Below are 477,911 nucleotides of genomic sequence, written 5' to 3'. Positions count from 1 at the left end.
CGGGATTTTAGAGTCAGGCAGTCGCGGTCAGGGGGAGCCTCGGGATTCCCTCTGCAGGCGTCGCTGTGGGGGCTTAGGGGGGACAACTTTGGTTACTCACAGTCTCGGAGTCGCCGGAGGGTCCTCCCTGAGGTGGTGTTTCTCCACCAGTCGAGTCGGGGTCGCCGGGTGCAGTGTTGCAAGTCTCACGCTTCTTGCGGGGATTGCAGGGGTCTTTAAATCTGCTCCTCTGTAACAAAGTTGCAGTCTTTTTGGAGCAGGTCCGCTGTCCTCAGGAGTTTCTTGTTCCTCTTGAAGCAGGGCAGTCCTCTGAGGATTCAGAGGTCGCTGGTCCTTGAGAAAGCGTCGCTGGAGCAGGTTTCTTTAGAAGGCAGGAGACAGGCCGGTAGGACTGGGGCCAAAGCAGTTGGTGTCTTCTTTCTTCTTCTGCAGGGGTTTTCAGCTCAGCAGTCGTCTTCTTCGGTAAGTTGCAGGAATCTAAATTCTTAGGTTCAGGGGAGCCCTTAAATACTAAATTTAAGGGCGTGTTTAGGTCTGGGGGGTTAGTAGCCAATGGCTACTAGCCCTGAGGGTGGGTACACCCTCTTTGTGCCTCCTCCCAAGGGGAGGGGGTCACATTCCTATCCCTATTGGGGGAATCCTCCATCTGCAAGATGGAGGATTTCTAAAAGTTAAAGTCACTTCAGCTCAGGACACCTTAGGGGCTGTCCTGACTGTCCGGTGACTCCTCCTTGTTATTCTCATTATCTCCTCCGGCCTTGCCGCCAAAAGTGGGGCAGTGGCCGGAGGGGGCGGGCAACTCCACTAGCTGGAGTGCCCTGCGGTGCTGGAACAAAGGGGGTAAGCCTTTGAGGCTCACTGCCAGGTGTTACAGCTCCTGCCTGGGGGAGGTGATAGCATCTCCACCCAGTGCAGGCTTTGTTACAGGCCACAGAGTGACAAAGGCACTCTCCCCATGTGGCCAGCAACATGTCTCGAGTGTGGCAGGCTGCTAGAACCAGTCAGCCTACACGGGTAGTTGGTTTAAGTTTCAGGGGGCACCTCTAAGGTGCCCTCTGGGGTGTATTTTACAATAAAATGTACACTGGCATCAGTGTGCATTTATTGTGCTGAGAAGTTTGATACCAAACTTCCCAGTTTTCAGTGTAGCCATTATGGTGCTGTGGAGTTCGTGTTGGACAGACTCCCTGACCATATACTCTTATGGCTACCCTGCACTTACAATGTCTAAGGTTTTGCTTAGACACTGTAGGGGCACAGTGCTCATGCACTGGTGCCCTCACCTATGGTATAGTGCACCCTGCCTTAGGGCTGTAAGGCCTGCTAGAGGGGTGACTTATCTATACTGCATAGGCAGTGTGAGGTTGGCATGGCACCCTGAGGGGAGTGCCATCTCGACTTACTCTTTTGTTCTCACCAGCACACACAAGCTGGCAAGCAGTGTGTCTGTGCTGAGTGAGGGGTCCCCAGGGTGGCATAAGCTATGCTGCAGCCCTCAGAGACCTTCCCTGGCATCAGGGCCCTTGGTACCAGGGGTACCAGTTACAAGGGACTTACCTGGATGCCAGGGTGTGCCAATTGTGTAAAACAAAAGTACAGGTTAGGGAAAGAACACTGGTGCTGGGGCCTGGTTAGCAGGCCTCAGCACACTTTCAAATCAAAACATAGCATCAGCAAAGGCAAAAAGTCAGGGGGTAACCATGCCAAGGAGGCATTTCCTTACACTAAGTCAATGGGTTGAAAAGACTCTTGTTGGGCCCATGGCTTTCTCCCTTCCTTTTTGGTCCACCTTGCCAATTCATCTGAGAACAGTTACAATAAGAACTACCCTCCTTTCGTTCTATTACCTCTGTGGGTGTTAAATCTAGCCTGCCTGTTTTTAGGATTGACTTCTCTTCATGTCTGTGGTGCCCCTTGCTGTCATTAGTAACTCAAGTGCAGGGCGCGGGCGAAAATTATTTAGTCTTCTGTTAACTCCCTGTTCATGTGCACCACTATTAAACCCAGTGTCCTACTCCCCATCATCTATCTGCCCCTGCTACATCTTCTAACTTAGCTAGATGCTCATCATATTGTGGTGTCTCCACATCTCTGTCCCATTCCTCTTTCTCTTGTATCCATTCCTCAGCTGCCTCTCTCAGAGTGTCTGCAGATGTCTCACAGTGTGCTGCAACTTGCTTATTAGCCTTTCTATCACACTCTGTTCAGGGTCGGCCCGAGGAGCTGTTGGGACGGGGGTGGGTGTCACCTCAGCTCCCTGTGCCTCTGGCCTATCCTCCTTAGGCTCAACCCGAACCGGATCCTGGTACCCTGCAGCTGGCAGGATGAGGTAGAGACCATAAGGCAGGGGTCCCCACTAAAGTCTTCCCTGGGGACTTCTCTTGTGCCTGTGTCACTGCCTCTTCAGGAGCTGTTGGCTTCACATTTGTGTTTGTATCACAGAATACCCATCCTAATGACAGGATGGCTTCCCTTTTCATCCCTTTTTTTTTTATACTTGTAGTGAATGTAAGTCAGTGTACGCTCAGCTACGCCTTTGTCAGATGTCCCTTCCTTTGGCCACGGCTGGGCCTGGTCCTCAGTACCTTTATGCCATTGTTTACAATATTTTTGTATCCTCTTTTTATATGAAGGGAAAGTTTTTATCGTGTTCCAGAGGGGTATCCACAGTCCCCACAGGACGTATGTTTCCTATGTGTACCTCTTATTATCTGTCCACTATTTTGTGTCCCCTTCGGCCCCTGTCTCCTTTACTAATATGTATTTGCCCTTATCAATATCGCTAACTTATGGCAGTGATATGCAGGAGTTAGCCTCATGCAGTGTTAGGTGTGAGACCAAATTAGTGAACGGGGGCGTGGCGAAGATGCCGGACAAAGCAGACGTGTAAAGTGCTGCTTCACCGAGGCCTGCTCACCAGCCACGATAATCCTGAGCAGGGCAGCAGTCAGTCAATCAATCAGTATTTGTAAAGCGTGGCTACTCACCCATGAGGATCTCAAGGCACTGGAGGGCCTCATCCGAAGAGCTATGTCTTGAGGTTCTTCCAGAAGATGGTGAGCAACAGGCTTTGTCTGAGGTGCAGTGGGAGGTTGTGCCAGCTCTTCGCTGCAGTGTAGGTGAAAGATCGTCCTCCCGCAGTGGTTTTGCGGATGCGAGGGACTGTGACCAAGGCCATCTGGGCGGAGCGGAGGGATCTGGCAGGGTATGGAAAGAGACGCAGTAGTTCAGGTAGGCTGGTCCTGTGTTGTGTATGGCCTTATATGTGTGGAATAGTATGGAGCGGCCCCAGAAATATCCCCCTGTTGACTGGGGTTTGATGGGGGAGCTTTGGTGCCAATTGAACTGCTGACAGCAAGAAAGCGGGGGCCACGGCCTGCACAGAGGCGACGGGGTGAGCTGGGATGGGGGTACCTGATTGACCCCCACCCGCCTGGTTTCCCCCTACCGGGGAGAACAAATAGGCAGAAGCACAACATCGGCTGCCAGGTGCAGTGGAGGACTGGCTGAGGATGACTGCCGGGGCAAGATTGAGCCCGCAGGTTAGCGAAGCGGGGGATGTCCCAGCTGGGACACAACACCCTGGGACCCAGGGCTACCGGGGGGTGGAGTGGGCCCTGAGGGGCCAGTTGTCGGCAGACCCACCCACCCCCCATGGATTGCACCTACCAGCAGAGGACCAGGCAGTGGGGGAGCCGTACAGGGACAGTTCTTGGTGCAGAGTGAGAGACCCAGGTGGGTCGCTGCCTAATAAGGGGCGAGGAGACTGGTTACAGAAAAGGCCAGCAGGCCCAGATGTAGTTAGGGGGACAAACTAATCCTCTGCCTATCCAGCGTCTCTCCTGGGCCCACGACAGGAACTTGGGGACTTGAGCGGGCCCTGGAGGAGCCACTACGAAGCCCGACAATGGCCTAGCAGACTAACCCTCCCTGGCAGGGATTTGCCGGTGGGGAGCCCACCAGAGATACGAAGTGTGCTGGACAAGAGGGGACGAGGAGCACTGCTCACTAAGCTCCTCAAGCAACGCAGGAGAAGCTGGTGAAAAGAGGAGGACTGCGGGCCTCCTCCCCAACAGAGTTTAGAGGGAGAATAGAATGGTGTCAAATAATCAAGGCTCTGACGGCACCAGGGGAATCCTGTAGAATGCCGTAGAAGGAGGACTCACTGTGCACTGGGTGCGATCCCGAAAAGAAACGTTGGTCATAGCAAGCCCTTGCTGCCAAGGGGAAGGCGAGTAAAAAAAGAGAAGCAGGAGTCGATCCCAATGCCCTGCTGTCAGGGACTGGCACTCAAGAGCAACTAGATGAGTCCCCATCAGCTACGGGGAGCCCGACTCTTGGTGACATACAGCAGGCAATAACAGCCTCCCGTGAAGCATTGGAAACTAAGATTGACACTCTGGGAGCTGAGTTTGGTCTACTAAAGTATGATCACCGCCTTTTCGCCGAGAGGGTTTCCACTGTGGAAAGAGAATTTGTGGATGTCCCGCCCACTATGACAGGGGCACAATCAAAACTGTCGGAGCTGGAGAGCAAAGTCAGAGTGTTGGAACAGAAGGCGGACGACGCAGATAATCGTTCTAGGCGAAACAACATAAGAATACTGGGAGTACCGAAAAAATCAGAGGGCTGGGACATGCTTGCCTTTCTTGAAACATGATTCAAAGATGAAATAGCACCAACTGGGCTCTCAGCGCTTTTTGCGCTGGAGAGAGCGCATAGAGCCCCTCCGCAGCCGCCACTGCTGGGGTCTCCCTCTAGAGCGATAATAGCATGACTTCTGCCCTATAACAACAGGGACACAATCTTAGCCCAAGCTCTGAAGAAATATGACATAATGTTGAACAGTAATAGGATTATGATATTCACAGACTACTCGAAAGAAATCCAAACCCTTAGGAACACGTTCCTTGCTGCAAAACGGAAACTGAGACAAATGGACCTGACCTATGCTATGATCTATCCAACCCGGCTGCGGGTTCTCTCACAGGGAGTCACCCTCTTCTTCAATACCCACCAAGAGGTGTGGTCCTGGATCGAAAGGCAGCCGGTGCAGGACTTACAGGAAACCCAGACCTGGCAAATGCCACGTGCACAGCGCATCAAACGGAAGAAGGGAAGACCACTGGAAAGCCCACCCACGGCTGAGGAGGTGAAGCAGGCAGGCACCAGGTGCCAGGCACTTGCAGATGTAATGGCCTTTGGAAAGGAAGATCAGGTCAGACCTACTCCCAGTGGAGAGAACCCAGTAGACCGAGAAGAGAACAATGAAATTGCCATGAGTAACGGAACAACTTGGTCTGAGCTATCGGACCTATCAGACTCTAAGCTGGATCTTCCCATAGTTACACCCAGGACCAGGACGGCAGATGATCTCCTCTGCGACCAACAGACAAGAAGACTACAGCATAGCTGCATCTGGTTCACATAAGAGTGGAAGAAACTTGGGCACAGAGGCAACATACTTGACGTCTGGCCTGGAAGAGACACAACATGAACCGTAATCGTAGAGGACTACACCCGAGCATTAGGGTTGCAATAACTGACACTATGCCAGTCCCGGGCTGCCAAAATTCTGCATCAACACCTGGTGAAATGGGCTGCACCGACGCATGGTCCCCAACCACTCCTCAACCGGAGAGGTGAAAGATACCACGCTTTCACCTCTCCTTGGACAGGGAAGGTTTTCTGACCAGTCCTGGGGAAGGGGAGTTTGGGAGTTATGTTGTTGTTTAGTTTGTTGGTGAAAAGTGCAGTACTCCATGACATAGGAGAAATTTGGCCACAGGGCATGTATGCCTGGGCCCAGCGCCCTCTTAAGCAACCTATACTGACATGGCTGAGTCTAAACAAAAGATGCTATCTTACAAAATGCAGGTTCCCAAGCGCTATTACATAATCTCCTGGAATGTGAAGGAAGCCCACTCCTTAACGAAATGCTATAAAGTGTTTTCCTACTTGACCCACAGGGGAGTTCACGTGGCATTGCTGCAGGAAACGCACCTACAGCAGAAGGAGGGGCAAGCTTTACAGCAGAAGTGGAGCGGTCAACTGTACCACACGACCTATTCGGCATATGTTAGGGGGTTAGTAATTTGTGTCAAACCTGGGGTCCTGTTTTAATACAGTGCTCATAAGGTGGACCCACAGTGGCGCTCCAGGGTCGCCTGGATGGGAAGGACCTCACTATCATTAATATTTATGCCCCTAATGTCATTCAGACCGGTTTGTTCAGTGAGCGGTCCAGTCAGTTAGCACCATACATTACAGGAGAAGTACTAGTAGGAGGTAACTTCAATTGTGTCAGTGACCCCGACATGGATAGATCCCACCCACTGGGAAATCAATCCGTAAGATTGCTCACACATTTAAGGACTGGGGAAAGAATTTGAATTTGATTGATACATGGCATGTGTTATACCCCCAAGGGTGGGACTTTTCATATTTTTCCCCTATGTACAATTTACATGAAAGGTTGGATACATTTCTAAGTTCACCCCCACTACACCAGAAAATACACAACATAGAGTATCATGTCAGATCATAACCCGGCACTACTATATCTGCACTGGGTGATTGACCCTCCTCCCATGCCCACGTGGAAGCTTAGGCCAGAGGCATTGTTGGATCCCCCACTTAGGGGACACCTAGGTACATGTATTACACAATAGTTCCAAGAGAACAAAGAGTCTACTGACTCCAGAGGCTTGGAAAGGGCTACCTTTAAGACGGTCCTCAGGGGTTGTTACATAGCAGAATCAGTGGGGGGTGTGACAAAGTCTCCTACGAGGAAATTCAAATTGCGGAAGCAAAGCTGAAACAGTTAAAAACAGGTAGAGGTTGAAATGGTGGAGGGACAAGCTGATAGAGAGGCCCTACTGCAGGTCAAAGAGCAAGTGGCAATTCTGATGGAACGTCTCCGCTGTCATGACTGCTGACATTATATGATAAAAACTCATGCGATCGGAGATAAGGCAGGAAGACTATTGGCCTGGTTGGCATCGCCAAATGTCTGAGGGTCCCCAATAGAGATTCAGGTGGCGTCTGGGCTAACTATGACTACACAAACTAAGATTAACAGGGCCTTCTATGACTACTGTGCGGGGTTATATAAAAGTAAATCTCAGGTCTCCCCAGCTGAAATTAAAGCATTTCTGGAACCGCTAATGTTTCCTAGAATTACGCATGAGGAGGCAGAATTATTAGGAGGGGATGTTACGCTTCCAGAGGTTAGGGCAGCCATAGAACACATGGCGCGAGGGAAGACTCCAGGAACAGACAAACTCCCGGTTGCGTTCTAAGCAACTTTTACAGCGCAGGTGGCGCCTAAATTGGTAGCAATGTACAATGAGGCTAAGCAAATACAGGTCCTTCCATCAACGACCAGAGAAGCACTGATGGTCCCCCTGTTAAAACCTGGGAAACTACCCTCATGACATGAAGGCCTATCGCCCACTGTTCATTCTAAACACAGATAACAAAATTCTCAATAGAATACTAGCAGCCCGGTTACTAACGCATATGCCACAGCTGATCCACAAAGACCAAGCGGGCTTTATCCCGAGTCGTAACACAACCCAAAATATCCATCGGCTGTTGTTGATACTGGAGAAAGCCACGGCCACGGCACCTCTGGCTGCAACCTTGTCAGTTGATATTGAAAAAGCATTTGACAGCCTAGATGGGAATTTTCTGGAAGAGGTAATCACTAGGTTTTGTCTTGGTAATGGATTCTTGCGATGGGTCCAACTTCTATATGTGGCAGCACAAGCCAGAGTAAAAACTGATGCATATGTTTCACAGAGTTATGGAATAGAACGAGGCACTCGATAAGGTTACCCCCTTTCACCATTACTGTTTGCCCTGGCAATGGAGCCCTTAGCACTCCGCGCTTGCCTGGGGACCAATTACAGGTGCCCTAGGATATTAGCGGAACAGCAACATATTGCATTATATGCGGATGACATTCTGTTGTTCCCACAGGACAGGGAGAGGGACTTAGCAGGGGCACAACCCTTGTTGCGCTCATTCGGAGAGATATCGGGCCTTCGGGTCAATTGGGAGTAATCTAGCCTATTTCCGGTCTGCCGTGACATCCCCTCTCCAATGGGCCAGGGCATAGTCCGCTGGGAACCACACCATATTACGTACTTGCAAGTGAGAGTTTATCATGACCTCTCTGAAGTGATACAGTAACGTCGGTAGAGCTATAAGCTCCCTGAAGCGGGCAATGGACTTCTGGGGAACAGTCCCATTATGTGTGATGGGGGAGTGGCGCTGTTGAAGATGGTTGCATTGATGCGTCTACTTTATTACTTTACCTATTAAAATTAAAAGCGGGTGGCCCTGTCCACCTTATAGGGACCCACGTCCGCTGGAGGGCTTGCTGCGCCTAATTTTGAAGACTATTACATGGCGGCGCAGCTGCAATACTTTGCGCAGTGGATGAGGAGTCAGCAGTGCCCTCCAAGCGAATGACGATTCGGAACGCCGATAGGTTCCAGACTTGCTTGTCTCCTCCAGGAGGCAGTGGCATACTGCTGGCATAGGTGCCTCCAAAAAACAGGGACTAAGCCCCATTACTCCGTAGAACTTCCAATTGATTACTTAACAACTATTTTCCACAAGGATCATAGACTGGGGCTACAACAACTAAAAGAAGCAGGGGTGCACCAAATAGGAGACCTGTACAGAGATGGGACATTGCTCCACTATATAGAATTGTGGATGGAGTTTGAACTCAGTCCGCATTATTTCCTAGTGCACAGGGCTCTAGTGACCATAATAAGGCACTTTTGGGGAGCAGGCGATGCAGAGCCTCCCTCGCATCCGGGCTGCATATATATTGCGACAGCGGCGGGCACACGGAAAGCAGTCACTTGCCTATATCGGAAGGTACATTGTGGTCTACTACCACCCCTGACCCGCCTGTGTCAGAAATAGGAAACCAATGTTGTTAAACACTTTAGAGATGGGGGTTGGGAGATGTTAATGGAGCGAGTGCCCAAAATTTCCTGCAATGCCAGGTTTAAATTAATACATTTCTACATCTTCCACAGAGCATATCTAACCTCCCGTAGGCTGAATAAGATGTTCCAGATGTTGGGAAGCAAATGTCCCAGATGTGAGGAATAGGGGGCTGGGTTTTAGCATATGTGCTGTAGTTGTCCTCTGCTCTCTCAGTATTGGCAAGAGGTAGAGGACTCCCTCTCCAGACTAGTTGAAAGAGACGTTCTTAGAGACCACACTTGCTGCCTGTTGAGAGACCTCCCGCATACTACCAAGACTAAAGTTACCAGTAACTTTCTAGACCTGGGCTTTATAGTAGCCAAACGGGAAATAGCCCACAAATAGAAAGCTTCCCGCGGCCCGCAGGTGCTAGTTTGGCAAAAATAACTCTTAAGATGGGCGGACTATGAAGGGGCAGTACTGACGCTGGAGGCGCAGAAGTGAGGTTGTCCTTCGGAGAGGGCCCGAGGGTGGCCGATCCTAGTGGAGGAGCTCAGACAATTGATAGCGCCAATGACCATCTTGCTGACTGGCACTCCCTAATTAGGTAATGAGTGGTGAGGAAATTAAGGAATTGGGACAAGGCAAAATACAAATAGGTTGCATTGAATGGATAGGTTATGGGGCTCGACGCGTGGCTGTAGACCATTGATTAAAAACACTGCACAGTTTGAGGTGGGGAGCGGGGAGATAAGGGGGAGTGGAATTGAAGAGGAAGTTTGAATGGGATAGTCTATTAGCACGTGTAGATTCAAACTGAGAAAATAATGTATGGATATATCCATTATGTCAAATGTACTATCCAGATGGTAGTCTTATTAAAAGCAATAAAATGTGTTTATTTATTTTTTAAATCAGTGAACATCAGCCATACTCATCCCTAGTCTGTGCAACAATCCTTCTATAGTTATATTTAGAGCGGGTACATTTATGTGGGGGGTCTAAGCGTATTAGTGCCTGATGCAATACATGTAATAATATTGTCATGAATGTAAATAACTATTTGTGGTGCTCAGGGATGTGGTTTACCATCCATTGCTTAAAGCCCTGAATTGTGAATGTCTGTGAAAAATGCATCACAAAGAGCCTCTAAACGTTATTATTTCAATCCGTGGGGTGTTACACAGGCATGCGGGTTGTCCATGAGCCCACTAATTTTAATTCAATGGTATCTGTTTCCTGCCATAGAGAATCATCAATCTCACTCATAGGAATTTATTATTAATTTCCACTTGTTTTGGGATCTTTTATTTTGGTCTCTGTTCTTATCTGCAATAATATTTCCCAACTTGCAGGACACTTGAGGGGTTTCTATTGGGATGTCAAAAATATGACAGACCTCGCACCCTTTCTTCCTCACTTATATCAGATGGTGTGACCACAGATGGGGACTCTTGCCACTTTTCTATGGTTTGACCCTTATGATTATGAAATACTGTATTCTTTTTGTCACCCTTATTACTCATGAGATACATCTATTTGCTATTACTGCGCTTTTCATGTTTGCAACCAAGGGTCTGACCGTGCTCTGGGCAAAGTCAATTGACACCAACCATCCGGTTGTCCCCTTACCTAAACGTCAGACTCCCCCCACTGATGCCTCAGCCTTGGTCACTCTCCCTCAAAGATGCCTTCCAGATATCTTAAATCTGGGAATTTGGGAACCGAGCATCTAACTTATTCAGAGCAAGGCCTGCCGGCGTAGTAACCATCTCTTGCCACATCAAGCTTCACACCGGTTACCCGGTCCACTTCACTATTTCTACTCTGGCCCTCTGGATCTAACTGGGATACCTGCTGGGCATTCCCAAACTAATGTTCCTTCCAGGAGCTGTCCCCTGGGTAATACACTGTTACCTGTTGTACCTCCCCTTCTGTCACAAAAGAGCATGTCTACTAGTCTTCCGGTCTGACCGGGAAATCACATTACATTTTGTAAGATCACATTACATTTTGGAGAAAAAAAAACTTTAAATCATGCATGCATTTTCTCATTCCCCCATACTATAATTGCTCAAGAATCATGCAATTAAAATAACAAAGTCCGAAGCCCAACCTGTCCTCAACCTTTAGGACAGCAACATCTGGAACCCCGACTGCCTGTTTGAATAGGCAGGTGTAAGCTCACCTGATTTGCGTGCAGTGTTCTATTCAACCAGGGCAGGTGGTGCCTCCTTCAGCTGCAGTCCGGGGAGGAGAAGCGGCTCCGGGTTGGCTGTCCCAAAATTTGTCAAGTTGGAGAAATGATGAGACAACACAATTCTGGTTGGCTGTATATTATGTTTTTTTAAATAAAATACAGCTGGAGAGCAGACCAGCTCTGTAACTGAATCCACACTCAACTACATCATTACAGACAGTATCTTTTATAGTCTCAAAATACAATAGATGCTTCTCATCACTTGTTATGCAGTTTAAGCGTTTGCTCAGCACACTGTTATCTCTACTTATTTTAGCACAAAGCAATGATTCTCTGGGAAACATCTAACTACATTTTACAGGAATGCAACTGTTGCACATCTGCCATGGGTAAATTTTTTACTAATAAGCACAGTGTCTTTTAGCTGCTGCTCTGAAACCTATCAGTATATCCTTGTTACGCTAATTCCATGCTCTGAAACATTTCAGTATGTCCTCCCTCCACTGGCCTTGAAGCACATAAGCATATTGTGTCTCCTTTTTTAGAAATTTCATAATGTATGCTTTCCCACAGAAACGTGTATCAAAATATGGCTCAGGCTTTCATGCTGTGACATTCTATTTTAGCTGCGTTATGAATGACTGACGGTAGCTGTTCCAACTCGCCTCTGGAATTTCTCTGTCCTTGCTCTCGACATCTTGGGCCTGTATTAGTCCCTGACCATGTGCAATTATACACGTTTCCCTCCTAATCCATGCATTAGCAAAAATGGGCATTCTCCTTTTTTCACATTTTCTGTTACACCTGCAAGACTTCTCATTCATAAATTTACCCTAAAAGCTGTTAAAAGCTGTGATGTGAAATACGCACAGCTTGTGCAGCCCCCAATGGATGGAACAAAATGTACTGCCACCCCTTGAAGATAACTGCGTCGTTACCTGTATTTGTGGTACCTTCAGCCTTGGAAGAAAGTACATCCACTGTCCCCCAGTAGGTAATTGACTCCCCTTCCTATCCCTAACTTTAGACGTGGTGTCAATGTGTGGGAGTCTAATAATTTCAGATATACCGTATCGCTCAGCTCCTGGAACCCTAAGAACACCCACTTACTCCATCCGTATTACACTTATTTTAGCATAAACATATTGCTTCAGACCCAGGAAGCTAGCACCACCCTTTCTTCGAAGCGCATGTACCCCAAAGCTTCCCATGTGCTAACTGAACCCCTCCTTCCCAAAACCTAGACAAAAAGTACACCACTGCATCTGCAAACCAGCTGCACCCCATCTTCTAACAGCATTACCCCATATTGTATGCCAAAAATAACCCCTAATCTTAAACCAAAGTACACCACCCCACCCGGGAACCACCTACACCCCTCCATCCATATGTAGTACTCTAATTGTAGACCAAACATATCCCCATCCAAGAACCCCACTGCGGCCATTCTCCCACGTGCAGTAGCCTTCTCCAGCTGAACATAGTCTGCCCAGAATGCAACTGACCCCCTTCTTCCAAGTGTATTACCCCTAATCTCAGGCTCAACATAGCCGCCCGAAAGCTAACTCCACCCCTTCTTCCATGTACACTACCCTTAATCTTAGGCCCCCAGAAAATAACTCCACCCAGTAGGAAAGTAAGATCTTTCTGACTTAGCTACCCCCACATTTTCCTGGTGTCAGTGGGTTTAGAGTGTAGTACACTGAAAAACCTGCTAACCAGGACCCCCAATGGCGGTGCTCTCTCCCCTAAAATGAACTTGGTAAGTGATTCCCTCACCCGCCATTGGCATACTGGGGTCCCCCTCTGGGTCCCTGGTAAATGGTTCTTAGGTACCAAGGACATTGGTACCCCAGGGGTCTCCTATGGGCTACAGCATGTATTATGCTACCTATGGGAGCCCATGCAAACTGTGTCTGCAAGCCAGCCATTGCAGCCTACCTGAGTGAAATGGTGCATGCACCTTTCACTTTTGATATAAGGCTTGCCTTATATCATGATCACCGCACGTGGACACTAAGTCGCCCCTATGGTAGTCCCTTCAGCCCAAGGGCAGGGTGCATGGTTCTGAGTGTGAGGGTACCCCTGCACAAGCAGTGGTACTACTACAAATCCCAGACTCCATTCTGTGGGCTTTGTAAGTGCAGGGAAGCCATCTTAAGGTATGTAGTGGACACTGGTCATCATGATATGTCCAACTACATAATGGCTTCTTTGACCCTAGGCATATTTGGTATCAAACATGTTGGAATCATGCAACTATACTGATTCCAGTGTTAGTTGCATGATACCATACTATGGGGGTTCCTTAGAGGATTCCCCCCCATATGCCTATACAGCCTTGAAGGGTCTGTATGCCAGCCCGCGCTGCTGCCGACCCTAGACACAGTTCTGCCCTCCTGCTGCTGAGCCTAACTAAAGCAAGGGAAGGCAGAACAAAGGATTTTCAGTAGGGGGAGAGGTGTGCCACCTCTCCCTTCAAAATGGGTGTCTCTGGGGTGGGGCGGCCTCTGAGTGCCACCAGAATGTTTTGAAGGGCACATTAGGTGCCCTCCTTGCATAATTCGGTTTGCACCAGTCCAGGAGCCCTTGGTTCCCGCTCTGGCGTGACACTGCACAAAGGACAGGGGAGTGACCGCCCCCCTGTCCGGCTCCTACCCTGGGGATCTCTGCCAGGTGGCTGCTTGATTCTACCATCTTGGAAACCAGATGGGCAGAGGACCCTGGGAGCATCTGACTGGTTAGGCCAACTAGGTGACGTCCTTGGCCTCATCAGATTGGGGGATCCTCTAAGGAACCCCCAGAGTATACGGTATCATTTAACTAACATTGGAATCAGTGTAGTTGCATGATCCCAACATGATTGATACCAACCATGCCTAGGTTCGGAGAAACCATTATGTGTACGTCTCGTGTTGAGCAGTGTCCACTACATACCTTAAGATGGCTTTCCTGCACTTAGAGAGTCCAGGAATGGGCCTGGTGTCTGTAGGGGCACCCTGGTCATGCAAGGGTACCCTCACATTTAGAGGCATGCACCCTTTCCTTGGGCTGAAGAGCCTACCAGAGGGGTGACATAATGCTTAAGTGCATTGACCATGTTCGTGGTGAAACAGTGCATGCACCACTTTACGCAGGCTGCAGTGGCAGGCCTGCAGACACAGTTTGCATAGGGTCCCATGGGTGGCACAATATATGCTGCAGCCCATGGGAGACCCCGGGTGAACCAATGCCCTGGGTACCTAGGTACTACATACTAGGGACTTACATGGGTGCACTAGTATGCCAATTGTGGGTGTAAAAAGGTTTACCAGCAACCAATGTTAGAGGAGAGAGCGCACTCACTGGGGGGGGGTCCTGATTAGCAGGATCCCTGTGAACTACAATCTAAACACAGTGACATCAGGCAAAACGTGGCGGTAACTATGCTAGAAAGATGGCACTTTCCTACAGCCCTCACATGTGATATAATGCACAGTGCCTTAGGGGGGCTGCAAGGCCTGCTAGAGGGGTTACTTACATACATTGCATGCAGTGTTAAGGGAACATGGCACACAGGCTGTGTGCCATGTTGTGTTTTCACTTTGTCTGCACCAATACACGCAGCCTGCAATTGTAGCCTGTCATGTGCTTGGTGAAGGAGTCCCTTAGGGTGGCATAAATCGTGCTGCAGCCCTTAGGGACCCCCCCCCTAGTACCTCAGGCCCTTGGTACCAGGGGTACCATTTACTATGGACTTACAGGGGGTGCTAGAGGCTTTGCCAATTGGAAAAAATGATTGCAGTTTTGGGGTAAAACATCTGACACTGGGGCCTGGTTGGCAGGAACCCAGTGCTCTTTCAGTCCAAATTACACCAGAATCTAGGCGGGGGTCACTATGTTAAAAGAGGCACTTTCCTGCACACAGCCAGCCCAGCCGACATATCTACTCTGCACCAAAGCCCGGTTACCTGAGAACTGACTCTGCTTTCCTGCTCCCAGGACCCTTGTTACCCGAGCCCCCTCTTGGGAGCTCCCGGACATGCCCTCAACTCTCCTTCTGCAGCCTGTTTCCAGGTGGCTCCCCTTCTTTCCAACAGCGTAATGCGCAAAGCTACCAACCTGACCAGCACCTCTGCACCTGGACGTCACAGGGTAGGTAACGAGTAACTGCTGGTGATACTTCAGACCTTGGCCCCCTATACCCCTAAGTCCCAAAGGAGACCCCCAGAAACCGACGATAAATAAGTGCAACTGTAGGAAGCTGGCTCTGTATAGACTACATCAAAATGAGAAATAGTGTGTGCAGAGTCCAGGGGTTCCCCCAGAGCCTTAACAGAGGCTAAAGTAGATAATACTAATGCTCTCTTTTGTGGTAGTGTGGTCGAGCAGTTAGGGTTATCAGAGGGTAGTGCAAAGCATTTGTTGTAAACAGAGACAATAGAAGAAACACACACTCAATGACTTAACTCCAGACCAATGGTTTTTATAGAGCAAAAATATATATTTTCTTTATTTTTAGAACCACAAGATTCAAGTTGCACTTAAGTACTTCAATAGAGTCGTATTTCACACATGTATCAACAGTACTTTGAAATCAATAAGTTATAGAGTTTTTGATATCTGGAGATTAAGCGGTTTTAAAACTTGACACTGCAATTTTCAGTAACAGTTCCTGGGGGGGAAAGAAAAGTTAGATCGTTTTACAGGTAAGTACAACAGTTCCAGTCTCCGGGGGTTAGGAAGTCCACAGGTTGGGGTTCAAGTTAACCCCAAACATCCAGCAGCACAGGGCTGGCCAGATGCAGAGGTCAAAATGTAGGGAAAATTAACGTGGGCTCCTATGGAGACTAGATTTCAGATCTACTGGCAGGTAAGTACCCAGGACTTCGGAAGGCAGACCTGGTGGGTTTAGAGGAGCACTGGGGTGGGGGGGGGGTTTGGGGGGGGCCAAAAGTAGGCAGCAAACATGCACCCTCAGCGGCACTAGGGCGGCCGGGTGCAGGGTACAAGCAAGATGTCGGGTCTCCAATGATTCTCTATGAGGGAACCCGGGGGTCACTCAGAGGCTGCAGGCGAGGTACAGGGGGTAGTCTCAGCAAATTCAGGCTGGACAGGGAGGAGGGCCACCTGCTGAACGTTGTTGCACCGGCGGTTGGGTTCTCCAAGGCTGGGGGGCTGCGGGTGCAGTGTGTCTTTAGGCATCGGATATCTTCGTCTGGAGTTTTGCCGTCGGGGTGGGAGGGATCCTATGGATTCCCTCTGCGGGTGTCGTTGTGGAGGGTTAGAGAGGTAAACCCAGGTGGGGCACTTTCTCAGAATAGCCTGGGGATCTTCTCTAGCTTGGTTGGGCCACCTGGCCACGGAGGGCCATGGGCATTGGGTGCAGAGTGGTTAGGACTCATGCGTTCGGAGTGAGTTTGGAATCCTTAGTTTTTGTTTCTTCTCGGACAGGGCCGCTGTCCACAGGAATTCTTGGTCCTTTCAGCTGCAGGCCAGTCCCCTGGAGCATGGCAGAGGTCGCTGGTCCCGCTAGATGTGTTGCTGTTCTCTTGCAGGTTCTTTGGTGGCTAGTCTCGACTTGTGCCCACTCCCTTTGGGGAGGGGGGCACAGCACTAATCCTACTGGTCCCTGTCCTCCAAACCAAGATGGAGGATTCTGCAGGGAGGGGGGTCACCTCAGCTCTGGACACCCTAGGGGTGGTCCTGGCTGGGGTGGTCACTCCTCCCTGTTTTCCCTAATTTTCCTGCTGGTCTTGCCGCCAAAAGTGGGGCTTTTTCCAGAGGGCTGGTAACTCCACTAGCTGGAGTGCCCTAGGCCACTGTAATCCGAGACTTGAGCCTTTGAGGCTCACCGCCGGGTGTTACAGTTCCTGTAGGGGGGAGGTGTGAAGCACCTCCACCCAGGATAGGCTTTGTTTCTGACCACAGAGTGCACAAAGGCTCTCACCCCATGTGATCAGAAACTTGTCTGAAAGTGGTAGGCTGGCACAGACCGGTCAGTCCTGCACTAGCAGTTTGGCTAGCATACAGGGGCATCTCTAAGATGCCCTTTGTGTGCATTTTTCAATAAATCCCACACTGCCATCAGTGGGGATTTATTGTGCTAAATAGTTTGATATCAGACTTCCCAGTATTCAGTGAAGCCATTATGGAGCTGTGGAGTTCGTAGTGAACAACTCCCAGACCATATACTCATTATGTCTATACTGCACTTACAATGTCTAAGAATGGACTTAGACACATGTAGGGGCATATTGGTCATGCAGCTATGCCCTCACTTGTGGTATAATGCACCCTGCCTTAGGGCTATAAGGCCTGCTAGAGGGGTGTCTTACCTATACCACAGGCAGTGGTTTGTGGGCATGGCACCCTGAGAGAGGTGCCATGTCGACCACCAGCACACACAAGATGCAAAGGCAGTGTACATGAGCTTGGTGAGGAGTCCCCTAAGGTGGCATAATACATGCTGCAGCCCTTGGGGACCTTCCCTGGCCACAGGGCCCTTGGTGCCATGGGCATCTTTTACAAGGGACTTAACTGTGTGCCAAAGGTGTGCCAGTTGGGGAATCAAAGGTACAGATTTTGGGGGAACAAACTAGTGATGGGGCCTGGTTAGCAGGATCCCAGCACACTTTCAATCAATGTTGGCATCAACACTCAGCAAAAAGTGTGGAGGGGGGGTAACCATGCCAACAGTGGCACTTTCCTACAGCAACATATCCTTTTTCCCCCCATAGGAAAGCATTGCTGCGTAAAGACCCATTTAAGTGAACATTTTATTTACGTGTAAAAATCGATATTTAAAAAGTACTTACTTGATAACGAAGTTCTTGGCATCAAAATTTACATAAAACTGTATGTTATTTTGTTTTAATTGGTCCCAGATTTATTCTTGAGTTTTTGTCATTTATTGTCTCTGTGAGTACAACAAATACTTAGCACTACCCTGTGAAAACCCTATAATACTCACCCACACTACCACCAAAGAGAGCATTTAGAATTGTAATTTGTGCCTCTGTGAACCAATAGGAGTTTGCCTGGATTCTACACAGTGCCCTTGTTTTGGTCCACTATATTAAGTGCCAGCTTCCTTCGGAGTCCAGGAACACACATTGGCAGAACCAATCAGTTCGACATTTCTACTGCATGCTATTTGCTTATGTTTGTTTGTGTACTGAGAAGTATGTGCAGATGGAGAGGTTTCTGAAAAATTGATACTCTAGAAAACAGGGATTGCTTAAACATGGGGGGGAAGGGAGAGTGTATCTGACATTCATTTTTTCAGACGTTTCGGTCAGTGTTAGCTCTCCAATGCGACCAGGTTTCTCGCTGGCTATATCAGCACCTCTTGGGCTACAACAGAGCGGGAAGGACACACTCTAACAGCCAGTAGAAAAACTGTGGGACTGAATTACTCCTGTGGGCTGATTGAGAATGTGACGGACAGTGTTTCCAGCCAATGGTTGAGGGTTCTGCAGAGGCTGAACCAAATTCCCTTAAATCAAGTATAGAATTCTATAGGTTTACCACAAATTACAAACGTGTCACAATCGTGAAAGCAAAAAAAAAAAAAAAGACAGGTCATGTGAAATTGCATTTTCTGAATTAGCTGCACTACTTACAGATGTGAGACATTTTTGATAAAAAGTCGACTATTTTCCCCACTATTTTCTCAAAGTACGTTTTCTTGGAGGGGGGTGACTCTCCAACTCGGCCAGGCCTACGACATCCATTTTAGGACATCCTCATTCCTCACTCCTCATCCCTACTTCTCGTCCATCATCCCTACTTCTCATCCATCACACATCATCCCTACTTCTCATCCATCATCACTACTTCTCATCCCTGCGTCTCATCCATCATCCCTACTTCTCTTCCATCATCCTTACTTCTCATCCCTGCGTCTCATCCCTGCTTCTCATCCATCATCTCTACTTCTCATCCCTGCTTCTCATCCGTCATCCATACTTCTCATCTATCATCCATCATCCCTACTTCTTTTCCATCATCCTTACTTCTCATCCCTGCTTCTCATCCATCATCCCTACTTCTCATCCATCATTCATCATCCCTACTTCTCATCCATCATCCCTACTTCTTTTCCATCATCCTTACTTCTCATCCCTGCTTCTCATCCATCATCCCTACTTCTCATCCATCATACATCATCCCTACTTCTCATCCGTCATCCCTGCTTCTCATCCATCATCCCTACTTCTCATCCATCATACATCATCCCTACTTCTCATCCATCATCTCTACTTCTCATCCGTTATACATCCTCCCTACTTCTCATCCGTCATCCCTAATTCTCTTCCATCTTCCCTGCTTCTCTTCCATCCTCCCTACTTCTCATCCATCATACATCATCCCTTCTTCTCATCCATCACCCCTGCTTTTCTTCCATAAGCTCTGCTTCTCATCCCTACTTCTTTTCCATCATTCCTACTTCTCATCCCTGCTTCTCATCCCTACTTCTCATCCATCTTCCATCATTCCTACTTCTCATGCCTCAGCCCTCATCCCTACTCCTCATCCATCATCCCTACTCCTCATTCCTCAGTTGTACCAGCACATTTTCAGTTTTATGAAACACACCCTCACACTGACACATATGAAACTGAAACCAGAAAGATTTTTGGTTGAACTGTAGATGACCTCTATAACCCTTTCTCCAAGAGCTGATTCATGGCCCAGGCTGGGGCTCCTTGTATTTCTCAAACCAGCAGAGCTTTCTGCAAAGGCCTGTGTAAACAGAAAAACACTTAGTTAAATAAAATGAAATGTTGTACAGCCTTGAATTCACTGGAAACAAACACAGAGTTGCATTTCCTCTCCTCAGTCTTCACCCAGCACATGCAATGAGAAGGCTGTTTTTCAGTGAAATAGAATGCAGCTCTCTCTCATAACTCTGATTGACTGTTACCAACCAATCAGTGTGAAGGTGTGTGTCACAAAACTGAAAATGTGTTGGTATGCCTGAGGGATGAGGAATGAGCAGTAGGGATGATGGCTGAGGCATGAGAAGTAGGAATAATGGATGAGAAGTAGGGATGAGGAGCAGGGATGATGGAAGAGAAGCAGGGATGATGGATGAGGAGTAGGAATGATGTATGATGGGTGAGAAGCAGGGATGATGGATGGGAAGTAGGGATGATGGATGAGAAGCAGGGATGATGGATGAGAAGTAGGGATGATGGATAAGAAGTAGGGATGATGGATGAGAAGTAGGGATGGTGTATGATGGATGAGTAGTGATGATGAAAGAGAAGAAGGGATGATGTATGAGAAGTAGGGATGATGGATGAGAAGTAGAGATGATGGATGAGAAGTGGAGATGATGGATGATGGATGAGAAGTGGAGATGATGGATGATGGATGATAAGTAGGGATGATGGATGAGATGCAGGGATGAGAAGTAGAGATGATGGATGAGAAGCCGCGATGATGGAAGAGAAGCAGGGATGATGGATAAGAAGTAGAGATGATGGATGAGAAGTAGGGATGATGTATGATGGATGAGAAGTAGGGATGATGGATGAGATGCAGGAATGAGAAGTAGAGATGATGGAAGCAGGGATGAGAAGTAGGGATGATGGATGAGAAGTAGGGATGATGGATGAGAAGCAGGGATGAGAAGTAGAGATGATGGATGAGAAGCAGGGATGAGAAGTAGAGATGATGGATGAGAAGTAGGGATGATGGATGAGAAGGAGGAATGATGGATGAGGAGTAGGGATGATGTATGATGGATGAGAAGTAGTGATGATGGATGAGAAGCAGGGATGAGAAGTAGGGATGAGGAGTGAGGAATGAGGATGTCCTAAAATGGATGCTGTACAGGCCTGCTTGCCGCGCCGTGAAAGCACTGAAAAATTGCATGACGGGTACTTCAGAAACTATGACTTGTTAGCAAATATACATCAACATTTTGTGAAGAATGCACTATTTGGACATTTTTTTAAAAAAAATGTCAATTGGGATGGCTTAAGGCTAGTAACTAAACCCAAATGTGCTTAGAGGAAATTGCACTTACTTGTGTGGTAAAATTCGGGCCGGGCATTAACACTACATCAATTCCAGATATCTCTAGTAGTCAGTGGGAATCCATGGATACGCGTAAGTTGTTGGCGTAAGGTTACCATGTGTATATATTTAGGCATTTTCTGTGACTCGTGCCTTTAAAAGGAGCCCCAATGTCTGTTAAAACGGCTGTTACAATTAGCCACATTAATGTTACTTAATTCACCGATCTCAGAAGGATGAAAGGCTGAGTGGACTCTACCAGGATTCTAACCTGTACGATGCAACAGATGTGACATGAGCATTAAATCGCCGAGTCACTCTAGTCGCTTACACCAATCAATACCCTTTTCGTTTCACTAGAACAGACAAAATATTCTTATTTTCAGTGCTGAAGAGCATTGGCTTCGTGATACACAGTGTCACATTTAGAAAACCGACATCATTCCAGTCTTTATTCTCCTAATGATAATAACGTTTTTTTGTGAGCCTCGTAAGATTAAAAGTTCATCATCGAAAGGGCGCCTGTCTTTCCACGATCCGCCACTAGATGGCAGCAGACAGCAATATTCAGCAAGGCAGGATACAAGCGTTGTCCTGGGACTTAAAATCAGAACTTCCCCATGAGGCCAGTCCGGCCAAGAAAGGGGATTCCGACTATTTTTCCAAAGTACTGCTTATAAAATCACTTTTGGATGCCTGGTATTTTTTTAAATAGCCCAGCACTATTTGTCTTGTCCGGCCTCTTCTGTGCCCCCACCCTCATTTAGGGGAGTGTGGGAAAGATTGTGTCCTGACAACAGGTAAAACACTATTCTGGTTGCAGTAATAATGGCAGAAATAGGTCTGCCATCTGTCTGGTTTAAGTTGTGGGGCCTGTCACTATTTCCATCAGCATTTCTTCTCTTGAAGACGGTCTTGCAAAGAAAATATTCAAAGGTTTCTCCGATGTGTGGGTCAAACTCCCCACAGATCAGCACCTTATTAGGCTTAACTTGCACAGAGCTTGCCATACATAGGCTTGCATAATCTCTTGTAAACAAACAAAAAAAAGTCTTTAGAGGGGGCTTAGAAGTAGCCGAGGACTTACCATTGGTTGGTTTCCATGTCACTTTTGTTCCCTTGCTTCTGATTGGTCAGCACCTCCTCCTGCTTCCTCTAGGGGCTTCAGTGTTGTTTGCTGTGGAGCATGGACTTAGTACAGCTTCCGGCTGCCCCCCCCCGTGTCCTTCTCCTGGCTGCAGGGTCCTGCAGGTACTATTTTTTTTTTTTTTTTAACTTTTCGTCATGCCTCGCCCTCCTCACACTGACTATTGTTGGTGCTTCAACTCCCCCAACTGTTTCTTGATGCTCCCCACACCCCCCTCACCTTTGTTTCCCACCCTCTTCTGCTGTCCATTTTTGCTGCCCCCTCCCTCCTGCTCCACACCTCCTTTGTGTGGTGTAATATATTGTCTTTCTTTAATGCATCTTCTGGACTTCCCATCTGCCACAAAAAAAACTCTCTTGCAAAGCTATTTGGTTTTGTTAAACATTTTTAAAGATGTTGCAGAGCAGCAGCCTGCCGTGCAAGTTGGCTTAAAGTAAACAAAAAAAGCGCTATGATGCAGTCAACACTGGCCGCGCCATAACTCGAGCTACTGTGCAACATGTCTAAAAAATATGTAGGCGGAACAAATGGCTTTGCCCATGCTTATTTATCGTGGGTACTGGAAACCTGCCCCTATTCAGGGGGTTCATTCTCCAGGACCCACATTTGCGGGTGCAGCTCCACCATGTTGTCAGGGCACTGTTAATGTACAGACACTGTTCGGCACTGAAGTTCACTGCTCTTTAGGCAGATGTGCAGGTCATCAGCAAGGATTCCATCACTTACCGTGCAAGAGACCAATGGCTGCAGGAGGGCGGTTGTGACATCCTGTGTGCTCTTGCTGGGAGAAACAAAATGTCAATGATAGTTCAGCAGTTTAAATGGCTGAAGAGGGCCTGACCTAAAGCCCCTCCATATATTTATTGTATTGTGTACTGTAGCATCTTATATAGTGCTTCCTACCCCTATGTGGGGCAGTGAAGTGTATCCCTACTTGTGTAGCAAGCTACACTGTGTAGGTTGCGTGGTCTTTGTTATGTGATCCTATGTGGGAAGTGTTTTCACGTTGAGGGAGGACCACCAAGGTGCAGTTATCGAGTTATAAAACGTAGCAGGGGGGGCGGGTGACAAGCACAGTTTTATGGCTTTCATTATCATGGTAGCTTTGCACAGCTCTGCAGGTCCCTTTATGGTATTTCTTATGATTATAGTCTGCTTAGCTGGTTACTGCACTGGTGTATGTATACAGTTTAAAAAAAAAATGTTTTACTTATGAATGTTTTGGATTACAAGACTGGCGACGCAGCTATAGCCGTCTCTATGCTAAACCTAACAAACGTGGTATTTCCATGCATGTTACATATTATATTAAATATTTAACATTCCTGGAGCTTCTAACATATGCAACTGATCTTTCTAGTGAAGGGGTAAACAGGCTGCCGCACAGCGCAGCCAGTCAGATGCAGCCTCAGATCAGGATGCTGCGTGCTCCCTAAGGATCGCAGTTACTATAAAAACCAGGCAGCGCATTGAGATGTAGTGAGCTGAAGACAGGGGGTCCCAGTGGAGGGAGGAGGGCAGAAAGGAGGGGGTCTTATTGTTCACTGAGCCCCACCACTCTATATGGATTAATCAATTCTCATTCATTTGTGTGGGATAACCAGCCCTTATAAGCTTGCACCCTTGCTGCAAGCCTAACCTAGGTAGAAACAGTCGCGTCCGTAGAGTACGTGCTGCAGATCACTCGAAGATGCCCATCTTTCCTGCCTGGAATTCTGGTTTACATTTACAAAAGGTTACTTATAGTGCGACGCAAGGAAATGCCTCCTTGGCATGGTTACCCCCTAACTTTTTGCCTTTGCTGATGCTAACTTATGATTTGAAAGTGTGCTGGGACGCTGCTAACCAGGCCCCAGCACCAGTGTTCTTTCCCTAAACGGTACCTTTGTCTCCACAATTGGCACAGCCCTGGCACTCAGGTAAGCCCCTTGTAACTGGTACCCCTGGTACCAAGGGCCCTGATGCCAGGGAAGGTCTCTAAGGGCTGCAGCATGTCTTATGCCACCCTGGGGACCCCTCACTCAGCACATGCACACTGCCTCACAGCTTGTGTGTGTTAGTGGGGAGAAAAAGGCAAAGTCGCCATGCACTCCACTCAGAGTGCCATGCCAACCTCACACTGCCTGTGGCATAGGTAAGTCACCCCTCTAGCAGGCCTTACAGCCCTAAGGCAGGGTGCACTATACCACAGGTGAGGGCATATGTGCATGAGCACTATGCCCTTACAGTGTCTAAGCAAAACCTTAGACATTGTAAGTGCAGGGTAGCCATAAGAGTATATGGTCTGGGAGTTTGTCAAACACAAACTCCACAGTTCCATAATGGCTACACTGAAAACTGGGAAGTTTGGTATCAAACTTCTCAGCACAATAAATGTACACTGATGCCAGTGTACAATTTATTGTAAAATACACCCAGAGGGCATCTTAGAGATGCCCCCTGAATACATGCCCGACTTCTAGTGTAGGCTGACCAGTTCCTGCCAGCCTGCCACACACCAGACATGTTGCTGGCCACATGGGGAGAGTACCTTTGTCACTCTGTAGCCAGGAACAAAGCATGTACTGAGTGGAGGTGCTTCTCACCTCCCCCTGCAGGAACTGTAACACCTGGCGGTGAGCCTCAAAGGCTCATGCCTGTTCCAGCGCCCCAGGGCATCCCAGCTAGTGCAGATGCCCGCCCCTCGGGACATAGCCCCCACGTTTGGCAGCAAGTGCTGAGGCGATAATGAGAAAAACGAGGAGTGACCCACCAGTCAGGACAGCCCCTAAAGTGTCCTGAGCTGAGGGTAACCCCCTGCCTTAGGAAATCCTCCATCTTGGTTTGGAGGATTCTCCTATTCGGAATAGGGATTCATGCCCCCCTATTCCATTGGATTTTCCATTAAATTAAATTGTTTTTTTCTTTCCGCTTGACATAGAGTGGAAAAAGTAAAGTTTCTTGCATTCATTGTCTGCAGATGCATCAGGTTCTACATAGACAAGACCAAAGACCTCTTTTTTCTTTTTTACTTCAGAGCAGTTGCTCTTTTGTTATAGCGCCCCAGGGCATCCCAGCTGGTGGAGATGCCCGCCCTTCCGGCCACTGCCCCCGCTTTTGGCGGCAAGGCTGGAGGAGATAATGAGAAAAACAAGGAGGAGTCACCCACCAGTCAGGACAGCCCCTAAGGTGTCCTGAGCTGAGGTGACCCCTGCCTTGAGAAATCCTCCATCTTGAGTTTGGAGCATTCCCCCAATAGGATTAGGGATGTGCCCCCCTCCCCACAGGGAGGAGGCACAAAGAGGGTGTAGCCACCCTCAAGGACAGTAGCCATTGGCTACTGCCCTCCCAGACCTAAACACACCCCTAAATTCAGTATTTGAGGGCTCCCCAGATCCCAGGAAATCAGATTCCTGCAACCCGAAGAAAGAAGGACTGCTGACCTACAAGCCTGCAAAGAAGGAGGAAGACGACAACTGATTTGGCCCCAGCCCCACCGGCCTGTCTCCAACTTTGAAAACCTGCTCCAGCGACGCATCCGACAGGGACCAGCGACCTCTGAAGCCTCAGAGGACTGCCCTGGACTACAGGACCAAGAAACTCCCGTGAACAGCGGCCCTGTTCAAAACCTGCAACTTCTTTGCAACAAAGAAGCAACTTTCAAAGACTGCACGTTTCCCGCCGGAAGCGTGAGACTTCACACTCTGCACCCGACGCCCCCGGCTCGACCTGCAGAAAACGAACAGCTCAGGGAGGACTACCTGGCGACTGCGAGCCCGTGAGTAACCAGAGACGAGCCCCCACAGCGACGCCTGCAGAGAGAATCCAGAGGCTCCCCCTGACCGCGACTGCCTGTAACAAGGGACCCAACGCCTGGAACCAACACTGCACTCGCAGCCCCAGGACCTGAAGGAACCGATCTTTAGTGCAAGAGCAACCCCCAGGTGACCCTCTGCCTAGCCCAGGTGGTGGCTGCCCCAAGGAGCCTGCCTGCACCGCTGAAGTGACCCCTGGTCCCTCCATTGTTTTCAATCTAAAACCCGATGCCTGCTTTGCTCACTGCACCCGGCCGCCCCTGTGCCGCTGAGGGTGTACTATGTGTGCCTTCTCGTGTCCCCCCCGGTGCTCTACAAAACCCCCCTGGTCTGCCCCCGAGGACGCAAGTACTTACCTGCTGGCAGACTGGAACCGAAGCACCCCTGTTCCCCATAGGCGCCTATGTGTTTTGGGCACCTCTTTGACCTCTGCACCTGACCAGCCCGGAGCTGCTGGTGTGGTAACTTTGGGGTTGCCTTGAACGGTGGGCTGCCTATGCCCCAAACTTGAGACTTGTAAGTGTTTTACTTACCTTCAAAACTAACCTTTATTTACCTCCCCCAGGAACTGTTGATTTTTGCACTGTGTCCACTTTGAAAATAGCTTATTGCCATTTTTACAAAGACTGTACATGTGTTGTTTTAATTCAAAGTTTCTAAAGTATCTAAGTGAAGTACCTTACATTTAAAGTATTAACTGTAAATCTTGAACCTGTGGTTCTTAAAATAAACTAAGGAAAGATATTTTTCAATATAAAAACCTATTGGCCTGGAGTAAGTCTGAGTGTGTGTTCCTCATTTATTGCCTGTGTGTGTACAACAAATGCTTAACACTACCCTCTGATAAGCCTACTGCTCGACCACACTACCTCAAAATACAGCATTAGAATTATCTACTTTTGCCACTATCTTACCTCTAAGGGGAACCCTTGGACTCTGTGCACCCTATTTCTTACTTTGAAATAGTATATACAGAGCCAACTTCCTATATGCTATTACTTGCATTTGAGTTTTTGGACATCTACTGAACTGCTATCAACAATATTCTAGAAGTATTCACTAAAGCGCACCTCATTTTACTGCAAGGGCTGTGAAATCCTTTACACCTCAACTGTATCCAGTAGAAAATGGAACTTCTACCTGGTTACTTTTTTTGACCACAGTTAATTTTTGAAGGGGAAATACTAAACATGTGTTTGATTGTGCAGTGTAGACTTCTCACTTAGGTTTTGTTTAACTTTAAACATTCTTTCTAACTTAAAGTTAAAGCCTCCATGTCCCAGAGACACCGTGGCTCAGGCCTGGGTGCAGAAACGTTTAGAAGATTTTCAGCTCCGGATAGCAGGCCTTTTGCAGTAATTTTACACCACCACTAGGTGGTGACCTTAAGCAGCTGTGTTAAATTACATCAAAGAATTGCCTGCCCTGTCCGGTCAAGCCTTTCACAAGTCGCCGTCATCTAGTACTTAGGTGCAACAGTTTCAATGGAAGTGAAGAAGTCTCCCTGATGCGCCAGACAGCTTCAGTTTTTCACCATCTGTCCTGAGATTTTTCAGTAAATTCAGCATGTCCTAGTTTTCAGAGAGGGTGGACTTAAGTTGGAGGCAGGTGTTCCAGTGGAGAATTAGCTTGCAGCCCCTAGTAATTTAGCTAGCACGAATTCCACTGTGAATGAAGCTTACGTTTAGTCTCTTAGTGCTCCCTTGTTAGTTTTTTCTGTGCTGGTGCGTGCTGCCAGTTAAGTCATTGCGTGTCCCTCAGTCGATGCAAAACTGTAGTCCTACTTCTGTATTTGTGGAACGCACCAGATTTTGGTCTTCAAAAGATAGTAAACCTAGAAGTAAGCCTACCAATTCCATATTGAACTATGTTGTAAATGAAAGTCCAAGGCTGTAGCATGTTGTGCAATTACCTGCAGCATCTAGTCGCTATGTTTTAAACCTTTCCCAAGTATTGGGGTAAAATTGTTGAAATATTTCTGCTTTGGGCTGAGGCAGGAGCATTGCTCGGTCTTTTGGAAAGAACTGAAATCACTGCTGTGTCCTTTAATTCCTTCAACTTCTGTCACATTTTGAGGAGAGAATAAAGAATACACATTTTGGAGTCCCAGAGAAAATGACAGTTTGCTGTTCACATGTTCTCCTGCACTAACAAGAAAGCAATTTTTGAGACAATGCATTGGAATCTGTCACCCTCTTGCGCCCCTATGTGGTTGTATCCTAAGGCATCTGTGTATAGTGCCTTTCAGGTACTACTGGCCACTATTAACAATGTTTAAAAATAGAAAGCGTAACTTTTTATCTGACATCGCCTGCTCATTGGCTATGCATTATCAATCTCCCTGAAACAGGAAATATTTGCGACAGAAAAGCAGGTGTCAAAAAATAAAACTTTGATTTAAATTTTAAATTACAAATAAAGGGGACAGACCATTTCTTCTGAGCTCCTGCTGCAGATTCCCAATAAAATATATTGCACAGGCACATATGGGTAAATTTGGAATCTGGGAAGAAATCCATTCTCCTCGTCTTCTAATGTAACCATTGGTGTGTCTGGGCAGGATGCACCACCAGTTGTAAATAGGTAAAAATAAAGGTGCTCGGCTCCTGAAGAAGACAGGATCCTGAGATGGTCAGAATCAGCACCGAAACATGTTCACCCCATTGAAGGGTTGGGGAATTAGGTGATATATTTGGAATTTCTGATTCCCCTAAAAGTGAAAAAGGTTAAAATGAGGTGGCATACCTTCAAAAGAAGATATAAAAATAATGTCATATCCTGAAATCTATTCATTGCCAATTCTAATTTTACCAAACAAGTCTCAGAGTGATGACACCATACAGGTGTTTCAGTACAAGAAACAAAATATTTCCCAGTTACAACAGTTTTGTAGCTTGAAGCTGTTCTTGATTCACCTGCTCTGCTTTAATCCGCCTTCTAGCATCGGTGTCTGGGAATACACACATTTCCCTTGCATGATCAAAGGACTGTTCTTGAGATAAATTGTTGATTACAGCACTGCATAAACATGTTCTACGACAAAAAAACACTGAGCACCCCTTAATGAAAAGCAGGATGGAGACCACCATAAGATAAACATTCACTTTATTTTTGGTACTTCCCCCTCTTAGTCCAAAACCATTCACCTCACTGTATAAATTCCATTGTCAGCTCAAGAGAGTTTTTAAAAAGATACTATTGAAAAATAAAGCTAGTTAGGAACTATGCATCTGAAAAAGCTTATAAACGCTCACAAACAAGATTCTGATCAGACTGAGGTTGGTGGCCAGGTGCCAGACTGCGGGCTCGCCTGGGGTCACGGTCTCCTCCAGCTTGTGCTTGGCGGACAAGTGTCTATACGCTTTTGGCCTTTTCTGAATCAGATATAAGTGAGCAGACTCAATGTCGTTGAAACTCTAAGAAAACTTACAACTTTTAGATACATAGCAGCTCTCATATGTATACAGACAGAGAGGGATCACAGAATTGTAACCACGTAACAAAGGCCTCTAATGTAATCTTGGGCTTTTAATGACAGTATCGTTAAACATATAGTTCGGCGTCTCACTATGCATTACGTGAACATATGTCAACATAACCTGTAATGTATTTTTATATTACATGGCGAATATAGGACTTGCTTTAAAGACATTGCGTTGGGATGTCATAATTCACAGGTTTGACTCCAATACCCCCTCATCCATCTTCCTCATCAAAGTCCTCACATGTGGGGTGGCGGGGGTTCTTATACCGAGATGGTGGACCTCAATAACCAATGGGGAAGGTGGTCTTTTTTCACTGCTGACCTAAACATTTTCAACCCTACGTCCATTTTTACTTTTGCTTGACACATCCCTTTATCCAAACACACGCTTCTACTGCTAGCAAACCGTTAGCTTTGGGAGGGCTCGATATCCAGGACCCAGACGAGGAATCTAGAACTCACAGTAATGACATGATTTATGAGTTAAACCAACAACATGTGTACATAAGTAGATGGATGAATAGGTGAGGCAGGCAGACGTAGACATACACAGGTTGAGGAACTGGCTGATAAATTTACAAATGGATCCACATAACCATACCTAGAGGCAGCAATAGACTGATTGATTAATAGAAAGATACTGCAGAGGGTAGGACACATAGGGAGGAGAGGTGGGCTTGTAACACAGCTTTTTCTGCTGCCTAGAGTTCTAGTTGATCTTCCTGCAACAAGCAGCAAGGTGCAGCGGGTGCACAGACGTATTGCGCTGAGATGCTCCACTGCTCAAACTGATCGCGCAGAGGCGCTGCCCTTTTACAAGTCTGAGTGAGATGTTGCGGATGTCCCGCGGCCTGCCGGTCTCCCAGAAGTGTTCCCTCCCGCCCTACCTAGCGGAGGTGATTGTTTGAGGCAGATGCTGATAAGTTTATTGGGCAAACCTTCAAGGAAATGTTCTATCGGGTCAATATACCTAAACACAAAGCAACTAACACACACACACACACACGTGTTGCTTGTATTTTTAAGGTGCAAGCTATTTTTTTTATTTTTATTTTTTTAACTGGAGGCTTTTTAAAATTACCCTTAATTTTTAGTTACTTTTGATTGATTGCCTGCCTTTGGACCCAGGCGAGACCCAGCTTTGTTTCTTAGATCAGTGGCGGAGAATAACCGATTGGGCGCCCTCTTTGTAAGTGGGGTGCTCTACCCTCTTACTATGCATTACAACGGGGCTCCGGTGAATGAGGCATAGCTCGCCGAATGTAAAGGGGAAAGTGAAATTCGTAGATGAGACCTGCTAGTAGGTTGACCATATGATGCAAATGCAGGAGGGGCAGATATTTCCCAGTTGAGGGTTCCCCCCTGATTCAGATAACAAAAAGACTGCTTGGCTTTACAATGTACCCAACATTAGGGTGCTTCGAGAAATCAGGAATCCTGTTAACCCCCTGAGTCACAGAAATCTCATCCTATTTGGGCAACAAGCTTCCAAGTTTACTAAACTGGCCAAACCTGTGTCACAAACTCCATTGTCACTCCATAATGTGCCAACTATTTCCTAGTTGCAGTATTTTAAGGACATTTTTCGAATGGGGAAACAGCCTGAACTCCACAAGGCAATGCACTAAGGAGAGTAGATTTGTGAGAGTGAAAAAGCAGTTCTGATTATGCTCCAAATGGAGTTAATGGTGGCTGCAGTAAAGTGGACAGAAGAGCTGGCTGTACATTGAGGCCAAATATGTCAATGTGATCACAGAGAGGAAGCATCACTGTTGAAAGTTCATAACTTGTTTTACTCACAATGTAGATCTCAGTTTGGTCAATGTCTGAGGTGTAGGGGAAATGCATATTGGGAAAGCACTGACCAATCAGGAGGGCTCGTTAGAGTGCTAAGTTGGAACCAGTGGGAATGGTAACATGATAAATCACTGTTCCAAAGAATGGCGGATCAATGAAGAATTAATGTATTGTTGATGAGGGGCCACACTGTGATCTGTTCAGTGATTGGCAGTTTACTGGACAATGTGATTGGCTAGTTGTGATGCACGGGGTACGGTGAAAGCGGGAACGCTCTACTTTGCATGCGTGGCCGCAGCCTTGAGGGAGTCGCTTACAGGTCTGGTCCTTTTTTTTCTGCTGCTCTATTAAGGGAGAAAGGAAAGGGATGTCTGTTGAAGATGGAAACTATTCCAGTAGAAGTAAAAAAAAAAAAAGCAGCTCCCAAAATGTCCTGGGGAGTCCTTCCGTTTAAGTGTGGTCATCATATCTCAAATAGAAAAAAAAGGACCTTCACAGGTACAAAATAAGAGCAAAAGGAAGCTGGACTGCATCAGAGAGAGCACTGTCGAAGGACAGCCTAGCCCAGTGTTGGAGGTAAAGCCACAGGAAAGGTTTAGAACTGGTAAGCGATGCCATACAGGGCAGGAATCCCACTATGGCTAATCTGCAAACCTAGAGAGCGCACACTGAATCTCAGCGCCTGCAGTGACAGGTGGAGTGGGTGCAAAACCCATAAACTATGAGTAGTGGTAACTAGAGGAGTAACGTAGTGAATAACCCGGGCACGTGGGTAGAAACTAGTAGTAGGGGAGACACAAAGCCACAAAAAAAGTGGTTGTAATTGGTGGGGTAGGATGGTGGCGATCTCAGAAGACATGGGTAGTAACTTGCGGAATACGGGACTGATACAGGCAAAACGGCAAGCATTAATCTGCAGTAAAAGGCGTATAAGCCCCCGAAAGGCATTAGTGGTAACTGGTGTAGTGTAGGAGGGACAATCCACAAAAAGCATGGGTGGTAATGGCGGTGGATCTGCAGAAGTGGGGAGGGGGCAGAAACAGCCTGTAAGGCAGGGATTGGCAATCAGTGGAGTGCATTTAGTACCAAAAAGGTTTAGACGACTGGTGGAGTGTGAAACTGCCAAACCAAGGAGGCCAGGGCTTGTAATTCAAAGGGCGGGATTGGCGATGCCCAAAACTCATTGGGGGTTAACTGGTAGAGTAAGAGGGTGGCAGTGCCCATACACCATGAGCTGGTGGTTCCATGCACAGGGTGGCCCTGAAACACTATGTGGATGTCACACGTCCAAGCCTACCAGCCAAGCATCTTCCTTATATACAGAGACCAACTACAGCAAAGGCTTGTGGTGTCGTTGTTTCTAAGCACTAAGGGATGGAGCGACCTGCACACTATAACCACTGCGAGGCAGAAGGTATTCCAATACTACTATGGTCCTGAGCGCAGAAGTCACTAAAGAGCACCATAAGATTTACAGTGCAAGTTCAGGTGTCTGGACCTGTGCCACGTTCTGATAACCACTTGCCAATCAAAAGCAAGATGCCAGCGCCCTCTGCACATCAAGACTGGTGAGTGAGGACTCGCTGTCTGTAAAGTTGGCCATGGAAAAGCTCTGGTATTTGCTTCTTCCGAGGCTTCTCCTACGTTGCAGACAGACAACAGAGTGCCTGGTCTCACATGGTGGCATCAGCACAGGGACCTCCTTGTGCCCCCTTCAAAGGGCAGTTCTTCAGTTGTTCTCAATCAGTTTGGCCAAACTCTGCCGCAGCTCGCTCAGCTCGAAGAGCTTGATATCCAGCAGCTCTCCCACCTTGTTGACCTCGCTCTGCATCTTCTCGCGCTCGGAGAGGACTTCCTCCAGCATCTGCTCTGCGTGCCTGAGCTGTTGTTCCAGCTCTTCATTCCTGGCTTCCGCCTCCTGTGCAGGATAATACAAAACCCTCAATTAGACAAGCAGAGACATCATAGCAACTAAGTTTACACAACCTAAGAAATACGTTACTTATTTGTAACAATTGTTCAAATTCATCCTGTGGGTGAAACTGACTCCGCTTGTGATGTACGCTCACTAGATAGAGGAATAATGCATGGTGTGCAAACCTAGAATTGGTTCACGTGGCAAAACATGGACAGACGGAGGGCTATGTTCAAGATGAAGGGAAATGCACAAGCGAGGGCAAGCCCACCAGCGCATCTCATCCTACTGCCTTGTATGCGGAGCGGTAACTAAGGAATACTCAACTAATTGTGGAATGGAGCGCAGAACTTGGACTGTACAAATTAATCACCAACATCGACCTTCTAAGCCTTGCTTATTTCAAGTCTGATAGCGAATGATGATGGACAGATGAGGTGGGGGGATAGGTGGTGTGATTGAGGTCCGCAAAAAAATGAATCTTACAAAATTTCGAGCTAAGTAACTCAAATATTATTCTGAGTGCCAAAGTTTTATAATTTATCTGTAATAGCTAATGCTTGACGTCTGTTTCTTAAAAGCAGCCCCCAAATTTTAAATAAAAGTCTTTATCAGGATTCCTTTTGGTCACCATTCACTGTTGGCCAGCCACTTTACTTTCTTCTTTTAACACAGGATCCGTGATTTAATTCTGGTTATATGCACGGAGTAGGAAGTTGGCTCTGTATGTACTATTTCAAAGTAAGAAATAGCATGCACAGAGTCCAAGGGTTCCCCTTAGAAGTAAGATAGTGGAAAAAGAGATAATTCTAATGCTCTATTTTGTGGTAGTGTGGTCGAGCAGTAGGCTTATCAGAGGGTAGTGTTAAGCATTTGTTGTACACAAAGGCAATAAATCAGGAACACACACTCAGAGACAATTCCAGGCCAATAGGTTTTTGTATAGAAAAATATCTTTTCTTAGTTTATTTTAAGAACCACAGGTTCAAGATTTACAAGTAATACTTCAAATGAAAGGTATTTCACTTAGGAACTTTAGGAACTTTGAATTAGCAAAATAGCATGTACAGTTTTGGCAAAAATGGCAATGAGCTATTTTAAAACTAGACACTGTGATTTTCAACAGTTCCTGGGGGAGGTAAGTGTTTGTTAGTTTTGCAGGTAAGTAAACCACCTATAGGGTTCAAAGTTGGGTCCAAGGTAGCCCACCGTTGGGGGTTCAGAGCAACCCCAAAGTTACCACACCAGCAGCTCATGGCCGGTCAGGTGCAGAGGTCAAAGTGGTGCCCAAAACACATAGGCTCCAATGGAGAAGGGGGTGCCCCGGCTCCAGTCTGCAAGCAGGTAAGTACCCGCGTCTTCGGAGGGCAGACCAAGAGGGTTTTGAAGGGCACCGGGGGGGACACAAGTCAGCACAAAAAGTACACCCTCAGCGGCACGGGGGCGGCCGGGTGCAGAGTGCAAACAGGCGTCAGGTTTGCAATAGGTTTCAATGGGAGACCCAGGGGTCTCTTCAGCGAAGCAGGCAGGCAAGGGAGGGGCTCCTCGGGGAAGCCACCACCTGGGCAAGGGAGAGGGTCACCTGGGGGTCGCTTCTGCACTGGAGGTCGGATCCTTCAGGTCCTGGGGGCTGCGGGTGTAGTGTCTTTACCAGGCGTCGGGTTATTTGAAGCAGGCAGTCATGGTCAGGGGGAGCCTCTGGATTCCCTCTGCATGCATCGCTGGGTGGGGGGGGTTCAGGGAGGTCAACTCTGGCTACTCACAGGGTCGTAGTCGCCGGGGAGTCCTCCCTGTAGTGTTGGTTCTCCGCAGGTCGAGCCGGGGGCGTCGGGTGCAGAGTGCAAAGTCTCACGCTTCCGGCGGGAAACGTGTGTTCTTTAAAAGTTGCTTCTTTGTTTCAAAGATGTTTCTTCTTTGGAGCAGAGCCGCTGTCCTCGGGAGTTCTTGGTCCTTTTAGATGCAGGGTAGTCCTCTGAGGCTTCAGAGGTCGCCGGACCCTGTGGAACGCGTTGCTGTTGCAGTTTTTCTTGAAGTGGGGAGACAGGCCGGTAGGGCTGGGGCCAAAGCAGTTGGTGTCTCAGTCTTCTCTGCAGGGCTTTCAGGTCAGCAGTCCTTCGTCTTAGGTTGCAGGAATCTATCTTGCTAGGTTCTGGGAGCCCCTAAGTACTCGCTTTAGGGGTGTGTTTAGGTCTGGGGGGTTAGTAGCCAATGGCTACTAGCCCTGAGGGTGGCTAAACCCTCTTTGTGCCTCCTCCCTGAGGGGAGGGGGGGCACATCCCTAATCCTATTGGGGGAATCCTCCATCTGCAAGATGGAGGATTTCTAGAAGTCAGAGTCACCCTCACCTATGGTATAGTGCACCCTGCCTTAGGGCTGTAAGGCCTGCTAGAGGGGTGACTTATCTATGCCTATAGGCAGTGTGAGGTTGGCATGGCACCCTGAGGGGAGTGCCATGTCGACTTAGTCATTTTCCCCACCAGCACACACAAGCTGCCAAGCAGTGTGTCTGTGCTGAGTGAGGGGTCCCTAGGGTGGCATAAGACATGCTGCAGCCCTTAGAGACCTTCCCTGGCATCAGGGCCCTTGGTACCAGGGGTACCAGTTAAAAGGGACTTACCTGGATGCCAGGGTGTGCCAATTGTGGAAACAAAGGTACAGGTTAGGGAAAGAACACTGGTGCTGGGGCCTGGTTAGCAGGCCTCAGCACACTTTCAAATCATAACTTGGCATCAGCAAAGGCAAAAAGTCAGGGGGTAACCATGCCACGGAGGCATTTCCTTACACACGGACTTAAATTTATTTCCATTAAAAGCCACTATGCATTTAAAGGGTCAGGTCTTCATCAGGGGGCATATCTATGGCAGCAGTGTTCCAATATTTACTTAAATCCCACAAGAGAATCTTTTCCCTTTGAAATACCAGTCTCCCATGCACGCACCCCAAACGGTCTTGTTAGTGTGCAATACTGGGAGTATATTGTCTTGTCTACAAAAAATGAAGACTTAATGGCCATCTTAGGAAGACGGTATGATGCCTGAGTCACAATGGTGACACCAACGCAAAGTTTTATACTAATACGATCTTTTAACGCATAGTGCTGAGGACCGGATAAGGTGGCAACGGAAAGACCTCCAATTTCACTAAGAACTGCTAAATCTGGAGCAGAATTTACCAGCAAAGCTACCTCCACCATTGAACTATTATAGGCTACAATAACAGGGCAGCGAATTCTGCTCTGAAACAGACACTTATTTCCACAACTCAGAGACATTTCTGCTAGCAAGCAAATCAAAATCAAGTACTAAATCTTCGAAGAGCCAATCAGGTCTTTGAATCTCCCTCTTCTTGGGATATTTAAAGTGCCGCTCTGTGGATGACACAAGTGATTTATGGAGGATTAAAGAGGTGCACCTCTATGATGTTAATGCAGGAGAGATGTGCCACACTGAATAGGAGACCATATATTTATGGGATATTTTAAAGTGTTCCTCTGTGGAAAAAAACAGATTTACAGGAAATGTAAAAAGTGTCACACTGAGGAGGAGACCACAGATATATGGTGTAGGAAGTTGGCTCTGTATATACTATTTCAAAGTAAGAAATAGTGTGCACAGAGTCCAAGGGTTCCCCTTAGAGGTAAGATAGTGGCAAAAGTAGATAATTCTAATGCTCTATTTTGTGGTAGTGTGGTCAAGCAGTAGGCTTATCAGACGGTAGTGTTAAGCATTTGTTGTACACACACAGGCAATAAATGAGGAACACACACTCAAAGACTTACTCCAGGCCAATAGGTTTTTATATTGAAAAATATACTTTCTTAGTTTATTTTAAGAACCACGGGTTCAAGATTTACAGTTAATACTTTAAATGTAAGGTACTTCACTTAGATACTTTAGGAACTTTGAATGAAAACAATATCATGTACAGTCTTTGTAAAAATGGCAATAAGCTATTTTCAAAGTGGACACAGTGCAAAAATCATCAATTCCTGGGGGAGTTAAGTAAAGGTTAGATTAGGAGGTAAGTAAAACACTTACAAGTCTCATTTCTGGGGCATAGGCAGCCCACCTTTGGGGGTTTAATGCAACCCCAAAGTTACCACACCAGCAGCTCAGGGCCAGTCAGGTGCAGAGGTCAAAGAGGTGCCCAAAACACATAGGCGCCTATGGAGAACATGGGAGCTCCGGTTCCAGTCTGCCAGCAGGTAAGTACCCGCATCCTCGGGGGCGAACCAGGAGGGTTTTGTAGAGCACTGGGGGGGAACACAAGTAGGCACACAAAACACACCTTCAGTGGCACAGGGGCGGCCGGGTGCAGTGTGCAAAGCAGGCTTCGGGTTTCAGGTAGGAAACAATGGAAGGACCCAGGGGTCACTCTAGCGGTGCAGGCAGGCACAGGAGGGGCTTCTCGGGACAGCCACCACGTGGGCAAGGCGAGGGTCGTCTGGGGGTCACTCCTGCGTCGAAGTTCGGTTCCTTCAGGTCCTGGGGGCTGTGGGTGCAGTGCTGGTTCCAGGCGTCAGGTCCCTTGTTACAGGCAGTCGCGGTCAGGGGGAGCCTCTGGATTCTCTCTGCAGGCGTCGCTGTGGGGGCTCGGGAGTAGTCTCTGGTTACTCACGGGCTCGCAGTCGCCAGGGAGTCCTCCCTGAGGTGTTGATTTTCTGCAGGTCGAGCTGGGGGCGTCGGGTGCAGAGTGTAGAGTCTCACGCTTCCGGCGGGAAACGTGAAGTCCTTGGAAGTTGCTTCTTTGTTGCAGAGAAGTAGCTGGTTTTGAACAGGGCCGCTGTTCACGGGAGTTTCTTGGTCCTGTAGTCCAGGGCAGTCCTCTGAGGCTTCAGAGGTCGCTGGTCCCTGTCAGATGCGTCGCTGGAGCAGGTTTTCGAAGTTGGAGACAGGCCGGTTGGGCTGGGGCCAAAGCAGTTGTCGTCATCCTTCTTCACTGCAGGCTTGTAGGTCAGCAGTCCTTCTTGTTTCTTCAGGTTGCAGGAATCTGGTTTCCTGGGTTCTGGGTGCCCCTAAATACTCAGTTTAGGGGTGTGTTTAGGTCTGGGGGGCAGTAGCCAATGGCTACTGTCCTTGAGGGTGGCTACACCCTCCTTGTGCCTCCTCCCTGAGGGGGGGGGGGCACATCCCTATTCCTATTGGGGGAATCCTCCAAAATCAAGATGGAGGATTTCTAAAGGCAGGGGTCACCTCAGCTCAGGACACCTTAGGGGCTGTCCTGACTGGTGGGTGACTACTCCTTGTTTTTCTCATTATCTCCTCTGGACTTGCTGCCAAAAGTGGGGGCTGTGTCCAGTGGGCGGGTACCTCCACTAGCTGGAGTGCCCTGGGGCATTGTAACACGAAACCTGAGCCTTTGAGGCTCACTGCTAGGTGCTACAGTTCCTGCAGGGGGGAGGTGTGAAGCACCTCCACCCAGGGCAGGCTTTTGTTTCTGTCCTCAGAGAGCACAAAGGCCCTCACCACATGGGGTCAGAAACTCGTCTCTCAGCAGCAGGCTGGCATAGACCAGTCAGTCCTGCACTGAAGGATTGGGTAAAATACAGGGGGCATCTCTAGGATGCCCTGTGTGTGTATGTTTTAATAAATCCAACACTAGCATCAGTGTGGGTTTATTATTCTGAGAAGTTTGATACCAGACTTCCCAGTATTCAGTGTAGCCATTATGGAGCTGTGGAGTTCATTTTTGACAGACTCCCAGACCATATACTTAATATGGCCACAGTGTACTTACAATGTCTAAGAAGAGACTTAGACCCTGTAGGGGCATATTGCTCATGCAGCTACGCCCTCACCTGTGGTATAGTGCACCCTGCCTTAGGGCTGTAAGGCCTGTTAGAGGGGTGACTTACCTATGCCACAGGCAGCATTTTGTGAGCATGGCATCCTGAGGGGGATGCCATGTGGACTTTGCATTTTTCTCCCCACCAACACACACAATCTACAATGGCAGAGTGCATGTGTTAGGTGAGGGGTCCCTTAGGGTGGCACAACATATGCTGCAGCGCTTAGGGACCTTCCCTGGTACCACTGGTACCTTTTACAAGGGAGTTATCTGTGTGCCAGGGGTGTGCCAATTGTGGAAACAATGGTACATTTTAGGTGAAAGAACACTGGTGCTGGGGCCTGGTTAGCAGGGCCCCAGCACACTTCTCAGTCAAGTCAACATCAGTATCAGGCAAAAGGTGGGGGGTAACTGCAAAAGGGAGCCATTTTCTTACATGTGGGATATTTAAACGTGTCTCTCTGTGGAAGAGACCACGGATTTATAGGAAATTTAAAAGCATCACACTGAGAACGAGACCACAGATTTATGGGATATTTAAAGGTGTCTTTCTACAGATGACATCAGACATCAAATGGACAACGGCGAAACCTCGGCCCTCATCCTCCTCGACCTATCAGCCGCTTTTGACACAGTCTGCCACCGCACCCTACTGACCCACCTCCAGGAAGCCGGCATCCAAGACAAAGCCCTCCACTGGATCTCATCCTTTCTCTCCGACAGAACTCAGAGAGTCCGACTCTCCCCCTTTCGCTCCAAAGCCACCAACCTCATCTGCGGCGTCCCCCAAGGATCCTCCCTCAGCCCTACTTTGTTCAACGTCTACATGGCCCCCCTTGCAAAACTGGCCCGCCAGCATCACCTCAGCATCATCTCCTACGCCGACGACACCCAGCTCGTCCTCTCCCTGACCAAAGACCCACTCACCGCCAAAACAAACCTCCACGAAGGACTAAAATCCATCGCCGAATGGATGAACAACAGTCGCCTGAAACTCAACTCCGACAAGACGGAAATCCTCATCCTCGGGCGCTCTCCTTCGGCCTGGAACGACTCATGGTGGCCCGCCGACCTCGGACCCCCACCCACCCCTGCCAGCCACGCAAGAAACCTCGGCTTCATCCTGGACTCTGCACTCACCATGTCCAAACAGGTCAGCACCGTCTCCTCCTCCTGTTTCAACACCCTCCGCATGCTCCGCAGAATCTTCAAGTGGATTCCAACAGAAACCAGAAAGATGGTGACCCAGGCCCTCGTCAGCAGCAGACTTGACTACGGCAACGCACTCTACACAGGCATCCCAACCAAAGACATCAAACGACTCCAGCGTATCTAAAATGCCTCCGCCCGACTGATCCTCGACATACCCCGCCGATGTCACATCTCCCCTCACCTGAGGGAACTCCACTGGCTCCCGGTGGAGAAGAGGATCACCTTTAAACTCCTCACCCACGCTCACAAGGCACTTCACAACGCCGGACCCTCCTACCTCAACTCCAGACTTAATTTCTACGCTCCCACACGTCAACTTCGATCCGCCAACCTCGCCCTCGCCGTCGTCCCCCGAATCCAGCGCAAGACCTGCGGCGGCAGATCCTTCTCCTTCCTCGCCGCCAAGTCCTGGAACTCTCTCCCCACATCTCTACGCCAGACCCAGGACCTCCTCGCCTTCAGGAGACTCCTCAAAACCTGGCTCTTCGACCGCTAACTGCAGCACACCTCCACCCTTTCCCCCCCCTTCCCCCCAGCGCCTCGAAACCCTGACGGGTACATAGCGCGCTTTATAAATATCGTGATTGATTGATTGCAGAAGAGACCACAGATTTATTGTAATCGTATTTATATAGTGCTCACTCCCCCTGATGAGGCATCAAAGTGTGTTTCGGCAAATAGCACACTACTCCAGAGCGCAAAAAAGGATTAGTGGTGGGTTAGTATAGGGAAATATGAGTCCATTTCAGCGGTGGCCATGCAAGTCTGTTAGGCCGATTGAATAGGATAGAGGAGGGAAGAGTCTAGAAATTGTTGTTTGGGAGATCATAGTAGTAGGGTGAGGTTTGGGGTGAGTAAAAAGAGATCTGAGGAGAGAAGAATCTCTAGAAGGGGATCAGGGAGGTCACATTAGTAACTTGAGGTTTGGGGTGAGTAAAAGGAGAGACAGAGGAGGGAAGAATGTAGAAAGGGTTGTTTGAGAGATGATAGTTGTAAAATGAGGTTTGGGGTGATCGAAGGAGGGAAGAGACTAGAAAGGATTGTTTTGGAGATCATAGCAGCAGAAGGGGGTCTGGGATGAGTCCGAGTGGAGGGAGAGGGTATATTGAGAGGTGCAGGGTGAGACACTAGGGCATCGGAGAGACAGAGGAGGGAAGAATGTAGAAAGGGTTGTTTGAGAGATGATAGTTGTAAAATGAGGTTTGGGGTGATCGAAGGAGGGAAGAGACTAGAAAGGATTGTTTTGGAGATCATAGCAGCAGAAGGGGGTCTGGGGTGAGTCCGAGTGGAGGGAGAGGGTATATTGAGAGGTACAGGGTGAGACACTAGTGCATCGGAGAGAGGCAAAGCTCAAAGATTGTTTTCTCTTCTTCAGTAGGAGTAAAGTAATAAATATGTAGAAAAGTACGCAGAGACGGTATACGTGTATAAGGAAGATGATATTTTGATATTTAAAGACGTATTTTATGAACTCAAATGTGTGTATTTCTGTATTTATTTTCTTTGATTTCTCGTGAATGTTTCACTAGTGAAGCACTTGTAGATAAAACAGTTACGACAACATTGACATATTATGATAGATAAATAAGAGACCCAGAAGCGTCTAATCAAATAATTTACATGAAAACTATGCAGTGACCTATATACATGTAAAGCAACGAATAATATACACATATATATATTACCATAAGTAATATATACATTTGCCAAGCAGACCCTAAAGAATATCTATATATTTTAATAGCCATAATTGTTATACATATTTGTACAAAGAAACACACATATCTAGATACATACAATAAGTGTTTGCGTACACAGGGATACGCTGTAGGTTTATGGGATATTTAAACGTGTCCCTCTGTGGAGGGGGCCAGGGCACGGATTTATGTGAATTTCCGACCTGCTTACTGAACAAAGCCCTTTTTCTTTAAAAACAGACAATCCTATTAATGTGTAAGAAGAGGGCCGGGGGATTACAAGGGTGGGATCAGGGGGTCTTTGTAACAAGTGAGCACGCAGAGGCGGATTAATGCCCCCCTCTTGACCCTACGCGGTGCCCCCTAAAGGTTGCCGGGGTAACCCCGCGCCGCAGACGTGAGGACCACCCCCGCCATCCGCAAAGCGTGGGGGGCGGGAGACACACAGAGGATGAAAACAAGATGCAGGGGCTCGGGGACCCCAGAAGTACAATTATCTGGGGGTGCCACGAGACAGGATGTGTAGAGTTTGCTACTCAATGAATTAGTCAGGCACGTATGGTTTCCTAATTTGAATAGAGACAGACAGACAGACACGGAGAGGCAGGCAGGCATACAGCCAGAGACAGACATACAAAGAGACATACAGACTGATGGCTAGGCGCTTGTAGCTATGGAGACGATACATAAATAAACAGATCGATGGACACCTGGGCAGACAGATGGACAGCTCGACAGACAGACGCGCACTAGCACTGCTAGGAAGAACGTCTTTCACACCCAAAAACAGAGCCTTCGGGTGTCACGAATTCATCCACTCACTGTGAGATCACTACTGGGGGATGCTTTTTTATTGGGGGGGGAATCAAAGGCTGGTGGTGAGAAGGAAGGAGTGCAACTGTCCACCTCTTCCTCTGTAAGGATCCTTCTGCGAGTGAGCACTCACCCCTCCGAGTATGCACTTCGCCCTCGGAGTACGCACTCCTCCCTCTGCGAGTATGTGCTCACCCCTCTGAGTACGCACTCATCCATCCATCCTCCACGGCAGCACTCACCCCGCTATGAATATGCACTTATCCTTCTTTGAATATGCATCCAGCCCTCTGTGAGTAGGCACTCATCCTTCTCTGAATATGCACTCACCTCCTCTGAGTATGCACTCATCCTTCAGTGAGTGTCCACTCCTCCGTCTGCGAGTATGTACTCACCCCTCTTAGTATGCATTCCTCCCTCTGATTACGCACTCATCCCTTTGTGAGTATGCATCCATCCTCCACGGCAGCACTCACCCATCTATGAATATGCACTTATCCTTCTTTGAATATACATCCATCCCTCTGTGAGTAGGCACTCATCCTTCTCTGAATATGCACTCACCTCCTCTGAGTATGCACTCCTCCGTCTGCGAGTATGTACTCACCCCTCTGAGTATGCACTTCTCCCTCTGCGAGTATGTGCTCACCCCTCTGAGTATGTAATCATCCCTCTGAGTACGCACTCATCCCTTTGTGAGTATGAATCCATCCCCCATGGCAGCACTCACCTCTTTATGAATATGCAGTTATCTTTCTTTGAATATGCATTCATCCCTCTTAGTAGGCACTCATCCTTCAGTGAGTGTGCACTCCTCCGTCTGCGAGTATGTACTCACCCCTCAGTGTGCACTCCTCCCTCTGCGAGTATGTGCTCACCCCTCTGAGTGTGTAATCATCCCTCTGAGTACGCACTCATGCCTTTGTGAGTATGAATCCATCCCCCAACGGCAGCACTCACCTCTTTATGAATATGCAGTTATCCTTCTTTGAATATGCATTCATCCCTCTTAGTAGGCACTCATCCTTCAGTGAGTGTGCACTCCTCCGTCTGCAAGTATGTACTCACCCCTCTGAGTATGCACTCCTCCCTCTGCGAGTTTGTACTCACCCCTCTGAGTATGCACTCCTCCCTCTGCGAGTATGTGCTCACCCCTCTGAGTATGCACTCCTCCCTCTGCGAGTATGTGCTCACCCCTCTGAGTGTGCACTCCTCCCTCTGCGAGTATGTACTCACCCCTCTGAGTATGTGCTTATCCTTCTGTGAATATGCATCCATCCCTCTGTGAGTAGGCACTCATCCTTCTCTGAATATGCACTCACCTCCTCTGAGTATGTACTCACCCCTCTGAGTATGCACTCCTCCCTCTGCGAGTATGTGCTCAACCCTCTGAGTGTGCACTCCTCCCTCTGCGAGCATGTACTCACCCCTCTGAGTATGTGCTTATCCTTCTGTGAATATGCATTACGTGGATGTTGTATAGCTCATCGTCTGCGCCTCTTGGTGCAGTTCGTCCCTCAGAAAACGGGGTGTTCCAGGCTTGTTACCTCTGCCACAACCCCTGTCCACTGCCCTTAACTTCACTCAGGACCCAGGAGAGATGTATCCCTATCATCATGCAGGCGAATCCCAGCGCCTCCTGCCCTTGGCCTTCACGAGGACACAGTGTGCCCTTGCTCTCCCTCGGTTTTCTTTCACGGGTGCTTGAGTCAGAAGCTAAGAACACCCTGAAACGCACATTCTCTCTCCCCAAACTGCACTGACCGAGCGAGTGTGTAAGACCCTCCTTTGAGACGGTTGGGGGAGCCCTCCCCAACACACACTGAAGGAAGATGGTTAAACGACGACTGTCAAAGCACAAACACCGGGGCACAAGTCCCAACAAAAAGAAGTGGGGGGAGGGGGGGGGGGAGACTAACCAAGTTAGGCAGTATGCACGTGACATCACAGCACGTGACTTCATGTCCTGTGACAGAACGGTGCTCGCACGTGGCATCACAGGAAGTGACATCAGATCTTAACACCTCACACATATGTTTAGTGGGTCTATGAAGAGTACATTTGAGCACATTACGAGTATACACACACATACGCCTGATTTAGACAGAAGAATCACGCTTTTGTAAGCTACACATAAAACAATGTTGCCTTTTGGCAGTGTAAAGCTTCCTGTACCCAAAGACTGAACAAACTAACTCTGCCGCCAGCCTACCCCACCAGGCATAATATTCCATGCGCAGCATAGTTTCATGTAGCTATGACTGCTTTAGCTGCCTGAGCTCTACTGAGGTGAGACCGCTCTCCTATGCGAAGTATGGTTACTCAGCCCTAGCCACCACCTAATGTGTCTGTGGTGGGAACCTCACTCATTCTAGGAGACTGATGCTCTATTTTCACCAACAGACCATGCCCCAAAGCAAGACAGACAAACAGGAGAGAAAGATAAGAAAACAATGCTGAAGGCAGAGAACAGGATGAAAAAAGAACCAGCAAGAATAAGCTAGAGTGGTGAAAGAAAAGGGTTATGGCAACCCTGGCATTCAGCAATAGGGCCCGAAGAAAAAGTTTGGGGATTCTACAAATTAAACACTGCCTCACCCCTAAATGTCAGCTCCACATTTAGTAGCAGACATCTCTTGTGTACTTGTTGACATCATTATTTCTAAACCACCCTCACAGTCACCAGTGGATCCTGGCAGTTCACCCTGGAATCCGTACAACCAGAGTACCCTCACAGAGACTGCTCTCTCCCTCTAAATTTGGTTGCTTAGGACTTCGCACTCCCCAGAATTGGCAAACTGGTGCCCACATGTAAGTCCGTAATATATGGTTCCTAGGTACCCAGGGCATTAGGGTACCAGGGGTCCCCATGGGCTGCAGCATGTATTATGTTACCCATGGGAACCCATGCAAAATGTGTCTGCAGGCCTGCCACTGCAGACTGCGTGAAAAGGTGCATGCACCCTTTCACTATAGGTCACTGCAGCAGGACACTGTAAGTCACCCCTATGGCAGGGCCTCCTAGCCTGAAGGGCAGGGTGCAGGTACCTGTGTGTGAGGGCATCCCTGCATGAGCAGAAGTGCCCATACAAACTCTAGCTCCATTTCTCTGGACTTCGTCAGTGCGGGGAAGCCATTTTACCCATGTACTGGACTACCTGTGCCAAGCTACATAATGGTAACTCCGAACCTGGGCATATTTGGCATCAAACATGTCGGGATCATACCCCAATATTGTTGCCAGTATTGGTTGTATGATTCCATGCACTCAGGAGGCTCCTTAGAGGATCCCCAACATTGCTCCTTCCAGTCTTCCTGGGTTTTCCAGGCAGCCCGTGCTGCTGCCACCCCTCAAACTGCCCTCCTGCTGCTTGAGCAGCTCAAGCGAAGAAAGGCAGAACAAAGGATTTCCTTTCGGAGAGGGGGGTAACAACCTCTCCCTTTAGAAACAGGTGTTACATGGCTTGGGAGGGGTATCCTCCCCAAGCCACTGGTATGCTTTGAAGGGCACATTTAGTGCCCTCCTTACATAAACCGGTTTGCACCAGTCCAGGGAGCCGGCCCCTGGTCTGGTGTCAAACTGGACAATGGAAGGGCGAGTGACCACTTCCCTGTCCATCACCACCCCAGGGGTGGTGCCCAGAACATCTCCAGGTGGCCACTTGATACTGTCATCTTGGTTCCAAGGTGGGCAGAGGCTCCTGGGAACATCTGAGTGGCCAGGTCAGGCAGGTGACATCACAGCCGCCTCCTGAGCGTTGATTCCCCCTTCCTGGGCTATTTAGGGCCTCCCTCCCTCCCGGGTGAGTCTTCAGATTCAATGTGCAAAATTCCAGCATAACTCCTCTGCATCATTTACTTCAAATTCTGGCCACCAGGACTGCAACTGGACCCTTAAAGAACCAAAAATATGCAACACCAGCAACGACTCCTCTCTGCAACATTGCCCTGGGTGTGCATCCTCTGAGGGCGACCAGTCTTCAGCCTGCACAAGATGCAAGAAGGAATCTCTCTTGGAGTGAATGAGTCACTCCCCTGCATCCGCAGGCACCAACTGCAATGACGACTGGCTGCGTTGATCTTCTCTCCTCTGGAGCTGCGTGGATCCTGCATCACAGGTAGTGGTCTGGAGTGGTCCCCTTGGTCCTCTCTATCAGCTGTCCAACTTGGGAAACGGTAAGCCCTTGCTTGTCCTCGCAGGACAGTATCTCTGTGCACTGTGACTCTTGCAGCTACCAACGCTTGTTTGTTCCTCCTCCAAGGGATCTTCAGGCTCTGTGTAGCCCCGGCTTCTAGCAATCTTTCTTGCAAAGCACAGTCTCCTGCCTGCTACTCCAACAACATGGGACTCCTTGTCGGGTGTGCTGAGTGGGACTCACAGCAACTCCTGTACCTGCTGCCCGTGGGTCACCTTTGGGGGCTGCCGCCTCTTCTTGTGACTCTCCTAGCTGCTGATGGTCACCTCCGACTTCCCTCCTTGGGTCGAGTCCCCTGAGCCTTGCTGGTCCTCTTCAGCTTTGAAAAATCCTCTTCTTCAACTCTTGCATTTGCCAAGGCTTGTTGGTGGTTTTCCAACACCAGTGACTGACTGCATCACGACCACCGACAAGGGACATCACTTGCATCACTTCTGGACTCCTTGTCTGCTCCTCTGCTGCACTGCTGACTTTCTCCAGCCACTGTTGACCTGTTCCTGCATTCACAGAAGGGTGGATAGTGGCTACTGTCATGGCCGGACACTCTAACTCAAACTGGACTTGGTCCCCTTCCTTTGCAGGTCCTCTTCTGTCAGGATCCACCTTTGTTTTTTCCAGTCTTGCCTGGGTCTTACACAGTCCTTTTCCAAAGTCCTACTATGGGTTTGGGGAAAACCAGATACTTACCTCTTCTCTCCTGGTCGCTGGGGGGCACCCTGGTACTTAGCTTTTGGGGCCCCTAGTTCCTGCAGCTCCCCTCTACTGATTTCACTTCCTTGGGTGGGGGACTGACTTTCACATTCCACTTACTTAGTATATGGTTTGATCTCCCCCAGGGCCTTCACTATTTGCTATTTGTTTACTATTTGCTATTGCTTTCTATGCTAATCACTGACTTCTAATGTGTACATACTAGTGTGTTTACTTACCTCCAATTAGGGTATTGCCTATTCATTCTTCTAGCATTTGTGTTACCATAATAAAGTATCTCTACTTTTGTAACACTGTGGGATTCTTTCATGTGTGTAAGTGCTGTGTGACTACAGTGGTATTGCATGAGCTTTGCATGTCTCCTAGATAAGTCTTGGCTGCTCATCCACAGCTACCCCTAGAGAGCCCTGGCTTCCTACTGTCTACCCCTCATGACTCTGAACTACATCCGTTTCCAAAACCTAGGAGCATCATAACAAAGCTACTCTGTGTTATTGTGTTATAATACAGTACATCGCAAACTTTGCAGCATCGCTGCAGTAGGTAGGTGAGAAAGGCCAAAAAAACAATACTAGCCATACTCTGGCAGAGTAAAGACTTAGCAAAATGTAACACATCCATATCCAGCGCTCTCGAATTTTCAAAGCTACAAAAGCAACTTGTCTTCCTTTCAGGGAAAACAGCTCTTCAACATTTAGTGATTGGAGTTGGTGAATAAAGCACTTAATTTCAAATCTTTGAAAATCATTTTTTGTTGTGGTGTGACAGAATTAGATACTTCTGGAAAAGCAACTAGGATTTTGCAAGGCAGTCATTTGAACTGAAAAATACAGATGCAGGGTCTGCCTGCCACCCACGCTCCAACTTCATGTGCCAAGAAATAAAGACAAAGCATTAACCTTTGAAATAAAACAGGAAAAGCAAGGAGATATCCATGCAATGGATAAAAGTAACAATGTGAAAGCAGAAAACCTGTGATCTATCCTGACATCCTAACTTGACTAAATTGTGTGATCATAGGCAAATCGATCTTTTGTGTTTGATTTAATACGCTGTACTGTTGCACCATATATAATAAGAATCTGGGCCACATATAGGATGCATTTGACACGTAACTTTCATGTGGCCAGCCACACTTAAATTCTATGTACTAAGAACTGAAGACAAAATATTAACCTTTGATTCAAAATAGGTGAACTAAAGAGATGTCCATTCAGTAGCTGAATTGCACAAAGTGAATGCAGAAAACCATGTGCTGCCCATGTTCTCCCTATGCCAGGTGGGGGCCGTGGTGATGACTGAGGGCTTTTACCCTGTGCAATGCTGTGACCTGAAGATGGTGTTTGCCTGTGTGCGCTGTTACGAACCCCACAAGTCAGGAGGGGATTGTGGTGAAGCTGTTGCCCTGCAGTAGCGTACAGCTGTGAAGGAGACGCAAGCCATTAATGGTGAAGGAAAAGCAACGATTTAACTACCCAACAATTCCGGAGCACCTAAGGCCTGCTGCCGGATTCAGGGAGGCTTACAGTGTAGGCAGGGGAGCACCTCTACCATAGCATCAAGCCTTCTGTTCACCACCGGGCCGTAGACGTGTGCCAGGGAACTCCAGACCTCCACTCCAGAAAGAGGCGTAAAACAAAATACTGGGTCACCAGGCCTCAGGGGTAACTTGCTCTGACTGACATGCTACGAGGCGGAGGCACACTGATTTTCTAAGACTTGAACTCACTAGTGTGGCCTAGCTGGAATGTAACCTCATGTAAATGGGGAAAAACCACCATCCTTTGCCAGGACAGGGAAGTGGGACTCAAGAGCTGACGCAGGGAAAGCAAGTGTCCCTGCCCTAAGAAGACCATGTATATTATTTGTAAACAAAATACATGGGTGGGTGTACAGGAATGCCCATACACCACACATGTAATCCCTACCTGACACACGGTAACACAAGGCAACGCAATAAGTTTGTTTCTGGTTTGTTTTTTCTTTACAAAGCCACACAAAAACTATCCAATGAGGCTATTTCCCCTTTGCCTATGTACTGCAGCGTACATACAAAGAGGAAATATTGAGGAGAAATAAAGATATTTCTTCTTCTTGCGCCAGCCTCGGGTAGACTCACCAGTTTGGTGAAAACCTATTTTTACAAATCTTCGTAAATATGGTTTTGCATCAAAATACGTGGGTGGACGCACGACAATGCCCAAGCAAAACCCATGTAATGTCTACTTGATGCAAGGTAATGCAAGGAAGGGCAATGTGCTGGTGTGTTCGTTTTTTTTAATTTTTTTACACAAAGCCACACAAACAAGATCGGTGTAGCACTGTAAACCCCAAAATAGACTTTGCATCAGGGTTGTGCTAGTAAAGTGATGCAACCCCAACACAAAATCTGGGCCTCAACTTATACATTTATTTTTTAAAACTCTGCCACAAAGAAATTGGCAGTAAATATGTTCTGCTTAATCGGTCGCAAAGTCTGAATTTAAAACTGTTTTATGGGGTTAAGGCACCTGCTGCACAGATCGTTGTGTTCCCAGTAAATCTGGGGGAAGAGTAATAATGGTAACAATACTCTGGTGGTTAACACATTTGCGGGAAAGACCTGTGTTTGGTCGAACCCCAGTTTTGACTCAAAGTTACATACAGAGATAATGTGCCATCTGCAAAGCATATGATGCAGGTAACAGACTTATTTTATGTAGCTAGATAAGTAGGTTACGGTTTTTAACACTGAGATCCTTTTGTTACTTGCAGTTGCATTGTAATCCCTCTAGTATATATCACAGTGATGTACATAGATTTACAAACGTGTATGATTTATTGTCAATATAATGTGTACGTGTTATGTAAACACTCGATCATCCAGCATTGGGATGTACAGCTCAATAAAAGAAATAAAAAATGCTGGTATTTGGATCGTTATTTTGTAGTGGGACAGAGTGACACCTCTGACATTCCTACTGTGCATGCACATCTATTGTATACGGGGTCTGATCAAAGGCAACATTGTGCAAGTGGTGTGATGTGCTAACAAGCTGTGTGCTTTTGTTTCCCTTCCACTGCCTTTCAGTCTAGGTGTGCGGCTATAGACAGATCCCAGGCTGGATACTAGAACAGGAGGCGGCCAAATAGCCCCTTAAGTTCGGCCTTGGTTATAACAAAGCCCTCTCGCCGCCTGCGCATTGTTGCGCAGAATGAAAGCAGACAACGAGCAGGCACTGCTGAATGTGTCCCGGGATTTCAGGACGTCGGCATATTATACAGTGCGGCCCCACTTCTTGGCCGTCCACCCTGTGAAAATAGTGAGTGGATGCCGTCCACCGTGTGTACCCCCGATATGTGCCCTCAAACACCCACATCTATTGCCCAAAGAGCCACGGTTTTTACAGACTGTTCTGCAGAAAACCTCATGAAATATTCAGACATTTCAAGGTCTGGTACAGAACACAAGAGCATTATTTCTTCACAGCAGCAAATCATTTATGTGGCTACAGGAATGGCATAGCTGAGGCTCTCTCAGTGTATACAGCTCTTAAAGCGGCCTGCAGGCCCCCATCCTTCCGGGGATGTTCCCTGTATGTGTCTTTTGTGTCTGAGCCTGCAGCACTGTATCAATGTTTTATGGCTGCATTTGTATAGTGCATCATAGCTGTGACAAGGCACCAAGGCGCTTAGGGGCTGGGTTGCATGGTTCACACTATGGTGTGCTTGCTTAGGAAGACGTGGCCTATGTGAGATGTGTTTTTGGTCGCAAGGCCATACTCCTGCCCAATTGATCACTGCACTTAGGCGCGAGTGGACGTAAAGGGTGTTTTTTATTATTGTAGTGTCTGCGTAGGGGGATGCGACAGGTCACTGTCTCCTATGTGGGAGGCAGTGGTGCAAGCAAAATGATGTGGCCCCCTGCAGAATATGAGGGGCCCCTGAGGAGGGCCGCCACCTCAGCCAGTTTTTACTGGCCTGGCCAGTATTTTTCTATCGAGGTGAGCAAAAAAAGGTGGCAACCCTATCCCCGAGTCTTCCATCTCTCACAGAGATTCATTGGCCTTCGGCTGAATGGGGGGGGCTCCCTGGTGGTTTCGGGCCCCCTTCAAGGATTCCATCAATCAGTCGGTATTTGTGAAGTACTACTGATCACCCGTGGGGGTATCCAGGCACTCTGTAGCGGGCTCAGTCGAAAAGCCAGGTCTTTAGTCTCTTCCTGAATTCTTCCAGCGAGGGTGATGTCCGAAGATGAAAGGGAAAGCCGTTCCAGGAGTTGGCGGCGAGGTGTGGGAAAAAATTGCCTCCGCTGTTGCTTCGGCAGATGCGCAGTGTCTGTACAACGGCGGTGGAGCGAAGGTCTCTCGAAGGTTGGTGGAAGTTCAGGTGGTGGTTGATGTATGCTGGTCCTGGTCGTGGTAGGATTGGAGGCCAATGGTGGGAAGTGTTTTGGTGCAGTGTTTCTGGAATGAGATGATGTAAAGTGGAAGAGTTGTGCGTGTGATCGCACCCACCATCCTTGAGAGAGGAAGAGGTTCCAGGCCTGGGGTGGGTTTGCGCCCGAATGGTCTGATGCTCACACTCACCTGGTGTGAGAAAGTGGATATTGCATTGCTGCATTTGCACAGCTCTTTCCTACCCCTTGATGGCTGGCGTGCACCATTTGCTCCTACCCCTTCCTAAATTCCAAGTGAGCATGGATGCATTTTTGCCGGCAGAGTAGTACATCATTTTGCTGCTTGCACAGAGGATGAGATGGTGTCAACACGTTTCGGCCTGCTCTGGGATGATAAGCCAAGCTGCTAGTTTAGATCCAAGATTTCTGTTGTGTGAACAGCACTGTAACTTTAAACAGTGGCTCTTTCCAAGGACAGCCCTGTAGGTAATACAGAGTGCATCAAAGGCAGAGCGTCTAGGGAGGCAGTGAAATATTTGAATCACTGGTGTGATGCGTTCCCATGGGAGTAGTTTCAACTATAATGCTGATGTACTGTGGATTCTAAAGTATACAAACAAAGCGCTGTATGGAATGCTTGAATTAATCTCAGCCACTGGTAATTACTCCGGATTCTAGGCAGTGTTCAGAATCCGAAGATACAGACCGACTGCATAACACAGATGAGACATGACAAGGGTAACGGTGGCCAGTAAACTTAAAGAGAAACCTCAATGACAAAAGAAGTGTTTTAGACCTGGCATTGTGCAAAAGCACTTTTTGTGACTTGCTTCACTAGAAAGACAAGGGAGCGGCCGATTTCCATGATCATTCCCAGATTCCGCGCTTCATTTGATGCTGATGGTCGGGGGTCTGGTTTTGGGATCAGATGGTTCTGGGTAGGCAGCCAATCTCATTTGCCACATTTTTTTAAAAGTTGTTACTCAGCATCCATTGGTCAGTGGTTCAGAGCCCGTGGTTCAGAATGATCTGTGAGTTGTCAACATAGTTCTGTCAAGTTCTGTTGGAAAGCTTCATGCAACCCATTAGTGAGTTGAGGCAGAGATTGTGATGAGCTGGTGAAACCTTGGGGTACGCAGACTCTGTGATGAAAGGGGACCTACAATGAGATCATGCTCATCCTGCCTTAGAAGGCAGGGTAGATCTGCTTTTTTCCTGGGCATGCTTTACGGTCAGGTGGGATGGTTTTTACTGTTGCTTTCTCTGATATTACCACAAACATTGTCTGCAGCGTGCACAAATGTACGCAGTCTCCCATACTTTTCAAAACAAAAACAGCAAAGTCTTTACAAGTTCAAAAGTGGCCTATATACAAATGTGGGCAACTTCCTTTTAGCTGATTCGCTCATGTGGGACACTTTTTTCTGATGCCTGGGCTTATTTTCTGCCCCAGCCCAACGCTGCATATGTAGGACCAGATCCAGTCTAGGATGTTGCCTTGAAGGCCAAGTTAGCTGCTGAGTGCCAAAGATGCCGGGCAGATACAGGAATATTAAAGCTGCTACTCCGCTCACATCAGCAGTCGTCGTCAGGTCACCTCAGATCCAGGAAACTCCATGCCGAGTGAAGGCAGCGCTCTGAGCCCATTTTTCTAGGATTGGACCATTGGAGATTGGTGTGTAGGTGGCAGGGTCTGCTAGTCCAAGGCACTTCTTGAAGAGTGTCTCAGATGGACAGTATGGAGGATAGAGGGGTTGCGCTTGGAGTCCGTGAGTTGTGAGGATGGTTGTTGTGGACAACGGAGGGTCTGCTTGGAGCAGGTTGTTGAGGATGGTTTTAGAAACTAATGTCTCAGTTTGCATCTAGGGGTCTCTCGTCCCCAGTCTGCTGCGGAGTCTCTCCTGTCCACAGTGAGCAGGATGTCCCTTCCCCTGCCTGCTGGAGCCCCCCTATTTACTTATAAATGTTATAAAGTGCTACATGCCTCTCGGGTCCCCTCGGAGAGCTAGAAACATAAAAACAGAGTGATGGAGCTGTGCAGTACCTGAAGCTTCTCCCGGGTGCCGTCTCGCTCACTCTCCAGGTCTTCTGCGTCCGGTTTCTGACTCCTCAATGAGTGAATTTCCTAAGTAAGAGGACAGCAAACGCAGAATAACGCATCATGGGTACCAACAAATATTAATTTAACAACACCACATCTACAGATCAGTTGGCGGCGAGACAGCAAGGGATGGGATGGGGAGATTGTAAAACCTACATACTGTACGCACCCGTTACTCAGCGCCAAGATTCCCCAAAGAGCGCACATGCACTTTATAACTACAGATGTTATGTTGTGAGCCTCAGTGTTTAATGAAGCTATGCGCCTCGCCTTCAGAACAAGCGCTTAGAATGGAGGGGTAGGTCGCGAGGGTCCCTGTCCACAGTCCTGCTTCAGACCTCCTGGTACATGTAGGGCTTCCTAAAGTGTGCCGGAGAAGTCACTTTGTCTTTGGTCCCTGGTGGCCCTGAACTCATCTTCTAGGACTATTTATAGGCGCTTGAAGAAGCAGATGTGTTCTAATTCCGCCAAGAAATACGAGGGAAGGTTTCAAGTCCTCACCATGTAGGTCCCATGCAAAGGCATAATCAAAATATTTTAAATATTCCTTGTCAGCTCTCGCCTTACCCCGCAAACTCCTGTCTTTTATCCGGGTACTTTGATCATTCTGATGCAGAATGGTTGCCGCCGGCCTGCCCAAATCACAGCCAGAACAGCCCCGCCGCCTCACTTACGCCCATTTCAACATGGCCGACAGAGCAACCTAGATCTCCACTGAGTGTGATAACTATAATCTGTCCTAAATGGCCCATCCCAGCCCATCTAGGCTCTCTTGAATATGTCCATTTTAATATGGCCGTTGGAGGGACCTGTCCTAATTGTCCTGAATGCCTCATCTCAGCGAGCACAGTCTTCCCTTGCACATGCCCAATTCCAATTTGGGTGTGATAGGGACCTCACCAGAGCTCCACTGAAGAGTGTGATAAGCTGCCATTCATGCCACATGCCAGCCAGCGCAGTCTCCCTTGCATACGCCCATACCAACATGGCCGACAGAGTGACCACCATAGAGCTCAAATGAAGGGTGTCTTAAGCTGCCATTCATGCCACATGCCAGCCAGCGCAGTCTCCCATGCATACGCCCATACCAACATGGCCGACAGAGCCATCGCCATAGAGCTCAAATGAAGAGTGTGATAAGCTGCCATTCATGCCACGTGCCAGCCAGTGCAGTCTCAACATGCATACGCCCACTCCAACATAGCTGACAGAGCGACCGCCACAGAGCTCCTATGAAGTGTGATATCATCTGTCCTGAATGCCACATTCCAGCCAGCGCAGTCTCCCATGCATACGCCCACTCCAACATGGCTGACAGAGCGACCGCCACAGAGCTCCAATGAGGAGTGTGATCATCTGTCCTGAATGCCACATTCCAGCCAGCACAGTCTCCCTTGCATACGCCCATACCAACATGGCCGACAGAGCAACCGCCATACAGCTCCAATGGAGTGTGATAATCTGTAATGAATGCCACATTCCAGCCAGCACAGCATCCCTTCGATATGGGTGACCACAATCTCCATAGCATGGTCGCCACCTAGCCATATTTCCATACTGGACTGTCCTGTATTTGTAAGTCCAAGCCAGTAAAAATAATGGTAAGGCGATGAAATCAGATATTTTTTCACTTCTGAAACAAATCTTAAACATCAAACCCATAAAGAAGTGATATTAAAAAGTATTCGAGAGCTGTCTAAATCGTTTCAGAATGATTATTAGAGCAAATAGAGGGATAATTGCCATGTTACAGAAGAATCCTGACACTTTCACACAAATTATTTTTCACTTTTCAGCTCTTAGCTAATCCAGAACAGCAAAACCCAAACATAAGGTGCACCCTTATACCTTGCACCCTAAAGTTCCTATGAAGAGCACAATGATCTGTTTCGAATGCCTCATCCAGGCACACACAGCCTTTCCTTGATTATGCCCATTTCAATGTGGCCGACAAAGTGTCCTCCCTACAGATCCAATGAAGACTATGGTAGCCTGTCCTGGAAGCTTCATTCCGGCCAATGCACCTTCGCATGTCCATTCCAATATGTCCGACAGAGTGGCCTGCCTAGACCTCCATTGATGGGCGCGATGCCCTCACCTGAATATTCGCATCTAAGCCAGTCTTGCTTATGCCCATTTCAATATGGCTGACAGTGACCCACCTAGAAATCCAATTAAGTGTGCAACACCCTGTGCTGAAGACACTCTCAGCCCTCCTGTTTGCTCCAACATGATTAAACTCTCCCTGTCTTCTTACTCCACCTTTTGCCTTCTCCAGCGCTCTCTGCCTTCTCCTCAAGCCCCACAGAGCCTCCCCTTAGAATTCTGTCCCCAGGCTTTTCCTTACCTGCTCTTTGGCTTTTAGCAGCGCCTCCAGTTCTTCCACATTGCGCCCCGTCTCCTCTGCGCCATTCGACGCGCCTTCCTGCGAACCCTGCGCTTCCAATTCAGAAACCTGGTAAAGTGAACAAAAGAGGGTGAGAGGAACATGGCTATCATTAATAGATATGCAGAGGATAAATCTGGGATACATAACCTGAGACTGACATTCTCATTTACACGGGGTGGCTCCTCCGCAGGGGCGGAGAGGTGTCCCCCACCGGCTAAGAGCCAGGAGATGAAAAATAAAACAATAGCTTTTTATTGTTTTATTTTTCATCTTCTGGCTCAGCCAGCAGTGCAGGGAGGGGCGGGGCTGGGCCACGGGAGGTGGGATGAGGAGAGAGTGAACCTAAGTGCGCATGTCTGTTTGGTCGGCTGTCTTACACCGGCCAAACACACATGTGCACTTAGGTTTCTACAGCTGGGCTGAAGAAACTGCACAGATCCCAGGGTTGTGTCTGACCAGCAGTCCGAGTCACTCAGACCAATCCTGACACTGCTTTTGTGATAGGTTTAGCATGAAAGCAGCACCAGGATTGCTGGGGGGCCTCTGCTGGTGTGCCAGTGAATGCTAGGCCACCAAAAGAAGAGCAGCGACGAGCGAGGCGGCAGGAGTCGGTGGAAAAGGCAAGTATTTTTTTTGTTTTTTTTTAATGTTAGTTCCTCCGCCCCCTTGTCCCCCCAATTCCCCATTGACAATTGCCACCACCGCCACTGCATTTACATATTTCATTCATCCCATGATGCACTTCTGTATCGTGTGATTTCTCTGCCTATTTTACTACTTTGCTATATTGAAATTTTACCAGAAATATACATCTTATTTGGAAGGCTGTTAATGACAAGTAGAGCAGGGAGGGGGCCCTGGCAGGACCCCCACCATAAGTGAAAGTGGAAGTCCCTTCCCTATGCACTAGGTCTAGAAGCCTGCCTAGCCGCTTGGGGTGCAGAGTCGAATTACCTGCATTTAGACAGGAGCCCTCCTATCCAGTGGGCTACTGCCCAGGCGATCGCAACATTTGTCACCAGATCTGCCTCAGATCTTACTGCCCCCCCCCCGAGATGGATATGTTTGCAGATCTGTGTCTCCTTTCCACCACTTACACAAGTAGAAGCCAATTTGCGCAAGGTTTCGTTCCTGGCGGCCAAGACCTGGAACTCCCTCCCCACCAGCCTCAGGACCACCCAGGATCACTCCGCTTTCCGGAGACTCCTAAAAACCTGGCTTTTCGAGCAGCAGTAACCCCCTCTTTCCCCTAGCGCCTTGAGACCCGCACGGGTGAGTAGCGCGCTTTATAAATGTTAATGATTTGATTTGATATATGTCACACTCAAGTATCAGCAATTGGAAATCGTGGTTTATGCCACTGAATCGAGATTTACGGCCGACTGCAGTTACAAGTAGGTGGATTTTCGAGCCATAGACGGGAAGGTGGAAATGGGTGTTCCCATGGCTGTGTTAGGGGAGTTAATTTTGCAGATGTGCTGACCAGCTGTAACTTAGTGGCTAATCACAAACATTTGAGTGCTTCATCCCACGCCCACTGAAAACACAACTTAGCGCGCTGCAGCAGTGATCTCGGGTGGCAGGTGGGAAGTCTTGGGGGTTCCTTGAGGACTGGGACTGTGGTCTACTCTCATTGGCCGATCTTGTCATCAGTCCGCTAATAAGAGAAGGTGACAGTCCCTTACTCGTCAGAGAGTGGGATTGGTTCAGTGAAAGTGCTGGCCCCACCCCACTATGTAACAAACGTCATTGATGGACTGTCGGCCATGGGCACTTCAGGGCTGGTAACTGAAGCTCTCAGGTCCAAGGCTATCAGTGACGCTCTCCCAAGTCATGAGGGCTAGGTTCACAGAAGACTTTGCAGGGAGGAGGGGTCATGCCCACGGGCTGTGAAATCTTCAGCCCAGCAAATTGTGGCTCAGATAGCCAGACACCTGTGCATTTCGCGCATGTGCAGCGCCTGGCTGCTTGACCCGACCATGAAGAGTGTCTGAACAGCCCGACAGACACTTTCATAGCCATGGCTTCCACCTGCAGAAGGAGGGAGTAGTAGTTGACTGAGTGTGTAAAAGTACCGGTAACTCCCCCATTTGTTCCAGGGTGCACGGAGCAGGATTTATTCACAGAGGAGATGGTTGTCAATGTCATGGAAAGCGAGGAGGGCGATTCTCTGCCACACCTTCTATCAGGGACAGAGGAAAGATTTCGACAAGAAGCTGAAGGCATTATGAGCACAGAAAGCCTCCCCAGAGAGGGACCCTGGCGCGCAGCAACCATTACTTCAACACTTTGTAAGGCAAAAACGCTGATTCAACCTTCCATGTTCATCACTGTTTTTGTTATAACATTTTCCCATTTAAAAACATATATTTTATTAATGTTAAAACGGAATAATTTGGGTAAAGACCACGCCAGATTGAGCTCGTTCCTTATTTCAATGTCACTGTATTTACATGTTCTCTCCCAGATCCCTGTGTTCTCTCATCACATAGCGACCTTGAGTTGCACACAAACAATATTCGCATTTTCTCTTGAACAAAAAACGCACAGCGTTGAATGATGGTCTGCGTCCTTCGTAAGACGGATTGGAGGCATGTGGGAGTGGGTGGCGCAAGCCGTGCGCCACTGTGGCTCGTCGCCGAGGACGCATCTTCCCAGGGTCAGGCTTTACATCCTAAGTAGAGCGAGAGGGGGGGCTGGCGTGCCACTGCTTAAGGGAGGCGCACGTGCTGCGTCACTGTCCCGGATACCGGCCAGGAGAATGTGTTGCTGGGGTACTGAGTGCCACAGGTAAGCCCCTCTGGACCAGACTCGCAATCCGGGTCAATGTTTGGGAAGCCGTTAAACAGATCTACAAGCCGGTGCGTCGGGATGAAGGATGCTCAGGTGTTGTGTGGCGTTTACAGTGTGGCTTGCCACTACTACGCAGCCGGTACCTGGGTACAAGATGCCGCTGTCATTAAACAGATTGCTTTATTTGGTCTCTCCCATTTATTGACTTTTTTAGCCACAACTAGAAGAAGGCGGGATCCGGGGGGAGAGGGGAAATTGACCTGGGACCCAGTCATGTAAAAGAAAAGTGACTGGCGAAAGAACACGGCAAGTAAGATCATGCCTATCGTGTGAATCTATAACAGATTCATGTTACAAATGGGAAAAAGTGACTTACCTGTAACAAAGGTTTTGCAGCTTGTGGCGATGCTAGCCGGACACAGTGTGCATCATTCCACCAGTAAACAGCTGGCGCTTAGAGGTACCACGCTGACACAGCTGAAGGGTTTGGGCATTCACAACAGAAGGAGTCTGTAAAGTTCATTAATACATTGTCTCGGAGCCCACAATGCGCCGCGAGATATATCTACCATCTCACAAAATGTGGGTTTAAACGTGGAATTGGAACGGTAGGTCGTATGGATGGCCATGGGGGGGGGGGGGGGGGTTGGAGGCATTCGGACAGCTTGAGCGGGACCACAGCATGCTTGTTTCATGCCCCCCACCCCCATAATCCCCATTTGAAACTATTCAGATGTTTTGAATTCTTCTGTATGCGATGCTAATTTCCTGGTTAGAAAATTAAATGAAAGTCAATCTTTAAGAACAACTGAGTGCACGGTGTGACAGCTTGTATGACAGGCTGCGCGACAGCTTGTCGGCTTTGAATGAAACCCAACAGGCGTCTCATGGAGGGACATCTCTCTCTCTCAACGACGTGCACCACTTCTCGTGGACGCAAACCCCACTTCCCACCAGGAATACCCGACTCCCTGCCTGTGGCGTCAAGGCGCTCCGGCACAGGCTGACCTACATCTGCAGGAGCCCGGATGCTCTCAAGGAACAGTCGGGAGAGGGTGAGCACAGGATATCCGCCAAGCGATAGGTTAGCGGGAGCCATTCGGACTCAGTGGTGCAGACGCACGAAAACGCAACTCGAATTAGGTTCATGCCACTTTGCGCTCACCGCTGAGCTTTAATGGAGCCCGAATAGCCAGTCTGTAAAGTAATGTCAACAATTCAGAGGCACTCAAGTCGGTGAAGCGGCAGTGGGCACAAGAAAGGCTGAAGAGATTACAAATGGAAAATATAAAAAAAAAATATCCCAAGTAAAATGTATTTTATTTTTGTTAATATGGGTTTATCCATCACGTATTCCCGCCTTCTTACACTGATGGCACAACTTTTAGCCCCAGACTGTTCAGCAGCCACTTTCGCATGCTGGCGTGGACGTGGAGGCCTTGGGGGTGACTAGCCTAGGGGCACACTTAGAGGTGTCGCGATAGTGGGGAGTCTTTGAAAGACTCTCAGGCTCTGCCAAGGACAGCAGCTGAATCTGGGGCAGCAGGCATACCTTTCAGAGGCAGCCATGCTGGGAAATCTCTCCATTCCTAGCTCAACTTGAGTCAAACCTTTCTCCAGCAGTGAGTTTCAGATTTAAACGACCAGCAAAAACCCTCCAGACTTAAAAAGCTAGGGGAATTCTTCAACCAGCACCTTGGCATATCAACAGATGCAGAACATGTGGCAGCCAATGAACACCAGACTGCCAACTACTGCATGGAAGAACCAACATGGCCACTGGTGCTTTTAATGGAGCCGCAGTGGTCGACACATATATGCTCTTTTTAGGAAGGGCACAACATCAAGGGTTCAGAACAAGAAAAAAACTCATAATGCTGCAGCTACAGAGACTGCAGGATACTTACATCTACAGTCCCTAACATCTGAGGACACAACATCGGGTAGTAACCAGACCTGGCTCTTTGGAGGATGCTCTGATCATGTCAGAAGCTGGGAGTGAGTTTCTGTAAGACTGATGGCGTGCCTGGCATCAGAGGCTCTGCTGTCCCTTCTGCAGCAAGGTGTGCGCCTCCATTCATGGCATGGAGATCAACCTAGAGACTGGCACAGGGCGTGACACGACCGAACAGTAGTGTGAAAGACAGTAAGATCGGATGAACGGTCTGGTTCAGAGGTCGGTGGTAACTTAAAATCCTGCAATTTTGGGAGAAAACTATAAACAAGTAGACGTCGGTGGAAAATCTCATCCTTTTCCATGGGGATAGTGTAGGGAAATGCCTCCTTGGCATGGTTACCCATTAACATTTTGGCTTTTGCTGATGCTTGTTATGATTGAAAGTGTGCTGGGATCCAGCTAACCAGGCCCCAGCACCAGTGTTCTTTCCATGACCTGTACCTTTGTTCCCACAATTGGCACAGCCCTGGCACACAGATAAGTCCCTTGTAACTGGTACCCCTGGTACCAATGGCCCTGTTGCCAGGAAAGGTCTCTAAGGGATGCAGCATGTCTTATGCCACCCTGGGGACCCCTCACTCAGCACATGCCCCCACTGCCTCACAGCTTGTGTGTGTTGGTGGGGAGAAAAAGACTAAGTCGACATGGCACTCCCCTCAGAGTGCCATGCCCTCAACCCACTGCCTGTGGCATAGGTAAGTCACCCCTCTAGCAGGCTTTACAGCCCTAAGGCAGGGTGCACTATACCACAGGTGAGGGCATATGTGCATGAGCACTATGGCCATACAGTGTCTAAGCCAAACCTTAGACATTGTAAGTGCAGGGTAACCATAAAGACTATATGGTCTGGGAGTTTGTCGTACACAAACTCCACAGTTACATAATGGCTACACTGAAACCTGGGAAGTTTGGTTTCAAACTTCTCAGAACAATAAATCCACACTGATATCAGTGTGGGATTTATTGACAAATGCACATAGCGGGCATCTTAAAGATGCTCCCTGTATACCAGTCCAAACACCAGTGTTAGGCTGACCAGTTCCTGCCAGCCTGCCACATCCAGACAGGTTTCTGGCCACATGGGATGAGTGACTTTGTCACTCTGTGGCCATGAACAAAGCCTGCACTGGGTGGAGGTTCTTCTTACCTCCCCCTGCAGGAACTGTAACACCTGGCGGTGAGCCTCAAAGGCTCATGCCTGTTGTTACAGCGCCCCAGGGCATCCCAGCTAGCGGAGATGCCCACCCCTCTGGACACAGCACCCACTTTTGGCGGCAAGTCCGGAGGAGATAATGAGAAAAACAAGGAGGAGTCATCCACCAGTTGAGGTGAACCCTGCCTTAAGAAATCTTCCATCTTGGTTTGGGAGGATCCCCCCAATAGGAATAAGTATGTACCCCCCACCCCTCAGGGAGGAGGCACAAAGAGGGTGTAGTCACCCTCCAGGACAGTAGCCATTGGCTACTGCCCCCCAGACCTAAACACCCCCCTAAATTGAGTATTTTAGCAGCAACCCTGAACCCAGGAAATCAGATTCCTGCAACCTGAAGAAAGAAGAAGGACTGCTGACCTGAAAGCCCTGCAGAGTCGACGGAGACAACAACTGACTTGGCCCCAGCCCTACCGGCCTGTCTCCAGACTCCAAGAACCTGCACAGCGACGCATCCAGCGGGACCAGCGACCTCTGAGGACTCAGAGGACTGACCTGCACCTAAAGGACCAAGAACCTCCTGAGGACAGCGGCTCTGTCCAGAAACAGCAACAAAACAAGCAACTTTGAAGAGACTCCAACTTCCCGCCAGAAGCGCGAGTCTTCACACTCTGCAACCAACGCCCCCGGCTCGAGTTTGGAGAAACCAACACTGCAGAGAGGACTCCCAGGCGACTCTAACGACATGGACACCCTGAGTCGACCTCCCTGCACCCCCACAGCGACGCCTGCAGAGAGGATCCAGAGGATCCCCCTGACCGCGACTGCCTGGTAACAAAGGAACCCGACACTTGGACCAAGCACTGCACCTGCAGCCCCCAGGACCGAGAGGAACCACCTACCAGTGCAGGAGTGACCAGCAGGCGGCCCTCATGCTAGCCCAGTCGGTGGCTGGCCCAAGAAGCCCCCCTGTGCCCTGCCTGCATCGCCAGTGACACCTGGGTCCCTCCATTATTTTCAATACAAAACCAGACAACTACTTTTCCTACCGCCCCTGTGCCGCTGAGGGTGCATTTTGTGTGCGTCGCCCCCAGTGCTCTACAAACCCCCCCTGGTCTGCTCCCCGAGGACACAGGTACTTACCTGGTAGCAGACTGGAACCGGAGCACCCCTGTTCTCCATAGGCGCCTATGTGTTTTGGACCCACCTTTGACCTCTGCACCTGACCGGCCCTGTGTTGCTGATGCAGTGGCTTTGGGGTTGCCTTGAACCCCCAACGGTGGGCTGCCTATACCCAGGAGACTGACTGTGTAAGTGCTTTACTTACCTGAAAAACTAACCAACACTTCCCTCCCACAGGAACGGATGATTTTTGCAGTCTCCACTTTTAAAATAGCTTATTGCCATTTTAACCAAAACTGTGTGTACTAATGTTTTAAATCAAAGTTCTATACTTACCTGTGTGAAGAACCTTACAATTTATGTACTTACCTAAAATTTAAATCTTGTGGTTTTAAAATTAAAGAAAAGTTATTTTTCTATATAAAAACCTTTAGGCCTGGAGTTAAGTCTTTTAGTGTGTGTTCTCACGTTTTGCCTGTGTGTGTACAACAAATGCTTAACACTACCCGCTGATAAACCTACTGCAGGTAGCAGATTCACAAAAGCATGTAAAGTATGTAAAAGAATTGTACATGAGTACCACTTTACGCACTCCAAGGTGGCTTTAAGAACAGACCCCTCTACATATAGAGCTTCTCTAGAATTGGAGGATGTTGAATGTCCACCAAACTCCAAATCAGGACCTTCTCCTAGCTCTCAGTTGTTTTAAGATGCCTTTTCCCAGAATGCAAGTGGCAGTGCCAGTCCCGCTACCTACCCGCTGGCGCAACCTCTCCGTCTCCTCCTGGTAGGCTGCGAGCTGCTTCTTCCACTGTTCCACGTTGGAGTTGGCTTCTTGCAAGGCTGCCACCAGCTTGTTGTTACTGTCCTGGAGACTGAAGAACTCGGCCTCCCACTGCACCTCGCACACCGACCTGCACAAACCACAGGGGGAGACATTCATTATTTATTCCAAAAAGTGAACTAGGTGGGGACGTACTGGATGACGCAGCTATCTCGCCAGCCGTTACGCCAACTCTCCAATAATAGTTGTGTGAAGTGTAGCTAGAAGGATTGCCTTAGACCAGCACCCATATACATTCAAGAAGTTCATTCTTACAAAGTTCCCTGCTGAAGCTGCCAACTGGAGCGCCCTCAGTGGGTGGCGGCTTTTAGAAAGGACTGAAGAGCAGTTGATGGCCAGCAGAGGGCGACCATTCCCTCAGTGGATCCAGGTTCTCACCAATGACCTCTAGGAAATAAGAAACTCCCCGTCTGCTGAAGCTACACCCTTTAACCTCTTCGTCCTGACCTCCTTCTAGTCTTGGTTGGGCCCAAATTTCCTAGTTCATTTCCACACTACACTCTCATTAGCCCAAGGTACATCTTGATGAGTTTGTTCCTACAAGGGGTGTGGTTCTGGCCAGAAAGTCTCTCAATTTTCTGCTTTTCTCCCTCTCCAAGCGGATGTTAACGTTTTGCCCTGGAATTTACTCCCAATTTTTAACTGGTGGTATCTCCTCGTGCACAACGTTGTGCAAAAAGTATTAATGCACAAAACTGGTGCAAACTTCAGCGCACACATGTTGAGGCTGGTATTCAGTACGTATGTGTCCATCAGATGCAAAAACTCTCAAAACTCCATGAAAGTTATTTGCACCAGTGTCTCTCTGCACATGTTGTAAATGCTTGAAGGTCTCCAGATACGATTGCATATTTATGGTTCCGGCAAACCTTCTCACCGAGAGAGACAAGTTACACTGAGATCATCTCTAACCCTACTTTTTGAAAACTATCACATAGTTAAGATTCACACGTCCTAATTGTGTCAAATTTTGTTATTTATGGGTTTATAAACCTGTAATGACGACAACGTAATATTGACTGCTAGGCTGTTATTGTCACAGGCGTTTGTGTATCGCCAGATAGCGCCAAGTGAGCAGCTCCAAAGGGAGACATTTGAAGGAACTATCATTTAACAGAGTCTATGAACAGCTTTGAGTTAGACCGTGCCTCCCAGAAGGTGCACATTGGCGCATCTTGTGATGCAACCTTTGATTTGCAGCAAATTTAACTCAAGGGTGTATTTCACATCGTGCAAGTGCTCGTTACATTCCCCTCCAAACCCCACACTTCATCAATTCACACAATTTGGATGGAATGCAGAGATAACTTGCTGACACCAACATGGCTGGCATCTGCCACAGATGGGTATTTATCCAGTTTCTTAAATTAATCATGCCTGCGTGACTACATAATTGGGAAGCGCAGAGCGACTGTAAACAAAAATCAAGGTACAATGGAGGTAAGTTGTGCCAGGCGACAAGAGGAGGCGAGGCAGGCATGTTATCCAAGACTCCAGGTCTAGCTGAAGTGCCTAGGAATAATACTCACTAAAGCTCCAACCTGTTGCTATTCCTGCCATTGAAGCAGCTTGTTGAGATTCTATTCTATGCATGTGTCACAAAATGCAAAATATGCCGCTTTCAAATGTTTTAGAATGAAGCCGAGAAGGCAGAGTATTTTGCTTTTTAAGCATTTGACACCAGGCCTTCATGTGTGCCAGAGGTTTGGGGGACAAGGACTTACATTTCATCACCTGATTTCCACAGAGAGAACAGAACAGAAAAGGGGAAATACAGAACGGGAAGTGTAGGTGCTGGAAGAAACAGGCATGAAGTGGAAGAGGTTCAGTCAAGACCAGGCAGCATCTGTGTTCGTGTGATAAAGAGACAGGAAGCCTAGGGTGATGGAAGACAGGCATGAGATGGAATCTTGACCAGGCAGCTTCTGTATTCATGAGATAAAGGGACAGGAAGTGTAGGAGGTGGAAGAAAGAGGCTTGAGGTGGAAACAAGACCAGGCAGCCTCTCTATTCATAAAATAAAGAGACAGGATGCATAGGGTGATGGAAGAAAGAGACATGAGTTGGAATGAAGGCTAGGCAGACACTGTTCATGTGATAAAGAGACCAGAAGCAAAGGGTGATGGAAGACAGGCATGAGATGGAATCTTGACTGGGCAGCTTCTGTATTCATGAGATCAAGAGACAGGAAGTGTAGGAGGTGGAAGAAAGTCCAGGCAGCCTCAGTGTTCATGAAATAAAGAGACAGGAAGCATAGGGTAATGTAAGAAAGAGGCAGGAGGTGGAATCAAGACCAGGCAGCCTCAGTATTCATGAGATAAAGAGACAGGAAGTGTAGGAGGTAGAAGGAAGAGGCATGAGATGAAATCAAGACCAGGTAGCCTCACTATTCATGAGATAAAGAGACAGGATGCATAGGGTGATGGAAGAAAGAGACAGGAGTTGGAATGATGACTAGGCGGACACTGTTCATGTGCTAAAGAGACAGGAAGCATAGGGTGATGGAAGAAAGTGGCATGAGTTGGAATGAAGACTATGCAGAAACTGTGTCCACACCTCTACCTATACATCTACCTCTCTCTACCTGTACCCCTCTCCTTCTCCCTCTCTACCCGCTTCAAACCTCTCTACCTCTACACCTCTACCTCTAGACCTCTCAACACCTCTACGTATCTCTACCCCAAAGAGACAGGAAGCATAGGGTGATAGAAGACAGGCATGAGATGGAATCTTGACTGGGCAGCCTCTGTATTCATGCGATAATGAGACAGTAAGTGTAGGGTGGTGGCAGAAAGAGACATGAGATGGAATTAAGACCAGGTAGCCTTGGTATCCATAAGACAAAGAGCCAGGAAGCATAGAGTAATGGAAGAAAGAGGCATGAGTTGCAATGAAGACTAGGCGTACACTGTGTTCGTGTGATAAAGAGACAGGAAGCATAGGGTAATCTAACAAAGAGGCATGAGGTGGAATGAAGACCAGGCAGCCTCTCTATTCATGAGATAAAGAGACAGGATGCATAGGGGGATGGAAGAAAGAGGCATGAGTTGCAATGAAGACTAGGCGTACACTGTGTTCGTGTGATAAATAGACAGCAAGCATAGGGTGATGGAAGAAAGAGGCATGAGTTGAAATGAAGACTAGGCATACACTGTGTTCATGTGATAAAGAGACAGCAAGCATAGGGTGATGGAAGAAAGAGGCATGAGGTGGAATCTTGACCGGACAGCCTCTGTATTCATGAGATAAAGAGACAGGAAGTGTAGGGTGGTGGAAGGAAGAAGCATAAGATGGAAGCAAGACCAGGCAGCCTCTCTATTCATGAGATAAAGAGACAGAAAGCATAGGGTAATCTAACAAAGAGGCATGAGGTGGAATGAAGACCAGGCAGCCTCTCTATTCATGAGATAAAGAGACAAGATGCGTAGGGGGATGGAAGAAAGAGACATGAGTTGTAATGAAGACTAGGCGGACACTGTTCGTGTGATATAGAGACAGGAAGCATAGGGTGATGGAAGAAAGAGGCATGAGGTGGAATCTTGAGCGGGCAGACCTCTGTATTCATGAGATAAAGAGACAGGAAGTGTAGGAGGTGGAAGGAAGATGCATGAGATGGAATTAAGACCAGGCAGCCTCGGTATTCATGAGATAAAGAGCCAGGAAGCATAGGGATATGGAGGAAAGAAGCCTGAGGTGGAATGAAGACCGGGTAGCCTCTGTATTCAGCAACCACATAGACATTATGCTCCTAAGAAAGCTCTGGGGCCCTGAATTATTGAAACTGTTATTTGTACAAATGAAGCACGGTTTGGTCTTCTTCATCTGATAGAAAAAGCAGCGGTTGAGTTGTGTCCCTGCCACTTTGCACACTCAAGGTGGATATGAAGCCGTCACTCAAAAGAACTTGTTTTCGACAAGGGGGGCATAGCGTGGACACCGGCAGTGACCTCTGAAACTCCTTAGTTTATTATATATTTGGTGCACAACAAACACCTTTTGGCCTGAACTGTTTGCATTTTGAGTATATGAAAGTTTTTATTCAACAGTTCTCTAGGACATTTGCACTTTTAAATGTAAACACTGGAAGCAGAAATAGGCACTCTTCTCTGTCCCCTCCACTCACCATAAATCTCTAAACTTGTTTGAAAACTGTGCTGAACATGGGTGCAAGTGTCCAAGTTGGCAAGAAATGTTTACTATAAAGGTCGGTGGAACTCAATTTTCTGTGCACGTGTGCAGAACTCTTCTTGAAAATGTTTGCAGAAATATACTGTAGCCTAACTGCTGGCACTATGGGACCGAACCCTCCAGGTCCAGACATCAACAGTTAATTGGTTCAAATAATTCTACAAATGTAACAAGAATCGCTAAAGGCTCCTCCAGCCTCTTCTTCTGAAACAAACAAATACCTCTTGAGGAGAGAGCCAAGCCGGCCACAGGATCTAATCAAGGTTGAAACAATTCTGCATCTACTAGTGTAGGAAGTATGTTCAATGCTCAAGGCGCTCTGCCTTGATGAAAGTCCATGTGTAGTCTTTGAAGAGTTCCATCAGTAAAGTAGGTGAAGTTCTAAAACTCAGCCCGCTTGAACCCACAGTGACTGTAGGAAGCTGGCCTGGAGTGTGGTGGGTACCTATGGTACTTACACCTTATACCAGGTATCCCCTGTTAGTGCAGGCAGTGTCTAGAAGACAGGCTATCTAGAGGTAGCTGTAGATGAGCAGGCAAAGCTTACCTAGGAGGCATGCAAATCTCATGCAATACCACTATAGTCACACAGCACTTACACACATCAAAGAAAACACTCAATTGTACAAAAATATAGGTGCTTTATTTTTGGAACAAATCACCACAAAATACTAGACCGGTAACCCACCCTTAGGAGGTATGTAATACACTAAATATATACACTAGTAATCAGAAACAGGCAAAGAAAAGGTTAGGTAATAGTACAAATAGCAATAACCAATAGTGACCGTAGGGGGAGCACAAACCATATACTAAACAAATGGAATGCGAACAAGGTACCCTCACCTAGTTAAGTAAAATGTGTAGAGGGGAGCTGGGGGTGTTAGAAAACCATAGAGGTGAGTAACAGTACCACCCAGCGACCAGGAATGCAGGAGTAAAACACTGGATTGTCCCCAAACCACCCAAAAGAAGAAAAAGAAGACACCCAGAGAAGACTGCAAGAAAGCCAGCAGTGGATTCCTGAAGAAAGAAGACCTGTGAAGAGAGGGGACCAAGTCCAAGAGTCACAGTGGAGTCCAGGAGGAGTAGAGGCTACTACACACCCAGCTGTGGATGTAGGGGTTGGTCGACGGTGATGAAGAACAGGTCAGCACTCCAGCCCTGGAGCCAGAGAAGAGTTTCTGATGGATGCAGATGAAGCCCCACGCTGGAAGGAAGATTGCAAATGGGTGTCTGTGCAGGAATTCCACCGACAAGTCTTGGCAAGGGCAAACTCGCAGTTAGTGGAAAAGAGGTGCTGCCAGGGACCAGCAAGGCCCGGGAGGACTCAACTCAGGAGGGGGAGACACAGGGGACCCTCAGCTTTGCAGAGAGTCCACAGGAGCAGAAGCAGCACCCACAGGAGTACCACAGGACGGGGATACAGGAGTCGCAGAAGAAGCACATGCAGCACTACAAAAGAGGATCCCACGCTGCAGGAGGCTGTGCTTTGCAGGAGGGTTGGAGCTACACGTCGCCCGAAGATCCCTTGGGGGAGATGCAAACTAGCCTTGGCAGCTGAAAAGAGATGCAGTGCACGGAGGTACTTTCCTGCGTGGGAAGGCAAGGGCTTACCGCCACCAAAGTTGGACAGCTGGCAGAGAGGACCAAGAGGACTACTCCGGACCACCACCTGTGATGCAGGATCCGCCCAGCTCAGCAGGAGGGGGGATCCACACAGCCGGTCATCACTTTTTGTAAGTGCCTGGGAATGACTCCTTCACTCCAAGGGAGATTTCTTCTTCTTCTTGTGCAGGCTGAGGAGTTGCAGTCTTCTGAGGATACACAGCACGGGAAGTGTTGCAAAGTTGGCAGGAACTCTGGATACAATGTTGCAGAAGAGTCTTCCTTGTGGATCTGCAGCTTGTCGGTTCCTGGAGGGTCCAATCGCGGTTCTGGTGGCCAGAATTCGAAGTGAAGATTGCAGAGGAGTCCTGCTGGAATCTTGCAAGCCGAATCTGAGGATCCACCCAAGAGAGAGACCCTAAATAGCCCTGAAAGGGGGATTGGTCACCTAACCAGGTAAGCACCTATCAGGAGGGGGAACTGACGTCACCTGCCTGGTCTGGACACTCGAGAGTTCCCTACTAACCTTGGAAACAAGATGGCAGTACCCAGGGACCCTCTGGAGGAGCTCTGGGCACCAGCCCTGGGGTGGTGATGGACAGGGGAGTGGTCACTCCCCTTTCCATTGTCCAGTTTTGTGCCAGAGCAGGGACTGGGGGTCCCTGAACCGGTGTGGACTGGTTTATGCATGGAGGGCACCAAATGTGCCCTTCAAAGCAAACCAGTGGCTTGAGGAGGCTACCCCTCCCAAGCCAGTCACGCATGTTTCCAAAGGGAGAAGGTGTTACCTCCCTCTCCCAAAGAAAATCCTTTGTTCTGCCTTCCTGGGCTTGATCAGGTCAAGCAGCAGGAGGGCAGAAACCTGTCTGAGGGGTGGCAGCAGCTGGGCTCCCCGGAAAACCCTGTAAGACTGTTGGTAGCAATGCTGGGGGTCCTCTAAGGAGCCCCCAGAGTGCATGGAATCATACTTCCAATACTTGCAACAGTATTGGGGTATGATTCCGACATGTTTGATACCAAACATGCCCAGGTTTGGAGTTGCTATTATGTAGCTGGACATAGGTAGTGACCTATGTCGCGTACATGCGTAAAATGGCGTCCCCACACTCACAAAGTCCAGGAAAATAGACTGTAGTGTGTGGGGGCACCTCTGCTAGTGCAGGGGTGCCCTCACACACAGGTACCTGCACTCTACCCTCTGGGCTGAGAGGACCTACCATAGGGGTGACTTATAGTGACCTGTAGTGGAAACAGGTGCATGCACCCGTTTCACGTAGGCTGCAATGGCAGGCCTGCAGAACCATTTGCATGGGTTCCCTATGGGTGGCAGAATAACTACTGCAGCCCATAGGGATACCCTGGAAACCCTATTCCCTGGGCATCTAGGTACCATATACTAAAGGACTTACATGGGGGGACCAGTATGCCAACTGTGGGAATAAAAAGGTACAATTTAGAGGAAAACTACTGAGGTCCTGGTTAGCAGGAACCCAGGAGACACAGTCAAACATACTGACGAACAGGCAAAAAGTGGAGGTAACCAAGCTAGAAAGAGGCTACTTTCCTACAGTGACCAATCCAAATAGCAAAACTGGTTATTTTTAAACTTTTTCTGGATCCCTCTTCTTGTTAAAATTCGATATTAAACAATTTGTGCAGCATACAACAAATACTGACTTGTCTGTTGGCGCTTAGGTAACAGGTGACCATAGTATTTGCTTTATGAGCCTGAAAAGGGTGAAGGGCCAAGTCAGCGCTGCTGAAAGTCAAAGGTGTTCACAGTCACAATGAAGGGAAAGGGGAAGCCATACAGACCCTTGTGCAGCAGCTAGCCGCACATGTGCAGTGACTGTTGCCCTGGGACGTCTGCCACCGAAGCCCTCCATCACCCAGGATCTGTAGGGATGCAGGATGGGGGCTAAGAAGATTCTTGAATGAGGAGGGTGCTCAGACTGCATCTCGGATACAAACTCAACAAGCTTTTGCAATGCAATATGTCTCGCATTTGCTTGAGTTAGGGCTATTGGCATTGTAAATTCATAACCGGACTTTTCTTCACATAAGTTGCTGGCTGACTAACACAATTTCCCAAAAAAAACACAAGACGGCCACAGAGGAGAAATAAACTAGAAGGGTCACCTAAACTTTTCAAGAGAGTACAAACAGTCATAGTGTAATAAAGATGTTAGGTTGGCCTGAATCGTGGCCATAATTGTAATAAGGAGAGATTATTAAAACCTATACAATTATTATATAAACCCTTATCAGAAATAAACTTTTGGCATTAGACTGTAATGCTCAAAACCGCTCCTAGAGCACACCCTAACAAAAATATTATTTGTAAGAAACATGGTCATGTAAGCATATTGGTAGCCACTAGAGGGCATAACCCCATGAAAAAACAGGAGAAAGTAATGCAGCGTAACTATATACTTAGCCCCTTGAGGGCTTTTTCAGGGCTGACGGGCCTACTGCAATGACATTACAAACAAGGCCTTTAAATCAAAACTTCTCCCAGCGGTAAAACAAGAGCTCTAGCCATGAGAAAGCTTAAAAGACACTGAATGGTGGGAAGGGTTATCATTTTGGCGTCCCCACTAACTTAATGTGGAAACCCAGAGATGATGCAGACAAAGAGTGTTTTACAAGTGGCCCCGTTGTCCTAGGACCATCACAGGATGAGTTATGAGCAAAATGTTTTGTAAAAGAAATGCCCTGCAAAATATTATGGGGCAGGTTTTCGTGCTGTGACTTCAATGCTCAGAACAGTCCCAAGAGGACACCACACTAAAAATAGCATTTGGAAGAAACATGATCATGTAACCATAGTAAGCCCTTAGAGAGCATAACCACATGAAAAACGAATGGGAGAAAGCAATGCAGTGTAACCATATAGGTAGCCCCTGGAGGAGGTAGTGCATTACACATTTTAAGGCTAGCAGGCCTATTGCAATGACATTACAAACAGGACCCATACAACATAATTCCACCCCCCCCCCCCCAACCTCCCTGTAAAACAGGCATTCCAGCCATGAGATAGCTTAAAAAGATAATGAATGGTGGCAGGTGTTATTATTTTGGAGCCCCCACTAACATGGTGTGGCGACCCAGAGATGTTGTAGATAGAAAGATCACATTGTAGTCAATGTTTTGAAGGTGGTTGCATTGTCCTAGGACCACCACCGGCTGAGTTATAAGCAAAATGTTTTGTAAAAGTAATGCCCTGTGAAGCATTATTGGGCTAGTTAATATGAGTGTAATGCTTAGAACAGCCCCTAGAGGACACCACAATGAAAATAACATTTGTAAGAAACATGGTCGCGTAACTATTCATTTAGCCCCTAGAAGGCATAACCACACAAAAGAAAATGGCAATAAATAATGCAGTGTAACCATATATTTAGCCACTAGAGGGCACAGTGCATTACACGTTTTCAGGGGTAGTAGGCCTCTAACAATGATATTACAAACAAGGCCCTTAAAACACAAGCTATTCCCAGCTGTAAAACAAATGTTCCAGCCATGACAGCACTTAAAAAGACACAAAATGGTGAGAGGGGTTATTATTTTCGGGGTCCCCACTAACCTAGTGTGGGGACCCAGAGATGACCTAGACAGAAAAAGTGTGTCATGCTGAACATTTTGAAGATGGTCCCATTGTCCTAGGAACACCACAGGCTGAGTTATGAGCAAAAATGTTTTGTAAAAGTAAAGCCCTGCAAAGCATTATGGGACAAGTCTCCCGAGCGCAGTAAGTATTGTACAAAGAAAAAGGGTACTTTAGGATTTCAGTTACTGCAACGTGAAGAAATAAACACACAAGAATACCTTAACAAAAAATATCAAACTGAAAGAAAAAAAAAAGTATCTCCTCCGCCCCCACTGAAGTACACTTCTTTTTATGCAGATGTGCATATATGAACAGATAAAATACTGTCCCTCACATTAAAAGATAGACAATGGCTGAAGTGGGCAGACACACTGCCCTGTGCTGTATGCTGTGGTGGGCGGAAGCAAAATTTGAATGACAGCTAAACAGACCAATGGATGAAGAGGAATGGCTCAAAGCCTGTCTAGGGTATGGATGTATCTATGTATTTTTTATTTATGATTTTGCTATAAACTGTTGAAGCGGTCTCCAAGCCAGACCTAAAATAACTAGAAAATGGACCATTTAAATGAAAGAGGTTAGCAACGGATGTTTTAAAGTGTTCTGTAGAGCGTTAAGAGGTAATCTCGTGGTGATTTCGGAGTGTGAGCCCCTCAGGCAGGTAATGCACAGGTGGGAATTGGGTCAAGGGGCGCGCGTTCTTGGTGGGTGACGCGAGCGCCCCACTAACACGTTGAGCGTCACTCGTCGGCTGGTGTGACTCCAGCACACCTTGGGTGTTACATGCAAGCACTGTTTAAATTTTCACAACGAGGCCTGTTCCTATTCTGCCTAACAAAGGACTCTTGAATCAAGGACACCAGCAGTTTCTTAATTCCTAGAATGAGGTGATACCTACACCTTATCACCCAGCAGAGAGAACACTGCGCACACACAACACAATACATGTATAGCTGGACTCCACCAGGCCCCCCCACAATACTCTCTATAGTTCCCCCCCCCTCCCACAACCCCTCTTTAGAAACATTCACAATCTACCAACACTTTCAAGGGCAGCTTTTCACTGGATTCACAAAGGTCTTTCTGACCACAAAGGTTCTTTTGTGTATCCCTATCATGGAAATATGTACATTTTCATATCTTAATTTTTAGGGACTCTCTTAGAATGAAACTGAGCTTGTAAATACCTCATCTGTGATGCAAACTTTCTTTGTTGTAAAGATGAACTGGCTCCTGTGGGCCAGCTGTGTATTTAGAATTGTTTATTTTTCTTTTCTTGTAAAGCATTCTGACACGCATTAGGTCTGGTACGCACTATAAAACTGCAATTAACTAAATAAAATAATACTCTACTTTGTGTTCGTGTCTCCCCAGCCCCGAGTCTCCCATGTCCCCAGGTCTGCTTGTATCTCCCAGTGTCCTTGTCATCTGAGGTCCCCCAAGTCTCCGTGTGTCCATGTATCCCCATTTCCCCCGTCACCCAGTGGTTCTGTGTGTCAGTCTTCCATGTCCCCAGGGTTTCCATGTGTTCATTTCTCCCAGTATTTGAGTCCCCTGTGTTTGACCTGTGTCTCCATGCTTCTGCTTCTATCTCCCCGGGTCCTTGTTTCCAGGGGCCAGATGTAGCAAAGTCTGAGTTTGCGAGTCGCAAAGCCGGATGCAGGATGGTGTCCATGACACCATCTGCAAATCGCAAGGGGGTCGCAAAAACCCACCTCATTAATATTAATGAGGTGGGTCGCAATTTGTGACCCCCTTCCGATTCGCAGCACTCACAGGGAGGGTGGCCTGCTGGAGACTGCAGACCACCATGTCTGACTGCTTTTCAATAAAGCAGTTTTTTTTTTTGTATTGCAGCCCGTTTTCCTTAAAGGAAAACGAGTTGCAACACAAACGAAAAAATTAAACGTTTGTGTTTCATTTTTTGCGAGCAGGCAGTGGTCCATAGGACACTGCCTGCTCTGAAAAAAAAAATTCAGGGCCATTCACAAAGGGGAAGGGGTCCCATGGGGACCCCTTCCCTTTTGCGAATGGTTTAGCACCCATTTGAAATGGGTGCTAACTACGAATTGCTTTGCGACCGCGTTCGCGGTCACAAAGCAATTCTACATCGCGATGCGAATCGCAAATAGGAAGGGGAACACTCCTTCTTATTTGCGAGTCACATTCCCATTTAGCGAGTCGGTAACCAGGTTACCGACTCGCAAAATGGGAATGAGCATTGCAATGTGCTTTTTGCATGGCGCAAACAGCTAATTTCGCTGTTTGCCCCATGCAAAAACTTCGTACATCTGACCCCAGGTCCCTAGTGTCTCCTTGTGCCCATACCCCCCCCAATTCCGACTCCCACGTCTTTGTGTCTGCCCAGTTTTTAGGGTTGAGTGCGCAAAGCGCTCTGTCCGTGTTGTTATCTCTCTACGGGCTTGTAACCCCGCCCATCACTCTGGTTGGTTCGTGGGCTTGCCTTTTAAAATTCACCTGATATGATTAGTGAAAGGCATGCATACGTCCTGTCTTTTCTGGTGTTCAGCCCTCCTCGAGCGCACCGGCCAACTACTGAAAACATAGGCGGCTCCATGTTTTCCATATTGTATGGTTTCTACACTACTTTTTCTCTTTGTTTCGTAGGTAGGGCGATCTCACCGGGCAGTAGTTGCGCGCTTTGCATGACATCGATCCTGTTACATAGATAATTGCACTTTTGCTGGTACTTTCACTGCAAGCTAACTTCTGTTTCCTTCTGTGTGTTTGCGGGCCGTCGGCTCGCTTATGTGAAACTGTTTACCGTTTCATTTTCAGTTTAGGTGGCAAGAAAAGTCCGGGTAGGAGTTTACAACGCTAATAGCTATAACTTGCGCAAATGCGAAGCCCACTGAATTGTAAATGCTTGTTTGTCATGCTCCCACTATCCATTCTCCAAAAACTCTTGACAACTGCTGTGTCTGCCCAGGGTCCTTGTCCTTCTATGTCCCCAAGTCCCACCGTCGCCCATTTCTTGAGGCATTTCTGGGTGCTGGTCTTCACGCTTCAGTGTTTTCACCTTTTCATTCTATGTCCAGATCCCCCAGTGTGCTTGTGTGTCACCAAGTGTCTGCCTGTGTCCCCCAGAGTCCTTGTCCTTTCATGTCCCCGGTGTCCTGCTGTGTCACCATGTGTCTGCCTGTGTCCCCAAAGTCCTTGGACTCTCACACCTCCCCCCAAGTGTCCTTTTGTCTCACTGTGCCTGCCTGTGTCACATTGTGTCTGCCTGTATCCCCCAGAGCTCTTGTCCTTTCATGTCCCCGGTGTCCTATTGTATCACTGTGCCTGCCTGTGCCACCATGTGTCTGCCTGTGTCCCCCAGAGCCCTTGTCCTTTCATATCGCCCAGTGTCCTAATGTGCCACCATGTGTCTGCCTGTGTCCCCCTAAGTCCTTGGACTCTCATATCCCCCTAGTATCCTATTGCCTCATTGTGCCTGCCTGTGCCACATTGTGTCTGTCTTTGTCCTCCAGAGCCCTTGTCCTTTCATGTCCCTGGTGACCTACTGTGCCACAATGTGTCTGCCTGTGTCCCCAGAGCCCTTGTCCTTTCGTGTCACCCAGTGTCCTGCTGTGTCATCATGTGTCTGCCTGCGTCCCCAAAGTCCTTGGACTCTCACATCCCCCCAGTGTCCTACTGTGCCATAATGTTTTGCCTGTGACTCCCAGAGTTCTTTCCCTTTCATGTCTTCCCAGTGCCCTTCTGTGTCACTGTGCGTCTGCCGATGTCACCATGCATCTGTCTGCTTGTGTCACTGTGTGTCTGCCTGTGTCACCGTGCGTGCGTCTGCCTGTGCCACCGTGCGTCTATCTGCCTGTGTCACCGTGCGTCTATCTGCCTGTGTCACCATGCGTCTGTCTGTGCCACCATCCGTGCGTCTGCCTGTGTCACCGTGCGTGTGCCTGCCTGTGTCACCGTGCGTGTGCCTGCCTGTGTCACCGTGCACCCTCCTGTGTCACCGTGCGTGTCTGCCTGTGTCGTTGTGCGCCTGTGTCCCCCAGGGCCCTTGTCCAGTCTCTTGATATGCCCCACCCGTCTTTCTCGCCCTCTTTCAGCTCCTCCGTCCATCCCTCTCCCTGCAGCTGAGCTGCCCCTCATCTCCCTGAACTGTTTGAGTCATGGCACTCTCTAACCCTGGGCTTCTCCAGTACCTCTAAGCAAGCACCACACACACCCAAGTAACATGACCAAACCAAAACCGAGTACCCCTCCCCCTCACGCCTCGCCATATCCTGCCAATCTCTTACAATGTGGAACTATTTTTTTCAGGTTTACTTGCCCCCCTTTTCTCCAGTGTGAGGGACACCTGCAGAAACTGACATGATACAATGGTGCGTTCCCTCATCTCTACCCACTTCCTTCCCTCCGTCTCATGGACCATCCTTTCCTCTTCTATTCCCAGAGACGCCTTGAAGTAGCCATAGGGCACCCTATGCGCTAAATGGACCCCAGCATGGCACAACGATGATGAAGGCTTCTAGATATGAAACTTTTGGTGGTGTTGTGGGTTTGACCTTCATGAGTGATAACCACGTATGAAGTCCATGTACAAGAACTCAGTTCTCTACCATTGGCCGCTAGACCCAGTTCTCACCACACTCCCTTTGTAAAGCGCCTCGAAGGTTGTGTGGATGAGACTGACGTTCAGTGGTCTGGGCTAGAGATCCCCACTCTTGGCTTCAAGAAGGTAAGATGGCCCCTCACCCTTCGGAGAGCATCTTCTTCAGTCGCTCCTTCTCCGTGGTAATCTCCGTGTCCGCGCTCTGGCTGCGGAAGAGCTTGTCGTCGCTGGGGCCATTGATGCCGATGAGGGGGCAAGGCAGGGTCTGTGGACAAGAGCAAAAGAGGCAGTAGGGTCAGGGGCAACCAAAGACCAATGTTCAACAGCACCACTGTGTGATCCAATGACAACGCAAAGCACTAACGCCAACCTCTCTATGTCCCTCAGCAACTTCCATCCCCAGACACCACAACACCACAAGTGAACATCTGACCTGCAGATACCGCCACCATGGCCTCACCGGGGGTCTTGTGTCCGGTGCTGGGGCACCACCAGCCAAGTGGGAAAGGTTCAATGCACCCTAGTGCAAGCAAGGAAAGGAGGCTATCTACCCTCTGGGCTGGCTATTACAGGACAACTAGAATTGTCTGCAGTGGGCCTCTCACATCCCGCAGCCCTGGTGCCACTGAACCCACTGCACTGATGACAGCTAAATCCTCTTCACAAGAAGATATTTCTGTACTGCAGAGGCCTCCTCTGGAGCAATGTGCCCACCCACGGAAGGAGATCTGGAACACTTTTGAACGATATATCTGGAGATCTGTGTCCATTTTGTTTTTCCTCGGGGTCTGGAGACCTTTTCAGGGTTGCAGAGTGCCCTCATATCATGTGACATTTTATTTTAATCCAACAGGATGGAGCATTCTGGGAACCTCTGGGAGCCTCGGTATACCAGTTACCACCACTTGAATGGCCGCACAGGGCGTCCGCAACCTATGTGATAATTTATTGGTGAAGCGCATATGCTTCTTGGCGCTTCCGAAAAATATACTTGCAATAAAACGAGAACTAAAGCATGCACAATAAAACTCTGTGAGGTTTCAGTTTTTAAAAGGCCGGGTTTGCAACTGATGCAAAGTAGTTTCATCTAACCAATGGAAATCTAGAAGAAGGAAATTCTACAATTTGTCGCGGAAGTCGAAAAAAGCACGGTCCCCAGTTTTTTTGCTTCTGTGGACCCCAATGAATCATTACCCGTTTCTAAACACGGGGACCCCGAGCCTAAGCAATTTCAATGATTTCAACCGCAAAACAAAACCCAAACATGCAAAAACAAGTGTACACTACACAAAAGCTGAAATATTTTGTTGACTTCAGATTAAAATACAGAAAAGGTTTTCACACTTCCAATTTTGCATCTTTATTTGTATATAATGTATTATTTTAATGTATTAATGTTAATATTATTTAATTTTGCACAACAGTTACAGACTCCCCGAGTAGGCCTGAAGACCTCCAGGGCTCCTAGGGCCCAGGTTAAGAATCCCTGCCTTAGATTGTTCTATTTCTGGAAGTGGAAAGCAGTGAAAACACTGGAGCATGTGAGAGAGTGCGCTGGCTGATAGACAGGAAATTTAGTAACCAAAAAAAGAGGGTGCTCTCAAACGCAGGGGTCTATGTATGATTGCTTAAAGATACCCCACATCGAATGGGGAAACAATGTCATGGTTAATGGTTCTGGGGCTCCTTGGGGACAGTGATCCGTGAAGGCTCCTTGGTTTTCTTTCACATTGTTTAAATGGGGGTGTCCGGTTGGATCAGAGGTGTTTTATAGGGGTGCACCTACCTTTCAAGCACCCCCCTGGGAAAGAGAACGCTCCCTCTGTCTTTTTGTATACCTCAAACTGTGCTTAATTTGTGGCGGTGCTTGGCACAAGTACTTACCTTTAACATCTGCACATATCTATGACAGTCCACCACACGGTGGTGTTGTCTGTCTATTTGTAAACGTCAGCAAACGCTTTAACCATTAAATATAGAGTGAACAAATAACACCGGCGTGTCCAGGCTGTTCTTGGAGCTGTGGGTGGCAGTGATAATCCAAACGGTGACATTTGTGGTTGTGTGAGGGTGTGTAGGTACCACTGGTGCTCGTGGTTGTCAAAGCCAGCAGGCACCGAGGCTGCTGAGAACAGCAGGGCTCCCGGAGACCAATCTTCTATCGCGCTTGTATTTTTTACAAATTAAGTACTGAATTTTCTGTCTGTATTGAACTCTTTCTGTCTTGCTCTGCACGGTGTCGTCTTAAGGATTCTGGAAATACATATTTCAGTGTTTTCTGTGTGACCCTATTTCTTAAACATAGTTTGGCATCACGTGGTCTTGAATTACAAATAAAGTGCAATAAAATTAAAAGTTGCTCTGACCAGGGCTTGTGTGACCCTTCATGGATCTGTGCCCGGGGACATCTCGCTCTGCTGGGATGTGTGGCTCCCATCGCTCGGACATGTTTCTACTCATCGTTGCCCAGAGGGAGGCTCAGATTCCATTCACTGTGCATGTAGGTGTGATCTCTTTACTTCACTCCGGTGCAGAGGCGATGTTCAGGAGGTAGACGCCTCTCTCGCTTTATGGCTTGGGCCGTGACCTGACCTTGATGGTTGTAGTTTCAATTTTCAGATTAAAGACACGGGACTACAAGTCCCAGCATGCACAGCTCTGTGGGTAGAAGCCAGGACTGGCTGAAGGTGTCATACGTGGCTGATTATCGACTTGACCGATTCTGTTTCTGAATCCCAGCTTCACCCCTGCCCAAATGTGTAATCCTGGGGAAACATTTTATCCCAGTCTCTGCTATCCTTCCGATGCATAACCGAGTGCTCGGAACGGGTCTAAACCAAGACATTCACTTCTACATAAAGACAGATCTTTCCAGTTAACTGGACGGGGGCGTGGAGCCCCCACCCCTTGAGGTAATGGATGCCTTTTGGCTGGAAAGCTCCTGGCTGCTGGTGACGGGCGGGGTGTCCCGTCCGACCCCCGCCCTGTCGCCTGGCTCTTCCCTCGTGGTGGTATGCTGGGGGGCGTGTGGGGTTGAGGGGGAGGTGGGGGTGTGTGGTGGGATTTCTGCTGGCTGCCCCCTCATCTCGAGAGGCTGATAAGTGATTTCACACCCAGTGCACAGACTCTGGAGGGGTCGATCACGGCCCCCCCCCCCCCCGGCTAATGGGGAGGGACAGCTGGCTGCTCCCTGGGGCCCGACCTTGGCACTGGGGGGGGCACCGACTCATCCGAGATGGGACCACGTGCTCCGCCCTGCAGAGGCCCCCCTCGTTCAGATGCACAAACCGCGGGCCACAGACCCACCGCTCCACAGACGCCCTTGCAAGACATCCCAGATAAAGCCAGCACCGGCCACGGGACAGGCCACGATATCCACTCAGCCTTTCATCCCTCCGAGGCTGACAGAAGGAGTACCACTGAGCCGGACAACAACCTGGTATTACCGGGCATCAGAAACTAGATGCGGGCAAATCGTAGCCAGCGCTATCTGAAGGGACTGCTTAATGCCAATATTACCTTAGAAAGGTACTAACCTCACGAGGATCGGTGCCTGTTTAAAGCAACAGCAGATGCCTTTAAACTGGCGGTCTGTGCTTGTTTAAAGCAGTGGCAGATGCCTTTTAACGAACGATCTGCCTGTTTAAAGCAGTGTCAGATGCCTTTTAATGAGAGGTCTGTGCCTGTTTAAAGCAATGGAAGATGCCTTCTAACGAGGGGTCTGCCTGTTTAAAGCAATGGAAGATGCCTTCCAACGAGGGGTCTGCCTGTTTAAAGCAACGGCAGATGCCTTCTAACGAGGGGTCTGTGGCTGTTTAAAGCAACAGCAGATGCCTTCTAACAAGGGGTCTGTGGCCGTTTAAAGCAATAGCAGATGCCTTCTAACAAGGGGTCTGTGCCTGTTTAAAGCAATAGCAGATGCCTTCTAACAAGGGGTCTGTGCCCGTTTAAAGCAATGGCAGATGCTTTCTAACGAGGCGTCTGTGCCTGTTTAAAGCAATAGCAGATGCCTTATAACAAGGGGTCTGTGCCTGTTTAAAGCAATGGCAGATGCTTTCTAACAAGCAGTCTGTGCCTGTTTCTAACGAGGGGGTCTGTGCCTGTTTAAAGCAATAGCAAATGCCTTCTAACGAGGGGTCTGTGCCTGTTTCTAACAAGGGGTCTGTGCCTGTTTAAAGCAATAGCAGATGCCTTCTAACCAAGGGTTTGTGCCTGTTTCTAAGGAGGGGTCTGTGCCTGTTTAAAGCAATAGCAGATGCCTTCTAACCAAGGGTCTGTGCCTGTTTCTAAGGAGGGGTCTGTGCCTGTTTAAAGCAATAGCAGATGCCTTCTAATGAAGGGTCTGTGCCTGTTTCTAAGGAGGGGTCTGTGCCGGTTTAAAGCAATAGCAGATGCCTTCTAATGAAGGGTCTGTGCCTGTTTATAGCAATGGCAGATGCCTTTTACAATCATAGATCCACCAAGTGGTGTTGAAGACTAATACTATGCGACCCAAGGAGTGAGCGCTAACTATATTCCTAGGTGCAAAAAAATGTTTTGGGGTAAAAATGAACAAATGTCACCCTCAGCTGGAGCCTCTGCCTTCTCACAGACAATCAGAACTATTAGCAGCGGAGGGTGAAGCGCCAGGGCCCAGCTGATGCCAGTGAAGCGTTAGACCGCTCCTCAGTGTAGCTGTATTTAACAGGCCTCTTGAAGATTAACACATGGGGGGCCTCTGCCAAAAAAGAAGAGGTTGCCTCTCCCACAAACCTTATATTTAAAGGTGAGGGAACCACATGGTTTCCATCTGCGAGGCCCCAGCTGGGTCCCCCGTTCTCAGGCCTTGATATCTAGCAGCCCATCAGTCACAGGGCCACTAGGTCACAGGGACATTTACTAATCCCTGAGAACATGGGCAGTGAAAATAGCACAATGGCCCTGATGCATATGAGAAGGCTCCCTGCGCACAGTGCTTAATGTGTGCTGGTGTTCACGGGTACTCAGTACCATCAATTATTTGTAAAGACGACCACTTATGATAGTCTACCACATGGTGGCACTGTCTGCATATTTTTGAGCAGAGCTCACAAACAACAAATTCAATGATCTTTAAATAAATGCAACCGGTCCAGGCCATATTTACACTGCTCAGTGACTTGAATTCAGGGGCGGCTCCTCCACTATGGCGGAGGAGCATCACCCACCAGCAGGAGCAGCAGCAGCAAAACATTTACAGTCAAATCAAATTAAACTAAGTTTGTTATGTTTTTACTGTAAAAGGGGCTGGGCCATGGGCGTGACAGGGACAAAGGTGCACTCCCCATCAGTGCGCATGAATGTTTGGGCGGCTGTCTCAGGCCGGCCGAACATCCATGCGCACTAAGCTGTATCCAACCCGGCAACCGTTGCCGGGTCGGAGAGAACAGGCAAAGGCTCCCACATTGCCTTAGAGGGCCCTGGCTGGGCCCTCTGTCCAATCCTAATGCAGCATGAAAGCAGTGTTAGGACTGGACGCAGGGCAGGCTGCGAACCTGTGCCTGCAATGCAAGTCTGGAGCGGATCAGAGCGGCGAAAAAGGTAAGTTCTTTTTAAATGATTATATTCATTTCTGCCACGCACCGCCCCTTTTCCCTCCCGTGAGCCACAACCGCTGGTTCTAGTTAAAATGTCACACATGTTGTGTGATGGGTAGTGTTGGGCACTGCTGCCAGGGACAGTGGATAGTGCCAACCACTGAGGCCTCCTTAGAATTACCTCGGGCCATGGCACTTGTTGTTTTTACAAATTAATCAGAACCTGCACACAAGGACCTTTGCTTATGGTTTTCTAAAACAAGTTCCCAGTTTTGGAGTTTGTTTTACAAAAACAAAAATAGTATACAGAGCAGGAAAATCAAATATGGCGTCTGCTCGCTACGCGCCTCTGCCTTCAGGCCTCCGCTGTACAGATGAATCCACCGAAGGCACAGAGGCTCCCTCTAGGGAGGTGGGCATCTCATAGCAGGCCACAGCCCCAGATGACCTGGCGGGACAGTGGGATCTAAAGCACCCCTTTTGTTTGCTCGTTGCCAGGAGGCTTAAGCCTGAAGTATTCAGAGCTGGCGCAAACTCCCAAATGGGGGTGTGATGGCATCTGAACGGCCTGGACTAGTTATCTGGGACCTCTGAAGCGGCACAATGCTCATCTACCTAAAATGTTTCTTCAGCCCATGCAGGGGCGTACCCATCAGTGGTGCACCGGGTGCAGTGGCAACGGGGCCGTGGGGTATGTGGGGCCTACTGCACCCCCATCATAACTGTTTTTTTTTTTTTTTTTTTACTATCTAACAGGGAACAGGGTGGGTAATGTCTGTGACTTCTTTAAGACCCATGTCATCCTGGTCACCCCTCTGTCTTTGCATCATTTGCAGGCAGCTAAGATGGAAAACTCAGAGGTCGTGACATTTGAACCACTTATAAAAATAGAACAGTATCAGATGGCAACACATCATCACGGGTGTAGCGCTCCTGTTCTGGGTTTTACGTGGTCACCCAATGCATTGTGGTTGTTGTGGTCTTAGTGCATTTGGTCCATCTGAACACAATGATTTGTGAAAGGAAAGCCCAAGACAGGGGTATTGAGTCCTTGGTGACAATCTTCTGGTCATCCTAACTTTGTAACTTTTGCATCATAGGCACTGGTAATATATTACAAAGTTATATATTTGGGGTAACCCAAAAAGTCGATTTAGAAGCCAAAACTGATCTGGAACAACGTCACTTGTGCGTTTATGGAGGTTAAAAGGATCTGAGCAGAGTTCGTCTGCTTGGACCCTTCACTAGATCCCAGAGGCATGAGCGATCTACATTAAATCTCTGTGTTCGGTGCTTAAATCAGTTCACAGTAAAAGGCTTTTACTTCTAGCAACACGTCTAATGCTTGAGCGGGGCAGCATCCTCCCCGGGCCATCATTTCAAACCGGACTCAAGGGCACCCCTTCTCAGCAGCTATGGGCGACCCCTCCATTCTCAACCTGACAGGGAAACCAGGGGCTGACTCAGAGGTTGGTGGGCAGAGGTAAGTCTGTTGGGCTAGTGGAGTACTGAATCCCACACCGAGGGTCCTCTGGTTGCCACATTTAAAGTTGTCCGCCAAGCCTGGGAATAACTCTAAACATTGACAGGAACCGCTGTTACGTTACACACAGAGAAGAGGAATAGTAGCCAACAGGATAAATTTGCAACTGTAGAACCCGCAGACCATCGGTGCAAATCCACTTTATCCACTCTACCACACTGTGTGATCCTGAGCGGGTCACTTTTGGGAATGCTTAGAAACAAGCTCACCCCAGCAGTAGTAAACCTCAATTACAGATAGGCATTGCCACAGTAGTCCATGGCACTGAAAGGAACTACTTGGGTACTGACGTGCTCCTTGTGAAAGAGCAGAACGCCGCCACTCCCGGTGAGGTCAGCCAATGGCTGAAGTAGGCGGACCCCTTGCCATGGCTGTACCTTCAGTGGCTGGAAGAAAAATGTGAATGAAACAAAAACAGGCCAATGGATGAAGAGGGCTGGCAGAAAGCCCCTATAAGTATGTTGTATATTTAATGTTAGGAAAATCAAACGGTCTTGGCTAAACATGGATCGCCAATTTGAAATTAATTATGCTAAAACCCTTTGAAGTGAGAGCCGTACTCCCAAGGCCTGTTACATAAAGATCGATATTACTCACTCAGTGTGTTTTAACGTACTATTTGCTACAGATTTAAAAAAAAAAAAAAAAATAACTCTGCACCCTCGGTTTGAAGTGTTGCCCCACAAACTTTAGTTCGAATCAAACTTCTGCACATCTGTTGTGCGACCCATGGAGGCACAAAAGTACTTTTCATCCTAAATATGGAACTATCCTGGCACTTTGGCAATGGGTGCCTGCCAAGCGTGCATTGTGATGTGCATGCCAGGATTCGGTGCCACACCCCTGTGAGGCAGGGCGCATCTCAAGCACCAACGAGCCGCCTGGCACCCGCACTGGGCACCCCACCAAGGTGCAAGAAGTGAGCGACTCCAGGAGGGCCAGCGAGGCCACAGGAGCCAGGCTGAAGATGGTGGCACTGTCTGGGGCACCAGTCAGGCTCCACTGGAAGTAAAAGATCAGAACCAGAGTGTGCCTGAATAAAAGGCTGGGGTGTGCAGAGGAGAGGCGGGGAGATGAGAGCGGCTGAGACATTTATAATTAGGGCTCCCAGATTTCCGTTTTTACAAATTTTTACAGATAGAGACAGAAATCTATTTTCCTGTCTGTATTTATTTTTAAATACAGAAAAATACGGAAAATGGGCCTTCTTTGGATGATTTTCTCTACTGTCAATCATGAATGCCAGTCAATAGCTGTACAGATTGAGAGGTGGGGAAATGAAACAAGCATTTGCAATGCAATAGAGTTTGAGCTATTAGCATTTTAAATGCATAACTGGACTTTTTTTGCCACATAAATTGGTCAACCCTGCCTCATAATTTTGTCTTTTCCTGCCATATAATTCCAGTAGCCATGCATATAACAATATAATTAAAGCACTTTCATTTACCTTCTTCCTCTAGCTGCAGCAAAAAATGAAAATGTTGCCATTTAGAATCTTTATTTAAATCTGCCACGATCGAGTTCAGGCTGCTGTGCCTGTTCGCGCTGTGAGCGCCATGGCTGCCATGCAGCATGAAGGAGAGAGGCAAAAGAAGTATTTCGCCAACGCTGAAGTTTATTGTCAATCGTGCAATAATCCATGTAACAGGGGCAGTCCGCAAGGCGTGACAAAAACAGCCTCAAGGCTGGAGAAACATAAAGCAATTACGAATGACATCAAGTGAGTTTTGAAATACAACCCAGGAATGAATAAGAGTGATGTGCACGAGGTGGGCGTGGCTAAAAGCCCACAATACTTACAACAGGTCAAAGCGCTTGCGCACTCGACCTAAAAAGAGACAATAGACTTCCTAATTAATTTTAATTAAGTGCCAATCTACAGTTATTTACGGTATTTTACAAAACAAGCGTTTTCAGATAATACTAGTGCACTGTATACCACTGAAACCTTTTAGGAATTCAAGTGGGAGTATACATTTATCTGTTAAATGTGGAAAAATACCCATTGCCGCTTCATTTATACAGTAAATAAATACAAAAAAAGGATAAATACAGAAAACAAATAGCAAAAAAATAAATATGGATAAATACAGACGGAAATGTTGAAAAAATAAATACCATAGACCCAGGAGCCCGGTTTATAATGCTACTGGCAGCTTTGCCTGGAGCAGGAGTCTGGTGCCCGCCCACCCCTTGGCATCACCTGTGCCTCTTCCAAGCCTTCCCAAGGCTCAGCATGCAGAGTGCCCCCCCCCACCCCAGCGAGCACTCGCGGTGGCACCCCCTCACCATAGGGAAGGGCTCAGCCGGCACCCCTGGGAGAAGTGTGCAAAAACACTGCCAGGCTGGGCAGACATCTACGCTGCCTCTTGTCTGGGGCGAGCAGCTCATCCAGCCGCAGCACTGCATTCTGGGACTTGTAGGCTCCATCCCATGATGCAATGCGCTACTGAAATAACCATGCCAGGGGTGTAGGGGTGACACCCTACGCCCTCGCTTCTACAGGGCCCACACAGCCTCCAATGGAAAACACATGCCAGGGACATAGGGACCGGCCTAAGTGAGGCCCGGGGGCGCCAGGAAGATGCCCGGGGGGTCTGTCTGTGGCACAAGGGGTCAGTGGCGGGGCAGGTTAGGGGTTTCTCGCTTTGGTGCCCGTGAAGAGTTGCCAGTTTGTTGATTTCTGAGCTTCGTGGCGGTTGCAAGATTTGCAGCTTTTTATCTGCCCGGAGAGACAATGTTAAACTCAGAGCCCAGTGACACCAAACAACCCCGGGACCGCGATCCTCAACGTGAATATGAGACAGAAAACGGATTGGGGGTTTCCTCTCCAGGGGTTCCCTCTGCGCGCCCCGGGGCTGCGAGGAGAAGCAGGGGCCGTGCTCCTGGAAGGCGCCCGAGGAGCCATCTATGCGCTAGACACGCACAGGCGCGGCGTCAGCTGTTCCAAGGTTACAACTAGAGGCAAAACCCTGCGAGGCCTCCTCCGCTCTCCAGAGGTGTCGCGAGGCGCACACAGCAGTAGGAGGCGCTAGATGTACAGGCAGCATTACTGGGCGCCAAGTACTGCTGCAAGCAGGGTCCGGTGCCAGGGGGCACCGACGGCAAGAGGGCTCGAGAGCTGCGTCCGAGGACTGGTGTCAGGGGTACAGGGGTGTGACAGTACTGACGTCTGGGCACAAGGGTGCAGAGGGCAGGTGCCGATGCCAGGGGGTACAGATATTGACAATGCTTAAGTCTGGGCACAGGGGGCAGAGGACGGGAACCAGTGCCAGGGGTTACAGGGACGGTGACAGTGCTGACGTCGGGGCAGAGGACGGGTACTGACGCCAGGGGTCACAGAGATGGTGACAGTACTGAAGTCTCTGGGCACAGGGGGCAGAGGACGGGTACCGACGCCAGGGGGTACAGGGATGGTGACAGTACTGAAGTCTGGGCACAGAGGGAGAGGACGGGTACCGACGCCAGGGGGTACAGGGGTGGTGACAGTACTGCAGTCTGGGCATAGGGGTGCAGAGGGTGGTGCAGAGGGTGGGTACCGATGCCAGGGGTTACAGGGATGGTGACACTGCTGAAGTCTGGGCACAGGGGTGCAGAGGGTGGTGCAGTGGACGGGTACCGGCGCAGGGGGTACAGGGGTGGTGACAGTACTGAAGTCTGGGCATAGGGGTGCAGAGGGTGGGTACCGATGCCAGGGGTTACAGGGATGGTGACACTGCTGAAGTCTGGACACAGGGGTGCAGAGGGTGGTGCAGTGGACGGGTACCGGCGCCAGGGGGTACAGGGGTGGTGACAGTACTGAAGTCTGGGCACAGGGGTGCAGAGGACGGGTACGGATGCCAGGGGGTACAGGGGTGGTGACAGTACTGAAGTCTGGGCACCGGGGTGCAGAGGACAGGTGCCAGGGGTGAAGAGGACCGGTACAGTGAAGGTGACAGTACTGGAGCCTGGTGCCAGAGGTACAGAGGACCGGTACAGTGAAGGTGGCAGTACTCAAGCCTGGTGCCAGAGGTGCAGAGAACCGGTACTTTGATGGTGACAGTACTGAAGCCTGGTGCCAGTGGAACAGAGGGCCGGTACTGTGATGGTGACAGTACTGAAGCCTGGTGCCAGTGGAACAGAGGGCCGGTACTGTGATGGTGACAGTACTGAAGCCTGGTGCCAGGGGTGAAGAGTACCGATACAGTGAAGCTGACAGTACTGAAGCCTGGTGCCAGAGGTGCAGAGGACCGGTACAGTGAAGGTGACAGTACTGAAGCCTGGTGGCAGGGGTGCAGAGGACTGATATAGTGAAGGCAACAGTACTAAAGTCCGGTGCCCTGGGGTACAATGATGACAGTACTGAAGTCCAATGCCAGGGGTACAGCCCATGGTGACAGGCCTGAGCTCCGATGCCTGGGTAGAGAGGACCGGTACTGGTGCCTGCTCTACCTAGTACTGAAGTACGGTGCCAGGGGTACCGCCCATGGTGACAGTACGGAGCTCCTGTGCCAGGGGTACAGCCCACGGTGACAGGCCTAAGCTCCGGTGCCAAGGGTACAGCCTATGGTGACAGGCCTGAGCTCAGGTGCCAGGAGTACAGCCCACGGTGCCAGGGGTACAGCCCACGGTGCCAGGCCTAAGCTCAGGTGCCAGGGGTACAGCTCACAGTGGCAGGCCTGAGCTCTGATGCCAGGGGTACAGCCCACGTGACAGGCCTGAGCTCTGGTGCCAGGGGTACAGCCCACGTGACAGGCCTGAGCTCCGGTGTCAGGAGTACAGCCCACGGTGCCAGGGGTACAGCCCACGGTGCCAGGCCTGAGCTTAGTTCCAGGGGTACAGCCCACAGTGACAGGCCTGCGCTCTGGTGCCAGGGGTGCAGCCGATGGTGACAGGCCTAAGCTCCGGTGCCAGGGGTAAAGCCCAGTGTGACAGGCCTGAGCTCTGGTGCCAGGGGTACAGCCTATGGTGACAGCCCCGAGCTCCAGTGCCAGAGGTACAGCCCGCGGTGACAGTACAGAGCTTCTGTGCCAGGGGTGCAGCCCAGGGTGACAGGTCTGAGCTCCGGTGCCAGGGGTACAGCTCACGGTGACAGTACGGAGCTCCTGTGCCAGGGGTACAGCCCACGGTGACAGGCCTGAGCCCAGGTGCCAGGGATACAGCCTATGGTGACAGGCCTGAATTCCGGTGCCAGGGGTACAGCCAATGGTGACAGGCCTGAGCTCCGGTGCCAACGGTACAGCCCACTGTGACAGGCCTGAGCTCCGGTGCCAGGGGTACAGCCTATGGTGACAGGCCTGAGCTCAGGTGCCAGGAGTTTACCCCACGGTGCCGGGGGTACAGCCCACGGTGCCAGGCCTAAGCTCAGGTGCCAGGGGTACAGCTCACAGTGGCAGGCCTGAGCTCTGGTGCCAGGGGTACAGCCCACGGTGACAGGCCTGAGCTCCGGTGCCAGGAGTACAACCCACGGTGCCAGGGGTACAGCCCACGGTGACAGGCCTGAGCTCGTGTCAGGGGTACAGCCCACAGTGACAGGCCTGAGCTCAGGTGCCAGGGGTACAGCCGATGGTGACAGGCCTGAGCTCCGGTGCCAGGGGTACAGCCGATGGTGACAGGCCTGAGCTCCGGTGCCAGGGGTAAAGCCCACGGTGACAGGCCTGAGCTCCGGTGCCAGGGGTTCAGCCCACGGTGACAGTACGAAGCTGACAGTACAGAGCTCCAGTGCCAGGGGTACAGCCCATGGCGACAGGCCTGAGCTCCGGTGCCAGGGGTACAGCCCACGGCGACAGGCCTTTACTCCGGTGCCAGGGGTACAGCCCACGGCGACAGGCCTTTACTCCGGTGCCAGGGGTACAGCCCACAGCGACACGCCTGAGCTCCGGTGCCAGGGGTACAGCCCACAGTGACAGGCCTGATCTCCGGTGCCAGGGGTACAGCCCACAGTGACAGGCCTGATCTCCGGTGCCAGGGGTACAGCCCATGGTGACAGGCCTGCGCTCCGGTGCCAGGGGTACAGCCCACAGTGATAGGCCTGAGCTCCAGTGCCAGGGGTACAGCCCACGGTGACAGGCCTGAGCTCCGGTGCCAGGGGTACAGCCCACAGCCTGAGCTACGGTGCCTGGGTACAGCCCACGGAGACAGGCGTGAGTTCCGGTGCCAGGGGTGAAGCCCACGGAGACAGGCCTGAGCTCCGGTGTCAGGGGTACAGCTCATGACAGGCCTGAGCTTTGTTCTCAGGGGTACAGCCCACGGTGACAGGCCTGATCTCCGGTGTCAGGGGTACAGCCGAGGATGACAGGCCTGAGCTCCGGTGTCAGAGGTACTGATCTACGGTGACAGGCCTGAACTCCGGTGCCAGGAGTACAGCCCATGGTGACAGGCCTGAGCTCCTGTGCCAGGGGTACAGCCCACAGCCTGAGCTACGGTGCCTGGGTACAGCCCACGGTGACAGGCCTGAGCTCCGGTGCCTGGGTACAGCCCACGGTGACAGGCCTGAGCTCCTGTGCCTGGGTACAGCCCACAGAGACAGGCCTGACCCCGGTGCTAGGGGTACAGCCCACGGAGACAGGCCTGAGCTCCGGTGCCAGGGGTACAGTCCACAGCCTGAGCTCCGGTGCCTGGGTACAGCCCACAGAGACAGGCCTGACCCCGGTGCCAGGGGTACAGCCCACGGAGACAGGCCTGAGCTCCGGTGTCAGGGGTACAGTCCACTGCCTGAGCTCCGGTGCCAGGAGTACAGCCCATGGTGACAGGCCTGAGCTCCTGTGCCAGGGGTACAGCCCACGGCGACAGGCCTGAGCTCCAGTGTCAGGGGTACAGCCCACAGCCTGAGCTACGGTGCCTGGGTACAGCCCACGGTGACAGGCCTGAGCTCCGGTGCTTGGGTACAGCCCACGTAGACAGGCCTGAGCTCCGGTGCCAGGGGTACAGCCCACTGTGACAGGCCTGAGCTCCTGTGCCTGGGTACAGCCCACAGAGACAGGCCTGACCCCGGTGCCAGGGGTACAGCCCACGGAGACAGGCCTGAGCTCCGGTGCCAGGGGTACAGTCCACAGCCTGAGCTCCGGTGCCTGGGTACAGCCCACGGAGACAGGCCTGACCCCGGTGCCAGGGGTACAGCCCACGGAGACAGGCCTGAGCTCCGGTGTCAGGGGTACAGTCCACTGCCTGAGCTCCGGTGCCAGGAGTACAGCCCACGGTGACAGGCCTGAGCTCCTGTGCCTGGGTACAGCCCACGGAGACAGGCCTGAGCTCCTGTGCCTGGGTACAGCCCACAGAGACAGGCCTGACCCCGGTGCCAGGGGTACAGCCCACGGAGACAGGCCTGAGCTCCTGTGCCTGGGTACAGCCCACGGTGACAGGCCTGAGCTCCGCTGCCAGGGGTACAGTCCACAGCCTGAGCTCCGGTGCCAGGGGTACCTCGGGTTGGCTCAGTCCCAGGGCTGGCCGCTCTCCTTCAGCAGGGAGGTGATATGAGGCCACAGACCGCAGTCGCTCCTGCAGATGAATATGCGGGTCCGGCTGCAGACTGTCCCTGGGCACAGTGTGCCATGGGAGGAGTGGGGGCCCAAGACGGCGCCTGGAGCCCAGGCTCGCCCCTCTGGGGAAATGATCACGTACAGCGCCACCGCTGCCAAAGTGCACCCAGGCGCTAGCGCTGCCAAAGTGCACCCAGGCGCTAGCAGTGTGTACGTCACTGCCGGCACGCGAGCCCCCGGGGGCTCGAAGGAACACTCTATACCATACCAGGGATCTTCAAACTGGGGGCCTCAGGTGATCCCTTTGGTGGGGGGGGGGGGGGGGGGGTGGCTCTGGCCAAAAGAAGCCTTATGAACATAACAGTGCTTTGTTTTAAGCTGAAAACAATTGATTGCATTTTTAAAATGATAACTAACTTCAGGTATCTGCAATGTTTAAACAAGTGCAGACATATTTAAACATTGCCGTCTTAATAGAATAATTGTGAAAAATTCTGACGGGGGTGATTTTTATTTTTTCACTGCGGGAGGCGCGGCATTAAAAAGTTTGAAAACCACTGCTCTATACTATACTAAACTTCTGTGATTTATAGAACGTGTAACGACTGTAGGAAAGTACCCTCTTTCTTGGCATGGTTACCCTCATTTCCTTCCTGTTGTCAGTGTGTTTGACTGTGTTCGCTGGGATCCTGCTAACCAGGACCCCAGTGACTATACTCTCTCCCTTTATGCTTGGTTGTTTGGACCACACACACCCCACATTTGGCATACTTTTGCCCCCATGTAAGTCCCTAGTATATGGTACCCAGGGGATTGGGGTACCAGGAGATTCCCCCATGGGCTGCAGCATGTATTACGCCACCCATGGGGAGCCCATGCAAAGGGTTCAGCAGTCCTGCCATTGCAGCATGCGTGAAAGGGGGCATGCACCTGTTTTCACTACAGGTCACTATAAGTCACCCCTATGGCAGGCCCTCCTAGCCCAGAGGGCAGGGTGCAAGTACCTGTATGTGAGGGCACCCCTGCACTAGCAGAGGTGCCCCCACAAACTCCAGTTCCATTTTCCTGGACTTAGTGAGTGCGGGGATTTTATGCATGTACTGGACATAGGTCACTACCTATGTCCAGCTAGATAATAGTAACTTTGAACCTAGGCATGTTTGGTATCAAACATGTCAGAATCACACCCCAATACTGTTGCCAGTTTTTAGAAGTATGATTCCATGCACTCTGTGGGAGCTCCTTAGAGGACCCCAGCATTGCTCCTACTAGCCTTCTGGGGTTTTCCAGGCAGCCCAAGCTGCTGCCACCCCTCAAACAGGTTTCTGCCCTCCTGCTGCTTGAACAGCTCAAGCTCAGGAAGGCAGAAGAAAGTATTGCCTTTGGGAGAGGGGGGTAACACACTCTCCCTTTGGAAATAGGTGTTTCATGGCTAGGGAGGCATAGCCTCCACAAGCCACTGGTTTGCTTTGAAGGGCACATTTGGTGCCCTCCGTGCATAAACCAGTCTACACCAGTTCAGGGACCTCCAATCCCTGCTCTGGCACACAAATGGACAATGGAAAGGGGAGTGACCACTCCCCTGTTGTAAGGAAATGGCTCCCTTTTGCAGTTACCCCTCACTTTTTGGCTGATACTGATGCTGACTTGACTGAGAAGTGTGCTGGGACCCTGCTAACCAGGCCCCAGCACCAGTGTTCTTTCACCTAAAATGTACCATTGTTTCCACAATTGGCACTCCCTGGCATCCAGGTAAGTCCCTTGTAACTGGTACCAGTGGTACCAAGGGCCCTGTGACAAGGGAAGGTCCCTAAGGGCTGCAGCATATGTTGTGCCACCCTTAAGGACCCCTCACCTAACACATGCACACTGCCATTGCAGATTGTGTGTGTTGGTGGGAAGAAAAAGGCAAAGTAGACACAAAATACTGCTTGTGGCATAGGTAAGTCACCCCTCTAGCAGGCCTTACAGCCCTAAGGCAGGGTGCACTATACCACAGGTGAGGGCATAGCTGCATGAGCAATATGCCCCCTACAGTGTCAAAGTCTATTCTTAGACACTGTAAGTACAGTTGTGGCCATATTATTAAGTATATGGTCTGGGGGTTTGTCAAAAATGAACTCCACAGCTCCATAATGGCTACACCGAATACTGGGAAGTTTGGTATCAAACTTCTCAGAATAATAAACCCACACTGATGCCAGTGTTGGATTTATTACAAAATGCACACAGAGGGCATCTTAGAGATGCCCCCTGTATTTTACCCAATTGTTCAGTGGAGGACTGACTGGTCTGTGCCAGCCTGCTGCTGAGAGACGAGTTTCTGACCCCATGCTGTGAGGGCCTTTGTGCTCTCTGAGGACAGAAACAAAAGCCTGCTCTGGGTGGAGGTGCTTCACACCTCCCCCTGCAGGAACTGTAACACCTAGCAGTGGGCCTCAAAGGCTCAGGCTTCGTGTGGAGATGCCCGCCCCCTGGACACAGCCCCCAGTTTTGTCGGCAAGTCCAGGGGAGATAATGAAAAAAACAAAGAGGAGTCACCCACCAGTCAGGACAGCCCCTAAGGTGTCCTGAGCTGAGGTGACCCCTGCCTTTAGAAATCCTCCATCTTGATTTTGGAGGATTCCCCCAATAGGATTAGGGATGTGCCCCCCTCCCCATAGGGAGGAGGCACAAAGAGGGTGTAACCACCCTCAGGGCCAGTAGCCATTGGCTACTGCCCTCCAAGACCTAAACACACCCCTATATTGAGTATTTAGGGGCTCCCAGAACCGAGGAAGATAGATTCCTGCAACCTGAAGACGAAGAAGGACTGCTGACCTGAAGCCCTGCAGAGAAGACGGAAACACCAACTGCTTTGGCCCCAGCTCTACCGGCCTGTCTCCCCACTTCAAGAAAAACTGCAACAGCGACGCGTCCCCCAGGGTCATGCGACCTCTGCAGCCTCAGAGGACTACCCTGCATCTAAAAGGACCAAGAAACTCCAGAGGACAGCGGCCCGGTTCAACCAACTTGCAACTTTGCAACAAAGAAACAACTTTTAAAGACCACACGTTTCCCGCCGGAAGCGTGAGACTTTCCACTCTGCACCCGATGCCCCCAGCTCGACCTGCGGAAAACTAACTCTACAGGGAGGACTCCCTGGCGACTGCAGCCTGTGAGTAGCCAGAGTTGACCCCCCTGAGCCCACACAGCAACGCCTGCAGAGGGAATCCAGAGGCTCCCTCTGACCGCGACTGCCTGCTTCAAGGAACGCGACGCCTGGAAAACACACTGCACCCGCAGCCTCCAGGACCTGAAGGAACCGAACTCCAGTGCAGGAGCGACCCCAAGGCAGCCCTCTTCCTAGCCCAGTTGGTGGCTACCCCGAGGAGCCCCCCCCTTGCCTGCCTGCATGGTTGAAGAGACCCCCGGGTCTCCCCATTGAATCCTATTACAAACCGACACCTGTTTGCACTCTGCACCCGGCCGCCCATGTGCCGCTGAGTGTGTACTTTCTGTGCCTCCTTGTGTCCCCCCCCTGGTGCCCTACAAAACCCCCCTGGTCTGCCCTCCGAAGTCGCGGGTACTTACCTGCTGGCAGACTGGAACCGGGGCACCCCCTTCTCCATTGAAGCCTATGCGTTTTGGGCACCACTATGACTTCTGCACCTGACCGGCCCTGAGCTGCTGGTGTGGTAACTTTGGGGTAGCCTTGAACCCCCAATGGTGGGCTACCGTGGACCCAACTTTGAACCCTGTAAGTGTTGTACTTACCTGTGAACTTAACATTTACTTACCTCCCCCAGGAACTGTTGATTTTTGCACAGTGTCCATTTTAAAAATAGCTTATTGCCATTTTTGCCAGAACTGTACATGCTATTGTGATGATTCAAAGTTCCTAAGATACCTGAGTGAAATACCTTTCATTTAAAGTATTGTTTGTAAATCTTGAACCTGATTAAAATAAACTAAGAAAATATATTTTTTTATATAAAAAAACCTATTGGACTGGAATTGTCTTTGAGTGCGTGTTCCTCATTTATTGCCTGTGTGTGTACAACAAATGCTTAACACTACCCTCTGATAAGCCTATTGCTCGACCACACTACCACAAAATAGAGCATTAGAATTATCTCTTTTTTGCCACTATCTTACCTCTAAGGGGAACCCTTGGACTCTGTGCATGCTATTTCTTACTTTGAAATAGTACATACACAGCCAACTTCATATACCTGTACATCAACACCCCAGGAGTGATGCCCAGAGCTCCCCCAGAGGGACCCTGGGTTCTGTCATCTTGAATCCAAGGTGGTCCGGGACCTCTGGGAGCATCTGAGTGGCCAGGTCAGGCAGGTAATGTCAGAGCCCCCTCCTGGTAGGTGGTCACCTGGCTAGGTGACCAATCCCCCTTTCAGGGCTATTTAAGGTCTCTCTCATGGGTGAGCCCTCAGATTTGGCTTGCAAGATTCCAGCAGGACTCCTCTGCAACCTCTACTTTGACTTCTAGCCTCTGGAACTGCGACTGAACCCTCCAAGAACCAACAATCTGCATCCACAATGAAGACTCCACTTGCAACATTGGTTCCATGGCTCCTTCCAGCTTCTGCAACATTTCCCTGGTTGTGCATCATCTGAGGGTGGCAAGTCTTCAGTCTGCATGAGAAGGAAGAAGGAATCTCCAACTGCAACAACGACCGGCTGTGTGGATCTCCTCTCATCCTGAGCTGCATGGATCCTGAATCATGGGTGGCAGTCCAGAGTAGTCCTCTTGGTCCTCTCTGCCAGCTGTCCAGCTTTGGTGGAGGTAACCCTTGCCTTCCCACACAAGACAGTACCCCCGTGCACCGTGTCTCTTGCAGCTACCAAGGCTTGTTTGCATCTCCTCCAAGGGATCTTCAGGCTCCGTGTAGCCCCAGTCCCCAGCACTCCTTCCTGCGAAGCACAGCCCTGTGCGTGCTTCTCCTGCGTCGTGGGCCCCTTCTCCAGTAGGGCTGTGTGGGCTCCTCAGTGACTCCTCGTCCAGTGAGCCTCTTGTGTGGGTTGCCTCTTCTTCTTTGGACTCTCTGCCTCGCTGAGGGTCCCCGTAGGACTTCCCCTGTGGGTTGAGTCCTCCTGGACCTTGCTGGTCCCCGGCAGGTCCACTTTTGCATCACCGTGACTTCTGCCTCTGGCAAGGCTTGTTGGTGGCTTTTCTACACCACTGACCAACTGCAATCATCCATCCGGCGTGGGACGTTGACTGCATCCTCCAGGAACTCTTCACCTGCTCCAGGGCTGTATTCCTGACCGTCTTCGTCTTACCGTCGACCAACTCCTGCATCCACAGCTGGGTGGGTAGTAGCCCCTACTCCTCCTGGACTCTTCTGTGACTTCTGGACTTGGTATCCTTCTTCCACAGGTCTTCCTCTCCTCTTCAGGAATCCACAGCTGATTTCTTGCAGTCTTGTCTGGGTATTGCATTTTCTTCCCTTTGGGTGGTTTAGGGGAAATCTAGTCATTTACTCCTTTCCTCCTGGTCGCTAGGGGGCACTGTGTTACTTACCTTTGGGGTTTCATAATATCCCCAGCTCCCCTCTACACATTCCACTTGCCTAGGTGGGGGTCCTGTGTTCACATTCCATTTGTTTAGTATATGGTTTGGGCTCCCCCTAGGGCCACTATTGTCTATCTGCATTTGCACTGTTTTCTATCACTTTCTATGCCTATTGCTGATAACTAGTGTATATATCTAGTGTGTTACTTACCTCCTACTGGAGGGTTGCCTCTCTAGTACTTTGTGGTATTGGGTCACTAAAATAAAGTACATTTAATTTCATAACACTGAGTTTTCTTTCAGTTGTGTAAGTGCTGTGTGACTACAGTGGTATTGCATGAGCTTTGCATGTCTCCTAGATAAGCCTTGGCTGCTCATCCACAGCTACCTCTGCTGAGCCTGGCTTCTAGACACTGCCTACACTACACTAATGGGGGATACCTGGATCTGGTGTAAGTACCTCAGGTGCCCACCACACACCAGGCTAGCTTCCTACAGCGACCCTTAGGCATCCGAGCACTGGTTGAGACGTGCTGCAACCCAATGGCACCACGTCTTGAGGAGTTTTCAGACGGACAGCTCAGTCAATTGCCCGCAGGGAAGGGGGGGAAAAGAGTTCCACATTTTGGCAACATTGAAGCCAAAGGACCGCCCTCCACGTCTGGCTCTTCTGATAGGAGGGACAGTGGCCAGGTGTGCGTTAGTTGATTTGGGGAATAGGGAGTGGCGAGCGATAAGAGGTCATTCTTACCATAGGGCTCTATGAGTGAAAGACAAAGCCTTGAATTTAAGTCTTTGGGCTACTGGGAGCCAATGAAGATGTGACAGACCTTGTCTGACTGAGGCGAGTCTGGGCATCCCTAGCTCCGTACGTGCACCTGCAATTTGCACGACCTGTAATTTATGGATGACTGCCTCGGGGACATCCAAGTAGACCGAGTTGCTGTAGTCCAGGCGGGAGAGGGTAAGTACCTGGACAACCAGCCTCCTTGAGGTCTGAGAGAGCAGATTAAGTATCTTACAGATCATACGTAGGATTCCAAAGCAACTAGCTGACAGTTTAGTGGTCTGGGTTTCCATCACAAGGGATTTATCCAACCATACCCCAAAACTTTTTATGAGAGTTGTGGGGACAGGAGATGGTTCAAGGCGATCCAGCCAACCCAAAGTCTGTTGTGGAGATGGATTGCTCCCAAGGATCATACGTTCAGTCTTATCACAAGATCTTTACTTCAGGCATCCCCCAGCTACTTCACCGCTGCCGAGGCTCTCCAAGTGTGAAAACACGCACACTCATCCTTCACACACCTGCAACCACAATTGGTTCACCTTTTAAAAAAATAAAAAATGTAAACACCTAACGCACACACATTACATCATTGATGACATAACATCATGACTTAATCGCCCAGCACTTTCTTCCCCGAAACTGCTGTGCGTGCCCTTTACTGCATAGTGTGGGTACTGGGTCCAAGGTGAGGGCTTTGGTCACCGACTGCACCCAGTACCGGTGCCCCAAGAAGCTGCTGCATTTGAGGAGCCTGGCATTGGTGCCATCCAGCAGCCAGCGCAGTGGTGCCATCCATGAGCGAGGCGACCTTGGCACCCCAGTTTTAATGACAGTGCTGTAGAGCTGCTGCATCCATTGCATGGATATTTCCTGGTAAACTGGCCAGGAAAATGGAGGGCACTGACATGGGGCGTATAAAATGCCAGAGGCGGTGCCACCAATACCACTGGCTCTCCTGGGGGTGAGGGTAAAGTAACGAAGAACAAAGAGCCTTCCATGAAGTGCCTCATTCAATCACAGCTTCCCAGTAAGCCACCCCACAGGATCACAGAGCATCCATCAGTAAAGAGGCATCAGAGTGGCAAACACTGGGCTTGGTTGAGGGGAGCCCTTTCATTTTGGTCCAAAAACGCCACTGATGGGTTCAAGAGACATGAATATAAAGCAAGAGGCAGGAGGAAATGTGGTCTGTGAATCTCGCCAAAGCCTATTGGTGGCAACAACAGACCATAACTAAGGCTCTCAGTTTTCTGTTTTTACAGACAAATACGGACCGAAAACAATGTGTTTTCTGTCTGTATTTAATTTCAAAAGTGGAAAAATACAGAAAATTGGGCTTCTTGCGAATGACTCTCCATTCTCTCTAAAGGAAAGCATCCTTTCTGGCTTGGTTATCCCTGACTTTTTACCTGGTATCTGATGTGATTTCTACTGAAAGTGCACTGGATTCCTGATAACCAGCTCCCCAGAGCCTGATCTCTTTCCCTAAATTGTACAGTTGTTTCTCTCAATTCGCACCACCTTTAGTATCCTCTGTAACTCCCTAGTAAACGGTACCAATGTCACCTATGGCCTAGGGTATTAAAGAAGGACCTTAAGGGCTGCAGCACAAATTGTGCCACCCTCTGGGACCTCGCACCAAACGCACACACTACTGCCATCGCAAGCTGGGTGTCTTGGTGCAGACAAAAGTAAAAACATGACCCGTCACACATCCCCGCGTGCCAGGTCCACTACCACTGCATGTAATATTGGTAAGTCACCCCTACAGAATGCCTACAGCCCTAAAGCAGGGTGCATTATATCATATGTGAGGGCATATCTGCATGAGCAGATATGGCCCCTAATATGTCTGTTAATTCCAAGACATAGTAAGTGAACATAAATGTGCTGTTTCCAAGTTACATGATGGTGTCACTGAAACTAGGGATGTTTTGTATCACACATCTCATATTAATAAACCCTCACTGAATCCAGTGACAGATTTATTAATACATGCACCCAGAGGACACCTTAGAGGTGCCCCCTGAAACACTACCTGACTGCTAGTTTGTTAAATGACTTGTCTAAACCGGTACAGTTACCCTAGACATATTTCTGACCTCCTGATGTGAGAGCTAGCATTCTCGGAGGCTAGGAACAAAAGCCTGCTCTGGGCGGAGGTGTTATCGCCTCTTCCAAGCAGGATGAACATTCCAGGGTGGGAAGATTTAAGGGCCTATCCGCCTTTGTAATGCAACCCAGGTCTCATCAGATGGCAGAGATGACCACCCCCCTGGCCTGACCCTATTTTTTGGCAGCATGACAGGTGGGAAAATGAGTAAGATTAGGAGGTGTGCCATATCATGCCACTCCCACCCCTAAAATGGACCAGCTGAGGTGGGCACAACTTTTCAAATTCCTCCATCTTGTTTTGGATGGAATTAGTATTCTAGGGTCAGGGTTAAGTCCATTTGCCAACGGAAATGGTCATATGAGAGGTGTGGTCACCCTAAGGGTAGGCAACCCATTGGCTGCAACCTGACACTCCCTGTAACACCCAATTGAGTATTTAGGTGGTACCCCTAAACCCAAGAACTATGATTTGATGCATCAAGAGAAGAAGAGCCACGGCCTGTGGAGAACAGCATTTTGGCATGAAGCCCTGCCTGCCCGCACCTCTTGACAACTGCAACAGAGTGACTCGTCCTACAAGCTGGAGACTTACCAAAGCCTCAGGCAGCCTGCCAGCACTTCAAAACCACCCCCAGTCTTCCTTGGAGTACAGGAGCTGCTTCCCTGCAGTCCGCAGGCACGGGAAAGCAGAGTCCGGTCCATCGCCTTGCAGCTTCCCGGCCCCAACCGATGCCACAGACGAACAGGAGGAGGTACCGGCGTTCTGAAAGGCCAGGACTGCTCCCCTACCAAGTGTGATGACAGCAGGACCCACCAGAGCTGTGCAGCACCAATCCCTGTGGTACCGGACACTCTGCACTACGCACAATCAGTGAGGGTCCAGTCAGGGATGTCAGCATCACTGAGGTCCCCTTCGTGAGCTGCCCAGCTGTCCTTATTTTGTCCCTGCCAGCTGGCTGTCCCAGACTAAGAGGAACACTTTTACATACAGGGTCCAGCCGCCCTATCCACTCTGCATCTGAGCTTCCCAGCCTGGGTCCCGAAGAACTGGCTGTGCTCCCTTGCGACCCAACCCCCCGTTTGGGAGCCCTCTGACTTGTCCCCAAGTCCCTCTGTGCAGCCTGGTTTTTAGGTGGCCCCCTTCTATGTAGCTCACCCAGCTAGAAACACACCAGCACCCTGCTCCCAGTGGAATTCGGTTAGCTCCCAACGAACTGCTGGGTGTACTTTGGACCTTGGGCCCCTACATCTCTAATTCTAGAAGGTGAACCCCCAAAACTGACTGTACTTCCCTTTATGCATTATTGACTTTTCTCTCCATAGGATTGCATTGTGTGTGAAAGCACACAGGTTTGAACTCTTTATTTACCTATAACTTTTAAATGCAAAAACAGTACTTACTCTTTCGCAAAGTTCTTGGTTTCAAAATATATATAAAAAGAAGCGTTCTTTTTCTAAATTGGTCTCAGATTTATTCTTCGAGTGGGTCTCATTTATTGCCTCTGTGAGTACCACAAATGCTTAGCACTACCATCTGGTAAGCCTAACTGCTCGCCTACATTACCACAAAATACAGCATATCTACTTTTGCCTCTATCAGCCAACTGGGGATCCACTTGTACTTCTTGTTAGCGCACTACATAGAGAGCCAGCTTCCTACGCTTTTCTTCATGAATTCTAGGACAACAACAGAAGACACAGATAGCATATGGAGTGAAAAAAATACAAGATGAGTTTTCCTTAAATACAGGCAAATGGTGACATATATTCATACTATGATGGTAATATTTACCTGTGGGTGTACTGGTTTGTTAAATTGGCAACTTAATTTGCTAAAATACGACAGGCATCAGAGTATGAGGGGATGTGTTTCAGCTAAATAAATGTGGAAATATACCATTTTACAATTTCATTTACCCTCAAAATACAAAATAAATATGGATAAGTACCAATAATATGGCCAAAATTAAATATGGATAAATGCAGACAAACTTAAAAAAATAAACCATAACATACTTTCAGCTTTGTACCTCTATATGTGGTTTATATTCTTTAGTACAACATAAAACAGGTAGGAGAATACCCGGTTGCGAGTTACAGGGTGTAGCACAGCATCTGACAGTCCGTTTCACATTAGAGGACAACAAAGCAGAGGAAGGAAGGCCACAAGGGGGGCCTGCTCTATCTTTGCTCCCACGAACCAGAACCACTTTTGTTTTGACCTCAGAACTGCTCCGACCCTCCTGCAATTCAGGAAGAAGCTGAAGGCATCTCTAGAAAGAGCCCTCCCACCATCGACAATAAAAACCCATATAAGCGGGCTACATGTGACCAATCACCAATCCATCCTCACGGCTTGCGTCCGAGGGCCAGGTAGACGTGTGCTATACAGGTAAATATTGCAAGGTTTAGAGATCCATTGAAGACAGTGGAGTGGCTCGGGGCCAATAATGGACGCTATGGACCGGCTGCCTCAACATTCGGATGCTTGTCCTTCGGTTTCTCCCGGTTTAGTGCTGTACCAGTCTAACCGAGTTGGGCAGAGTGTTCTAATGCCAGCTCTCTTATGCATGGGGTTAAACGGTACCTTAAAAGGCCTTGGCATGCGGCTCTGAATAGTTGTTCTGGGAGAGGGCATATATTAACAGGACAGCCCTCGGCAGCCGTCTATAGTACTATGAGCTTTGAGACCCTGCGAGTGATTAGCTGCGCTTTACAAATCCTTGATTGATTGATTGATTGATTGATGAGCACTGTTATTGTTAATGTGTGAGAGATGTGGCAGAACGCAGCGTAAGTAAACGCGACTGATCCGATTGGTCTGCGTGCTTTATTCAAACGGATTTCTGTGGTTATGAAAATGGACTCAGTACCTTACAGCTGAGCAGAAATTACTGGTAGGAAAGCATCTTACATCCTATATGCACGGTGTAATTTACTATGCATTACTATAGCTGAGTGTGGAGAGAGGCGACAAATCAGATGGGGTAAAGCCTCGAGTGGCTCACGGTACCCGCCACTTCCTCAACAAAGGTAACTAGCAGCATATTAAACGGAGATGATCTCAGCAGATAGTTGATACCATGTTGAGTTTTCACCATGACCAGAGTGCACGGCGGTGTGGATGGAGGCACCCTGTCCAGGCCCTGTGTGCATGGCCACAATTGGCTGATTTTTTTAAAAGTGATTTTAGAATGAGACCCGGGAGGCTCTCAGCAGCACTTTGGTCCAGAAAGGCTGTGATTAGAACATGGCACCTGACTTCTGCACTCCAGCAATCAGTGTACATTGGGGTTTATTTACTACACTTGTTTCAAGTGCCAAAGGTTTAGTGAGCCAGCTGTTTTCACTAACACGGTATACAAAATACATACAGATATATAAATTATACATGCCAACATGTTAAAATTGGAAAGTGAGAGATTAAAATAAATAATAATTAGGGGGATCTATTTTCCCCATTGAATGACATTGAAGAGTAGAGGCAGTTTTAGGGAGAAGCCTCCTAAAACAAAGTCGTTTTTGGCACAGAAATGGGGAGTCTCCCAACCCAATGAATGAAAATATATATATTGGTGCTGAAACTCAAAGGGCGCGGTGCAGCACCCCCAAAAACTGAAAGACTTCAGAGGGGAAATGAGCGGAACCTTTCATTGATGTCTCACATTCCTCTTCGGTCTTTAGTGAGGGGACGTCATTGTCCAGCCCCCCCACTCTAAAAACTCCTCCAGCACCGCTGACCGGGGCACCGTCCTACCCCAGCATCCTATAAATAACACTTGTTACACAAACTAATGGCTCCACGAGGCTGACTAAGACATTCTTTTGCGAGTTGAAACGGGAGACGGACACTTCCTGCGGCTAAATAAAGCATCAGTGTTTGGCCCGGGCGCAGAGCTCACGCGCTGCTGACACCGGGCGCGCGCGGGGCGGCCCCAGCTGCAGAAGGAGGTCCCGGTGCAAAGTTACGCTGAGTTTGATTGGAGAAGCTGGACACACACGGCGCGTGAACGAGGGTGGGGACAGCACCAGCGCGTGGCACACGTTGTGCAGATTTATGGAAGCCGCTCACACGTGTAACCATCTACGCCTCTGCAAGGCCGGACTGGACGGACCGGGCATCGGGGGTTTCCCCGGGAGGCTGGAAGTGGGGTGGGGCTGATTTTGTAGCAGTGCAGCAGTTTTAAAAGCACTGCAGAGGTCCTTGTACATCCAGCAGTTTTCAGGCAACAATGAACTCTGGGGAGAGCAGAGGCTTAATGTGCCTTTTCCGGTGTTTAGCCCTCCTTGAGCGCACCGGCCAACTACTGAAAACATACGAGGCTCCATGTTTTCCATATGGTTTCTGGACTACTTTTTCTTTTTATTTCGTAGGCAGCACGATCTCACTGGGCAGTAATCAAGCACTTTTCATGACTACCACTTTAAATCTATTGTTTATCCTAGCGCACCTTAGCGAATTCAAGGTTTTGCACAGCGCAATCTCGCTCGATTATTTTTTATTACTATGTAAAGGTCATTTTACTACTAGGTAAAGGTCATTTTGTTCTCATTAGTCTCCTTCATGCTCATGGCATGGCGCATTAAATATAAATTGTCTCCCTTATGTGAAATTGTATTGCTTTTCATTTTATGTGGCAAGAAAAGTCCAGTTCGGAGTTTACAGCTCTGCCTAAAGCTCTAACTCGAGCAAATGCGAGACCCATTGCATTGCAAATACTTGTTGTATTCATACTATCTTGCAGAAAGAGTCTGAACTGGAAACGCTTTACAATATTTAGTTGGCCTGGGTAAATGACACCTTGGTGGCAAGGATACCTGAGAAGCTGATCGAGAGGGGGTCTAAAAATCAATAGGCATACAAGTTAGGATAAGCTGGTGGTAGATGGCACAGTCCTTTCATGCATAAAGTAAACTGAAGTCCATGCAAGAGGTCCATGAGGGGAGAGGGGTTCATGCTGTGCTCATGGGTTAAGCAACTGACCAAGGGTGCAGGTTCTCTTGTGATAAGAGGCAAGCCCTCATGCCTTCCTGAATTCCTGGTGAGGTAGGCAGTGCCCACAGGTCCCAGGTGGGGGTGTTCCAATGTTAATGGTGCAACGGTGAGTGCTTGCAACAAGAGTGTTGCACATAAGGATGGTCGCTGGGCGAGTGGTAGCCCCCAGAAGGATGCAGTCGGTGAAGGAGCGAGGTGAAAGTCTATGGATTAACTCGAAGGTGAGGGTGCAAACTTTGAAAGAGATCAGCTGGGTGCCAGCCTGCTTTGCAGAAAAGTGGGAGGTGGGTGGTCAGAGTAGAGTAGGCCTGCACTAAAGTTGGTGATTTTGTTAAGGAGATGGCAGCAGTGTTGAAGGTGGATTCATAGCCATCGTGGTTGAAGTGAAGGGCCCATACTGTCAGATTCTATGTGTGTCACGGATGTGCGATTAGGCACGTTTTGCAGTGGATAAGATGAGAAGGAGCGTAGGCTCGCTCAGGGCTGAAGAGGGTACTGATGTTTTTGGGTGAGGACAAAGCACTTAGTTTGTCAAAGGGAAGAGGATGGGGAGAGGTAGTGATACGAGTGAGTAATACAGGGGTATGTACTTAACCTCTATTTGGCGGAATTCAGCATGAAGCAATGGAAGGCCACCCAGTGGACTGCAGAGATTTAAAACCATAACAGGACCTGAAACATCTGGAACTGTGAGTACCTACCACCCGGGAACCATCCAAAAACACAGGCATACAAAACAAACAGGACTTAATATCTAAAACCTTACAGATCTGCGACGTCAATCTCCAGGATATCAAAACTTTTGAACCCACCCACAACCTCAGACATCTTGGTTGTTTGTAATCTCACACGCCTATACGCAGCTGGAACCTCTGGTGTCTGACATCACACAACTGCTCTGATGTCGAAAACTCTATGGGACCAGGGTGTCTGAAAGCGCCTGAGAAACTCAGAAGTCTCAGACCAGGACTTCAAACATCTGTAATCATCCATGGCTTAGATGGATCAAACCATGTTGGACTTCACATTGAGGAAACATTCAGAAGAGAAAGTTCTGAAACTGCTGGGACATCGAGCTCTAAAACCATTAGGGACCTTGGATGTCTGAAATGGTCTCTGATGGCCACTGCTTACGTTGTGCTGGAGATGGCAGGTTCTGGGCACAAGCACCAGTGGCATAGCACATGTGTCATGGACCATTCTGCATGCCAGGAAGAAACTCTGCCCCCCTAAGCTCCTGGTTTAGTAAAAATATATCACTGGGATACAGTGGGCCCCGGTGCTACTGCAGCTGTGGACTATTGAAAGATACCCCCTTCCCCCACACTCAAGGTTCAAGATCGGACTTTGACCAAGAGTAGCAGAAATGGGAGAAATGAGGAGGAATAGAACAACAGAAACAGTGAAAAAGTGATAAGGAAGGATGAAAATGAATCCACTGGAGTAATATAAATAGACAGGAAGTTTAAGTGGCGGAAGAAAGAAGTGTGAACTGGAATCAAGACCAGGTAGCCCCATGATTCATGCAATAAACAGACAGGAAATGTAGGCAAGTGGAAGAAAGAGGCATGAGATGGAATCAAGACCAGGCAGCCTCGGTACTCATGAGATAGAGACAGGAAGTGTAGGAAGGTGGAACAAAGAGGCATGAGATGGAACCAAGACCAGACTGGGCAGCCTTGGTATTCATGAGATAAAGACAGGAAGTGTAGAGTAGTGGAAGAGGCATGAGATGGAATCAAGACCAGGCAGCCTCGGTATTCATGAGATAGAGACAGGAAGTGTAGGAAGGTGGAACAAAGAGTCATGAGATGGAACCAAGAGCAGACTGGGCAGCCTTGGTATTCATGAGATAAAGACAGGAAGTGTAGGGTAGTGGAAGAAAGAGGCATGAGATGGAATCAAGACCAAGCAGCCTCTGTATTCATGAGATAGAGAAAGGAAATGTGGGGTATGGAAGAAAGAAACATGAGATGGAATCAAGACCGGGCAGCCTTAAACATTCAGCAACATCAGCATTCAGGAGCACAGGCTCCTAAGAAAAACTTTGGGCCCAGTGTTTATTTTCTAACAAATGAAACACTGGGCTGAAATATCTGAAATCATCCTGCCCACAAACACCATCATGAGAGTCCTGGTTTCAGAATGTAGGCTGTTAATAGCAGCTGCACAGTCCATGGGATCCAGGTCTATAAGGACAAATAACAGAGGGTGCTGCACATGCTGCCTTTTAATGCCCTTTTTGAGCTCCCTCTATGTCTTGGTAGTTTTCTCACCTATTTTCCATTTCAAGGTGCTCACATTTTCCCAAAGCAGCTCATGTGCAAAGGACAAACGCATGCATGTTCCTTATAGGAGCCTCAACATATGCAGTCAGAAGGTTCCTTCTCCTTTTGTTATGTATGCTTGGTATGGTGTTGTATTTTGAGTGTTCTACGTAGAAAAGGTTTCGCGGTCACGCATGAGTCTCTGAGGCGTGTTTCAAACATGTTGAGTGATTTTTTTTAACCTTGGTTATCAATAGAAGTAGTAGTGCTGGCCCTATGTAGAAATGTACATAATTACCAATATGCATATAGTTAAAAATATGTATATGTTTAACAATATGTATATATTTAAAAATATGTATATATTTAACTATATGGAAGAATGCAGGGATCCCATCATGCCCTGCACACCGACCCCGGAAGGGGCTGAAGGGATATATAGATGTCCTTCACTGAGACCTCCCTGCCTGTAATTGTTCATTAAAATGCCACTTACCCGCATTCGTTCTGTGAAATTTACTACAAGTGGCTGTGAAATTGGCTACAGTCATTCATGAGAATGAAAGCTGAGGCGAGGAGCTAGAAGACATGACCAGAAAGCTAAAGCGGTTCCTGGCTCGTTGTCCTCACGGAAGGTCCTGGACGCGCAGCCTGGAAGGAGCCTAGCTGGGTAACGAGATCCGGCGCGACTGCGGGACAGGCGTATTCATCAATTAGGTTTGAGAAGAGAAATCCACATCACACATGCGAAGGCAGGTGCCAAGGGCAACCCAAGAGCTTCACGTCACAAAAAGCACCGGCCCATAAGCATGCAACAATCTCACCAATGGCCAACAGATGTTAAACGAGGTGCAAGAGGGCAACATGGGGCACTGGATGCCACTAGTCAATAGTCAAGCGATGTGCAAGACCACCCAACAGACTTTGAGGCTCCCCTGCAGGAACATCATCTCAGAGTCTTTACAACAGACTCTGATGCAAATTACTGGGCTATGAAGAGATGCTCGGGTACCTTTAACCAGCCACTGACCTCATTTATACATTACGGGGCCTCTAGCTGTCAGCTGGGGTTGGAAACGGTGTTCTGCTGGCTCACAGATCAGGCGACCTCGATGGCTGGGCGCCTACTCACGAGGCACCTTTGTAGGCCACATGTATTAGGACTGTCAGGTGCGCGGAGGTTGTTACTTCCAGTCGGGGTCAGGTCTCTCCATCCGGCTATCTTGATTTCAGGAATAGTGGTCTAGTCTTGAATGGATGTTTACCTCATTGGGTGGGGGGGTGCATTTGACATAAAGCTGGGGGACATCGTCATCTTTGCTCTTTTTGTTAGGAATGGAAAGGCCACGCTTATCTGGATTCTCTAGAACAGTGGTCTTTAACCTGTGGTCCAAGGACCCCTGGGGTTCCTCAAGGCCTACTCAGGTGGTCGCAACTGTGTTACAAAATTAATAAATATTACAATTAATACATTAAAATGAAGAAAATATATACAAATGAAGAAGCAAATTTGAAAATGTTAAACTTTCTTCTATATCTGTCTGTGAAATAAACTATTTCAGTATTTGGGTATTTATTTGGCGTAAACTGTTTTTTGGGGTTTCTTTTGCTTCTTTGTGTATTGTTTGAAGGTTAAAATCATAGAAATTGCTTAGGCCGGGGGTCTCCAGCTTCCCTGAAGTCCAGTAGTGATTCCGCGGGGGTCCACAGAAGGCAAAAACACAGCTGCTGTAGAATCAGTGCTGGGCCCCTTTACCCAACACTATTATTCATGAGAGGTGGCTTCAGGCCTTGTGCGGGTGGTGTTTGAACATCACAGCGGTGGGAACGTTTGTTGCGCCCTTTGCACATTTGCCAGGTTTGAGAGAATAGTTCAGGAGAGCGCAGTAGAACATCTCACTAGTGATGCACATGACTTTCACTGGGACATTGTTCAATATGTTTGGGTTAGGCCACTCCCTGAATGATGGAGAGGATCTGGTCATCGTGCAGTTGGTTGTGTGGTGTTGGTGCTGTACTTACAGTACGGTATTATTTGTCATGGTGTTGGTGCTGTACTTACAGTACGGTATTATTTGTCATGTTCCTCACATGTTTTGGAATTCCCGGAGTTGGCAGTCCCTAGGATGTGATGGCGGACTTACTGGGACCAGGAGCCTGAAACCCTGGCTGATGGGGTGTTGCTTTCAATGACGCTGCCCTCGCTGTCCGGCCAACGCGCTGTTGGAGATGAACTCTCAGGGCTTAACAGGAATGTGAAAACTATCTCAGCTTCAAATACTGGGGTACTGGGGTTCAAATGAAGGGCTCGGGCCCCCCTGCTCCTGTGTAAAGCCACAATGGACAGCATCTGTTGGTCTGGAGGTGTGAATATTTTGTAAAAGAACAAGTGCCAGGTCCCAAAGTTTTGCTTTGTCGAAGGTGCAAAATACCAAAGCGGTTTTGTCTTGATTCCACCTCGTGCCTCTTTAATCCACCAGCAGACGCTCCCGCCTCTTTACCTCACTCATGCAGGTCCTTTATCACCCAAGCCTTCTCCCTCTGTCACTGTTTATCCGTCTTTCTCTTCTTCCTTCTTTCCCTCTTTTGTGTTTTTCTCTCGTGCTCCGAGTCAAGGTCGGAAGAGGAAACTAAGCACTGGCTTGGAGTGAATAACAGAATCTGCCAACAGACTGAAGAGAAACCTCCTAATGAACGACCCAGAAGACGAAGTGAAAAGAGACAAAGGACAATGCACATTGGCCATCGAGGTCAAAAAGGGCATATTTACAGCAGAGGTCAAATCAACGTCTCATTATAAGAGGACACCGATAAGCTGCAAAACACCAGTTTATCCTTTTGGTTAAAAGTAGTGTTATGGAAAAAGCTTTGGGGTGAGCTAAGCAGTGGTGCACAAGCCACACAAGAGGCACTTTTCTAGAATTTAAAAGCGTCTGCAGAGCTGAAGGATCTCGGGAAACAGCAGTACATCCTGGGAAACGGCTCCAACCCTGGCCGGCCATCGGAGTAGTGTACAAGGATTCTTTTCATGTATGTATGTAGGATATTTAAATACAGGGATCCCAACTATAAAACAGCAGATTAGGTGTTTAGTGCTATAAGTGGATGAAAAGGTGGGTGTCTCTATAAAAAAAAAGGGGGTGATCAAATAAGTGGAACTAGTTCTTTATGAGGGGTGTGGCCTATGCAGTTACTGTCAGGAATGAAAATCCTGGGCTTCACAAAGCGTACTACCCCACCCTCTCGTGTGCCTTCAACTTCACACGACAAACGCATACACCGAAACAAGACTGACCTACTGGCTAATAGGCTAATAGTGTGTGGCTGAGGCCAGCGGTGTGCGCAAAAGGCCAGCAGTGTATGCATGAGGCCAGCGGTTAGTGCACGAGACCAGCGGTGTGTGCGTGAGCCCAGTGCCAGTGTTGTGTGTGCACTAGGCCAATGGTTTATGCACAAGGCCAATGGTTTGTGCGCGAGGCAAATACTGTGTGCGGGAGGCCAGTGGTGTGTGCACGAGGCCATTGGTGGGTGCGCAAAGCCATTGTGTGTGCACAAGGCCAGCAGTGTGTGTATGAGGCTAGTGGTGTGTGCACGAGGCCAGTGGTGTGTGCACAAAGCCATTGTGTGTGCACAAGGCCAGCAGTGTGTGTATGAGGCTAGTGGTGGGTGCACGAGGCCAGTGGTGGGTGCACGAGGCCAGTGGTGTGTGCACAAAGCCATTGTGTGTGCACAAGGCCAGCAGTGTGTGTAGGAGGCTAGTGGTGTGTGCATAAAGCCAGCACTGTGAGCACGAGGCCAGAGGTACGAAGCCAGTAGAGTGAACGAGGCCAGTGATGTGTGCGTGTGGCCAACAGTGTGTGCACGGGGCCAATGCCAGTGGTGTGTGCACGAGGCCAATGGTTTATGCACAAGGCCAGCGGTGTGTGCATGAGGCCAGTGGTGTGTGCATGAGGCCAATGGTACGAGGCCAGTGGTGTGTGCACAAAGCCAGTGTGTGTGTGCACGAGGCAGGCTAGTGGTGTGTGCACAAAGCCAGCAGTGTGAGCACGAGGCCAGTGGTACGAGGCCAGCAATGTGTGCATGGGTACACTCCCAGTGTTGTGTGCACGAGGCAAATGGTTTATACACAAAGCTAGAGGTGTGTGTATGAGGCCAGCATTGTGTGCATTAGGCCAGTTGTGTGTGCGTGTAGTTAGAGGTGTGTGCACAAGGTCAGTGGTGTGTGCGTGAGGTTAGAGGTGTGTGAACGAGGCCAACGGTGTGTGAACGAGGCCAGCAGTGTGTGAACGAGGCCAGCAGTGTGTGAACGAGGCCAGCAGTGTGTGAACGAGGCCAGCAGTGTGTGAACGAGGCCAGCAGTGTGTGAACGAGGTCAGCAGTGTGTGAACGAGGCCAGCAGTGGGTGAACGAGGCCAGCAGTGGGTGAACGAGGCCAGCAGTGGGTGAACGAGGCCAGCAGTGGGTGAACGAGGCCAGCAGTGGGTGAACGAGGCCAGCAGTGGGTGAACGAGGCCAGCAGTGGGTGAACGAGGCCAGCAGTATGAGGCCAATGGTGTGTTCACAAGGCCAGTGGTGTGTTCACGAGGCCAGGGGCGTGTGGACGAGGCCAGTGGTGTGTGCACGAGGTCAGTGGTGTTCGCAAGCTTCGGTGTGTGCACGAGGCTAGAGGTGTGTGCACGAGGCCAGTGGTGTGTGCACGAGGCCAGTGGTGTGTGCACGAGGCCAGTGGTGTGTGCACGATATAGAGGAGGCTAAGGATGTGTGCATGAGGCTAGAGGTGTATGCACGAGGCCAGGGGGGTGTGCACTAAGCTACTGGTACGAGGCCAGCGGTGTGTGTACGAGGCTAGTGGTGTGTGCACGAGGCCAGCGGTGTGTGCACGAGGCCAGCGGTGTGTGCACGAGGCCAGCGGTGTGTGCACGAGGCCAGCGGTGTGTGCACGAGGCCAGCGGTGTGTGCACTAAGCTACTGGTACAAGGCCAGCGGTGTGTGCGCGGGGCCAGCGGTGTGGAATGAGGCCAGTGGTGTGTGCACAAGGTTAGAGGAGGCCAGAGGTTTATGCATGAGGCCAGGGGTGTGTGCACGAGGACAGGGATGTGTGCATGAGGCCAGTGGTGTGTGTACTAAGCTACTGGTACGAGGCCAGCGGTGTGTGTACGAGGCTAGTGGTGTGTTCACGAGACCAGTGGTGTTTGCACAAGGCTAGAGAAGGCTAGAGGTGTGTGCGCGAGGCCAGCGGTGTGTGTGTGTGAGGTTAGAGGTGTGTGCACGAGGCCAGCGGTGTGTGCACGAGGCCAGCAGTGTGTGCACTAAGCTACTGGTACAAGGCCAGCGGTGTGTGCGCGAGGCCAGTCGTGTGTGCACAAGGTTAGAGGAGGCTAGAGGTGTGTGCAAGAGGCTAGTGGTGTGTGTACGCGAGGCCTGCGGGCTAGAGGAGGGTAGAGGTGTGTGCACAAGGCCAGTGGTGTGTGCGTGAGGTTAGAGGTGTGTGCACGCGGCCAGCGGTGTGTGCAAGAGGTCAGCAGTGTGTGCAAGAGGTCAGCAGTGTGTGCACGAGGCCAGCAGTGTATGCACGAGGCCAGCAGTGTGTGCACAATGCTAGAGGAGGCTAAGGGTGTGTGCACGAGGCTAGAGGTGTATGCACGAGGCCAGGGGTGTGTGCACGAGGCCAGGGGTGTGTGCACTAAGCTACTGGTACGAGGCCAGCGGTGTGTGTACGAGGCTAGTGGTGTGTGCACAAGGCCAGTGGTGTTTGCACAAGGCTAGAGAAGGCTAGAGGTGTGGGCACGAGGTTAGAGGTGTGTGCACAAGGCCAGTGGTGTTTGCACAAGGCTAGAGGTGTATGCACGAGGCCAGCGGTGTGTGCGTGAGGTTAGAGGTGTGTGCACGAGGCCAGCGGTGTGTGGAGGCGGCCAGCAGTGTGTGCACTAAGCTACTGGTACGAGGCCAGCGGTGTGTGTGCGAGGCCAGCGGTGTGGCCAGTGGTGTGTGCACAAGGCTAGAGGAGGCTAGAGGTGTGTGCAAGAGGCTAGTGGTGTGTGTGCGTGAGGCCAGCGGGCTGGAGGCGGTAGAGGAGTGTGCACAAGGCCAGTGCGTGAGGTTAGAGGTGTGTGCACGCGGCCAGCGGTATATGCAAGAGGTCAGCAGAGTGTGCACGAGGCCAGCGGTGTGTGCAAGAGGTCTGCGGTGTGTGCACGAGGCCAGTGGTGTGTGCACGAGGCCAGTGGTATGTGCACGAGGTCTGCGGTGTGTGCACGAGGTCTGCGGTGTGTGCACGAGGCCAGTGGTGTGTGCGTGAGGCTAGAGGAGGTTCGAGGTGTGTGCACGAAGCTAGTGGCGTGTGCACGAAGCTAGTGGCGTGTGCACGAAGCTAGTGGCGTGTGCACGAAGCTAGTGGCGTGTGCACGAGGCCAGCGGTGTGTGCGCGTGAGGCCAGTGGGCTAGAGGAGGTTAGAGGTGTGTGCACGAGGCCAGGGGTGTGTGCACGAGGCCAGGGGTGTGTGCACTAAGCTACTGGTACGCGGCCAGCGGTGTGTGTACGAGGCTAGTGGTGTGTGCACGAGGCCAGTGGTGTTTGCACAAGGCTAGAGAAGGCTAGAGGTGTGTGCACAAGGCCAGCGGTGTGTGCGTGAGGTTAGAGGTGTGTGCACAAGGCCAGTGGTGTTTGCACAAGGCTAGAGGTGTATGCACGAGGCCAGCGGTGTGTGCGTGAGGTTAGAGGTGTGTGCACGAGGCCAGCGGTGTGTGGAGGCGGCCAGCAGTGTGTGCACACGAGGCCAGCAGTGTGTGCACTAAGCTACTGGTACGAGGCCAGCGGTGTGTGTGCGAGGCCAGCGGTGTGGCTAGTGGTGTGTGCACAAGGCTAGAGGGGGCTAGAGGTGTGTGCAAGAGGCTAGTGGTGTGTGTGCGTGAGGCCAGCGGGCTGGAGGCGGTAGAGGAGTGTGCACAAGGCCAGTGCGTGAGGTTAGAGGTGTGTGCACGCGGCCAGCGGTATGTGCAAGAGGTCAGCAGAGTGTGCACGAGGCCAGCGGTGTGTGCAAGAGGTCTGCGGTGTGGGCACGAGGCCAGTGGTGTGTGCACGAGGCCAGTGGTGTGTGCGTGAGGCCAGTGGTGTGTGCGTGAGGCCAGTGGTGTGTGCGTGAGGCCAGTGGTGTGTGCGTGAGGCTAGAGGAGGTTCGAGGTGTGTGCACGAAGCTAGTGGCGTGTGCACGAGGCTAGATGTGTGTGCACGAGGCCAGCGATGTGTGTGCGTGAGGCCAGTGGGCTAGAGGAGGTTAGAGGTGTGTGCACGAGACCAGTGGTGTGTGCGCGTACGGCTAGAGGAGGTTCAAGGTGTGTGCACGAGACCAGTGGTGTGCGCACGAGGTCAGCGGTGTGTGTGTGCATGAGGCCAGTGGGCTAGAGGAGGTTAGAAGTGTGTGCAGGAGACCAGCGGTGTGTGCACAAGACCAGTGGTGTGCGCGCGTGAGACCAGTGGTGTGCACACGTGAGACCAGTGGGCTAGAGGAAGTTAGAGGTGTGTGCACAAGACCAGTGGTGTGTGCACAAGGCCAGCGGTGTGTGCGCACGAGGCCAGTGGGCTAGAGGAGGTTAGAGGTGTTTGCACGAGACCAGCGGTGTGTGCGCAAGGCCAGCGGTGTGTGTGCGTGAGGCCAGTGGGTTAAAGGAGGTTAGAGGTGTGTGCACGAGGCCAGCTGTGTGTGCGCGTGAGGCTAGTGGGCCAGAAGAGGTCTGCGGTGTGTGCACGAGACCAGCGGTGTGTGCAAGAGGTCTGCGGTGTGTGCAAGAGGCCAGTGGTGTGTGCAAGAGGTCTGCAGTGTGTGCAAGAGGCCAGTGGTGTGTGGGTGAGGCTTGAGGAGGTTTGAGATGAGTGCACTAAGCCAGTGGTGTATGCACAAGGCTAGATGTGTGTGCACGAGGCCAGCGGTGTGTGCACGAGGCCAGCGGGGTGTGCACGAGGCCAGCGGGGTGTGCACGAGGCCAGCAGGGTGTGCGCACGACGCCAGCAGGGTGTGCGCACGAGGCCAGCGGGGTGTGCGCACGAGGCCAGCGGGGTGTGCGCATGAGGCCAGCGGGGTGTGCGCACGAGGCCAGCGGGGTGTGCGCACGAGGCCAGCGGGGTGTGCGCACGAGGCCAGCGGGGTGTGCGCACGAGGCCAGCGGGGTATGCACACGAGGCCAGTGGGCTAGAGGAGGTTAGAGGTGTGTGCACGAGACCAGTGGCGTGGGCGCGTACGGCCAGTGGGCTAGAGGAGGTTAGAGGTGTGTGCACGAGACCAGTGGTGTGCGCACAAGGCCAGCAGTGTGTGTGCATGAGGCCAGTAGGCTAGAGGAGGTTAGAGGTGTGTGCAGGAGACCAGCGGTGTGTGCAGTAGGCCAGTGGTGTGTGCACGAGACCAGTGGTGTGCGCGCGTGAGGCCAGTGGGCTAGAGGGGGTTAGAGGTGTGTGCACAAGACCAGTGGTGTGTGCACAAGGCCAGCGGTGTGTGCGCATGAGGCCAGCGGGCTAGAGGAGGTTAGAGGTGTGTGCACAAGACCAGCGGTGTGTGCGCGAGGCCAGCGGTGTGAGCGCGAGGCCAGCGGTGTGAGCGCGAGGCCAGCGGTGTGTGCGCGTGAGGCCAGCGGTGTGTGCGCGTGAGGCCAGTGGGTTAGGAGGTTAGAGGTGTGTGCACGAGACCAGCGGTGTGCGCGTGAGGCCAGTGGGCTAGAGGAGGTTAGAGGTGTGTGCACGAGGCCAGTGGTGTGTGCGCGCGAGGCTAGTGGGCTAGAGGAGGTTAAAGGTGTGTGCACGAGACCAGTGGTGTGTGCATGAAGCCAGCAGTGTGTGCGCGTGAGGCCAGTAGGCTAGAGGAGGTTAGAGGTGTGTGCACGAGACCAGCGGTGTGTGCACGAGACCAGCGGTGTGTGTGCGTGAGGCCAGTGGGCTAGAGGAGGTTAGAGGTGTGTGCACGAGACCAGCAGTGTGCGCGTAAGGCCAGTGGGAAAGAGGAGGTTAGAGGTGTGTGCATGAGGCCAGTGGTGTGTGCGCATGAAGCCAGTGGGCTACAGGAGGTTAGAGATGTGTGCACGAGACCAGTGGTGTGTGCATGAAGCCAGCAGTGTGTGCGCGTGAAGCCAGCAGTGTGTGCGCGTGAGGCCAGTGGGCTAGAGGTGTGTGCACGAGGCCAGCGGTGTGCGCATGAGGCCAGTGGGCTAGAGGAGGTTAGAGGTGTGTGCACGAGACCAGCGGTGTGTGCGTGAGGCCAGTGGGCTAGAGGAGGTTAGAGGTGTGTGCACGAGACCAGCGGTGTGTGCGTGAGGCCAGTGGGCTAGAGGAGGTTAGAGGTGTGTGCACGAGACCAGCGGTGTGCGCGTAAGGCCAGTGGGCAAGAGGAGGTTAGAGGTGTGTGCATGAGGCCAGTGGTGTGTGCGCGTGAAGCCAGTGGGCTACAGGAGGTTAGAGATGTGTGCACGAGACCAGTGGTGTGTGCATGAAGCCAGCAGTGTGTGCGCGTGAAGCCAGCAGTGTGTGCGCGTGAGGCCAGTGGGCTAGAGGTGTGCGCACGAGGCCAGCGGTGTGCGCATGAGGCCAGTGGGCTAGAGGAGGTTAGAGGTGTGTGCGCGAGGGCAGCGGTGTGTGCATGAAGCCAGCAGTGTGTGCGCGTGAGGCCAGTGGGCTAGAGGAGGTTAGAGGTGTGTGCGCGAGGCCAGCGGTGTGTGCACGAGACCAGCGGGCTAGAGGAGGTTAGAGGTGTGCGCACGAGGCCAGCGGGCTAGAGGAGGTTAGAGGTGTGTGCACGAGGCCAGTGGTGTGTGCATGAAGCCAGCAGTGTGTGCGCGTGAGGCCAGTGGGCTAGAGGAGGTTAGAGGTGTGTGCGCGAGGCCAGCGGTGTGTGCACGAGACCAGCGGGCTAGAGGAGGTTAGAGGTGTGTGCACGAGGCCAGCGGTGTGTGCACGAGACCAGCGGGCTAGAGGAGGTTAGAGGTGTGTGCACGAGGCCAGTGGTGTGTGCATGAAGCCAGCAGTGTGTGCGCGTGAGGCCAGTAGGCTAGAGGAGGTTAGAGGTGTGTGCGCGTGAGGCCAGTGGGCTAGAGGAGGTTAGAGGTGTGTGCGCGAGGCCAGCGGTGTGTGCACGAGACCAGCGGGCTAGAGGAGGTTAGAGGTGTGTGCACGAGGCCAGCGGTGTGTGCACGAGACCAGCGGGCTAGAGGAGGTTAGAGGTGTGTGCACGAGGCCAGTGGTGTGTGCATGAAGCCAGCAGTGTGTGCGCGTGAGGCCAGTGGGCTAGAGGAGGTTAGAGGTGTGTGCGCGTGAGGCCAGTGGGCTAGAGGAGGTTAGAGGTGTGTGCGCGTGAGGCCAGTGGGCTAGAGGTGTGTGCACGAGGCCAGTGGGCTAGAGGAGGTTAGAGGTGTGTGCGCGAGGCTAGCGGTGTGTGTGCGTGAGGCCAGCGGGCTAGAGGATGTTAGAGGTGTGTGCACGAGGCCAGTGGACTAGAGGAGGTTAGAGGTGTGTGCGCGAGGCTAGCGGTGTGTGTGCGTGAGGCCAGTGGGCTAGAGGAGGTTAGAGGTGTGTGCGCGAGGCTAGCGGTGTGTGTGCGTGAGGCCAGTGGGCTAGAGGAGGTTAGAGGTGTGTGCGCGTGAGGCCAGTGGCCTAGAGGAGGTTAGAGGTGTGTGCGCGTGAGGCCAGTGGGCTAGAGGAGGTTAGAGGTGTGTGCACGAGGCCAGTGGGCTAGAGGAGGTTAGAGGTGTGTGCGCGAGGCTAGCGGTGTGTGTGCGTGAGGCCAGTGGGCTAGAGGAGGTTAGGGGTGTGTGCGCGTGAGGCCAGTGGGCTAGAGGAGGTTAGAGGTGTGTGCACGAGGCCAGTGGGCTAGAGGAGGTTAGAGGTGTGTGCACGAGGCCAGTGGACTAGAGGAGGTTAGAGGTGTGTGCGCGAGGCCAGTGGGCTAGAGGAGGTTAGAGGTGTGTGCGCGAGGCCAGTGGGCTGGAGGAGGTTAGAGGTGTGTGCGCGAGGCTAGCGGTGTGTGCGCGTGAGGCCAGTGGACTAGAGGAGGTTAGAGGTGTGTGCGCGAGGCCAGTGGGCTAGAGGAGGTTAGAGGTGTGTGCGCGAGGCTAGCGGTGTGTGTGCGAGGCCAGCGGGCTAGAGGAGGTTAGAGGTGTGTGCACGAGGCCAGCGGGCTAGAGGAGGTTAGAGGTGTGTGCACGAGACCAGCGGTGTGTGCACGAGGCCAGCGGGCTAGAGGAGGTTAGAGGTGTGTGCACGAGGCCAGCGGGCTAGAGGAGGTTAGAGGTGTGTGCGCGTGAGGCCAGTGGGCTAGAGGAGGTTAGAGGTGTGTGCACGAGGCTAGCGGTGTGTGTGCGTGAGGCCAGCGGGCTAGAGGATGTTAGAGGTGTGTGCACGAGGCCAGCGGGCTAGAGGATGTTAGAGGTGTGTGCACGAGGCCAGTGGGCTAGAGGAGGTTAGAGGTGTGTGCACGAGGCTAGCGGTGTGTGTGCGTGAGGCCAGCGGGCTAGAGGATGTTAGAGGTGTGTGCACGAGGCCAGTGGGCTAGAGGAGGTTAGAGGTGTGTGTGCGTGAGGCCAGTGGGCTAGAGGATGTTAGAGGTGTGTGCACGAGGCCAGTGGGCTAGAGGAGGTTAGAGGTGTGTGCACGAGGCCAGGATGAGACTCCATTGAGGTCAGTGGGCTTCAGCGGGCCCGCGCCCCTCTCTCACAGGGTCATCAGGGGAAGGGGGGGGGCAGCCCGAGCTACTGTGATTAAAACCGTTTGTTAAAAATGCAGGAGCCCCTCCCCCTCCCAGCAGGAATCACCCGGCTGACAGATTGATTTTCCGAGTTAAATTAAGATTTCACCTCATCCAGCTGCAATATTGATGTGCCTTGAGTCGAGGCCGGCTCGGTGCAGCAGCTTAGTGCCCGGGTCAATGTGCAGACGGCGTCTGGAGGGGGCGTCGGGGTAGAGGCACTGCCGGGGAGTGACTTCAATCTATAGCCACTGCCGGGGAGTGACCTCAAAGTACTGAAACTGCCAGGGAGTGATCTCAATGTACAGGCACCGCCGGGGAGTGGCCTCAATGTACAGGCACTGCCGGGGAGTGCCCTTAATGTACAGGCACTGCCAGGGAGTGACCTCAAAGTACTGAAACTGCCAGGGAGTGATCTCAATGTACAGGCACCGCCGGGGAGTGCCCTTAATGTACAGGCACTGCCAGGGAGTGACCTCAATGTACAGGCACTGCCAGGGAGTGACCTCAAAGTACTGAAACTGCCAGGGAGTGATCTCAATGTACAGGCACCGCCGGGGAGTGGCCTCAATGTACAGGCACTGCCGGGGAGTGCCCTTAATGTACAGGCACTGCCAGGGAGTGACCTCAATGTACAGGCACTGTCAGGGAGTGACCTCAAAGTACAGAAATTACCAGGGAGTGACCTCAATGTACAGAAACTGCAAGGGAGTGACCTCAATGTACAGAAACTGCCAGTCACTGACTTCAAATCTATAGCCACTGCGGGGGAGTAACCTCAAAGTACTGAAACTACCAGGGAGTGACCTCAATGTACAGAAACTGCAAGGGAGTGACCTCAATGTACAGGCACTGCCAGGGAGTGACCTCAATGTACAGGCACTGCCAGGGAGTGACCTCAATGTACTGAAACTGCAAGGGAGTGACCTCAATGTACAGGCACTGCCAGGGAGTAACCTCAATGTACAGGCACTGCCAGGTAGTAACCTCAATGTACAGAAACTGCCAGTCACTGACTTCAAATCTATAGCCACTGCCGGGGAGTGCCCTTAATGTACAGGCATTGCCAGGGAGTGACCTCAATGTACAGAAACTGCAAGGGAGTGACCTCAATGTACAGAAACTGCCAGTCACTGACTTCAAATCTATAGCCACTGCCGGGGAGTGACCTCAATGTACAGGCACTGCCAGGGAGTGACCTCAATGTACAGGCACTGCCAGGGAGTGACCTCAATGTACAGGCACTGCCAGGGAGTGACCTCAAAGTACTGAAACTACCAGGGAGTGATCTCAATGTACAGAAACTGCAAGGGAGTGACCTCAATGTACAGGCACCGCCAGGGAGTGGCCTCAATCTACAGGCACTGCCGGGGAGTGCCCTCAATGTACAGGCACTGCCAGGGAGTGACCTCAATGTACAGGCACTGCCAGGGAGTGACCTCAAAGTACAGAAATTACCAGGGAGTGACCTCAATGTACAGAAATTGCAAGGGAGTGACCTCAATGTACAGGCACTGCCAGGGAGTGGTCTCAATGTACTGAAACTGCCAGGGAGTGGCCTCAATATACTGAAACTGCAAGGGAGTGACCTCAATGTACTGAAACTGCAAGGGAGTGACCTCAATGTACAGGCACTGCCAGGGAGTGGCCTCAATGTACAGGCACTGCCAGGGAGTGGCCTCAATGTACAGGCACTGCCAGGGAGTGCCCTCAATGTACAGGCACTGCCAGGGAGTGGCCTCAATGTACAGGCACTGCCAGGGAGTGGCCTCAATGTACTGAAACTGCCAGGGAGTGGCCTCAATGTACTGAAACTACAAGTCACTGACTTCAAATCTATAGCCACTGCCGGGGAATGCCCTTAATGTACATGCACTGACAGGGAGTCACCTCAATGTACAGGCACTGCCAGGGAGTGACCTCAATGTACAGGCACTGCCAGGGAGTGACCTCAAAGTACAGAAATTACCAGGGAGTGACCTCAATGTACAGAAACTGCAAGGGAGTGACCTCAATGTACAGAAACTGCCAGTCACTGAATTCAAATCTATAGCCACTGCGGGGGAGTAACCTCAAAGTACTGAAACTACCAGGGAGTGACCTCAATGTACAGAAACTGCAAGGGAGTGACCTCAATGTACAGGCACTGCCAGGGAGTGACCTCAATGTACAGGCACTGCCAGGGAGTGACCTCAATGTACTGAAACTGCAAGGGAGTGACCTCAATGTACAGGCACTGCCAGGGAGTGACCTCAATGTACAGGCACTGCCAGGGAGTGGCCTCAATGTACTGAAACTGCCAGGGGTGACCTCAATGTACAGAAACTGCCAGTCACTGACTTCAAATCTATAGCCACTGCCGGGGAGTGCCCTTAATGTGCAGGCACTGCCAGGGAGTGCCCTTAATGTACAGGCACTGCCAGGGAGTGCCCTCAATGTAAAGAAACTACAAGGGAGTGACCTCAATGTACAGGCACTGCCAGGGACTGACCTCAATGTACAGGCACAACCAGGGAGTGACTTCAATCTATAGCCACTGCTGGGGAGTGGCCTCAATGTACAGGCACAGTTCTTAATTTGTAAATGAAAAGGTGCCGGTGCCCAATGCCCTCCTCTTAAAAACACGGCTGCTGCAATTAAATGTGCAAGTACAGGATACTGAGGCGGCGTAATCCTGAAGCCATCTCGGGTCTCTTTAATCCATTTACAGCCACTCCCTGCCCCTTCAGCTCACTCTCGCAGCTTGCTACTTTCTCCCTTTGTGACGCTTTTTCGTTTTTCTCTTCCTCCCTCTTTCTCATATGTGTCTTTTGCTCGCAGTAAATGCTTGAGGCAGAAGAATAAGCCGCAGCCCTCAAAAATAAGTGCCGCTCTCAAAAATAAGTGTCGGTTCTCCGCATCGGAAACAACAAGCACAAATTAAGCACTGGGCAGTGCCGGGGAGTGACCGCAATGTACAGAAACTACCAATCACTGACTTCAATCTATAGCCACTGCCGGGCAGTGACTTCAATGTACAAGCACTGCCAGGGAGTGACCTCAATGTACAGAAACTGCCAGGTAGTGACCTCAATGTACTGAAACTACCAAACACTGACTTCAATCTATAGCCACTGCCGGGGAGTGACCTTAATGTACAGGCACTGCCAGAGAATGACCTCAATGTACAGAAACTGCCAGAGTGACACCTCAATGTACAGGCACTGCCAGGGAGTGACCTCAATGTACAGAGACAGACAGGACACTTCTTTCACTGGACACAAATTGCCGGGCACTGAAGTCAATATACCGTCCTCACCATGTACTCCCCTGTGCACACTACATCCATCATCCATTTCCGCTCTTACCATGTACTCTCCTATGCACACATCGTATGCACACATAGATCCTCGGGTCCATTTCCCGGTTTACCATGTTTTCTCCGGTGCACACGTACAAACTTCGGTCCTTACCATGTACATTCTCCTGTGCATACACACTCCCTTCAGTCCATTTCCGGCCTTGCCATGTATTCTCCTGTGCACACATACATCCTTCAGTCCATTTCCGCTCTTACCATGTATATTCTCCTGTGCACACATACATCCTTCGGTCCTTAACATGTATATTTTCCTGTGCGCACATACATCCTCCGGTCCTTGCCATCTATATTCTCCTGTGCATACATACACCCGTCGGTCCTTAGCATGTATATTCTCCTGTGCACACATACATCCTTCTGTCCTTGCCATGTATATTCTCCTGTACGCACATACATCCTTCGGTCCTTAGCATGTATGTTCTCCTGTGCACACATACACCCTTCGGTCCATTTCTCGTTCCATACATTCTCCTGTGCACACATACACCCTTCGGTCCATTTCTCGTTCCATACATTCTCCTGTGCACACATACATCCTTCGGTCCTTGCACGTATATTCTCGTGTGCACACATACATCCTTCGGTCCATTTCTCTCTTACCATACATTCTCCTGTGCGCACATACATCCTTCGGTCCTTAACCTGTATATTCTCCTGTGCGCACATACATCCTTCGGTCCTTACCATGTACATTCTCCTGTGCACACATACATCCTTCGGTCCTTAGCATGTATATTCTCATGTGCACACATACATCCTTCGGTCCTTACCATGTACATTCTCCTGTGCACGCACACCCCTCCGGTCCTTTACCGCCCTCGCCATGTATTGTCTCATGCATGCACACCCCTCCGGTCCTTTACCGCCCTCGCCATGTATTGTCTCATGCACGCACACCCCTCCGGTCCTTTCCCGCCCTCGCCATGTATTGTCTCATGCATGCACACCCCTCCGGCCCTTGCCCGCCCTCGCCATGTGTACTCCTGTGTGTGCGCACATACATCCTCCAGCCACGTCGCCCTTCCACACATTCTCCCATGCACCCCCACTCGGCCCCTGTGTATTTTTAGGCTGCTCCTGGCCCAGATTCACACTTCCCGAAGATGGATGAGGCGCGGACCCGGCCTCCCTCAGCCACACACTCGGCGCTATCTTTAGCGCCGCGTCCCCGGGGCCGCCCAACTGCGCGCGCCTCCAAATATCACTTCTAAGAGCCTAATCTACGGGGAGAAGAAAGAAGTTCTAGAAGCTAAAACAAAAAAATAGAACAAAAGCAAAAAACACACGTCGACGAAGGTGTTTTATGAGCATTCTATATGATCTACAGCTCCTTGAAAAAACATAACTTTAAATGAGAGAATGTTCTTAGGACCTAAAAAGATTCACAGGCAAAGCCCGGCCAAGAAACACAGTCCACTGTGGAGTCCTGCAGCAGGGGGCTGGCAGCAGGCTCAAACTTCGCCCAAATGCACACTATGTGGGAATTTGTAAGACCGGTATCTCCGCCTAAGGACACCGAAAAAAAACTGTGGCGACGGGGCGCAGCTTCAAGGCACCCCACCACACGGCAGTGACCAGCAGGGAGTTATAGTCAGGACCAGGTTTCCTTAGAAAAAGCATGTTTTGACTTGCCTGTCTTTGGTGTCCTGTGACAAATCTTCACATAATTTTCCCAAACAAATTCTGCTGGTGATTTTTGTTGCACATGAAAAATGCTGGTGTGATTCATCGTGCGTTTCCGATGTTAGTTCCCATAGGAGTTTTGAACAGGAGTACAGCCTGAACCGCTGGACGGAATTACACCAAATTTGGCAGAAAGGTAGGCTTTGGTACGCAGAGTACACTTTTTATTATTTGGCGTAAATCGGTTCAATATTTTTTGAGATATTAAAGGGGAAATATTTTTTTTTCTAGGGCTGTGGGTCCGTCGCAACATTTTCACGGTGATTGCGGTGTATTTGCGAATGAACGCACTAACAGGAATGCTGTGATTGGCTAGCTGCAACCTGACCAGAAAGTTGCGGCTACCATTCTAGGTAACGGGACACGGTCCCCGGGGCTGCAAAAGAAAAAGAAAAGTGGTATAGGAGGTCAGGGTGGAGCTTCCTGGACCCCAAGGCTGTGATATAGGGGTCTCTGAGGGTGAAATTATGACCTTATAATTATGTTTTTAAACAACAAGCAATATTCATGAATATGCCGCGATGCTCAGAGCAAACCCCCATGTAACCTTGCTACGAATTCGTGAATATCGGCAAAAAACAAATAGGAAAAACATTCACAAACTCATTCATACACCAATTTGTTCACGAACAGACCCACTCAGACCCTCATGCACCCACTCGCACAAGCACTCAGACACTGATGCACCCACTCACAGATGCACTCAGACCCTCATGCACCCACTGACAAACTCTAAGACCCTCATGTACCCAGACACTGATGCACCCACTCAGACCCATTCCGGCCCTCATGCACCCACTCACAGACCTACTCAGATCCTCACACACCCACTCAGACACTTACACACCCACTAACAGACCCACACTCACACACCCACCCACCCACTCAGATCCTCATACACCCACTAAAACACTGACACTCCCACTTACAGATCCACTCAGACATCACACATCCACACTCAGACCCACTTAGACCATCACACATCCACTCACAGACCCACTCAGACCCTTATGCACAGACCCACTCAGACACTGATGCACCCACTCACAGACCCACTCACAGACCCAGACACTGATGCACCCACTCACAGATCCACTCAGACCTTTCACACATCCACTCTCAGACCCTCATGCACCCACTCACACAAGCACTCAGACACTGATGCACCCACTCACAGATGCACTCAGACCCTCATGCACCCACTGACAGACTCTAAGACCCTCATGTACACAGACACTGATGCACCCACTCAGACCCATTCAGACCCTCATGCACCCACTCACAGACCTAATCAGATCCTCACACACCCACTCAGACACGTACACACCCACTAACAGACCCACACTCACACACCCAACCATCCACTCAGATCCTCATACACCCACTAAAACACTGACACTCCCACTTACAGATCCACTCAGATATCACACATCCACACTCAGACCATCACACATCCACTCACAGACCCACTCAGACACTGATGCACCCACTCACAGACCCACTCAGACCCTCACATACCCACTCATAGACCCAGACACTGATGCACCCACTCACAGATCCACTCAGACCTTTCACACATCCACTCTCAGAACAACTCAGACCCTCATGCACTCACTTTTATACCTAGACAGACACTCGCACCTAGAAGCGCCCTCGCACACCTATTTTCACACCCAAAGAGACAGACCCTTTGGCCATGCATTTCAGCGGTAGGATGGCTATAGGGGGTTGTCCGCAGGGCCTGGCCTGCAGCCAACCTCAGTCGCGCACAGCAAAAGGCTGTACACGTGGTTGGCTGGTTAAAGGGCGTTGGGTGCAGGCCCTGCGGCCAACCCACGCTGCACACTGTCGAAGGCTGTGCGTGGTGCAAGGTGGTTATAGGGGATTGGCTGCAGGCCAAAGGCCGTGCGCTGTAGTGGTTGGATTAACATATAGTAATTAAAATTACTTTATGTAAAAAAAAAAACCATAGAAATTCACTGAAAAAAACAGAGGTTAAAGGGACGTTATAGTTAGGTTCTGAATTTACTTGTACAAACCATTAGAAATTCAGCAGTTATGGTTAGAGTTATTTCAAGTAACTATAACTTGCGCCCTCGCCCTGCACTAATTACCCCAGATATTTCAGCAATTATGACATATATCACAACATTGATAATGTCACAATAATATTTGCAGTAAAGTTATTGTGGAGAAAACTGTGCATGGTGATGGTGCGAATTATAGTTACCTTAGGGCGTGAGTTATAGTTACTTGAAATAACTAACTATAACTTCTGAATTTCTAAGTTTTTGTAAGAGTAAATTTAGACCTTACCATACTATAACGTCCCTGTAACCTTTGTTTTTTCAGTAAACATATATATGCATGTGTGTATATATATGGAAAATGTCACTTACCCAGTGTACATCTGTTCGTGGCATTAGTCGCTGCAGATTCACATGCTGTGCACATCCCACCATCTGGTGTTGGGCTCGGAGTGTTACAAGTTGTTTTTCTTCGAAGAAGTCTTTTCGAGTCACGAGACCGAGGGACTCCTCCCATTTCGACTCCATTGCGCATGGGCGTCGACTCCATCTTAGATTGTTTTGCCCGCAGAGGGTGAGGTAGGAGTTGTGTATGCTAGTAATAGTGCCCATGCAATGGAGTGAATGCGTATGTACATAATAAAGTTTTAAGTAGTATATTTTCAAATGTACAAATGTTTAAGATCTACTTCTAAACGGCTACAGGCTCCCGGGGAGGCGGGTGGGCGCATGTGAATCTGCAGCGACTAATGCCACGAACAGATGTACACTGGGTAAGTGACATTTTCCGTTCAATGGCATGTGTAGCTGCAGATACACATGCTGTGCATAGACTAGTAAGCAGTTATCTCCCCAAAAAGCGGTGGATCAGCCTGTAGGAGTTGAAGTAGTTTGAAATAATGTTCTTAATACAGCTTGACCTACTGTTGCTTGTTGTGCAGTTAGCACATCTACACAGTAGTGCTTGGTGTAAGGAAATGCCTCCTTGGCATGGTTACCCCCTGACTTTTTGCCTTTGCTGATGCTATGTTTTGAATTGAAAGTGTGCTGAGGCCTGCTAACCAGGCCCCAGCACCAGTGTTCTTTCCCTAACCTGTACTTTTGATTCCACAATTGGCACACCCTGGCATCCAGATAGGTCCCTTGTAAGTGGTACCCCTGGTACCAAGGGCCCTGATGCTAAGGAAGGTCTCTAAGGGCTGCAGCATGTATTATGCCACCCAGGAGACCCCTCACTCAGCACAGACACACTGCTTGCCAGCTTGTGTGTGCTGGTGAGAACAAAACGAGTAAGTCGACATGGCACTCCCCTCAGGGTGCCATGCCAGCCTCTCACTGCCTATGCAGGTATAGATAAGTCACCCCTCTAGTAGGCCTTACAGCCCTAAGGCAGGGTGCACTATACCATAGGTGAGGGCACCAGTGCATGAGCACTGTGCCCCTACAGTGTTTAAGCAATACCTTAGATATTGTAAGTGCAGGGTAGCCATAAGAGTATATGGTCTGGGAGTCTGTTTTACACGAACTCCACAGCACCATAATGGCTACACTGAAAACTGGGAAGTTTGGTATCAAACTTCTCAGCACAATAAATGCACACTGATGCCAGTGTACATTTTATTGTAAACTACACCCCAGAGGGCACCTTAGAGGTGCACCCTGAAACCTTAACCGACTACCTGTGTAGGCTGACTGGTTCCAGCAGCCTGCCACACTAGAGACATGTTGCTGGCCCCATGGGGAGAGTGCCTTTGTCACTCTGAGGCCAGTAACAAAGCCTGCACTGGGTGGAGATGCTAACACCTCCCCCAGGCAGGAGCTGTAACACCTGGCGGTGAGCCTCAAAGGCTCACCCCTTTGTCACAGCACCGCAGGACACTCCAGCTAGTGGAGTTGCCCGCCCCCTCCGGCCACGGCCCCCACTTTTGGCGGCAAGGCCGGAGGAAACAAAGAAAACAACAAGGAGGAGTCACTGGCCAGTCAGGACAGCCCCTAAGGTGTCCTGAGCTGAGGTGACTCTGACTTTTAGAAATCCTCCATCTTGTAGAAGGAGGATTCCCCCAATAGGATTAGGGATGTGACCCCCTCCCCTTGGGAGGAGGCACAAAGAGGGTGTACTCACCCTCCGGGCTAGTAGCCATTGGCTACTAACCCCCCAGACCTAAAACCCACCCTTAAATTTAGTATTTAAGGGCTCCCCTGAACCTAAGAATTGAGATTCCTGCAACTTACCTGAAGAAGAAGGACTGCAGAGCTGAAAAACCCCTGCAGAGGAAGAACAGAAGACACCAACTGCTTTGGCTCCAGACTTACCGGCCTGTCTCCTGCCTTCCAAAGAAACCTGCTCCAGCGACGCTTTCCAAGGGACCAGCGACCTCTGAATCCTCTGAGGACTGCCCTGTTTCAAGAAAGACTAGAAACTCCCGAGGACAGCGGCACTGCTCCACAAGAACTGCAACTTTGTTTCAAGTAGCAGATTTAAAGACCCCTGCAACTCCCCGCAAGAAGCGTGAGACTTGCAACACTGCACCCGGCGACCCCGACTCGACTGGTGGAGAAACAACGCTTCAGGGAGGACCCTCCGGCGACTCTACGACTGTGAGTAACCAAAGTTGTCCCCCCTGAGCCCCCACAGCGACGCATGCAGAGGGAATCCCCAGGCTCCCCCTGACCGCGACTGTCTGAACTCCATTTCCCGACGGCTGGAAAAGACCCTGCACCCGCAGCCCCCAGCACCTGAAGGATCGGAACTTCTGTGCAGGAGTGACCCCCAGGAGGCCCTCTCCCTTGCCCAGGTGGTGGCTACCCCGAGGAGCCCCCCCCCTTGCCTGCCTGCAACGCTGAAGAGATCCCTTGATCTCTCATTGAAAACCATTACAAACCCGACACGTGTTTGCACACTGCACCCGGCCGCCCCCGCGCTGCTGAGGATGTACTTTTTGTGCTGACCTGTGTCCCCCCCGGTGCCCTACAAAACCCCCCTGGTCTGCCCTCCGAAGACGCGGGTACTTACCTGCTGGCAGACTGGAACCAGGGCACCCCCTTCTCTCCATTGAAGCCTATGTGTTTTGGGCACCTCTTTGACCTTTGCACCTGACCGGCCCTGAGCTGCTGGTGTGATAACTTTGGGGTTGCTCTGAACCCCCAACGGTGGGCTACCTTGGACCAAAAACTGAAACCTGTAAGTGACTTACTTACCTGTTAAAACTAACAATACTTTACCTCCCCCAGGAACTGTGAAAATTGCACTGTGTCCACTTTTAAAACAGCTTATTGTGTTTTATGTAAAAAGTATACATGCTAATGTAATGATTTAAAGTTCCTAAAGTACTTACCTGCAATACCTTTCAAATGAGATATTACATGTAGAATTTGAACCTGTGGTTCGTAAAATAAACTAAGAAAATATATTTTTCTATAACAAAAACCTATTGGCTGGATTTGTCTCTGAGTGTGTGTTCCTCATTTATTGCCTGTGTGTATGTACAACAAATGCTTAACACTACTCCTTTGATAAGCCTACTGCTCGACCACACTACCGCAAAATAGAGCATTAGTATTATCTCTTTTTGCCACTATCTTACCTCTAAGGGGAACCCTTGGACTCTGTGCATGCTATTCCTTACTTTGAAATAGCACATACAGAGCCAACTTCCTACACTTGGTAAATGTATGAGGCGTAGACCATGTTGCTGCCTTACATATTTCGTTCATTGGAATATTTCCTAGGAAGGCCATGGTAGCACCTTTCTTTCTGGTTGAGTGTGCCTTTGGTGTAATAGGCAGTTCTCTTTTAGCTTTAAGATAGCAAGTTTGAATGCACTTAACTATCCATCTAGCAATGCCTTGTTTTGAAATTGGATTTCCTGTATGAGGTTTTTGAAAGGCGATAAATAGTTGTTTTGTCTTTCAAATTAGTTTTGTTCTGTCGATGTAGTACATTAGTGCTCTTTTGATGTCTAATGTATGTAGTGCTCTTTCGGCTACAGAATCTGGCTGTGGGAAGAACACTGGTAATTCTACCGTTTGATTTAAGTGGAACGGTGAGATAACTTTTGGTAAAAATTTAGGATTGGTCCGTAGAACAACTTTATTTTTGTGTATTTGAATAAATGGTTCTTGAATGGTAAATGCTTGAATTTCACTCACTCTTCTTAGAGATGTGACGGCAATTAAAAATGCAACTTTCCACGTTAAGTATTGCATTTCACAAGAGTGCATGGGCTCAAAAGGTGGACCCATGAGTCGTGTTAGGACAATGTTGAGGTTCCATGAAGGAACTGGTGGTGTTCTTGGTGGTATAATTCTCTTTAGGCCTTCCATAAACACCTTTATGACTGGTATCCTAAACAATGAAATTGAGTGCGTAATTTGTAGGTAAGCAGAAATTGCCCTAAGATGTATTTTAATGGAAGAGAAAGCTAGGTTAGATTTTTGCAAATGTAGTAAGTATCCTACTATTTCTTTTGCAGATGCGTGTAAAGGTTGAATTTGATTATTATGGCAGTAATAAACAAATCTTTTCCACTTATTTGCATAACAGTGTCTAGTGGTAGGTTTTCTAGCCTGTTTTATGACCTCCATACATTACTGTGTGAGGTCTAAGTGCCCGAATTCTAGGATTTCAGGAGCCAAATTGCTAGATTCAGCGATGCTGGATTTGGATGTCTGATCTGTTGTTTGTGTTATTAACAGATCTGGTCTGTTTGGTAGTTTGATATGAGGTACTACTGAAAGGTCTAGTAGTGTTGTGTACCAAGGTTGCCTTGCCCATGTTGGTGCTATTGGTTTGAGTTTGAGTTTGTTTTGACTCAACTTGTTTACTAGATATGGAAGAAGTGGGAGAGGGGGAAAAGCGTACGCAAATATCCCTGACCAGTTCATCCATAGTGCATTGCCCTGAGACTGATGTTGTGGGTACCTGGATGCGAAGTTTTGGCATTTTGAGTTTTCTTTTGTTGCAAATAGATCTATTTGTGGCGTTCCCCACATTCTGAAGTAAGTGTTCAGTATTTGGGGGTGAATTTCCCATTCGTGGATCTGTTGGTGATCCCGAGAGAGATTGTCTGCTAACTGATTCTGAATCCCTGGAATAAATTGTGCTATTAGGCGAATGTGGTTGTGAATCGCCCAATGCCATATTTTTTGTGTTAGGAGACACAACTGTGTCGAGTGTGTTCCTCCCTGTTTCTTTAGGTAATACATTGTTGTCATGTTGTCTGTTTTGACAAGAGTGTATTTGTGGGTTATTATGGGTTGAAATGCTTTCAGAGCTAGAAATACCGCTAACAGTTCTAAGTGGTTTATATGAAACTGTTTTTGGTGAATGTCCCATTGTCCTTGGATGCTGTGCTGATTGAGGTGTGCTCCCCACCCTGTCATGGATGCATCTGTCGTTATTACGCATTGTGGCACTGGGTCTTGGAAAGGCCGCCCTTGGTTTAAATTTATACTGTTCCACCATTGAAGCGAGATGTATGTTTGGCGGTCTATCAACACCAGATCTAGAAGTTGACCCTGTGCCTGTGACCACTGTGATGCTAGGCACTGTTGTAAGGGCCGCATGTGCAACCTTGCGTTTGGGACAATGGCTATGCATGAGGACATCATGCCTAGGAGTTTCATTACTAATTTGACCTGTATCTTTTGGTTTGGATACATGGCTTGTATGACATTTTGGAATGTTTGTACTCTTTGTGGACTTGGAGTGGCAATTCCTTTTACTGTGTTGATTGTTGCTCCTAGGTATTGCTATGTTTGACACGGCAGAAGGTGTGACTTTGAGTAATTGATTGAGAAACCTAGTTTGTGTAGGGTTTGTATGACGTAATTTGTGTGTTGTGAACACTGTTTTTGCGTGTTGGTTTTGATTAACCAATCGTCTAGGTACGGGAACACATGTATTTGCTGCCTTCTGATATGTGCAGCTACTACTGCTAGGCATTTTGTAAAAACTCTTGGCGCAGTTGTTATTCCGAATGGCAACACTTTGAATTGGTAATGTATCCCTTGGAATACAAACCTTCGGTACTTCTTGTGTGAAGGATGTATTGGTATATGGAAATATGCATCCTTTAGATCCAGTGTTGTCATGTAGTCTTGTTGTTTGAGAAGTGGGATTACTTCTTGTAATGTAACCATGTGAAAATGGTCTGATTTGATGTATGTATTTACTATTCTGAGATCTAGTATGGGTCTTAGAGTTTTGTCTTTTTGGGGTATCAGAAAGTACAGGGAGTAAACTCCTGTGTTTAGTTCTTGTTTTGGTACTAACTCTATTGCTTCTTTTTGTAGCAATGCTTGAACTTCTAGTCCTAGAAGATTTATATGTTGTTTTGACATACTGTGTGTTTTCGGTGGGACGTTTGGAGGGAATTTGAGAAATTCTATGCAATAACCATGCTGGATAATTGCTAAGACCCAAGTGTCTGTTGTTATTTCCTCCCAATGTGTGTAAAACTTGGTTAGTCTCCCCCCCACAGGTGTTATGTGTTGGGGATTTGTGACCTTGAAGTCACTGTTTGTTTGGAGGAGTTTTGGGACTTTGGAACTTTTCTCTGTTCCTTTGAAATTGTCCTCCTCTATATTGTCCCCGAAAACCTCCCCGCTGATACTGGCTCTGGTAAGTGGGCTTTGTTTGTGAGGTTGTGGCTTCTGTGGTTTGCCCTCAAAACCGTGTCTTTCGAAATGTGCCTCTGCTCTGCGGGGAGTAGAGTGCGCCCATGGCTTTGGCCGTGTCAGTGTCTTTTTTAAGTTTTTCGATCGCACTGTCCACCTCCGGCCCAAACAACTGCTGTCCGTTGAATGGCATATTCAGCACAGCTTGCTGTATCTCTGGTTTAAATCCTGATGTACGCAGCCATGCATGTCTCCTTATTGTTACAGCTGTGTTGACAGTTCTAGCAGCTGTGTCTGCAGCATCCATTGCTGACCGTATCTGATTATTTGAGATACCCTGTGCTTCTTCTACTACTTGTTGCGCTCTCTTTTGGAACTCCTTGAGTAAATGTTCAATAAGGTGTTGCATCTCATCCCAATGGGCCCTATCATATCTGGCTAGTAAAGCTTGCGAATTTGCAATACGCCACTGGTTTGCTGCCTGTGCCGCCACCCTTTTGCCTGCAGCATCGAATTTTCGACTTTCTTTAACTGGAGGTGGTGCATCTCCTGAAGTATGAGAGTTGGCTCTTTTGCGCGCTGCTCCCACTACAACAGAGTCTGGTGTTAGCTGTTGTGTAATGTACACTGGGTCTGTTGGTGGCGGTTTATATTTTTTATCTACTCTTGGAGTAATGGCTCTTCCTTTAACAGGCTCCTCAAACACTTGTTTGGAGTGTTTTAGCATTCCGGGTAGCATAGGAAGACTCTGATATTGGCTGTGTGTGGACGACAGTGTATTAAAAAGAAAGTTGTCTTCAATGGGCTCTGAATGAAGGCTGACATTATGAAATGCAGCTCCTCTTGACACCACTTGTGCGTAGCCTGTACTATCCTCTGGTGGCGATGGTTTAGCAGGATAGCATTCTGGACTATTGTCTGTCACTGGTGCGTCATAAAGGTCCCATGCGTCAGGGTCATCTTGGCTCATTCTTGTATGAGTTGGGGATTGCATCATTGGTGGAGTGGCTACCGGTGATGGTTGCGGAGAGTGATGTGGGGATGGTGGTGGTGTTACTTGTTTAGCCACCTTTGCGTGTGGCTGTTTGTCTTTGTCTTGGAAGGCAAGCTTGCGTTTCATTTTGACTGGAGGAAGAGTGCTGATCTTCCCTGTATCTTTTTGAATAAAGAGCCGTCTTTGTGTGTGATCTGGCTCTATTGCCTGTAATTCCTGTCCAAATCTATGTGTTTTCATTTGTGTGGACAGTCCTTGCTCCTCAGTGTAGGAACTTGTTTTCGGTTCCGAGGCCAGATATTTCGGAACTGAAACCTTTTCGCCTGCTTTTTTCGGCTCCGACGAAACCTTTTTTACTTTCGGCGTCGTGCTTTCTCGGTGCCGACCCGTTTCGGAGCCGGTGTCTCGGTGCCGAATCTTCTGAGCCATTATCTCGGGCCCGAGATTGCTGTGTGCCGGTATCTCGACCGGAGTCGGATGACTTCGACACCAGCTCGCCCTTTTTCGGTGCCAATGAACAGTCACCTACTTTTCGGGTTAAGCCATGGCCTGTTGGCGGTGGCGTTCCCTGGGCTTTAGCGCTTTTCTCGTGAGTTTTTGTTTTCGACGTCTTACTCACGGTTTTCGGCGTTTCCTCGGGATCGATCTCCTCAGAGTCTGACTCCTGGGTGGAGAATGTTTCTTCCTCCTCCTCGAAACGCCCTTGTCCTGTCGGCGTCGACGCCATTTGCAGTCTTCTTGCTCTTCGGTCCCTGAGTGTCTTCCTGGACCGAAACGCTCGACAGGCCTCACAAGTATCCTCCTTGTGTTCTGGTGACAAACACAAGTTACAGACCAGATGTTGATCTGTATATGGATACTTGTTATGGCATTTTGGACAGAAGCGGAATGGGGTCCGTTCCATCAGCCTTGAAGAGACACGTGGCCGGGCCGACCAGGCCCCGATGGGGATGGAAGAAAACCCCGAAGGGCCACCGGAGCTCTTCTTAATTCGGTGTCGATCTGTTGTAACTAACCCGATACCGAACGCAAACAATACCGACGATTTTTCCGAGATTCTAACTAACTTTACGACCCGAAACACGGAGCGAAAAGGAACACGTCCGAACCCGATGGCGGAAATAAAACAATCTAAGATGGAGTCGACGCCCATGCGCAATGGAGTCGAAATGGGAGGAGTCCCTCGGTCTCGTGACTCGAAAAGACTTCTTCGAAGAAAAACAACTTGTAACACTCCAAGCCCAACACCAGATGGCGGGATGTGCACAGCATGTGTATCTGCAGCTACACATGCCATCGAACATATATATATATAAGTATATATATATATATATAGAGAGAGAGAGAGAGAGAGAGAGAGAGAGAGAACACTTTGCATAACGTTTGTGTGTGCATGCATTGATATATATGTATGCGTGTGTCTATTTGAATATGTATGTGTATGTATACAAGCATTAATTATTTTTTAATAATATGTCTGGGGAACACTGTTTCCAAGTGTACACTTTATTTACACATTATTGTTCTCAAGGGCCTCGGTCGCACGTGGCTGGATTGAAGCATTTAAAGACTACGACTCCCAGAATGCCCTGATTTGTAACAATAATAAAATGATAATAGTCCATGATGATCTGGAAGCCCTACTAACCACATCAAAAGCACCATATCCTGCCTCCCTGCGCCAACAAAGTGTTTTACCAACGTAGAAGAAAATAAAATTATAAGAAGAGAAATTATTAAATGTGCTGTTACAGGTTATTTGCCTCAGTTGCCACCTAATCAGAAATCAACTGCAAAATGTAATGATTTTAGCAAAAAAAAAATCTTTCTAGCCCAAACGGATCCAAAGATAATTTAAACAAGCATTTACAATGCAACGGGTCTCGCGTTTGCGCATGTTAGAGCTGATCGCGTTGTAAACTCCTAACCCGACTTTTTACCTATCGGGCAAAAGTGCATTTATGTACATAACCCGAAAAAGTGAAATTAACTATGTAAAGCACTTTACTTCTGCCAAGCAAGATCGCGCTCGTAAATTAGAGAAAAAGAAGTCCGCGAGCCCGATGGAAAACAGCAAGCCTTGCATGTTTTATGTACTTGGTCGCTGCGCTCAAGGAGGGCTAGCCACCGGAAAAGGCATGACGTATATGTGCCTTTGACTAATGAAAGCAAGCAGATTTTATTAGGCAAGCCCACGAACCAATAAAAAACACCGACGTGAAGTTGACAGGGCTGCGAGCCCTTTTCTAAATACTAAAGCGTCTCGCTACGATACGCATACGTGAGCGCATGCAACGCAGGCTTGACCCTAAAAAGCAATATGAGGTGCAGGTCAGTGGCAGAGCCCTTGCAGAGGGTAACTGGTGACCTCTCGGGTGATGAGTGCAGTGGCCATGTGCTGAACTGGTACCACTGAGGTGAAGCCGTGGCTCAGCCAATATTATGTGGCAACACAGTGAAATAATGCCACTAGAGAATGTGCCATGTTATTAGTTTCCTTTTTTGAGGCATGAATTAGTCAACACTGCACATGATTTGCTCCTTTTTGCTGCATAATTAAGTGTAATAGCCATGCCTATAAGGAAGAACGCAGACTACTATAAAAACATCTCATTTAAGTTTAGAAAACCCCCATTCACTCTTGCCTAGCGCCGGCCAAGCAGGCGCTGCCTCGCCCTGCTGGTCAGATACCAAATGGAAACCGCCCTAGAAAAAAAGGCTTGAAAAATACCAGACCGAAAGTTTCTTATTCGAAATAAAATGGTTGCATGGTGAGAAAAAAAAACATGTTTCAAACTAAAAACCTCTAAATTAAAGAATCGCTGACTTCACTTGCAAACCCGACTTTCGTCTAAAACAGGACAAAAAACACCTAAAATGACGGCCAGGTGGAATAAATAGGTTTATCGCCTGCTGGTTCTTGAGTGCGCTCAGCCGTTCATCCTCCAGAGGGCGACACCGTCTGTCCCATGTGTCAGGAGAACCGAGGCCTGCTTTCACTCTTTCTCGTGAGTACTCACGTGGGCCCCGGGTATACCCCCAGCCACGCACGCACTCGTGAAAGGATCTTTTTATCCCATACAGAGGGGCGTATCTGTCAGTGGTGCAGCAGGTGCAGGGGTGCAGAGGCAACCGGGCAGTGCTTAATTTGTAAACAAAAACGTGCCGGTGCTCGAAGTCCTCCTCTTAAACAAGGGCTGCTGTACTTAAGTGTGCAGACACAGAATACTGAGGCGCCTTAATCCTGAAACCATCTGGGCCTCTTTAATCCATTTACAGCCACTCCCTGCCCTTCCGCTCACTCTTGGAGCTTTCTGCTTTCTAGCTTTGTGACGCTTTTTCGTTTTTCCCTTCCTCCGTCTTTCCCATATGTGTCTTTTGCTCGCAGTAAATGCTTGAGGCAGAAGAATAAGCGCCGGCCCTTAAAAATACGGGCCTGTGCTCAGCACCGGAAACAATAAGCACAAATTAAGCACTGACACCGGGGTCCAGAGGCGCCAACTTCGGCCTGATTATTGCTGTATATTACTGCCCAACCAGCTGTGGGGTGCGCCACTGCATGGGGGGGGGGAGGGTGCATCCATCTTAAATACCCTGGCACGGCGCGAGGCGTGTTAAATCATGCATAAAGCTGCAGGCTCAGCAGATGAAAGGCTCTGATAAATGGAAATGCTTTATTTTATTTAGACATATCCTAAGTGCTAAAGACAGGGCCAGGAAACTCTGCGCCGACGCGCAGCGCCTGGAAACCTGCAAAAGGAGCTCCGAGATCAACGGACCCAGAAATAACTACAGGGGTCCCTCTCCGCAAGGCCTCCTGGGGACCCTGGGGTCTCCAGACTCTGTTCGCCCGCATCTGCCTCCCCTCGGGTACTGGGGCGTAGCTGACAATGGTGCAGCAGGTGCAGTGCACCGAGGGCCGTTCAGGGCTCTCTGTGCCACAGTTAGGAATGCGTTTGCTATTCAGCTTGGGGGCAGGGGGCTCATTTCCATTAGGAGACATGGCACCATTGTTTCTGCACAGGTCGACTCTGGATGTCTGGTGGTGTCTGGTCAGGGGGCGGACGGTTCTCCTGGTGATACTGACTCCCCAAGGGGGTGCTACAGTGTAACTGCGAGTGAATCTATATAGCGCTTACCACCGTTAACGAGGAGCTACGCGCTCTTGCACAGGTAGCAATACTTGCACAGGACGCACAATACTCCCGCTTTGGCATCTTGATATGTAAGATGGATAACTGGGCGAATGGGCCGTGGTGCAGAACCCATTGCAGGTTACCCATACCATCATGGCAGCGGCCGTTCACTGAAAGGTACCGATCCCAATCCATTATGGCTGCCTGTCCAGAGTCCAGAGTTTTCATGTCGTGAACTCTTGGCCCCGCACTACAGACCCTAGCCCTCGCCCCCCAGAGCATTCCGCCCTTTTACTCCAGCCTGGTCTATCTGCATCCGTGGGCTCTGGGCCCGGTCCGTGGTCGCACCCGCGGCCCAGTTGCTGGTTCTACCCAGAGATATGATGCAGCCGTGAGTTTAACAAAAGGCCCCGCTAACAGACCCTTCCTCGCTCCGTGCACTGACAGCGCGGGGTGTTCCTCGTGCTTTGCTCTGGGTGTGATGTGCACAAGGACCGACCTGCAGCCGATGCCTCAGTCGTCGTGCAGCGGGGTGCCTGGACCCTGGTGCCTCTGGGCCTGCGGTCGGGGTATAGCACACAGCAGGCGCCAGGGTTCAGAGGACGGCCCCGGTGCCACTGCACCTGATCGGCTTCTTGATTCCTGGCAAGAGCCGGAGTTCACACTTTGGCCAAACTTGCTTTTCTGTCAGAAGTAGAACATCTGGAGGCCGGGGGGGGGGCAGCTTACTTGGGGGGGGGAATGAGGAACACAGCGCACACAGGACACTCCAAGGAAAGGGGTCAGTGCTGGAGGTCACGGGGGCACCGGTGGCTTCGTGTCACAGCGCTAGAACATCTGGAGGCCGGGGGGGGGGGGGGGATGAGGAACACAGCGCACACAGGACACTCCAAGGAAAGGGGTCAGTGCTGGAGGTCACGGGGGCACCGGTGGCTTCGTGTCACAGCGCTAGAACATCTGGAGGCCGGGGGGGGGGGGGGGGGGGGGAATGAGGAACACAGCGCACACAGGACACTCCAAGGAAAGGGGTCAGTGCTGGAGGTCACGGGGGCACCGGTGGCTTCGTGTCACAGCGCTAGAACATCTGGAGGCCGGGGGGGGGGGGGGAATGAGGAACACAGCGCACACAGGACACTCCAAGGAAAGGGGTCAGTGCTGGAGGTCACGGGGGCACCGGTGGCTTCGTGTCACAGCGCTAGAACATCTGGAGGCCGGGGGGGGGGGGGGGGGGGGGAATGAGGAACACAGCGCACACAGGACACTCCAAGGAAAGGGGTCAGTGCTGGAGGTCACGGGGGCACCGGTGGCTTCGTGTCACAGCGCTAGAACATCTGGAGGCCGGGGGGGGGGGGGGGGGGGGGAGATGAGGAACACAGCGCACACAGGACACTCCAAGGAAAGGGGTCAGTGCTGGAGGTCACGGGGGCACCGGTGGCTTCGTGTCACAGCGCTAGAACATCTGGAGGCCGGGGGGGGGGGGGGGGGGATGAGGAACACAGCGCACACAGGACACTCCAAGGAAAGGGGTCAGTGCTGGAGGTCACGGGGGCACCGGTGGCTTCGTGTCACAGCGCTCTGCGCAGAAATATCCTGACATATTATATTCTGAATATTGCCCACTGCGCACGTGCTCTGCTATTATGAACTAACAGGATGACGCGTCTGGTGATGATGTTCAGGGCACAGTATTCTGGCAGCAGAGCCCTCGACGTCCAAAGCAAGCATCGCGAAGAACGAGAAACAGGGTTCGGGGTTTGCATTCAGGGGCGGGGGTGGCGCCCCCTCCTGGGTCTCTCGCAGGAGCTAGGGTCTCGTACAGTCAGTGGGCAGAGGTCGTGAGGGCCAAACTCGATGTGTAAGTCTTGCACCAGAGTGAAATCCTGAGGGAACCTGGGTACAAATATTGTGAAACCGCTTTGAAGACAAGCCTCCATTGAACCCTCGGTTATGGTAACACAATGGTTGTGCAGACCTATTTCTAAAACATCCTAGGGTGGGTGTGGGGTGCACTCCCTTTCAGCCCCTGACTTTCTTCGAGTAGCCTCCTGCAACCATTAGCCTGAGACTGTCAATAACATGTAGGCTCAGCCAGGTGGAGCATCACCTCTCACCTCACGCTATTGGCTGTCTAGGAGTATCCTTCCACCTCCTCCGAGTGCTTGCATTGAAATGCGAGAGGGAGTCCCGGTCTTCTCTGGCTGGCTCGCTCTATGTGGAGCAAACATCTCTCACCTAACGCTATTGGCTGTCTAGGAGTATCCTTCCACCTCCTCCGAGTGCTTGCATTGAAATGCGAGAGGGAGTCCCGGTCTTCTCTGGCTGGCTCGCTCCGTTATGTCTCACTCTAACCTGCGAATGCTGCGTGCGTTAGCACATCAGATCCAGATGTACTGGCGTTGCCAATGCTTGTTTGTCTAGGATCAGGAGAGGGTGGGGCACTCATAAAGACAGAGAATGTTCCTTAGCGGAGGTGAAAACGTGTTTGGGCCAAGACAGCTCTCTGTGGATGGTGACAGGCACCACACCCAGGCCAGGGGGGTTCTGAGAGAATTTTAATTCCTGCTAATCACTGCTTTAGGCTCCGTCTCCCGGAGTGACTCATATGGAATGATATCCAGGACAAACTGGCACATTTGTTTCCACAAAACAAATTTGGACGAACAGCCTTTTCAGTTTTAATGAGAACTTGCGAATGACGCTCAGTGGATGCCCCAGCTGTAGTTTAAGAGAGAACGAGACAGAGATTAGGAATTGAGCCGCTGCTTTACAATGACACATCCACTGCCCATAAGGAATTGCAAACATTTCCCAGGGTCCAAAAAGCATGGTCAGAGGCATTACTGAGGTCCGCGTGGATGCCAGGAGGTGGGGCTTGGTGGTGTAAGGCGGGTGTAGAGGAAGTGAGGCATGTACACTGTGTGGACAGTGAGTCATGGAGTTATGTTCTGGGTCAAATCACATCCTTCCTGGCTTCTGTCTCCTAGATTACCACTATGTGAGCGAGGCGGGCGATCCACAGAAGGATGTGGCCCAGCTCGGTGGTGTAGGAAAGTACCATCTTGCCTGGCATGTTACCCCCATTTTTCACTGTATATATGTTGTTTTAGTTGTATGTGTCACTGGGACCCTGTCACCCAGGGCCCCAGTGCTCATAAGTGTGCCTGAATGTGTTACCTGTGTAGTGACTAACTGTCTCACTGAGGCTCTGCTAATCAGAACCTCAGTGGTTATGCTCTCTCATTTCTTTCAAATTGTCACTAACAGGCTAGTGACCAATTTTACCAATTTACATTGGCTTACTGGAACACCCTTCTAATTCCCTAGTATATGGTACTGAGGTACCCAGGGTATTGGGGTTCCAGGAGATCCCTATGGGCTGCAGCATTTCTTTTGCCACCCATAGGGAGCTCTGACAATTCTTACACAGGCCTGCCACTGCAGCCTGAGTGAAATAACGTCCACGTTATTTCACAGCCATTTTACACTGCACTTAAGTAACTTATAAGTCACCTATATGTCTAACCTTTACCTGGTAAAGGTTGGGTGCTAAGTTACTTAGTGTGTGGGCACCCTGGCACTAGCCAAGGTGCCCCCACATTATTCAGGGCCAATTCCCCGGACTTTGTCAGTGTGGGGACACCATTACACGCGTGCACTACATATAGGTCACTACTTATATGTAGCTTCACAATGGTAACTCCGAATATGGCCATGTAATATGTCTATGATCATGGAATTGCCCCCTATATACCATCCTGGCATAGTTGGCACAATCCCATGATCCCAGTGGCCTGTAGCACAGACCCTGGTACTGCCAAACTGCCTTTCCCGGGGTTTTCACTGCAGCTGCTGCTGCTGCCAACCCCTCAGACAGGCATCTGCCCTCCTGGGGTCCAGCCAGGCCTGGCCCAGGATGACAGAACAAAGGACTTCCTCTGAGAGAGGGTGTTACACCCTCTCCCTTTGGAAAATGGTGTGAAGGCAGGGGAGGAGTAGCCTCCCCCAGCCTCTGGAAATGCTTTCATGGGCACATTTGGTGCCCATTTCTGCATAAGCCAGTCTACACCGGTTCAGGGACCCCTTAGCCCTGCTCTGGCGCGAAACTGGACAAAGGAAAGGGGAGTGACCACTCCCCTGACCTGTACCTCCCCTGGGAGGTGCCCAGAGCTCCTCCAGTGTGCTCCAGACCTCTGCCATCTTGGAAACAGAGGTGCTGCTGGCACACTGGACTGCTCTGAGTGGCCAGTGCCACCAGGTGACGTCAGAGACTCCTCCTGATAGGCTCCTCCAGGTGTTGCTAGCCTATCCTCTCTCCTAGGTAGCCAAACCCTCTTTTCTGGCTATTTAGGGTCTCTGTCTCTTGGGATTCCTTAGATAACGAATGCAAGAGCTCATCCGAGTTCCTCTGCATCTCTCTCTTCACCTTCTGCCAAGGAATCGACTGCTGACCGCGCTGGAAGCCTGCAAAACTGCAACATAGTAGCAAAGACGACTATTGCAACTCTGTAACGCTGATCCTGCCGCCTTCTCGACTGTTTTCCTGGTGGTGCATGCTGTGGGGGTAGTCTGCCTCCTCTCTGCACTAGAAGCTCCGAAGAAATCTCCTGTGGGTCGACGGAATCGTCCCCCTGCAACCGCAGGCACCAAAGAACTGCATCACCAGTACCTTGGGTCTCCTCTCAGCACGACAAGCGAGGTCCCTTGAATCCAGCAACTCTGTCCAAGTGACTCCCACAGTCCAGTGACTCTTCAGTCCAAGTTTGGTGGAGGTAAGTCCTTGCCTCCCCACGCCAGACTGCATTGTTGGAAACCGCGACTTTTGCAGCTACTCCGGCCTCCGTGCACTTCCGGCGGAAATCCTTTGTGCACAGTCCAGCCTGGGTCCATGGCACTCTAACCTGCATTGCACGACCTCCTAAGTTGTTCTCCGGCGACGTGGGACTCCTTTGTGCGACTTCGGGTGAGCACCATTTCACGCATCCTCGTAGTGCCTGTTTCTGGCACTTCTCCGGGTGCTACCTGCTGCTGAGAGGGCTCCTTGTCTTGCTCGACGTCCCCTCTGTCTCCTGACGCAATTTGCGACATCCTGGTCCCTCCTGGGCCACAGCAGCGTCCAAAAACCCTTACCGCACGATTTGCAGCTAGCAAGGCTTGTTGGCGGTCTTTCGGCGGGAAAACACTTCTGCACGACTCTCCACGGCGTGAGGGATCCATCCTCCAAAGGGGAAGTCTCTAGCCCTTGTCGTTCCTGCAGAAACCTAAGCTTCTACAGTCCAGTAGCAGCTTCTTTGCACCCGCAGCTGGCATTTCCTGGGCATCTGCCCATCTCCGACTTGCTTGTGACTTTTGGACTTGGTCCCCTTGTTCCACAGGTACCCTCGACTGGAAATCCATCGTTGTTGCATTGCTGGTTTGTGTCTTTCCTGCAGAATTCCACTATCACGACTTCTATGTCCTTTGGGGAACTTTAGTGCACTTTGCACTCACTTTTCAGGGTCTTGGGGTGGGCTATTTTTCTAACCCTTACTATTTTCTAATAGTCCCAGCGACCCTCTACAAGGTCACATAGGTTTGGGGTCCATTCGTGGTTCGCATTCCACTTTTGGAGTATATGGTTTGTGTTGCCCCTATCCCTATGTGTCCCCATTGCATCCTATTGTAACTATACATTGTTTGCACTGTTTTCTAAGACTATTACTGCATATTTTGGTATTGTGTATATATATCTTGTGTATATTTGCTATCCTCATACTGAGGGTACACTCTGAGATACTTTGGCATATTGTCATAAAAATAAAGTACCTTTATTTTTAGTATAACTGTGTATTGTGTTTTCTCATGATATTGTGCATATGACACTAAGTGGTACTGTAGGAGCTTCACTCGTCTCCTAGTTCAGCCTAAGCTGCTCTGCTAAGCTACCATTATCTATCAGCCTATGCTGCTAGACACCCTATACACTAATAAGGGATAACTGGGCCTGGTGCAAGGTGCAAGTACCCCTTGGTACTCACTACAAGCCAGTCCAGCCTCCTACATTGGTTGTGCAGCGGTGGGATAAGTGCTTTGAGACTACTTACCACTCTTGTCATTGTACTTTTCATAAGAGAAAAATATACAAAACAAGTTCAGTGTATATACACATAACCAAACAGTTTTGCATTTCCTCTTTTCACTCTTTTCTAAGTGCTGAAAAGTACTTCTAACTTTCTAAAAAAGTTCTAAAAAGTTTTTAAAGTTTTTTTTCTCTGTCTTTCTAAAAAGCTCTGACAAACTTTTTATCCTTTATCTATCACTTTAACTCTTTCTAAAAATGTCTGGCACAGGCCAAAATGTTGATCTGTCCAAACTTGCATATGACCACCTTAGCTAGAAAGGAGCAAGGAGTCTCTGTGTAGAAAGATGTTTGAGTGTAGGGAAGAATCCTTCCTTGGAATTGTTACTTAACATGCTTAGAGAACAAGATAAGGCTAAAAGTGCCCCATCTGTTGAAAAAGTAGCTAATGGTTCCCAATCTGATCCAGGGACTCCCCCAGGAAAAGATTCAGGAAAGAAACTTCCAAGCCTGCCCATTACTAGACAGTCTAGCATAGTTGGTACTGATGTTGAGTCACCATACAGATAGTGTTGTCTCACATCATAGCAAGAGCATTCATTCTCATCACAGTAGAAATTATGTTTCTGTTAGCCAAGCTGTTAGGGTGCCCTCTGTAAGGGACAGGTCTCCTTCTGTCCATTCTCATCATACTTCTGTTTCAAGACATGTCCCTCCCACCCACCCTGATGACAGATTGTTAGAAAGGGAGCTCAATAGATTGAGAGTGGAACAAACCAGACTGAAGCTCAAGAAACAACAGCTGGATTTGGATAGACAGACTTTGGAAGTAGAGAAGGAGAGACAGAAACTGGGTTTAGAAACCCATGGTGGCAGCAGCAGTATTCCCCATAGTCATCCTGCAAAAGAGCATGATTCCAGGAATCTGCACAAGATAGTTCCCCCTTATAAGGAGGGGGATGACATTAACAAGTGGTTTGCTGCACTTGAGAGGGCCTGTGCTGTACAGGATGTCCCTCAAAGGCAGTGGGCTGCTATCCTATGGCTATCATTTAGTGGAAAAGGTAGGGATAGGCTCCTTACTGTGAAAGAAAATGAAGCTAATGATAACAAAGTTCTTAACAATGCACTCCTGGATGGTTATGGCTTAACCACTGAACAATACAGGATAAAGTTCAGAGAGACCAAAAAGGAGTCTTCACAAGACTGGGTTGATTTCATTGACCATTCAGTGAAGGCCTTGGAGGGGTGGTTACATGGCAGTAAAGTTACTGATTATGACAGCCTGTATAACTTGATCCTGAGAGAGCATATTCTTAATAATTGTGTGTCTGATTTGTTGCACCAGTACTTGGTGGACTCTGATCTGACCTCTCCCCAAGAATTGGGAAAGAAGGCAGACAAATGGGTCAGAACAAGGGTGAACAGAAAAGTTCATACAGGGGGTGACAAAGATGGCAACAAGAAGAAGGATGGTAAGTCTTCTGACAAGGGTGGGGACAAATCTAAAAATGAGTCTTCATCAGGCCCACAAAAACACTCTGGTGGGGGTGGTGGGCCCAAATCCTCTTCTAATCAAAACAAGGAAAAGAAACCATGGTGCTATTTATGTAAAATAAAAGCCCATTGGACAACAGATCCCAGTTGTCCAAAGAAAAGCACCAAGCCTCCTACCACTACAACCCCTACTGCTACACCTAGTGTCCCTACTAATAGCAGTGGTGGTGGGAGCAAACCTACTAATAGCCAATCCAAGGGAGTAGCTGGGCTCACTATTGGTAACTTAGTTGGGGTTGGTCTTGTTAGGGAGACCACAGAGGCTATATTAGTCTCTGAGGGGGCTATTGATTTAGCCACCTTAGTTGCTTGTCCCCTTAATATGGATAAGTACAAGCAGCTACCCCTAATAAATGGTGTTGAGGTTCAGGCCTACAGGGACACTGGAGCCAGTGTGACTATGGTCATAGAGAAACTGGTCCACCATGAACAACACCTACTTGGTCACCAGTACCAAGTAACCGATGCTCACAACAACACACTTAGCCACCCCATGGCTGTTGTAAATCTCAACTGGGGGGGGGGTTACTGGTCCAAAGAAAGTTGTGGTAGCCACAGATTTACCTGTAGACTGTCTACTAGGAAATGATTTGGAGACATCAGCTTGGTCAGATGTGGAGTTGGAGGCCCATGCAGCAATGCTGGGCATCCCAGGGCATATTTTTGCTTTAACCAGGGCTCAGGCCAAAAAGCAAAAAGGACAGGGAAGCTTGGATCCTGGAACAATGGACCAAGTGCTCCCTAAAGCTAGGGCTAGTAGAAGTAAAGCACTTCCTACTATCCCTCCCTCTACAGTGGATTCTACTTCTGAGGAAGAAGAATTTCCACCCTGTGCAGAACCTACACCAGAGGAGCTGGAAGCAGACACTGCTGAGCTTTTGGGTGAAGGGGGGCCTGCCAGGGAGGAGCTGAGTGTGGCACAGCAAACCTGTCCCACACTAGAGGGTCTAAGACAGCAAGCTGTCAAACAGCCTAATGGGGATGTCAGTGACTCTCACAGAGTTTACTGGGAGGACAACCTCTTGTACACTGAAGCAAGGGATCCTAAACCTGGAACTGCCAGGAGGTTAGTGATTCATCAGGAGTACAGAAAGTTCCTCCTAACTCTAGCCCACGACATTCCCCTAGCTGGACATCTGGGGCAAATGAAAACTTAGGACAGGCTTGTTCCCCTGTTTCATTGGCCTACGATGTCTGAGGACACAAAGGAATTTTGTAAGTCCTGTGAAACCTGTCAAGACAGTGGCAAGACAGGTGGCACTCCGGTGGCACCCCTTATTCCACTGCCTGTGGTTGGGGTTCCCTTTGAGAGGGTAGGGGTTGACATAGTTGGCCCCCTTGACCCTCCTACTGCTTCAGGCAATAGGTTTATCTTGGTGGTAGTGGACCATGCCACAAGATATCCTGAAGCAATTCCTTTAAGGACCACTACAGCACCTGCAGTGGCAAAGGCCCTCCTGGGAATATTTTCTAGGGTGGGCTTCCCAAAGGAAGTAGTATCAGACAGGGGAAGCAATTTCATGTCTGCATACTTAAAGGCCATGTGGAAGGAGTGTGGTGTAACTTACAAGTTCACTACACCCTATCATCCACAAACAAATGGACTGGTGGAGAGATTTAACAAAACTCTCAAAGGCATGATTATGGGCCTCCCTGAAAAACTCCGCAGGAGATGGGATATCCTGTTACCATGCCTCCTTTTTGCCTACAGGGAGGTACCCCAGAAAGGAGTGGGCTTCAGCCCCTTTGAACTCCTCTTTGGTCACCCTGTTAGGGGTCCACTAACACTTGTCAAGGAGGGTTGGGAACAACCTTTAAAAGCTCCAAAGCAAGATATTGTGGATTATGTACTTGGCCTCAGATCAAGGATGGCTGAGTATATGAAAAAGGCCAGTAAAAACCTTCAGGCCAGCCAAGAGCTCCAGAAGCAATGGCATGATCAGAAGGCTGTTTTGGTTCAGTACAAACCAGGGCAGAAAGTGTGGGTCTTGCAGCCTGTGGCCCCAAGAGCACTCCAAGATAAATGGAGTGGACCCCACACAATTGTTGAGAAAAAGGGTGAAGTCACCTATTTAGTTGACTTAGGCACTGCCAGGAGTCCCCTTAGGGTGCTCCATGTCTATCACCTGAAACCCTACTATGACAGGGCTGATCTCACCCTGCTCATGGCAACTGATGAGGGACAGGAAGAAGACAGTGATCCTCTACCTGATCTCTTCTCTTCCACAGAACAAGATGCTCTTGTGGAAGGTGTAGTTTTGGCTGATTGTCTTACTGCTGAGCAGAAAGACCATTGCATAAATCTCCTGGGTCAGTTTTCTGAACTCTTCTCTACTGTGCCAGGTACCACTTCTTGGTGTGAGCACACTATAGATACTGGAGACAGTTTACCTGTCAAAAGTAAGATCTATAGGCAGCCTGACAATGTCAGGAACTGCATAAAGTAAGAGGTGCAGAAAATGCTAGAACTGGGAGTGGTTGAGCACTCTGAAAGTCCATGGGCTTCTCCTGTGGTACTTGTACCAAAACCCCATTCCAAAGATGGAAAGAAGGAAATGCGGTTTTGTGTAGACTACAGAGGTCTCAACCAGGTAACCAAACTGATGCTCACCCTATACCCAGGGCAGATGAGCTCATAGATACACTGGCATCTGCCAAGTATCTAAGCACTTTTGATTTGACTGCAGGGTATTGGCAGATCAAATTATCAGAAGATGCTAAACCTAAAACTGCATTTTCAACCATTGGAGGACATTACCAGTTCACTGTAATGCCTTTTGGATTGAAAAATGCACCTGCCACTTTTCAGAGGTTGGTGAACACAGTCCTGCAAGGGCTGGAAGCTTTCAGTGCAGCATATTTGGACGATATAGCTGTCATTAGCTCCAGCTGGGATGATCACCTGGTCCACCTATGGAAAGTTTTAGAGGCCCTGCAAAAGGCAGGCCTCACTATCAAGGCTTCAAAGTGCCAGATAGGGCAGGGTAAGGTGGTTTATCTGGGACACCTTGTTGGTGGGGAACAGATTGCACCACTTCAGGGGAAAATCCAAACAATTATTGATTGGGTTCCCCCTACAACTCAGACTCAGGTGAGAGCCTTCCTAGGCCTCACTGGGTATTACAGGAGGTTCATTAAGAACTATGGCTCCATTGCAGCCCCTCTTAATGACCTCACATCCAAGAAAATGCCTAAAAAGGTATTATGGACAGCAAACTGTCAGAAAGCTTTTGAGGAGCTGAAGCAGGCCATGTGCTCTGCACCTGTCCTGAAAAGCCCTTGTTACTCTAAAAAATTCTATGTCCAAACTGATGCATCAGAATTAGGAGTAGGGGCAGTCCTATCACAACTTAATTCTGAGGGCCAGGATCAACCTGTTGCTTTTATTAGTAGGAGGTTGACCCCTAGAGAAAAGCGTTGGTCTGCCATAGAGAGGGAAGCCTTTGCTGTGGTCTGGGCTCTGAAGAAGTTGAGGCCATACCTGTTTGGCACTCACTTCATTGTTCAGACAGACCACAAACCTCTACTTTGGCTAAAAAAAATGAAAGGTGAAAATCCTAAATTATTGAGGTGGTCCATATCCCTACAGGGAATGGACTATACAGTGGAACATAGACCTGGGAGTAGCCACTCCAATGCAGATGGACTCTCCAGATATTTCCACTTAGACAATGAAGACTCATCAGGTCATGGCTAGTCTTATTGTCCTTCGTTTGGGGGGGGGGTTGTGTAGGAAAGTACCATCTTGCCTGGCATGTTACCCCCATTTTTCACTGTATATATGTTGTTTTAGTTGTATGTGTCACTGGGACCCTGTCACCCAGGGCCCCAGTGCTCATAAGTGTGCCTGAATGTGTTACCTGTGTAGTGACTAACTGTCTCACTGAGGCTCTGCTAATCAGAACCTCAGTGGTTATGCTCTCTCATTTCTTTCAAATTGTCACTAACAGGCTAGTGACCAATTTTACCAATTTACATTGGCTTACTGGAACACTCTTATAATTCCCTAGTATATGGTACTGAGGTACCCAGGGTATTGGGGTTCCAGGAGATCCCTATGGGCTGCAGCATTTCTTTTGCCACCCATAGGGAGCTCTGACAATTCTTACACAGGCCTGCCACTGCAGCCTGAGTGAAATAACGTCCACGTTATTTCACAGCCATTTTACACTGCACTTAAGTAACTTATAAGTCACCTATATGTCTAACCTTTACCTGGTAAAGGTTGGGTGCTAAGTTACTTAGGCCCTGATCCTAACCCCGGCGGTCTTCGACCGCCGGGGCGAGGGTCGGCGGGAGCACCGCCGACAGGCCGGCGGTGCCCCGCAGGGCATTCTGACCGCGACGCTTTGGCTGCGGTCAGAAAGGGTAAACCGGCGGTCTCCCGCCGGTTTACTGCTGCCCTCAGAATCCCCCATGGCGGCGCAGCTTGCTGCGCCGCCATGGGGGATTCTGACCCCCCCTACCGCCATCCTGTTCATGGCGGGAAAGCCGCCATGAACAGGATGGCGGTAGGGGGGGTCACGGGGCCCCTGGGGGCCCCTGCCGTGCCCATGCCAATGGCATGGGCACGGCAGGGGCCCCCGTAAGAGGGCCCCGCAAGGTATTTCAGTGTCTGCCTTGCAGACACTGAAATACGCGACGGGTGCTACTGCACCCGTCGCACCTTCCCACTCCGCCGGCTCGATTACGAGCCGGCATCCTCGTGGGAAGGGAGTTTTTCCCTGGGCTGGCGGGCGGTCTTTTGGAGACCGCCCGCCAGCCCAGGGAAAAACTCATAATACCCTCCGCGGTCTTCTGACCGCGGAGCAGTATTATGGGGGCGGAATTCCGGCGGGCGGCCTCCGCCGCCCGCCAGGATTAGAATCACCCCCTTAGTGTGTGGGCACCCTGGCACTAGCCAAGGTGCCCCCACATTGTTCAGGGCCAATTCCCCGGACTTTGTGAGTGCGGGGACACCATTACACGCGTGCACTACATATAGGTCACTACCTATATGTAGCTTCACAATGGTAACTCCGAATATGGCCATGTAATATGTCTATGATCATGGAATTGCCCCCTCTATACCATCCTGGCCTAGTTGGCACAATCCCATGATCCCAGTGGCCTGTAGCACAGACCCTGGTACTGCCAAACTGCCTTTCCCGGGGTTTTCACTGCAGCTGCTGCTGCTGCCAACCCCTCAGACAGGCACCTGCCCTCCTGGGGTCCAGCCAGGCCTGGCCCAGGATGGCAGAACAAAGGACTTCCTCTGAGAGAGGGTGTTACACCCTCTCCCTTTGGAAAATGGTGTGAAGGCAGGGGAGGAGTAGCCTCCCCCAGCCTCTGGAAATGCTTTCATGGGCACATTTGGTGCCCATTTCTGCATAAGCCAGTCTACACCGGTTCAGGGACCCCTTAGCCCTGCTCTGGTGCGAAACTGGACAAAGGAAAGGGGAGTGACCACTCCCCTGACCTGTACCTCCCCTGGGAGGTGCCCAGAGCTCCTCCAGTGTGCTCCAGACCTCTGCCATCTTGGAAACAGAGGTGCTGCTGGCACACTGGACTGCTCTGAGTGGCCAGTGCCACCAGGTGACGTCAGAGACTCCTCCTGATAGGCTCCTCCAGGTGTTGCTAGCCTATCCTCTCTCCTAGGTAGCCAAACCCTCTTTTCTGGCTATTTAGGGTCTCTGTCTCTTGGGATTCCTTAGATAACGAATGCAAGAGCTCATCCGAGTTCCTCTGCATCTCTCTCTTCACCTTCTGCCAAGGAATCGACTGCTGACCGCGCTGGAAGCCTGCAAAACTGCAACATAGTAGCAAAGACGACTATTGCAACTCTGTAACGCTGATCCTGCCGCCTTCTCAACTGTTTTCCTGGTTGTGCATGCTGTGGGGGTAGTCTGCCTCCTCTCTGCACTAGAAGCTCCGAAGAAATCTCCCGTGGGTCGACGGAATCGTCCCCCTGCAACCGCAGGCACCAAAGAACTGCATCACCGGTACCTTGGGTCTCCTCTCAGCACGACGAGCGAGGTCCCTTGAATCCAGCAACTCTGTCCAAGTGACTCCCACAGTCCAGTGACTCTTCAGTCCAAGTTTGGTGGAGGGAAGTCCTTGCCTCCCCACGCCAGACTGCATTGTTGGAAACCGCGACTTTTGCAGCTACTCCGGCCTCCGTGAACTTCCGGCGGAAATCCTTTGTGCACAGTCCAGCCTGGGTCCACGGCACTCTAACCTGCATTGCACGACCTCCTAAGTTGTTCTCCGGCGACGTGGGACTCATTTGTGCGACTTCGGGTGAGCACAGTTTCACGCATCCTCGTAGTGCCTGTTTCTGGCACTTCTCAGGGTGCTACCTGCTGATGAGAGGGCTCCTTGTCTTGCTCGACGTCCCCTCTGTCTCATGACGCAATTTGCGACATCCTGGTCCCTCCTGGGCCACAGCAGCGTCCAAAAACCCTTACCGCACGATTTGCAGCTAGCAAGGCTTGTTGGCGGTCTTTCGGCGGGAAAACAATTCTGCACGACTCTCCACGGCGTGAGGGATCCGTCCTCCAAAGGGGAAGTCTCTAGCCCTTGTCGTTCCTGCAGAAACCTAAGCTTCTACAGTCCAGTAGCAGCTTCTTTGCACCCGCAGCTGGCATTTCCTGGGCATCTGCCCATCTCCGACTTGCTTGTGACTTTTGGACTTGGTCCCCTTGTTCCACAGGTACCCTCGACTGGAAATCCATAGTTGTTGCATTGCTGGTTTGTGTCTTTCCTGCAGAATTCCCCTATCACGACTTCTATGTCCTTTGGGGAACTTTAGTGCACTTTGCACTCACTTTTCAGGGTCTTGGGGTGGGCTATTTTTCTAACCCTTACTATTTTCTAATAGTCCCAGCGACCCTCTACAAGGTCACATAGGTTTGGGGTCCATTCGTGGTTCGCATTCCACTTTTGGAGTATATGGTTTGTGTTGCCCCTATCCCTGTGTGTCCCCATTGCATCCTATTGTAACTATACATTGTTTGCACTGTTTTCTAAGACTATTACTGCATATTTTGGTATTGTGTATATATATATCTTGTGTATATTTGCTATCCTCATACTGAGGGTACACTCTGAGATACTTTGGCATATTGTCATAAAAATAAAGTACCTTTATTTTTAGTATAACTGTATTGTGTTTTCTTATGATATTGTGCATATGACACTAAGTGGTACTGTAGGAGCTTCACTCGTCTCCTAGTTCAGCCTAAGCTGCTCTGCTAAGCTACCATTATCTATAAGCCTATGCTGCTAGACACCCTATACACTAATAAGGGATAACTGGGCCTGGTGCAAGGTGCAAGTACCCCTTGGTACTCACTACAAGCCAGTCCAGCCTCCTACAGGTGGTGTTCTCTCGGATCCTCAAGCCTAAAGTAAACCGAGCTGGCGTGGCTTCTGCCTGACGCCCATGCTCTAAACTCATGCGCTAAGAATTAAAGACCAAGTGTTAACATTTGAGATAAAACGCGAGAGGGAAAGACATACCCATCTAGCTGTGTACAATGTGAAACTGGAAAACCTGTGATCAGTCCCGGCATCCTCACGTGACCAAACTGTGTGATCCTAGCCAATGGTTTTATTTCACTTTGGCTCCCTTTTCTTCGTTATCACATATGAGAGCACTTTGGAATACAGGAGTTCAGGATGTGCGCTCTACAAAACCCTCTCTTCTGCTTGATTTAATAAACTAGGATGTTGCTCCAAGGATAATAAGAACCTAGGCCAACCAGAGTGCGCATGACAAATGGCTGCCTCTTGGTTCGCTAATGGCCTTGTTGGCAGAGCGGGGGAGGCATGAATGTTTCCAAGTTCATGTTTGAAAACTATCACTGCTAATAAATGCCTCTAAATGCAGTGGTATGATCTGATGTACTAAAATGAAATACTTCTGTATGTTAATGAAATTGACTTCAAAATTCAAAAGAAGTGTATCATATTTTTACATGTTTGTTGCAAAATTAACATGTTCCTGAAGATAAGTGGCGGGACACCTTTTCTTCCCTTCCTTTACTCAGCGTGTAAGCAGTGCTCGTCATCCCCAATGCCCCGCCCCTTTAACAACAAAAGGATAATAAACGTAGTTTATAGGGAGTGGGGACGCTCCTCCGCCATAGTGGAGGAACCGCCACTGCGTGAAAGTAAATGTGTGCTCATTTAACGGCTTTCTGGATGTTAATGCTGTGTCGAGTACACAGCGGCCCGGTACTGCTGTTCACCGGGGGCCACATGTACAGGACAGGAGATCTGCACCTTTGAGCATCCCTGCACTAGTCAGACCGACCTTCAGCACACGGAACGGGTGTGGGTGGAAGGCCCTACCTCGGACATATGACCTCCGTTCAGTGTCCAGGGAATGTCCCACGCAGGGGCGTAGCTATCAACAGTACAGCAGGTGCAGTAGCACCTGGGCCAGCGCTATGAGGGGCCCACTGTACGCCACTTATGCCACCATTCCACTACTATATCTGGACTAAGGTGGCTTGTATTTTCTTGCTTGCACTGGGGCTCATAGAAGTCTTACTAAGCCACCGACCTCACCCTCACCCATTAGCTACCCTCATACCCCATTAGAAACTGGACCATCGGGCCCACCTCCCTCAAACTTCTGGACACCACACATGCCCTCTTACTGCTCAAGGTCCCAGATAAATATGACATTTTGGTGCCCAGGGCGCTGGCACTTTTCAGCAGAGAAACATCCCCTGGCCGTGGCACCCTGAAAACTGAGCAACAGGTACCAAGTATTACTGCAGCATTGGGATGCCAACTGGACAGTACAAACTGCCCAACCCACTCCTACCTGCAGACAGGTGTGTGTAGAAGGCTGTGCCCTCATCTCTACACAGCCACAGCAGCATCCTCAAGGCAGGTAGGAGTCAGTTCACAAACCCTATGTATGAGACTCAGAAAATACCTTATGAACTTCCCTGCCCTGCCTCAGCCCCAAGAGTTTCTACCCAACACTTGAACCCACAGAGTCAGTGAGGTTTTGTAATATATTACTGCTAACACCCTCTAGCAACATAGGGCCCCGTGCCAGCACGACGCCTGGGTATACCACAAGCAGCAGCAGGGAGCTGGGTGAAAACTGCATTTTAAGCAGTCTCTTGCATGTTTAAGCGCTGCAGTCAGGTAAGATCAGGAGTGCAGACTCTGGCTGGCCGAGGAACAGTCTTTTTTTAATTTTTAATGAAATCGATGAGTTGAAAAACGAGCACTGGCAAATGCAATAGGTCTCACCTTGGATTTGCCAAAGATTTTTTTTGATCCTGAGCAGCAAGGAGGAAAAAAGTGTCACAAAGTGTATGTGCAAATGCATGCGGACGAGCCATGACGTTATGGTGGCCTAGTGTGACAAAATATGCACACACATGTATCACTACTCATGAGCATGCATACAGCATGGAACAACCACCATTTAAAAAAAAATATTTATTCATTTTACTGTTCCAGGATGGTCAAAATGCACAAATGCACTTTTCAAAAAACGGAGCGGCAGATCAGAAACTGCCTTCCAAAAATACACACATGTAAAAAATGGACTAACAAAGGAGCACCAGGGGAGAAATAAAGGCAAACCGAGGCAGAAACGGGGTATGGGCGGAGGAGCAAAGGAGGAGCTTGAGGCAGGGGAAGAAAAAAAGAAATTAGAAGCAAAAAGGACAAGGTTGGTATATTGATGGACAAGCTTAGGGTGGAGAAAGGCAGGAGCAACACCAAGCACGTGGAAAGGCACCATTTGAGGGGGAAGCAGCTTGAGGGCGAGATGACAAAACACCTGCACTCTCATGGGGTGCTGAAAGAAAAAGTAAAAAGTAGTTCCATGAACCTGAGCAGTGGAAGTAGAGAAGTCAACAAATCAACAGAATTGTATGATCTTATTGTGTTTGTCCCTCCAGGTGATGACAAACACAGGAAGAGGAAGTAAAGGCATCAAATAAGAAGTAAGCAAATCAGAGTAACAAGAAACTCAACCAATGGTAAGCAATGGGCGGGCTCTAAGCCCACTGTAGGTTTTGGTATGGACCACAAGAGCTCTTTCAATGACAGACAGCTCAAAGCCTTCTGTAGTCTGCAAGGCTCGATTGGTTGGATATGACGCAACTTAAAACAACACACACATACAATCATAAGTGATGCGTGAAAGATCTGTCCGGATACACCAATGCTTCCTTCCAGTAACGAGTGCATGACTAAATAACAGGTGCCAAATGACTACGCAGCATTGAGTGACTCAGTAATTGTGAACAATCCCCCGGCACAGAACCTCGCTACCCGCCTTCCCGCTCCGTATCTCAGCGTCCATCTTGTGGCACAGGAAGGCGGCCATGACAGGATGTCCCGAAGTGCCCAACATCCTCCGCTGCTTCCTCCTTCCTGCTGTCCACAACACTCCTGCGGTTCGCGCAGCAGCTATTTTAGGGAAGGTTTTGCAGCACGTGGTTGGGCTCAGGGCAAGCGTCATGAAACTCAGTGAAATGTACTGTAGCAAGCTAGGAGCTTAGGCACCACTGTTTTGCAGATGTAATATTTTATCAAACCACGTGGTGACTGGTCTAGTACAAACTACAGAAAATAGGATGGTTGGTGCAAGAAGACATATTAAAATGGACAAACGAAGATCTCTGTATATTGAGAAAGTTCAATAAAGATGTTCACATTCCCACCGCTTAATACCTCGCGGTTCTTTGATAGTTGTGCTTGTAATTAACTTTTTTTAATTAAAAAATAAAAAAGTTAAAAAACTTCTTGAAATATTTTTTGCAAATTTCGTCACTTCAGGGATAAACAGAAACTAAAATCAGCACTCATTAAACTGTTCAAGCTGGCCCCGTACTGTAGAGCACCTCGACTGGGCCAGGCTTAGGTCCTGAAAGCAGGCGCTAGCCTGCAGCCTGGCGGGCAGATGCCAGGCTGGAAGAATGGCCAATGCATCCCTGGTCACCTCCTCACCAGTGCTCAGGATCAACCCCTGTGGTGTGTGTCCCATTCCCACCTTCTCACTGTCTTCAGCTCTCTTTAAACTTCTTTAGTCTGCATCAGTCTTACAGTAGACATTTCATGCACATAATCAGTCACAGGTATATTCATTTCCAGCTTTCAGAAAGCCGCAAGCAAACTAACCGCAAAGGATGAAGTTTCAAGAGACGGGACGCACCCGCACCTCAATAAAAATGTGACAAAAACGTAAGACTTCTTCTCTTACTACCCGATCTGTTTTCTGTACTGGACAAGTCACTATGGGGGTTATTCTAACTTTGGAGGAGTGTTAATCCGTCCCAAAAGTGACGGTAAAGTGACGGATATACCACCAGCCGTATTACGAGTTCCATAGGATATAATGGACTCGTAATACGGCTGGTGGTAAATCAGTCACTTTTCCGTCACTTTTGGGATGGATTAACACCTCCTCCAAAGTTAGAATAACCCCCTATATGTCTTGAGAATATTTCTAAAACATATCTGCATAAATATGGTGTCCCACCTCTTGTGCGCCACGTCAGGAGTCTCTCGCGACCCCAGTGTTCCTGTCTCACTTGCCATATCCCATCCTACAAGCCCCACCCACACTATCCCACTCCTGGGTTCCATAACACAGCACCCCATTCGCTGTGTCCCTCTGGCACCATACCACTCATGTCCCACTACTCGTGCACCACACCAGGCGTCTCTCGTGACCCAAGAGTTCCTGTCTCACTTGCCATACCCATCCTACAAGCCCCACTCACACTATCCCACTCCTCGGGTCCACCATAACACACCACCCATTTGCTGTGGCCCTCTGGCACCATACCACTCGTGTTGCACATCTTGTGTGCCACATCAGGTGTCTCTCACGACCCCAGTGTTCCTGTCTCACTTGCCATATCCCATCCTACAAGCCCCACTCACACTATCCCACTCCTGGGGTCCACCATAACACAGTACCCCATTCGCTGTGGCCCTCTGGCACCATACCACTCGTGTTCCACATCTTGTGCGCCACATCAGGTGTCTCTCGTGACCCCAGTGTTCCTGTCTCACATGCCATATCCCATCCTACAAGCCCCACTCACACTATCCCACTCCTCGGGTCCACCATAACACACCACCCATTTGCTGTGGCCCTCTGGCACCATACCACTCGTGTTCCACATCTTGTGCGCCACTTCAGGTGTCTCTCACGACCCCAGTGTTCCTGTCTCACTTGCCATATCCCATCCTACAAGCCCCACTCACACTATCCCACTCCTGGGGTCCACCATAACACACCACCCATTTGCTGTGGCCCTCTGGCACCATACCACTCGTGTTCCACATCTTGTGCGCCACATCAGGTGTCTCTCACGACCCCAGTGTTCCTGTCTCACTTGCCAGATCCCATCCTACAAGCCCCACTCACACTATCCAACTCCTGGGGTCCACCATAACACACCACCCATTCGCTGTGGCCCTCTGGCACCATACCACTTGTGTCCCACTACTCGCCCCACTCACACTATCCCACTCCTCGGATCCACCATAACACCATACCACTCATGACCGACATCTTGTGCACTACACCAGGCGTCTCTCGCGACCCAAGAGTTCCTGTCTCATTTGCCCTATCCTATCCTACAAGCCCCACTCACACTATCCCACTACTGGGGTCCACCATAACACAGCACCCCATTCGCTGTGTCCCTCTGGCACCATACCACTCGTGTCCCACCTCTTGTGCGCCACATCAGGAGCCTCTCGCGACCCAAGAGTTCCTGTCTCACTTGCTCTATCCCATCCTACAAGCCCCACTCACACTATCCCACTCCTGTGGTCCACCATAACAGCACCCCATTCGCTGTGGCCCTCTGGCACCATACCACTCGTGTTCCACATCTTGTGCGCCACACACTGGGTGTCTCTCGCACACAGGTGGGGTTCCAGTGCACCACAACGAGCACCCCGCTCTCTGGGTCCTCCTCACAGCGCTGAGTCCATAGCACTTTACTCACAAAGTCCCACACAAACACAACACAAGGGAGCACAGCTTTCTCTCCTTCACGCCCAGGCCAAAATCTGCCAGCTTTTTATCAAACAGCGGTCTCTTTATTTTTTTTAAATGCTATTTATTTTGCAAGCCAAAGTTCTATTTTCAAAAACTGTAAAGTCACTCAGCAGGAGAAGCCAAACTGTAGTTACATTCAATAAATACATGCAAAAACAGACTTGGGCAGCAAATCCAAGGTTGGATTGCACCTTATGCATCCCAGAAAATTTCACAGTAATAAAAAAATAATTTGGATACATCTCCAATTCGGTTTCTCTAAATGATGCTCCAAAAATAGGCCGTACAAAGAGCTGCACGAGTCCATGGATTTCACTGTGTCTACTTCAGAACTTCGCTTGGTCGGTCTCGTGCGTGATATTGAACTCGGTCTCGCGCCAGCAGACTGCCCGGGGAGATCCTGTGCCGAGGTAAACTTATTACCTGCAAGCAGCGGGAAGAGGGACACTGATTGACACAGACAAGGTGCTGCAATCGACGTCAGACAGCTAAAGTGTGCGTCTGCAGACAGGAAGCCTCTGTGCTGATCATATTACCGAGAGAATATCAGCGTCCACGAATTACAGCTCAGCAGCCGCCGAGGATGTAGTCAATAGGGGCTAATGGGCGTTTGGACGCATTCTGACAGCGGCTGCCATCTTGCAGTAGGGAGTAGTCAATAGGGGCTAAGGGGTGATCGAACGTATCCAGAACAGCAGCTGCCATCGTGTGAAAGGGCAGCCTAGTGAAAAGTCAATAGGGACAAATGGGTGTGTGAACATATGCTGATCTACAGCTGCCATCGTGTAAAAGGGCACCCTAATGCAAAGTCAATAGGGACAAATGGGTGTGTGAACATATGCTGATCTACAGCTGCCACACTGTAAAAGGGCACCCTAATGCAAGTCAATAGGGGCTAATGGGCGTTTGGACGCATTCTGAGAGCGGATGCCATCTTGCAGTAGGGTAGCCTGGTGTGAAGTCAGTGGGAGCTAATAGCAGGGGTCTTCAAACTTTGGGGCCTCAAGTGATCCCGGGGGCGCCAGGCTCTGGCACAAACAAGCATTATGCACATAATAGAGCTTTGTTATAAGCAGAAAAACATTTATTGCATGTTTAAAAAGGTAAAGAACTTAACTGCAATGTTTAAATAAGTCTAGACATATTTAAACATTGCCAACTTAATGGAATAATTATAAAAAATTCTGAAGGGGGGGGCACTGATGATTTTCCCCTCCCACTGGGGGGGAGGGTGCAGCATTAAAAAGTTTGAAAACCATTGGGCTAATGGATGTTCGAACCTGTTCAGAACAGCAGCTACCATATTGTAAAAGGACACCCTAGTGCAAAGTCAATAGGGGCTATTGGGCGTTTGAATGTATATGGAACAGCAGCCGACATTTTGTACAAGGTCAGTCTTGTGGAAAGTCAATAGAGGCTAATGGGTTTTTTTAAGATATTCCGACAGCAGCTGCCATCTTGCAATGGGCCTAGTGTGAAGTCAATAGGGTCAAATGGGTGTTTGAACGTGTTCACAACAGCATCTGCCATCTTGTAAAACAGCAGGGTAGTGTAATGTCAACAGGGGCAAATGGGTATTTGAAGGTATGCTGACCTACCGCTGCTATCTTCCACAATGTACAGCCTAGTGAAAAGACAATAGAGCCAATGGGTGTTCCAACGGCAGCCATTTTGCAATACCTCATTTGTGTGAGTAATGTTTGAGCAGGGTAACTGGAATTATGCAGTAATGAAGAATCAGAGTATACAACAATGTTACGGAAATTATATGGCATGAATAAGCAAATTAAGTACCATAATGTTGCCCATTCCGCGGCAATATTATTTTACTATTTGGTCATTTTAACACACATTAATATACATTAATATAGTCTGGGGAAAAGTTTCACTCTGATGGATTCAGGTGCTAACCTGGTACTCATAATCAGAAACTGAAAGGTGACAGGCTAATCTTTGCAAAGGGTCTGGCACTGCCTGCCACTATGTGAGGTGCTTTATTTTTTAGTAATTTTTTTTATCAATGTGAGCAGGAAACTGTTTTTATTGAAGCTGCAAGATATACAGCACATGGTGGATTAAGTGGCATGTTAGGTAAATCCATAATCACATGGAAAATGCTGCAGCCTCAGAAGAGCCTAATTCCAGGATCTGGGTAGAACCCCGGCATTCATCCCTCTGGGCGACCAGAGGATCTCCCTAACACGGACTATCACAGATTCTCCCTAATATGGACTACCAGAGGATCTCCCTAATATGATCTACCAGTGGACCTCCCTAAAATGGACTACCAGAGGACCTCCCCAACATGGACTACCAGAGGATCTCCCCAACATGGACTATCACAGGATCTCCCTAACATGGACTATCACAGGATCTAATTAATATGGACTACCACAGGATCTCCCTAACATCGTCTACCAGAGGATCTCCCTAATATGATCTACCAGAGGATCTCCCTAATATGGACTACCAGAGAATCTCCCTAACATGGACTACCAGAGGATCTCCCTAACATGGACTACCAGAGGATCTCCCTAACACGGACTCTCACAGGATCTCCCTAATGTGGACTATCACAGGATCTCCCTAACGTAAACTACCACAGGATCTCCCTAACGTGGACTACCACAGGATCTCCCTAATGTGGATTATCACAGGATCTCCCTAAAGTGGACTCCCACAGGATCTCCCTAACACGGACTACCAGAGGATCTCCCTAATGTGGACTACCAGAGGATCTCCCTAATGTGGACTACCAGAGGATCTCCCTAACGTGGACTACCACAGGATCTCCCTAACGTGGACTACCACAGGATCTCCCTCACGTGGACTACCACAGAATCTCCCTCACGTGGACTATCATAGAATCTCCCTCACGTGGACTATCATAGAATCTCCCTAACGTGGACTACCACTGGATCTCCCTAACGTGGACTACCACTGGATCTCCCTAATGTGGACTACCAGAGGATCACCCTAATGTGGACTACCAGAGGATCACCCTAATGTGGACTACCAGAGGATCTCCCTAACATGGACTACCAGAGGATCTCCCTCATATGGACTACCAGAGGACCTCCCTAACATGGACTACCAGAGGACCTCCCTAACATGGACTACCAGAGGACCTCCCTAACATGGACTACCAGAGGACCTCCCTAACATGGACTGCAGCCATTGGGTCTTCTATGGACATTGACTACAACAGTGCTGTCTGACGGGCACCAGAGTCCTTGTCCACACATGCAACACCGGGACCCTTACCTGCTGAGAGCCGAGATGTAGCGCTGGGTGGGTCAGCTCAGTTCTGTCCTGAGATTTCTCCCTCGCCAGGCGGGCCGCCTCCTTCACTTCTTGGAACTTCTCGGCAAACTAGAGGAGAAAGGGGTCATTGTGAGGGTTAAGAGGCAGTGGCCATACATTCCACGAGAAGGCGCCTCTGCGCAAACTACCCATGGCCAGAAGCAGGCAGCAAGACTTTCTCCACCATGAAGAAAGGACCAGCCCAAACAGCCCGATCTACACCTCTGCTGATGAGGGGTAAAACGGCTACCTTCATCAGTTTTTGACAATTCCTTGGCAGTTTTTAATATTTAAACTTTTTATTCCCCCCAGTAGCATATAACTGACATCATGGGCCCTCGTGCAACCAAAATAAATGCCCCCATTGGCTGCTGCTGCGATAGTAAAATCCATCAGATTCCAAGGTTCAGTGGGCCCTTCAGGGCTCTGGGCCCCGGTGCCACTGCACCTTCTGCACCAATGGTAGCGATGCCTCTGTTCCCTTTGGTATACAGGCCAGCATTTTGAAGAGGGAATTCTGGGACATAAATCGGGCAAATTTACTTTCCCAGTTTACTTGCACTCAGTGGGGCATTTCAGGAGGGAGAAAACAAAAATAATGCTATTTTGGGGGTTCGGAGAGAGGACAGCAGCAGGCGGCAACCGAGAGAAGGGAACTTTAGAGGTGCTGTGTTGGCGGTGGTAGCCGATGACGTGTGGCATTGGTAGTTTCGAATGCTTGTTTACTCAGTCGGTGTATTACGTCCATGGCAATACATTACATTCCAGTTACGTAAGTCATGCGTGCAACATTCTGAGCATTAACACACTGTACAGGTGTTTTAACCAACAAGTGCCTCAACCCACTGAGCTATTCCGTCTGAGTAATACGTACATTTACTCATGGCAAATATATAACCTCTGGCTGGGTTAACCAGCTCATTACAAGGAACTAACCACTAGCCCTAGGTTCTGAACATAGCTTCAACGCCTCCTCAGCTGTAGTTGGCGCTATATAAATGCAAATGCAATACAATACTGTTTGCTAAAATATAGTGCTATATTTTGGTTTTCATTCTATGTATTTCTTTTTCCGGAATGCTAAGCAATTATGCAAAAACAAATTAGACACATTGTGCACATCTTTAACACATATTGGGACAGCCATCTAAGGCCTGACACCACCAAACTAAAGGTACAATAAGAATTGTCTCAAAGTAGTCTGAGATGTGTTCAGGAAACGTGTTTGGCAGTGAACTAACTGAGTAAAGAAATACTGGGCGTATCTCGCATGAATGAAATACTGTACATGCAATAATTCAGAGCCCCGTGGCATTACCTGAGACAGATGCTGTTCCGACGCGAAGCCCAGACCGTACACCGTGTTCGCCCGACTGTCCGCCCACTGTCCAAACTTCTGCGAGGTCTTCGTGAAGGTCATGTTGGGAGTAATTGTGCTGTTAATGATCGCCTATGACCCACCCAAAGAAAATGAAAAAGCCCTTTAGCATTCAACAAAGGTACAACACAGAAAATATTGAGATTCTCTTTTAATTTCTATGAATTAACTCTAAAAATACAAGCAATATTAAAACCACTTGAAATAATTTTTCATCTTACAAATAACATTTCCTAATGCCGAAGACAAATCAATACATTTCATTTTTCCTACTAATTTCATAGCAGATAATCAGAATAACCAATTGTATTTTCAAACAATGGGCGTAAGAATATATGACATACTTAAAAAGAGTGTATCGCAATCAATTAAACAAAATGTAAGACCACACAAAAGGACAATTTAAAAAGCATATACTCTGTTATTAGCCGCAATAGCTGGCATTCGATCCCCAGTTTCTACCCTACATTGCATCCACTCTTTAACTGACCATCACATCTCTCATGCAGAGATTTGAAAATAACAATATAGCCTTAGAACCTGCTGTAGCGGGCTCTACTGGTTATTAAAGGCCTGCTCCCGTTTAGCTCGGGCCTTTAATAGCCGGTAGAGCCCGCTACGGCGGGTTCTAAGGCTATTAGAACATTCTGCCATTAGAGGGCAGAATGTTTTCATAAATAAAACAAAGGCTTCACGGAAGGAGGGGATTAAAATCCCCTCGGGCTCCGTGAGGCTTTGTTCACAGCTGCTGCTGTGAACAAAGCGAACATTGGAATGTAGGCGCTGCGGGCTTTTACACCGGAGCACTCCATTGTCTCCAATGGAGCACAAACATTCCAAAGTTCTAATATATTTTTATTGTGTTAAGTGACCCCAAATGCCCTCTTGTCAAATCAGCAGGAGGTATGTGCAGGTACCTCCACTGTACAAGTCCGCATCCCTGGGTAAAAGTGGCACTGGAACTAGGGGTGTCGGGAGGAGGGGATGAGGGGGTGCTGCAAACTGAAAGAGTTCAGATGGAGAATGACCGATAAATGGGGCCATCAAAGGATTTTCTCCTGGCAGTTTTGTGTTTTAAAAGAAACGCTGTTGAATATCCCCTATGCCTGAGTGAGGTGACATTATGGAACAGCACCCCAACTCTAAAAATTGTTTCAGCGCTGTAGCATCGAGAGACCCTTGCAGTTCTGGGCGGACTTAGAGAGGAGATTGCGCAACCTGCGGGGCGGTGTTAAGGTGTGGTTAGTAACTGCTATGACGTAATCGGTGCTTCAGTGTGTGATTGTATGCAGATGAATAAAGACGTCTAATCAAGAGCTCCGTGTGGGGCGTGGTCTTTGCATGCTCCGAGGCTGGGGAGGACGCTACAGGCACCACTGTGGATGCTTGACCTCAAAGTATCAGATCAGCGTCTCACTCAACATCGGGTTGGCAAGGCCTCTTCCCGCTTACCTTGGTACCACCCACGCTGATGACCCTGTACACGTTGCGCGTGGCATCGTAGAAGTAGGAGACAGTGACTGCATGCTTGCTGGCGGGAATCCAGTTCCGCTTGGTGCTCGGGTCGATCTGGAACACATGCGCCCGGGCGCTAAAGATGGGCTGTTCTCTGCAAAGAAGGACAAATGAGAGAGCAAGTTAGGATCAATCTGGACTAATCGCAGCATCCGTCCTACTGTACGACAGAGAAGTGGTCAGCGAGCTCCGCAATAGATCAATTTAACAACATGACCTTTCCATCACTCTACAATTTGGACCACTGGACTCGCATGGAAATAGAGACCTAAATTATGCAAGAAGGCTTTCTAAGTTACAAGGCAAGAAAGGGTAAATTATGTGGCGCAATGTGGCAGAACCTGTTGCAGTACAATTTCACTCCACAATGGTAATAAATGACATAATACACACTGCGCATCTGCTTATATGCTAATTATAAATATTACCGGACCCCTTTATTTTACTGCGGAAACTAAGAAAAACTGCTGAAAGAACCTTATCCAGCTCAATTTTAAATTAAAAGACAGCTTTCGCGGAGAGAAATGTGTTGGCCTCTCCTACAAACGGTCTCTGTTCCAAAAAAATCTATTGGTACTGTTTTATGACAAATGTCTCAATCTGTCATCACCGGCCCTCTCCGATTCATGTTTTCATCCGTTCCCTGTCTTGTTCCTCTGTACAGTTATCCTCTGTGATTTTCCATCCATCCTCACCCTGAGAGTCTCAGGTACCCATCTTCTCTCACCCTCATCTAAACCTCTTTCCGGCCTTGGTACCCCTCCTCCTTGTACCCCGCTCCTTTCTATTCTTCCGTCACCTGCCATCTCGCTGGACTTCACTTTCCTAGAACTCAAGAATTTTCCTCTCTCATTCCCTAGTTTCTGGCTCACTAATTGCTTAATGGATTAATTGTAAACTAAGTACCCACCCCTCAAGTTTGTTCTTTCTACAGTGCAACAACACCTGGTAGAGCTGCGCTTTATAACGTCCTTCCAAAATAAATGTCTTATTGTATTTATTTCAACCAAATATTCTATATTTCATTACACTGTTTAGGAGAGTTAAACACTTTACAATCCAGGAAGTGGAATAAACCATGTCTATTTTTCAATACCTTTTCCCCAGGTAAATTTATGTGAAATATTTAACCGCAATGTTTACAGAAAAAATACCTTTTTCAATAAACGCTAGATCCACATACCATTGCTTTAAGTCTACACACCCTACATGACCTTAGGACAACTGCCTGATTTTTCCATCCAGGACCACAAAGAAAAAAATACAAAATTATAAAAAAAAAAAACCACACATATGGGGCAGCCACATATTCATTATCTGTCTGTCTTTGTAACTTGCTACAACTATACAGTGTGGATCTAATGTACTGCAGTTTGACTAAGGCTTTTATTTTATCTAGAAGAAGCTATTCCCAGGTGCTGTAACAATCCTTGTAGAGGGTCTGGTACCAGAATATCGTAACCGAGAAATATCGTCTGAAGCAAAAAGTATCCCAAACATTGTTAACAAATATATCATCATTCTAGACCATGCAGAGGAGCTATACAACTAAAGGCAGAAGGTTATAAATTAAAAAGGGACGGACTGATAAACATTTAAATATTGGCGAAGGCTTCCTCCAGCTATTATTGGCCCAAGCACACGCCCAGGTCCTCAAAGGACCACTCAAGGTTAATAGAGAATCCACACGCTATGGGATGATGCTCTTGTGAAGGATATTTAGAACACGACATTTCAGTCAGATTATGATATCTGACACTGTAGGGTTATCCATGACTAATTCGTGGAGCATACATTTATTTTTCTTAGTCCTTGTCAATTCAGGGCTTTTGCAATCTGTAGCACATGCTCCTAAGAGATGCCGAAAACTCCTGGACGTGCAAGAGCTGATCCAAGATTTTTCTCTCCTTGTAATTTTAGAAATTATTACAAAAATCTAATTAGACAGAAGCGACAGGGAGATAATTAGAAAGTGTGTTTGTGAAGCGGGAGTGCTTTGCTCAGAGAAGGTTTGGATGAACCAACAGTGAATATCAATCTTGGAGTAACTGCAGCTCGGCTCATTAGCGACCGTAAAGTGTCCATCTGTAAACTGGGTCCCGAGACTCATGAATAATACAAACCATATTGCCACTTTACATAGCGGAGCAGTCGCAAGTCAACAGCTGGCGACGTATGTAGAAGATCATGACATCATCACTTTCGCCCAATCCGGAAGGCCTGTAGGAGGATGGGGCATGGGGCGCTTGGGGGTCCACCTCTTTGCTCCCCCAAGACTCCTGCCTCAAACTCCTTAAGCGAGCATCTCTGAGGTGGTTGGAAGGTTCAGAGATATTTTAGGGTTCTGGAGGTAGGGGCTCGCAGGGCGTGTGTGCGCTTGGCGATGAAGCTGTGAATGTTGGCGGCCAAACAGGAGGTAACCATTTAGGTGGCACATATTCAGGCTCTTGGGGGTTGATGATCAAGGAAACCAACCAGGGTGGAGGCAGGGTTGGAAAAGGAAGGGGAGACGGAGAACGAGGGAGGCGGAGCCTCACCTCGATGGAGTAATATGTAATATTCTTAATTTAACCCAAATTTCAAGCTCCACTGTGTTCATTCAACCAACTTTCAGACCTCCCAACCTGAGCATGGAGAACAACATTGGAACTTGGAGGGTGCAGGGCCTGGAAAAGGAGGACAAGGCTTTGGACACCAGCATTACCCGGGCAGCCCCTTCCTAAAATCACAAACAAAGCTTTCCAAGCACAACTCTCACCCCCCCCCGAAGGGTGGAAAACATGGGGTGGACCCTGGGAAGGAGTATACTGCCTTACTCATGCCAAGCTGGAAATCAACTCTATACAAGCATTGGAAAAGCTAAAAGACCTGCGTTTAATAAGCTGACACACTGGAGTGAAACACTTGAGGAAACCAGGAGGAGCAGAGAGAGGGGACCACAGTTGTAAAGCAGTTCATGACTTTCAATGCAAGTACTGGAGTAAAGGAGGAACAGGTAACAGGATTAGATGAGCCCGGTGTACACAATTATTACTGCACTGGTACCTCAGGTGTAACTGCGCTTCCTCACTCAGCCCTTACATGTACAGGTAAACCAAGAGCCACCCAATCTACCCACGAGAGCCCGGTGTACACAATTATTACTGCCCTGGTACCTCAGGTGTAACTGCACTGCCTCACTCGGCCCTTACACGTACAGGTAAAGCAGGAGCCACCCAATCTACCCACGGAGAGCCCGGTGTACACAATTATTACTGCACTGGTACCCCCAGGTGTAACTGCGCTGCCTCACTCAGCCCCTACACGTACAGGTAAACCAAGAGCCACCCAATCTACCCACGGAGAGCCCGGTGTCCTCAATTATCACTGCACTGGTACCTCAGGTGTAACTGTGCTTCCTCACTCAGCCCTTACACGTACAGGTAAACCAAGAGCCACCCAATCTACCCACGGGGAGCCCGTGCACACAATTATTACTGCACTGGTACCCACAGGTGTAACTGCGCTCCGTCACTCGGCCCTTACACGTACAGGTAAAGCAGGGGCCACCCAATCTACCCACGGGGAGCCCGGTGTACACAATTATTACTGCAGTGGTACCTCAGGTGTAACTGCGCCGCCTCACTCGGCCCTTACACGTACAGGTAAAGCAGGAGCCACCCAATCTACCCACGAGAGCCCGGTGTACACAATTATTACTGCACTGGTACCCACAGGTGTAACTACACTGCCTCACTCAGCCCTTACACGTACAGGTAAAGCAGGAGCCACCCAATCTACCCCTGGAGAGCCCGTGTACACAATTATTACTGCACTGGTACCTCAGGTGTAACTGCGCTGCCTCACTTAGCCCTTACACGTACAGGTAAAGCAAGAGCCACCCAATCTACCCACCGAGAGCCCGGTGTACACAATTATTACTGCACTGGTACCTCAGGTGTAACTGCGCTTCCTCACTCAGCCCTTACACGTACAGGTAAAGCAGGGGCCACCCAATCTACCCACCGAGAGCCCGGTGTACACAATTATTACTGCACTGGTACCCACAGGTGTAACTGCGCTTCCTCACTCAGCCCTTACACGTACAGGTAAAGCAGGGGCCACCCAATCTACCCCCGGAGAGCCCGGTGTACACAATTATTACTGCACTGGTACCTCAGGTGTAACTACACTGCCTCACTCAGCCCTTACACGTACAGGTAAACCAAGAGCCACCCAATCTACCCCCGGAGAGCCCGGTGTACACAATTATTACTGCACTGGTACCCCAGGAGTAACTGCACTGCCTCACTCAGCCCTTACACGTACAGGTAAAGCAAGAGCCACCCAATCTACCCACAGAGAGCCCGGTGTACACAATTATTACTGCACTGGTACTCCCAGGTGTAACTGCGCCGCCTCACTCAGCCCCTACACGTACAGGTAAAGCAGGGGCCGCCCAATCTACCCACAGAGAGCCAGGTGTACACAATTATTACTGCACTGGTACCCACAGGTGTAACTGCGCTTCCTCACTCAGCCCTTACACGTACAGGTAAAGCAGGAGCCACCCAATCTACCCACGGAGAGCCCGTGTACACAATTATTACTGCACTGGTACCTCAGGTGTAACTGCACTGCCTCACTCAGCCCTTACACGTACAGGTAAAGCAGGGGCCGCCCAATCTACCCACGGAGAGCCCAGTGTACACAATTATTACTGCACTGGTACCTCAGGTGTAACTACACTGCCTCACTCGGCCCTTACACGTACAGGTAAAGCAGGAGCCGCCCAATCTACCTCCGGAGAGCCCTGTGTACACAATTATTAATGCACTGGTACCTCAGGTGTAACTACGCTGCCTCACTCATCCCTTACACGTACAGGTAAACCAAGAGCCACCCAATCTACCCACGGAGAGCCCGGTGTACACAATTATTACTGCACTGGTAGCCACAGGTGTAACTGCGCTGCCTCACTCGCCCTTACACGTACAGGTAAAGCAGGAGCCGCCCAATCTACCTCCGGAGAGCCCGGTGTACACAATTATTACTGCACTGGTACCTCAGGTGTAACTGCACTGCCTCACTCAGCCCCTACACGTACAGGTAAAGCAAGAGCCACCCAATCTACCCCCGGAGAGCCCGGTGTACACAATTATTACTGCACTGGTACCTCAGGTGTAACTGCACTGCCTCACTCAGCCCCTACACGTACAGGTAAAGCAGGAGCCACCCAATCTACCCACCGAGAGCCCGGTGTACACAATTATTACTGCACTGGTACCTCAGGTGTAACTGCGCTTCCTCACTCAGCCCTTACACGTACAGGTAAAGCAGGAGCCGCCCAATCTACCCACAGAGAGCCCGTGTACACAATTATTACTGCACTGGTACCTCAGGTGTAGCTGCGCTTCCTCACTCAGCCCTTACACGTACAGGTAAAGCAGGAGCCGCCCAATCTACCCCCGGAGAGCCCGTGTACACAATTATTACTGCACTGGTACCTCAGGTGTAACTGCGCTGCCTCACTCAGCCCTTACACGTACAGGTAAAACAGGGGCCGCCCAATCTACCCACGGAGAGCCCGGTGTACACAATTATTACTGCACAGGTACCCCAGGAGTAACTGCACTGCCTCACTCAGCCCCTACACGTACAGGTAAAGCAGGGGCCGCCCAATCTACCCACGGAGAGCCCGTGTACACAATTATTACTGCACTGGTACCCACAGGTGTAACTGCACTGCCTCACTCAGCCCTTACACGTACAGGTAAAGCAGGGGCCGCCCAATCTACCCCTGGAGAGCCCGTGTACACAATTATTACTGCACTGGTACCTCAGGTGTAACTGCGCTGCCTCACTCAGCCCTTACACGTACAGGTAAAGCAGGAGCCGCCCAATCTACCCCCGGAGAGCCCGTGTACACAATTATTACTGCACTGGTACCTCAGGTGTAACTACACTGCCTCACTTGGCCCTAACACGTACAGGTAAAGCAGGAGCCGCCCAATCTACCCACGGAGAGCCCGGTGTACACAATTATTACTGCACTGGTACCTCAGGTGTAACTGCGCTGCCTCACTCAGCCCTTACACGTACAGGTAAACCAAGAGCCACCCAATCTACCCACAGAGAGCCCGGTGTACACAATTATTACTGCACTGGTACCTCAGGTGTAACTGCGCTGCCTCACTCAGCCGTTACACGTACAGGTAAAGCAGGAGCCACCCAATCTACCCACCGAGAGCCCGTGTACACAATTATTACTGCACTGGTACCCACAGGTGTAACTGCGCCGCCTCACTCAGCCCTTACATGTACAGGTAAACCAAGAGCCACCCAATCTACCCACAGAGAGCCCGGTGTACACAATTATTACTGCACTGGTACCTCAGGTGTAACTGCGCTGCCTCACTCGGCCCTTACACGTACAGGTAAAGCAGGAGCCGCCCAATCTACCCACCGAAAGCCCGGTGTACACAATTATTACTGCACTGGTACCTCAGGTGTAGCTGCGCTGCCTCACTCAGCCCTTACACGTACAGGTAAAGCAGGAGCCACCCAATCTACCCACCGAGAGCCCGGTGTACAGAATTATTACTGCACTGGTACCTCAGGTGTAACTGCGCTGCCTCACTCAGCCCTTACACGTACACGTAAACCAAGAGCCACCCAATCTACCCACAGAGAGCCCGGTGTACACAATTATTACTGCACTGGTACCTCAGGTGTAACTGCGCTGCCTCACTCAGCCCCTACACGTACAGGTAAAGCAGGAGCCGCCCAATCTACCCACGGAGAGCCCGTGTACACAATTATTACTGCACTGGTACCCACAGGTGTAACTGCACTGCCTCACTCAGCCCTTACACGTACAGGTAAAGCAGGAGCCACCCAATCTACCCACGGAGAGCCCGGTGTACACAATTATTACTGCACTGGTACCTCAGGTGTAACTGCGGTCCCTCACTCAGCCCTTACACGTACAGGTAAAGCAAGAGCCACCCAATCTACCCACGGAGAGCCCGGTGTACACAATTATTACTGCACTGGTACCTCAGGTGTAACTGCGCTGCCTCAGTCAGCCCTTACACGTACAGGTAAAGCAAGAGCCACCCAATCTACCCACGAGAGCCCGGTGTACACAATTATTACTGCACTGGTACCCACAGGTGTAACTGCGCTGCCTCACTCGGCCCTTACACGTACAGGTAAAGCAAGAGCCACCCAATCTACCCACGGAGAGCCCGGTGTACACAATTATTACTGCACTGGTACCCACAGGTGTAACTGCGCTGCCTCACTCGGCGCTTACACGTACAGGTAAAGCAAGAGCCACCCAATCTACCCCCGGAGAGCCCGGTGTACACAATTATTACTGCACTGGTACCCACAGGTGTAACTGCGCTGCCTCACTCGGCCCTTACACGTACAGGTAAAGCAGGGGCCACCCAATCTACCCACGGAGAGCCCGGTGTACACAATTATTACTGCACTGGTACCCACAGATGTAACTGCGCTGCCTCACTCAGCCCTTACACGTACAGGTAAAGCAGGGGCCGCCCAATCTACCCACGAGAGCCCGTGTACACAATTATTACTGCACTGGTACCTCAGGTGTAGCTGCGCTGCCTCACTCAGCCCTTACACGTACAGGTAAACCAAGAGCCACCCAATCTACCCACGGAGAGCCCGGTGTACACAATTATTACTGCACTGGTACCTCAGGTGTAACTGCGCTGCCTCACTCAGCCCCTACACGTACAGGTAAAGCAGGAGCCGCCCAATCTACCCACGGAGAGCCCGTGTACACAATTATTACTGCACTGGTACCTCAGGTGTAACTGCGCTGCCTCACTCAGCCCTTACACGTACAGGTAAACCAAGAGCCACCCAATCTACCCACAGAGAGCCCGGTGTACACAATTATTACTGCACTGGTACCTCAGGTGTAACTGCGCTGCCTCACTCAGCCGTTACACGTACAGGTAAAGCAGGAGCCGCCCAATCTACCCACGGAGAGCCCGGTGTACACAATTATTACTGCACTGGTACCTCAGGTGTAACTGCGCTGCCTCACTCAGCCCTTACACGTACAGGTAAACCAAGAGCCACCCAATCTACCCACAGAGAGCCCGGTGTACACAATTATTACTGCACTGGTACCTCAGGTGTAACTGCGCTGCCTCACTCAGCCGTTACACGTACAGGTAAAGCAGGAGCCACCCAATCTACCCACCGAGAGCCCGTGTACACAATTATTACTGCACTGGTACCCACAGGTGTAACTGCGCCGCCTCACTCAGCCCTTACATGTACAGGTAAACCAAGAGCCACCCAATCTACCCACAGAGAGCCCGGTGTACACAATTATTACTGCACTGGTACCTCAGGTGTAACTGCGCTGCCTCACTCGGCCCTTACACGTACAGGTAAAGCAGGAGCCGCCCAATCTACCCACCGAAAGCCCGGTGTACACAATTATTACTGCACTGGTACCTCAGGTGTAGCTGCGCTGCCTCACTCAGCCCTTACACGTACAGGTAAAGCAGGAGCCACCCAATCTACCCACCGAGAGCCCGGTGTACACAATTATTACTGCACTGGTACCTCAGGTGTAACTGCGCTGCCTCACTCAGCCCTTACACGTACACGTAAACCAAGAGCCACCCAATCTACCCACGGAGAGCCCGGTGTACACAATTATTACTGCACTGGTACCTCAGGTGTAACTGCGCTGCCTCACTCAGCCCCTACACGTACAGGTAAAGCAGGAGCCGCCCAATCTACCCACGGAGAGCCCGTGTACACAATTATTACTGCACTGGTACCCACAGGTGTAACTGCACTGCCTCACTCAGCCCTTACACGTACAGGTAAAGCAGGAGCCACCCAATCTACCCACGGAGAGCCCGGTGTACACAATTATTACTGCACTGGTACCTCAGGTGTAACTGCGGTCCCTCACTCAGCCCTTACACGTACAGGTAAAGCAAGAGCCACCCAATCTACCCACGGAGAGCCCGGTGTACACAATTATTACTGCACTGGTACCTCAGGTGTAACTGCGCTGCCTCAGTCAGCCCTTACACGTACAGGTAAAGCAAGAGCCACCCAATCTACCCACGAGAGCCCGGTGTACACAATTATTACTGCACTGGTACCCACAGGTGTAACTGCGCTGCCTCACTCGGCCCTTACACGTACAGGTAAAGCAAGAGCCACCCAATCTACCCACGGAGAGCCCGGTGTACACAATTATTACTGCACTGGTACCCACAGGTGTAACTGCGCTGCCTCACTCGGCGCTTACACGTACAGGTAAAGCAAGAGCCACCCAATCTACCCCCGGAGAGCCCGGTGTACACAATTATTACTGCACTGGTACCCACAGGTGTAACTGCGCTGCCTCACTCGGCCCTTACACGTACAGGTAAAGCAGGGGCCACCCAATCTACCCACGGAGAGCCCGGTGTACACAATTATTACTGCACTGGTACCCACAGGTGTAACTGCGCTGCCTCACTCAGCCCTTACACGTACAGGTAAAGCAGGGGCCGCCCAATCTACCCACGAGAGCCCGTGTACACAATTATTACTGCACTGGTACCTCAGGTGTAGCTGCGCTGCCTCACTCAGCCCTTACACGTACAGGTAAACCAAGAGCCACCCAATCTACCCACGGAGAGCCCGGTGTACACAATTATTACTGCACTGGTACCTCAGGTGTAACTGCGCTGCCTCACTCAGCCCCTACACGTACAGGTAAAGCAGGAGCCGCCCAATCTACCCACGGAGAGCCCGTGTACACAATTATTACTGCACTGGTACCTCAGGTGTAACTGCGCTGCCTCACTCAGCCCCTACACGTACAGGTAAAGCAGGAGCCGCCCAATCTACCCACCGAGAGCCCGGTGTACACAATTATTACTGCACTGGTACCTCAGGTGTAACTGCGCTTCCTCACTCAGCCCTTACACGTACAGGTAAAGCAGGAGCCGCCCAATCTACCCACGGAGAGCCCGTGTACACAATTATTACTGCACTGGTACCTCAGGTGTAGCTGCGCTTCCTCACTCAGCCCTTACACGTACAGGTAAAGCAGGAGCCGCCCAATCTACCCCCGGAGAGCCCGGTGTACACAATTATTACTGCACTGGTACCCACAGGTGTAACTGCGCTGCCTCACTCAGCCCTTACACGTACAGGTAAAGCAGGGGCCGCCCAATCTACCCACGGGGAGCCCGTGCACACAATTATTACTGCACTGGTACCCACAGGTGTAACTGCGCTCCGTCACTCGGCCCTTACACGTACAGGTAAAGCAGGGGCCACCCAATCTACCCACGGGGAGCCCGGTGTACACAATTATTACTGCAGTGGTACCTCAGGTGTAACTGCGCCGCCTCACTCGGCCCTTACACGTACAGGTAAAGCAGGAGCCACCCAATCTACCCACGAGAGCCCGGTGTACACAATTATTACTGCACTGGTACCCACAGGTGTAACTACACTGCCTCACTCAGCCCTTACACGTACAGGTAAAGCAGGAGCCACCCAATCTACCCCTGGAGAGCCCGTGTACACAATTATTACTGCACTGGTACCTCAGGTGTAACTGCGCTGCCTCACTCAGCCCTTACACGTACAGGTAAAGCAAGAGCCACCCAATCTACCCACCGAGAGCCCGGTGTACACAATTATTACTGCACTGGTACCTCAGGTGTAACTGCGCTTCCTCACTCAGCCCTTACACGTACAGGTAAAGCAGGGGCCACCCAATCTACCCACCGAGAGCCCGGTGTACACAATTATTACTGCACTGGTACCCACAGGTGTAACTGCGCTTCCTCACTCAGCCCTTACACGTACAGGTAAAGCAGGGGCCACCCAATCTACCCCCGGAGAGCCCGGTGTACACAATTATTACTGCACTGGTACCTCAGGTGTAACTACACTGCCTCACTCAGCCCTTACACGTACAGGTAAACCAAGAGCCACCCAATCTACCCCCGGAGAGCCCGGTGTACACAATTATTACTGCACTGGTACCCCAGGAGTAACTGCACTGCCTCACTCAGCCCTTACACGTACAGGTAAAGCAAGAGCCACCCAATCTACCCACAGAGAGCCCGGTGTACACAATTATTACTGCACTGGTACTCCCAGGTGTAACTGCGCCGCCTCACTCAGCCCCTACACGTACAGGTAAAGCAGGGGCCGCCCAATCTACCCACAGAGAGCCAGGTGTACACAATTATTACTGCACTGGTACCCACAGGTGTAACTGCGCTTCCTCACTCAGCCCTTACACGTACAGGTAAAGCAGGAGCCACCCAATCTACCCACGGATAGCCCGTGTACACAATTATTACTGCACTGGTACCTCAGGTGTAACTGCACTGCCTCACTCAGCCCTTACACGTACAGGTAAAGCAGGGGCCGCCCAATCTACCCACGGAGAGCCCAGTGTACACAATTATTACTGCACTGGTACCTCAGGTGTAACTACACTGCCTCACTCGGCCCTTACACGTACAGGTAAAGCAGGAGCCGCCCAATCTACCTCCGGAGAGCCCTGTGTACACAATTATTACTGCACTGGTACCTCAGGTGTAACTACGCTGCCTCACTCATCCCTTACACGTACAGGTAAACCAAGAGCCACCCAATCTACCCACGGAGAGCCCGGTGTACACAATTATTACTGCACTGGTACCCACAGGTGTAACTGCGCTGCCTCACTCACCCTTACACGTACAGGTAAAGCAGGAGCGGCCCAATCTACCTCCGGAGAGCCCGGTGTACACAATTATTACTGCACTGGTACCTCAGGTGTAACTGCACTGCCTCACTCAGCCCCTACACGTACAGGTAAAGCAAGAGCCACCCAATCTACCCCCGGAGAGCCCGGTGTACACAATTATTACTGCACTGGTACCTCAGGTGTAACTGCACTGCCTCACTCAGCCCCTACACGTACAGGTAAAGCAGGAGCCACCCAATCTACCCACCGAGAGCCCGGTGTACACAATTATTACTGCACTGGTACCTCAGGTGTAACTGCGCTTCCTCACTCAGCCCTTACACGTACAGGTAAAGCAGGAGCCGCCCAATCTACCCACGGAGAGCCCGTGTACCCAATTATTACTGCACTGGTACCTCAGGTGTAGCTGCGCTTCCTCACTCAGCCCTTACACGTACAGGTAAAGCAGGAGCCGCCCAATCTACCCCCGGAGAGCCCGTGTACACAATTATTACTGCACTGGTACCTCAGGTGTAACTGCGTTGCCTCACTCAGCCCTTACACGTACAGGTAAAGCAGGGGCCGCCCAATCTACCCACGGAGAGCCCGGTGTACACAATTATTACTGCACTGGTACCCCAGGAGTAACTGCACTGCCTCACTCAGCCCCTACACGTACAGGTAAAGCAGGGGCCGCCCAATCTACCCACGGAGAGCCCGTGTACACAATTATTACTGCACTGGTACCCACAGGTGTAACTGCACTGCCTCACTCAGCCCTTACACGTACAGGTAAAGCAGGGGCCGCCCAATCTACCCCTGGAGAGCCCGTGTACACAATTATTACTGCACTGGTACCTCAGGTGTAACTGCGCTTCCTCACTCAGCCCTTACACGTACAGGTAAAGCAGGAGCCGCCCAATCTACCCACGGAGAGCCCGTGTACACAATTATTACTGCACTGGTACCTCAGGTGTAGCTGCGCTTCCTCACTCAGCCCTTACACGTACAGGTAAAGCAGGAGCCGCCCAATCTACCCCCGGAGAGCCCGGTGTACACAATTATTACTGCACTGGTACCCACAGGTGTAACTGCGCTGCCTCACTCAGCCCTTACACGTACAGGTAAAGCAGGGGCCGCCCAATCTACCCACGGGGAGCCCGTGCACACAATTATTACTGCACTGGTACCCACAGGTGTAACTGCGCTCCGTCACTCGGCCCTTACACGTACAGGTAAAGCAGGGGCCACCCAATCTACCCACGGGGAGCCCGGTGTACACAATTATTACTGCAGTGGTACCTCAGGTGTAACTGCGCCGCCTCACTCGGCCCTTACACGTACAGGTAAAGCAGGAGCCACGCAATCTACCCACGAGAGCCCGGTGTACACAATTATTACTGCACTGGTACCCACAGGTGTAACTACACTGCCTCACTCAGCCCTTACACGTACAGGTAAAGCAGGAGCCACCCAATCTACCCCTGGAGAGCCCGTGTACACAATTATTACTGCACTGGTACCTCAGGTGTAACTGCGCTGCCTCACTCAGCCCTTACACGTACAGGTAAAGCAAGAGCCACCCAATCTACCCACCGAGAGCCCGGTGTACACAATTATTACTGCACTGGTACCTCAGGTGTAACTGCGCTTCCTCACTCAGCCCTTACACGTACAGGTAAAGCAGGGGCCACCCAATCTACCCACCGAGAGCCCGGTGTACACAATTATTACTGCACTGGTACCCACAGGTGTAACTGCGCTTCCTCACTCAGCCCTTACACGTACAGGTAAAGCAGGGGCCACCCAATCTACCCCCGGAGAGCCCGGTGTACACAATTATTACTGCACTGGTACTTCAGGTGTAACTACACTGCCTCACTCAGCCCTTACACGTACAGGTAAACCAAGAGCCACCCAATCTACCCCCGGAGAGCCCGGTGTACACAATTATTACTGCACTGGTACCCCAGGAGTAACTGCACTGCCTCACTCAGCCCTTACACGTACAGGTAAAGCAAGAGCCACCCAATCTACCCACAGAGAGCCCGGTGTACACAATTATTACTGCACTGGTACTCCCAGGTGTAACTGCGCCGCCTCACTCAGCCCCTACACGTACAGGTAAAGCAGGGGCCGCCCAATCTACCCACAGAGAGCCAGGTGTACACAATTATTACTGCACTGGTACCCACAGGTGTAACTGCGCTTCTTCACTCAGCCCTTACACGTACAGGTAAAGCAGGAGCCACCCAATCTACCCACGGATAGCCCGTGTACACAATTATTACTGCACTGGTACCTCAGGTGTAACTGCACTGCCTCACTCAGCCCTTACACGTACAGGTAAAGCAGGGGCCGCCCAATCTACCTCCGGAGAGCCCGGTGTACACAATTATTACTGCACTGGTACCCACAGGTGTAACTGCGCTGCCTCACTCACCCTTACACGTACAGGTAAAGCAGGAGCCGCCCAATCTACCTCCGGAGAGCCCGGTGTACACAATTATTACTGCACTGGTACCTCAGGTGTAACTGCACTGCCTCACTCAGCCCCTACACGTACAGGTAAAGCAAGAGCCACCCAATCTACCCCCGGAGAGCCCGGTGTACACAATTATTACTGCACTGGTACCTCAGGTGTAACTGCACTGCCTCACTCAGCCCCTACACGTACAGGTAAAGCAGGAGCCACCCAATCTACCCACCGAGAGCCCGGTGTACACAATTATTACTGCACTGGTACCTCAGGTGTAACTGCGCTTCCTCACTCAGCCCTTACACGTACAGGTAAAGCAGGAGCCGCCCAATCTACCCACGGAGAGCCCGTGTACCCAATTATTACTGCACTGGTACCTCAGGTGTAGCTGCGCTTCCTCACTCAGCCCTTACACGTACAGGTAAAGCAGGAGCCGCCCAATCTACCCCCGGAGAGCCCGTGTACACAATTATTACTGCACTGGTACCTCAGGTGTAACTGCGCTGCCTCACTCAGCCCTTACACGTACAGGTAAAGCAGGGGCCGCCCAATCTACCCACGGAGAGCCCGGTGTACACAATTATTACTGCACTGGTACCCCAGGAGTAACTGCACTGCCTCACTCAGCCCCTACACGTACAGGTAAAGCAGGGGCCGCCCAATCTACCCACGGAGAGCCCGTGTACACAATTATTACTGCACTGGTACCCACAGATGTAACTGCACTGCCTCACTCAGCCCTTACACGTACAGGTAAAGCAGGGGCCGCCCAATCTACCCCTGGAGAGCCCGTGTACACAATTATTACTGCACTGGTACCTCAGGTGTAACTGCGCTGCCTCACTCAGCCCTTACACGTACAGGTAAAGCAGGAGCCGCCCAATCTACCCCCGGAGAGCCCGTGTACACAATTATTACTGCACTGGTACCTCAGGTGTAACTACACTGCCTCACTCGGCCCTTACACGTACAGGTAAAGCAGGAGCCGCCCAATCTACCCCTGGAGAGCCCGGTGTACACAATTATTACTGCACTGGTACCTCAGGTGTAACTGCGCTGCCTCACTCAGCCCTTACACGTACAGGTAAACCAAGAGCCACCCAATCTACCCACAGAGAGCCCGGTGTACACAATTATTACTGCACTGGTACCTCAGGTGTAACTGCGCTGCCTCACTCAGCCCTTACACGTACAGGTAAAGCAGGAGCCACCCAATCTACCCACCGAGAGCCCGTGTACACAATTATTACTGCACTGGTACCCACAGGTGTAACTGCGCCGCCTCACTCAGCCCTTACATGTACAGGTAAACCAAGAGCCACCCAATCTACCCACAGAGAGCCCGGTGTACACAATTATTACTGCACTGGTACCTCAGGTGTAACTGCGCTGCCTCACTCGGCCCTTACACGTACAGGTAAAGCAGGAGCCGCCCAATCTACCCACCGAGAGCCCGGTGTACACAATTATTACTGCACTGGTACCTCAGGTGTAGCTGCGCTGCCTCACTCAGCCCTTACACGTACAGGTAAAGCAGGAGCCACCCAATCTACCCACCGAGAGCCCGGTGTACACAATTATTACTGCACTGGTACCTCAGGTGTAACTGCGCTGCCTCACTCAGCCCTTACACGTACACGTAAACCAAGAGCCACCCAATCTACCCACGGAGAGCCCGGTGTACACAATTATTACTGCACTGGTACCTCAGGTGTAACTGCGCTGCCTCACTCAGCCCCTACACGTACAGGTAAAGCAGGAGCCGCCCAATCTACCCACGGAGAGCCCGTGTACACAAATATTACTGCACTGGTACCCACAGGTGTAACTGCACTGCCTCACTCAGCCCTTACACGTACAGGTAAAGCAGGAGCCACCCAATCTACCCACGGAGAGCCCGGTGTACACAATTATTACTGCACTGGTACCTCAGGTGTAACTGCGGTCCCTCACTCAGCCCTTACACGTACAGGTAAAGCAAGAGCCACCCAATCTACCCACGGAGAGCCCGGTGTACACAATTATTACTGCACTGGTACCTCAGGTGTAACTGCGTTGCCTCAGTCAGCCCTTACACGTACAGGTAAAGCAAGAGCCACCCAATCTACCCACGAGAGCCCGGTGTACACAATTATTACTGCACTGGTACCCACAGGTGTAACTGCGCTGCCTCACTCGGCCCTTACACGTACAGGTAAAGCAAGAGCCACCCAATCTACCCACGGAGAGCCCGGTGTACACAATTATTACTGCACTGGTACCCACAGGTGTAACTGCGCTGCCTCACTCGGCGCTTACACGTACAGGTAAAGCAAAAGCCACCCAATCTACCCCCGGAGAGCCCGGTGTACACAATTATTACTGCACTGGTACCCACAGGTGTAACTGCGCTGCCTCACTCGGCCCTTACACGTACAGGTAAAGCAGGGGCCACCCAATCTACCCACGGAGAGCCCGGTGTACACAATTATTACTGCACTGGTACCCACAGGTGTAACTGCGCTGCCTCACTCAGCCCTTACACCTACAGGTAAAGCAGGGGCCGCCCAATCTACCCACGAGAGCCCGTGTACACAATTATTACTGCACTGGTACCTCAGGTGTAGCTGCGCTGCCTCACTCAGCCCTTACACGTACAGGTAAACCAAGAGCCACCCAATCTACCCACGGAGAGCCCGGTGTACACAATTATTACTGCACTGGTACCTCAGGTGTAACTGCGCTGCCTCACTCAGCCCCTACACGTACAGGTAAAGCAGGAGCCGCCCAATCTACCCACCGAGAGCCCGGTGTACACAATTATTATTGCACTGGTACCTCATGTGTAACTGCGCTTCCTCACTCAGCCCTTACACGTACAGGTAAAGCAGGAGCCGCCCAATCTACCCACGGAGAGCCCGTGTACACAATTATTACTGCACTGGTACCTCAGGTGTAGCTGCGCTTCCTCACTCAGCCCTTACACGTACAGGTAAAGCAGGAGCCGCCCAATCTACCCCCGGAGAGCCCGGTGTACACAATTATTACTGCACTGGTACCCACAGGTGTAACTGCGCTGCCTCACTCAGCCCTTACACGTACAGGTAAAGCAGGGGCCGCCCAATCTACCCACGAGAGCCCGTGTACACAATTATTACTGCACTGGTACCTCAGGTGTAGCTGCGCTGCCTCACTCAGCCCTTACACGTACAGGTAAACCAAGAGCCACCCAATCTACCCACGGAGAGCCCGGTGTACACAATTATTACTGCACTGGTACCTCAGGTGTAACTGCGCTGCCTCACTCAGCCCCTACACGTACAGGTAAAGCAGGAGCCGCCCAATCTACCCACGGAGAGCCCGTGTACACAATTATTACTGCACTGGTACCCACAGGTGTAACTGCACTGCCTCACTCAGCCCTTACACGTACAGGTAAAGCAGGAGCCACCAAATCTACCCACGGAGAGCCCGGTGTACACAATTATTACTGCACTGGTACCTCAGGTGTAACTGCGGTCCCTCACTCAGCCCTTACACGTACAGGTAAAGCAAGAGCCACCCAATCTACCCACGGAGAGCCCGGTGTACACAATTATTACTGCACTGGTACCTCAGGTGTAACTGCGCTGCCTCAGTCAGCCCTTACACGTACAGGTAAAGCAAGAGCCACCCAATCTACCCACGAGAGCCCGGTGTACACAATTATTACTGCACTGGTACCCACAGGTGTAACTGCGCTGCCTCACTCGGCCCTTACACGTACAGGTAAAGCAAGAGCCACCCAATCTACCCACGGAGAGCCCGGTGTACACAATTATTACTGCACTGGTACCCACAGGTGTAACTGCGCTGCCTCACTCGGCGCTTACACGTACAGGTAAAGCAAGAGCCACCCAATCTACCCCCGGAGAGCCCGGTGTACACAATTATTACTGCACTGGTACCCACAGGTGTAACTGCGCTGCCTCACTCGGCCCTTACACGTACAGGTAAAGCAGGGGCCACCCAATCTACCCACGGAGAGCCCGGTGTACACAATTATTACTGCACTGGTACCCACAGGTGTAACTGCGCTGCCTCACTCAGCCCTTACACGTACAGGTAAAGCAGGGGCCGCCCAATCTACCCACGAGAGCCCGTGTACACAATTATTACTGCACTGGTACCTCAGGTGTAGCTGCGCTGCCTTACTCAGCCCTTACACGTACAGGTAAAGCAGGAGCCACCAAATCTACCCACCGAGAGCCCGGTGTACACAATTATTACTGCACTGGTACCTCAGGTGTAACTGCGCTGCCTCACTCAGCCCTTACACGTACAGGTAAAGCAGGAGCCGCCCAATCTACCCACGGAGAGCCCGTGTACACAATTATTACTGCACTGGTACCTCAGGTGTAGCTGCGCTTCCTCACTCAGCCCTTACACGTACAGGTAAAGCAGGAGCCGCCCAATCTACCCCCGGAGAGCCCGTGTACACAATTATTACTGCACTGGTATCTCAGGTGTAACTGCGCTGCCTCACTCAGCCCTTACACGTACAGGTAAAGCAGGGGCCGCCCAATCTACCCACGGAGAGCCCGGTGTACACAATTATTACTGCACTGGTACCCCAGGAGTAACTGCACTGCCTCACTCAGCCCCTACACGTACAGGTAAAGCAGGGGCCGCCCAATCTACCCACGGAGAGCCCGTGTACACAATTATTACTGCAGTGGTACCCACAGGTGTAACTGCACTGCCTCACTCGGCCCTTACACGTACAGGTAAAGCAGGAGCCGCCCAATCTACCCCTGGAGAGCCCGTGTACACAATTATTACTGCACTGGTACCTCAGGTGTAACTACACTGCCTCACTCGGTCCTTACACGTACAGGTAAAGCAGGAGCCGCCCAATCTACCCACGGAGAGCCCGGTGTACACAATTATTACTGCACTGGTACCTCAGGTGTAACTGCGCTGCCTCACTCAGCCCTTACACGTACAGGTAAACCAAGAGCCACCCAATCTACCCACAGAGAGCCCGGTGTACACAATTATTACTGCACTGGTACCTCAGGTGTAACTGCGCTGCCTCACTCAGCCCTTACACGTACAGGTAAAGCAAGAGCCACCCAATCTACCCACGAGAGCCCGGTGTACACAATTATTACTGCACTGGTACCCACAGGTGTAACTGCGCTGCCTCACTCGGCCCTTACACGTACAGGTAAAGCAAGAGCCACCCAATCTACCCACGGAGAGCCCGGTGTACACAATTATTACTGCACTGGTACCCACAGGTGTAACTGCGCTGCCTCACTCGGCGCTTACACGTACAGGTAAAGCAAAAGCCACCCAATCTACCCCCGGAGAGCCCGGTGTACACAATTATTACTGCACTGGTACCCACAGGTGTAACTGCGCTGCCTCACTCGGCCCTTACACGTACAGGTAAAGCAGGGGCCACCCAATCTACCCACGGAGAGCCCGGTGTACACAATTATTACTGCACTGGTACCCACAGGTGTAACTGCGCTGCCTCACTCAGCCCTTACACCTACAGGTAAAGCAGGGGCCGCCCAATCTACCCACGAGAGCCCGTGTACACAATTATTACTGCACTGGTACCTCAGGTGTAGCTGCGCTGCCTCACTCAGCCCTTACACGTACAGGTAAACCAAGAGCCACCCAATCTACCCACGGAGAGCCCGGTGTACACAATTATTACTGCACTGGTACCTCAGGTGTAACTGCGCTGCCTCACTCAGCCCCTACACGTACAGGTAAAGCAGGAGCCGCCCAATCTACCCACCGAGAGCCCGGTGTACACAATTATTATTGCACTGGTACCTCATGTGTAACTGCGCTTCCTCACTCAGCCCTTACACGTACAGGTAAAGCAGGAGCCGCCCAATCTACCCACGGAGAGCCCGTGTACACAATTATTACTGCACTGGTACCTCAGGTGTAGCTGCGCTTCCTCACTCAGCCCTTACACGTACAGGTAAAGCAGGAGCCGCCCAATCTACCCCCGGAGAGCCCGGTGTACACAATTATTACTGCACTGGTACCCACAGGTGTAACTGCGCTGCCTCACTCAGCCCTTACACGTACAGGTAAAGCAGGGGCCGCCCAATCTACCCACGAGAGCCCGTGTACACAATTATTACTGCACTGGTACCTCAGGTGTAGCTGCGCTGCCTCACTCAGCCCTTACACGTACAGGTAAACCAAGAGCCACCCAATCTACCCACGGAGAGCCCGGTGTACACAATTATTACTGCACTGGTACCTCAGGTGTAACTGCGCTGCCTCACTCAGCCCCTACACGTACAGGTAAAGCAGGAGCCGCCCAATCTACCCACGGAGAGCCCGTGTACACAATTATTACTGCACTGGTACCCACAGGTGTAACTGCACTGCCTCACTCAGCCCTTACACGTACAGGTAAAGCAGGAGCCACCAAATCTACCCACGGAGAGCCCGGTGTACACAATTATTACTGCACTGGTACCTCAGGTGTAACTGCGGTCCCTCACTCAGCCCTTACACGTACAGGTAAAGCAAGAGCCACCCAATCTACCCACGGAGAGCCCGGTGTACACAATTATTACTGCACTGGTACCTCAGGTGTAACTGCGCTGCCTCAGTCAGCCCTTACACGTACAGGTAAAGCAAGAGCCACCCAATCTACCCACGAGAGCCCGGTGTACACAATTATTACTGCACTGGTACCCACAGGTGTAACTGCGCTGCCTCACTCGGCCCTTACACGTACAGGTAAAGCAAGAGCCACCCAATCTACCCACGGAGAGCCCGGTGTACACAATTATTACTGCACTGGTACCCACAGGTGTAACTGCGCTGCCTCACTCGGCGCTTACACGTACAGGTAAAGCAAGAGCCACCCAATCTACCCCCGGAGAGCCCGGTGTACACAATTATTACTGCACTGGTACCCACAGGTGTAACTGCGCTGCCTCACTCGGCCCTTACACGTACAGGTAAAGCAGGGGCCACCCAATCTACCCACGGAGAGCCCGGTGTACACAATTATTACTGCACTGGTACCCACAGGTGTAACTGCGCTGCCTCACTCAGCCCTTACACGTACAGGTAAAGCAGGGGCCGCCCAATCTACCCACGAGAGCCCGTGTACACAATTATTACTGCACTGGTACCTCAGGTGTAGCTGCGCTGCCTTACTCAGCCCTTACACGTACAGGTAAAGCAGGAGCCACCAAATCTACCCACCGAGAGCCCGGTGTACACAATTATTACTGCACTGGTACCTCAGGTGTAACTGCGCTGCCTCACTCAGCCCTTACACGTACAGGTAAAGCAGGAGCCGCCCAATCTACCCACGGAGAGCCCGTGTACACAATTATTACTGCACTGGTACCTCAGGTGTAGCTGCGCTTCCTCACTCAGCCCTTACACGTACAGGTAAAGCAGGAGCCGCCCAATCTACCCCCGGAGAGCCCGTGTACACAATTATTACTGCACTGGTATCTCAGGTGTAACTGCGCTGCCTCACTCAGCCCTTACACGTACAGGTAAAGCAGGGGCCGCCCAATCTACCCACGGAGAGCCCGGTGTACACAATTATTACTGCACTGGTACCCCAGGAGTAACTGCACTGCCTCACTCAGCCCCTACACGTACAGGTAAAGCAGGGGCCGCCCAATCTACCCACGGAGAGCCCGTGTACACAATTATTACTGCAGTGGTACCCACAGGTGTAACTGCACTGCCTCACTCGGCCCTTACACGTACAGGTAAAGCAGGAGCCGCCCAATCTACCCCTGGAGAGCCCGTGTACACAATTATTACTGCACTGGTACCTCAGGTGTAACTACACTGCCTCACTCGGTCCTTACACGTACAGGTAAAGCAGGAGCCGCCCAATCTACCCACGGAGAGCCCGGTGTACACAATTATTACTGCACTGGTACCTCAGGTGTAACTGCGCTGCCTCACTCAGCCCTTACACGTACAGGTAAACCAAGAGCCACCCAATCTACCCACAGAGAGCCCGGTGTACACAATTATTACTGCACTGGTACCTCAGGTGTAACTGCGCTGCCTCACTCAGCCCTTACACGTACAGGTAAAGCAAGAGCCACCCAATCTACCCACGAGAGCCCGTGTACACAATTATTACTGCACTGGTACCCACAGGTGTAACTGCACTGCCTCACTCGGCCCTTACACGTACAGGTAAAGCAAGAGCCACCCAATCTACCCACGGAGAGCCCGGTGTACACAATTATTACTGCACTGATACCCACAGGTGTAACTGCGCTGCCTCACTCGGCCCTTACACGTACAGGTAAAGCAGGGGCCACCCAATCTACCCACGGAGAGCCCGGTGTACACAATTATTACTGCACTGGTACCCACAGGTGTAACTGCGCTGCCTCACTCAGCCCTTACACGTACAGGTAAAGCAGGGGCCGCCCAATCTACCCACGAGAGCCCGTGTACACAATTATTACTGCACTGGTACCTCAGGTGTAGCTGCGCTGCCTCACTCAGCCCTTACACGTACAGGTAAACCAAGAGCCACCCAATCTACCCACGGAGAGCCCGGTGTACACAATTATTACTGCACTGGTACCTCAGGTGTAACTGCGCTGCCTCACTCAGCCCCTACACGTACAGGTAAAGCAGGAGCCGCCCAATCTACCCACGGAGAGCCCATGTACACAATTATTACTGCACTGGTACCTCAGGTGTAACTGCGCTCCCTCACTCAGCCCTTACACGTACAGGTAAAGCAAGAGCCACCCAATCTACCCACGGAGAGCCCGGTGTACACAATTATTACCGCACTGGTACCTCAGGTGTAACTGCGCTGCCTCAGTCAGCCCTTACACGTACAGGTAAAGCAAGAGCCACCCAATCTACCCACGAGAGCCCGGTGTACACAATTATTACCGCACTGGTACCCACAGGTGTAACTGCGCTGCCTCACTCGGCCCTTACACGTACAGGTAAAGCAAGCGCCACCCAATCTACCCACGGAGAGCCCGGTGTACACAATTATTACTGCAGTGGTACCTCAGGTGTAACTGCGCCGCCTCACTCGGCCCTTACATGTACAGGTAAAGCAGGAGCCGCCCAATCTACCCACGGGGAGCCCGGTGTACACAATTATTAGAAAACACATTGGCTCAGGAGGGACTCATTTAGATAACATATCTTCTTTCTAGTGCATATGTAATTATACCAGTCTGTGGTCACAGATCAGATTCTAGCCTTTTGTTGAGTAGAAAAGTGCATTAATGTTTTTCAAATGTTTTTCATAGTAAACAAATACACTTACACAATATTGCAGACAGGGAAGCACACAGTGTCCACCCTCTTGCTTACACAAGAGGGATAACAATATCAGTGACTAAAAAAACGTAGATAAACTGAAAAACAACCAACCAAAGACACATACAATTGATGCACAGGGCATCATGTTGATTTGTTTTCACAGCAACATTCTACATGTGATGATGAGGCCTGTTTGTAGCAAAGCCAATGGTGTTTCAACCTTTTATCAAAGCCATAAGGTCATCACCAGTGCAGATCCTGGACTATAAGTGTGTACTGTCCACCATCTGTATTCTAAGAGGTATTGTATAATTGGAAAACGCTAAAATAAAATTGATTAAAAAAAGGTCATCACTGGGACTGAAATACCTCTAAGGAGGCCTGGCATGAGTCAGATAAGGAAGAGTTCACCCAGGCACAATTCTATTAAGGAAGCGAGTATTAGACTATCAGAAGAGTTACTGACTATGGGGGTGAAATCATATCTTAAAGTATCAATCTCCAACCCAGTGGTGAAGAACAGTGCAGGCAGCCCATGAAGGCAGTAAAAGCTACTTAGATACTGAGGGTAAAGCAGTAACAATGCAAGTATTATTATAACAGAGTACCCATATGAACCGTGCTAGTTCATACATTCTTACATTAGTAACATTCACTTAAGTGTTACTGCACTGGCACTATCAGCCGCTACTGCATTGGCTTGCTCAGCTATCGCTGCCCTGGTTCACTCAGCCACCACTGCACTGGGCTGATCAGCAGTGGCTCTCCCCGTTATTACTGCACTGGCTCGTTCCATCGTTACTGCACTGCCACTATCAGCCGCTACTGCACTGGCTTGCTCAGCTACCACTGCACTGGTAATTAAGTAGTTTCCACAATGGCCCGCTCAGTTGTAACTTCAATCAATCAAACATTTATAGAGTGCAGCAAATCACAGTGAGGGTCTCGAGGCGCTGGAGCTGTATGCTGCTGCATGGAGCAATGATCATTCAAACATCCAGGTCTTTAGTTCTCTTCTGAATCGCTGGAGTGATGTTGCGGTCCTGATGTGCAGGAGAGGTTGTTCCAGGCCTTGGCTGCCAGGTGCGAGAAGGAGCGTCCTCTGCTGTTGGCTCAATGAATCCGTGGGTTGTCTGCGAGTGAGAGGAAAGCTGATCGTAGGTGCCTGGTCGGTTGGTGGAAAGTCAGGCGTTTGTTGATATATGCTGGTCCTTCGTTGTGCAGGACCTTGTAGGCATAGGTCAGCAGCTTGAACTGGCATCTCATTTTTGAGATGGGGTGTGATGTGGGTCCTTCTGGGGAGGTTGAGTACGTGTCTTGCTGCTGAGTTCTGTATTGTCTGGAGTCTCTTCAGGAGGCGTGCTGTGATTCCTAAGTAGATGGAGTATGTTTCCTTAGTCTAGTCTGCTGGTGATGAGGGCCTGCATGACAGTCCTTCTGGTGTCTGCTGGGAGCCACCTGAAGATCTTGGGGTGCATGCGAAGGGAGTGAAAACAGGCAGATGAGACTGTGTTGACTTGATTTTTCATGGATAGCTTGCAATCCAGGATGATGCCGAGGCTGCAGGCGTTGTCCGTTGGGATGGGGGGCAGGTACCGAGCTCTGCGGGCCACCATGTGTCAGTCCATTGCGACGTGTTGTTCCCAAAAATTAGGACATTTGTTTTTTTGTTGTTAAATTTGAGACCGTTGTCCTTCATCCACTCCGCTACGTTCATCATGCATCTGTGGAAGTTAGCTTTTGTGGTGGAGGGATCTTCGGACAGTGAGGGTGAGTGGTGTGTCATCAGCGTAGGATATGATGTTGAGTCTGTGTGATCCGACGGTGATGGCCAGGGGCGTCATGTAGTTATGTAGGTGTTGAAGAGGGTAGGCTGAAGGACAATCCTTGGGGGACTCCACAGATGATCTTCTTGGGCTCTAAGGTGAACGGTGGGAGACTGATCCTTAGGGTTCTGCTGGTGAGGTATGAGGCAATGCATTATAGAGCATTCCCTTGAATCCCGATGTTGTGGAATCTGTTGACGATCTCAAATGGGCAGACACGTCCAGGAGGAGGGCTGCTGTTTCCCCATGGTCCAGGAGAGCTCTGATGTCATCTGTGGCTACAATCAGGGCCGTTGTTGTGCTGTAGTTAGCTCAAAATCCAGACTGGGAGGGATCCAGGAGGTTGTGGTCTTCCAGTGTTGGGTGAGTTCCAGGTTGATTGCTTTCTCGAGGACTTTTGCTGGATAGGGAAGCAGAGAGATGGGCTGATAGTTCTTCAATTCGGGTGGGCCGGCGGATGGGTTTTTCAGGACGGGGGTCACACTTCAGCGTGCACTGGTTCGCTTAGCCTTAACTACACTAGTTTGCTTAGCCGTAACTACACTAGTTTGCTTAGCCGTAACTGCACTGCAGGCACGTAACTTGGTCAATAAGATTTATGGGGGGGGGGCTTCAGATTTTTCAACAAATACTCTGGCATATAATGTTAAAATACATTATACAACAAGCAGGGTGCTTGGGGGGCATGAGGAATGCAGACAGGTAGGAGTATTAAGTGAAAGAAAAGACAGTATTAAAAAAAATAACCAACATTTTGGAGGACTTTCAAAACACAGAGGGAGTGTGTGTTTTTGCCTGTGCCTATATAAACATTCATGGTGAAATCCGACAGACACACCCCGTGCGTATATTAAAATTCATGGTGAAATCCGACAGACACACCCCCATACCTGACTGAAAGCACCTGCATCCAACTAGAAAATACATTTATTAGAGGGCTGTAACACACCAAACACCCCCAGCAGCTAGGCCCCTCTCACTGGCTCAGTTATTACTACACATGCTCACCCACGCTGCTAGTGTACGCGCTTGCTCGACAAACCATTACTGCCTTGGCTCGACCAGCATTCATTATTGACTACATGAATGTGTGAGCACGCACACGAGTGGGAGACTGAGTGTGTGTGTGTGAATAAGTGTGGGAGGCTGAGCGTGTGTGTGTGTGTGAGGGAGAGCGAATGTAGTAGACTAATGGGGAGATTTAATAATGTATAGCACAATTCAGCACTGCAGGCAAAGTTACTGTACTGCACTGGGGGTTAGAGACTATGGCTGTGACACATCTACAAAGACAGTGGTTCTTAATCTGTAGTCTGGGGAACCCTGGGGGTCCACGAAACGTACTCAGGGGGTCCCCGACTGCTTAGAAATGTAAATACTGTTAACAGATAAACAAAGTGTACATAAACAATGAAGCAAAATAGACAACTGAACATTTTACAACCTCCTGTAAATATGCAGGGATTGGAAGCTAGAAAAGAAAGTAGTGCCCTTGCATTGATTCAAGCAGTTCAAGTGCATCGCGCAGAATAAGTGAATTTAGAAAACTCCATCCTTTCCATTCCAATTTAGATTTGTTTAGATCACTTTGCAAATTAAATAAAATATTTCATCATTTGTATATTTGTTTGATACATGGTTGTGTCTGTATTTTTTTATGTAATGTTTTGTGGTTCAGATGACCAGAAGTGCTTAGGCAGAGTCCCCGGCTTCTAGCAATTACTCAGTGGGGGTTCCAGTAATAATTAAGAGGGGGTTCACAGATGTCAAAAGGTTAAGAACCACTGTACTAAGCCACGGCACTGCTGCCCTCTTCCCTAGCTCTGGTGTTTTCCCGCCACCCAGGCCGCACACACTCGCCTTTGCAGCATAGTACAGAGGTGTGTGACTTCCAGCAGTGTTTGCACTGGAGGCCTGGCTGCTTGGAGGGCCGTGCGTGTTTGTGTGAGAGGCAGTGAAAGTGCGTGGGGGGGGGGGGGGGGGGGGGGGGAGTGTACGGTGTGCATGTGGGAAATAAACGTGCTTGTGAGACCCAGTGAAAAGAAAGGTGGGATGCCCCGCCCCGCCCCCTTGTCAGTGATAGACAGCCTTCATTGGTCGCGGCCCTCTCACGGGTGCAAATGCAAACACAGGAGCAAAACCATTCCAAAAGTTTTTAGCAAACATATTTGCTGTAAATGCGCAGAGGCGATAAGCTTCATCCGGATCCATGTGTTAGTGTTTAAATGTACCTTGAACGTCAATAAATAGGAAAAATAAAATGAAGGTAAAACACTCTTTTTATGGTAGAACATGCACTTTTCGCCGGTTTCAGTCTGTGGCCGCTCCATGTATTTAAAACCTTGTCTAGGCGCTACACTGCGCCTCCTAAGGTCACCGGGGTTGGGGCAGAGTCAGCAGCACGGGTCACTCCGCGGGTTACCCGTCCTCCATGCAACCGATTCTGCCCCAGACCCGACGGCCTTGCAGAGGGCGCTCTCGACTTCCTCCAGGTCACCCCGAGGGGCCAGGAGATGCACCTCGCCCCCCCCCCCCCCCCCCCCGGGGGATCAGATGCCCCAGAGGGCGGCTGCGGCTGTGCACGGTTATTTTTAGACTTTTTTTTTTTTTTGCAAATGCCACACTGAGCTCGCATTGATCAACAAGTAACAAACATGCATAAGAAGGGGAAACGGGCTGCTTGGTAGTCTGCAGGAGTCTTAGCAAGCGGGGGGGGGGGGGGGGGGGGGGACAGGGAGCCCCAGATCCGTCCCTGTGGGGCAGGGGAGCTCCAGGTTCAACAGGGGGGGGGCACAGAACAGGATCACGACCTATCACATGGGGTGCCAGGGAGGGGTGGGAGGACACATGGGGTGTCAGGGGGGTGATAAGCAGAAGGGGGTGGGAACTCCATGTGCAACAGGGGGGGAGCCCACAGAACAGGATCATGGCCTATCTATCACATGGGGTGCCAGGGAGGGGTGGGAGGACACATGGGGTGTCAGGGGGGTGATGGGCAGAAGGGGGTGGGAACTCCATGTGCGACAGAGGAGGAGCCCACAGGAATGCATCTTCCCACAGTCACATGGGGTGTCAGGGGGGTGATGGGCTGAAGGGGGTGGGAACTCCATGTGCGACAGAGGGGGAGCCCACAGTCACATGGGGTGTCAGGGGGTGATGGGCTGAAGGGGGTGGGAACTCCATGTGCAACAAAGGGGGAGCCCACAGTCACATGGGGTGTCAGGGGGTGATGGGCCAAAGGGGGTGGGAACTCCATGTGCGACAAAGGGGGAGCCCACATAACAGGATCATGGCCTATCACATGGGGTGCCAGGGAGGGGTGGGAGGACACATGGGGTGTCAGGGGGGTGATGGGCAGAAGGGGGTGGGAACTCCATGTGCGACAGAGGGGGAGCTGTAGGAGGCTGGACTGGCTTGTAGTGAGTACCAAGGGGTACTTACACCAGGCCCAGGTATCCCTTATTAGTGTAGAGGGGTGTCTAGCAGCTTAGGCTGATAGAAAAGGTAGCTTAGCAGAGCAGCTTAGGCTGAACTAGGAGACGAGTGAAGCTCCTACAGTACCACTAGTGTCATATGCACAATATCATAAGAAAACACAATACACAGATATACTAAAAATAAAGGTACTTTATTTTTATGACAATATGCCAAAGTATCTCAGTGAGTACCCTCAGTATGAGGATAGCAAATATACACAAGATATATGTACACAATACCAAAATATGCAGTAATAGCAATAGAAAACAGTGCAAACAATGTATAGTCACAATAGAATGCAATGGGGGCACATAGGGATAGGGGCAACACAAACCATATACTCTAGAAGTGGAATGCGAACCACGAATGAACCCCAAACCTATGTGACCTCGTAGATGGTCGCTGGGACTGTAAGAAAACAGTGAGGGTTAGAAAAATAGCCCACCCCAAGACCCTGAAAAGTGGGTGCAAAGTGCACCTAAGTTCCCCAAAGAGCACAGAAGTCGTGATAGGGGAATTCTGCAGGAAAGACCAACACCAGCAATGCAACAACAATGGATTTCCAGACGAGAGTACCTGTGGAACAAGGGGACCAAGTCCAAAAGTCACGATCAAGTCGGGAGTGGGCAGATGCCCAGGAAATGCCAGCTGTGGGTGCAAAGAAGCTGCCACCGGATGGTAGAAGCTGAGGATTCTGCACAAACGACAAGGGCTAGAAACTTCCCCTTTGGAGGATGGATGTCCCACGTCGTGAAGAGTCGTGCAGAAGTGTTTTCGTGCAGAAAGACCGCAAACAAGCCTTGCTAGCTGCAAGGGTCACGGTTAGGGTTTTTGGATGCTGCTGTGGCCCAGGAGGGACCAGGATGTCACCAATTGCGTGAGGGGACAGAGGGGGCGTCCAGCAATAGAAGGAGCCCACTCAGAAGCAAGCAGCACCCGCAGAAGTGCCGGAACAGGCACTATGAAGTGGAGTGAATCGGTGCTCACCCGAAGTTGCACAAGAGAGTCCCACGCCGCCGGAGGACAACTCAGGAGGTCGTGCAATGCAGGTTAGAGTGCCGGGGACCCAGGCTTGGCTGTGCACGAAGGAAATCCTCGGTGACTGCACAGGAGCCGGAGTAGCTGCAAAACACACGGTTCCCAGCAATGCAGTCTAGCGTGGGGAGGCAAGGACTTACCTCCACCAAACTTGGACTGAAGAGTCACTGGACTGTGGGAGTCACTTGGACAGAGTTGCTGAGTTCAAGGGACCTCGCTCGTCGTGCTGAGAGGAGACCCAGAGGACCGGTGATGCAGTTCTTTGGTGCCTGCGGTTGCAGGGGGAAGATTCCGTCGACCCACGGGAGATTTCTTCGGAGCTTCTAGTGCAGAGAGGAGGCAGACTACCCCCACAGCATGCACCACCAGGAAAACAGTCGAGAAGGCGGCTGGATCAGCGTTACAGTGTCGCAGTAGTCGTTGTTGCTACTTTGTTGCAGTTTTGCAGGCTTCCAGCGCGGTCAGCAGTCGATTCCTTGGCAGAAGGTGAAGAGAGAGATGCAGAGGAACTCTGATGAGCTCTTGCATTCGTTATCTAAGGAATTCCCCAAAGCAGAGACCCTAAATAGCCAGAAAAGGAGGTTTGGTTACCTAGGAGAGAGGATAGGCTAGCAACACCTGAAGGAGCCTATCAGAAGGAGTCCCTGACGTCACCTGCTGGCCCTGGCCACTCAGAGCAGTCCAGTGTGCCAGCAGCACCTCTGTTTCCAAGATGGCAGAGGTCTGGAGCACACTGGAGGAGCTCTGGGCACCAGGGGAGGTGCAGGTCAGGGGAGTGGTCACTCCCCTTTCCTTTGTCGAGTTTCGCGCCAGAGCAGGGCTGAGGGGTCCCTGAACCGGAGTAGACTGGCTTATGCAGAAATGGGCACCATCTGTGCCCATGAAAGCATTTCCAGAGCCTGGGGGAGGCTACTCCTCCCCTGCCTTAACACCTTTTTCCAAAGGGAGAGGGTGTAACACCCTCTCTCTGAGGAAGTCCTTTGTTCTGCCTTCCTGGGCCAAGCCTGGCTGGACCCCAGGAGGGCAGAAACCTGTCTGAGGGGGTGGCAGCAGCAGCAGCAGCTGCAGTGAAACCCCTGAAAAGGCAGTTTGGCAGTACCCGGGTCTGTGCTAGAGACCCGGGGAATCATGGGATTGTCTCCCCAATACCAGGATGGCATTGGTGGGGCAATTCCATGATCTTAGACATGTTACATGGCCATATTCGGAGTTACCATTGTGAAGCTACACATAGGTAGTGACCTATGTGTAGTGCACACGTGTAATGGTGTCCCCGCACTCACAAAGTCCGGGGAATTGGCCCTGAACAATGTGGGGGCGCCTTGGCTAGTGCCAGGGTGCCCACACACTAAGTAACTTAGCACCTAACCTTTACCAGGTAAAGATTAGACATATAGGTGACTTAGAAGTTACTTAAGTGCAGTGTAAAATGGCTGTGAAATAACGTGGACGTTATTTCACTCAGGCTGCAGTGGCAGGCCTGTGTAAGAATTTGTCAGAGCTCCCTATGGGTGGCAAAAGAAATGCTGCAGCCCATAGGGATCTCCTGGAACCCCAATACCCTGGGTACCTCAGTACCATATACTAGGGAATAATAAGGGTGTTCCAGTATGTCAATGTGAATTGGTAAAATTGGTCACTAGCCTGTTAGTGACAATTTGGAAAGAAATGAGAGAGCATAACCACTGAGGTTCTGGTTAGCAGAGCCTCAGTGAGACAGTTAGGCACCACACAGGGAACACATACATATAGGTCACAAACTTATGAGCACTGGGGTCCTGGCTAGCAGGGTCCCAGTGACACATAACAAACATACTGAAAACATAGGGTCTTCACTATGAGCACTGGGCCCTGGCTAGCAGGATCCCAGTGAGACAGTAAAAACACCCTGACATACACTCACAAACAGGTTCAAAAGTGGGGGTAACAAGGCTAGAAATAGGCTACTTTCTCACAGGAGCCCACAGGAATGCATCTTCCTACAGTCACATGGGGTGTCAGGGGGTGATGGGCTGAAGGGGGTGGGAACTCCATGTGTGACAAAGGGGGAGCCCACAGTCACATGGGGTGTCAGGGGGTGATGGGCCAAAGGGGGTGGGAACTCCATGTGCGACAAAGGGGGAGCCCACAGTCACATGGGGTGTCAGGGGGTGTTGGGCCAAAGGGGGTGGGAACTCCATGTGCAACAGGGGGGGAGCCCACAGAACAGGATCATGGCCTGTCTATCACATGGGGTGCCTGGGAGGGGTGGGAGGACACATGGGGTGTCAGGGGGGTGATGGGCAGAAGGGGGTGGGAACTCCATGTGCGACAGAGGGGGAGCCCACAGGAATGCATCTTCCCACAGTCACATTGGGTGTCAGGGGGGTCATGGGCTGAAGGGGGTGGGAACTCCATGTGCGACAGAGGGGGAGCCCACAGTCACATGGGGTGTCAGCAGGTGATGGGCCAAAGGGGGTGGGAACTCCATGTGCGACAAAGGGGGAGCCCACAGTCACATGGGGTGTCAGGGGGTGATGGGCCAAAGGGGGTGGGAACTCCATGTGCAACAGGGGGGGAGCCCACAGAACAGGATCATGGCCTGTCTATCACATGGGGTGCCAGGGAGGGGTGGGAGGACACATGGGGTGTCAGGGGGTGATGGGCCAAAGGGGGTGGGAACTCCATGTGCGACAGAGGGGGAGCCCACAGGAATGCATCTTCCCACAGTCACATGGGGTGTCAGGGGGGTGATGGGCTGAAGGGGGTGGGAACTCCATGTGCGACAGAGGGGGAGCCCACAGTCACATGGGGTGTCAGGGGGTGATGGGCCAAAGGGGGTGGGAACTCCATGTGCGACAAAGGGGGAGCCCACAGTCACATGGGGTGTCAGGGGGGTGATGGGCCGAAGGGGGTGGGATCTCCATGTGCGACGAAGGGGGAGCCCACAGGGCTGCATCTTCTCACTATCAAAAGAGGTGTCAAGGGGTGTGGAAGGCAAGCTTAAAAGTGGTAGATGGAAAGGCTTCATTTACTCTAAGCCACTCTGACTTACTGTTCCTCTATTCCATCCCATAATTTTCAACTTGATTTAGCCACTGCAGATAAGGATCAATCATATGCAAATTAGTCCTGCTCCCTACCCCCAAAGGTTCTGTCCTGTCTGAACTGATAAGCGATGTTCCCTACGTACGAGAACACGAGCAAACACAGACAGGTTTCGGCCCAGTTGGGCCTTCACCAGGAACTTGCAGTTGTACATCGTATAGCACAGCAAGCTTGGGACACATCTGAGCATTCTGGCCTATATTTGGGCACCACTTAGTTTTACTCACTGAGAAGCACAGAAACTGAAGGACCAGGGGTATAAACTAATCTAAGACATTGTTATTTTCTCTTCCTGCATTCCATGCCATCATTTTCAGATCATCTTTGCCATTGCAGACAGGGATCAACCAAATGCAAATTAGTGCTGGCCCACCAAAAGGTTCTATTCATCCTTAACTGGTAGGAAATGTCCCCTCAGTATGGGCGCACAAGCAACCCCAAACATGTTTCAGCCTTGTTGGCCTTCATCAGGGACTTTCAGATAAACATCTCTGCCACAGCAAGCCAGGACCACGCGTGAGAATCCCAGTCTAATTTAGGACATAACAGTACTAAGAAGCACAAAAGGTGATGGATAAAACTCTTGAATTAATCCGGAGTGGCGAGTGATTTGAAATGCTCTGGGGACTTTACATTATCTTTGGTATGCAGGGGAGGAACAGGATAACCTTTGATAACCCTTGGATTTTCCCCAAACGTGCTGCTATGTTTTACGGCCAGGCATCCGGGCTGGGCATGGAAGGAACATGTTGCTCTTCGTTCAGTCATTAATCAGGTTCCCATATAATCATACCGTAGGTCACCCAGTGTCAATTTTAAAAAGTAGCAAAATGAAATAGGAATGAAACAGGAAGCCAAAGTGAAAAGGATCGGTCTCTGGCCAGGAGTTTCACTGGGCCCCACCAGCCTGCCCCCATGCCCCTGACGCTGTTAGACTGCCATCTGGACAGCAGTTCGAGGCTCTCCTCCACCCGCAGGCACCCGCCTGCGCCTCATCCCGGGTGCCTAGTGGTAGGCTTTTCCTGCTGCCCTCGCGTGAGTAATTCCTTCTGTCTTTGCCATAATCTGTTTCTGTGATTTATATTGCCGTTAGTTTTTGCCATGTTGTTTCAGCGCGTTTCTGCCCCTCCTGTTTAACTCTCGTTTTTCTCCTGGTTCTCACCGCCAGTTTTCTCTGCACCGGCTCCGGCCGGTCACTGTTCCCCTGCTGCTGCCTCCCCTGCGGCCCCACTCCGCGCACACCCATTGGCCCTCCCTCCCTCCTCCCAGCTGCTCCACCCTCCCACCCCACCCTCCTAATGGCGGCGGCTGTGCGGTCGCACCGCTGGCGCGCCAGTGGCAAGCCCGTCCGCGCCTGGACTGCACATAGCGCCAGTCCCCCTAACCCAGACCCCCCCAGAAAACACTACTCTACAATCACACTCCACTCCCTCAACCCAGAAGTACTCCCCGCCTGCACCCAAGTGAACCCCAAACACACGCAGGGACCATTCACCTGCTATGCCTGCCGGTTCTCCTGCTCCCCCACTAACACCAGAAACACCCACACGCCCCACACCAACCCCAACGCTCCCCACAACAAACACCACAACTTCAACGCAGCAGACTCACACACAGCCCCCGCCCATCCCAACAGACCCTACGCCAACAAGCCCCACAACCCGATCACACTCCACGACAACACCACCACAACCCACAGCAACACCAAAACCCCTCACACAAACACCATTGTGCACCACAACAACAACAGCCCCCACAACCACCTTAACTGCATACTCCTAAACACCCGCTCCTTACACAAGCATGCCATAGAACTCTGGGACCTTATCACATCACACTCACCAGACATCGTCTTCCTCACGGAAACCTGGACGAACCACTCATCTGAGCCAGACATAGCCACAGCCACCCCTGATAGATACAAACTCCATCGCAGAGACCGCTTAAACAAACCAGGAGGTGGCATTGTCATTATGCACAAAGACAGCATTAAGGTCACCACCAACACACACGACACCCTAGACCGCGCAGAACACATGCACTTCCTAATTCACATAAACAACACTACCACCCTCAGAGGAACACTCCTATACAGACCACCAGTGCCTCGCCCCCCATTCTGGGACGCCATATCTGACACCATCAGCCCTCACGCCCTCACCTCCACAGACTACATCCTCCTCGGTGACTAACTTTCACCTGGAGAACCTGCACGACCACAACTCCTAATCCCTCCTAGATAACCTCACGAACCTCGGACTCAAACAACTGGTCACAGCACCCACCCACTCAGCAGGACACACACTAGACGCAATCTTCACCTCGAGCAACCACATAAACTACACTCACACCACCGAACTCCACTGGACTGACCACCACTGCGTCCACTTCTCCAAACCTCCCACACACCACCACCAACACACCACACCCTACCGCATGTGGGACAAGATCCCCACAGAACACCTGAACTCCCAACTTGCGCAGAACCCCCCCCACACCAACGACCCCAACATTGCTGCTCATAACCTCGCACAATGGATCACAACCTGCGCAGACTCACTTGCCCCTCTCAGAAGAAACATCACCACCCGCAACATCAAGAACGCCCCCTGGTTCACCACTGAACTCCAAGCGTGAATGCCGCAAAGCAGAGAAAGCTTGGCGACAGGAACCCTCAACCACCAACCTCTCCACCCTCAAAACCTCCACTCGCAAACACCACCAACTCATATGCACCACCAAAAGAGCATACTACAAAGAACACATAGACAGTAACTCTCACGTCAGCAGGGAACTCATTACCATCATCAAAGAGCTCTCCAAACCCAAAGCCAGCAACATAGACCCCACGCACACACAACTCCTCTGCAACTCCCTCTCCAACCATTTCCACTGCAAAATCTTAGACATACACAACAGTTTCAAACCACACGCACCCGCCACACACACCTCCGACTCGACCAACAAAGACCCTCCACACACTCCTCCAACCTATTACTCACCTGGGCCCCTACCAGCGACGAAGAAACTGAAAAAGCGATGAATTCCATCCACTCAGGCTCCCCCTCTGACCCCTGCCCCAATCGCATTTACAACAAAGCCAGCCCAACCATAGCCCTCAAGCTCCAAGCTTCGCGACATAATCAACAGCTCTTTCGACGACACCACCTTCCCAGACCCCTGGAAGCATGCAGAAGTCACTGCACTCCTGAAAAAGTCCAAAGCTGACCCTGATGACCTCACCAACTACCGCCCTATTTCACTCCTCCCCTGACCCGCCAAGGTCACTGAGAAACTAGTGAACACTCGCCTGTCCCACTTCCTTGAGGAAAACAACACTCGACCCCTCCCAGTCTGGGTTCCGCAAGAACCACAGCACTGAGACCGCCCTCATCGCATGTACTGACATCAGAACCAGAGTCAACAAGGGCGAGACCGCCGCACTCATCCTCCTGGACCTCTCCGCTGCCTTTGACAGTGTCTGCCATCAAAAACTCCGCACACGCCTCCACAACGCAGTGATTCGGCACAAAGCCCTAGACTGGCTCACCTCCTTCCTCACCGAAGGAACCCAGAAAGTCCGCCTCCCTCCCTTCCACTCCACAGCCACCAAAATCATCTTCAGAGTCCCCCAAGGCTCCTCCCTCAGCCCTACCCTTTTCAACATTTACATGACCCCGCTCACCAACATCCTCCGACCACACAGAATCACCATCATATCCTACGCAGACGACACCCAGCTCATCATCTCCCTCACACGTAACTCTACCACCGCCAAAACCAACCTCCACGCTGCGCTCCTTGACACCGCCCCATGGATGACACCAAACCACCTTAAGCTCAACTCCCAACAAAACCGAAATCATCATTCTCAGCCCCAACAAAACCATATGGGACGTCTCCTGGTGGCCCACCGCCCTAGGCCCCCCACCAACCTCTGCAAACCACGCACGCACCCACACACTCATCAGCAGCAGGCTGGACTACGGGAACGCCCTCTACGCCGGCACCATACTCAAACTCAAACGCAAACTCCAGAGAATCCAGAACGCAGCCGCCCGCCTCATCCTGGACCTCCCACGCCATGAACACATCTCGTCACACCTCAGATCCCTTCACTGGCTTCCTATCGACAAGAGGATCGCCTTCAAAATCCTCATCCACGCACACAAATCCCTCCACAACACCGGACCCTACCTCAACGAAAGAGTGACCTTCCACACTCCCACTCGCCACCTCCGCTGACCTCTCACTCGCAAAAGTCCCCCGCATCCAACGCGCCACCACCGGAGGCAGATCATTCTCCTACCTCGCCCCCAAGGCCTGGAACTCCCTCCCCACCAACTTCCGCAAGACCCAGGACCTCCTGCTCTTCAGAAAAAACCTCAAGACGTGGCTGTTCGAACAGTAACCCCTACCCCCTAGCACGCTCTATAAATTTTTTGAGTGATTGATGGACTGTAACATGTAGGAACTCTTATTAGCACAGTTTAATTGATAATCAGATGGCTCCCCATCAACAACCAGAAAACCGTCACCCTAGCCCTAGTCACAAGCTGACTCAACCATGGCAACACACTCTTCAGGAGATGGGTGTTGATTCCTGCGTTGGAACTCCAGACGATACAGAACTCAGCTGCCAGGCTCAATCTCCCCAAGCGGACCCCCATCACGGAAACTTCATTGGCTCCCCACCCAGAAAAGATGCCAATTCAAAATGCTGACACACGCCTACAAGGCCCTCCACGACCAAGGACCAGCATGCATCAACCACCGCCTGAGCTACCACCAACCGTCCAGACACTTCCACTCCGCCTTTCTCACCCTCCTCACTCCCTGCATCCGTTGAATCCGCAGCAGAGGACGCTCCTTCTACCTCGCCGCCAAAACCTGGAACAACCTTTCCCTCCACCTCTGAACAGCATCCTCTCACGGAATTCAGAAAGGGACTTAAGATCTGGCTCTTTGAGTAATCGCAGCAGGATCCTAGCGCCCGGATACCTGCATGGGTGATCAGCCACGCTCTATAAATCCTGATTGATTGATTGATTGTGTGTGAAAGGTACAGATACAGGACTATGAGAAGTGAGGCTGCAGAAGGTCTGAGTTGAAACTTACCCGAGTTCAATTTAACAAGGTTGACCAGGATGTCAGTAGCCTGTGTGTAAGCCTGTGGCCACTGGTGTCATGCTCGGCAATGCCAAACCTTGATTTTATGATACATTTGTCACCTCACCAGGAATAGCCGCAATTACTACCATCATGCTTATATTTGCATTCTTCATGCCGGTGTAAGCAATCAAACAATGTTTCAGTCACAGGCTTGTATCGATCTGCTCGCAATCTGTTTCACATATTAAAGAATTGTGGGAAATTGAAATCCCATGAGTGTGTGCGTCTGTGTGCCAGGGGAGGAGCTACCAATGGTGCAGCAGGTGCAGTGGCACTGGGCCTGGCCTGGGGAATTAAGGACCCTCTGTTCTTAGGTTTTTTACTACTCCACCAAGGTGTGGGGGAGGGGCACTTTCCATCCTTGCATTAGGGCCCCCGTTGCCCTTGCCGCATGACTGCTGGGTTGGCGTCTGTGTGTTTAGCCTGATTTCTTTTCATATCTGTCAGAGGAAGAAATGCAGTGCTTTTACATTGAATATTGCATTGGAGTGGTTTTTAATCCAGAAACAAGTCTAAATGTAAGTACTTTTGTTTTTATTATTTATTGATTTATTATAGCGCCTTTATTCAAGGCGCTTTACGTACAACACACATGGGTAATACCAGGAGTCTCTGAAAATAAAACCAGACAACCTCACCCTGCTGCAGTCCGCAGAGGTCCCTGGAATAGTTTGCACAAGGCAAACAGCAGGAGTAGAACAGAGCGAGAACGAGAGGGGACTATATATATATATATATATATATATATCAAGAAAAGTGTAGTCTGTCCCCTTTCTCCTCCTCTTCCAGGTTCCTGAAACCTAATTCTTCCCAAAAAAAATTAAAAGCGTGTCAGTCACGTCATACTATACACCCCAAAATAAAATAAACACTATATTTAATGCTCTTTACGGTACCAGCCTTTACCCTTGGGGGAGAGGGTGCTTACGGGGCAGATTTCATTCATTCATTCATTACTGCTAAGAGGAGACTGAGCCAGAAGTTCTCTACAAACCCACCCTCCTGATCCCAAATACTCAGTTCATTATTTTATGGTTATTTTTAATGGAATATTGTTACCCGAGTACCTTACTCAGTAGGTTACTTATGTTGCGCCCCTACTCTTTCCAAATGTAAGACCTACATTTCGGCATTGAGCTGCGTGTATTGCAGATTCCCTCCTAACCCCGGGAGGGGAAGGGGGGGTGGGAGAGAGAGGGAGAGAGGGAGAGAGGGAGAGAGAGACTACACTAGAGCTAAGCAGAGAGGGGGAAAGAAGTTGAGAAAGAGAAACAGAGGTGATATATAGAGAAAAAACACTTTTGCACAGGGCTCTTTGGAGGGTGGGGTCCTGGGTAACTGCTCACTGCCCACGCCTCAAAAGGTCTCCGGTGCTGGAAGTGTTAATGTCTATTGCAAGCCTGGTCACCACTGCCCAGTGGTGGGAAGAGGGACCTCTCTCTCACATGGTCAGACCTCGGCCGCCAACCCCTCCACCACATCAGTCACAGGTATCAGAGTCACAAGGGCCAAGTGATGTGGACTGTTTCCTAAAATCATTTATTTCATTTATTGAACAAAAAGTTGCCTTCAAATTTCTCTCTCTAGTTTTGAGATTCTAGGCAAATTCTTCTTGTCATCTGAAGACCAAACAGGTCAGTGCTGGAGGCATTAGTTAACCACAGTCAAAGCTACAAGGTTTTGCCTTTGGGGCCTATTGGCTTTGCCAAGACCCTTGGAGATACTGTGCACCATCGCCAAGAGGCCCGTACATCATGGTCAACAGTAAATTACAAAAAAATAGCAAAGAAACTGTGCAATTATGTGGTTGTAGAGTTAACGTGATTTTGTAAGCACACGCCTGCGGGATGAGGTGTGGGCCCGCGTGTATCACTGCGCATGTGCAGCTACAATATGAGAATATTTAACAATCCTAGATGGATCAGTAAATTTAAAAAAAAAAAATGTAAAAGAGGCTGCTCATTTTTTTCCCTTAAAGACGGGTGCACTGGCAGCCTTTTGCTTACTGCCCCTTCCCCCCTCCCCAAAAAAAAAAAAATGAAAAGAGCGCAGGAACTGTAAACCACACACTCTCATGGAGTGCTTAATCAAGAAGTAGAAAAGTAGTTCCCTAAAAGTGAGCAGTGGAACGATAGAAACCAGCCAACCAGAGATGGTAAGGAGGATTTGTTTCAGAGGAGGGACAAACGAAAAGAAACTGACAAGCTGGGAGGAGGGAAGCTATCAAATAAGAAGCAAGAACATGAGAGTGACAGCAAAGCCATGAAGGTTGTCACTTATCACTCCCTATGTCACTCAGTCCGCTCCAGCCAGCCCTTGGGCCACCGAATATTTCTAGATTTATAAGCAAGGCATCATCCATCTTCTCCAGATTATTTAATATTTTGGATTTGCCTTTTTTTTCTTAAGTATTTCCAGCATACGCTCATCTAATATTAATTTATTTCTGTGGTGTGATATCTCCGGCCGTGAATTGGTTTTTAATGCTCTAAAACACAATTCCCTGTTGGTCCACGTCATGAAGTGAGCTCTGTTCTTTTTTTAGCGAACTGCAATCTGTAAGCTCGGGCCTGCAGGCCAATACTCCAATACTTCTAATAGTAATGACTTGTTTTTCATTTATAGTGCTTCCTGATGCTTTTCTGTTTCTAAGCACTAAATAACCCGTTTTGCTACTATCCAAATTGCATTTTACCAATGCTTATTTTCTAAAAATAAAAAATAAGATCTTTGGCGACCACTTCCAACCATGAGGTAAGGACTGAATCCCACACCATCACTGCTTAGAGCGCCTGTCAGAAAACCCCCACAGCAGGGTCGCAGCCCACATACAATGATCCTGCGGTGGCGTCATGCAGCGCTCGCATGGTGGGTGCCTGGAGGCCGAGGGGGTGGTAGTTTATAGGTTGTCGGTGCAGGCTCGAGGCGTGGGGACGCCGCTGTCCGACTAGCTGGCCGGGGCTGGACACAGCGGTCACTATGGGACAGCGGGATAGGACTTGGCAGGGCTTGCGCGGACTCTCATCCTGCACATGAAGAAAGTCAGCTCTCTTTCATCCGGTCTGTTTCTCTCTTGCTGTCACTTCTGATCTGATACTGGTGTTTTTGGAAGCTAAGCTTGAGCCTCGTTACTCCGTATTCACTTAGAATGTTCTAAGTCACAATTGTGTTTCTTGTCGAGGGCGACACGTTGTCGGGTGAACTGGCTCACGGGTCAGCGCTGTGATGGGTCGCGGGTGGCGGTGAAACGGCTTTGCAGAAACGTCAGCAAGTTGTTTGATGAGTGAGTTTTTCTTTTGCTCATGTCCTTAAGCGGTTGTTCATCCAGGGCTGGGCTGGCCATTCATCCCAGCAGGCACTTCCCTGGGGAACAGGAACCCCTGGAGGCCAGTTTATGAAGGCCTAGGGCTGCCCTGGTCTTGTAAGACTCTACCTCCTTGGGGTAGGCTGGATCTGGTACTGGGGAGGGAGTGGATGAAGGAGGTGGGGAGAGAGGAAGGTTCCGACTGCTTGGAACATTTTTGCTAGGGCTACGTGTGGTGTCTAGCCCAGCCGTGTTCTTCTCATAAATGCAAGACACCAAGATGCTTTTTATCCAATGTGACGCTTATGTCCCCTGCTGGAGTCCAGTGACCCTCTGCGCGTGCGCAACAGGAAGGACGGGGGCTCTCCGGGGAGAGAAGCTGCAGAAGCTTGGTGAGGAGAGATGTTTGCTGGGAGGAAGGGGAGAGGGGTAGAGACCCCCAAGGGGCTCTACTGAGGCATTGCACATGCGCAGACCTCCCTGCACTCTGCCTGGTCCCTGCTAAAGTGGAACCGACCCGAGCCATACCACCCAGCAGGGGCGTGCACAGCAGCTGGAGCAGACAACCTGAGCTAGCAAAACTAGGTGACTGACTCGATCCCGGCCCTGTGGGTCTTCTCCAAAGCCATGCCTTCTAGAGTGCTCTGCCTGTGGACTGGCACGTGTGAGACTCATGTCCTGGTCACCATCAGCTTGGCACCATTTGAAGTGTGGTGCGTATGTGTTTGATCTGCACGGCGTACGTGAGTGTGATGCTGTGCGTGTTACTTCTATGTTCATATTTGTTAGTAGTACAACGAGGCGGAGGGCTGGGCATCATGTGTGTGCTGTGTCACTGAGCCTGCTGCACGTGTGTGCGCTTCCCACTCTACCCATGGGCACATGAGCACACCCAGGACCCTCCCTCCGGGACCACCTCAGAACAGGACACATCCTCTACTGAAGAAGCCACCCTGGGCGCCAGCTGCTGTCCCATCACTCGCCTGCCCTTCATCAGAGAAACCGGTGCCCACCTAGTGCAGGATTAGAACAAAATACCCTTCCCAGAGCCTGCCAACCCTCCCCGAGACAGGGCTGCAGCACATAAAGGGGCAGAGGATGACCTCTTCGTAAAGGACAAACGACACCTGTCATCTGAGCCTGCCCGACCTCTCCGCAGCCTTCGACACAGTCAACCCCCAAGCACTGATCCGCACCCTCCAAACACACACGGGCCTAGCTGACACGGCCACACGTCCCCTCACGCCTACCTCACCAACCGCAGCATGCCCATCCAGATGGGACAGCCCCAAGGAAGGTCAGGTCTCCTGCGGAGCGCCACAGGGACCATCCTCACCCTGTACACTGATGCCCCCAGATCCTCAGCAACAAGGCCCTGTAGGAAAGTACCATCTTGCCTGGCATGTTACCCCCATATTTCACTGTATATATGTTGTTTTAGTTGTATGTGTCACTGGGACCCTGCCAGCCAGGGCCCCAGTGCTCATAAGTGTGCCCTGTATGTGTTACCTGTGTTATGACTAACTGTCTCACTGAGGCTCTGCTAATCAGAACCTCAGTGGTTATGCTCTCTCATTTCTTTCCAAATTGTCACTAACAGGCTAGTGACCAATTTTACCAATTTACATTGGCTTACTGGAACACCCTTATAATTCCCTAGTATATGGTACTGAGGTACCCAGGGTATTGGGGTTCCAGGAGATCCCTATGGGCTGCAGCATTTCTTTTGCCACCCATAGGGAGCTCTGACAATTCTTACACAGGCCTGCCACTGCAGCCTGAGTGAAATAACGTCCACGTTATTTCACAGCCAATTTACACTGCACTTAAGTAACTTATAAGTCACCTATATGTCTAACCTTTACCTGGTAAAGGTTGGGTGCTAAGTTACTTAGTGTGTGGGCACCCTGGCACTAGCCAAGGTGCCCCCACATTGTTCAGGGCCAATTCCCCGGACTTTGTGAGTGCGGGGACACCATTACACGCGTGCACTACACATAGGGCACTACCTATGTGTAGCTTCACAATGGTAACTCTGAATATGGCCATGTAACATGTCTAAGATCATGGAATTGCCCCCCCCAATGCTATCCTGGTATTGGGGAGACAATCCTATGGTTCCCCGGGTCTCTAGCACAGACCAGGGTACTGCCAAACTGCCTTTTCAGGGGTTTCACTGCAGCTGCTGCTGCTGCCAACCCCTCAGACAGGTTTCTGCCCTCCTGGGGTCCAGCCAGGCTTGGCCCAGGAAGGCAGAACAAAGGACTTCCTCAGAGAGAGGGTGTTACACCCTCTCCCTTTGGAAAAAGGTGTTAAGGCAGGGGAGGAGTAGCCTCCCCCAGCCTCTGGAAATGCTTTCATGGGCACAGATGGTGCCCATTTCTGCATAAGCCAGTCTACACCGGTTCAGGGATCCCCCAGCCCTGCTCTGGCGCGAAACTGGACAAAGGGAAGGAGAGTGACCACTCCCCTGACCTGCACCTCCCCTGGGAGGTGCCCAGAGCTCCTCCAGTGTGCTCCAGACCTCTGCCATCTTGGAAACGGAGGTGCTGCTGGCACACTGGACTGCTCGGAGTGGCCAGGGCCAGCAGGTGACGTCAGAGACTCCTTCTGATAGGCTCTTACCTGTGTTGCTAGCCTATCCTCTCACCTAGGTAGCCAAACCTCCTTTTCTGGCTATTTAGGGTCTCTGCTTTGGGGAATTCTTTAGATAACGAATGCAAGAGCTCATCAGAGTTCCTCTGCATCTCTCTCTTCACCTTCTGCCAAGGAATCGACTGCTGACCGCGCTGGAAGTCTGCAAAACTGCAACAAAGTAGCAATGACGACTACTGCGACCCTGTAACGCTGATCCAGCCGCCTTCTCGACTGTTTTCCTGGTGGTGCATGCTGTGGGGGTAGTCTGCCTCCTCTCTGCACTAGAAGCTCCGAAGAAATCTCCCGTGGGTCGACGGCATCTTCCCCCTGCAACCGCAAGCACCAAATAACTGCATCACCGATCCTCTGGGTCTCCTCTCAACACGACGAGCGAGGTCCCTTGAACTCAGCAACTCTGTCCAAGTGACTCCCACAGTCCAGTGACTCTTCAGTCCAAGTTTGGTGGAGGTAAGTCCTTGCCTCCCCACGCTAGGCTGCATTGCTGGGAACCGCGTGTTTTGCACCTACTCCGGCTCCTGTGCACTCTTCGAGGATTTCCTTTGTGCACAGCCAAGCCTGGGTCCCCGGCACTCTAACCTGCATTGCACGACCTCCTGAGTTGTCCTCATGGTTCGTGGGACCCTCTTGTGCAACTTCGGGTGAGCTCCGGTTCACTCCACTTCGTAGTGCCTGTTCCGGCACTTCTGCGGGTGCTGTTTGCTTCTGAGTGGGCTCCTTGTCTTGCTGCACGCCCCCTCTGTCTCCTCACGCAATTGGCGACATCCTGGTCCCTTCTGGGCCACAGCAGCATCCAAAAACCCTAACCGCGACCCTTGCAGCTAGCAAGGCTTGTTTGCGGTCTTTCTGCACGAAAACACCTCTGCAAGCTTCTACACGACGTGGGACATCCATCCTCCAAAGGGGAAGTTTCTAGCCCTTGTCGTTCTTGCAGAATCCACAGCTTCTACCATCCGGTGGCAGCTTCTTTGCACCCACAGCTGTCATTTCCTGGGCATCTGCCCACTCCCGACTTGATCGGGACTCTTGGACTTGGTCCCCTTGTTCCACAGGTACTCTCGTCTGGAAATCCATCGTTGTTGCATTGCTGGTGTTGGTCTTTCTTGCAGAATTCCCCTATCACGACTTCTGTGCTCTCTGGGGAACTTAGGTGCACTTTGCACCCACTTTTCAGGGTCTTGGGGTGGGCTATTTTTCTAACCCTCACTGTTTTCTTACAGTCCCAGCGACCCTCTACAAGGTCACATAGGTTTGGGGTCCATTCGTGGTTCGTATTCCACTTCTAGAGTATATGGTTTGTGTTGCCCCTATCCCTATGTGCTCCTATTGCATTCTATTGTGACTATACATTGTTTGCACTGTTTTCTATTGCTATTACTGCATATTTTGGTATTGTGTACATATATCTTGTGTATATTTGCTATCCTCATACTGAGGGTACTCACTGAGATACTTTGGCATATTGTCATAAAAATAAAGTACCTTTATTTTTAGTATAACTGTGTATTGTGTTTTCTTATGATATTGTGCATATGACACTAGTGGTACTGTAGGAGCTTCACTCGTCTCCTAGTTCAGCCTAAGCTGCTCTGCTAAGCTACCATTTTCTATCAGCCTAAGCTGCTAGACACCCTCTACACTAATAAGGGATAACTGGGCCTGGTGCAAAGTGTAAGTACCCCTTGGTACACACTACAAGCCAGGCCAGCCTCCTACAGGCCCACCAATATGCTGATGACACACAACTCTGCCTCGAGAGCACCACAACTGACCACATCCTCTGCTCAAAATCTGGCAGGAGCTATTGGAGAAATGTGTGTCAAGCACCTTTCTAAAACTCCACTCCTCCGAGCCAGAATCCTCCTGTTGGTAACACCATCGGTGTCCACGTCTCCAAGCCTGGCTAGGCTGGACGAACCTGAAATGATTTTCACCCAGGTGACTACAAATGTGTGCGCGCAATGGCACAATATTGGTTCAAGCGAGCGAGTGTTCGGGAGAGTCTGAAGTGGCAGATGATTGCAAAAACTTAGATTATACATATTAATATGTTAACGTATTTACCTGTGTAGCGCTCAGTCAACACAAGGTCTCTAGGCGCTAAAGAAACAGAAGGAAGATATTCGATCTGAGCCAAAGGTCTGTTCATGATGTAATATTAAAAGTGGGATCGTGGGCTCTTGTGAGACGTGCGTCTCAGGAGTGCACACAAAGGGTGAAGTTCTGAGAATCCTCGACTTTTGTAAGTTATGCCAACCAGGCACATTGTATAGAAAAGAAGCAAGGGGGGGGTCTGAAGGGCCCTTTCATGGAGCGCCGCGCAGCTGCCGAGGCGCCGCTGAACCCCCAGAGCACTTATTAAAATATTGTTTTGCACCGTGCAATTACACCCCCTCCCCCCCCCCCCCCCGTCACGTGTCCTCTGCAGAGCAGTCGGAAATAGAAGCTGTCGGGGGCTCGCTCTGCACGAGCAGAGGGGGTGTGCGGAGGGGAGCCCTGGCACATGGCAGAGTGCGGGAACTGTGACCCCGAGTGCCTCGAGGCGGGGTCATAGCCAGAAGGGGCGTGGTCAGAGAGGTGCCTTAAAAGGACACATTATTGGGAACTATTCTGTTAATCTTTCACCTTCAGGTAAATCTATATAAAATAGTCAGACACACCGCGCAGGGAAAAATAAATGCAAGTTTAACTAACCTTTTAACTCTTTAACACATTGTGTAAGCTCGGTTGGCTAATGCACTGACTGCAGAGGTGTGTAACAGTCACGGATTTACAAGGGGGGGGGGGGGCTGCAAGTGCAATATCTGGTGCTGGTGCCCTGCAACCAGGGCTCGGTGACGAACATAAAGTCAATGATCTTCTGGCGGGAGATGAAACACCCCAAAGGCATTCAATTACCGCAGGTCCCCAGAACCCGTGAGGCCAGAAACGGGGGGCGACGTTCGCTTTTCTTACAACTAAACTAGAGGTGCTTCGCCCACCAGCCTTCGTGTGGCCCCTCTGAGGCCATTTTTAAAAGGCCGCTAAAAGCTTCCTCTCCGATGAGGATTAGACGGTTTTGCCCCCTTCTTTCAGGTCAGTCTATCAGCTGACTAGCGCCGGGACGCTTCTTACAAAGCAGCTGCGCTGAATGAATGCACTGTGATTGACTGACTAGTCACACAGCCCCTTAGCACAACGAGTCAGGTGCTCATTCCCTAGTGTCAGCCAGCCTGCTTTATCTCAACACCGACGGTGCCATGGACCAATCACACCTGCCCCAAAATGCAAGGGTGCCAGGGACCTCTGGGTGCCAGTGACGAGGCGCCCACTCTCTGCCAACGCTGGGAAGGACGGTGCCCACTCTCTGCCAACACTGGGCAGGATGGTGTTGTCTCTTTGGCCAGGACGGTGCCGTCTCTTTGGCCAGGACTTTGCCGTCTCTTTGGCCAGGACAGGGCCGTCTCTTTGGCCAGGACGGTGTCGTCTCTTTGGTTAGGACGGTGTCGTCTCTTTGGCTGACAGTGACGAGGCGCCCACTCTGCCAACGCTGGGAAGGACGGTGCCGTCTCTTTGGCTGGCAGTGACGAGGCGCCCACTCTCTGCCAACACTGGGAAGGACGGTGCCCACACTCTGCCAACACTGGACAGGACGGTGCCGTCTCTTTGGCTAGGACGGTGTCCTCTCTTTGGCTAGGACGGTGTCGTGTCGTCTCTTTGGCTAGGACGGTGTCGTGTCGTCTCTTTGGCTAGGACAGTGCCGTCCCTTTGGCTAGGACGGTGCCGTCTCTTTGGCTAGGACGGTGTCGTCTCTTTGGCTGACAGTGACGAGGTGCCCACTCTCTGCCAACACTGGGCAGGACTGTGCCGTCTCTTTGGCCAGGACGGTGTTGTCTCTTTGGCTAGGACTGTGTCGTCTCTTTGGCTAGGACTGTGTCCTCTCTTTGGCTAGGACGGTGTCCTCTCTTTGGCTAGGACGGTGCCGTCTCTTTGGCTAGGACGGTGTCCTCTCTTTGGCTAGGACGGTGTCCTCTCTTTGGCTAGGGCGGTGTCCTCTCTTTGGCTAGGGCGGTGTCCTCTCTTTGGCTAGGGCGGTGCCGTCTCTTTGGCTAGGGCGGTGCCGTCTCTTTGGCTAGGACGGTGCCTTCTCTTTGGCTAGGACGGTGCCTTCTCTTTGGCTAGGACGGTGCCGTCTGTTTGGCTAGGACGGTGCCGTCTGTTTGGCTAGGACGGTGCCGTCTGTTTGGCTGGGACGGTGTCCTCTCTTAGGCTAGGACGGTGCCGTCTGTTTGGCTAGGACGGTGTCCTCTCTTTGGCTAGGACGGTGCCGTCTCTTTGGCTGGGACGGTGCCGTCTCTTTGGCTAGGACGGTGTCCTCTCTTTGGCTAGGACGGTGTCCTCTCTTTGGCTAGGACGGTGCCGTCTCTTTGGCTAGGACGGTGCCGTCTCTTTGGCTGGGACGGTGCCGTCTCTTTGGCTGGGACGGTGCCGTCTCTTTGGCTGGGACGGTGCCGTCTCTTTGGCTGGGACGGTGCCGTCTCTTTGGCTGGGACGGTGCCGTCTCTTTGGCTGGGACGGTGCCGTCTCTTTGGCCGGGACGGTGCCATCTCTTTGGCCGGGACGGTGTCCTCTCTTTGGCCGGAACGGTGTCCTCTCTTTGGCCGGGGCGGTGCCGTCTCTTTGGCTAGGGCGGTGCCGTCTCTTTGGCCAGGACGGTGCCGTCTCTTTGGCCAGGACGGTGCCGTCTCTTTGGCCAGGACGGTGCCGTCTCTTTGGCCAGGACGGTGCCGTCTCTTTGGCCAGGACGGTGCCGTCTCTTTGGCCAGGACGGTGTCCTCTCTTTGGCCGGGACGGTGTCCTCTCTTTGGCCGGGACGGTGTCCTCTCTTTGGCTAGGGCGGTGCCGTGTCTTTGGCTAGGGCGGTGCCGTCTCTTTGGCTGGGACGGTGTCCTCTCTTTGGCTGGGACGGTGTCCTCTCTTTGGCTGGGACGGTGTCCTCTCTTTGGCTGGGACGGTGTCCTCTCTTTGGCTGGGACGGTGTCCTCTCTTTGGCTGGGACGGTGTCCTCTCTTTGGCTGGGACGGTGTCCTCTCTTTGGCTAGGGCGGTGCCGTCTCTTTGGCTGGGACGGTGTCCTCTCTTTGGCTGGGACGGTGTCCTCTCTTTGGCTGGGACGGTGTCCTCTCTTTGGCCGGGGCGGTGTCCTCTCTTTGGCCGGGGCGGTGCCGTCTCTTTGGCCGGGACGGTGCCGTCTCTTTGGCCGGGACGGTGCCGTCTCTTTGGCCAGGACGGTGCCGTCTCTTTGGCCAGGACGGTGTCCTCTCTTTGGCCGGGACGGTGTCCTCTCTTTGGCTAGGGCGGTGCCGTCTCTTTGGCTAGGACGGTGCCGTCTCTTTGGCCAGGACGGTGCCGTCTCTTTGGCCGGGACGGTGCCGTCTCTTTGGCCGGGACGGTGCCGTCTCTTTGGCCGGGACGGTGCCGTCTCTTTGGCCGGGACGGTGCCGTCTCTTTGGCCGGGACGGTGCCGTCTCTTTGGCCGGGACGGTGCCGTCTCTTTGGCCGGGACGGTGTCCTCTCTTTGGCCGGGACGGTGTCCTCTCTTTGGCCGGGGCGGTGCCGTCTCTTTGGCTAGGGCGGTGCCGTCTCTTTGGCTAGGGCGGTGCCGTCTCTTTGGCTGGGACGGTGTCCTCTCTTTGGCTGGGACGGTGTCCTCTCTTTGGCTGGGACGGTGTCCTCTCTTTGGCTGGGACGGTGTCGTCTCTTTGGCTAGGGCGGTGCCGTCTCTTTGGCTGGGACGGTGTCCTCTCTTTGGCTGGGACGGTGTCCTCTCTTTGGCTGGGACGGTGTCCTCTCTTTGGCTGGGACGGTGTCCTCTCTTTGGCTAGGGCGGTGCCGTCTCTTTGGCTAGGGCGGTGCCGTCTCTTTGGCTAGGGCGGTGCCGTCTCTTTGGCTAGGGCGGTGCCGTCTCTTTGGCTAGGACGGTGCCGTCTCTTTGGCTAGGACGGTGTCCTCTCTTTGGCGGACAGTGACGAGGGGCCTCCCCTAGCCCCGGTGTGCCACCGGTGGCGCCTTGTGTGACCTCCGCTGCTGTGATGGACAACGAATCCTGCTTCCTCTTGCTAACCTGCAAGGATTCAGGGAAATGTTGACGCAAGGCGTGGTGACGTATAATCCCCAAAGAAGCAGAGGCCACACAGCACCTTCCTGAAGTCAGCAGCCAGGTCCAGGCAGTCCCCCCTCAGTGTCCGTGCCGGGCTCGGCCTTGCACCCATCACCGAGCAGGCCAGCAGGTCAGGCCCTTCCGGAGCAGACTTCCTCCCACCGCCTCATCAGGGGTTTCTCAAGGCTGGCACTCTCTTGTGGCATCAGCTGCGCTTCCTGGATCCACTCCAGGCGCTACCTGGCTACGTCCCAAGGCTGCATGCTCTGAACGTGAATCAGCAGGAACTGCAATGCATCTGACCCGCCGGCTGCCGACCACAATAACTCAGCCGTGCAAACCGGTGCAAAGGACACGAGCTCCACCCTACAAACCGGTGCAAAGGACACTAGCTCTATCCTACAAACCGGTGCAAAGGACACTAGCTCCATCCTACAAACCGGTGCAAAGGACACTAGCTCCATCCTACAAACCGGCGCAAAGGACACTAGTTCCACCCTACAAACCGGCGCAAAGGACACAAGCTCCATTCTACAAACCGGTGCAAAGGACACTAGTTCCACCCTACAAACCGGTGCAAAGGACACAAGCTCCACCCTACAAACCGGCGCAAAGGACACGAGCTCCATTCTACAAACCGGCGCAAAGGACACGAGTTCCACCCTACAAACCGGCGCAAAGGACACTAGCTCCATCCTACAAACTGGTGCAAAGCACACTAGCTCTATCGTACAAACCGGTGCAAAGGACACTAGTTCCACCCTACAAACCGGTGCAAAGGACACAAGCTCCACCCTACAAACCGGTGCAAAGGACACTAGCTCCACCCTACAAACCGGCGCAAAGGACACTAGCTCCACCCTACAAACCGGCGCAAAGGACACTAGCTCCATCCTACAAACCGGCGCAAAGGACACGAGCTCCACCCTACAAACCGGCGCAAAGGACACGAGCTCCATCCTACAAACCGGCGCAAAGGACACGAGCTCCATCCTACAAACCGGCGCAAAGGACACTAGCTCCACCCTACAAACCGGCGCAAAGGACACAAGCTCCACCCTACAAACCGGCGCAAAGGACACTAGTTCCACCCTACAAACCGGTGCAAAGGACACAAGCTCCACCCTACAAACCGGTGCAAAGGACACGAGCTCCATTCTACAAACCGGCGCAAAGGACACGAGTTCCACCCTACAAAACGGCGCAAAGGACACTAGCTCCATCCTACAAACCGGTGCAAAGCACACTAGCTCTATCGTACAAACCGGTGCAAAGCACACTAGCTCCATCCTACAAACCGGTGCAAAGGACACTAGTTCCACCCTACAAACCGGTGCAAAGGACACAAGCTCCACCCTACAAACCGGTGCAAAGGACACTAGCTCCACCCTACAAACCGGTGCAAAGGACACTAGCTCCACCCTACAAACCGGTGCAAAGGACACTAGCTCCACCCTACAAACCGGTGCAAAGGACACGAGCTCCACCCTACAAACCGGTGCAAAGGACACTAGCTCCATCCTACAAACCGGCGCAAAGGACACAAGCTCCACCCTACAAACCGGTGCAAAGGACACGAGCTCCATCCTACAAACCGGTGCAAAGGACACTAGTTCCACCCTACAAACCGGTGCAAAGGACACTAGCTCCAACCGGTGCAAAGGACACGAGCTCCATCCTACAAACTGGTGCAAGCGACACTAGCTCCATCCTACAAACCAGTGCAAAGGACACTAGCTCCAACCGGTGCAAAGGACACGAGCTCCATCCTACAAACCGGTGCAAGCGACACTAGCTCCATCCTACAAACCGGTGCAAAGGACACTAGCTCCAACCGGTGCAAAGGACACGAGCTCCATCCTACAAACCGGTGCAAGCGACACTAGCTCCATCCTACAAACCGGTGCAAAGGACACTAGCTCCATCCTACAAACCGGTGCAAAGGACACTAGCTCCATCCTACAAACCGGTGCAAAGGACTCTAGCTCCAAGGACACTAGCTCCATCCTACAAACCGGTGCAAAGGACTCTAGCTCCATCCTACAAACCGGTGCAAAGCACACTAGCTCTATCCTACAAACCGGTGCAAAGGACACGAACTCCACCCTACAAACCGGTGCAAAGGACACGAACTCCACCCTACAAACCGGTGCAAAGGACACTAGCTCCACCCTACAAACCGGTGCAAAGGACACTAGCTCCACAAAGGACACTAGCTCCACCCTACAAACCGGTGCAAAGGACACAAGCTCCACCCTACAAACCGGTGCAAAGGACACGAGCTCCATCCTACAAACCGGTGCAAAGGACACTAGTTCATCCTACAAACCAGTGCAAAGCACACTAGCTCTATCCTACAAACCGGTGCAAAGGACACTAGCTCCACCCTACAAACCGGTGCAAAGGACACTAGCTCCAACCGGTGCAAAGGACACTAGTTCCATCCTACAAACCGGTGCATAGCACACTAGCTCTATCCTACAAACCGGTGCAAAGGACACTAGTTCCATCCTACAAACCAGTGCAAAGGACACTAGTTCCATCCTACAAACCAGTGCAAGCGACACTAGTTCCATCCTACAAACCGGTGCAAAGGAAACCAGTTCAACCCTAGGAACCAGTGCGAGCGACACTAGCTCCATCCTTCAAACCAGTGCGAGCGACACTAGCTCCACCCTACACACCGGCACAAAGGACACTAGCTCCATCCTACAAACCGGCGCAAAGGACACTAGTTCCATCCTGCAAACCGGCGCAAAGGACACGAGCTCCACCCTACAAACCGGCGCAAAGGACACTAGCTCCATCCTACATACCGGTGCGAGCGACACGAGCTCCATCCTACAAACCGGTGCAAAGGACACTAGCTTAACCCTACAAACTAGTGCGAGCAACACCAGTTCAACCCTGCGAACCAGTGCAAGCGACACTAGCTCCATCCTACAAACCGGTGCAAAGGACACCAGTTCAACCCTAGGAACCAGTGCGAGCGACACTAGCTCCATCCTACAAACCGTCGCAAAGGACACTAGCTCCACCCTACACACCGGCGCGAAGGACACTAGCTCCACCCTACACACCGGCGCGAAGGACACTAGCTCCACCCTACAAACCGGCGCAAAGGACACGAGCTCCACCCTACAAACCGGTGCAAAGGACACGAGCTCCACCCTACAAACCGGCGCAAAGGACACGAGCTCCATCCTACAAACCGGTGCAAGCGACACTAGTTCCAGCCTACAAACCGGTGCAAAGGACACTAGCTTAACCCTACAAACTAGTGCGAGCAACACCAGTTCAACCCTGCGAACCAGTGCGAGCGACACTAGCTCCATCCTACAAACCGGCGCAAAGGACACTAGCTCCACCCTACAAACCGGTGCAAAGGACACGAGCTCCACCCTACAAACCGGCGCAAAGGACACGAGCTCCATCCTACAAACCGGTGCGAGCGACACTAGTTCCAGCCTACAAACCGGTGCAAAGGACACTAGCTTAACCCTACAAACTAGTGCGAGCAACACCAGTTCAACCCTGCGAACCAGTGCGAGCGACACTAGCTCCATCCTACAAACCGGCGCAAAGGACACTAGCTCCACCCTACAAACCGACGCAAAGGACACTAGCTCCATCCTACAAACCGGCGCAAAGGACACTAGCTCCACCCTACAAACCGGCGCAAAGGACACGAGCTCCACCCTACAAACCGGCGCAAAGGACACTAGCTCCATCATACAAACCGACGCAAAGGACACTAGCTCCATCCTACAAACCGGCGCAAAGGACACTAGCTCCACCCTACAAACCGGCGCAAAGGACACGAGCTCCACCCTACAAACCGGCGCAAAGGACACTAGCTCCACCCTACAAACCGGCGCAAAGGACACTAGCTCCACCCTACAAACCGGCGCAAAGGACACCAGTTCAACCCTGCAAACCGGTGCGAGCGACACTAGTTCCATCCTACAAACCGGTGCAAAGGACACTAGTTCCATCCTACAAACCGGTGCAAAGGATACTAGTTCAACCCTGCGAACCGGTGCGAGCGACACTAGTTCCATCCTACAAACCGGTGCAAAGGACACTAGCTCCACCCTTCAAACCGGTGCAAAGGACACTACAGGGAGTGCAGAATTATTAGGCAAATGAGTATTTTGACCACATCATCCTCTTTATGCATGTTGTCTTACTCCAAGCTGTATAGGCTCGAAAGCCTACTACCAATTAAGCATATTAGGTGATGTGCATCTCTGTAATGAGAAGGGGTGTGGTCTAATGACATCAACACCCTATATCAGGTGTGCATAATTATTAGGCAACTTCCTTTCCTTTGGCAAAATGGGTCAAAAGAAGGACTTGACAGGCTCAGAAAAGTCAAAAATAGTGAGATATCTTGCAGAGGGATGCAGCACTCTTAAAATTGCAAAGCTTCTGAAGCGTGATCATCGAACAATCAAGCGTTTCATTCAAAATAGTCAACAGGGTCGCAAGAAGCGTGTGGAAAAACCAAGGCGCAAAATAACTGCCCATGAACTGAGAAAAGTCAAGCGTGCAGCTGCCACGATGCCACTTGCCACCACTTTGGCCATATTTCAGAGCTGCAACATCACTGGAGTGCCCAAAAGCACAAGGTGTGCAATACTCAGAGACATGGCCAAGGTAAGAAAGGCTGAAAGACGACCACCACTGAACAAGACACACAAGCTGAAACGTCAAGACTGGGCCAATAAATATCTCAAGACTGATTTTTCTAAGGTTTTATGGACTGATGAAATGAGAGTGAGTCTTGATGGGCCAGATGGATGGGCCCGTGGCTGGATTGGTAAAGGGCAGAGAGCTCCAGTCCGTCTCAGAAGCCAGCAAGGTGGAGGTGGAGTACTGGTTTGGGCTGGTATCATCAAAGATGAGCTTGTGGGGCCTTTTAGGGTTGAGGATGGAGTCAAGCTCAACTCCCAGTCCTACTGCCAGTTCCTGGAAGACACCTTCTTCAAGCAGTGGTACAGGAAGAAGTCTGCATCCTTCAAGAAAAACATGATTTTCATGCAGGACAATGCTCCATCACACGCGTCCAAGTACTCCACAGCGTGGCTGGCAAGAAAGGGTATAAAAGAAGGAAATCTAATGACATGGCCTCCTTGTTCACCTGATCTGAACCCCATTGAGAACCTATGGTCCATCATCAAATGTGAGATTTACAAGGAGGGAAAACAGTACACCTCTCTGAACAGTGTCTGGGAGGCTGTGGTTGCTGCTGCACGCAATGTTGTTGGTGAACAGATCAAAACACTGACAGAATCCATGGATGGCAGGCTTTTGAGTGTCCTTGCAAAGAAAGGTGGCTATATTGGTCACTGATTTGTTTTTGTTTTGTTTTTGAATGTCAGAAATGTATATTTGTGAATGTTGAGATGTTATATTGGTTTCACTGGTAATAATAAATAATTGAAATGGGTATATATTTGTTTTTTGTTAAGTTGCCTAATAATTATGCACAGTAATAGTCACCTGCACACACAGATATCCCCCTAACATAGCTAAAACTAAAAACAAACTAAAAACTACTTCCAAAAATATTCAGCTTTGATATTAATGAGTTTTTTGGGTTCATTGAGAACATGGTTGTTGTTCAATAATAAAATTAATCCTCAAAAATACAACTTGCCTAATAATTCTGCACTCCCTGTAGCTCCATCCTACAAACCGGTGCAAAGGACACTAGCTCCACCCTACAAACCGCTGCAAAGGACTCTAGCTCCATCCTACAAACCGGTGCTAAGGACACCAGTTCAACCCTGCGAACCGGTGCGAGCGACACTAGTTCCATCCTACAAACCGGTGCAAAGGACACTAGCTCCATCCTACAAACCGGCGCAAAGGACACTAGCTCCACCCTACAAACCGGCGCAAAGGACACTAGCTCCACCCTACAAACCAGCGCAAAGGACACGAGCTCCATCCTACAAACCGGCGCAAAGGACACTAGCTCCACCCTACAAACCGGCGCAAAGGACACTAGCTCCACCCTACAAACCGGCGCAAAGGACACGAGCTCCATCCTACAAACCGGCGCAAAGGACACTAGCTCCACCCTACAAACCGGTGCAAAGGACACTAGCTCCACCCTACAAACCGGTGCAAAGGACACGAGCTCCATCCTACAAACCGGTGCTAAGGACACTAGTTCAACCCTGCAAACCGGTGCGAGCGACACTAGTTCCATCCCACAAACCGGTGCAAAGGACACTAGCTCCATCCTACAAACCGGTGCAAAGGACACTAGTTCAACCCTGCGAACCGGTGCGAGCGACACTAGCTCCACCCTACAAACCGGTGCAAAGGACACTAGCTCCACCCTTCAAACCGGTGCAAAGGACACTAGCTCCATCCTACAAACCGGTGCAAAGGACACTAGTTCCATCCTACAAACCGGTGCAAAGGCCACTAGCTCCACCCTACAAACCGCTGCAAAGGACTCTAGCTCCATCCTACAAACCGGTGCAAAGGACACGAGCTCTATCCTACAAACCGGTGCAAAGGACACGAGCTCTATCCTACAAACCGGTGCTAAGGACACGAGCTCTATCCTACAAACCGGTGCTAAGGACACTAGTTCAACCCTGCGAACCGGTGCGAGCGACACTAGTTCCATCCTACAAACCGGTGCAAAGGACACTAGTTCAACATGGGTAAGTTAGGAACTTTGAATAAAAGCAATATCATATACAGTCTTTGTCAAAATGGCAAAAAGCTATTTTAAAAGTGGACACAATGCAAAAATCAACAGTTCCTGGGGGAGGTAAGTAATGGTTAGATTGTGAGGTAAGTAAAACACTTACAAGTCTCAGTTCTGGGGCATAGGCAGCCCACTGTTGGGGGTTCAAGGCAACCCCAAAGTTACCACGCCTTTGAGGCTCACTGCCAGGTGTTACAGTTCCTGCAAGGGGGGGGCGGGGTGTGAAGCACCTCCACCCAGTGCAGGCTTTGTTCCTGGCCACAGAGTGACAAAGGCACTCTCCCTATGTGGCCAGCAACTCGTCTGGTTGTTGCAAGCTGGCAGAAACTGGTCAGCCTACACTAGAAATCGGATTGGTATTCAGGGGGCATCTCTAAGAGGCCCTCTGGGTGCAGGTTACAATAAACTGCACACTGGCATCAGTGTGCATTTATTGTGCTGAGAAGTTTGATACCAAACTTCCCAGTTTTCAGTGTAGCCATTATGGAACTGTGGAGTTCGTGTAAAACAGACTCCCAGACCATATACTCTTATGGCTACCCTGCACTTACAATGTCTAAGGTTTTGCTTAGACACTGTAGGGGCACAGTGCTCATGCACATATGCCCTCACCTGTGGTATAGTGCACCCTGCCTTAGGGCTGTAAGGCCTGCTAGAGGGGTGACTTACCTATGCCACAGGCAGTGTGAGGTTGGCATGGCACTCTGAGGGGAGTGCCATGTCGACTAAGTCATTTTCTCCCCACCAGCACACACAAGCTGTGAGGCAGTGTGCATGTGCTGAGTGAGGGGTCCCTAGGGTGGCATAAGACATGCTGCAGCCCTTAGAGACCTTCCCTGGCATCAGGACCCTTGGTACCAGGGGTACCAGTTACAAGGGGCTTACCTGAGTGCCAGTGTTGTGCCAATTGTGGAAGCAAAGGTACAGTTTAGGGAAAGAACACTGGTGCTGGAGCCTGGTTAGCAGGGTCCCAGCACACTTTCAATCATAACTTAGCATCAGCAAAGGCAAAACATTAGGGGGTATCCATGCCAAGGAGGCATTTCCTTACACCTGTGAACGAGCGACACTAGCTCCATCCTACAAACCAGTGCGAGTGACACTAGCTCAACCCTGCGAACCAGTGCGAGCGACACTAGCTCCATCCTACAAACCGGTGCAATGGACACCAGTTCAACCCTGCGAACCAGTGCGAGCGACACTAGCACCACCGTACAAACCGGTGAGCGTGACTCTAGCCCCCCTACAAACTGGTGCAAGCTACACTAGCTCCATCCTACAAACTGGTGCAAAGGACACTATTTCAACCCTGCAAACCAGTGAGAGCGTTACTAACTCCATCCTACAAACAGGTGAGCGCGACACTAGCTCCCCCTACAAACTGGTGCGAGCAACATTAGCTCCATCCTACAAACGGTGCGAGCAACACTATCTCCATCCTACAAACCAGTGCGAGTGACAGTAGTTCAACCCTATGAACCAGTGCGAGCAACACTAGCTCCATCCTACAAACCGGTGCAATGGACACCAATTCAACCCTGCGAACCGGTGCGAGTGACACTAGCTCCATCCTACAAACTGGTGGAAAGGACACTAGTTTAACCCTGCGAACCAGTACGAGCGACACTAGCTCCATCTTACAAACCGGTGCAAAGGACACGAGTTCAACCCTGCGAACCAGTGCAAGCGACACTAGCTCCATCCTACAAACCGGTGAGCGCGACACTAGTTCAACCCTGCGAACCAGTGCAAGTGACACTAGTTCCATCCTACAAACTGGCGCAAAGGACACTAGTTCACCCCTGTGAACCAGTGAGAGCAACACTAGCTCCACCCTACAAACCAGTGCAAAAGACACTAGTCCAACCCTGCGAATGACATTAGCTCCATCCTACAAACCGGTGCAAAGGACACTAGTTCAACCTTGCAAACCAGTGAGAGCAACACTAGCTCCACCTTACAAACCAGTGAGCGTGACACTAGTTCAACCCTGCGAACCGGTGCGAGCGACACTACCTCTATCCTACAAACCGGTGAGCGTGACACTAGTTCAAACCTGCGAACCAGTGAGAGCGACACTAGCTCCATCCTACAAACTGGTGTGAGCAACACTAGCTCCATCCTACAAACCGGTGAGCGCGACACTAGTCCAACCCTGCGAACGAGTGCGAGTGACACTAGCTCCATCCTACAAACCGGTGAGCGCGACAGTAGTTCAACCCTGCGAACAAGTGAGAGCGACACTAGCTCCATCCTACAAACCGGTGCAAAGGACACTAGTCCTGCAATATATATATATATGCTCCTGGAAGGGGTGCAACTGGACCCAAAATTCAGGGGGGGGGGGCGAGGGAACTGGTACTAAACAGTGGTGGTGATGCTATAATTTCACACGTGAGATCAGGCATGTTTGGAAGACCACTAGGTCGGGGGTTAATGTGCTTATGCATGGAAAAGGCATGTCTGCATGCCTGTTCTTTCCTTCATTAACACATTAAAGCAAGATCTTTTATCTTCGCCAATGAATTCCCCTGGGTCACCCAGCAGTGCTGGAGCTCAGAGGGTGTATGCCAGACCTGCGAGCATGAGAGGTCTGCAAGATGGTTGGTAACAAGCGAGTCCTGTGCAAGTCCGACGAAGGTGCCACGGGCCTTGGTGCAAGAATGGGAAATGGCCATTTTAAATGCTGGTGTGTTACTCAATACAGCAATTATCAGGGCTCAACAGCCTCCTCTGGGCTCCGGTGCCACTGCACCTGTCCACCAATGGTAGCTACACCCCTATTCTGATGCACAGAAAAGAAAGCACTGAAGGCTTCCTGGAAAAGTGTCTCACCTGATTAAAAGGAGGCTGAACTACAGAATAATAGCTCGCTTCCAAGGAACAAGAGGATGTATGTGGGGTGGAGCTCCCAATGTGCCCAAGAAAGTGCTCCTACAGACCCTGGGAGGCGGACTTGAGGTGTGAAGAATAAACTGGGACAAAGAAAATTGTGGGAAGCTTCTATCTGGCTGTCGTAAAAAGAGGGGTGCTTACCAACAGCTGAGATGGAAGGAAAATCCACACAGAATGATAAACTGAATACCTGTTCACAAAGCAAACGCAGGCATGTACCTACCCACAGAGAAAGAGAGCGTTACACATTATGGTGGTGGCGGCCTCTTTAAAAGAAGCGGGCAGGGTTGTTCCCCGCACACCCCTCTCCCTGCAGTGCACGTGGTTTCCTCGCAGCATCACTGCTGGAAACCCCACGCGCCTCGAAGGTGCACACAGCAGTCTGCAGGAGTTTAGGCGCTAGATTGAACATTACACCCGACGGGCTGCCCCGGCCAAAGAATATACCCGCGATCCCCGAAAATCTATGGGTGCACGTGTCTGCGACCAACAGGAAGGCAACCTGTGGGAGATGGGTTCAAGACAGGGGAGGGAGGCGCTAAAAGTTAATATATGCAGCCCCCCTTAAACTGGATGTTTCGAGGTGTTTTCTATGTGTTCTAGTAGCGCTCTGAAGCCTTTGGGTCCACGCCTGTGCCTTGTAATGAAAATGTCACTTACCCAGTGTACATCTGTTCGTGGCATCAGTCGCTGTAGATTCGCATGTTTTGCATAGCTCGCCATCTGGTGTTGGGCCGGAGTGTTACAAGTTGTTTTTCTTCGAAGAAGTCTTTCGAGTCACGGGACCGAGTGACTCCTCCTTTTGTCTCCATTGCGCATGGGCGTCGACTCTATCTTCAATTGTTTTTCTCCCGCAGAGGGTGAGGTAGGAGTTGAATTGTAGTAATAGTGCCCATGCAATGGAGTGACTAAGTATGTACTTATTTAAGGTTGAAATGATATATATACAAATAGTTGAAGGTAACTTCCGAACTGCTACAGGCTCCCGGGGAGGCGGGTGGGCACATGCGAATCTACAGCGACTGATGCCACGAACAGATGTACACTGGGTAAGTGACATTTTCAGTTCGATGGCATCTGTCGCTGTAGATACGCATGTTTTGCATAGACTAGTAAGCAGTTATCTCCCCAAAAGCGGTGGCTCAGCCTGTAGGAGTGGAAGTAGTCTGAAACAATGTTCTTAATATGGCTTGACCTACTGTGGCTTGTTGTGCGGATAACACGTCTACGCAGTAGTGCTTGGTGAATGTGTGAGGCGTAGACCATGTGGCTGCCTTACATATTTCTTGCATTGGGATGTTTCCTAGAAAGGCCATGGTAGCACCTTTCTTTCTGGTTGAGTGTGCCCTTGGTGTAATGGGCAGCTGTCGTTTAGCTTTAAGGTAGCAGATTTGGATGCATTTAACTATCCATCTGGCTATACCTTGTTTTGATATTGGGTTTCCTGCATGAGGTTTTTGAAATGCAATAAATAGTTGTTTAGTCTTTCTGATGTTCTTTGTTCTGTCAATGTAATACATTAATGCTCTTTTGACATCTAATGTATGTAGTGCCCTCTCAGCTACGGTATCTGGCTGTGGAAAGAACACTGGAAGTTCCACTGTTTGATTTAGATGGAACAGTGAAATAACCTTTGGTAAAAATTTAGGATTAGTCCTTAGGACGACCTTATTCTTGTGTAGTTGTATAAAAGGTTCTTGTATTGTAAACGCCTGAATCTCGCTTACTCTTCTTAGGGAAGTAATGGCGATGAGAAATGCAACCTTCCAGGTTAGGAACTGTATTTCGCAGGAGTGCATGGGTTCAAAAGGTGGACCCATAAGTCTAGTTAGGACAACATTTAGGTTCCATGAAGGAACAGGTGGTGTTCTTGGTGGTATAATTCTCTTAAGGCCCTCCATGAATGCTTTAATGACTGGTATCCTATATAGGGAAGTTGAATAGGTAGTCTGCAGGTATGCAGATATTGCTGCAAGGTGTATTTTAATGGAAGAGAAAGCCAGGTTAGATTTTTGTAAGTGAAGCAAGTAACCCACTACATGTTTTGGAGTCGTGTGTAATGGTTGGATTTGATTAATATGGCAGTAGCAAACAAACCTCTTCCATTTACTTGCATAGCAGTGCCTGGTGGATGGCCTTCTGGCTTGCTTTATGACTTCCATACATTCTTGGGTAAGTTGTAAGTGCCCGAATTCTAGGATTTCAGGAGCCAAATTGCTAGATTCAGCGATGCTGGATCTGGGTGTCTGATCTTTTGGTTGTGTTGTGTCAATAGATCTGGCCTGTTGGGCAATTTGATGTGGGGTACTACTGATAGGTCTAGCAGCGTTGTGTACCAGGGTTGCCTTGCCCAAGTTGGTGCTATTAATATGAGTTTGAGTTTGTTTTGACTGAGTTTGTTTACCAGATAAGGAAGGAGAGGGAGAGGAGGAAAAGCGTAAGCAAATATCCCTGACCAGTTCATCCATAGGGCATTGCCTTGGGACTGCTTGTGTGGGTATCTGGATGCGAAGTTTTGGCATTTTGCGTTCTCCTTCGTCGCAAACAAGTCTATTTGAGGTGTTCCCCAGAGTTTGAAATAGGTGTTCAGAATTTGGGGGTGAATTTCCCATTCGTGGACCTGTTGGTGATCTCGAGAGAGATTGTCTGCGAGTTGATTCTGAATCCCAGGTATAAATTGTGCTATTAGGCGAATTTGGTTGTGAATTGCCCAACGCCAATTTTTTTGTGCTAGCAGGCTTAACTGCGTGGAGTGTGTCCCCCCTTGTTTGTTTAGATAATACATTGTTGTCATGTTGTCTGTTTTGACGAGAATGTATTTGTGAACTATTATTGGTTGGAAAGCTTTTAGTGCTTGAAAAACTGCTAGCAGTTCTAGGTGATTTATATGCAGTTTTGTTTGATGTACGTTCCATTGTCCTTGTATGCTGTGTTGATCGAGGTGTGCTCCCCACCCTGTCATGGAAGCATCTGTTGTTATTACGTATTGTGGCACTGGGTCTTGGAAAGGCCGCCCTTTGTTTAAATTTATGTTGTTCCACCATAGAAGCGAGAGGTAAGTTTGGCGGTCTATTAACACCAGATCTAGAAGATGACCCTGTGCTTGTGACCACTGTGATGCTAGGCACTGTTGTAAGGGCCTCATGTGCAGTCTTGCGTTTGGAACAATGGCTATGCATGAAGACATCATGCCTAGGAGTTGTAATATCATCTTTGCTTGTATCTTTTGTGTTGGATACATGCGTTGTATGATGTTGTTGAAATTTTGAATTCTTTGGGGACTTGGAGTGGCTACTCCTTTTGTTGAGTCTATTATGGCTCCTAGGTATTGTTGTACCTTGCACGGCAGAATGTTGGATTTCGTGAAGTTGACGGTGAACCCTAGTTTGAAGAGGGTTTGTATGATCTGATTTGTGTGGTTTGAGCACTCTATTAACGAATGGGCCTTGATTAGCCAGTCGTCTAGATATGGGAACACATGTATTTGCTGCCTTCTGATGTGTGCAGCGACTACTGCTAGACATTTGGTAAAGACTCTTGGTGCGGTTGTTAATCCGAAAGGCAATACCTTGAATTGGTAATGTATTCCTTTGAATACAAACCTTAGGTATTTCCTGTGCGATGGGTGTATTGGTATATGGAAATACGCGTCTATGAGGTCTAAAGTTGCCATGTAGTCGTGTAGTTTTAGCAATGGCAATACTTCTTGTAGTGTGACCATGTGAAAGTGGTCTGATTTGATGAAAGTGTTCACTACTCTGAGGTCTAGGATTGGTCTCAGCGTTTTGTCCTTCTTTGGTATCAGAAAGTACAGTGAGTAAACTCCTGTGTTTATTTGTGTGTTTGGCACTAATTCGATTGCATTCTTTTGCAATAGTGCCTGCACTTCTATCTCCAGGAGATTGGAATGATGTTTTGTCAAATTTTGTGCTTTTGGTGGTATGTTTGGAGGGAATTGTAGAAATTCTATGCAATAACCATGTTGGATAATTGCTAGAACCCAAGTGTCTGTAGTGATTTCCTCCCATGCTTTGTAATAATGACCTATTCTTCCCCCCACTGGTGTTGTGTGGAGGGGGTGAGTGACATGTGAGTCACTGCTTAGTAGTAGGGGTTTTGGGGCTTTGAAATTTTCCCCTATTCCTAGGGAATTGCCCTCCTCTATATTGTCCCCGAAAACCTCCTCTGTACTGTCCCTGGTAACTGGACGGTGTTGCCTGTGAGGTGCTGGCTTGTGTGCCCTGACCCCGAAACCCCCCTCTAAAGGGTGTTTTACGGAATGTGCTGTAATTCCCTCTGCTCTGCGGGGAGTAGAGTGCGCCCATGGCTTTAGCAGTGTCCGTGTCCTTTTTGAGTTTCTCAATCGCTGTGTCCACTTCTGGACCGAACAGTTCTTTTTCGTTAAAAGGCATATTGAGAACTGCTTGCTGAATCTCTGGTTTAAATCCAGACGTTTGTAGCCATGCATGCCTTCTGATAGTTACAGATGTATTAATTGTCCGTGCAGCTGTATCTGCAGCGTCCATGGAGGAGCGTATTTGGTTGTTTGAAATGTTCTGTCCCTCCTCAACCACTTGTTTTGCCCTCTTTTGTAGGTCCTTGGGCAGATGTTCAATGAGATGTTGCATCTCATCCCAATGGGCTCTGTCATAGCGCGCAAGTAGTGCCTGAGAGTTAGCGATGCGCCACTGGTTTGCAGCTTGTGCTGCGACTCTCTTACCAGCTGCATCGAACTTGCGGCTTTCTTTATCTGGGGGTGGTGCATCTCCAGATGTGTGGGAGTTGGCCCTTTTCCTAGCTGCTCCTACAACGACAGAGTCTGGTGGCAGCTGTGTAGTGATGAAAACCGGGTCTGTAGGAGGCGCCTTATACTTTTTTTCCACTCTTGGTGTGATTGCCCTACTTTTGACCGGCTCCTTAAAGATTTCTTTTGCGTGCCGGAGCATACCAGGGAGCATAGGCAGGCTTTGGTAGGAGCTGTGGGTGGAGGAGAGGGTGTTGAATAAAAAGTCATCCTCGACCTGTTCTGAGTGGAGGCTTACATTGTGAAATTGTGCTGCTCTAGCCACCACTTGAGAATACGCAGTGCTGTCCTCTGGTGGAGATGGCTTCGTAGGGTATGCCTCCGGGCTGTTATCTGACACTGGGGCGTCGTATAAGTCCCATGCGTCCTGATCTTGGTCACCCTGGCTCATGGTGGTGTGAGCTGGGGAATGTGATGGAGTTTGTGCTGGTGAGATGTTAATTACAGGTGGAGGAGAGGGTGGCGGAGTAACCTTTTTCACCACCTTTGTTTGTGGTGTTTGTTCAGTTTGGAACTCCAATCTTCTCTTTCTTCTAATAGGGGGAAGGGTGCTTATTTTTCCTGTCCCCTCCTGTATGAAAATACGCTTTTGCGTATGGTCTACATCAGTTGATTGTAGCTCTTCCTCAAACCTATGCTTTCGCATTTGGGAGGTTAGCGATTGCTCTTCTGTATAAGAGCCTGAAACTGGGTCGGTTGCAGTTTGTTTTGGCACCGAAACCCTGTCTGCATCTTTTTTCGGGTCCGAGGTGACTTTTTTCTTTTTCGGGGCCGAAACCTCTCGGCGTCGATCTTCGTCGGTGCCGCTGTCTCGGCGTCGAGCCGTGTCTACACCGGTATCTCGGTGTCGATGCTTGTCTCCAGCACTTTCTCGGTCTCGAGAAGGCTGCGTGCCGGTGTCTCGACCGGAGTCGGACGATCTCGGCACTGTTTGGGCCTTTTTCGGTGCCGACGGTCGGTCACCGAATTTATGGGTCGAGCCATGGCCTGGTGGCAGTGGCGTCCCCTGGGCCTTGTAAATCTTCTTCTGAGTGGTTTTCGACGTCTTACTCACGGTTTGTGTATCGTCGAATCCTTCGGAGTCCGATTCGTGGATCGAAAAGGTTCCTTCCTCTTCTTGTTCCTCGAACTCTCGGTGGGCTGTCGGCGCGGACGCCATCTGAAGTCTTCTGGCTCGACGGTCTCGGAGTGTTTTTCGGGACCGGAACGCACGACAGGCCTCGCAGGTGTCTTCACTGTGCTCAGGTGACAGGCACAGGTTACAGACCAAGTGTTGGTCTGTATAGGGGTATTTATTGTGGCATTTGGGACAGAAGCGGAACGGGTCCGTTCCATCGGCGTTCTTCTGCACGCGGTCGGGCCGACCAGGCCCCGACGGGGGATCGAAAAACTACCCCGAAGGGCACCGGAGCTCTTCGATCTTTCGACGCGGTGTTGAATCTAACTACGCCGATCCCGAACGCAACAATACCGACGAAAATCTTCCGAAATTAGCTATCTTTCCGTTCCGAAACTCGGAGCGACAGGAACACGTCCGAACCCGATGGCGGAAAAAAAACAATCGAAGATGGAGTCGACGCCCATGCGCAATGGAGACAAAAGGAGGAGTCACTCGTTCCCGTGACTCGAAAGACTTCTTCGAAGAAAAACAACTTGTAACACTCCGGCCCAACACCAGATGGCGAGCTATGCAAAACATGCGTATCTACAGCGACAGATGCTATCGAACATATGTTTTCCTTAATGGAGCGGGAGCAAACTGGAACAGGAGAGAAGGTGGGGGAGGGGGTCACGGGAGGCAAGGAGGAGGGGGCAAGACGATACAAGAGCTGCCGGGCTGGGGTATAAAAAAAGGAGGGGGCCGCGGTGGGGGGGGGGGGGCAGGAGGTGTAAAGAGGCAGCAGGAGGGGTAAAGAGGCAGCAGGAGGGGTAAGATGGGGCAAGAAGGGGGAAGGAGGGGTAAAAAAAAGACAGCTGTGGGGTAAAATGGAGCGAGAGAAGCTAAAAGGAAGGGGGGGGGCTAAAGAGGCAGCAGGAGGAGGTGGGGGGCCGTTGAAACGGAGCAGGGGAAGCAACGAGATCGGGGTGCCGTATATCACTGCTAAAAAGCTCTGGCAAAGCCAATCTGTCCAAATAAGGAATTTATTAGCTTTGCAAAGGCTTGTTTGAAACACAGCATGAACAACCTTCTTCCTAAGCGCGAGCACAGGCGCCCTGGGCACTTTACCAAGGCAAAGACTGGAATGAAATGGGAACCTGCAGAGGGGGGGTAAGGGGCGAGGGAGAGAGTGAGAGTGAGAGCTGGAGAGAGGAGTGAGTCCAGGGCTCACCCATCACTCGTGCCCCCTGGTGGCATGCTGAGAGAGGGGCACAGGGTGCCAATGGCTGCCAACACCTAATCAGCCACAATTAACACCTGCCTGGGGCACTTCCTTTCACTAGCTTTGCTCATCCAGCCCAGCCTTCTCTGGCTAATGTGATTTAAAAACCTTCCCCACAAGGGGGCCACAGTGGGGCCCCTCGGACCTTATGCTGGACACGCCACGGGTAAGGTGGGCTGAACCGCGCTCACAAATAAAGCAGCTGTGGCATAACTGAGCAGCGCTCACACACAACAGCTCAAAATGAAGTATAGGGATCGAAATGTGCATTCTGTTTGCGTTAATATAGCGCTTTCCACCTGTGACTAGGCGCCGCACAGCGCTTGCTAACAGCCCGCTCCTCGGCGGGAATGTTTCCACGCACCAGTGCCTGGCCTGAAGTAGTAGAGATCTGAAATCTCAGGACCACAGTTGTGCTCTTCCTGTGCTGCTAACCGCACCAAAGGCCCACGAGTCATCTACAAACCCACAGCTTTCCTGCTGTCTAGATATCCGCAGTGCTACAGCTCTCAGAGGCCTAGATATCTGGAGCCCAACAGGTGCCTTCAGTCCTCCCAGTGCCTTGGAGCTTGTATCTCTCCTGGTGCGTAGCCTACAGTTCTCCAGTGCCTTGGAACATGTATCTCTCTTGGTGTGTAGCCTACAGCTCTCCAGTGCCTTGGAACATGTATCTCTCTTAGTGTGTAGCCTACAGCTCTCCCAGAGCCTTGGAACATGTATCTTTCCTGGTGTGTAGACTACAGCTCTCCCAGAGCCTTGGAACATGTATCTTTCCTGGTGTGTAGACTACAGCTCTCCCAGTGCCTTGAAACATGTATCTCTCCCGGTGTGTACCCTACAGCTCTCCCAGTGCCTTTAAACATGTATCTCTCCCGGTGTGTAGCCTACAGAGCTCCAGTGTCTTGGAGCTTGTATCTCTCCTGGTGCGTAGCCTACAGCTCTCCAGTGCCTTGGAGCATGTATCTCTCCTGGTGTGTAGCCTACAGCTCTCTAGTGCCATGAAGCTTGTATCTCTCATGGTGCGTAGCCTACAGCTCTCCCAGTGCCTTGGAGCTTGTATCTCTCCTGCTGTGTAGCCTACAGCTCTCCAGTGCCTTGGAGCATACAGCTCTCCTGGTGTGTAGCCTACAGCTCTCTAGTGCCTTGGAGCACACGCCTCTCCTGGTGTGTAGCCTACAGCTCTCTAGCGCCTTGGAGCATACGCCTCTCCTGGTGGGTAGCCTATAGCTCTCTAGTGCCTTGGAGCATACGCCTCTCCTGGTGGGTAGGCTACAGCTCTCTAGTGCCTTGGAGCACACGCCTCTCCTGGTGGGTAGGCTACAGCTCTCCAGTGCCTTGGAGCACACGCCTCTCCTGGTGGGTAGGCTACAGCTCTCCAGTGCCTTGGAGCATACAGCTCTCCTGGTGTGTAGCCTACAGCTCTCCAGTGCCTTGGAGCACACGCCTCTCCTGGTGGGTAGGCTACAGCTCTCCAGTGCCTTGGAGCACACGCCTCTCCTGGTGGGTAGGCTACAGCTCTCCAGTGCCTTGGAGCACACGCCTCTCCTGGTGGGTAGGCTACAGCTCTCCAGTGCCTTGGAGCACACGCCTCTCCTGGTGGGTAGGCTACAGCTCTCCAGTGCCTGGGGCCACGCTGCTCTCCAGCCCCTGTGAGCACACAGCTCTCCAGTGCCTTGGAGCATGCAGCTCTCCCGGTGCTCTCCCTACAGAAGCCTCTTCAAGTTAGATCGAGCCTCGGACAGGACTGCTCAATAATTCATGGTTCCGCTTGGAGGCCGTGTCAGTGACCGTCTAAGGAGCAGGCGAGGGGGAGACCTCCGTGTCCAGCTGGCAGGCGGAGGGGCTCAGATCGAAGCACTTCTTGGACCCTCCTGAGGGAGGAGCGAGGCAGTGCCTGGCACTGTGCCCTGATGAGTCCGAGCCAGTGCCGGGCGGGCCTAACAAGGGACGCCGGAGGCAGTGCCCCAGAAAGGCTGGCGGGGTGGGTCTCGGCTGCGTGTCTGGCGCCCGCCATGGCACTGCCCATACCCGGTGCGCCCGGAGCCGGGCAGGCCTTTTATTCCAGCGGGCATCCCCCTGGGGGCTGGAGCCCTGGTTGTGAGGGCCCCAGGGCGCTTCTGGTGCCGCCGTCACCCCTACATCGCAGGCACAGGGAGGCTTCAGGAGAGAGACAGAGCAGGGAGAGGGGGCGGAAGAGATCAGAGAGCGAGAAGAGGGAATGGATGGATGGATGGAGAGAGAGACGGAGGAGAGGAAGGGCCCGGCCGGTTTGAGCAGTTCTTCCACCGCTGTTTCGGCTCCCAGGTCAGCTCTGTGCCGGGTTTTCAGAGACGGGAATCTTCAACCTTTCTTGGTATTGTTTAGAGGCAGGTCAAGCGGGATAGTACCGGCGAGATTAGGCTAGACGAGTTCATGTTGAGTGATGAATTACACTAGATAGGGGCCAGTGAGATTAGACCAGTGTTTTTGCTTGGTGATGGATTACACTGGATAGTACCGGGCAGGCTAGGCTAGATGAGTTTGTGATGAGTGATGAATTGCACTAGATAGGGGCCAGTGAGATTAGACCAGTGTTTTTGCTTAGTGATGGATTACACTGGATAGTACCGGGCAGACTTAGGCTAGACGAGTTCATGTTGAGTGATGAATTACACTAGATAGTGGCCAGCGAGATTAGACTAGACTAGTGTTTTTGCTTGGTGATGGATTACACTGGATAGTACCGGGCAGGCTAGAGGAGTTTGTGATGAGTGATGAATTACACTAGATAGGGGCCAGTGAGATCTGACTAGACTAGTGTTTTTGCTTGGTGATGGATTATACTGGATAGTGCCGGGCACTCTTAGGCTAGACAAGTTTGTGTTGAGTGATGAATTACACTAGATAGGGGCCAGTGAGATTAGACCAGTGTTTTTGCTTGCTGATGGATTACACTGGATAGTACCTGGTAAGATTAGGCTAGACGAGTTTATGGTGAGTGATGAATTACACTAGATAGGGGCCAGTGAGATTAGACTAGACAAGTGTTTTTGCTTGGTGATGGATTATGCTGGAAGGTTATCGGCGAGGTTAGAACAGACTCATCTTTTTATTAAGCAATGGATTAGACTAGATTGCGGCCGGCTAGGTTCTGTCATGGATCTTTGTGGAGCATTATGCGCATAGATGCACTGGCCAGAGAGCATTGCATTATGTTTCATTCTGTCTGGGTGAGAGGCTGTCACTCTCCTTTGCGTCTGTACTAGTAGAAGGTATAACTACTTTTAAATAGTTGATGTGTAGATTACTAAAATGACAAAGATGTGTTAGTATACACCAAATTGTTTTACTATTTAGGTGGCAAAGGCTTTGAAAACTGTAGGGCTTGTTGTCATGTTGTGCACGTGATGGGTGCAGAAGTTGTGTCTACTTAGACTGGCTGCTGTTCGGCATTGCTAGACGTTAGTGACGTGACGTAGAGGAGAGTCATGTGATGTGTGGTAGAGTAACATTTGACCTCAGTCTTTGAAAGCACAACAAATGTGACAAGGTAAGAACAAAACGTAAAGGTCTTTTAACAGAAAGAGAGTTTGTGGAAAAATACAGTAAACATGGTCTAGGGAACGAGAGGGACAAATTGAACCTGGAGACCCTAAAGCAAATAAAGCCAGCAAATAGAAAGCCGAAAAATGTGAGTTACAAACTACAAAGCCAATGGTGATCAACGGGCGGAATTAGTTCCTAGTTCAACTGTCTAAAAGTCTCCAAAATGTCTTTAGCAGCAGTGTCTGGTAGGCTGCGACCTAAAAAGTCCTGCAGGTGTAGGGAGGACAACCGAAGAGCAGATGGGGGACTGGATGGGTGGGAAACAACAAGCAGTGGGCAGCAGGAGTAAATCAGAAGAAAGCCTGGAAAGGGGATGGGAAAGCAGCAAACGAAGGAGAGAAATGGAAAGCACATGCCATGGAGTGTTAATCAAAAAGAAAAAAAGTAGTTCCCAAAAGTGAGTAGTTAGAGGATACAAGTCAGCTAATCAAAAGGTGAAGTGGATATGCTCCATGTGACAGAGAAACAATCAGAGTTAGGAAAAACACTGAGTAAGAAGCAAGCAAATGAGAGTGACAATGAAACTAAGCAGTGGTAGGCAGTGGACAGGCCGGAAGCCCACAGTAAGTTCACAATATTGTGAACTGCAGTGAGGTTGTGTTTGTCACGTCAGAGGATGGTGTGGGGAAGGTCTCGAGGGGGAGCCCTTGGAGTCGGGTCACAGCTGTGCCAGCTGCAGTTTTCACACCTTCAGATACAGAATGAGGATTGCATTTGCAGTCTCCCAGTCGCAGCTGAGTGAAATAAACAGCCCCAACCCTCATCATCTCAGCACTCAGACACTTTATGGAAGGTGGGATCACATGGCTGCCTCCTGCAGCATCCTCCAGGGGTCTGAACCGCTCCTGTGTGCCTTCCTACAGGTTGTCCCCCACCACACATTTCCACAGACACCTTCTCACCTCTGGTAGCCACATACCACCCATGGCAAGTGCGGGCCAGTACAAAGAACAGGAGATGGTGGAGGGTGTGCTTACATTAATCTCAGCCACTGGTAATTACCCAGGGTCACACACCAGTCCCGTCACCTGCGATTAGCCCAAGCCATGTGCAAGTCACTGCTGACCCTGCTCCAGAGGGGACAGTCCAGCCCAAACCTCCAGGCCGGGCCCTCCTGGAACCAGAACACAAGGACCGGTTTCAGCCCACGTGGGTCTTTCAGTTTGGTGCAGCTTGGTTCCAGTTTACACCCACAAATCACTGATATCAGGTGTCTTCGTCTAGCGCCATGAAAGCAAATCAAGACTACAACACCCAGAATGCATTAGATCGCCCAACTAAAGCCCAGGATTGGAAAAACTGGCCATGACGACAGGGACCCTTGATGGCTAACTTGAACTTATTCATTGGAACTGGAAGTAAAGTATCAAGGCGCTACAAATCATTAGCTTTCGGAGCACAAAGACCCTTTCTTTGAATTACATTTTAGAAAAGTTTACAAGGATTCAAGTGAATGGAATGAAGTTCACTTGTTTCATAACAAAAGTCTTCATTGAGACCCGGAACAGGAGACCTGGAGTGATCTTGCGGAGTCCCGAGTCCGCTTTGCCCACAACATCCCTTCCGTAAACCGATGGCCTCCTCTGCAGAGGCGCTAAGGGGCATCTGGGACGCGAGGCCTCTGCTGATTGGCTAGACACGCACCGGATGGAGCAGTGTTTGAGGTGGTCGTTCACCGCTGCTTCTGTCCAGGTTTCCTTCTCTTGTTCCATCCACTGCGTGTTTTGGGCGTCCCTCTGCGAGGCTTTGGAAAACATTGGTCATTCAGGTGCGTGGTGCGCTCATACTCTCAACTGAAAAAATAAACTCTCCGGGGAAGCAAAATGCGATCCTTTGACATTTTCTACAAAATCGGAGAAGCCCTGCTTAAAATAGTTCGCTGACGAGGTGGCTGATGGAGATAAACGCTCACCGCTGCCACCTGCAGTGGTCTGCAAGTAACACGTTGGACACTCCAACTCCGCCTTCCATCTATCAGAGGTCGGTAAAGGGGAGCAGGGATGGCGCCTGATTTACAGCGCCTACAAGCAGTTGTGCAATATGAGGCGCTACATATATGGAAAAAAGTTAATTCTCTAGTGCCGTTTTAGGTCTCTGCCCACCAGAGCTCCGGTCTCCTAACAGAATGATTTCAGACAGAAGTCCTAGAGCTGGATACAGCCTTTTCCCGTGCATAAAAAGTCGTCCTTCGCCGTAGCGCTGCCCCCGTTTTTCTGCTGTAGCGCCCGCTTACTCTGCATTCCAGGGCCCCTGGTTATCCTTGGTCGACGGATCTGCACGGCCAGGGTTTGGTCGGGCTTTCGGTGCGGAATGAAAACAATTCTCAATGCAGTTCTTTTGTTCCAATACGCAGTTGGCAATTGTTGAACAGACTGGGGGGGTTGGGTCTCAGGAGTCAGCTCGGAGTTTGCGCGCTTTTAACCTGCATGTTCAGCTTGAAATTCATTTTATCTGGATAATGCGTAAGTGGGCGAGTTTGTTTTTAAAAAGGTATTCACTGCGGACTGAAGCGCCCTGAAGCTGGCTACTGTGAATAGACACCTGATGATGTAACTACTGCTTACGTCGGATGTATCTAACCAGAAAATCGCGGCGGTCCTGAACGGAGTCAACATTATGTTTAATTTGGTGACAGTGGAAACGTCTTCCAGGACGAAATAGGACAACACGCGGAACCCCCTGGAAGAGTACAGTGTCCCCAAAGATTGCGGCACACTGGAAGGGCAACATTCGGTGGCACAACAAGGGCGGGTTAGCTGTATTCGCCGGTCTGCCAATGTGGGCACCGTTTTAGCCGTCTGGTTCACTACTGGGGCCCAGAGATGTGTTGAGGCATGGGCAAGTTGGGATCTGGCCCAGGGCGCCGACCTTTCCGGAGCCCCCTGACAGAGCCAGATCTGTTCTGCAGACTTTTGCCCTAATGACCCTTAATAATTATTAAACGGGTTGTTTTAAATACAGCTTTCTTTAAGTTATTGTGAATGTGGGTGATGTATGAGGGTGTTAGAGGCTGCAGAGAATGGTCTGTTTTTCAAAACCATGCAATATACATAAAAAGTTTCTTTTAGATCAAAACAGGACCTCATATGAGAAGAGGGGGGTCACTAATATTCTCTGCACTACTATTAGTGGGCTGCGGCTGTATTCTAATATTGAACATACACGTGCAAACACGCTTGGAGGAGTGTGCTGTGCGCGGTCAGTGAGAGCTGAAACTGGATCATACATTCAAAGCTGTTCCACACAAGCGCCCCCAAAATACTTTTTATACCCAGGGCGCACAAAGTCCTTAAGATGTCCCCGAAGGGGCCAGTTTCAAGTTGGTGCCAGGGCCGCTATCCTGTCCGATCCGACCCTGCTGGGCCCGCTTCTTCGTCTGAAGATGCCCGTGGTTCACAAGTGGCCAATCAAGCGCTGGTCGACAGAACAAGGACGTACAGGTTCTCATTTAGCTGTTCTTTAACAAAGCGCTGAACGGGGCTCTTAAGGCGCTATTGAGCTGAATAAGCAGGACGGGTGACTTTAGTTGTGGGATAAATGACCCATTGGCATCGTGAAGCAGTCATAAGAAGTCATGTCCGCACTAGAGAAGCTTCCTAAAGAAGCATGCAGAGATCATTAAATAACGCTATGGGCCAGATGTATCAAAGAATTTTACATTCGCAAATGATGCTAATCGGTAAATTCCACTATTTGCGAATGCAAAATCGTCTTTCACGATGTATGAAATTGTGATTCCCTAAATATGAAATCGCAAATAGGGAATTCCTAATTGCGATTTCCAAAGCACGTGTATCAAGCTTTTCCTAGATGCAAACTGGGCGTTTAGGAAATGCAATTACTACAAATTCAGATTTGGTGGTAACCGTGTGCAATTCAAAAAATGCTTTGAAAATGTATTTTTTAAAAGTGCCATGTAGCTCACACTTGCTCCTAGGGCATATGTGCACTTTACATGTGCACAATTTGTTGTGGGGGGGTACAGCAAAGGGGGCCTTAGGCCCCCTGCACCCTTGGATTTGCATTACCTAATTTGCGAATTCCTAACAGGAATTTGCAAACTGGAAAATGCAAAACCATTCGCACCTATAGCCCTTCAGGCCCATAGGACTGAATGAAGTCCCATTCCCTAATAGTGATTCCCTAATAGCGATTGAGAATTCTAAGAAATTGCTATTAGGGATTCGCTATTGTCATACATCCCATTTTCCATTTCTCAAACAGCGATTTCTTAAAATTCGCTATCTAAGAAATGCAAACCGGGCCTTTGATACATCTGGCCCTATATTCCTTAAAACCCCCTATAATAAGGTGAGGGTTGGATGGCCTGGAATGTGCTAAAAAGAAGAGCTGGTTCCTGAAATGTAGAACACGGCAAGCGAGGTGAAACGTTACCGGAAGGGAATCCGTATGGGACGACTACCCCACCGAAGGATCTCCTGAAGTCCGCTTTCCGTCTCCTCTCCGAGTTTTAAGGTCTCAGGGCCTGATTTGGAGTTCGGCCCGCAGGCTTCTCCGTCAGACTGATATCCCTCCCACATTATTATAAGGGCGTTATATCAGTTTGTGACAGAGTAACCAGTCTGGCAAACTCTAAGTCAGCCCCTTACTTCATAGAATACTCTTACTACAAGTGTCTGGGCAGACAGGCTGGTCGGAGAGTTTACAAACACAACTGTAACCTTTTCAGTACCTCATGCTTCAATGAGGAGTGCTTGCGTTGCACTGTAGCGCGTCATACCCACTGCAGGGCACCACAGTTAGTGGACAGGTGGCACGCTACGTGCTGGGTGAAGACATGGTTGCCGGTGTGTTGTATTTTATCTTGATCCTACCTGGGAAGCGTTTGGCGTCATGCGCGAGCGACCGCGAGGTGTCCTCAGCTCGTCTTGGGACACGGCGCCTAGGAATGCGATGGAGGCGGTTGTGTGAAACAGACACAATTTGTACTCCTAGTTAGGTGGTGTTTATAATTTACTCCACAGGTTCATTGGGAAGCTTATGATTTTCATTACAATATTTACCTCATTCTGACGTGGGCAGCACACTTCGATCAACCCCAGTGTAAAGCGTTATTCTTGTAGGAGGGAGGACAGGCCGAGGTCTACTTGAGACCCCCCTGAATGGTGTGCACCGCAGTCATCCTTTACAGGGTAATGAGCTGTCTAAAACTGGTCGGACAGTGTGGTGGTCGGGAACAGTAACCATGGACTTCATTAGAGACCTCCAGAGTACGAGCCATGAGCGGATGATCTCTTCAGCCATTGGCTGCCCCTCCACTTTGGCGTTGAATACTACTTTGATGCTATAGCGTGTTCCGAAACAGCTCTAGGTGTGTTATGGTGCTTTAACCAGCCGCCAAGGTGTATGGGTGTGATCTTCTGGTGTGGTCTGCCTGCATCGGTTTCACTCTCCCATGAAGGAGGCGTAAGGATGCTCCCAATGCAGTAGTTCCTGTTCAGTTCGTGCAGCATGGTTGCCCACCTGCCTTGATTATGGTCAGCCTAGAGCAGATCCCGGTGTAGTTTACCAGGTCTTTTGGTCACTCTGGTACATGTGCTACAAAGATCATGACTGATCAGACCATAATGTTCTTGGGACTTTGACCACTCTTGGGCAGAGAGCTGTGTAGCGATCAGGGCTTCTCTATAACGTTGACAGCAGGGCACCAAGTTATCCAGGGTCTTTATTCTGGGTATAGCCAAGTTGTCACTACCTTTTGCAGGAATTCCTGGTGCTCATGTACATTTCTTGCTTTGTCTGGTACAGAACTCCAGAGCTTCACTGTCTGTACCAAGTAGGATTCTTCAATGGACATTCTTTCTGATACACTCAGATGTGGGTGAAACGGTTGTTCCTCTGAGTGCCACAGACCAGTAAATTATATCAAATTTATGGCTGTAAGTATTGGTATGGCCATGTGCATTAGGACATCTCGGCACAGGATCCTGGACAGTATGAGTCCCTGCACTATGTTCACGGATTTACATCCATATTAGAGCGATCCAGTCTAAGTGCATCAGCAAAACACCTGCTAACCACATGTGGTCAGCAAGGCTCAGCGCCAACCAACAATTTCCACCATTAAAGAGCTCAGGACCAGACAGTGAGGCGCACGTGTCTTAAACTGAATGGACAAAGAATCAAGCTTTAATTGTTTCTGGGAATATACCAAAGACATGGCGGTAAACCGGACTACTTTGAGAGTATGGTACAAATAATTGTAATAAAAGATTAACGTAGCTTTTTCGTGCTCATCCCATGAGTGGGAGATAAACTTGGGATTACTCAAGAGTAGTTCTTACTATCTGCTCTTCAAAAAGCCCCTCCCCCTCCATATGTCCCTTTCTGAAGGCACTGGAGAAGGAGCGAAGGAGTTCCCCCCAGGACGCAGCTGGTCAAGTACTCGCCCGAAGGGAGAAATGACCAAGAACTAGAAAGCAGACCTTGTTGCTTTGAACAGAAGAGGACACAACCTCAGTAAGTAATGAAAGCTCCATGACCATGGGCCTGTAGAGGGGAGTAAGGTATTGATACCACCCGACAGGTCCACCAGATGGCAGGGAGGCATCGCAGCCCCACTAGGTGTGTGGTATAGAGTTCAAGAGCAACCCACTATTCCAAGGGGAACCTGGGGAACCATGAGGATAAGGGGCAATGTTTCACCATGGACTCACTTAGTGTTACAGTAATACATTAATAAATCAACCACTACAACTATTTCATGTCAAACTTGAAAACAATTACTAGCCTCTCTATGTGCAAGAATCTTATTTTAATTATGAAAGTAATGCAACACAGTAGTCGGTTTAAAAGTATCAAAAACAAAAACGTGTTCAGTGTCCACAGTGATCACACTAGAAAAAACGAAAGAAACCTTGAGCACGTGAGTGTTTATAAAATAAAACAGCTGCCTGCAGTCAAAACAGGACTGGAGCAGCCTGGAACAGATTGGAACAGCTCAGGCCTCCAAATGGCATACGAAGACCTAGTCTGAATGTTACAGCGATGATGACGTTTCAACCTCAAGTATCACTTGATCTTCATTAGGTCATCATCCGGACAGAGACTGTCTTGTAAGGAACACCACTGATGGCAGAAATGAAAAACGAGTTCCCGCTATTTATTGTGGGAGAAGGGAACGGATTCCCTGCTGAACAGTGATGGGTTGCCCTTCTGTCGCTCTACAAAAGTTTTTGGTCCAGATTATCTCTTCATGGTTCTGAGGCCTCTCGATTTATTAGCCTCACAAAAGACCAGCACAGATTTTATTTCTCTTTAAATGTCTTGCCTACTGGCTTCAGATCACAGGGTACAGCTTTGACATTTCGCAAAGCCTTTGTCCAAATCTGGAGTTGTACCTTCACGGTGCTCTCAGCGTTATTCTGTAGCTCCTACTTAGGCCTACACAGAGGGAAGTAAAGGCGTAGAAGAGAATTCTAATTTAGGGCATGTTGTTGCAAACTGAGGATGGGGCAGGATGCTGAATACCGTACCAGCCAATCATATTAACCGGAGGCATCCAGGACCCACTTGTTCGTTTAATATTACTCTGAAGTTGGCAAACTTTGGTGATGCAGAGATTTCATCAAACCCGCTCATCCAATAGATCTCCCTCTGCTCCCCATCTCAAGTCTACTAACTTCTCCAGCACCAAAGAAAGCCAACTGGAAGGGTGCAACTTATTTTGGCAAGACTGCGGGATAAATGCAAACCCACTGTGCCCTAACAAAAGCTTAGAACCTAGTCAGACATGTAATTACATTTAAATGAAAAATTGCAAATTGCAGCTGCTCTCACTTTCTCGTTCGAAGGTGCTTGATTTTCTCTGGCTTAGGGCAATTTCTGCCTCCGTCATCAATGTCAAATACCCCTAAATTCTGAAGGCCTATACCACGTTGATCCTATACTTCGCACATAATTGTCCACTCCATACACAGTATTCAAACGTCGTATGTCTGCTACTGAAGTTGTACAAAGAGCTCGAGGGCAACTAGGGAAGCTGTATGTTCTGTTTTACCCTCGTACATTTAGCTGCAGCAATCCCCAATACTCGACCTTGGTTTTAGGTCTGGGGTTTGACAGCACATTCATCGATCAGACAGATTGCTAACAATATATACAGAATGAGCTTCAGGTCCGCCCCTTTAAACTATTGGCTCTCTTCGACAATATTGTTTGAGCCACTGGCTTGCACCTTTGTCCATTAAGGTTAGGGTTCCTGGTTTTATGCTTTTTTTATTTTTTTTATCGTTTCCGTCTGTATTTATCCATATTTATTTTTTGGCAATCTTATTAGTATTTATCCTTATTTATTTTGTGGTTGCCGAAAAAGTGGAGTCAAAAAATGGTACATTTCCACATTTATTTAACTGATAAACATGCACTCATACTTTGATGCCTGTCATGTTTTAGCAAATTAAGCAGCCAAATATAGCAAAACAGTACACCCACAGGTATATATTAGCAATTTACATACATCTGTATTTAAAGATACCTTTATCTGTTTTTTGAACTCCCCTCTGTCTATCTGCTCATATGTCCTCTTGGAATTCACAACAAACAGCATGTAAAGTCATTCATTAGAAGCACAATTTTCAGTACTTTTACGCTTTTAAATACAGATAGGAAACACATTGGTTTCTGTCTGTATCTGTAATATCAATAAAAATGGAAAACCAGGAGCCTTAAATACGTCTTTTCTCAGTCCAGTGGAATATTTACCTCTCACTTAATGCTATAGGTTGTATCCTTCCACCTCTCATCGAGTTCCTGCACTGTACTGCATGAGGGACTATGTTACAACTATAGCCCACTCTATCGACAACCCCTGGCTCCCTCCTATGTCTCTCATCCTAAAGTGCTAATGCTACACGTGTTATCACATTCAGTCTAGACCTATCCGTTTTGCCAGTGCTTGTTCATCTTTGTAAGAACTGCAACAAATTAAAGTGAAAATAAGGTTATGAATTAGGTTACAGAAATGGCAAGTTTCCCATTCTGGCACAATGCAGGAGGGCTTGGAGTAGCCTAGGCCAGTTTCACTTTAAAAAGTGAAACTGGAAACAGCTTCAAGGAATTAGTTGGTTCTTAAGGGGAAACAAAGTTAGCATGTTCTTAGAGATAAAGTTCTCCTCTTTATTTTATGTTGCAGTGGTTCCTCTTTATTTGTGACATTGAAAAATGCACTAAATAGCTCTAAACAGAGCCCCAGATATTGAAGATATAATGTTATTTCAATTGAGAGCTTAAATCTTAGTTCAAAACGAACTATCTAATACAGGTTTTACGGTATCAAACTCTGTATTGGCTCTCCTTTGTGACATAGATGCCCGAGTCCTTAAAACAGAGAATCCAGTAGCACGCGCTTCACCCTAGTGGCTGGGACTTTACGCATCAAAGAGAAGAGTTCACCGCATCCTTGTCAGGTTCATGAATAGCCCACAGACAGCACCAGGACAATATCGCACACACCACATCCAGATTAGGCACCGAAAACCTTGCTATCTTACATCTGAATGAAAAAAAACAAAGATCTGTGATACCAACTCTAAAAAGACATTAAATCTTCAATACCTGAGGAGCTATGATTACATGTATCTAAAAATTAATCAGCTCTTGCATGCGAGGTTACTGTACCGCTTAAGAATTGTTTGATGCTCACAGAGCAAGAATTAATCCTCACTTAAAGCTTTACGTGCTTGGACATGTGATCTCTTTTGAATCTCACCAATTTTATAAAATTTACAAATGTCTTTGATTTAGGCAAAGCTGGTTTCTTTTATTAAAAATAGTAAAATCTTCACCTCAAAAACTTACTTCAGCTTTGATAAACACACTCAATGTTTGCAACAATAAGGCAGTCTACGTTCTACCAGCTGCCTAATTTTTCTATAGTTTGATTCCCGGAGTATGTGTGCAAAAATTCAACTTTGCTACACAATTTTACTAACTTGACAATCTTTTTGTGAAATTTGCAAAACTGTACACATGGGAGAAAAATTACATTAAAAAAAAGGTTTGCAGAGCTGCTGTTTGAAAACCTTTTTTTTAACATCAGAATGCAGCCATTTACATGATATTTTGTTTCTGTATAGATTATTTTTGGGGATCTTTTTAAACAAGCATAATCTCTGCAAACTATATAAACCCTGTACAGTTAAAACATTTTTTTTAAAGTTTGTACCCCGCTACTTAGTTGAAAACGTCCCCCCTCTGGTTCTCTACTACAGTTCACTGCGTGTGTCCTTCTCGGCTTCCTCACTGTTCACACTCTTTGGGTTCAAGAGTCAGGGTGTGATTGGTTGTTGGGCCAGTGGGTAGCCTAGTAATTCTTGGGTGTTTCCCAACCCTAAATACAGCAACATCTGTCCTGCTTTCTGAAACAAAATCTCACAAACTGAAAAAGCAAAACAAAAAATGCAAAGGAACGTGGCCAAATTTCATTGGTTAAAGAAATTCAAGTGATGATGGGGTCCTGCTGGTAAGATTTGCAGGGGGCGTCCGAGCAAGCACTGATGCAAACCTTCACCAGACCGACTGTACTGGGCCCACTGGGCACTTCCTTTACTGCACCCACGATATTGTCTCTTTTCATCTATACTAAGCAGCTCAACACCCAACAAAAACAAAAATACCCAAAATCTAAAATGAAAATATTCTAATACCAAAATAGTTCATGTTGAAAAAACTGTAGTCTGGAAGTTAGGGACCAGGAGTAGGAGTTTCTTTTAGGATTACGGCTTTGCTTACTGTAGGAAAGTCCCCCTCGTTCCGGCATGGTTACCTCCACTTTTTGCCTGTTATCAGGGAGCTTAGACTGGTTTCACTGGGATCCTGCTAACTAGGACTCCGGTGATAGTGCTCTCTCCTCTAAATTTGGTTGTCTTGGTACCCTTTACACCCCACAACTGGCATACTGGTGTACCCCTGTAAACCCCAAGTAGATGATACCTATGTACCCAGGGCATTAATGCACCAGGGGTCCCCTATGGGCTGCAGCATGTATTATGCCACCCATGGGAGCCCATGCAAACTGTGACTGCCGGCCTGCCCTTTACAGCCTGTGTGAAAAGGTACATGCACCCTTTCACTGCTGGTCACTACACCAGGTCACTGTAAATCCCCCTATGGGAGGCCCTTCCAGCCCAAAGGGCAGGGTGCAGGTCCCTGTGTGCGGGGGGACCCCTCCATGAGCAGAGGTGCCCCTATGAACTCCAGCTGCATTACACTGCACTTCGTAAGTGCGGGGAAGCCATTTTAGCTATGTACTGGACACAGGTGCTCCAGCTACATAATGGTAACTCTGAACATGGGCATGTTTGGTATCAAGCATGTCGGAACCATACCCCAATACTGACGCCAGTATTTGTGGCATGATTCCATGCACTCTGAGGGCTCCTTAGAGGACCCCCTAATACTGCTCCTACCAGTCTTTCAGGGTCTGAAAGCAGCCCACGCTGCTGCAGCCCCTCAGACAGGATTCTACCCTCCTGCTGCTTGACCAGCTCAAGCAGGGGAAACCATAACAAAGGATTTCCTGTGGGGGAGGGGTGCAACCTCGTCTCCTTTTGGAAATAGGTGTTACAGGGCTGGGGAGGGGTAGCCTCCCAATGCCACCGTTTTGCTTCGAAGGGCACATCTGGTGCCCTCCTTACATAATCCTGTTTGCACCAGTCCAGGTATCTCCGGCCCCTGCTCTGGTGTGAAATTGGACAAAGGAAAGGTAAGTGACTGCTCCCCTGTCCATCACCACCCCAGGGGTGGTGCCCAGAGCTCCTCCAGGTGGCCACTTGGTTCTGCCATCTTGAAATCAAGATGCGCAAAGGCCCCTGGGAGCATGTGACTGGTCAGGGTACACAGCCGACGTCAGTGACCCCTCCCACGATAGGTGCTATTTAAGACTCCCTTGCGAGTGGGTCCCCAGATTTGTCATGCAAGATTCCACCAGGCCTACAAAAAGCGCTAACTGCTTTCCATAGCTATAACATTGTAAACAAAATGATGGCGAATCCCTCAAAAACGAAAGTAATAATTTTTGGCGTGCCACTGAAACATCAATACGCCCACTGGAAAACACAGGCCACTCATCATCAGTAGCACAGACGCCTACAACTACCTGGGAGTCTGGTTATCGGCAAAGAGAAAGCCCAAAGTTCACCTTCACTATCTAAAGGCAAAAGCCGACTTCATAATAACTAGAATAAGCCAGCTAAAAAACTTCATGGATAGCCCGAACACCAGACTAATTCAAGTTCTTAAAGCTTCTTTTCTTCTAGCATTAAAATACGGGCACAAGGCCTATCCAGTCCAACTCACCACAATGACAGAAATGCTCCAAGTGAAAATCTATAAAAGAGTGTTCAAGCTTCCACAATATTTAAGAAGCAACCTGGTAAGGTTAGAATTTGGGAAGGAGGGTCAGAATTGGGCACATATGGGGCTTTTTTGAAGTACTACCACAAAATAATTAGGACACCAACTAATACTCTGAAATAAGCTCTTCACCACATTTTTTAAATAAAGACAAAGCCCTGGTCACAATACTTAACCACAGCACTAACTAGCCTACAAATCGATCTAGCAGAATTGATAAAACTGGCACAGTCACAGATATCCATCAATGCAGTCTTGAAAAGGCAGATAAAAACACCCCCAGTGCATGTGACCTGGGAAAATTGAGCAATACTCCAGTGCAAAGAGCAGTGGCAGCATCCTATAAGAATGACACACAGCATCTGGCACCTCAGCCCTATCTAGCTTGCACAATTAGGAAGGCCTGCATGACACAGACCGCTTTTGCCAGACTGCTCGGCCTAAAAATAAAGGAACTGAATCCAAAATGGGACTCTCTCACCAACATAAACTGTTGCAGGCTCTGCGGCTATAAGACATTCAGCCATCTATTATGCTGCTGCCCGCTACTGCTGAACGCACATTACTAAGACCCCTCTTCTTTTGCCACGGCATAAGATCTTGTTCCGAGGCTTGAACTTTGACTCTAAGTGAGCCAGCAGAACTGGCCAAATTTGGGAAATTCATTTCGCAGCTGCAAGCAAAATTAAACGAAAATTGCACGTCCATCTGATTAAATTTTTAACTATTTTAACAGTTATAAATTAATATTTTAGGAGTACGACGCCAGGAACTCATCAAGTTTTAGCATTTTCTCTGCACCTCTCATTTCTTAAGTTTTATATTTATATAAGGGGTTCTAATTTTACCGGTTAGGAATTGTTAATACTATTCAACAGTGGCTTACTTCTTGAATTACTAGCTGATGTCTAATACTGAAAGAGAGTTTTTTTTCCTAAACATATCATGAGTTACTGCCACAACAACATTTTTTATTTAACTTGCTATAATATGTGTATTTTGCAACGATTTTAAGTAATCACGCAATAAAGATGATGATGATTCCACCAGGACTCCTCTGCGAAAACCTCTACTGCTTCTGGCCACCGGAACCGCCGCAGGACTTCACAGGAACCGAACAAGACTGCAACCCTGAGATGACATCTCCTTGAAACATTGTTTCTGCAGCTCCTGTCAGCAACTTGCAACATTTCAATGACTGTGTATCCTCTGGAGTCGGCAAGACTTCAGCTGCACCAAAGAAGCAAGAAGGAATCTCCCTTGGAGCGAAGGAGTCACTCCCCTGCATCCGCGGGCACCTAAGGCAACGACACCCGGCTGCTGAGATCTGCTGTCCTCTAGACTTGCGAAGATTCTCCAACACAGGTGGTGGTTCTGAGGGGTCCCCTGGGTCCTCTCTGCCTTCTGTCCAACTTGGGAGATGGTGAGCCCTTGCCTCTTCCTCCAAGACAGAACACCTGTGCACCGCAACTGCTGCAACAACCAAGGCTTGTTGACTCCTGTTCCAAAGGGATCTTCAGGATCCTAGTAGCCCCAGACCCCAGCACTCTACCCCTGCAAGGACAGTCTCCTCTCTGCTGCCCCAGCTACGTGGGACTCCTCTTCAGGTGTGCTGCCCGGGCCTCACTGCGACTTACTGTGCCTGCTGCCAGTGGGTTGCTCGTAGCGTCTCCGACTGCTTCTGCCGGCTCTCCTGTCTTCTCAGGGTCAGCCCAGACTCCCCTCTACGGGTTGGGACACCAGGACCTTGTTGGTCCTCTTTAGCTCTGCAAATCTTCAACAGCTCCAGTTGATTTGCCTGTGCTTGTTGGTGGTCTGCCTGACCACTGACCCATCTGCAATCCGGTGACCGACGAGTGACAGCTCCTAGGTGACTTCAGGGACTCCTCTGCAGCTCCTGGACTCTGCAGCAGGGCTTCCTCCATCTCCGTCGACCCAGATCTTCACCCACAGAAGGGTGGCCATTTCCTCCTGCCCCACCTGGACACTCCTGCGCAGAATGAACTCTGTCTCTTTCTTTTGCAAGTCCTCTTCATCCAGAATCCACCGGCTTTGTACTATTTTTGCATCATTCCATTTACGAGTCCCCATGTTAGCTTACGGAATGACCAGGTAACTTACCTCTCCTCTCCTGGTTGCTGAAGGCTGTCTAGATACTTACCTCTTGGGGTTCCACTCTCTCCCAACCCTTGGCTAACCACTCCATATCCTCTAGTGGGGGACCCATTCTTGCATTCCACTTTTTTAGTATGTGGCTTGGCCGCCCTAGAGGGCCCTTGCTATTTTATGCTATTTCTCAATACTTACCTGTGTACATTTTGTATGTACTTACCTCCAGAATGGGGTTTGCCTATAGTAATCTAGTTTGGTGTTTCTGTAATAAAGTACCCTTATTTTTGCAGCACTGTGTGGTTCCTTTCATGTGTGGCAAGTTACTGTGTGACTACTGTGGTACTGCAAGTTCTTCACACTCCTACTAGGTAAGTCTTGGCTGCTCACCACAGCTACCACTAGAGAGCCCTGGCTAGCTAGACACTGTAACACTATCTAATAAGGGTTGCCTGGACCCAGTATAAGGTGTAACACCATATGTGTCCACCACACACTGGGCCAGCCTCCTACATTTACGCTCTTCTTTAGCTCTTGATCTTAGGGTCAGTGTTTAGAGAGAGTGCACAGCAAAGGTTTATCATTTTGTTTCACTTTATAAAGCATCCAAGATTACATTTTGAGGGTTATAGTTTTAAACACTGTAATCGTGGTTTAGGTTTTTGAAAACAAAACCTTTAAAAACCTTATTTGGTTTTATTAACCTAAATCGGGACTCAGATTGACGAAATCAAATAATCTATGGTGCAAAAGTCATTAGTGTTCAAATTTTGTCGGAAAATTACTAATTGGACTACAGCTAGAACTCTTGACCCTCAGAGGGAAGTACCACGCGCCATGTGAAGGCAAAGTCTCCACCTGAGGCCCTTCTTGCTGTTGGCAGCAAGAAACATGATGTGTTCCTCCTTCCTCTATTTCAGGACTTGTAATATGAGCATAGAATCTTGAAGCACAAAGTTCAAGAAACGCAACCGTAAATATGGAAGAAAGACTAAGTGTGGTGCATGGAGATACTTGGGCTACAGTAGAAGGCGGGATGGTGAGGGCACCTACGTCTAAGACCAAAGACAGAGCTGAGGGCACAGGGGTTGAGTCCCAATGAAGGAGAAAAACAAAGTAAATCTACAATGAGTACTCAAGCCCATGTTTGCCTTATATTTACTTTTAATTTGGAGGGCAACAGAATTCCAAAGGATGGCATTCAGATAACTACATCCTTCATTCTAGGGACAAGTCCTTCGCTTTTTAAAAACATTCTGTGACCCACTGAGCTGGTTTTGGGAACAGGATTTACAGGTAGCTTCCTGTAGGCTTCCAGGGTGGACCACGCATTCGAAGTCTTTATAAGAACCTGCAAAGCTACCACACGGTGGGTCTTCACAAGAATTTACATTACCACCACTCCACTGTAAAAACCCTTTTCTCCACAAAAGCTGAGTTATTAATGTGGAAAAGGGCATAGAGTAGTGCATTTTTCCACAAGAGTAGGCAGAATTTCTGTCCTTAATATCTGCTATTCCTGAAATGGAATTAATGAACAAATTAAATTTTTCCGCACAACAGGGATGCCAAGCCATGCTTGGAGTTTTGTGCTCGAGGCCTACTGAATTTCAGTAAGCAATGACTTTGCATGTAGGGTGGCCCGGCAGACCTCCACCCCAGACAGAGCATCAATTGTCAAAGCTGGGGCGAACTGGTTAGGAAGGCGCCTACAAAAACACTGGCTCTTATCCAGAAAGTGATATTTTTGGTAGTTACTCTTTCTTTCATACCACATGTTTTTTGCACGTGGCCTGGGTTTGTAAACTGTGAGCCAGAATAAAGCCAATAACATTCAAAGAGCACTTCTCTTGGGATGAAAGGCTCCAGAATCAATAGCATTAATTGTAGCTAGACAGCCTGTAGGTTTCCTTTGTGCAGTAACAGGGAAACACTGCGGTGCTTCCTGTGCTAAGTACTATTAAAACAGACACGTTTTGACCTCTCTGGCCTTCTCCTGGCAGAGCCTGCATCAGGAGCACTTCAGAGTCCTCCTCTCTATTATAATCAGCTTTTTATATTTAAAAAAAAAATGCTAGTCCAGAAGCTCCCAGCAGCACATCTGCAATTTTCTGACGTTTCCTTTTTAGGTACTGCCATGTAAGGCTTTAGGTACACAGACCTACTGTTTCCAATATATCCTTAGAGTGGGCTTTGGATCCGGTCCGCTTGTGCACGATTTCATGGCCCTCTCAGTTCTTTGCCCCTGATGCTATGGCTTCTCTCCCGGTTCTTGTGTTTCTTGACTGGATGAGCGGCATCTTTTCGCTGCTGACATCAAGGCCTTGCTTTGCAGAGCATGAGAGGCTATTTTAGCTCCCTCCCGCTTTCTCGCTGTCTTCTCCCTGCTCCTATCCTCTTTCGCACCCCTACTCTTTCCATGTCAATACTCGCTCCCAGTCTTACAACACTTTACCTTGGCTGCATTGCGTACGTCCCTGGGTGAGACTAGCTGGCTTTGCCAATGCTTGTTCACTTATTGCAAACGCACGAATGGTCACTGCGACTAGTTTTAGTTAACAGAAGGAGCAGTAACGCAACGCTCCAGGGCTCTGCTTTTACATTCTTTCTCTGACCTGATTTATAATTTATATGCTCTCTCTTAGATGCCACGTGCCTCTAACAAGCTTCTTAAAATAGATTGTGAATTCATAAATCAGTGCCAAAGCGTGCCTCAATTACACTGGAGAGTGTCAGCTATAGCGGTGACATGGACCCAAAGAGCAGCTTGGCGCTTTATATCTGACATATTTACACAAGAAGTGTGGTTGTCGTAGAAAGAACAGTATATAGCATGAAGTGAAGCTGGAGGCTGGAAGGAACGTGTAACATCGACTGTTCTAGAGAGAAGGCAGAGTGAGAGGTTTTTAAAGTCATTTCCAATCTAAGGCAGACACAGATCGGTCAATATGCCCACTGACATTTTTTGTTAGTTAAGTCCCACCATTAGACCTGGAACTTGGGGTACTGGTGCCTACAGCACCCCTGGTCTCATAGTACTAGAGAGCTTCAATTGCTGGTTTGCGATTTAAAAACAGGATTGCAGTGTCATTTCTGAAAATAGTTCCAGCACCAAGAAGTGATTCGAACCCAGATCTCCCAGGTCTCTTGGCAAGCGCTGTGGTCCTTTTCCAGCAGCCCTGTGTGGGGTTCAGTATTTGGCGACAGTGAGCACACTCAAAGACATACAGCAGGCCATCCCACCTGAGTGAAGAGCGGAGTGCTTGAGATTCTGGGTCTACTGAAGGCATCACAGACAAGCTCCCTCCAGCATCTTTCAATGTCAAGCCATACCCAGCATCCCCATCCTTCCTACAGGCACTGTAATACAAAGAATCTTCCCACAATAACATCCTAAGAAGAGGAATCTCCTCCTTAGTGCCTCAAATGCTCCTAGCAGAAGCTCGGGCACAGGGCAGTAACTTAAAAACATGACTTAGTCTGCCAAAGATCTTCTAAAGAGGTCTATGGTTTCCCTAAAGACAGTGGTGGGTGCCTTTCTGTGCTATTTAAACCACATTTGCTCCCTATTTTGTCGGTCATCTCTAATCTCCATTTTTCAGAACGTATTCAATTTTTTATTTTTGCCTAATAGAAAACACCGTTTTTAATGAGATTCTACATGTCATTAAGTTTGCCCGAAATTGTAAGGCCTATACGATGACATTGAAAACAAAATCCTGATGAACAAGTTACTTACCTTCGGTAATTATCTCTTAGAGACATATTCTAGTTGGGGATTCCTTACCTTAGAATTTCCCCCAGGCATCAGACTGGACCAGGAGATTTTTATTCGCGCAGTAAGCTTGTGCGCCGTCAGGTGGCATTGGTCGACACATCGTCCATCGTTGGCCTTTGTGGTCACCGTGATGTCGCGGTCGTATATAGGCGCCAACGCGGCACGCTGACATCAGTTTTTCACAACTTTCTACACCAGAAGCGCAGCACCATAAAGAACACTGATCCTGGTGCGCCAGAATTAGGTCCCTAAAAAGGGGGATGTCCCTGTCTCTAGAAATCAGTTCGCAGAGCTGGGGGGGATGGGTGGGTCGGTAAGGAATCTGCAACTAGAATATGTCTCTACCAGATAATTTGTTACTGAAGGTAACTTGTTCATCTGATAGATAATTCCATATTCCTTACCTTAGAACAGACACCCAAGCAATACCATCCCCAGCGGAGGGTCTGCGAACTAAGATCATACTAAGACGTCCTGCAGGACCAAATGGCTAAAGTAGCCGTCCCTGGGACCTGACTGTCCAGGCAGTAGTGTTTAGTGGAAGTATGCAGGGACGCGCACGATGCAGCCTGAAATATATATTTAGGACTGAAACTCTGCATGTTAACGCAGTGGTTGCAGCAGTTGGTCTTGTAGAATTAGCACACAAACCTTCAGGGGGTTTCTTCTTAGCCGAAGCGTAGCACATTTTGACGCAGAGAACAATCCATCTAGAGATGGTCCTTTTCTGCATTGCCCATCCTTTCTTCACACCCACATAACCAACAAAGAGTTGATCATCCACCCGGAAGTCTTTAGTACAATAAAGGTAGAACACCAATGCTCTCTTTGGATCCAGGTGGTGGAGTCTTTCCTCTTCACAAGAAGGATGTGGGTGTGTGTGTAAAAAGTAGGCAAGGTGATGGATTGGCCTACATGAAAGTGCGCAGCCACTTTAGGGGGTAAAGAGGCCCTGGTACAAAGCACTACTTTGTCAGGATGGACAGAGATGAAGGGTGGCTTTGAAGAAACGGCTTTCAGCTCACTTACTCTACGCACAGAGGTGATGGCTACAAGGAAAGCTGTTGTTAAAGTGATTAGCCGAAGAGGACAATTATGAAGAAGCTCAAAAGGAGCACACATGCGGAAAGTGAGTACCAAGTTCAAATCCCACTGGGGCAATATGAACGGGGTAGGTGGAAACATGTGGGTAAGACCTTGGGGGAATGTCCCAACAATAGGAGATTTAAACAAGGAGGGTTGATCAGGTAGTCTGAGGAAAGCAGAAGTGGCAGACAAATAACCCTTAAGGGTGCCCAAAGCAGAGCCCTGCTGGGCAAGAGAAAGTACAAACAAAAGAACCTCAGACAGAGGCGCAGAAAGGGGATGAACAGATTTGTTGGTACACCATGCCATAAATGTATTCCAATGACAGGCATACATCGTTTTGGTGGAGGGACGCCTGACTGTCAAGATAACATTACAGACTTGCTGCCGTTCAATCTCGATGCAAGAAAGCAGAGACTGGACAGGTTCAAGTGGAGAACCGTCCCCTGCTGCTGCAACAGAAGAACCTACCAAAGAGGCAGTCTGAGTGGAGGATCGATGGCCATGCTCAGAAGCTCGGGATACCATACTCTTTGTGCCCAGTCCAGAGCCACAAGAATTACTTGGGCCGGGTCGTTTTTGTATCTTTTTGAGAACCCTGGGTAGAAGTGGTATTGGCGGAAAGGCGTATAAGAGGCCCGAGTTCAACTCCAGACAAAAAGCGTCAACAAGCAGGTGCCGCCTTAGAAACTCCAACACGCAAAACAGCTGACATTGCGCGTTCTCTGCAGAAGAGAACAGATCTAACCATGGCTTTCCCCACTGCTAAAAAGAGACCTTGCGCCGCCTTGGATGGAGATGCCATTAGTGATCGACCATGCATTGACGGCTGAGTTTGTCTGCTCCGGCCTTCAGAGAGTACAGAACCAGAGAGAAGTATTGCAAATGAATAGCGAGGTAGAAACTTGGGTTTTCTCTGCAAGTTTCTGAAATTATTTTGCGACTTTAAGAAAAAAATCCTATTAAATTAATTTATGCTTGGAAAATATATGATTTTAATAATTGAATTCCGATGTACAAAACGTTTTTACAGGATAATATTTCTGCAAAAATATTTCTACGCAAATTTTCACTCAATCCCCATGTCCCTATTGAAAGTCCCAAAATACTCTAACACCACTCCCTAGAGCCACCCTTCATGTTTTTATAGGTGAAAAAACACATTAAACAGTGCAATAAAAACTCTGATGCTGGCCATGTCCCTAAGGTTAGGGTAGCGACTATCACCTTCCAAGACAAATACTCACAGCAAATGACCATGTCATGTCACGAGGAAATGGGAAAGGGTGCCCTAATGACCGCTTCTACTCCATCCCCTGCTGGGCAACTCCAACCATGTCTGAGGCTTAACTCCCACTCTAGTACTCCGTGCTGTGCAGCTTGGGGGCGTCAAACTAAAAATATTAGTGTAGAATGGGTTAAATCTCGGTAAAGGAATACAAATCACAGTATATGCTTGTGCATGTAGACATGTTCCATTAGGCGATGATTAACTGTGACATCACTAGAGGTTGTGGACGAGTAGGTAATGGAAGGTGCTAGAAACTTCATGTGCCAGGTACACATGGTAGCTGGCCTTCCCCCCGCCCCCGGGTCATAATCATTACATGTAGTGACAGAGCACCTGTGGGCAAGACCTACTCTTAGAACTTCTTTAAAGTATGAGCACCTGTAGGAAAGACATGCTCTTAGAACTTCTTTGAAGTATGAGCACCTGTAGGAAAGACATGCTCTTAGAACTTCCTTAAAGTATGAGCACCTGTAGGCATGACCTACTCTTAGAACTTCCTTAAAGTATGAGCACCTGTAGGCAAGACATGCTCTTAGAACTTCTTTAAAGTATGAGCACCTGTAGGCAAGACCTGCTCTTAGAACTTCTTTAAAGTATGAGCACCTGTAGGCAAGACCTGCTCTTAGAACTTCTTTAAAGTATGAGCACCTGTAGGCAAGACATGCTCTTAGAACTTCTTAAAGTATGAGCACCTGTAGGCAAGACATGCTCTTAGAACTTCCTTAAAGTATGAGCACCTGTAGGCAAGACCTGCTCTTAGAACTTCTTTGAAGTATGAGCACCTGTAGGCAAGACCTGCTCTTAGAACTTCTTTGAAGTATGAGCACCTGTAGGAAAGACCTGCTCTTAGAACTTCTTTAAAGTATGAGCACCTGTAGGCAAGACCTACTCTTAGAACTTCTTTGAAGTATGAGCACCTGTAGGCAAGACATGCTCTTAGAACTTCTTTGAAGTATGAGCACCTGTAGGAAAGACCTGCTCTTAGAACTTCTTTAAAGTATGAGCACCTGTAGGCATGACCTACTCTTAGAACTTCCTTAAAGTATGAGCACCTGTAGGCAAGACATGCTCTTAGAACTTCTTTGAAGTATGAGCACCTGTAGGCAAGACATGCTCTTAGAACTTCTTTACAATATAGACAAGTCAGCTCTGGCACCACCCACATGAGTATTTCTCTTCTCTGTTTCCTAATGCCATTGGCTGTTTGGTACATCTTTCCTCTTCCTACTGACTGCAAACATTGCAATGTACAACAGACTATTTTACCTGTACAGCACACTGAATCATTACACATTAAATTCTGTACCTCAGTGGCTGGATACCCTCACAGCTGATTAGCTGCGCTCTAGAAATCCACATAACATAGAAAGCTATTATCTTTTAGTAGATTATTTTCACAGCAGCAAGCTTTTTAAATGTTTTAGTCAGGACTCACGATGTAAGCTGTATCTATTGGCTTTGCCAATGCTTGTTCTTTGCTGGTTTCCCCCTCTAAAATATATATCTTTTGTACTGATCATATCAGCCTTGATGGCATATCTTTGTAACGGGAACAAAAACCAGAAACTAACTGAAAGAACTAGTGTGAGAGATTGCTATAAACAAAACAAAAAAACAGTGCAAACCTGTATTCAGTCTGGAATGTGGCTAAATTATTTACACAACACGAGGGAACTCCAGAAGAAAGCAGGTGCTTCAGGAGACACCCCAGAGAGACACGAGAGCTGCAAAGGGAGCACCAGAAAGGCTCTGACAGTCAGTCACCGTGGTCAGTGGTTATTAACCGGACTTCTGTGGACTCACTTAATGATTAGTGGAATCCATGGACCCCCACTGAGTCATCATCAGTCTGAGGGCCCTGGCTGAAGCAATTTTGATGACTGAAACTGCAAAACAATACACAAAAAGCCGAGGAGAGCATTAATCAAATTATGAAATATTTTAATTTAATTCACAAAAAATATTTTTAAAAATAAAAAATTTAATGAGAAGGTTGACACTTTTCTAAATTTAAATTAGGCCACCAATTGTCCATACTAAATTCTCTTTTATGCATTTGCACTGCTTCCATGATGAATCAACGGGGACACCAATTTAATGTTTAGCATTCAATTTCAAATTCCATACACATAAACATTTTAAAATATGATTTTACACATTTATACACCTTATTAATCTGTTGTTATTATTTAATTTTCTAAGCAGTCGCGAACCCCCTGAGTATGTGCTGCGGACCCTCAAGGGTCCATGGACCACAAGTTAAGAACCGCTGACCTAGGACGTTTAGTGAAGGGCACACCATCAATGGCCCTGCATGACAACACTGCCAGTTCTGACACACTACAGGCATAGGGGCTGTGAAACCCAACCTCCCCCTGCACAGACACCTTGAGAAATAACTCAGAATTTAACTCTGACTCACTTGAGGTAGGGTTGAGGGTCACAAGAAATGTCCCTCCCCCCTCCCAAACAAACACCATGGTAAAGAAAACCTGCATCTTGCAACCACATCACCCAATGACTAACTCCAGCCAGGGGAAGGTTGTATGCTCTCTCCATAACACTGGGCCTACCACTGGCCACACACAATCAGAGAGATCAGAGTTTAAGAACAGAAAGCGCCAAGAGGCCAAGTGACTAGCTATAGCTGGGCTACAGATACTCCCCTAACATAACACATCAGAGTTCAACAATAGCTGTTTCATAATTTATTGATGTTGGGGGCTGGGATCACTGGTTTCCAATTTTACTGGATGCAATGGGGGAGTGAGGGGTGTAAAGCTGTTACTCTTAAATGGCCCCTGGCCTTTGTGAGAGGTGACAATTCAGTGTAAAAAAAAAAAAAACAAAAAAAAAAAAAAAAAAACATTATTTGAATATTTTGACTTTTGTAGTGTTACAGCATATTAAAGCAGAACAAGGACAATTCTGAAAAAGTATTTTCAGTGTTTAAATGAAAAAGTGCATGTGAGGTTGGGTGTCAAAAGGGTAACAGCTGATACCCCTTCTTGCCCAGGCCCTTGTGCATGCAGCCCCTGCTCTCAGTGCCATGAAGGCAGCAGCAGGAACACAAAATAAAGGATTTAAGAGGCATATTTGCTTCCAGTTAAATTCTGACGAGGGTCAGAGAGTGGGACAAGACGTCAAACAATTGCTCACACAAAGAGGGAGTGAACTTCTGCTGTAGCTGAAATTCAAAGGTGACATGCTTGAATACAGTGGCCGACTAGCAGTGCACAATTGTAATCTTCAGTCATGTCAGAAGGCGTAGGTGGCGTTGTCAACAGTGTTTCGACTTGGCATTAGTTTGCAAAGCCTTACTCAGGACTCATCCAAACTTGTGTCGTCCTGAAATCCACTGGCGGAACAAATAATGTCACCAGGGCCAGTTTACTTTTGACAGGGAGAAGGTGATTGGTATTATCATACGCTTTTGGAGATTACTCCCTCGCAGGTTGATTCATGTCGATTAGGACCATCAGGCTGATTGCAGATGCTCAATTAGGTTCTGGCAAGATTGTAATGTAAGTCAAAAGTATGTTTGGTGAATGTAGAATAATTACTCATTTTGTCTCAGTACCAGGTGTACAATGGAACTAATCCAGTTGCACTAAGGCACCACAACGAGCAGGTCTGCAGGTGGAAATGGTATCGAATACCACATCTTTGCGGCCACGTTGTACAGTCCAAGCTTCCAGCGACTGCAAGATGTAGGAAAGTACCCTCTTTTTGGCATGTTTACCCCCACTTTTTGCCTGTTGTCTGTTTTTCACTGTGTTCACTGGGACCTGCTAACCAGCACCCTAGTGACTGCGTGCTCTCCCTCTCAATTTGGTTGTTCCCGGCTTTGTGCACCCACAATTGGCATACTGCTGCCCCATGTAAGTCCCTAGTATATGGTACCTAGGTACCCAGGGCATTGGGGCACCAGGGGTTCCCCTTGGGCTGCAGCATATATTATGCCACCCATGGGGGCCCATGCAAAGTGTATCTGCAGGCCTGCCATATGTCCAGCTACACAATGTTAACTCCGAACCTGGGCATGTTTGGTATCAAACATGTCGGAATCATACCCCTGTATTGTTATCAGTATTGGTTGTATGATTCAATGCACTCCTTAGAGGACCCCCAGATTTGCTCCTACCAGTTTGCAGGGTTTTTTTTTCTGGGTAGCCCGCGCTGCTGCCATACTACAGAGAGGTTTCTACCCTCCTGTTGCTTGAACAGCTCAAGCCCACGAAGGCAGAACAAAGGATTTCCTTTGCCATTACATAGCTTGGGAATGGTAGCCTCCTGAAGCCACTGGTATGCTTTGAAGGGCACATTTGGTGCCCTCCTCACATAAATCGGTTTGCACCAGTTCTGACACCCCGAGTCCCTGCTCTGGCACAAAACTGGACAATGGAAATGGGAGTTACTACTCCCCTGTCCATCACCACCCTAGAGGTGGCCTCCAGGTAGCCACTTGATTCTACCATCTTTAATCCAAGGTGGGCAGAGGCCTCTGGGAGCATCTGAGTGGCCAGGTCAGGCAGGTGACATCACAGGCCCCTCCTGATAGCTGGTCACCTTGATAGGTGACCAAACCCCCTTTTATGGCTATTTAAGGTCTCCCTCACGCAACTGGACTTCACAGGAACATGCAATCTGAAGCTCCAGATACGACTTAGCTGTGCAACATTGTTTCTCCAGCTCCTTTCAGCAACTGCAACATTTCCACGGCTGTGCATCCTCTGAGGGCAGCAAGTGCAGCGTGACTCTTGCAGCTACCAAGGCTTGTTGACTCTCCTTCAAAGGGATCTTCAGGCTCCGTGTAGCCCCGGCCTCCAGCACTCTTTTCTGCAACGCGTAGTCTCCTGCCTGCTGCTCCCCCGACGTGGGACTCCTTTCCACATTTGCTGAGTGGGCCTCACTGCGACTCCTGTGTCTGCAAGTTGCCTGTGGGGGCTGCATCCTCAACTTCTGGCTCTCCTCACTGCTGAGGGTCGCCTGGAACTCCCCTCCTTGGGTTGAGTCCCCTCAGAGCTTCCTGGTCCCCAGAGGCTCTGCAACTCCTCTTTTGCAACTCTTGCCTTTGCCAAAGCTTGTTGGTGGTTTTTCCACACCACTGACGGACTGCAACTCTTCTTCCGATGTGGGACATCGACTGCATCACTTCTTGAACTCTTCCTCTGCCCCTGTGCTGCATAGCCGACTCCTGGTCTTCACCGTCAACCTGGTCCTGCATCTCCAGAAGGCTGGGTAGTGGCTCCTGCCCCAACTGGATACTCCAACTGGAACTGGACTTGGTCCTCTTCATTTGCAGGTCCTCTTCTGTCAGAATCCATTGTCTGCTTCTTCCCGTCTTGCTTGGGTCTTGCACAGTTCCTCTACAAAGTTTATCTGTGGGTTTGGGAAAAAAACTGGTACTTACCTCTTCTCTCTGGGTCGATGAGGGGCACTCTGGTACTTACGTTTTGGGGTTCCTAGTTCCTCCAGCTCCCCTCTACAGATTACATTTGCCTGGCTGGGGGTCTGCCTTTCGCATTCCATTTTTTAGTATATGGTTTGGTCTGTCCCAGGGTCCCTATTGTTTACTGTTATTTCACTGTTTTCTGTTGCTTTCAATGCCCACTCCTGATTACTCAGATGTATATAATAGTGTGTTTACTCACCTGCTAGTACAGTATTGCCTAACTAGTATTTTAGTGTTTGTGTTACTATAATAAAGTACCTTTATTTTTGTTACACTGTGTGGTTCTTTCATGTGTGTAAGTGCTGTGTGACTATAAGTGGTATTGCATAAGCTTTGCACGTTACCTAGATACGTCTTGGTTGCTCATCCACAGCTACCTCTAGAGAGCCTGACTTCCTAGACACTGTCTACACTTCACTAATAGGGGATCCCTGTTATAGGGTGATAACACCATAGGTGTTCACCACACACAGGCCAGCTTCCTACACAAGAGTCTCCCAGTTTGTGGCTTTGATCATGAACTGCTTCAGAAATGGACAGGATTACAACATGTATTTTAAATTGTCACAACACACTTGGGACTTACAGAAATGAAACAAACTGCTGTCTCGCAAGTCGCATATTAAAAAAAAAAAAAAAAAAATGATATACATAATACATACACTGATCTGTTTTTGTGTCATTCACTTTTTGCTTGCACTAACCACATCATACAGTATGGGCCAACTGATCAGCCCACTTCATGGTTAGTGATGAAATACTTATTTGCAAATATCAGTCTAAAAAGAAGTCCACTTCAGTGCCAAGGACACATTTCTGCTTTCGTTTGATGTTTTTTTCATTATTTTTTGTGGTGGGTTACTTTTTACTTATTTTGTGACAATCATATGCACACCACGTTTAGAAGGTGTCATTTTTACTTTTAAGCTTCCAGGGCCAGATGTACGACCATTTCATTTTGCGAGTCTCTAATTATAGTTTTTTGTGACTCGCAATTAGGGACTCGCAAAATGAAATGTACTAATGTGTCTCAGACACATTTAGCAACTCTCAATGTGGTCGCAAGTGAGCAACATCATCAATATTCATGAGGTAGGTCACAATTTGCACCCCCATTGGGAATGGCCAGCACTCACAGGGATGCTGAGGACAGCAGACAACCATGTCCGTGACAGCTCTTTAAATAAAGCAGAAATGAAAAGTTTCCTTTTTTCAGATTTTTGAAAAAAAATGTTGGCTCCCCCATTCAGAAAGGGGAAGGAGTTTGTGAATGGGTTACCACCAACTGGCAACAGCAATTGTTTTGCAACCGCATTCACGGTCGTAAAACAATCTTACATACCACAGCGACTCGCTATTTGGAAGGGACGCCTTTGGCACGCCCTTTCCAAATAGCGACTTGCAAACCTATTTTGTGAGTCGGTAAATAGCTTACCGAATCGCAAAATAGCACTGGTACATGCCAAAATGCTATATTAATGTCGCAAACGGCTCGATTTGCAGAATCGGACCGTTTGTGACATGAAAATAGCTACATAAATCTAGCCCCTAATGCATGTTGCCAATCATAAGTGCTGGAAGTAGGGGAGAAAAAGGTGCTAGAGCACCCCCAGAAATAACCATGCTGGAGTTCAGAAGGTTTTTTACCTCTATCTCGTCACATTTACTGTGCATTCAGACAAAGGTCAAATGTCAGGCTATGTCCTTTGACAAATTGCTGCATTATCACTTAACATGAAGACCACAAAGTAAAAAGATTTTGTAAAGTGAACTATGTGACGATCTCGCTGCAGTATGAGGAGAGTGAAAGGAAAGGCTGTAGGTTGGCATTTATTTCTAACAACAAAACTGAAATACCTCTAAATAGACTAAAAAGCTGTTTTAATAGGATCGAAACAAAGTAAGACTTGATTTAATGATGTGCAAATTATAATTTTTCACTGAAACCCAATTTCTACTCGTTGTTTGTGCGCTATATGGTTTTATCAGTAAAACTGCATATTTATGCAAATTTAGTGCTCATTTAAATGGAAAATGTGCTGCCTGTAAATGACAGTGACCTTTAACACCATGCTTTAGTAATATATTTGTGACAGTGTGCTCCGAAACGCACCGCCAGTTGCATACTACACCCTTACCACTGAATGGGCGACACTCATTTGCTACACTTGTTGTTTTGTGATGCTTGGATTTCCCTCAATCCCTCCGGCTTCTGTGACGTAACATTGATGGCAGCACCCCCCACTCTGAAAACTGTTCCAGCACTACTGTTGCCAATACTGGCTTTAGAAATGCTTGTTGACGCTTGCGATGGCGGCTTATGAGCGGGTGCTCCCTGCAGAACAGGGACTTTCTGTAATGTCGTTATGTTAAGATCAGAATCAGGTTTGCCCGCTGCTGCTCTGAGCTTTTTGTGCAAAACTCATGCAAGTGGCCCTGGAAGGGCGCCTTTGTCCCCTCCATACTCCTGGGGGCGGCCAGGGGGGGCCAAGTGGTTTCTGCTGCAGGGTGCTGTGCAGAGCTGATCTTCTCCTAATGAGGAAGGAGGCACTAAATAGCCCGCACTCCCCCGCCTCCAGCCTTCTCCAACAAGCCTGTCCCCGAGCATGTGCTATTGACAAACAACCAGGAGCCGCCTCCGGGATCCGCCTCCGGGGACAGTCGTGTTTGCTGTGCTTCTTGCAAAAGCTCGTTTGAATGTTGTTCCCCTCCAGGCCCGGGGAGCAGGACATTCTGACCTTCCACTCCACCAGTGGGTGCCACAATAGAGGCCCTTTCAGTCGAGTTTCCCGGAGATGATTCGAAAAAACAAGCACAAGAAATGTGCAGATTTATAAAATTGTTTCTCTCCCCAAAATTATTATAATTCGACCCAGAACGCCTATAGATGCCAATATAACCATGCCAAAAAGACCAATAGAGTGCGTTATGGGCACCTCTGTAGTGCTTTACTACGAAGTGCGTGGCCTCTTGGCGCTTTCAGAGTCCGAGTGCCCTTTACAGGTCTAGAGCACTCACTGACCAGCATCACGGCGGACAGAAGAGCTTGCTGGTTACATTCCGTGGTTGGAGGTGAGCCACAACGGAAGTGGCCGGTGACATCAGACAGACCATTGTGTTGGAATATACCTGCTAGTGACCAGCTACCCCCAGTCTTTGCTCCATATGGAGCATCTGTGAATAGAAACTTTGGCATCAGACGTTCCAAAACGTCAGGTGAACTCCAGATTTGGCTCATTTTTAACTCCCAAGTAGGGGCAGTGGACCTTCAGTGATCCACAGGGGCTGATTGGTGCTTCTGCGACTGATCCTAACCCGTCACAGGTACTTTATATCACTGCCTGGGGAAGGTGTTGAGATGGTGCTTTCCATTAGCAACCAATGTACTGCCTGGTTGCCCAGGCCCAAGTGCGCCAAGGGGAGATGAGATCCCTCTTTTGGGTTGGCTCTGGCGTGGTGGTTTTGGGTTCAGCTTTCTAGTTGGCATGGCTCCTGGGTGTTGGGTAGGAGGTGAATTTACACCAAGTTAAACTCAGTAATGGGCCCCAGAGTTGACAGAAGGGTCCCATTCAAATCTCAAGAAGCTCAAAGGGCCAGCAGGGTGGTCAATCGGGACTCTGGGTGGAGACAAGGTTAAGAGATTATTGACTTACTATTGCATCAAGGATGTAAATACTTGTGTACTGTTGATAATTGTGTATGCCATTTAATGGATTTTTTCTCCTGTTTGTAATAAACACGACCAGATGTGTGTTTGGATTTTATGGGGAATAAAGAAATAAAGGCCCGATGTGGAATAGATGGGAATCTGAGTGTCGGGGCCTGCTGTGAGCAGGGTGTTCTTGAGAGGAAGTGGTGACAGCAGATAGAGGGGGACACCCCACGCAGTTTTCAAACTCTCCACTCAGTAAATGCATCTGGGGGCTATAAACAAGGCAAGTCTGAGAAGTTCAAGATGGTTAAAATGCGCCTTCAAAAGAACAGAGCACTTGTTTTGACAGCAACTTCCAAGCTCTCCTGGACTAAGACCCAGTCCAAGGACATGAAACAAGAAGTCGATATCGCCAACCTTTGCCAACGACAAGATAGCGGGGCTTCTCGGAGCTCCGACACCCCACAGCCCCCATCTTTAGACCCTTCCTGGGATACTGGAGCTCAGTTTATTAAGAGTCACTAAGCAGCCCTGCCACGTTTCCAGGCTTCAATGTCCAACTTTTCAGAGCCCCTGGCTTGAGAGGCCCCCGTTTCTTAAGTGCATCTGTGCCAGCGGGGCTCAAAACCCTTCTTCATCAACAACGGTCAGTATCTCATCCAATCCAGGGGGCATATTTACAAAAACACTGCATAGGACAACGTTGTTGTACTGCCCTACACCAATTTAAAAAGGGCAGGAATTCGCCATATTTACAAGATACAGTACATTTCAGTCCTTTCAGCCAGCACACAATGTCAAACTCCATGGGTGTCGGGTAGGAAATCCCAATGCGATGCCCATGGAACGCCCAGACGCAACGAGTTGAGCTGCATTGCATTACACCATGTGTACAAGGCCATGAAAAGCCACACAAAGTGGCTTTGCCTGGCCTCGTAGATATGGGTCTGCACTCTGCACCACAGGGCATCTAAAAAAGAAAAGTGGCGCCCCGGGGCTTGTATTATGTCCCCATTTGCCTTCTGGTTTTTGCAGTCCTGCTTGCCCCAGTGTACACTTTAGATGACAAGACCTGGAATGCAAAGAATAAATACGGGCTGTATGGGCTGGAAAGACATGGGAAACTTCAGAGCTATGTATCATGAAATCCACCCAACACTTTTCCAAGCAGTTCAGGTCCCCAAAAGACCATCCCGAGCAAACTGAGACCTCCTGAAAGCGGCAGAAAGACTCCTTGTCCCAAGTCTCAAAGAAAACCCCACTCACACCTACAAAGAGCCATTTCTATCAACCACCAGGCTCACAAGTCGCAGATCTCGCTCCCCCTCTCATAGAGAGATCACAGATCAGTCCATTCCTCCTTAACTGACCACAAATGAGGCCCCAAAGAGCCTCCTGGCTCCACCACCCCTAAAATGAACATCCAACGCCACGCCCCGAAAGAACACAACTCCGACATACATGCTTTAAACTGAAGACTTGTGAGACCCCAAAGGCCCCCACTTCTTAAACCGAACACATCCGACGCCCCCAAGCGGACTCTGCTGCCCTTTTAAAGGGAGCACATATCTGCCAGTCTGCACCCTGCAAGCTCTGAACCTGAATACACTGGGCAGACAGTGAAACCCCCAGACACCTCTTTCAGTGAGGCCCCCAGACCCATCTCTCAGGGAGCCCTGAAGCCTCAGACCTCTCTCGGTGAGTCCCCCCAGACTCCTCTCTCAGTGAGGCCACCAGACCCCTCTCTCAGTGAGCCCTGAAGCCTCAGAACCCTCTCAGTGACTCTCCAGACCGCTTCTCTCAGTGAGTCCCCCAGACTCCTCTCTCAGTGAGCCATGAAGCCTCAGACCCCTCTCAGTGAGTCCCCAGACACCTTCTCTCAGTGCGTCCCCAGACTCCTCTCTCAGTGCGTCCCCAGACTCCTCTCTCAGTGAGTCCCTAGCCCCCTCTCTCAGTGAGGCCACTAGACCCCTCTCTCAGTGAGGCCACCAGACCCATCTCTCAGTGAGGCCACCAGACCCATCTCTCAGTGAGGCCCCCAGACCCATCTCTCAGTGAGGCCACCAGACCCATCTCTCAGTGAGGCCCCCAGACCCATCTCTCAGTGAGTCCCCAGACCCCTTCTCTCAGAGAGCCACCAGTCCCTTCTTCCTCGTCCCTCCTCCTCCAAGGATCTGCTAGTCTGCCCCCTGGACTTCAGAAACTGAACACGGCGGGTGCCAGCCAAGCCCTCCTGTCATTGCCCCCTCGCAGTGGCACACTCACCCCGCCGCCTCCCGGGCTCTGCCAGTCTGCACCCTCGCACTTAAGTAGAACACCCCCACTCCTTCTAGTGCGCTCACCCACTCTACCCGCCCACCCCGTCCCCACGAGGGATCTGACAGCTTTGCAATCAGGCCATCTACCCCAGGCTCTGCCAGGCTGCCCCCGGCACTGACCAGACTGGGCATCCACAGAACTACACAGCCTATAGTGCCGTTTCATCGGGCACAGTCGCCCCATCGCCGCTGGGATCTGCCCCCAGTCCACTCTTGCAAGGGACACACTCACTCCATCTCCTCCGGGGGGCTCTGCCCCCTGGCACTTTTGAAGCGGAACGCTGAAGGCGCCCCCTGCACCCCGGGTGCCCCCCTGGCGCCGAGCGCACTCACCCCATCTCCCCCGGGGCTCTCCCGCCGGGCTCCGTCGCTCCTGGCCCCGGTCTCCCCGGATCCGCAGTCGGGCTGGAAGTTCGGGACCCTCGGGTTCCTCCGGGCCCCGCCTGCGCGCGCGCAAACCCCGGCACCGCGGACCCGCGCAGCGCGCGCGCAGGGCCACTTCCAGCGCCAGGGGCCAGGGCGCTGCGGGGAGCTCGCCCTCTGCTGCCAGGGGGTCCGGTGCCGCCCCCGCCGGGCGCTGGGACTCCCGCCCCTTCCCGCTCCTGCAGCCTCTGCCGGGGACCCCTTCCTTCACTTGGCTGCTCCCAAAAGTGCAGCTCTTTGCTAGTTTCCTCCCTTCTTTCTTTGTTCTGTGTTTTTTTCCCCCGATGCTCTCTCCCCCAGCTGGCCCGACACATCACTGTCTGCCTCTAGCCTGGCTTTACTCCCAGCGCGTCCGCAGGGCTGTGTCTCCACCTGCTGGCCGGCAGCGGCACTGCCAGGAGCAATGTGCAGGACGCGCCAGGTCACGCAGAGCTGCCCAGAGTTTGTATTTCAGCCAACAACTTCCAAACTAAATATTAGGGAGGTTGAGAGACAGTCATCGAAATGCGAACTAGCCTTCACAGCCCAAGCCGAGACTTTAAAAGTGTTTCAATACAGTTAAAGTACATTAATTAAAGACGAAGAAAGAGCCCTTAGTTTGCCAAATTTTTTAAAAAATAGAAAGGAATAAAAGGAAAGAAAATGGCGTAATGCTGGTCCTAAAACTGAGGAGTTCAAACTTTTCGATGCCGAGGCCACCCCTCCTCCCCCCGTTCCCCGTCAACATTTTGTAGGCGTAAGGACCTGCTCCTGACAAACATTTCTAGAACCTCGTACTCCTCATCATCGACAACCATTAATGCCCCCAATTCACACAGCAAATCATTTTCGTGGTACAGAAATAATATTAAACAGTGTTTACCAAAGTTTGTGGATGACTTCTAGTTATGTTAGTTTGGTACTATTGTTGGCTTCACTCATGTTTTTTGGGGGGTTGGGGTGGAGGGCTGGAGGGCCTTGGGAGTCTGAGCAGAGAACCATGTAATAGTGCCTCCCGGCCCGGTGGTGTAACATCCTGTGCCTCCATGCACCACAGGATTTAATAAATGTGTGCACATGCCACACACTGCTTTCTTTTTCTGATGCTGCCTGGGAGTGAGCTGGCCTAGGTGCAGGCACATGCTGAGGCAGGCACTGTCGGGGCGGGAGAGCTGGCCTATGTGCAAGGGTGCAGGCACTGTCGGGGCGGCAGAGCTGTCCTATGTGCAGGCATATGCTGAGGCGGGCACTGGCGGTGCAGCAGAGCTGGCCTAGGTGCAGGCATATGCTGAGGCAGGCACTGTCGGGCGGCAGAGCTGGCCCAGGTGCAGACATATGCTGAGGCAGGCACTGGCGGTGTGGCAGAACTAGCCTAGGAGCAGGCATATGCTGAGGCAGGCACTGTCGGGCGGCAGAGCTAGCCTAGGTGCAGGCATATGCTGAGGCAGGCACTGTTGGTGCGGCAGAGCTGGCAGAGGTGCAGGCATATGCTGAGGCAGGCACTGTCGGGGCGGCAGAGCTGGCCTAGGTGCAGGCATATGCTGAGGCAGGCACTGTTGGTGCGGCAGAGCTGGCAGAGGTGCAGGCATATGCTGAGGCAGGCACTGTTGGGGTAGAAGAGCCGGCCTAGGTGCAAGGGTGCAGGCATATCCTGAGGCAGGCACTGTTGGGGTGGGAGAGCTGGCCTAGGTGCAGGGGTGCAGCCGTATGCTGAGGCAGGCACTGTCGGGGCAGGAGAGCTGGCCTAGGTGCAGGGGTGCAGCCGTATGCTGAGGCAGGCACTTTCTGGGAGTGAGAGCTGGCCTAGGTGCAGCCGTATGCTGAGGCAGGCACTGACGGGCGGGAGAGCAGCTGTGGCAGCAGCTAGCACAGTACTGTAGGACAGTGCATGTCTGCACGACTTAAAGGTGAGGTGCCCCTCACATAAAAAAAACACATGTACAGGGTTCAATTTTTGCCCAAAATTAAGACAGTGGTTGCACCTTGAGACCCTCATGGGTGAGTAGTTGCGCTATATAAGAACCCTGATTGATTGATTGAATGAGTCACGCACCAAACTAGAGGCACAGGCAGCAGCACGAAAAAGAAACATAACTTCCGCTTGCTGCCCGACCTGAGTGCTTCTCAGCTGTGGTCAGACTGCTGCAGTCAGCGAAGCTGAGACCCAGGTCAGTGCTACCAGTGCCAGCTATATTGTAATGAGTCAACTTTACTCACTGATGCGTCAGTGCTGTGTGCAGTGCTCCAATTCTTGTCAACCTCCCACCATCCGCAAGGGAATGGGCAGCCAGGCCAACCAGCTGTCGAAGTTCATAAAAAAAAAATGGGAACTGAGTTCCTGCATGCAATAGGGGTGGTGTCAGTGAGCGTGGGGGCGGGGTCAAAGGTGTGGCCAAACACAAAACATTATGTACGTTTTTTAGGTCTCTCACTGTCAGGTAACTACATATAAAATAACACACAGCTTAAAAGAAAATTAAATACAAAAAGTGGCTACTCATTCGAAAATGCACAATAGTTTGTTATGAAACCTCTATTAGTTAATACACTGCAGTGGTCTGTCTGTTAACAGAAAGCCACACAATTAAATCTTGGGTGGTGCTGTGTAAAATAGTGACTTGTGTATTTTTAGTGCTACGAGGTCACAACCTGTGACAGAAAGAACTGTGAATATGTAAGTCATTATTTTAAACTTCCTTTACACACAGTATAAACTATACTGCTGCAAAACGCATTCAACTTTTTATGATAAAATGGTGCTTCCAAAATATTGATTTTAGCAATAATCAGACTGTGTAATGCAATTTTTTTTACATAACTGTCCTTTCAACCCCTCCTTGGTGTAGTAAGCGCTATGTAAATACAATTACAATGAAAATCACTTGCACCACAGCTCAGTTGTTATCTGCTCTACCACTCAAAAGGACAATCACACAGGACTAGTTGAGTCTATAGATAAGTAGATTTTATTTGAGGTACATAACACTTTCTGATGATGTAAGTCTTTAATATTAGGCTTCTGTTCCTCAGACGGTTCCTCCAGACATGGTTTACTGATCTCTTCTTCTTCTTTCTGATTTCTTCATAGGCCTGACTTGGCCACGCTTCCCCTGAAGCGTGGCAGGTCTTAAGGTTCTGCTTCCCGGGGCCGGCTTTCTTCGTCCCTGGTTGGGACCGCAGTGATTCAGTTCTCCGCTCCTGCACCGCACTCGAGGGGTGCAGATAGTCCTTGGGGTCTCCTCGATCCCTGGGCCCTCACGAGTCTTCTGGATTCGTCCTTGTTGTCGTCGGTCTCCTGACTCCGCTCCGATCCTCCGCCGTTCTCTCCCCCAGCTCCGCGACCTGGCCTTTTGACCTCCCAGATTTCCGCGGAGAGAGTCTCGAGCCACCAGGATTGATTGACCCCGGAGGCAAATTCGGGTCAACCAAGGAAGCGTCAGCACCAGTCGAGATATTGTGTGGGTCGGCCCGGTCCGACCCGCCACAGACACTCCCCCTAGAGAGCAGCAGTCGATGACGCTCAGGAGTAGGATAGCGAGACAAGAAATCCGCATTCAACATGTGGCGGCCCGGAGAGTGCAGAATCTGGAAGGAGAAGGGTTGCAAAGAGAGAAACCACCTTAGAACACGAACGTTTAAGTCTTTGTTGCGAGCAAGCCAGGTGAGGGGTGCATGATCCGTAAGAAGTGTAAAAGTTTGCCCAGTGAGATAATAGTGCAATGCCTCAATAGCCCACTTAATAGCCAAACATTCTTTCTCAATAGTGGGATAGTGGGTCTCTCTCAGGAGGAGTTTTCTACTAATATACAGTACAGGGTGGATGGACCCATCCGTCTGGGTTTGAGATAACACCGCCCCAAGCCCTACATCAGATGCGTCTGTCTGTAAAAGAAATGGTCTTTGGAAATCCGGACAGCATAACACAGGGTTGGTGGATAGGGCATTTTTCAGGCGGTCAAAGCTGTGGCGTCTAGCTTCGGGAAGCGAGGATAGAGTGCTGGGAGTAGACTTCTTGAGCAAGTTGGTGAGAGGTTCTGCAACCGTTGAAAATTGCGGAATAAACCGCCGATAGTACCCAACAAGACCGAGGAAAGCCCGTACATCTTTCTTTATCCTTGGCAGGGGTATCTGTTGGATGGCATCCACTTTCTCTATCTGGGGACGAACCAGTCCCTACCCTCATACGTAGCCAAGATATCTGATATTCGTAAACCCTAACTTACATTTCTCTGGGTTTGCAGTTAAATGGGCTTCCCGTAAAGCCTGTAAGACCGCCCCCAAGTGTTCTAGATGTTCTGTCCAGGTATTGCTATATATCACTATATCGTCTAGATACGCAGCCGCATATGGCTGATGGGGACGTAATACCTTATCCATGAGTCTTTGAAATGTGGCCGGGGCCCCATGGAACCCAAAGAGAACTATGAATTGGTAAAGACCTGATGGGGCTGCAAATGCGTTTTTTTCCTTATCAGCTATTCTCAATGGGATTTGCCAATATCCTTTTGTGAGATCAAGAGTGGACATAAACCTGGCTTGACCCAATTTTTCAAGGAGTTCGTCAATGTGTGGCATAGAATAAGCATCAAAATAGGTTATCTCATTGACTCGTCTATAATCCATGCAAAACCGAGTACTCCCATCTGGTTTTGGGACCAATACTACCAGAGAACACCAGGGGCTGTTGGAGGGTTCTATGATACCCGCTTCTAACATTGTTTGGACCTCTTGCTCTATTACTGTTCCTGTGGCTTCTGGGATACGATAGGGTCGTTGTCGGGTTATGGACTCACTTTTGGTTCGAATCAGGTGTTCGGCTAACTGGGTACGTCCGGGCTGTTTGGAAAAAACATCCCTATACAAATCAATAATGTGTAAGAGGGGAACAAGCTGTGTATCTGGAAGGGTTGCATTGGTTTGAGGACTAGGCTCCTCAGGACAGTGTGTCAAGGGAAGGGATAGGAATGGGATGTCCTCGGTACTAGTATTTGTGATATACCGGACTGGTTGGGCACTCATGGGCTCTTGCCATTTTTTTAGGATGTTTATATGATATATTTGTTCCCTACCGTGGCCGTGGGGTAGAGCCAGTTTATAGGTAGTAGGGTTAACTTGTTCGAGCACCTCGTATGGTCCTTGCCACCGAGCCAATAGTTTGTTCTCACTACTGGGAAGGAGTACTAGGGCCTTGTCCCCTACATTTAGACTACGAAGCACACTCCTAGCGTCATACCCTTTTTTTTTTGCTTCTCTTGGGATTGGCGTAAGGCATTGTGGGCTTTTTCCCATACGGAATGTAGGGTATCCCTCAACTCCCTGGTGTATGTTAGGAGGTCTTTAACCTCATCGTCTGACTCTTCCCATTGTTCAGCTAGCATCTCGAGAAGGGTTCGGGTGGTCGCCCAAACAACAATTCGAAAGGACTATGGCCTAAAGAAGACTGAACGTGTGTGCGAATCGCATACAATACAAGGGGTGATTTATTTTCCCAATCTCTACCATCTTCGGTAATACTCTTTCTGAGCAAGGACTTAATAGTCCGGTTATATCTTTCCATGAGACCGTCAGTTTGTGGATGATATACTGATGTTCTGATCTGTTTTACTCCTAAGATCTTGCTTACTTCAGCCATGAGTCTGGACATAAAGGGTGTGCCTTGGTTGGTTAAGATTTCCTTAGGGAACCCAATCCTGGAAAAAAAATCAATCATGGCTTGGGCAATTACTTTCGTATGCATGCTGGGGAGGGGAATAGCTTCTGGATACCAGGTGGCGTAATCTACCAACACCAAGACATATTGCCGTCCCTTACTGGATGGATTGAGGGGGCCAATTATATCCATGCCCACGCGTGAAAAGGGGGTCTCTATGATTGGTAAGGGTTGTAGTGGAGCGGGTGAGTGTGAAGCGGGATTATATAATTGACATTTCGGGCAATCCGAACAATGTCTACGGATATCCCCGAAGACTCTGGGCCAATAAAACCGCCTGAGTACGGCCTCCTCTGTTTTCTCCCTACCTAGATGCCCTTCCCCCTTGTCCCCATGAGCAAGATGCAGGACCTGTTGTCTGTGAGTACTAGGTACTATCAATTGTTTTTGCCTTCCGTCTTCTGCATGTGGGATTCTATATAAGAGTTGGTTCTGTATGAGGAATTTCGGACCTACCACATGTTCCTTGTGATTCAAGGCTTGCTGCCACGCGTTCTTTAATGAGGGATCGTCACGTTGACTCCGTCTGAAGTCTCCTGCCACAGTACACACTTTGCCTGTGACTCCCGGGTACAGCCTGGTTGTTTTATTGGGTTTTTGTGCATATTGTTGTCGTTGTATCCTTTTCTGCCGTTTGCTTAGTTGGTCTCTAGGAGTTCGGCTCACTCCCTCCCCTGCTTCATATGGGACTTCCCTCCACCACATTTTCAGAGTGTGCTCCTGTCCTGCTTTTGTCAACAAAAGGGAAAAGGCTCCATAGTCCGTTCCGATAATAATGTCCTCATCCAGGTGAGGTAACACTCCTACCTTAAGAGTTTCTTTTTCTTCTCTCCACTGGAAGTTGATTATAGCCACTGGATAATATCTTTGGTCCCCGTGGACACAGGCGATCAACACTTGTGCCTGGGGTATCCCTTGACCTGGTTCAATCAGTTCCTGATGGATGACGCTCTGGCTGCAGCCGGAGTCAATCAGTGCTACCCTCTGCACTCCATTGAGAAGGATAGGGAGTGTGTAGGTGGGTTTATCTCCCCCGGCCCAAAAAACCCTTCCCTTTGCAACTCCAATCTCCATCGGTTCTTCCATGTCCTTTTTCTGGGGGCAATACCGAGCTATATGACCCCACTCTGAACAGTTATAACACTGAGGACCCGTATTGGGAAAGGTAGCTTGAGGGGGATGGTGTATCCGTATACGCTCCGGGTCTTGAGTCCCCATTGGTCTTGGGGTCGCTCCTCTCCCTATGGTGGGGCGCACAGGGGAAGGGACTGGGGTTCTGCTAGAGGTAGCTCTAAAGTCCAGACTCCTGTGAAAGGCACAAGCAAGGTCGATGGCTGTTTCATTGGTCAACCCTGGGTGCTGTCGAACCCAATTACGGGTAGTGTTAGGTAGGGCATCTAAAAATTGCTCCAAGACGATGACGTCAAACATCTCTTCTCGGGTCTTTTCGGTGGGATGCAACCATCGACCAGCAGCATGTTGAACCCTGTTTACAGGGTGCAAGGGTTTTCCTGGGATTGCCACTTGATTTGGCGAAATTTGGACCGGTAACTTTCACTGTCAAGCCCTACCCTTTCCAAGATGGTCTTCTTGATTTCTTTATAGGGGAAAGTACCACTAGGATAGATTGCTTGGTATGTAGCTTGTAAGTGCCCGTCAATAGAGGGGCGATATACTGCCCCCACTTGTCCTTTGGCCAACTAGCAGTGCTTGCCACTCTTTCAAAATTGAGAAAAAAGGAATCCGGATCTTCCTGGTCCTGATATTTTTGTAAGACGCTGCTTGGTACATTGGGATGCACCTTCGTGTGGGCAATGGTGTCGGTAAGCTTTCCTAGGGCGGTTTCATGGACCAGTTGGTTGTTTGCCATGATTGTGGCTTGGCTCTTACGGGCAGTTTGTAGGGCCTCGCATTCTTCTCCTGCTTCCTTCATTTGTTGCTCCCACATTATTTGTAGGTGACGTTGTCCCTCCGCTAACTGCGCGATAACGTCCGCCATGGTGGGCTTGTCCTCCATTATGGAGTTATTTCAGATCCCACTTCTGACACCACTTTGTCCCAGGTTGGCCGGTATCAATCACACAGGACTAGTTGAGTCTATAGGTAAGTAGATTTTATTTGAGGTACATAACACTTTCTGATGATGTAAGTTTTCAATATTAGGCTTCTGTTCCTCAGACGGTTCCTCCAGACATGGTTTACTGATCTCTTCTTCTTCTTTCTGATTTCTTCATAGGCCTGACTTGGCCACACTTCTCCTGAAGCGTGGCGGGTCTTAAGGTTCTGCTTCCCGGAGCGGGCTTTCTTCGTCCCTCTTTGGGACCGCGGCGATTCCGTTCTCCGCTCCTGCACTGCACTCGAGGGGTGCCGATAGTCCTAGGGGTCTCCTCGATCCCTGTGTCCTCACGAGTCTTCTGGATTCGTCCTTGGTGTCGTTCCTTCTGACTCAGATTCCGATCCTCCGCCGTTCTCTCCTCCAGCGCCGTGACCTGGCCTTTTGACCTCCCAGGTTCCCGCGGAGAGAGTCTTGAGCCTCCAGGATTGGTTGACCCCAGAGGCAAATCCGGGTCAACCCAGGAAGCGAGATATTGTGCGAGTCGGCCCGGTCCGACCCGTCACAGGAATAAATCTTTGTTATCGCAAAGATTCATCAATTAAAGCCAGTACCGGCTCCCAAGCGTCCTTTACATGTGCAGATTAACTCGTAGCGCACATTTGCATTTCTTTCAAGAAGCAGCACCCTGGCAAGAAGTGGTTTATCTGTCTGCCCGGCTTTGGTTTTACAGCGCAGGACACTCCATGAATGATACTTCAGCTGAAGCATTTACAATATCGGAATTAACCGTCCCCGTCACAGTTGTTTTACGAAAAGTAGGAGAATAGTTTTTCATAAATCCTTTTTGTGCTGACAGTGTGGCTGGAGATTGTGCAACCCTCTTCCCATGACTCCATGCACACCGTGGGGGTCGCACCCCACAGATTGAAGACCTCTGCTGTAAAATTATGACGCCCTCACTGGCACTTGTGATTGCCAGGTGATTCACACTCACCGGGAAGCTGTTTCGCCAGTCCTCTATTTATGTTATCTTTTTTTATGTAAAACAAATATTTGCTTTCAGGTGGTAGTCCTTAGTTCAACTGACATAAATCACAACTACAACTCCCAGAACGCACTGATTTTTTAAATGAATGTTCAGGCCTGAACCTAGACTTGCAGCAGAATGCGTCATCTGGTCACATTTTTGAGGCAGATGTCCCACACTGTTCAATGTCAGGGTGGAGTATTTAATTTCAGTAAGTATTTTTTTTGGTACAGTTAATTAAAACCTTAACAAACAAGCGTGACAACCCATCATAAAAACAAAGAGTACAATATAAAATTCCCAATGGAAACATTAAAAAAATAAAATAAGACAAGTATAACATGGTGTATTATTTGAGCGCCTGAATTGAAGAGCAATGCTCATGGGGGAATGATGGGCTATCCGAAGAGTGCTTCAGATGTCATAACCGTGCCTTTGCAAGCTGCATTACCCAGTATCAAAAAGAAATAACTTTTAAGGTAATTCAGTTGCTGTCACAAAGTGCTCTATGCAGAACAACTTGGGGGCAACAGTCATGCCTGGAGAGTCCTGACAAGTAAATGCCAAAGTTATTATGACATGCATTGTGCCATGTTACAAACAAAAGTGAGATGCACAAGAAACAATAAAAGTGTTCCCTGGTTCCGGCGCAGAACAGACTGGATCATTGCAACATTCATTTCAAGCGGCCAGGAAAAAAGTGCGCTGTGCTAGAAAGCTAGGAGGGATCCCAAGAGTGCCCTGAGTGTGCCTACAGGGTGCAATGTGCTAGAAAGCAAGGAGGGATCCCAAGAGTGCCCCGAGTGTGCTCTCCGGGCATTCTGCAGGGTGTGCTGTGCTACAAAGCAAGGAGGGATCCCAAGAGTGCCTGGAGTGTGCTCCTCGGGCATTCTGCAGGGTGCGATGTGCTAGAAAGCAAGGAGGGATCCCAAGAGTGCCCAAGAGTGTGCTTTTCGGGCGTTCTGCAGGGTGCGATGTGCTAGAAAGCAAGCAGGGATCCCAAGAGTGCCCTGAGTTTGCTCTTTGGGCACCTACAGGGTGTGATGTGCTAGAAAGCACTGAGGGATCCCAAGAGTGCCAGAGTGTGCTCCTAGGGCGTTCTGCAGGGTGCGCTGTGCTAGAAAGCAAGGAGAGATCCCAAGAGTGCCCAAGTGTGCTCCTCGGGCGTTCTGCACGGTGCGATGTGCTAGAAAGCAAGGAGGGATCCCAAGAGTGGCCCGAGTGTGCTCCTCAGGCGTTCTACAGGGTGCGCTGTGCTAGAAAGCAAGGAGGGATCCCACGAGTGCTCTGAGTGTGCTTTTCGGGCGTTCTGCAGGGTGAGCTGTGCTAGAAAGCAAGGAGGAATCCCCAGAGTGCCCAGGGTGTGTTCCTCAGGCGCTCTGCAGGGTGTGATGTGCTAGAAAGCAGGGAGGGATCCCAAGAGTGCCCCAAGTGTGCTCTTCGGGCGTTCTGCAGGGTGCGATGTGCTAGAAAGCAAGGAGGGATCCCCAGAGTGCCCCGAGTGTGCTCTTCGGGCATTCTGCAGAGTGCGCTGTGCTAGAAAGCAAGGGGGGATCCCCGGAGTGCCCAAGAGTGCCCCCAGTGTGCTCTTCAGGCGTTCTGCAGGGTGCGATGTGCTAGAAGGCAAGGAGGATCCCAAGAGTGCCCAGAGTGTGCTCTTCGGGCGTTCTGCAGGGTGCGATGTGCTAAAAAGCAAGGAGGGATCCCAAGAGTGTGATCCTCGGGCGTTCTGCAGAGTGCGCTGTGCTAGAAAGCAGGGAGGGATCCCAAGAGTGCCCGAGTGTGCTCCTCGGGTGCTCTGCAGGGTGCGATGTGCTAGAAAGCAAGGATGGATCCCAAGAGTGGCCCAAGTGTGCTCCTCGGGCGTTCTGCAGGGTGCGATGTGCTAGAAAGCAAGAAGGGATCCCAAGAGTGCCCTGAGTGTGCTCTTCGGGTGCCTACAGGGTGAGATTTGCTAGAAAGCAAGGAGAGATCCCATGACTGCCCGAGTGTGCTCTCTGGGTGTTCTGCAGGGTGCGCTGTGCTAGAAAGCAATGAGGGATTGCAAGAGTGCCCTGAGTTTGCTCTTCGGGCGCCTACAGGGTGCGATGTGCTAAAAAGCAAGGAGGGATCCCAAGAGTGCCCGAGTGTGTTCTTCAGGCGCCTACAGGGTGAGATGTGCTAGAAAGCAAGGAGGGATCCCAAGAGTGCCTGAGTGTGCTCTTTGGGTGTTCTACAGGGTGCGCTGTGCTAGAAAGCAAGGAGGGATCCCAAGAGTGCCTGACTGTGCTCTTTGGGTGTTCTACAGGGTGCGCTGTGCTACAAAGCAAGGAGGGATCCCCTGAGTGCCCAAGAGTGCCCCGAGTGTGCTCTTCAGGCGTTCTGCAGGGTGTGATGGGCTAGAAAGCAAGGAGGGATCCCAGGAGTGCCCAGAGTGTGCTCTTTGGGCGTTCTGCATGGTGCGCTGTGTGCTAGAAAGCAAGGAGGGATCCCCAGAGTGCCCAAGACTGCCCGGAGTGTGCTCTTCGGGCTTTCTGCAGGGTGCAATGTGTTAGAAAGCAAGCAGGGAATCCCAAGAGTGCCCTGAGTGTGGTCTTCGGGCACCTACCTACAGGGTGCGATGTGCTAGAAAGCAAGGAGGAATCCCCAGAGTGCCCAGGGTGTGCTCCTCAGGCGCTCTGCAGGGTGTGATGTGCTAGAAAGCAGGGAGGGATCCCAAGAGTGCCCCAAGTGTGCTCTTTGGGCGTTCTGCAGGGTGCGATGTGCTATAAAGCAAGGAGGGATCCCAAGAGTGCCCACAGTGTGCTCCTCAGGCGCTCTGCAGGGTGCAATGTGTCAGAAAGCAAGGAGGGATCCCAAGAGCGCCCCAAGTGTGCTCTTCAGGCGTTCTGTAGGGTGCGCTGTGCTAGAAAGCAAGGAGGGATCCCCAGAGGGCCCAAGAGTGCTCAAGTGTGTTCTTCAGGAGTTCTGCAGGATGAGATGTGCTAGAAAGCAAGCAGGGATCCCCTGAGTGCCCAAGAGTGCCCAGAGTGTGCTCTTCTGGCGTTCTGCACGGTGCAATGTGCAAAATACAGACGGTGCTAGTGTGAGCCGCAGTACCCGAAGGTGAAGTGGCAGCTGCCCAAAGATGTGCCATACCAGAATGTTCTTGGGGGCCAGGCGAGACAGAACCGTGCCCGCCGCAGAATCCCAAAAATAGTCTCAAATGTCGCCAAGTATCTAAAGTTACCACGCAAGAAAGCTCAGATCTGGTGGCGACCACCAGGAGGCACTTGACAGCTTTAACGTTCAGTAGAGTATTGTCACGCTGTTACTGCCCGTCGGCAAGTGCGGACTCCTGCACAAATTAAAAAGGGGGATTTTTCTTTGCTGCAGCAGGGACGTTTCCCAGTCCACAGAGTCGGCACATTACATGGCGCTGCCGGAGGGTGGGCCCGAAGGTTCCACTCCCCCAGCCTGGGTGCCACTAGCCTGGCCTTTAACCACAGCGGGAATGTGCAAGTAATATAGGGCCATATGTACGAACACATTTTCCCATAGACATAGTATAGGAAAAATCCTCTGATACATCTGGCCCCTATTTCTGTTCTTCGTGGAGTGTGTACGAGTCGATAACTTACCAGGCATGAGAGCGCATACTCAGTGCTGCATGTCCTCTGCCCTTGACAACTTTTTTGCGGTAGCTGTTGTAAGCTTTTTAAACACCTGCTGCGAGATATTCACACCTCAAGCGTCCGTGAGTGAAAATCCCATTAGTTTATTATTCAGGAAGCGCTTGTAGGATGAAGTTTAATCAGTGCCTGCTAGTTCAAGCCAAATTAGGCCATCCATAGACCATTGCGAAGAGATCTTAGCTGATTTAAAAAAAGACATGCTTCTGGCCAAAGCTGTTTTACTGTGTTGAGCCAGGGAGAAGCTCTCTTTGCAAGGTGAAGAACCGCTTTATAAATTTGAGTAATGCAGTTGTACGGAGTGCTGGCCTCCATGCACAAAGTGATTTTGCTCCCATAGGGATGTGCAGGGATGACCTTTGCTTTCAACACCTGGAGGAGAGGGTCAAGGCTCGGCCCTAGCAGATTCTGTGAAATAGGCTGGTGTCTTTGGATTTCATAGCATGCAAATGGGGTTAAAATGATCTTTTGCTATCCAAGTAGATGCGCAAATATTTGTACTCAAGACTTTGGTGGAGCCATTCGCCGTTAACATGCAACGTACGGATTTTGCACCAAATGTAACCGTCATGGTTTTTGTGCCATTTATCTCAAGACCGTTCCTGATGGTTTACAAATGTAGGGTGGATATTTTTTTTTAAAGATCTTTTTATTGCTGATAAAGCAAACAAATAAACAATAAGACTTAAAATAATTCACTGTAGCATCACATACTGCCACACAATTTCGAGCTCCCCTCAGCCCGTTAAGTCCCCCAGTTACCCTATCCACCCCCAAACAGGCAGTAGCAGCAGGGCCTGTGCGTTGGTGCACACAGCATCAAAGTTGGCACTCTGAATAGGGGCACATAGCCCACCCCGATGAACATTCCATTTCCCCAAAATTTTGGCCCATTTCCTTGGATAGTCCCTGCCCTTATAGACTACTCTCTCTGCTAGCATGCACAAGTCCATATCTTGCCTCCAATCATCCAGTTGCAGTACCAATTTGGCACTCCATGCCCGCACAATATTGCGCTTAGCCGGGGGCGTGGTTTGGCCTCAGCCAAGATGGCCACACCTTGAGACCGCTCCGCGGTTGTTTAAAAATTAACCCGCCATCCGTTCATAATCTGACCACATCGGACATGAACTGCCCCCCCCCCCAAGGAAAATGGGGTCAGGAAGTAAGGTGCGAACCCTCAGGGTCACTGCTGAGGCAAGTAAGGTGGAAGCCGACAGCCTGGGCCTGGAAGCGGTGCGGCCATGTGCGACATACACATTGGAGAGGCCTTACGGCGGCAGAAGTGCTGCCTGCCCAGCCACCTGATCCTAGATTGCGGGGGACTGTGGCCACACCCCTCACGACTGACGGCGCCAGGGCCGCAGAGAGGCAGGCCTTGCTCCGGAGTGTGGAGGGGACCAGCCAAGAAGGAGTTGAGCTGCCGCGGGCCTTCGGCCCTTAGCATGGGAAGGCAGAGAGATCTGGAGAGCCAGGCCCCAGGCTGAATCGATCCAGCAGGGGAGGGGGCTGCAATGAGGCGGCTGGTGACGGAGAGTGCAGTGAGAGATCCGCTACTTGAGGAGGAGACGGAGGAAGGGTCCACCCCTATGAAGGTGAGAGTGCTAGGGTTCCCGGGGGGGGGGAGGGGGGAGAGTCTTGAGCCTCCTAGGAACCGTTAAGGAGGGAAAGGAAGTGGGGCGCACTAAGTAGAGCGGCAGCTGGGGGTGAGGGGAGGCAGATAGGGCTTGGACATTTGCGCTGCTGCTGGAGACGGCCCCCTCGAAGGAGGAGTACTGGGCCTGGAGGCTGCGCCAGGCTGGCTACCGCCACTACCCTGGTGGAAGGCGAGCGGCCTGAGGCATATCCTAGAAGGGGTCACAGCAGTGCAGGAAGTGTGACAAGAAGCGGCCTGGGTGACGTGTGGGCTGGCTGGAATGGGGCCATGGGAGCCCGAGGAGGCTTTGAGGTCCTAATGAGATTGGTGGCCCGGGAGGGGGGCCTGCTGGTTGGTTGGGCCCTTTTGGGGCCACACCAGAGATGGTGAAACCCAAGGGGCCCCCACAGATGCAAACCAACAGAATGGACAAATATGCACTAACTTTACCGCCTGCCAATGCTACTGAGCCAAGGCCCTAGATGACTGCAGTGCAGGAACCCTCCTGGGTACTATTATGGCCGCCATTCAGGATCTCAAACAAGTTCTCAAACCAAAGACAGATGCAGTAACAGTCAATGTCAATCTCCTGCTGGCAGACTTTAAATAAATGTCAGAAAAAGCAAGATTGCTGAAACAAACATTCATACACTCCAGGCCAACACCAAAAGGATGGAAGACCAGGTTCAACATCTCACGAAACCAAATGCAATCATGGCTGCCAAGCTCGAAGATCAGGAAGGAAGGGCCAGAAGGAACAATATAAGAGTGGTGTGCATTCCGGAGGGGGCGGAGGGACCGAGTGTGGATCTGTTTCTGGAAGACCTTGTACTTAACACCCTCCGGCCAAGGCGCCTCTCAAAGTTCTTTTCCGTCGAGCGGCCCCACCGTGCGCCTATCCCCCCGCCAAAGCCAGGAGCCCTCCCCCCGCCACTAGAACCATCATTGCCAGGATTTTCAATTACAGGGACCGGGACGCCATCTTCTAGGCGGCTCGTTCCCATGGTGATATACATTTTCAGAACTTTGTGATATGTCTTTCCCCAGACTTCATGCTCCAGGTGCAGCGCCAGCATAGGGGCTTTGATGAGATCAAAAAGCCGCTTTGAGCTAAAGAGATTAAGTACATGATGCTAAATCCTGCAAAGCTACGAGTTTTTTCAGATGGCAAGTCATGGAACTTTACCACACCGGCGGAGGCTTTAGAGTGGATTGAGGGTTGGTGCACACCCCGGGTGCGGTCCCCTCCTGGAGGAAAGAGGGGAAGCCCACTGAAACGAGACAAAGGAAGAAGGAGTACAGAGTCAGTTGGGACCCGGACAGTGGAGAGCCCAGAGACTGATGACGGACGCCAGACGCCGAGGGAGATGTATCCCAGCAGCATGGACTTTGCTGAAGGGGTCACTCAGCTATACATTTGTAAAAGTGAAAACTGACAGTGTTTGGCAATGAAACTTATAGATGTGGGAATAACACAATATGCTACCAAGTTGGGGTTCAATTAACTGTTACGGTTTTGTGGACTGCTGTGGCTGTGCTGGCCACCCCTTCACTGTGTTTTTCTTGTTCTTAATTGGGCGACGGGCGCTCTGCTAGTTGGGGAACCAGGTGGAGAATCACCTAAAGTGCAGGGTAGCAGGGTGGGGGGGGGTGTTGGTTGGGGATGGCTGTGACCAGTTTTTTGGTTGTTTGCATAATCTGTTATGTGCAAGCCCAGCAACATTGGGTAAGGTGGAGGGACCACTTGAGAACTGGAAGATAAGGAGGGGTGGTCTAAACAATTCAGAATGTACAGAGGGAGAAATGCCCTATCCTATTTCGCAAAATGGGGTCCCACACTAAATCAGCCCTTCACGTCATGACATGGAACATCAATGGCCTGGGCAACAGAATCATGCGCACTCTAGTCCTAAAGTACATCCATAGACACTCCCCAGACATCGTCCTGCTGCAGGAAACACATCTTAAAGGGAATCAATACAAAGCGCTTAACCATATGGGATACTCCCTCCTGGCCCACTCAGGGTTTGACTCCAATTCCAGGGAGGTTGGCATCCTCATTAAAACCTTGGTGCCATATATGCCGCAAAACACATGGTATGATCCTCTGTGCCGCTATGTGGCCCAGACGGGCACTTGGGAGGGCCACACGTTGAACCTCTGTTTGGTCTATATACCTCTACGACTACATGCAACCTCTCTCCCAGAGCCTTAGCCCACTTGTTTTAGACCTGCCAACGGGGGTTTTGATACTTAGGGGTGACATGGACAGGATTTCCGCTTCACAAGGGTGATCAGATATCATTGCTCTTTGGACCTTTGTGGAAGCAATGGGCCTAGTGGATCTCTGGCGTGAGCACCATCTCTTGTTATGACAATACACACACCAGGTAGCTACACATAATAGTTTTGCATGGTTAGATTATCTGTTCACCCATTCTACAACAACGGGCTGCTTCCACAGTGCTAGGCACCTGGGGATGGCATCTCTGACCACTCCCAAGTGGAAGTGATGCTTGCAAGCCCCCGGCGGACCTAAATGCAAGCCTCCCGAATAAATCCAAGGTACCTGAAGGATGCATTGCTTTGTGATAAACTCCTTAAACGGATGGAGCAGTACTTTCAGGAAAATTAGGGCACAGTTGCATCAGCCTGCACTCTGTGGGAGGCCTTCAAGACAGTGCTGAGGGGTCAAGTCCAGGCGTTAATAGGGGGACGGAAAAAAGAAGAAAAGATAAAGTGTTAGGCTCTAGAGAAGGATATTGCTGATCTGAAATCTGCGGTACTAGATGGGGGACCCTCTGACCTTGCAGGGGTACACCAGGTTTGACTTCTTCAAATGGAGTTTAAGGACCTAGTGGAAGATGCGGCTCTGTCCCAGGCACCAGCTATGCAGCACCGTCTCTAAGATGTCAGTGATAAGGCTGGCAAGCTGCTTGTCTGGTTAGATAGAATAGAAAAAGGCAGGAACTAGGCGGTGGAAATCAGAGGTGGGGGAGGAGGTTCACACGTCAGGGTAAGCAATAGCAGATGCCTTCTTAACATACTATGAAGGTGTTTATGTGGCAGCAAATGTGACCACCAATGAGGAATGTGTGCAACTCTCAGGGGATATTGCTCTGAAGATCTTATCTGGGGTGGAAAGGAGAGTGCTTGAGCTAGACCTGACGGTAGAGGAAGAGAGAAGTGCAATTCATGGACTAAGGTCTGATAAGGCGGTAGGCCCTAATGGTTTCCCCCAGAACTATATAAAATCGTGTCTGATAAGGTGGCAAAATACATGTTAGAAATGTTTCATAATGCACGCAATGAGGGGGTCCTACCAGAGGTTAGCCACCATAGTGGTGGACCCTGAAAAGGGTAAGCCCCCAGCACAGTGTGGATCATACCACCCGTCCCCACTTCTCAATGTAGAGGCCAAGGTCCTAGCTAGGACCCTGGCTGTTAGGCTGCAGAAAGTACTGGCCTGAATGATACAGCCAGATCAATCAGGCTTTATGCCTCACAGGAGTACACATCTCAGTCTTACACAACTTTACGGGGTCCTCCACATGACTAGCCCACCTTATAGTGAGGAAGCGGTGCTGCTCTCCTTAGACACTAAAATGGCATTTGATAGTGTTGAATGGCCATATCTGTTTGCAACCCTAGATAGACTGAGCTTTGGCCCCCAGTTCTCTGGCTGGGTCCGGCTACTATATCAGAGGCCCATGGCGAGAGTGAGGGTGAACTGGGTCCTGTCACGACCCATTGCTTTAAGCAGGGGCACAAGGCAGGGTTGCCCTCTGTATCCAATGCTCTTTGCATTGGCCTTGGAACAGTTGAGTGCATGGGTGAGATAGGATCCACTTGTAAGAGGCATTGAGGGGGCGGCAGCTGGGAAGAAAGAATCTCCCTATACGCGGATGATATCCTACTATATCTCCAGCAACACTGCACTACAATAAATAGGATACTCCATATTTTCGAGATATTTGGCACCCACTCCAGGGTGCGCCATCAACTTGGACTAATCTCTTGTTTTTCCTTTGGCAGCTGGGATGCCCAAATTTCCCCCCAGATGTGCGGCCCCTGTGGTGTTGGAGGGCTTCCAGTACTTAGGGATCTATGTGATGCGAAATGCAGAGGAATTTCAGAGGCAAAACCTGTGGCGCGCCTTCACAGTGATGTAGCCCACTAGCAGGGACTCCCGGTGTCCTTAATAGGGCTCTTCAAAATGGTGCATATTGTATGTGTTGCAAAACACTCCCTGTAGAGTGACAGCAGACTTCTTTACCAGGGTCAACATTGAGGTGCGCAAATTTCCTTAGTCAACCTTCAGCGTGGAGTGTTTGAGGGAGGCCTGGCGAACCCCAAAATCCAGGCCTATTATTGGGCGTCACAGCTGATCACAATCAATGAGTGGGTATTTGCTGACATTGGTGACCCAGCCTATCGGGTTGACAGGGAGGCTATGGGGATCCGGGGCTGCTGGTCCACCCTATATGACAGGCGCCAAGAGCGCACGCTCCTGCTACAGACACAGACCATAGTTAGGACCTTGAGAAAGGCTACTAAGCACCTGGGGTGGGGGGGGGCAAACTCACAGACACGACACCACTGTGGGATAGTGATCAGTTGACGGAATTAAGGCAATCTAAAGGGTGTCTGTAAATGGAGCCTCATTGGTTTTGAGCGGCTCAGGGACATCTTGAGGAAGTAGACCATGGGGTCCTCCCAACACCTGAAAAGGGAATTCGAAATGAGGGACACCGCATACTATAAATATCTGCAGTTGAGGCATGCAATACAATGTCACCTGCCTGAGGGGGAAAGCCTACTGGAGCCATTGTCACTGGAGAGTCATCTTTTGTTGGGTCCCATGCCAGAGAAAGCCATTTCCCTGACGTATAGGAAGCTGATGAACAATGCTCCTGATCCCAGGGGCGAGGTGTGGCGCGCTTGGTAGGGAGACCTTGGACTGATAGAGGACAAGGACTGGGTGGAGCTGCTGCAGAGCCCCACAAAAATTGTGATTACAGCTTGATTCCGATTAATACAGCTGTGAATAATGCATAGAGCCTACATGGCTCGAACACTCTTGCATCGCCAGGGGCGCAGCAACTCTGATCTCTGTGCTAGGGGATGTTGGATGGTGGGATTATTCTTCCATATAATCTGGGAGAGTCCGATAATTCAGGCCTATTGGCAGTAGGTGGTGGCAATCACGAACCACATGACAGGCCTTATGATACAAGTGGAGGACAGATGGTTCCTCCTACACATAACAGGGGAGGAGAGGTGGCTCGAATCTCAAAAGATCTGCCTTATGGGGAACGGGATGGGGGAAAAGCTGAGACAAAGATGTTCCTCTGAGGAAGCTACTAAGGGATAGCAGAAGACCACAGGAATGGTATGACATAACTCTGCTTGACCACTAGTCTGAACTGTGTGAATTAAATTGTGGTTGTTATAGTGTTCCACTCTATTATTCAAGATGATGTAAAGATGTATAAGCTGAGCACTGGTTTAATAAAAAGTTTTTTTTTAAATATTGCCCTTAGCCATCATCAACCCCAGTGTCATACATATCTGGTCTGTAAGGAAATGCCTCCTTGGCATGGTTGCCCCCTGACTTTTTGCCTTTGCTGATGCTATGTTTACAATTGAAAGTGTGCTGAGGCCTGCTAACCAGGCCCCAGCACCAGTGTTCTTTCCCTAACCTGTACTTTTGTATCCACAATTGGCAGACCCTGGCATCCAGATAAGTCCCTTGTAACTGGTACTTCTAGTACCAAGGGCCCTGATGCCAAGGAAGGTCTCTAGGGGCTGCAGCATGTCTTATGCCACCCTGGAGACCTCTCACTCAGCACAGACACACTGCTTACCAGCTTGTGTGTGCTAGTGAGGGCAAAACGAGTAAGTCGACATGGCACTCCCCTCAGGGTGCCATGCCAGCCTCTCACTGCCTATGCAGTATAGGTAAGACACCCCTCTAGCAGGCCTTACAGCCCTAAGGCAGGGTGCACTATACCATAGGTGAGGGTACCAGTGCATGAGCATCGTACCCCTACAGTGTCTAAATAAAACCTTAGACATTGTAAGTGCAGGGTAGCCATAAGAGTATATGGTCTGGGAGTCTGTCAAACACGAACTCCACAGCACCATAATGGCTACACTGAAAACTGGGAAGTTTGGTATCAAACTTCTCAGCACAATAAATGCACACTGATGCCAGTGTACATTTTATTGTAAAATACACCACAGAGGGCACCTTAGAGGTGCCCCCTGAAACTTAACCGACTATCTGTGTAGGCTGACTAGTTTTAGCAGCCTGCCACAAACCGAGACATGTTGCTGGCCCCATGGGGAGAGTGCCTTTGTCACTCTGAGGCCAGTAACAAAGCCTGCACTGGGTGGAGATGCTAACACCTCTCCCAGGCAGGAATTGTCACACCTGGCGGTGAGCCTCAAAGGCTCACCTCCTTTGTGCCAACCCAGCAGGACACTCCAGCTAGTGGAGTTGCCCGCCCCCTCCGGCCAGGCCCCACTTTTGGCGGCAAGGCCGGAGAAGATAATGAGAATAACAAGGAGGAGTCACTGACCAGTCAGGACAGCCCCTAAGGTGTCCTGAGCTGAGGTGACTCTAACTTTTAGAAATCCTCCATCTTGCAGATGGAGGATTCCCCCAATAGGGTTAGGAATGTGACCCCCTCCCCTTGGGAGGAGGCACAAAGAGGGTGTACCCACCCTCAGGGCTAGTAGCCATTGGCTACTAACCCCCCAGACCTAAACACGCCCTTAAATTTAGTATTTAAGGGCTACCCTGAACCCTAGAAAATTAGATTCCTGCAACTACAAGAAGAAGGACTGCCCAGCTGAAAACCCCTGCAGCGGAAAACCAGAAGACGACAACTGCCTTGGCTCCAGAAACTCACCGGCCTGTCTCCTGCCTTCCAAAGATCCTGCTCCAGCGACGCCTTCCAAAGGGACCAGCGACCTCGACATCCTCTGAGGACTGCCCCTGCTTCGAAAAGACAAGAAACTCCCGAGGACAGCGGACCTGCTCCAAGAAAAGCTGCAACTTTGTTTCCAGCAGCTTTAAAGAACCCTGCAAGCTCCCCGCAAGAAGCGTGAGACTTGCAACACTGCACCCGGCGACCCCGACTCGGCTGGTGGCGATCCAACACCTCAGGAGGGACCCCAGGACTACTCTGATACTGTGAGTACCAAAACCTGTCCCCCCTGAGCCCCCACAGCGCCGCCTGCAGAGGGAATCCCGAGGCTTCCCCTGACCGCGACTCTTTGAACCTAAAGTCCCGACGCCTGGGAGAGACCCTGCACCCGCAGCCCCCAGGACCTGAAGGACCGGACTTTCACTGGAGGAGTGACCCCCAGGAGTCCCTCTCCCTCGCCCAAGTGGAGGTTTCCCCGAGGAATCCCCCCCTTGCCTGCCTGCAGCGCTGAAGAGATCCCGAGATCTCTCATAGACTAACATTGAAAACCCGACGCTTGTTTCTACACTGCACCCGGCCGCCCCCGCGCTGCTGAGGGTGAAATTTCTGTGTGGACTTGTGTCCCCCCCGGTGCCCTACAAAACCCCCCTGGTCTGCCCTCCGAAGACGCGGGTACTTACCTGCAAGCAGACCGGAACCGGGGCACCCCCTTCTCTCCATTCTAGCCTATGTGTTTTGGGCACCACTTTGAACTCTGCACCTGACCGGCCCTGAGCTGCTGGTGTGGTGACTTTGGGGTTGCTCTGAACCCCCAACGGTGGGCTACCTTGGACCAAGAACTGAACCCTGTAAGTGTCCTACTTACCTGGTAAAACTAACAAAAACTTACCTCCCCCAGGAACTGTGAAAATTGCACTAAGTGTCCACTTTTAAAACAGCTATTTGTCAATAACTTGAAAAGTATACATGCAATTTTGATGATTTGAAGTTCCTAAAGTACTTACCTGCAATACCTTTCGAATGAGATATTACATGTAGAATTTGAACCTGTGGTTCTTAAAATAAACTAAGAAAAGATATTTTTCTATATAAAAACCTATTGGCTGGATTTGTCTCTGAGTGTGTGTACCTCATTTATTGTCTTGTGTATGTACAACAAATGCTTAACACTACTCCTTGGATAAGCCTACTGCTCGACCACACTACCACAAAATAGAGCATTAGTATTATCTATTTTTACCACTATTTTACCTCTAAGGGGAACCCTTGGACTCTGTGCATGCTATTCCTTACTTTGAAATAGCACATACAGAGCCAACTTCCTACATTGGTGGATCAGCGGTGGGGTACAAGACTTTGCATTTGCTGGACTACTCAGCCAATACCTGATCACACGACAAATTCCAAAATTGTCATTAGAAATTGATTTTTGCAATTTGAAAAGTTTTCTAAATTCTTAAAAGACCTGCTAGGGCCTTGTGTTAGATCCTGTTTAGCATTTCTTTTAGAGTTTAAAAGCTTGTAAAAGTTTGAATTAGATTCTAGAACCAGTTGTAGATTCTTAAAAAGTATTCCAACTTTTAGAAGCAAAATGTCTAGCACAGATGTGACTGTGGTGGAACTCGACACCACACCTTACCTCCATCTTAAGATGAGGGAGCTAAGGTCACTCTGTAAAATAAAGAAAATAACAATGGGCCCCAAACCTACCAAAATACAGCTCCAGGAGCTTTTGGCAGAGTTTGAAAAGGCCAACCCCTCTGAGGGTGGCAACTCAGAGGAAGAGGATAGTGACTTGGAGGACAATTCCCCCCTACCAGTCCTATCTAGGGAGAACAGGGTCCCTCAAACCCTGACTCCAAAAATAATAGTCAGGGATGCTGGTTCCCTCACAGGAGAGACCAACACCTCTGAAATCACTGAGGATAGCCCCAGTGAAGAGGACATCCAGTTAGCCAGGATGGCCAAAAGATTGGCTTTGGAAAGACAGATCCTAGCCATAGAGAGGGAAAGACAAGAGATGGGCCTAGGACCCATCAATGGTGGCAGCAACATAAATAGGGTCAGAGATTCTCCTGACATGTTGAAAATCCCTAAAGGGATTGTAACTAAATATGAAGATGGTGATGACATCACCAAATGGTTCACAGCTTTTGAGAGGGCTTGTGTAACCAGAAAAGTGAACAGATCTCACTGGGGTGCTCTCCTTTGGGAAATGTTCACAGGAAAGTGTAGGGATAGACTCCTCACACTCTCTGGACAAGATGCAGAATCTTATGACCTCATGAAGGGTACCCTGATTGAGGGCTTTGGATTCTCCACTGAGGAGTACAGGATTAGGTTCAGGGGGGCTCAAAAATCCTCGAGCCAGACCTGGGTTGACTTTGTTGACTACTCAGTGAAAACACTAGATGGTTGGATTCAAGGCAGTGGTGTAAGTAATTATGATGGGCTGTACAATTTATTTGTGAAAGAACACCTGTTAAGTAATTGTTTCAATGATAAACTGCATCAGCATCTGGTAGACCTAGGACCAATTTCTCCCCAAGAATTGGGAAAGAAGGCGGACCATTGGGTCAAGACAAGGGTGTCCAAGACTTCAACAGGGGGTGACCAAAAGAAAGGGGTCACAAAGACTCCCCAGGGGAAGGGTGATGAGACAACCAAAACTAAAAATAACAAAGAGTCTTCTACAGGCCCCCAAAAACCTGCACAGGAGGGTGGGCCCAGAGCCTCTTCACAAAACAATGGGTACAAGGGTAAAAACTTTGATCCCAAAAAGGCCTGGTGTCATAGCTGTAAACAGCATGGACACCAAACTGGAGACAAGGCCTGTCCCAAGAAAGGTTCCACTCCAAACTCCCATCCAGGTAACACTGGTATGGCTAGTCTCCAAGTGGGATCAACAGTGTGCCCAGAGCAAATCAGGGTCCACACTGAAGCTACTCTAGTTTCTGAGGGTGGGGTGGATTTAGCCACACTAGCTGTCTGGCCGCCTAACATGCAAAAATACAGACAGCAACTCTTAATTAATGGGACTAGAATAGAGGGCCTGAGGGATACAGGTGCCAGTGTCACCATGGTGACAGAGAAACTGGTTTCCCCTGGCCAATACCTGACTGGAAAAACTTACACAGTCACCAACGCTGACAATCAGAGAAAAGTACATCCCATGGCAATGGTTACTTTAGAATGGGGAGGGGTCAATGGCCTGAAACAGGTGGTGGTCTCCTCAAATATCCCAGTGGACTGTCTGCTTGGAAATGACCTGGAGTCCTCAGCATGGGCTGAGGTAGAACTAAAAACCCATGCAGCAATGCTGGGTATCCCTGAACTGGTGTGTGTGAAAACAAGAGCACAATGCAAGGCACAGGGTGAAAAAGTAGAGCTGGAGTCTGGAAAAATGGCCCAGCCTACCAAGAGAACAGGAAAGTCAGTTGGGAAACCAACTGCAACACAGCAAAAGAAAGGGAACCTCTCTTCTCAGGAAGAAGTTCTGCCCTCTGAGGGAACTGAGCCTTTGGAGCTTGAACCTTACCAGGTTGAGCTCTTAGGCCCAGGGGGACCCTCCAGGGAGGAGCTGTGTAAGGGACAAGAAACCTGTCCCTCTCTTGAAGGCCTTAGGCAGCAAGCTGCTGAAGAGTCCAAAGGCAAGAAAAATGGAACGCATAGGGTCTATTGGGAAGATGGACTCCTGTACACTGAGGCCAGAGACCCCAAACCTGGTGCCACTAGGAGAGTGGTAGTGCCTCAGCTGTTCAGAGAGTTCATCCTAACATTGGCCCATGACATTCCCCTTGCTGGACATTTGGGACAAACCAAGACGTGGGAGAGGTTAGTCAACCACTTCTACTGGCCCAATATGTCCAACATGGTTAAGGAGTTTTGCCTCTCCTGCCCCACCTGTCAAGCCAGTGGTAAGACAGGTGGACATCCAAAGGCCCCCCTCATTCCACTTCCAGTGGTGGGGGTTCCCTTTGAAAGAGTGGGTGTGGACATAGTTGGTCCACTGGAACCTCCCACAGCCTCAGGAAATATGTATATCCTGGTAGTAGTGGATCATGCTACCAGGTATCCTGAAGCTATTCCCCTTAGGTCGACTACTGCCCCTGCAGTAGCCAAGGCCCTCATTGGTATCTTTACCAGAGTGGGTTTCCCTAAGGAGGTGGTGTCTGACAGAGGTACCAACTTCATGTCAGCATACCTAAAGCACATGTGGAATGAGTGTGGAGTGACTTATAAATTCACTACACCATACCATCCACAAACTAATGGCTTGGTTGAGAGATTCAACAAGACATTAAAAGGCATGATCATGGGGCTCCCAGAAAAGCTCAAAAGGAGATGGGATGTCCTCTTGCCATGTCTGCTTTTCGCTTACAGAGAGGTGCCACAGAAGGGAGTAGGATTCTCACCCTTTGAACTTCTGTTTGGTCATCCTGTAAGGGGACCACTTGCCCTTGTTAAAGAAGGCTGGGAGAGACCTCTCCATGAGCCTAAACAGGACATAGTGGACTATGTACTTGGCCTTCGCTCTAGAATGGCAGAGTACATGGAAAAGGCAACCAAAAACCTTGAGGCCAGCCAACAGCTCCAGAAGTTTTGGTATGACCAAAAGGCTGCACTGGTTGAGTTCCAACCAGGGCAGAAAGTCTGGGTTCTGGAGCCTGTGGCTCCCAGGGCACTCCAGGACAAATGGAGTGGCCCTTACCCAGTACTAGAGAGGAAGAGTCAGGTCACCTACTTGGTGGACCTGGGCACAAGCAGGAGCCCCAAGAGGGTGATCCATGTAAACCGCCTTAAGCTCTTCCACGACAGGGCTGATGTCAATCTGTTGATGGTAACAGATGAGGATCAGGAGGCAGAGAGTGAACCTCTCCCTGATCTTCTGTCATCAGACCCAAAAGATGGCACAGTAGATGGAGTGATCTACTCAGACACCCTCTCTGGCCAACAGCAAGCTGATTGTAGGAGAGTCCTACAACAGTTTCCTGAACTCTTCTCCTTAACCCCTGGTCAGACACACCTGTGTACCCATGATGTGGACACAGGAGACAGCATGCCTGTCAAGAACAAAATCTTTAGACAATCTGACCATGTTAAGGAAAGCATCAAGGTGGAAGTCCACAAGATGCTGGAATTGGGAGTAATTGAGCGCTCTGACAGCCCCTGGGCTAGCCCAGTGGTCTTAGTCCCCAAACCTCACACCAAAGATGGAAAGAAAGAGATGAGGTTTTGTGTGGACTACAGAGGCCTCAATTCTGTCACCAAGACAGATGCTCATCCAATTCCAAGAGCTGATGAGCTCATAGACAAATTAGGTGCTGCCAAATTCTTAAGTACCTTTGACTTGACAGCAGGGTACTGGCAAATAAAAATGGCACCTGGAGCAAAAGAAAAGACAGCATTCTCCACACCTGATGGGCATTATCAGTTTACTGTTATGCCCTTTGGTTTAAAGAATGCCCCTGCCACCTTCCAAAGGTTGGTGAATCAAGTCCTTGCTGGCTTGGAGTCCTTTAGCACAGCTTATCTTGATGATATTGCTGTCTTTAGCTCCACCTGGCAGGATCACCTGGTCCACCTGAGGAAGGTTTTGAAGGCTCTGCAATCTGCAGGCCTCTCTATCAAGGCATCCAAATGCCAGATAGGGCAGGGAACTGTGGTTTACTTGGGACACCTTGTAGGTGGAGGCCAAGTTCAGCCACTCCAACCCAAGATCCAGACTATTCTGGACTGGGTAGCTCCAAAAACCCAGACTCAAGTCAGGGCATTCCTTGGCTTGACTGGGTATTACAGGAGGTTTGTGAAGGGATATGGATCCATTGTGACAGCCCTCACTGAACTCACCTCCAAGAAAATGCCCAAGAAAGTAAACTGGACTGTGGAATGCCAACAGGCCTTTGACACCCTGAAACAGGCAATGTGCTCAGCACCAGTTCTAAAAGCTCCAGATTATTCTAAGCAGTTCATTGTGCAGACTGATGCCTCTGAACATGGGATAGGGGCAGTTTTGTCCCAAACAAATGATGATGGCCTTGACCAGCCTGTTGCTTTCATTAGCAGGAGGTTACTCCCCAGGGAGCAGCGTTGGAGTGCCATTGAGAGGGAGGCCTTTGCTGTGGTTTGGTCCCTGAAGAAGCTGAGACCATACCTCTTTGGGACTCACTTCCTAGTTCAAACTGACCACAGACCTCTCAAATGGCTGATGCAAATGAAAGGTGAAAATCCTAAACTGTTGAGGTGGTCCATCTCCCTACAGGGAATGGACTTTATAGTGGAACACAGACCTGGGACTGCCCATGCCAATGCAGATGGCCTTTCCAGGTTCTTCCACTTAGAAAATGAAGACTCTCTTGGGAAAGGTTAGTCTCATCCTCTTTCGTTTGGGGGGGGGTTGTGTAAGGAAATGCCTCCTTGGCATGGTTGCCCCCTGACTTTTTGCCTTTGCTGATGCTATGTTTACAATTGAAAGTGTGCTGAGGCCTGCTAACCAGGCCCCAGCACCAGTGTTCTTTCCCTAACCTGTACTTTTGTATCCACAATTGGCAGACCCTGGCATCCAGATAAGTCCCTTGTAACTGGTACTTCTAGTACCAAGGGCCCTGATGCCAAGGAAGGTCTCTAGGGGCTGCAGCATGTCTTATGCCACCCTGGAGACCTCTCACTCAGCACAGACACACTGCTTACCAGCTTGTGTGTGCTAGTGAGGGCAAAACGAGTAAGTCGACATGGCACTCCCCTCAGGGTGCCATGCCAGCCTCTCACTGCCTATGCAGTATAGGTAAGACACCCCTCTAGCAGGCCTTACAGCCCTAAGGCAGGGTGCACTATACCATAGGTGAGGGTACCAGTGCATGAGCATGGTACCCCTACAGTGTCTAAATAAAACCTTAGACATTGTAAGTGCAGGGTAGCCATAAGAGTATATGGTCTGGGAGTCTGTCAAACACGAACTCCACAGCACCATAATGGCTACACTGAAAACTGGGAAGTTTGGTATCAAACTTCTCAGCACAATAAATGCACACTGATGCCAGTGTACATTTTATTGTAAAATACACCACAGAGGGCACCTTAGAGGTGCCCCCTGAAACTTAACCGACTATCTGTGTAGGCTGACTAGTTTTAGCAGCCTGCCACAAACCGAGACATGTTGCTGGCCCCATGGGGAGAGTGCCTTTGTCACTCTGAGGCCAGTAACAAAGCCTGCACTGGGTGGAGATGCTAACACCTCTCCCAGGCAGGAATTGTCACACCTGGCGGTGAGCCTCAAAGGCTCACCTCCTTTGTGCCAACCCAGCAGGACACTCCAGCTAGTGGAGTTGCCCGCCCCCTCCGGCCAGGCCCCACTTTTGGCGGCAAGGCCGGAGAAGATAATGAGAATAACAAGGAGGAGTCACTGACCAGTCAGGACAGCCCCTAAGGTGTCCTGAGCTGAGGTGACTCTAACTTTTAGAAATCCTCCATCTTGCAGATGGAGGATTCCCCCAATAGGGTTAGGAATGTGACCCCCTCCCCTTGGGAGGAGGCACAAAGAGGGTGTACCCACCCTCAGGGCTAGTAGCCATTGGCTACTAACCCCCCAGACCTAAACACGCCCTTAAATTTAGTATTTAAGGGCTACCCTGAACCCTAGAAAATTAGATTCCTGCAACTACAAGAAGAAGGACTGCCCAGCTGAAAACCCCTGCAGCGGAAAACCAGAAGACGACAACTGCCTTGGCTCCAGAAACTCACCGGCCTGTCTCCTGCCTTCCAAAGATCCTGCTCCAGCGACGCCTTCCAAAGGGACCAGCGACCTCGACATCCTCTGAGGACTGCCCCTGCTTCGAAAAGACAAGAAACTCCCGAGGACAGCGGACCTGCTCCAAGAAAAGCTGCAACTTTGTTTCCAGCAGCTTTAAAGAACCCTGCAAGCTCCCCGCAAGAAGCGTGAGACTTGCAACACTGCACCCGGCGACCCCGACTCGGCTGGTGGCGATCCAACACCTCAGGAGGGACCCCAGGACTACTCTGATACTGTGAGTACCAAAACCTGTCCCCCCTGAGCCCCCACAGCGCCGCCTGCAGAGGGAATCCCGAGGCTTCCCCTGACCGCGACTCTTTGAACCTAAAGTCCCGACGCCTGGGAGAGACCCTGCACCCGCAGCCCCCAGGACCTGAAGGACCGGACTTTCACTGGAGGAGTGACCCCCAGGAGTCCCTCTCCCTCGCCCAAGTGGAGGTTTCCCCGAGGAATCCCCCCCTTGCCTGCCTGCAGCGCTGAAGAGATCCCGAGATCTCTCATAGACTAACATTGAAAACCCGACGCTTGTTTCTACACTGCACCCGGCCGCCCCCGCGCTGCTGAGGGTGAAATTTCTGTGTGGACTTGTGTCCCCCCCGGTGCCCTACAAAACCCCCCTGGTCTGCCCTCCGAAGACGCGGGTACTTACCTGCAAGCAGACCGGAACCGGGGCACCCCCTTCTCTCCATTCTAGCCTATGTGTTTTGGGCACCACTTTGAACTCTGCACCTGACCGGCCCTGAGCTGCTGGTGTGGTGACTTTGGGGTTGCTCTGAACCCCCAACGGTGGGCTACCTTGGACCAAGAACTGAACCCTGTAAGTGTCCTACTTACCTGGTAAAACTAACAAAAACTTACCTCCCCCAGGAACTGTGAAAATTGCACTAAGTGTCCACTTTTAAAACAGCTATTTGTCAATAACTTGAAAAGTATACATGCAATTTTGATGATTTGAAGTTCCTAAAGTACTTACCTGCAATACCTTTCGAATGAGATATTACATGTAGAATTTGAACCTGTGGTTCTTAAAATAAACTAAGAAAAGATATTTTTCTATATAAAAACCTATTGGCTGGATTTGTCTCTGAGTGTGTGTACCTCATTTATTGTCTTGTGTATGTACAACAAATGCTTAACACTACTCCTTGGATAAGCCTACTGCTCGACCACACTACCACAAAATAGAGCATTAGTATTATCTATTTTTACCACTATTTTACCTCTAAGGGGAACCCTTGGACTCTGTGCATGCTATTCCTTACTTTGAAATAGCACATACAGAGCCAACTTCCTACATGGTCCATTTGGGGAAGGTCAGTCGTATCCCAGACATTCATGAGGCGCCATTTTGCATAGGCCCTCATTGCGGTCCCACAAACACCATTCAGACATGTTACCATTTATTCTCAGTACTGCTGAATGGTCGGGCAGCTCCATATCAGGTGGAAAAACTTTCCTACTTCATCACAATTCCTATGACACTTTGCAGTTGTTGCTCTGCCCATCTCCACTATAGTGGTAAATGCATAGTAGCATCTATGCAGAATTTCTTAATTGCACTGGTCGGAACTTGGCTCTTATGGCCACCTCCTGGGGAGATGCCAAAGCCTTGGGCCACTCATCACCCTCCAAGCCTGCAAAGTCTTGCTCCCATTGTTCGTAGGGTGGGTGGCTGATGCTCGAGGTGACCTTGATCTGGCTAAGGAGCACAAGGTCATCTGTGTATAGTAGGAAGATCATGCGTTGACTTCCCAGTTGAGGCGGACAGCAGTTCAGTTTGTAGAGGGACTCCAACAGATCGGCAATATATGAATTGAAAAGCAGAGGAGCAAGCATGCATCTTTGCTTCAGCCCTGCTTTGGTAGGTATCTTCTAATCTATTTAGTTTCAGTAGAGCCTTCTGGGACTTGGTTTTGTTGTGTGCCTTGTAAAAAGAAGACTGTAGTACCAGGAACATAAACAAATGCAGAACACAACAGTGAAGATGTGTTAAACTTCACAGATGTGTCCTGCTGAAAACCTGTACCCCGAGAGCGCGCTCCATACCCCCATGACCTAATAGTCTCTGTTTGAACCTTGAGAAACACTTTACTGGTCGAATCAGAGGCAAATGACATTAACATGTAGGTTCAGTGCTCTGTTTCCTTACATGTACCTTTGTGCTAAGAGAACAATGCGGTTATATATTTTTAATCCATGTGATGGCTTTATCATGTATGTGCTCCTGGCTCATTGGTGAATGAATCACACCCGGTTTCTTTAACTTTTTCCCTTGACTGATGTCAAACATGTTGTGATGTTTATTTATCATGGGATTCTATGTCAGGACCAGAGACTTAGATTATTCTTTACTGCCAAATCTGCAGCAGTCAATGAAAACGGTTAAACAAAACAAACTCCACTCCCCATTAAACCTTCCAACCAATCAGGGGCTACATACCCATATATATGTTAGAAGTAACACAACCCCTACTCTTTCTTTGCTGCTACAGCTCAGATGTAACTCAATCATGTCTCATTGTCTATCTAATGAGTATGGTTTTCGGGTCTTAGTGGCATCAGCCACTGCAATTAAATCATCTTCTTGTCCCAGTAATATCTGGGTTTGTCACGTGCTCCCCCCTTGGTACGAGTTGAGAGAGAGACACACTCTGGACCACGGTCTAAATGCAGTTCCCATTCCATTTCTATGATTGCAAACGTGCTTGCACTTTCTCTGCATTGGAACCACACAGTGTCTCACGACAGCAGCGGCCTGTCCTTAAGGGAGGAGGGCTACGCCCCTGCACCTTTTGGACATAATTAGTGTCTGTCAGCCTGAGCAAAGGTCACTCTGACAGACAATTTTCATGTTCAGGCCGGGCAGCCAGGAGCTAGACATGCTAAATGTGCAGCAACTGGCACATGCTAAATGTGCAGCAACTGGCTGCCTGAACTGAACTTTGTTGGGCTGAGGATAACAGCTGCTGTGGGCGTGACCTCTTCAGCTCAGCAAAGGTCCTTGAGGCCCTCAACCTTGTGATGAAGGGGAGCGTCACTGACTGACACCGACCTGGGTGCTTCAGTTTTAAGCCCTGAAGTGCCCAGGACCAAGTGTTTATCACTGACACCTTGTCACAGACTGGTGTGGGGTCAGAAGTCTCACTGATCCATCCTACTCTGTGAAGAGCTAGGGACTGCTGCCTCCGATCAATTGGCTGACTTTAGTGAGGCAGCAGTCCTAACCCTCCTGGCACCTCCAAGGTTTGCCTCCCCGAGAGATGGAGCAGGTAAGTGTTGTTTTTTTATTTGCTGAGTGGAGCGTGCATGTAAGTATGAATGTATGTGTAGTTGTGAATGAGTGTTGTGAATGAGTTCGTGTGCACATCTGCATATGACTGCATGGGTGTGAGTGTGCATGTGTGTGTACCCTCCCCTCAAGGTGTACTTACCGGTCGCCACTGTCTCGCAGCCCAATAATACGAGTGCCCAAGCCTCAGAAGAGTCAGTTGTGCAAGCCTTATTTTACTGAATTCCAAAGCTTGTTGGTCAATTCCATAACTTTTGGCAAAGCAGAGACTGGTAGCACTGCATTCTATCACAGGCTTCTCTAGTTTCATACTTTGCCTATGACGCCTTGTGGCTACGCACCCCTATTTCTACTGGTGTACAACCCCCCACTCACATATACCCCTTGTATCAACAGAGCATGTTGTTGTGACTTTTAACTAGAGTGTTATTACCACACCCTCAAAGGCTTCTGGTATGGGGGAATATGAACCCTGTGCAGAAGAATATTTTATGGGGGAAGAGTTGGTGGAGACCGCTGACAATGCTGTGCAACCGCTTGTTAATAAACCTTTAACAGTTGCACTTCAACCTCTCACTCAGCAGTTAAAACGTTGTGCATAACACGTGCCACTGTTTGAAGCAGATTCTCCTCATGCTAGCCAGGATAGTTCTTCTGCACCTTGAGGAAGTAAACCAAACGCAAAAACCGCCCAGTGGCCTCACTTGTAGTCCTTGTAGTCCTTTGATAAACTTTAAAGCACATTCACAACAGATTATGGCTATAGTGCCCGCCAGCCAAAGGCTGGTGTCTGGTGTCTCGTAGTCCTCAGGTATGAAGGGTGGGGATGATTCCATTGTTTTGTCTGACTACTTTGACCACTACAACGACTCCCAGGAGTTCCTGCTGCCCATGCCTAAGACGTGTAAGTCCTCCACTCTAAGCGTCCTTTGAGGCAGATGACAATGTGCACCTCCACCCATCTAATTCGGTTCCCCTTCCAGCAGTGGCTGATTATATGCAGAGCTGTATTCACAAGAGCTTTGACAGAGATGTTCAGAACCCTCACCATACGTTGGCCAACAAGGTTGCTAAGGCCCCTGAGGAGGACCCATATAAGGCAAGATTTCTTTAAACTATTTCCTGGGATCCCAAAGAAGGGATAGAGAGGTGCCAGTCAGGACAAACTTTTTGATTTATCCTGACCATTAGCAAAACCTTTGGAAACGACCGGGCACGCTAAGGAGTGGTGGGAGGCCGTTGATCCAGATGTACTTGCTGGATGGGCCCAGAAACCCATCATTCAGTAGCATAATACCAACTGTGCCTTGTTGGCAAAACGAGGTAAGCCAATACTCATGAGGATGGACCACAAGTTGGCAGAACTTGCAATGGTGGAGGCCGGCCCAATAGTCAATGGTCTTTTGTTTGGGGATCCTTTCATGAAGGACTTTGTCAAATTTGTCAATACCTTATCCACTCTTGACAAGGCCGAAAGCTCTGAATAAAGATTTTCAAGGGCAGGGCAAATTCATTTATCAAGGTCCACCAAGAGGATTTTCCAATCGAATAAGGGGAAATTGGAATGACAATGGCAGAGACATCTTCTTTTTTTCCTGGTCATGCAACAGCCAAGTCAGATAGGGCACAGGTGACTTCAGATCCGGGAACCAGTTCAGAGCAGGTTCTACCAATATAGGTAAAACATTTTCAGAAGTTATTCTGGGTTGCTGTATTAAGTATTTTCTCCACAAATGGTGCTGATGAAACCTGGATGTGTGGGTGTTGAAAACCGTTCGGGATTTCTAGATCGAGTTTTTGGGTCTCTTGTACAACACACCCTCATAGACAGCTACTTTTCTACCATCACAAAATGAGTTTTATAGATGCAGAAGCTCAGAATTTACTGAACAGGGCAGCGTTATGCTCGAAAACACCTCACCACAGAGGTTTCTGCAGCACCATTTCACTGGTGGGCACACGAGGAGGCGGTTACAGGTTAGTACATTTTGTATTTTCAATGGAACCCAGATAAACACGACACATTGTACGGAGTCGCGAAATATAATGAATCAGATCCATACATGATGGGAAGAACAAATCATGTACACTTGTATACAAGAAAAATAATTTGTGAAGACAACCTCCACCCCAAGTCTTTGCACAGTGTTCACATTTCAACAGGACCATCGTCTGGTTCAGAGGAAGACATGGTATGGATGTCAGAAGCGTGCAGTGTTTTCGAGATTGACATATGGGGACCTCCTGCCCTCTGCAATCGTTTGGCATAAGTAGTGAAAGGGCACCAAGTAGCTACAAATATGGCCACCCTATCATGGATGAGAACAGTCAGTTTTTCCATGGCATAAATAGACCAAACCTTACCCCACAACATTTTTATGGAAGGAGAAAGTGCTTGTTTCCATAATTGAGCTAAGCTGAGTCGTACTGCCAGGATTAGTTGAGAAATAAGGCAGCTCTGGGGGGTTGTTGAAGGGAAAATTCTATCAGCCCCCGGGTCGCCCAACAGAAATGTCTGGGGTTCGAGCGGGAGATGGACATTAGTGATAGTCCGCACTGTGTTCCGTATCTCCACCCAAAAAGACTGACACACAGGACATGACCACCATGTATGTAAAATGGATTCCCCTCACCGCAGCCCTTCGCGGATAAGTCAGAACACCCAAACATCTTGGCCAAGCAAACAGGTGTTAGATATCAACAGCTCAGTATTCTATGGGCATTTTCTTTATAATGGATACAGATCGACGATCGAGCCACTCTCATCCAGATGACCCCCGCCCAAGTGTCATTAGGGATTTCTGTGGCTAAGTCCAATTCCAGCTGTAATGCATAGGTATGTTTCTGGGGGGGGACTGTAATAGATATTGATAGAGCCACAAGATGACTTTGCAGTGCATGTTATTCAAGTAAAGGACTCCATGGGTGCGGTGTGGCGCTGACATGCCAAGCGTGCGTGGGGTCTGCCTGCCCTATAAAGTACCTGAGTCAGGTTGAACCCTTGGCAGTCAGTAAGGGCAAATCTAGCAGTCAGGTCACCTCTCGACCGTAGCATGCTGTTGTCAAAGAAATCTCCCAGAGTAGGGGAGCGCCCCTGATTCCAGCCAAAGGAACTAGGATAAGTCGGGCCCCAGGATGAAGTCAGGATTGTATGCCACAGGGGTCAGGTAGAAGGGTATGTCAGGAATGACCTTCGGCGGTGTACCTCTTTCCAGTAGGACAAGAGCAGCAACGTCAGAGGTAGCAAGGAGGGGTTGGGAGGGACTGCGCTGGGAAAGACATCAGTAACCACAACCGCCCTGTCAAATGGTAAGGAGAAAAGGCCTGCTCCACCTGGAGCCAATGTTTTCTGTCAGATTTGTGGTTCCAGTTCAAAGAAGGGCAGAGCTGTGCGGCCAGAACATAAGCTCAAACATCAGTGAACCCCAAGCCACCCTCCAAAACCAACCTGCTCAATGTTGCGCCCACCACTCTCAGTGACTTACCTCCCCCAAAACCCAACATTTTCACCCAGATATGCTTACGTAGTAAAAGGGAGAGGGCAAGCAAGAGATTTTGGAGAATGAATAACAATCTAGGCGTAAAATTCATTTTCAAGCTGTTGAGTCTGCCCAACCACAAGATTGGAAGCATCCCGCAATGGTATAGATCCTTGAAATAGGCTGTATAGACAGTTCGTTAAAGATGGCAAATAGATCCCTAGATAGAAAAAGGCCGACATCTCCCAAAGAAAACCTGTGTGTCTAACAGGGCCCTCTAAGCAGTGCAGGGAGTCCGCAACACCTCTACCCTGCAACTTAGTGAACTGAACTTTGAAGCCGACACCTGCAAGAAGGCATGTATCTCCCCCATCAGGCCTGCATCTGTGGTACCGTGGTTCATAACAAAGAAGAGAATGTCATCGGCAAATAATGCAAGCTTTTGTTCAATGCCATCAACAGCCATTCCCAAGATCCAAGAACTGGCCTGCATCTTTGCTACTAGTGGTTCCATCATGAACGCAAATATGGAGGGAGAAAGTGGGTATCCCTGTGGGTGCCCCGTGTACGATGAATTGATTGGGAAAAGGAACCATTAATCTTGAGTTTGGGGTAGTTTTCTGGAAGTTGGCCAGCATAAACATTTACATTTTGGGGCCTAGGTGGATTTTGTCCATAACTTTAATTAGATAGCTCCAATCCACCCTTTCAAATGCCTTCTTGGCTTCGAGAGATAGAGTGACAAGGGTTGGGGTTGCCACTCTGCCACCTCCATAAGGGCCGATGCCAGATGCGTATTGTACTTTGCTTGTCTATTGTGGATGAAGCCTGATTGTGTCAGGGCAACTATGGTTGGCCAGACATAGCAGAGGCGAGCAACCAGGATGGAAGCAAACACCGTCACATCACAGCTGAGGAGAGCGATGGGCCGATAGGAGGGACATTGTGTGCCAAGGGTTAGTGCTAAATTTAAAGGAATTCAATGGTTGGGTTCTTTAAGGCATTTCATGGTAGAGAGAATTCATCTTCTAAGAGATCTACTTCAGGAGAACAATTGGGTAGTTTGTTTAGATCTCAAAGATTCCTATTTAACCATTCCAATGTTTGCCCCTTACAAGAAATGTCTACAGTTTCAGTGACAGAATCTTTGGTATGAATACTCCACTCTTCATGTTTCATCAAGATCATGAGGCCTGATTGTGGAAACTCTGAGATCAGGAGGAGTTCATTTGATTGCTTACCTGCACAATTTCCTTATAAGGGCTCAGAATAAGGCGCAATTATGACCTGTTTGATCTAGGCAGTATATCTGTTACTGGAATTGGGGTTTGTGGTGAACAAGAAGTTGTTTGTGTTGGGTGTGCCACAGTGTATAGAAATCTTAGGCTTTCAAGTCAATTCAGTGACAGCTCAACTACTGTTGCCAACCCAGAAGATGATGGATATCACAAAAGGAATTATCTGGTTTTGAGCACGGAGATGGTATAATTGCGGGTCACAGCCAGGACTGCGGGCCTACTGGGGTCATCCATGCAGGCCATTGTTCCAGGGCATTTACATTACAAGACTCTTTAGATACCTCTGAGGATGCTGGATTTTTAACCTCTAATGTATGCAGATTGGATCCAGCTCTCTCTGGAAGCCAAAGTGAAACCATCTTGGTGGCTGGAACATATGAAGGTATGGAATAGCGTGGCAAGATTTGGTTCCCACCTGGAGATTTCCATTCAATCGGAAGGTAGTAGGTGGGGTTGGGGAGACTTCTGGCCCAAGGGAAACGCATCATTGTCGTATCCCCGGTACCAGCCCTTGAGGCTGTTACAAAAGCAAGCTTTCAGAACGTTAAAGCATTACATCCATGTTGGATTCAATGGGCAACATCTCTGATGGCCACTGATGTTGATTATGTGTTTGATTCCAAATTTTGGACCCAAGAATTCCTACAATAGGAACTTGAATATCCAGTTCCAGTAAATACACTACCTATTGAACAATACAAAACAATATTGTATACAGATGGTTCAGCACAACCTGCTGTAGGCACCAAACACCAATACTCAGCTGCTTGCGCAGTCATGGGTGGGTATATGAAGGATGGCAAGTTCCATCAAGAAAAACCATACACACAGACACTAGGGGACTGTACAGCACAACTTGCAGAGCTCAGGGCTCTGGTGATGGCACTAGAACATACGGATCCAGAACAGATGACTCTGATTGTCTGTGATTCGTATTACTGTGTCCAGTCCTTCAATGAATATCTACATTACTGAACCAGGGCAAATCCAAAAGTGCAGTCTGACTACGATGGAGCCATGCAGACCCAATAACAGTACCTTTGTTGCGTCAATGTTCGATGACAATGCATTGATCTAGGGGAGGGATGTGTCCCACTTGCAGGCGACGTGTCATTTCCTAATTGGGCAATGCCGGTGATGCGTCTATGTCCTGAAGCGATGAGTACTGCTTCTGATGCGTCGGTGCGGCATCGGCCAAGCGGGGCTGCGTTGTAAGTCAGGGTTGTTGCATTGCGCAGTCAGCAAGCGGTGTCCGCAGCTATGGTGTAGGCAGTGGCAAAGCTGCATTTCTGCAGCGGGATGCATCGATTCTAAGTGACACACCGGGGTTGTTGCATCAGTTCTTGAGTTTCAGCACCACACTCACCACCCAGGACTGGATTTGGCTCCACTTGGCAGAGCAGGACTCTCAGCAGAGGAGTCCAGGTGCTGGCAGCAAGATGCAGGTGAAATCTTCGATGTCCCCGACACTTCGGAAACAGGAGGCAAGCTCAGTAACACACTTGGAGAAACTTTAGATTACAGGATGTAGAGAGTTAAATCCAGTCCTCTCACTCCCAGGTAAGAAGTAGCTGGCAGCCTGCCAATACAGCACAGCAAACAGCAAAGTGGCAGTCCCTCCTGACAGCCCTTCTGTCCTTCATCCTGGTAGTATAGTGAGGTTATTTTAGCATTTACACAGGCACATTATTTAGCTCTTGGCCCGAGACCTGTGCCCTCTCACCTAGTTATATTTTGCTTTTATTCCTTTTATTATTTTAGCAAACCTTTATTTCAGTGGAGATTTTTTATTCTTTTTATGAGTTGTCCTTCCTTGCAGAATCTGTTATTAATTTCTTTGCTCAACATTTTTATCCTGTGCTCAACCCAAGGCTGTACACGATGTTTACTGGGTATTGCCGGACCAAAGGGTACATTCTCTACCCTACACAGAAAAGTATGTGTTGTCACGTCAGGGCAGTTCTTAGATCAACAGATATGTTATAAAACATCACACTGCCCAGCCCATCTTAGAGGGGACATTCCAGCCAGTTTGCCATCTTATGCTGCATGTCATCGCAGTTTCTGATGAAACCCTTTGGTTCCTCTTCATCTATGTGGGAGGACTCACAGCAGACTAACAGGCCTCTTCTTTACCTCTGAACACAGGGATGGAGGTTAGACTTCCTACCCAGGACCAGAAGGGCAGATTAGGGCTACCACTGCTATTTGCTTTCAAGTAGAAACTTAGTAGTGTAGGTAGGGATGCTAGACACGCTATTTGTGATAGTAAGGTGGAACTCTTCTAGTGTTTCAATTTCCTGGTCATGTCTGTAAAAACGCTGTGTTTCATTATCCTCATAATCACAATTCATGCCTTTTTACATATAACATATTGGCTTTGATAAAACATATTGAACCAAGATACTGATTCTGTTTTGTCTTTGCATGCATGAGACTTGCATAACTGAGAGAAAGGGGGTAAGATCTGTTCCACCACTAATTCCCTGAGGTGTGTCATGCGATAGGCTGCCATAAATCACTTCTATCTCTGGTGCTTGTGAGGAACTGCTAGCTAGCTGGAAAGGGTTAGGATGACAGCTGTCACACAGTGTGGGACCAGACTCAGTCCCCCATGCTTGGTGGTGCTGCTGCTCAAAAATCCAGCAGTCTTGTTACTATAACACAGTTTAGGCACTGACTTTATGGATCTCCCAAGTACCTCTGTCTCATTATGTGCAAAGTACACCCTGATAACCTTATACGAAGATGTCCGTTAGGGAATATCCTCAGCTAGATAGGTAGTACATATTTGACACTGTAGGTTGTTCAAGCTTGAACCTTTAAAAAGAATCCCAATTGGTGTTTCTATCTTTTAATTTTAATTCCATTTTAAGAAATGGCACACCAAAACAGGGTTGTACTTGCAGCAAATATGTGACTTGCCCTCACAATACACTTAAGAAATAATGGCCTCACAGATGAGGGCGGATAATTTACATTTGTTGTTGAAACACACACAGCATATAGAACAACAATTTTTAAATCTTGGATTACTTTTCCAATTGCAGGTGGGAACACACACACATTTCACCATTACACTCCAGAAAATGCACCTGCACAATACAGACATTATGCATATTCAGAAATGGCACCATCTTATCATGAACACTAAAAGTGGCTTGATGGTGCCCTACCACACGTTCCACAGAATATTAGACTAGGTCCTTTAAGTAATGACAGACCTATGTGGCCAGAATTGGCTATCTATAGACCACACCCTAATGCAGGTACAATTGCAGTGGCAGGTGCACGCTGCCTATACACTAATTTAGAAGAAATATAGAAGATTAATACAATTTGTAATGCAGAATTTAAATACCGCCCCAGCAAAGGCTGCTCCAGCGCAACCACATGTGGCCACAGCAGGAATTAATCCTGCTAATGTGCATTCAATTATGGGTGAAGTATCATTTATGGCACATTCACACGATATGGCACCAGCATATACATTAAGATGGCTTCCATCACTATGGATCATGCTTTCTACATGACAAGGACAACGTTCTAATATGGCCACAACTTTTTCACAGTTTATTATTAGCCATCGTTTCATACTACAAGATGGCTGCCACCATTCTGCATTGGCTTTACAGTCCTACTTTGATGTTGATGACCTCAGCCCTCTCAGTGAAAAAGCACTGCCCCTCCGCGTCCTCCCTATCTCGGGGAGCGCGGAGCTCAGGTAGGTGCTACAGTGGGCGTTGGTCTTCCTTGAATTAAGTGTCCTCCTTTCCATTTCCATTTCTGTTTTTGTAGTCTCTTGATGAAGGCTTGCTGCCCTCTCGGAGATGTGCATGCAGGTCCCGCGTAAAGGGAGGCCTGAATCTCTGTTATCACCGCTGGCTGCTCCTCGTGCGAGGAGCGGGCAGCGGAGTTTCTGCAAGTTGAGCTATTCGTCCCCTCTGGGACATGCTTGCCGGTCTTGCAGCGAGGCTGACTAGCACCCTGGTTGCTGCTCGAGCAGGGAGCAGCTGGCGGTGTCTCTACCTGAGTATGTGCACTTTCTGGCACTTCTTCGGGGATAGCGTCTGCAATGAGACTGACACGCCCCTGACGCGCTAGATTTATTTATTTTATTTTCTCTCTCTAAGGGCACAACTGTACCTTCATGTCACCACCTGACCACTTTGACAAAAAAGATTACTCAGGGGAATCATGGTAAATCAGATGTCATCCCTTTCTCTCAGTTACCAAAGTCTCACAAGGACAAAGACAACAGAGGCAGAATATAGTTCAATAAGGATTTATTGCAATAACTGCATCTTAGATAAAATAGCATGTATTGCAATAACTAGGATGATAAAACACAATAAATGCAAGCATGTGACAAAGTGTAAAACACAAAAACAGTCCTACCATACTGTCAAAAGGGGAGTGATCTATAATCCTCCTGCCTATGCTATGTATGAGTAAAGCATAATTAGCCTAATCCGCTTTTCAGGTTCCCCCTGGGAGAACATCATCCCTCATACCTGGAGAAAGAAGCCTGAAGTCTAGAGAGACACCGTCCCCATGTGGATCAGGGGTTTGGCTGACGAAGTAAGCAGCTGTGGTGAAGCAATCAGCATACAGTTGTGGTCATCTGGCTCTAATCTCCCTCTAACGTGTTGGGACAATGGAGTGTTTTTATAATAAAACAGCTAACATTCTAAGAAATTGTCCCCATGTATGAGTGCATATTTTCTGTGAATGTTGGAGACATAGCATACCACGTTTGTCGACAACCTTATCTGACTGTATCCTTGGAGAAAGCACAGAGTGTCTGCTAAGAACGTAATGCTTTCCTGGGCGAAAGGACAATGTGATAGAGAATAATAAAAAAGCACTGCAAAAGTGGCTATTGCTAGAAAAATAAAGCAATGCTGAATAAAATATATCTAGGTGAGAGTGCACAGCTGTAGGCCTAGTTAGCTAAAGTAGGTATATAAAATATGGCTAAAATAGCCATACAACAACTTACTGCAAAATCCCGTCATCTTTGCTGGAGTTGTCAATAATTTCAGATGGTGGTATGCAGTTTTTGCAATAATTTTCAAAGGCAATGTCTCTGTATGTTTGTGTATACTTTCTGGCACATTTCCGGGGTCAGCGACATCAATGATTGACCCCACTATGTGCTGTATTTGTTTATTTTATTTTCCCCGTAGGGGTCATAAGGGTGAACCAGGTCATGGCCCTAGCAATCATATAACAACATGCCGCTAAGGGCACACATTGTACCACCATAGCTCCACCTTACCACTTACTGCTGATCCCGTCCCCTTGGAGGGAGCTGTCAATAAATTCAGATGACGCTTCATATTGGATTGCTAGACTACTGACTACTGATCCCATCTTGTTGGCAGGAGATGTCAAATATAACAGTATTTGATGCCTGTATACCAATTGGCAGGAGCTGCCATATTTAGGGTGCACTTGTAAGATACAGTGCTCGCTTTTTGACAGAATTCATCTGGAATTGAGTGTCTGATTTCTGTTTTCCAGCTTTGGGACGGTCTGGTGTTTACCTGTTTTCTATCATTTTTTGTAGGAGCACAACACAATTTTGTACACAGTAACAATGTTTTTGTTCTCTCCTTTAACCTCACAAACAGGTTAATAGATTTATTGAACCACGCACGCCTGTTGTTAACCCTATTGGGCCCATCCTTCTAATTCGAGGAGGGTAAGACAACGAGAAGACTCAACGACAATATGAGTTCTATGAAGTCACCAGCACATCTCATGTCTCTTTGAGTACTGGAGTGATTTGGAGTGGTTCCACTATATTGCCTGATTTTCCCTGGCATTTAATGAACTGCACAACTTATTGTCATTGTACTGTGTGATTAAAGAGTTCCTCTATTTTTACTTCCAGGTTCCTGCTCTAATTTACATATCATCAAAATATCACATGGTATGTGTCCAACATGACAGTGAGGATTAGGTTGATCATTTTTTAGGTCCTGACGAATCGCACTTAGTTCCTTATGACTTGCACAGCGAGAAACATGATGACCAGCACATTATAGGCAGTGTAGGGACTACCAGCAGTGTTCACTGTGAGTCAATCCCTAGAAGTAAGGGTACATGACATACAACTTGATACATCAGTATGGGAATTGAGTCATTACACTCATTGTCTCCCACCTTGGTTGTTTTTAACCTTGACAGGGGTCCACATTTATTATAAAGGTCAGTTTTTTGGTTTCCCCTAGTCAATTTTAACAACTTAGTTTCACCAATCCCACTTTATTGTACTCACCACCGGCAAAGATTTCTAAAAGATCTCTGGCAAAGAGACCCTTGAGGGGCCCATCAGGAATTACAGTGTCGGCCTGATGAGGAGCAAAGCCTGATGATGAAGCATGTCACCAAAAGGTGAGTGAGGGTCCTTGTTCCTAGTTTTGAACACTTGTAGGGACCAGTTGACTTCTCCCCAATTGGCAATGAGGATTCACACTTCCTGTGGAACTGTGCATCTGTCGTTTTTGTTAGCGGTGTGGTGAATGCCCCACAAATTGAGTGCAGCAAATATTGTAGTATCTTGACTGTAATGCTCAGAACAGCCCCAAGAGGGTGCCACTATAAAAATAACATTTGTAATAAACATGATCATGTAACCATATAGTCACCCCTGAAGGGTAGAACAACATTAAAACAGAATGGCAGAAAATAATGCATTGTAACCATATATGTAGCCCTTAGAGGGCGTAGTGCCCTACACATTTTCAGGCCTAGCAGGCCTACTGCAATACAATTACAAAAAAGGTCCCAATAACACAAACTACTCCCAGCTGTAAAGCAAAAGTTCCAGCCATGAGACAGTTTAAAAAGACATTGGATGGTGGGAGAGGTTACTATTTTAACCACCCTCCCAAAAGAAAACTAGTGTGGGGACCCAGAAATGGTCTAGACAGAAAGAGCGTGTCATACTGAACATTTTGATGGTGGTTCCAATGTCCTAGGACCACCACATAATGAGCTATAGACAAAGATGGTTTGTAAAAGGAATGCCCACGAAGCATTATGGGGCGACTTTCTGAGTGCAGCAAGTACTGTAATATCTTGATTGTAATGCTCAGAACAGCCCCTAGAGGACACCATAATAAAAATAGCATTTGTGAGAAACATGGTCATGTAACCATTTAGTTAGCCCCTAGAGGGCATAACAACATGAAAACAGAATGGTAGAAAGTAATGCAGTTTAAACATATATGTAGCCCCTAGAGGGCAAGGTGCCTTACACATTTTCAGGCCTAGCAGGCCTACTCCAATACTATTACAAACAAGGCCCGTAAAACACAAACTAGGGTGGGAACCCAGAGATGACCTAGTTAGAAAGAGTTATTGTGCTGAACGGTTTGGTGGGGGTCCCATTGTCTTAGGACCACAACAGGCTGAGTTATGGGCAAAAATGTTTTGAAATAGAAATGCCCCACAGAGCATTATGGGGCAAGTTTCCCGAATGCAATGAATATTGTAGTATCAGCTCTCCTGCTGAGCCAGGATAGCCGCTTTGAGGATTTCTGTTTATTTCTTTTGTAAATGCTCCAGTTTGTATATTTTTCAACGGCTAAATTTGTAATGTGGTCTTCATGTAAAGTGCTCCTCTGATCAAGGTTGTGCTATATGAAACTTCACATAGTCGTTAAAAGCGCTCCTCCAACTGAGTTTGCGTTATTTGAACCTTTAAAAAAATATTTATTAAATAAATGAAAAATAACCTCTCCCTCCAGGTTGCAGCCTTTGTGCGCAGACAACACAAAGAAACAGCAGCATGCCCAAAACAAGGTAGAGGAGGAAACAACATAGGGACACGGAGCGCGAAGAGGGAAAAGAAAAGGGTAGTTCGCCCACGCTAAAGTATTTGGCCGACCATGCAGTAATCCATGTAACAGGGTCACTCTGCAAAGAGTAACAAAGCAGCCTCAAGGAAGGACAAACCTAAAGCATTTACCTAGGAAATCAAGGGAATTTTGAAAGGCAGGCCAAGGAACGAATGAAAGAGATGGGTGTGAGATGGGGTGCTTAAAGTCCACAGAGTAAATTACAACAGGTTGAACCACAGCGCTTGCACGCTGCTAAGCTCGACCTAAAAAGATGGCTGCAATTAATACCAGAAATGCCACACATAATGAGAACTTTACTGAAGAACAGGAAATGGACATTGACTCTGCTAGCCAGAGAGCCAGAGGTCAGAATAGTTCGCCAGAATCTTCAAGAGCTTCAGAACAGCAACTAACAGCTTTTTAGAAGCTGAAACTGCGGACATGTGGATCTTCCCCCAGATATGGTTTACAAAGTGAAAATACAAATTGAGGAAGACATAGAGTGCACAATTAAAGTTATATTCTGGGAAATATTGATGTTATGTTATGCCATCCTATTGGCAGAAAAAGACTGGCCACCAGAATTTGCCCGTAAAGTCCCACTAGGGGAAGGTGTCATACACCACTAATTCTTTTGGGTTCCAGAATAACGTGCGACTCACCGAAAATCGCTACAATGCCTTGCCAGGGGTAGTAATCGCTATAAAAATACAATTACAATTATGTCATCTTTCTCAGACTTTGTTCCTGAAGCCCTGGCACTATATTGCAACCAGGTAGGATGGGACAACGACTCACACTACAATGTAATGGTGATTAGTTCAAAACCACTTCCACAACCACCGTACCCCATTAAACAGGAGGCTAAAGCACCAGTGAGAGAAATACTCACACAACTTGCGTACCAGGGTGTAATAGAACCCTTAATATTAGCAATGAACAACCCATGGTTCTCCGTAGCTAAGCCTGATCATTCTTATAGAATACCCTTAGACTACAGACACTTAAGCTATACAAAATGCATGCAGCATAGCACTCATCTACAATTGATTGTGCAAAAAATACAAAACAACCTTGGATATTTCCAGTTTTTTCTGCCAAATTATAACACCTGAAAGAACAAATTTGACCGCCTTCATCACATTAGGCTTGAAAAGAAAATGTTGTCAACTCCCACAAGGGTATAGGAACAGTCCTGGACTGTTTTCAGCATGTGTAGCATCTATACTACATGACATTCATCCTGTGACGTTGTTCTATTTTGATGACATTTACTTGACAGATGATGACCTGGTCACACACCTAGAATGGGTGGACCGCATTGTGGTGGGTTTTGCTGAAATAGGCTACAAATTGAATTTCAAGAAAACAAAAATTGTGTTTCTCAGTACTCTGTTTTTGGGTTACGAGTTATCAGATGAAGGAAAGAGCATGACGCTCCACTTTCTAGAAACGTGTGTGCAATTACAACCACCAAACATAATTACAAAGCTTCAATCATTATTAGGTTTTTTCAATTCTGGCAGAACCTACTTTCCAGATCATGCACAAAGCAAAAAAAAACACTTTGCGACTTGATACGTCCAGACTTTTCAAGTAAATATTGGACAGTTGAACACATGCACATTCATCAGAGTAATTGCTGGTGCTATTGGGTTCACCTATGTAACATTCAATGAAGGTGATACCGTTCCTATACCATACAAATCATATTTGCTTTCAACAGCTGAACAATGCTTTGCTCCCACTGAAAACATTCTGACTACAGTTCAGATGCCTGTCATAAAAGAAGGTCTCTAGCCCACGGTAATCAAACTGTTGTTGTGACCCCAATACCACCTTTAAAAGCGGTGACAAAAGCCAGCATTATGGTTTTGAACCAAAACTTCAGACACAAAAGTTCCTTCAATATGAACTTGAGTACCCAACTTCTACAAACATTTTGCCTCTTGATCAATACCAAATGATAATTTACACTGATGGTTCAGCTCAACCAGCAGTAGGCACCAAACATCAATACTCGGCCACTTGCAGCTGTGAGCGGATTCATGAGGGATGCTTAGTTCCACCCCCAAAATACATACATGCAGATCCTAGGGGACTACACTGTACAATTGGCAGAGATTAAGGCTCTATTATTGGAACTGGAACACATGGATCCTAACCTTCAAAAAACTCATTGTATGTGATTCGTATTATTGTGTCCAGTCCTTTAATGAAAACCTTCATTACTGGTGTCCGAATGGGTTCAGAGACTCAAAAGGGAACACCATTAAACACAGACTCCTGTGGGAGAAGGTAGCAAATCTAAAGGAGACACTAACAAATATCCATGTAGTAAATACAATGGGTCGCCAACATATAGAAATCACATTGCAGGGAACACTTTGGCTGAGTGAAGCAGCCAAGTCAGCAGTAGCCACGGCTTCTGATGATGCAATTACTTGTTCCAAGATGAGGTTGGATGATGAAACACTGGCTGCCGTTGAAGCTTCTGCTGACAGCAAGCCCCAGCCAAAGGCGAATCCCGCCAAATATTCCTACCATCTCCTCGCCCAACATATTTCATTCGTAAAAATATCAGGGGTGAGTGATTGTGTGATCCCCAACCTAGACCAAAGATTAAATCTAATAAAAGCAGCGCATGCAGGGAGAGCTTTTGCCCACTCAGGAGTGGCAGATATTTTAATAAATGCTTATTAAAATATATTCTGCCTCTCTTGTCTTTGCCTGAGTGAGATCTTGGCAATTGAGACAAAGGGATGAGATCTGATGTACCACGATTCCCTGGGGAGTCTATCTTGCCATGAGTCCTGTTGCCTCTTGGTCAGAGATGGGGCACTGGCAGATAGCCGGGAAACCCGGATTAGGCCGACAGGTGTCACCTGGTGTGGAATTGTACTCAGTACCCACAACCCAGGAGATCCTACCACTCAAATCTAGTAGCCTCATTACCCTAATGAGAACCTATGTGACATGGCGCAACCAACGTTTGGTCAGGCACCAATAATCAGATCTTCCTAAGTATCTCTGTCTCACTGAAGGCTAAAGACACATCAATACTATATACGGAGACATCCATGGTATTGAGGATTTCCTTCTCAGCTAGGTAGGACCTATCCTGAGCTATAGGTTGTTCAAGCTTGAACCATAAAAGGATTGATCGCCAGTTGGTATCCTTATCTCTGAATGCTTAAAACCAGTGATATGGCGAACCCTCAACGGGCAGCAATAGCGGTAAATATGAGAGCACCCCTTATAGCACATTTATTGGCAAACTGCCTAACAGCCCCAGGAGGTCCAGTTACATTTGTTGTAGAAGCTTATGCAGCCTACAGAACAGAAATGTTTATTTATTCTTGGGTCACCTTTCCAGCAGTAGATGGGAACACAAATACATTTCATAACTACACACCTGTCAACATCAGGACAGTGTGCGCTCTACGGGCAACAAAAATGCAAAAACCCAGTCGTTATGCAAGAGCATAATTCATGCATTGTGTTTATATGCAGTATGTTAGCCTTTTGCATTGCAGAGTTTAACCTTGAAAAACACTATTAATGATGTTTGCAATAACTGTTCATTTGCAAGGTATTGTTGCAGGCTTACTGAGTGTGTTAGGGTGTGGTCCATTTCAAGGACCTTCTAGAAGCTTTCGCTGCAGCATGACTGGGTGTGGTTTGTGGACTGGCCCAGACTCTATATAAGGGAGCCAGCCCAGCTCCATGTGCTCACTATTCAGAGGTCCCGGTGCAGAACAGCAGCAACTTTCGGAGCTCCTGTTCTGGAGGCCTACCTTGATGTTCCAGGCCTGCACTCATTATATTGGTGACCCTTGAGCAGGGCGGTAAGCGGAGGTCGGGCTGGGCCCCCGACCCCGTTCTCAAAGACTTTCGAGTTTTGGGTCTAGTTGTGAAACGTTCAGTGTGCGTGATTCATTCCTAGAATGTAAACCTTCACGTTCAGATCGGCAACAGTGTGCGCGATCATTTCACGCATTTGCATATTCTTGCTCGAATCAGCAGTGTGCGCGATTCATTCCTAGCATGTAAATCTTGACATTCAGATCTGCAACAGTGTGCGCGATCATTTCATGGGATTTGCATATTCTTGTTCGAATCGGCAGAGTGCGTGATTCATTTCTCTCATGTAAACCTTGGCATTCAGATCAGCAACAGTGTGCGCGATCATTTCATGGGATTGGCATATTCTTGTTCGAATCGGCAGAGTGCGCGATTGATTTCTCTCATGTAAACCTTGGCATTCAGATCGGCAACAGTGTGCGCGATCATTTCATTGCATTTACATATTCTTGTTTGAATCGGCAACAGTGTGCGCGATTCAACCCTGGCATAAAGCGCTTGGCTCTTAGTTCAACAGTGTGCGCGATCATTTCATGCCATTGAAAACTTTGGTGTGTTGTGTTTGTTGAGGTGCACACATTTATCCCGAGCTTTTGGATTTTCTGTGAAGATGCTTAATTCAAAGAGTGATATTCTTTGTGCATATTAAGTCCCTAGTACAATTCCTGTTGTTTCCAGGGAATGTTTCAGATAGCCTTTGTCCTCATGTAAAAATGCAATGTTTGTTCTGGAACATTATTCTAGAATGTTCTTGTATTCTAAACAGTATGTGATATTTCATGAAAAGCTCATATGAAACATTGTATTAACCCATTCTTGATTCTTTCCAGGTACCTAGATTTCTAGAAGTCTAGTTATAGTCATTTCTTAGATTATCAATGGTTACAGTATGAGAACTCTTAGAACCATAGTCTATTGAAAGTCAATGTGATTATGGGGGTCATTCTGACCTCGGCGGTAAAAGCCGCTTACCGCCGGTCAGAAGACCGCCACAATACCGCCGCGGGAAGCCGCTACGGACATTCTGACCCACAACTGCCAAACCTCCAAAAATCCGACCTCCATTGCAGTCCGCCACATCAGCGGCCAGCGATAAACTGGAGATGACCAAACCTCCACCGCCACGGCAACAGAAATACGCCCATGCCATTACGATCCACAAATCCACGCGGCGGTCTTTCAAACGCGGTAGTCTATTGGCGGTACACACCGCCGCGGTCAAAATACACACACATTTACAAAACACTACCACATTGGACAATTTGAAATACACACACCTGATACACATACAAACAACACTCCCACACATCCAATACAATATAAAACACACACCCACATCACCCACAAACCCCTACAACCAAAAATCAGAGACGAAGGAGAGAGAGACACATCAGAGAATAGAGAGCCAGACACACAGAGGCACACTACAACATCACACACACCACATAGTAGCACAAAGCACCACACACCAACACACTCATCACCACATACACCACCCCACACCTCATCCACACCACCCCATGGCACCACAAAGACACCCACGCTTTACGGACCAAGAACTCAGGGTGATGGTGGAGGAAATCATAAGAGTGGAACCCCAGCTCTTCGGCTCACAGGTGCAGCACACCACCATAGCAAGGAAGGCGGAGCTATGGCAGCGGATCGTGGACAGGGTCAACGCGGTGGGACAGCATCCCAGAAATAGGGACGACATCCGCAAACGATGGAACGACCTACGGGGGAAGGTGCGCTCGATGGTGTCGTGACACAACATCGCGGTGCAGAAGACTGGCGGAGGACCCCCACCCACCCCACCAGAATTCACAGCATGGGAGCAAGAAGTATTAAACATCCTGCATCCTGAGGGCCTCGCTGGAGTACCCGGAGGAATGGACTCTGGTAAGTCCTATCTCATATACTTCATCCCCCCCACCCCACCAGCATGCCAACCCACACCCCCACCCTCACCCCCAACCCCCCATCACACATCATCCCTGAGAATGTTTCCCTAGCACAACCCACCCAACCCCTCACCAACCCTTGCATGCCACCACAAACATTGGACACCCATTACCTAAGCATGACCACTGCACATACCCATCCCCCCCACAAACCACCCTCACAACACCACCCACAAGGGAATGCCTGCACTGGGGGACAAAGGCACCCATAAATCGCACGCTATTTCACACACAGAAACAATAACCATACTCTCTCACCCCATGCAGGACCCGAACGCCAACACACCGGTCAGGAGGGTCCTCAAATGTCCATCCCACCCCCGGAACAGGCCCCCAGTGATGACAGCAGCTCTGTCGACCTGGAAGCTGATGACCAGCCCGGACCATCGGGGACCTCTGGGCAGTGGGTTCCCCAAACACAGACACAGGCCACAGCAGACCCAAACCCCCCTGGGAACAACAGCACAGCTCCCACCCAGCGGGCCCATGCCTCTGTCTCTAGGACAGGTCAAGCAGCGGTGTGTCTGCCACTACAGGGCACCCAGGCTAACCCAACACCCCAACAACAACAGGGACCTGGGGGCAGTGGGAGTGGGCACACCGTCCAGGGGACAGAGGCCCAGGCAAACAGGGCAACTCGGAGGGCTGCCGTGCGACAGGGGGGGGGAGGAGAGGCCCAGGGAACCCACTCTCCAAGAGGCCCTCACTACCATCATGGGAGCATACCACCACTCCCAAGAGACGATGGCGACGGTACTGGCCAGGTTCACTGAGATACAGGCACAGCAGGAAGAACGCTACATGGGGTTCAGCAACCAACTCACCACCATCGCTACCGCCATGGGGAGCATGGTCCAGGTCCTCAACAGGATAGAAGACACGTTGCGGGACCATGTGGCACCACACAGGGCCACTGTCACTAGCCAGGAACAGCCTACCACCTCCGCCGGCGCTAGTGGACAGGAGGCCCACACACAACGACAGGCCACAAGAACCCCACCTCCTGCTGAAGAACAACCACCCCGCAAGAGGAGCCTAAGACCCAAAAAAAAAAACAGAGTAGCATGCCAAGACCACCGCCAGCATGAGATATCCCCAGAAGTCATCCCACTGTCCCACATTGCCACCCTGTCCAAACTCAAACAGCCCCTGCTCCATCCTTCCACAGGCATATGGACAATACACCTGTCAGACTGAGAACTGGACTCTGCCATGGACATTACTCCACCCCCACCCATCACTGTTTTAATATAATGTACCATTATCTAAGCACACAAAATAAAACAATTATTGCACAGAAAACCGTTTGGAGTCATGCTGTATTCTCAAAAAATCGTACAACACATAACAGTTCACAATATGTGATGTCAGTTAGTGATGACAACATACCAATGTCAATACGCTGTAGTACATGGCCAAACCAAGCAGAAGTCAGGCTATGAGTCATTAAGCACTGAGAAGGGAAGGGAAAAAGAATATGTTATTTAAAAGAGCTGGGGGGAAATACATAAAGTTGAGATGCATGAGGCTCTAAGTAAATGGGAAATGGCGTGGCTGAACCTTACCTGTGTGCTACTGAAAATACTGTTGTATGACAGCTTCCCTGTTGTCTGTTTCCTCACCGTCGTCTTCCTCCTCTTCACTCTCCACAGGCTCCACGGCTTCTACGACACCACCATCTGGACCATCCTCCTGCAGGAAAGGCACCTGGCGTCGCAAAGCCAGGTTGTGAAGCATACAGCAGGCCACGATGATGTGGCACACCTTCTTTGGTGAGTACATTAGGGATCCACCTGTCATATGCAGGCACCTAAACCTGGCCTTCAGGAGGCCGAAGGTCCTTTCTATGACCCTCCTAGTACGCCCATGGGCCTCATTGTACCGTTCCTCTGCCCTGGTCCTGGGATTCCTCACTGGGGTCAATAGCCACGGCAGGTTGGGGTAACCAGAGTCACCTATTAGCCACACACGTTGTCTCTGTAGCTGTTCCATCACATAGGGGACGCTGCTATTACGCATAACATACGCGTCATGCACTGACCCAGGGAACATGGCATTAACATGGGAGATGTACTGGTCTGCCAAACCGACAACCTGCACATTCATAGAATGGTAATTTTTCCTATTTCTGTACACCTGTTCATCGTCATTTGGGGGTAATAATGCCACATGGGTCCCATCAATGGCACCAATGATGTTGGGGATATGTCCAAGGGCATAGAAATCACCCTTCACTGTGGCCAAATCAGCCTCTTCTGGGAATATGATGTAGCTCCTCATGAGTTTCATCAGGGCAGACAACACTCTGGACAGAATCTTTGAAAACATAGGCTGAGACATTCCAGATGACATGGCCACTGTTGTCTGGAATGAGCCACTTGCAAAAAAATGGAGGACTGATAGAACCTGCACTAGAGGGGGAATTCCTGTGGGTTGGCGGATGGGTGACATCAGGTCTGGCTCCAGCTGGGCACACAGTTCATGTATAGTGGCTCGGTCAAGTCGGTATCGGAGTATTATATGGCGTTCTTCCATTGTCGACAGGTCAACCAGCGGCCGGTACACGGGAGGATTCCTCCTTCTCCTCGCAAGTCCCTGCGGACGGTGCCTAGGAAAGACAACATGGAGCACTGAGTCAATCAACTCACAGGTACGTACAACACAGCTTGCACAGTTCACGAAAATGTATTGATTGCTATCTTTGTATGTGTGCAAAAGCAAGGCCTAGGCCTGTGTGACGCAGTAGAATTTAAGCCATGTGGGCCCTTGAAATGGCGGCTGCCTGACCTGTGAAGTGGGACAATGGGATGTGAGGTCAATGCGCTGGCGTGGCACACCGTGGCGGTAGGCGGTCGAAGACCGCTGTACGAAGTCGCATTGGTTAACATTGAACCCTATGGGATTCAGGAGCCAATGACGATGTGCGCCGGCGGTCGCGGTACGCACCGCCGCGGTACGCACCGCCGCAGGCGTGACCGCCATTTTCTATCTGATTAATCACTCGAGACCTGATCATCCACAGGAGAGGACCTATACTGCAAGTGCTGCTGTGAACTCGGTCTGGAAGTGACAATGGCTGCTGCGACTGGGGAAAGGGCCCCTGCCTTCACGTCTGAAGAGTTGGAGAAACTTGTGGACGGGGTCCTCCCCCAGTATGCGCTACTCTACGGTCCTCCAGACCAACAGGTGAGTACACTGAGTGCACATTGAATGGGTAATGCCTGTGTGGAGTGGGGTGGCTGTCAGTTGGTGGGGTGGGGAGAAAATGAGGAATGCAACGCACGACTGATGAGAGTATGGGCCACATGGCAAGGGTGGGGAGGGGGGCATGTACTCCAAACATGCAGAAATGTGACGTTTTCTCTTTCCCACCCTGTACATGTCAAACAGGTGAGCGCCCATCAGAAAATCGATATTTGGCGTGCCATCGCCAAGGAAGTCCGGGCCCTGGGGGTCTACACCAGACGGGGCACCCACTGTCGGAAGAGGTGGGAGGACATCCGCCGCGGAACCCGAAAGACTGCCGAGTCACTGCTGGGGATGGCCTCCCGACCTAGGAGGGGTGCCAGTCGTACCCTGACCCCCCTGATGTCCCGGATCCTGGCGGTGGCCTACCCTGATTTGGATGGGCGCTTGAGGACATCACAGCAGACACAAGGGGGTGAGTATCAGCACATTCTCCTATCTATACGCGCAGTGGAGGCGTCTGGGTGGGGGAGGAGGGCTGTGGGTGACAGTAGGCCAGGGCGCTTTCTGTAGTGTAGTCCCCTCCCTTAGACATGGCCCTGTGCCCCCGCCCACCACCTCTGTAGGGTGCCAAGTGCAGCTATCCATGGTCCAACATCACCCATGAGCGCGTCTGTTGTCCCTAGACCTGTTGGCCTAGTCAGAAGTACAGAGTAGTGTACCCCAAGTTCGCAGCTTAGTGCATGAGGCACCTGTGTCTGTCCTCTCCGCCAAGGCTATTGACAAGGCTTGCACTCAACTTTGTTTTCTTTCTCCCCCCACCCTTATTCTTTGTTTCTTGTGCATTAGCATCATCAGGCGGAGGAGAATTGGCGCCGGAGCACGAGGGAGCTGCAGGTCACCAGGCCCCGGTGGGCACTGACACAGACACCGAGGGCACCAGTGATCCGGAGGGCGAGGGGAGCACCACAACGGGGGCCGGTGGAGACACCAGCGACACGGACACGTCCTCGTTTGGGAGCTCCCTAGCGGAGGCGGCAACATCTGTGCCCCCCGCAACAACAGGTACAGCCGCCACCCAGCGCACCAGCACCGCCCTCCCAGCAGCCCCTCAGTCTTCGCTCCGTGCCCGTTCGCCCAGGAAGGCGCGCGTCTCCTTCGCCCCAGGCACCTCAGCCCCTGCCTCTGTTACCCCTGCTGCCCTCAGTGCGGAGCTCATTGACCTCGTGAGGACGCTCATTGTTGGGCAGACTACCCTTTTGAATGCCATCCAGGGGGTGCAAAGGGAGGTGCAACAGAGCAATGCCTACCTGGAGGGCATTCATTCGGGTCAGGCTGCCCATCAACGAGCGTTCACTTCTCTGGCCTCAGCACTGACGGCAACCATTGTCCCTGTCTCCAGTCTCCCTCTTCTAACTGCCTCCAGCCTTTCTCTGTCTCCTGTTCCTCAGCCTATCCCATCCACACCATCTGACCAGCCTGCACACACCTCAACACCCAAGGCCAGCTCATCCAAACATAAGCACCACAGAACACACAAGCATTCACCCAAGCAACACCCAGTTGCAGACATGGCAACAGTCACTACCACCTCTGTGTCCCCCTCCTCCTCGTCTCCCTCCTCCCTCCCTGTGACGTCTACACTCACACCTGCATGCACACCAACATCAGCCAGTTCTTCCATCACCAGCACACCCTCCACTACAGTCCTCACACGTGCAGTCACCACCCCCACTGCCATGTACACGTCCCCCGTGTCCTCTCCCATTGTGTCTGTCACCCCCTCTTCCAAGACACATAAACGCAGGCAGACACCCAAACAACAGCCAACCACCTCACGACAGCCTACGTCTCAGTCACCTGCACCCAAAGACAGCACACCTGACTCTCCTACAACCACATCCTCTTCCTCCACTTCTATCTCCACTACTCCTACCCTTTACCCTGGTCCAAAGAAATATTACCTCTCAAATGTTGACCTCTTTCCCTCCCCTGACCCACCCCCTCCATCTGGGAAAAGTCCCAAAGGCACCTCAGCCACCACCAGCCCAGCTTCCAAGGTACAAGTGGTGCATGGAATATGGAGTCCACCCTTTGGCGGCAGTGACACTTCACTGAGCAGCAAGGGGACTGGCAGCCCCCCCCCAGGCAAGAGGACCCGGAAAGTGAAGGGCCGCCGTGAGCGGACTGAGACGGCTGCCCCCAAGGAGGTGACTCCGGCCACTTCACCTGCCACAACAGCCAGGGGAGGCAAGGGCCCGAGAGCCCCATCTAAGGAGCGGAAGGGCAGCAGGGCGGAGAGGCCAGCCAGCAGGAGCGCGTAGCAGGAGGGCCCCACACGCCCCATCCCGGCTGCAAGGGACGACACCAAAGGGCCCAGGACTCCGTCTCCGAAGGGGCCTGACACTGCACGTTCGGAGGGCGAGTGAGCAGGTTGTCCAGGCCAGGTCTGACTCCCTACACTGACTGGAAGAGCACCGCTGAACAGGGCCCAGCCGTGAAGACAAGCACCGCTGAAGAGGGCCCCGCCGTGCAGAAGAGCACCGCTGAAGAGGGCCCCGCCATGCAGAAGAGCACCGCTGAACAGGGCCCCGCCGTGCAGAAGAGCACCGCTGAACAGGGCCCCGCCGTGAAGACAAGCACCGCTGAAGAGGGCCCCGCCGTGAAGATAGGCACCGCTGAAGAGGGCCCGCCGTGCAGAAGAGCACCGCTGAACAGGGCCCTGCCGTGAAGACAAGCACCACTGAAGAGGGCCCCGCCGTGAAGATAGGCACCGCTGAAGAGGGCCCCGCCGTGCAGAAGAGCACCGCTGAACAGGGCCCCGCCATGAAGACAAGCACCGCTGAACAGGGCCCCGCCATGAAGACAAGCACCGCTGAACAGGGCCCCGCCGTGAAGACAAGCACCGCTGAACAGGGCCCCGCCGTGAAGACAAGCACCGCAGAACAGGGCCCCGCCGTGAAGACAATCACCGCTGAACAGGGCCCCGCCATGCAGAAGAGCACCGCTGAACAGGGCCCCGCCGTGAAGACAAGCACCGCAGAACAGGGCCCCGCCGTGAAGACAAGCACCGCTGAAGAGGGCCCCGCCGTAAAGATAGGCACCGCTGAAGAGGGCCCCGCTGTGCAGAAGAGCACCGCTGAACAGGGCCCCGCCGTGAAGACAAGCACCGCTGAAGAGGGCCCCGCCGTGAAGACAAGCACCGCTGAAGAGGGCCCCGCCGTCTCAAGCACCGCTCCGCTGGGCCCTTCCTGTCAAGCACCGCTCCGCTGGGCCCGCCGTCTCAAGCACCGCTCCGCTGGGCCCTTCATCACAAGCACCGCTCCGCTGGGCCCTTCCTGTCAAGCACCGCTCCGCTGGGCCCTTCCTGTCAAGCACCGCTCCGCTGGGCCCCGCCGTCTCAAGCACCGCTCCGCTGGGCCCTTCATCACAAGCACCGCTCCGCTGGGCCCCGCCGTCTCAAGCACCGCTCCGCTGGGCCCTTCATCACAAGCACCGCTCCGCTGGGCCCTTCCTGTCAAGCACCGCTCCGCTGGGCCCTTCCTGTCAAGCACCGCTCCGCTGGGCCCCGCCGTCTCAAGCACCGCTCCGCTGTGCCCTTCATCACAAGCACCGCTCCGCTGGGCCCTTCCTGTCAAGCACCGCTCCGCTGGGCCCTTCCTGTCAAGCACCGCTCCGCTGGGCCCCGCCGTCTCAAGCACCGCTCCGCTGGGCCCTTCATCACAAGCACCGCTCCGCTGGGCCCTTCCTGTCAAGCACCGCTCCGCTGGGCCCCGCCGTCTCAAGCACCGCTCCGCTGGGCCCTTCATCACAAGCACCGCTCCGCTGGGCCCTTCATCACAAGCACCGCTCCGCTGGGCCCTTCCTGTCAAGCACCGCTCCGCTGGGCACCGCCGTCTCAAGCACCGCTCCGCTGGGCCCTTCCTGTCAGGCACTGTTCAGGGTTCACTGTGCCCACCATGCATCCTCCTTGTCCAGTGGGGACATTTATCCACCTGATGGACTGTGGCTTTGCACACCCCAGGATGGCACAGTGGGCAAGCCGCCCACTGTAGAGACTTGAGAGACTGTGGCTTTGCACTCCCCAGGATGGCACAGTGGGCAATCCACCCACTGTAGAGACTTTGCGAGACTGTGGCTTTGCACTCCCCAGGATATGGCAGTGGGCATGGTGGGCCCTTCGTGGATCTGGCGTCGTGGACTCATGTGGCTGTGGTGCCCCCCCCTTCCCTTCCCCCTGAGGTGCATGTAGTTTTGTCACCAGATGCCCCTGCAGTGTTCTCTCCAAAGGACTCAGGTCTCCTGTGTGGGCTTTGCCCTTGTTTCGCTACACTTTGGCCCACGGACATGATGGATTCGTAAGATGTGCAGGACTACTTGCTTCAGTTATCCACTGCTGTGTAAATAATTTGTTTATCAGAAGAAAGTTTTGATGGTTGAAAAATACTTTTCTGAGACTATTTTGTTCATAAATATTTTTTCTCAATTTGGTTATGTGATTGTATTTTTTACGGGTGTTTGGGTGGTGTCACTGTGACTTGTTGCTCTGCATTGGTGTGTACATCTTGGGGGGGTGGTGGGGGTCGCATATGTGTGTGCCCGTAACCTTTCCTCCTCCCCCCCTCCCGTGTGTCGTAGGTGCAGTACTCACCGTTGACGTCTGCGGCGGAGTTCGTACTCGTGGTAGATGAGCAGGTAGACGAGAGCAGGTAGGATGTTCAATTCGGGTTCCATGCTGTCCTCCGTCCTCGTGGAGTGCGTAGAGGTGAGCGTTTTCCCGTTCGTAGTCTGTTTCCGCCGTGTTTTTATCGGCGGGGCTCCCGCCCCAGAAAAGGTGGCGGATTGGTGAGTTGTGATAGGGTGGGCGGTACATTGTCTGCCGCCTGCCTGTTGGCGGTGACCGCCGCGCTGTTTGTTTGTCCCGCCGTGGCGGTCGGAGTGTTAAAGTGGCGGTCTCTGTTGGCGGTTCCCGCCAGGGTCAGAATTCCATTTTTCGGACCGCCAGCCTGTTGGCGGGTTGGCCGCCGCTTTATCACCGACCGCCAGGGTCAGAATCACCCCCTATATCTTGATATTGTGTTGTTTAACCTCTTGCTTCCTACAAGTCTCCTTCCCAGCTGTTCCCTACCTAATCCCCTTTTCCCCCACTTGGACTCTCTCAGGCTCTGTGGTACTTCTATCAGAGCTTTGGAGCTGTCTAGTGGTAGACATGTTGGGAACATGTGCAGGCCCCGAGGATCTGGTCTCCCTGACAACACCTGTAAATCCACCTGCACAATACAGAGCTTATGCATATTTAGAAACACCTTTATCTTATCAAGACCACAATAATTGGCTTGATGGCGCCCTACCCCATACAATTTTACCTGTTAGGTTAGGTCCATTGAGTAATGATGACCTGACCTGGCCTTTATTGGCCGCATATACACCATATCCTGACTCAGCGGGCTTGGCGGTAGTTGAGGTCTGCTGCTTATATATATGGAAATCATAACTATATATGGATTGTTAGTACAATTTGTTATGCAAACATTAAACATAAGCCCAGCACGGGCTGCTGTAGCGCAAGCACATGCAGCAACGCCAGGTATTAATTCTGCAACTGTACATCCGATCATGGGTAAAGTACCCGCCAAACGGGAGGAGATTCCGTTTTGGTTAGCTCAAAAAGTAAATGCACTGGAAGCAGTCTTTCCCGATACGGGACCTCAGGATGAAAACAGAATTCTGACAATGTGCTTGACTTTTGGGATGGTTCCCACAATTGAAAACTACAATACATGGGGCATGGTATTTGCTGCGCTTTACACAACCACACACGGTACACCAACACTTGCCAATATTCCGGAGGTGTTGAAACAAATTCAAGATGAATATGGGGCAGCCCCTTCCCTAGATTTGGGGATGTAAGTAATAAGTAATTTTGCCACTGTTTCTTCAATCATATTAAGTATCATTAAAGATGAAGCAGTTGTACTGACAGTGCGCATGCGGCTCGGTGACGTTCCGGTACATGCTCAAGAACGTGAGCTGCCAAAAATTATCACTGAAACATACTCCAGCATAGGTCGAGATAGTCTGGGAGCCAGACCGACAAAGCCACAAGTACAAGGTAGATCAAATAAGGATGCTGCCAAACAGACACCTGAGGGTTCTAAAAAACCCTGGGATAAAAAAAAAAAAAAACACCTAAAAAGGAAAGGAAAGAATCTCCGCTTTCGGAGACCCCACAAAATAGATACAACCTTAGAAATAGGGATAATATAAAAGCGCCTGATAGATATCAGTATACTGATACACGCCAATCTCGCTCCTTTCAGGATTCACTGGAAAAACGCTTTGAGAGAGGTGGGCGGTAAGATCAGCGGACCGAGTACGTGAAACAGAGAAAGGACTCACAACGCTTGTCAGAGGTTTCTGTTTGAAGAGAAATTTCCACAACAGAAACCAAAATTTAAAAAGAAAAAAGTGGCAGCAGTTGCAATACAACATGCCAAGAGGACTTTACTAAAGAACAAGAAGTGGGCGCTGGCACTGCTAGACAGTGCAGCAGAAGTCACAATGGTTCGCCGGGATCTTCTAGAGCATCTGGAAGTGAAAGCAACTGATGACTATCTACAAGCAGAGACTGCGGGCATGAGTGTCTCCACACCAGGTAGAGTGCATAAAGTAACTATTCAGTTAGAAGGGGACATCGAACGCCATCTTTTGGGACCACGTCGTCTCTATTTATGATATTCTGCTGGCCAAAAAAGATTGCCCACCCATATTTATCCGTGATCTCCCATATGGAAAGGACAATATTGAAAACTCCTTCTCGCCCCTTGTTCCGAAAGAGCTAATTGAAAAATATGCCACTGATTGGGCAGTCGTGAAGGCACCTGTGCTATATCGCAATCATGGAGGGTAGGACGAAGATTTTCCCTACCACATAATACCAATAAAATCCCAACCTCAGTCTCAACCTCAATACCCAATAAATATGATGCAAAAGCCCCAGTGAGGGAAATCCTCACACAATTAGAGTACCAGGGTGTCATTGAACCCTCAGACTCAATGAATAATCCATTATTTCCAGTTGCTAAACCCGACCATTCATACAGAATAGTCTTAGACTATAGGCACTTAAATAGCCACACAAAAACATAAGCTATACAAAAGGCTAATGAACAACAATGTGCGAAAAAAATCTGAAACAAATCTGGATATATCCAATGGGTTTTTCTACCAAAACATAGCACCTGAAAGAAGGGACTTAACAAGTTTCAGTGCTTTAGGCTCTCAGAAAAAAATGTTGCCAACCCCCACAAGGCTACAAGAACTGTCCTGGGCTGTTCTCAGCTCGTGTGACATCGATATTACACGACATAGACCGTGAAGCATTGTACTATGTGGATGATATTTACCTCACGGATGATGACCTCATACAACATTTAAGATGGGAAGTCTGGGTTGTTGTTGGATTCGCTGAAATCGGCTACAAATTCAACTTAACAAAGAACAAAAATAGCCTTTCTGAGTGTCCTGTTTTTGGGATACGAGTTGTCGGATGAAGGCAAGAGCCTGGCGCCCCAATTTTTAGAAAAATGCGCACAACTACAACCATCAAATACAATTAAAAATCTCTAATCACTGTTGGGCTTTCTGAATTTTTGCAGAACTTGCAATACAGACTATGCACATCACATTAAGCCATTATATGACCTAATACGTCCTGACTTTACCAGCAAATTCTGTACAGTCGAACACACATGCGTTCCCAAAGCATTACAAAAAGATTGCTTGAAGCACAACCTCTATCAATCAATCAATCAATAATATTTATAAAGTGCGCTACTCACCCGTGAGGGTCTCAAGGTGCTGGGGGGGGGGGTTACTGCTGCTCGAAGAGCCAGGTCTTGAGCTGCCTCCAGAAGGCGAGGTGGTCCTGGGTGGTCCTGAGGGTGGCGGGGAGGGAGTTCCATGACTTGGCCGCCAGGTAGGAGAAGGATCTCCCAACTGCCGTGGTGCGACGGATGCGAGGGATGGCGGCGAGTGCGAGGCTGGTGGAGCGAAGTTGAAGGGTGGGCGTGTAGAAACTGAGGCGATGGTTGAGGTATTCGGGTCCTTTGTCGTGGAGAGCTTTGTGTGCGTGGGTGAGGAGCCTGAAGGTGATCCTTTTGTTGACGGGTAGCCAGGGCAGGTGTCTCAGGTGGGCGGAGATGTGGCTGTGGCGGGGTATGTCGAGGATGAGGCGTGCGGAGGCGTTTTGTATTTGCTGAAGACGTTTCTGTAGTTTGGCGGTGGTTCCTGCGTATAGGGTGTTTCCGTAGTCCAGGCGGCTGGTGACGAGGGCGTGGGTCACATTTTTTCTGGTGTCGGCGGGGATCCAGCGGAAGATCTTTCGGAGCATGCGGAGAGTGAGGAAGCAGGAAGACGAGACGGCGTTGACTTGTTTGGTCATGGTGAGAAGCGGGTCCAGGATGAATCCGAGGGTGCGGGCGTGGTCTGAGGGGGTTGGTGCGGTGCCCCGGGCCACCAAGAATTGTCCCAGGCGGACGGGGTGTTTTCAAGGATGAGGGCTTCAGGCGGCTGAGTTTCATCCATTCTGCGACATCTTTCATTCCATCCTACAGGTTGGTCTTGGCGGTGGTAGGGTCCTTGGTGAGGGAAAGTATCAGCTGGGTGTCGTCGGCGTAGGAGATGATGTTGATGTTGTGTTTGCGTGCGATGTCGGCGAGGGGGCTCATGTAGACATTGAAGAGAGTCGGGCTCTACACACAAGGGACAACAAAAACATTTGGTCATCAGAGTATTTGCTGGTGCCACTGGTTTCACCTATGTGACTTTCAATAAGGGTGAGACTGTCCCAATTGCATATAAATCTCACTTATATTCCACAGCCAAACAACGCTTTGCTCCCACTGAGAAGATTCTCACTGCTGTTCAGATGGCGGTCCTTAAAGAGAGACCTCTGGCCCAAGGGAAACGCATCATTGTCGTATCCCCGGTACCAGCCCTTGAGGCTGTTACCAAAGCAAGCGTTCCGAATGCTAACGCATTACATCCACGTTGGATTCAATGGGCAACGTCTCTGATGGCCACTGATGTTGATTATGTGTTTGATTCCAAATTTTAGACCCAAGAATTCCTACAATACGAACTTGAATATCCAGTCCCAGCAAATACACTACCTATTGAACAATACAAAACAATATTGTATACCAATGGTTCAGCCCAACCTGCTGTAGGCACCAAACACCAATCCTCATCTGTTTGCGCAGTCATGAGTGGGTATATGAAGGATGGCAAGTTCCATCACGAAAAAAAACATACACACAGGCTCTAGGGGACTGTACAGCACAAAATGCAGAGCTCAGGGCTCTGGTGTTGGCACTGGAACATACGGATCCAGAACAGATGACTGATTCGTATTACTGTGTCCAGACCTTCAATGAATATCTGCATTACTGGCGACAAAATGGGCTCAGAGATTCAAAAAGTAATACCATAAAACACAGACTTCTGTGGGGGAAGGTAGCAGATCTGAAGGAAAAACTATCTATTGTCCATGTTGTACATACACTAGGACACCAGCGTGTTGGAATACATGTTAAAGGCAACACTTTGGCTGACGAAGCAGCAAACTCGGTAGTAGCAATGGCTTTGGTCGCAGCAGTAGCACGCTCTAGAACAAGAGTGGATGGTGAAACATTAGCAGCTATAGGAGTGAAATCTGAGGGCACACCTATGCCCAAGGCCTAGCCCACTAAATATTCCTACCAGATGGGAGGCATGTTTGACGCAGAAGTAAAAATTCCAGGTGTGGGGGTCCAAGTGATCCCCAACAAAGTCCTAAGATCAGAGTTAGTAAAAGCAGTGCATGAGGGCTTACAGGGGTACCACGGCTTAATTAGGGGTCCAACTGCATTACTCGTCTCCATTTCATCCCGAGGGAAATAGTGTTGTGGAGCGACAAAACCGTGATCTAAAGCAATCCTTAACAGCTTGAGTATTAGGCATGGGTTGTAGTTGGCTTTCACACCTGTATGGAGTTCAAAGAGCACTTAATAATCTGCCCAGAAGGTCCCTGGGCCTTAGAGGGCATGCTTCATACAAGTGCCTGTTTGGAACTTGAATGTATGTTCCATATCTTGATGGTCCTGGCATGGAGGTGGCAGATATACCTTTTGACATAAGTGAACGTGTCACTGTCTTGCAGGAGTTATACCAATTCTGTGATGCCAACGCATCTGCCAGTGCTGCCTGCTCTGGAATTAGGGATGTACTAGTAACATCTACCGGCTGGATTCCCAAGCTAGGGGATCTAGTATGTGAAAAGGTTGCTGTGAAAAAGGAGTTTGGTCCTTCTTATCGTGCACCGGTAGTACTGTCATTCTACCACTGCTGCCTGGTTCGAAAGAGAATTGCTTTGTCTCAATCGACAATGTCAAACTACACCATGTGACCGATCCTGCACAGCAGACCTACGGGACTCCAAGGTAGTACCTGATTCCCTCCCACAACCAGCAAGGATCTGCCCCTACAAGTCATCATTAACAATACTGATACCTCTCCGAGCTTGGGGAGGGTGGAGAATGAGCTTCCATTTGTTCCACTGACTACAACTTCTACACTGATTTCTGCTAATATGGAGCAACCCTCTACAAATTCCACACAAACTGGTGTTGTAACATACTACACACCACCAAGGGAATCTTCAGCAGTTTCTCCTCTTCCAGGTACAGCACCAGCATTTGTTTGTACAGATGATGGTACTTCGTTGACGCTGACGACTTTTCTTTGGACTCATCTTCTTCAACTGTGACTGAACTGTCAAGAGCACGTAAGCTAATAAAGTGGCTAAAAATGTACTATCTCACTCGTCCATGGAGCTATCTATGGTTACCACTGACTTTGGTTGCCTTTCTTCTTGGGACTGGGTTTGTCATTGTTTTCTTTCTTCTTATACATGGTCATTGCCTTCCTGATCGCTCCACAGTTGAACTGGTTGATGAAGTTTTGAAACCTCATTTTTCCTCACCTATAGTACACAGAGACTTGTCCCTAGCGAATATTACAGCAGTGCTAATGCCTGATGGGATTGTATGGGATAAAGTCTTATTCGCCATATATGGTCCTACAGAGATCATTCAAATTCCTTATCTGTTCAAACATTCACTGACTGATGTAATTACACCTGGAGTGATTTCTGTTGATTGGGATGTAAAAACAGTTGATACTATGATGTCTGATCTACAGTATTATACAGTTTTTGAAAATGCTGATGTGCACCAATTTAAAGGAAATTATCGAGATGTGTTCTGTTATAATCATTATAAACATAATTTCATTCACAGAGCTAGTACCCCAAAGACTGTTTTTAAATATGCATAATGCCCAACTCCGCCAATAGGCAGTTCAAAAACGTATACTGAAAAGTTTGCATATTTTTCTGGGAACAATGTCAAGAATGCTGAGCCATATTATTTCAAATTGCTAGTGATGGAAATTTGCATGAATTATTGACTGATACAAAATTAATATAATCTGATTCCTTTTCCCGATTTGCCATAGAAGGTTATGAACATTGGTTTAATTCGATTGATTTAAAAGGTGTGTGGGGAACATATATTTGGCAAATTAGAGGTACAGAAGCTTCATTTAGCGCTTCTATGATTCCGGTTCAGATGATATGTTTAAATGAAACAGTACAAGACACAAGCTGTTTAGGCATAGCAAACACCAAAGACTTGAATGCTCCCAGTATTCCCTTCTCTGCAAAATGTAACAAATGGCAAAAGTATATAAATGCATCTGAAGATCAGCTTAATGATTGGGTATAAAATGGAACATATAACATATCATTATCATGTCCTGGTGGGTGGTTATTGTGGCCTGTAGACACCAATGGGTGCCATACGCGTTTTGTAAATTCCGTAGGGTATTTTAGCACTAATAGGCCAGACACTCGCTACATATCCTTAGAACACTCAGGTATTGTGACAACATATAGTGTAGGGCAATTATGCCAGCAATGGATGAAGGTCTCCTCACTAGATGCTGTTAAAGAACATCTTGGTCTCCTGTCCAATAACACAGATTTACAGGACTTCCTGTTAGGCCCCAGAAGACGACGCACAAAAGGCTTCATAAATGAAACATACAATGAAATTTGGAAACGTTCCCAACAAGAAGCAGCTGCCCGATTAAGGCACATGGATCAGGAAAACTTACAGAAAGCATTAGCCATTGAAGATAATGGAATTAACACCTTGTCTGACCGTATTTACACCCCAAATAACACTGTGTCCTCTGCAATCGATATAGTACAGAGTGATGTGCTGTTTCTGCAACATGGACCAAGTCAGCTACGATCCATCATTCAGTTAGATTGGACATTATAAACACTGAAGGCAGGTCGGCGTCCCCCGGCAACATGTGAGCGCAAGGAAGATTTTTTTCAACATTTAATTTAATGCGACAGCAAAAAATGACGGCTAAAAAGGAAGCAACATATATCATGTTGAGAATAGAGAAATTAGCAAAGTTGCCTTTTACTGTGGCTGAGGTACCATCTACTGAATGGTTATGGTTAATACATTGAATACATTATGTTATTAATCTGCCTATTTCAACACTTCAATTTACACCCTGCTTGAAGCACATTCCAGTAGGCAGATATGAAAGGCTAGGAGATAATTACATACACAAGGTGTGGGAGCTTCACTTTTCGTACAAATGTTTCAGGGGCATGGAAGAGGTCTTTCTTAGCCGCAGCGAATGCAAGACTTCTGTGAGCCATTCAATGGTTTGTAAACAGCTGTCCTTGCACAGGGCATGTAATGCCTCCATGGGAAATTTAGCTTGTTATCTGAAGGGAGGCCCAGTATCCTTGATTAGACCTGCGTTCCACGTGCTCTCCAATGGCAGCTATGTATTCCTTAACAGTGAGAGCTGTTGTGGAATGCGAGCCAGAATACCTTATGTCGTTTCCGTCTCCAAAATTGTTATATGTTGCAGGAATGTCCTTTTTTTCCCAAGCACAATTCAATGGAGTCACAGACATCTGGTCCGATATTGCTACTTCTGATGTTAATTTCGACAATTTGAGCAGACTAAAGTCCTTATTGTTCAAAAAACATGTGGTGCTTAAAACAGCTTGCGAGACATATGCGATTTAAGTTGCAAGGTCATCAGCAGAGATTCAGTCCCTTTTAAATACTAACTTTCCGAGACACTTTGGTGAACTCGTGGGACGAATATTCAACGCGTTGAGTACTAGTGGAATCGTTCACTTTTTTAAGGTTGTTGGCTCTGGTTTCATTCACACGTTCTCCTCTTTATTCGGTCTATTACCTTCAGCCCTACACTCACTTTTTTAAAGTGTTTTCAGGGGATTTCCAATCACTTTGGCTATAATTGGTGGCATTTTGCTGTTGCTACTTTTTCTGCACTAGGCTGCCCCTTTACAACATGGAGGACTGAGAGCGCTGCCGTCAGCACAACTAAGTTGCGAACGCATGACGCAGTACTTCGGAGCACCTCTCATGCAACAGCTAGAGTGTGACTGGTCTGGTCATTCTGACCGTTTTTGGACTGTGTGAAGCCTGTGTTTCGTTGCCTCTGGTGCCTCTTCGAATGCGCACTGGATTTCTGACTTACTACGCAGCACTTACTTTCCTTGGACGCTGACCTGCGGATGTTCTCGGCGTGGGTTCATTATCAGACATGCTTGTTGAGGGTGCGTTTGTTGTGGGAGGCTGCCTATGAGTTGCCCCTTGTGGATGCCACGACTCTTGGCTCACTGACAAGCACTACACTGAATGCTGCTGTCTCAGCTGAAGCTCAGGCTCTGGAACACAAGTGCTTTGTGGCCTTCCTTGGGCATGACTTGGATATTTTACCACCTGCTGAAGTGGACCTTCTCCTGGCTTCCATTGTCCTGGATATAACTGGTGATTTCCAAAATGGCTCTGACTTTTGAAATTTGGTTCTACACGCCACGTAGTGGTACTTGAAATTGTCCTTTCCTACAACTTGTGTTTCCTGGGCTTGTCATAATTGACACCGTAAGTTATTGCTTTAGTTTAGGGTTTATATGTCTCATTTTCAAGTTAGCTTTGAACCACCTTTGACCGGCAAGGGGAGGGTGATGTATAGCTCTTTTAGCCATGTTTTAAACATGTTGTTTTAGCTAACTAGGCCTGCCTCTGTGCACTTTAACTCAATTACACTTTATTCGGCATTGCCTTATTTTTCTAGCAATAGCTACATTTGCGGTGCTGTTTTATTTTCTCTATCTTATTGTTCTTTCGCCTAGGAAAGCATCACATTCTTAGTAGGACATGTAGTTCACTTTGTGCTTTCTCCAAGGCTGCAGTCAGATAGGGTTGCCGACAAACGTGGTATGCTGTGTCTCCAACATTCACAGAAAAACACACACTCATACGTGGGGACCATTTCTTAGAATGTTAGCTGTTTTATTATAAACCACCCCTTCATCCCAGACACGTTAGAGGGAGATTCCAACCAGATGACCACGACTGTATGCTGATTGCTGTAAGCTTCACTACCGCTACCTGCTTAGACAACCGAGCCCTTATCTAGATGGGGACGGTGTCTTTTTAGACTTCAGCTCTTTTCTTCAGGTATAAGGGATAATGTTCTCCCAGAGGGAAACCTGAAGGGCAGATTAGGCTTAGTATGCTGTGCTCATACGTAGCGTAGGTGAGGGGTTATAGATCCATTCCCCTGTTTAGACAGCATGGTAGGACTGTTTCTGTGTGTTATACTTCTAGTCACATGCCTGCTCCTAATGTTTTTTATCATCCTCGTTACATGCTCTTTTCAAAGATGCAGATATTTTAATAAATGTTAATTGAAATATATTCTGCCTCTGTTGTCTTTGCCTGAGTGAGATCTTGGCAATTGAGAGAAAGGGATGAGATCTGATGTGCCATGATTCTCTGGGAAGTCTATCTTGCCATGAGCTTGGTTGCCACATTCATCTCGCTCAGAGATGGGGTGCTGCTAGTTAGCCGGAAACCCCGGATTAGGCCAACAGGTGTCACCTGGTGTGGAATTGTACTCAGTACCCACAACTCAGGCAATCCCAAATCCAGTAGCCTCATTACCCTAATGAGAACCTACGCAACAGTCCTTGGGAGGGTGCACCCCATGTGAGGTCCTGTTTGGCATTCCTATGTATGTCCCAGATAATGATTGCCCTGGCACAGTGGCGGCAGACACACCTTTTGACCTAAATCAATGTGCCACTGCCTTGCAGGAGTAACAACAGTTCTGTAATGAAAACTAATCTGCATGTGCTGCCACCTTGGGAATGAGGGATGCACAAACAACATCCACCAGCTGGATTCTAAACGTTAGGGATCTAGTGCATGAATAGATTGCTTTTAAAAAGGAATGTTGCCCTGCATATCGAGCAGGGAATACACAGTACCAGAACTGTCAGTCTACAACCGATGCCTGGCCCCAAAGAAAACCAATTTGTTTCAATTGACAATGTCATGTTACACCATGTGGCCAGTCCTACACATGAGCAGTTTCCAAACTCCTCTCAAAGCCAGTCAGAATGTGCCTCTCTAAAATGTAAACAGCAGTGATGGACGTTCCCTGAGCTTGGGGAGGGTGTAAAATGAGCTTTCATTAGTACCCGTCACTACAACCACAACAAGAAATGTCCAAGGTTCTGAGCAATATTACTCTAATTCAAAACAAATAGATGGAATCGTTTACTACGAACCACCAAGGGACAAATCTGCTAGTTCTACTTCTTCAACACCAGCACCAGTGTTTGCATGAATTGCTTCTAGACATTTTGCCAACATTAATGATTCTTTTTCAAATTTATCAGCATCTTCAACTGCACCTGTATCAAGAGTACTTAAACTATTCAATTGGCTTAAAACTATCTGATCCGTCCATAGAGTTATCTATGGGCCCTGTTAACTGTACTTCTGTTCTTCTTTGGATTGGTTTTGTCATTGTTTTTCTTTCTGCTGATTATGGTCATCTGGTGGATGAGGATTTGAAACCTCACCTGTCCTCAAACAACGTCCGCAAAGACTTGTCCCTAGTGAACATTTCAACTATACTGATGGGATTGTTTGGGATTACATTTAATTTGATATACTCGGGCCAACGGAAATGATTTAAATTTCATAAATATTCAAAGTTTCTATGAATGGGATAATAACACTTGGGGTGGTTTGTGATGATTGGGATGTGAAAACAGTTGATTTGATTGATTTCCGAGCTTGAATGATATACTGTATTTGAAAGTGAAGATTTTTTACCAAACTGCAGCAAATTATGGGGAAATGTTCTGCTACCATTATTACAGACACCACTTTATTCATAAAGCTAGCACCCCAAGAACTGTTTATAAATACATGCAATGGGAACATTGTCCAACTCCACCAGTTGGGAGTTCTAAAACGTATATAGAAATGTTTGCATATTTTTCTAGGAAATATGTCACAAATGTTGAGTCTTATTATTTTAAATTGCCTCCTATGAAATTGCAGAATATTTTGTTAACAGACACCAACTTAATATATTCTGATTCCTTTGCTTCCCAATTGGCTATTGAAGGCTATTAATATTGGTTGATGTCAACTGACTTAAAGAGTGTGTGGGGAACTAGAAATTGGCAAATTCAGGGATGGGAAGCTTTGTTTATAGCATGTCTTATTTCATTGCAAATAATATTTTTGAAAGAAACTGTACAACTAACAAGTTGTTTAGGCTTAGCAAAAATTAAGGAATGGAATGCACCCAGTTTTCCACAACCAGTTAAATTTGATAAATGGCAAAATATTTTAAATGTCACTGAAGAGCAGCTGAACGGCTGGGTCCAAAATGGAACAATTAATTTGACACTTTCAGGTCCACACAGGTGGTTATTGTGGCCAGTGGACACCAATGTTAGCATTATGCATTTTGTAAATTCCACGGGGGTTTTAGAGCAAGCCGACCTAACCCTTGTTATATATCATCACAACATTCTGATATCTTCACCACATATAGCGTTGGCAAATTATGTTAACAATAGTTGATATCTTCCACATTAACAGCCGCTAAAGAACACCTTAGTCTCCTGTCAGAAAACACAGACTTACAAGATTTCTTATTAGGTCCTAAGAAACCATGCACAAAGCGCTTCTTATATGCAATATAAAATTACATTTGCAAACTTTAATGGAAAGAAGCCACTGCCCGGCTGAGGCAAATAGATCAGAAAAAGCAAAGCAAAACACAACCGCTGTGGGATAGCGTAACTGGATGGACGGAATGCGAAGCCAATCAAACATTCACCCCCAGTCACAGATCTGGGTTTAATCCAACCATTATTTTGCTCACCATGCCACCCCAGTTTGAACCCAGCCATATGCAAATCAGTCTTGACCCTGTTCCTCACGGGAACAGTCCAGTCCGAACTGCCAGGCCAGGTTCTCCCTGGACCGGAAACAAGCATCCTGGGACCGGTTTCAGGGTTTCACCCCTCATCAGCCAGGCTAGCTTGAATCCAGTGGCACAGTGAGCCCGGGACCCACGTCTGGGCATACCCGGCGCACTTAGGGCAGCAAAAGCAAAGCAAAACACAACCGCTGTGGGATAGCGTAACTGGATGGACGGAATGCGGAGCCAATCAAACATTCACCCCCAGTCACAGATCTGGGTTTAATCCATCCATTATTTTGCTCACCATGCCACCCCAGTTTGAACCCAGCCATATGCAAATCAGTCTTGACCCTGTTCCTCACGGGAACAGTCCAGCCCGAACTGCCAGGCCAGGTTCTCCCTGGACCGGAAACAAGCATCCTGGGACCGGTTTCTGGGTTTCACCCCTCATCAGCCAGGCTAGCTTGAATCCAGTGGCACAGTGAGCCCGGGACCCACGTCTGGGCATACCCGGCGCACTTAGGGCAGCAAAAGCAAAGCAAAACACAACCGCTGTGGGATAGCGTAACTGGATGGACGGAATGCAGAGCCAATCAAACATTCACCCCCAGTCACAGATCTGGGTTTAATCCATCCATTATTTTGCTCACCATGCCACCCCAGTTTGAACCCAGCCATATGCAAATCAGTCTTGACCCTGTTCCTCACGGGAACAGTCCAGCCCGAACTGCCAGGCCAGGTTCTCCCTGGACCGGAAACAAGCATCCTGGGACCGGTTTCAGGGTTTCACCCCTCATCAGCCAGGCTAGCTTGAATCCAGTGGCACAGTGAGCCCAGGACCCACGTCTGGGCATACCCGGCGCACTTAGGGCAGCAAAAGCAAAGCAAAACACAACCGCTGTGGGATAGCGTAACTGGATGGACGGAATGCGGAGCCAATCAAACATTCACCCCCAGTCACAGATCTGGGTTTAATCCATCCATTATTTTGCTCACCATGCTACCCCAGTTTGAACCCAGCCATATGCAAATCAGTCTTGACCCTGTTCCTCACGGGAACAGTCCAGCCCGAACTGCCAGGCCAGGTTCTCCCTGGACCGGAAACAAGCATCCTGGGACCGGTTTCAGGGTTTCATCAGATCAGAAAAACCTACAGAAAGCTCTCGCCGTTGTTGATAAAGGAATAAACACCTTGTCCAGCCGCATATACACACTTAACAACATTGTTTCATCTGCAATTGACATCATACAAAATGACATGTAATTTATACAACATGGACGGAGTGAGCTAAGGTCCATTATGAGGTTAGGTTGAATGTTACAGGTTCAGAAAAGTGGTTGAGAGCCCTGGCAACACATCGGCTGCAGGGAACTGGTTGCCACATTTAATTTGATGCAACAGCAACAAATAATGGCTAAGAAAGAAGCAGCATACATTTTCTTAAATATAAAAAGGCTGGAAAAGTTCCCTTTCACTGTGGTGGAAATACCATCTGCAGTTTGGTTAATACATGGGGCTATTAATCTGCCCATTTCTACACTTCAATTCACCTCGTGCTTGAAGCACATTCCTGTTGGCAGATTTGAAAAGCTAAGAGATAGTTATATCCATGATGTGTGGGAGCTACCCTTTACATGCAAATATTTCAATGGCATAAAGGAGATGGCACGGCAACACCAGCAAAAGAGGGGAAGCCAGGGATGTACAATATGTCACAGACATGAAGCATAATACATCACTTACATCCCCACAGGTGCCCCAGCCAATGTCAGCGGAGAGGAGGTGCCGTGACTATCCAGTCCCCCAACAGAAGATGCCCCCAGTGATGATAGTAACTCTGGACTTCAGGATCTGGACCAACAACCTGGCCTATAAGGAACCACTGGACTGTCGGTCACCCAAACCCACTCACAGTCCACCACAGAGCTTCCCCCAGCAGTATACAACATCACAGCACCCACCCAGCATACCCACACCTCTGTCCACAGGACACCTCAATCAGCAGTGTGCCCACCTGTACAGGGACCCCAGGCCACCCCTCATACCCAAGACAATCAGGGATCTGGGGTCAGTGGCAGTGGGCACACCGTTCAGGGCACAGAGGCACAGGCCAACAAGTACACTGGGAGGACCGCTGTGCACCAGGAGGTGGACCGGCCCGGGGAACTGACTCTCCAGGAGGTGCTCACCGAGATCCTGGGAGCCTACCAACATTCCCAGGACACGATATGCCAGATCCTTGACAACGTGCAGGAGAAGAGGCAGCTGCAGGAGGGACAGTATCAGGGGATCAGGGAGGATTTGCAGCCCATTAACACCACCTTGATCTCCATAGCAGGGGTGCTGGCAGACATGGCCAACATCATGAGGATGGCAACAGCACACCAGCGGGTGCCTCCCACTAGCCAGTCCATTGAACAGCCCTCCACCTCCGCTGCAGCTAGTGGGCAGGAGGCCCTGCCACAGGACCCACAAGCCACCAGCCCCCCTCCCCCTGAAGAAGGTGAACCACCTCTCAAACGTTCCCTGCGAGCCAGACAGAAGCCAGAGACACTTGCCAAGACCACCACCAGGAAATTAGACTCCTGATTGTCCCCTTTGTGTCCCACCCTGTCACCTTGTCCACTTTGAACTACCTTTGCTCCCCTTCCTATGGCCCCTTGGACACGGCACCTGTGCTACAAACAGACTGGAACAATATCCTGGACCTTCCTCCATCATCGCGCCATTCCATTGCACTTTTCCCTCAATTTTATAGCACTACAATAAATACCCTGGAACACAACTTGGCTACTAGTATTTTATGTGTTAGAAATTTGCATTTATGGAAACAGTCACATCTAGTGCAAATGATCTGAACACTGTGAGAGCATAGAAATAATGGCCTGTAGCTGTCTGTAGTTAGCACATCAGTACACAGTTGTGATATCACTAACATCTGCAAAAATGACAAGCCATAGGTGACAATAAGTTGAGATGCAATGGAAGTTAATGCCATCATGCTACAGCCACACAGAATACATCAATAGTCCGAGGAATGGTCAGTTGCACTGTCTCACCTGTGTGTCATTGGAAGTATTGACGAATAATGGATGTTCTGTTGTCCTCATCCTCTTCATCCTCACTGTCCCCAGGGTCTACTGCTGCCACAGGGGCATCTCCAGTCTCTTAATTCTGCAGAAAGGGTACATGCCGTCTGAGGGCCAGGTTGTGCAACATGCAGCATGCCACTACTATCTAGCAGACCTTCCCAAGTGAGTAGCACAGGGATCCACCTGCCAGACTGAGGCACCTGAACCTGGCCTTCGGGAGGCCGAAGGTCCTCTCTGAAATCCTTCTGGTGCCTCATTATAACATTCCTCTGCCCCTGTCCTGGCATCCCTCACAGGGGTCAGCAGCCACGATAGGTTTGGGTAGCCAGTCACCTGCAACTATTGTGGGACAACATTTAGCCACACTCAATGCTATAGAGATGACACCTGAAGGCCTACACTAACATACAGTGGGTGGGGACCATGGCTCAGCTGTTAGCCACACCCTGTTGCCTCTGTAGTTGGGCCATCACATTTGGGATGCTGCTATTCCTTAGAGCAAAGGAGTCATGCACCAACCCAGGATACTTAGCACTGACGTGGGAGATGTACTGGTCCACCAGGCACAACATTTTGCACATTCAGTGAGTGGAAACTCTTAAGATTCTGGAACACCTGTTCATTCTGGCAGAGGGGCTTTGGGGGAGGGGGGGTTTCAAACGCAATATGTGTTCCATCAATTGTCCCAATAATGTTGGGGATATGTCCCATTGCATAGAATCCGGCCTTCACTGTGGCCAAATCTTCCACCTGGGGGAAAGCTATGTAGCTGCACATGTGTTTTACCAGGGCAGACACAACTCTTGCCAGCATGATTGAGACCATTGGCTGTGACATTCCTGCTGCCAAGCCCACAGTCACTTGGAAAGAATCTGTTGCCAGGAAATGGAGCACTGATAGCACTTGCACAAGAGGGGGGATCCCAGTGGGATGACAGATAGCAGATATCAGGTCAGGCCCCAATTGGGAAACAGCTCAGTTATTGTGGCCCTGTCCAGTCTATAGGTGAGTATATTGTGCCTGTCCTCCAGTGTAGCCAAGTCCACAAGGGATTTGTACACGGAGGTATGTCTCATACTCCTATTCATCTGCAGCAGTAGGTATCTAAGGGACACAAGAGTGAGTAGGCTGTCACAATTTGAACTCCAGAACCAAAACTTAAGTGTACATAGTGCATTTATGTGATTGGACAGTGGGAATGGCAAGGTATGAGCTAATCTAGGCTGTGACGCAGATGAAGTCAGGATTCGAGTATTGCCTTAGACTGTGCCATGTGGGCCCTTAGTACACTGGACTGGGCAGTGGCCCTTTGTGTACATATCTGTTTCACGTACAATTGCTTTACTTAGTAGCTGTTTATATCAATACATTCTCATTACTGCATTCTTGTTGCCCTTGCATTATTGTGCCGTGTATCGTGTGCCATTGTTTTTTGTGTGCAACTGGTTGTGTGTATGGTGTGTGTGTGTCTGGTGTGTGTCGTACGTGTGTGTGTCACTCTTGTTTTCCTCCCTCCCTCATGTGCTAGGTGGCTGTACTTACCGTAGTCGTCTTTGTCAGCGTTGGTTTTCCAGGTGGAGCATGACGTAGATGAGCATCGGGAAGACTTGCAGTTCCGGTTCCATGGCAGTGCTGTTCATTCCTGTGTCTCCGATGGTGACTCTTTGCTCTTCTGTGATGCGTTTCTGCCAAGCTTTTGATGGCGTTGGTGCCTCCCCGGAAAACGTGGTGGATTGATGGGTCAAAATATTGTGGGCGGTACTTTGTCTTCCACCTGGTTGTTGACGGCTACCACTGTGGTGAGTGTTGTTTCCGCCCTGGCGGTTGGTGTGGTACATTGGCAGTCTATGGGAGCTATCACCGCCATGGTCATAATTGGTATTACCGCCACTTTATCACTCACTGCCAGGGTCATAAGGAGGGCCTAAGTGTACTTTGTATACCTCTAGGTATATGGTATACTTTCCTGTGGAAAGCACCGGTGACAGAGTGATAAGGCAATTGCAAGTACTTATCCCACAGCTGCTCCACCAGTGTAGAAGGCTGGCCTGGTTTGTAGTGGGTACCAAAGGTACTTACACCTTATACCAGGTCAAGTTATCCCCTATTAGAGAATGTAGTCCATGTCTAGCAGCTAGTCTGTCTAGAGGTAGCTTGTACCAGAACAGCCAAGGCTGGACTAAGAGACATGCAGAGCTTTTGCAATGCCACTGTAGTCACACAGTACTCTCACGCATGAAAGAAAATACTCAGTGTCACAAAAATAAAGGAACTTTATTTTGGTAACACAAATGCCAAAAATACCTTAGAGACTATACTCCCTTAGGAGGTAAGTAATATACACAATATATACACTAGTATCCAAAAACCGGTAAGTCCACAATCAGAAAACAGTGCAAATTGTGAAAATCACAATGGGTTGCAATGGGCCTAGGGGGAACACAAACCATATACTAAAATAGTGGAATGCGAAAGTCGTTTTTTCAGCCTAGGCAAGTGTAGTGTGTAGAGGGGCGGTGCGAGAGTAAGAAAACACCAAAGTTAAGTAACAGACCCCACCCAAGAGCCCAGGAAAACAGGAGTAAATCACAGTACGTTTCCTGAAACACACAAGAAGTTGTGAGAGAGGATTATGCAAGAACCAGAAGAGACTGCAAGACACCAACAATGGATTCCTGGACCTGAAGACCTGTGGAAGAAGGGCACCGAGTCCAAGAAGCACTGAAGAGTCCAGGGAGAACAGGAGCCCCTGCTAACCTGGAGGAAGGTGCAAAAGAAGAACCACCAGTGAGAAGACAAAGTCAGCTATGTACCCAAGAAGAAAGATGCGGGTTTCTGGTTGGTGCAGAAGATGTCCCATGCCAGATGGATGATTGCAGCCTGGTTTGTGTAACTGGATTCTGCCAACAAGCCTTGGCACACACAAAGGTTGTGGTTAGCTGTGAGAGGAGGCCTCTTTTTGCATGGTTAGCCCCCACTTTTGACCTGATGTTGATATGTTCTAGAAGTTGGTAGTGCCCGGGGCCCCTGCTAAACAGGTTCCCTGTGCCAGAGCTCTTTCCCTAAAATTGTTTTGATGCTTGGCACAATTGGTTATACTCTTAAATACCCCTATAGGTTCCTAGTAAATGGGTACCCCAGGACCCAGGGCAAGAGATATTAAGAGTAGACCCCTGGGGGCAGCAGCACTGATTGTGCCACCCCCAAGGGCCCTGCAGCCAGATGCACCCAGCATTGCCATTGCAGGCTGAGTGTACTGGGGCAACCCTAAAAGGATAAACCTGACAGGGCCCTGACCACCATACACTACATATGTCATGGGTAAGTCACCCCTCTAGCAGGCCTTTTAGCCCTAAGGCAGGGTGCACCATGCTATATGTGAGGGCCCAGCTGCATGAGCAGTATGCCCCCACTGTGTCCTTGCTAAACCTTGGACAAAGTGAGTGAACAAAGCAGCCATTTTAATGTATGTACTGGGCACTGGTCAAACATGAGTTCCCTAGCTACATAATGGCCACTCTGCACCCTGGGTTGTTTGGTATCAAACAACTCCGAATATTAAATCCAAACTGATACCAGTATTGGATTTAACCCTAAATGTAGCAGGGGCCAACTTATAGATGCCCCTTGCAAAAGCTAACCCTAACTGGCAGGGATGCTGGCTGGTTCCATCCAGCTGCCACTCCAGACAGCCAATATACAAACCTGAGGGAGAGCCCTGGCTCTCTGGTTTGTAAGACAATGCCCTTCCTGGGTGGAGGAGCTAACACCCCCTCCCTCAGGAATGTGCAACACACTGGCGGTGAGCTTCAAAGGGCTACTGCCCCTGAAACTCGAGCCTCCAGGCGTGCTGCTAGCAGCAGAGGGCTCCCCCCTTTGCAAACCCTGACTTTTGGCGGGAGCAAAGGCAGGAACCCAGACAAAGGGTAGGAGGAGTGGCCTCACTGAGCATGCACCACCCCTAAGGGCTTGCATGCGAAGTGGACCCTCTGATTCCATTTTATCCATCTTGGAATGGAGAAAAACAGCTAATGAGGTTTAGGGAAGTAACCCTTCCCACAGGAAGTGGCCACTATAGTGGGTGTAGCCACCCAAAGGTAAGTGCCCTATTGGGCACTACCAGGTTCCCCCTGAAACACCCACTAAATTCAGTCATTAGTGGGCTCCCCTAGACCAAGATTTTAGATTCGAAAAGGATTCTAAGAAGACAAGAAGACCAGTACCAGAGAAACCGCCAGGACGAGAACTGAAGACCTGCTGCACCAGAAGAGGAGCCAAGACCCCTGCTTGCTGCACCAGAGTCCCGAAAATCGCGACAGCGGATGAGCTGAACTCTGGACTGACCCCAAGAAACCCAGGGGATCTCCAGGCTTCAAGGATCACCCCAGATCTCCCTCCTGAGTGGAGGCACCACTCAAGAAAAGCAAGTAAACTGCAACAGACCAAGAAACTAGTGAGGGACACTTTACTTAATCGCTGATATCTCCGCGACCGGAAGTCACAGCCGGACCCAATGACACACAGACGACAGTCCGGAAGTGTCCCCCCACCCCCCAACTTTACCAAGTTTGGTGGTGCTGCGACCCCCAGTGGCCAAGATAAAGCAATTACCTGGGTCCTGGTCAGCTGAAGTCAGACCAGGAGAAAACCAGTTCCCACCGAGCTGACAAAGAATGAGAAGGAAGCCCCAGTAGGGGGACTCCAGGAACACCCCAGACCTCCGACCAGAGTGCCCCCGTTGTCCTGTAAGCAGCCCTCAAAGAGACTTACCTCCAGCTCCAGTGGACTTTGATGCGCACAGCATCCAAGACCTCCAAAACGCCCTGCACCTGGCCGCCCTGGGCCTTGCATCGTGGGATCTGCTGTGTGCCCTGGGTCCCCAAACCCTTGTGACCTCGACAGCCAAACCAGCTCCTTTTCCAAGTGGCCCATCCAGGTGGCCCTGTGCCTGAGCCAAGTACTTTTCCAACGCTGCTCCCGCCGGAACCGGAAGCTGCCCGAAGCTCTCCAACTGGCACAAGATGCCCACCGACCCCTGCGACCACCCTGTAAAAGAAGAGACTGGTAACTTAAAGATTTTTAATGCATTTTTACCAGTGACTGCCTATTGATTCCAATGGTGCGTAATTACGCACAGAAAGACTAACTTTGCTAAAACTTTAAAAAGTCATAACAAGAAAAGTACTTAACCTAATCTTAAGATTTTGGTCTTAAAAATTATATAAAGTATTTTTTATAAATTCTGGTCTCGAGTTATTCATTGAGTGTGTGTGGTGCATGATTTGATTTGTGAGTACAGCAAATACTTAGCACATCTCCTGGATTAGCTTAACTGCTCGATCAGCTACCTTAAAAATTAGAACATTAGGTGGTCTGATTTTTACCCCTGAAAACTAACATGTGGTTGCCTGGACCCTCTGCATAGTGTACTTGGTTTAATACACTACATAGAGGGCCAGCCTCCAACATTAGCGGAAAATGGTGTGGCCCGGTACCAGGAGGAACCTGATGGCCTCTACCCAGTAGGGGTAACAGAGGGGGCTCTCAGCAACTCAGAGGGCCCTCAGAAGACCCGGCAGTGCGCACAGGAGACCTACAGCACAGGGACAATGAAGGTGCAAATGGAGGCCCACGCAGCATGACACAAAGGAATCCCACACCACCGGAGAACTACTCAGGAAGCTGTGCGTTGCAGGATGGAACCACCAGTGAGAAGACAAAATCAGCTATGTACCCAAGAAGACAGATGCGAGTTCCTGGTTGGTGCAGAAGATGTACCATGCCAGATGGATGATTGCAGTCTGGTTTGCGTCGCTGGATTCTGCCAACAAGCCTTGGCACACGCAAAGCTTGCGGTTAGCAGAAAATGGTACTGCCCGGGACCAGGAGGGACCTGGTGGCCTCTACCCAGAAGGGGGAGACAGTGGGGGCTCTCAGCAACTCGGAGAGCCCTCAGAAGACCAGGCAGTGTGCACAGGAGTCCCACAGCACGGGGACAATGAAGGTGCAGATGGAGGCCCACGCAGCACGACACAAAGGGATCCCACGCCGCCGGAGAACCACTCAGGAATCTGTGTGTCGCAGGATGGAGTGCTGTGCTCCTAAGCTGTGCTGTGCGTGAAGAACTTCTTGGAAGGTCGCACACAAGCCTGGGCCACTGCAAGTCTGCAAGTCATGCAGTGCATGGAGGTACTGTCTTGCGTGGGGAGGCAAGCTCTTACCAATGCCAAAGTTGGACAGCTGGATCTTGAGACTGTCAGAGTCACTTTATTCCACCACCTGTGTTGTTGGATCCACGTTCGTCATCTGGAGAGAGGACCCACGCCACCGGTTGTCGCTGCAGAGATGTGCCTGCTGAAGCAGGGCAGTGACTCCATCACTCCACGGGAGATTCCTTCGGTTCTTCTGGGAAGGCTGAAGACAGGCAGTCCTCAGAGGATGCACGAACTGGAAACTGTTGCAGTTGCTGGCAGGAGCTGAAGTTACAATTTTGAAGAAGTCATCTTTGCTTCTTTGTTGCAGTTTGTAGAGTTCCTGGAGGGTTCAGCTGTAGGAGATGAAGTAAAGGATGCAGAGGATTCCTGCCGGAGTCCTGCAATACGAATCTGAAGAAACACCCAAAGGGGGGACCCTAGATAGCCCTGAAAGGGGGATTGCTCACCTAACCAGGTAAGCACCGATCAGGGGAGGTCTCTGACGTCACCTGCTGGCACTGGCCACTCAGATGTTCCCAGAGTGCCCCACCACCTTAGAATCCAAGATGGCAAAACCCAGCGACACTCTAGAGGAGCTCTGGGCATCACCCCTGGGGAGGTGATAGACAGGGGAGTTGTCTCTTCCCTTCCCTTTCCTTTGTCTAGTTTCGTGCCATAGCACGGACTGGGGGTCCCTGAACTGGTGTAGATTGGAATATGCAAGGAGGGCACCATCTGTGCTCTTCAAAGCATTTCCAGAGACTCTGTGAGGCTACCCCCATGCCTGTAACGCCTATTTCAAAGGGAGAGGGTGTAACACCCCTCTCCCAAAGGAAATCCTTTGTTCTGCCTTCCCGGGCTTGAGCTGCTCAAGCAACAGGAGGGCAGAAACCTGTCTGTGAGGTGGCAGCAGCTGGGCCTGCCTGGAAAACCTCAGAAGGCTGGTATGTCAGAACTGGGGGTCCAATGTTGGGCCCCCAGAGTGCATTGGATTGTGCAACCAATACTGGAATCAGTATTGGGGTACTATTCCCAGTTGTTACACACATTACATGGCCATATTCAGGGTTACCATTGTGAAGCTGGACATAGGTATTGACCTATGTCCAGTGCAGGTGTAAAATGGCGTCCCCGCACTCACGAAGTCTGGGAAAATGGTCCTGGATGACATGGGGGCACCTCTGCTAGTGCAGGGGTGCCCTCACACTCAGGTTCTTTGCACCCAGCCTTCAGGGTTGGAAGGCCTGACATATAGGTGTCTTATAAATGATCTGGTGCAATGTAAATGGCTGTGAAATGGTGCATGCACCATTTCACACAGACTGCAAAGGCAGTTCTGTAGAAGCTTTTGCATGGGCTCTCTATGAGTGGCAAAAGTAATGTTGCAGCCCATAGGGATCCCCTGGAACCGCAATGCCCTGGGTACTTAGATACGAAATACTACGTATAAAGGGTGACCAGTATGCCAATTTGGAGTGAAATACTGGATTACCAGTATGTAGTGATCAATTTGGAAACAGAGACAGCATGAACATTCAGGTCCTAGTTAGCAGGACTCCAGTGACACAGTCAAGCATACTTTCAAAAACAGTGAAACATATTAACAAGCATGCCAAAAACCATAAGCACTTGGGTCCTGACTAGGAGGATCCCAGTGACACAGTCAAAAGACACTGACATCAGGCAGAAATTAGGGGTAATGTGCCAAAAATAGGGTACTTCCGTACACTGCATACAAGTACTTACACAGTTTCTTCTAGCCAAAGGCTTAACAGACGAGGACGGGGAAGTCACATTTGTTGTGAAAGCTCGTGAAGCATACCAAACAAACATTTTATTCTTGGGTTACTTTTCCTGGAGTAAATGACAATTCAAATGCATTTCACACCTACAGAACAGCAAATGTACCACAGCGGTACTGAGCTTACAAACACTTAGGAATACCACTTTCTTATCAAGACATTCCACATGTAATACAACCTGTGAGATTAGGTCCTTTAAGTGATGACGGACCATCATGGCCCATGTTTGCCACATACACATCACATCCCAGTGTGCAGGCTATGCAAACAGCTGACATAGAGACACTTTACAATAAGCTAGTAGCAATATATAGATGACTAATATAGTTCATAATACAGACTTTGAACACTTCCCTTTGACGGCTGCTCCAGTTGTCTATCAATTGGCTGTTACATGAATTAATCCTCAAACAGTTCACTCAATAATGTGCAAAGCACCCAAGGAACGGGAAAATATTTTGTACTGGGTGGCACAAAAACAAATCAGCTGAAGTAGTGTTTCCCCATATGAGACCCCAAGATGAATATAGAATTCTCACAATGTGCTTGCCACTTGGCATGGTTCCCTCAATAGAGGAGTGTGCCACTTGGGGGACAGTCTTTCGCCACAATTTACACTACCACACATGGTACCCCGACAATTGCCAATTTGTCGGAAATGTTAAAACAAATTCAAAATGAACAAGATGCAGCTCCGGCCCTGGACTTAGGGATGAAACAGATATGTAATTTTGACAGTCTCCTCAATCATCTTAAGCAATATTAAAGTGAAAGTAGCAGCAATGGACATTCACAACAGCTCTGGGAGATTCCTCAACAGAACCAGGATCACGAGCTGCTAAAGATTATCTCCGAAACTTATACTAGTATAGGTCGGGATAGTCTGGGGGCCTAACCAACTAAACTGCAAATTCAGAGTACCATCCCCAAGGAAGGTACTAAACAAGCACAAGAGGGTTCTAAAACATGCTGGGACAAACAAAAACAAAACAAAGACAAAATCAGTCAGAGAGGAGCATCTCTGAAATCAGAGATCTCTGAAAAAAAATACAATCTCAAAAATAGAGAACCTTTAAAAACTCCTGATAGATATCAATATACTGGTATACGTCCCTCGTGTTCTTTTCAGGACACGCCGGATAAACTGAGTGCGAGAGTGGGCCGGTCAGAACACCACACTGACTACGTGATGCCGAAGAAGGACTCACAACATTCCTCAGAAGCTTACATTGAAAAAGAGGACCAATCTTCCCAACAAGAGCCCCAATTTAAAAATCAAAAGGTGGCAGCAATTTCCATTAAACATACCAGTACACTCAGAACGTTGTTGAAGAACAGGACGTGGGCAGTGACTCTGCTGGACAGCGTGGCAGAGATCACAATATTTTTCAAGAGTCTGATAGATCTTCTGGAAGTGACAGTGTAGGAAGCTGGCCACTGTTTGCAGGACTCCTCCACTTTTTGCATGATATCTGATGCCAACTTGACCGAGGGTGTGCTGGGATCCTGCTAACCAGGCCCTGTGTTCTTTCCCTAAAACGGTACCATTGTTGCACAATTGGCATACACCTGGCCCACAGCTAAATCCCTTGTAAAAGGTACCGGTGGTACCAAGGACCCTGTGACCAGGGAGGGTCCCCTAAGGGCTGCAGCATATATTGTGCACACCCTAAGGGATTCCTCCCAAACACATGCACACTGCCAATGCAGTTTGTGTGTGCTGGTGGGGAGAAAAAGGTAAAGTCGACATCCATCTAGAGTTGAAGTGACCCCCTCCCTGTAGAATCCTCCATCTTGGTTTGGAGGACAGGGATCAATAGGGTTAGTTTTGTGTCCCCCCTCTCCAAAGGGAGCAGGCACCAGAAGGGTGTAGTCACCATCAGGGACAGTAGCCATTGGCTACTGCACTCTGGCCCCTGTAACACCCCTAAATCTAGGACTTAAGTTCCTTCCTGAACCTAGCTCACCTGATTCCTGGTGACCTCAAGAAGAAGAAAAAAGAAAGAAGAAGGACTGCTAAGCTGACCCCCAGCAGAGTAGACTGAAGACACTGACTTACTTGGCCCCAGCCCTTCCAGCCTGTCTCCAGCTTCTGAAACCCTGCTACAAAAAGGCGACGCATCCTGCAGGACCAGCGCTCTCTTAAAAGCCTTAAGCGTACTGCCTGCACCCCAGAGGACCAAGGTCTCCAGTGGACAGTGTCTCTGTCCAGAAATAATCACCAGCAAGGAACTCCAGAACCGCCCCAGAACCGCAAGTTCTGCCTACTCTGCACCCGACTCCCACAGCCCATGTCTAGGTGGCCCAACTGACTAGAGCTGGTCCCCAGGCGATTCTGACCTAGTGTCCACCCTGGGTTGACCCCTCCTGTGCAACACGACGACGCCTGCAGCCTAAATCCAGAGGACCCCGCTGACAGTGACGAACTGGACGAAGATTCCCAGCGTCAAAAGATGCCCCCTGACCTTGGGGAATCTGACCTTCGGTGCAGCAACATCCAGCAGGTGGCCCTCCTCCCTGTCCAGCCTTTGATTTTCTGGAACCAACCCCCTGGACTTAGCCTGCAGCATCTATGTGACCCCCCGGGTGCCCCTATTAGAAGTGATTGGGAGCCCGATGCTGTGTTTACACCCTACACCCGGCACCCCTCTGCCGCTGAGGGGGTGTGTTTGGTGCTGACCTGTGCGGCCTCCCCATGCTCCTTTAAACCCCCCCAGGTCTGCCCTACGAAGACACTGGTACTTATCTGCAAGCAGACCTGATTCTGAGTGTCCTCAGTCTCCATAGGACCCATGTTAAATCAACCTCAACTTTGACCTCTGCACCCGGCCTGCCCTGTGTTGCTGGTGGTGGGTGTTTGGAGTTAACTTGAACCCCAACCTGTGGACATCCTAACCCCCAGAGACTGGACCTGTAAGTATTGTACTTACCTTGAAACTGTACTAACTTTTCTTGCCCCCCAGAAATGTTTCTTGAAATTGCATTGTCAACTTTTAAAAAAGAATATTGCTAATTATTTAAGAACAGTATAACTTGCCAAATTGAAACAAAGTGGTATTGACATATATGTTGGTTACTTACTTGCAAATGTCCTTACCTGCAACTTGAATCTTGTGGTTCTAGAAATAAAGTAACAAAGTATATTTTTTCTGTATAAAAGCAGTTGGCCTGGAGTTAGTCATTGAGTGTGCTTCATTTATTGACTGTGGGTGTACAGCAAATTCTTTGCCCTACCCTCTGATAAGCATAACTGTTCGACCACACTACCACAGAAGAGAGCGTTAGTATTATCTGCTTTAGCCTCTGTTAAGCCTATGGGGAATCCCTGGACTCTGTGCACACTATGGGCTTCATTATGAGTTTGGCGGATGGCAGAGGCCGCCCACCAAACTCATAACGCCACTAGACCGCCATTGGGGGCTAAACCCCACCTGCCCTATTTTGAGTTTTGCGCTGGGCCAGCGGGCAGAAATAGGATTTCTGCCCACTGGGAAACAGGGTCGTAACACTGCAGCCGGCTCCAATATGATGGCGCGGCAGGTGCAGCAGCATCTGTTGAGCATTCCACTGCTTGTAATTCGGATAGTGGAATGTGCAACAGGGCTGTGCATGGGGGCCTCTGCACTGCCCTTGCCAAGTGCATGGGCTGTCTATGGCCCCCCCAGGGGTCCCCCTGACACCTCCATTCTGTCAGCCTTTCCATGGCGGCGTAAACCGCCATGGGAAGGCTGGCGGATGAGGACTGGTAATCCAGAGGGCAGCAGTGCTTGCAGAGCCACCCTGGAGGATTAAAACTGCCGGGACCACCAGGCAGCAGGCAGGTGACAGCCTGGCAGTGTCGACGGTCGGACCGTGGCAGCTCCGCCACGGTCATAATAGGGCAGTCGGACCATCCTGTCTGTGGCGGTGCGACAGCCATCGCGAGTCTGGCGGTCTTGAGACCACCACACTCGTAATGAGGGCCTTTATCTCATTTTGACATAGTATATACAGAGCAAGCTTCCTACAGATAGAAATTTATGACTTTCTTGTAGTCAAGACAGCAGATAGGCGTGCCTTCCTACCCGATGGGGTTTATAAATTAAATATCCAAATTGAGGGGGAAATACAGCACACCACAGAAGTAAACTTCTGGGAAGCACTTAACTGTGATATTCTATTGGCAGAAAAAGACTGGTCAACTGATTTAGTCCAAAAGGTCCCACATGGGGAAAATGTCATTTTGCGTTCTTCTTATTACTTTTTTTTTTAATTTCTTTATTGGTATTCCTCCACAGTACATAATATATTCACAGATAATTTGGAACAATCTACAGAACTAAGGGCCAGATGTAGCAAGGTTCCAAATTGCGAGTTGCAATTTGCGAGTCCCAGCGACTCGCAAATTGCAACTCGCAATTTGGAATGCAAAAAGGTGTCTCAGACACCTTCTGCGAGTCGCTATGGGGTCGCAAAGACCCACCTCATTAATATTAATGAGGTGGGTCACAATTTGCGACCCCATAGCGATTCAGGGCACTCACGGGGATGGTGGCCTGCTGGGAACAGCAGACCACCATGTCCGTGACTGCTTTTAAATAAAGCAGTCTTTTTTTTTCAAAGTGCAACCCGTTTTCCTTAAAGGAAAACGAGCTGCACTTTGAAAAACAAAACGAAACCTTTTGTTTCGGTATTTTTCAGGGCAGGTAGTGGTCCATTGGACCACTGCCTGCCCTGAAAAATTATTTTTTTCGCCAGGCACAAAGGGGAAGGGGTCCCATGGGACCCCTTACCGTTTGCACCTGGGTTACCATCCACTTCAAGTGGATGGTAACTGCGCTTTCATTTGCGACCGCAATCGCATTGCAAATGAAAATGCATAGCATTGCGACTCGCAAATAGGAAGGGAACACCCCTTCCTATTTGCGAGTCGGAAATGCATTTCAACATAGCATAGACGCATTTGCGACTCGCAAACGGCGATTTTCGCCGTTTGCGAGTCGCAAAGTCTTTGCTACATCTGGCCCTAAGTTCACCCGGATACTTGTTTACACAATATAATAAAACATTTTAGTACAGTTTTCCATATTCCACATTGACAATCTGTTACATGCTGCTCGGTATTGGCAAGCCTTCCCACACAGTTCCCTAATCTATGTATCGTAATCTCTTAACACTTGTTTTGTTCCATGTGATCCCTAGTCCTCGGTATGCCTATCCATCAGGTCACCATGGTGTCATATAAGAAGCATACTTCGCATCGAGGCTCCCATGCGGTCAGTATCTAGCGGCTGAATTATTTACCAGTGTAGGAGTCTCAGAATTGCGTTTCATTCAAAAAGGAAAAACAGGTCTACTGGAGTAGGCATAGCAAAAAGAAACAACGTAGAAACGCTAATAACCATGGAACTATAGAATGAAAGACTAATCAATAACAAAAAGAAAATGGAAAAACAACCTATCATTTCAACCATGGCGACTCAGGTATTGTGCAACGTGTCAGAAATTAGGGCAACGCTGTGACAATTCACAGTGTAACATATGTTACCAGATACGGCCACAATGCGTAAACGGTGTAAGGTAGAAATGACCCCGGGGGCCCAAGGGCTACTTACTCAATTATTGATGTCGCGAGAAATGTACACCTGAATGAGCACCTCCAAACCCCATCAAGTCCTCCCTTCAACCATCACAAGATGTAGCCTCTCTCAGTCCTAACCACAACAGACCCTTCTTTAACTTGTACCCTCCCCACTTTCGGACTCAGCATCTCGGTCTTGTTGCGTCCAGGATTCTAGTATTTCCACCCAGAGATGTGCCACAGGGCGTCTGCGAAGCCCCCTTCTATCCTCCTTCCGCCCGTTCTTCTGCCCCGCCTATTTTGTGACATCCTTTTCCCACACCAGTAGGGAGGGATAGGCAGCCAACTTCCAACCTATCATAATGCGTCATTTTGCCAGGACCAATGCTAAGTCCAGAAACTGGGATCCAATCTTGTATTTCCTGGGTCTAGGAAAGTATCCATCGAACAGACACCTATAGTGTGTGGAATAGTGCACCCGAGCGTGTTGTGTAGTCTACAGCGAACCGCCCACCAAAAAACCTGCAAGGGGCACCCCCACATCACGTGGCAGAATTCAATATCGAAAAGTCCACATCTCAGACAGCTTTGGGTGTCTCCTCCATATATTATCCGAAGCCTGTGGGGCGTCAGATAGGTCATCTGAAGGAAAATAAATTAAATGTAGTGTAGTCTAGAATTTTGTGAAACTTCCTAAGCGTAAGCGATCCTTCGTCTCCAGTCCCCATCCGAAATCTCATGTCCCATGATTCCCTCCCATTTAGTCTTCAGGCCCGTCAAAGGGGCAAGTTTCATTTCAGTCAGTAATCTATAAAACCATGTGATCAGTCATCACGCCAGACCCAAAGAAAGCAGAAGCTGGAATGTAGGAGGCTGGCCTGGCTTGTAGTGGGTACCAAGCGGTACTTACACTCTGTACCAGGTCCAGTTATCCCTTATTAGTGTAGAAGAGGTGTTTCTAGCAGCTTAGACTGATAGAAGGTAGCTAAGGCAAAGCAGCTTAGGCTGAACTAGGAGACATGTAAAGCTCCTACTATACCACTGGTGTCATATGCACAATATCATAAGAAAACACAATACACAGAGTTACTAAAAATAAAGGTACTTTATTTTTATGAGAATATCCCAAAAGTATCTCAGTGAGTACCCTCAGTATGAGGATAAGTTATATACACAAGATACATGTACACAAACCAACAATTAGGTAAGTAATAGCAAGAGAAGTAATGCAAACAGTGTAGAATCACAATAGATTGGAATAGGAGCACATAGGTATTGGGGTAACACAAACTATATACTCCAAAAGTGGAATGCGAACCACGAATGGACCCCAAACCTATGTGAGCTTGTAGAGGGTTTCTGGGGCTGTAAGAAAACAGTGAGGGTTAGAAAAATAGCCCACCCCAAGACCCTGAAAAGTAGGTGTAAAGTGCACCTACTACCCCCAGAGAGCACAGAAGTCGTGATAGGGGGATTCTGCAGGAAGAACAAACACCAGCAATGCAACAACTGTGGATTTCCGGACCTGAGTACCTGTAAGACAAGGGGACCAAGTCCAATAGTTGCAACAGTGTCGAGAGTGGACAGGAGCCCAGGAAATGCCAGCTGAGGGTGCAAGGAAGCTGCCACCGGTTGGAAGAAGCTTGGAGTTCTGGAAGAAAGAAGAGGACTTGGAACTTCTCCTTTGGAGGATGGATGTCCCACGTCGCGATGAAGCTTGCAGAGGTGTTCCCACGCAGAAAGACCGCAAACAAGCCTTGCTAGCTGCAAGGGTTGCGGTAGAGGTTTTTGGGTGCTGCTGTGGCCCAGGAGGGACCAGGATGTCGCCACTTGGAGGAGGAGACAGAGGGGGCGCCCAGCAACTCAGGGAGCCCTCACAGAAGCAGGCAGCACCCACAAAAGTACCTGAACAGGCACTTGGAAGCAAAGTGAACCAGAGTCCACGCGAAGTCACAAAAGGAAGTCCCACGACGCCGGAGGACAACTCAGAAGGCTGTGCACTGCAGGAATGAGTGCCGGGGACCCAGGCTTGGCTGTGCACGAAGGAAATCCTGGAAGAGTACACAGGAGCCGGAGCAGCTGCAAATCACCCAGTACCCAGCAATGCAGTCTAGCGTGGGGAGGCAAGGACTTACCTCCACCAAACTTGGACTGAAGAGTCACTGGACTGTGGGAGTCACTTGGACAGAGTTGCTGAGTTCCAGGGACCACGCTCGTCAGGATGAGAGGGGACCCAGAGGAATAGTGATGCAGTCTTTTGGTGCCTGCGTTAGCAGGGGGAAGATTCCGTCGACCCATGGGAGATTTCTTCGGAGCTTCTGGTGCAGGGTGAAGGCAGGCTACCCCCAGAGCATGCACCACCTGGAAACAGTCGAGAAAGCTGGCAGGATGAGGCGATACAAGGTTGCTAGTAGTCGTCTGACTACTTTGTTGCGGTTTTGCAGGCGTCCTGAGCAGTCAGCAGTCGATCCTTTGGTAGAAGGTGAAGAGGGAGATGCAGAGGAACTCTGATGAGCTCTTGCATTCGTTATCTGAAGAATTCCCCAAAGCAGAGACCCTAAATAGCCAGAAAAGGAGGTTTGGCTACCAGGTTAGGAGGACTGGCTACCAAGAGAGGTAAGAGCCTATCAGAAGGAGCCTCTGACGTCACCTGATGGCACTGGCCGCTCAGAGCAGTCCAGTGTGCCCTCAACACCCCAGTTTCCAAGATGGCAGAGGTCTGGGACACACTGGAGGAGCTCTGGGCATCTCCCCTGGGAGGTGCAGGTCAGGGGAGTGGTCACTCCCCTTTCCTTTGTCAGGTTTCGCGCCAGAGCAGGGCTGGGGGATCCCTAAACCGGTGTAGACTAACTTATGCAGAGATGGCCACCATCTGTGCCCATCAAAGCATTTCCAGAGGCTGGGGGAGGCTACTCCTCACCAGCCTTCACACCTATTTCCAAAGGGAGAGGGTGTAACACCCTCTCTCAGAGGAAATCCTTTGTTCTGCCTTCCTGGGCCAAGGCTGCCTGGGCCCCAGGAAGGCAGAAACCTGTCTGAGGGGTTGGCAGCAGCAGCAGCTGCAGTGGACACCCCGGAAAGGCAGTTTGGCAGTACCCGGGTACTGTGCTAGAGACCCGGGGGATCATGGTATTGGGGGACAATTCCATGATCTTAGACATGTTACATTGCCATGTTCGGAGTTACCATTGTGACGCTATACATAGGTAGTGACCTATGTATAGTGCACGCGTGTAATGGTGTCCCCGCACTCACAAAGTCCGGGGAATTTGCCCTGAACGATGTGGGGGCACCTTGGCTAGTGCCATGGTGCTCACACACTAAGTAACTTTGCACCCAACCTTCACCAGGTGAAGGTTAGACATATAGGTGACTTATAAGTTACTTAAGTGCAGTGGTAAATGGCTGTGAAATAACGTGGACGTTATTTCACGCAGGCTGCACTGGCATGCCTGTGTAAGAATTGTTAGAGCTTCCTATGGGTGGCAAAAGAAATGCTGCAGCCATAGGGATCTCCTGGAACCCCAATACCCTGGGTACTTCAGTACCATTTATTAGGGAATTATATGGGTGTACCAGTATGCCAATGTGAATTGGTAAATTTAGTCACTAGCCTGTTAGTGACAAATGTTAAAGTAAAAAGAGAGCATAACCACTGAGGTTCTGGTTAGCAGAGCCTCAGTGAGACAGGCATCACACAGGGAACACATATAGGCCACAAACTTATGAGCACTGAGGTCCTGGCTAGCAAGGTCCCAGTGACACATAACAAACATACTGACAACATAGGGTCTTCACTATGAGCACTGGGCTCTGGCTAGCAGGATCCCAGTGATACAGTGAAAACACCCTGGCATATACTCACAAATAGGCCAAAAGTGGGGGTAACAAAGCTAGAAAGAGGCTACTTTCTCACACTGGACCACAGTGTGCGTAGTGGGTTCCTGCCTACCATTGTTCCACAAGTCCACAAAGGTTCGAACCATGGCCTTATAGGTCAAAAACTGACCACTTGGTAGGCCGTGGAGGTCGATAACGTCTCCCAGCAGAATAAGCCCACCCTCTTGAAAGCAGTCCCCCACAGTCAGTATTCCAACGTTTGTCCACTCCGATAGTCCAGTTGCCGTAAAATAGGATATCGGGTCACCATGCAGGAAACCAACTATGTACAGCCCGGGGGCATATACAACTTGCTTGCATGTCCTCACTTGGCAACGCTTCCAGATGAGAAGCGCTACCTTGAGTAAGATAGTAGGGTGTGGAATTGGGACGTCAGGCTTAAGTAATCGTGGCAACAATAGACTTCGGTAGGGCAACAAGCCTATGTGCCCCAACACACCTCCATGGGTGTCCCCAAGCCATCGGGCTATCCACTGCAGCTGCACTGCCAAGTAATTCAATACGAAATCTGGGACACCCAGATCCCCTCCCCTCACCCAAGTGGCCGTCTCAGGATTGCCAGCGACACCCTATGTCTGCCTCTGTCCCATATGAGTTCCCTCAGCATGGTATCTACCTGGTGAAACCACACCACCGGAATATTAACTGGTATTTTAGCAAAAAAGCAGAGAAAGCGGGGCAATACCAAGAGTTTAGCAATAGTTATGTGCGTCATCAGAGATAGTTTTACCAATCTCCAGAAAAGGAGATTACTCTTAAAGGAGCAGTAAGCCCAACCCAGGTTCCCTTCATATCTATCTTTGACCTGAATGCCTATGTATTTAAAGGAGGAAGGTTTCCACCGGAGCCCCACCAGCACGTCCTGGGGGCATAGGGTATCCTTGACACAAGAGAAGGGACAGGTTTTCACCAGGTTCAGCAGCATCCCAGACACCGTCCCAAAGTCCTCCAGCCTTGCAATCGCATTTGTCGTCCCAGCCAGGCCATTTGTTGTGTATAAGAGGTCATCGGCATTCAACAAAATAACATGGCGGTAGCCATCTATCAACATTTCATCCTTCTACGCCCTCTGTATGAAACAGTGCCACCAGTGGTTCAGTAGCTAGGGCAAATAAGAAAGGGGACAGCAGGCACCCCTGTCTTGTTCCCCTATGAATGTTATATGTGGAGGAGAGAGTACGCCCAGTCCTCACCCACGCAATCGGTTCAGTGTATAATAGTGTCACCCATCTAACCCAGCCGTCAGCCATGCCCATTCTCTGCATCACCTAGGATAGAAATTTCCAACGTATAGAATCGAATGCTTTCTCAAGGTCAACAGACATAAAAGTGGCAAATGCTTGAGAACGTACATCTGGATTGTGTAAGACATGGAAGAGTCTACGCAGGTCTGGGGGATATACTCCTGTTTGGAATCAATCAATTCTGGTACTTATGTATGAGCGTATGCATGTAGGGGAGAATTCTATTTGCCAGACCCTTACTAAGTATTCTAAAGTCCATGTTTAACATGGATAACGGATGGAATGCAGTGTCAGGGGCCCCTGTAGCCGGGTGGCGGACTTACCGGCTACATGCAGCATCGGGATCCGATCGGAACAGCATCCCGGGGTTAACGCAAGAAGCCCACTCACCGAAGTCGGGAATCCGGACATCCGGATTCCCGGAAATCTGCCCATGGAGGACGACCAGGAATAGCAGAGAGCGGAGGAGGCTGAAGCCGCCGGAGTTGGAAACCCGGATATCCGGGTTCCCGGGAGCTACAAAAGTGAAGAAGGACTAAAAGACACCGAAACAAAAGACATGGGGAACACGGACAGAGGAGACAGCAGAGAAAACGCGAGGAGGTTAGACTCTTACCCCGAGGAAAGAGGGACTCCTACCTCCCGGGACAAATCCACGGAGGAACAACACGGTCCCAAGAAGCCTGAACTCCGACACGTCCCTGGAGGGACGTGGCTAAAGCAGGTACGGTCCTGCCTGAGGGAAAAATGACGGTCTATGGTGGGAAGGGAGGAGGGTGGAGAGGACAAGAAGAGGGAGGAATGGAGGGGAGTTTGGGAAGGGAAAACTTCATAGTGTAAGAGAAGCACAAAACGTTGAGCATAGAAATAGAGAGGCTCTATACTTATAAGCAAAAAGCTTAACTCCACAGAGGTGAAGTGACGAGCCCTATCATACACACACCTCCCCCCCCCCCCCCCCCCCACCAAGCACTCCTATTTTTTTTTTTTTCCCCTCGGGAGTGGAAATATATATCCTAATAACTCAGTCTGTCTCTCTCTCTCTCTCTCTCTCTCTCTATACACCCTCCCTACACGATAAAGAATACAGATCAGTTCACAGACACACAACTTACCTGCTTTTCGTTCCTCTTTTTCTGGTCTTCCTAATAATAATACCACTGTCGGAGAATCATCTTCAGGCACTGGGAATCCTGAGAGGGAGAATAGAACCAAGGAGATCACCAACCATAAAGAACACAGATAGTGACTGTTATAAAGACATAAGTGAATCACAATAAAATCACGTATATTCACCCACCTACCTGAGTGTCGTTTTACTCCCTATCGCTATACCCACTGCCACATTGGTGTCAGAAGTGGGATTTTGAAATAGTGATAGAGGATAGACCACGGAGGACAATATGGAAGTAAAACCCACACTGGAAGATATGATACAGCAACTGGCAGAAGGCCAACGCCATCTTCAAATGGTATGGGAGGCCCAACTAAGGGAAGCCAAGGAAGATAGCGAGGCCCTCCATAATGCATTAAAAAGTCAGGCCACTATTATGGCAAATAATCAGCTGGTGCACGAAACGGCCCTACAAAAGCTAACGGACACCATTGTTGCAAGTAAGGTCCACCCTAACGTACCGAGTTCGGCCCTCCAAAAGTATCAGGAGGGGGTGGACCCCGATGCATTCTTTACAAACTTTGAAAAGGTGGCTTCCTCCGCCCAATGGCCCGAAGAACGCTGGGGTCAATATGTGGCCCCCTTATTAACGGGTATCCTACAAACTGCATATCAAGCAGCCAATCCAGATGGGACAACTCCATATAAAGAAATCAAAAAGAGTATCCTAGAGCGGGTAGGACACAACGCAGAGTACTACCGCCTACGATTTCGGAAAATAAAATGGGGCCCTGCCGGAGAACCCCGGACATTATATTATAAAGTAAAGGACCTAGGACTGAAATGGTTAGGCCCCATAGGCACGGAAAGGGAAGATGTTATAAAAGCGGTTATCCTGGAATAATATTTGGAATCCCTTCCTCCGCTCACCCGTAGTTGGATCCGACAGCACCCTAACGTCGATACAACTATGGCAGTTGATCTGGCCTGTGCCTATCACAGGTCGACGGAGTTTAAGAGTGGAACCTCTAAAATAACAGATCCTTCGACCCGACCTCAGACAGTACCTATTCGGTCCTTTCCCCGCAAAACTGTTGAGGACGCTACTGTGCCCACAGCAGGTGAAAAACCTCCTATGCAGCAACCTCAGTGCTACAGTTGTGGTGAAAGGGGACACATAGCACGGGTATGCCCTCACAAGGAAGACAAAACAGAACCCAGGGAAATCAGGATTTCTAGGGGAAGAGTCCTATGCACAGGGGAAGGTAACCCCAGATATATGTAAGAGATAAAAGTAAACGGAAAAACCATTACAGCCCTGATAGATTCGGGTTGTAGTCAGTCTGTCCTCAGAACCGGTGTGGTAGACCTGCCAGAATATCAGTCACCACAATGGGTTTCCATATGCTGTATCCACGGGGACAAAAGAGAATATCCCCTGGCCTCCGCTCGCCTCGAGTGGGAAGGGAGACAGGATGAGGTCCAAATGGGGGTTATGGACCGTTTGGTCGAAGAATGTATTTTAGGGACAGACTATAGATACTTTCCTGAGGTATCACAGAGAGTAAAAAACTAAATCCCATCAGACTCTTGGTGGGCAGAGGCTCCCTTTTCAGGTATAACAATAGAGAGTGAGCCTCTCCATTACAGACCCACTAAACGGGAGAAAAGGTGCAAGAAACAACTCTATTGGACACAGAAGAAGGTAGAGGACCAAAGGAAGGTCATGGGCACTATCCCCAATCCCTTACCCTCATTCCGGGACAGTCAACGGGAAGACCCATCCCTTCAAAATGCATGGAAAGCAGAAAAAACAGAAAGTACAGGCGAGGGGGGTCCATATTTCCTTATCCACAAAAACCTCCTGTACCGAGTTATAAAACATGATAGTAATGAGAAAAGACAATTAGTTGTACCCGAACCCTACCGTACACAGGTGCTCTATCTTGCTCACAATCAACCGGGAGGGGGTCACTATGGCAGAGAGAAAACGGAGGAATATTTATTACGCAGGTTTTATTGGCCGGGGGTTTATGCACATATCCAATGATATTGTACCCAATGTCCCAAATGTCAACTAGTAGATCCAGGACCCCAGAGAAAAGCACCCTTACAACCCTTACCAATTATAGACATTCCCTTTTCCAGAGTTGGGATGGACTTGATAGGCCCCCTCCTCCTGTCCACCAAAGGGCATACATACATTTTGGTTCTCGTCGACTACGCCACCAGGTATCCAGAAGCCATACCCCTCACTAGCATGATGACCAGAAATGTAGCACAGGCCATGATTGGCTTCTTTTCCAGAGTTGGGTTCCCTAACGAAATCTTAACTGATCAAGGTACCCCGTTCATGTCAGTCTTAATGGCGCACATCTGTAAGACTTTGGGAGTTAAACAACCTAAAACCTCGGTATATCATCCACAAACCGATGGCCTAGTCGAACGACATAACCGTACTATAAAATCATTATTGAAGAAAACCGTCTCAGAATCGGGGCGAGACTGGGATCGGAAACTCCCACTTGTCCTTTACGCCATAAGGTCCCACGAACAAGCCTCCATGGGACACAGTCCTTTCGAGCTCGTTTTCGGGCGACAACCCCGCAGTTTACTAGATATGGCGGCCGAGACATGGGAAGAGGAAGAAGAAGGCGAAAAGCCCCTTTTAGACTATGTCCAAGAACTTAAGTCCCAACTACAAACGGTATGGGAAGACATCCGTAGTCATATGGAGAGCACTCAAAGCAAACAAAAGAGTTATTATGACCAGGGTACGAAAACAAGACAATTCCAGCCCAACGATAAAGTCCTCATACTACGTCCCAGTTCCGACAACAAACTTTTAGCCAAATGGCAGGGCCCCTATACCGTATTAAAACCGGTCTCTCCTGTTACCTACCTCATAGAATTGTCAAAGGACCCAAAACGAGTACAAATCTATCATATCAACTTGCTGAAGAAATGGGAGGAGCCCAATATGTCCACAACCCCTGCAGCTACGGGGTTTCTGATCACACCCGAAAAACCCTTAGATATTGAACTGTGCCCCACCAACCCAGATACGTCCCCGGAACGGCCCCAGATTAATCCGAGATACCAGAGCACCAACAAAGACAGCTGGATTGCCTCCTGGCCCAGCATACCAGTTTCTTCCCAGAGAAACCCGGCAAAACAACTTTAATACAACACCATATTAGAACCCCAGAGGGGCAAACAGTACGTCAGCAGCCCTACCGTATCCCAGAGGCCCGACGACATCTAATTGAGCAAGAAGTCAAAACCATACTACAGATGAAAGTGATAGAACCATCTGTCAGCCCGTGGTGTTCACCCGTCATATTAGTACCGAAACCAGATGGTTCTATCCGTTTCTGTATTGACTTTCGCCGGTTGAAGGACATATCCCTTTTCGATACATAGCCCATTCCCCAAATCGACGATCTATTTGAAAAATTAGGCAAGGCCCGATATATGTCAAATCTCCATCTAACAAAAGGGTATTGGCAAATACCCCTGGCTCCGGCGGACCGGGAAAAGACAGCTTTCTCGACACCCTCATGGCTTTACCAATTCACAGTACTTCCGTTTGGCCTTCATGGTGCTCTGGCTACCTTTCAAAGGTTAATGGACCACCTCTTAAGACCCCTTCAAGATTGTGCAGCAGCCTATCTAGATGATATAGTGGTCTTCAGCAAAACATGGGAAGACCATCTCAACCACCTAAACCGGGTTTTCCATGCTCTACGCGTTGCAGGTCTTACAGCTAATCCAAAAAAGTGTCACCTGGCCCATGATTACATCGCATACCTGGGGTATTTTATAGGGAAGGGACAACTACGGCCTCAGCCAAATAAAGTAGAGGCCATCCAACAGGTACCTATTCTAACAATAAAGAAGGAGCTCCGTTCCTTTCTGGGTCTAATAGGCTACTACTGACGGTTTATACCCAGATATTCCACAATAGCAGCACCCCTTAACGACCTGTTACAGAAAACCCAACCATCCAAATTACCAACCTTGACAGTAGAGCAACTATCTAGTTTCCAACATCTAAAATATTGCCTCATGACTGAGCCAGTTTTAATGTGCCCCGACTTTACTAAAAACCTTTGACCTCCAAACCAATGCCTCAGACGTTGGATTAGGGGCAGCATTGTCTCAAACAGACAAAAACGGTCATAACCATCCCATTGTATTCCTTAGTAGGAAGCTATTGCCTAAAGAACAACATTATCCAACAGTCGAGAGGGAATGTTTAGCGATTAAATGGGCCATTGAGAATCTACAATACTACCTTCTGGGACATCCCTTTATTTTATGCACAGACCATGCACCTCTCACCCAGTTGGCCTCCAACAAGAACCCAAACTCGCGCATCCTTAGATGGTTTATGGAACTCCAACCCTTTTCAGTTCAGGTCCGTCACATTCCAGGGAATCTCCAGTGTGCTGCAGACTATTTATCACGCTATCCTGGAAACACGGTACTACATCAGTCCCGTCCTTGGGAAGGGATATTTAGCCGGGTGGTGGACTTACTGGCTACATGCAGCATCGGGATCCCATCAGAACAGCATCCCGGGGTTAACGCAAGAAGCCCACTCACCGAAGTCGGGAATCCGGACATCCGGATTCCCGGAAATCTGCCCATGGAGGACGACCAGGAAGAGCAGAGAGCAGAGGAGGCTGAAGCCACCGGAGTCGGGGAACCCTATTTCAAAGTAAGAAATAGCATGCACAGAGTCCAAGGGTTCCCCTTAGAGGTAGGATAGTGGCAAAAAGAGATAATGCTAATGCTCTATTTTGTGGTAGTGTGGACGAGCTGTAGGCTTATCAGAGGGTAGTGTTAAGCATTTGTTGTACACACACAGGCAATAAATGAGGAACACACACTCAAAGACAATTCCAGGCCAATAGGTTTTTCTATAGAAAAATATATTTTCTTAGTTTATTTTAAGAACCACAGGTTCAAGATTTACAAACAATACTTTAAATTAAAGGTATTTCACTCGGGTATCTTAGGAACTTTGAATCATCACAATAGCATGCACAGGTTTGGCAAAAATGGCAATAAGCTATTTTAAAATTGGACAGTGCAAAATTCAACAGTTCCTGGGGGAGGTAAGTATTTGTTAGTTTCACAGGTAAGTAAACCCTTTACAGGGTTCAAAGTTGGGTCCATGGTAGCCCACCGTTGGGGGTTCAGGGCAACCCCAAAGTTACCACACCAGCAGCTCAGGGCCGGTCAGGTGCAGAGGTCAAAGTGGTGCCCAAAACACATAGGCTTCAATGGAAATAGGGGTGCCCCGGTTCCAGTCTGTCAGCAGGTAAGTACCCGCGACTTCGGAGGGCAGACCATGGGGCTTTTGTAGGGCACCGGGAGGGACACAAGTCAGCACAAAAAGTAAACCCTCAGTGGCACAGGGGCAGCCGGGTGCAGTGTGCAAACAGGCGTCGGGTTTGCAATAGGTTTCAATGGGAGACCCAGGGGTCTCTTCAGCGATGCAGGCAGGCAAGGGGGGGGGGCTCCTCGGGGTAGCCACCACCTGGGCTAGGAAGAGGGCCTCCTGGGGGTTCCTCCTGCACTGGAGTTCGGATCCTTCAGGTCCTGGGGGCTGCGGGTGCAGTGTCTTTACCAGGCGTCGGGTTCCTTGAAGCAGGCAGTCGCGGTCAGGGGGGGCCTCTGGATTCCCTCTGCAGGCGTCGCTGTGGGGGCTCAGGGAGGTCAACTCTGGCTACTCACAGGCTCGCAGTCGCCGGGGAGTCCTCCCTGTAGAGTTAGTTTTCCGAGGGTCGAGCTGGGGGCATCGGGTGCAGAGTGGAAAGTCTCACGCTTCCGGCGGGAAATGTGTGGTCTTTAAAAGTTGCTTCTTTGTTGCAAAGTTGCAGTTTGTTTGGAACAGGGCCGCTGTCCTCGGGAGTTCTTGGTCATTTTAGATGCAGGGTAGTCCTCTGAGGCTTCAGAGGTCGCTGGACACTGGGGGACGCGTCGCTGTTGCAGTTTTTCTTGAAGTGGGGAGACAGGCCGGTAGGGCTGGGGCCAAAGCAGTTGGTGTCTCCGCCTTCTCTGCAGGGCTTCATGTCAGCAGTCCTTCTTCGTCTTCAGGTTGCAGGAATCTATCTTACTAGGTTCTGGGGGGCCCTAAATACTCAATTTAGGGGAGTTTTTAGGTCTGGGGAGTTAGTAGCCAATGGCTACTAGCCCTGAGGGTGGCTACACCCTCTTTGTGCCTCCTCCGTGAGGGGAGGGGGGCACATGCCTAATCCTATGGGGGAATCCTCCATCTGCAAGATGGAGGATTTCTAAAAGTCAGAGTCACCTCAGCTCAGGACACCTTAGGGGGTTGCCCTTACTGGCCAGTGACTCCTCCTTGTTTTTCTCATTATCTCCTCCGGCCTTGCCACCAAAAGTGGGGCTGTGGCCGGAGGGGGCGGGCATCTCCACTAGCTGGGATGCCCTGTGGCGCTGTAACAAAGGGGGTGAGCCTTTGAGGCTCACCGCCAGGTGTTACAGTTCCTGCAGGGGGAGGTGAGAAGCACCTCCACCCAGTACAGGCTTTCTTACTAGCCACAGAGTGACAAAGGCACTCTGCCCATGTGGCCAGCAACATGTCTGGTGTGTGGCAGGCTGTCAAAACTAGTCAGCCCACACTGGAAGTCGGGTATGTTTTCAGGGGGCATCTCTAAGATGGTCTCTGGGTGAATTTCACAATAAAATGTACACAGGCATCAGTGTGCATTTATTGTGCTGAGAAGTTTGATACCAAACTTCCCAGTTTTCAGTGTAGCCATAATGGTGCTGTGGAGTTCATGTATGACAGACTCCCAGACCATATACTCTTATGGCTACCCTGCACTTACAAAGTCTAAGGTTTTGCTTAGACACTGTAGGGGCATAGTGCTCATTCACTTATGCCCTCACCTGTGGTATAGTGCACCCTGCCTTAGGGCTGTAAGGCCTGCTGGAGGGATGACTTATCTATGCCATAGGCAGTGTGAGGTTGTCATGGCACTCTGAGGGGAGTGCCATGTCGACTTAGTAATTTTCTCCCCACCAGCACACACAAGCTGGCAAGCAGTGTGTCTGTGCTGAGTGAGGGTTCCCCAGGGTGGCATAAGACATGCTGCAGCCCTTAGAGACCTTCCCTGGCATCAGGGCCCTTGGTACCAGGGGTACCAGTTACAAGGGACCTACCTGGATGCCAGGGTGTGCCAATTGTGGAGACAAAGGTACAGGTTAGGGAAAGAACACTGATGGTGGGGCCTGGTTAGCAGTCCTCAGCACACTTTCAAATCATAACTTGGCATCAGCAAAGGCCAAAAGTCAGGGGGTGACCATGCCCAGGAGGCATTTCCTTACACAACCCCCCCCCCCAAACAAAAGAGGATGAGACTAACCTTTCCCAAGAGAGTCTTCATTTTCTAAGTGGAAGAACCTGGAAAGGACATCTGCATTGGCATGGGCAGTCCCAGGTCTGTTGTCCACTACAAAGTCCATTCCCTGTAAGGAGATGGACCACCTCAACAGTTTTGGATTTTCACCTTTCATTTGCATTAGCCATCTCAGAGGTTTGTGGTCAGTTTGAACTACACAGTGAGTACAAAAGAGGTATGGTCTCAGCGTTTTCAGGGACCAAACCACAGCAAAGGCCTCCCTCTCAATGGCACTCCAACGCTGCTCCCTGGGGAGTAACCTCCTGCTAATGAAAGCAACAGGCTGGTCAAGGCCATCATCATTTGTTTGGGACAAAACGTCCCCTATCCCATGTTCAGAGGCATTAGTCTGCACAATGAACTGCTTGGAGTAATCTGGAGCTTTTAGAACTGGTGCTGTGCACATAGCTTGTTTCAGGGTGTCAAAGGCCTGTTGGCATTCTATAGTCCAGTTTACCTTCTTAGGCATTTTCTTGGAGGTAAGTTCTGTGAGGTGTGTCACTATTGATCCATATCCCTTCACAAACCTCCTGTAGTAGCAAGTCAAGCCAATGAATGCCCTGACTTGAGTCTGGGTTTTTGGAGCTACCCAGTCCAGAATAGACTGGATCTTGGTTGGAGTGGCTGAACTTGGCCTCCACCTACAAGGTGTCCCAAGTAAAACACAGTTCCCTGCCCTATCTGATATTTGGATGCCTTGATAGAGAGGCCTGCTGCTTCCAGGGCCTGCAAAACCTTCTTCAGGTGGACCAGGTGATCCTGCCAGCTGGAGCTAAAGACAGCAATATCGTCAAGATAAGCTGCACTAAAGGACTCCAAGCCAGAAAGGACTTGATTCACCAACCTTTGGAAGGTGGCAGGGGCATTCTTTAGGCTAAAGGGCATTACAGTAAACTGATAATGCCCATCAGGTGTGGAGAATGCTCTTTTCTTTTGCTCCTGGTGCCTTTTTGATTTGCCAGTACCCTGCTGTCAAGTCAAAGGTACTTAAGTATCTGGCAGCACCTAATTTGTCAATTAACTCATCTGCCCTTGGAATGGGATGGCCATCTGTCTTGGTGACAGAATTAAGTCCTCTGTAGTCCACACAAAACCTCATCTCTCTCTTACCATCCTTGGTGTGAGGTTTGGGGACTAAGATCACTGGGCTAGCCCAGGGGCTGTCATAGTGCTCAATGACTCCCAATTCCAGCATCTTGTGGACTTCCACTTTGATGCTTTCCTTAACTTGGTCAGACTGTCTGAAAAGTTTGTTTTTGACAGGCACGCTGTCTCCTGTGTCCACATCATGGGTACACAGGTGTGTCTGACCAGGGGTTAGGGAAAAGAGCTCAGCAAACTGTTGTAAGACTTTCCTACAGTCAGATTGCTGTTGGCCAGAGAGGGTGTCTGAATAGATCACTCCATCTACTGAGCCATCTTTAGGGTCAGTGGAGAGGAGATCAGGGAGAGGTTCACTCTCAGCTTCCTGGTCCTCACCTGTCACCATCAACAGATTCACATCTGCCCTCTCATGAAAGAGTTTGAGGCGGTTCACATGGATCACCCTTTTGGGGGTCCTGCTAGTGCCTAGGTCTACCAGGTAGGTGACCTGACTCTTTCTCTCTAGCACTGGGTAAGGGCCACTCCATCTGTCCCGAAGTCCCCTGAGAGCCACAGGCTCCAGAACCCAGACTTTCTGCCCTGTCTGAAATTCAACCATAGCAGCCTTTTGGTCATACCACATCTTCTGGAGTTGTTGGCTGGCCTCAAGGTTTTTACTTGCCTTTTCCATGTACTCTGCCATCCTGGAACGTAGGCCTAGTACATAGTCCACTATATCTTGTTTAGATTCATGAAGAGGTCTCTCCCAGCCTTCTTTTACAAGAGCTAGTGGTCCCCTGACAGGATGGCCAAATAGAAGTTCAAAGGGGGAAAACCCTACTCCCTTCTGAGGCACCTCTCTGTAGGTGAAAAGAAGACATGGCAAGAGGACATCCCATCTCCTTTTGAGCTTTTCAGGGAGCCCCATGATCATGCCTTTTATTGTCTTGTTACATATTTCTACAAGACCATTGGTTTGTGGATGGTATGGTGAATTTGTAAGTCACCCCGCACTCATTCTACATATGCTTCAGGTATGCTGACATGAAGTTTGTACCCCTCTCAGACACCACCTCCTTAGGAAATCCCACCCTGGTAAAGATACCAATGAATGCTTTAGCTACTGCAGGGGCGGTAGTGGACCTAAGGGGAATTGCTTCAGGGTACCTAGTGGCATGATCCACTACCACTAGGATATACTGGTTCCCTGAGGCTGTGGGAGGTTCAAGTGGACCCACTATGTCCACTCCCACTCTTTCAAAGGGGACCTCCACCACTGGAAGTGGAATGAGGGGGGCCTTTGGGTGTCCACCTGTCTTACCACTGGCTTCACCGGTGGCACAGGAGACACAAAACTCCTTTACTTTCTGGGACATGTTGGGCCAATAGAAATGGTTGACTAACCTCTCCCAAGTCTTGGTTTGTCCCAAATGCCCAGCAAGTGGAATATCATGAGCTAAGGTCAGAATGAACTCCCTAAACTCCCGAGGCACTACCACTCTCCTAGTGGCACCAGGTTTGGGATCTCTTGCCTCAGTGTAGAGGAGCCCATCTTTCCCAATAGACTCTATGTGTTCCAGTGATTTGTCCTTTGGTCTCTTCAGCAGCTTGGTGCCTAAGGCCTTCAATAGAGGGACATGTTTCTTGCCCCTTACACAACTGTTCCCTTGTGGGTCCCCCTGGGCCTAAGAGTTCAACCTGATAAGGTTCCAACTCGATGGGCTCAGTTCCCTCAGAGAGTAGAACTTCTTCCTGGGAAGAGAGGTTCCCTTTATTTTCCTGTGCTAAAGCTGGTTCCCCAGTCTTCTTTCCTTTCCGCTTGGAGGGCTGGGCCATTATTCCAGGCTCTAACACCACTTTTTCACCCTGAGCCTTGCACTGTGCCCTTGTCTTGACACACACCAGTTCAGGGATACCCAGCATGGCTGCATGGGTTTTGAGTTCTACCTCAGCCCATGCTGAGGACTCCAGGTCATTTCCAAGCAAACAGTGTACAGGGATATTTGAGGAGACTACTACCTGTTTCAGGCCAGTGACCCCTCCCCATTCTAAAGTTACCATAGCCATGGGATGTACTTTAGTCTGATTTTCAGCGTTGGCGACTGGATAAGTTTGTCCAGTCAGGTATTGTCCTGGGGAAACCAGTTTGTCTGTCACTATTGTGACACTGGCACCTGTATCCCTCAGGCCTTCTACACTAGTCACATTAATTAAGAGTTGTTGCCTGTATTTTTGCATATTAGGGGGCTAGGCAGCCAGTGTGGCTAAGTCCACCCCACTCTCAGAAACTAATGTAGCTTCAGTGTGAACCCTGATTTGCTCTGGGCACACTATTGATCCCACCTGGAGACTGGCTATTCCAGTGTTAACTGGAGTAGTAGTAGAAGTGGAACCTTTCTTGGGACAGGCATTGTAGGAAGTTGGCTCTGTATGTACTATTTCAAAGTCAGAAATAGCATGCACAGAGCCCAAGGGTTCCCCTTAGAGGTAAGATAGTGGCAAAAAGAGATAATTCGAATGCTCTATTTTGTGGTAGTGTGGTCAAGCAGTAGGCGTATCAGAGGGTAGTGTTACACACAGGCAATAAATGGGGAACACACACTCAAAGACAATTCCAGGCCAATAGGTTTTTATATAGAAAAATATATCTTCTTAGTTTATTGTAAGAACCACAGGTTCAAGATTTACAAATAATACTTTAACTGAAAGGTATTTCACTTAGGAACTTTAGGAACCTTGGATTAGCAAAATAGCATATACACTTTTCACACAAATGGCAATAAGCTATTTTAAAACTGGACACAGTGCAATTTTCAACAGTACCTGGGGGAGGTAAGTGTTTGTTAGTTTTGCAGGTAAGTAAACCACCTACAGGGTTCAAAGTTGGGTCCAAGGTAGCCCACCGTTGGGGGTTCAGAGCAACCCCAAAGTTAACACACCAGCAGCTCAGGGCCGGTCAGGTGCAGAGGTCAAAGTGGTGCCCAAAACGGATAGGCTTCAAAGGAGAAGGGGGTGACCCAGTTCCAGTCTGCCAGCAGGTAAGTACCTGTGTCTTCGGAGGGCAGACCAGGGGGGTTTTGTAGGGCACCGGGGGGAACACAAGTCAGCACAAAAAGTACACCCTCAGCGGCACGGGGGCGGCCGGGTGCAGTGTGCAAACAGGCGTCGGGTTTGCAATGTAGTTCAATGGGAGACCTAGGGGTCTCTTCAACGATGCAGGCAGGCAAGGAGGGGGGCTCCTCGGGGTAGCCACCACCTGGGCAAGGGAGAGGGCCACCTGGGGGTCGCTTCTGCACTGGAGGTCGGATCCTTCAGGTCCTGGGGGCTGCGGGTGTAATGTCCTTACCAGGCGTCGGGTTCTTAGAAGCAGGCAGTCACGGTCAGGGGGAGCCTCTGGATTCCCTCTGCAGGCGTCGCTGTGGGGGTTCAGGGGGGTCAACTCTGGCTACTCACGGGCTCGCAGTCGCCGGGGAGTCCTCCCTGTAGCGTTGGTTCTCCACAAGTCGAGCCGGGTGCGTCGGGTGCAGAGTGCAAAGTCTCACGCTTCCGGCGGGAAACGTGTGTTCTTTCAAAGTTGCTTCTTTGTTGCAAAGATGCTTTTTCCTTGGAGCAGAGCCGCTGTCCTCAGGAGTTCTTGGTCCTTTAAGATGCAGGGTAGTCCTCTGAGGCTTCAGAGGTCGCTGGACCCTGTGGAACGCGTCGCTGGAGCAGTTCTTTTGAAGTGGGGAGACAGGCCGGTAGAGCTGGGGCCAAAGCAGTTGGTGTCTCCGTCTTCTCTGCAGGTTTTTCAGCTCAGCAGTCCTTCTTCGTCTTAGGTTGCAGGAATCTAGTTACCTAGGTTCTGGGAGCCCCTAAATACTCGATTTAAGGGTGTGTTTAGGTTTGGGGGTTTAGTAGCCAATGGCTACTAGCCCTGAGGGTGGCTACACCCTCTTTGTGCCTCCTCCCTGAGAGGAGGGGGGCACATCCCTAATCCTATGGGGGAATCCTCCATCTGCAAGACGGAGGATTTCTAAAAGTCAGAGTCACCTCAGCTCAGGACACCTTAGGGGTTGTCCTGACTGGCCAGTGACACCTCCTTGTTTTTCTCATTATCTCCTCCGGCCTTGCCGCCAAAAGTGGGGCTGTGGCCGGAGGGGGCGGGCATCTCCACTATCTGGGATGCCCTGTGGCGCTGTAACAAAGGAGGTGAGCCTTTGAGGCTCACCGCCAGGTGTTACAGTTCCTGCAGGGGGAGGTGAGAAGCACCTCCACCCAGTACAGGCTTTGTTACTAGCCACAGAGTGACAAAGGCACACTCCCCATGTGGCCAGCAACATGTCTGGTGTGTGGCAGGCTGTCAAAACTAGTCAGCCCACACTGGAAGTCGGTATGTTTTCAGGGGGCATCTCTCAGATGGCCTCTGGGTGTATTTCACAATAAAATGTACACTGGCATCAGTGTGCATTTATTGTGCTGAGAAGTTTGATACCAAACTTCCCAGTTTTCAGTGTAGTCATAATGGTGCTGTGGAGTTCGTGTATGACAGACTCCCAGACCATACACTCTTATAGCTACCCTGCACTTACAATGTCTAAGGTTTTGCTTAGACACTGTAGGGGCATAGTCCTCATGCACCTATGCCCTCACCTGTGGTATAGTGCACCCTGCCTTAGGGCTGTAAAGCCTGCTGGAGGGGTGACTTATCTATGCCATAGGCAGTGTGAGGTTGGCATGGCACTCTGAGGGGAGTGCCATGTCGACTTAGTCATTTTCTCCCCACCAGCACACACAAGCTGGCAAGCAGTGTGTCTGTGCTGAGTGAGGGTTCCCCAGGGTGGCATAAGACATGCTGCAGCCCTTAGAGACCTTCCCTGGCATCAGGGCCCTTGGTACCAGGGGTACCAGTTACAAGGGACCTACCTGGATGCCAGGGTGTGCCAATTGTGGAGACAAAGTTACAGGTTAGGGAAAGAACACTGGTGGTGGGGCCTGGTTAGCAGGCCTCAGCACACTTTCAAATCATAACTTGGCATCAGCAAAGGCAAAAAGTCAGGGGGTAACCATGCCAAGGAGGCATTTCCTTACACAACCCCTCCCCCCCAAACAAAATAGGATGAGACTAACCTTTCCCAAGAGAGTCTTCATTTTCTAAGTGGAAGAACCTGGAAAGGCCATCTGCATTGGCATGGGCAGTCCCAGGTCTGTTTTCCACTACAAAGTCCATTCCCTGTAGGGAGATGGACCACCTCAACAGTTTTGGATTTTCACCTTTCATTTGCATTAGCCATCTGAGAGGTCTGTGGTCAGTTTGAACTACACAGTGAGTACCAAAGAGGTATGGTCTCAGCTTCTTCAGGGACCAAACCACAGCAAAAGCCTCCCTCTCAATGGCACTCCAACGCTGCTCCCTGGGGAGTAACCTCCTGCTAATGAAAGCAACAGGCTGGTCAAGGCCATCTTCATTTGTCTGGGACAAAACTTCCCCTATCCCATGTTCAGAGGCATCAGTCTGCACAATGAACTGCTTGGAGTAATCTAGAGCTTTTAGAACTGGTGCTGTGCACATAGCTTGTTTCAGGGTGTCAAAGGCCTGTTGGCATTCTATAGTCCAGTTTATCTTCTTAGGCATTTTCTTGGAGGTAAGTTCTGTGAGGGGTGTCACTATTGATCCATATCCCTTCACAAACCTCCTGTAGTAGCCAGTCAAGCCAAGGAATGCCCTGACTTGAGTCTGGGTTTTTGGAGTTACCCAGTCCAGAGTAGACTGGATGTTGGGTTGGAGTGGCTGAACTTGGCCTCCACCTACAAGGTGTCCCAAGTAAAACACAGTTCCCTGCCCTATCTGACATTTGGATGCCTTGATAGAGAGGCCTGCTGCTTGCAGGGCCTGCAAAACCTTCTTCAGGTGGACCAGGTGATCCTGCCAGCTGGAGCTAAAGACAGCAATATCGTCAAGATAAGCTGCACTAAAGGACTCCAAGCCAGCAAGGACTTGATTCACCAACCTTTGGAAGGTGGCAGGGGCATTCTTTAGGCTAAAGGGCATTAATGTAAACTGATAATGCCCATCAGGTGGGGAGAATGCTCTTTTCTTTTGCTCCTGGTGCCTTTTTGATTTGCCAGTACCCTGCTGTCAAGTCAAAGGTACTTACGTATCTGGCAGCACCTAGTTTGTCAATTAACTCATCTGCCCTTGGAATGGGATTGCCATCTGTCTTGTTGACAGAATTAAGTCCTCTGTAGTCCACACAAAACCTCATCTCTCTCTTACCATCCTTGGTGTGAGGTTTGGGGACTAAGACCACTGGGCTAGCCCAGGGGCTGTCAGAGTGCTCAATGACTCCCAATTCCAGCATCTTGTGGACTTCCACTTTGATGCTTTCCTTAACTTGGTCAGACTGTCTGAAAAGTTTGTTTTTGACAGGCATGCTGTCTCCTGTGTCCACATCATGGGTGCACAGGTGTGTCTGACCAGGGGTTAGGGAAAAGAGCTCAGCAAACTGTTGTAAGACTTTCCTACAGTCAGATTGCTGTTGGCCAGAGAGGGTGTCTGAATAGATCACTCCATCTACTGAGCCATCTTTAGGGTCAGTGGAGAGGAGATCAGGGAGAGCTTCACTCTCAGCTTCCTGGTCCTCACCTGTCACCATCAACAGATTCACATCTGCCTTGTCATGAAAGAGTTTGAGGCGGTTCACATGGATCACCCTTTTGGGGGTCCTGCTAGTGCCTAGGTCTACCAGGTAGGTGACCTGACTCTTTCTCTCTAGCACTGGGTAAGGGCCACTCCATCTGTCCTGAAGTCCCCTGGGAGCCACAGGCTCCAGAACCCAGACTTTCTGCCCTGGCTGAAATTCAACCATAGCAGCCTTTTGGTCATACCACATCTTCTGGAGTTGTTGGCTGGCCTCAAGGTTTTTACTTGCCTTTTCCACGTACTCTGCCATCCTGGAACGTAGGCCTAGTACATAGTCCACTATATCTTGTTTAGGTTCATGAAGACGTCCCTCCCAGCCTTCTTTTACAAGAGCTAGTGGTCCCCTGACAGGATGGCCAAATAGAAGTCCAAAGGGGGAAAACCCTACTCCCTTCTGAGGCACCTCTCTGTAGGCGACAAGCAGACATGGCAAGAGGACATCCCATCTCCTTTTGAGATTTTCAGGGAGCCCCATGATCAGGCCTTTCAATGTCTTGTTATATATTTCTACAAGACCATTGGATTGTGGATGGTAGGGTGAATTTGTAAGTCACCCCACACTAATTCTACATATGCTTCAGGTATGCTGACATGAAGTTTGTACCCCTGTCAGACACCACCTCCTTAGGAAATCCCACTCTGGTAAAGATACCAATGAGTGCTTTAGCTACTGCAGGGGCAGTAGTGGACCTAAGGGGAATTGCTTCAGGGTACATAGTGGCATGATCCACTACCACTAGGATATACTGGTTCCCTGAGGCTGTGGGAGGTTCAAATGGAGCCACTATGTCCACTCCCACTCTTTCAAAGGGGACCCCCACCACTGGAAGTGGAATGAGGGGGGCCTTTGGGTGTCCACCTGTCTTACCACTGGCTTCACCGGTGGCACTGGAGACACAAAACTCCTTTACTTTCTGGGACATGTTGGGCCAATAGAAATGGTTGACTAACCTCTCCCAAGTCTTGGTTTGTCCCAAATGCCCAGCAAGTGGAATATCATGAGCTAAGGTCAGAATGAACACCCTAAACTCCTGAGGCACTACCACTCTCCTAGTGGCACCAGGTTTGGGATCTCTTGCCTCAGTGTAGAGGAGTCCATCTTCCCAATAGACTCTATGTGTTCCAGTGATTTTTCCCTTGGTCTCTTCAGCAGCTTGCTGCCTAACGCCTTCAAGAGAGGGACATGTTTCTTGCCCCTTACACAACTGTTCCCTTGTGGGTCCCCCTGGGCCTAAGAGTTCAACCTGATAAGGTACCAACTCGATGGACTCAGTTCCCTCAGAGAGCAGAACTTCTTCCTGGGAAAAGAGGTTCCCTTTATTTTCCTGTGTTGAAGCTGGTTCCCCAGTCTTCTTTCCTTTCCTATTGGAGGGCTGGGCCATTATTCCAGGCTCTAACACCACTTTTTTCTTTGTCTTGACACACACCAGTTCAGGGATGCCCAGCATGGCTGCATGGGTTTTGAGTTCTACCTCAGCCCATGCTGAGGACTCCAGGTCATTTCCAAGCAAACAGTCTACAGGGATATTTGAGGAGACTACTACCTGTTTCAGGCCAGTGACCCCTCCCCATTCTAAAGTTACCATAGCCATGGGATGTACTTTAGTCTGATTTTCAGCGTTGGTGACTGGATAAGTTTGTCCAGTCAGGTATTGTCCTGGTGAAACCAGTGTGTCTGTCACCATTGTGACACTGGCACCTGTATCCCTCAAGCCTTCTACACTAGTCACATTAATTAAGAGTTGCTGCCTGTATTTTTGCATATTAGGGGGCCAGGCAGCCAGTGTGGCTAAGTCCACCCCACCCTCAGAAACTAATGTAGCTTCAGTGTGAACCCTGATTTGCTCTGGGCACACTGTTGATCCCACCTGGAGACTGGCTATTCCAGTGCTAACTGGAGTAGTAGTAGAAGTGGAACCTTTCTTGGGACAGGCATTGTAGGAAGTTGGCTCTGTATGTACTATTTCAAAGTAAGAAATAGCATGCACAGAGTCCAAGGGTTCCCCTTAGAGGTAAGATAGTGGCAAAAAGAGATAATTCTAATGCTCTATTTTGTGGTAGTGTGGTCGAGCAATAGGCGTATCAGAGGGTAGTGTTACACACAGGCAATAAATGGGGAACACACACTCAAAGACAATTCCAGGCCAATAGCTTTTTATATAGAAAAATATATTTTCTTAGTTTATTGTAAGAACCACAGGTTCAAGATTTACAAACAATACTTTAAATGAAAGGTATTTCACTTAGGAACTTTAGGAACTTTGGATTAGCAAAATAGCATATACAGTTTTCACACAAATGGCAATAAGCTATTTTAAAACTGGACACTGCAATTTTCAACAGTACCTGGGGGAGGTAAGTGTTTGTTAGTTTTGCAGGTAAGTAAACCACCTACAGGGTTCAAAGTTGGGTCCAAGGTAGCCCACCGTTGGGGGTTCAGAGCAACCCCAAAGTTAACACACCAGCAGCTCAGGGCCGGTCAGGTGCAGAGGTCAAAGTGGTGCCCAAATCGCATAGGCTTCAATGGAGAAGGGGGTGCCCCAGTTCCAGTCTGCCAGCAGGTAAGTACCCGCGTCTTTGGAGGGCAGACGAGGGGGGTTTTGTAGGGCACCGGGGGGGGACACAAGTCAGCACAAAAAGTACACCCTCAGCGGCACAGGGGTGGCCGGGTGCAGTGTGCAAACAGGCGTCGGGTTTGCAATGTAGTTCAATGGGAGACCTAGGGGTCTCTTCAACGATGCAGGCAGGCAAGGGGGGGGGGCTCCTCGGGGTAGCCATCACCTGGGCTAGGAAGAGGGCCTCCTGGGGGTCGCTCCTGCACTGGAGTTCGGATCCTTCAAGTCCTGGGGGCTGCGGGTGCAGTGTCTTTACCAGGCGTCGGGTTCCTTGAAGCAGGCAGTCGTGGTCAGGGGGAGCCTCTGGATTCCCTCTGCAGGCGTCGCTGTGGGGTCTCAGGGGGGTCAACTCTGGCTACTCACGGGCTCGCAGTCGCCGGGGAGTCCTCTCTGTAGAGTTAGTTTTCCGTGGGTCGAGCTGGGGGCGTCGGGTGCAGAGTGGAAAGTCTCACGTTTCCGGAGGGAAACGTGTGGACTTTAAAAGTTGCTTCTTTGTTGCAAAGTTGCAGTTTCTTTGGAACAGGGCCGCTGTCCTCGGGAGTTCTTGGTTCTTTTAGATGCAGGGTAGTCCTCTAAGGCTTCAGAGGTCGCTGGACCCTGGGGGACGCGTCGCAGTTTTTCGTGAAGTGGGGAGACAGGCAGGTAGGGCTGGGGCCAAAGCAGTTGGTGTCTCCGTCTTCTCTGCAGGGCTTCAGGTCAGCAGTCCTTATTCGTCTTCAGGTTGCAGGAATCTATCTTCCTAGGTTCTGGGGGCCCCTAAATACTCAATTTAGGGGTGTTTTTAGGTCTGGGGGGTTAGTAGCCAATGGCTACTAGCCCTGAGGGTGGCTACACCCTCTTTGTGCCTCCTCCCTGAGGGGAGGGGGGCACATCCCTAATCCTATGGGGGAATCCTCCATCTGCAAGATGGAGGATTTCTAAAAGTCAGAGTCACTTCAGCTCAGGACACCTTAGGGGTTATACTGACTGGCCAGTGACTCCTCCTTGTTTCTCTCATTATCTCCTCCGGCCTTGCCGCCAAAAGTGGGGCTGTGGCCGGAGGGGGCGGGTATCTCCACTAGCTGGGATGCCCTGTGGCGCTGTAACAAAGGGGGTGAGCCTTTGAGGCTCACTGCCAGGTGTTACAGTTCCTGCAGGGGGAGGTGGAGAAGCACCTCCACCCAGTACAGGCTTTCTTACTAGCCACAGAGTGACAAAGGCACTCTCCCCATGTGGCCAGCAACATCTCTGGTGTGTAGCAGGCTGGCAAAACTAGTCAGCACCACATTGGAAGTCGGGTATGTTTTCAGGGGGCATCTCTAAGATGGCTTCTGGGTGTATTTCACAATAAAATGTACACTGGCATCAGTGTGCATTTATTGTGCTGAGAACTTTTATACTAAACTTCCTAGTTTTCAGTGTAGCCATAATGGTGCTGTGGAGTTCGTGTATGACAGACTCCCAGACCATATACTCTTATGGCTACCCTGCACTTACAATGTCTAAGGTTTTGCTTAGACACTGTAGGGGCATAGTGCTCATGCACCTATGCCCTCACCTGTGGTATAGTGCACCCTGCCTTAGGGCTGTAAGGCCTGCTGGAGGGGTGACTTATCTATGCCATAGGCAGTGTGAGGTTGGCATGGCACTCTGAGGGGAGTGCCATGTCGACAGTCATTTTCTCCCCACCAGCACACACATGCTGGCAAGCAGTGTGTCTGTGCTGAGTGAGGGGTCCCCCTGGATGGCATAAGACATGCTGCAGCCCTTAGAGATCTTCCCTGGCATCAGGGCCCTTGGTACCAGGGGTACCAGTTACAAGGGACCTACCTGGATGCCAGGGTGTGCCATTTGTGGAGACAAAGGTACAGGTTAGGGAAAGAACACTGGTGGTGGGGCCTGGTTAGCAGGCCTCAGCACACTTTCAAATCATAGCTTGGCATCAGCAAAGGCAAAATGTCAGGGGGTAACCATGCCAAGGAGGCATTTCCTTACACAATCCCCCACCACCCCCCCCAAACAAAAGAGGATGAGACTAACCTTTCCCAAGAGAGTCTTCATTTTCTAAGTGGAAGAACCTGGAAAGGTCATCTGCATTGGCATGGGCAGTCCCAGGTCTGTTTTCCACTATAAAGTCTATTCCCTGTAGGGAGATGGACCTCCTCAACAGTTTTGGATTTTCACCTTTCATTTGCATTAGCCATCTGAGAGGTCTGTGGTCAGTTTGAACTACACAGTGAGTACCAAAGAGGTATGGTCTCAGATTCTTCAGGGACCAAACCACAGCAAAGGCCTCCCTCTCAATGGCACTCCACCGCTGCTCCCTGGGGAGTAACCTCCTGCCAATGAAAGCAACAGGCTGGATAAGGCCATCATCATTTGTTTGGGACAAAACTGCCCCTATCCCATGTTCAGAGGCATCAGTCTGCACAATGAACTACTTGGAGTAATCTGGAGCTTTTAGAACTGGTGCTGTGCACATAGCTTGTTTCAGGGTGTCAAAGGCCTGTTGGTATTCTATAGTCCAGTTTACCTCCTTAGGCATTTTCCTGGAGGTAAGTTCTGTGTGGGGTGTCACTATTGATCCATATCCCTTCACAAACCTCCTGTAGTAGCCAGTCAAGCCAAGGAACGCCCTGACTTGAGTCTGGGTTTTTGGAGCTACCCAGTCCAGAATAGACTGGATCTTGGGTTGGAGTGGCTGAAGTTGGCCTCCACCTACAAGGTGTCCCAAGTAAAACACAGTTCCCTGCCCTATCTGAGATTTGGATGCCTTGATAGAGAGGCCTGCTGCTTGCAGGGCCTGCAAAACCTTCTTCAGGTGGACCAGGTGATCCTGCCAGCTGGAGCTAAAGACAGCAATATCGTCAAGATAAGCTGCACTAAAAGACTCCAAGCCAGCAAGGACTTGATTCACCAACCTTTGGAAGGTGGCAGGGGCATTCTTTAGGCTAAAGGGCATTATAGTAAACTGATAATGCCCATCAGGTGTGGAGAATGCTCTTTTCTTTTGCTTCTGGTGTCTTTTTGATTTGCCAGTACCCTGCTGTCAAGTCAAAGGTACTTAAGTATCTGGCAGCACCTAGTTTGTCAATTAACTCATCTGCCCTTGGAGTGGGATGGCCATCTGTCTTGTTGACAGAATTAAGTCCTCTGTAGTCCACACAAAACCTCATCTCTCTCTTACCATCCTTGGTGTGAGGTTTGGGGACTAAGACCACTGGGCTAGCCCAGGGGCTGTCAAAGTGCTCAATGACTCCCAATTCCAGCATCTTGTGGACTTCCACTTTGATGCTTTCCTTAACTTGGTCAGACTGTCTGAAAAGTTTGTTTTTGACAGGCATGCTGTCTCCTGTGTCCACATCATGGGTGCACAGGTGTGTCTGACCAGGGGTTAGGGAAAAGAGCTCCGCAAACTGTTGTAAGACTTTCCTACAGTCAGTTTGCTGTTGGCCAGATAGGGTGTCTGAATAGATCACTCCATCTACTGAGCCATCTTTAGGGTCAGTTGAGAGGAGATCAGGGAGAGCTTCACTCTCAGCTTCCTGGTCCTCACCTGTCACCATCAACAGATTCACATCTGCCCTGTCATGAAAGAGTTTGAGGCGGTTCACATGGATCACCCTTTTGGGGGTCCTGCTAGTGCCTAGGTCTACCAGGTAGGTGACCTGACTCTTTCTCTCTAGCACTGGGTAAGGGCCACTCCATCTGCCCTGAAGTCCCCTGGGAGCCACAGGCTCCAGAACCCAGACTTTCTGCCAAGGCTGAAATTCAACCATAGCAGCCTTTTGGCCATACCACATCTTCTGGAGTTGTTGGCTGGCCTCAATCTTTTTATTTGCCTTTTCCATGTACTCTGCCATCCTGGAACGAAGGCCTAGTACATAGTCCACTATATCTTATTTAGGTTCATGAAGAGGTCTCTCTCAGCCTTCTTTTACAAGAGCTAGTGGTCCCCTGACAGGATGGCCAAACAGAAGTCCAAAGGGGGAAAACCCTACTCCCTTCTGAGGCACCTCTCTGTAGGCGAAAAGCAGACATGGCAACAGGACATCCCATCTCCTTTTGAGCTTTTCAGGGAGCCCCATGATCATGCCTTTCAATGTCTTGCTACATATTTCTACAAGACCATTGGTTTGTGGATGGTATGGTGTGGTGAATTTGTAAGTCACCCCACACTCATTCTACATATGCTCCAGGTATGCTGACATGAAGTTTGTACCCCTGTCAGACACCACCTCCTTAAGAAATCCCACTCTGGTAAAGATACCAATGAGTGCTTTAGCTACTGCAGGGGAATTAGTGGACCTAAGGAGAATTGCTTCAGGGTACCTAGTGGCATGATCCACTACCACTAGGATATACTGGATCCCCGAGGCTGTGGGAGGTTCAAGTGGACCCACTATGTCCACTCCCACTCTTTCAAAGGGGACCCCCACCACTGGAAGTGGAATGAGGGGGGCCTTTGGGTGTCCACCTGTCTTACCACTGGCTTCACAGGTGGCGCAGGAGACACAAAACTCCTTTACTTTCTGGGACATGTTGGGCCAATAGAAATGGTTAACTAACCTCTCCCAAGTCTTGGTTTGTCCCAAATGCCCAGCAAGTGGAATATCATGAGCTAAGGTCAGAATGAACTCCCTAAACTCACGAGGCACTACCACTCTCCTAGTGGCACCAGGTTTGGGATCTCTTGCCTCAGTGTAGAGGAGTCCATCTTCCCAATAGACTCTATGTGTTCCAGTGATTTTTCCTTTGGTCTCTTCAGCAGCTTGCTGCCTAACGCCTTCAAGAGAGGGACATGTTTCTTGCCCCTTACACAACTGTTCCCTTGTGGGTCCCCCTGGGCCTAAGAGTTCAACCTGATAAGGTTCCAACTCGATGGGCTCAGTTCCCTCAGAGAGCAGAACTTCTTCCTGGGAAGAGAGGTTCCCTTTATTTTCCTGTGTTGAAGCTGGTTCCCCAGTCTTCTTTCCTTTCCTCTTGGAGGGCTGGGCCATTATTCCAGGCTCTAACACCACTTTTTCACCCTGAGCCTTGCACTGTGCCCTTCTCTTGACACACACCAGTTCAGGGATACCCAGCATGGCTGCATGGGTTTTGAGTTCTACCTCAGCCCATGCTGAGGACTCCAGGTCATTTCCAAGCAAACAGTCTACAGGGATATTTGAGGAGACTACTACCTGTTTCAGGCCAGTGACCCCTCCCCATTCTCAAGTTACCATAGCCATGGGATGTACTTTAGTCTGATTTTCAGCGTTGGTGACTGGATAATTTTGTCTAGTCAGGTATTGTCCTGGGGAAACCAGTTTGTCTGTCACCATTGTGACACTGGCACCTGTAACCCTCAGGCCTTCTAAACTAGTCACATTAATTAAGAGTTGCTGCCTGTATTTTTGCATATTAGGGGGCCAGGCAGCCAGTGTGGCTAAGTCCACCCCACCCTCAGAAACTAATGTAGCTTTGGTGTGAACCCTGATTTGCTCTGGGCACACTGTTGATCCCACCTGGAGACTGGCTATTCCAGTGTTAACTGGAGTAGTAGTAGAAGTGGAACCTTTCTTGGGACAGGCATTGTAGGAAGTTGGCTCTGTATGTACTATTTCAAAGTAAGAAATAGCATGCACAGAGTCCAAGGGTTCCCCTTAGAGGTAAGATAGTGGCAAAAAGAGATAATTCTAATGCTCTATTTTGCGGTAGTGTGGTCGAGCAGTAGGCGTATCAGAGGGTAGTGTTACACACAGGCAATAAATGGGGAACACACACTCAAAGACAATTCCAGGCCAATAGGTTTTTATATAGAAAAATATATTTTCTTAGTTTATTGTAAGAACCACAGGTTCAAGATTTACAAACAATACTTTAAATGAAAGGTATTTCACTTAGGAACTTTGGATTAGCAAAATAGCATATACAGTTTTCACACAAATGGCAATAAGCTATTTTAAAACTGGACATAGTGCAATTTTCAACAGTACCTGGGGGAGGTAAGTATTTGTTAGTTTTGCAGGTAAGTAAACCACCTACAGGGTTCAAAGTTGGGTCCAAGGTAGCCCACCGTTGGGGGTTCAGAGCAACTCCAAAGTTAACACACCAGCAGCTCAGGGCCGGTCAGGTGCAGAGGTCAAAGTGGTGCCCAAAACGCATAGGCTTCAATGGAGAAGGGGGTGCCCCAGTTCCAGTCTGCCAGCAGGTAAGTACCCGCGTCTTCGGAGGGCAGACGAGGGGGGTTTTGTAGAGCACCGGGGGGGACACAAGTCAGCACAAAAAGTACACCCTCAGCGGCACGGGGGTGGCCGGGTGCAGTGTGCAAACAGGCATCGGGTTTGCAATGTAGTTCAATGGGAGACCTAGGGGTCTCTTCAACGATGCAGGCAGGAAAAGGGGAGGGGGGGGCTCCTCGGGGTAGCCACCACCTGGGCAAGGGAGAGGGCCACCTGGGGGTCACTTCTGCACTGGAGGTCGGATCCTTCAGGTCCTGGGGGCTGCGGGTGCAATGTCCTTACCAGGCGTCGGGTTCTTAGAAGCAGGAAGTCACGGTCAGGGGGAGCCTCTGGATTCCCTCTGCAGGCGTCGCTGTGGGGATTCAGGGGGGTCAACTGGGGGGTGAACTCTGGCTACTCACGGGATCGCAGTCGCCGGGGAGTCCTCCCTGTAGCGTTGGTTCTCCACAAGTCGAGCCGGGGGCGTCGGGTGCAGAGTGCAATGTCTCACATTTCTGGCGGGAAACGTGTGTTCTTTCAAAGTTGCTTCTTTGTTGCAAAGATGCTTTTTCCTTGGAGCAGAGCCGCTGTCCTCGGGAGTTCTTGGTCCTTTTAGATGCAGGGTAGTCCTCTGAGGCTTCAGAGGTCGCTGGACCCTGTGGAACGCGTCGCTGGAGCAGTTCTTTTGAAGTGGGGAGACAGGGTGGTAGAGCTGGGGCTAAAGCAGTTAGTGTCTCCGTCTTCTCTGCAGGTTTTTCAGCTCAGCAGTCCTTCTTCGTCTTAGGTAGCAGGAATCTAGTTACCTAGGTTCTGGGAGCCCCTAAATACTCAATTTAGGGGTGTGTTTAGGTCTGGGGGGCTAGTAGCCAATGGCTACTAGCCTTGAGGGTGGCTACACCCTCTTTGTGCCTCCTCCCTGAGGGAAGGGGGGCACATCCCTAATCCTATTGGGGGAATCCTCCATCTGCAAGATGGAGGATTCCTAAAAGTCAGAGTCACCTCAGCTCAGGACACCTTAGGGGCTGTCCTGACTGGCCAGTGACTCCTCCTTGTTTTTCTCATTATCTCCTCCGTCCTTGCTGCCAAAAGTGGGGCCGTGGCCGGAGGGGGCGGGCAAATCCACTAGCTGGAGTGCCCTGGGGTGCTGTAACAAAGGGGGTGAGCCTTTGAGGCTCACCGCCAGGTGTTACAGTTCCTGCAGGGGGAGGTGAGAGGCACCTCCACCCAGTGCAGGCTTTGTTACTAGCCACAGAGTGACAAAGGCACTCTCCCCATGTGGCCAGCAACATGTCTGGTGTGTGGCAGGCTGCTAAAACTAGTCAGCCCACACTGGTAGTCGGGTATGGTTTCAGGGGGCATCTCTAAGATGCCCTCTAGGGTGTATTTCACAATAAAATGTACACTGGCATCAGTGTGCATTTATTGTGCTGAGAAGTTTGATACCAAACTTTCCAGTTTTCAGTGTAGCCATTATGGTGCTGTGGAGTTCGTGTATGACAGACTCCAAGACCATATACTCTTATGGCTACCCTGCACTTACAATGTCTAAGGTTTTGCTTAGACACTGTAGGGGCATAGTGCTCATGCACCTATGCCCTCACCTATGGTATAGTGCACCCTGCGTTAGGGCTGTAAGGCCTGCTAGAGGGGTGACTTATCTACACCTATAGGCAAAGTGAGGTTTGCATGGCACTCTGAGGGGAGTACCAAGTCGACTTAGTCATTTTATCCCCACCAGAACACACAAGCTGGCAAGCAGTGTGTCTGTGCTGAGTGAGGGGTCTCCAGGGTGGCATAAGACATGCTGCAGCCCTTAGAGACCTTCCCTGGCATCAGGGCCCTTGGTATCAGGGTTACCAGTTACAAGGGACTTACCTGGATGCCAGGATGTTCCAATTGTGGAAACAAAGGTAGAGGTTAGGGAAAGAACACTGGTGCTGGTGCCTGGTTAGCAGGCCTCAGCACACTTTCAAATCATAACTTGGCATCAGCAAAGGCAAAAAGTCAGGGGGTAACCATGCCAAGGAGGCATTTCCTTACAGGTCTTGTCTCCAGTTTGGTGTCCCTGCTGATTACAGCTACGACACCAGGCCTTTTTGGGATAAAAGTTTTTACCCTTGTACCCAAAATTGGATTGTGAAGAGGCTTTGGACCCTCCCTCCTTAGCAGGTTTTTGGGGCCCTGTAGAAGACTCTTTACTTTTACCCTTGGATGTCTCAACACTCTTTCCCTGGGGAGTCTTTGTGACCCCTTTCTTTTGGTCACCCCCTGTGGAAGTCTTGGTCACCCTTGTCTTGACCCAATGGTCTGCCTTCTTTCCCAATTCTTGGGGAGAAATTGGTCCTAGGTCTACCAGATGCTGATGCAGTTTATCACTGGAACAATTACTTAAAAGGTGTTCTTTCATAAACAGATTGTACAGCCCATCATAATCATTTACACCACTGCCATTAATCCAACCATCCAGTGTTTTGACTGAGAAGTCAACAAAATCAACCCAGGTCTGGCTCGAGGATTTTTGAGCCCCCCTGAACCTAATCCTGTACTCCTCAGTTGAGAATCCAAACCCCTCAATCAGGGTAGCCTTCATGAGGTCATAGGATTCTGCATCTTTTCCAGAGAGTGTGAGGAGTCTATCCCTACACTTTCCAGTGAACATTTCCCAAAGGAGAGCACCCGAGTGAGATCTGTTTACTTTTGTGGTTGCACAAGCCCTCTCAAAAGCTGTGAACCATTTGGTGATGTGATCACCATCTTCATATTTAGTTACAATCCCTTTGGGGATTTTTAGCATGTCAGGAGTATCTCTGATCCTATTTAAATTGCTGCCACCATTGATGGGACCTAAGCCCATCTCTTGTCTTTCCCTTTCTATGGCTAGGAGCTGTCTCTCCAAAGCCAATCTTTTGGCCATCCTGGCTAACAGGAGGTCATCTTCACTGAGCTGCCCTCAATGCTTCCAGAGTTGCTGGACTCCCCTGTGGGAGAGGCAGCATCTCTGACTATCACTTGTGGAGTCAGGGTTGGAGAAACCCTGGTCTCCCTAACTAGGAGTGGATGGGGGAAATCATCCTCCACTTCACTAGCTTCCCCCTCTGTAAGGATCTCTTCAGAGGGGTTGTCTCTAGAAAACTCTGTCAAGAGCTCCCGGAGCTGTACTCTGGTAGGGTTTGAACCAGTTTTTATCTTTTTGATTTTGCAGAGAGACCTTAACTCTGACATCCTAAGATGCAGGTAAGGGGTGAGGTTGAGTTCCGCCACCATCTCTTCTACAGCAGACATTTTGTTTCTAAAAGTTGGAATACTTTTTAAGAATCTAAAACTATCTCTAGAACTAAATTCAAACTTTTACAAAACTTTTAAAGTCTAAAAGAAATGCTAACAGGGACTAACACAAGGCCCTAGCAGGACTTTTAAAAATTTAGAAAAATAGCTCAAATTTAAAAAATCAGTTTCTAATGACAATTTTTGGAATTTAGTCGTGTGATCAGGTAATGCAAAGTCTTGTACCCCACTGATGATCCACCAATGTAGGAAGTTGGCTCTGTATGTACTATTTCAAAGTAAGAAATAGCATGCACAGAGTCGAAGGGTTCCCCTTAGAGGTAGGATAGTGGCAAAAAGAGATAGTGCTAATGCTCTATTTTGTGGTAGTGTGGACGAGCTGTAGGCTTATCAGAGGGTAATGTTAAGCATTTGTTGTACACACACAGGCAATAAATGAGGAACACACACTCAAAGACAATTCCAGGCCAATAGGTTTTTATATAGAAAAATATATTTTCTTAGTTTATTTTAAGAACCACAGGTTCAAGATTTCCAAACAATACTTTAAATTAAAGGTATTTCACTCGGGTATCTTAGGAACTTTGAATCATCACAATAGCATGTACAGTTTTGGCAACAATGGCAATAAGCTATTTTAAAATTGGACACTGCAAAATTCAACATTTCCTGGGGGAGGTAATTATTTGTTAGTTTCACAGGTAAGTAAAGCACTTACAGGGTTCAAAGTTGGGTCCACAGTAGCCCACCGTTGGGGGTTCAGGGCAACCCCAAAGTTACCACACCAGCAGCTCAGGGCCGGTCAGGTGTAGAGGTCAAAGTGGTGCCCAAAACACATAGGCTTCAATGGAAATAGGGGTGCCCCAGTTCCAGCCTGCCAGCAGGCAAGTACCCGCGACTTCGGAGGGCAGACCAGGGGGGTTTTGTAGGGCACCGGGAGGGACACAAGCAGGCACAAAAAGTACACCCTCAGCGGCACAGGGGCGGCCGGGTGCAGTGTGCAAACAGGCGTTGGGTTTGCAATAGTTGTTACAGTTCCTGCAGGGGGAGGTGAGAAGCACCTCCACCCAGTACAGGCTTTCTTACTAGCCACAGAGTGACAAAGGCACTCTCCCCATGTGGCCAGCAACATGTCTGGTGTGTGGCAGGCTGGCAAAACTAGTCAGCCCACACTGGAAGTCGGGTATGTTTTCAGGGGGCATCTCTAAGATGGCCTCTGGGTGTATTTCACAATAAAATGTACACTGGCATCAGTGTGCATTTATTGTGCTGAGAAGTTTGATACCAAACTTCCCAGTTTTCAGTGTAGCCATAATGGTGCTGTGGAGTTCGTGTATGACAGACTCCCAGACCATATACTCTTATGGCTACCCTGCACTTACAATGTCTAAGGTTTTGCTTAGACATTGTAGGGGCATAGTGCTCATGCACCTATGCCCTCACTTGTGGTATACTGCAGGCTGCCTTAGGGCTGTAAGGCCTGCTGGAGGGGTGACTTATCTATGCCATAGGCAGTGTGAGGTTGGCATGGCACTCTGAGGGGAGTGCCATGTCGACTTAGTCATTTTCTCCCCACCAGCACACACATGCTGGCAAGCAGTGTGTCTGTGCTGAGTGAGGGGTCCCCAGGGTGGCATAAGACATGCTGCAGCCCTTAGAGACCTTCCCTGGCATCAGGGCCCTTGGTACCAGGGGTACCAGTTACAAGGGACCTACCTGGATGCCAGGGTGTGCCAACTGTGGAGACAAAAGTACAGGTTAGGGAAAGAACACTGGTGGTGGGGCCTGGTTAGCAGGCCTCAGCACACTTTCAAATCATAACTTGGCATCAGCAAAGGCAAAATGTCAGAGGGTAACCATGCCAAGGAGGCATTTCCTTACAGAGAGGCTCTATACTTATAAACAAAAAGCTTAAGTCCACAGAGGTGACGTGACGGGCCCTATCACACACACACCCTCCCCCCCCCCTTCCAAGCACTCCTATTTTAAAAAAAATAAAAAATCCCCTCTGGAGTGGAAATATATATCCTAATCACTCAGTCTGTCTCTCTCTCTCTCTCTCTCTCTCTCTCTCTCTCTCTCTCTCTCTCTCTCTCTCTCTCTCTCTCTCTCTCTTTCTCTCTCTATACACCCTCCCTACACGATAAAGAATACAGATCAGTTCACAGACACACAACTTACCTGCTTTTCGTTACTCTTTTTCTGATGTTCCTGATAATACCACCGTCGGAGAATCATCTTCAGGCACCGGGAATCCTGAGAGGGAGAAGAGAACCGAGGAGATCACCAACCATAAAGAACACAGTGACTGTTATAAAGACATAAGTGAATCACAATAAAATCACGTATATTCACCCACCTACCTGAGTGTCCTTTTACTCCCTATCGCTATACCCACTGCCACAGCCCCCAAACTCGTCTTGGGAGGCGGAAGCACCAGCGCAGTCCTAGTAGTCTCTGGCAAATGACCTTTCTCTAGGGAGGTGTTATACAAGAGCTCTAATTTGGGTGACAGTGCATCTATGTAGGAAACATAAAATTTGGATGGTAGTCCATCAGGCCCTGGTGTTTTACCCGTGTCAATTTCCCTCATTACTTGACATATTTCCAAAACAGTGATCAGACCTCCCAGCGTCCTAGCCACTTCCTGAGGTAGCGGGAATGTATTCTGGAGGTGGTCAGGCAGAACTTCAGGCCATCAGTATAAGGCCTTGCAGTATAAACGGAAATTATCATTAATGAGACTGGGGGCACATCTATGCATCCCAGCTGTACTGGTCAGATGCAGATAGGTGAACCTTTACGTTCAGGGCGGATAAGCCAGGCCAGTAAATGCCAAGGGCTACCCTCCTCCTCGTGTGTTTTATCTACATATGTCTTATAGTCTATGTTTTGTAGCTGTCTAGAATTTCCACATGTTTTTTATGAGCTTCCTTCAGTCTCTAGCGAACTATGAGTTCAGAACCCTATGTCATCTCTAAAATATGTATTGAGTCTTCCAGAGCCTATAACTCTCCATGTAAAGCACAGTGCACCCCCACAGTCTGATTCATGCAGTATCCCCACCACCATAAAGGTTTTCCAATCCACAAGGATAGAAAAAGCGGAACCTTGATTTGCTGTGAAGTAGTTCGTAACAGCAGTGCTTAAGGATGCTCTGTAGCAATTGTCCTCTAGCCCAGTAGGCTACAAGCGCCACAGCAGGATCACCAGCCTAATGAGTGGCGGAGCAAAGGTCAGAAGAAGAGGGCTATGGTCTAAAAGGGTACAACCCAAATATTCCATGGATAACACAGTATGGCAAAGACCCCCAGAGCATAGTAACGTATCCAGTCTGGTATGTAAGTCATGTATGTGGGAGTAGTATGAATAGTCCCTTTGACTGTGTTGGACTCGCCATATCTCTATGAGGGCCCAATGGAGTAGCCAATCCCTATATTCTGTGGCCAATCTATTGGAGGGGCATACTGCAACGGTGGAGTAGAGCGGTCCAGCAGCACGTCATCTACACAGTTAAAAACACCTGTAAGTTAATAGCCATGAAACAGCATGCAATTCAATTAGTCTTGCAGTAGCTTCCAGCCCCTTCCAGTATCTTGAGCTCCAATAAGTCCCTACACAGAACTCAATGAGTCTCTAAAATCAAGAACAAAACCAAAACCCTCCTGTTGCACTCCCCAATCCCTGAGCTGAACAGCAATAGCCTTCTGCCCAAACAAGTCAACTTCCATAAGGGAACCAAAGTCTTAAATAATGTTCCACCATGCTCCAATGCAGAGCCCGGTGTTGGGCAGGAAGACTCCAGAAAAAAGCCCATGAGCCAAAGTGTTGCCCTGGCCCATAAATTATAGTAGCTATCCTCTTGAGTGTCCCAAACAGTAGGAGAAATCCAGGCCCCATTAGATAGCCATCTTCGCCCTGCTTTGAACAACAGACCCCCTCTTCCGCTCAGGGCTACCTCTATGTCTGGAGTCCAGCACCATCTTTCATCTTATAAAAACGTGCACTCAATTGAAAATAATTGAGACATAGTTATCGAATGTGTTCTTCTGTCACCTTCCTAGGACAGGGAAGTTATGCACACCTAGAGGCAATTAAATAAGGTCATCTACAGACTGTGGAGTCACCACAGGGAAACCATCTTCTTCTGGGGTAAATTTACCCACCTCCAAGTCAGTCGCAGAGCTACTTGCATCTGACTCCAATCCGTGATCAAACTCTCGCAGCTTTGTACATCCACCACCGCCTGAAGAGCTGCTTATCGTGGTCAGCTTATGCCTTAGTTGGCCCTTGCCAGAATTTACGTCTTCGGGCCTTCCGGGCCGCCTGGGAGGTCGAAATTGTCTCTTACCCAGCATGTGTCATTTTTACGCTCAAGGAGCCCAAGTCTTGTTCGCCTCCAGCCAGTCCCATGCTTCTTGAGGTCGTGGCAGAAATGTGTCCTGCCATCCACCATGAGCTTCAGTTTAGAAGGGAATAGTAAAGAATATTGAATGGCCTCCTCCTCAAGAGCTTTCTTCACATCGGCCTAGGATGCCCTTATCTCCTGGACTGCAACTATGTAGTCCAGGAACATGTTCACCTTTCCCTTTCCAATCTGGTACGGGCTCTCTGTGGGTGCACATTTCAACAGGCTATCCTTATCACAGTAGAACAACTTAGCAACCTGGTCGTAACGAGGGCAGGCGGCAACCCTATTGGAACCTTCCAGAACGAAGAAGGGGGGTGAGTTCATTCAGGGCAACATCTGTTTTGATCCAATTTTTGAGGTACGCCACCATGTCCTTCCCTTCCGCAACATCTGGCAGACCCACTATACGCACATTATTCCTCCTGTTTTGGCCTTTGGCATTCTCTGCATGGTATTCCACAGTACATACGCAATCAGTCAGCGCTGCAACTTGGTATTTAAGGTCCAGTTGTATCAGGCGTACTTCCTCAAGCCCTCCTTCAGTTTACACTACTCTGTATGCCAGCTTGCAATGTTCAGCGTGCAGCAGCCCCAGCCCCAGCCCCACCGAGACCACACTAATATTTTGCTAGAGGGAAGTTTTGGTATCCATTATTGCTGCTACAATTTTATCAAACTGCGACTGCATAAATGTAGAGATGTCATCAGGGCCCCCCACGTGTCCAGTGCTGCCTGGGATGGCCACACACAAGGTGCCCCCATCGCAGTCTATCAGTTGCACACTCCAGCAAGTGAGTTTAAAGAACTGTTGCAATATACCTCTAATAATATCCAGCTCAATCTGAATCCAGATGCCCCCATTTACTTCTCCCAGTGCCAGGGTGTCTCTCCCACAAAATGAGGTGGGGGGGCAAAAAGACAATATGACCTCCCCCTCATTATCCTCTGAAAGTCAAAGGAACGCTGCAGCAATCACTTCAGGCTCAGGCAATACCCCCAGGTAAGTCACTCGGTGAACCCCTGGACCACCAACTCCATGCAATCCTGTGGCCCCAGTGCAGACTTCAGGCAACCCCACTGGACCCCACTGAAACCAGTTGAGCCCAGGGAGCGTGCACCTAGGTCCACCCTTCGCAGGGGCGCTCACCTCCTCACACACATCTCTGGAATCACAGACTCCATACAGGCCTCTCCTTGCTGCGCAGGCCGGGCACAGTGAACTCTGTCACAGTAGACCGCAGACCGCCCAGATCCGCAGCCCAATCTTGACCGCTTATCTCAATCATGGCCGTACACTTGCTGTGTCGGAGATCAGCTGCCGCGCCACCTCGACATAGTTCTTAGGGGCACTAATCCGTGTCAGCAGGGAGCCCCGGGCACTGAGGATATTGGATAAATAATTGTGCCAGAGCGGAGAACCATAGTTACTGTCCTACCATTACTGGCTGCTTAGCCAAGCCCCGCATTTTGCCTTCATCCTCAGTCCTGGTTCCAGACGCAGTAAAGGAAACCTATGCTGCTGACTGGGCTCTGTACTGCAACCACGTACGGTGGGATAAAGATTCCCCCGAACATGTAATACCTATTAAGTCCACACCCCAGCCTCAACCTCAATATCCCATTAAACATGACGCTAAAGTCCCACTGAGAGATTTTCTCACACAACTCAAGTGCCAGGGAGTAATTGAACCCTGCGTCTCTGCAATGAATAACCAGTTGCCAAACCAGACCTTACATTTAGAATAGCCTTAGATTACAGACACTTAAACAGTCATACACTCACCTATGCGCTACAAAACGCACACAGCACTAATTAACAATATAGTGCGCAAAAAATACAAAACAACCTTGGATATTTCCAACTTTTTTTTTTGTTGCCAAAATCTAGCGCCCAAAAGTCAGGATCTAAGTGCTTTTAACTTATAAGGCTTGCTACATCACTTTTGCTGATTAACTCAAGGGTTTAAGAACAGCCCTGGGTTGTATTCAGCTCGTGCAACATCAATACTAAATGACATTGATCCAGAGGCACTGTCCTATGTGGATCATATTTATCTCACAGAGGACGACCTCAACATACATTTTGCCAGGGTGGATCAGATTATGCACAAGGCATAAAACCTCTTTATGACTTAATTTGTCCAAATTTCTCAAGCAAACACTGTAGGAAGCTGGCGCCGTACATACTACAACTAAGTAAGCTATAGTGTGCACAGAGTCCAGTGGATCCCCAGAGGCTTTACATAGGCTAAAGTAGTTAATACTAATGCTCTCTTTTGTAGTAGTGTGGTCAAGCAGTTAGGCTTATCAGAGGGTAGTGCCAAGCATTTGTTGTACACACAGTCAAGAAATTAGTCACACACTCAATGACTAACTCCAGGCCAATGTATTATGTATCAAAAAATATACTTTGTTACTTTATTTCTAGAACCAAAAGGATCTTTGTTGCAGGTAAGTATGTTTTCAAAAATGTATCACTTTCATGTATCAAATGCACCTTGTTTAGAATTCAGAAGTAAAATAGTTTACAGGTAAGTAATGCTTTTCAGTTTTAAAGGGGACACATAGAGCAATTTCTCATAGAAAGCAATGCAATCCTAGGGGAGGAAAAGTAATAACAAACTTTGCATGTAAGTACTCAATTGACAATCCCAGTCCTCGGGGATTAAAGAGTCCACAGGGCAAAGTTTAGGTAAATAGGTAGACACCAAGAGAGCACCACCAGAAACACAGGGCCGGCCGGGTGCAGAGGTCAAAGCTTGTGTTGGGTGCCCAAGGGAAGCCTATGGAGACAGGGGGCACTTAGAAAGTAATGGCTTGCAGATGACTTCACAGCACAGACTGGGGGTGTAGATCAGCACTGGGGGGGAGGGGGGTAGAAGACAGCACCAAACACACCCTCAGTGGCACAAGGGCAGCCAGGTGCAGGGTGCAAATACAGAATTGGAGGCCCAATTGTTTTCAATGAGGGAACCCTGGGGGTAACAAAGATGCTGCAGGCGTCATCCAGGGAGTCGACTGAAGAAAACCAACTGCTGGACAGGTAAGTAGGGAGGCCACAGGACACTGCTGGACTATCAGTTGGATTCCCCAAGGCCAGGGGATTGCAGGTGCAAGGGTACCTTTGGAAGTCTTCTTCATCTTCATCAGAGCCCGTTGCAGTCAGGTAGGTCCTTCGGATTTAGGCTGCACGTGTAATTGTGTTGGTCAGGATGAGTCAACCCAGGGTGGACTCGAGGTCGGGATCCCCTGGGGACCTTCTCTGGACCAGTGGGCCACCTGGACACAGGCCCAGGGTCCACTGCACCCAGGCAGTCGGCGTTGGGTGCAGACTGGGCAGTACTCGCAGTTCCAAGGTTGTTCGGGAGTCCATTTGGAGGTTTCTTTGTGGACAGGGCGGCTGTCCTTGGGAGATCTTGGTCCTTAGGTAGGCAGGCAGTCCTCGGAGGATTCATAGGGGGTTGCTGGTCCTGTAGGACAAGTCATCTTCTTGTAGCAGGAGTCTTGAAGCTGCAGACAGGCTGGTAGGGCTGAGCCACATCAGTTGTACTCTGGAGTCTTCTCTGCTGGTGCAGCTCCTCAGTCCTTCTTCTTGTTAGGTCGCCAGGAATCTGAACAGTAAGGTTCAGGGTGCCCCTAAATACTAGATTTAGGGGCGTTACAAGGGTCAGAGGGCAGCAGAAATGGCTACTGTCCCTGAGGGTGGCTATAGCTTTCCTGTGTCCACTCCTTTTGGGCAGGGGGGGACATTCCTAACCCTATTCGCTAAGATCCTCCAAAGCAAGATGGAGGGTTCTGAAAGGAAGGATTCACCTCAGGTCTGGGCACCCTAGGGGTGGTCTCAGCTGGGGTGGACACGCCTGCTGTTTACTAATTTTCCCACCGGACCTGACGCCAAAAGTGGGGTTTGGTCCGGAGGTGGGCATCTCCACTAGCTGGAGTGTCCTGGGAGAGTGTGTAACAGGAGGCAAGGGCCTTTGAGGCTCGCCACCAAGTGTTGCAGTTCCTACAGGTGGGAGGTGTGAAGCACCTCCACCCAGATAGGTTTTTTTTTCAGACCCCAGAGAACACAAACAATCTCATCCCATGGGGTCAGAAACTTGTCTATTAGTGGCAGGCGGGCACAGATCGCCAGCCCTACACTAAAGGGTTGGGTGAAATACAGGAGGCGTCTCCGAGATACCCTTTGTGTGCATTTTTCACTAAATCCAACACTAGCATCAGTGGGGGTTTATTAAGCTGGGGAGTTTGATGCTGCATTTCCCAGTCTTCAGTAAAGTCATGGAGCTGTGGAGTTTGTGATGATAAACCTCCAGCCTGTGTACTCAAAATGGCCACACTGCACTTACAATGTCTAAGAATGGTATTAGACACTGTGGGGACATATTGCTCATGCAGCTATGCCATCACCTGTGGCATAGTGCACCCTGCCTTAGGGCTGTAAGGCCTGCTAGAGGAGTGACTTAGTTATGCCACAGGTAGTGGTTTATGGGCATGGCATGCCATGTAGACTTTATCTTTTTCTCCCCACCAGCACACACGAGCTGCAATGGCAGTGTGCACGTGTTTGGTGAGGAGTCCCTTAGAGTGGCATAATACTTGTTATAATCCTTAGGGACCCTCCCTGGCCACAGGGCCCTTGGTACCACTGGTACCTTTTACAAGGGACTTAACTGTGTGCCAATTGTGGAAATAATGGTACAGTTTAGGGAATAAACACTGGTGCTAGGGCCTGGTTAGCAGGATCCCAGCACACTCTAAGTCAAGTGAGCATCATAAGAGAGAATGAGATAGTGTGAGAGATATAGAAAATGTCACTTACCCAGTGTACATCTGTTCGTGGCATGTAGTGCTGCAGACTCACATGCTATGCATAGCTTCCGCCACCTAGTGTTGGGCTCGGAGTGTTACATGTTGTTTTTCTTCAAAGAAGTCTTTTTGGAGTCATGGGATTGAGTGACTCCTCCTCTCGGGCATAATGCACACGGGCATCAACTCCTTTGATAGACTGTTTTCCCGCAAGAGGGTGTAGGAAGGAGAGATAGAGTGAAAGAATGTAAATGTGGTATAAAAAAGTAATAAGTAAATGAGATGTCCATGCAAACGTAAATGTATATACATATGTACAAATAAGAAACTGCAACGACTACAGGCTTCCGGGGAGGAGGGAGGGTGCATGTTAATCTGCAGCACTACATGTCAAGAACAGATGTACACTAGGTAAGTGCCATTTTCCGTTCAATGGCATGTGTAGCTGCAGATACACATGCTATGTACAGCCTAAAAAGCAATTGCTCTCCCCAAAATAAGCGGTGGCTAGCCTGTAGGAGTTGACGCTGTTTGAAATAATGTTTTTAGGACAGCTTCACCAACATTGGCCTGTTCCTTTAAAAATACATCCACACAGTAATGCTTTGTAAATGTATGTGGTGTGGACCATGTGGCAGCTATGCATATGTCTGCCATTGGTATGTTTCCTAAAAATGCCATGGAAGCACCTATTTTCCTAGTGGAATGAGCTTTAGGTGTTATCAAAAGTTGGCATTTTGCTTTAATGTAATATGTTTGAATACATTTAACAATCCATCTAGCTAATACTTGTTTAGAGATAGGATTACCTTTATGTGGTTTCTGAAAGGCAACGAAAAGCTGTTTAGTTTTTCTAAACTCTTTTGTTCTATCCACATAATACATTAGAGCTCTTTTATGGTCAAGAGTGTTAAGGGCTCTTTCAGCAGTTGAATCTGGCTGTGGGAAGAAGACTGGCAATTCCACTGTTTAGTTTATGTGAAAAGGCAATACAACTTTTGGCAACAATTTTGGATTAGTTCTAAGTACAACTTTATGCTTGTGTACTTGGAAAAAAGGTTCCTCGAGAGTGAATGCTTGTATTTCACTAACTCCTCTCAATGAAGTAATTGCTACTAAAAAAGCAACTTTCCAAATTAGAAACTGAATCTCACACGAATGCATGGGTTCAAAAGGTGGGCCCATTAGTCTTGTGAGTACAATGTTTAGATTCCAAGCAGGAACTGGTGGTGTTCTCGGCGGAGTAATATGTTTTAGTCCTTCCATGAATGCTTTAATAAGTGGAACTCTAAAGAGAGAGGTATGTTGTATAGTTTGCAAGTAAGCTGATATGGCAGTAAGATGAATTTTAATAGATGCGAAAGCTAAATTTGACTTTTGTAAATGAGGTAGGTAGCATACAATATCTTGTATAGATGCTGTAAGTGGGTCAATATTTTTAGATTGACAGTAATAAACAAATTGTTTCCACTTGTTGGCATAGCATTGTCTAGTTGTAAGTTTGCATGCTTGTTTGAGAACTTCCATACATTCCAATGGAAGTTGCAAGTATCCAAATTCTATGACTTCAGGAGCCAAATCGCTAAGTTGAGAACACTGGGATTGGGATGTCTGATTTGTCCTTTGTTTTGTGTTAACAAATCCGGTCTGTTGGGAAGTTTGCAGTGAGGTACTACTGACAGGTCTAGGAGTGTTGAGTACCAATGTTGTCGTGCCCACGTGGGGGTTATGGGTATCATGGTGAGAGAGGTTTGACACAGTTTGTTGTTTTGCTTTCACTAATGACCGAGCTGACAAAAATCTCTGGAATGCACTACTCAGTTCAAAGAAGACATTTATTATTATTTCACCACGAGGTTCCTAAAAAGGAGGTTAACAGGTTGAAAGCAAACGTGTAGAAATAGTTACAGCAATGAAAGGAAAATATACTAAAATGATTCTCAACTGCAATGTACACAGCAAATATATGTAGTTATATTATATTATAATTGCAAAGCAAATAATGAAGTAGAAATTAATCACCGTAGGGCCTGTCAGATGCTTCATCTTTCTCATGCCAGCAAGAAGATGACCCCGTTCAACTGCGAGAAAGAGACCTCCACCCTCACGGGACAGGTGTCAGGCATTTGATGTCTAATCCTGACTGAGGTCTCGGAATTCACTGCTACTGAGCAGGGCCGTCTTTTATATCTTAAAGAACCGGAGAAGGGCTTTCTGGAAAAAAAAACCCTCCCATAAAAAAGAAATATTCAGAAATGCTGGCTAATGTAGGTCAGAGTTGAAAGAAACAGGTTGGAACTGGCCAGTTTCCCAAATTGTCTCTCCCAAGCCCAAGCTGTTCCCTGCTCGTACTATAAACATTCTTATTGTGCTGACTGCCTACCTCTCCCATAATATGTCCTAGCTCTTCGGTGAGAAAGAACACGAAAATAAGCAGTTTACAATGTGGAAAAATAGTAACACGTTTAACATGGCAGTGTCTAATGCTACGACAAAGTCAATAGGAAGTTAAACTGAATACAAAATGTAGCCTGCAACTGGTGAACACTAGACAACTAATCCAGATGCAAAGTGGTGCGACACAAAGTCAGTGGTCAAAAACACATATTTCACTATATTTGTTGACCTGAAATAGAAGTAGTGGGAGAGGGGGAAAAGCGTAAGCAAATATCCCTGACCAGTTGATCCATAGAGCATTGTCCTTGGACAGTGGGTTTGGGTGTCTGTATGCAAAGTTTTGGCATTTTGCGTTTTCGCTTGTTGCAAATAGGTCTATTTCTAGTCCCCCCCACTTTTGAAAGTACTGTTGAAGTACCTGAGAGTGTATCTCCCATCCGTGTATCTGTTGGTGTGTTCTGCTTAGGAGATCCGCTAGCTGATTGTGTATTCCTGGAATGTATCCTGATACTAAGTGAATGTGAATTGCCCATTTCCATATTGTTTGGGCTAGAAGGGACAGTTGAGATGAATGTGTCCCGCCTTGTTTCTTTAGATAATACATGGTTGTCATATTGTCTGTTTGTATCAACAGTCATGTGTTTGAGAAGTGGTTGAAACGCTTTTAAGGCAAAGAACACAGCTAATAATTCTAAATGGTTTATGTGATCATTTAAATGTTTTGAATCCCATTCCCCTTGTATGGTAAGGCTGTTGAGATGAGCTCCCCAACCTATCATTGATGCATCTGTTGTTATTGGGGTCTGAGACACCGGGTCCTGAAATGACTGCCCCTTCATTAAATTGCTGAGATTCCACCATTGAAGGGCGTTTGGCGGTCTAACAACACTAGATCCTGCAATTGACCCTGTGCTTGAGACCATTGTTGTGAGAGGCACTGTTGTATTGTTCTCATATTTAGTCTTGCATGCTGTACTATAGCTATGCAGGATGCCATAATTCCCAATAGTCTCATGATAAATCTTACCGTGTATTGCTGATTTGGCTGCATTTGTGGGATGAGATTTTGGAAAGCTTGTATCCTTTGGGGTTTTGGACAGGCTAAGGCTTTTTGTGTATTGAGAATAGCACCTAGGTAAGGTTGAACCTGTGCTGGCTGAAGATGTGATTTTTGGTAATTGAGAGTGAACCCTAATGTGTGTAAGTTTCTATTGTGTATTGAGTGTCTTGTTGACATTGTATAATATTGCTTGATTTTATTAGCCAATCGTCTAGATAAGGAAAGACATGTATGTGTTGTCTTCTTAGGTAAGCTGATACTACCGCTAGACATTTTATGAATACTTTTGGAGTTGTTGTTATGCAAAATGGCAAAACTCTGAATTGGTAGTGTTTTCCCCCTATCACAAACCGTAGGTATTTTCTGTGAGCTGGATGGATGGGTATATGAAAATACGCATCTTTGAGATCTAATGCAGTCATGTAATCTTGTTTTTGTAGTAGTGGAATGGCGTCCTGCAGAGTTACCATGTGATATATAGATTTAGTGGTCTTAGATCTAGAATGGGTCTGAGAGTGCCATCCTTTTTTGGAATAAGAAAGTCTAGTGAGTATACCCCTGTTCCGGGTTGAGATTTTGGAACAAATTCCATTGCCTCTTTTATTAGTAGCGATTGTCCTTCTTATTGTAACAGGACGTTGTGTTCTGGGGACAACCTGTGATAACGAGGAGGAATATTTGGAGGGGTAGAAGTCAATTCTAGGCAATTACCATTGCGGATAATTGAAAGTACCCATTAGTCTGTGGTGATTTTTTGCCACTGGGAGTGGACTTGCTGCAGTCTGCCCCCCACAGGAGATCTGCGGGGTTGTGGTATGGTTATGAAGTCACTGTTTTGACGGAGTAGTGAAATTTTTTTAAGCCTGGAATTTGCCTCTGGCTCTGAAATGTTGACCTCTATAAGAGCCTCTAAATCCCCCTCTCTGGTATTGTTGTTATTGTCCTTGTTTAGTTTGGGAGGTAGAAGCATCTGTAGATTGAGGCTTGTGTCCTCCTCTAAATTGTTGCTTACGAAAGGAGCCTCTATAAGGGGTTGTGTACAGGGCTGCCATTGCTTTAGCAGTGTCTGAATCTTTCCTGTGTTTCTCTGTTGTGGTGTCAACCTCAGGACCAAACAGGTGTTTCTTGTCAAAGGGCATATTTAGTACTGCCTGTTGTATTTCTGGTTTGAATCCAGAAGAACGTAACCACGCATGTCTGCGTATGGTTACAGCAGTATTTACGCTCCTAGCTGCTGTAACTGCAGCATCAAGAGCAGAACCTTATCTGGTTGTTACTTATTGCCTGACCTTCTTCAACAATTTGTTGAGCCCTCTTCTGATGTTCTTTTGGCAGGTGTTGTAATAATTCCTGAATCTCGTCCGAGTGTGCTCTGTCATACCTTGCTAGCAAGGCTTGTGAATTGGTAATGTGCCATTGGTTAGCTGCCTGTGTAGCTACCCTCTTGCCAGCAGCATCAAACTTCCTGCTTTCTTTGTCAGAGGGAGGGGCATCCCCTGACGATTATCTATTGGCCCTTTTTCTGGCAGCACTGACAACCACCGAGTTTGGAGGTACCTGATGTGTAATGTAAGCTGGATTTGTAGGGGCAAGCTTATATTTTTTATCTATGCGTGATGTTAAAATCCTAGCTTTAACAGGTTCCTTAAATATTTAGTCTGCATGCTTGATCATGCCAGGCAGCATTGGTAGGCACTGGTAATGTGAGTGCGTGGAGGATAGCGTATTAAAAACGAAATCCTTTTCTAAAGGCTCACTATTCATAAGTAACCCATGGTACAGAGCTGCCCTAGAGATGATCTGTGTGTATGCAGTTGTATCCTCTGGTGGCAAAGGTTTTGAAGGATAAAGGTCTGGGTCATTAGATTGGTATGAGATCTGGATCATACAGATCCCAAGGATCAATTGTATCACCATGGGAATACGTTTGTGAGTGAGTTGTTGAAGGCAATGTTGGTGAGCTCATGGGTGGTGGTGAAAAAGAAAGTTGTGGTGAATGTGGGGGAGAAGTATGCTTCTCCTTCCTTTTAAAAATCTTTGCTGGTGGTGGAGCAGTAATGAGATGTTCCTGAAAATCCAACTTTCTTTTTGTTTGTGGAGGAGGTGCAGCAATGATCCTCCCAGTCTCTTTATGAATATGAATCCTTGACTGTCTTTCATCCATGATTTCCAATATAGGTTGAATGTCAGTGTCCTCAAAAATGTATTCTGATGGTTTTGGTGATTTAGAGGACTGTTCATGATATGTCTTTGAGCTCTATTTTAATCGGCTCGAAAGTCCTTGTTCTTCTGTGTATGAATACTTTTTCAGCTCTGAAGTTTGCAATTTTTTCGAGCCCGAAAATACAGCCTGTTGTTTCGGCTCTGAGGCGGGACGTCAAGGTTTCGACTCCGAAGAGTGTGGACGCCAGCTCGGTTTGGAAGTGGAGCTTTTGGTGGATTTGCTTGACTATTTTCTTTCTGGTCGAACCATGGCTCTCTGGCAGTAGTGCACCCAAGGCCTTTGATGGGTTTTTAGGAATGGATGTAGGGGCAGTCGTACTCACGTGCTGACCCGCTGTGATGAGTGGGCTATCTTCCTCCGAGTCTTCTTCGGAGTCGGTGTCCTGAATGGAAACTGCTGTCTGGGCCTGTTCTTCCTCAACAGTGTCGATGTATTCTGTAGTCTTCAACACCATTTCTAGTCTTATGGCTCTCCGGTCACGCAGTGTCTTCTTGGATCGGACCGACCGACAGGCTTCACAGTCTTCTTCTCGGTGATCGGGGGAGAGACACCGATTATATACCAGGTGTTGTTCTGTGTATGGAAATTAAGAGTGGCATTGAGGACAGAATCAGAATGGAGCCCGATCCATCAGGCTTTGGCGTGGTAGGCCCGAGTTGGGCGCTCGCGCCCAAAAAGGTATAATCAGTTTTTTCTACAGTACTATCGGCTCAACTATAGATGGACACGCGATCGAAACAATACCGACGGTCAAAGAAAGTTATTTAAAGTTTCCGAATCAAAAATCTCGGAGTGAGAGGAAATGCGTCTGAACCCAACAGCGGAAAGAAAACAATCTAACAAAGGTGTCGATGCCCATGCGCACTATGCCCGAGAGGAGGAGTCACTTGATCCAGTGACTCCAAAAATACTTCTTCGAAGAAAAATAACTTGTAACACTCCGAGCCCAACACTAGATGGCGAAAGCTATGCATAGCATGTGTAGCCGCAGCTACACATGCCATCGAATAAATATATATATATATATATATATATCCTACCAAAAGGGGCAGGACAACAGAACCTACGTGTATTCTCACAGAACTTGAGCAGGACATGCTAGAAGCAAAACACTTACATATACGCAAAAACAAAACAAACCTGGTCATCAGAATAATTGCAGGTGCCATCGGTTTCACCTATGTCACTTTCAATGAGGTTGACACGGTACAAATAGCATACAAATCTAATTTGTATTTAATGCAGAACGTTTTGCACCCACAAAAAGATACTGACTGCTGTACAGATGGCTGTCATTAAGGAGAGGCCATTAGCTGAAGGGAAACGCATTATTGTAGTTACCCCGGTACCAGCCTTAGAGGCCGTTACCAAAGCAAACGTTCCTAACGCTAAAGCGTTACATCCAAGCTTGATTTAATGGTCAACTTCCCTGACCGACACTAATGTTGATTACATTTTTGACCCAAAATTACAAACACAAGAATTTCTCCAATATGAGGAGTACCCTGCACCTACTAACATACTACCACTGGAGCAATACCAAACTATTGTTTACACTGATGGTTCGGCACAACCAGCTATCGACACTAAACATCAATATTCAGCCACTTGCGTAGCCGTAAGAGGGGTAATGAGAGATGGTGCATTCCACCCTCAACATACCTACATGCAGGCCTTAGGGGACTCCACTGCACAGTTGGCAGAGCTTAGGACTATTTTCTTGTACTAGAACATACGGGTCCGAAACAACCCACACTAATTATGTGATTTGTATTTCTGTGTTCAGTCCTACAATGATTATTTCAATCACTGGTGTTTGAATGGGTTCAGAGACTCAAAGGTGAACACCACTAAACACAGAAAGTTGTAAGGGAGGGTAGCTGATCTTAAGGCCAGACTACCAGATGCTCATGTAGAACATACATTAGTCATGAATGTGTAGAAGTACATGCTGTAGGAAATACTTTGGCTGACGAAGATGCCAAATCCGCAGTAGCGATGGCTTCTTTTGCTGCAATAACTCACTCTCATACAAGATTGGAAAATGAGACACTGGCTGCCATGGAAGCTTCGGCTGATGGCCAGCCTTTACCAAAAGCATACCCTGCAAAATATTCCTACCATGTTAGTGTTCAAAATACTGCTTTTGCACCATTTCTATGGTGGGAGATCATGTGATCCCAACCAAGACCAGAGATTAGATCTTATCAAGGCCGCACCTGAGGCAGTGTCACTCATGTGCGGCCTGCTCTCGCAGGTGTGGGGGGAGAGCGGGGGGGCAATTTCTCTTTTGCAAAAACACTTTTGGTAGCCAAGTCTATACAAACAGACCAAGCAATATGTCCAGGTACATTTGCCAACAAATCAAATGCTCCACCATTAAATGCACACCACAGAAATCCCTCTTAGTGTCAAACAGACCACTACAATGTGTGTACCTGGATCATTGTGGTCCCTCACAACCTGATGGTGCATACAAATACAGCTTAGTCGTTGTTGATTCCTGTGGGTATGGCCAAAATATTGGCTGACACTCAAACTGTTTTTAAAGATTTGCAGGTCTTTATCGAATCATATACGGTCACAGCATTCTACTCAGACCAGGGCCCTGCTTTTGCCTCTATCGCATTCACGGACGCCATGAGGACGATGGGTGTTCAGCTCCATTACTCCTCTCCCTACCATCCTGAGGGTAATTCGGTTGTGGAAAGGAAGAATTGAGACTTAAAGCAATCCTTAACAGCAAGAGTATTAGGTGTAGGAAGCTGGCCTGGTGTGTGGTGAGCACCTTTTGTGTTGTCACCTTATACCAGGCCCAGGTATCCACTATTAGTGAAGTGTAGGCAGTGTCTAGGAAGCCAGGGCTCTCTAGAGGTAGCTGTGAATGAGCAGCCAAGACTTATCTAGGTGACATGCAAAGCTTATGCAATACCACTACAGTCACATAGCACTTACCCACATGAAAGAACCACATAGTGTTACAAAAATAAAGGTACTGTATTATAGTAAAACAAATACTAAAATGATGGATAGGTAATACCCCGACTGGAGGTAAGTAAACACACTATTATATACCAATTTGCAATCAGTAAATAGCATAGAAAGAAATAGGCAGTGGTAAAAGTAACAGTAAAGAGTGGGGGCCCTAGTGGAGGGCCAAACCATATACTAACAAGTAAAATGTGAAAGGCAGTCCCCCACGCAAGGAAGTGGGATCAGTAGAGGGGAGCTGGAGGAACTAGGAACCCCAAGAGGTGAGTACCAGAGTGCCCCCCAGCAACCAGGAGAGCAGAGACAAGTACCTGCTTTTCCCAAAAACCAACAGGAGGGCTTTGGAAGAAGATTGTGCGAGACCCAGAAAAGAATGGAGCAACCCAAAGGAGGATCGTAACAGAAGAGGACTTGCAAAGGAAGAGGACCAAGTCCAGTTCAAGCTGCAGTGTCCGGTTGTGGCAGGAGCCACTACCCACCCTTCTGTAGATGCAGGAACAGACCGACGAAGGTCAGCAGGTAAGCACATGTGCAAGTGATGCCCCATGTCAGCAGTTGTGTTGCAGTCAGTCAGTGGTGCTGGAAAACCACCAACAAGCATTGGCAAATGTAAGAGTCAGAAAATAAATTTATACAAGGCTGAAGAGGACCAGCAAGGTCAAGGGGACTCGACTCAAGGAAGGGAGTCAGAGGTAACCATCAGCAGCTGGGAGTCACAAGAAGAGAAGGCAGACCCCACAGACGACCCACGGGCAGCAGGCACAGGAGACGCAGTGAGGCCCACTCAGCATATCTGAAGAGGAGTCCTACATCGCTGGAGCAGCAGGCAGGAGACTGTGCAGGAATGAGTGCTAGGGGCCGGGGCTACACTCAGATGCTCTCAGCTTGGATTCAAGAAGGCATTTGGAATGACCTCAGTAGGTTCAAATATATCAAAGGGATTCAAGCAAGTGGCCACCTCGAGGAGCTCTGAGCACCAACCCTGGGGTGGTGATGGACATGGGAGTGGTCACTCCCCTTTCCACTGTCCAGTTTTGCGCCAGAGCAGGGACTGGGGGTTCCTGGGCTGGTGCAAATCGGTTTATGCAAGGAGGGCACCAAATGTGCCCTTCAAGCATATCGGTGGCTTGGGAGGCCACCCCTCCCAGGCCATGTAACACCTATTTGCAAGGGAGGGGGTGTTACCTCCCTCTCCCACAGGAAATCCTTTGTTCTGCCTTCCTCTGCCTGGGCTGGTCAAGCTGCAGGAGGGCAGAAACCTGTCTGAGGGGTGGCAGCAGCACAGGCTGCCTGGAAAACCCCAGAAGGCTAGTAGGAGCATTGCTGGGGGTCCTCTAAGAAGCCCCCAGACTGCATGCAATCATACAACCAATACTGGCAACAGTATTGCAGTATGATTCCAACATGTTTGATACCAAACATGCCCAGATTCGGAGTTACCTGTGTCCTGTGCACAGGTAAAATGGCTTCCCTGCACTTCACACGAAATCCGCTGTAACGTATAATGGAGCTGGAGTTCATAGGGGCACCTATGCTCATGCAGGGGTGCCCTAACACACAGGTACCTACACCCTGTCCTCTGGGCTAGGAGGGCCTACCAAAGGTGTGACTTACTGTGACCTGGTGCAGTGACCTGTAGTGAAAGGGTGCATGTACCTTTTCATGCAGGCTGCAAAGGCAGGCCTGCAGACACATTTTGCATGGGCTCCCGTGGGTGGTATAATACATGCTGCAGCCCATGGGGAAAACGCTGGTGCCCCAATGCCCTGGGTACCTAAGTACCATATACTGTGACTCATATGGGGGACCAGTATGCCAATTGTGGGATGTGCCAAGTCCTAAGCAACCAAATTTAGAGGGAGAGAGCACAGACACTGGGGTCCTGGTTAGCAGGATCCCAATTAACACAGTTAAAACACACTGACAGCAGGCAAAATGTGGGGGTAACCATGCCAAAAAAGAGGGTACTTTCCTACATTAAGTTCAGGCTGTAGTTGGCTTCATCACCTATATGTGGTCTACAGAGCATTAAATAATCTGCCCAGAAGGTCCTTGGGAGGTCGCACTCCTTATGAGGTGCTATTTGGGAAAACCTATTTATGTCTCAGAACTTGATGATCCTGGAGTGGTTGCTGCAGACACACCGTTTGATATGAATGAACGTGTTGCTATTTTAAGGAGCTACAACAATTTTGAGATGACAGTTCATCCCCCTGTACCGGCACCTTGGGAATAAGGGATTTGTTAACATCATCTACAGGCCGGATTCCTAAAGTTGGGGATCTGGTTCATGAAGAGATTAATGTGAAAAAGGAGTCTGGCCCATCTTATGGAGCACCGGTTCCAGTCCTGGGAATACACCGTGCCAGAACTGTAATGCTACCACCACTGCCTGGTCCCAAAGGGAACAGATTGGTTTCCATTGACAACATCAAATTGCATTATGTGGCTGATTCTGCACAGTAGACCACGAGGCCCCTTGGGTAGTACCTGCTCCCCTCTCACTACCCAACAGGACATACCTCTTCAAGCAGCAAACAGTGGTTCTACAAGCACCAATGTGCGCACCAATGCTGCAATTTCCTCTTTGAGCATGGGGGCGGTGGACAATGAGCTTCTACTGATTCCAGTCACCACTTCCCGGACAAAACACATCCAAGATGTGTAACTATACCACTCCAATTCAGCACAGACAGACAGCATAGTCTACTATGAACCTCCACAGGTGGATCCAGCCACCAGCTCTACACCGGCTCCTATGTTTGCACAGACTGCTTCTGGTTACTTCATCAATATTGATGATTTTTCCTCAAAATCATCTGCTTCTGCAACAGAAACAGCATCAAAGACACATAAGCTGTATACATGTCTTAAAAATAACTATTTGGTTTATCAATTTTATTACCTGTGGATACTGCTGATATTGTTTGCTTTTCTGCTTTGGATTGGTTTGTCATTGTTTTCTTTCTCCTGATAAATGGTCATTGTCTTCCTGAACGCTCTGCCATTGAGCCGGTGGATGAGGGCTTAACACCTTCGATATCTTCCCATAAAATTCAAAGAGACTTGCCGCTTGTGAACATTTCAGAAGTTCTGATTCCAGATGGGATTGTTTGGGATAAAGTTCCCTATGATATATACGAACCTACTGAGGTCATTCAAATTCCATGCGTTTAAAATATAAATGACTGATGCTATTACACCTGGTTTTGTCGGCTGGGATGTTAAAACAGTTGATTCTATGCTTTCTGAGCTTGAATATTACACTGTATTTGAAAGTGAAGATGTGTATATGAACTCAGCAAATATGAGGAAATTTTCTGTTATCACCATTGGGGACGTTACTCTCTGCACCGAGCTAGTAAACCCAGATCATTTTTTTATTATACACAATGGGAACATTGTCCAACTCCACTTCTGGGGAGCTCCAAAACATGAAGAAAGGTTTGCATATTTCACTGGGCATGACACTAGAAATGCTGAGTCATGTTATTTCAAATTACCGCCTCCAAAAATAAGGAAAATTTTGCTAACCAACACAAAACTGATTAATTCAGATTCCTTTGTTTCCCGACTTGCTGTTGAACATTCTGAGCACTGGAAAAACACTATTGTTGTGAAGATGGAATGGGGAACAAAAGACTGGCAGATATGGTAGGGAAGCTTTGTTTAGAGCATGCCTTATTCCTTTACAAATTATATTTTTTTAAACAAAACAGTCCAGCAAACATCTTGCTTGGGGTTAGCAAAAAGAAAAGAGATGGACACCCCCAGCATCCCCACGCCAGCTAAATTTCACAAATGGTAAACGTTTTTAAAATGTCACTGAAGATCCACTCATGGCTTGGGTTCAGAATGGTATCTTTAATTCCTTACTTTCTAGTCCCGGCTGGTGGTTATTGTGGCCAAAAGATACAAATGGTTTCCAGGCACGTTTTGTTTGATTCCTCGGGGTTTCAAAGCAAGCCGCCCAGACCCTTGCCATGTCTCGGGCCAGTACTCGGGTATTCTCACTACATACAGTGCAGGTAAACTATGCCATTAAGGGTTACGTTGTTCAACCTTAGCATCTGTAAAAGAACATCTTAGTCGCCTTTCTGAGGAAACAGACTCACAATATTTCTTGTTGGGACCTAGGGCGCCACACTCAAAACATTTCCTGTATGCCACATATAATGAGATCTGAAAGCTTTTTCAAATGGAAGCTGCTGCCCGTTTAAGGCACACAGATAAGGAAAACATGGAAAAGGCTTTAACTGTTTTTTTTAAGATATATTTTTATTGACATTGCAATACATACAATTCCATATCAAAAGCATGCTTACTACCATAACCATTGTATAGCATGCCAAATAAAGGCTCCAACATCATTCGTGGTCAGAAGGCACTGCAAAACATATTTAGAAACCAGAATGATATAGATTTACCAATCTCTACCCACTCCCCGAGATGTGTTTAATGTCTAAAAAAAAATTGTGACCATTTGAGTAAAACAATATAACATGCAACAAAAAACTTGTGCGCAACAAATCCAATCAGCAACAGATCGTCCCTACCTCCTCACCTCTCCCTCTCTAAATCCTGGCAGGGAAGATACAGCCCCGGAAGAGTGCATACTGCCACAAAATTGTTCCACCCTACCCGGCTACTGCAGCTGCAGAAAGTAACAAGTGGGGGCAAGCACCATAGGCTATAGTTCTGACAGAGGCACTCAGGGGCGTGACCACCCAATAATAATCTACGTATCAACCTTTTAACCTCCTCCCTAAATTACTCTCTACAGGGGTCTGGTGCTCGTAGGCTCAAGTAAATCTGCGATCATGGGAGCCCATGCACGCAGGTCATCCAACCTTATCGGGCGGTGGCACTCCTCTGCCACCGCCCATTTGGCCATATCTTTCAGCCAACCATCGACTACAGGTGTAGACAGAGCCAACCAACTTGTTGAGATTCGTTGTTTTTGCCACAACAAGACCCAACATCAAAACCTTCCTGCTTAGCCTTTTCTTCCTTTCAGAGGGGAGGCGGCCAAGGAGGCATAATTTAGGATCCAGAGATAACGCCCAACTGGTGGATAAATTTAGGTGATCAACTCCCATCTGACAATATGAATCTAAAGATTCGCAGCTCCAGGCCATATGCATGAAATCCGCCTCTGCCCGGAAACATCTAGGGCAAACAGAGGAGCGAGTAGAGTATATAACCGCCAATGTGACTGGAGTAAAATACACCTGGTGCACTATGTTGAACTGGATCAATTTAAATCTGGCATTTGCAGCCAACGTCTGAACTGCTCAATGAACACTGACCTTTCCTTATCCGTAAGCTGTTCGCCAATACGTCATACCACTGCTCCTGAATCCACAGAGGGCTAAGCGGTCTGTTTTCTTGAAGAGCACAATATAAGAAGGATACCAGACATCTGCCACCAGCCATAAACAACATGGTAGCCGGAGTAACAGACTCCGTCACGGCTTCAGGAAATGATGGGCACACACCCAGAGCAGTAGCCGCCACCATCGCAAGCTGTAGAAACTGCCCTGTACCAAGTTGGAATATGTATACCTCGTCCAGTAAGGTGATAAGCCTGTTGTTCAGGTACAGAACCCAAAATGTACAGCACCACCCCCTGCCCCAAGCCATTTATCAATGAACATAACTTTCCTTATCTGTAAGAAGGGTACCAGACACCACACCGGTAAGTCTAGGGCATATGGTGCTCTGTGAAGAAGCCTTCTGACCGTCCATTCCCAGGCCCAGCTCACCTGCACAATCATGAAAGGTGTATCAGCTGGCACCCTTTCCCCAAGCATAAGTAGTTCCGGAAGAGGTGTATCCCCATGCACTCAGTCAAGCAAACGCTTCCACCAGTTTTATCAAACCAGTGCACTGTGCGCTGCAACTGGGCCGCAAAATAGTATAGCTTTAAGTCCGGTTATTCTAACCCACCTCGGGTCCATGGTCTCCACCAGGTGGCCAGGCTCACCCGCTTCCTACCACACGCCCACAACAATTCCACTATAAGCTTGTCGAGCTCCTGAAAATATTGTTTCGTAATATCAAAGAGTGCGCCCTGAAAGACGTATAGACAGTGCAGGAGGATCACCATTTTGACTAGTGCACATTTACCCATTGAAGACAATGGGAGGGTGTTCCAGAACGGAGGAAGCCAAACCAGTCAAGACGTCTTTAGATGTTGTTGATATAGGCATGAACACTTTGTCCAACAGAATTTACACCTTAAATAATATTGTGTTATCTGCGATTGACATCATTCAGAATGACATGTCCTTTTTACAATATGGGCAAAGTCAGCTGCATTCCATTATGCAGTTAGGTTGGACATTGCAGGTTCTGAAAAATGGCAGCGTGCCCTGGAAACACATGAATAGTACCAAGTTATTTGCTGCTTTTAATTTGTCCAGGCAACAACAGATAAATCCTAAAACAAAAGCTGGTTACATCATGCTTAATACTGAAAAGCTAGAAAAGTTGCCTTTTACTGTAGCAGAAATTCACCCAGCAGTGTAGTTAATACATGGAGTTATAAATCTGCCCATTTCTACCTTTTGTTTCACAAATTGTTTAAAACATTTTGCTGCAGGCAGATATGAGCGACTAGGAGAAATTTACATACACGAAGTGTGGGAGTTGCCTTTCGATTTCAACTGTCGGAAATGCGAAACAGGCCTTTCTTAGCGGAAGCAAATGTTAGACTATCGTTGTCATTCTAAGATTTGTAAGCTGGTGTCCTTTCAAGCTCTTCGCAATGCTAAGGTTGCAAACTTGGCATGCCTCTGAAGTGTACTCACGTCCCTTTGATTAGTCCAGTATTTCAGATACTTTTGAAAGGAAGTTATGTGTTTCTGAATGATGAAAGCTGCTGCTTTGTTAAGCCTGGATTTTCTTATGTAATTTTGGTTTCTCAAATGGTAATTTGTTGCAGCCATGCTTTATTTCCCCCTCCCACACAAGAGATAAGAGTAGCAGACTTGTGGCCCCGCACTGCTACTTCTAATGTAAATTTTGAGAAGCTGAGCAGACTAAAGGTGCTATTGTTTAAAAAACAAGTGGCCATGGCAACGGCCAGAAAGACGTACAATCTCTAGATAGCAAGGTCATCAGCTGAGATACACTCCCTATTAAGTACCAATTTCCCCAAATACTTTAGAGAACTGGTGAGCAGAATTTTCAACGCTTCCAATGCTTCAGGGATTGTGCACTTTTTTAAGGTTGTCGGATCTGGATTTGTCGGCACCTTCCAGACCCTGTTTGGAGTCATACCTTCAGCCACATCAATTACTTTGTGGAGTGATGGAGCTCTGACCAGCCCAGCTATGTTGTAATCGCATGATGCAGTACTTTGGAGCCTCCCTGCTGGAAGAGCTGGAGCATGATTGGTCATTGACGTTTTGACCAATCTTAACGTGTGCAGACATTTTTCCAGTGCATTTGGTGCCCCTTCTAATGCGCACCAATAGTGTCTTGCAATGCAGCTTGCTGGGGGGAGGGTCCCTTTTTTAGGTTGCGCTAGACATGTCCCTAAAAGTGCTACATACTAAAGTAGACCCAGAAGGGAGATATGCTGTATCAGAAGGTAAGTTGGATGGTCTCCCTATAACATAAAAAAAAAATTCTCTATATGGCCCCAACAACATCCAGGCACACTTCTTACACTCCCTAACACCAGCTCTGTTTCAGAATGTCATGGCGCCTTGCTGCTTGGGTGAGGATTTCAACTGTGTACCAAATCTCCTGTTGGACCGCTCACCGGTACAGGGTGCACAATCAATCATGCTCTCCCAACACCTCACAAGTTGTGCCTCCAACATGCAGGTCAAAGATACATGGCATAGCCTTTATCCCCAGGACAGGGAATATTCTTTCTATTTGGGGCTACATGACCTACACACCAGAACAGATCTTATATACTGCAGCTTAGAAGCACTTCAAGCGGTCACCTAGACAGAATATTTAGGACGGGCCACATCGCTTTACTGACCACTACTACCATGATTGACCTGGGGACACAGATGCCCCTGCATAACTACTTGGCGTCCCCCGATGGAGACGCACAGGGATGAGACATTTCAAGACGCCTTATTGTCTCATACCAGATAACAAATGCACGGCATCTGATGTAGGCATTGAATGGGACACCTTCAAGGTGGTTCTATGAAGTCATGCAACCAAACTGATTTATAAAACGCGAATGGTCCTGCACAAGGAACTGAGTGTGCAAGAAGATGAAATCCATAGACTAGAGAGGTTGCTAGTAAACAACTGCACGATGGCTGCCCCAATGGGCAACAGTATGCCTGGTGTAGGAAGCTGGCCTGGTGTGTGCAGAGTACCTAAGGTACTTACACCTTATACAAGGGCCAGGTATTCCCTATTAGTGAGGTGTAGGCAGGCTCTCTAAAGGTAGCAGTGGATGAGCAGCCAAGCCTTATCTAGGAAACATGCAAAGCTCATGCAATACTACTGTAGTCACACAGCAGTCACACACATGAAAGAAAAACACTCAGTGTAACAAAAATAAAGGTACTTTATTTTTGGTCACACAATACCACAAAATACTAGAAGGGCAACCCTCCAATAGGAGGTAAGGAATACACTAACTATATCCACTACTAAACAGTAATAGGCATAGAAAAGGGGGGATCACAAACCATATATTAAAAAAATGGAATGTGAACACAGGACGCCCACCTAGGTAAGTGGAATGTGTAGAGGGGAGCTGGGAGCACTAGAAAACCACAGAGGTAAGTCACATAGTACCCCCGCGACCAGGAAAGCAGGAGTAAATCACTGGAATTTCCCCAAACCAACCAAAAGGAAGGAAAAGAAGAAAAGAAGACACCCAGTCAAGACTGCAAGAAACCGGCAGGGGATTCCTGGAGAGAAAGACCTGTGGAGAGAGGGGACAAAGTCCAAGAGTCACAGTGGAGTCCAGGAGGAGTAGGAACTACTACTCACCCAGCTGTACTTGCAGGAGTTTTCCCTCACTGTCGACCAACAGGTCAGCACTGCAGCCCTGGAGCTGGAGAAGAGTTCCTGATGGATGCAGAAGATGTCCCATGCTGGAGCGAATAGTGGAGGATGGGTGTTGATGCAGGAATTCCACCAACAAGCCTTGGTAAAGGCAAACTTGCGGTTAATGGAGAAGTGGTGCTGCCGGGAACCTGTAAGGCCCAGGAGGACTCAACCCAGGAAGCAAAGTCAGAGGTGGCCCTCAGTGACAGAAAGAGCCCACAGAAGCAGAGGCAGCATCCACAGGTGTCCCACAGGAGTCACAGGAGCCCACACAGCACTACAGAAGAGGATCTCATGATGCCAGACAACCATGCAGAGGGCTGAGTCGCAGGAAAGAGTGCTGGTGGCTGGAGCTGCACATAGCCAGAAGATTCTTTGGAGGACATGCCAACAAGCCTTGGCAGCTGCAAGAGATGCAGTGCAAGGGGGTACTGTCCTGCATGGGAAGGCATGGGCTTACCTCCACTAAAGTTGGACAGCTCGCAAAGAGGACCAAGAGGACTACTCCGGACCACCACCCATGATGCAGGATCCACGCACCTCAGGAGGAGAGGCGATCCACGCAGCCGGCTGTCGTTGTGGTTGGTGCCTGCTGATGCAGGGGAGTGACTTTTTCACTCCAAGGGAGATTCCTTCTTCTTGTGCAGGCTGAACAGTTGCTTTATTCTGGGGATGCACAGACAGGGACATATTGCAAAGCTGGCAGGAGCAGTTGAAACAAAGTTGCATAAGAGTCTTCGTTGATTGCAGCGTTGTGGGTTCCCGGAGGGTCCATTCACAGTTCCAGGGATCAGAAGTCTAAGTGAAGGTTGCAGAGGAGTCCTGCTGGCATCTTGCAAGCCGAATCTGAGGACCTACCCAAGAGAGAGACTCTAAATAGCCCTAAAAGGGGGATAGGTCATCTAGGCAGGTAAGCACCTATGAGGAGGGGGCTTTGAAGTCACCTGCCTGGCCACTCAGATGCTTCCAGAGTTTCCTGCCAACAATGGAAACAAGATGGCAGAACCCAGGGACCCTCTGGTGGAGCTCTGATCACCACCCTGGTGTGGTGATGGACAGGGGAGTGGTCACTCCCCATTCCATTGTCCAGTTTCGCGCCAGAGCAGGGACTGGGGGTCCCTGAATTGGTGCTGACTGGTTTATGCATGGAGGGCATCAAATGTGGCCTTCAAAGGATACCAGTGGCTTGGGGAGGCTACCGCTCCCAAGCCAGTCACACCTATTTCCAAAGGGAGAGGTTACTTATCTAGTGGACCTACATAGTTGCAAGAATCATACATGTCAACCGCCTAAAACCCTTTTATGGCAGAGCTGATGTGACCATGCTCACTGTTACAGATGAGGGACAGGAAGATGAGTGAGCATCTCCCTGATCTCCTCTCCAGCAATCCCCAAGATGGTTCAGTAGATGGAGTGGTCTTGTCAGACACACTCTCAGAACAGCAGACTGATAGCAGAAAAGTGCTTAACCAGTATGCTGGGCTCTTGTCTCTGACCCCTGGGAAGACAGACTGGTGTACCTATGATGTGTACACTGGTGACAGCCTTCCTGTCAAGAAGAACATTTACAGACAGGCTGACCATGTCAGAGAAAGCATAGAAGCTGAAGTCAAGAAAATGTTGGATTTGGGTATCATTGAACCCTCAGAGAACTCCTGCGCTAGCCCAGTAGTGTTAGTCCCCAAACCTCACTCCAAGGGTGACAAGAAAATAAATGAGGTTTTGTGTGGGCTACAGGGGCCTCAACTCAGTAACCAAGACAGATGCACACCCAATCCCAAGAATTGATGAGCTCATTGACAGATTAGGGGATTAGGGGAATGATTTAACATTCAGACTAAAGAATGCACCTGCCACCTTCCAAAGGTTGGTGAACCAAGTCCTTGCTGGACTGGAATGTTTTAGTGCAGCTTACTTAGATGACATAGCTGTCTATAATTCCACCTGGCAGGATCACCTGATCCACCTTGGAAAGGTCCCCGAGGCTCTGCAAAACGCAGGCCTCACTATCAAGGCCAGAAAGTGCCATATAGGGCAGGGAAAAGCTATGTACTTGGGCCACCTGGTTGGTGGAGGCCAAGTGCAACCTCTCCAACCCAAGATTCAGACTACTCAGGCTTGAAAAGATCCCACAACCCAGACACAAGTCAGGGCTTAACTGGATATTACAGGAGGTTTGTAAAGGATTATGGCACAATAGTTGCCCCCAAGAGGTTACCTCCAAGAAGATGCCAGAAAAATCAACTGTACAGTAATTTGTCAAGAGGCCTTTGACACTCTGAAGACAGCCATCTGCTCTGCTCCAGTTCTACAAGCAAAAGACTACTCCAGGGAATTCACAGTCCAAACTGATGCATCTGAAATGGGGATAGGAGAGGTCCTTTCTAAAAGGAATGATGCTAGACATGTCCAACCTGTTGCTTTTATTAGCAAAAATCTACTCCTTAGGGAACCAAAATGGAGTGCCATAGAGAGGGAAGCCTTTGTGTGGTTTGGGCTCTAAAAAGGTTGAGGCATACTTGTTTGGCTCTCACTTCACTGTTCAAACTGACTACATGCCTCTCAGATAGCTACTACAAATGAAAGGTGAGAACCCCAAATTGCTTAGGTGGTCCATTTCCTTACAGGGGATGGACTTAAAAGTGGAGCACAGACCTGGGACTGCCCATGCCAATGCAGATGGCCTCTCTAGGTTCTACAACTTAGAAGATGAAGACTCACTAGAGAAAAGATAGTCTCTTCCTCTTTTGTTTGGGGGTGGTGAGGTATGCTGCAAGAGGCCTCTTTTGGCATGGTTAGTCCCCCACTTTTTGCCTGATGTTGATGTGTCCTAAAAGTTGTAGTGCCCAGGGCCCCTGCTAACCAGGTTCCCGGGGCTAGAGCTCTTTCCCTAAATCGGTTGTGATGCTTGGCACAATTGGATACACTCTTAAATATCACTGTAAGTCTCTAGTAAATGGGTACCCTAGTATCCAGGGCATGAGTTAAAAGAGCAGCCCTTTTCAAGTACATGTACTCGACAAACACGAGGTCCCCAGCTACATGATGGCCACTCTGCACCCTGGGTTGTTTGGTATCAAACAACTTAGGATGCTAAATCCAAACTGGTAACAGTATTGGATTTATCCCTAAATATACTTAGAGGTCACCTTAAAGGTGCCCCCTGCAAAAGATAACCTAACTGGCATGGTTGCTGACTGGTTCCATCCAGCATGCCACCTCCAGACAGCCAATATCCACACCTGGGGGAGAGCCCTTGCTCTCTCGTTTGTAAGACAATGCCCTTCCTAGGTGGAGGAGCTAACACCCCCTCCATCAGAAATGTGAACTCACCTGGGGTTGAGCTTCAAAGGGCTACTGCCCTTGAAACTCGAGCCCCCAGGCCTGCTGCTGGCAACAGATGGCTTCCCCTTTTGTAAGCCCCCACTTTTGGTGGGAGCAAAGGTGGGAAATCACACAAAGGGTAGGAAGAGGGGTCTCACTGAGCATGCATCACCCCTACGGGCTTTCAGGCAAAGTGGACACTCCATTTCATTTTCCTCCATGTTGGATGGCAGAAAATAGCCAATGAGGTTTAGGGTAGTGACCCTTCCCAAAGGAAGTGGTCACTGTAGTGGGTGTAGCCACCCAAGGGTAAGTATCCCACTGGACTCTACCAGGTTCCCCTAAAACGCCCACTAAATTCAGTATTTAGTGGGATCCCCTAGACCAAGAAACTAGACTCATCAGGAAGTAACGAAGACAGCACCAAAGAACCAGACAGCACGAGAACAGAGGACCTTCTCCACCAAAAGAGGCTCTAAGACCCCTGCTTGTTGCACCAGAGTCCTAAAGATCGCCGTTGTGGAGGAGCCGACCCGACTGACCTCAAAAGAACCAGAGGACCCCCAGGCTTCACAAATAGCCTAAATCTCCCTCCTGTGTGGAGGCACCACTCAAGAAACCAAAGAAACCTGCAACGAACCAGCAAATCGGTGAGGGTCACTTCACCGACCGGACGATATATCCGCAGCCAGAAGTTGCAGCCAGACAGACGACACACCGACAGCCCGGATGAGACCTACAAATATGCCAACTTTGGTTGCACTGCACTCTCCCGTGGCCGAGTTGAGCCAATACCCCAGGTACTGGTCAATGCATGTCAGACAATAGCAAAAACAGCTCACCCTGATCTGCAACTGGACCAGGAGAAAGCCCCAGTTGAGGGACTTCAGGAACACCCCGGGCCTCCCACCAGAGCCCCCTCGTCGTCCTGTAAGTCCCCCGGGAAAAGACTTAACTCCAGCTCCGAAGGGTTCCATTGCGGACAGCATCCAAGACATCCAACTCACCCTGCATTTGGCCACCCTGAGCCCTGCAATGCAGAACCTGCTGTGTGCTACGGTTCCCTAACCCCTTGTGACCTCAACAGCCCAAGGAGACCCAAGGTACTACATTTAAACCTGCAAACCAGCTCCTTTTCCAGGTGGCCCCTCCAAGTGGCCCTGTGCCTGTTCCAAGAGACTTTCCAGCACTGCTCCCGCCGGAATAGGGAGCCGCCCAAGACTCTCCAGCTAGCACGGTGTGCCCACCAACCTCATCAACCATCCTGCAAAAGAAGAGACTGGTAAATCACCTGTATGATTTCATATGCATTTTTCTAGGTGGCCTTCCATTGAGTCCTATGGTGCGTAATTACGCACAGAAAGACTTACTTTATTAAAACTTTGAAAAATCATAACTCAAAAAGTGCTAATTGTATCTTATCCATTTTGGTCTTTAAAATTATAAACAAATCTTATGTATTTTTTTAAGAACTTCTGGTCTCGAGTTATTCGTTGAGAGTGTGTGTGGTGCATGATTGATATTATGAGTACAACAAATGCTTAGCACATCTCCTGGATTAGCCTAACTGCTCAACCAGTTACCTTAAAAATTGGAGCATTAGGTGATCTGATTTTTACCTCTTAAAACCAACATGAGGTTGCCTGGACCCCCTGCACAGTGTGCCTAGTTTTGCACACTACATAGAGGGCCAGCCTCCTACAGGTAGGCACTCCTAGCCCAGAGGGCAGGGTGCAAGAACCTATGTGTGAGGGCACTTCTGCACTAGCAGAGGTACCCCCACGAACTCCAGTTCCATTTTTCTGGACTTTGTGAGTGCAGGGACGCCATTTATGTGTGTATTAGACATAGGTCACTACCTATGTCCAGCTACGTAATGGTAACACTGAAACTGGGCATGTTTGGTACCCAACATGTGGGAATCATACCCCAATACAGTTGCCAGTGTTGGAAGTATGATTCTGTGCAATCTGGGGGCTCTTTAAAGGACCCCCAGTATTGTTCCTACCAGCAATCTGGGGTTTTCTAGGCAGCCCAAGCTGCTGTCACCCCTCAGACAGGTTTCTGCTCTCCTGCTGCTTGACCCGCTCAAGCCCAGGAAGGCAGAACAAAGGATTTCCTTTGGGAAAGGGGGGTAACACCCTCTCCCTTTGGAAATAGGTGTTACATGGCTTGGCAGGGGTAGTCTCCCCAGGCCACTGGTATGCTTTGAAGGGCACATTTGGTGCCCTCCGTGCATAAACCAGCCCACACCCGTTCAGGGACCCCCAGTCCCTGCTCTGGCGCAAAACTGGACAATGGAAAGGGGAGTGACCATCCCCGGTCTATCAGTACCCCAGGGGTGGTGCCCAGAGCTCAGGCAGACTGCCATTGCAGGACAAGGTGCCCTCACAAATTAAAACATGACATGGTACATAGCCTGTGTGTCATGTCCTCTAAACACTGCATGTTATTTTTCTAACTCACTCCTACAAGGGGCCTTACAGCTTTAAGGCAGTGTGCATTATATGACATGTGTGGACATATTTGCAAGAGCGGATATGTCCATGCTATATCTTTGTGATTCTTAGACATAGCAGGTGAACAGGGAAGATATTTTGTGCTAATAATACATGTGCTGGACATTGGTCAATATGTGTTCCCCAGCTACCTGATGGCTTTACTGAAACTGGGGATGTTTAATATCAAACTTCTCTTAATAAACCCTCACTGGTGCCAGTGATGGATGTATTTAATACATGCACCCAGGGGGTACCTTAGAGGTGTTCCCTGACAATCTACCAACTACTATTGGGGTAACTGATTAGTCTAGCCATCCTGCCATCAACAGACGAGATTCTGACTCCCAAGGGTTGAGAGCCTTTGTTATCTGGAGGTCAGAAACAAAGCCTGCTCTGTCAGGGATATTCGAACCCCTCCCAAAAGGGTGACCATCAAATCAGACAAATTACAGCTTGTGGAGTTAGGCAGTTTTACCCCACATCCGTTATGGTTGCCATGTGGGGTGCCCCGGCATGTAGTGTCTGTGGACCATTGGGCCTAATGTGCAAGGAAAGTGAAGAGTGTCTGGGGTGGGGGTGGGGGGGTAGGTAGAGGATGGTGGGTATATGGAAACTGTCACTTACCCAGTTGTTTTTCTACGAAGAAGCTTTTTTCGAGTCATGGGATTGAGTGACTCCTCTCGGTGATAGTGCGCATGGGTACCAACGCCTTTGTTAGGTTGTTTTCCCACAGGAGGGTGAAGTAAGGAGTGAAGAATTGTACATGTACAAATACATATATAAGAAAGTAAAGAAGATGTCCATGCAATGTATATGGAAAATGTCACTTACCCAGTGTACATCTCTTCGTGGCATGTAGTGCTGCAGATTCACATGCTGTGCATTATCTCGCCATCTAGTGTTGGGCTCGGAGTGTTGCAAGTTGTTTTCTTCGAAGAAGCCTTTTTTTGAGTCACAGGATCAAATGACTCCTCCTCTCCTCCTCTCGGTGATAGTGCGTATGGGCATCGACTCCTTTGTTAGATTGTTTTCCCGCAGAAAGGTATAGGAAGGAGTAATAGAGTGAAAGAATGTAAATGTACAACTATATGTAATAAGTAAATAAGATGTCCATGCAAATATATATATATATATATATATATATATATATATATATATATATACATATACATACAAATAAGTACTGCAACGACTACAGGCTTCCGGGGAGGAGGGAGGGCGCATGTGAATCTGCAGCACTACATGCCACGAACAGATGTACAATGGGTAAGTGACATTTTCCATTCAGTGGCATGTGTAGCTGCAGATACACATGCTGTGCATAGACTAAAATGCAGTCCTTCTCCCAATAAAGCAGTGGCTAGCCTGTAGGGGTTGAAGTGATTTGAAATAGTGTTTTTAGCGCTGCTTGTCCAACATTGGCTTGTTGTTTTGATAATACATCCACACAATAATGCTTTGTGAATGTATGTGGTGTGGACCATGTGGCAGCTTTGCTTATGTCTGCCATTGGTATGCTCCCTAAAAATGCAATAGAAACACCTTTTTTCCTATTGGAATGTGCTTTAGGAGTTATCAAAAGATGCCTTTTTGCATTAATGTAACATGTTTGAATACATCTCACAATCCATCTAGCTAATCCTTGTTTTGAAATGGGATTACCTTTATGTGGTTGTTGGAAAGCAACAAAAAGCTTTTTAGTTTCTCTAAAATCTTTTTTTCTGTCAACATAGTACATTAGAGTTCTTTTAAGGTCAATGTGGTTGTGGGAAAGCAACAAAAAGTTGTTTAGTTTTCCTAAACTCTTTTGTTCTCTCAACATAGTACATTAGAGCTCTTTTAAGGACAAGAGTATGAATAGCTCTTTCAGCAGCTGAGTCTGGCTGTGGGAAGAAGACTGGCAATTCCACTGTTTGGTTAATGTGAAAAGGAGAAACTACTTTTGGCATACATTTTGTATTAGTCCCAAGTACTACTTTTTGTTTGTGTTCTTGGAAAAAAGGTTCCTACAGAGTGAAAGCCTGTATTTCACTAATTCTTCTTAATGAAGTAATTGCTACTAAGAAAGTAACTTTCCAAGTTAGAAATTGAATATCACACGAATGCATGGCTCAAATGGTGGTCCCATTAGTCTTGTGAGTACAATATTTAGATTCCAAGCAGGAACTGGTGGGGCTCTTGGTGGAATAATACATTTTAGTCCTTCCATAAAAGCTTTAATTACAGGAACTCTAAAGAGCGAGGTATGTTTTATAGTTTGTAAGTATGCTGATATGGCAGTAAGATGAATTTTAATAGAGGAGAAAGCTAATGAAAATGTCACTTACCCAGTGTACATCTGTTCGTGGCATTAGTCGCTGCAGATTCACATGTTGTGCATAGTCCGCCATCTGGTGTTGGGTCGGAGTGTTACAAGTTGTTTTTCTTCAAAGAAGTCTTTCGAGTCACGAGACCGAGGGACTCCTCCTCCTTTGCTTCCATTGCGCATGGGCGTCGACTCCATCTTCGATTGTTTTCCCCGCAGAGGGTGAGGTAGGAGTTGTGTGTGTTAGTAATAGTGCCCATGCAATGGAGTGAATAAGTATGTGCCAATTAAGGCTTAAGTAATATATTTACAAATGTACAAATGTTGAAGATAACTTCCAAACGGCTACAGGCTCCCGGGGAGGCGGGTGGGCACATGTGAATCTGCAGCGACTAATGCCACGAACAGATGTACACTGGGTAAGTGACATTTTCAGTTCGATGGCATGTGTAGCTGCAGATACACATGTTGTGCATAGACTAGTAAGCAGTTATCTCCCCAAAAGCGGTGGCTCAGCCTGTAGGAGTGGAAGTAGTCTGAAATAAAGTTCTTAGTACGGCTTGACCTACTGTGGCTTGTTGTGTGGATAGCACGTCTACACAGTAGTGCTTAGTAAATGTGTGAGGCGTAGACCATGTGGCTGCCTTACATATCTCATGCATTGGAATATTTCCTAGGAAGGCCATGCTAGCACCTTTCTTTCTGGTTGAGTGTGCCCTTGGTGTAATGGGCAGCTCTCTCTTTGCTTTAAGGTAGCATATTTGGATGCACTTAACTATCCATCTGGCTATACCCTGTTTTGATATTGGGTTTCCTGTATGAGGTTTTTGAAATGCAATAAATAGTTGTTTTGTTTTTCTGATTTGTTTTGTTCTGTCAATGTAGTACATTAGTGCTCTTCTGATGTCTAATGTATGTAGTGCCCTTTCGGCTACCGAGTCTGGCTGTGGGAAGAACACTGGCAGTTCTACCGTTTGATTTAAGTGGAACGGTGAAATAACCTTTGGTCGAAATTTAGGATTGGTTCTTAGGACTACCTTATTTTTGTGTATTTGGATAAAAGGTTCTTGTATTGTAAACGCCTGAATTTCACTTACTCTTCTTCGAGATGTGATGGCGATGAGAAATGCAACTTTCCAGGTTAAGAATTGTATTTCGCAAGAATGCATGGGTTCAAAAGGTGGACCCATGAGTCTTGTTAAGACGATGTTAAGGTTCCATGAAGGAACAGGTGGTGTCCTTGGTGGTATAATTCTTTTGAGGCCTTCCATAAACGCTTTAATGACAGGTATCCTAAATAGTGAAGTTGAATGGGTAATCTGCAGGTATGCAGATATTGCTGCGAGGTGTATCTTAATGGAAGAGAAGGCCAGATTTGATTTTTGTAAGTGTAGTAAGTAACCCACTACATCCTTTGGAGATGCGTGTAATGGTTGAATTTGATTATTATGGCAGTAGCAAACAAACCTTTTCCATTTGCTTGCATAGCAGTGTCTAGTGGATGGTCTTCTAGCTTGCTTTATGACTTCCATACATTCTTGGGTGAGGTTTAAGTGTCCGAATTCTAGGATTTCAGGAGCCAGATTGCTAGATTCAGCGATGCTGGGTTTGGATGCCTGATCTGTTGTTTGTGTTGTGTTAACAGATCTGGCCTGTTGGGTAACTTGACGTGGGGTACTACTGATAGGTCTAGCAGTGTTGTGTACCAAGGTTGCCTTGCCCATGTTGGTGCTATTAGTATGAGTTTGTTTTGACTCAATTTGTTTACTAGATATGGAAGGAGAGGGAGAGGGGGAAAAGCGTACGCAAATATCCCTGACCAGTTCATCCATAGGGCATTGCCTTGAGACTGCCTGTGTGGGTACCTGGATGCGAAGTTTTGGCATTTTGCGTTCTCCTTTGTCGCAAATAAGTCTATTTGAGGTGTTCCCCAAATTTTGAAGTAAGTGTTTAGAATTTGGGGGTGAATCTCCCATTCGTGGACCTGTTGGTGATCTCGAGAGAGATTGTCTGCTAGTTGATTCTGGATCCCTGGAATAAACTGTGCTATTAGGCGAATGTGGTTGCGAATTGCCCATTGCCATATTCTTTGTGCCAGGAGGCACAGCTGTGTGGAGTGTGTTCCCCCCTGTTTGTTTAGATAATACATTGTTGTCATGTTGTCTGTTTTGACAAGAATGTATTTGTGGGTTATGATGGGTTGGAATGCTTTCAATGCTAGGAATACTGCTAACAATTTGAGGTGATTTATATGCAATTTTGCTTGATGTACGTCCCATTGTCCTTGGATGCTGTGTTGATTGAGGTGTGCTCCCCACCCTGTCATGGAAGCATCTGTTGTTATCACGTATTGTGGCACTGGGTCCTGGAAAGGCCGCCCCTTGTTTAAATTTATACTGTTCCACCATAGAAGCGAGATGTATGTTTGGCGGTCTATCAACACCAGATCTAGAAGGTGACCCTGTGCTTGTGACCATTGTGATGCTAGGCACTGTTGTAAGGGCCTCATGTGCAGTCTTGCGTTTGGGACAATGGCTATGCATGAGGACATCATGCCTAGGAGTTGTAATACCGTCTTTGCCTGTATCCTTTGTTTTGGATACATGGCTTGTATAACCTTGCGAAAATGTTGAACCCTTTGTGGACTTGGAGTGGCTATTCCCTTTATTGTGTTGATTGTCGCTCCTAAGTATTGCTGTATTTTGCAAGGCAGAATGTGTGATTTTGCATAGTTGATGGAGAAACCAAGTTTGTAGAGGGTTTGTATGACATAATCTGTGTGGTGTGAACACTTTGTTAGTGAGTTGGTCTTGATTAGCCAATCGTCTAGATACGGGAATACGTGTATCTGCTGCCTTCTGATGTGTGCAGCTACTACTGCTAGGCATTTTGTAAATACTCTTGGTGCGGTCGTTATACCGAACGGCAATACTTTGAATTGGTAATGTATTCCTTTGAATACGAACCTTAGGTATTTCCTGTGCGAGGGATGTATCGGTATATGGAAATACGCGTCTTTGAGATCTAAGGTTGTCATGTAGTCTTGTTGCTTTAGCAGTGGTAACACTTCTTGTAGCGTGACCATGTGAAAGTGTTCTGATTTGATGTAGGTGTTTAGTGTTCTGAGATCTAGGATTGGTCTCAGTGTTTTGTCCTTTTTTGGTATTAGAAAGTACAGTGAGTAAACTCCTGTGTTTATTTGTGTACATGGTACCAGTTCTATTGCGTTCTTTTGCAGTAATGCTTGAACTTCTATTTCTAGAAGGTCTAAATGCTGTTTGGATATATTCTGTGTTTTTGGTGGGATATTTGGAGGTATTTGTAGAAATTCTATGCAATAACCATGTTGGATAATTGCTAAGACCCAAGTGTCTGTTGTTATCTCCTCCCAAGATTGGTAAAACTGACCTATTCTTCCCCCCACTGGTGTTGTGTGGAGGGGTTGAGTGACCTGTGAGTCACTGTTTGGTTGTAGGTGTTTTTGGGCCTTGAAATTTTCCCCGGTTTCTAGGGAATTGTCCTCCTCTGTACTGGCCCCGAAAGCCTCCCCTTTGGTACTGTCCCTGGTAGGTAGACGGTGTTGAATGTGAGGTACTGGCTTGTGTAGCCTGACCCCAAAACCCCCCTCTGAAGGTTGTTTTACGGAAGGTGCCGAAAGTGCCTCTGCCCTGCGGGGAATAGAGTGCGCCCATGGCCTTGGCTGTGTCAGTGTCCTTTTTCAGCTTCTCAATTGCAGTGTCCACTTCAGGTCCGAACAATTGTTGCTCATTGAACGGCATATTGAGCACTGCTTGCTGTATCTCCGGTTTAAAGCCAGATGTGCACAACCATGCGTGCCTTCTTATGGTTACTGCGGTGTTTATTGTTCTTGCAGCTGTGTCCGCTGCATCCATAGAGGAGCGTATTTGGTTATTGGAGATGTTTTGTCCCTCCTCAACCACTTGCTTTGCCCTTTTTTGAAATTCTTTGGGTAGATGCTCGATGAGATGCTGCATCTCGTCCCAATGGGCTCTGTCATATCGCGCTAGGAGCGCCTGAGGGTTCGCGATGCGCCACTGGTTTGCAGCTTGTACTGCGACCCTTTTCCCAGCTGCGTCGAACTTGCGGCTTTCTTTATCCGGAGGTGGTGCATCTCCTGATGTGTGGGAGTTGGCTCTTTTGCGAGCTGCCCCTACTACAACTGAATCTGGTGGCAGCTGTGAGGTGATGAAAGCAGGGTCCGTGGGCGGTGCTTTATATTTTTTCTCCACCCTCGGAGTTATTGCTCTACTTTTGACAGGTTCTTTGAAGATCTGCCTTGCGTGCCTTAGCATTCCTGGAAGCATAGGCAGGCTCTGGTAAGTGCTATGGGTGGAGGAGAGGGTGTTGAAAAGGAAGTCATCCTCGACAGGTTCTGAGTGTAGCGACACATTATGGAACTCTGCTGCCCTAGCTACCACCTGTGCATATGCTGTGCTGTCCTCGGGTGGTGAGGATACGCCTCAGGACTATTGTCTGACACTGGGGCGTCGTACAGGTCCCAAGCGTCCTGGTCATCTTGGCTCATGGTGGTGTGAGCCGGTGAGTGCGATGGAGTCTGTGCCGGTGATATCTGAGTTACAGGTGGAGGAGAGGGTGGCGGAGTTACCTTCTTCACCACTTTTGTTTGTGGTGTTTGTTCCTGTGTCTGGAACTCAAGTCTCCTTTTTCTCCTAATTGGGGGAAGAGTGCTGATCTTCCCTGTCCCACTCTGTATAAAGATCCGCTTTTGAGTGTGGTCTACGTCAGTGGTCTGTAACTCTTCCTCAAATCTGTGTTTGCGCATTTGAGAGGACAGTGATTGTTCCTCTGAATATGAGCTGGTAGTCGGTTCGGTTGCTGGTCTTTTTGGCACCAAAACCATGTCCTTACTTGTTTTCGGCTCCGAGGCGACTTTTCTCTTTTTCGGAGTCGAGATTTCTTGGCGTCGATCTTCCTCGGTGCCGCTGTCTCCGCGTCGAGCAGCTTCGGTTTCGCTGTCTTGGCGTCGATCTTTTTCGGCAGCGCTTTCTCGGTCCCGAGATTGCTGCGTGCCTGTGTCTCGACCCGAGTCGGACGATCTCGGCACCAATTCGGCCTTTTTCGGTGCCGATGGACGGTCACCTACTTTATGGGTTGAGCCATGGCCTGTTGGCAGTGGCGTCCCCTGGGCCTTGTCTGTTTTCTTGTGTGGTGCTTGTTTCGACGTCTTACTCACGGTTTCCTCGACGTCGAATTCTTCCGAGTCGGATTCACGAATGGAGAAGGCTTCCTCTTCTTCTCCTTGTTCCTCGAATCCTCGTTGTCCTGTCGGCGTGGACGCCATCTGTAATCTTCTGGCTCGCCGGTCACGGAGCGTTTTTCGGGACCGAAACGCACGACAGGCCTCACACGTTTCTTCTTTGTGCTCGGGCGACAGGCACAGGTTACAGACCAAATGTTGGTCTGTATATGGGTATTTGTTGTGGCATTTAGGACAGAATCGGAACGGGGTCCGTTCCATCAGCCTCGATGTTACACGCGGTCAGGCCGACCAGGCCCCGACGGGGGATCGAATTTACCCCGAAGGGTTACCGGAGCTCTTCACGATTCGGTGTCGATTCTATCCAACCCGATCCCGAACGCAACAATACCGACGTAGTTTTCCGAAGTTTTGACTATCTTTCCGTCCCGAAACTCGGAGCGAAAAGGAACACGTCCGAACCCGATGGCGGAAAAAAAACAATCGAAGATGGAGTCGACGCCCATGCGCAATGGAAGCAAAGGAGGAGGAGTCCCTCGGTCTCGTGACTCGAAAGACTTCTTCGAAGAAAAACAACTTGTAACACTCTGACCCAACACCAGATGGCGGACTATGCACAACATGTGTATCTGCAGCTACACATGCCATCGAACATTTATTTTTTGTAAATGAAGTAGGTAGCATACAATATCTTGCATTGATGCTTTAAGTGGGTCAATAGGTTTAGGTTGACAATAGTAAACAAAACTTTTCCACTTGTTAGCATAGCATTGTCTACTTGTATGCTTGCATGCTTGTTTCAGAACTTCCATACATTGTAATGGAATTTGTTAGTATCCAAAGTCTATGACTTCAGGAGCCAAATCGCTAAGTTGAGAACACTGGGATTGGGATGCCTGATCTGACCTTTGTTTTGTGTTAACAAAGCCGGTCTGTTGGGAACTTTGCAGTGAGGTACTACTGACAGATCTAGGACTGCTGTGTACCAATGTTGCCGTGCCCACGTGGGGGCTATGAGTATTATGGTGAAAGAGGTATGACACAGTTTGTTGACCAGAAATGAAATTAGTGGGAGGGGGGGGGTAGCGTAAGCAAATATCCCTGACCAATTGATCCACAGAGCATTGCCCTTGGACAGAGAGTGTGGGTGCCTGGATGCGAAGTTTTGGCATTTTGCGTTTTCGCTTGTTGCAAATAGTTCTATTTCTGGTGTTCCCCACATTTGAAATTAATGTTGAAGTACCTGAGAGTGAATCTCCCATGTGTGTATTTGTTGCTGTGTCCTGCTTAGCAGGTCCGCTAGCTGATTGTGTATCCCAGGGATGTATTCTGCTAGCAAGTAAATGTGATTGTGAATTGCCCATTTCCAAATTGTTTGGGCTAGAAGGGACAGTTGAGATGAATGTGTTCACTCTTGTTTCTTCAGATAATACATTGTTGTCATATTGTCTGTTTTTATCAAGATAGTTTTGTGTTTGAGAAGGGGTTGAAAAGCTTTTAGGGCAAAGAATACAGCTAACATTTCTAAATGGTTTATGTGATAAGTTAACTGTATTGAAATCCATTCCCCCTGTATGGTAAGGTTGTGAAGTGAGCTGCCCAACCTATCATTGATGCATCTGTTATTGTGGTCTAAGGCACAGGATCCTGAATTGACCGCCCCTTTATTAAATTGTTGTGATTCCACCACTGAGGAGATTTGTGTGTTTGGTGGTCTAACACCACTAAATCCTGCAACTGATCCTCTGCTTGAGACCATTGTTGTGAGAGGCACTGTTGTAATGTTCTCATGTTTAATCTTGCATGTGGTACTATTGCTATGCATGATGCCATCATTCCCAATAGTTTAATGATAAATCTTACAGTGTAATGTTGATTTGGCTGTATCTGTCATATGAGATTTTGAAAAGTTGCATCCTTTGTGTATTTGGACAGGCTAAGGCTTTCTGGGTATTGAGAATAGCACCTAGGTAAGGTTGAACCTGTGCTGGCTGACGATGAGATTTTTGGTAGTTGATTGTGAACCCTAATGTGTGTAGGATTTCTATTGTGTATTGAGTGTGTTGCTGACATTGTATAATATTGCTTGACTTTATTAGCCAGTTGTCTAGATAAGGAAAGACATGTATGTGTTGCCTTCTTAGGTAAGCTGCTACTGCCGCTAGACATTTCGAAAAAAACATTGGAGCTGTTGTTATGCTGAATGAAAGAACTTTGAATTGGTAGTGGTTTCCCACTAACACAAATCTTAGGTTTTTTCGATGAGCTGGATATATAAGTGTGCATGTAGGAAAATGGCTCCCTGTTGCAGTTACCCCCCACTTTTGCCTGCTATTGATGCTGACCTGACTGAGAAGGGTGCTGGGACCCTGCTAACCAGGCCCCAGCACCAGTGTTCTTTCACTTAAAAATGTACCACTGTTCCACAATTGGCACATCCCTGGCACACAGATAAGTCCCTTGTAAAGGGTACCAGTGGTACCAAGGGCCCTGTGACCAAGGATGATCCTTAAGGGTGGCAGCATATGTTGTGCCACCCTAAGGGACCCCTCACCTAACACATGCACACTGCCATTGCAGATTGTGTGTGTTGGTGGGGGAAAAAGGCAAAGTCGACATGGAATCCTCCTCAGGATGCCATGCACACAAAATGCTACCTGTGGCATAGGTAAGTCACCCCTCTAGCAGGCCTTACAGCCCTAAGGCAGGGTGCACTATTCCACAGGTGAGGGCATAGCTCCTTGAGCAATATGCCCCTACAATGTCTACGTCTATTCATAGACATTGTAAGTACAGTGTGGCCATATTAAGTATATGGTCTGGGAGTTTGTCAAAACGAACTCCACAGCTCCATAATGGCTACACTGAATACTGGGAAGTTTGGTATCAAACTTCTCAGAATAATAAACCCACACTGATGCCAGTGCATTACAAAATGCACACAGAGGGCATCTTAGAAGATGCCCACTGTATTTTACCCAATCCTTCAGTGCAGGACTGACTGGTCTGTGCCAACCTGCCACTGAGACGAGTTTCTGCCCCCCTGGGGTGAGGGCCTTTGTGCTCTCTGAGAGCAGAAACAAATCCTGCACTGGGTGGATATGCTTCTCACATCCCCCTGCAGGAACTGTAACACGTGGCGGTGAGCCTCAAAGGCTATGCCTTTTGTTACAGAACCCCAGGGCATCCCAGCTAGTGGAGATGCCCGCCCCTCCGGCCACTGCCCCCACTTTTGGCAGCAAGGCAGGAGAGGATAATGAGAAAAACAAGGAGTCTCCTACCAGTCAGGACTGCCCCTAAGGTGCCCTGAGCTGAGGTGACCCCTGCCTTTAGAAATCCTTCATCTTGACATTGGAGGATTCCCCCAATAGGATTAGGGATGTACCCACCTCCCCTCAGGGAGGAGGCACAAAGACAGTGCAGCCACCCTTCAGGACAGTAGCCATTGGCTACTGCCCTCCTGAACTAAACACACCCCTACATTCAGTATTTAGGGGTGACCCAGAACCCAGGAAATCAGATTCCTGCAACCTACACAAAGAAGAAGGACTGCTGACCTGAAAGCCCTGCAGAGATGACAGAGACGACAACTGACTTGGCCCCAGCCATACCGGCCTGTCTTCAGACTCAAAGAACCTGCACAGCGACGCATCCGACAGGAACCAGCGACCTCTGAAGCCTCAGAGGACCTCCCTGAACCGAAGGACCAAGAAACACCAGAGAACGGCGGCACTATTCACCTACAGCAACATTTTTGCAACTTTGAAGCAACTTTTAAAGAACTCACTCTTGCTGCCGGAAGCGTGAGACTTCGTCCTGTGTACCCGACGCACCCGGCTCGAGCTCCAGAGAACCAACACTGCAGAGAGGACTCGCAGGTGACTGCGACCTCGTGAGTAACCTGAGACGACCCCTCTGCACCCCCACAGCAACACATGCAGAGAGGATCCAGAGGCTCCCCCTGACCGCGACTGCCTGGAACTAAGAACCCGACGCCTGGACCAAGGACTGCACCTGCAGCCCCCAGGACCTAGAGGAACCGAACTCCAGTGCAGGAGTGACCATCAGGTGACCCCCTGCCTAGCCCAGTTGGTGGCTGGCCCGAGAAGCCCCACTGTGCCCTGCCTGCACCGCCAAAGTGACTCCCGGGTCCCTCCATTGATTTCTACAGAAAACCAGACGCCTACTAAGCACAATACACCCAGCCGCCCCTGTGCCGCTGAGGGTGTGTTATGTGTGCCTGTTTGTGTCCCCCCTAGTGCTCTACAAAACCCCCCTGATCTGCCCTCCGAAGACGCAAATACTTACCTGTTGGCAGACTGGAACCAGAGCACCCCTGTTCTCCATAGGCACCTATGTGTTTTGGGCCCTCATTTGACCTCTGCACCTGACCAGCCCTGTGTTGCTGGTGTGGTGACTTTGGGGTTGCCTTGAACCCCCAAAGGTGGGCTACCTATACCCAGGAAACTGAACTTGTAAGTGCTTTACTTACCTCAGAAACTTAACCTTACTTACCTTCCCCAGGGACTATTGATTTTTGCACTGTGTCCACTTTTAAAGTAGCTTGTTGCCATTTTAACCTATACTGTGTATGTTACTGCTCTAATTCAAAGTTCCTTACTTACCTGTGTGGAGTACCTTGCATTTTATGTATTTACTTCAAAACTTGAATCTTGTGGTTCTAAAGTAAATTAAGAAAATATATTTTTCTATATAAAAACTATTGGCATGGGGTTAAGTCTTTGAGTGTGTGTCCCTCCTTTATTGCCTGTGTGTGTACAACAAATGCTTAACACTACCCTCTGATAAGTCTACTGCTCGACCACACTACCACAAAATAGAGCATTAGTATTATATAATTTTGCCACTATCAACCTCTAAGGGGAACCCTTGGACTCTGTGCACACTATCTCACTTTGAGATAGTATATACAGAGCCAACGTCCTACAATGCATCTTTGAGATCTATTGCAGTCATGTAATCTTGGTTGTGTAGTAGTGGAATGACGTCCTGCAGAGTTACCATGTGAAAGTGTTCTGACAGGATACATAGGGGGTCATTCCAACCTCGGTGGTAAAAGGCGCTTACCGCCGTGCAGAAGACCGCCATAACACCGCCGCGGTCGCAGTAAACCGCCACGGTCATTCTGACCCACAACAGGCAAACCGCCAAAATACAGACATCCACAAAAGTCCGCCACACCAAAGGTCAGAGAGAAACTGGCGATGACCAAACCTCCACCGTCACGCCAACAGAAATACGCCCATGCCAACACGACCCACACGGCGGTCTTTCAACCGCGGTATTCCATTGGCGGTACACACCGCCGTGCTCAAAATACACACACACATACAAAACACAGCCACATTGGACAAATCAAAATACACACACCTGATACACATACAAACAACACTCCCACACACCCAATACAATATAAAACACACACCCCCATCACCCACAAACCCCCACTCCTAGAGATTCGTGAACACGCACAGAGAAAAGAGATCCGAGCACCCAGACGCCCAATTCACTGTCACCCAGCAATATTAGCACGCACTTCACACAACACACCAATACACATCACCACACTTAGCGCCACACAATCCACCCCACACATCACCCACACCACCCCATGGCACCGCAAAGACACCCCAGGTTTTCGGAGGCTGAACTCAGGGTCATGGTGGAGGAAATTGTACGGGTAGAGCCACAGCTCTTCGGGACACAGGTGCAGCACACCACCATTGCCAGGAAGATGGAGCTATGGAGCAGAATAGTGGACAGGGTCAACGCTGTGGGACAGCACCCAAGAAATCGGGACGACATCAGGAAGCGGTGGAACGACCTACGGGGGAAGGTGCATTCCATGGTATCCAGGCACAACATCGCGGTGCAGCGGACTGGCGGCGGACCCCCACCTCCACCCTCAGAATTTACAACATGGGAGGAGCAGGTCTTGGCGATCCTGCATCCTGAGGGCCTCGCAGGAGTATCTGGAGGAATGGACTCTGGTAAGTCTCATCTTCACTACTTCATCCCCCCCACCCCACCAGCATGCCAACTCATACCCCCACCCCCATCACACCTACTCCTTGCAAATGTCTCACCCTCACAACCCACCCATACCAACACCAAGCCCTGCATCGTCCACAAAGCATGGACACCCATCACCAAAGCCTGCCCACTGCACATACCCACCCCCCCCCCAAACCACCATCACAACAGCCCCCACAAGGGAATGCCATCACTGGGGTACACGGGCACCCACCCATTGCACGCTATGGCACACACAGAAGCAATAACCATACTTTTATACCCCTGCAGGACCCGAACGCCAGGTCACCGCGCAGGAGGGTCCACAAATGTCCACTCCACCCCCAGAAGAGGCCCACAGTGATGACAGCACCTATGTCGACCTGGATCTAGATGACCAGCCCGGCCCATCGGGGACCTCGGGACAGTCGGTTCCCCTCAGACAGCCACAGGCCACAGCAGACCTTCCCCCCTCTGGGAACACCAGCACAGCACCCACCCAGCGGGCCCATACCTCTGTCCCCAGGACACGTCAAGCAGCGGTGTGTCCACCACTACAGGGAACCCAGGATAACCCACCACCCCAACAACAACAGGGACCTGGGGGCAGTGGTAGTGGGCACACGGTCCAGGGGACAGAGGCCCAGGGAAACAGGGGAACTGGGAGGGCTGCTGTGCGACAGGGGGGGGGACAGGCCCAGGGAACCCACTCTCCACGAGGCCCTCACCTCCATCATGGGAGCCTACCACCACTCCCAGGAGACGATGGCGACGGTCCTGGCCAGGTTTCAAGAGATCCAGCTTCTGCAGGAGGACCAGTATATGGGGTTCAGGGAGGAACTAAGAAACATCAGTTCCGCCATGGGCACCATCGTAGTGGCTCTGAATCAGGTAGTCACCACATTGCGGGACACTGTGGCACCACAAAGGGACCCTGTCACTAGCATGGACCAAGAACTGCCTACCACCTCCGCCGGCGCTAGTGGACAGGAGGCCCCGACACAAGACCAACAGGCCACCAGAACCCCACCCCCTGCAGAAGGAGAACCACCCCGCAAGCGGGCCCTGAGATCCAGGAAGAAGACAGAGTAAGATGCCAAGACCCCCGCGAGGAAAGGATACCTCCCTGATTGTCATCCCACTGTCCCACATTGACACCCTGTCCAACCTTAAACTGCCCCTGCACCACTTTCCACAGGCATTTGGACAATGCACCTGTGATACTGATAATCTGGACTCTGCCATGGACAATCCTCCACCATCACCCCTCACCGATTTGCAATCACCAACCATAATAGAGCACTGAAATAAACACACTTATTGCACAAAACAATCTGGAGTCTGGCTGTGATTTTGAACAAATGTATTAGACATGACCGTGCCAAAATGTTAATTTACATTGTGATGCCAACATACCACTGTCACACAGCTGTAGTCCATGGGGAAACAAAGCAGATGTCACGCAGTGGGCCCACATCTCTGAAATCGGAAGGGAAAGTCACAACACAGTTACCATACACTGGGGGAAAAGGTCAGACAGTAGAGAGGTAGCAGTCTTTAAGTAAATGAAATATGCCGGTGTGGATTCTTACCTGTGTGTCATTGGAAATACTGCTGTATTACTGTGTTCCTGTTCTCTATGTCGTCCTCTTCGCCTTCCTCTTCTTCACTCTCCACAGGCTCCACAGCTGCTACAACACCACCATCTGGACCATCCTCCTGCAGAAAAGGCACCTGGCGTCGCAAAGCCAGGTTGTGAAGCATACAGCAGGCCACGATGATCTGGCACACCTTCTTTGGTGAGTACATTAGGGATCCACCTGTCATATGGAGGCACCTGAACCTGGCCTTCAGGAGGCCGAAGGTCCGCTCGATCACCCTCCTAGTACGCCCATGTGCCTCATTGTACCGTTCCTCTGCCATTGTCCTGGGATTCCTCACTGGGGTCAGTAGCCAGGACAGGTTGGGGTAACCAGAGTCACCAATTAGCCACACACGGTGCCTCTGGAGTTGACCCATCACGTAAGGGATGCTGCTATTCCGCATGATGTACGCGTCATGCACTGACCCAGGGAACTAGGCATTAACATGGGAGATGTACTGGTCTGCCAAACAGACCATCTGGACATTCATGGAATGATAACTCTTCCTGTTCCTGTACACCTGTTCACTCCTGCTGGGGGGGGGACCACAGCAACATGTGTCCCATCAATGGCACCAATGATGTTGGGAATATGTCCAAGGGCATAGAAATCACCCTTCACTGTAGGCAAATCCCCCACCTCAGGGAACACGATGTAGCTCCGCATGTGTTTGAGCAGGGCAGACAACACTCTGGACAACACCTTGGAAAACATGGGCTGGGACATCCCTGATTATATGGCCACTGTTGTTTGAAAAGACCCACTTGCAAAGAAATGGAGTACTGACAGAACCTGCACTAGAGGGGGGATCCCTGTGGGTTGGCGGATGGGTGACATCAGGTCTGCCTCCAGCTGGGCACACAGTTCCTGTATAGTGGCTCGGTCAAGCCTGTATGTCAGTATGACATGTCTTTCCTACATTGTCGACAGGTCCACCAGCGGTCTGTACACGGGAAGATTCCTCCATCTCCTCACATGTCCCAGGGGACGGTGCCTATGAAGGACAACAACGAGCACAGAGTCATTCAACCCACAGGTAAGTTCCCACAGCTTGCACATAACACGATTCCCAGTGCATTGTATGGCTTGTATGAGTGTTGATGCAAGGCCTAGGTATGTGTGACGCAGTAGAAAGTAAGCCATGTGGTCCCTTGAAATGGCGGCTGCCTGACCTGTGAAGTGAGACAATGGGATGTGAGGTCAATGCGCTGGCGTGGCACACCGTGGCGGTAGGCGGTCGAAGACCGCGGCGCAAAGCAGCATTGGTTAACATTGAACCCTATGGGTTTCAGGAGCCAATGACGATGTGCGCCGGCGATCGCGGTACGCACTGCCGCGGTACGCACTGCCGCGGGCGTGACTGCCATTTTCTATCAGCTTAATCACTCGATACCTGATCTTCCACAGGAGAGGACCTACACTGCAAGTGCTGCTGTCACCTCGGTCTGGAAGAGACAATGGCTCATGCGACTGGGGAAAGGGCCCCTGCCTTCACTGCGGAGGAGTTGGAGAAACTTGTGGATGGGGTCCTCCCCCAGTATGCGCTACTCTACTGTCCTCCAGACCAACAGGTAAGTACACTGGGACCATGCTTTGTGGGCAATGCCTGTGTTGAGTGGGGTGGATGAAAGATGGTGGGGAGGGGAGCGATTGAGGCAGGCATCAAACGACAGATGAGAGCATGTGCCACTTGGCAAGGGTGGGGATGGGGGGCCACTCACATGGAGCATGCAGAAGGTGATGATTATACTTCCTCTCCCTGTACATGTCACATAGGTCAGCGCCCACCAGAAAATCGATATTTGGCGTGCCATCGCCAAGGACGTCCGGACCCTGGGGGTCCACAACAGACGGGGCACCCACTGCCGGAAGAGATGGGAGGACATCCGACGCTGGAGCAGGAAGACAGCGGAGGCTCAGCTGGGGATGGCCTCCCAACGTGGGAGGGGTGCCAGTCGTACTTTGACCCCCCGATGTCCCGGATCCTGGCGGTGGCCTACCCCGATTTGGATGGGCGCGTGAGGACATCACAACAGACACAAGGGGGTGAGTACACTCCAATCCTGGTGACTTTGCGCGCAGTGGAGGTGTCTGGGTGGGGGAGGAGGGCTGTGGGTATCCCTAGGCCAGGGCGATTTCTGTAGGCTAGGCCCCTCCGTAAGGCATGGCCCTGTGCCCCCGCCCCCCACCTCTGTAGGGTGCCAAGTACAGGTATCCATGGCCCTGTGTCATCTATGTGTGCAGTTGTCGTCCATAGGCTTGTAGGCCATGTCCCACGGATTGCGTAGTTGACCCCAAGTGCGCGGCGTAGTGCAGGGGGCTTCTGTGTCTGTCCTCTCCGCCAACGGTGTCGCCAATGCATGCACTCAACATGTCTTTATTTCTCCCCCCCATCCCCCTTTTTTGTGGTCTTCCTGTTCATGTGTGCATTAGCATCATCAGGCGGAGGAGAAGTGGCATCAGAGCACGAGGGAGCTGCATCCCACATGGCCCTGGAGGGCCATGCAACGGAGTCTGAATACACCAGTGGGACAGAGGGCGAGGGGAGCTCCACAGCGGGGACTCGTGCGGACATTAGTGACAGCGACTCGTCCTCTGAAGGGAGCTCCCTTGTGGTGGTGGCAACATCCGTGCCCCCCGCAACAACAGGTACAGCCGCCACCCAGCGCACCAGCACCGCCCTCCCAGCAGCCCCTCAGCGTTTGCCCCGTGCCCGCTCACCCAGGAAGGTGGGCATCTCCTTCGCCCCAGGCACCTCAGGCCCTGCCCCAGTCACCCCTGCTGCCCTCAGTGAGGAGGTCATTGACCTCCTAAGGACGATCATTGTTGGGCAGTCTACCCTTTTGAATGCCATCCAGGGTGTAGAAAGGGAGGTGCACCAGAGTAATGCATACCTGGAGGACATTCATTCTGGTCAGGCTGCCCATCAGCGATCGTTCAACACTCTGGCCTCAGCACTGAAGGCAGCAATTGTCCTTGTCTCTAGCCTCCCCCCTCCAACTTCCTCCACCCATACCCAATCCCCTGTACCTCTGCCTATCCCAGACACACCATCAGACCAGCCTGCACACACCTCAACACCCAAGGGAAGCTCATCCAGACATAAGCACCACACATCACACAAGCATTCACACAAGCAACATCCACATGCAGACATACCAACACCCACTGCCTCCACTGTGTCCCCTTCCTCCTCGTCTCCCTCCTCCCTCCCTGTGACGTCTCCACTCACACCTGCAAGCACAACATCTTCAGCCACTACGTCCATCACCACCACACCCACCAGAACACCCCGCACACGTGCAGTCACCACCCCACTACCATTTACACGTCCCTTGTGTCCTCTCCCACTGTGTCTGTGACCCCCTCTTCCAAGCTACACAGGCAGCCACCCACCCAACAGCCATCCACCTCACGACAGCATCCAGCCCAAGCACCTGCACCCAAAGACACCAGACTGAAAACTCCTACAACCACAACCTCTTCCTCCACTCCCATACCCACTACACCTACCCGTCCCTCTCTTCCTAAATTGCTTTTCCTTTCCAAACTTGACCTCTTTCCAACAACTCCCCCACCTCGTCCATCTCATAGGACTCCAGTCAGCACCTCAGCCACCACAAAAGCGGGACCTGTAAAAACAGTGTGTCATGGACTGTGGAGTCCCCCACTCTCAAGGGCAGCCAGTTCTGTAAGGAGCCAAGGCACGGCCAGCCCACCCCCGGTAAAGCATCTGAAAATTACCAGTGCCCGGCGCGAGAGGCCCAAGACACCAGGGACCAAAATTCCTGCCATGGCTCCGGCAGGAAGTCTGGTACCACCTGGCACACCGCCAAAGGTGGGGAAGTGCCACAGGCGAACAGGGAAGGGTGGGAAGGGCAGCACGCCCGACAAGTCCGCCAGCAGGCCAGCTGGCCAGGAGGGCCCCGCCAGCCCCATCCCAGGTGGGCAGGAGGACACCCACAGGCCCGGTACTGCAGCCCAGGAGGGCCCCGCCAGCCCCATCCCAGGTGGGCAGGAGGACACCCACAGGCCCGGTACTGCAGCCCAGGAGGGCCCCGCAAGCCCCATCCCAGGTGGGCAGGAAGGCACCGCCAGCCACAGGTCAGGTGGCGAATGACCTCCATGCCATGGCCGGATCCGCTGACCTGGACACTCATCCCATGCACCGCTGAACAGGGCCCTTCCTCTCAAGCACCGCTGCACTGGGCCCTTCATCTCAAGCACCGCTGCACTGGGCCCTTCCTCTCAAGCACCGCTTCACTGGGCCCTTCCTCTCAAGCACCGCTGCACTGGGCCCTTCATCTTGAGCACCGCTTCACTGGGCCCTTCCTCTCAAGCATCGCTGCACTGGGCCCTTCCTCTCAAGCAGCGCTGCACTGGGCCCTTCCTCTCAAGCACCGCTTCACTGGGCCCTTCCTCTCAAGCACCGCTGCACTGGGCCCTTCATCTCAAGCACCGCTGCACTGGGCCCTTCCTCTCAAGCACCGCTGCACTGGGCCCTTCCTCTCAAGCACCGCTGCACTGGGCCCTTCCTCTCAAGCACTGCTGCACTGGGCCCTTCCTCTCAAGCACCGCTGCACTTGGCCCTTCATCTCAAGCACCGCTGCACTGGGCCCTTCCTCTCAAGCACCGCTGCACTGGGCCCTTTCTCTCAAGCACCACTGAACAGGGCACCGCCATCTCAAGCACCGCTGGCACATTGGCAGAAGGGGCAGGCCCGCATCTGTGTTGGGCAGGGCTGCACAAAGCACTCTGGGCACCAGTCCCCCTCCAGAACCAGTGGAGACTGTTATCCACTTGAAAGACTGTGGCTTTGCACTCCCCAGGATGGTACAGTGGGCAAGCCACCCACTTTAGAGACTTGAGAGACTGTGGCTTTGCACTCCCCAGGATGGTACAGTGGGCAAGCCACCCACTGTAGAGACTTAAGAGACTGTGGCTTTGCACTCCCCAGGATGGCACAGTGGCCATGGAGGCCCCTCGTGGATCTGGCGTCGTGGACTCATCCGGCTGAGGTGCCCCCCCCTTCCCTTCCCCCTGAGGTGCCCGAGTTTTCCTATCTGATGCCCCTGCAGTGTTCTCTCCGTTGGAGTCAGGTATCCTGTGTGGGCTTTGCCCATGTGATTTGGGCCCAGTGGTCCACGGACAATGCCTGCTACAATTCTCGGACTTTAAAATTAACGTATATAAAGTTTTTAGATGTGTGATATATTTTTAAGCCAGTGATACAATATATTCCAATGTTTCAAATCATTTCCTTTTGTATTTGCATTCTTCCGGGGGGTTTGGGGGTGTCACTCTGACTTGTTGCTATGCATTGATGTGTGTGTTGTAGTGGGTGAGGGTGGGGGTGGGTGTGTCGCGTATGTGTGTCCCTGTAATATTTTTCCCTCCCCTGTGTCGTAGGTGCAGTACTCACCGTTGTCTTCTGCGCCGGCGTTCGTGCTCCTGGTAGAGGAGCAGGAAGACAATCGCTGGGAGGATGTGGAGTTCGGGTTCCATGCTGTCCAGATTCCTCGTGGGGTGTATGGAGGTGAGCGTTTTCCGTTCTAAATGGCTGTTTCCGCCGTGTTTTTATCGGCGGGGCTACTGCCCCAGAAAAGGTGGCGGATTGGTGGGTTGTGATAGGGTGGGTGGTACATTGACTCCCGCCTGTCTGTTGGCGGTGACCGCTGCGCTGTTTGTTTGTGTGTTGAAGTGGCGATCTCTGTTGGCGGTTTCCGCCAGGGTCGGAATTCCATTTTTTTTACCGCCAGCCTGTTGGCGGGTTAGCCGCCGCTTTAACACCGACCGCCAGGGTTGGAATGACCCCAATAGATTTAGTGGTCTGAGATTCAGAATGGGTTTGAAAGTGCCATCCTTTTAGGGAATGAGGAAGTATAGTGATGAGTGTTGAGATTTTGGAACCAATTCTATTGCTTCTTTTAGCAGTAGCTATTGTTCTTGTAACAATGTTGTGTTCTGGAGACAACCTGTGATAACTGGGGGAATATTTGGAGGAGCAGAAATGAGTTTTAGGCAGTATCCATTGCGGATAATTGAAAGTACCCATTGGTCTGTGGTGATATTTTGCCACTGGGAGTGGAATTGCTACAGTCTGCCACCTCCAGGAGATGTTTGGGGTTGTGGTATACTGAAGAAGTCACTGTTTTTGTGGAGTGGTGATACTCTGAGGCTTGAAATTTGCTTCTGAGGTGTTGACCTCAATAAAAGCCTCTAAATGCTCCTCTTTGGTATTGCTGTTGGCCTTGTCTAGGTTGTGAGGTGGAAGCGTCTACAGATTGGGGCTTGAAACCTCCTCTAAATTGTCATTTACGAAAGGAGCCTCTATAAGGTGTAGTATATGGAGCTCTCATAGCCTTTGCAGTGTCAGAATCTTTCCTGAGCTTTTCAATTGTTGTGTAAACTTCAGGACCAAATAGTTTTTTTTAATTTTAATCATAATGGCATATTAAGCACTGCTTGTTGGATTTCTGGTTTTAAACCAGAAGATCTTAACCATGCATGCCTACGTATAGTTATGGCGGTATTTACGCTTCTAGCTGCTGTATAAGCAGCATCAAGAGCAGATCTTATTTGGTTGTTGATTATTGCCTGACCTTCTTCAACAATTTGTTGAGCCCTTTTTTGATGTTCTTTTGGCAGGTATTGAAAAAATTCCTGCATTTCGTCCCAGTGTGCCCCGTCATATCTCGCTAGTAGGGCTTGTGAATCGGCAATGCGCCATTGATTAGCTGCCTGTGTAGCTACCCTCTTACCAGCAGCATCAAATTTCCTGCTTTCTTTGTCAGGAGGAGGGGTATCCCCTGAAGATTGGCTATTAGCGCTTGTCCTAGCAGCACTGATTACAACAGTCTGGTGGTACCTGTTGCGTGATGTAAGCTGGGTCTGTTGGTGCAGGTTTGTATTTTTTGTCTATTCGTGGTGTTAAAATTCTAGCCTTAACAGGTTTTTAGGGACGAACGCAAAGCGCTCCGTCCATAAAGTAATCTCTCTTTGGGCTTCAAACCACGCCCAGGTAACGTCAGTCTCTTTCATTGGTTCCTGGGCTTGCTCTTTAAAATCTGCTTGTTTTCATTTGTGAAAGGCATGCATATGTCATGCCTTTTCCGGTGTTTAGCCCGCCTACACAGCACCAGTAAACTACTAGAAACATACGAGGCTCGATGTTTTGAGTCTGATTTCTGGACTACTTTATCTGTTAATTTTCCCCGCAGCGCGATTGTGCTGGGGTTTACATAACGCGATCGCACTCCGTTTTTTCGTTTTCAATTTCAGCGCAATTGCACTGCATTTTACATAGCACGATCGTGCTGTTTCTTTCTTTTAATTTGTGTGGCAAGAAAAGTTAGGTTAGGAGTTTACAACGCAAATAGCTCCAACTCGAGCAAATGCGAGCCCTGTTGCATTGAAAATGCTTGTTTAAATATGTCGTCTGCATGTCTGAGCATGCCAGGCAACATTGGCAAAGCACTGGTATTGTGAGTGGGTGGAGGACAATGAATTGAAAAGAAAATCCTCTTCCAAAGGCTCACTATGCATCAGTACCCCATGGTGTGTAGCTGCTCTTGCAATGACCTGTGTGTATGCTGTACTATCCTCTGGTGGCGAAGGTTTGGAAGGATAAAGGTCTGGGTCATTTAGTGGTATGGGATCAGGATCATACAAATCCCAGGGGTCAAAGGTATCACCATGTGAATATGTATAGGAGTGTGTTTGTAAAGGCAATGGTGGTGGGGTAGCAGGTGGTGGTGAGAAAGAAAATTGTGGTGAATGTGGTGGAGAAATTTGTAAAAGTAATGGTTTCTCCTTCATTTTAAAGATTTTTGCAGGTGGTGGTGCAATATCAAGAATTTCTTGAAACTCCAACTTTCTTTTGGTTTGTGGAGGAGGTGAAGCAATGATCCTCCCAGTCTCCTTTTGGATATGTATCCTTGTTTGTTTGACGTTCATGATTTCAAGTATAGGCGGAAAATCTTATTCTTGAGAAATATGTTCTGATTATTTTAGGCAATTTAGAGGATTGAACATCGAAAGTCTTTGAGCTGTGCTTTAATCGGCTTGAAAGTCCTTGTTCCTCTGTATAAGATGATTTTTTTCAGCTCCGAAGTGGATAACTTTTTCGGTCCTGAAGAAACAGCCTGTGGTTACTGCTCCAAAGCTAGACGTCAAACCTTCAAATTCGAAGTGTGTGGACGCCGGCTCAGCTGTGGAGCTTTTAATAGATTTGCTCGACTCCGGCATCGAAACAGGTGTGGCCTTTTTCAGCGCCAAACCCAAAGGTAAGGTGCAGATGATTTTCTTTCGGGTAGAACCTTGGCTCTCTGGCAATGGTGCACCCAAGGCCTTAATGGTCTCTTGAGAGTGGGCGTAGGGACAGTTGTACTTACATGCTGAGCCGCAGTGATCGGTTGGCTGTCTTGGTCCGAGTTTGCTTCAGAGTCTGTGTCCTGGATGGACACTGCCATCTGTGCCTGTTCTTCTACGTTGTTGATGAACTCTGTATGTTTCGACACCATCTCAAGTCTTCTCGCTCTCCGGTCACGCAGTGTCTTTTTCGACCGGAACAACAGACAAGCTTCACAGTCCTCTTCTCGATGCTCAGGAGAGAGACAGAGATTACATACCATATGTTGATCTGTATACAGGAATTTTGCATGGCATCGAGGACAGAATCGGAATAGAGTCCGATCCATCAGGCTCCGACATGGTAGGCCTGAACAGGCCCAAGTTGGGTGTGAGCGCCCAAAAGGGCGGTTTCAGGTTTTCGACTGTACTATCGGTTCGATAATAGATGGAAACACGATCAAAACAATACCGATGGTGAAATAGAGTTATTATAAAGTTTCCAAATCAAAAGTCTTGGAGCGAGAGGAAACACGTCCGAAACCAACAGCGGAAAGAAAACAATCTAACAAAAGAGTCTATGCCCATGCACACTATCACCGGAGGGAGGAGTCATTCGATCCCTTGACTCGAAAAAAGACTTCTTAGAAGAAAAACAACCTGTAACACTCCGAGCCCAACACTAGATGGCAGAACCTATGCATAGCATGTGTATCTGCAGCTACACGTCATCTAACATTTTATATATATATATATATATATATATATATGTGTGTGTGTGTGTATATATATATATATATATATATATATATATATAAAATGTCACTTATCCAGTGTGCCTCTGTTCGTGGCATCTAGTGTTGGGCTTGGAGTGTTACAAGTTGTTTTTCTTCAAAGAAGTCTTTTCGAGTCACTGGATCAAGTGACTCCTCCTCTTCAGCTCCATTGCGCATGGGCATCGACTCCATGTTAGATTGTTTTCCTGCAGAGGGTAAGGTAGGAGTGATAGAGTATAAAGAAAAGAGATGTCCATGCTAATGGAACGGTAAATATAAATATATATATATACATATGTACAAATGTGGTTAACTTAAACGACTACAGGCTTCCGGGGAGCTGGGAGGGTGCATGTGAATCTGCAGCGGAACATGCCACGAACAGATGTAAATGACATTTTCCGTTCGATGGCATGTGTAGTTGCAGATATACATGCTGTGCATAGACTACAAAGCAGTTAGTCCTCCCATAAAAGCAGTTAGCCTGTAGGAGTTGAAGTTGTTTGAAATAATGTTCCGAGTACAGCTTGACCTACTGTGGCTTGCTGTGTTGCTAAAACATCTACACAATAGTGTTTAGTAAATGTATATGGTGTTGACCAAGTAGCTGCTTTACATATTTCAGCCATTGGTACATTTCCTAAGAAGGCCATTGTAGCACCTTTCTTCCTTGTGGAATGTGCTTTAGGAACAACTAAGTGTTGTCTTTTAGCTTTAAGGTAACATGTTTGGATGCATTTTACTATCCATCTTGCTAATCCTTGTTTTGAAATGGGGTTACCAGTATGAGGTTTTTGAAAAGCTACAAATAGCTGTTTAGTTTTTCGGAATGGTTTTGTTCTATCCGTGTAGTACATTAGAGTTCTTTTAATGTCTAATGTATGTAGAGCACTTTCTGCTACAGAATCTGGTTGTGGGAAGAAGACTGGTAGTTCCACTGTTTGATATGAAAAGGTGATACTACTTTAGGAAGACATTTAGGGTTAGTTCGTAGTACAACTTTATGTTTGTGTACCCGTATGAATGGTTCTTCAATAGTGAAAGCTTGAATTTCACTAACTCTTCGCAATGATGTAATTGCGACTAGGAAGGCAACTTTCCATGTTAAAAATTGCATTTGACACGAGTGCATAGGTTCAAGTGGTGGGCCCATAAGTCGCGTAAGCACTATGTTTAAATTCAAAGAAGGAACTGGAGGTGTTCTGGGTGGAATGATTCATTTTAAGACTTTCATGAAGGCTTTGATAACAGGTACTCTAAATAAAGACGTGTGCTGTATATTTTGCAAATATGCAGAAATTGCAGTGAGATGTATTTTTATGGAAGAGAATGCTAGATTTGATTTGTGCAAATGAAGCAAATAACATACAATATCTTGTATTGATGCTGAAAGAGGAACAATTTGTTTAGACTGAGTAATATACAAATCTTTTCCATTTGTTGGCCTAGCACTGTCTGGTAGTGGGTTTTCTTGCTTGCTTAATTACTTCCATACATTCAGTTGGTAGTTGTAAATACCCAAATTCTATGATCTCAGGAGCCAAATCGCTAGATTGAGGGTGTTGGGATTTGGGTGCCAGATCTGCCCTTTGTTTTGTGTCAAAAGATCTGGTCTGTTTGGGAGTTTGGAGTGTGGTACTACTGACAGGTCTAGTAGTGTTGTGTACCAGGGTTGACATGCCCATGTTGGCGCTGAGTATCAGATTGAGCATGTTTTGACGCAATTTGTTGACTAGAAATGAAATGAGCGGGAGAGGGGGAAAAGCGTAAGCAAATATCCCTGACCAATTCATCCATAGAGCATTGCCCTTGGATAGGGGATGTGGGTATCTGGATGCGAAGTTTTGGCATTTTGCATTTTCGCTGGTGGCGTATAGATCTATGTTCGGTGTTCCCCATTGTTGAAAATATTTTTGAAGTACTTGAGGGTGAATCGCCCACTGGTGTGTCTGTTGATGATTTCTGCACAGAACATCCGCTAGCTGGTTGTGTATCCCTGGAATGTATTGTGCTACCAGGTGAATTTGATTGTGTATTGCCCATTTCCAAATTCTTTGAGTTAGGAGGGAGAGTTGGGACAAATGTGTCCCTCCTTGTTTATTTAGGTAATACATGGTGGTCATGTTGTCTGTTTTGATCAGGACATTTTTGTGAATAAGGAGAGACTGAAAAGCTTTGAGTGCTAGTAAGACAGATAACAGCTCTAAGTGATTTATGTGTAGCTGTTTGTGTTGTGAATCCCATTGTCCTTGAATGTTGTGATTGTTGAGGTGCGCTCCCCAGCCCATCACTGATGCATCTGTTGTAACTATAGTCTGAGGCACAGTGTCTTGAAACGGCCGCCCTTTGTTCAGATTTGTGGAATTCCACCACTGAAGGGACATGTATGTTTGGCGATCTATCAACACTAGATCCTGAAGCTGACCCTGTGCCTGTGACCATTGTTGCGCAAGGCACTGTTGCAAGGGCCGCATGTTTTGTCTTGCATATGGAACAATTGCAATACATGATGCCATCATACCTAGAAGTCTCATGACAAATTTGACAGTGTATTGTTGACCTGTCTGTATTTGTGCTAATATGTTGTGGAATGCTTGAATTCTCTGCGTATTTGGACTTGCAAGTGCTTTTTGAGTATTTAGTATTGCCCCTAAATACTGTTGTATTTGCGCAGGCTGTAGTTGTGAGTTTTGGTAGTTTATTGAGAACGCTAGCGTGTGCAGGGTTTGTACTACATAATGCGCATGGTTTTGACACTGTGAATGATTGATTTTATTAGCCAATCGTCTAGATATGGAAAGACATGTATGTGTTGTCTTCTTAGGTAGGCTGCGACTACCGCTAGGCACTTTGTGAATACCCTTGGAGCTGTTGTTATTCCAAAGGGTAACACTTTGAACAGATAGTGCTTTCCTTGAATGATAAACCTGAGATATTTTCTGTGCGCAGGATGGATGGGTATGTGAAAATACACATCTTTGAGGTCTAATGTTGCCATGAAATCGTGTTGCTGAAGTAGTGGAATAACATCCTGTAGTGTTACCATATGAAAGTGTTCTGACAGAATGTAAAGATTGAGGGTTCTGAGATCTAATATTGGTTTAAGGTGCCATCCTTTGTGGGAATGAAGAAATACAGTGAGTACATTCCTGTTCCTGCTTGATTTTGTGGCACGGGTTCTATTGCTTGTTTGAGTAATAGAGATTTGACCTCTTCTTGTAGCCGAGTGATATGGTCTGTGGATAGCCTGTGTAGTTTTGGTGGAATGTTTGGTGGAGTTTGTATCAATTCTAGGCCATAGCCATTGCGGATAATTGATAATACCCAGTTGTCTGTGGTAATGTTTAGCCAACTGTTGTGGAACTTTTGCAGTCTTCCCCCTCAGGGGAGGTGTGAATTGGAAAGGAATGGTACAAGTCACTGTTTACCTTCTGAGGCTTGTTTTGATGTCTGATATTTTCCCCTACCTCTGGGGTACTGGCCTCTATAACCTCTGAAACTACCTCTTTGATATTGAGGTTGGTAGGGTGATTTTGGCTGTGATGTGGAAGGCTCTGTACTCTGCTGCCTAAATCCACCTCTAAACTGTGGTTTCCAAAAGGATCCCCTGTATTATGTGGTGTATAGCGCACCCATGGTCTTTGCGGTGTCTGAGTCTGTACACAATTTTTCAATTGCAGTGTCCACCTCTGGGACGAAAAGTTGTTTTTTATTGAACGGCATATTCAACACCGCTTGTTGAATTTCAGGTTTGAACCCAGAGGACCTGAGCCATGCATGCCTCCTGATTGTTACAGCAGTGTTTACGCTCCTGGCAGCTGTGTCTGCTGAGTCTAGGGCAGACCTAATTTGGTTATTGGAGATGGATTGCCCTTCCTCTATCTGCTGTGCCCTCTTTTGATGCTCCTTGGGGAGATGCTGAATTATATCTTTAATCTCATCCCAATGTGCCCTGTCATATCTAGCCAACAACGCCTGAGAGTTGGCTATTCTCCATTGGTTGGCTGCTTGGGATGCCACTCTCTTCCCTGCAGCATCAAATTTTCTGCTCTCTTTGTCTGGTGGGGGTGCATCACGCGACAACTGCGAGTTTGCCCTCTTCCTAGCAGCACTTACTACTACTGAGTCTGGAGGGATTTGCTGAGTTATATACACAGGATCAGAGGGAGGTGGCTTGTATTTCTTCTCTACCCTGGGAGTTATTATTCTCACTTTGACAGGCTCGGTAAAAATTTGATCAGCATGTTTTAGCATGCCTGGGAGTATAGGGAGCAACTGGTATGTTGTGTGCGTGGAGGAGAGTGTATTAAATAAAAAATCATCCTCCAGCTGTTCAGTGTGCATGGTGACACTATGGTATGCTGCAGCCCTGGCTAGTACTTGATTGTACCCTGTACTATCTTCAGGTGGTGAAGGCTTTGAGGGATAGCAGTCTGGGTCGTTATCGGGAATGGGATCTGGATCATAAAGATCCCATGGATCTATATTGTTGTGCTGTGAATCAAATGAATGTGATGGTGACTGCATAGGTGTAGGGCTGGTAGAAGGAGAGATATGTGGAGAGTGAGGAGGAGACTGAGAAGGAGAAAACTGAGTAGGTGGAGGTCTCTCCTTTGTTCTTGGCACTTTAGCTGGAGGCTGTGCAGTGTCCAATTCCTCCTGAAAGGCGTATCTTTTCCTCTTTGGTTTTGGAGGAGATGCTTCAAAATTCTGCCAGTTTCTTTGTGGATATGAATCCTGGCTTGCTTTTCACCCATTTGTTCTATGATAGGCTGCATTTGTGAGCCCTCCTTAGTAGATTTTTGGTTTTCTCTAAGTACTTTTGAAAGTCCATGCTCCTCAGTGTAAGCCAGTTTTTTCGGCTCCGAAAGATGGAGTCAAAGATGGTCTCGGTTCCGAAAAAGATTTTCGAGATTTCGACTCGGAAGAGCGGTGTTTGCTCGTTCGGAAACGGAGCATCGACTCAAGTCCGATGGCTTCGGAGGAGTGGCCTTTTTCGGTGCCGAACTTGTGGGTTGTTCACCGAATCTCTTTTTTTTTTTGGATCGAGCCATGGCCTTCAGGCAGTGGCATCCCCAAGGCCTTATATTTCAGCTTGGATGGGACAGGGGCAGGCGTACTCACGTGCAGTCCTGCCATGACAGGTCTGTCCTCCTCAGATTCCTGCTCAGATTGGGATCCTCGAACGGAGAAAGCGGTCTGCATGATCTCTTCATCTTCGATGCCGAGATGTTCGGTGCTTTTGGATGCCATCTCGAGTCTCCGTGCTCTTCTGTCTCGGAGCATCTTCTTGGATCGGAAGGATCTACAGGCCTCGCAATTTTCTTCCCGATGGTCTGGGGAAATGCAGAGATTACAGACGAGATGTTGGTCCGTATAAGGGAATTTAGCGTGGCACCAAGGACAGAATTGGAATGGAGTCCGGTCCATGAGGCTTCCACGCGGTCGGCCCGACGAGGCCAGAGTTGGGCGCGGGCACCCCGAAGGGCGAGTAAGTATGTTTGATCCGACTGTACCGAAGTGTCGATAGAAGGTGTAACGCGATCAAAACAATACCGACGAGAAATAAAGAGTTTTCAAGCTTTTCCGAATCGAACTATCAGAGCGAAAGGAAACACATCCGAACCCGATGGCGGAAAGAAAACAATCTAACATGGAATCGATGCCCAGGCCAATGGAGCCGAAGAGGAAAACACTTCTTCAAAGAAAAACAACTTGTAACACTCCGAGCCCAACACTAGATGGCAGACGTATGCACAGCATGTGTATCTGCAGCTATACATGCCATCGAACACATATATATATGTATGTATATATATATATATATATATATATATATATATATATATAATATATGGAAAATGTCACTTACCCAGTGTACATCTGTTTGTGGCATTAGTCGCGGCACATTCACATGCTGTGCACATCCCGCCATCTGGTGTTGGGCTCGGAGTGTTACAAGTTGTTTTTCTTCGAAGAAATCTTTTCGAGTCACGAGATCGAGGGACTCCTCCCATTTCGGCTCCATTGCGCATGGGCGTCGACTCCATCTTAGATTGTTTTCCCCGCAGAGGGTGAGGTAGGAGTTGTGTATGCTAGTAATAGTGCCCATGCAATGGAGTGAATATGTATGTACATAATGTAGTTTAAAGTAATATATTTACAAATGTTCAAGATCAACTTCTAAACGGCTACAGGCTTCCGGGGTGGCGGATGGGCGCATGTGAATCTGCAGCGACTAATGCCACGAACAGATGTACACTGGGTAAGTGACATTTTCCGTTCGATGGCATGTGTAGCTGCAGATACACATGCTGTGCATAGACTAGTAAGCAGTTATCTCCCCAAAAGCGGTGGTTCAGCCTGTAGGAGTGGAAGTTGTTTGAAACAATGTTCGTAGTACTGCTTGACCTACTGTGGCTTGTTGTGCCGTTAACACATCTACACAGTAGTGTTTGGTAAATGTATGAGGCGTAGACCATGTAGCTGCCTTACATATTTCGGTCATTGGAATATTTCCTAGAAAGGCCATGGTAGCACCTTTCTTTCTAGTTGAGTGTGCCTTTGGTGTAATAGGCAGTTCTCTTTTTGCTTTAAGATAACAGGTTTGAATGCACTTAACTATCCATCTAGCAATGCCTTGTTTAGAAATTGGATTTCTTGTATGAGGTTTTTGGAAAGCAATAAATAATTCTTTTGTTTGTCGAATTAGTTTTGTTCTGTCAATGTAGTACATTAACGCTCTTTTGATGTCTAATGTATGTAGTGCTCTTTCAGCTACAGAATCTGGCTGTGGGAAGAACACTGGTAATTCTACTGTTTGATTCAAGTGGAACGGTGATATGAGTTTTGGTAAGAATTTAGGATTTGTCCTTAGAACTACTTTATGCTTGTGTATTTGAATAAATGGTTCTTGTATGGTAAATGCTTGAATCTCACTTACTCTTCTCAGAGATGTGATGGCAATTAAAAATGCAACTTTCCATGTTAAGTATTGCATTTCACAAGAGTGCATGGGCTCAAAAGGTGGACCCATGAGTCGTGTTAAGACAATGTTGAGGTTCCATGAAGGAACTGGTGGTGTTCTTGGTGGTATAATTCTCTTTAGGCCTTCCATAAACGCTTTTATGACTGGTATCCTAAATAGTGAAGTGGAGTGCGTAATTTGCAGGTAAGCTGAAATTGCAGTAAGATGTATCTTAATGGAAGAAAAAGCTAGCTTTGGCTTTTGCAAATGTAGTAAGTATCTTACGATGTCTTTGGCAGATGCGTGTAAGGGCTGAATTTGATTATTATGGCAGTAATAAACAAATCTTTTCCACTTATTTGCATAGCAATGCCTAGTGGTAGGTTTTCTGGCTTGTTTTAGGACCTCCATACATTCCTGTGTAAGGTCTAAGTGTCCGAACTCTAGGACTTCAGGAGCCAAATTGCTAGATTCAGCGATGCTGGATTTGGGTGTCTGATCTGTTGCGTTAACAGATCTGGTCTGTTTGGTAGTTTGACATGAGGCACTACTGAGAGGTCTAGTAGTGTTGTGTACCAAGGTTGTCTTGCCCATGTTGGCGCTATTAGTATGAGTCTGAGTTTGTTTTGACTCAGCTTGTTTACTAGATATGGAAGGAGTGGGAGAGGGGAAAAAGCGTAAGCAAATATCCCTGACCAACTCATCCATAACGCATTGCCCTGAGACTGATGTTGTGGGTACCTGGATGCGAAGTTTCGGCATTTTGCGTTTTCCTTTGTTGCAAATAGATCTATTTGTGGTGTTCCCCAACTCTGGAAGTAAGTGTTCAGTATTTGGGGGTGAATCTCCCATTCGTGGATCTGTTGGTGATCCCGAGAGAGATTGTCTGCTAACTGATTCTGAATTCCTGGAATAAATTGTGCTATTAGGCGAATGTGGTTGTGAATCACCCAATGCCATATTCACTGTGCCAGGAGACACAACTGTGTTGAGTGTGTCCCTCCCTGTTTGTTTAGGTAATACATCGTTGTTATGTTGTCTGTTTTGACAAGAATGTGTCGGTGGCTTATTATGGGTTGAAATGCTTTTAGCGCTAGAAATACTGCCAATAGTTTTAAGTGATTTATGTGAAACTGTTTTTGCTGAGTGTCCCATTGTCCTTGGATGCTGTGTTGATTGAGGTGTGCTCCCCACCCTATCATGGAGGCATCTGTCGTTATTACATATTGTGGCACTGGGTCTTGGAAAGGCCGCCCTTGGTTTAAATGTATACTGTTCCACCATTGAAGCGAGGTGTATGTTTGGCGGTCTATCAACACCAGATCTAGAAGTTGACCCTGTGCCTGTGACCATTGTGATGCTAGGCACTGTTGTAAGAGCCGCATGTGCAACCTTGAGTTTTGGACAATGGCTATGCATGAGGACATCATGCCTAGAAGTTTCATCACCATTTTGACTTGTATTTTTTGTTTTGGATACATGGCCTGTATTACATTGTGAAATGCCTGAACCCTTTGTGGACTTGGAGTGGCAATCCCTTTTGCTGTGTTGATTGTCGCCCCTAAATATTGCTGTGTTTGACACGGCAGAAGGTGTGACTTTGTGTAGTTGATTGGGAAACCTAGTTTGTGGAGGGTTTCTATGACATACTTTGTGTGTTGTGAACACCGTTCTAGCGTGTTGGTTTTGATTAGCCAATCGTCTAGGTACGAGAACACATGTATTTGCTGCCTTCTGATATGTGCAGCTACGACTGCCAGGCACTTTGTAAAAACTCTTGGCGCAGTTGTTATTCCGAATGGCAACACCTTGAATTGGTAATGTACCCCTTGGAATACAAACCTTAAGTACGTTCTGTGTGAAGGATGTATTGGTATATGGAAATATGCATCCTTTAGGTCTAGTGTTGACATGTAGTCTTGTTGTTTGAGCAGTGGGATTACGTCCTGTAATGTCACCATGTGAAAGTGATCTGATTTGATGTAGGTATTTAATGTTCTGAGATCTAATATACAGGGAGTGCAGAATTATTAGGCAAATGAGTATTTTGACCACATCATCCTCTTTATGCATGTTGTCTTACTCCAAGCTGTATAGGCTCGAAAGCCTACTACCAATTAAGCATATTAGGTGATGTGCATCTCTGTAATGAGAAGGGGTGTGGTCTAATGACATCAACACCCTATATCAGGTGTGCATAATTATTAGGCAACTTCCTTTCCTTTGGCAAAATGGGTCAAAAGAAGGACTTGACAGGCTCAGAAAAGTCAAAAATAGTGAGATATCTTGCAGAGGGATGCAGCACTATTAAAATCGCAAAGCTTCTGAAGCGTGATCATCGAACAATCAAGCGTTTCATTCAAAATAGTCAACAGGGTTGCAAGAAGCGTGTGGAAAAACCAAGGCGCAAAATAACTGCCCATGAACTGAGAAAAGTCAAGCGTGCAGCTGCCACGATGCCACTTGCCACCAGTTTGGCCATATTTCAGAGCTGCAACATCACTGGAGTGCCCAAAAGCACAAGGTGTGCAATACTCAGAGACATGGCCAAGGTAAGAAAGGCTGAAAGACGACCACCACTGAACAAGACACACAAGCTGAAACGTCAAGACTGGGCCAATAAATATCTCAAGACTGATTTTTCTAAGGTTTTATGGACTGATGAAATGAGAGTGAGTCTTGATGGGCCAGATGGATGGGACCGTGGCTGGATTGGTAAAGGGCAGAAAGCTCCAGTCCGACTCAGACGCCAGCAAGGTGGAGGTGGAGTACTGGTTTGGGCTGGTATCATCAAAGATGAGCTTGTGGGGCCTTTTCGGGTTGAGGATGGAGTCAAGCTCAACTCCCAGTCCTACTGCCAGTTCCTGGAAGACACCTTCTTCAAGCAGTGGTACAGGAAGAAGTCTGCATCCTTCAAGAAAAACATGATTTTCATGCAGGACAATGCTCCATCACACGCGTCCAAGTACTCCACAGCGTGGCTGGCAAGAAAGGGTATAAAAGAAGGAAATCTAATGACATGGCCTCCTTGTTCACCTGATCTGAACCCCATTGAGAACCTGTGGTCCATCATCAAATGTGAGATTTACAAGGAGGGAAAACAGTACACCTCTCTGAACAGTGTCTGGGAGGCTGTGGTTGCTGCTGCACGCAATGTTGATGGTGAACAGATCAAAACACTGACAGAATCCATGGATGGCAGGCTTTTGAGTGTCCTTGCAAAGAAAGGTGGCTATATTGGTCACTGATTTGTTTTTGTTTTGTTTTTGAATGTCAGAAATGTATATTTGTGAATGTTGAGATGTTATATTGGTTTCACTGGTAATAATAAATAATTGAAATGGGTATATATTTTTTTTTTGTTAAGTTGCCTAATAATTATGCACAGTAATAGTCACCTGCACACACAGATATCCCCCTAACATAGCTAAAACTAAAAACAAACTAAAAACTACTTCCAAAAATATTCAGCTTTGATATTAATGAGTTTTTTGGGTTCATTGAGAACATGGTTGTTGTTCAATAATAAAATTAATCCTCAAAAATACAACTTGCCTAATAATTCTGCACTCCCTGTAGGTCTCAGACTCTTGTCTTTTTTGGGTATGAGAAAGTACAGAGAGTAAACTCCTGTTCCTTTCTGTTGGTTTGGTACTAATTCTATTGCTTCTTTCTGTAGCAGTGCCTGAACTTCTAGTCCTAGAAGATCTATATGTTGTTTTGACATATTGTGTGTTTTCGGTGGGACGTTTGGAGGGAATTTGAGAAATTCTATGCAATAACCATGCTGGATAATTGCCAGTACCCAAGTGTCTGCTGTTATCTCCTCCCAATGTTCGTAAAATTTGCTTAGTCTCCCCCCCACAGGTGTTATGTGTTGGGGATGTGTGACTTGGAAGTCACTGCTTGTTTTGAGGAGTTTTAGGGCTTTGGAACTTCCCTCTACTTTTTTGGAACTGTCCCCCTCTATGTTGTCCCCGAAAACTTCCTCGCCGATATTGGCTCTGATAAGTGGGCCTTGTTTGTGAGGTCGTGGGTTCTGTGCTTTGCCCTCGAATCCCCCTCGAAACTGTGTTTTTCGAAATGTGCCTCTGCTCTGTGGGGAGTAGAGTGCACCCATGGCTTTGGCCGTATCAGTGTCTTTCTTAAGTTTTTCGATAGCAGTGTCCACCTCCGGCCCAAACAACTGCTGTCCGTTAAATGGCATATTCAGCACAGCTTGCTGTATTTCTGGTTTAAATCCTGATGTATGCAGCCATGCATGTCTCCTTATTGTCACTGCTGTGTTGACAGTTCTAGCAGCTGTGTCTGCTGCATCCATTGCTGACCGTATCTGATTGTTGGAGATACTCTGTCCTTCTTCTACTACTTGCTGTGCTCTCTTCTGGAACTCCTTGGGCAAATGTTCTATAAAGTGTTGCATTTCATCCCAATGAGCCCTATCGTATCTGGCCAACAAAGCCTGTGAGTTTGCAATACGCCACTGGTTTGCTGCCTGTGCCGCCACCCTTTTGCCTGCTGCGTCGAATTTTCGACTTTATCTGGAGGTGGTGCATCTCCTGAAGTATGTGAGTTCGCTCTCTTGCAAGCTGCCCCTACTACAACTGAGTCCGGTGTTAGCTGTTGTGTGATGTATACGGGGTCTGTTGGTGGCGGTTTATATTTTTTCTCCACTCTTGGAGTAATGGCCCTTCCTTTTACAGGCTCCTCAAACACTTGTTTGGAGTGTTTTAGCATTCCGGGTAGCATGGGGAGACTCTGGTACTGGCTGTGTGTGAACGACAGTGTATTAAATAGAAAGTCGTCTTCAATGGGCTCTGCATGCAGGCTGACATTGTGAAATGCCGCTGCCCTCGACACCACCTGTGCGTAGGCTGTACTATCTTCTGGTGGCGACGGTCTAGCTGGGTAACAGTCAGGACTATTATCCGACACTGGCGCATCATAAAGGTCCCATGCGTCAGGGTCATCTTGACTCATCCCTGTATGAGTTGGGGATTGCATCATAGGTGGAGTGGCTACCGGTGATGTTTGCGGCGAGCGTTGTGGAGACGGTGGCGGGCTTACTTGTTTAGCCACCTTTGCCTGTGGCTGCTTGTCTTTCTCCTGGAAGGCAAGTTTTCGTTTCATCCTAATAGGAGGGAGAGTGCTGATCTTTCTCGTTTCTTTTTGGATGTGGAGCCTTCTTTGGATGTAGTCTGGCTCCATTGTCTCCAATTCCTGTCCAAATCTATGTATTTTCATTTGTGAGGACAGGCCTTGTTCCTCTGTGTAGGAACTTGATTTCGGTTCTGAGGCCGGATGTTTCTGTATCGAAACCTTTTCGGCTACTTTTTTCGGCTCCGACGAAACCTTTTTTACTTTTGGCGTTGTTGTCTCTCGGTGCCGACTCATTTCGGTGCCGCTGTCTCAGTGCCGAACTTGCTCGGAGCCGCTATCTCGGGCCCGAGATTGCTGTGTGGCAGTATCTCGACCGGAGTCGGATGACTTCGACACCAGCGTGCCCTTTTTCGGAGCCAATGATCAGTCACCTATTTTTCGGGTTAAGCCATGGCCTGTTGGCGGTGGCGTCCCCTGGGCTTTTGTGGTCTTCTCGTGAGTTTTATGTTTTGACGTCTTACTCACGGTTTTCGGTGTCTCTTCGGGATCGATCTCATCCGAGTCCGATTCCTGGATGGAGAAGGTTTCTTTTTCCTCCTCGAAACGCCCTTGTCCTGTCGGCGCCGACGCCATTTGCAGTCTTCTTGCTCTTCGGTCTCTTAGTGTCTTCCTGGACCGAAACGCTTGACAGGCTTCACAAGTATCTTCCTTGCGTTCTGGCGACAAACACAAGTTACAGACCAGATGCTGATCTGTATATGGATACTTATGGCATTTTGGACAGAAGCGGAATGGGGTCCGTTCCATCAGCCTTGAAGAGACACGTGGCCGGGCCGACCAGGCCCCGATGGGGGAATCGAAAAAACCCCGAAGGGCCACCGGAGCTCTTCAAAAGTCGGTGTCGATCTGTTATAACTAACCCGATACCGAACGCAAACAATACCGACGATTTTTCCGAGATTCTAACTAACTTTCCGAACCGAAACCCGGAGCGAAAAGGAACATGTCCGAACCTGATGGCGGTAATAAAACAATCTAAGATGGAGTTGACGCCCATGCGCAATGGAGCCGAAATGGGAGGAGTCCCTCGATCTCGTGACTCGAAAAGACTTCTTCGAAGAAAAACAACTTGTAACACTCCGAGCCCAACACCAGATGGCGGGATGTGCACAGCATGTGTATCAGCAGCTACACATGCCATCGAACATATATATATATATATAATAATAATACATAAAATAAAGGTGAGTCACTGCTGATTATACAAGTGGGGCCGAGATCTGTTACAGCCGTGGAGCAACCCAGGTACTCAGGTTTCTGAATCTGCGTGGTATAAAGTGTAATATAAACGTTGTAGATACTCGGACAGAGGTCTTCACCTGTATGAGGAAGTGTGGGAGCGATCTCTGGAGGTTGCTCATTTGATTTGGCTTCTCTTTTTGAGGTATGCCTGCCAGTCTGGTTGTAGGAGATAGAGGAGCCTGTCTCATCCCCATGTCCCATAATACTTGTTTAGTCAGAGAGGCACAGCCTTATCAGTGGAGGGGTGGTGGATTGCCAAGGCATGGCTACCCTTCTCCTCGCTAATACCAGTGCGAGGTCCACAGACGTACTGACAGGTTTACATGCTGTCATACGGGTAGTGATACCTAAAACAATGTATGCCTTCCTTGTAAAAAGGGGCACCTAGCGCATCCATGAGAAACCCAGCAAGAGGTAAGCTGTGAGCAGTTCCACACCATGTGTGTAAAGTCTGCTGCGGTGGCACTATAGCGAGGGCAGACATCAGTCATCCATGGGTACATACGAGCCAACCGTTTGGGGGTCAATTACATGTGGTGTAGGTAATTAAACTGTGTGTATTTGAACCGAGCATTAGTTCCAATTGTTTGTCTGTGATTGATGTAGCCAGTACCGTCTCCCAGTAGGTTCTAAGTTGGTGTAATGGGATTTCTTGTTTCTGGGCATATGGCTTTGTATAGATGCATAATGGCCCTAGGAGCAGTACCATGTGTCATCATGACCTGTAGCACCATAGATGTCTCTGGCTCATCATGTGTCTTTAGCCAGATAGTAGATTTGTGAGTGTGACATAAAGGCGGAAGGAATTGATGGGTGTAAGGAAATGCCTCCTTGGCATGGTTACCACCTGACTTTTTGCCTTTGCTGATGCCAAGTAATGATTTGAAAGTGTGCTGAGGCCTGCTAACCAGGCCCCAGTACCACTGGTATTTCCCTAACCTGTACCTTTGTCTCCACAATTGGCACACCCTGGCATCCAGGTAAGTCCCTTGTAACTGGTACCCCTGGTACCAAGGGCCCTGATGCCAGGGAAGGTCTCTAAGGGCTGCAGCATGTCTTATGCCATCCTGGGGACCCCTCACTCAGCACAGACACACTGCTTGCCAGCTTGTGTGTGCTGGTGGGGAGAAAATGACTAAGTCGACATGGCACTCCCCTCAGGGTGCCAAGCCAACCTCACACTGCCTATGGCATAGATAAGTCACCCCTCTAGCAGGCCTTACAGCCCTAAGGCAGGGTGCACTATACCATAGGTGAGGGCATAGGTGCATGAGAGCTATGCCCCTACAGTGTCTAAGCAAAACCTTAGACATTGTAAGTGCAGGGTAGCCATAAGAGTATATGGTCTGGGAGTCTGTCATACACGAACTCCACAGTACCATAATGGCTACACTGAAAACTGGGAAGTTTGGTATCAAATTTCTCAGCACAATAAATGCATACTGATGCCAGTGTACATTTTATTGTGAGATACACCCCAGAGGGCATCTTAGAGATGCCCCCTGAAAACATACCCGACTTCCAGTGTGGGCTGACTACTTTTACCAGCCTGCCACACACCAGACATGTTGCTGGCCACATGGGGAGAGTGCCTTTGTCACTCTGTGGCTAGTAACAAAGCCTGCATTGGGTGGAGGTGCTTCTCACCTCCCCCTGCAGGAATTGTAACACCTGGCGGTGAGCCTCAAAGGCTCACCCCCCTTTGTTACAGCGACACAGGGCATCCCAGCTAGTGGAGATGCCCGCCCCCTCCGGCCACGGCCCCTTTTTTTGCAGGAAGGCCGGAGGAGATAATGAGAAAAACAAGGAGGAGTCACTGGCCAGTCAGGACAACTCCTAAGGTGTCCTGAGCTGAGGTGACTCTGACGTTTAGAAATCCTCCATCTTACAGATGGAGGATTCACCCAATAGGATTAGGGATGTGCCCCCCTCCCCTCAGGGAGGAGGCACAAAGAGGGTGTAGCAACCCTCAGGGCTAGTAGCCATTGGCTACTAACCTCCCAGACCTAAAACACACCCCTAAATTGAGTATTTAGGGGCCCCCAGAACCTAGCAAGATAGATTCCTGCAACGTGAAGACGAAGAAGGACTGCTGACCTGAAAGCCCTGCAGAGAAGACAGACACCAAGTGCTTTGGCCCCAGCCCTACCGGCCTGTCTCCCCACTTCAAGAAAAACTGCAATAGCGACGCATCCCCCAGGGTCCAGCGACCTCTGAAGCCTCAGAGGACTACCCTGCATCTAAAAAGACCAAGAACTCCTGAGGACAGCGGCTCTGCTCCAAAGAAGAAACAACTTTGCAACAAAGAAACAACTTTAAAGGACTGCACGTTTCCCGCCGGAAGCGTGAAATTTTCCACTCTGCACCCGACGCTCCCGGCTCGACCTGCGGAAAACTAACACTACAGGGAGGACCCCCTGACGACTGCGAGCCCGTGAGTAGCCAGAGTTGACCCCCCTGAGCCCCCATAGCAACGCTTGTAGAGGAAATCCAGAGGCTACCCCTGACCGCGACTGCCTGCTTCAAGGAACCTGACACCTGGAAACCACACTGCACCCGCAGCCCCCAGGACCTGAATGAACCGAACTCCAGTGCAGGAGCAACCCCCAGGCGACCCTCTGCCTAGCCCAGGTGGTGGTTACCCTGAGGAGCCCCCCCCCGTGCCTGCCTGCATCGTTGAAGAGACCCCCAGGTCTCCCCATTAATTCCTATTGAAAACCTGACGCCTGTTTGCACTCTGCACCCGGCCGCCCCTGTGCCGCTGAGGGTGTACTTTCTGTGCCTGCTTGTGTCACCCCCCCCCCCCCGGTGCCCTACAAAACCCCCCTGGTCCTCCATCCGAAGATGCAGGTACTTACCTGCTGGCAGACTGGAACCGGGGCACCCCTATTTCCATTGAAGCCTATGTGTTTTGGGCACCACTTTGACCTCTGCACCTGACCGGCCCTGAGCTGCTGGTGTGGTAACTTTGTTACCTTGGACCCAACTATGAACCCTGTAAGTGTTTTACGTACCTGTGAACTTAACATTTACTTTCCTCCCCCAGGAACTGTTGATTTTTGCAGTGTCCACTTTTAAAATAGCTTATTGACATTTTTGTCAAAACTGTACATGCTATTGTGATTATTCAAAGTTCCTAGAATACCTGAGTGAAATACGTTTCATATAAAGTATTGTTTGTAAATCTTGAACCTGTGGTTCTTAAAATAAACTAAGAAAATATATTTTTCTATATAAAAACCTATTGGCCTGGAATTTGTCTTTGAGTGTGTGTTCCTCATTTATTGCCTGTGTGTGCACAACAAATGCTTAACACTACCCTCTGATAAGCCTACTGCTCGACCACGCTACCACAAAATAAAGCATTAGAATTATCTCTTTTTACCACAATCTTACCTCTAAGGGGAACCCTTGGACTCTGTGCAAGCTATTTCTTACTTTTAAATGGTATATACAGAGCCAACTTCCTACAATGAGCATGTGGCTTATAACCGAATTCAACGGGCATGTCAATTTAGAAAAGTTCCAAACTAAGTATGAGCCATGGAGAACAGTAGATCTTCCACTTCTGCAGGTGTTAGAACCGGAAAGTCCACGCCAAAAATGATCAAGGAGCAGGTGTGTTCCATAGTCCCAGTGTCAATCAAGGCAGCATCCCGTGGAGTGCCCATTGATGAGTTGTTGGCAACTTCCTCCAGGAAGGGTGACTCATAATTAGCTTCACGTAGCAAACGCAACCTCAGTGCACATGTCTGGTAATGAACTCTCAGCGAGAACATTAACAGATCAGCATCTATTGCTGGGGGGCGCTGCTGTGAAAGACAAACTTCCAGTGCATATTCGAAAGAGCACCAGAGGCACCGAAACACGGGCTGCCCACAATACAGAACCGGTCTGAATGACAAAGACCAGTCACACTCCAATTGCTCCAGGAGTGTTGCTCCAAAATGCTGCATCATACGCTCACGATACAGCTGCGCTGATGGGAGCACTGTCATTTCTCCTCATTGCGGCGGGACAGCCATTGCGCATAAACAACAGCAACAGCAGGATGCTAGCTAATAAAGCCAAAGTTATCGGAAATCCCCCGAAAATGCTACCGAAAATTGAGTGGATAGCTGAAGGTATCAAACCGAATATGGAGGAGAAGGTGTGAAAGAAACCAGAACCAACAACTTTGAAAAAATGTGCGATTCCAGTCGTGCTGGACGCATTAAATATTCGTCCCACGAGTTCACCAAAGTATCATGGAAAGTTCGTATTTAACAGGGACTGTATTTCTGCTGATGACCTTGACACTTGAAGTGTGTAGGTCTCGCAACCAGATGTAAGGGCCACATGCTATTGAAACAGTAAAGCCTAGAGTCTAATCAACTTGTCAAATTTCACGTTTGAAGTAGCAATGTGAGGCCAAGTATCAGCTACCTCCTTAAATTTAGTGGGGGGGGGGGGGACAATACATTCCCGCAGCAGGTAATGACCTTAGAGACCGAAACAACGTAAACTATTCCGGTCTGCATGCCACAACAACTTTCACTATTGAGAAGGACATAGCTGCCGTCTGAAAGCACCTGGAACATAGGTCAAATCAAAGGGACTGGGACTCCCTTAAGATAACAAGCCAAGTTTGCAGCTGAGGCGTTACACGCCCCATGCAAGGACAGCTGTTTACAAATCATCGAATGGCTGACTGAAGTCTTGCATTCACTGCCGCTAAGAAATACCTCTTTCATGCCATTGAAGCTTTTGTACGAGAAGGAAAGCTCCCACACCTCATGGATGTAACTATCTCTCAGCTTTTCATATCTGCCTACTGGAATGTGTTTTAAACAGGAGGTGAATTGTAGTGTGGAAATAGGCAGATTAATAACCCCATGTATTAACCACTCACTTGATGGTATTTCGGCCACGGTAAAAGGTAACTTTTCTAATTTCTCGATGTTGAGCATGACATAAGTCGCTTCCTTTTTAGCCATTAGTTGTTGTTGTCATGTTAGATTAAAAGAAGAAAATATCTACCTTGCACTGACGTGCTGCCATGGAACGCAACCCGCCTTCAATGTTTGAAGCGTTCAACCCAACTGCATAATGGACCTGATCTGACTCTGTCCATGGTATAAAGAAGACATATCGGATTGTATAATGTCTATAGCAGAAGAGACAATGTTGTTAATTGTATATATCCGGTCGGACAAGGTGTTAATCCCATTATCCACAACAGCTAATGCCTTTTTTTAGATTTTCCTGATCTATTTGCCTTAACCGGGCAGCAGGATCTTGTTTGGAAAGTTTCCATATTTCATTGTATACTGCATATAAGAAACACTTCATATGTGGTGTTCTGGGGCCTGACAAGACATCTTGTAAGTCAGTGGAGTTAGACAGGAGGTTGAGGTGTTCTCTAACCACGTTCAGTGAGGATGCTTTTAGCCACTGTTGGCATAATTTTCCCACACTATGTTGTAATTATATCTGCATGCTCTAGTGATATATAGCGAGGGTCTGGCCTACTCGTCCTAAAACCCCCCCTGAGGAGTTAATAAAACGTTGATGACACCCATTGGTATCTATTGGCCATAATAACCACCCGCCAGGACGTGTCAGTGAAGCATTAAACGTACCATTCTGGAGCTCATCTTCAGTGGCATTCATATATTTTTGCCATTTGTAAACAATTTCAGGGGCAGGTATACTGGCCATGTTTAATTCCCTGATTGTTGCTAAACCTACACAACTCGTTTGTTGCACTGTTTTATTTAAAAAGATAATTTGAACAGGAATAAGATATGCTCTAAACAATGTTTCTTTTCCCTTAATGTGCCAATTTTTTGTTCCCCAGACACTTTTCAGATCAATTGATTTGGCCCAATATTCATAGCCTTCTATTGATAGCCGGTAAACAAAGGATTCCGAATAAATACATTTTGTATTGGTCAATAACATGTGTATATCCTTAGTAGATGGTACCTTAAAATAATATGACTCAACATTCTTTTGACTGTGCCCAGAAAAATATGCAAACTTTTCAGAATATGTTTTTGAACTCCCTTGCAGTGGAGTTGGGCAATGTTCCCATTGCGTGTAATTAAATACAGTTTTGGGTCTGCTTGCTCTATATATGAAATGGTGCCCATAGTAATTATAGCAAAACATATCACCATAATTCTCTTTAAATTGGTAAACATCTTTGTTTTCAAAGACAGTATAATATTGCAATTCAGTCATCATAGAATCAACTGTTTTCACATCCCAATCATCAGAAACAATGCCTGGTATCACTATATAATTCATTGATAATTTGAACACATACGGTATTTGAATAAGTTCTGTGGGACCATATATATCAAACATTACTTTTATCCCAAACAATCCCATCAGGAATTGGCACTGCGGAAATGTTCAAAAAGGATCAATCTCTTCTGACTTTATGTAATGAAAAATGTGGTTTCAAAACCTCCTCCAGCACTTCAACTGTCGATCTTTCAGGAAAAAAATTACCATGCATTAATAAGAAAAAGGTAATGACAAAACCAATCCAAAGTAGAAAGGCAGGGCAGTCAAAGAGAGCCATGGAAAAATAAAATAAGTTTCCTTAAGCAATTTTGTTAGTTTACAGTGTACTTGACAAATCAGCTGTCGAAGAGGCGAATGAGTGTGAAATCATCGTTGAAGTCAGCAAAATAACCAGAGGCAGTTTGTGCAAATGGCAGAGCCGTTGTCAGTGGTGGAGTTGGTGATTCCTACAGTAGCACACTATAGACGGCACCATCCGTTTGGCTTGAAGTCGAGTTGACTTGGTCAAATGTTTCTAAATTAGTTGACGTTAGTGGAACTAATGCAAGATCATCTTCCACCCTCCCCAAGCTCGGAGAGGTGTCCGTGTTAGTGTAAACAACTTGTAGAGGAACTTCTTCGACACTAGTGAGAGGGATTCATGCACTACTGGACGTTCCTCTTGGTCGGCTGTGCAGGTTCGGCCACATGGTATAGTTTGACATTGTCAATAGAGACAAAACAATTTTCTTTGGCACCAACCAACGGTTGTAGAATGAGAGTTCTAGTACCGTGTATCCCTAGTGCAGGGACTGGTGCTCAATAAGAAGGGCCAAATTCCTTTTTCACTGCGACTTTTTCACGTACAAGATCCCCAACTCTGGGAATCCAGCCGGTAGATGTTACAGGCACATCCTTAATTCCTGTGGAGGCAGCACTTTTGGAAGAATTATCATCACGGAACTGTTGCAATTCCTGAAAGACAGTGACGTTAATTTATGTCAAAAGGTGTTTCTGCTGCCTCCACGCCAGGACCATCAAGATCCGGAACATACATTCGAGTTCCGAACAGGCACTCATAAGAATTACGACCCCCCCAGGGACCTTCTAGGTAGATTTAGTGCTCTCTGGACTCCATACAGGTGATTAAGCCAACTAAGACACGTACCTAAGACTCTGGCTGTTAAGGATTGCTTTAAATCACGGTTTAATCGCTCCATATCACTATTTCCCTCAGGATGAAATGGAGACGAGTACTGGAGTTGGACCCCAAACGAAGCCATGGTGTCCCTGAATGCCCTTGAGGCGAAAGCAGGGCCCTGGTCTGAATGGAAAGCCGCAACAGCATTTGTACTGATAAAGATTCGCAAATCGTTAATAACAGTCTGAGCGTCAGCCGAGCGTTGTGGCCACACCCATACAAATCTGGAGCATGAATCCACAGCGACTAAGATATATTTGTATGCACTATCAGGTGCTAAGGGACCACAATGGTCCAAGTACACACATTGTAATGGTTTGTTTGAAATTAAGAGGGGTGTCTGCGGCGGGCGCTTGGCAGTGGAAACCTTGATTTGTTGACAGATGTCACAACAAAGGACATGCTGCTTAGTCTCTTTGTAGAGACCTGGCCACCAAAAGCGGGCCTGCAAGATCGAAATTGTAGCCGCCACACCAGCATGGGCAGAGGCCACCCCCTCATGCGCTGCTTTAATCAATTGTGCTCTTATGCCTTTGTTAGGGATGTCTCGTACACTTACGCCTGGTATCTTAACTTCGGCGCTCAGCATACTTCCCATATGATAATGATATCTGTTAGGAAATCCTTTAGGATGGGGCTTACCATAAGCCGTAGCTTTCACAGCAGCCCAAATGTCTGCGTCTGGTTTGGAACTCGAGCGAGTCACTGCAGCTATAGTGGCTACTGCCACTGCTTACTTTGCGGCTTCATCAGCCAGTGTATTTCCAGCAACGTGTATTCCAACACGCTGGTGTCCAAGGGTGTGTACAATATGGACATTTCAGGTCTCTTTCAGGTCAGCTACTTTCCCCCACAGTAGTCTGTGTTTAATGGTGTTGCCTTTGGAATCTCTGAACCCATTCTGCCGCAAATAATGCAGGTATTCATTAAAGGACTGGACACAGTAATAGGAATCACAAACGATCAGCGGAAGCTGTGCAGGGTCCGTGTGGTCCAGTGCCATTAGCAGAGCTTTTAGCTCAGCCAATTGTGCTGTACAATCCCCTAGGGTCTGTGTAAAGGTATGGAGAGGACAAAATGTATCACCCTCCATATAGCCACTTATGACTGCGCAAGCAGCAGAATATTGATGTTTAGTTCCAATTGCAGGTTGTGCAGAGCCATCGGTGTACATGACTCTATGATATTGATCAATAGGCAAAGTATTTGCTGGAACTGGATATTCTACTTCATATTGTAGGAATTCCTGAGTTTGTAGCTTTGGGTCAAAAATGTAGTCTACATCAGTGGCTGTCAAAGACGTAGCCCATTGTATCCAACGTGGATGTAATGCTTTTGCGTTTGGAACGCTAGCTTATGTAACAGTCTCTTAGGCTGGGATTGGGGAAACAACAATAATGCGTTTTCCTTGGGCAAGAGGTCATTCTTTAATAACAGCCATCTGTACAGCAGTGAGCACTTTTCCTGTGGGAGCAAAGCGTTGTTCTGCTGCTGAGTACAAATGTGATTTATATGCAATCGGGACTGTCTCACCTTCATTAAACGTCACATAGGTGAAACCGATGACCCCAGCTATTACTCTGAAGACCAAATGTGTTTTGTTGTCCCTTGTGTGTAAATGTTGTGCTGCAAGCATGTCTGTCTGCAATTCTCGAAGGATCCGTGTATGTTCAATTGTCCAGAATTTACTTGAAAAATCGGGACGTATTAAGTCATAGAGAGGTTTTATGCGTGCAGCATAATCTGGAATGTAGGTTCTGCCAAAATTTAAGAAACCCAATGTAGGAAGTTGGCTCTGTATGTGCTATTTCAAAGTAAGGAATAGCATGCACAGAGTCCAAGGGTTCCCCTTAGAGGTAAGATAGTGGCAAAAAGAGATAATACTAATGCTCTATTTTGTGGTATTGTGGTCGAGCAGTAGGCTTATCCAAGGAGTAGTGTTAAGCATTTGTTGTACATACACACAGGCAATAAATGAGGAACACACACTCAGAGACAAATCCAGCCAATAGGTTTTGTTATAGAAAAATATCTTTTCTTAGTTTATTTTAAGAACCACAGGTTCAAATTCTACATGTAATATCTCATTTGAAAGGTATTGCAGGTAAGTACTTTAGGAACTTTGAATCATTACATTAGCATGTATACTTTTTACATAAAACACAATAAGCTGTTTTAAAAGTGGACACACTGCAATTTTCACAGTTCCTGGGGGAGGTAAAGTATTGTTAGGTTTCACAGGTAAGTAAGTCACTTACAGGTTTCAGTTCTTGGTCCAAGGTAGCCCACCGTTGGGGGTTCAGAGCAACCCCAAAGTCACCACACCAGCAGCTCAGGGCCGGTCAGGTGCAGAGGTCAAAGAGGTGCCAAGAACACATAGGCTTCAATGGAGAGAAGGGGGTGCCCCGGTTCCAGTCTGCCAGCAGGTAAGTACCCGCGTCTTCGGAGGGCAGACCAGGGGGGTTTTGTAGGGCACCGGGGGGGGACACAAGTCCACACAAAAAGTACACCCTCAGCAGAGCGGGGGCGGCCGGGTGCAGTGTGCAAACCGGCGTCGGGTTTCCAATGGGAGTCAATGGGAGACCAAGGGGTCTCTTCAGCGGTGCAGGCAGGCAAGGGGGGGGGCTCCTCGGGGTAGCCACCACCTGGGCAAGGGGGAGGGCCTCCTGGGGGTTACTCCTGCACAGAAGTTCCGTTCCTTCAGGTGCTGGGGGCTGCGGGTGCAGGGTCTTTTCCAGCCGTCGGGACTTTAGGTTCAGGCAGTCGCGGTCAGGGGGAGCCTCAGGATTCCCTCTGCAGGCGTCGCTGTGGGGGCTCAGGGGGGACAACTTTGGTTACTCACGGTCTCGGAGTCGCCGGAGGGTCCTCCCTGAGGTGTTGGTTCTCCACCAGTCGAGTCGGGGTCGCCGGGTGCAGTGTTGCAAGTCTCACGCTTCTTGCGGGGATTTGGAGGGGTCTTTAAATCTGCTCCTCTGTAACAAAGTTGCAGTTCTTTTGGAGCAGTGCTGCTGTCCTCAGGAGTTTCTTGTCTTTCTTGAAGCAGGGCAGTCCTCAGAGGATTCAGAGGTCGCTGGTCCCTTGGAAAGCGTCGCTGGAGCAGGTTTCTTTGGAAGGCAGGAGACAGGCCGGTAAGTCTGGGGCCAAAGCAGTTGGTGTCTTCTGTTCTTCCTCTGCAGGGGTTTTTCAGCTCAGCAGTCCTCTTCTTCTTGTTAGTTGCAGGAATCTAAATTCTTAGGTTCAGGGGAGCCCTTAAATACTAAATTTAAGGGTGTGTTTAGGTCTGGGGGGTTAGTAGCCAATGGCTAGTAGCCCTGAGGGTGGGTACACCCTCTTTGTGCCTCCTCCCAAGGGGAGGGGGTCACATCCCTAATCCTATTGGGGAATCCTCCATCTGCAAGATGGAGGATTTCTAAAAGTTAGTCACTTCAGCTCAGGACACCTTAGGGGCTGTCCTGACTGGCCAGTGACTCCTCCTTGTTGTTTTCATTATTTCCTCCGGCCTTGCCGCCAAAAGTGGGGGCCGTGGCCGGAGGGGGCGGGCAACTCCACTAGCTGGAGTGTCCTGCGGTGCTGGCACAAAGGGGTGAGCCTTTGAGGCTCACCGCCAGGTGTGACAGCTCCTGCCTGGGGGAGGTGTTAGCATCTCCACCCAGTGCAGGCTTTGTTACTGGCCTCAGAGTGACAAAGGCACTCTCCCCATGGGGCCAGCAACATGTCTCGGTTGTGGCAGGCTGCTGGAACCAGTCAGCCTACACAGATAGTCGGTTAAGGTTTCAGGGGGCACCTCTAAGGTGCCCTCTGGGGTGTAGTTTACAATAAAATGTACACTGGCATCAGTGTGCATTTATTGTGCTGAGAAGTTTGATACCAAACTTCCCAGTTTTCAGTGTAGCCATTATGGTGCTGTGGAGTTCGTGTAAAACAGACTCCCAGACCATATACTCTTATGGCTACCCTGCACTTACAATGTCTAAGGTATTGCTTAGACACTGTAGGGGCACAGTGCTCATGCACTGGTGCCCTCACCTATGGTATAGTGCACCCTGCCTTAGGGCTGTAAGGCCTACTAGAGGGGTGACTTATCTATACCTGCATAGGCAGTGAGAGGCTGGCATGGCACCCTGAGGGGAGTGCCATGTCGACTTACTCGTTTTGTTCTCACCAGCACACACAAGCTGGCAAGCAGTGTGTCTGTGCTGAGTGAGGGGTCTCCAGGGTGGCATAAGACATGCTGCAGCCCTTAGAGACCTTCCTTGGCATCAGGGCCCTTGGTACCAGGGGTACCACTTACAAGGGACTTATCTGGATGCCAGGGGGTGCCAATTGTGGATACAAAAGTACAGGTTAGGGAAAGAACACTGGTGCTGGGGCCTGGTTAGCAGGCCTCAGCACACTTTCAATTCAAAACATAGCATCAGCAAAGGCAAAAAGTCAGGGGGTAACCATGCCAAGGAGGCATTTCCTTACACAACCCCCCCCCCCCCCAAACGAAAGAGGATGAGACTAACCTTTCCCAAGAGAGTCTTCATTTTCTAAGTGGAAGAACCTGGAAAGGCCATCTGCATTGGCATGGGCAGTCCCAGGTCTGTGTTCCACTATAAAGTCCATTCCCTGTAGGGAGATGGACCACCTCAACAGTTTTGGATTTTCACCTTTCATTTGCATCAGCCATCTGAGAGGTCTGTGGTCAGTTTGAACTAGGAAGTGAGTACCAAAGAGGTATGGTCTCAACTTCTTCAGGGACCAAACCACAGCAAAGGCCTCCCTCTCAATGGCACTCCAACGCTGCTCCCTGGGGAGTAACCTCCTGCTAATGAAAGCAACAGGCTGGTCAAGGCCATCATCATTTGTTTGGGACAAAACTGCCCCATCCCATGTTCAGAGGCATCTGTTTGCACAATGAATTGCTTGGAGTAATCTGGAGCTTTTAGAACTGGTGCTGTGCACATAGCTTGTTTCAGGGTGTCAAAGGCCTGTTGGCATTCTACAGTCCAGTTTACTTTCTTGGGCATTTTCTTGGAGGTGAGTTCTGTGAGGGCTGTCACAATGGATCCATATCCCTTCACAAACCTCCTATAGTACCCAGTCAAGCCAAGGAATGCCCTGACTTGAGTCTGGGTTTTTGGAGCTACCCAGTCCAGAATAGTCTGGATCTTAGGCTGGAGTGGCTGAACTTGGCCTCCACCTACAAGGTGTCCCAAGTAAACCACAGTTCCCTGCCCTATCTGGCATTTGGATGCCTTGATAGAGAGGCCTGCTGATTGCAGAGCCTTCAAAACCTTCTTCAGGTGGACCAGGTGATCCTGCCAGTTGGAGCTAAAGACAGCAATATCATCAAGATAAGCTGCACTAAAGGACTCCAAGCCAGCAAGGACTTGATTCACCAACCTTTGGAAGGTGGCAGGGGCATTCTTTAAACCAAAGGGCATAACAGTAAACTGATAATGCCCATCAGGTGTGGAGAATGCTGTTTTCTCTTTTGCTCCAGGTGCCATATTGATTTGGCAGTACCCTGCTGTTAAGTCAAAGGTACTTAAGAATTTGGCAGCACCTAATTTGTCAATCAGCTCGTCAGCTCTAGGAATGGGATGGGCATCTGTCTTGGTGACAGAATTAAGACCTCTGTAGTCCACACAAAACCTCATCTCTCTCTTTCCTTCTTTGGTGTGAGGTTTGGGGACTAAGACCACTGGGCTAGCACAGGGGCTGTCAGAGTGCTCAATTACTCCCAATTTCAGCATCTTGTGGACTTCCACCTTGATGCTTTCCTTAACTTGATCAGACTGTCTGAAGATTTTGTTTTTGACAGGCATGCTGTCTCCTGTGTCCACATCATGGGTACACAGGTGTGTCTGACCAGGGGTTAGGGAAAGGAGCTCAGCAAACTGTTGCAGGACCTTCCTGCAGTCAGATTGCTGTTGGCCAGAGAGAGTGTCTGAGTAGATCACTCCATCTACTGAGCCATCTTTTGGGTCTGATGAGAGGAGATCAGGGAGAGGTTCACTCTCAGCTTCCTGGTCCTCTTCTGTTACCATCAACAGACTTACATCAGCCCTGTCATGGAAGAGCTTCAGGCGGTTCACATGGATCACCCTCTTGGGGCTCTTGCTTGTGCCCAGGTCCACCAGGTAGGTGACCTGACTCTTCCTCTCTAGCACTGGGTAAGGGCCACTCCATTTGTCCTGAAGTGCTCTGGGAGCCACAGACTCAAGAACCCAGACTTTCTGACCTGGTTGAAATTCAACCAGTGCAGCCTTTTGGTCATACCAAAACTTCTGGAGTTGTTGGCTGGCCTCAAGGTTTTTACTTGCCTTTTCCATGTACTCTGCCATCCTTGAGCGAAGGCCAAGTACATAGTCCACTATGTCTTGTTTAGGCTCATGAAGAGGTCTCTCCCAGCCTTCTTTAACAAGAGCAAGTGGTCCCCTTACAGGGTGGCCAAACAGAAGTTCAAAGGGTGAGAACCCTACTCCCTTCTGAGGCACCTCTCTGTAAGCGAAAAGCAGACATGGCAGGAGGACATCCCATCTCCTTTTGAGTTTTTCTGGGAGCCCCATGATCATGCCCTTTAATGTCTTGTTGAATCTCTCAACAAGGCCATTAGTTTGTGGATGATATGGTGTAGTGAACTTATAAGTCACTCCACACTCATTCCACATGTGTTTTAGGTATGCTGACATGAAGTTGGTACCTCTGTCAGACACCACCTCCTTAGGGAAGCCCACTCTGGTAAAGATACCAATGAGGGCCTTGGCTACTGCAGGGGCAGTAGTTGACCTAAGGGGAATAGCTTCAGGATACCTAGTAGCATGATCCACTACTATTAGGATGTACATATTTCCTGAGGCTGTGGGAGGTTCCAGTAGACCAACTATGCCCACACCCACTCTTTCAAAGGGGACCCCCACCACTGGAAGTGGAATGAGGGGGGCCTTTGGATGTCCACCTGTCTTACCACTGGCTTGACAGGTGGGACAGGAGAGGCAAAACTCCTTAACCTTCTGGGACATATTGGGCCAGTAGAAGTGGTTGACTAACCTCTCCAACGTCTTGGTTTGTCCCAAATGCCCAGCAAGGGGAATATCATGGGCTAAGGTCAGAATAAACTCTCTGAAACCCTGAGGCACTACCACTCTCCTAGTGGCACCAGGTTTGGGATCTCTTGCCTCAGTGTACAGGAGTCCATCTTCCCAATAGACCCTATGTGTTCCATTTTTCTTGCCTTTGGACTCTTCAGCAGCTTGCTGCCTAAGGCCTTCAAGAGAGGGACAGGTATCTTGTCCCTTACACAACTCTTCCCTTGAGGGTCCCCTTGGGCCTAAGAGCTCAACCTGATAAGGTTCCAGCTCCATAGGCTCAGTTCCCTCAGAGGGCAGAACTTCTTCCTGAGAAGAGAGGTTCTCTTTTTCTTGTGTTGCAGCTGGTTTCCCAGCTGACTTTCCTTTTCTCTTGGTAGGCTGGGCCTTTCTTCCAGACTCCAGCTCTACTTTTTCACCCTGTGCCTTGCACTGTGCCCTTGTCTTGACACACACCAGTTCAGGGATACCCAGCATGGCTGCATGGGTTTTCAGTTCTACCTCAGCCCATGCTGAGGACTCCAGGTCATTTCCAAGCAAACAGTCTACTGGGATATTTGAGGAGACCACCACCTGTTTCAGGCCATTGACCCCTCCCCACTCTACTGTAAAGTTACCATAGCCATGGGATGTACTTTAGTCTGATTGTCAGCGTTGGTGACTGGATAAGTTTGTCCAGCCTGGTGTTGGCCAGGGGAAACCAGTTTCTCTGTCACCATAGTGACACTGGCACCTGTATCCCTCAGGCCCTCTACACTTGTACCATTGATTAAGAGCTGCTGCCTGTATTTTTGCATGTTAGGGGGCCAGGCAGCCAGTGTGGCTAAATCCACCCCACCCTCAGAGACTAGTGTAGCTTCAGTGTGACACCTGATTTGCTCTGGGCACACTGTTGATCCCACTTGGAGACTAGCCATTCCAGTGTTAGCTGGAGTGGAGTTTGAAGTGGTATTTTTCTTGGGACAGGCCTTGTCTCCAGTTTGGTGTCCAGACTGACTACAGCTACGACACCAGGCCTTTTTGGGATCAAAGTTTTTACCCTTGTACCCAGGATTGTTTTGTGAAGAGGCTCTGGGCCCACCCTCCTGTGCAGGTTTTTGGGGGCCTGTAGAAGACTCTTTACTATTTTTGTGTTTGGCTGTCTCACCACCCTTCCCCTGGGGAGGTTTTGCGACCCCTTTCTTTTGGTCACCCCCTGTGGAAGTTGTGGACACCCTAGTCTTGACCCAATGGTCCGTCTTCTTTCCCAATTCTTGGGGAGAAATTGGTCCTAGGTCTACCAGATGCTGATGCAGTTTATCATTGAAACAATTACTTAATAGGTGTTCTTTCACAAATAAATTGTACAGCCCATCATAATTACTTACACCACTGCCTTGAATCCAGCCATCTAGTGTTTTTACTGAGTAGTCTACAAAGTCAACCCAGGTCTGGCTCGAGGATTTTTGAGCCCCCCTGAATCTAATCCTATACTCCTCAGTGGAGAATCCAAAGCCCTCAATCAGGGTACCCTTCATGAGGTCATAAGATTCTGCATCTTTTCCATAGAGTGTGAGGAGTCTATCCCTACACTTTCCTGTGAACATTTCCCAAAGGAGAGCACCCCAGTGAGATTTGTTCACTTTTCTGGTTACACAAGCACTCTCAAAAGCTGTGAACCATTTGGTGATGTCATCACCATCTTCATATTTAGTTACAATCCCTTTAGGGATTTTCAACATGTCAGGAGAATCTCTGACCCTATTTATGTTGCTGCCACCATGGATGGGACCAAAACAGATCTCTTGTCTTTCCCTTTCTATGGCTAGGATCTGTCTTTCCAAAGCCAATCTTTTGGTCATCCTGGCTAACTGGATGTCCTCTTCACTGGAGTTATCCTCAGTGATTTCAGAGAGGTTGGTCCCTCCTGTGAGGGAACCAGCATCTCTGACTATGATTTGTGGAGTCAGGGCTTGAGAGGCCCTGTTCTCCCTAGATAGGACTGGTGGGGGGGAATCACCCTCCAAGTCACTATACTCATCCTCTGTGTTGCCATCCTCAGAGGGGTTGGCTCTTTCAAACTCTGCCAACAGCTCCTGGAGCTGTAGTTTGGAAGGTCTGGAGCCCATTGCTATTTTCTTTAGTTTACAGAGTGACCTTAGCTCTCTCATCTGTAGATGGAGGTAAGGTGTGGTGTCGAGTTCCACCACATTCACATCTGTATTAGACATTATGCTTCTAAAAGTTGGAATACTTTTTAAGAATCTAAAAACTAGTCCTAGAATCTAATTCAAACTTTTACCAAAGTTTTAAACTCTAAAAGAAATGCTAACAGGGACTAACACAAGGCCCTAGCAGGACTTTAAAGAATTTAGAAAAATTTCAAATTGCAAAAATCTATTTCTAATGACAATTTTTGGAATTTGTCGTGTGATCAGGTATTGGCTGAGTAGTCCAGCAAGTGCAAAGTCTTGTAC

General features: G+C 49.0%; 1 protein-coding gene across 1 annotated transcript; it reads right to left on the bottom strand.

The window, feature by feature from the left end:
* Positions 1-30,640: 30,640 nt before the first annotated feature.
* HOMER3 (homer scaffold protein 3) lies at positions 30,641-269,535 on the bottom strand. The gene is made up of 9 exons (XM_069216372.1): positions 269,044-269,535; positions 165,997-166,153; positions 164,485-164,616; positions 163,128-163,235; positions 78,576-78,697; positions 64,358-64,514; positions 56,537-56,644; positions 54,133-54,213; positions 30,641-33,297 (listed from the first exon to the last, which is right to left on the bottom strand). Exons 1-9 carry the CDS (start codon positions 269,445-269,447, stop codon positions 33,109-33,111), a joined length of 1,458 nt encoding a protein of 485 aa, XP_069072473.1. The 5' UTR covers positions 269,448-269,535; the 3' UTR covers positions 30,641-33,108.
* Positions 269,536-477,911: the final 208,376 nt, after the last annotated feature.

Source organism: Pleurodeles waltl, chromosome 12 (assembly GCF_031143425.1).
Source record: "Pleurodeles waltl isolate 20211129_DDA chromosome 12, aPleWal1.hap1.20221129, whole genome shotgun sequence".
Taxonomy (NCBI): domain Eukaryota; kingdom Metazoa; phylum Chordata; class Amphibia; order Caudata; family Salamandridae; genus Pleurodeles; species Pleurodeles waltl.
Note: the sequence above shows the minus strand (reverse complement) of the source record. Positions and strands in the feature narration are given on the sequence as shown.

Excerpts from the sequence above, each read along its gene's own strand:
- HOMER3 (XM_069216372.1), bottom strand. The coding sequence starts at position 269,447 with ATGTGTCGGGCCAGCTGGGGGAGAGAGCATCGGGGGAAAAAAACACAG. Across the intron at positions 64,515-78,575 it reads AAGAAGATGCTCTCCGAAGG|GTCGGTGTGCGAGGTGCAGT; the intron begins GTGAGGGGCCAT and ends TGGTTTGTGCAG. Across the intron at positions 54,214-56,536 it reads TGCTAAAAGCCAAAGAGCAG|GAAATTCACTCATTGAGGAG; the intron begins GTAAGGAAAAGC and ends CCTCTTACTTAG.